Source organism: Schistocerca piceifrons, unplaced genomic scaffold (assembly GCF_021461385.2).
Source record: "Schistocerca piceifrons isolate TAMUIC-IGC-003096 unplaced genomic scaffold, iqSchPice1.1 HiC_scaffold_537, whole genome shotgun sequence".
Classification (NCBI taxonomy): Eukaryota; Metazoa; Arthropoda; class Insecta; order Orthoptera; family Acrididae; genus Schistocerca; species Schistocerca piceifrons.
Genome location: NW_025728774.1, coordinates 1 through 462,006, shown reverse-complemented (window position 1 = coordinate 462,006; position 462,006 = coordinate 1). Strand labels below are relative to the sequence as shown.

Genomic DNA, 462,006 nt, shown 5'->3' with positions numbered 1-462,006 from the left:
ACGGCAACAACCAAGGGGTGGCATGTAAGATTGAGCGTGGCTAAGAGTTTCTCATTATTAGTTAGCATCACACTTTGACAGAGCTGTGACAAGGCGAGTAGGGTGAGCTCAGGAAAGCCAGTAGCAAGCGCACTTGAAGTAGCCCTGAAGAACCGGATTATAAATTTTGCCAGCCATAATGGAGCTAGGGGCGTTCTCAGTTACCAAATACCGGTGCAATAAGAGAGCAACAGTATTTGACCGTAAAATGACGCCATATCCGTCTAGCATACGACATTGCTTGTCTCTGCATACGCGGACGTGAGGTCATCTCGGAAATGAAATCCGAAATATAGGTTAAAATTGTTGTGTTCGCGCCCGGGATCGAACCGGGGACCTTCTGCGTGTAAAGCAGACGTGATAACCGCTACAACCACGGAAACGACGGTTCTTTTCATGTACCACCCGGAGACTCGTAATAGCAACAGTTTGTCTTCTGTGTTAGCAAGGGCATCGGCTATGAGCTCCCTCCGATTCGTGAAGTTCCTGTAGTAAAAGACGTCGATGGAAACAACCCAACCGCGACAGACAGGGAGAACGCTGGCTGAGCTGCAGCCCTACATGGTGAGACCATCAAAGGTGGCGTCATTCACATGCAGTGCGTTTTCGGAACGAATAGGCTCGTTGGTCTAGGGGTATGATTCCTGCTTCGGGTGCAGGAGGTCCCGGGTTCAAATCCCGGGCGAGCCCTTGCGTTTTGTACAACGGTGCGGTAACAAATCGCATGGCGGCGGCTGTTTCGCGCATTTCCAGGCCTCCAAGTCAGCGCTAAAATCCGACAACCAGTTCTGAAACCGTTTCATGTTTCATTTGAGCCATGTGCACCCTGCTGATGGAACGTTTGAAGTTGATTTAAATGGTCACAGTAGAGATCGTAGCAAGTGTCTTGCTGAGTGCGACGAAAACGGGTTTCCGCCCGCAATCGAGCCGGGGACCTTCTGCGTGTTAGGCACGGCGCCTGGGCTCGGCGGCAGCTGCTGCTCTTTCCTTCCTTACGAGATACCGTCGATTCGCGCAGTCGTTATTGCAAAAGATGTCACCAAAGGCAATCGCTTCGTTAGCGGCACGGTGCCTGGGCTCGGCGGCAGCTCTACATGGAGGCACCAGCAGCCCAGCCAGGCCGCCGCCGGCACCGGTGCGCCACAGCCCAAGGAGTCGGCGGCCGCCCTGCAATGCCCCTGTCGTTGCATATTCCACCCGCCTCATATCCTCCCCATGTCTGACTCACTGCCCCAAATGACACTGCAGTGGACGTGTTTATTACTATCGCTTTTGGAAGAACCAAGGCGCAGTATTCTAGTGTCGAACCGGTACTGCAAATTGGGATTAAGCAAAAATTTATTGTGTGGTCGAGCGACAGCTTCGGCTCGCTCTTCCTACATGATCGCTTCTTGTGCGGAATAATTCCTAGCTCGCCGATGGCTTCAGAGTTGGTCTTCTCGAAGTTTTGCTTTCGCACTGCATTCCGCAATCTTTTCGTTATGAGTTGTGTGCTTCGGTTTCCCGACTTTCTTGTGTTTAGTGCGTTTGGCTTCTCTTAACCCTTAGCCACCGCTTGCCGAAATTTCCACACTATCATCTGTCGATCTGCAGAGCTCGATGAAGGCATCGCGGCCGTTCCTGAGCTCGTGGAACGGTCGAATCTGTAGTTGTTTCCAGATCTCTCCCACACAACGGCCTCCCAGAAGCTTGGATTACAGAAGTACGCCACTACTCCCAGCCGGAGATTCACGATTGAAAGCAGAATGACATGAGCTACACGCAGCTCCGATTTTTTTTTTTGTGTCTGACCTACTTTGAAAGACTTTGTAGTCGATTTACTTACTACTATCGCTGTTGGAAACCAGGTGATAACCGCACAGTATTCTAGAGACGATGAGGTAATGAAAATTTAGAATAAGTAAAACAGTATCAAAAGAAGTTGTGTGGTGGAGCAGCACATGCAATTCACGCTTCCTAGATATTCGTTACTGCATAGAATAATTCTTTTGTCTGCGGCGTCTTCAGTATCCGTCTTCTGGAAATTTTGCTTGCAGTATATTGTGCAATCTTTTCGTTATGAGTTGGTGCTTGGTTTCCCGATGTTCTTTTGTTTAGTGCATTCGCCTTCTCTTAACCCTGAGAAACCACATACCGAAACTGAGGCACTGCCGGCTGTTCATAAGCAGTGCTCGATGCAGTTATTTCGCTTTTTATTCGTTGCCTTTAATATTCTTCTCATCAGTGGTGAGTGCTGCCTGCAGAAAGCGTTTATCTTGCGAATTCACGTGAAAGTTTGTGTTCCCTGTGAGGCGCACTACTTGGGATTAACTTGACTGCTCCAGCCAGGTGGCTCGTTGGTCTAGGGGTATGATTCCTGCTTTGGGTGCAGGAGATCCCGGGTTCAAATCCCGGACGAGCCCTGCCATTTTGACCGTGCTGAAGAGTAGGTGGAACTCAGCCCCGGTTGCAGCTCCTCAATGAAGAGTAGACGCCTGTTATAGCACGTGGATATAACAAGAATGCGGCACCAGTAAAGTACGTAGGTGGAATTCGGTAGAAAAGCAGACGGTAATTTTGCATGCAACGGAAAACAAGGTTGTCTTTGCGGGATATGTGCACCGTGAGTGGAGATTCAGCTTAATTGTGCGACAGTCTACCCTCATCTTACTAGCGACGGCAACAACCAAGGGGTGGCATGTAAGATTGAGCGTGGCTAAGAGTTTCTCATTATTAGTTAGCATCACACTTTGACAGAGCTGTGACAAGGCGAGTAGGGTGAGCTCAGGAAAGCCAGTAGCAAGCGCACTTGAAGTAGCCCTGAAGAACCGGATTATAAATTTTGCCAGCCATAATGGAGCTAGGGGCGTTCTCAGTTACCAAATACCGGTGCAATAAGAGAGCAACAGTATTTGACCGTAAAATGACGCCATATCCGTCTAGCATACGACATTGCTTGTCTCTGCATACGCGGACGTGAGGTCATCTCGGAAATGAAATCCGAAATATAGGTTAAAATTGTTGTGTTCGCGACCGGGATCGAACCGGGGACCTTCTGCGTGTAAAGCAGACGTGATAACCGCTACACCACGGAAACGACGGTTCTTTTCATGTACCACCCGGAGACTCGTAATAGCAACAGTTTGTCTTCTGTGTTAGCAAGGGCATCGGCTATGAGCTCCCTCCGATTCGTGAAGTTCCTGTAGTAAAAGACGTCGATGGAAACAACCCAACCGCGACAGACAGGGAGAACGCTGGCTGAGCTGCAGCCCTACATGGTGAGACCATCAAAGGTGGCGTCATTCACATGCAGTGCGTTGTCGGAACGAATAGGCTCGTTGGTCTAGGGGTATGATTCCTGCTTCGGGTGCAGGAGGTCCCGGGTTCAAATCCCGGGCGAGCCCTTGCGTTTTGTACAACGGTGCGGTAACAAATCGCATGGCGGCGGCTGTTTCGCGCATTTCCAGGCCTCCAAGTCAGCGCTAAAATCCGACAACCAGTTCTGAAACCGTTTCATGTTTCATTTGAGCCATGTGCACCCTGCTGATGGAACGTTTGAAGTTGATTTAAATGGTCACAGTAGAGATCGTAGCAAGTGTCTTGCTGAGTGCGACGAAAACGGGTTTCCGCCCGCAATCGAGCCGGGGACCTTCTGCGTGTTAGGCACGGCGCCTGGGCTCGGCGGCAGCTGCTGCTCTTTCCTTCCTTACGAGATACCGTCGATTCGCGCAGTCGTTATTGCAAAAGATGTCACCAAAGGCAATCGCTTCGTTAGCGGCACGGTGCCTGGGCTCGGCGGCAGCTCTACATGGAGGCACCAGCAGCCCAGCCAGGCCGCCGCCGGCACCGGTGCGCCACAGCCCAAGGAGTCGGCGGCCGCCCTGCAATGCCCCTGTCGTTGCATATTCCACCCGCCTCATATCCTCCCCATGTCTGACTCACTGCCCCAAATGACACTGCAGTGGACGTGTTTATTACTATCGCTTTTGGAAGAACCAAGGCGCAGTATTCTAGTGTCGAACCGGTACTGCAAATTGGGATTAAGCAAAAATTTATTGTGTGGTCGAGCGACAGCTTCGGCTCGCTCTTCCTACATGATCGCTTCTTGTGCGGAATAATTCCTAGCTCGCCGATGGCTTCAGAGTTGGTCTTCTCGAAGTTTTGCTTTCGCACTGCATTCCGCAATCTTTTCGTTATGAGTTGTGTGCTTCGGTTTCCCGACTTTCTTGTGTTTAGTGCGTTTGGCTTCTCTTAACCCTTAGCCACCGCTTGCCGAAATTTCCACACTATCATCTGTCGATCTGCAGAGCTCGATGAAGGCATCGCGGCCGTTCCTGAGCTCGTGGAACGGTCGAATCTGTAGTTGTTTCCAGATCTCTCCCACACAACGGCCTCCCAGAAGCTTGGATTACAGAAGTACGCCACTACTCCCAGCCGGAGATTCACGATTGAAAGCAGAATGACATGAGCTACACGCAGCTCCGATTTTTTTTTTTGTGTCTGACCTACTTTGAAAGACTTTGTAGTCGATTTACTTACTACTATCGCTGTTGGAAACCAGGTGATAACCGCACAGTATTCTAGAGACGATGAGGTAATGAAAATTTAGAATAAGTAAAACAGTATCAAAAGAAGTTGTGTGGTGGAGCAGCACATGCAATTCACGCTTCCTAGATATTCGTTACTGCATAGAATAATTCTTTTGTCTGCGGCGTCTTCAGTATCCGTCTTCTGGAAATTTTGCTTGCAGTATATTGTGCAATCTTTTCGTTATGAGTTGGTGCTTGGTTTCCCGATGTTCTTTTGTTTAGTGCATTCGCCTTCTCTTAACCCTGAGAAACCACATACCGAAACTGAGGCACTGCCGGCTGTTCATAAGCAGTGCTCGATGCAGTTATTTCGCTTTTTATTCGTTGCCTTTAATATTCTTCTCATCAGTGGTGAGTGCTGCCTGCAGAAAGCGTTTATCTTGCGAATTCACGTGAAAGTTTGTGTTCCCTGTGAGGCGCACTACTTGGGATTAACTTGACTGCTCCAGCCAGGTGGCTCGTTGGTCTAGGGGTATGATTCCTGCTTTGGGTGCAGGAGATCCCGGGTTCAAATCCCGGACGAGCCCTGCCATTTTGACCGTGCTGAAGAGTAGGTGGAACTCAGCCCCGGTTGCAGCTCCTCAATGAAGAGTAGACGCCTGTTATAGCACGTGGATATAACAAGAATGCGGCACCAGTAAAGTACGTAGGTGGAATTCGGTAGAAAAGCAGACGGTAATTTTGCATGCAACGGAAAACAAGGTTGTCTTTGCGGGATATGTGCACCGTGAGTGGAGATTCAGCTTAATTGTGCGACAGTCTACCCTCATCTTACTAGCGACGGCAACAACCAAGGGGTGGCATGTAAGATTGAGCGTGGCTAAGAGTTTCTCATTATTAGTTAGCATCACACTTTGACAGAGCTGTGACAAGGCGAGTAGGGTGAGCTCAGGAAAGCCAGTAGCAAGCGCACTTGAAGTAGCCCTGAAGAACCGGATTATAAATTTTGCCAGCCATAATGGAGCTAGGGGCGTTCTCAGTTACCAAATACCGGTGCAATAAGAGAGCAACAGTATTTGACCGTAAAATGACGCCATATCCGTCTAGCATACGACATTGCTTGTCTCTGCATACGCGGACGTGAGGTCATCTCGGAAATGAAATCCGAAATATAGGTTAAAATTGTTGTGTTCGCGACCGGGATCGAACCGGGGACCTTCTGCGTGTAAAGCAGACGTGATAACCGCTACACCACGGAAACGACGGTTCTTTTCATGTACCACCCGGAGACTCGTAATAGCAACAGTTTGTCTTCTGTGTTAGCAAGGGCATCGGCTATGAGCTCCCTCCGATTCGTGAAGTTCCTGTAGTAAAAGACGTCGATGGAAACAACCCAACCGCGACAGACAGGGAGAACGCTGGCTGAGCTGCAGCCCTACATGGTGAGACCATCAAAGGTGGCGTCATTCACATGCAGTGCGTTGTCGGAACGAATAGGCTCGTTGGTCTAGGGGTATGATTCCTGCTTCGGGTGCAGGAGGTCCCGGGTTCAAATCCCGGGCGAGCCCTTGCGTTTTGTACAACGGTGCGGTAACAAATCGCATGGCGGCGGCTGTTTCGCGCATTTCCAGGCCTCCAAGTCAGCGCTAAAATCCGACAACCAGTTCTGAAACCGTTTCATGTTTCATTTGAGCCATGTGCACCCTGCTGATGGAACGTTTGAAGTTGATTTAAATGGTCACAGTAGAGATCGTAGCAAGTGTCTTGCTGAGTGCGACGAAAACGGGTTTCCGCCCGCAATCGAGCCGGGGACCTTCTGCGTGTTAGGCACGGCGCCTGGGCTCGGCGGCAGCTGCTGCTCTTTCCTTCCTTACGAGATACCGTCGATTCGCGCAGTCGTTATTGCAAAAGATGTCACCAAAGGCAATCGCTTCGTTAGCGGCACGGTGCCTGGGCTCGGCGGCAGCTCTACATGGAGGCACCAGCAGCCCAGCCAGGCCGCCGCCGGCACCGGTGCGCCACAGCCCAAGGAGTCGGCGGCCGCCCTGCAATGCCCCTGTCGTTGCATATTCCACCCGCCTCATATCCTCCCCATGTCTGACTCACTGCCCCAAATGACACTGCAGTGGACGTGTTTATTACTATCGCTTTTGGAAGAACCAAGGCGCAGTATTCTAGTGTCGAACCGGTACTGCAAATTGGGATTAAGCAAAAATTTATTGTGTGGTCGAGCGACAGCTTCGGCTCGCTCTTCCTACATGATCGCTTCTTGTGCGGAATAATTCCTAGCTCGCCGATGGCTTCAGAGTTGGTCTTCTCGAAGTTTTGCTTTCGCACTGCATTCCGCAATCTTTTCGTTATGAGTTGTGTGCTTCGGTTTCCCGACTTTCTTGTGTTTAGTGCGTTTGGCTTCTCTTAACCCTTAGCCACCGCTTGCCGAAATTTCCACACTATCATCTGTCGATCTGCAGAGCTCGATGAAGGCATCGCGGCCGTTCCTGAGCTCGTGGAACGGTCGAATCTGTAGTTGTTTCCAGATCTCTCCCACACAACGGCCTCCCAGAAGCTTGGATTACAGAAGTACGCCACTACTCCCAGCCGGAGATTCACGATTGAAAGCAGAATGACATGAGCTACACGCAGCTCCGATTTTTTTTTTTGTGTCTGACCTACTTTGAAAGACTTTGTAGTCGATTTACTTACTACTATCGCTGTTGGAAACCAGGTGATAACCGCACAGTATTCTAGAGACGATGAGGTAATGAAAATTTAGAATAAGTAAAACAGTATCAAAAGAAGTTGTGTGGTGGAGCAGCACATGCAATTCACGCTTCCTAGATATTCGTTACTGCATAGAATAATTCTTTTGTCTGCGGCGTCTTCAGTATCCGTCTTCTGGAAATTTTGCTTGCAGTATATTGTGCAATCTTTTCGTTATGAGTTGGTGCTTGGTTTCCCGATGTTCTTTTGTTTAGTGCATTCGCCTTCTCTTAACCCTGAGAAACCACATACCGAAACTGAGGCACTGCCGGCTGTTCATAAGCAGTGCTCGATGCAGTTATTTCGCTTTTTATTCGTTGCCTTTAATATTCTTCTCATCAGTGGTGAGTGCTGCCTGCAGAAAGCGTTTATCTTGCGAATTCACGTGAAAGTTTGTGTTCCCTGTGAGGCGCACTACTTGGGATTAACTTGACTGCTCCAGCCAGGTGGCTCGTTGGTCTAGGGGTATGATTCCTGCTTTGGGTGCAGGAGATCCCGGGTTCAAATCCCGGACGAGCCCTGCCATTTTGACCGTGCTGAAGAGTAGGTGGAACTCAGCCCCGGTTGCAGCTCCTCAATGAAGAGTAGACGCCTGTTATAGCACGTGGATATAACAAGAATGCGGCACCAGTAAAGTACGTAGGTGGAATTCGGTAGAAAAGCAGACGGTAATTTTGCATGCAACGGAAAACAAGGTTGTCTTTGCGGGATATGTGCACCGTGAGTGGAGATTCAGCTTAATTGTGCGACAGTCTACCCTCATCTTACTAGCGACGGCAACAACCAAGGGGTGGCATGTAAGATTGAGCGTGGCTAAGAGTTTCTCATTATTAGTTAGCATCACACTTTGACAGAGCTGTGACAAGGCGAGTAGGGTGAGCTCAGGAAAGCCAGTAGCAAGCGCACTTGAAGTAGCCCTGAAGAACCGGATTATAAATTTTGCCAGCCATAATGGAGCTAGGGGCGTTCTCAGTTACCAAATACCGGTGCAATAAGAGAGCAACAGTATTTGACCGTAAAATGACGCCATATCCGTCTAGCATACGACATTGCTTGTCTCTGCATACGCGGACGTGAGGTCATCTCGGAAATGAAATCCGAAATATAGGTTAAAATTGTTGTGTTCGCGACCGGGATCGAACCGGGGACCTTCTGCGTGTAAAGCAGACGTGATAACCGCTACACCACGGAAACGACGGTTCTTTTCATGTACCACCCGGAGACTCGTAATAGCAACAGTTTGTCTTCTGTGTTAGCAAGGGCATCGGCTATGAGCTCCCTCCGATTCGTGAAGTTCCTGTAGTAAAAGACGTCGATGGAAACAACCCAACCGCGACAGACAGGGAGAACGCTGGCTGAGCTGCAGCCCTACATGGTGAGACCATCAAAGGTGGCGTCATTCACATGCAGTGCGTTGTCGGAACGAATAGGCTCGTTGGTCTAGGGGTATGATTCCTGCTTCGGGTGCAGGAGGTCCCGGGTTCAAATCCCGGGCGAGCCCTTGCGTTTTGTACAACGGTGCGGTAACAAATCGCATGGCGGCGGCTGTTTCGCGCATTTCCAGGCCTCCAAGTCAGCGCTAAAATCCGACAACCAGTTCTGAAACCGTTTCATGTTTCATTTGAGCCATGTGCACCCTGCTGATGGAACGTTTGAAGTTGATTTAAATGGTCACAGTAGAGATCGTAGCAAGTGTCTTGCTGAGTGCGACGAAAACGGGTTTCCGCCCGCAATCGAGCCGGGGACCTTCTGCGTGTTAGGCACGGCGCCTGGGCTCGGCGGCAGCTGCTGCTCTTTCCTTCCTTACGAGATACCGTCGATTCGCGCAGTCGTTATTGCAAAAGATGTCACCAAAGGCAATCGCTTCGTTAGCGGCACGGTGCCTGGGCTCGGCGGCAGCTCTACATGGAGGCACCAGCAGCCCAGCCAGGCCGCCGCCGGCACCGGTGCGCCACAGCCCAAGGAGTCGGCGGCCGCCCTGCAATGCCCCTGTCGTTGCATATTCCACCCGCCTCATATCCTCCCCATGTCTGACTCACTGCCCCAAATGACACTGCAGTGGACGTGTTTATTACTATCGCTTTTGGAAGAACCAAGGCGCAGTATTCTAGTGTCGAACCGGTACTGCAAATTGGGATTAAGCAAAAATTTATTGTGTGGTCGAGCGACAGCTTCGGCTCGCTCTTCCTACATGATCGCTTCTTGTGCGGAATAATTCCTAGCTCGCCGATGGCTTCAGAGTTGGTCTTCTCGAAGTTTTGCTTTCGCACTGCATTCCGCAATCTTTTCGTTATGAGTTGTGTGCTTCGGTTTCCCGACTTTCTTGTGTTTAGTGCGTTTGGCTTCTCTTAACCCTTAGCCACCGCTTGCCGAAATTTCCACACTATCATCTGTCGATCTGCAGAGCTCGATGAAGGCATCGCGGCCGTTCCTGAGCTCGTGGAACGGTCGAATCTGTAGTTGTTTCCAGATCTCTCCCACACAACGGCCTCCCAGAAGCTTGGATTACAGAAGTACGCCACTACTCCCAGCCGGAGATTCACGATTGAAAGCAGAATGACATGAGCTACACGCAGCTCCGATTTTTTTTTTTGTGTCTGACCTACTTTGAAAGACTTTGTAGTCGATTTACTTACTACTATCGCTGTTGGAAACCAGGTGATAACCGCACAGTATTCTAGAGACGATGAGGTAATGAAAATTTAGAATAAGTAAAACAGTATCAAAAGAAGTTGTGTGGTGGAGCAGCACATGCAATTCACGCTTCCTAGATATTCGTTACTGCATAGAATAATTCTTTTGTCTGCGGCGTCTTCAGTATCCGTCTTCTGGAAATTTTGCTTGCAGTATATTGTGCAATCTTTTCGTTATGAGTTGGTGCTTGGTTTCCCGATGTTCTTTTGTTTAGTGCATTCGCCTTCTCTTAACCCTGAGAAACCACATACCGAAACTGAGGCACTGCCGGCTGTTCATAAGCAGTGCTCGATGCAGTTATTTCGCTTTTTATTCGTTGCCTTTAATATTCTTCTCATCAGTGGTGAGTGCTGCCTGCAGAAAGCGTTTATCTTGCGAATTCACGTGAAAGTTTGTGTTCCCTGTGAGGCGCACTACTTGGGATTAACTTGACTGCTCCAGCCAGGTGGCTCGTTGGTCTAGGGGTATGATTCCTGCTTTGGGTGCAGGAGATCCCGGGTTCAAATCCCGGACGAGCCCTGCCATTTTGACCGTGCTGAAGAGTAGGTGGAACTCAGCCCCGGTTGCAGCTCCTCAATGAAGAGTAGACGCCTGTTATAGCACGTGGATATAACAAGAATGCGGCACCAGTAAAGTACGTAGGTGGAATTCGGTAGAAAAGCAGACGGTAATTTTGCATGCAACGGAAAACAAGGTTGTCTTTGCGGGATATGTGCACCGTGAGTGGAGATTCAGCTTAATTGTGCGACAGTCTACCCTCATCTTACTAGCGACGGCAACAACCAAGGGGTGGCATGTAAGATTGAGCGTGGCTAAGAGTTTCTCATTATTAGTTAGCATCACACTTTGACAGAGCTGTGACAAGGCGAGTAGGGTGAGCTCAGGAAAGCCAGTAGCAAGCGCACTTGAAGTAGCCCTGAAGAACCGGATTATAAATTTTGCCAGCCATAATGGAGCTAGGGGCGTTCTCAGTTACCAAATACCGGTGCAATAAGAGAGCAACAGTATTTGACCGTAAAATGACGCCATATCCGTCTAGCATACGACATTGCTTGTCTCTGCATACGCGGACGTGAGGTCATCTCGGAAATGAAATCCGAAATATAGGTTAAAATTGTTGTGTTCGCGCCCGGGATCGAACCGGGGACCTTCTGCGTGTAAAGCAGACGTGATAACCGCTACACCACGGAAACGACGGTTCTTTTCATGTACCACCCGGAGACTCGTAATAGCAACAGTTTGTCTTCTGTGTTAGCAAGGGCATCGGCTATGAGCTCCCTCCGATTCGTGAAGTTCCTGTAGTAAAAGACGTCGATGGAAACAACCCAACCGCGACAGACAGGGAGAACGCTGGCTGAGCTGCAGCCCTACATGGTGAGACCATCAAAGGTGGCGTCATTCACATGCAGTGCGTTTTCGGAACGAATAGGCTCGTTGGTCTAGGGGTATGATTCCTGCTTCGGGTGCAGGAGGTCCCGGGTTCAAATCCCGGGCGAGCCCTTGCGTTTTGTACAACGGTGCGGTAACAAATCGCATGGCGGCGGCTGTTTCGCGCATTTCCAGGCCTCCAAGTCAGCGCTAAAATCCGACAACCAGTTCTGAAACCGTTTCATGTTTCATTTGAGCCATGTGCACCCTGCTGATGGAACGTTTGAAGTTGATTTAAATGGTCACAGTAGAGATCGTAGCAAGTGTCTTGCTGAGTGCGACGAAAACGGGTTTCCGCCCGCAATCGAGCCGGGGACCTTCTGCGTGTTAGGCACGGCGCCTGGGCTCGGCGGCAGCTGCTGCTCTTTCCTTCCTTACGAGATACCGTCGATTCGCGCAGTCGTTATTGCAAAAGATGTCACCAAAGGCAATCGCTTCGTTAGCGGCACGGTGCCTGGGCTCGGCGGCAGCTCTACATGGAGGCACCAGCAGCCCAGCCAGGCCGCCGCCGGCACCGGTGCGCCACAGCCCAAGGAGTCGGCGGCCGCCCTGCAATGCCCCTGTCGTTGCATATTCCACCCGCCTCATATCCTCCCCATGTCTGACTCACTGCCCCAAATGACACTGCAGTGGACGTGTTTATTACTATCGCTTTTGGAAGAACCAAGGCGCAGTATTCTAGTGTCGAACCGGTACTGCAAATTGGGATTAAGCAAAAATTTATTGTGTGGTCGAGCGACAGCTTCGGCTCGCTCTTCCTACATGATCGCTTCTTGTGCGGAATAATTCCTAGCTCGCCGATGGCTTCAGAGTTGGTCTTCTCGAAGTTTTGCTTTCGCACTGCATTCCGCAATCTTTTCGTTATGAGTTGTGTGCTTCGGTTTCCCGACTTTCTTGTGTTTAGTGCGTTTGGCTTCTCTTAACCCTTAGCCACCGCTTGCCGAAATTTCCACACTATCATCTGTCGATCTGCAGAGCTCGATGAAGGCATCGCGGCCGTTCCTGAGCTCGTGGAACGGTCGAATCTGTAGTTGTTTCCAGATCTCTCCCACACAACGGCCTCCCAGAAGCTTGGATTACAGAAGTACGCCACTACTCCCAGCCGGAGATTCACGATTGAAAGCAGAATGACATGAGCTACACGCAGCTCCGATTTTTTTTTTTGTGTCTGACCTACTTTGAAAGACTTTGTAGTCGATTTACTTACTACTATCGCTGTTGGAAACCAGGTGATAACCGCACAGTATTCTAGAGACGATGAGGTAATGAAAATTTAGAATAAGTAAAACAGTATCAAAAGAAGTTGTGTGGTGGAGCAGCACATGCAATTCACGCTTCCTAGATATTCGTTACTGCATAGAATAATTCTTTTGTCTGCGGCGTCTTCAGTATCCGTCTTCTGGAAATTTTGCTTGCAGTATATTGTGCAATCTTTTCGTTATGAGTTGGTGCTTGGTTTCCCGATGTTCTTTTGTTTAGTGCATTCGCCTTCTCTTAACCCTGAGAAACCACATACCGAAACTGAGGCACTGCCGGCTGTTCATAAGCAGTGCTCGATGCAGTTATTTCGCTTTTTATTCGTTGCCTTTAATATTCTTCTCATCAGTGGTGAGTGCTGCCTGCAGAAAGCGTTTATCTTGCGAATTCACGTGAAAGTTTGTGTTCCCTGTGAGGCGCACTACTTGGGATTAACTTGACTGCTCCAGCCAGGTGGCTCGTTGGTCTAGGGGTATGATTCCTGCTTTGGGTGCAGGAGATCCCGGGTTCAAATCCCGGACGAGCCCTGCCATTTTGACCGTGCTGAAGAGTAGGTGGAACTCAGCCCCGGTTGCAGCTCCTCAATGAAGAGTAGACGCCTGTTATAGCACGTGGATATAACAAGAATGCGGCACCAGTAAAGTACGTAGGTGGAATTCGGTAGAAAAGCAGACGGTAATTTTGCATGCAACGGAAAACAAGGTTGTCTTTGCGGGATATGTGCACCGTGAGTGGAGATTCAGCTTAATTGTGCGACAGTCTACCCTCATCTTACTAGCGACGGCAACAACCAAGGGGTGGCATGTAAGATTGAGCGTGGCTAAGAGTTTCTCATTATTAGTTAGCATCACACTTTGACAGAGCTGTGACAAGGCGAGTAGGGTGAGCTCAGGAAAGCCAGTAGCAAGCGCACTTGAAGTAGCCCTGAAGAACCGGATTATAAATTTTGCCAGCCATAATGGAGCTAGGGGCGTTCTCAGTTACCAAATACCGGTGCAATAAGAGAGCAACAGTATTTGACCGTAAAATGACGCCATATCCGTCTAGCATACGACATTGCTTGTCTCTGCATACGCGGACGTGAGGTCATCTCGGAAATGAAATCCGAAATATAGGTTAAAATTGTTGTGTTCGCGCCCGGGATCGAACCGGGGACCTTCTGCGTGTAAAGCAGACGTGATAACCGCTACACCACGGAAACGACGGTTCTTTTCATGTACCACCCGGAGACTCGTAATAGCAACAGTTTGTCTTCTGTGTTAGCAAGGGCATCGGCTATGAGCTCCCTCCGATTCGTGAAGTTCCTGTAGTAAAAGACGTCGATGGAAACAACCCAACCGCGACAGACAGGGAGAACGCTGGCTGAGCTGCAGCCCTACATGGTGAGACCATCAAAGGTGGCGTCATTCACATGCAGTGCGTTTTCGGAACGAATAGGCTCGTTGGTCTAGGGGTATGATTCCTGCTTCGGGTGCAGGAGGTCCCGGGTTCAAATCCCGGGCGAGCCCTTGCGTTTTGTACAACGGTGCGGTAACAAATCGCATGGCGGCGGCTGTTTCGCGCATTTCCAGGCCTCCAAGTCAGCGCTAAAATCCGACAACCAGTTCTGAAACCGTTTCATGTTTCATTTGAGCCATGTGCACCCTGCTGATGGAACGTTTGAAGTTGATTTAAATGGTCACAGTAGAGATCGTAGCAAGTGTCTTGCTGAGTGCGACGAAAACGGGTTTCCGCCCGCAATCGAGCCGGGGACCTTCTGCGTGTTAGGCACGGCGCCTGGGCTCGGCGGCAGCTGCTGCTCTTTCCTTCCTTACGAGATACCGTCGATTCGCGCAGTCGTTATTGCAAAAGATGTCACCAAAGGCAATCGCTTCGTTAGCGGCACGGTGCCTGGGCTCGGCGGCAGCTCTACATGGAGGCACCAGCAGCCCAGCCAGGCCGCCGCCGGCACCGGTGCGCCACAGCCCAAGGAGTCGGCGGCCGCCCTGCAATGCCCCTGTCGTTGCATATTCCACCCGCCTCATATCCTCCCCATGTCTGACTCACTGCCCCAAATGACACTGCAGTGGACGTGTTTATTACTATCGCTTTTGGAAGAACCAAGGCGCAGTATTCTAGTGTCGAACCGGTACTGCAAATTGGGATTAAGCAAAAATTTATTGTGTGGTCGAGCGACAGCTTCGGCTCGCTCTTCCTACATGATCGCTTCTTGTGCGGAATAATTCCTAGCTCGCCGATGGCTTCAGAGTTGGTCTTCTCGAAGTTTTGCTTTCGCACTGCATTCCGCAATCTTTTCGTTATGAGTTGTGTGCTTCGGTTTCCCGACTTTCTTGTGTTTAGTGCGTTTGGCTTCTCTTAACCCTTAGCCACCGCTTGCCGAAATTTCCACACTATCATCTGTCGATCTGCAGAGCTCGATGAAGGCATCGCGGCCGTTCCTGAGCTCGTGGAACGGTCGAATCTGTAGTTGTTTCCAGATCTCTCCCACACAACGGCCTCCCAGAAGCTTGGATTACAGAAGTACGCCACTACTCCCAGCCGGAGATTCACGATTGAAAGCAGAATGACATGAGCTACACGCAGCTCCGATTTTTTTTTTTGTGTCTGACCTACTTTGAAAGACTTTGTAGTCGATTTACTTACTACTATCGCTGTTGGAAACCAGGTGATAACCGCACAGTATTCTAGAGACGATGAGGTAATGAAAATTTAGAATAAGTAAAACAGTATCAAAAGAAGTTGTGTGGTGGAGCAGCACATGCAATTCACGCTTCCTAGATATTCGTTACTGCATAGAATAATTCTTTTGTCTGCGGCGTCTTCAGTATCCGTCTTCTGGAAATTTTGCTTGCAGTATATTGTGCAATCTTTTCGTTATGAGTTGGTGCTTGGTTTCCCGATGTTCTTTTGTTTAGTGCATTCGCCTTCTCTTAACCCTGAGAAACCACATACCGAAACTGAGGCACTGCCGGCTGTTCATAAGCAGTGCTCGATGCAGTTATTTCGCTTTTTATTCGTTGCCTTTAATATTCTTCTCATCAGTGGTGAGTGCTGCCTGCAGAAAGCGTTTATCTTGCGAATTCACGTGAAAGTTTGTGTTCCCTGTGAGGCGCACTACTTGGGATTAACTTGACTGCTCCAGCCAGGTGGCTCGTTGGTCTAGGGGTATGATTCCTGCTTTGGGTGCAGGAGATCCCGGGTTCAAATCCCGGACGAGCCCTGCCATTTTGACCGTGCTGAAGAGTAGGTGGAACTCAGCCCCGGTTGCAGCTCCTCAATGAAGAGTAGACGCCTGTTATAGCACGTGGATATAACAAGAATGCGGCACCAGTAAAGTACGTAGGTGGAATTCGGTAGAAAAGCAGACGGTAATTTTGCATGCAACGGAAAACAAGGTTGTCTTTGCGGGATATGTGCACCGTGAGTGGAGATTCAGCTTAATTGTGCGACAGTCTACCCTCATCTTACTAGCGACGGCAACAACCAAGGGGTGGCATGTAAGATTGAGCGTGGCTAAGAGTTTCTCATTATTAGTTAGCATCACACTTTGACAGAGCTGTGACAAGGCGAGTAGGGTGAGCTCAGGAAAGCCAGTAGCAAGCGCACTTGAAGTAGCCCTGAAGAACCGGATTATAAATTTTGCCAGCCATAATGGAGCTAGGGGCGTTCTCAGTTACCAAATACCGGTGCAATAAGAGAGCAACAGTATTTGACCGTAAAATGACGCCATATCCGTCTAGCATACGACATTGCTTGTCTCTGCATACGCGGACGTGAGGTCATCTCGGAAATGAAATCCGAAATATAGGTTAAAATTGTTGTGTTCGCGCCCGGGATCGAACCGGGGACCTTCTGCGTGTAAAGCAGACGTGATAACCGCTACACCACGGAAACGACGGTTCTTTTCATGTACCACCCGGAGACTCGTAATAGCAACAGTTTGTCTTCTGTGTTAGCAAGGGCATCGGCTATGAGCTCCCTCCGATTCGTGAAGTTCCTGTAGTAAAAGACGTCGATGGAAACAACCCAACCGCGACAGACAGGGAGAACGCTGGCTGAGCTGCAGCCCTACATGGTGAGACCATCAAAGGTGGCGTCATTCACATGCAGTGCGTTTTCGGAACGAATAGGCTCGTTGGTCTAGGGGTATGATTCCTGCTTCGGGTGCAGGAGGTCCCGGGTTCAAATCCCGGGCGAGCCCTTGCGTTTTGTACAACGGTGCGGTAACAAATCGCATGGCGGCGGCTGTTTCGCGCATTTCCAGGCCTCCAAGTCAGCGCTAAAATCCGACAACCAGTTCTGAAACCGTTTCATGTTTCATTTGAGCCATGTGCACCCTGCTGATGGAACGTTTGAAGTTGATTTAAATGGTCACAGTAGAGATCGTAGCAAGTGTCTTGCTGAGTGCGACGAAAACGGGTTTCCGCCCGCAATCGAGCCGGGGACCTTCTGCGTGTTAGGCACGGCGCCTGGGCTCGGCGGCAGCTGCTGCTCTTTCCTTCCTTACGAGATACCGTCGATTCGCGCAGTCGTTATTGCAAAAGATGTCACCAAAGGCAATCGCTTCGTTAGCGGCACGGTGCCTGGGCTCGGCGGCAGCTCTACATGGAGGCACCAGCAGCCCAGCCAGGCCGCCGCCGGCACCGGTGCGCCACAGCCCAAGGAGTCGGCGGCCGCCCTGCAATGCCCCTGTCGTTGCATATTCCACCCGCCTCATATCCTCCCCATGTCTGACTCACTGCCCCAAATGACACTGCAGTGGACGTGTTTATTACTATCGCTTTTGGAAGAACCAAGGCGCAGTATTCTAGTGTCGAACCGGTACTGCAAATTGGGATTAAGCAAAAATTTATTGTGTGGTCGAGCGACAGCTTCGGCTCGCTCTTCCTACATGATCGCTTCTTGTGCGGAATAATTCCTAGCTCGCCGATGGCTTCAGAGTTGGTCTTCTCGAAGTTTTGCTTTCGCACTGCATTCCGCAATCTTTTCGTTATGAGTTGTGTGCTTCGGTTTCCCGACTTTCTTGTGTTTAGTGCGTTTGGCTTCTCTTAACCCTTAGCCACCGCTTGCCGAAATTTCCACACTATCATCTGTCGATCTGCAGAGCTCGATGAAGGCATCGCGGCCGTTCCTGAGCTCGTGGAACGGTCGAATCTGTAGTTGTTTCCAGATCTCTCCCACACAACGGCCTCCCAGAAGCTTGGATTACAGAAGTACGCCACTACTCCCAGCCGGAGATTCACGATTGAAAGCAGAATGACATGAGCTACACGCAGCTCCGATTTTTTTTTTTGTGTCTGACCTACTTTGAAAGACTTTGTAGTCGATTTACTTACTACTATCGCTGTTGGAAACCAGGTGATAACCGCACAGTATTCTAGAGACGATGAGGTAATGAAAATTTAGAATAAGTAAAACAGTATCAAAAGAAGTTGTGTGGTGGAGCAGCACATGCAATTCACGCTTCCTAGATATTCGTTACTGCATAGAATAATTCTTTTGTCTGCGGCGTCTTCAGTATCCGTCTTCTGGAAATTTTGCTTGCAGTATATTGTGCAATCTTTTCGTTATGAGTTGGTGCTTGGTTTCCCGATGTTCTTTTGTTTAGTGCATTCGCCTTCTCTTAACCCTGAGAAACCACATACCGAAACTGAGGCACTGCCGGCTGTTCATAAGCAGTGCTCGATGCAGTTATTTCGCTTTTTATTCGTTGCCTTTAATATTCTTCTCATCAGTGGTGAGTGCTGCCTGCAGAAAGCGTTTATCTTGCGAATTCACGTGAAAGTTTGTGTTCCCTGTGAGGCGCACTACTTGGGATTAACTTGACTGCTCCAGCCAGGTGGCTCGTTGGTCTAGGGGTATGATTCCTGCTTTGGGTGCAGGAGATCCCGGGTTCAAATCCCGGACGAGCCCTGCCATTTTGACCGTGCTGAAGAGTAGGTGGAACTCAGCCCCGGTTGCAGCTCCTCAATGAAGAGTAGACGCCTGTTATAGCACGTGGATATAACAAGAATGCGGCACCAGTAAAGTACGTAGGTGGAATTCGGTAGAAAAGCAGACGGTAATTTTGCATGCAACGGAAAACAAGGTTGTCTTTGCGGGATATGTGCACCGTGAGTGGAGATTCAGCTTAATTGTGCGACAGTCTACCCTCATCTTACTAGCGACGGCAACAACCAAGGGGTGGCATGTAAGATTGAGCGTGGCTAAGAGTTTCTCATTATTAGTTAGCATCACACTTTGACAGAGCTGTGACAAGGCGAGTAGGGTGAGCTCAGGAAAGCCAGTAGCAAGCGCACTTGAAGTAGCCCTGAAGAACCGGATTATAAATTTTGCCAGCCATAATGGAGCTAGGGGCGTTCTCAGTTACCAAATACCGGTGCAATAAGAGAGCAACAGTATTTGACCGTAAAATGACGCCATATCCGTCTAGCATACGACATTGCTTGTCTCTGCATACGCGGACGTGAGGTCATCTCGGAAATGAAATCCGAAATATAGGTTAAAATTGTTGTGTTCGCGCCCGGGATCGAACCGGGGACCTTCTGCGTGTAAAGCAGACGTGATAACCGCTACACCACGGAAACGACGGTTCTTTTCATGTACCACCCGGAGACTCGTAATAGCAACAGTTTGTCTTCTGTGTTAGCAAGGGCATCGGCTATGAGCTCCCTCCGATTCGTGAAGTTCCTGTAGTAAAAGACGTCGATGGAAACAACCCAACCGCGACAGACAGGGAGAACGCTGGCTGAGCTGCAGCCCTACATGGTGAGACCATCAAAGGTGGCGTCATTCACATGCAGTGCGTTTTCGGAACGAATAGGCTCGTTGGTCTAGGGGTATGATTCCTGCTTCGGGTGCAGGAGGTCCCGGGTTCAAATCCCGGGCGAGCCCTTGCGTTTTGTACAACGGTGCGGTAACAAATCGCATGGCGGCGGCTGTTTCGCGCATTTCCAGGCCTCCAAGTCAGCGCTAAAATCCGACAACCAGTTCTGAAACCGTTTCATGTTTCATTTGAGCCATGTGCACCCTGCTGATGGAACGTTTGAAGTTGATTTAAATGGTCACAGTAGAGATCGTAGCAAGTGTCTTGCTGAGTGCGACGAAAACGGGTTTCCGCCCGCAATCGAGCCGGGGACCTTCTGCGTGTTAGGCACGGCGCCTGGGCTCGGCGGCAGCTGCTGCTCTTTCCTTCCTTACGAGATACCGTCGATTCGCGCAGTCGTTATTGCAAAAGATGTCACCAAAGGCAATCGCTTCGTTAGCGGCACGGTGCCTGGGCTCGGCGGCAGCTCTACATGGAGGCACCAGCAGCCCAGCCAGGCCGCCGCCGGCACCGGTGCGCCACAGCCCAAGGAGTCGGCGGCCGCCCTGCAATGCCCCTGTCGTTGCATATTCCACCCGCCTCATATCCTCCCCATGTCTGACTCACTGCCCCAAATGACACTGCAGTGGACGTGTTTATTACTATCGCTTTTGGAAGAACCAAGGCGCAGTATTCTAGTGTCGAACCGGTACTGCAAATTGGGATTAAGCAAAAATTTATTGTGTGGTCGAGCGACAGCTTCGGCTCGCTCTTCCTACATGATCGCTTCTTGTGCGGAATAATTCCTAGCTCGCCGATGGCTTCAGAGTTGGTCTTCTCGAAGTTTTGCTTTCGCACTGCATTCCGCAATCTTTTCGTTATGAGTTGTGTGCTTCGGTTTCCCGACTTTCTTGTGTTTAGTGCGTTTGGCTTCTCTTAACCCTTAGCCACCGCTTGCCGAAATTTCCACACTATCATCTGTCGATCTGCAGAGCTCGATGAAGGCATCGCGGCCGTTCCTGAGCTCGTGGAACGGTCGAATCTGTAGTTGTTTCCAGATCTCTCCCACACAACGGCCTCCCAGAAGCTTGGATTACAGAAGTACGCCACTACTCCCAGCCGGAGATTCACGATTGAAAGCAGAATGACATGAGCTACACGCAGCTCCGATTTTTTTTTTTTGTGTCTGACCTACTTTGAAAGACTTTGTAGTCGATTTACTTACTACTATCGCTGTTGGAAACCAGGTGATAACCGCACAGTATTCTAGAGACGATGAGGTAATGAAAATTTAGAATAAGTAAAACAGTATCAAAAGAAGTTGTGTGGTGGAGCAGCACATGCAATTCACGCTTCCTAGATATTCGTTACTGCATAGAATAATTCTTTTGTCTGCGGCGTCTTCAGTATCCGTCTTCTGGAAATTTTGCTTGCAGTATATTGTGCAATCTTTTCGTTATGAGTTGGTGCTTGGTTTCCCGATGTTCTTTTGTTTAGTGCATTCGCCTTCTCTTAACCCTGAGAAACCACATACCGAAACTGAGGCACTGCCGGCTGTTCATAAGCAGTGCTCGATGCAGTTATTTCGCTTTTTATTCGTTGCCTTTAATATTCTTCTCATCAGTGGTGAGTGCTGCCTGCAGAAAGCGTTTATCTTGCGAATTCACGTGAAAGTTTGTGTTCCCTGTGAGGCGCACTACTTGGGATTAACTTGACTGCTCCAGCCAGGTGGCTCGTTGGTCTAGGGGTATGATTCCTGCTTTGGGTGCAGGAGGTCCCGGGTTCAAATCCCGGACGAGCCCTGCCATTTTGACCGTGCTGAAGAGTAGGTGGAACTCAGCCCCGGTTGCAGCTCCTCAATGAAGAGTAGACGCCTGTTATAGCACGTGGATATAACAAGAATGCGGCACCAGTAAAGTACGTAGGTGGAATTCGGTAGAAAAGCAGACGGTAATTTTGCATGCAACGGAAAACAAGGTTGTCTTTGCGGGATATGTGCACCGTGAGTGGAGATTCAGCTTAATTGTGCGACAGTCTACCCTCATCTTACTAGCGACGGCAACAACCAAGGGGTGGCATGTAAGATTGAGCGTGGCTAAGAGTTTCTCATTATTAGTTAGCATCACACTTTGACAGAGCTGTGACAAGGCGAGTAGGGTGAGCTCAGGAAAGCCAGTAGCAAGCGCACTTGAAGTAGCCCTGAAGAACCGGATTATAAATTTTGCCAGCCATAATGGAACTAGGGGCGTTCTCAGTTACCAAATACCGGTGCAATAAGAGAGCAACAGTATTTGACGGTAAAATGACGCCATATCCGTCTAGCATACGACATTGCTTGTCTCTGCATACGCGGACGTGAGGTCATCTCGGAAATGAAATCCGAAATATAGGTTAAAATTGTTGTGTTCGCGACCGGGATCGAACCGGGGACCTTCTGCGTGTAAAGCAGACGTGATAACCGCTACACCACGGAAACGACGGTTCTTTTCATGTACTACCCGGAGACTCGTAATAGCAACAGTTTGTCTTCTGTGTTAGCAAGGGCATCGGCTATGAGCTCCCTCCGATTCGTGAAGTTCCTGTAGTAAAAGACGTCGATGGAAACAACCCAACCGCGACAGACAGGGAGAACGCTGGCTGAGCTGCAGCCCTACATGGTGAGACCATCAAAGGTGGCGTCATTCACATGCAGTGCGTTTTCGGAACGAATAGGCTCGTTGGTCTAGGGGTATGATTCCTGCTTCGGGTGCAGGAGGTCCCGGGTTCAAATCCCGGGCGAGCCCTTGCGTTTTGTACAACGGTGCGGTAACAAATCGCATGGCGGCGGCTGTTTCGCGCATTTCCAGGCCTCCAAGTCAGCGCTAAAATCCGACAACCAGTTCTGAAACCGTTTCATGTTTCATTTGAGCCATGTGCACCCTGCTGATGGAACGTTTGAAGTTGATTTAAATGGTCACAGTAGAGATCGTAGCAAGTGTCTTGCTGAGTGCGACGAAAACGGGTTTCCGCCCGCAATCGAGCCGGGGACCTTCTGCGTGTTAGGCACGGCGCCTGGGCTCGGCGGCAGCTGCTGCTCTTTCCTTCCTTACGAGATACCGTCGATTCGCGCAGTCGTTATTGCAAAAGATGTCACCAAAGGCAATCGCTTCGTTAGCGGCACGGTGCCTGGGCTCGGCGGCAGCTCTACATGGAGGCACCAGCAGCCCAGCCAGGCCGCCGCCGGCACCGGTGCGCCACAGCCCAAGGAGTCGGCGGCCGCCCTGCAATGCCCCTGTCGTTGCATATTCCACCCGCCTCATATCCTCCCCATGTCTGACTCACTGCCCCAAATGACACTGCAGTGGACGTGTTTATTACTATCGCTTTTGGAAGAACCAAGGCGCAGTATTCTAGTGTCGAACCGGTACTGCAAATTGGGATTAAGCAAAAATTTATTGTGTGGTCGAGCGACAGCTTCGGCTCGCTCTTCCTACATGATCGCTTCTTGTGCGGAATAATTCCTAGCTCGCCGATGGCTTCAGAGTTGGTCTTCTCGAAGTTTTGCTTTCGCACTGCATTCCGCAATCTTTTCGTTATGAGTTGTGTGCTTCGGTTTCCCGACTTTCTTGTGTTTAGTGCGTTTGGCTTCTCTTAACCCTTAGCCACCGCTTGCCGAAATTTCCACACTATCATCTGTCGATCTGCAGAGCTCGATGAAGGCATCGCGGCCGTTCCTGAGCTCGTGGAACGGTCGAATCTGTAGTTGTTTCCAGATCTCTCCCACACAACGGCCTCCCAGAAGCTTGGATTACAGAAGTACGCCACTACTCCCAGCCGGAGATTCACGATTGAAAGCAGAATGACATGAGCTACACGCAGCTCCGATTTTTTTTTTTTTGTGTCTGACCTACTTTGAAAGACTTTGTAGTCGATTTACTTACTACTATCGCTGTTGGAAACCAGGTGATAACCGCACAGTATTCTAGAGACGATGAGGTAATGAAAATTTAGAATAAGTAAAACAGTATCAAAAGAAGTTGTGTGGTGGAGCAGCACATGCAATTCACGCTTCCTAGATATTCGTTACTGCATAGAATAATTCTTTTGTCTGCGGCGTCTTCAGTATCCGTCTTCTGGAAATTTTGCTTGCAGTATATTGTGCAGTCTTTTCGTTATGAGTTGGTGCTTGGTTTCCCGATGTTCTTTTGTTTAGTGCATTCGCCTTCTCTTAACCCTGAGAAACCACATACCGAAACTGAGGCACTGCCGGCTGTTCATAAGCAGTGCTCGATGCAGTTATTTCGCTTTTTATTCGTTGCCTTTAATATTCTTCTCATCAGTGGTGAGTGCTGCCTGCAGAAAGCGTTTATCTTGCGAATTCACGTGAAAGTTTGTGTTCCCTGTGAGGCGCACTACTTGGGATTAACTTGACTGCTCCAGCCAGGTGGCTCGTTGGTCTAGGGGTATGATTCCTGCTTTGGGTGCAGGAGATCCCGGGTTCAAATCCCGGACGAGCCCTGCCATTTTGACCGTGCTGAGGAGTAGGTGGAACTCAGCCCCGGTTGCAGCTCCTCAATGAAGAGTAGACGCCTGTTATAGCACGTGGATATAACAAGAATGCGGCACCAGTAAAGTACGTAGGTGGAATTCGGTAGAAAAGCAGACGGTAATTTTGCATGCAACGGAAAACAAGGTTGTCTTTGCGGGATATGTGCACCGTGAGTGGAGATTCAGCTTAATTGTGCGACAGTCTACCCTCATCTTACTAGCGACGGCAACAACCAAGGGGTGGCATGTAAGATTGAGCGTGGCTAAGAGTTTCTCATTATTAGTTAGCATCACACTTTGACAGAGCTGTGACAAGGCGAGTAGGGTGAGCTCAGGAAAGCCAGTAGCAAGCGCACTTGAAGTAGCCCTGAAGAACCGGATTATAAATTTTGCCAGCCATAATGGAACTAGGGGCGTTCTCAGTTACCAAATACCGGTGCAATAAGAGAGCAACAGTATTTGACGGTAAAATGACGCCATATCCGTCTAGCACACGACATTGCTTGTCTCTGCATACGCGGACGTGAGGTCATCTCGGAAATGAAATCCGAAATATAGGTTAAAATTGTTGTGTTCGCGCCCGGGATCGAACCGGGGACCTTCTGCGTGTAAAGCAGACGTGATAACCGCTACACCACGGAAACGACGGTTCTTTTCATGTACCACCCGGAGACTCGTAATAGCAACAGTTTGTCTTCTGTGTTAGCAAGGGCATCGGCTATGAGCTCCCTCCGATTCGTGAAGTTCCTGTAGTAAAAGACGTCGATGGAAACAACCCAACCGCGACAGACAGGGAGAACGCTGGCTGAGCTGTAGCCCTACATGGTGAGACCATCAAAGGTGGCGTCATTCACATGCAGTGCGTTTTCGGAACGAATAGGCTCGTTGGGCTAGGGGTATGATTCCTGCTTCGGGTGCAGGAGGTCCCGGGTTCAAATCCCGGGCGAGCCCTTGCGTTTTGTACAACGGTGCGGTAACAAATCGCATGGCGGCGGCTGTTTCGCGCATTTCCAGGCCTCCAAGTCAGCGCTAAAATCCGACAACCAGTTCTGAAACCGTTTCATGTTTCATTTGAGCCATGTGCACCCTGCTGATGGAACGTTTGAAGTTGATTTAAATGGTCACAGTAGAGATCGTAGCAAGTGTCTTGCTGAGTGCGACGAAAACGGGTTTCCGCCCGCAATCGAGCCGGGGACCTTCTGCGTGTTAGGCACGGCGCCTGGGCTCGGCGGCAGCTGCTGCTCTTTCCTTCCTTACGAGATACCGTCGATTCGCGCAGTCGTTATTGCAAAAGATGTCACCAAAGGCAATCGCTTCGTTAGCGGCACGGTGCCTGGGCTCGGCGGCAGCTCTACATGGAGGCACCAGCAGCCCAGCCAGGCCGCCGCCGGCACCGGTGCGCCACAGCCCAAGGAGTCGGCGGCCGCCCTGCAATGCCCCTGTCGTTGCATATTCCACCCGCCTCATATCCTCCCCATGTCTGACTCACTGCCCCAAATGACACTGCAGTGGACGTGTTTATTACTATCGCTTTTGGAAGAACCAAGGCGCAGTATTCTAGTGTCGAACCGGTACTGCAAATTGGGATTAAGCAAAAATTTATTGTGTGGTCGAGCGACAGCTTCGGCTCGCTCTTCCTACATGATCGCTTCTTGTGCGGAATAATTCCTAGCTCGCCGATGGCTTCAGAGTTGGTCTTCTCGAAGTTTTGCTTTCGCACTGCATTCCGCAATCTTTTCGTTATGAGTTGTGTGCTTCGGTTTCCCGACTTTCTTGTGTTTAGTGCGTTTGGCTTCTCTTAACCCTTAGCCACCGCTTGCCGAAATTTCCACACTATCATCTGTCGATCTGCAGAGCTCGATGAAGGCATCGCGGCCGTTCCTGAGCTCGTGGAACGGTCGAATCTGTAGTTGTTTCCAGATCTCTCCCACACAACGGCCTCCCAGAAGCTTGGATTACAGAAGTACGCCACTACTCCCAGCCGGAGATTCACGATTGAAAGCAGAATGACATGAGCTACACGCAGCTCCGATTTTTTTTTTTTTGTGTCTGACCTACTTTGAAAGACTTTGTAGTCGATTTACTTACTACTATCGCTGTTGGAAACCAGGTGATAACCGCACAGTATTCTAGAGACGATGAGGTAATGAAAATTTAGAATAAGTAAAACAGTATCAAAAGAAGTTGTGTGGTGGAGCAGCACATGCAATTCACGCTTCCTAGATATTCGTTACTGCATAGAATAATTCTTTTGTCTGCGGCGTCTTCAGTATCCGTCTTCTGGAAATTTTGCTTGCAGTATATTGTGCAGTCTTTTCGTTATGAGTTGGTGCTTGGTTTCCCGATGTTCTTTTGTTTAGTGCATTCGCCTTCTCTTAACCCTGAGAAACCACATACCGAAACTGAGGCACTGCCGGCTGTTCATAAGCAGTGCTCGATGCAGTTATTTCGCTTTTTATTCGTTGCCTTTAATATTCTTCTCATCAGTGGTGAGTGCTGCCTGCAGAAAGCGTTTATCTTGCGAATTCACGTGAAAGTTTGTGTTCCCTGTGAGGCGCACTACTTGGGATTAACTTGACTGCTCCAGCCAGGTGGCTCGTTGGTCTAGGGGTATGATTCCTGCTTTGGGTGCAGGAGATCCCGGGTTCAAATCCCGGACGAGCCCTGCCATTTTGACCGTGCTGAGGAGTAGGTGGAACTCAGCCCCGGTTGCAGCTCCTCAATGAAGAGTAGACGCCTGTTATAGCACGTGGATATAACAAGAATGCGGCACCAGTAAAGTACGTAGGTGGAATTCGGTAGAAAAGCAGACGGTAATTTTGCATGCAACGGAAAACAAGGTTGTCTTTGCGGGATATGTGCACCGTGAGTGGAGATTCAGCTTAATTGTGCGACAGTCTACCCTCATCTTACTAGCGACGGCAACAACCAAGGGGTGGCATGTAAGATTGAGCGTGGCTAAGAGTTTCTCATTATTAGTTAGCATCACACTTTGACAGAGCTGTGACAAGGCGAGTAGGGTGAGCTCAGGAAAGCCAGTAGCAAGCGCACTTGAAGTAGCCCTGAAGAACCGGATTATAAATTTTGCCAGCCATAATGGAACTAGGGGCGTTCTCAGTTACCAAATACCGGTGCAATAAGAGAGCAACAGTATTTGACGGTAAAATGACGCCATATCCGTCTAGCACACGACATTGCTTGTCTCTGCATACGCGGACGTGAGGTCATCTCGGAAATGAAATCCGAAATATAGGTTAAAATTGTTGTGTTCGCGCCCGGGATCGAACCGGGGACCTTCTGCGTGTAAAGCAGACGTGATAACCGCTACACCACGGAAACGACGGTTCTTTTCATGTACCACCCGGAGACTCGTAATAGCAACAGTTTGTCTTCTGTGTTAGCAAGGGCATCGGCTATGAGCTCCCTCCGATTCGTGAAGTTCCTGTAGTAAAAGACGTCGATGGAAACAACCCAACCGCGACAGACAGGGAGAACGCTGGCTGAGCTGTAGCCCTACATGGTGAGACCATCAAAGGTGGCGTCATTCACATGCAGTGCGTTTTCGGAACGAATAGGCTCGTTGGGCTAGGGGTATGATTCCTGCTTCGGGTGCAGGAGGTCCCGGGTTCAAATCCCGGGCGAGCCCTTGCGTTTTGTACAACGGTGCGGTAACAAATCGCATGGCGGCGGCTGTTTCGCGCATTTCCAGGCCTCCAAGTCAGCGCTAAAATCCGACAACCAGTTCTGAAACCGTTTCATGTTTCATTTGAGCCATGTGCACCCTGCTGATGGAACGTTTGAAGTTGATTTAAATGGTCACAGTAGAGATCGTAGCAAGTGTCTTGCTGAGTGCGACGAAAACGGGTTTCCGCCCGCAATCGAGCCGGGGACCTTCTGCGTGTTAGGCACGGCGCCTGGGCTCGGCGGCAGCTGCTGCTCTTTCCTTCCTTACGAGATACCGTCGATTCGCGCAGTCGTTATTGCAAAAGATGTCACCAAAGGCAATCGCTTCGTTAGCGGCACGGTGCCTGGGCTCGGCGGCAGCTCTACATGGAGGCACCAGCAGCCCAGCCAGGCCGCCGCCGGCACCGGTGCGCCACAGCCCAAGGAGTCGGCGGCCGCCCTGCAATGCCCCTGTCGTTGCATATTCCACCCGCCTCATATCCTCCCCATGTCTGACTCACTGCCCCAAATGACACTGCAGTGGACGTGTTTATTACTATCGCTTTTGGAAGAACCAAGGCGCAGTATTCTAGTGTCGAACCGGTACTGCAAATTGGGATTAAGCAAAAATTTATTGTGTGGTCGAGCGACAGCTTCGGCTCGCTCTTCCTACATGATCGCTTCTTGTGCGGAATAATTCCTAGCTCGCCGATGGCTTCAGAGTTGGTCTTCTCGAAGTTTTGCTTTCGCACTGCATTCCGCAATCTTTTCGTTATGAGTTGTGTGCTTCGGTTTCCCGACTTTCTTGTGTTTAGTGCGTTTGGCTTCTCTTAACCCTTAGCCACCGCTTGCCGAAATTTCCACACTATCATCTGTCGATCTGCAGAGCTCGATGAAGGCATCGCGGCCGTTCCTGAGCTCGTGGAACGGTCGAATCTGTAGTTGTTTCCAGATCTCTCCCACACAACGGCCTCCCAGAAGCTTGGATTACAGAAGTACGCCACTACTCCCAGCCGGAGATTCACGATTGAAAGCAGAATGACATGAGCTACACGCAGCTCCGATTTTTTTTTTTTTGTGTCTGACCTACTTTGAAAGACTTTGTAGTCGATTTACTTACTACTATCGCTGTTGGAAACCAGGTGATAACCGCACAGTATTCTAGAGACGATGAGGTAATGAAAATTTAGAATAAGTAAAACAGTATCAAAAGAAGTTGTGTGGTGGAGCAGCACATGCAATTCACGCTTCCTAGATATTCGTTACTGCATAGAATAATTCTTTTGTCTGCGGCGTCTTCAGTATCCGTCTTCTGGAAATTTTGCTTGCAGTATATTGTGCAGTCTTTTCGTTATGAGTTGGTGCTTGGTTTCCCGATGTTCTTTTGTTTAGTGCATTCGCCTTCTCTTAACCCTGAGAAACCACATACCGAAACTGAGGCACTGCCGGCTGTTCATAAGCAGTGCTCGATGCAGTTATTTCGCTTTTTATTCGTTGCCTTTAATATTCTTCTCATCAGTGGTGAGTGCTGCCTGCAGAAAGCGTTTATCTTGCGAATTCACGTGAAAGTTTGTGTTCCCTGTGAGGCGCACTACTTGGGATTAACTTGACTGCTCCAGCCAGGTGGCTCGTTGGTCTAGGGGTATGATTCCTGCTTTGGGTGCAGGAGATCCCGGGTTCAAATCCCGGACGAGCCCTGCCATTTTGACCGTGCTGAGGAGTAGGTGGAACTCAGCCCCGGTTGCAGCTCCTCAATGAAGAGTAGACGCCTGTTATAGCACGTGGATATAACAAGAATGCGGCACCAGTAAAGTACGTAGGTGGAATTCGGTAGAAAAGCAGACGGTAATTTTGCATGCAACGGAAAACAAGGTTGTCTTTGCGGGATATGTGCACCGTGAGTGGAGATTCAGCTTAATTGTGCGACAGTCTACCCTCATCTTACTAGCGACGGCAACAACCAAGGGGTGGCATGTAAGATTGAGCGTGGCTAAGAGTTTCTCATTATTAGTTAGCATCACACTTTGACAGAGCTGTGACAAGGCGAGTAGGGTGAGCTCAGGAAAGCCAGTAGCAAGCGCACTTGAAGTAGCCCTGAAGAACCGGATTATAAATTTTGCCAGCCATAATGGAACTAGGGGCGTTCTCAGTTACCAAATACCGGTGCAATAAGAGAGCAACAGTATTTGACGGTAAAATGACGCCATATCCGTCTAGCACACGACATTGCTTGTCTCTGCATACGCGGACGTGAGGTCATCTCGGAAATGAAATCCGAAATATAGGTTAAAATTGTTGTGTTCGCGCCCGGGATCGAACCGGGGACCTTCTGCGTGTAAAGCAGACGTGATAACCGCTACACCACGGAAACGACGGTTCTTTTTATGTACCACCCGGAGACTCGTAATAGCAACAGTTTGTCTTCTGTGTTAGCAAGGGCATCGGCTATGAGCTCCCTCCGATTCGTGAAGTTCCTGTAGTAAAAGACGTCGATGGAAACAACCCAACCGCGACAGACAGGGAGAACGCTGGCTGAGCTGTAGCCCTACATGGTGAGACCATCAAAGGTGGCGTCATTCACATGCAGTGCGTTTTCGGAACGAATAGGCTCGTTGGGCTAGGGGTATGATTCCTGCTTCGGGTGCAGGAGGTCCCGGGTTCAAATCCCGGGCGAGCCCTTGCGTTTTGTACAACGGTGCGGTAACAAATCGCATGGCGGCGGCTGTTTCGCGCATTTCCAGGCCTCCAAGTCAGCGCTAAAATCCGACAACCAGTTCTGAAACCGTTTCATGTTTCATTTGAGCCATGTGCACCCTGCTGATGGAACGTTTGAAGTTGATTTAAATGGTCACAGTAGAGATCGTAGCAAGTGTCTTGCTGAGTGCGACGAAAACGGGTTTCCGCCCGCAATCGAGCCGGGGACCTTCTGCGTGTTAGGCACGGCGCCTGGGCTCGGCGGCAGCTGCTGCTCTTTCCTTCCTTACGAGATACCGTCGATTCGCGCAGTCGTTATTGCAAAAGATGTCACCAAAGGCAATCGCTTCGTTAGCGGCACGGTGCCTGGGCTCGGCGGCAGCTCTACATGGAGGCACCAGCAGCCCAGCCAGGCCGCCGCCGGCACCGGTGCGCCACAGCCCAAGGAGTCGGCGGCCGCCCTGCAATGCCCCTGTCGTTGCATATTCCACCCGCCTCATATCCTCCCCATGTCTGACTCACTGCCCCAAATGACACTGCAGTGGACGTGTTTATTACTATCGCTTTTGGAAGAACCAAGGCGCAGTATTCTAGTGTCGAACCGGTACTGCAAATTGGGATTAAGCAAAAATTTATTGTGTGGTCGAGCGACAGCTTCGGCTCGCTCTTCCTACATGATCGCTTCTTGTGCGGAATAATTCCTAGCTCGCCGATGGCTTCAGAGTTGGTCTTCTCGAAGTTTTGCTTTCGCACTGCATTCCGCAATCTTTTCGTTATGAGTTGTGTGCTTCGGTTTCCCGACTTTCTTGTGTTTAGTGCGTTTGGCTTCTCTTAACCCTTAGCCACCGCTTGCCGAAATTTCCACACTATCATCTGTCGATCTGCAGAGCTCGATGAAGGCATCGCGGCCGTTCCTGAGCTCGTGGAACGGTCGAATCTGTAGTTGTTTCCAGATCTCTCCCACACAACGGCCTCCCAGAAGCTTGGATTACAGAAGTACGCCACTACTCCCAGCCGGAGATTCACGATTGAAAGCAGAATGACATGAGCTACACGCAGCTCCGATTTTTTTTTTTTTGTGTCTGACCTACTTTGAAAGACTTTGTAGTCGATTTACTTACTACTATCGCTGTTGGAAACCAGGTGATAACCGCACAGTATTCTAGAGACGATGAGGTAATGAAAATTTAGAATAAGTAAAACAGTATCAAAAGAAGTTGTGTGGTGGAGCAGCACATGCAATTCACGCTTCCTAGATATTCGTTACTGCATAGAATAATTCTTTTGTCTGCGGCGTCTTCAGTATCCGTCTTCTGGAAATTTTGCTTGCAGTATATTGTGCAGTCTTTTCGTTATGAGTTGGTGCTTGGTTTCCCGATGTTCTTTTGTTTAGTGCATTCGCCTTCTCTTAACCCTGAGAAACCACATACCGAAACTGAGGCACTGCCGGCTGTTCATAAGCAGTGCTCGATGCAGTTATTTCGCTTTTTATTCGTTGCCTTTAATATTCTTCTCATCAGTGGTGAGTGCTGCCTGCAGAAAGCGTTTATCTTGCGAATTCACGTGAAAGTTTGTGTTCCCTGTGAGGCGCACTACTTGGGATTAACTTGACTGCTCCAGCCAGGTGGCTCGTTGGTCTAGGGGTATGATTCCTGCTTTGGGTGCAGGAGATCCCGGGTTCAAATCCCGGACGAGCCCTGCCATTTTGACCGTGCTGAGGAGTAGGTGGAACTCAGCCCCGGTTGCAGCTCCTCAATGAAGAGTAGACGCCTGTTATAGCACGTGGATATAACAAGAATGCGGCACCAGTAAAGTACGTAGGTGGAATTCGGTAGAAAAGCAGACGGTAATTTTGCATGCAACGGAAAACAAGGTTGTCTTTGCGGGATATGTGCACCGTGAGTGGAGATTCAGCTTAATTGTGCGACAGTCTACCCTCATCTTACTAGCGACGGCAACAACCAAGGGGTGGCATGTAAGATTGAGCGTGGCTAAGAGTTTCTCATTATTAGTTAGCATCACACTTTGACAGAGCTGTGACAAGGCGAGTAGGGTGAGCTCAGGAAAGCCAGTAGCAAGCGCACTTGAAGTAGCCCTGAAGAACCGGATTATAAATTTTGCCAGCCATAATGGAACTAGGGGCGTTCTCAGTTACCAAATACCGGTGCAATAAGAGAGCAACAGTATTTGACGGTAAAATGACGCCATATCCGTCTAGCACACGACATTGCTTGTCTCTGCATACGCGGACGTGAGGTCATCTCGGAAATGAAATCCGAAATATAGGTTAAAATTGTTGTGTTCGCGCCCGGGATCGAACCGGGGACCTTCTGCGTGTAAAGCAGACGTGATAACCGCTACACCACGGAAACGACGGTTCTTTTCATGTACCACCCGGAGACTCGTAATAGCAACAGTTTGTCTTCTGTGTTAGCAAGGGCATCGGCTATGAGCTCCCTCCGATTCGTGAAGTTCCTGTAGTAAAAGACGTCGATGGAAACAACCCAACCGCGACAGACAGGGAGAACGCTGGCTGAGCTGTAGCCCTACATGGTGAGACCATCAAAGGTGGCGTCATTCACATGCAGTGCGTTTTCGGAACGAATAGGCTCGTTGGGCTAGGGGTATGATTCCTGCTTCGGGTGCAGGAGGTCCCGGGTTCAAATCCCGGGCGAGCCCTTGCGTTTTGTACAACGGTGCGGTAACAAATCGCATGGCGGCGGCTGTTTCGCGCATTTCCAGGCCTCCAAGTCAGCGCTAAAATCCGACAACCAGTTCTGAAACCGTTTCATGTTTCATTTGAGCCATGTGCACCCTGCTGATGGAACGTTTGAAGTTGATTTAAATGGTCACAGTAGAGATCGTAGCAAGTGTCTTGCTGAGTGCGACGAAAACGGGTTTCCGCCCGCAATCGAGCCGGGGACCTTCTGCGTGTTAGGCACGGCGCCTGGGCTCGGCGGCAGCTGCTGCTCTTTCCTTCCTTACGAGATACCGTCGATTCGCGCAGTCGTTATTGCAAAAGATGTCACCAAAGGCAATCGCTTCGTTAGCGGCACGGTGCCTGGGCTCGGCGGCAGCTCTACATGGAGGCACCAGCAGCCCAGCCAGGCCGCCGCCGGCACCGGTGCGCCACAGCCCAAGGAGTCGGCGGCCGCCCTGCAATGCCCCTGTCGTTGCATATTCCACCCGCCTCATATCCTCCCCATGTCTGACTCACTGCCCCAAATGACACTGCAGTGGACGTGTTTATTACTATCGCTTTTGGAAGAACCAAGGCGCAGTATTCTAGTGTCGAACCGGTACTGCAAATTGGGATTAAGCAAAAATTTATTGTGTGGTCGAGCGACAGCTTCGGCTCGCTCTTCCTACATGATCGCTTCTTGTGCGGAATAATTCCTAGCTCGCCGATGGCTTCAGAGTTGGTCTTCTCGAAGTTTTGCTTTCGCACTGCATTCCGCAATCTTTTCGTTATGAGTTGTGTGCTTCGGTTTCCCGACTTTCTTGTGTTTAGTGCGTTTGGCTTCTCTTAACCCTTAGCCACCGCTTGCCGAAATTTCCACACTATCATCTGTCGATCTGCAGAGCTCGATGAAGGCATCGCGGCCGTTCCTGAGCTCGTGGAACGGTCGAATCTGTAGTTGTTTCCAGATCTCTCCCACACAACGGCCTCCCAGAAGCTTGGATTACAGAAGTACGCCACTACTCCCAGCCGGAGATTCACGATTGAAAGCAGAATGACATGAGCTACACGCAGCTCCGATTTTTTTTTTTTTGTGTCTGACCTACTTTGAAAGACTTTGTAGTCGATTTACTTACTACTATCGCTGTTGGAAACCAGGTGATAACCGCACAGTATTCTAGAGACGATGAGGTAATGAAAATTTAGAATAAGTAAAACAGTATCAAAAGAAGTTGTGTGGTGGAGCAGCACATGCAATTCACGCTTCCTAGATATTCGTTACTGCATAGAATAATTCTTTTGTCTGCGGCGTCTTCAGTATCCGTCTTCTGGAAATTTTGCTTGCAGTATATTGTGCAGTCTTTTCGTTATGAGTTGGTGCTTGGTTTCCCGATGTTCTTTTGTTTAGTGCATTCGCCTTCTCTTAACCCTGAGAAACCACATACCGAAACTGAGGCACTGCCGGCTGTTCATAAGCAGTGCTCGATGCAGTTATTTCGCTTTTTATTCGTTGCCTTTAATATTCTTCTCATCAGTGGTGAGTGCTGCCTGCAGAAAGCGTTTATCTTGCGAATTCACGTGAAAGTTTGTGTTCCCTGTGAGGCGCACTACTTGGGATTAACTTGACTGCTCCAGCCAGGTGGCTCGTTGGTCTAGGGGTATGATTCCTGCTTTGGGTGCAGGAGATCCCGGGTTCAAATCCCGGACGAGCCCTGCCATTTTGACCGTGCTGAGGAGTAGGTGGAACTCAGCCCCGGTTGCAGCTCCTCAATGAAGAGTAGACGCCTGTTATAGCACGTGGATATAACAAGAATGCGGCACCAGTAAAGTACGTAGGTGGAATTCGGTAGAAAAGCAGACGGTAATTTTGCATGCAACGGAAAACAAGGTTGTCTTTGCGGGATATGTGCACCGTGAGTGGAGATTCAGCTTAATTGTGCGACAGTCTACCCTCATCTTACTAGCGACGGCAACAACCAAGGGGTGGCATGTAAGATTGAGCGTGGCTAAGAGTTTCTCATTATTAGTTAGCATCACACTTTGACAGAGCTGTGACAAGGCGAGTAGGGTGAGCTCAGGAAAGCCAGTAGCAAGCGCACTTGAAGTAGCCCTGAAGAACCGGATTATAAATTTTGCCAGCCATAATGGAACTAGGGGCGTTCTCAGTTACCAAATACCGGTGCAATAAGAGAGCAACAGTATTTGACGGTAAAATGACGCCATATCCGTCTAGCACACGACATTGCTTGTCTCTGCATACGCGGACGTGAGGTCATCTCGGAAATGAAATCCGAAATATAGGTTAAAATTGTTGTGTTCGCGCCCGGGATCGAACCGGGGACCTTCTGCGTGTAAAGCAGACGTGATAACCGCTACACCACGGAAACGACGGTTCTTTTCATGTACCACCCGGAGACTCGTAATAGCAACAGTTTGTCTTCTGTGTTAGCAAGGGCATCGGCTATGAGCTCCCTCCGATTCGTGAAGTTCCTGTAGTAAAAGACGTCGATGGAAACAACCCAACCGCGACAGACAGGGAGAACGCTGGCTGAGCTGTAGCCCTACATGGTGAGACCATCAAAGGTGGCGTCATTCACATGCAGTGCGTTTTCGGAACGAATAGGCTCGTTGGGCTAGGGGTATGATTCCTGCTTCGGGTGCAGGAGGTCCCGGGTTCAAATCCCGGGCGAGCCCTTGCGTTTTGTACAACGGTGCGGTAACAAATCGCATGGCGGCGGCTGTTTCGCGCATTTCCAGGCCTCCAAGTCAGCGCTAAAATCCGACAACCAGTTCTGAAACCGTTTCATGTTTCATTTGAGCCATGTGCACCCTGCTGATGGAACGTTTGAAGTTGATTTAAATGGTCACAGTAGAGATCGTAGCAAGTGTCTTGCTGAGTGCGACGAAAACGGGTTTCCGCCCGCAATCGAGCCGGGGACCTTCTGCGTGTTAGGCACGGCGCCTGGGCTCGGCGGCAGCTGCTGCTCTTTCCTTCCTTACGAGATACCGTCGATTCGCGCAGTCGTTATTGCAAAAGATGTCACCAAAGGCAATCGCTTCGTTAGCGGCACGGTGCCTGGGCTCGGCGGCAGCTCTACATGGAGGCACCAGCAGCCCAGCCAGGCCGCCGCCGGCACCGGTGCGCCACAGCCCAAGGAGTCGGCGGCCGCCCTGCAATGCCCCTGTCGTTGCATATTCCACCCGCCTCATATCCTCCCCATGTCTGACTCACTGCCCCAAATGACACTGCAGTGGACGTGTTTATTACTATCGCTTTTGGAAGAACCAAGGCGCAGTATTCTAGTGTCGAACCGGTACTGCAAATTGGGATTAAGCAAAAATTTATTGTGTGGTCGAGCGACAGCTTCGGCTCGCTCTTCCTACATGATCGCTTCTTGTGCGGAATAATTCCTAGCTCGCCGATGGCTTCAGAGTTGGTCTTCTCGAAGTTTTGCTTTCGCACTGCATACCGCAATCTTTTCGTTATGAGTTGTGTGCTTCGGTTTCCCGACTTTCTTGTGTTTAGTGCGTTTGGCTTCTCTTAACCCTTAGCCACCGCTTGCCGAAATTTCCACACTATCATCTGTCGATCTGCAGAGCTCGATGAAGGCATCGCGGCCGTTCCTGAGCTCGTGGAACGGTCGAATCTGTAGTTGTTTCCAGATCTCTCCCACACAACGGCCTCCCAGAAGCTTGGATTACAGAAGTACGCCACTACTCCCAGCCGGAGATTCACGATTGAAAGCAGAATGACATGAGCTACACGCAGCTCCGATTTTTTTTTTTTTTGTGTCTGACCTACTTTGAAAGACTTTGTAGTCGATTTACTTACTACTATCGCTGTTGGAAACCAGGTGATAACCGCACAGTATTCTAGAGACGATGAGGTAATGAAAATTTAGAATAAGTAAAACAGTATCAAAAGAAGTTGTGTGGTGGAGCAGCACATGCAATTCACGCTTCCTAGATATTCGTTACTGCATAGAATAATTCTTTTGTCTGCGGCGTCTTCAGTATCCGTCTTCTGGAAATTTTGCTTGCAGTATATTGTGCAATCTTTTCGTTATGAGTTGGTGCTTGGTTTCCCGATGTTCTTTTGTTTAGTGCATTCGCCTTCTCTTAACCCTGAGAAACCACATACCGAAACTGAGGCACTGCCGGCTGTTCATAAGCAGTGCTCGATGCAGTTATTTCGCTTTTTATTCGTTGCCTTTAATATTCTTCTCATCAGTGGTGAGTGCTGCCTGCAGAAAGCGTTTATCTTGCGAATTCACGTGAAAGTTTGTGTTCCCTGTGAGGCGCACTACTTGGGATTAACTTGACTGCTCCAGCCAGGTGGCTCGTTGGTCTAGGGGTATGATTCCTGCTTTGGGTGCAGGAGATCCCGGGTTCAAATCCCGGACGAGCCCTGCCATTTTGACCGTGCTGAAGAGTAGGTGGAACTCAGCCCCGGTTGCAGCTCCTCAATGAAGAGTAGACGCCTGTTATAGCACGTGGATATAACAAGAATGCGGCACCAGTAAAGTACGTAGGTGGAATTCGGTAGAAAAGCAGACGGTAATTTTGCATGCAACGGAAAACAAGGTTGTCTTTGCGGGATATGTGCACCGTGAGTGGAGATTCAGCTTAATTGTGCGACAGTCTACCCTCATCTTACTAGCGACGGCAACAACCAAGGGGTGGCATGTAAGATTGAGCGTGGCTAAGAGTTTCTCATTATTAGTTAGCATCACACTTTGACAGAGCTGTGACAAGGCGAGTAGGGTGAGCTCAGGAAAGCCAGTAGCAAGCGCACTTGAAGTAGCCCTGAAGAACCGGATTATAAATTTTGCCAGCCATAATGGAACTAGGGGCGTTCTCAGTTACCAAATACCGGTGCAATAAGAGAGCAACAGTATTTGACGGTAAAATGACGCCATATCCGTCTAGCATACGACATTGCTTGTCTCTGCATACGCGGACGTGAGGTCATCTCGGAAATGAAATCCGAAATATAGGTTAAAATTGTTGTGTTCGCGCCCGGGATCGAACCGGGGACCTTCTGCGTGTAAAGCAGACGTGATAACCGCTACACCACGGAAACGACGGTTCTTTTCATGTACCACCCGGAGACTCGTAATAGCAACAGTTTGTCTTCTGTGTTAGCAAGGGCATCGGCTATGAGCTCCCTCCGATTCGTGAAGTTCCTGTAGTAAAAGACGTCGATGGAAACAACCCAACCGCGACAGACAGGGAGAACGCTGGCTGAGCTGCAGCCCTACATGGTGAGACCATCAAAGGTGGCGTCATTCACATGCAGTGCGTTTTCGGAACGAATAGGCTCGTTGGTCTAGGGGTATGATTCCTGCTTCGGGTGCAGGAGGTCCCGGGTTCAAATCCCGGGCGAGCCCTTGCGTTTTGTACAACGGTGCGGTAACAAATCGCATGGCGGCGGCTGTTTCGCGCATTTCCAGGCCTCCAAGTCAGCGCTAAAATCCGACAACCAGTTCTGAAACCGTTTCATGTTTCATTTGAGCCATGTGCACCCTGCTGATGGAACGTTTGAAGTTGATTTAAATGGTCACAGTAGAGATCGTAGCAAGTGTCTTGCTGAGTGCGACGAAAACGGGTTTCCGCCCGCAATCGAGCCGGGGACCTTCTGCGTGTTAGGCACGGCGCCTGGGCTCGGCGGCAGCTGCTGCTCTTTCCTTCCTTACGAGATACCGTCGATTCGCGCAGTCGTTATTGCAAAAGATGTCACCAAAGGCAATCGCTTCGTTAGCGGCACGGTGCCTGGGCTCGGCGGCAGCTCTACATGGAGGCACCAGCAGCCCAGCCAGGCCGCCGCCGGCACCGGTGCGCCACAGCCCAAGGAGTCGGCGGCCGCCCTGCAATGCCCCTGTCGTTGCATATTCCACCCGCCTCATATCCTCCCCATGTCTGACTCACTGCCCCAAATGACACTGCAGTGGACGTGTTTATTACTATCGCTTTTGGAAGAACCAAGGCGCAGTATTCTAGTGTCGAACCGGTACTGCAAATTGGGATTAAGCAAAAATTTATTGTGTGGTCGAGCGACAGCTTCGGCTCGCTCTTCCTACATGATCGCTTCTTGTGCGGAATAATTCCTAGCTCGCCGATGGCTTCAGAGTTGGTCTTCTCGAAGTTTTGCTTTCGCACTGCATTCCGCAATCTTTTCGTTATGAGTTGTGTGCTTCGGTTTCCCGACTTTCTTGTGTTTAGTGCGTTTGGCTTCTCTTAACCCTTAGCCACCGCTTGCCGAAATTTCCACACTATCATCTGTCGATCTGCAGAGCTCGATGAAGGCATCGCGGCCGTTCCTGAGCTCGTGGAACGGTCGAATCTGTAGTTGTTTCCAGATCTCTCCCACACAACGGCCTCCCAGAAGCTTGGATTACAGAAGTACGCCACTACTCCCAGCCGGAGATTCACGATTGAAAGCAGAATGACATGAGCTACACGCAGCTCCGATTTTTTTTTTTTTGTGTCTGACCTACTTTGAAAGACTTTGTAGTCGATTTACTTACTACTATCGCTGTTGGAAACCAGGTGATAACCGCACAGTATTCTAGAGACGATGAGGTAATGAAAATTTAGAATAAGTAAAACAGTATCAAAAGAAGTTGTGTGGTGGAGCAGCACATGCAATTCACGCTTCCTAGATATTCGTTACTGCATAGAATAATTCTTTTGTCTGCGGCGTCTTCAGTATCCGTCTTCTGGAAATTTTGCTTGCAGTATATTGTGCAATCTTTTCGTTATGAGTTGGTGCTTGGTTTCCCGATGTTCTTTTGTTTAGTGCATTCGCCTTCTCTTAACCCTGAGAAACCACATACCGAAACTGAGGCACTGCCGGCTGTTCATAAGCAGTGCTCGATGCAGTTATTTCGCTTTTTATTCGTTGCCTTTAATATTCTTCTCATCAGTGGTGAGTGCTGCCTGCAGAAAGCGTTTATCTTGCGAATTCACGTGAAAGTTTGTGTTCCCTGTGAGGCGCACTACTTGGGATTAACTTGACTGCTCCAGCCAGGTGGCTCGTTGGTCTAGGGGTATGATTCCTGCTTTGGGTGCAGGAGATCCCGGGTTCAAATCCCGGACGAGCCCTGCCATTTTGACCGTGCTGAAGAGTAGGTGGAACTCAGCCCCGGTTGCAGCTCCTCAATGAAGAGTAGACGCCTGTTATAGCACGTGGATATAACAAGAATGCGGCACCAGTAAAGTACGTAGGTGGAATTCGGTAGAAAAGCAGACGGTAATTTTGCATGCAACGGAAAACAAGGTTGTCTTTGCGGGATATGTGCACCGTGAGTGGAGATTCAGCTTAATTGTGCGACAGTCTACCCTCATCTTACTAGCGACGGCAACAACCAAGGGGTGGCATGTAAGATTGAGCGTGGCTAAGAGTTTCTCATTATTAGTTAGCATCACACTTTGACAGAGCTGTGACAAGGCGAGTAGGGTGAGCTCAGGAAAGCCAGTAGCAAGCGCACTTGAAGTAGCCCTGAAGAACCGGATTATAAATTTTGCCAGCCATAATGGAACTAGGGGCGTTCTCAGTTACCAAATACCGGTGCAATAAGAGAGCAACAGTATTTGACGGTAAAATGACGCCATATCCGTCTAGCATACGACATTGCTTGTCTCTGCATACGCGGACGTGAGGTCATCTCGGAAATGAAATCCGAAATATAGGTTAAAATTGTTGTGTTCGCGCCCGGGATCGAACCGGGGACCTTCTGCGTGTAAAGCAGACGTGATAACCGCTACACCACGGAAACGACGGTTCTTTTCATGTACCCCCCGGAGACTCGTAATAGCAACAGTTTGTCTTCTGTGTTAGCAAGGGCATCGGCTATGAGCTCCCTCCGATTCGTGAAGTTCCTGTAGTAAAAGACGTCGATGGAAACAACCCAACCGCGACAGACAGGGAGAACGCTGGCTGAGCTGCAGCCCTACATGGTGAGACCATCAAAGGTGGCGTCATTCACATGCAGTGCGTTTTCGGAACGAATAGGCTCGTTGGTCTAGGGGTATGATTCCTGCTTCGGGTGCAGGAGGTCCCGGGTTCAAATCCCGGGCGAGCCCTTGCGTTTTGTACAACGGTGCGGTAACAAATCGCATGGCGGCGGCTGTTTCGCGCATTTCCAGGCCTCCAAGTCAGCGCTAAAATCCGACAACCAGTTCTGAAACCGTTTCATGTTTCATTTGAGCCATGTGCACCCTGCTGATGGAACGTTTGAAGTTGATTTAAATGGTCACAGTAGAGATCGTAGCAAGTGTCTTGCTGAGTGCGACGAAAACGGGTTTCCGCCCGCAATCGAGCCGGGGACCTTCTGCGTGTTAGGCACGGCGCCTGGGCTCGGCGGCAGCTGCTGCTCTTTCCTTCCTTACGAGATACCGTCGATTCGCGCAGTCGTTATTGCAAAAGATGTCACCAAAGGCAATCGCTTCGTTAGCGGCACGGCGCCTGGGCTCGGCGGCAGCTGCTGCTCTTTCCTTCCTTACGAGATACCGTCGATTCGCGCAGTCGTTATTGCAAAAGATGTCACCAAAGGCAATCGCTTCGTTAGCGGCACGGTGCCTGGGCTCGGCGGCAGCTCTACATGGAGGCACCAGCAGCCCAGCCAGGCCGCCGCCGGCACCGGTGCGCCACAGCCCAAGGAGTCGGCGGCCGCCCTGCAATGCCCCTGTCGTTGCATATTCCACCCGCCTCATATCCTCCCCATGTCTGACTCACTGCCCCAAATGACACTGCAGTGGACGTGTTTATTACTATCGCTTTTGGAAGAACCAAGGCGCAGTATTCTAGTGTCGAACCGGTACTGCAAATTGGGATTAAGCAAAAATTTATTGTGTGGTCGAGCGACAGCTTCGGCTCGCTCTTCCTACATGATCGCTTCTTGTGCGGAATAATTCCTAGCTCGCCGATGGCTTCAGAGTTGGTCTTCTCGAAGTTTTGCTTTCGCACTGCATTCCGCAATCTTTTCGTTATGAGTTGTGTGCTTCGGTTTCCCGACTTTCTTGTGTTTAGTGCGTTTGGCTTCTCTTAACCCTTAGCCACCGCTTGCCGAAATTTCCACACTATCATCTGTCGATCTGCAGAGCTCGATGAAGGCATCGCGGCCGTTCCTGAGCTCGTGGAACGGTCGAATCTGTAGTTGTTTCCAGATCTCTCCCACACAACGGCCTCCCAGAAGCTTGGATTACAGAAGTACGCCACTACTCCCAGCCGGAGATTCACGATTGAAAGCAGAATGACATGAGCTACACGCAGCTCCGATTTTTTTTTTTGTGTCTGACCTACTTTGAAAGACTTTGTAGTCGATTTACTTACTACTATCGCTGTTGGAAACCAGGTGATAACCGCACAGTATTCTAGAGACGATGAGGTAATGAAAATTTAGAATAAGTAAAACAGTATCAAAAGAAGTTGTGTGGTGGAGCAGCACATGCAATTCACGCTTCCTAGATATTCGTTACTGCATAGAATAATTCTTTTGTCTGCGGCGTCTTCAGTATCCGTCTTCTGGAAATTTTGCTTGCAGTATATTGTGCAATCTTTTCGTTATGAGTTGGTGCTTGGTTTCCCGATGTTCTTTTGTTTAGTGCATTCGCCTTCTCTTAACCCTGAGAAACCACATACCGAAACTGAGGCACTGCCGGCTGTTCATAAGCAGTGCTCGATGCAGTTATTTCGCTTTTTATTCGTTGCCTTTAATATTCTTCTCATCAGTGGTGAGTGCTGCCTGCAGAAAGCGTTTATCTTGCGAATTCACGTGAAAGTTTGTGTTCCCTGTGAGGCGCACTACTTGGGATTAACTTGACTGCTCCAGCCAGGTGGCTCGTTGGTCTAGGGGTATGATTCCTGCTTTGGGTGCAGGAGATCCCGGGTTCAAATCCCGGACGAGCCCTGCCATTTTGACCGTGCTGAAGAGTAGGTGGAACTCAGCCCCGGTTGCAGCTCCTCAATGAAGAGTAGACGCCTGTTATAGCACGTGGATATAACAAGAATGCGGCACCAGTAAAGTACGTAGGTGGAATTCGGTAGAAAAGCAGGCGGTAATTTTGCATGCAACGGAAAACAAGGTTGTCTTTGCGGGATATGTGCACCGTGAGTGGAGATTCAGCTTAATTGTGCGACAGTCTACCCTCATCTTACTAGCGACGGCAACAACCAAGGGGTGGCTTGTAAGATTGAGCGTGGCTAAGAGTTTCTCATTATTAATTAGCATCACACTTTGACAGAGCTGTGACAAGGCGAGTAGGGTGAGCTCAGGAAAGCCAGTAGCAAGCGCACTTGAAGTAGCCCTGAAGAACCGGATTATAAATTTTGCCAGCCATAATGGAACTAGGGGCGTTCTCAGTTACCAAATACCGGTGCAATAAGAGAGCAACAGTATTTGACGGTAAAATGACGCCATATCCGTCTAGCATACGACATTGCTTGTCTCTGCATACGCGGACGTGAGGTCATCTCGGAAATGAAATCCGAAATATAGGTTAAAATTGTTGTGTTCGCGCCCGGGATCGAACCGGGGACCTTCTGCGTGTAAAGCAGACGTGATAACCGCTACACCACGGAAACGACGGTTCTTTTCATGTACCACCCGGAGACTCGTAATAGCAACAGTTTGTCTTCTGTGTTAGCAAGGGCATCGGCTATGAGCTCCCTCCGATTCGTGAAGTTCCTGTAGTAAAAGACGTCGATGGAAACAACCCAACCGCGACAGACAGGGAGAACGCTGGCTGAGCTGCAGCCCTACATGGTGAGACCATCAAAGGTGGCGTCATTCACATGCAGTGCGTTTTCGGAACGAATAGGCTCGTTGGTCTAGGGGTATGATTCCTGCTTCGGGTGCAGGAGGTCCCGGGTTCAAATCCCGGGCGAGCCCTTGCGTTTTGTACAACGGTGCGGTAACAAATCGCATGGCGGCGGCTGTTTCGCGCATTTCCAGGCCTCCAAGTCAGCGCTAAAATCCGACAACCAGTTCTGAAACCGTTTCATGTTTCATTTGAGCCATGTGCACCCTGCTGATGGAACGTTTGAAGTTGATTTAAATGGTCACAGTAGAGATCGTAGCAAGTGTCTTGCTGAGTGCGACGAAAACGGGTTTCCGCCCGCAATCGAGCCGGGGACCTTCTGCGTGTTAGGCACGGCGCCTGGGCTCGGCGGCAGCTGCTGCTCTTTCCTTCCTTACGAGATACCGTCGATTCGCGCAGTCGTTATTGCAAAAGATGTCACCAAAGGCAATCGCTTCGTTAGCGGCACGGTGCCTGGGCTCGGCGGCAGCTCTACATGGAGGCACCAGCAGCCCAGCCAGGCCGCCGCCGGCACCGGTGCGCCACAGCCCAAGGAGTCGGCGGCCGCCCTGCAATGCCCCTGTCGTTGCATATTCCACCCGCCTCATATCCTCCCCATGTCTGACTCACTGCCCCAAATGACACTGCAGTGGACGTGTTTATTACTATCGCTTTTGGAAGAACCAAGGCGCAGTATTCTAGTGTCGAACCGGTACTGCAAATTGGGATTAAGCAAAAATTTATTGTGTGGTCGAGCGACAGCTTCGGCTCGCTCTTCCTACATGATCGCTTCTTGTGCGGAATAATTCCTAGCTCGCCGATGGCTTCAGAGTTGGTCTTCTCGAAGTTTTGCTTTCGCACTGCATTCCGCAATCTTTTCGTTATGAGTTGTGTGCTTCGGTTTCCCGACTTTCTTGTGTTTAGTGCGTTTGGCTTCTCTTAACCCTTAGCCACCGCTTGCCGAAATTTCCACACTATCATCTGTCGATCTGCAGAGCTCGATGAAGGCATCGCGGCCGTTCCTGAGCTCGTGGAACGGTCGAATCTGTAGTTGTTTCCAGATCTCTCCCACACAACGGCCTCCCAGAAGCTTGGATTACAGAAGTACGCCACTACTCCCAGCCGGAGATTCACGATTGAAAGCAGAATGACATGAGCTACACGCAGCTCCGATTTTTTTTTTTTTGTGTCTGACCTACTTTGAAAGACTTTGTAGTCGATTTACTTACTACTATCGCTGTTGGAAACCAGGTGATAACCGCACAGTATTCTAGAGACGATGAGGTAATGAAAATTTAGAATAAGTAAAACAGTATCAAAAGAAGTTGTGTGGTGGAGCAGCACATGCAATTCACACTTCCTAGATATTCGTTACTGCATAGAATAATTCTTTTGTCTGCGGCGTCTTCAGTATCCGTCTTCTGGAAATTTTGCTTGCAGTATATTGTGCAATCTTTTCGTTATGAGTTGGTGCTTGGTTTCCCGATGTTCTTTTGTTTAGTGCATTCGCCTTCTCTTAACCCTGAGAAACCACATACCGAAACTGAGGCACTGCCGGCTGTTCATAAGCAGTGCTCGATGCAGTTATTTCGCTTTTTATTCGTTGCCTTTAATATTCTTCTCATCAGTGGTGAGTGCTGCCTGCAGAAAGCGTTTATCTTGCGAATTCACGTGAAAGTTTGTGTTCCCTGTGAGGCGCACTACTTGGGATTAACTTGACTGCTCCAGCCAGGTGGCTCGTTGGTCTAGGGGTATGATTCCTGCTTTGGGTGCAGGAGATCCCGGGTTCAAATCCCGGACGAGCCCTGCCATTTTGACCGTGCTGAAGAGTAGGTGGAACTCAGCCCCGGTTGCAGCTCCTCAATGAAGAGTAGACGCCTGTTATAGCACGTGGATATAACAAGAATGCGGCACCAGTAAAGTACGTAGGTGGAATTCGGTAGAAAAGCAGACAGTAATTTTGCATGCAACGGAAAACAAGGTTGTCTTTGCGGGATATGTGCACCGTGAGTGGAGATTCAGCTTAATTGTGCGACAGTCTACCCTCATCTTACTAGCGACGGCAACAACCAAGGGGTGGCATGTAAGATTGAGCGTGGCTAAGAGTTTCTCATTATTAGTTAGCATCACACTTTGACAGAGCTGTGACAAGGCGAGTAGGGTGAGCTCAGGAAAGCCAGTAGCAAGCGCACTTGAAGTAGCCCTGAAGAACCGGATTATAAATTTTGCCAGCCATAATGGAACTAGGGGCGTTCTCAGTTACCAAATACCGGTGCAATAAGAGAGCAACAGTATTTGACGGTAAAATGACGCCATATCCGTCTAGCATACGATATTGCTTGTCTCTGCATACGCGGACGTGAGGTCATCTCGGAAATGAAATCCGAAATATAGGTTAAAATTGTTGTGTTCGCGCCCGGGATCGAACCGGGGACCTTCTGCGTGTAAAGCAGACGTGATAACCGCTACACCACGGAAACGACGGTTCTTTTCATGTACCACCCGGAGACTCGTAATAGCAACAGTTTGTCTTCTGTGTTAGCAAGGGCATCGGCTATGAGCTCCCTCCGATTCGTGAAGTTCCTGTAGTAAAAGACGTCGATGGAAACAACCCAACCGCGACAGACAGGGAGAACGCTGGCTGAGCTGCAGCCCTACATGGTGAGACCATCAAAGGTGGCGTCATTCACATGCAGTGCGTTTTCGGAACGAATAGGCTCGTTGGTCTAGGGGTATGATTCCTGCTTCGGGTGCAGGAGGTCCCGGGTTCAAATCCCGGGCGAGCCCTTGCGTTTTGTACAACGGTGCGGTAACAAATCGCATGGCGGCGGCTGTTTCGCGCATTTCCAGGCCTCCAAGTCAGCGCTAAAATCCGACAACCAGTTCTGAAACCGTTTCATGTTTCATTTGAGCCATGTGCACCCTGCTGATGGAACGTTTGAAGTTGATTTAAATGGTCACAGTAGAGATCGTAGCAAGTGTCTTGCTGAGTGCGACGAAAACGGGTTTCCGCCCGCAATCGAGCCGGGGACCTTCTGCGTGTTAGGCACGGCGCCTGGGCTCGGCGGCAGCTGCTGCTCTTTCCTTCCTTACGAGATACCGTCGATTCGCGCAGTCGTTATTGCAAAAGATGTCACCAAAGGCAATCGCTTCGTTAGCGGCACGGTGCCTGGGCTCGGCGGCAGCTCTACATGGAGGCACCAGCAGCCCAGCCAGGCCGCCGCCGGCACCGGTGCGCCACAGCCCAAGGAGTCGGCGGCCGCCCTGCAATGCCCCTGTCGTTGCATATTCCACCCGCCTCATATCCTCCCCATGTCTGACTCACTGCCCCAAATGACACTGCAGTGGACGTGTTTATTACTATCGCTTTTGGAAGAACCAAGGCGCAGTATTCTAGTGTCGAACCGGTACTGCAAATTGGGATTAAGCAAAAATTTATTGTGTGGTCGAGCGACAGCTTCGGCTCGCTCTTCCTACATGATCGCTTCTTGTGCGGAATAATTCCTAGCTCGCCGATGGCTTCAGAGTTGGTCTTCTCGAAGTTTTGCTTTCGCACTGCATTCCGCAATCTTTTCGTTATGAGTTGTGTGCTTCGGTTTCCCGACTTTCTTGTGTTTAGTGCGTTTGGCTTCTCTTAACCCTTAGCCACCGCTTGCCGAAATTTCCACACTATCATCTGTCGATCTGCAGAGCTCGATGAAGGCATCGCGGCCGTTCCTGAGCTCGTGGAACGGTCGAATCTGTAGTTGTTTCCAGATCTCTCCCACACAACGGCCTCCCAGAAGCTTGGATTACAGAAGTACGCCACTACTCCCAGCCGGAGATTCACGATTGAAAGCAGAATGACATGAGCTACACGCAGCTCCGATTTTTTTTTTTTTGTGTCTGACCTACTTTGAAAGACTTTGTAGTCGATTTACTTACTACTATCGCTGTTGGAAACCAGGTGATAACCGCACAGTATTCTAGAGACGATGAGGTAATGAAAATTTAGAATAAGTAAAACAGTATCAAAAGAAGTTGTGTGGTGGAGCAGCACATGCAATTCACACTTCCTAGATATTCGTTACTGCATAGAATAATTCTTTTGTCTGCGGCGTCTTCAGTATCCGTCTTCTGGAAATTTTGCTTGCAGTATATTGTGCAACCTTTTCGTTATGAGTTGGTGCTTGGTTTCCCGATGTTCTTTTGTTTAGTGCATTCGCCTTCTCTTAACCCTGAGAAACCACATACCGAAACTGAGGCACTGCCGGCTGTTCATAAGCAGTGCTCGATGCAGTTATTTCGCTTTTTATTCGTTGCCTTTAATATTCTTCTCATCAGTGGTGAGTGCTGCCTGCAGAAAGCGTTTATCTTGCGAATTCACGTGAAAGTTTGTGTTCCCTGTGAGGCGCACTACTTGGGATTAACTTGACTGCTCCAGCCAGGTGGCTCGTTGGTCTAGGGGTATGATTCCTGCTTTGGGTGCAGGAGATCCCGGGTTCAAATCCCGGACGAGCCCTGCCATTTTGACCGTGCTGAAGAGTAGGTGGAACTCAGCCCCGGTTGCAGCTCCTCAATGAAGAGTAGACGCCTGTTATAGCACGTGGATATAACAAGAATGCGGCACCAGTAAAGTACGTAGGTGGAATTCGGTAGAAAAGCAGACGGTAATTTTGCATGCAACGGAAAACAAGGTTGTCTTTGCGGGATATGTGCACCGTGAGTGGAGATTCAGCTTAATTGTGCGACAGTCTACCCTCATCTTACTAGCGACGGCAACAACCAAGGGGTGGCATGTAAGATTGAGCGTGGCTAAGAGTTTCTCATTATTAGTTAGCATCACACTTTGACAGAGCTGTGACAAGGCGAGTAGGGTGAGCTCAGGAAAGCCAGTAGCAAGCGCACTTGAAGTAGCCCTGAAGAACCGGATTATAAATTTTGCCAGCCATAATGGAACTAGGGGCGTTCTCAGTTACCAAATACCGGTGCAATAAGAGAGCAACAGTATTTGACGGTAAAATGACGCCATATCCGTCTAGCATACGATATTGCTTGTCTCTGCATACGCGGACGTGAGGTCATCTCGGAAATGAAATCCGAAATATAGGTTAAAATTGTTGTGTTCGCGCCCGGGATCGAACCGGGGACCTTCTGCGTGTAAAGCAGACGTGATAACCGCTACACCACGGAAACGACGGTTCTTTTCATGTACCACCCGGAGACTCGTAATAGCAACAGTTTGTCTTCTGTGTTAGCAAGGGCATCGGCTATGAGCTCCCTCCGATTCGTGAAGTTCCTGTAGTAAAAGACGTCGATGGAAACAACCCAACCGCGACAGACAGGGAGAACGCTGGCTGAGCTGCAGCCCTACATGGTGAGACCATCAAAGGTGGCGTCATTCACATGCAGTGCGTTTTCGGAACGAATAGGCTCGTTGGTCTAGGGGTATGATTCCTGCTTCGGGTGCAGGAGGTCCCGGGTTCAAATCCCGGGCGAGCCCTTGCGTTTTGTACAACGGTGCGGTAACAAATCGCATGGCGGCGGCTGTTTCGCGCATTTCCAGGCCTCCAAGTCAGCGCTAAAATCCGACAACCAGTTCTGAAACCGTTTCATGTTTCATTTGAGCCATGTGCACCCTGCTGATGGAACGTTTGAAGTTGATTTAAATGGTCACAGTAGAGATCGTAGCAAGTGTCTTGCTGAGTGCGACGAAAACGGGTTTCCGCCCGCAATCGAGCCGGGGACCTTCTGCGTGTTAGGCACGGCGCCTGGGCTCGGCGGCAGCTGCTGCTCTTTCCTTCCTTACGAGATACCGTCGATTCGCGCAGTCGTTATTGCAAAAGATGTCACCAAAGGCAATCGCTTCGTTAGCGGCACGGTGCCTGGGCTCGGCGGCAGCTCTACATGGAGGCACCAGCAGCCCAGCCAGGCCGCCGCCGGCACCGGTGCGCCACAGCCCAAGGAGTCGGCGGCCGCCCTGCAATGCCCCTGTCGTTGCATATTCCACCCGCCTCATATCCTCCCCATGTCTGACTCACTGCCCCAAATGACACTGCAGTGGACGTGTTTATTACTATCGCTTTTGGAAGAACCAAGGCGCAGTATTCTAGTGTCGAACCGGTACTGCAAATTGGGATTAAGCAAAAATTTATTGTGTGGTCGAGCGACAGCTTCGGCTCGCTCTTCCTACATGATCGCTTCTTGTGCGGAATAATTCCTAGCTCGCCGATGGCTTCAGAGTTGGTCTTCTCGAAGTTTTGCTTTCGCACTGCATTCCGCAATCTTTTCGTTATGAGTTGTGTGCTTCGGTTTCCCGACTTTCTTGTGTTTAGTGCGTTTGGCTTCTCTTAACCCTTAGCCACCGCTTGCCGAAATTTCCACACTATCATCTGTCGATCTGCAGAGCTCGATGAAGGCATCGCGGCCGTTCCTGAGCTCGTGGAACGGTCGAATCTGTAGTTGTTTCCAGATCTTTCCCACACAACGGCCTCCCAGAAGCTTGGATTACAGAAGTACGCCACTACTCCCAGCCGGAGATTCACGATTGAAAGCAGAATGACATGAGCTACACGCAGCTCCGATTTTTTTTTTTTGTGTCTGACCTACTTTGAAAGACTTTGTAGTCGATTTACTTACTACTATCGCTGTTGGAAACCAGGTGATAACCGCACAGTATTCTAGAGACGATGAGGTAATGAAAATTTAGAATAAGTAAAACAGTATCAAAAGAAGTTGTGTGGTGGAGCAGCACATGCAATTCACACTTCCTAGATATTCGTTACTGCATAGAATAATTCTTTTGTCTGCGGCGTCTTCAGTATCCGTCTTCTGGAAATTTTGCTTGCAGTATATTGTGCAATCTTTTCGTTATGAGTTGGTGCTTGGTTTCCCGATGTTCTTTTGTTTAGTGCATTCGCCTTCTCTTAACCCTGAGAAACCACATACCGAAACTGAGGCACTGCCGGCTGTTCATAAGCAGTGCTCGATGCAGTTATTTCGCTTTTTATTCGTTGCCTTTAATATTCTTCTCATCAGTGGTGAGTGCTGCCTGCAGAAAGCGTTTATCTTGCGAATTCACGTGAAAGTTTGTGTTCCCTGTGAGGCGCACTACTTGGGATTAACTTGACTGCTCCAGCCAGGTGGCTCGTTGGTCTAGGGGTATGATTCCTGCTTTGGGTGCAGGAGATCCCGGGTTCAAATCCCGGACGAGCCCTGCCATTTTGACCGTGCTGAAGAGTAGGTGGAACTCAGCCCCGGTTGCAGCTCCTCAATGAAGAGTAGACGCCTGTTATAGCACGTGGATATAACAAGAATGCGGCACCAGTAAAGTACGTAGGTGGAATTCGGTAGAAAAGCAGACGGTAATTTTGCATGCAACGGAAAACAAGGTTGTCTTTGCGGGATATGTGCACCGTGAGTGGAGATTCAGCTTAATTGTGCGACAGTCTACCCTCATCTTACTAGCGACGGCAACAACCAAGGGGTGGCATGTAAGATTGAGCGTGGCTAAGAGTTTCTCATTATTAGTTAGCATCACACTTTGACAGAGCTGTGACAAGGCGAGTAGGGTGAGCTCAGGAAAGCCAGTAGCAAGCGCACTTGAAGTAGCCCTGAAGAACCGGATTATAAATTTTGCCAGCCATAATGGAACTAGGGGCGTTCTCAGTTACCAAATACCGGTGCAATAAGAGAGCAACAGTATTTGACGGTAAAATGACGCCATATCCGTCTAGCATACGACATTGCTTGTCTCTGCATACGCGGACGTGAGGTCATCTCGGAAATGAAATCCGAAATATAGGTTAAAATTGTTGTGTTCGCGCCCGGGATCGAACCGGGGACCTTCTGCGTGTAAAGCAGACGTGATAACCGCTACACCACGGAAACGACGGTTCTTTTCATGTACCACCCGGAGACTCGTAATAGCAACAGTTTGTCTTCTGTGTTAGCAAGGGCATCGGCTATGAGCTCCCTCCGATTCGTGAAGTTCCTGTAGTAAAAGACGTCGATGGAAACAACCCAACCGCGACAGACAGGGAGAACGCTGGCTGAGCTGCAGCCCTACATGGTGAGACCATCAAAGGTGGCGTCATTCACATGCAGTGCGTTTTCGGAACGAATAGGCTCGTTGGTCTAGGGGTATGATTCCTGCTTCGGGTGCAGGAGGTCCCGGGTTCAAATCCCGGGCGAGCCCTTGCGTTTTGTACAACGGTGCGGTAACAAATCGCATGGCGGCGGCTGTTTCGCGCATTTCCAGGCCTCCAAGTCAGCGCTAAAATCCGACAACCAGTTCTGAAACCGTTTCATGTTTCATTTGAGCCATGTGCACCCTGCTGATGGAACGTTTGAAGTTGATTTAAATGGTCACAGTAGAGATCGTAGCAAGTGTCTTGCTGAGTGCGACGAAAACGGGTTTCCGCCCGCAATCGAGCCGGGGACCTTCTGCGTGTTAGGCACGGCGCCTGGGCTCGGCGGCAGCTGCTGCTCTTTCCTTCCTTACGAGATACCGTCGATTCGCGCAGTCGTTATTGCAAAAGATGTCACCAAAGGCAATCGCTTCGTTAGCGGCACGGTGCCTGGGCTCGGCGGCAGCTCTACATGGAGGCACCAGCAGCCCAGCCAGGCCGCCGCCGGCACCGGTGCGCCACAGCCCAAGGAGTCGGCGGCCGCCCTGCAATGCCCCTGTCGTTGCATATTCCACCCGCCTCATATCCTCCCCATGTCTGACTCACTGCCCCAAATGACACTGCAGTGGACGTGTTTATTACTATCGCTTTTGGAAGAACCAAGGCGCAGTATTCTAGTGTCGAACCGGTACTGCAAATTGGGATTAAGCAAAAATTTATTGTGTGGTCGAGCGACAGCTTCGGCTCGCTCTTCCTACATGATCGCTTCTTGTGCGGAATAATTCCTAGCTCGCCGATGGCTTCAGAGTTGGTCTTCTCGAAGTTTTGCTTTCGCACTGCATTCCGCAATCTTTTCGTTATGAGTTGTGTGCTTCGGTTTCCCGACTTTCTTGTGTTTAGTGCGTTTGGCTTCTCTTAACCCTTAGCCACCGCTTGCCGAAATTTCCACACTATCATCTGTCGATCTGCAGAGCTCGATGAAGGCATCGCGGCCGTTCCTGAGCTCGTGGAACGGTCGAATCTGTAGTTGTTTCCAGATCTCTCCCACACAACGGCCTCCCAGAAGCTTGGATTACAGAAGTACGCCACTACTCCCAGCCGGAGATTCACGATTGAAAGCAGAATGACATGAGCTACACGCAGCTCCGATTTTTTTTTTTTTGTGTCTGACCTACTTTGAAAGACTTTGTAGTCGATTTACTTACTACTATCGCTGTTGGAAACCAGGTGATAACCGCACAGTATTCTAGAGACGATGAGGTAATGAAAATTTAGAATAAGTAAAACAGTATCAAAAGAAGTTGTGTGGTGGAGCAGCACATGCAATTCACACTTCCTAGATATTCGTTACTGCATAGAATAATTCTTTTGTCTGCGGCGTCTTCAGTATCCGTCTTCTGGAAATTTTGCTTGCAGTATATTGTGCAATCTTTTCGTTATGAGTTGGTGCTTGGTTTCCCGATGTTCTTTTGTTTAGTGCATTCGCCTTCTCTTAACCCTGAGAAACCACATACCGAAACTGAGGCACTGCCGGCTGTTCATAAGCAGTGCTCGATGCAGTTATTTCGCTTTTTATTCGTTGCCTTTAATATTCTTCTCATCAGTGGTGAGTGCTGCCTGCAGAAAGCGTTTATCTTGCGAATTCACGTGAAAGTTTGTGTTCCCTGTGAGGCGCACTACTTGGGATTAACTTGACTGCTCCAGCCAGGTGGCTCGTTGGTCTAGGGGTATGATTCCTGCTTTGGGTGCAGGAGATCCCGGGTTCAAATCCCGGACGAGCCCTGCCATTTTGACCGTGCTGAAGAGTAGGTGGAACTCAGCCCCGGTTGCAGCTCCTCAATGAAGAGTAGACGCCTGTTATAGCACGTGGATATAACAAGAATGCGGCACCAGTAAAGTACGTAGGTGGAATTCGGTAGAAAAGCAGACGGTAATTTTGCATGCAACGGAAAACAAGGTTGTCTTTGCGGGATATGTGCACCGTGAGTGGAGATTCAGCTTAATTGTGCGACAGTCTACCCTCATCTTACTAGCGACGGCAACAACCAAGGGGTGGCATGTAAGATTGAGCGTGGCTAAGAGTTTCTCATTATTAGTTAGCATCACACTTTGACAGAGCTGTGACAAGGCGAGTAGGGTGAGCTCAGGAAAGCCAGTAGCAAGCGCACTTGAAGTAGCCCTGAAGAACCGGATTATAAATTTTGCCAGCCATAATGGAACTAGGGGCGTTCTCAGTTACCAAATACCGGTGCAATAAGAGAGCAACAGTATTTGACCGTAAAATGACGCCATATCCGTCTAGCATACGACATTGCTTGTCTCTGCATACGCGGACGTGAGGTCATCTCGGAAATGAAATCCGAAATATAGGTTAAAATTGTTGTGTTCGCGCCCGGGATCGAACCGGGGACCTTCTGCGTGTAAAGCAGACGTGATAACCGCTACACCACGGAAACGACGGTTCTTTTCATGTACCACCCGGAGACTCGTAATAGCAACAGTTTGTCTTCTGTGTTAGCAAGGGCATCGGCTATGAGCTCCCTCCGATTCGTGAAGTTCCTGTAGTAAAAGACGTCGATGGAAACAACCCAACCGCGACAGACAGGGAGAACGCTGGCTGAGCTGCAGCCCTACATGGTGAGACCATCAAAGGTGGCGTCATTCACATGCAGTGCGTTTTCGGAACGAATAGGCTCGTTGGTCTAGGGGTATGATTCCTGCTTCGGGTGCAGGAGGTCCCGGGTTCAAATCCCGGGCGAGCCCTTGCGTTTTGTACAACGGTGCGGTAACAAATCGCATGGCGGCGGCTGTTTCGCGCATTTCCAGGCCTCCAAGTCAGCGCTAAAATCCGACAACCAGTTCTGAAACCGTTTCATGTTTCATTTGAGCCATGTGCACCCTGCTGATGGAACGTTTGAAGTTGATTTAAATGGTCACAGTAGAGATCGTAGCAAGTGTCTTGCTGAGTGCGACGAAAACGGGTTTCCGCCCGCAATCGAGCCGGGGACCTTCTGCGTGTTAGGCACGGCGCCTGGGCTCGGCGGCAGCTGCTGCTCTTTCCTTCCTTACGAGATACCGTCGATTCGCGCAGTCGTTATTGCAAAAGATGTCACCAAAGGCAATCGCTTCGTTAGCGGCACGGTGCCTGGGCTCGGCGGCAGCTCTACATGGAGGCACCAGCAGCCCAGCCAGGCCGCCGCCGGCACCGGTGCGCCACAGCCCAAGGAGTCGGCGGCCGCCCTGCAATGCCCCTGTCGTTGCATATTCCACCCGCCTCATATCCTCCCCATGTCTGACTCACTGCCCCAAATGACACTGCAGTGGACGTGTTTATTACTATCGCTTTTGGAAGAACCAAGGCGCAGTATTCTAGTGTCGAACCGGTACTGCAAATTGGGATTAAGCAAAAATTTATTGTGTGGTCGAGCGACAGCTTCGGCTCGCTCTTCCTACATGATCGCTTCTTGTGCGGAATAATTCCTAGCTCGCCGATGGCTTCAGAGTTGGTATTCTCGAAGTTTTGCTTTCGCACTGCATTCCGCAATCTTTTCGTTATGAGTTGTGTGCTTCGGTTTCCCGACTTTCTTGTGTTTAGTGCGTTTGGCTTCTCTTAACCCTTAGCCACCGCTTGCCGAAATTTCCACACTATCATCTGTCGATCTGCAGAGCTCGATGAAGGCATCGCGGCCGTTCCTGAGCTCGTGGAACGGTCGAATCTGTAGTTGTTTCCAGATCTCTCCCACACAACGGCCTCCCAGAAGCTTGGATTACAGAAGTACGCCACTACTCCCAGCCGGAGATTCACGATTGAAAGCAGAATGACATGAGCTACACGCAGCTCCGATTTTTTTTTTTTGTGTCTGACCTACTTTGAAAGACTTTGTAGTCGATTTACTTACTACTATCGCTGTTGGAAACCAGGTGATAACCGCACAGTATTCTAGAGACGATGAGGTAATGAAAATTTAGAATAAGTAAAACAGTATCAAAAGAAGTTGTGTGGTGGAGCAGCACATGCAATTCACGCTTCCTAGATATTCGTTACTGCATAGAATAATTCTTTTGTCTGCGGCGTCTTCAGTATCCGTCTTCTGGAAATTTTGCTTGCAGTATATTGTGCAATCTTTTCGTTATGAGTTGGTGCTTGGTTTCCCGATGTTCTTTTGTTTAGTGCATTCGCCTTCTCTTAACCCTGAGAAACCACATACCGAAACTGAGGCACTGCCGGCTGTTCATAAGCAGTGCTCGATGCAGTTATTTCGCTTTTTATTCGTTGCCTTTAATATTCTTCTCATCAGTGGTGAGTGCTGCCTGCAGAAAGCGTTTATCTTGCGAATTCACGTGAAAGTTTGTGTTCCCTGTGAGGCGCACTACTTGGGATTAACTTGACTGCTCCAGCCAGGTGGCTCGTTGGTCTAGGGGTATGATTCCTGCTTTGGGTGCAGGAGATCCCGGGTTCAAATCCCGGACGAGCCCTGCCATTTTGACCGTGCTGAAGAGTAGGTGGAACTCAGCCCCGGTTGCAGCTCCTCAATGAAGAGTAGACGCCTGTTATAGCACGTGGATATAACAAGAATGCGGCACCAGTAAAGTACGTAGGTGGAATTCGGTAGAAAAGCAGACGGTAATTTTGCATGCAACGGAAAACAAGGTTGTCTTTGCGGGATATGTGCACCGTGAGTGGAGATTCAGCTTAATTGTGCGACAGTCTACCCTCATCTTACTAGCGACGGCAACAACCAAGGGGTGGCATGTAAGATTGAGCGTGGCTAAGAGTTTCTCATTATTAGTTAGCATCACACTTTGACAGAGCTGTGACAAGGCGAGTAGGGTGAGCTCAGGAAAGCCAGTAGCAAGCGCACTTGAAGTAGCCCTGAAGAACCGGATTATAAATTTTGCCAGCCATAATGGAACTAGGGGCGTTCTCAGTTACCAAATACCGGTGCAATAAGAGAGCAACAGTATTTGACGGTAAAATGACGCCATATCCGTCTAGCATACGACATTGCTTGTCTCTGCATACGCGGACGTGAGGTCATCTCGGAAATGAAATCCGAAATATAGGTTAAAATTGTTGTGTTCGCGCCCGGGATCGAACCGGGGACCTTCTGCGTGTAAAGCAGACGTGATAACCGCTACACCACGGAAACGACGGTTCTTTTCATGTACCACCCGGAGACTCGTAATAGCAACAGTTTGTCTTCTGTGTTAGCAAGGGCATCGGCTATGAGCTCCCTCCGATTCGTGAAGTTCCTGTAGTAAAAGACGTCGATGGAAACAACCCAACCGCGACAGACAGGGAGAACGCTGGCTGAGCTGCAGCCCTACATGGTGAGACCATCAAAGGTGGCGTCATTCACATGCAGTGCGTTTTCGGAACGAATAGGCTCGTTGGTCTAGGGGTATGATTCCTGCTTCGGGTGCAGGAGGTCCCGGGTTCAAATCCCGGGCGAGCCCTTGCGTTTTGTACAACGGTGCGGTAACAAATCGCATGGCGGCGGCTGTTTCGCGCATTTCCAGGCCTCCAAGTCAGCGCTAAAATCCGACAACCAGTTCTGAAACCGTTTCATGTTTCATTTGAGCCATGTGCACCCTGCTGATGGAACGTTTGAAGTTGATTTAAATGGTCACAGTAGAGATCGTAGCAAGTGTCTTGCTGAGTGCGACGAAAACGGGTTTCCGCCCGCAATCGAGCCGGGGACCTTCTGCGTGTTAGGCACGGCGCCTGGGCTCGGCGGCAGCTGCTGCTCTTTCCTTCCTTACGAGATACCGTCGATTCGCGCAGTCGTTATTGCAAAAGATGTCACCAAAGGCAATCGCTTCGTTAGCGGCACGGTGCCTGGGCTCGGCGGCAGCTCTACATGGAGGCACCAGCAGCCCAGCCAGGCCGCCGCCGGCACCGGTGCGCCACAGCCCAAGGAGTCGGCGGCCGCCCTGCAATGCCCCTGTCGTTGCATATTCCACCCGCCTCATATCCTCCCCATGTCTGACTCACTGCCCCAAATGACACTGCAGTGGACGTGTTTATTACTATCGCTTTTGGAAGAACCAAGGCGCAGTATTCTAGTGTCGAACCGGTACTGCAAATTGGGATTAAGCAAAAATTTATTGTGTGGTCGAGCGACAGCTTCGGCTCGCTCTTCCTACATGATCGCTTCTTGTGCGGAATAATTCCTAGCTCGCCGATGGCTTCAGAGTTGGTCTTCTCGAAGTTTTGCTTTCGCACTGCATTCCGCAATCTTTTCGTTATGAGTTGTGTGCTTCGGTTTCCCGACTTTCTTGTGTTTAGTGCGTTTGGCTTCTCTTAACCCTTAGCCACCGCTTGCCGAAATTTCCACACTATCATCTGTCGATCTGCAGAGCTCGATGAAGGCATCGCGGCCGTTCCTGAGCTCGTGGAACGGTCGAATCTGTAGTTGTTTCCAGATCTCTCCCACACAACGGCCTCCCAGAAGCTTGGATTACAGAAGTACGCCACTACTCCCAGCCGGAGATTCACGATTGAAAGCAGAATGACATGAGCTACACGCAGCTCCGATTTTTTTTTTTGTGTCTGACCTACTTTGAAAGACTTTGTAGTCGATTTACTTACTACTATCGCTGTTGGAAACCAGGTGATAACCGCACAGTATTCTAGAGACGATGAGGTAATGAAAATTTAGAATAAGTAAAACAGTATCAAAAGAAGTTGTGTGGTGGAGCAGCACATGCAATTCACGCTTCCTAGATATTCGTTACTGCATAGAATAATTCTTTTGTCTGCGGCGTCTTCAGTATCCGTCTTCTGGAAATTTTGCTTGCAGTATATTGTGCAATCTTTTCGTTATGAGTTGGTGCTTGGTTTCCCGATGTTCTTTTGTTTAGTGCATTCGCCTTCTCTTAACCCTGAGAAACCACATACCGAAACTGAGGCACTGCCGGCTGTTCATAAGCAGTGCTCGATGCAGTTATTTCGCTTTTTATTCGTTGCCTTTAATATTCTTCTCATCAGTGGTGAGTGCTGCCTGCAGAAAGCGTTTATCTTGCGAATTCACGTGAAAGTTTGTGTTCCCTGTGAGGCGCACTACTTGGGATTAACTTGACTGCTCCAGCCAGGTGGCTCGTTGGTCTAGGGGTATGATTCCTGCTTTGGGTGCAGGAGATCCCGGGTTCAAATCCCGGACGAGCCCTGCCATTTTGACCGTGCTGAAGAGTAGGTGGAACTCAGCCCCGGTTGCAGCTCCTCAATGAAGAGTAGACGCCTGTTATAGCACGTGGATATAACAAGAATGCGGCACCAGTAAAGTACGTAGGTGGAATTCGGTAGAAAAGCAGACGGTAATTTTGCATGCAACGGAAAACAAGGTTGTCTTTGCGGGATATGTGCACCGTGAGTGGAGATTCAGCTTAATTGTGCGACAGTCTACCCTCATCTTACTAGCGACGGCAACAACCAAGGGGTGGCATGTAAGATTGAGCGTGGCTAAGAGTTTCTCATTATTAGTTAGCATCACACTTTGACAGAGCTGTGACAAGGCGAGTAGGGTGAGCTCAGGAAAGCCAGTAGCAAGCGCACTTGAAGTAGCCCTGAAGAACCGGATTATAAATTTTGCCAGCCATAATGGAACTAGGGGCGTTCTCAGTTACCAAATACCGGTGCAATAAGAGAGCAACAGTATTTGACGGTAAAATGACGCCATATCCGTCTAGCATACGACATTGCTTGTCTCTGCATACGCGGACGTGAGGTCATCTCGGAAATGAAATCCGAAATATAGGTTAAAATTGTTGTGTTCGCGCCCGGGATCGAACCGGGGACCTTCTGCGTGTAAAGCAGACGTGATAACCGCTACACCACGGAAACGACGGTTCTTTTCATGTACCACCCGGAGACTCGTAATAGCAACAGTTTGTCTTCTGTGTTAGCAAGGGCATCGGCTATGAGCTCCCTCCGATTCGTGAAGTTCCTGTAGTAAAAGACGTCGATGGAAACAACCCAACCGCGACAGACAGGGAGAACGCTGGCTGAGCTGCAGCCCTACATGGTGAGACCATCAAAGGTGGCGTCATTCACATGCAGTGCGTTTTCGGAACGAATAGGCTCGTTGGTCTAGGGGTATGATTCCTGCTTCGGGTGCAGGAGGTCCCGGGTTCAAATCCCGGGCGAGCCCTTGCGTTTTGTACAACGGTGCGGTAACAAATCGCATGGCGGCGGCTGTTTCGCGCATTTCCAGGCCTCCAAGTCAGCGCTAAAATCCGACAACCAGTTCTGAAACCGTTTCATGTTTCATTTGAGCCATGTGCACCCTGCTGATGGAACGTTTGAAGTTGATTTAAATGGTCACAGTAGAGATCGTAGCAAGTGTCTTGCTGAGTGCGACGAAAACGGGTTTCCGCCCGCAATCGAGCCGGGGACCTTCTGCGTGTTAGGCACGGCGCCTGGGCTCGGCGGCAGCTGCTGCTCTTTCCTTCCTTACGAGATACCGTCGATTCGCGCAGTCGTTATTGCAAAAGATGTCACCAAAGGCAATCGCTTCGTTAGCGGCACGGTGCCTGGGCTCGGCGGCAGCTCTACATGGAGGCACCAGCAGCCCAGCCAGGCCGCCGCCGGCACCGGTGCGCCACAGCCCAAGGAGTCGGCGGCCGCCCTGCAATGCCCCTGTCGTTGCATATTCCACCCGCCTCATATCCTCCCCATGTCTGACTCACTGCCCCAAATGACACTGCAGTGGACGTGTTTATTACTATCGCTTTTGGAAGAACCAAGGCGCAGTATTCTAGTGTCGAACCGGTACTGCAAATTGGGATTAAGCAAAAATTTATTGTGTGGTCGAGCGACAGCTTCGGCTCGCTCTTCCTACATGATCGCTTCTTGTGCGGAATAATTCCTAGCTCGCCGATGGCTTCAGAGTTGGTCTTCTCGAAGTTTTGCTTTCGCACTGCATTCCGCAATCTTTTCGTTATGAGTTGTGTGCTTCGGTTTCCCGACTTTCTTGTGTTTAGTGCGTTTGGCTTCTCTTAACCCTTAGCCACCGCTTGCCGAAATTTCCACACTATCATCTGTCGATCTGCAGAGCTCGATGAAGGCATCGCGGCCGTTCCTGAGCTCGTGGAACGGTCGAATCTGTAGTTGTTTCCAGATCTCTCCCACACAACGGCCTCCCAGAAGCTTGGATTACAGAAGTACGCCACTACTCCCAGCCGGAGATTCACGATTGAAAGCAGAATGACATGAGCTACACGCAGCTCCGATTTTTTTTTTTGTGTCTGACCTACTTTGAAAGACTTTGTAGTCGATTTACTTACTACTATCGCTGTTGGAAACCAGGTGATAACCGCACAGTATTCTAGAGACGATGAGGTAATGAAAATTTAGAATAAGTAAAACAGTATCAAAAGAAGTTGTGTGGTGGAGCAGCACATGCAATTCACGCTTCCTAGATATTCGTTACTGCATAGAATAATTCTTTTGTCTGCGGCGTCTTCAGTATCCGTCTTCTGGAAATTTTGCTTGCAGTATATTGTGCAATCTTTTCGTTATGAGTTGGTGCTTGGTTTCCCGATGTTCTTTTGTTTAGTGCATTCGCCTTCTCTTAACCCTGAGAAACCACATACCGAAACTGAGGCACTGCCGGCTGTTCATAAGCAGTGCTCGATGCAGTTATTTCGCTTTTTATTCGTTGCCTTTAATATTCTTCTCATCAGTGGTGAGTGCTGCCTGCAGAAAGCGTTTATCTTGCGAATTCACGTGAAAGTTTGTGTTCCCTGTGAGGCGCACTACTTGGGATTAACTTGACTGCTCCAGCCAGGTGGCTCGTTGGTCTAGGGGTATGATTCCTGCTTTGGGTGCAGGAGATCCCGGGTTCAAATCCCGGACGAGCCCTGCCATTTTGACCGTGCTGAAGAGTAGGTGGAACTCAGCCCCGGTTGCAGCTCCTCAATGAAGAGTAGACGCCTGTTATAGCACGTGGATATAACAAGAATGCGGCACCAGTAAAGTACGTAGGTGGAATTCGGTAGAAAAGCAGACGGTAATTTTGCATGCAACGGAAAACAAGGTTGTCTTTGCGGGATATGTGCACCGTGAGTGGAGATTCAGCTTAATTGTGCGACAGTCTACCCTCATCTTACTAGCGACGGCAACAACCAAGGGGTGGCATGTAAGATTGAGCGTGGCTAAGAGTTTCTCATTATTAGTTAGCATCACACTTTGACAGAGCTGTGACAAGGCGAGTAGGGTGAGCTCAGGAAAGCCAGTAGCAAGCGCACTTGAAGTAGCCCTGAAGAACCGGATTATAAATTTTGCCAGCCATAATGGAACTAGGGGCGTTCTCAGTTACCAAATACCGGTGCAATAAGAGAGCAACAGTATTTGACGGTAAAATGACGCCATATCCGTCTAGCATACGACATTGCTTGTCTCTGCATACGCGGACGTGAGGTCATCTCGGAAATGAAATCCGAAATATAGGTTAAAATTGTTGTGTTCGCGCCCGGGATCGAACCGGGGACCTTCTGCGTGTAAAGCAGACGTGATAACCGCTACACCACGGAAACGACGGTTCTTTTCATGTACCACCCGGAGACTCGTAATAGCAACAGTTTGTCTTCTGTGTTAGCAAGGGCATCGGCTATGAGCTCCCTCCGATTCGTGAAGTTCCTGTAGTAAAAGACGTCGATGGAAACAACCCAACCGCGACAGACAGGGAGAACGCTGGCTGAGCTGCAGCCCTACATGGTGAGACCATCAAAGGTGGCGTCATTCACATGCAGTGCGTTTTCGGAACGAATAGGCTCGTTGGTCTAGGGGTATGATTCCTGCTTCGGGTGCAGGAGGTCCCGGGTTCAAATCCCGGGCGAGCCCTTGCGTTTTGTACAACGGTGCGGTAACAAATCGCATGGCGGCGGCTGTTTCGCGCATTTCCAGGCCTCCAAGTCAGCGCTAAAATCCGACAACCAGTTCTGAAACCGTTTCATGTTTCATTTGAGCCATGTGCACCCTGCTGATGGAACGTTTGAAGTTGATTTAAATGGTCACAGTAGAGATCGTAGCAAGTGTCTTGCTGAGTGCGACGAAAACGGGTTTCCGCCCGCAATCGAGCCGGGGACCTTCTGCGTGTTAGGCACGGCGCCTGGGCTCGGCGGCAGCTGCTGCTCTTTCCTTCCTTACGAGATACCGTCGATTCGCGCAGTCGTTATTGCAAAAGATGTCACCAAAGGCAATCGCTTCGTTAGCGGCACGGTGCCTGGGCTCGGCGGCAGCTCTACATGGAGGCACCAGCAGCCCAGCCAGGCCGCCGCCGGCACCGGTGCGCCACAGCCCAAGGAGTCGGCGGCCGCCCTGCAATGCCCCTGTCGTTGCATATTCCACCCGCCTCATATCCTCCCCATGTCTGACTCACTGCCCCAAATGACACTGCAGTGGACGTGTTTATTACTATCGCTTTTGGAAGAACCAAGGCGCAGTATTCTAGTGTCGAACCGGTACTGCAAATTGGGATTAAGCAAAAATTTATTGTGTGGTCGAGCGACAGCTTCGGCTCGCTCTTCCTACATGATCGCATCTTGTGCGGAATAATTCCTAGCTCGCCGATGGCTTCAGAGTTGGTCTTCTCGAAGTTTTGCTTTCGCACTGCATTCCGCAATCTTTTCGTTATGAGTTGTGTGCTTCGGTTTCCCGACTTTCTTGTGTTTAGTGCGTTTGGCTTCTCTTAACCCTTAGCCACCGCTTGCCGAAATTTCCACACTATCATCTGTCGATCTGCAGAGCTCGATGAAGGCATCGCGGCCGTTCCTGAGCTCGTGGAACGGTCGAATCTGTAGTTGTTTCCAGATCTCTCCCACACAACGGCCTCCCAGAAGCTTGGATTACAGAAGTACGCCACTACTCCCAGCCGGAGATTCACGATTGAAAGCAGAATGACATGAGCTACACGCAGCTCCGATTTTTTTTTTTGTGTCTGACCTACTTTGAAAGACTTTGTAGTCGATTTACTTACTACTATCGCTGTTGGAAACCAGGTGATAACCGCACAGTATTCTAGAGACGATGAGGTAATGAAAATTTAGAATAAGTAAAACAGTATCAAAAGAAGTTGTGTGGTGGAGCAGCACATGCAATTCACGCTTCCTAGATATTCGTTACTGCATAGAATAATTCTTTTGTCTGCGGCGTCTTCAGTATCCGTCTTCTGGAAATTTTGCTTGCAGTATATTGTGCAATCTTTTCGTTATGAGTTGGTGCTTGGTTTCCCGATGTTCTTTTGTTTAGTGCATTCGCCTTCTCTTAACCCTGAGAAACCACATACCGAAACTGAGGCACTGCCGGCTGTTCATAAGCAGTGCTCGATGCAGTTATTTCGCTTTTTATTCGTTGCCTTTAATATTCTTCTCATCAGTGGTGAGTGCTGCCTGCAGAAAGCGTTTATCTTGCGAATTCACGTGAAAGTTTGTGTTCCCTGTGAGGCGCACTACTTGGGATTAACTTGACTGCTCCAGCCAGGTGGCTCGTTGGTCTAGGGGTATGATTCCTGCTTTGGGTGCAGGAGATCCCGGGTTCAAATCCCGGACGAGCCCTGCCATTTTGACCGTGCTGAAGAGTAGGTGGAACTCAGCCCCGGTTGCAGCTCCTCAATGAAGAGTAGACGCCTGTTATAGCACGTGGATATAACAAGAATGCGGCACCAGTAAAGTACGTAGGTGGAATTCGGTAGAAAAGCAGACGGTAATTTTGCATGCAACGGAAAACAAGGTTGTCTTTGCGGGATATGTGCACCGTGAGTGGAGATTCAGCTTAATTGTGCGACAGTCTACCCTCATCTTACTAGCGACGGCAACAACCAAGGGGTGGCATGTAAGATTGAGCGTGGCTAAGAGTTTCTCATTATTAGTTAGCATCACACTTTGACAGAGCTGTGACAAGGCGAGTAGGGTGAGCTCAGGAAAGCCAGTAGCAAGCGCACTTGAAGTAGCCCTGAAGAACCGGATTATAAATTTTGCCAGCCATAATGGAACTAGGGGCGTTCTCAGTTACCAAATACCGGTGCAATAAGAGAGCAACAGTATTTGACGGTAAAATGACGCCATATCCGTCTAGCATACGACATTGCTTGTCTCTGCATACGCGGACGTGAGGTCATCTCGGAAATGAAATCCGAAATATAGGTTAAAATTGTTGTGTTCGCGCCCGGGATCGAACCGGGGACCTTCTGCGTGTAAAGCAGACGTGATAACCGCTACACCACGGAAACGACGGTTCTTTTCATGTACCACCCGGAGACTCGTAATAGCAACAGTTTGTCTTCTGTGTTAGCAAGGGCATCGGCTATGAGCTCCCTCCGATTCGTGAAGTTCCTGTAGTAAAAGACGTCGATGGAAACAACCCAACCGCGACAGACAGGGAGAACGCTGGCTGAGCTGCAGCCCTACATGGTGAGACCATCAAAGGTGGCGTCATTCACATGCAGTGCGTTTTCGGAACGAATAGGCTCGTTGGTCTAGGGGTATGATTCCTGCTTCGGGTGCAGGAGGTCCCGGGTTCAAATCCCGGGCGAGCCCTTGCGTTTTGTACAACGGTGCGGTAACAAATCGCATGGCGGCGGCTGTTTCGCGCATTTCCAGGCCTCCAAGTCAGCGCTAAAATCCGACAACCAGTTCTGAAACCGTTTCATGTTTCATTTGAGCCATGTGCACCCTGCTGATGGAACGTTTGAAGTTGATTTAAATGGTCACAGTAGAGATCGTAGCAAGTGTCTTGCTGAGTGCGACGAAAACGGGTTTCCGCCCGCAATCGAGCCGGGGACCTTCTGCGTGTTAGGCACGGCGCCTGGGCTCGGCGGCAGCTGCTGCTCTTTCCTTCCTTACGAGATACCGTCGATTCGCGCAGTCGTTATTGCAAAAGATGTCACCAAAGGCAATCGCTTCGTTAGCGGCACGGTGCCTGGGCTCGGCGGCAGCTCTACATGGAGGCACCAGCAGCCCAGCCAGGCCGCCGCCGGCACCGGTGCGCCACAGCCCAAGGAGTCGGCGGCCGCCCTGCAATGCCCCTGTCGTTGCATATTCCACCCGCCTCATATCCTCCCCATGTCTGACTCACTGCCCCAAATGACACTGCAGTGGACGTGTTTATTACTATCGCTTTTGGAAGAACCAAGGCGCAGTATTCTAGTGTCGAACCGGTACTGCAAATTGGGATTAAGCAAAAATTTATTGTGTGGTCGAGCGACAGCTTCGGCTCGCTCTTCCTACATGATCGCATCTTGTGCGGAATAATTCCTAGCTCGCCGATGGCTTCAGAGTTGGTCTTCTCGAAGTTTTGCTTTCGCACTGCATTCCGCAATCTTTTCGTTATGAGTTGTGTGCTTCGGTTTCCCGACTTTCTTGTGTTTAGTGCGTTTGGCTTCTCTTAACCCTTAGCCACCGCTTGCCGAAATTTCCACACTATCATCTGTCGATCTGCAGAGCTCGATGAAGGCATCGCGGCCGTTCCTGAGCTCGTGGAACGGTCGAATCTGTAGTTGTTTCCAGATCTCTCCCACACAACGGCCTCCCAGAAGCTTGGATTACAGAAGTACGCCACTACTCCCAGCCGGAGATTCACGATTGAAAGCAGAATGACATGAGCTACACGCAGCTCCGATTTTTTTTTTTTGTGTCTGACCTACTTTGAAAGACTTTGTAGTCGATTTACTTACTACTATCGCTGTTGGAAACCAGGTGATAACCGCACAGTATTCTAGAGACGATGAGGTAATGAAAATTTAGAATAAGTAAAACAGTATCAAAAGAAGTTGTGTGGTGGAGCAGCACATGCAATTCACGCTTCCTAGATATTCGTTACTGCATAGAATAATTCTTTTGTCTGCGGCGTCTTCAGTATCCGTCTTCTGGAAATTTTGCTTGCAGTATATTGTGCAATCTTTTCGTTATGAGTTGGTGCTTGGTTTCCCGATGTTCTTTTGTTTAGTGCATTCGCCTTCTCTTAACCCTGAGAAACCACATACCGAAACTGAGGCACTGCCGGCTGTTCATAAGCAGTGCTCGATGCAGTTATTTCGCTTTTTATTCGTTGCCTTTAATATTCTTCTCATCAGTGGTGAGTGCTGCCTGCAGAAAGCGTTTATCTTGCGAATTCACGTGAAAGTTTGTGTTCCCTGTGAGGCGCACTACTTGGGATTAACTTGACTGCTCCAGCCAGGTGGCTCGTTGGTCTAGGGGTATGATTCCTGCTTTGGGTGCAGGAGATCCCGGGTTCAAATCCCGGACGAGCCCTGCCATTTTGACCGTGCTGAAGAGTAGGTGGAACTCAGCCCCGGTTGCAGCTCCTCAATGAAGAGTAGACGCCTGTTATAGCACGTGGATATAACAAGAATGCGGCACCAGTAAAGTACGTAGGTGGAATTCGGTAGAAAAGCAGACGGTAATTTTGCATGCAACGGAAAACAAGGTTGTCTTTGCGGGATATGTGCACCGTGAGTGGAGATTCAGCTTAATTGTGCGACAGTCTACCCTCATCTTACTAGCGACGGCAACAACCAAGGGGTGGCATGTAAGATTGAGCGTGGCTAAGAGTTTCTCATTATTAGTTAGCATCACACTTTGACAGAGCTGTGACAAGGCGAGTAGGGTGAGCTCAGGAAAGCCAGTAGCAAGCGCACTTGAAGTAGCCCTGAAGAACCGGATTATAAATTTTGCCAGCCATAATGGAACTAGGGGCGTTCTCAGTTACCAAATACCGGTGCAATAAGAGAGCAACAGTATTTGACGGTAAAATAACGCCATATCCGTCTAGCATACGACATTGCTTGTCTCTGCATACGCGGACGTGAGGTCATCTCGGAAATGAAATCCGAAATATAGGTTAAAATTGTTGTGTTCGCGCCCGGGATCGAACCGGGGACCTTCTGCGTGTAAAGCAGACGTGATAACCGCTACACCACGGAAACGACGGTTCTTTTCATGTACCACCCGGAGACTCGTAATAGCAACAGTTTGTCTTCTGTGTTAGCAAGGGCATCGGCTATGAGCTCCCTCCGATTCGTGAAGTTCCTGTAGTAAAAGACGTCGATGGAAACAACCCAACCGCGACAGACAGGGAGAACGCTGGCTGAGCTGCAGCCCTACATGGTGAGACCATCAAAGGTGGCGTCATTCACATGCAGTGCGTTGTCGGAACGAATAGGCTCGTTGGTCTAGGGGTATGATTCCTGCTTCGGGTGCAGGAGGTCCCGGGTTCAAATCCCGGGCGAGCCCTTGCGTTTTGTACAACGGTGCGGTAACAAATCGCATGGCGGCGGCTGTTTCGCGCATTTCCAGGCCTCCAAGTCAGCGCTAAAATCCGACAACCAGTTCTGAAACCGTTTCATGTTTCATTTGAGACATGTGCACCCTGCTGATGGAACGTTTGAAGTTGATTTAAATGGTCACAGTAGAGATCGTAGCAAGTGTCTTGCTGAGTGCGACGAAAACGGGTTTCCGCCCGCAATCGAGCCGGGGACCTTCTGCGTGTTAGGCACGGCGCCTGGGCTCGGCGGCAGCTGCTGCTCTTTCCTTCCTTACGAGATACCGTCGATTCGCGCAGTCGTTATTGCAAAAGATGTCACCAAAGGCAATCGCTTCGTTAGCGGCACGGTGCCTGGGCTCGGCGGCAGCTCTACATGGAGGCACCAGCAGCCCAGCCAGGCCGCCGCCGGCACCGGTGCGCCACAGCCCAAGGAGTCGGCGGCCGCCCTGCAATGCCCCTGTCGTTGCATATTCCACCCGCCTCATATCCTCCCCATGTCTGACTCACTGCCCCAAATGACACTGCAGTGGACGTGTTTATTACTATCGCTTTTGGAAGAACCAAGGCGCAGTATTCTAGTGTCGAACCGGTACTGCAAATTGGGATTAAGCAAAAATTTATTGTGTGGTCGAGCGACAGCTTCGGCTCGCTCTTCCTACATGATCGCTTCTTGTGCGGAATAATTCCTAGCTCGCCGATGGCTTCAGAGTTGGTCTTCTCGAAGTTTTGCTTTCGCACTGCATTCCGCAATCTTTTCGTTATGAGTTGTGTGCTTCGGTTTCCCGACTTTCTTGTGTTTAGTGCGTTTGGCTTCTCTTAACCCTTAGCCACCGCTTGCCGAAATTTCCACACTATCATCTGTCGATCTGCAGAGCTCGATGAAGGCATCGCGGCCGTTCCTGAGCTCGTGGAACGGTCGAATCTGTAGTTGTTTCCAGATCTCTCCCACACAACGGCCTCCCAGAAGCTTGGATTACAGAAGTACGCCACTACTCCCAGCCGGAGATTCACGATTGAAAGCAGAATGACATGAGCTACACGCAGCTCCGATTTTTTTTTTTTGTGTCTGACCTACTTTGAAAGACTTTGTAGTCGATTAACTTACTACTATCGCTGTTGGAAACCAGGTGATAACCGCACAGTATTCTAGAGACGATGAGGTAATGAAAATTTAGAATAAGTAAAACAGTATCAAAAGAAGTTGTGTGGTGGAGCAGCACATGCAATTCACGCTTCCTAGATATTCGTTACTGCATAGAATAATTCTTTTGTCTGCGGCGTCTTCAGTATCCGTCTTCTGGAAATTTTGCTTGCAGTATATTGTGCAATCTTTTCGTTATGAGTTGGTGCTTGGTTTCCCGATGTTCTTTTGTTTAGTGCATTCGCCTTCTCTTAACCCTGAGAAACCACATACCGAAACTGAGGCACTGCCGGCTGTTCATAAGCAGTGCTCGATGCAGTTATTTCGCTTTTTATTCGTTGCCTTTAATATTCTTCTCATCAGTGGTGAGTGCTGCCTGCAGAAAGCGTTTATCTTGCGAATTCACGTGAAAGTTTGTGTTCCCTGTGAGGCGCACTACTTGGGATTAACTTGACTGCTCCAGCCAGGTGGCTCGTTGGTCTAGGGGTATGATTCCTGCTTTGGGTGCAGGAGATCCCGGGTTCAAATCCCGGACGAGCCCTGCCATTTTGACCGTGCTGAAGAGTAGGTGGAACTCAGCCCCGGTTGCAGCTCCTCAATGAAGAGTAGACGCCTGTTATAGCACGTGGATATAACAAGAATGCGGCACCAGTAAAGTACGTAGGTGGAATTCGGTAGAAAAGCAGACGGTAATTTTGCATGCAACGGAAAACAAGGTTGTCTTTGCGGGATATGTGCACCGTGAGTGGAGATTCAGCTTAATTGTGCGACAGTCTACCCTCATCTTACTAGCGACGGCAACAACCAAGGGGTGGCATGTAAGATTGAGCGTGGCTAAGAGTTTCTCATTATTAGTTAGCATCACACTTTGACAGAGCTGTGACAAGGCGAGTAGGGTGAGCTCAGGAAAGCCAGTAGCAAGCGCACTTGAAGTAGCCCTGAAGAACCGGATTATAAATTTTGCCAGCCATAATGGAACTAGGGGCGTTCTCAGTTACCAAATACCGGTGCAATAAGAGAGCAACAGTATTTGACGGTAAAATGACGCCATATCCGTCTAGCATACGACATTGCTTGTCTCTGCATACGCGGACGTGAGGTCATCTCGGAAATGAAATCCGAAATATAGGTTAAAATTGTTGTGTTCGCGCCCGGGATCGAACCGGGGACCTTCTGCGTGTAAAGCAGACGTGATAACCGCTACACCACGGAAACGACGGTTCTTTTCATGTACCACCCGGAGACTCGTAATAGCAACAGTTTGTCTTCTGTGTTAGCAAGGGCATCGGCTATGAGCTCCCTCCGATTCGTGAAGTTCCTGTAGTAAAAGACGTCGATGGAAACAACCCAACCGCGACAGACAGGGAGAACGCTGGCTGAGCTGCAGCCCTACATGGTGAGACCATCAAAGGTGGCGTCATTCACATGCAGTGCGTTTTCGGAACGAATAGGCTCGTTGGTCTAGGGGTATGATTCCTGCTTCGGGTGCAGGAGGTCCCGGGTTCAAATCCCGGGCGAGCCCTTGCGTTTTGTACAACGGTGCGGTAACAAATCGCATGGCGGCGGCTGTTTCGCGCATTTCCAGGCCTCCAAGTCAGCGCTAAAATCCGACAACCAGTTCTGAAACCGTTTCATGTTTCATTTGAGCCATGTGCACCCTGCTGATGGAACGTTTGAAGTTGATTTAAATGGTCACAGTAGAGATCGTAGCAAGTGTCTTGCTGAGTGCGACGAAAACGGGTTTCCGCCCGCAATCGAGCCGGGGACCTTCTGCGTGTTAGGCACGGCGCCTGGGCTCGGCGGCAGCTGCTGCTCTTTCCTTCCTTACGAGATACCGTCGATTCGCGCAGTCGTTATTGCAAAAGATGTCACCAAAGGCAATCGCTTCGTTAGCGGCACGGTGCCTGGGCTCGGCGGCAGCTCTACATGGAGGCACCAGCAGCCCAGCCAGGCCGCCGCCGGCACCGGTGCGCCACAGCCCAAGGAGTCGGCGGCCGCCCTGCAATGCCCCTGTCGTTGCATATTCCACCCGCCTCATATCCTCCCCATGTCTGACTCACTGCCCCAAATGACACTGCAGTGGACGTGTTTATTACTATCGCTTTTGGAAGAACCAAGGCGCAGTATTCTAGTGTCGAACCGGTACTGCAAATTGGGATTAAGCAAAAATTTATTGTGTGGTCGAGCGACAGCTTCGGCTCGCTCTTCCTACATGATCGCTTCTTGTGCGGAATAATTCCTAGCTCGCCGATGGCTTCAGAGTTGGTCTTCTCGAAGTTTTGCTTTCGCACTGCATTCCGCAATCTTTTCGTTATGAGTTGTGTGCTTCGGTTTCCCGACTTTCTTGTGTTTAGTGCGTTTGGCTTCTCTTAACCCTTAGCCACCGCTTGCCGAAATTTCCACACTATCATCTGTCGATCTGCAGAGCTCGATGAAGGCATCGCGGCCGTTCCTGAGCTCGTGGAACGGTCGAATCTGTAGTTGTTTCCAGATCTCTCCCACACAACGGCCTCCCAGAAGCTTGGATTACAGAAGTACGCCACTACTCCCAGCCGGAGATTCACGATTGAAAGCAGAATGACATGAGCTACACGCAGCTCCGATTTTTTTTTTTTGTGTCTGACCTACTTTGAAAGACTTTGTAGTCGATTTACTTACTACTATCGCTGTTGGAAACCAGGTGATAACCGCACAGTATTCTAGAGACGATGAGGTAATGAAAATTTAGAATAAGTAAAACAGTATCAAAAGAAGTTGTGTGGTGGAGCAGCACATGCAATTCACGCTTCCTAGATATTCGTTACTGCATAGAATAATTCTTTTGTCTGCGGCGTCTTCAGTATCCGTCTTCTGGAAATTTTGCTTGCAGTATATTGTGCAATCTTTTCGTTATGAGTTGGTGCTTGGTTTCCCGATGTTCTTTTGTTTAGTGCATTCGCCTTCTCTTAACCCTGAGAAACCACATACCGAAACTGAGGCACTGCCGGCTGTTCATAAGCAGTGCTCGATGCAGTTATTTCGCTTTTTATTCGTTGCCTTTAATATTCTTCTCATCAGTGGTGAGTGCTGCCTGCAGAAAGCGTTTATCTTGCGAATTCACGTGAAAGTTTGTGTTCCCTGTGAGGCGCACTACTTGGGATTAACTTGACTGCTCCAGCCAGGTGGCTCGTTGGTCTAGGGGTATGATTCCTGCTTTGGGTGCAGGAGATCCCGGGTTCAAATCCCGGACGAGCCCTGCCATTTTGACCGTGCTGAAGAGTAGGTGGAACTCAGCCCCGGTTGCAGCTCCTCAATGAAGAGTAGACGCCTGTTATAGCACGTGGATATAACAAGAATGCGGCACCAGTAAAGTACGTAGGTGGAATTCGGTAGAAAAGCAGACGGTAATTTTGCATGCAACGGAAAACAAGGTTGTCTTTGCGGGATATGTGCACCGTGAGTGGAGATTCAGCTTAATTGTGCGACAGTCTACCCTCATCTTACTAGCGACGGCAACAACCAAGGGGTGGCATGTAAGATTGAGCGTGGCTAAGAGTTTCTCATTATTAGTTAGCATCACACTTTGACAGAGCTGTGACAAGGCGAGTAGGGTGAGCTCAGGAAAGCCAGTAGCAAGCGCACTTGAAGTAGCCCTGAAGAACCGGATTATAAATTTTGCCAGCCATAATGGAACTAGGGGCGTTCTCAGTTACCAAATACCGGTGCAATAAGAGAGCAACAGTATTTGACGGTAAAATGACGCCATATCCGTCTAGCATACGACATTGCTTGTCTCTGCATACGCGGACGTGAGGTCATCTCGGAAATGAAATCCGAAATATAGGTTAAAATTGTTGTGTTCGCGCCCGGGATCGAACCGGGGACCTTCTGCGTGTAAAGCAGACGTGATAACCGCTACACCACGGAAACGACGGTTCTTTTCATGTACCACCCGGAGACTCGTAATAGCAACAGTTTGTCTTCTGTGTTAGCAAGGGCATCGGCTATGAGCTCCCTCCGATTCGTGAAGTTCCTGTAGTAAAAGACGTCGATGGAAACAACCCAACCGCGACAGACAGGGAGAACGCTGGCTGAGCTGCAGCCCTACATGGTGAGACCATCAAAGGTGGCGTCATTCACATGCAGTGCGTTTTCGGAACGAATAGGCTCGTTGGTCTAGGGGTATGATTCCTGCTTCGGGTGCAGGAGGTCCCGGGTTCAAATCCCGGGCGAGCCCTTGCGTTTTGTACAACGGTGCGGTAACAAATCGCATGGCGGCGGCTGTTTCGCGCATTTCCAGGCCTCCAAGTCAGCGCTAAAATCCGACAACCAGTTCTGAAACCGTTTCATGTTTCATTTGAGCCATGTGCACCCTGCTGATGGAACGTTTGAAGTTGATTTAAATGGTCACAGTAGAGATCGTAGCAAGTGTCTTGCTGAGTGCGACGAAAACGGCTTTCCGCCCGCAATCCAACCGGGGACCTTCTGCGTGTTAGGCACGGCGCCTGGGCTCGGCGGCAGCTGCTGCTCTTTCCTTCCTTACGAGATACCGTCGATTCGCGCAGTCGTTATTGCAAAAGATGTCACCAAAGGCAATCGCTTCGTTAGCGGCACGGTGCCTGGGCTCGGCGGCAGCTCTACATGGAGGCACCAGCAGCCCAGCCAGGCCGCCGCCGGCACCGGTGCGCCACAGCCCAAGGAGTCGGCGGCCGCCCTGCAATGCCCCTGTCGTTGCATATTCCACCCGCCTCATATCCTCCCCATGTCTGACTCACTGCCCCAAATGACACTGCAGTGGACGTGTTTATTACTATCGCTTTTGGAAGAACCAAGGCGCAGTATTCTAGTGTCGAACCGGTACTGCAAATTGGGATTAAGCAAAAATTTATTGTGTGGTCGAGCGACAGCTTCGGCTCGCTCTTCCTACATGATCGCTTCTTGTGCGGAATAATTCCTAGCTCGCCGATGGCTTCAGAGTTGGTCTTCTCGAAGTTTTGCTTTCGCACTGCATTCCGCAATCTTTTCGTTATGAGTTGTGTGCTTCGGTTTCCCGACTTTCTTGTGTTTAGTGCGTTTGGCTTCTCTTAACCCTTAGCCACCGCTTGCCGAAATTTCCACACTATCATCTGTCGATCTGCAGAGCTCGATGAAGGCATCGCGGCCGTTCCTGAGCTCGTGGAACGGTCGAATCTGTAGTTGTTTCCAGATCTCTCCCACACAACGGCCTCCCAGAAGCTTGGATTACAGAAGTACGCCACTACTCCCAGCCGGAGATTCACGATTGAAAGCAGAATGACATGAGCTACACGCAGCTCCGATTTTTTTTTTTTTGTGTCTGACCTACTTTGAAAGACTTTGTAGTCGATTTACTTACTACTATCGCTGTTGGAAACCAGGTGATAACCGCACAGTATTCTAGAGACGATGAGGTAATGAAAATTTGGAATAAGTAAAACAGTATCAAAAGAAGTTGTGTGGTGGAGCAGCACATGCAATTCACGCTTCCTAGATATTCGTTACTGCATAGAATAATTCTTTTGTCTGCGGCGTCTTCAGTATCCGTCTTCTGGAAATTTTGCTTGCAGTATATTGTGCAATCTTTTCGTTATGAGTTGGTGCTTGGTTTCCCGATGTTCTTTTGTTTAGTGCATTCGCCTTCTCTTAACCCTGAGAAACCACATACCGAAACTGAGGCACTGCCGGCTGTTCATAAGCAGTGCTCGATGCAGTTATTTCGCTTTTTATTCGTTGCCTTTAATATTCTTCTCATCAGTGGTGAGTGCTGCCTGCAGAAAGCGTTTATCTTGCGAATTCACGTGAAAGTTTGTGTTCCCTGTGAGGCGCACTACTTGGGATTAACTTGACTGCTCCAGCCAGGTGGCTCGTTGGTCTAGGGGTATGATTCCTGCTTTGGGTGCAGGAGATCCCGGGTTCAAATCCCGGACGAGCCCTGCCATTTTGACCGTGCTGAAGAGTAGGTGGAACTCAGCCCCGGTTGCAGCTCCTCAATGAAGAGTAGACGCCTGTTATAGCACGTGGATATAACAAGAATGCGGCACCAGTAAAGTACGTAGGTGGAATTCGGTAGAAAAGCAGACGGTAATTTTGCATGCAACGGAAAACAAGGTTGTCTTTGCGGGATATGTGCACCGTGAGTGGAGATTCAGCTTAATTGTGCGACAGTCTACCCTCATCTTACTAGCGACGGCAACAACCAAGGGGTGGCATGTAAGATTGAGCGTGGCTAAGAGTTTCTCATTATTAGTTAGCATCACACTTTGACAGAGCTGTGACAAGGCGAGTAGGGTGAGCTCAGGAAAGCCAGTAGCAAGCGCACTTGAAGTAGCCCTGAAGAACCGGATTATAAATTTTGCCAGCCATAATGGAACTAGGGGCGTTCTCAGTTACCAAATACCGGTGCAATAAGAGAGCAACAGTATTTGACGGTAAAATGACGCCATATCCGTCTAGCATACGACATTGCTTGTCTCTGCATACGCGGACGTGAGGTCATCTCGGAAATGAAATCCGAAATATAGGTTAAAATTGTTGTGTTCGCGCCCGGGATCGAACCGGGGACCTTCTGCGTGTAAAGCAGACGTGATAACCGCTACACCACGGAAACGACGGTTCTTTTCATGTACCACCCGGAGACTCGTAATAGCAACAGTTTGTCTTCTGTGTTAGCAAGGGCATCGGCTATGAGCTCCCTCCGATTCGTGAAGTTCCTGTAGTAAAAGACGTCGATGGAAACAACCCAACCGCGACAGACAGGGAGAACGCTGGCTGAGCTGCAGCCCTACATGGTGAGACCATCAAAGGTGGCGTCATTCACATGCAGTGCGTTTTCGGAACGAATAGGCTCGTTGGTCTAGGGGTATGATTCCTGCTTCGGGTGCAGGAGGTCCCGGGTTCAAATCCCGGGCGAGCCCTTGCGTTTTGTACAACGGTGCGGTAACAAATCGCATGGCGGCGGCTGTTTCGCGCATTTCCAGGCCTCCAAGTCAGCGCTAAAATCCGACAACCAGTTCTGAAACCGTTTCATGTTTCATTTGAGCCATGTGCACCCTGCTGATGGAACGTTTGAAGTTGATTTAAATGGTCACAGTAGAGATCGTAGCAAGTGTCTTGCTGAGTGCGACGAAAACGGGTTTCCGCCCGCAATCGAGCCGGGGACCTTCTGCGTGTTAGGCACGGCGCCTGGGCTCGGCGGCAGCTGCTGCTCTTTCCTTCCTTACGAGATACCGTCGATTCGCGCAGTCGTTATTGCAAAAGATGTCACCAAAGGCAATCGCTTCGTTAGCGGCACGGTGCCTGGGCTCGGCGGCAGCTCTACATGGAGGCACCAGCAGCCCAGCCAGGCCGCCGCCGGCACCGGTGCGCCACAGCCCAAGGAGTCGGCGGCCGCCCTGCAATGCCCCTGTCGTTGCATATTCCACCCGCCTCATATCCTCCCCATGTCTGACTCACTGCCCCAAATGACACTGCAGTGGACGTGTTTATTACTATCGCTTTTGGAAGAACCAAGGCGCAGTATTCTAGTGTCGAACCGGTACTGCAAATTGGGATTAAGCAAAAATTTATTGTGTGGTCGAGCGACAGCTTCGGCTCGCTCTTCCTACATGATCGCTTCTTGTGCGGAATAATTCCTAGCTCGCCGATGGCTTCAGAGTTGGTCTTCTCGAAGTTTTGCTTTCGCACTGCATTCCGCAATCTTTTCGTTATGAGTTGTGTGCTTCGGTTTCCCGACTTTCTTGTGTTTAGTGCGTTTGGCTTCTCTTAACCCTTAGCCACCGCTTGCCGAAATTTCCACACTATCATCTGTCGATCTGCAGAGCTCGATGAAGGCATCGCGGCCGTTCCTGAGCTCGTGGAACGGTCGAATCTGTAGTTGTTTCCAGATCTCTCCCACACAACGGCCTCCCAGAAGCTTGGATTACAGAAGTACGCCACTACTCCCAGCCGGAGATTCACGATTGAAAGCAGAATGACATGAGCTACACGCAGCTCCGATTTTTTTTTTTTTGTGTCTGACCTACTTTGAAAGACTTTGTAGTCGATTTACTTACTACTATCGCTGTTGGAAACCAGGTGATAACCGCACAGTATTCTAGAGACGATGAGGTAATGAAAATTTAGAATAAGTAAAACAGTATCAAAAGAAGTTGTGTGGTGGAGCAGCACATGCAATTCACGCTTCCTAGATATTCGTTACTGCATAGAATAATTCTTTTGTCTGCGGCGTCTTCAGTATCCGTCTTCTGGAAATTTTGCTTGCAGTATATTGTGCAATCTTTTCGTTATGAGTTGGTGCTTGGTTTCCCGATGTTCTTTTGTTTAGTGCATTCGCCTTCTCTTAACCCTGAGAAACCACATACCGAAACTGAGGCACTGCCGGCTGTTCATAAGCAGTGCTCGATGCAGTTATTTCGCTTTTTATTCGTTGCCTTTAATATTCTTCTCATCAGTGGTGAGTGCTGCCTGCAGAAAGCGTTTATCTTGCGAATTCACGTGAAAGTTTGTGTTCCCTGTGAGGCGCACTACTTGGGATTAACTTGACTGCTCCAGCCAGGTGGCTCGTTGGTCTAGGGGTATGATTCCTGCTTTGGGTGCAGGAGATCCCGGGTTCAAATCCCGGACGAGCCCTGCCATTTTGACCGTGCTGAAGAGTAGGTGGAACTCAGCCCCGGTTGCAGCTCCTCAATGAAGAGTAGACGCCTGTTATAGCACGTGGATATAACAAGAATGCGGCACCAGTAAAGTACGTAGGTGGAATTCGGTAGAAAAGCAGACGGTAATTTTGCATGCAACGGAAAACAAGGTTGTCTTTGCGGGATATGTGCACCGTGAGTGGAGATTCAGCTTAATTGTGCGACAGTCTACCCTCATCTTACTAGCGACGGCAACAACCAAGGGGTGGCATGTAAGATTGAGCGTGGCTAAGAGTTTCTCATTATTAGTTAGCATCACACTTTGACAGAGCTGTGACAAGGCGAGTAGGGTGAGCTCAGGAAAGCCAGTAGCAAGCGCACTTGAAGTAGCCCTGAAGAACCGGATTATAAATTTTGCCAGCCATAATGGAACTAGGGGCGTTCTCAGTTACCAAATACCGGTGCAATAAGAGAGCAACAGTATTTGACGGTAAAATGACGCCATATCCGTCTAGCATACGACATTGCTTGTCTCTGCATACGCGGACGTGAGGTCATCTCGGAAATGAAATCCGAAATATAGGTTAAAATTGTTGTGTTCGCGCCCGGGATCGAACCGGGGACCTTCTGCGTGTAAAGCAGACGTGATAACCGCTACACCACGGAAACGACGGTTCTTTTCATGTACCACCCGGAGACTCGTAATAGCAACAGTTTGTCTTCTGTGTTAGCAAGGGCATCGGCTATGAGCTCCCTCCGATTCGTGAAGTTCCTGTAGTAAAAGACGTCGATGGAAACAACCCAACCGCGACAGACAGGGAGAACGCTGGCTGAGCTGCAGCCCTACATGGTGAGACCATCAAAGGTGGCGTCATTCACATGCAGTGCGTTTTCGGAACGAATAGGCTCGTTGGTCTAGGGGTATGATTCCTGCTTCGGGTGCAGGAGGTCCCGGGTTCAAATCCCGGGCGAGCCCTTGCGTTTTGTACAACGGTGCGGTAACAAATCGCATGGCGGCGGCTGTTTCGCGCATTTCCAGGCCTCCAAGTCAGCGCTAAAATCCGACAACCAGTTCTGAAACCGTTTCATGTTTCATTTGAGCCATGTGCACCCTGCTGATGGAACGTTTGAAGTTGATTTAAATGGTCACAGTAGAGATCGTAGCAAGTGTCTTGCTGAGTGCGACGAAAACGGCTTTCCGCCCGCAATCCAACCGGGGACCTTCTGCGTGTTAGGCACGGCGCCTGGGCTCGGCGGCAGCTGCTGCTCTTTCCTTCCTTACGAGATACCGTCGATTCGCGCAGTCGTTATTGCAAAAGATGTCACCAAAGGCAATCGCTTCGTTAGCGGCACGGTGCCTGGGCTCGGCGGCAGCTCTACATGGAGGCACCAGCAGCCCAGCCAGGCCGCCGCCGGCACCGGTGCGCCACAGCCCAAGGAGTCGGCGGCCGCCCTGCAATGCCCCTGTCGTTGCATATTCCACCCGCCTCATATCCTCCCCATGTCTGACTCACTGCCCCAAATGACACTGCAGTGGACGTGTTTATTACTATCGCTTTTGGAAGAACCAAGGCGCAGTATTCTAGTGTCGAACCGGTACTGCAAATTGGGATTAAGCAAAAATTTATTGTGTGGTCGAGCGACAGCTTCGGCTCGCTCTTCCTACATGATCGCTTCTTGTGCGGAATAATTCCTAGCTCGCCGATGGCTTCAGAGTTGGTCTTCTCGAAGTTTTGCTTTCGCACTGCATTCCGCAATCTTTTCGTTATGAGTTGTGTGCTTCGGTTTCCCGACTTTCTTGTGTTTAGTGCGTTTGGCTTCTCTTAACCCTTAGCCACCGCTTGCCGAAATTTCCACACTATCATCTGTCGATCTGCAGAGCTCGATGAAGGCATCGCGGCCGTTCCTGAGCTCGTGGAACGGTCGAATCTGTAGTTGTTTCCAGATCTCTCCCACACAACGGCCTCCCAGAAGCTTGGATTACAGAAGTACGCCACTACTCCCAGCCGGAGATTCACGATTGAAAGCAGAATGACATGAGCTACACGCAGCTCCGATTTTTTTTTTTTGTGTCTGACCTACTTTGAAAGACTTTGTAGTCGATTTACTTACTACTATCGCTGTTGGAAACCAGGTGATAACCGCACAGTATTCTAGAGACGATGAGGTAATGAAAATTTGGAATAAGTAAAACAGTATCAAAAGAAGTTGTGTGGTGGAGCAGCACATGCAATTCACGCTTCCTAGATATTCGTTACTGCATAGAATAATTCTTTTGTCTGCGGCGTCTTCAGTATCCGTCTTCTGGAAATTTTGCTTGCAGTATATTGTGCAATCTTTTCGTTATGAGTTGGTGCTTGGTTTCCCGATGTTCTTTTGTTTAGTGCATTCGCCTTCTCTTAACCCTGAGAAACCACATACCGAAACTGAGGCACTGCCGGCTGTTCATAAGCAGTGCTCGATGCAGTTATTTCGCTTTTTATTCGTTGCCTTTAATATTCTTCTCATCAGTGGTGAGTGCTGCCTGCAGAAAGCGTTTATCTTGCGAATTCACGTGAAAGTTTGTGTTCCCTGTGAGGCGCACTACTTGGGATTAACCAGTTCAGCTTTAGACGCCGTGCAGTGTGGACGTGCCTAGTCTTCCGCTCCGCCGTAGCGTTACGTATAGTGGACTATCGTTTTTGTTTACGTGTTGTGTTGTAACTTCTGTGAGTGTTTCTCCGTCGTTGTTTCGTACCTTGTGTTTTTTTTTCTGTCCTTATTTCAGTGTTTTTTGTGTAGCGGTTTCGACCGCATATTTTGAAAATGTCGTCCCAGGTTATTCCTCGTCAGGCTACAGTTAGTTTTGCTTTTGACAAGTCAACCCGCCATGTGCAACCTAGTTCTCTTGAGATTCATGATTGGTTGGTAGATACCTTTGGTGTTCATTCGGATCAGGTGCACACTGCTTATTTTGATACCGAACTGTATGTTTTCTTTGTTAAGTTTATGGACCCACTTCAGGTTGATAAAATTCTTTCTAAAAATGGTCATCAAGTTCTCTTTCGGCATCGGGATGATTCTGTAAGTACCGTGCTGCTTTCCAATGCTTCCATCACGTATACCAATGTTCGTGTTTACAACCTTCCACCGGAGGTGGATAATGTCTATCTTAAGGAGGGTCTACAGAAGTATGGTGATGTAAAGAGCATTCGCCTTGAACGCTGGTCAAGCCAACATCGCCTGCAATGTTACAGTGGTATTCGTTCAGTCGAAATGCACGTTAAGCAGAATATTCCATCTCACCTGCAGATCGGTGGATATCATGTCCATGTAACATATAGTGGTCAGGTTGGCACCTGTTTTTTGTGCAATGAAAGTGGTCACGTGCGTACCGACTGTCCGCGGAGAGTTTTTGTTTTAAAAAATTCTCTCGAACAGCGTCGCAAGTTAACGGTCGCTGACCTCGTTGCAGGTGCTTCTGCTCTTGGTGTAGCACAGTCCAGTGGTAGTAGCGCCCCGCCACAGGTTTTGCGCACCCCTGATACAGAATTTCCTCCTTTGCGTGCTAAATCTGATGTTGTTCCGTCTGTCCCTCAGGTGGGTGTGCCACTTTTGAATAATAAGAGGCGTCGCCCACACGATGGAAATAGTACGGATGAGGATCTCCCTGAGATGCCCCAGTCCGAGCAACCGGCATCCTCCGAGCCACTGTGTACTGTAGCTGCTCCCTGCCCTCCTGAGGTAGCGGTTCCGGTGGCGGCTGCTGGCGCCCCTCCTTCCTTCGACGCAGCTTCTCTCGAGTCGGGTCGTCGGTCGGGCCTGTTGGCGCCGTCTTCCGAACCGACTTCGATGTCACAACAAGTGGAGCCGCGACAACTTCCTGCTTCGCTGCCCCATACCTCTGCCAGCGGAGCTGCTCCGCTTCCTTCCAACTCTGCGGCCTCGGACCTTCCTGCTCACGTTTCGCCTCCGTGCAGTCCATGTTTGCCGGAAGCTAGTGCAGGTGTTGACCATTCCGTTTTGTCGGATGTTTCCCCCGCGACCCCGGATCCCGCATGTGGACCGGCGCGGGTGGTGTCGGATACAGAACTTGACCCTCCTACGTCACCGGCGGCTGAAGCTTCCTTGCCCGTCAGCCGACGCAAGTTACGCGTTCAGCCGAACGTTAATGCTGTTCGTAAAAAACCGAAGCGTAAGGGATCCGCGGAACGGGGTACCAGTCCCCCTCCCTCGGATGCCTCCGTCTCCCCTGCTATGGACTGTGACGTTGGTGCGTCGGTGTAGGTGATTTGTTTTCTCGCTTTTCTCTCTATGGTTCAAGCATACACCTTTCTTACCTTAAATGTTAACCGTATTGAGTCCGACGTTCGCATTGCCTCTTTGCGGCAGTTTATTTACGACGCCTGTGCGGACGTAGTGTTTTTGCAGGAAGTGTTGTTTTCTGATCTCTCTCTACCTGGATTTCAAACTGTTTTTAATGTCGCGCCGGAATATTCAACAGGAACTGCTCTTTTCTTTCGAGAGGGCATTCCTATTACTGACATTGAATTCCTTGACTCTGGCCGTGGGATTGGTTGTCGTCTTTTTGATCTCCGCCTCGTTGTTTTGTATGCCCCCTCTGGTTCGGGTCACACTGTGGCTCGATCGCGCTTTTATAAAGAAGAACTTATTTATATTTTGCGCCAGTGTCCTCGGAGTCTCCTGCTCGGAGGCGATTTTAATTGTGTTTTACGCCCTGCAGACCAGTCCCCCAATTTTAATTATTGCCGTGATTTACATGACTTAGTTCGTACGATGCATCTGCGTGATGTTTGGGAACACAAATATCCAACCCTGGTGAAATATACGTTTTTTACCGCGTCCTCATGCAGTAGACTAGACAGATTTTATTTATCTGATTTTTTATGTGATAAAATTCTTTCTGTCGATGTTATTCCTACTAGTTTTTCTGACCATTGTGCTTTTACTGCAACTGTAAATCTTAGTCGCCAACCTGCAAAACTTTATCGTTCCCAGTGGATGTTAAATGTTTCCCACCTTGCCGACAGTGCTATGGATGATGTTATAAGTGGCGTGTGGGAGCGATGTCTTCGCTCTGTCCCGCGATACCCCTCCTTGCTGGTTTGGTGGACTGCGTTTGCCAAGCCCAAGATTCGTCAGACTTTGATTTTCTACTGTGCTGCTAGGACGCGTGATTTTAAGAACACGTATGAATATTACTACTCTGTCCTGCGTGAACTATATGACGCGGCGGGTACCTCTCCACTGCGGATCCATGATGTTCGTCGTATTAAAGCCAAGCTCTTGAGCCTTAAACGACGACAGATGGATGGTCTGCGAGTTAAGTCGAAACCTCACTCTCTTGTTGGAGGTGAACTGACATCCTTGTACCACCTGCTACGGCATCAGACTCGTCGTCGTCGCTCCTTCATCTCTTCTCTTACGGTGGATGATGGGCGACAGCTTATTGCACAGGAGGAAATGGTTCGTGCTCTTCATCAGTATTACACTAGTCTATATTCTGCCGATGATTCTGGTGAGTCTCTTTCGGATGATGTCTTTGGGGATCTAACTGCGACGATCGCGCCTGACGCGAACGGCGAATTTCTCCGGGAGTTCCAGGTAGATGATGTTTTCGATTTTATTGCTCGCTCTCCGTCCAGTAAATCGCCGGGTCCAGACGGCCTGCCTAAAGAATTTTATCTCCGTTTTTGGCCTCTTTTGGGTGGCATTTTTACGCAGATTTTAAATGAGATTGTGAGGGGGATGGATGTGCCTGCCGATTTTAAAGTAGGGAAAATTGTTTTAATCCCGAAGTCCTCTGGTCGTTTATCTGCTGCCAATCTTCGTCCGCTCACATTGCTGAATTTTGACTATAAGACAGCTGCTAGAGCGCTCAATAGCCGGTTGTCTTCTCTGCTTCGGGATGTGATTGGTGCACATCAATGTTGTTTTCATGATCGATCTATTCTGACACCAGTAGCCGAATATCGGGATGTTGTCTCGGTTGCGGCGGTTACAAACGTACATTGTGCCTTTGCCTTCCTTGATTTTTATAAGGCTTTTGATCACGTCAGTCATGTGTTTTTAGATCGTGTTTTAGGTACAATAGGTTTTAACGCTTCATCACGTGGTGTTCTTGGCAATTTGTATAGGGGAATAACAGCTCGGGTGTCAGTCAATGGGCAGCTGACGCCGCCCATTGCTATCCGCCGCGGAGTGCCTCAGGGTAGTCCGCTCTCTATGTCTTTATTCGTATTGTCCCTGGAACCGCTGCTTCGGACTATTGCTCTCAAGCTTCAGGGTATGTCCCTCTCTGGTGGGAAGCTCTCTGTTAAGGCATATGCGGATGATGTCGTTGTTCTCCTCCGTCAACGTGATGATATCCCGTTGTTGAAAGGGGCAGTTGATGCATACTGTCGTGTCTCTGGAGCGCGTCTCAATCAGGGTAAATGTAAGTTCCTTGATATTCGAGGATTTCGCGATGCTGACGTCCCTTGGGCCACTTTTGTCGATCGCCATACGTCCTTGGGGATTATCATTGATCGGTGTCCTCTAAAAATGGCGGCTCTCAATTGGAAATCTGTCACCGAGAAGATACAGGGGGCTCTGATGGTCCATGAGCAGCGCTCTGCTACCATTTTGCAAAAAGTCAGAATTTTAGACACCTACGTTCTATGTAAAGCTTATTATGTTGCTCAGCTGTTCCCACTTCCCATGATGGTGGCGAAAAGGTTGCGCCAATTGTCTAGCAGGTTTATATGGAAGGGCCATCTATTCAAGTTACGTTACGAGGTAATGACGAAACCGCGTCTCTCCGGAGGCTTCGGCCTCTCTGACATTACTCGCAAGTCGTCTGCTTTGTACGTCCGCCGAACGACTCTAATTGTTACGCAAGAAGTGACTTCAATTACATCCAGGCTTTTTACTGTTGTGCGTCCGGCGAGCCTTGCTCCACCTGTCGATGTCGGACGCCTAAATTTTAAGTTGAAACACATTCGGGAATTTTACATTGCGGTGAGTTACCTCGGTGACGTCTTCTTGCGGCGACCGGTGCCAACGACCAAGGGCTTGATTGCCCGCTGGGAGGGGCTGGCCGGTCCCAATCCAATAGAACTGGCGTCTCCATCTGTGTCCTGGAGGAACGTCTGGAAGAACGTTAGTCTGCCGATCCACTCTATGGCCGTGGCGTCCACGTGGTATAGGGTAATAAATAATTTGGTTCCCACCAATGTACGACTGCACCGTATTGGTCTTTCTGACACGGACACCTGTACTCGGTGTGGTCTCCTGGATACCCTTGAACATCGATTCACCTGCCGTGGGCACCTTGCTAATTGGCGTTGGCTCAGGAAACAACTTGCTTTTGTCACTAGGTCTGCTGAAGCCGCTTATACTATTGACATCATCGTCCGGCCCGATTCTTCCTTTTTTCCGCGGACGAAGCTCCATACCGTCATGTGGTTGATTGGCCATTTCGTACATTTTGTCAACAGTTGTCATGAAGAGGATGGACACCTAGCGTTTCGGCAGTACATGCTTACTGCTTACTGGCAGCGCTTGCGATTGCCAGGCCTCCGAGATGATTTTGCCAATATGCTTAGCCTGACATTTGAGAGAGAGGGTGTTGGCTAAGGTCACCTGTGTGAGCCATTTTCTTTTATACTGTTTCTGGATTTGCCGCCTTTATGTATGTTTCTTCTCTACGCCAGGACTGAAGTTTTCGTGTTTTAATCTTTATTTCAGTACGCAGTCTACATTATATAGTCATGTAAAAAAAAAAAAAAAAAAAAAAAAAAAGGGTATGATTCCTGCTTTGGGTGCAGGAGGTCCCGGGTTCAAATCCCGGACGAGCCCTGCCATTTTGACCGTGCTGAAGAGTAGGTGGAACTCAGCCCCGGTTGCAGCTCCTCAATGAAGAGTAGACGCCTGTTATAGCACGTGGATATAACAAGAATGCGGCACCAGTAAAGTACGTAGGTGGAATTCGGTAGAAAAGCAGACGGTAATTTTGCATGCAACGGAAAACAAGGTTGTCTTTGCGGGATATGTGCACCGTGAGTGGAGATTCAGCTTAATTGTGCGACAGTCTACCCTCATCTTACTAGCGACGGCAACAACCAAGGGGTGGCATGTAAGATTGAGCGTGGCTAAGAGTTTCTCATTATTAGTTAGCATCACACTTTGACAGAGCTGTGACAAGGCGAGTAGGGTGAGCTCAGGAAAGCCAGTAGCAAGCGCACTTGAAGTAGCCCAGAAGAACCGGATTATAAATTTTGCCAGCCATAATGGAGCTAGGGGCGTTCTCAGTTACCAAATACCGGTGCAATAAGAGAGCAACAGTATTTGACCGTAAAATGACGCCCTATCCGTCTAGCATACGACATTGCTTGTCTCTGCATACGCGGACGTGAGGTCATCTCGGAAATGAAATCCGAAATATAGATTAAAATTGTTGTGTTCCCGCCCGGGATCGAACCGGGGACCTTCTGCGTGTAAAGCAGACGTGATAACCGCTACACCACGGAAACGACGGCTCTTTTCATGTACCACCCGGAGACTCGTAATAGCAACAGTTTGTCTTCTGTGTTAGCAAGGGCATCGGCTACGAGCTCCCTCCGATTCGTGAAGTTCCTGTAGTAAAAGACGTCGATGGAAACAATCCAACCGCGACAGACAGGGAGAACGCTGGCTGAGCTGCAGCCCTACATGGTGAGACCATCAAAGGTGGCGTCATTCACATGCAGTGCGTTTTCGGAACGAATAGGCTCGTTGGTCTAGGGGTATGATTCCTGCTTCGGGTGCAGGAGGTCCCGGGTTCAAATCCCGGGCGAGCCCTTGCGTTTTGTACAACGGTGCGGTAACAAATCGCATGGCGGCGGCTGTTTCGCGCATTTCCAGGCCTCCAAGTCAGCGCTAAAATCCGACAACCAGTTCTGAAACCGTTTCATGTTTCATTTGAACCATGTGCACCCTGCTGATGGAAAGTTTGAAGTTGATTTAAATGGTCACAGTAGAGATCGTAGCAAGTGTCTTGCTGAGTGCGACGAAAACGGGTTTCCGCCCGCAATCGAGCCGGGGACCTTCTGCGTGTTAGGCACGGCGCCTGGGCTCGGCGGCAGCTGCTGCTCTTTCCTTCCTTACGAGATACCGTCGATTCGCGCAGTCGTTATTGCAAAAGATGTCACCAAAGGCAATCGCTTCGTTAGCGGCACGGTGCCTGGGCTCGGCGGCAGCTCTACATGGAGGCACCAGCAGCCCAGCCAGGCCGCCGCCGGCACCGGTGCGCCACAGCCCAAGGAGTCGGCGGCCGCCCTGCAATGCCCCTGTCGTTGCATATTCCACCCGCCTCATATCCTCCCCATGTCTGACTCACTACCCCAAATGACACTGCAGTGGACGTGCTTATTACTATCGCTTTTGGAAGAACCAAGGCGCAGTATTCTAGTGTCGAACCGGTACTGCAAATTGGGATTAAGCAAAAATTTATTGTGTGGTCGAGCGACAGCTTCGGCTCGCTCTTCCTACATGATCGCTTCTTGTGCGGAATAATTCCTAGCTCGCCGATGGCTTCAGAGTTGGTCTTCTCGAAGTTTTGCTTTCGCACTGCATTCCGCAATCTTTTCGTTATGAGTTGTGTGCTTCGGTTTCCCGACTTTCTTGTTTTTAGTGCGTTTGGCTTCTCTTAACCCTTAGCCACCGCTTGCCGAAATTTCCACACTATCATCTGTCGATCTGCAGAGCTCGATGAAGGCATCGCGGCCGTTCCTGAGCTCGTGGAACGGTCGAATCTGTAGTTGTTTCCAGATCTCTCCCACACAACGGCCTCCCAGAAGCTTGGATTACAGAAGTACGCCACTACTCCCAGCCGGAGATTCACGATTGAAAGCAGAATGACATGAGCTACACGCAGCTCCGATTTTTTTTTTTTGTGTCTGACCTACTTTGAAAGACTTTGTAGTCGATTTACTTACTACTATCGCTGTTGGAAACCAGGTGATAACCGCACAGTATTCTAGAGACGATGAGGTAATGAAAATTTAGAATAAGTAAAACAGTATCAAAAGAAGTTGTGTGGTGGAGCAGCACATGCAATTCACGCTTCCTAGATATTCGTTACTGCATAGAATAATTCTTTTGTCTGCGGCGTCTTCAGTATCCGTCTTCTGGAAATTTTGCTTGCAGTATATTGTGCAATCTTTTCGTTATGAGTTGGTGCTTGGTTTCCCGATGTTCTTTTGTTTAGTGCATTCGCCTTCTCTTAACCCTGAGAAACCACATACCGAAACTGAGGCACTGCCGGCTGTTCATAAGCAGTGCTCGATGCAGTTATTTCGCTTTTTATTCGTTGCCTTTAACATTCTTCTCATCAGTGGTGAGTGCTGCCTGCAGAAAGCGTTTATCTTGCGAATTCACGTGAAAGTTTGTGTTCCCTGTGAGGCGCACTACTTGGGATTAACCAGTTCAGCTCTAGACGCCGTGCAGTGTGGACGTGCCTAGTCTTCCGCTCCGCCGTAGCGTTACGTATAGTGGACTATCGTTTTTGTTTACGTGTTGTGTTGTAACTTCTGTGAGTGTTTCTCCGTCGTTGTTTCGTACCTTGTGTTTTTTTTTCTGTCCTTATTTCAGTGTTTTTTGTGTAGCGGTTTCGACCGCATATTTTGAAAATGTCGTCCCAGGTTATTCCTCGTCAGGCTACAGTTAGTTTTGCTTTTGACAAGTCAACCCGCCATGTGCAACCTAGTTCTCTTGAGATTCATGATTGGTTGGTAGATACCTTTGGTGTTCATTCGGATCAGGTGCACACTGCTTATTTTGATACCGAACTGTATGTTTTCTTTGTTAAGTTTATGGACCCACTTCAGGTTGATAAAATTCTTTCTAAAAATGGTCATCAAGTTCTCTTTCGGCATCGGGATGATTCTGTAAGTACCGTGCTGCTTTCCAATGCTTCCATCACGTATACCAATGTTCGTGTTTACAACCTTCCACCGGAGGTGGATAATGTCTATCTTAAGGAGGGTCTACAGAAGTATGGTGATGTAAAGAGCATTCGCCTTGAACGCTGGTCAAGCCAACATCGCCTGCAATGTTACAGTGGTATTCGTTCAGTCGAAATGCACGTTAAGCAGAATATTCCATCTCACCTGCAGATCGGTGGATATCGTGTCCATGTAACATATAGTGGTCAGGTTGGCACCTGTTTTTTGTGCAATGAAAGTGGTCACGTGCGTACCGACTGTCCGCGGAGAGTTTTTGTTTTAAAAAATTCTCTCGAACAGCGTCGCAAGTTAACGGTCGCTGACCTCGTTGCAGGTGCTTCTGCTCTTGGTGTAGCACAGTCCAGTGGTAGTAGCGCCCCGCCACAGGTTTTGCGCACCCCTGATACAGAATTTCCTCCTTTGCGTGCTAAATCTGATGTTGTTCCGTCTGTCCCTCAGGTGGGTGTGCCACTTTTGAATAATAAGAGGCGTCGCCCACACGATGGAAATAGTACGGATGAGGATCTCCCTGAGATGCCCCAGTCCGAGCAACCGGCATCCTCCGAGCCACTGTGTACTGTAGCTGCTCCCTGCCCTCCTGAGGTAGCGGTTCCGGTGGCGGCTGCTGGCGCCCCTCCTTCCTCCGACGCAGCTTCTCTCGAGTCGGGTCGTCGGTCGGGCCTGTTGGCGCCGTCTTCCGAACCGACTTCGATGTCACAACAAGTGGAGCCGCGACAACTTCCTGCTTCGCTGCCCCATACCTCTGCCAGCGGAGCTGCTCCGCTTCCTTCCAACTCTGCGGCCTCGGACCTTCCTGCTCACGTTTCGCCTCCGTGCAGTCCATGTTTGCCGGAAGCTAGTGCAGGTGTTGACCATTCCGTTTTGTCGGATGTTTCCCCCGCGACCCCGGATCCCGCATGTGGACCGGCGCGGGTGGTGTCGGATACAGAACTTGACCCTCCTACGTCACCGGCGGCTGAAGCTTCCTTGCCCGTCAGCCGACGCAAGTTACGCGTTCAGCCGAACGTTAATGCTGTTCGTAAAAAACCGAAGCGTAAGGGATCCGCGGAACGGGGTACCAGTCCCCCTCCCTCGGATGCCTCCGTCTCCCCTGCTATGGACTGTGACGTTGGTGCGTCGGTGTAGGTGATTTGTTTTCTCGCTTTTCTCTCTATGGTTCAAGCATATACCTTTCTTACCTTAAATGTTAACCGTATTGAGTCCGACGTTCGCATTGCCTCTTTGCGGCAGTTTATTTACGACGCCTGTGCGGACGTAGTGTTTTTGCAGGAAGTGTTGTTTTCTGATCTCTCTCTACCTGGATTTCAAACTGTTTTTAATGTCGCGCCGGAATATTCAACAGGAACTGCTCTTTTCTTTCGAGAGGGCATTCCTATTACTGACATTGAATTCCTTGACTCTGGCCGTGGGATTGGTTGTCGTCTTTTTGATCTCCGCCTCGTTGTTTTGTATGCCCCCTCTGGTTCGGGTCACACTGTGGCTCGATCGCGCTTTTATAAAGAAGAACTTATTTATATTTTGCGCCAGAGTCCTCGGAGTCTCCTGCTCGGAGGCGATTTTAATTGTGTTTTACGCCCTGCAGACCAGTCCCCCAATTTTAATTATTGCCGTGATTTACATGACTTAGTTCGTACGATGCATCTGCGTGATGTTTGGGAACACAAATATCCAACCCTGGTGAAATATACGTTTTTTACCGCGTCCTCATGCAGTAGACTAGACAGATTTTATTTATCTGACTTTTTATGTGATAAAATTCTTTCTGTCGATGTTATTCCTACTAGTTTTTCTGACCATTGTGCTTTTACTGCAACTGTAAATCTTAGTCGCCAACCTGCAAAACTTTATCGTTCCCAGTGGATGTTAAATGTTTCCCACCTTGCCGACAGTGCTATGGATGATGTTATAAGTGGCGTGTGGGAGCGATGTCTTCGCTCTGTCCCGCGATACCCCTCCTTGCTGGTTTGGTGGACTGCGTTTGCCAAGCCCAAGATTCGTCAGACTTTGATTTTCTACTGTGCTGCTAGGACGCGTGATTTTAAGAACACGTATGAATATTACTACTCTGTCCTGCGTGAACTATATGACGCGGCGGGTACCTCTCCACTGCGGATCCATGATGTTCGTCGTATTAAAGCCAAGCTCTTGAGCCTTAAACGACGACAGATGGATGGTCTGCGAGTTAAGTCGAAACCTCACTCTCTTGTTGGAGGTGAACTGACATCCTTGTACCACCTGCTACGGCATCAGACTCGTCGTCGTCGCTCCTTCATCTCTTCTCTTACGGTGGATGATGGGCGACAGCTTATTGCACAGGAGGAAATGGTTCGTGCTCTTCATCAGTATTACACTAGTCTATATTCTGCCGATGATTCTGGTGAGTCTCTTTCGGATGATGTCTTTGGGGATCTAACTGCGACGATCGCGCCTGACGCGAACGGCGAATTTCTCCGGGAGTTCCAGGTAGATGATGTTTTCGATTTTATTGCTCGCTCTCCGTCCAGTAAATCGCCGGGTCCAGACGGCCTGCCTAAAGAATTTTATCTCCGTTTTTGGCCTCTTTTGGGTGGCATTTTTACGCAGATTTTAAATGAGATTGTGAGGGGGATGGATGTGCCTGCCGATTTTAAAGTAGGGAAAATTGTTTTAATCCCGAAGTCCTCTGGTCGTTTATCTGCTGCCAATCTTCGTCCGCTCACATTGCTGAATTTTGACTATAAGACAGCTGCTAGAGCGCTCAATAGCCGGTTGTCTTCTCTGCTTCGGGGTGTGATTGGTGCACATCAATGTTGTTTTCATGATCGATCTATTCTGACACCAGTAGCCGAATATCGGGATGTTGTCTCGGTTGCGGCGGTTACAAACGTACATTGTGCCTTTGCCTTCCTTGATTTTTATAAGGCTTTTGATCACGTCAGTCATGTGTTTTTAGATCGTGTTTTAGGTACAATAGGTTTTAACGCTTCATCACGTGGTGTTCTTGGCAATTTGTATAGGGGAATAACAGCTCGGGTGTCAGTCAATGGGCAGCTGACGCCGCCCATTGCTATCCGCCGCGGAGTGCCTCAGGGTAGTCCGCTCTCTATGTCTTTATTCGTATTGTCCCTGGAACCGCTGCTTCGGACTATTGCTCTCAAGCTTCAGGGTATGTCCCTCTCTGGTGGGAAGCTCTCTGTTAAGGCATATGCGGATGATGTCGTTGTTCTCCTCCGTCAACGTGATGATATCCCGTTGTTGAAAGGGGCAGTTGATGCATACTGTCGTGTCTCTGGAGCGCGTCTCAATCAGGGTAAATGTAAGTTCCTTGATATTCGAGGATTTCGCGATGCTGACGTCCCTTGGGCCACTTTTGTCGATCGCCATACGTCCTTGGGGATTATCATTGATCGGTGTCCTCTAAAAATGGCGGCTCTCAATTGGAAATCTGTCACCGAGAAGATACAGGGGGCTCTGATGGTCCATGAGCAGCGCTCTGCTACCATTTTGCAAAAAGTCAGAATTTTAGACACCTACGTTCTATGTAAAGCTTATTATGTTGCTCAGCTGTTCCCACTTCCCATGATGGTGGCGAAAAGGTTGCGCCAATTGTCTAGCAGGTTTATATGGAAGGGCCATCTATTCAAGTTACGTTACGAGGTAATGACGAAACCGCGTCTCTCCGGAGGCTTCGGCCTCTCTGACATTACTCGCAAGTCGTCTGCTTTGTACGTCCGCCGAACGACTCTAATTGTTACGCAAGAAGTGACTTCAATTACATCCAGGCTTTTTACTGTTGTGCGTCCGGCGAGCCTTGCTCCACCTGTCGATGTCGGACGCCTAAATTTTAAGTTGAAACACATTCGGGAATTTTACATTGCGGTGAGTTACCTCGGTGACGTCTTCTTGCGGCGACCGGTGCCAACGACCAAGGGCTTGATTGCCCGCTGGGAGGGGCTGGCCGGTCCCAATCCAATAGAACTGGCGTCTCCATCTGTGTCCTGGAGGAACGTCTGGAAGAACGTTAGTCTGCCGATCCACTCTATGGCCGTGGCGTCCACGTGGTATAGGGTAATAAATAATTTGGTTCCCACCAATGTACGACTGCACCGTATTGGTCTTTCTGACACGGACACCTGTACTCGGTGTGGTCTCCTGGATACCCTTGAACATCGATTCACCTGCCGTGGGCACCTTGCTAATTGGCGTTGGCTCAGGAAACAACTTGCTTTTGTCACTAGGTCTGCTGAAGCCGCTTATACTATTGACATCATCGTCCGGCCCGATTCTTCCTTTTTTCCGCGGACGAAGCTCCATACCGTCATGTGGTTGATTGGCCATTTCGTACATTTTGTCAACAGTTGTCATGAAGAGGATGGACACCTAGCGTTTCGGCAGTACATGCTTACTGCTTACTGGCAGCGCTTGCGATTGCCAGGCCTCCGAGATGATTTTGCCAATATGCTTAGCCTGACATTTGAGAGAGAGGGTGTTGGCTAAGGTCACCTGTGTGAGCCATTTTCTTTTATACTGTTTCTGGATTTGCCGCCTTTATGTATGTTTCTTCTCTACGCCAGGACTGAAGTTTTCGTGTTTTAATCTTTATTTCAGTACGCAGTCTACATTATATAGTCATGTAAAAAAAAAAAAAAAAAAAAAAAAAAGGGGTATGATTCCTGCTTTGGGTGCAGGAGGTCCCGGGTTCAAATCCCGGACGAGCCCTGCCATTTTGACCGTGCTGAAGAGTAGGTGGAACTCAGCCCCGGTTGCAGCTCCTCAATGAAGAGTAGACGCCTGTTATAGCACGTGGATATAACAAGAATGCGGCACCAGTAAAGTACGTAGGTGGAATTCGGTAGAAAAGCAGACGGTAATTTTGCATGCAACGGAAAACAAGGTTGTCTTTGCGGGATATGTGCACCGTGAGTGGAGATTCAGCTTAATTGTGCGACAGTCTACCCTCATCTTACTAGCGACGGCAACAACCAAGGGGTGGCATGTAAGATTGAGCGTGGCTAAGAGTTTCTCATTATTAGTTAGCATCACACTTTGTCAGAGCTGTGACAAGGCGAGTAGGGTGAGCTCAGGAAAGCCAGTAGCAAGCGCACTTGAAGTAGCCCTGAAGAACCGGATTATAAATTTTGCCAGCCATAATGGAGCTAGGGGCGTTCTCAGTTACCAAATACCGGTGCAATAAGAGAGCAACAGTATTTGACCGTAAAATGACGCCCTATCCGTCTAGCATACGACATTGCTTGTCTCTGCATACGCGGACGTGAGGTCATCTCGGAAATGAAATCCGAAATATAGATTAAAGTTGTTGTGTTCCCGCCCGGGATCGAACCGGGGACCTTCTGCGTGTAAAGCAGACGTGATAACCGCTACACCACGGAAACGACGGTTCTTTTCATGTACCACCCGGAGACTCGTAATAGCAACAGTTTGTCTTCTGTGTTAGCAAGGGCATCGGCTACGAGCTCCCTCCGATTCGTGAAGTTCCTGTAGTAAAAGACGTCGATGGAAACAATCCAACCGCGACAGACAGGGAGAACGCTGGCTGAGCCGCAGCCCTACATGGTGAGACCATCAAAGGTGGCGTCATTCACATGCAGTGCGTTTTCGGAACGAATAGTCTCGTTGGTCTAGGGGTATGATTCCTGCTTCGGGTGCAGGAGGTCCCGGGTTCAAATCCCGGACGAGAACTTGCGTTTTGTACAACGGTGCGGTAACAAATCGCATGGCGGCGGCTGTTTCGCGCATTTCCAGGCCTCCAAGTCAGCGCTAAAATCCGACAACCAGTTCTGAAACCGTTTCATGTTTGATTTGAGCCATGTGCACCCTGCTGATGGAACGTTTGAAGTTGATTTAAATGGTCACAGTAGAGATCGTAGCAAGTGTCTTGCTGAGTGCGACGAAAACGGGTTTCCGCCCGCAATCGAGCCGGGGACCTTCTGCGTGTTAGGCACGGCGCCTGGGCTCGGCGGCAGCTGCTGCTCTTTCCTTCCTTACGAGATACCGTCGATTCGCGCAGTCGTTATTGCAAAAGATGTCACCAAAGGCAATCGCTTCGTTAGCGGCACGGTGCCTGGGCTCGGCGGCAGCTCTACATGGAGGCACCAGCAGCCCAGCCAGGCCGCCGCCGGCACCGGTGCGCCACAGCCCAAGGAGTCGGCGGCCGCCCTGCAATGCCCCTGTCGTTGCATATTCCACCCGCCTCATATCCTCCCCATGTCTGACTCACTACCCCAAATGACACTGCAGTGGACGTGCTTATTACTATCGCTTTTGGAAGAACCAAGGCGCAGTATTCTAGTGTCGAACCGGTACTGCAAATTGGGATTAAGCAAAAATTTATTGTGTGGTCGAGCGACAGCTTCGGCTCGCTCTTCCTACATGATCGCTTCTTGTGCGGAATAATTCCTAGCTCGCCGATGGCTTCAGAGTTGGTCTTCTCGAAGTTTTGCTTTCGCACTGCATTCCGGAATCTTTTCGTTATGAGTTGTGTGCTTCGGTTTCCCGACTTTCTTGTGTTTAGTGCGTTTGGCTTCTCTTAACCCTTAGCCACCGCTTGCCGAAATTTCCACACTATCATCTGTCGATCTGCAGAGCTCGATGAAGGCATCGCGGCCGTTCCTGAGCTCGTGGAACGGTCGAATCTGTAGTTGTTTCCAGATCTCTCCCACACAACGGCCTCCCAGAAGCTTGGATTACAGAAGTACGCCACTACTCCCAGCCGGAGATTCACGATTGAAAGCAGAATGACATGAGCTACACGCAGCTCTGATTTTTTTTTTTGTGTCTGACCTACTTTGAAAGACTTTGTAGTCGATTTACTTACTACTATCGCTGTTGGAAACCAGGTGATAACCGCACAGTATTCTAGAGACGATGAGGTAATGAAAATTTAGAATAAGTAAAACAGTATCAAAAGAAGTTGTGTGGTGGAGCAGCACATGCAATTCACGCTTCCTAGATATTCGTTACTGCATAGAATAATTCTTTTGTCTGCGGCGTCTTCAGTATCCGTCTTCTGGAAATTTTGCTTGCAGTATATTGTGCAATCTTTTCGTTATGAGTTGGTGCTTGGTTTCCCGATGTTCTTTTGTTTAGTGCATTCGCCTTCTCTTAACCCTGAGAAACCACATACCGAAACTGAGGCACTGCCGGCTGTTCATAAGCAGTGCTCGATGCAGTTATTTCGCTTTTTATTCGTTGCCTTTAACATTCTTCTCATCAGTGGTGAGTGCTGCCTGCAGAAAGCGTTTATCTTGCGAATTCACGTGAAAGTTTGTGTTCCCTGTGAGGCGCACTACTTGGGATTAACCAGTTCAGCTCTAGACGCCGTGCAGTGTGGACGTGCCTAGTCTTCCGCTCCGCCGTAGCGTTACGTATAGTGGACTATCGTTTTTGTTTACGTGTTGTGTTGTAACTTCTGTGAGTGTTTCTCCGTCGTTGTTTCGTACCTTGTGTTTTTTTTTCTGTCCTTATTTCAGTGTTTTTTGTGTAGCGGTTTCGACCGCATATTTTGAAAATGTCGTCCCAGGTTATTCCTCGTCAGGCTACAGTTAGTTTTGCTTTTGACAAGTCAACCCGCCATGTGCAACCTAGTTCTCTTGAGATTCATGATTGGTTGGTAGATACCTTTGGTGTTCATTCGGATCAGGTGCACACTGCTTATTTTGATACCGAACTGTATGTTTTCTTTGTTAAGTTTATGGACCCACTTCAGATTGATAAAATTCTTTCTAAAAATGGTCATCAAGTTCTCTTTCGGCATCGGGATGATTCTGTAAGTACCGTGCTGCTTTCCAATGCTTCTATCACGTATACCAATGTTCGTGTTTACAACCTTCCACCGGAGGTGGATAATGTCTATCTTAAGGAGGGTCTACAGAAGTATGGTGATGTAAAGAGCATTCGCCTTGAACGCTGGTCAAGCCAACATCGCCTGCAATGTTACAGTGGTATTCGTTCAGTCGAAATGCACGTTAAGCAGAATATTCCATCTCACCTGCAGATCGGTGGATATCGTGTCCATGTAACATATAGTGGTCAGGTTGGCACCTGTTTTTTGTGCAATGAAAGTGGTCACGTGCGTACCGACTGTCCGCGGAGAGTTTTTGTTTTAAAAAATTCTCTCGAACAGCGTCGCAAGTTAACGGTCGCTGACCTCGTTGCAGGTGCTTCTGCTCTTGGTGTAGCACAGTCCAGTGGTAGTAGCGCCCCGCCACAGGTTTTGCGCACCCCTGATACAGAATTTCCTCCTTTGCGTGCTAAATCTGATGTTGTTCCGTCTGTCCCTCAGGTGGGTGTGCCACTTTTGAATAATAAGAGGCGTCGCCCACACGATGGAAATAGTACGGATGAGGATCTCCCTGAGATGCCCCAGTCCGAGCAACCGGCATCCTCCGAGCCACTGTGTACTGTAGCTGCTCCCTGCCCTCCTGAGGTAGCGGTTCCGGTGGCGGCTGCTGGCGCCCCTCCTTCCTCCGACGCAGCTTCTCTCGAGTCGGGTCGTCGGTCGGGCCTGTTGGCGCCGTCTTCCGAACCGACTTCGATGTCACAACAAGTGGAGCCGCGACAACTTCCTGCTTCGCTGCCCCATACCTCTGCCAGCGGAGCTGCTCCGCTTCCTTCCAACTCTGCGGCCTCGGACCTTCCTGCTCACGTTTCGCCTCCGTGCAGTCCATGTTTGCCGGAAGCTAGTGCAGGTGTTGACCATTCCGTTTTGTCGGATGTTTCCCCCGCGACCCCGGATCCCGCATGTGGACCGGCGCGGGTGGTGTCGGATACAGAACTTGACCCTCCTACGTCACCGGCGGCTGAAGCTTCCTTGCCCGTCAGCCGACGCAAGTTACGCGTTCAGCCGAACGTTAATGCTGTTCGTAAAAAACCGAAGCGTAAGGGATCCGCGGAACAGGGTACCAGTCCCCCTCCCTCGGATGCCTCCGTCTCCCCTGCTATGGACTGTGACGTTGGTGCGTCGGTGTAGGTGATTTGTTTTCTCGCTTTTCTCTCTATGGTTCAAGCATATACCTTTCTTACCTTAAATGTTAACCGTATTGAGTCCGACGTTCGCATTGCCTCTTTGCGGCAGTTTATTTACGACGCCTGTGCGGACGTAGTGTTTTTGCAGGAAGTGTTGTTTTCTGATCTCTCTCTACCTGGATTTCAAACTGTTTTTAATGTCGCGCCGGAATATTCAACAGGAACTGCTCTTTTCTTTCGAGAGGGCATTCCTATTACTGACATTGAATTCCTTGACTCTGGCCGTGGGATTGGTTGTCGTCTTTTTGATCTCCGCCTCGTTGTTTTGTATGCCCCCTCTGGTTCGGGTCACACTGTGGCTCGATCGCGCTTTTATAAAGAAGAACTTATTTATATTTTGCGCCAGAGTCCTCGGAGTCTCCTGCTCGGAGGCGATTTTAATTGTGTTTTACGCCCTGCAGACCAGTCCCCCAATTTTAATTATTGCCGTGATTTACATGACTTAGTTCGTACGATGCATCTGCGTGATGTTTGGGAACACAAATATCCAACCCTGGTGAAATATACGTTTTTTACCGCGTCCTCATGCAGTAGACTAGACAGATTTTATTTATCTGACTTTTTATGTGATAAAATTCTTTCTGTCGATGTTATTCCTACTAGTTTTTCTGACCATTGTGCTTTTACTGCAACTGTAAATCTTAGTCGCCAACCTGCAAAACTTTATCGTTCCCAGTGGATGTTAAATGTTTCCCACCTTGCCGACAGTGCTATGGATGATGTTATAAGTGGCGTGTGGGAGCGATGTCTTCGCTCTGTCCCGCGATACCCCTCCTTGCTGGTTTGGTGGACTGCGTTTGCCAAGCCCAAGATTCGTCAGACTTTGATTTTCTACTGTGCTGCTAGGACGCGTGATTTTAAGAACACGTATGAATATTACTACTCTGTCCTGCGTGAACTATATGACGCGGCGGGTACCTCTCCACTGCGGATCCATGATGTTCGTCGTATTAAAGCCAAGCTCTTGAGCCTTAAACGACGACAGATGGATGGTCTGCGAGTTAAGTCGAAACCTCACTCTCTTGTTGGAGGTGAACTGACATCCTTGTACCACCTGCTACGGCATCAGACTCGTCGTCGTCGCTCCTTCATCTCTTCTCTTACGGTGGATGATGGGCGACAGCTTATTGCACAGGAGGAAATGGTTCGTGCTCTTCATCAGTATTACACTAGTCTATATTCTGCCGATGATTCTGGTGAGTCTCTTTCGGATGATGTCTTTGGGGATCTAACTGCGACGATCGCGCCTGACGCGAACGGCGAATTTCTCCGGGAGTTCCAGGTAGATGATGTTTTCGATTTTATTGCTCGCTCTCCGTCCAGTAAATCGCCGGGTCCAGACGGCCTGCCTAAAGAATTTTATCTCCGTTTTTGGCCTCTTTTGGGTGGCATTTTTACGCAGATTTTAAATGAGATTGTGAGGGGGATGGATGTGCCTGCCGATTTTAAAGTAGGGAAAATTGTTTTAATCCCGAAGTCCTCTGGTCGTTTATCTGCTGCCAATCTTCGTCCGCTCACATTGCTGAATTTTGACTATAAGACAGCTGCTAGAGCGCTCAATAGCCGGTTGTCTTCTCTGCTTCGGGGTGTGATTGGTGCACATCAATGTTGTTTTCATGATCGATCTATTCTGACACCAGTAGCCGAATATCGGGATGTTGTCTCGGTTGCGGCGGTTACAAACGTACATTGTGCCTTTGCCTTCCTTGATTTTTATAAGGCTTTTGATCACGTCAGTCATGTGTTTTTAGATCGTGTTTTAGGTACAATAGGTTTTAACGCTTCATCACGTGGTGTTCTTGGCAATTTGTATAGGGGAATAACAGCTCGGGTGTCAGTCAATGGGCAGCTGACGCCGCCCATTGCTATCCGCCGCGGAGTGCCTCAGGGTAGTCCGCTCTCTATGTCTTTATTCGTATTGTCCCTGGAACCGCTGCTTCGGACTATTGCTCTCAAGCTTCAGGGTATGTCCCTCTCTGGTGGGAAGCTCTCTGTTAAGGCATATGCGGATGATGTCGTTGTTCTCCTCCGTCAACGTGATGATATCCCGTTGTTGAAAGGGGCAGTTGATGCATACTGTCGTGTCTCTGGAGCGCGTCTCAATCAGGGTAAATGTAAGTTCCTTGATATTCGAGGATTTCGCGATGCTGACGTCCCTTGGGCCACTTTTGTCGATCGCCATACGTCCTTGGGGATTATCATTGATCGGTGTCCTCTAAAAATGGCGGCTCTCAATTGGAAATCTGTCACCGAGAAGATACAGGGGGCTCTGATGGTCCATGAGCAGCGCTCTGCTACCATTTTGCAAAAAGTCAGAATTTTAGACACCTACGTTCTATGTAAAGCTTATTATGTTGCTCAGCTGTTCCCACTTCCCATGATGGTGGCGAAAAGGTTGCGCCAATTGTCTAGCAGGTTTATATGGAAGGGCCATCTATTCAAGTTACGTTACGAGGTAATGACGAAACCGCGTCTCTCCGGAGGCTTCGGCCTCTCTGACATTACTCGCAAGTCGTCTGCTTTGTACGTCCGCCGAACGACTCTAATTGTTACGCAAGAAGTGACTTCAATTACATCCAGGCTTTTTACTGTTGTGCGTCCGGCGAGCCTTGCTCCACCTGTCGATGTCGGACGCCTAAATTTTAAGTTGAAACACATTCGGGAATTTTACATTGCGGTGAGTTACCTCGGTGACGTCTTCTTGCGGCGACCGGTGCCAACGACCAAGGGCTTGATTGCCCGCTGGGAGGGGCTGGCCGGTCCCAATCCAATAGAACTGGCGTCTCCATCTGTGTCCTGGAGGAACGTCTGGAAGAACGTTAGTCTGCCGATCCACTCTATGGCCGTGGCGTCCACGTGGTATAGGGTAATAAATAATTTGGTTCCCACCAATGTACGACTGCACCGTATTGGTCTTTCTGACACGGACACCTGTACTCGGTGTGGTCTCCTGGATACCCTTGAACATCGATTCACCTGCCGTGGGCACCTTGCTAATTGGCGTTGGCTCAGGAAACAACTTGCTTTTGTCACTAGGTCTGCTGAAGCCGCTTATACTATTGACATCATCGTCCGGCCCGATTCTTCCTTTTTTCCGCGGACGAAGCTCCATACCGTCATGTGGTTGATTGGCCATTTCGTACATTTTGTCAACAGTTGTCATGAAGAGGATGGACACCTAGCGTTTCGGCAGTACATGCTTACTGCTTACTGGCAGCGCTTGCGATTGCCAGGCCTCCGAGATGATTTTGCCAATATGCTTAGCCTGACATTTGAGAGAGAGGGTGTTGGCTAAGGTCACCTGTGTGAGCCATTTTCTTTTATACTGTTTCTGGATTTGCCGCCTTTATGTATGTTTCTTCTCTACGCCAGGACTGAAGTTTTCGTGTTTTAATCTTTATTTCAGTACGCAGTCTACATTATATAGTCATGTAAAAAAAAAAAAAAAAAAAAAAAAAGGGGTATGATTCCTGCTTTGGGTGCAGGAGGTCCCGGGTTCAAATCCCGGACGAGCCCTGCCATTTTGACCGTGCTGAAGAGTAGGTGGAACTCAGCCCCGGTTGCAGCTCCTCAATGAAGAGTAGACGCCTGTTATAGCACGTGGATATAACAAGAATGCGGCACCAGTAAAGTACGTAGGTGGAATTCGGTAGAAAAGCAGACGGTAATTTTGCATGCAACGGAAAACAAGGTTGTCTTTGCGGGATATGTGCACCGTGAGTGGAGATTCAGCTTAATTGTGCGACAGTCTACCCTCATCTTACTAGCGACGGCAACAACCAAGGGGTGGCATGTAAGATTGAGCGTGGCTAAGAGTTTCTCATTATTAGTTAGCATCACACTTTGTCAGAGCTGTGACAAGGCGAGTAGGGTGAGCTCAGGAAAGCCAGTAGCAAGCGCACTTGAAGTAGCCCTGAAGAACCGGATTATAAATTTTGCCAGCCATAATGGAGCTAGGGGCGTTCTCAGTTACCAAATACCGGTGCAATAAGAGAGCAACAGTATTTGACCGTAAAATGACGCCCTATCCGTCTAGCATACGACATTGCTTGTCTCTGCATACGCGGACGTGAGGTCATCTCGGAAATGAAATCCGAAATATAGATTAAAGTTGTTGTGTTCCCGCCCGGGATCGAACCGGGGACCTTCTGCGTGTAAAGCAGACGTGATAACCGCTACACCACGGAAACGACGGTTCTTTTCATGTACCACCCGGAGACTCGTAATAGCAACAGTTTGTCTTCTGTGTTAGCAAGGGCATCGGCTACGAGCTCCCTCCGATTCGTGAAGTTCCTGTAGTAAAAGACGTCGATGGAAACAATCCAACCGCGACAGACAGGGAGAACGCTGGCTGAGCCGCAGCCCTACATGGTGAGACCATCAAAGGTGGCGTCATTCACATGCAGTGCGTTTTCGGAACGAATAGTCTCGTTGGTCTAGGGGTATGATTCCTGCTTCGGGTGCAGGAGGTCCCGGGTTCAAATCCCGGACGAGAACTTGCGTTTTGTACAACGGTGCGGTAACAAATCGCATGGCGGCGGCTGTTTCGCGCATTTCCGGGCCTCCAAGTCAGCGCTAAAATCCGACAACCAGTTCTGAAACCGTTTCATGTTTGATTTGAGCCATGTGCACCCTGCTGATGGAACGTTTGAAGTTGATTTAAATGGTCACAGTAGAGATCGTAGCAAGTGTCTTGCTGAGTGCGACGAAAACGGGTTTCCGCCCGCAATCGAGCCGGGGACCTTCTGCGTGTTAGGCACGGCGCCTGGGCTCGGCGGCAGCTGCTGCTCTTTCCTTCCTTACGAGATACCGTCGATTCGCGCAGTCGTTATTGCAAAAGATGTCACCAAAGGCAATCGCTTCGTTAGCGGCACGGTGCCTGGGCTCGGCGGCAGCTCTACATGGAGGCACCAGCAGCCCAGCCAGGCCGCCGCCGGCACCGGTGCGCCACAGCCCAAGGAGTCGGCGGCCGCCCTGCAATGCCCCTGTCGTTGCATATTCCACCCGCCTCATATCCTCCCCATGTCTGACTCACTACCCCAAATGACACTGCAGTGGACGTGCTTATTACTATCGCTTTTGGAAGAACCAAGGCGCAGTATTCTAGTGTCGAACCGGTACTGCAAATTGGGATTAAGCAAAAATTTATTGTGTGGTCGAGCGACAGCTTCGGCTCGCTCTTCCTACATGATCGCTTCTTGTGCGGAATAATTCCTAGCTCGCCGATGGCTTCAGAGTTGGTCTTCTCGAAGTTTTGCTTTCGCACTGCATTCCGGAATCTTTTCGTTATGAGTTGTGTGCTTCGGTTTCCCGACTTTCTTGTGTTTAGTGCGTTTGGCTTCTCTTAACCCTTAGCCACCGCTTGCCGAAATTTCCACACTATCATCTGTCGATCTGCAGAGCTCGATGAAGGCATCGCGGCCGTTCCTGAGCTCGTGGAACGGTCGAATCTGTAGTTGTTTCCAGATCTCTCCCACACAACGGCCTCCCAGAAGCTTGGATTACAGAAGTACGCCACTACTCCCAGCCGGAGATTCACGATTGAAAGCAGAATGACATGAGCTACACGCAGCTCCGATTTTTTTTTTTTGTGTCTGACCTACTTTGAAAGACTTTGTAGTCGATTTACTTACTACTATCGCTGTTGGAAACCAGGTGATAACCGCACAGTATTCTAGAGACGATGAGGTAATGAAAATTTAGAATAAGTAAAACAGTATCAAAAGAAGTTGTGTGGTGGAGCAGCACATGCAATTCACGCTTCCTAGATATTCGTTACTGCATAGAATAATTCTTTTGTCTGCGGCGTCTTCAGTATCCGTCTTCTGGAAATTTTGCTTGCAGTATATTGTGCAATCTTTTCGTTATGAGTTGGTGCTTGGTTTCCCGATGTTCTTTTGTTTAGTGCATTCGCCTTCTCTTAACCCTGAGAAACCACATACCGAAACTGAGGCACTGCCGGCTGTTCATAAGCAGTGCTCGATGCACTTATTTCGCTTTTTATTCGTTGCCTTTAATATTCTTCTCATCAGTGGTGAGTGCTGCCTGCAGAAAGCGTTTATCTTGCGAATTCACGTGAAAGTTTGTGTTCCCTGTGAGGCGCACTGCTTGGGATTAACTTGACTGCTCCAGCCAGGTGGCTCGCTGGTCTAGGGGTAAGTTCCGCTTTAGACGCCGCGCAGTGTGGACGTGCCTAGTCTTCCGCTCCGCCGTAGCGTTACGTATAGTGGACTATCGTTTTTGTTTACGTGTTGTGTTGCAACTTCTGTGAGTGTTTCTCCGTCGTTGTTTCGTACCTTGTGTTACTTTCTGTCCTTATTTCAGTGTTTTTTGTGTAGCGGTTTCGACCGCATATTTTGAAAATGTCGTCCCAGGTTATTCCTCGTCAGGCTACAGTTAGTTTTGCTTTTGACAAGTCAACCCGCCATGTGCAACCTAGTTCTCTTGAGATTCATGATTGGTTGGTAGATACCTTTGGTGTTCATTCGGATCAGGTGCACACTGCTTATTTTGATACCGAACTGTATGTTTTCTTTGTTAAGTTTATGGACCCACTTCAGGTTGATAAAATTCTTTCTAAAAATGGTCATCAAGTTCTCTTTCGGCATCGGGATGATTCTGTAAGTACCGTGCTGCTTTCCAATGCTTCCATCACGTATACCAATGTTCGTGTTTACAACCTTCCACCGGAGGTGGATAATGTCTATCTTAAGGAGGGTCTACAGAAGTATGGTGATGTAAAGAGCATTCGCCTTGAACGCTGGTCAAGCCAACATCGCCTGCAATGTTACAGTGGTATTCGTTCAGTCGAAATGCACGTTAAGCAGAATATTCCATCTCACCTGCAGATCGGTGGATATCGTGTCCATGTAACATATAGTGGTCAGGTTGGCACCTGTTTTTTGTGCAATGAAAGTGGTCACGTGCGTACCGACTGTCCGCGGAGAGTTTTTGTTTTAAAAAATTCTCTCGAACAGCGTCGCAAGTTAACGGTCGCTGACCTCGTTGCAGGTGGTTCTGCTCTTGGTGTAGCACAGTCCAGTGGTAGTAGCGCCCCTCCACAGGTTTTGCGCACCCCTGATACAGAATTTCCTCCTTTGCGTGCTAAATCTGATGTTGTTCCGTCTGTCCCTCAGGTGGGTGTGCCACTTTTGAATAATAAGAGGCGTCGCCCACACGATGGAAATAGTACGGATGAGGATCTCCCTGAGATGCCCCAGTCCGAGCGACCGGCATCCTCCGAGCCACTGTGTACTGTAGCTGCTCCCTGCCCTCCTGAGGTAGCGGTTCCGGTGGCGGCTGCTGGCGCCCCTCCGGCCTCCGACGCAGCTTCTCTCGAGTCGGGTCGTCGGTCGGGCCTGTTGGCGCCGTCTTCCGAACCGACTTCGATGTCACAACAAGTGGAGCCGCGACAACTTCCTGCTTCGCTGCCCCATACCTCTGCCAGCGGAGCTGCTCCGCTTCCTTCCAACTCTGCGGCCTCGGACCTTCCTGCTCACGTTTCGCCTCCGTGCAGTCCATGTTTGCCGGAAGCTAGTGCAGGTGTTGACCATTCCGTTTTGTCGGATGTTTCCCCCGCGACCCCGGATCCCGCATGTGGACCGGCGCGGGTGGTGTCGGATACAGAACTTGACCCTCCTACGTCACCGGCGGCTGAAGTTTCCTTGCCCGTCAGCCGACGCAAGTTACGCGTTCAGCCGAACGTTAATGCTGTTCGTAAAAAACCGAAACGTAAGGGATCCGCGGAACGGGGTAGCAGTCCCCCTCCCTCGGATGCCTCTGTCACCCCTGCTATGGACTCTGACGCTGGTGCGTCGGTGTAGGTGATTTGTTTTCTCGCTTTTCTCTCTATGGTTCAAGCATACACCTTTCTTACCTTAAATGTTAACCGTATTGAGTCCGACGTTCGCATTGCCTCTTTGCGGCAGTTTATTTACGACGCCTGTGCGGACGTAGTGTTTTTGCAGGAAGTGTTGTTTTCTGATCTCTCTCTACCTGGATTTCAAACTGTTTTCAATGTCGCGCCGGAATATTCAACAGGAACTGCTCTTTTCTTTCGAGAGGGCATTCCTATTACTGACATTGAATTCCTTGACTCTGGCCGTGGGATTGGTTGTCGTCTTTTTGATCTCCGCCTCGTTGTTTTGTATGCCCCCTCTGGTTCGGGTCACACTGTGGCTCGATCGCGCTTTTATAAAGAAGAGCTTATTTATCTTTTGCGCCAGAGTCCTCGGAGTCTCCTGCTCGGAGGCGATTTTAATTGTGTTTTACGCCCTGCAGACCAGTCCCCCAATTTTAATTATTGCCGTGATTTACATGACTTAGTTCGTACGATGCATCTGCGTGATGTTTGGGAACACAAATATCCAACCCTGGTGAAATATACGTTTTTTACCGCGTCCTCATGCAGTAGACTCGACAGATTCTATTTATCTGATTTTTTATGTGATAAAATTCTTTCTGTCGATGTTATTCCTACTAGTTTTTCTGACCATTGTGCTTTTACTGCAACTGTAAATCTTAGTCGCTAACCTGCAAAACTTTATCGTTCCCAGTGGATGTTAAATGTTTCCCACCTTGCCGACAGTGCTATGGATGATGTTATAAGTGGCGTGTGGGAGCGATGTCTTCACTCTGTCCCGCGATACCCCTCCTTGCTGGTTTGGTGGACTGCGTTTGCCAAGCCCAAGATTCGTCAGACTTTGATTTTCTACTGTGCTGCTAGGACGCGTGATTTTAAGAACACGTATGAATATTACTACTCTGTCCTGCGTGAACTATATGACGCGGCGGGTACCTCTCCACTGCGGATCCATGATGTTCGTCGTATTAAAGCCAAGCTCTTGAGCCTTAAACGACGACAGATGGATGGTCTGCGAGTTAAGTCGAAACCTCACTCTCTTGTTGAAGGTGAACTGACATCCTTGTTCCACCTGCTACGGCATCAGACTCGTCGTCGTCGCTCCTTCATCTCTTCTCTTACGGTGGATGATGGGCGACAGCTTATTGCACAGGAGGAAATGGTTCGTGCTCTTCATCAGTATTACACTAGTCTATATTCTGCCGATGATTCTGGTGAGTCTCTTTCGGATGATGTCTTCGGGGATCTAACTGCGACGATCGCGTCTGACGCGAACGGCGAATTTCTCCGGGAGTTCCAGGTAGATGATGTTTTCGATTTTATTGCTCGCTCTCCGTCCAGTAAATCGCCGGGTCCAGACGGCCTGCCTAAAGAATTTTATCTCCGTTTTTGGCCTCTTTTGGGTGGCATTTTTACGCAGATTTTAAATGAGATTGTCAGGGGGATGGATGTGCCTGCCGATTTTAAAGTAGGGAAAATTGTTTTAATCCCGAAGTCCTCTGGTCGTTTATCTGCTGCCAATCTTCGTCCGCTCACATTGCTGAATTTTGACTATAAGACAGCTGCTAGAGCGCTCAATAGCCGGTTGTCTTCTCTGCTTCGGGGTGTGATTGGTGCACATCAATGTTGTTTTCATGATAGATCTATTCTGACACCAGTAGCCGAATATCGGGATGTTGTCTCGGTTGCGGCGGTTACAAACGTACATTGTGCCTTTGCCTTCCTTGATTTTTATAAGGCTTTTGATCACGTCAGTCATGTGTTTTTAGATCGTGTTTTAGGTACAATAGGTTTTAACGCTTCATCACGTGGTGTTCTTGGCAATTTGTATAGGGGAATAACAGCTCGGGTGTCAGTCAATGGGCAGCTGACGCCGCCCATTGCTATCCGCCGCGGAGTGCCTCAGGGTAGTCCGCTCTCTATGTCTTTATTCGTATTGTCCCTGGAACCGCTGCTTCGGACTATTGCTCTCAAGCTTCAGGGTATGTCCCTCTCTGGTGGGAAGCTCTCTGTTAAGGCATATGCGGATGATGTCGTTGTTCTCCTCCGTCAACGTGATGATATCCTGTTGTTGAAAGGGGCGGTTGATGCATACTGTCGTGTCTCTGGAGCGCGTCTCAATCAGGGTAAATGTAAGTTCCTTGATATTCGAGGATTTCGCGATGCTGACGTCCCTTGGGCCACTTTTGTCGATCGCCATACGTCCTTGGGGATTATCATTGATCGGTGTCCTCTAAAAATGGCGGCTCTCAATTGGAAATCTGTCACCGAGAAGATACAGGGGGCTCTGATGGTCCATGAGCAGCGCTCTGCTACCATTTTGCAAAAAGTCAGAATTTTAGACACCTACGTTCTATGTAAAGCTTATTATGTTGCTCAGCTGTTCCCACTTCCCATGATGGTGGCGAAAAGGTTGCGCCAATTGTCTAGCAGGTTTATATGGAAGGGCCATCTATTCAAGTTACGTTACGAGGTAATGACGAAACCGCGTCTCTCCGGAGGCTTGGGCCTCTCTGACATTACTCGCAAGGCGTCTGCTTTGTACGTCCGCCGAACGACTCTAATTGTTACGCAAGAAGTGACTTCAATTACATCCAGGCTTTTTACTGTTGTGCGTCCGGCGAGCCTTGCTCCACCTGTCGATGTCGGACGCCTAAATTTTAAGTTGAAACACATTCGGGAATTTTACATTGCGGTGAGTTACCTCGGTGACGTCTTCTTGCGGCGACCGGTGCCAACGACCAAGGGCTTGATTGCCCGCTGGGAGGGGCTGGCCGGTCCCAATCCAATAGAACTGGCGTCTCCATCTGTGTCCTGGAGGAACGTCTGGAAGAACGTTAGTCTGCCGATCCACTCTATGGCCGTGGCGTCCACGTGGTATAGGGTAATAAATAATTTGGTTCCCACCAATGTACGACTGCACCGTATTGGTCTTTCTGACACGGACACCTGTACTCGGTGTGGTCTCCTGGATACCCTTGAACATCGATTCACCTGCTGTGGGCACCTTGCTAATTGGCGTTGGCTCAGGAAACAACTTGCTTTTGTCACTAGGTCTGCTGAAGCCGCTTATACTATTGACATCATCGTCCGGCCCGATTCTTCCTTTTTTCCGCGGACGAAGCTCCATACCGTCATGTGGTTGATTGGCCATTTCGTACATTTTGTCAACAGTTGTCATGAAGAGGATGGACACCTAGCGTTTCGGCAGTACATGCTTACTGCTTACTGGCAGCGCTTGCGATTGCCAGGCCTCCGAGATGATTTTGCCAATATGCTTAGCCTGACATTTGAAAGAGAGGGTGTTGGCTAAGGTCACCTGTGTGAGCCATTTTCTTTTATACTGTTTCTGGATTTGCCGCCTTTATATATGTTTCTTCTCTACACCAGGACTGAAGTTTTCGTGTTTTAATCTTTATTTCAGTCAGCAGTCTACATTATATAGTCATGTTTTAGGATTTTAATTTCAGTACTGTATAAAAAAAAAAAAAAAAAAAAAAAAAAGTTGGTAGAGCGGTGGACTGTAGTGGAAGATTCACAGTTATCCATAGGTCGCTGGTAAAAAAAAAAAAAAAAAAAAAAAAAAAAAAAAAAAAAAAAAAAAAAAAAAAAAAAAAGGGGTATGATTCCTGCTTTGGGTGCAGGAGGTCCCGGGTTCAAATCCCGGACGAGCCCTGCCATTTTGACCGTGCTGAAGAGTAGGTGGAACTCAGCCCCGGTTGCAGCTCCTCAATGAAGAGTAGACGCCTGTTATAGCACGTGGATATAACAAGAATGCGGCACCAGTAAAGTACGTAGGTGGAATTCGGTAGAAAAGCAGACGGTAATTTTGCATGCAACGGAAAACAAGGTTGTCTTTGCGGGATATGTGCACCGTGAGTGGAGATTCAGCTTAATTGTGCGACAGTCTACCCTCATCTTACTAGCGACGGCAACAACCAAGGGGTGGCATGTAAGATTGAGCGTGGCTAAGAGTTTCTCATTATTAGTTAGCATCACACTTTGTCAGAGCTGTGACAAGGCGAGTAGGGTGAGCTCAGGAAAGCCAGTAGCAAGCGCACTTGAAGTAGCCCTGAAGAACCGGATTATAAATTTTGCCAGCCATAATGGAGCTAGGGGCGTTCTCAGTTACCAAATACCGGTGCAATAAGAGAGCAACAGTATTTGACCGTAAAATGACGCCCTATCCGTCTAGCATACGACATTGCTTGTCTCTGCATACGCGGACGTGAGGTCATCTCGGAAATGAAATCCGAAATATAGATTAAAATTGTTGTGTTCCCGCCCGGGATCGAACCGGGGACCTTCTGCGTGTAAAGCAGACGTGATAACCGCTACACCACGGAAACGACGGTTCTTTTCATGTACCACCCGGAGACTCGTAATAGCAACAGTTTGTCTTCTGTGTTAGCAAGGGCATCGGCTACGAGCTCCCTCCGATTCGTGAAGTTCCTGTAGTAAAAGACGTCGATGGAAACAATCCAACCGCGACAGACAGGGAGAACGCTGGCTGAGCTGCAGCCCTACATGGTGAGACCATCAAAGGTGGCGTCATTCACATGCAGTGCGTTTTCGGAACGAATAGGCTCGTTGGTCTAGGGGTAGGTATTCCGGCTTGAGCCGTCGTGGAGAGCGGACGTGTTTACGCTGTGCTCCGTCGCTGCTCAGGGCAAGGCAAGTTTGCTGCTGCTTGTGACGCCATATTGTGTTGTTTATCTTGTTATTAGTTGATTTTTCGTTACCGTTATCAGTACATTCGTTTGTGCTGTCTGGGTGCTCGTGTTGATGTTTGTGTAATGGTGCCAGTTTGAAGATGGCTTTGATTTCTAGAAGAGATACTCTTAAGTTTACTTTTGAACGAGGATGTGTTAAACCGTCTGCCCTGGAATTTCAATATTTTGTGATTGAACAAGTTAAGATTCCTTCCGATGTTATTACTGGAATACATTTGTCGCACCTTGCAACAGTCGGATTTGTTAAATTGAAGGATTCTGATCTCTGTAGTCGTATCGTTGAAGAAAGTGGTGGTGTTATGAGATTTACACGTTCTGATGGGAGTGTTACCGAAGTTCACGTCTCTTTTGGTGGACTTGGTTTGCGTACGGTGCGGATATTTGAACTTCCTTTCGAAATCCCTTGTGATCATGTGAGCGAGGTTTTACGTGCATATGGACGTGTCCTTTCTATTCACGAAGAAAAGTGGGGAAATGATTATCCGTTGCCTGTACTGAACGGCGTGAGGCAGGTTCGAATTGATTTGCTGAAGCACATCCCGTCCTTCATCAGTGTATCCGGGTATCGTGCTTTAGTTATTTATGATGGACAGCCGCGAACTTGTTCTATATGTAACTCGACGGAGCACATTCGCGCCGAGTGTTCGCGGCGTCGGATCGCGCAGTTACCACCCGGAGACAGCGTCACGCGCTCACCTGGAGTTGTAAATATACCGCTCTCGTATGCGGCTGCGGCTGTCATCGCTACACCGTCCCCTCCCGTTGCGACAAGTGTCATCCAAGCGACGGGTACCGACCATGTCTCTCAAGCAGTTCCCCTTCACGATTCCACGGTCTCTGACCAGGGCGAACCTGCTTTACCCCGGCTACAAAACGAAGTGCCAGTTAACCCAGAGGTTTCGACTGATACTCCCCAGCGTCGAACTGATGCGACGGTGCTCCAGGAGTTGGAATACTCAGCCACTGTCGGAGTTACTCTGCCTCACTCCCCACCGGATGACGGGCAAGATATGGTCTCTTCCCCGCCTAGATCGCGAAAAAACAAGAAGAGGCGGATTGCCCATCCGGCGGCGGCGCACGAGGTCCCAAAAACCAGGGAAAAGTTGCGTCAGATTACGAAGATGGACGATGACCAAAGCAATGATGGACCAGAGGAAAATAAGGATATTTCAGATAGTTCAACGTATAGTCCAGATAGGGAAGATGGTAGAAACCCTGTAACACACAGGTCTAGAGAAGGGATAGAGTGTAAAGAAGGCTTGGCGGCTCCCAACGATGGTCCACCCAGACGGCCATCTCGTGAATGTAGCACGGATCGGTCTTCCCCTAGGTTGGACTGGGCGACGGACAAGGAAGATGACTGTGCACCACGAGCAACGACGGCAGTTGACACGCTGCCGATGATCATTGATAGCATACCAGTTGACGAAAGTCTCCTTGCAGGGCACCCTGGATCGCTGCGCTAAAATGAAATGCCTCATTTGTCCACAGATAATAACAGGACGATTTTGTTGAACGTTACACTGGTTTTTATGTTGGTGTGTCCATTGGTTTTCTCTTCCTAAATGGAACGACGTTTACAGAGAATGTCACAGACTTACAATATAATGACTTTGAGTATTAACAGGATTAGGAGTCCACCAAAATTGGCGGCTTTGAAAGATTTCTTGTATAATTCGGATACCGATATTGCTCTCTTGCAGGAGGTAATGGTCAGTGAATTTAATTTCCCGGGGTTTACTGAAATTTTAAATGTTGCTTTCGAAAATGAATGTGGAACGGCTATTTTGGTGAAACATGGTATACCGGCGGAGCCATTGTGTCTTCTAGAATCCGGTCGCGGAATCTCTTGTAAAATCTTTAATACGACTGTTGTTAATGTCTATGCCCCCTCTGGTAGCAGCTCCCGAGCGGCCAGGACAACTTTTTTCACCGGTGAAATGGTTCACTTATTAAACGACAATTCAGAAAATATCATTATAGCTGGCGACTGGAACTGTGTACTGAAGTCAAAAGATCAAAAACCGAACTTTAACTTCTCTCAAGCACTGAAAGATTGTGTCACAGCCTTACGTCTTACAGACGCATGGGAATTATTTCACCCCACAGCAGTTAAGTTTACATATATGACGAACTTGGCGGCCAGTAGAATTGACAGAATTTATATATCCGATAGTTTAATGCAGTGTGCATCTTCAATAGACACGATTCCCACCAGTTTTTCTGATCACTGTGGAGTTCGTTGTAGCATACATCTTGCCCGGCAAACGACCTATTGGGGACGCGGTCTTTGGAAATTGAATGTCAGTCTTCTTCACGGAACAGACTTAAATGAATCCATCCAAGTGACCTGGAATATGTGCCTCAGAGCGCGCCCCAGATACGTTTCCACCATTGAGTGGTGGACCAACTACGCTAAAAGGAAGCTGAGGATGACTTTGATCGACTATGGCAAGGCAAGGGCTCAACTTCGGAAAGACACTATTGAATTTTATTATACCTGTTTGCGAGAACTGTATGATCGTCCCGTTTTGTCTGCTGACCATTTCATGCAAATAAAGAAAATTAAGGCGATTTTAACCCAACTGAAACGACGACAACTTGATGGTTTGAAGGTAAAGTCAAGATCACATTCCACTCTCGAAGATGAAACTGCCTCTTTGTATCATCTCCTCCGGCATGCAAAGAATAGAAGGAATAGTTTTATCAACACCCTGCGCGATGTGAATAACGATGTGCTCCATGAACAACGTGACATCATTAACGAAATCCATCGCTTTTTTACGTGTTTATATACTGCCCCTGACGTCAATGAACAGTCTGTGGCGACGTTACTTCACGGCACAGACTCGATAGTTACTGAGGACGAGAATAGGGCGCTATTGGACATATTTACTAGTGATGATGTTTTGGATATCGTCAAAACTTCTCCGGTAAACAAGACGCCTGGGCCGGATGGTTTACCAGTCGAATTTTACTACAGGTTTTGGAATGTTCTAGGCGATGTGCTCACCGCCATCATCAATGAAGTCATCAACGGTATCTCCATACTCTCGGAGTTTAAAGAGGGTGTCTTTGTGATGGTACCCAAGAAGCGAGGAATGAAGGATGTCCGTCGTCTGCGACCTATATGTTTATTAAATGGAGACTATAAAATTGTTGCCCGTGCACTGAAATTGCGACTGACTCCAGTCCTACAACGTGTCATTGCGCAGGACCAAACGGCCCTTCCGCATAGAAGTATCATCAAAACGGTCAGTGAATATCGTGATGTGATTTCCATTTTTTCGGCAGCTCAACTTCAAGGTGCTCTATGCTTTATTGATTTTGCAAATGCTTTTGACCGGATTGATCATCGTTATCTTTTTAAAACAATGTCGGCCCTGGGTTTTGGGGGACGGTGCTTGAAGTCTTTGCAAAGTATGATTACTGGGATGACGGCAAAAGTACTTGTCAACGGTCAATGCACGAGAGCCATAAATATTTGTCGTGGATTCCCGCAAGGAAGCCCACTCTCCATGCTGCTCTATGTCATAGCTCTGGAACCTCTTGTCCGACATTTAAACGTTCTCTTGGAAGGGATCACGATTATGTCGGTAAAGAAAGTAACCAATGTGTATGCAGATGATTTAGGGGTCATAGTTCGGAGTGACGACGATGTTCAAACTCTTAAGACCGCCTTACACGTTTATTGTGGTGCTACTGGTGCTGCTGTGAATAACACGAAAAGCTCTATGCTCAGCCTCAATGGTTATGCGAACGCAGACTTAGATTGGATCACTTCCACGAACCAACATAAGTCTCTCGGTGTCACATTTTCTAGCTGCCCGCTCAAGATGGCTTCCGTTAACTGGAAGAACATGCTTACCAACATCAGAGGCTCCTTAATAGAGCATCGAAATAGGGACCTCAATTTAATGCAAAGGGTACAACTGATTAACTGTGTGATCCTGTCAAAAGCGATTTACCTGGGGCAATGTCTACCTATTCCCTTGGGCATCGCCAAAAATATTACGAGGGCCGTTTGTCAGCTGTTATGGAGAGGCTGTATTTTTAAAGTGGCAGCTCGTACAGTGACCTTACCTCCGGTCGCCGGTGGCCTCGGACTCACAGATATTCGTCACAAGACAGTGACTTTATTTATCAAGCGTACTCGAGAACATCTCCGTAAGTACCCAGGCAGTATTACGACGCAACTATTTCATCTGACTGAACCTCAAAGTTTAGATGCTCCTGTCAATGTGGCTCCGATTCATTTTAAGCTGCACCATGTCAGACTTTACTTCACCGAGATCAGTTACAAAGAGAGTATACATCTGACACCCAGCCGTAGCGCCACGTCATCTGCTACTTCTATTACATGGCGCTGTTCAGTCAGGAATCGAATCGAGAAAAAATATCCATCCAAAGATTGGAATACTGTTTGGAAGAATATTCATAATAAAGTCTTAAGCATGTCAGTACGGTCGACATGGTATCAAGTGGTTAACGATATCATCGCCAACAATGAGAGGCTCCATGCTATAGGACTTCATGATACTCCCTTGTGTCGCCGTTGTGGATATGTGGATACGACAGTTCACAGGTTTACTTGTCAAGGATACAATACCATATGGAACCACATTAAGCAGCAGGTCGCATTCCTCAGGCGCAATGATGGTAGATTCATCACCACCGCCGAACTCTCGGCCCCGGACGTGATGTATTTTCCGCGTCAGAAAAATAATACCATACTGTGACTATACGGCAATTTTGTTCACTTTGTCATCCACAAAACGACCACGGACACCATTGAGGACTACAACTGCTACATCACGGAGGAATATTACAAGCTACGCGCCCAACGGAACCACACCAAGCATTTTGGAAATATGCTCCACATACTCTTTCAAAAGGAAGGTATTGGATGATGTGTTGACTGATATACTGTGATTATAATCTGAGATCAGTGTCATGTATTGTGTGTGTCCTTAAGAAGTCTACGTTTTTCAGTTTACCACTTAATTTTTCTTTCTTTATCCCCATTTTTCAACAGATCAAGTTCCCTCATTATGAAAAACCATCCAACATCACAGAATAAGTTCATTTGGATGCAGAAATTTACTTTTCTCACCACGTTTGGCATGGATTCCCTTACGTGAGAAGGTGCATTTAATTTGATTTTAGCAAAGAAGCTCGCCGAAGAAGGCGCATGAAGGAGAGCGAATGGAAGGGCTAGAAGGGGAGATGGGAGGCCCAAGGAAAAAAAAAAAAAAAAAAAAAAAAAAAAAAAAAAAAAAAAAAAAAAGGGGTATGATTCCTGCTTCGGGTGCAGGAGGTTCCGGGTTCAAATCCCGGACGAGCCCTTACGTTTTGTACAACGGTGCGGTAACAAATCGCATGGCGGCGGCTGTTTCGCGCATTTCCAGGCCTCCAAGTCAGCGCTAAAATCCGACAACCAGTTCTGAAACCGTTTCATGTTTCATTTGAGCCATGTGCACCCTGCTGATGGAAAGTTTGAAGTTGATTTAAATGGTCACAGTAGAGATCGTAGCAAGTGTCTTGCTGAGTGCGACGAAAACGGGTTTCCGCCCGCAATCGAGCCGGGGACCTTCTGCGTGTTAGGCACGGCGCCTGGCTCGGCGGCAGCTGCTGCTCTTTCCTTCCTTACGAGATACCGTCGATTCGCGCAGTCGTTATTGCAAAAGATGTCACCAAAGGCAATCGCTTCGTTAGCGGCACGGTGCCTGGGCTCGGCGGCAGCTGCAAAAGATGTCACCAAAGGCAATCGCTTCGTTAGCGGCACGGTGCCTGGGCTCGGCGGCAGCTCTACATGGAGGCACCAGCAGCCCAGCCAGGCCGCCGCCGGCACCGGTGCGCCACAGCCCAAGGAGTCGGCGGCCGCCCTGCAATGCCCCTGTCGTTGCATATTCCACCCGCCTCATATCCTCCCCATGTCTGACTCACTACCCCAAATGACACTGCAGTGGACGTGCTTATTACTATCGCTTTTGGAAGAACCAAGGCGCAGTATTCTAGTGTCGAACCGGTACTGCAAATTGGGATTAAGCAAAAATTTATTGTGTGGTCGAGCGACAGCTTCGGCTCGCTCTTCCTACATGATCGCTTCTTGTGCGGAATAATTCCTAGCTCGCCGATGGCTTCAGAGTTGGTCTTCTCGAAGTTTTGCTTTCGCACTGCATTCCGCTATCTTTTCGTTATGAGTTGTGTGCTTCGGTTTCCCGACTTTCTTGTGTTTAGTGCGTTTGGCTTCTCTTAACCCTTAGCCACCGCTTGCCGAAATTTCCACACTATCATCTGTCGATCTGCAGAGCTCGATGAAGGCATCGCGGCCGTTCCTGAGCTCGTGGAACGGTCGAATCTGTAGTTGTTTCCAGATCTCTCCCACACAACGGCCTCCCAGAAGCTTGGATTACAGAAGTACGCCACTACTCCCAGCCGGAGATTCACGATTGAAAGCAGAATGACATGAGCTACACGCAGCTCCGATTTTTTTTTTTTGTGTCTGACCTACTTTGAAAGACTTTGTAGTCGATTTACTTACTACTATCGCTGTTGGAAACCAGGTGATAACCGCACAGTATTCTAGAGACGATGAGGTAATGAAAATTTAGAATAAGTAAAACAGTATCAAAAGAAGTTGTGTGGTGGAGCAGCACATGCAATTCACGCTTCCTAGATATTCGTTACTGCATAGAATAATTCTTTTGTCTGCGGCGTCTTCAGTATCCGTCTTCTGGAAATTTTGCTTGCAATATATTGTGCAATCTTTTCGTTATGAGTTGGTGCTTGGTTTCCCGATGTTCTTTTGTTTAGTGCATTCGCCTTCTCTTAACCCTGAGAAACCACATACCGAAACTGAGGCACTGCCGGCTGTTCATAAGCAGTGCTCGATGCAGTTATTTCGCTTTTTATTCGTTGCCTTTAATATTCTTCTCATCAGTGGTGAGTGCTGCCTGCAGAAAGCGTTTATCTTGCGAATTCACGTGAAAGTTTGTGTTCCCTGTGAGGCGCACTACTTGGGATTAACTTGACTGCTCCAGCCAGGTGGCTCGTTGGTCTGTAGTTCCGCTTTAGACGCCGTGCAGTGTGGACGTGCCTAGTCTTCCGCTCCGCCGTAGCGTTACGTATAGTGGACTATTGTTTTTGTTTACGTGTTGTGTTGCAACTTCTGTGAGTGTTTCTCCGTCGTTGTTTCGTACCTTGTGTTTTTTTCTGTCCTTATTTCAGTGTTTTTTGTGCAGCGGTTTCGACCGCATATTTTGAAAATGTCGTCCCAAGTTATTCCTCGTCAGGCTACAGTTAGTTTTGCTTTTGACAAGTCAACCCGCCATGTGCAACCTAGTTCTCTTGAGATTCATGATTGGTTGGTAGATACCTTTGGTGTTCATTCGGATCAGGTGCACACTGCTTATTTTGATACCGAACTGTATGTTTTCTTTGTTAAGTTTATGGACCCACTTCAGGTTGATAAAATTCTTTCTAAATACGGTCATCAAGTTCTCTTTCGGCATCGGGATGATTCTGTAAGTACCGTGCTGCTTTCCAATGCTTCCATTACGTACACCAGTGTTCGTGTTTACAACCTTCCACCGGAGGTGGATAATGTCTATCTTAAGGAGGGTCTACAGAAGTATGGTGATGTAAAGAGCATTCGCCTTGAACGCTGGTCAAGCCAACATCGCCTGCAATGTTACAGTGGTATTCGTTCAGTCGAAATGCACGTTAAGCAGAATATTCCATCTCACCTGCAGATCGGTGGATATCGTGTCCATGTAACATATAGTGGTCAGGTTGGCACCTGTTTTTTGTGCAATGAAAGTGGTCACGTGCGTACCGACTGTCCGCGGAGAGTTTTTGTTTTAAAAAATTCTCTCGAACAGCGTCGCAAGTTAACGGTCGCTGACCTCGTTGCAGGTGGTTGTGCGCTTGGTGTAGCACAGTCCAGTGGTAGTAGCGCCCCGCCACAGGTTTTGCGCACCCCTGACACAGAATTTCCTCCTTTGCGTGCTAAATCTGATGTTGTTCCGTCTGTCCCTCAGGTGGGTGTGCCACTTTTGAATAATAAGAGGCGTCGCCCACACGATGGAAATAGTACGGATGAGGATCTCCCTGAGATGCCCCAGTCCGAGCGACCGGCATCCTCCGAGCCACTGTGTACTGTAGCTGCTCCCTGCCCTCCTGAGGTAGCGGTTCCGGTGGCGGCTGCTGGCGCCCCTCCGGCCTCCGACGCAGCTTCTCTCGAGTCGGGTCGTCGGTCGGGCCTGTTGGTGCCGTCTTCCGAACCGACTTCGATGTCACAACAAGTGGAGCCGCGACAACTTCCTGCGTCGCTGCCCCATACCTCTGCCAGCGGAGCTGCTCCGCTTCCTTCCAACTCTGCGGCCTCGGACCTTCCTGCTCACGTTTCGCCTCCGTGCAGTCCATGTTTGCCGGAAGCTAGTGCAGGTGTTGACCATTCCGTTTTGTCGGATGTTTCCCCCGCGACCCCGGATCCCGCATGTGGACCGGCGCGGGTGGTGTCGGATACAGAACTTGACCCTCCTACGTCACCGGCGGCTGAAGCTTCCTTGCCCGTCAGCCGACGCAAGTTACGCGTTCAGCCGAACGTTAATGCTGTTCGTAAAAAACCGAAACGTAAGGGATCCGCGGAACGGGGTAGCAGTCCCCCTCCCTCGGATGCCTCCGTCACCCCTGCTATGGACTGTGACGCTGGTGCGTCGGTGTAGGTGATTTGTTTTCTCGCTTTTCTCTCTATGGTTCAAGCATACACCTTTCTTACCTTAAATGTTAACCGTATTGAGTCCGACGTTCGCATTGCCTCTTTGCGGCAGTTTATTTACGACGCCTGTGCGGACGTAGTGTTTTTGCAGGAAGTGTTGTTTTCTGATCTCTCTCTACCTGGATTTCAAACTGTTTTTAATGTCGCGCCGGAATATTCAACAGGAACTGCTCTTTTCTTTCGAGAGGGCATTCCTATTACTGACATTGACTTCCTTGACTCTGGCCGTGGGATTGGTTGTCGTCTTTTTGATCTCCGCCTCGTTGTTTTGTATGCCCCCTCTGGTTCGGGTCACACTGTGGCTCGCTCGCGCTTTTATAAAGAAGAGCTTATTTATCTTTTGCGCCAGAGTCCTCGGAGTCTCCTGCTCGGAGGCGATTTTAATTGTGTTTTACGCCCTGAAGACCAGTCCCCCAATTTTAATTATTGCCGTGATTTACATGACTTAGTTCGTACGATGCATCTGCGTGATGTTTGGGAACACAAATATCCAACCCTGGTGAAATATACGTTTTTTACCGCGTCCTCATGCAGTAGACTCGACAGATTCTATTTATCTGATTTTTTATGTGATAAAATTCTTTCTGTCGATGTTATTCCTACTAGTTTTTCTGACCATTGTGCTTTTACTGCAACTGTAAATCTTAGTCACCAACCTGCAAAACTTTATCGTTCCCAGTGGATGTTAAATGTTTCCCACCTTGCCGACAGTGCTATGGATGATGTTATAAGTGGCGTGTGGGAGCGATGTCTACGCTCTGTCCCGCGATACCCCTCCTTGCTGGTTTGGTGGACTGCGTTTGCCAAGCCCAAGATTCGTCAGACTTTGATTTTTTACTGTGCTGCAAGGGCGCGTGATTTTAAGAACACGTATGAATATTACTACTCTGTCCTGCGTGAACTATATGACGCGGCGGGTACCTCTCCTCTGCGGATCCATGATGTTCGTCTTATTAAAGCCAAGCTCTTGAGCCTTAAACGACGACAGATGGATGGTCTGCGAGTTAAGTCGAAACCTCACTCTCTTGTTGAAGGTGAACTGACATCCTTGTACCACCTGCTACGGCATCAGACTCGTCGTCGTCGCTCCTTCATCTCTTCTCTTATGGTGGATGATGGACGGCAGCTTATTGCACAGGAGGAAATGGTTCGTGCTCTCCATCAGTATTACGCTAGTCTCTATTCTGCCGATGATTCTGGTGAGTCTCTTTCGGATGACGTCCTTGGGGATCTAGCTGCGACGATCACGCCTGAAGCGAACGGCGAATTTCTCCGGGAATTCCAGATAGATGATGTTTTCGATTTTATTGCTCGCTCTCCGTCCAGTAAATCGCCGGGTCCAGACGGCCTGCCTAAAGAATTTTATCTCCGTTTTTGGCCTCTTTTGGGTGGCATTTTTACGCAGATTTTAAATGAGATTGTCAGGGGGATGGATGTGCCTGCCGATTTTAAAGTAGGGAAAATTGTTTTAATTCCGAAGTCCTCTGGTCGTTTATCTGCTGCCAATCTTCGTCCACTCACATTGCTGAATTTTGACTATAAGACAGCTGCTAGAGCGCTCAATAGCCGGTTGTCTTCTCTGCTTCGGGGTGTGATTGGTGCACATCAATGTTGTTTTCATGATAGATCTATTCTGACACCAGTAGCCGAATATCGGGATGTTGTCTCGGTTGCGGCGGTTACAAACGTACATTGTGCCTTTGCCTTCCTTGATTTTTATAAGGCTTTTGATCACGTCAGTCATGTGTTTTTAGATCGTGTTTTAGGTACAATAGGTTTTAACGCTTCATCACGTGGTGTTCTTGGCAATTTGTATAGGGGAATAACAGCTCGGGTGTCAGTCAATGGGCAGCTGACGCTGCCCATTGCTATCCGCCGCGGGGTGCCTCAGGGTAGTCCGCTCTCTATGTCTTTATTCGTATTGTCCCTGGAACCGCTGCTTCGGACTATTGCTCTCAAGCTTCAGGGTATGTCCCTCTCTGGTGGGAAGCTCTCTGTTAAGGCATATGCGGATGATGTCGTTGTTCTCCTCCGTCAACGTGATGATATCCCGTTGTTGAAAGGGGCAGTTGATGCATACTGTCGTGTCTCTGGAGCGCGTCTCAATCAGGGTAAATGTAAGTTCCTTGATATTCGAGGATTTCGCGATGCTGACGTCCCTTGGGCCACTTTTGTCGATCGCCATACGTCCTTGGGGATTATCATTGATCGGTGTCCTCTAAAAATGGCGGCTCTCAATTGGAAATCTGTCACCGAGAAGATACAGGGGGCTCTGATGGTCCATGAGCAGCGCTCTGCTACCATTTTGCAAAAAGTCAGAATTTTAGACACCTACGTTCTATGTAAAGCTTATTATGTTGCTCAGCTGTTCCCACTCCCCATGATGGTGGCGAAAAGGTTGCGCCAATTGTCGAGCAGGTTTATATGGAAGGGCCATCTATTCAAGTTACGTTACGACGTTATGACGAAACCGCGTATCTCCGGAGGCTTGGGCCTCTCTGACATTACTCGCAAGGCGTTGAAAGGTGGCTACACTGTGCCACTGCGCCAGAGAGTGCGCCAAAGAGTACTATTAAGCCGCCTCCACAGTGCTAGTAGAGAGCTCGTGGAAGTCAGTGCTAGTAGAGAGCTTGTGGAGGTCAGTCGTACCCAGAGGTGCTAGTGGGCACTGCTTGTCGTGAAGTCGGAGTGAGATGTGGTAGTAAGAGTGTTGTTCCATGTTTTATGCAGTTATTTGATGGGAGAGATAGCAGATGTTATTGTAATGAGTGCATTTCATCAATATATGAAAGGTGGCTACACTGTGCCACTGCGCCAGAGAGTGCGCCAAAGAGTACTATTAAGCCGCCTCCACAGTGCTAGTAGAGAGCTCGTGGAAGTCAGTGCTAGTAGAGAGCTTGTGGAGGTCAGTCGTACCCAGAGGTGCTAGTGGGCACTGCTTGTCGTGAAGTCGGAGTGAGATGTGGTAGTAAGAGTGTTGTTCCATGTTTTATGCAGTTATTTGATGGGAGAGATAGCAGATGTTATTGTAATGAGTGCATTTCATCAATATATGAAGGTAAAACTTACAATGTTCCTTGATTTTTTGTGTATCTGAAATAATGTGTCACTACAGGTTCAGTCAACAAAGCATCTGGCTTGTGTTCTTGGATTAGAGTGTAATTGTGATTTTCTTGCGTAATTATAGTTTTTTCTAAATTTTCTTTTGTCACGTCAGCATAGTTGGTATTTAAAAAGAAAATTCTTGTCTTGTTGGAAAAGAACCGTGCCAGATGTGGACATTGAGTCACACTCCCACATACAGAACAGTTACTCTTGTGCTTGTTGGCTTCGTAGATTTTTATAGTTGCTGGGGTCTTAATTAATTAATTGTGTTTACGAAAATCTTCTTACATTGTGTGTTGCAGTCAGATTGCGTAATAATTCTAGTCAGGGCCAACCGATTACGAGACTTGCGTAATCGGACATACAGTTACTAAAACTAAAAATATTTTCAATCAATTATTTATTTAATTAAGCCCCCATGCACATGGCGACCACTGCTTCGGATCGTCCCTTGGAATTGTTCTGATTGTGAAAATTGTAGACTGTAGTATTGTTGTAGTAAATTTGAGTTTAGTGATTGTAGTCTGTATTGAGTGTGTAGATTTGGTAATTAGCATTCTTCTAATGGTATTTTTCAAAATTTAATTTTTATTGCCTTGTATACGCGTTTGCAAATTAGTGCAATTATTTCAATTGTTCGATTGATCGTGTCTGAGGGAGACATTTCATGTGAATAGTATTGTTGGAGATAAAGAGTCATTGTGTGTAATTTTCGTACAGTGACGAATTTTTTGTATGTTTTGCAAATGATTACGCGATCGATGAAAAAGGGAAAAATGATGAATAGTGAGAATGACGAAATTGTTGACATGGCGAACTCGCCAACAGAGGAAAACAGCATGATGGATAATGAAGTGGAAAACAATTTAATAAGTCGGGAAGACAGTCCGGAACCAGTTCAAGGTTTTTCTCAATCAGAAAATTTACAGAATACGAGATTAATGACGGAAGATTCTGGAATAGTATCGAACACAGATAGCCTTTTGGCTATGCAGAAGGAAGTTAGTTTTGTGGGAAATGTTAGGGGCGAAAAGAATTCTGAACCATTTAACGTGGAGCAGCTGATGGGTGTAATATTAAATTTGGGATCAGAATTAAAAACACGGTTAGACTCACAAATGGGAACAATGGAAAAACGATTAGACTCACTGGGATCACAAATGGGAACAATGGAAACACGGTTAGATTCAAGAATAGGGACATGTTTCAAAAATATGAAAGATGAATTAAAGAAAGAAATCAGGGAAGAAGTAGAACCGATTCTGAATTCTCACAATAATAGATTAATTGCAGTAGAAATCAGACAAAGGGAACAAGATAGAGAACAGGAAGAAAGAGATCGCGTGATAGTACAAAAATTTTCAGAGTTAGATTTACAACGTGCAAACGATAAGAAAGAAATATTTGAAAGAATCGAGGAATCCGTACCAAATGACAGATTAAACAACCTAACACAACAATATGAACAGCTAGCTACCAAATGTGTCAATACTGAAACCCGAGTCGCGACACTTACGGAAGACGTAAACAAACAGAAAGAACAAATAGGTGACTTATCGGAAAGAGTTGAGGAGATTTCAGATAAATTGACAAATATTAGTTTACATGGGGACAGAGATTCGGATGATACAGCCCCATTACCATTTGCAGAAACCGAAGAGTATCAGAACATAAATAAGCATGTTGAGAATCAGGGAAAATTTAATGAACGCGTGAAAAAGGAATTTGAGGCTTTAAAAAAGCACGTCAAACAAATAGAAGGCGAAATAGTAGGAAAGGACAGTAGAAGGAACTTAGAATCACAGATAGCAGAGGGGTATGAAGAAAGTAATTTATTTCATTTACGAGAAGCAACAAGAGAGCGCCAGGCGCGCGAACTTTACAATAATCGACATTCGGACTGGGACAGACGCGGTAGGTCTTTGTCGCCACGAGGCGAAAACTTTGATTATAAACACTTTTTGACTGTCCGGAAATTTAAGATCTTTCGCAACTCTAAGAATGACATACATCCATGTGCATGGTTAGATCAATTTACGTACGCACTTCCGCCAGATGTGCCACAAAGTCACAAACTGAAAATTATGTGCAGCTATTAATGTCCTCAGGGGATTCACTACTCTAAAGTGAATATGTGCCGTAGCGAGCATAGGGCCCCGAGCTGTAGTGGTGCTATTTCTCTTTTAGTTTTCTGCACCGCTGCCTCCTCTTTTACTATTCTTTACATCTGTCAAAACAACTCTTCGACTATCAATCTATCTAGTGAGTAAGTAAATAATAACCGGATTTGACCATTTACCTAAACGAGATTTCGAAAATTACTGTTCTAACCCATTAAAGTCCTCAGGGGATTCACTACTCTAAGTGAATATGTGCCGTAGCGAGCATAGGGCCCCGAGCTGTAGTGGTGCTATTTCTCTTTTAGTTTTCTGTACCGCTGCCTACTCTTTTACTATTCTTTGCATCTGTCAAAACAACTCTTCGACTATCAATCTATCTAGTGAGTAAGTGAACAATAACCGGATATGACTGTTTTACCCAAAAGTGACTTTGGAAATTACCATGTGGAGTTACTGTATCTTCAGCAGCATTCATTGTAGCTTAAATGAAATTTTACCTGTTTATCTTCGTGACAACATTACTTCTTATGTTGACGACATTCTTATTGCTAAACGTTCTTGGAGTGAGCACAACAAAATTTTGGATTCATTGTTACGTATTTTTGCACGAGTTGGCATTACAGTGAACTTAGAAAAATCTGAATTTGGTCGTCCTCAGATGAAATTTCTCGGTCACATTATTTCTACAGAAGGTATTCTTCCTGATCCAGAGAAATTAGACGCTATTCGTAATTATGCTGTTCCTACCACAAAACGTGATGTTCGTAGTTTTCTTGGTCTCTGTAAGTTTCTTCGACGCTTTGTTAGATTGGACGATTTGGCCACACCTCGTTTTTGCGATCTATCTGGAAAGTTCTTTTTAAACGAAAATCGGTCGACAACTCCGTTTGGTTAGTTTGTATTCCTGATGAGTGGCTTAATAAGCTGATTTGGTATACGCATTTCAGTTATGCACACTTTGGTCCCCGAAAATGCTTTCACAAATTACGAGAAAATTGTTACTTCAGTAATATGGAAAAACGTATTCGATCTGTTCTTGCCAAATGTAAATTATGTCAAATGGCTAAGCCTCCAACGATTTCTCACAGGGCACCGTTGTTTCCCGTCATTCCAGCGAAATTAAAGGAGATGGCTGCAGTCGATTTGTTCGGTCTAGTGGTTCGATCTACTAATGGTTTTGCGTACATTTTCGTAGCAGTGGAACTGACATCAAAATATGTGTGTTTTACACCTTTACGCAAAGCAACAGCTCGTTCAGTATCTAATGCTTTCATCAAACATTTTCTTAAAGAAGTTGGTCATGGTGACAAGGTTATATCAGATAATGGATCACAGTTTCGTTCTAAAATTTGGCTTCGTACTCTACGGCGTCGTAAAATCAAACCAATTTTCATTTCACTTTTTCACCCTCAATCTAATGCTTCAGAGAGATGGATGAAGGAAATCAATAAATTGTGCCGTCTTTATTGTCATCAGAATCACAGAACTTGGGATCAGTATCTTCATATTTTTCAAAACATTCTGAATGAACTCCCTAATGATTCAACTTCTTTACCGCCTATAATGATACTAAAAAACAAAGCACCGACAAATCGCATTTCTGAAATCGTTCCTTTTCCGCCTTCACGGAAACTGCGGCATTCTGAAGTTGTTAACCTGGCTCTACAAAATATTGCATCTGCGGCTGCTAGAAGAGAGAAATCAGCTAAGCGTCCTGGTCGTTCAAAAATCTTGTCAGTTGGTCAAAAGGTATTAATTAAGTCCCATCGTTTATCTCACAAAGGAAGAGGCTTGTGTCGCAAATTTTTTCTGCTTTATAACGGTCCATATAGAATTCGCAAAATTATACATGATAACACTGTTGAAGTAGAAACTCTTAAATCTCGACGCTCTAAAGGAATACATCATATATCAAACGTTAAAATTTTTGTGGAATAACATACTTTGGAGAACTAACAGCTAGATGTAAACATGCGGAGAGTACAAGGATACCGCGCTGTGTTTTGGCGGCGGCACATACTCAAAGCAACAGTCAAGTCTGCGCGCCGCACAAGGCAGTCGTTGACCGCAAACAATTGCTTCCTACGTCACGCGCCTACAGCTGATCGAGCGCTCAGTGCGAATGCACTGACAGCCGTAAACAAACACACAGTCTAATTTCTGCGACTAAATTCTGTATAAAGCTATAAGGACTTGTTGAATTGTGTTATTAACATTCAGTATTTTGCAGGATACGGTTGTATAAAATATTTAAGACCTTCAGGTAAATTCTGCGCGTGTCCGACGTTAAGACGACTTGCTATCGAGAAATTTTCAGGAAGAATGTAATTTCGAAGAAGAAACTAATAAACTAAAAAAAGGTAACTATTAATTGAGTTTATTTTCAGGTAACAAATTTCCACTTAGGTACGTACTTTAGACGTAATTTGCTGCTCGCGATTACGTGATTCATACTTTGTGCTATGAATTTACTTGTGAAGCGACGTGCTTGTGTACGTTAACTGATTTTGACAATGATTATTAATGAACAGGATTGTTATTTGTATATATTATGCATCGCTTAGCTGCACTGCTTTTTCACTGATGTCACATTTTTTAATTATGCGCCTGCTGTGCTTATTTATTTAAATTATAATTGTCACCTGATTTATTGTGCTGATGTGTTTAGGTATGTAAGTTATACTTTGTCATTTATCTGCTTGCGCCTTCATGTTTACTTATTAAAATGACATATGAACATTTATTTGCTTATGCTGATATGATGCTAATGACTTGTTTATTACGTAAGGTATATGTTTACTGCTATGCGCGTGGATTGCATATTTACACGTTTCTGTTTTGTTGCCATAACTGCTCTTTAATTTGGTATATAGAAATGCTGATATAAGGTGTACAAACATAGAGTTTAGGTCACACTATGGTATTAATTATAGATTGTTCGCTTGGCAGAGCCTCGTTGTAGGAATTGTGCTGCATCCACTTGTTGACATTCTGTTCTCTACTGGTATATTTACTCGCTATTGCTTGTTTTGCTTACTGTGTATAAACATAGAGTTTAGGTCACACTATTGGATTAATTATAGATTGTTCGCTTGGCAGAGCCTCGTTGTAGGAATTGTGCTGCATCCACTTGTTGACATTCTGTTCTCTACTGGTATATTTACTCGCTATTGCTTGTTTTGCCTACGCTCAGTGCCTTACATTTTAAGATAAGAAAATGAACTGCTATAATTCGACGAACGACATTAGTACAAGAAAGTCATAGAAGTCACATGAGCTGAGGTTTTATGGAAGCTGTATAAATTTATGCTAATAGGAGGGAGGCTAACGACATGACAGACCAAAGCTAGGTTTGGACCATTAACAGTTATTACACTGCATTTTTCGTGAGCAATTGAAATAGGAAGTGACACTTGACACAAAAAATACTCCACATGTTTGCTTCTGCTATGATTCTTGAAGTGGTGTACACACTGTGAAATATTATGATCATTCACACTCCGTAATCGTACTTAATTACTGAGAGTTATTCGAACTAAGTCTGTTAGAGGTCAGGTATGCATTTCTTTTATTTAATGATGGACAAGGAACCAAAATGTATCTTATAATTTATAATGAGTAGAAAATTTGGGTCAGATGGATTACACAGAGGTTGTGTGTGGACACTGTGTCTTCGGATTGTATGGGATGCTGAATTGAAGTTGCATTAGGATTTTATCTGTTCTTGTTCGAGGAGACTGACTAGAGGAAAGAGTTGTTATTGAAGTGAAATGATATTGGTGCTGAGGTTTATATTTATCGATGTATTATTATAGGTATTGAGAGTATATGAAGTTGTTTGTGGACAAGAGGTAAGGTGATATTGGTGCTGAGGTTTACATTTATCGACGTATTATTGAGGTATTATTGAGATTATGTGATGCTGATGATTATTGGAGTTTTGGTGGATAAGAGGTAAAGTAAGTGAGGAGCATATTTTTTTTGTTGGTCTTATGGAACAAAGAGGATGAAGAGAGCAGACTAAAACACTAAAGTAGAAAGAAGACAGTCTATACACACACTTTGTTAAATCACTAAGCAGTATATACTTTTTTTTGGAGAGAGGAAGTAATTGCATATCGTGGCTCACTGACAGTTGTTCAGCAACAGTACATTTGATCTGGCTTGGCAAACATTGGTCTTGACATGATGACTATGACGTTGACTTAACTATTAGTGACTGTTATACATTGCTGCCAGTACTACTTGATACACATGATGAACATCAGATTTTGACAGAATTACATTTACACAGTTAACGCTATTCAATTACACAGTAGTACTTAATGTGGATGAAAGATGAGTGAGTGTGTTTTGTGTGTTTTGTGTGTTTTCCTTTCCTAATCCTACCCACCTATCTCCTAAATATTATTTTAGTGTTGGTAGTGGCTTGCACTGACACCCATGAATATTATAGGTTTACTGGTATTTGTGTATTGTAATAGTTAATAGGACAATTATCTGACATCATTTGTGTGTTTGTTATGATTTGTATGTTACTGTAAAAGCATTGTATGTGTATTCAAACTATTGTTCATGCCTGAACTGTCTGATTAGTGAAGATAAATATTCTGAACTGTTACCTGCACTTTTCAACATGATGTGTGACATTAGGACATGTTTAATTTCTGCTCATAAACTCTGATGAACAGTGCTAGTGAGTTTGATGGAACTGCTTCTACTGAAATAATGTCACTTGTTGCTGTCTGCACCTGCTCAACATTGCTGGGTGCAACTGATGGACTGCTTCTACTGAAATGAAGTCACTTGTTGGTGTCTGCACCTGCTCAACATTGCTGGGAGCCACTGTTAGAACTGTTTCTACTGAAATGATGTTACTTCTTGCTGTCTGCACCTACTCAACATTACTGGGTGCAACTGATGGACTGCTTCTACTGAAATGAAGTCACTTGTTGCTGTCTGCACCTGCTCAACATTGCTGGGTGCAACTGATGGACTGCTTCTACTGAACTAATGTGACTTGTGCTGGGTGTACCTGCTAAACGTTACTGGGTGCAACTGATGGACTGCTTCTACTGAAATGGTGTCACTTGTTGGTGTCTGCACCTGCTCTCAACATTGCTGGATGCAATTGATGAACTGTTTTTACTGAAATGAAGTCACTTGTTGCTGTCTGCACCTGCAACTTTACTGGGTGCCACAGATGGACTGCTTCTACTGAAATGAAGTCACTCGTTGCTGTCTGCACCTACTCAACATTGCTGGGTGCAACTGATGAACTGTTTTTACTGAAATGAAGTCACTTGTTGCTGTCTGCACCTACTCAACATTGCTGGGTGCCACTGATGAACTGCTTCTACTGAATTAATGTGACTTGTTGCTGGGTGTACCTGCTAAACTTTACTGGGTGCCACTGATGGACTGCTTTTACTGAAAAGATGTTACCTGTTGGTGTCCTTTTTTTGTATAAACTAATCATTGAAAACATTTTATGTGAACATTTGTATAAACTGATTTTTTTGTATATTGTGTAAACTATTATGTAAAGCCACATGCATGAAAAGAAGTTGTATTGCTTACTGTATTTCATATGTTAGGTTAGTGAAAGGTCAGTGCAAAGCCAAAATTTTTAACTAGTTATGTGATGTTTAGGTATTAATATTATCTTTTATTTTTGTTTGTATTTTTCTGGACGAATTTGATGGTTTTTTCACCACCAATGCTGGCAAAAATACCATCAAATTCTGGCCTGTGGAGGAAGGGCATATGAAAGGTGGCTACACTGTGCCACTGCGCCAGAGAGTGCGCCAAAGAGTACTATTAAGCCGCCTCCACAGTGCTAGTAGAGAGCTCGTGGAAGTCAGTGCTAGTAGAGAGCTTGTGGAGGTCAGTCGTACCCAGAGGTGCTAGTGGGCACTGCTTGTCGTGAAGTCGGAGTGAGATGTGGTAGTAAGAGTGTTGTTCCATGTTTTATGCAGTTATTTGATGGGAGAGATAGCAGATGTTATTGTAATGAGTGCATTTCATCAATATATGAAAGGTGGCTACACTGTGCCACTGCGCCAGAGAGTGCGCCAAAGAGTACTATTAAGCCGCCTCCACAGTGCTAGTAGAGAGCTCGTGGAAGTCAGTGCTAGTAGAGAGCTTGTGGAGGTCAGTCGTACCCAGAGGTGCTAGTGGGCACTGCTTGTCGTGAAGTCGGAGTGAGATGTGGTAGTAAGAGTGTTGTTCCATGTTTTATGCAGTTATTTGATGGGAGAGATAGCAGATGTTATTGTAATGAGTGCATTTCATCAATATATGAAGGTAAAACTTACAATGTTCCTTGATTTTTTGTGTATCTGAAATAATGTGTCACTACAGGTTCAGTCAACAAAGCATCTGGCTTGTGTTCTTGGATTAGAGTGTAATTGTGATTTTCTTGCGTAATTATAGTTTTTTCTAAATTTTCTTTTGTCACGTCAGCATAGTTGGTATTTAAAAAGAAAATTCTTGTCTTGTTGGAAAAGAACCGTGCCAGATGTGGACATTGAGTCACACTCCCACATACAGAACAGTTACTCTTGTGCTTGTTGGCTTCGTAGATTTTTATAGTTGCTGGGGTCTTAATTAATTAATTGTGTTTACGAAAATCTTCTTACATTGTTTGTTGCAATCAGATTGCGTAATAATTCTAGTCAGGGCCAACCGATTACGAGACTTACGTAATCGGACAGACAGTTACAAAAGTATTTTCAATCACATAAATTTAATTAAGCCCCCATGCAGCGTCTGCTTTGTACGTCCGCCGAACGACTCTAATTGTTACGCAAGAAGTGACTTCAATTACATCCAGGCTTTTTACTGTTGTGCGTCCGGCGAGCCTTGCTCCACCTGTCGATGTCGGACGCCTAAATTTTAAGTTGAAACACATTCGGGAATTTTACATTGTGGTGAGTTACCTCGGTGAAGTCTTCTTGCGGCGACCGGTGCCAACGACCAAGGGCTTGATTGCCCGCTGGGAGGGGCTGGCCGGTCCCAATCCAATAGAACTGGCGTCTCCATCTGTGTCCTGGAGGAACGTCTGGAAGAATGTTAGTCTGCCGATCCACTCTATGGCCGTGGCGTCCACGTGGTATAGGGTAATAAATAATTTGGTTCCCACCAATGTACGACTGCACCGTATTGGTCTTTCTGACACGGACACCTGTACTCGGTGTGGTCTCCTGGATACCCTTGAACATCGATTCACCTGCTGTGGGCACCTTGCTAATTGGCGTTGGCTCAGGAAACAACTTGCTTTTGTCACTAGGTCTGCTGAAGCCGCTTATACTATTGATATCATCGTCCGGCCCGATTCTTCCTTTTTTCCGCGAACGAAGCTCCATACCGTGATGTGGTTGATTGGCCATTTCGTACATTTTGTCAACAGTTGTCATGAAGAGGATGGACACCTAGCGTTTCGGCAGTACATGCTTACTGCTTACTGGCAGCGCTTGCGATTGCCAGGCCTCCGAGATGATTTTGCCAATATGCTTAGCCTGACATTTGAAAGAGAGGGTGTTGGCTAAGGTCACCTGTGTGAGCCATTTCCTTTTATACTGTTTCTGGATTTGCCGCCTTTATGTATGTTTCTTCTCTACACCAGGACTGAAGTTTTCGTGTTTTAATCTTTATTTCAGTAAGCAGTCTACATTATATAGTCATGTTTTAGGATTTTAATTTCAGTACTGTACTTCTTTTGAAGTGGCTGTGAAAAAAAAAAGGGGTATGATTCCTGCTTTGGGTGCAGGAGGTCCCGGGTTCAAATCCCGGACGAGCCCTGCCATTTTGACCGTGCTGAAGAGTAGGTGGAACTCAGCTCCGGTTGCAGCTCCTCAATGAAGAGTAGACGCCTGTTATAGCACGTGGATATAACAAGAATGCGGCACCAGTAAAAAAATAAAAAAAAAAGAAGGGGTATGATTCCTGCTTTGGGTGCAGGTCCCGGGTTCAAATCCCGGACGAGCCCTGCCATTTTGACCGTGCTGAAGAGTAGGTGGAACTCAGCCCCGGTTGCAGCTCCTCAATGAAGAGTAGACGCCTGTTATAGCACGTGGATATAACAAGAATGCGGCACCAGTAAAGTACGTAGGTGGAATTCGGTAGAAAAGCAGACGGTAATTTTGCATGCAACGGAAAACAAGGTTGTCTTTGCGGGATATGTGCACCGTGAGTGGAGATTCAGCTTAATTGTGCGACAGTCTACCCTCATCTTACTAGCGACGGCAACAACCAAGGGGTGGCATGTAAGATTGAGCGTGGCTAAGAGTTTCTCATTATTAGTTAGCATCACACTTTGACAGAGCTGTGACAAGGCGAGTAGGGTGAGCTCAGGAAAGCCAGTAGCAAGCGCACTTGAAGTAGCCCTGAAGAACCGGATTATAAATTTTGCCAGCCATAATGGAGCTAGGGGCGTTCTCAGTTACCAAATACCGGTGCAATAAGAGAGCAACAGTATTTGACCGTAAAATGACGCCCTATCCGTCTAGCATACGACATTGCTTGTCTCTGCATACGCGGACGTGAGGTCATCTCGGAAATGAAATCCGAAATATAGATTAAAATTGTTGTGTTCCCGCCCGGGATCGAACCGGGGACCTTCTGCGTGTAAAGCAGACGTGATAACCGCTACACCACGGAAACGACGGTTCTTTTCATGTACCACCCGGAGACTCGTAATAGCAACAGTTTGTCTTCTGTGTTAGCAAGGGCATCGGCTACGAGCTCCCTCCGATTCGTGAAGTTCCTGTAGTAAAAGACGTCGATGGAAACAATCCAACCGCGACAGACAGGGAGAACGCTGGCTGAGCTGCAGCCCTACATGGTGAGACCATCAAAGGTGGCGTCATTCACATGCAGTGCGTTTTCGGAACGAATAGGCTCGTTGGTCTAGGGGTAGGTTCCGCTTTAGACGCCGTGCAGTGTGGACGTGCCTAGTCTTCCGCTCCGCCGTAGCGTTACGTATAGTGGAGTATCGTTTTTGTTACGTGTTGTGTTGCAACTTCTGAGAGTGTTTCTCCGTCGTTGTTTCGTACCTTGTGTTACTTTCTGTCCTTATTTCAGTGTTTTTTGTGTAGCGGTTTCGACCGCATATTTTGAAAATGTCGTCCCAGGTTATTCCTCGTCAGGCTACAGTTAGTTTTGCTTTTGACAAGTCAACCCGCCATGTGCAACCTAGTTCTCTTGAGATTCATGATTGGTTGGTAGATACCTTTGGTGTTCATTCGGATCAGGTGCACACTGCTTATTTTGATACCGAACTGTATGTTTTCTTTGTTAAGTTTATGGACCCACTTCAGGTTGATAAAATTCTTTCTAAATATGGTCATCAAGTTCTCTTTCGGCATCGGGATGATTCTGTAAGTACCGTGCTGCTTTCCAATGCTTCCATCACGTATACCAATGTTCGTGTTTACAACCTTCCACCGGAGGTAGATAATGTCTATCTTAAGGAGGGTCTACAGAAGTATGGTGATGTAAAGAGCATTCGCCTTGAACGCTGGTCAAGCCAACATCGCCTGCAATGTTACAGTGGTATTCGTTCAGTCGAAATGCACGTTAAGCAGAATATTCCATCTCACCTGCAGGTCGGTGGATATCGTGTCCATGTAACATATAGTGGTCAGGTTGGCACCTGTTTTTTGTGCAATGAAAGTGGTCACGTGCGTACCGACTGTCCGCGGAGAGTTTTTGTTTTAAAAAATTCTCTCGAACAGCGTCGCAAGTTAACGGTCGCTGACCTCGTTGCAGGTGGTTCTGCTCTTGGTGTAGCACAGTCCAGTGGTAGTAGCGCCCCTCCACAGGTTTTGCGCACCGCTGATACAGAATTTCCTCCTTTGCGTGCTAAATCTGATGTTGTTCCGTCTGTCCCTCAGGTGGGTGTGCCACTTTTGAATAATAAGAGGCGTCGCCCACACGATGGAAATAGTACGGATGAGGATCTCCCTGAGATGCCCCAGTCCGAGCGACCGGCATCCTCCGAGCCACTGTGTACTGTAGCTGCTCCCTGCCCTCCTGAGGTAGCGGTACCGGTGGCGGCTGCTGGCGCCCCTCCGGCCTCCGACGCAGCTTCTCTCGAGTCGGGTCGTCGGTCGGGCCTGTTGGCGCCGTCTTCCGAACCGACTTCGGTGTCACAAGAAGTGGAGCCGCGACAACTTCCTGCTTCGCTGCCCCATACCTCTGCCAGCGGAGCTGCTCCGCTTCCTTCCAACTCTGCGGCCTCGGACCTTCCCGCTCACGTTTCGCCTCCGTGCAGTCCATGTTTGCCGGAAGCTAGTGCAGGTGTTGACCATTCCGTTTTGTCGGATGTTTCCCCCGCGACCCCCGATCCCGCATGTGGACCGGCGCGGGTGGTGTCGGATACAGAACTTGACCCTCCTACGTCACCGGCGGCTGAAGCTTCCTTGCCCGTCAGCCGACGCAAGTTACGCGTTCAGCCGAACGTTAATGCTGTTCGTAAAAAACCGAAACGTAAGGGATCCGCGGAACGGGGTAGCAGTCCCCCTCCCTCGGATGCCTCCGTCACCCCTGCTATGGACTGTGACGCTGGTGCGTCGGTGTAGGTGATTTGTTTTCTCGCTTTTCTCTCTATGGTTCAAGCATACACCTTTCTTACCTTAAATGTTAACCGTATTGAGTCCGACGTTCGCATTGCCTCTTTGCGGCAGTTTATTTACGACGCCTGTGCGGACGTAGTGTTTTTGCAGGAAGTGTTGTTTTCTGATCTCTCTCTACCTGGATTTCAAACTGTTTTTAATGTCGCGCCGGAATATTCAACAGGAACTGCTCTTTTCTTTCGAGAGGGCATCCCTATTACTGACATTGAATTCCTTGACTCTGGCCGTGGGATTGGTTGTCGTCTTTTTGATCTGCGCCTCGTTGTTTTGTATGCCCCCTCTGGTTCGGGTCACACTGTGGCTCGATCGCGCTTTTATAAAGAAGAGCTTATTTATCTTTTGCGCCAGAGTCCTCGGAGTCTCCTGCTCGGAGGCGATTTTAATTGTGTTTTACGCCCTGCAGACCAGTCCCCCAATTTTAATTATTGCCGTGATTTACATGACTTAGTTCGTACGATGCATCTGCGTGATGTTTGGGAACACAAATATCCAACCCTGGTGAAATATACGTTTTTTACCGCGTCCTCATGCAGTAGACTCGACAGATTCTATTTATCTGATTTTTTATGTGATAAAATTCTTTCTGTCGAGGTTATTCCTACTAGTTTTTCTGACCATTGTGCTTTTACTGCAACTGTAAATCTTAGTCGCCAACCTGCAAAACTTTATCGTTCCCAGTGGATGTTAAATGTTTCCCACCTTGCCGACAGTGCTATGGATGATGTTATAAGTGGCGTGTGGGAGCGATGTCTTCGCTCTGTCCCGCGATACCCCTCCTTACTGGTTTGGTGGACTGCGTTTGCCAAGCCCAAGATTCGTCAGACTTTGATTTTCTACTGTGCTGCTAGGACGCGTGATTTTAAGAACACGTATGAATATTACTACTCTGTCCTGCGTGAACTATATGACGCGGCGGGTACCTCTCCACTGCGGATCCATGATGTTCGTCGTATTAAAGCCAAGCTCTTGAGCCTTAAACGACGACAGATGGATGGTCTGCGAGTTAAGTCGAAACCTCACTCTCTTGTTGAAGGTGAACTGACATCCTTGTACCACCTGCTACGGCATCAGACTCGTCGTCGTCGCTCCTTCATCTCTTCTCTTACGGTGGATGATGGGCGACAGCTTAGTGCACAGGAGGAAATGGTTCGTGCTCTTCATCAGTATTACACTAGTCTCTATTCTGCCGATGATTCTGGTGAGTCTCTTTCGGATGATGTCTTTGGGGATCTAACTGCGACGATCGCGCCTGACGCGAACGGCGAATTTCTCCGGGAGTTCCAGGTAGATGATGTTTTCGATTTTATTGCTCGCTCTCCGTCCAGTAAATCGCCGGGTCCAGACGGCCTGCCTAAAGAATTTTATCTCCGTTTTTGGCCTCTTTTGGGTGGCACTTTTACGCAGATTTTAAATGAGATTGTCAGGGGGATGGATGTGCCTGCCGATTTTAAAGTAGGGAAAATTGTTTTAATTCCGAAGTCCTCTGGTCGTTTATCTGCTGCCAATCTTCGTCCGCTCACATTGCTGAATTTTGACTATAAGACAGCTGCTAGAGCGCTCAATAGCCGGTTGTCTTCTCTGCTTCGGGGTGTGATTGGTGCACATCAATGTTGTTTTCATGATAGATCTATTCTGACACCAGTAGCCGAATATCGGGATGTTGTCTCGGTTGCGGCGGTTACAAACGTACATTGTGCCTTTGCCTTCCTTGATTTTTATAAGGCTTTTGATCACGTCAGTCATGTGTTTTTAGATCGTGTTTTAGGTACAATAGGTTTTAACGCTTCATCACGTGGTGTTCTTGGCAATTTGTATAGGGGAATAACAGCTCGGGTGTCAGTCAATGGGCAGCTGACGCCGCCCATTGCTATCCGCCGCGGAGTGCCTCAGGGTAGTCCGCTCTCTATGTCTTTATTCGTATTGTCCCTGGAACCGCTGCTTCGGACTATTGCTCTCAAGCTTCAGGGTATGTCCCTCTCTGGTGGGAAGCTCTCGGTTAAGGCATATGCGGATGATGTCGTTGTTCTCCTCCGTCAACGAGATGATATCCCGTTGTTGAAAGGGGCAGTTGATGCATACTGTCGTGTCTCTGGAGCGCGTCTCAATCAGGGTAAATGTAAGTTCCTTGATATTCGAGGATTTCGCGATGCGGACGTCCCTTGGGCCAGTTTTGTCGATCGCCATACGTCCTTGGGGATTATCATTGATCGGTGTCCTCTAAAAATGGCGGCTCTCAATTGGAAATTTGTCACCGAGAAGATACAGGGGGCTCTGATGGTCCATGAGCAGCGCTCTGCTACCATTTTGCAAAAAGTCCGAATTTTAGACACCTACGTCCTATGTAAAGCTTATTATGTTGCTCAGCTGTTCCCACTTCCCATGATGGTGGCGAAAAGGTTGCGCCAATTGTCTAGCAGGTTTATATGGAAGGGCCATCTATTCAAGTTACGTTACGAGGTAATGACGAAACCGCGTCTCTCCGGAGGCTTGGGCCTCTCTGACATTACTCGCAAGGCGTCTGCTTTGTACGTCCGCCGAACGACTCTAATTGTTACGCAAGAAGTGACTTCAATTACATCCAGGCTTTTTACTGTTGTGCGTCCGGCGAGCCTTGCTCCACCTGTCGATGTCGGACGCCTAAATTTTAAGTTGAAACACATTCGGGAATTTTACATTGCGGTGAGTTACCTCGGTGACGTCTTCTTGCGGCGACCGGTGCCAACGACCAAGAGCTTGATTGCCCGCTGGGAGGGGCTGGCCAGTCCCAATCCAATCGAACTGGCGTCTCCATCCGTGTCCTGGAGGAACGTCTGGAAGAACGTTAGTCTGCCGATCCACTCTATGGCCGTGGCGTCCACGTGGTATAGGGTAATAAATAATTTGGTTCCCACCAATGTACGACTGCACCGTATTGGTCTTTCTGACACGGACACCTGTACTCGGTGTGGTCTCCTGGATACCCTTGAACATCGATTCACCTGCTGTGGGCAACTTGCTAATTGGCGTTGGCTCAGGAAACAACTTGCTTTTGTCACTAGGTCTGCTGAAGCCGCTTATACTATTGACATCATCGTCCGGCCCGATTCTTCCTTTTTTCCGCGGACGAAGCTCCATACCGTCATGTGGTTGATTGGCCATTTCGTACATTTTGTCAACAGTTGTCATGAAGAGGATGGACACCTAGCGTTTCGGCAGTACATGCTTACTGCTTACTGGCAGCGCTTGCGATTGCCAGGCCTCCGAGATGATTTTGCCAATATGCTTAGCCTGACATTTGAAAGAGAGGGTGTTGGCTAAGGTCACCTGTGTGAGCCATTTTCTTTTATACTGTTTCTGAATTTGCCGCCTTTATGTATGTTTCTTCTCTACACCAGGACTGAAGTTTTCGTGTTTTAACCTTTATTTCAGTAAGCAGTCTACATTATATAGTCATGTTTTAGGATTTTAATTTCAGTACTGTACTTCTTTTGAAGTGGCTGTGTAAAAAAAAAAAAAAAAAAAAAAAAAAAAAAAAAAAAAAAAAAAAAAAAAAAAAAGGGGTATGATTCCTGCTTCGGGTGCAGGAGGTCCCGGGTTCAAATCCCGGACGAGCCCTTCCGTTTTGTACAACGGTGCGGTAACAAATCGCATGGCGGCGGCTGTTTCGCGCATTTCCAGGCCTCCAAGTCAGCGCTAAAATCCGACAACCAGTTCTGAAACCGTTTCATGTTTCATTTGAGCCATGTGCACCCTGCTGATGGAACGTTTGAAGTTGATTTAAATGGTCACAGTAGAGATCGTAGCAAGTGTCTTGCTGAGTGCGACGAAAACGGGTTTCCGCCCGCAATCGAGCCGGGGACCTTCTGCGTGTTAGGCACGGCGCCTGGGCTCGGCGGCAGCTGCTGCTCTTTCCTTCCTTACGAGATACCGTCGATTCGCGCAGTCGTTATTGCAAAAGATGTCACCAAAGGCAATCGCTTCGTTAGCGGCACGGTGCCTGGGCTCGGCGGCAGCTCTACATGGAGGCACCAGCAGCCCAGCCAGGCCGCCGCCGGCACCGGTGCGCCACAGCCCAAGGAGTCGGCGGCCGCCCTGCAATGCCCCTGTCGTTGCATATTCCACCCGCCTCATATCCTCCCCATGTCTGACTCACTACCCCAAATGACACTGCAGTGGACGTGCTTATTACTATCGCTTTTGGAAGAACCAAGGCGCAGTATTCTAGTGTCGAACCGGTACTGCAAATTGGGATTAAGCAAAAATTTATTGTGTGGTCGAGCGACAGCTTCGGCTCGCTCTTCCTACATGATCGCTTCTTGTGCGGAATAATTCCTAGCTCGCCGATGGCTTCAGAGTTGGTCTTCTCGAAGTTTTGCTTTCGCACTGCATTCCGCAATCTTTTCGTTATGAGTTGTGTGCTTCGGTTTCCCGACTTTCTTGTGTTTAGTGCGTTTGGCTTCTCTTAACCCTTAGCCACCGCTTGCCGAAATTTCCACACTATCATCTGTCGATCTGCAGAGCTCGATGAAGGCATCGCGGCCGTTCCTGAGCTCGTGGAACGGTCGAATCTGTAGTTGTTTCCAGATCTCTCCCACACAACGGCCTCCCAGAAGCTTGGATTACAGAAGTACGCCACTACTCCCAGCCGGAGATTCACGATTGAAAGCAGAATGACATGAGCTACACGCAGCTCCGATTTTTTTTTTTGTGTCTGACCTACTTTGAAAGACTTTGTAGTCGATTTACTTACTACTATCGCTGTTGGAAACCAGGTGATAACCGCACAGTATTCTAGAGACGATGAGGTAATGAAAATTTAGAATAAGTAAAACAGTATCAAAAGAAGTTGTGTGGTGGAGCAGCACATGCAATTCACGCTTCCTAGATATTCGTTACTGCATAGAATAATTCTTTTGTCTGCGGCGTCTTCAGTATCCGTCTTCTGGAAATTTTGCTTGCAGTATATTGTGCAATCTTTTCGTTATGAGTTGGTGCTTGGTTTCCCGATGTTCTTTTGTTTAGTGCATTCGCCTTCTCTTAACCCTGAGAAACCACATACCGAAACTGAGGCACTGCTGGCTGTTCATAAGCAGTGCTCGATGCAGTTATTTCGCTTTTTATTCGTTGCCTTTAATATTCTTCTCATCAGTGGTGAGTGCTGCCTGCAGAAAGCGTTTATCTTGCGAATTCACGTGAAAGTTTGTGTTCCCTGTGAGGCGCACTACTTGGGATTAACTTGACTGCTCCAGCCAGGTGGCTCGTTGGTCTAGGGGTACGTTCCGCTTTAGACGCCGTGCAGTGTGGACGTGCCTAGTCTTCCGCTCCGCCGTAGCGTTACGTATAGTGGACTATCGTTTTTGTTTACGTGTTGTGTTGCAACTTCTGTGAGTGTTTCTCCGTCGTTGTTTCGTACCTTGTGTTTTTTTTCTGTCCTTATTTCAGTGTTTTTTGTGTAGCGGTTTCGACCGCATATTTTGAAAATGTCGTCCCAGGTTATTCCTCGTCAGGCTACAGTTAGTTTTGCTTTTGACAAGTCAACCCGCCATGTGCAACCTAGTTCTCTTGAGATTCATGATTGGTTGGTAGATACCTTTGGTGTTCATTCGGATCAGGTGCACACTGCTTATTTTGATACCGAACTGTATGTTTTCTTTGTTAAGTTTATGGACCCACTTCAGGTTGATAAAATTCTTTCTAAATATGGTCATCAAGTTCTCTTTCGGCATCGGGATGATTCTGTAAGTACCGTGCTGCTTTCCAATGCTTCCATCACGTATACCAATGTTCGTGTTTACAACCTTCCACCGGAGGTGGATAATGTCTATCTTAAGGAGGGTCTACAGAAGTATGGTGATGTAAAGAGCATTCGCCTTGAACGCTGGTCAAGCCAACATCGCCTGCAATGTTACAGTGGTATTCGTTCAGTCGAAATGCACGTTAAGCAGAATATTCCATCTCACCTGCAGATCGGTGGATATCGTGTCCATGTAACATATAGTGGTCAGGTTGGCACCTGTTTTTTGTGCAATGAAAGTGGTCACGTGCGTACCGACTGTCCGCGGAGAGTTTTTGTTTTAAAAAATTCTCTCGAACAGCGTCGCAAGTTAACGGTCGCTGACCTCGTTGCAGGTGGTTCTGCTCTTGGTGTAGCACAGTCCAGTGGTAGTAGCGCCCCGCCACAGGTTTTGCGCACCCCTGATACAGAATTTCCTCCCTTGCGTGCTAAATCTGATGTTGTTCCGTCTGTCCCTAAGGTGGGTGTGCCACTTTTGAATAATAAGAGGCGTCGCCCACACGATGGAAATAGTACGGATGAGGATCTCCCTGAGATGCCCCAGTCCCAGCGACCGGCATCCTCCGAGCCACTGTGTACTGTAGCTGCTCCCTGCCCTCCTGAGGTAGCGGTTCCGGTGGCGGCTGCTGGCGCCCCTCCGGCCTCCGACGCGGCTTCTCTCGAGTCGGGTCGTCGGTCGGGCCTGTTGGCGCCGTCTTCCGAACCGACTCCGATGTCACAACAAGTGGAGCCGCGACAACTTCCTGCTTCGCTGCCCCATACCTCTGCCAGCGGAGCTGCTCCGCTTCCTTCCAACTCTGCGGCCTCGGACCTTCCTGCTCACGTTTCGCCTCCGTGCAGTCCATGTTTGCCGGAAGCTAGTGCAGGTGTTGACCATTCTGTTTTGTCGGATGTTTCCCCCGCGACCCCGGATCCCGCATGTGGACCGGCGCGGGTGGTGTCGGATACAGAACTTGACCCTCCTACGTCACCGGCGGCTGAAGCTTCCTTGCCCGTCAGCCGACGCAAGTTACGCGTTCAGCCGAACGTTAATGCTGTTCGTAAAAAACCGAAACGTAAGGGATCCGCGGAACGGGGTAGCAGTCCCCCTCCCTCGGATGCCTCCGTCACCCCTGCTATGGACTGTGACGCTGGTGCGTCGGTGTAGGTGATTTGTTTTCTCGCTTTTCTCTCTATGGTTCAAGCATACACCTTTCTTACCTTAAATGTTAACCGTATTGAGTCCGACGTTCGCATTGCCTCTTTGCGGCAGTTTATTTACGACGCCTGTGCGGACGTAGTGTTTTTGCAGGAAGTGTTGTTTTCTGATCTCTCTCTACCTGGATTTCAAACTGTTTTTAATGTCGCGCCGGAATATTCAACAGGAACTGCTCTTTTCTTTCGAGAGGGCATTCCTATTACTGACATTGAATTCCTTGACTCTGGCCGTGGGATTGGTTGTCGTCTTTTTGATCTCCGCCTCGTTGTTTTGTATGCCCCCTCTGGTTCGAGTCACACTGTGGCTCGATCGCGCTTTTATAAAGAAGAGCTTATTTATCTTTTGCGCCAGAGTCCTCGGAGTCTCCTGCTCGGAGGCGATTTTAATTGTGTTTTACGCCCTGCAGACCAGTCCCCCAATTTTAATTATTGCCGTGATTTACATGACTTAGTTCGTACGATGCATCTGCGTGATGTTTGGGAACACAAATATCCAACCCTGGTGAAATATACGTTTTTTACCGCGTCCTCATGCAGTAGACTCGACAGATTCTATTTATCTGATTTTTTATGTGATAAAATTCTTTCTGTCGATGTTATTCCTACTAGTTTTTCTGACCATTGTGCTTTTACTGCAACTGTAAATCTTAGTCACCAACCTGCAAAACTTTATCGTTCCCAGTGGATGTTAAATGTTTCCCACCTTGCCGAAAGTGCTATGGATGATGTTATAAGTGGCGTGTGGGAGCGATGTCTTCGCTCTGTCCCGCGATACCCCTCCTTGCTGGTTTGGTGGACTGCGTTTGCCAAGCCCAAGATTCGTCAGACTTTGATTTTCTACTGTGCTGCTAGGGCGCGTGATTTTAAGAACACGTATGAATATTACTACTCTGTCCTGCGTGAACTATATGACGCGGCGGGTACCTCTCCACTGCGGATCCATGATGTTCGTCGTATTAAAGCCAGGCTCTTGAGCCTTAAACGACGACAGATGGATGGTCTGCGAGTTAAGTCGAAACCTCACTCTCTTGTTGAAGGTGAACTGACATCCTTGTACCACCTGCTACGGCATCAGACTCGTCGTCGTCGCGCCTTCATCTCTTCTCTTACGGTGGATGATGGGCGACAGCTTATTGCACAGGAGGAAATGGTTCGTGCTCTTCATCAGTATTACACTAGTCTATATTCTGCCGATGATTCTTGTGAGCCTCTTTCGGATGATGTCCTTGGGGATCTAGCTGCGACGATCACGCCTGACGCGAACGGCGACTTTCTCCGGGAATTCCAGGTAGATGATGTTATCGATTTTATTGCTCGCTCTCCGTCCGGTAAATCGCCGGGTCCAGACGGCCTGCCTAAAGAATTTTACCTCCGTTTTTGGCCTCTTTTGGGTGGCATTTTTACGCAGATTTTAAATGAGATTGTCAGGGGGATGGATGTGCCTGCTGATTTTAAAGTAGGGAAAATTGTTTTAATTCCGAAGTCCTCTGGTCGTTTATCTGCTGCCAATCTTCGTCCGCTCACATTGCTGAACTTTGACTACAAGACAGCTGCTAGAGCGCTCAATAGCCGATTATCTTCTCTGCTTCGGGGTGTGATTGGTGCACATCAATGTTGTTTTCATGATAGATCTATTCTAACACCAGTAGCCGAATATCGGGATGTTGTCTCGGTTGCGGCGGTTACAAACGTACATTGTGCCTTTGCCTTCCTTGATTTTTATAAGGCTTTTGATCACGTCAGTCATGTGTTTTTAGATCGTGTTTTAGGTACAATAGGTTTTAACGCTTCATCACGTGGTGTTCTTGGCAATTTGTATAGGGGAATAACAGCTCGGGTGTCAGTCAATGGGCAGCTGACGCCGCCCATTGCTATCCGCCGCGGGGTGCCTCAGGGTAGTCCGCTCTCTATGTCTTTATTCGTATTGTCCCTGGAACCGCTGCTTCGGACTATTGCTCTCAAGCTTCAGGGTATGTCCCTCTCTGGTGGGAAGCTCTCTGTTAAGGCATATGCGGATGATGTTGTTGTTCTCCTCCGTCAACGTGATGATATCCCGTTGTTGAAAGGGGCAGTTGATGCATACTGTCGTGTCTCTGGAGCGCGTCTCAATCAGGGTAAATGTAAGCTCCTTGATATTCGAGGATTTCGCGATGCTGATGTCCCTTGGGCCACTTTTGTCGATCGCCATACGTCCTTGGGGATTATCATTGATCGGTGTCCTCTAAAAATGGCGGCTCTCAATTGGAAATCTGTCACCGAGAAGATACAGGGGGCTCTGATGGTCCATGAGCAGCGCTCTGCTACCATTTTGCAAAAAGTCAGAATTTTAGACACCTACGTTCTATGTAAAGCTTATTATGTTGCTCAGCTGTTCCCACTCCCCATGATGGTGGCGAAAAGGTTGCGCCAATTGTCGAGCAGGTTTATATGGAAGGGCCATCTATTCAAGTTACGTTACGAGGTTATGACGAAACCGCGTATCTCCGGAGGCTTGGGCCTCTCTGACATTACTCGCAAGGCGTCTGCTTTGTACGTCCGCCGAACGACTCTTATTGTTACGCAAGAAGTGACTTCAATTACATCCAGGCTTTTTACTGTTGTGCGTCCGGCGAGCCTTGCTCCACCTGTCGATGTCGGACGCCTAAATTTTAAGTTGAAACACATTCGGGAATTTTACATTGCGGTGAGTTACCTCGGTGAAGTCTTCTTGCGGCGACCGGTGCCAACGACCAAGGGCTTGATTGCCCGCTGGGAGGGGCTGGCCGGTCCCAATCCCATAGAACTGGCGTCTCCATCCGTGTCCTGGAGGAACGTCTGGAAGAATGTTACTCTGCCGATCCACTCTATGGCCGTGGCGTCCACGTGGTATAGGGTAATAAATAATTTGGTTTCCACCAATGTACGACTGCACCGTATTGGTCTTTCTGACACGGACACCTGTACTCGGTGTGGTCTCCTGGATACCCTTGAACATCGGTTCACCTGCTGTGGGCACCTTGCTAATTGGCGTTGGCTCAGGAAACAACTTGCTTTTGTCACTAGGTCTGCTGAAGCCGCTTATACTATTGACATCATCGTCCGGCCCGATTCTTCCTTTTTTCCACGAACGAAGCTCAATACCGTCATGTGGTTGATTGGTCATTTCGTACATTTTGTCATCAGTTGTCAAGAAGAGGATGGACACCTAGCGTTTCGGCAGTACATGCTTACTGCTTACTGGCAGCGCTTGCGATTGCCAGGCCTCCGTGATGATTTTGCAAATATGCTTCGCCTGACATTTGAAAGAGAGGGTGTTGGCTAAGGTCAACTGTGAGAGCCATTTTCTTTTATACTGTTTCTGGATTTGCCGCCTTTATGTATGTTTCCTCTCTATACCAGGACTAAAGTTTTCGTGGACTTTTAGGGCGCCCAAAAAAAAAAAAAAAAAAAAAATAGTTGGTAGAGCACTTGCCCACGGAAGGCAAAGGTCCCGAGTTCGAGTCTCGGTCGGGCACACAGTTTTAATCTGCCAGGAAGTTTCACCTTGAGGCGATACTTGTGTCTCTTTTGTTTTAAATACTGTCTGAATGTAATCAGTCCTCAGAATGGTATTAGAGACTCATCAGTACATAGTATTTCGGAAGAATCATAATATTTTTTAAAAACTTTTGTGCAGATCCTCGATGATGAACTGAACTTTTGAGAGACGATCTAAAGCATCAGATTTTGTTTTGTCTGCGAAATGCAGCACTCACAATATAATTTCGAAACGATCTTTAATCATTTTCTTTTGTGAGAATGTTAGAATAAACAGTGGATTGTGGGACCAATATAAATGTATGATGGAAGTTTCACTAATCCCACCCCCAAAATCAGTACAAACAATGGCTTTATTTTATCCTCCTTTTTTGGTACCCATTATTTATTAAATGTATGGTACAAATTACTTTTTATAAAGGACACCATACGGAACATAAATTCGTAAATGCTCATGAATGATACAAATAAAAGTTATAGTCACATCACAAATATCCAAACACAAGTATGAAAATAAGTATAAATGAAGATAGAAGTATAGATATAACGACACAAAAGTCTCAGTCAATGTATAACAAAATACGATGCGCATCACAAATATATGTCCAGATTACTAACATAAAAAAAAAAAAAAAAAAAAGGGGTATGATTCCTGCTTTGGGTGCAGGAGGTCCCGGGTTCAAATCCCGGACGAGCCCTGCCATTTTGACCGTGCTGAAGAGTAGGTGGAACTCAGCCCCGGTTGCAGCTCCTCAATGAAGAGTAGACGCCTGTTATAGCACGTGGATATAACAAGAATGCGGCACCAGTAAAGTACGTAGGTGGAATTCGGTAGAAAAGCAGACGGTAATTTTGCATGCAACGGAAAACAAGGTTGTCTTTGCGGGATATGTGCACCGTGAGTGGAGATTCAGCTTAATTGTGCGACAGTCTACCCTCATCTTACTAGCGACGGCAACAACCAAGGGGTGGCATGTAAGATTGAGCGTGGCTAAGAGTTTCTCATTATTAGTTAGCATCACACTTTGACAGAGCTGTGACAAGGCGAGTAGGGTGAGCTCAGGAAAGCCAGTAGCAAGCGCACTTGAAGTAGCCCAGAAGAACCGGATTATAAATTTTGCCAGCCATAATGGAGCTAGGGGCGTTCTCAGTTACCAAATACCGGTGCAATAAGAGAGCAACAGTATTTGACCGTAAAATGACGCCCTATCCGTCTAGCATACGACATTGCTTGTCTCTGCATACGCGGACGTGAGGTCATCTCGGAAATGAAATCCGAAATATAGATTAAAATTGTTGTGTTCCCGCCCGGGATCGAACCGGGGACCTTCTGCGTGTAAAGCAGACGTGATAACCGCTACACCACGGAAACGACGGTTCTTTTCATGTTCCACCCGGAGACTCGTAATAGCAACAGTTTGTCTTCTGTGTTAGCAAGGGCATCGGCTACGAGCTCCCTCCGATTCGTGAAGTTCCTGTAGTAAAAGACGTCGATGGAAACAATCCAACCGCGACAGACAGGGAGAACGCTGGCTGAGCTGCAGCCCTACATGGTGAGACCATCAAAGGTGGCGTCATTCACATGCAGTGCGTTTTCGGAACGAATAGGCTCGTTGGTCTAGGGGTATGATTCCTGCTTCGGGTGCAGGAGGTCCCGGGTTCAAATCCCGGACGAGCCCTTGCGTTTTGTACAACGGTGCGGTAACAAATCGCATGGCGGCGGCTGTTTCGCGCATTTCCAGGCCTCCAAGTCAGCGCTAAAATCCGACAACCAGTTCTGAAACCGTTTCATGTTTCATTTGAGCCATGTGCACCCTGCTGATGGAACGTTTGAAGTTGATTTAAATGGTCACAGTAGAGATCGTAGCAAGTGTCTTGCTGAGTGCGACGAAAACGGGTTTCCGCCCGCAATCGAGCCGGGGACCTTCTGCGTGTTAGGCACGGCGCCTGGGCTCGGCGGCAGCTGCTGCTCTTTCCTTCCTTACGAGATACCGTCGATTCGCGCAGTCGTTATTGCAAAAGATGTCACCAAAGGCAATCGCTTCGTTAGCGGCACGGTGCCTGGGCTCGGCGGCAGCTCTACATGGAGGCACCAGCAGCCCAGCCAGGCCGCCGCCGGCACCGGTGCGCCACAGCCCAAGGAGTCGGCGGCCGCCCTGCAATGCCCCTGTCGTTGCATATTCCACCCGCCTCATATCCTCCCCATGTCTGACTCACTACCCCAAATGACACTGCAGTGGACGTGCTTATTACTATCGCTTTTGGAAGAACCAAGGCGCAGTATTCTAGTGTCGAACCGGTACTGCAAATTGGGATTAAGCAAAAATTTATTGTGTGGTCGAGCGACAGCTTCGGCTCGCTCTTCCTACATGATCGCTTCTTGTGCGGAATAATTCCTAGCTCGCCGATGGCTTCAGAGTTGGTCTTCTCGAAGTTTTGCTTTCGCACTGCATTCCGCAATCTTTTCGTTATGAGTTGTGTGCTTCGGTTTCCCGACTTTCTTGTGTTTAGTGCGTTTGGTTTCTCTTAACCCTTAGCCACCGCTTGCCGAAATTTCCACACTATCATCTGTCGATCTGCAGAGCTCGATGAAGGCATCGCGGCCGTTCCTGAGCTCGTGGAACGGTCGAATCTGTAGTTGTTTCCAGATCTCTCCCACACAACGGCCTCCCAGAAGCTTGGATTACAGAAGTACGCCACTACTCCCAGCCGGAGATTCACGATTGAAAGCAGAATGACATGAGCTACACGCAGCTCCGATTTTTTTTTTTTGTGTCTGACCTACTTTGAAAGACTTTGTAGTCGATTTACTTACTACTATCGCTGTTGGAAACCAGGTGATAACCGCACAGTATTCTAGAGACGATGAGGTAATGAAAATTTAGAATAAGTAAAACAGTATCAAAAGAAGTTGTGTGGTGGAGCAGCACATGCAATTCACGCTTCCTAGATATTCGTTACTGCATAGAATAATTCTTTTGTCTGCGGCGTCTTCAGTATCCGTCTTCTGGAAATTTTGCTTGCAGTATATTGTGCAATCTTTTCGTTATGAGTTGGTGCTTGGTTTCCCGATGTTCTTTTGTTTAGTGCATTCGCCTTCTCTTAACCCTGAGAAACCACATACCGAAACTGAGGCACTGCTGGCTGTTCATAAGCAGTGCTCGATGCAGTTATTTCGCTTTTTATTCGTTGCCTTTAATATTCTTCTCATCAGTGGTGAGTGCTGCCTGCAGAAAGCGTTTATCTTGCGAATTCACGTGAAAGTTTGTGTTCCCTGTGAGGCGCACTACTTGGGATTAACTTGACTGCTCCAGCCAGGTGGCTCGTTGGTCTAGGGGTACGTTCCGCATTAGACGCCGTGCAGTGTGGACGTGCCTAGTCTTCCGCTCCGCCGTAGCGTTACGTATAGTGGACTATCGTTTTTGTTTACGTGTTGTGTTGCAACTTCTGTGAGTGTTTCTCCGTCGTTGTTTCGTACCTTGTGTTTTTTTTCTGTCCTTATTTCAGTGTTTTTTGTGTAGCGGTTTCGACCGCATATTTTGAAAATGTCGTCCCAGGTTATTCCTCGTCAGGCTACAGTTAGTTTTGCTTTTGACAAGTCAACCCGCCATGTGCAACCTAGTTCTCTTGAGATTCATGATTGGTTGGTAGATACCTTTGGTGTTCATTCGGATCAGGTGCACACTGCTTATTTTGATACCGAACTGTATGTTTTCTTTGTTAAGTTTATGGACCCACTTCAGGTTGATAAAATTCTTTCTAAATATGGTCATCAAGTTCTCTTTCGGCATCGGGATGATTCTGTAAGTACCGTGCTGCTTTCCAATGCTTCCATCACGTATACCAATGTTCGTGTTTACAACCTTCCACCGGAGGTGGATAATGTCTATCTTAAGGAGGGTCTACAGAAGTATGGTGATGTAAAGAGCATTCGCCTTGAACGCTGGTCAAGCCAACATCGCCTGCAATGTTACAGTGGTATTCGTTCAGTCGAAATGCACGTTAAGCAGAATATTCCATCTCACCTGCAGATCGGTGGATATCGTGTCCATGTAACATATAGTGGTCAGGTTGGCACCTGTTTTTTGTGCAATGAAAGTGGTCACGTGCGTACCGACTGTCCGCGGAGAGTTTTTGTTTTAAAAAATTCTCTCGAACAGCGTCGCAAGTTAACGGTCGCTGACCTCGTTGCAGGTGGTTCTGCTCTTGGTGTAGCACAGTCCAGTGGTAGTAGCGCCCCGCCACAGGTTTTGCGCACCCCTGATACAGAATTTCCTCCCTTGCGTGCTAAATCTGATGTTGTTCCGTCTGTCCCTAAGGTGGGTGTGCCACTTTTGAATAATAAGAGGCGTCGCCCACACGATGGAAATAGTACGGATGAGGATCTCCCTGAGATGCCCCAGTCCCAGCGACCGGCATCCTCCGAGCCACTGTGTACTGTAGCTGCTCCCTGCCCTCCTGAGGTAGCGGTTCCGGTGGCGGCTGCTGGCGCCCCTCCGGCCTCCGACGCGGCTTCTCTCGAGTCGGGTCGTCGGTCGGGCCTGTTGGCGCCGTCTTCCGAACCGACTCCGATGTCACAACAAGTGGAGCCGCGACAACTTCCTGCTTCGCTGCCCCATACCTCTGCCAGCGGAGCTGCTCCGCTTCCTTCCAACTCTGCGGCCTCGGACCTTCCTGCTCACGTTTCGCCTCCGTGCAGTCCATGTTTGCCGGAAGCTAGTGCAGGTGTTGACCATTCTGTTTTGTCGGATGTTTCCCCCGCGACCCCGGATCCCGCATGTGGACCGGCGCGGGTGGTGTCGGATACAGAACTTGACCCTCCTACGTCACCGGCGGCTGAAGCTTCCTTGCCCGTCAGCCGACGCAAGTTACGCGTTCAGCCGAACGTTAATGCTGTTCGTAAAAAACCGAAACGTAAGGGATCCGCGGAACGGGGTAGCAGTCCCCCTCCCTCGGATGCCTCCGTCACCCCTGCTATGGACTGTGACGCTGGTGCGTCGGTGTAGGTGATTTGTTTTCTCGCTTTTCTCTCTATGGTTCAAGCATACACCTTTCTTACCTTAAATGTTAACCGTATTGAGTCCGACGTTCGCATTGCCTCTTTGCGGCAGTTTATTTACGACGCCTGTGCGGACGTAGTGTTTTTGCAGGAAGTGTTGTTTTCTGATCTCTCTCTACCTGGATTTCAAACTGTTTTTAATGTCGCGCCGGAATATTCAACAGGAACTGCTCTTTTCTTTCGAGAGGGCATTCCTATTACTGACATTGAATTCCTTGACTCTGGCCGTGGGATTGGTTGTCGTCTTTTTGATCTCCGCCTCGTTGTTTTGTATGCCCCCTCTGGTTCGAGTCACACTGTGGCTCGATCGCGCTTTTATAAAGAAGAGCTTATTTATCTTTTGCGCCAGCGTCCTCGGAGTCTCCTGCTCGGAGGCGATTTTAATTGTGTTTTACGCCCTGCAGACCAGTCCCCCAATTTTAATTATTGCCGTGATTTACATGACTTAGTTCGTACGATGCATCTGCGTGATGTTTGGGAACACAAATATCCAACCCTGGTGAAATATACGTTTTTTACCGCGTCCTCATGCAGTAGACTCGACAGATTCTATTTATCTGATTTTTTATGTGATAAAATTCTTTCTGTCGATGTTATTCCTACTAGTTTTTCTGACCATTGTGCTTTTACTGCAACTGTAAATCTTAGTCGCCAACCTGCAAAACTTTATCGTTCCCAGTGGATGTTAAATGTTTCCCACCTTGCCGAAAGTGCTATGGATGATGTTATAAGTGGCGTGTGGGAGCGATGTCTTCGCTCTGTCCCGCGATACCCCTCCTTGCTGGTTTGGTGGACTGCGTTTGCCAAGCCCAAGATTCGTCAGACTTTGATTTTCTACTGTGCTGCTAGGGCGCGTGATTTTAAGAACACGTATGAATATTACTACTCTGTCCTGCGTGAACTATATGACGCGGCGGGTACCTCTCCACTGCGGATCCATGATGTTCGTCGTATTAAAGCCAGGCTCTTGAGCCTTAAACGACGACAGATGGATGGTCTGCGAGTTAAGTCGAAACCTCACTCTCTTGTTGAAGGTGAACTGACATCCTTGTACCACCTGCTACGGCATCAGACTCGTCGTCGTCGCGCCTTCATCTCTTCTCTTACGGTGGATGATGGGCGACAGCTTATTGCACAGGAGGAAATGGTTCGTGCTCTTCATCAGTATTACACTAGTCTATATTCTGCCGATGATTCTTGTGAGCCTCTTTCGGATGATGTCCTTGGGGATCTAGCTGCGACGATCACGCCTGACGCGAACGGCGACTTTCTCCGGGAATTCCAGGTAGATGATGTTTTCGATTTTATTGCTCGCTCTCCGTCCGGTAAATCGCCGGGTCCAGACGGCCTGCCTAAAGAATTTTACCTCCGTTTTTGGCCTCTTTTGGGTGGCATTTTTACGCAGATTTTAAATGAGATTGTCAGGGGGATGGATGTGCCTGCTGATTTTAAAGTAGGGAAAATTGTTTTAATTCCGAAGTCCTCTGGTCGTTTATCTGCTGCCAATCTTCGTCCGCTCACATTGCTGAACTTTGACTACAAGACAGCTGCTAGAGCGCTCAATAGCCGATTATCTTCTCTGCTTCGGGGTGTGATTGGTGCACATCAATGTTGTTTTCATGATAGATCTATTCTAACACCAGTAGCCGAATATCGGGATGTTGTCTCGGTTGCGGCGGTTACAAACGTACATTGTGCCTTTGCCTTCCTTGATTTTTATAAGGCTTTTGATCACGTCAGTCATGTGTTTTTAGATCGTGTTTTAGGTACAATAGGTTTTAACGCTTCATCACGTGGTGTTCTTGGCAATTTGTATAGGGGAATAACAGCTCGGGTGTCAGTCAATGGGCAGCTGACGCCGCCCATTGCTATCCGCCGCGGGGTGCCTCAGGGTAGTCCGCTCTCTATGTCTTTATTCGTATTGTCCCTGGAACCGCTGCTTCGGACTATTGCTCTCAAGCTTCAGGGTATGTCCCTCTCTGGTGGGAAGCTCTCTGTTAAGGCATATGCGGATGATGTTGTTGTTCTCCTCCGTCAACGTGATGATATCCCGTTGTTGAAAGGGGCAGTTGATGCATACTGTCGTGTCTCTGGAGCGCGTCTCAATCAGGGTAAATGTAAGCTCCTTGATATTCGAGGATTTCGCGATGCTGATGTCCCTTGGGCCACTTTTGTCGATCGCCATACGTCCTTGGGGATTATCATTGATCGGTGTCCTCTAAAAATGGCGGCTCTCAATTGGAAATCTGTCACCGAGAAGATACAGGGGGCTCTGATGGTCCATGAGCAGCGCTCTGCTACCATTTTGCAAAAAGTCAGAATTTTAGACACCTACGTTCTATGTAAAGCTTATTATGTTGCTCAGCTGTTCCCACTCCCCATGATGGTGGCGAAAAGGTTGCGCCAATTGTCGAGCAGGTTTATATGGAAGGGCCATCTATTCAAGTTACGTTACGAGGTTATGACGAAACCGCGTATCTCCGGAGGCTTGGGCCTCTCTGACATTACTCGCAAGGCGTCTGCTTTGTACGTCCGCCGAACGACTCTTATTGTTACGCAAGAAGTGACTTCAATTACATCCAGGCTTTTTACTGTTGTGCGTCCGGCGAGCCTTGCTCCACCTGTCGATGTCGGACGCCTAAATTTTAAGTTGAAACACATTCGGGAATTTTACATTGCGGTGAGTTACCTCGGTGAAGTCTTCTTGCGGCGACCGGTGCCAACGACCAAGGGCTTGATTGCCCGCTGGGAGGGGCTGGCCGGTCCCAATCCCATAGAACTGGCGTCTCCATCCGTGTCCTGGAGGAACGTCTGGAAGAATGTTACTCTGCCGATCCACTCTATGGCCGTGGCGTCCACGTGGTATAGGGTAATAAATAATTTGGTTTCCACCAATGTACGACTGCACCGTATTGGTCTTTCTGACACGGACACCTGTACTCGGTGTGGTCTCCTGGATACCCTTGAACATCGGTTCACCTGCTGTGGGCACCTTGCTAATTGGCGTTGGCTCAGGAAACAACTTGCTTTTGTCACTAGGTCTGCTGAAGCCGCTTATACTATTGACATCATCGTCCGGCCCGATTCTTCCTTTTTTCCACGAACGAAGCTCAATACCGTCATGTGGTTGATTGGTCATTTCGTACATTTTGTCATCAGTTGTCAAGAAGAGGATGGACACCTAGCGTTTCGGCAGTACATGCTTACTGCTTACTGGCAGCGCTTGCGATTGCCAGGCCTCCGTGATGATTTTGCAAATATGCTTCGCCTGACATTTGAAAGAGAGGGTGTTGGCTAAGGTCAACTGTGAGAGCCATTTTCTTTTATACTGTTTCTGGATTTGCCGCCTTTATGTATGTTTCCTCTCTATACCAGGACTAAAGTTTTCGTGGACTTTTAGGGCGCCCAAAAAAAAAAAAAAAAAAAAAAAAGTTGGTAGAGCACTTGCCCACGGAAGGCAAAGGTCCCGAGTTCGAGTCTCGGTCGGGCACACAGTTTTAATCTGCCAGGAAGTTTCACCTTGAGGCGATACTTGTGTCTCTTTTGTTTTAAATACTGTCTGAATGTAATCAGTCCTCAGAATGGTATTAGAGACTCATCAGTACATAGTATTTCGGAAGAATCATAATATTTTTTAAAAACTTTTGTGCAGATCCTCGATGATGAACTGAACTTTTGAGAGACGATCTAAGGCATCAGATTTTGTTTTGTCTGCGAAATGCAACACTCACAATATAATTTCGAAACGATCTTTAATCATTTTCTTTTGTGAGAATGTTAGAATAAACAGTGGATTGTGGGACCAATATAAATGTATGATGGAAGTTTCACTAATCCCACCCCCAAAATCAGTACAAACAATGGCTTTATTTTATCCTCCTTTTTTGGTACCCATTATTTATTAAATGTATGGTACAAATTACTTTTTATAAAGGACACCATACGGAACATAAATTCGTAAATGCTCATGAATGATACAAATAAAAGTTATAGTCACATCACAAATATCCAAACACAAGTATGAAAATAAGTATAAATGAAGATAGAAGTATAGATATAACGACACAAAAGTCTCAGTCAATGTATAACAAAATACGATGCGCATCACAAATATATGTCCAGATTACTAACATAAAAAAAAAAAAAAAAAAAAGGGGTATGATTCCTGCTTTGGGTGCAGGAGGTCCCGGGTTCAAATCCCGGACGAGCCCTGCCATTTTGACCGTGCTGAAGAGTAGGTGGAACTCAGCCCCGGTTGCAGCTCCTCAATGAAGAGTAGACGCCTGTTATAGCACGTGGATATAACAAGAATGCGGCACCAGTAAAGTACGTAGGTGGAATTCGGTAGAAAAGCAGACGGTAATTTTGCATGCAACGGAAAACAAGGTTGTCTTTGCGGGATATGTGCACCGTGAGTGGAGATTCAGCTTAATTGTGCGACAGTCTACCCTCATCTTACTAGCGACGGCAACAACCAAGGGGTGGCATGTAAGATTGAGCGTGGCTAAGAGTTTCTCATTATTAGTTAGCATCACACTTTGACAGAGCTGTGACAAGGCGAGTAGGGTGAGCTCAGGAAAGCCAGTAGCAAGCGCACTTGAAGTAGCCCAGAAGAACCGGATTATAAATTTTGCCAGCCATAATGGAGCTAGGGGCGTTCTCAGTTACCAAATACCGGTGCAATAAGAGAGCAACAGTATTTGACCGTAAAATGACGCCCTATCCGTCTAGCATACGACATTGCTTGTCTCTGCATACGCGGACGTGAGGTCATCTCGGAAATGAAATCCGAAATATAGATTAAAATTGTTGTGTTCCCGCCCGGGATCGAACCGGGGACCTTCTGCGTGTAAAGCAGACGTGATAACCGCTACACCACGGAAACGACGGTTCTTTTCATGTTCCACCCGGAGACTCGTAATAGCAACAGTTTGTCTTCTGTGTTAGCAAGGGCATCGGCTACGAGCTCCCTCCGATTCGTGAAGTTCCTGTAGTAAAAGACGTCGATGGAAACAATCCAACCGCGACAGACAGGGAGAACGCTGGCTGAGCTGCAGCCCTACATGGTGAGACCATCAAAGGTGGCGTCATTCACATGCAGTGCGTTTTCGGAACGAATAGGCTCGTTGGTCTAGGGGCGGAGTTGCACCGCAAAATGGCGTCGAGCGGTGTTGTGGAAGAGCACATGGGTGAAAAATCAAAACAGATGCAGTCCATAGTTTCAAAAATTGAAGGTTCGGTGTTGGATTCATTTTCAAAACTAACGTCAAGTGTTGAGAAACAAAGAATATCTGGTGCTGTTTACATTTTAAATTATCTGCATCTTAAAGAATCAGAATTCGAGAAGGAAGGAATCTGTTTGGAGACCTCGTACACATTGAATCGGCTCGTTCGTGGACTGGCTTCGCCCAGACTTGACAGTCGAGCTGGCTTCTTTTCCACATTAGTGGGTCTGTTGTCATCATTTAGTTCAATAAAGATTGATGATGTTTTCGCAGCCATTGATAAAGAACTGCAGTCAACAGGCAGCAAAACGAAAGGCGAGACTGGTGAAATATACAGTGGACGTGTTCTTGCATATGGCTCATTTATTGAATCTGGTTTATTTCTGAAAGGAACTGCCGAGCAACAAAAAGAAATAGTGAAGAACTTATTGGATGCTGGATCGAAAAAGAGTTATTTGCCACTTGCAGCAGCCTCCTTTATCATCAAAATTTTGAGTAGTATTGATGACACCTTATTTCACAATGTATTGTGGCCAGTCTTAAAGGATGAGGTTGGCAAACCATGGGAAAATCAGTCTATGGAAACACTGTATATTCTGCTCTTAGCAAGCAGGCAGTATCCATCAGTGGTTAAAAAGAAATTTATGATGAAACATCTTGGCACACCAGGACTTATTGTTGAAGACTCGCTGAAAGCCTGTGGCAAACTGCTTATGGAATCACCAGTTCATACTGCAGACCAGCATCCTGTGTATGAAGAATTTTGCCGGCAGTTGACAGAATCGGAGCATTTAATATTATTTTGGGAGACTGGAATCGATGCACAGTTATCCAAACCAACTAACAAAAGGATGACACTAGCTGTGGACATGCTGATATACATTTTGAAGCATTTAAAGGACACCACTTTGATACCACAATTACTTACTTCCAATTTTATGATGTCAGTCGTAAAATCTTTCAGTGGGAAGAAAACAGAGAATCTGTTGTTGGAGAAAATGCAGCATTTCCTGGATATAATGATAAAATTACTTGAAGGTGCCTCTGATAAGTGTCGTATTGCAGTTATTAAGAAAATACTGTTTTATCCTGGTGATCTATTTTTTGAAAAGCATTCAGGTACTAAGACTGTACAGTTGATTTCAAAACAATTAAATACTGAAGGGGTAAAGAAACTTGCCAAAATGTATCGCCACATTTTGAATGGATCATCAAGCCGGAAAACTGGACCAAATGAAGCTGATCAACAATCGTGGACGGGTTGGGAACGTCTTTATGCTGCACAGCTAATGACCAGACTAATGGGTCATCAAGCCGTTCAAGAAGAGATGGACTGGAAGGTGAAACAGCTACAGTTTTTTATTAATATAGGATTATTCCACAAGTCTTCATCTGAAAATGAAATTGCTATAAGGACACCCTTGGCAGCTGGTGTGAAGGGGTGTTTCTTCCGAGCTCTTGATCAGCGCATGCCAAAACTTGATGACCTCCGGACTCTGTTGAGCCGTGTTACGCATTACATCAATGCACAAATGTTTGACAATGAAGTACCTGCAGTGCTGAGGCAGCCACTTTCAGACAAGTCATTACAAGCATGGAAGGAGATGATAAATGTAGTGCAGGAACTTGAACAAAAAGTGGGAGATGGCAGTGACACCAGCAAAGAACAAAAAGCATCGGTGATCCCAGTTTTCCATACAATGTTCCTTCACATGGGATTACAACTTTTTGCAGATCCGTCTATGGCAGAGGAGGCACTGCAGGAACTCCACAGCTGTTTGGCACATGTATCAAGTGGCACTCATAAATCACGAAGGCTACGAGAATCACAGATGGAAAATGGGGAACCACATTGGGTGGAAGTGGCAGTTGACTTGCTGCTTTCTTTGTTATCTCATAATTCTCACCTCTTACGCAGTCTTGCTGGCTGTGTGTTCCCACATCTTTGTATGCATCTTACACCTACAGCACTTCATCAGATATTAGATGTTTTGAATCCAAATGCTGAAGAGAATCCACTGACTGGACGTAAAGATTATAGTGACAGTGAAGACAGTAGTGAGAATGAAGGAGACGATGAGAGTGAAGATAGTAACAGCAGTGCCAAAAATAATACCAATAAACAGAGAAAAAATAAAAAAATGACCACAAGTAGCTCTGTAATGCCAAATGAAGCCCATTCTGGTGCAGATGCAAATGAAAATTCCAACAGCGAATCTGACAGTGATTCTGAGGGTACATTTTTGGATGAAGAAATGGATGAAGAGGATATGAAAGTTAATGATAAAGTACGCATGGCTGTACAACAGGCACTGGGTTCTTCAGCACCTCTAACTGACACGGAGTCAGTTGACTTGGATGAAATGGATGAAGAAGAAGGCAAGCGTTTGGATGCTGCCTTATCACAGGCATTCAGTTTGTTGAAACAAAACAAAAAAGCCAAAGAGAGCAAAAAGCAGTCCCGTGACGAACGTGCGTTGACCCATTTTCGTATTCGTGTTATTGATTTGCTGGAAGTATACCTTGCCACTGAACCTGATATGGCCCTGTGTGTGGACATGCTTTTACCGTTGTTTGAGTTACTGGAGTTCTGTATTCGTGATGTACATCAAAAACCTCTGGAAATGCGTATTGGGAGCTGTTTGAGAAAGCTCTCAAATGTGAAGAAGTTTTCTACTGTGTCCGATGTAAACCAGAAACTGTTGGCAGAAATATTAACAAAACTGCTGGACAAAGGAGAAAGAAAAGCAGCCGTTTACATTGATATGAGCCCAAAAATTACTGTGTGTTGCATTTTCCTTTTGAGGTGTTCAGAGTACCTGAAGAATGCTTCCAGTGAAAGCTCCTCAAAAAAGAAAAATAAATTACAGAGTGGTTCACAGGAAATAGTTGATATTTACAGAACAGCTCTAGAAAAATTTTTCAATAAAAGGGACTGTTTGCTGCAAGTTAACTTATTTGATACGGCCTTGAAAATATTATGGGAAGGGAACTGGACATTGGTACCATTTCTTGTGTCTGCTGCATTCAGTCCTGAAGTGCGTCCTTTTAGGAGGAATCAAGCAATAGACCTGTTGATGGCATTTTACAAAAATCACAGGCTTCTTTCAGCAGCCAGTGAACACCAAATGAAAATACTAGCAGAAATAGAAAAATCTATATCAGAAAACACTATTAAGATGTTAATACAGCTCGCAAAATCATCATCACTGATAAATGCGGCAGGGGATGCCAAAGATGCCTTAACAGCTCAGGGAGTGAAACAAAAATTTGTGTGTGAATTGCTGAAATTATTGCTGTTGATCAGACACACGCATGAAAGGTGCAAAGTCAAGAATAGTGTTGATTGGCAGGCAGTTGCCTCAGCTCTCACATTGTACAAGGAGGCTGCAGAAATGTCTACAAATACAAAAGCCGCATTCAACAAATTATGCCATGTTTTGAATATCAGTGCGAAAAAAGCTACTAAACAGAAAGAAGAAAAGCCAAATGGAGTTTTTGTGGATAAAATCAAGGAGGAAGTTGAAAAGCATACACAAGAACTTGATTACGTAAACAAAGATGATGTTGATGAACCCTCAGAAAATGACAGTAATCAAGGAGGAAGCAGTGAAGATGATGAAGCTGGAAGTGCTGTGAAACTGTCAAAAAAGAAAGAAAAGAAGAAAAGGAAACATTCAAAAAATAAAGCATTAATGAAAAAGGAGTCAAAGCAGTTACGTTTAAATGCAGTGTCAGAAGGGATGGACAATGTTACATTTTCTGGCATTGACATTGCAGAAATTAAAACTGACGACGACGAAGCGAAGAACATTTTAGTGAAGGGCAGTTACAAGATCATCCAAAATGGGCATGTGGATGGCATGGATTCTTCACTAGATAATGTTGAGCTAAGCATAAAGAAACGAAAACACAAAGAAAAGAGTGTAAGTGAATCTGTGAACAGAAAAAAGAAGAAAATTGATGTGACTGAATTGTGAATATATACTCCTAATGAATAACAGAAGGTGTAATAAATGACTAAAAAACATAGTGTGGCATTCACAAAGACCGTATCAATCGCCAATTTCCATTCCATACTTTCCCGATTCTGTAAACTTAGTTCAAATCTCATTCTGGAATAACAGACTGATGGTTTTAATTGCTGGTTATCTGAGGACATCATAAATTGTTTTAGTGCAACTATTTGTCGTTATTACTACATCAGTAATTTTCATGATTTGTTCTCACATTTTGAGGAAGTTGGAATTAGAGGGGAAATGCTGAATAGTCATTCAGCGTGTATGGAGAAATTGCCATACCTAAAGAAATTCTTGTTATTTGTTTCAGCAATGTTTACTGTTGTATGTGGTTGTTACTGTTTGAAAAGCAGCAGTATGTGATATTGTACATTTTTGTATGTATGTGAGATAAGTATTTTTGTTGATATACTGTTTCCAGTAGCTGTTAATAACTGTATACATATGATGACTGAAATACATGCATTGAATTTTTTTTAAAAAAAAAAAAAAAAAAAAAAAAGGGGTATGATTCCTGCTTCGGGTGCAGGAGGTCCCGGGTTCAAATCCCGGACGAGCCCTTGCGTTTTGTACAACGGTGCGGTAACAAATCGCATGGCGGCGGCTGTTTCGCGCATTTCCAGGCCTCCAAGTCAGCGCTAAAATCCGACAACCAGTTCTGAAACCGTTTCATGTTTCATTTGAGCCATGTGCACCCTGCTGATGGAACGTTTGAAGTTGATTTAAATGGTCACAGTAGAGATCGTAGCAAGTGTCTTGCTGAGTGCGACGAAAACGGGTTTCCGCCCGCAATCGAGCCGGGGACCTTCTGCGTGTTAGGCACGGCGCCTGGGCTCGGCGGCAGCTGCTGCTCTTTCCTTCCTTACGAGATACCGTCGATTCGCGCAGTCGTTATTGCAAAAGATGTCACCAAAGGCAATCGCTTCGTTAGCGGCACGGTGCCTGGGCTCGGCGGCAGCTCTACATGGAGGCACCAGCAGCCCAGCCAGGCCGCCGCCGGCACCGGTGCGCCACAGCCCAAGGAGTCGGCGGCCGCCCTGCAATGCCCCTGTCGTTGCATATTCCACCCGCCTCATATCCTCCCCATGTCTGACTCACTACCCCAAATGACACTGCAGTGGACGTGCTTATTACTATCGCTTTTGGAAGAACCAAGGCGCAGTATTCTAGTGTCGAACCGGTACTGCAAATTGGGATTAAGCAAAAATTTATTGTGTGGTCGAGCGACAGCTTCGGCTCGCTCTTCCTACATGATCGCTTCTTGTGCGGAATAATTCCTAGCTCGCCGATGGCTTCAGAGTTGGTCTTCTCGAAGTTTTGCTTTCGCACTGCATTCCGCAATCTTTTCGTTATGAGTTGTGTGCTTCGGTTTCCCGACTTTCTTGTGTTTAGTGCGTTTGGCTTCTCTTAACCCTTAGCCACCGCTTGCCGAAATTTCCACACTATCATCTGTCGATCTGCAGAGCTCGATGAAGGCATCGCGGCCGTTCCTGAGCTCGTGGAACGGTCGAATCTGTAGTTGTTTCCAGATCTCTCCCACACAACGGCCTCCCAGAAGCTTGGATTACAGAAGTACGCCACTACTCCCAGCCGGAGATTCACGATTGAAAGCAGAATGACATGAGCTACACGCAGCTCCGATTTTTTTTTTTGTGTCTGACCTACTTTGAAAGACTTTGTAGTCGATTTACTTACTACTATCGCTGTTGGAAACCAGGTGATAACCGCACAGTATTCTAGAGACGATGAGGTAATGAAAATTTAGAATAAGTAAAACAGTATCAAAAGAAGTTGTGTGGTGGAGCAGCACATGCAATTCACGCTTCCTAGATATTCGTTACTGCATAGAATAATTCTTTTGTCTGCGGCGTCTTCAGTATCCGTCTTCTGGAAATTTTGCTTGCAGTATATTGTGCAATCTTTTCGTTATGAGTTGGTGCTTGGTTTCCCGATGTTCTTTTGTTTAGTGCATTCGCCTTCTCTTAACCCTGAGAAACCACATACCGAAACTGAGGCACTGCTGGCTGTTCATAAGCAGTGCTCGATGCAGTTATTTCGCTTTTTATTCGTTGCCTTTAATATTCTTCTCATCAGTGGTGAGTGCTGCCTGCAGAAAGCGTTTATCTTGCGAATTCACGTGAAAGTTTGTGTTCCCTGTGAGGCGCACTACTTGGGATTAACTTGACTGCTCCAGCCAGGTGGCTCGTTGGTCTAGGGGTATGATTCCTGCTTTGGGTGCAGGAGGTCCCGGGTTCAAATCCCGGACGAGCCCTGCCATTTTGACCGTGCTGAAGAGTAGGTGGAACTCAGCCCCGGTTGCAGCTCCTCAATGAAGAGTAGACGCCTGTTATAGCACGTGGATATAACAAGAATGCGGCACCAGTAAAGTACGTAGGTGGAATTCGGTAGAAAAGCAGACGGTAATTTTGCATGCAACGGAAAACAAGGTTGTCTTTGCGGGATATGTGCACCGTGAGTGGAGATTCAGCTTAATTGTGCGACAGTCTACCCTCATCTTACTAGCGACGGCAACAACCAAGGGGTGGCATGTAAGATTGAGCGTGGCTAAGAGTTTCTCATTATTAGTTAGCATCACACTTTGACAGAGCTGTGACAAGGCGAGTAGGGTGAGCTCAGGAAAGCCAGTAGCAAGCGCACTTGAAGTAGCCCTGAAGAACCGGATTATAAATTTTGCCAGCCATAATGGAGCTAGGGGCGTTCTCAGTTACCAAATACCGGTGCAATAAGAGAGCAACAGTATTTGACCGTAAAATGACGCCCTATCCGTCTAGCATACGACATTGCTTGTCTCTGCATACGCGGACGTGAGGTCATCTCGGAAATGAAATCCGAAATATAGATTAAAATTGTTGTGTTCCCGCCCGGGATCGAACCGGGGACCTTCTGCGTGTAAAGCAGACGTGATAACCGCTACACCACGGAAACGACGGTTCTTTTCATGTTCCACCCGGAGACTCGTAATAGCAACAGTTTGTCTTCTGTGTTAGCAAGGGCATCGGCTACGAGCTCCCTCCGATTCGTGAAGTTCCTGTAGTAAAAGACGTCGATGGAAACAATCCAACCGCGACAGACAGGGAGAACGCTGGCTGAGCTGCAGCCCTACATGGTGAGACCATCAAAGGTGGCGTCATTCACATGCAGTGCGTTTTCGGAACGAATAGGCTCGTTGGTCTAGGGGTATGATTCCTGCTTCGGGTGCAGGAGGTCCCGGGTTCAAATCCCGGACGAGCCCTTGCGTTTTGTACAACGGTGCGGTAACAAATCGCATGGCGGCGGCTGTTTCGCGCATTTCCAGGCCTCCAAGTCAGCGCTAAAATCCGACAACCAGTTCTGAAACCGTTTCATGTTTCATTTGAGCCATGTGCACCCTGCTGATGGAACGTTTGAAGTTGATTTAAATGGTCACAGTAGAGATCGTAGCAAGTGTCTTGCTGAGTGCGACGAAAACGGGTTTCCGCCCGCAATCGAGCCGGGGACCTTCTGCGTGTTAGGCACGGCGCCTGGGCTCGGCGGCAGCTGCTGCTCTTTCCTTCCTTACGAGATACCGTCGATTCGCGCAGTCGTTATTGCAAAAGATGTCACCAAAGGCAATCGCTTCGTTAGCGGCACGGTGCCTGGGCTCGGCGGCAGCTCTACATGGAGGCACCAGCAGCCCAGCCAGGCCGCCGCCGGCACCGGTGCGCCACAGCCCAAGGAGTCGGCGGCCGCCCTGCAATGCCCCTGTCGTTGCATATTCCACCCGCCTCATATCCTCCCCATGTCTGACTCACTACCCCAAATGACACTGCAGTGGACGTGCTTATTACTATCGCTTTTGGAAGAACCAAGGCGCAGTATTCTAGTGTCGAACCGGTACTGCAAATTGGGATTAAGCAAAAATTTATTGTGTGGTCGAGCGACAGCTTCGGCTCGCTCTTCCTACATGATCGCTTCTTGTGCGGAATAATTCCTAGCTCGCCGATGGCTTCAGAGTTGGTCTTCTCGAAGTTTTGCTTTCGCACTGCATTCCGCAATCTTTTCGTTATGAGTTGTGTGCTTCGGTTTCCCGACTTTCTTGTGTTTAGTGCGTTTGGTTTCTCTTAACCCTTAGCCACCGCTTGCCGAAATTTCCACACTATCATCTGTCGATCTGCAGAGCTCGATGAAGGCATCGCGGCCGTTCCTGAGCTCGTGGAACGGTCGAATCTGTAGTTGTTTCCAGATCTCTCCCACACAACGGCCTCCCAGAAGCTTGGATTACAGAAGTACGCCACTACTCCCAGCCGGAGATTCACGATTGAAAGCAGAATGACATGAGCTACACGCAGCTCCGATTTTTTTTTTTGTGTCTGACCTACTTTGAAAGACTTTGTAGTCGATTTACTTACTACTATCGCTGTTGGAAACCAGGTGATAACCGCACAGTATTCTAGAGACGATGAGGTAATGAAAATTTAGAATAAGTAAAACAGTATCAAAAGAAGTTGTGTGGTGGAGCAGCACATGCAATTCACGCTTCCTAGATATTCGTTACTGCATAGAATAATTCTTTTGTCTGCGGCGTCTTCAGTATCCGTCTTCTGGAAATTTTGCTTGCAGTATATTGTGCAATCTTTTCGTTATGAGTTGGTGCTTGGTTTCCCGATGTTCTTTTGTTTAGTGCATTCGCCTTCTCTTAACCCTGAGAAACCACATACCGAAACTGAGGCACTGCTGGCTGTTCATAAGCAGTGCTCGATGCAGTTATTTCGCTTTTTATTCGTTGCCTTTAATATTCTTCTCATCAGTGGTGAGTGCTGCCTGCAGAAAGCGTTTATCTTGCGAATTCACGTGAAAGTTTGTGTTCCCTGTGAGGCGCACTACTTGGGATTAACTTGACTGCTCCAGCCAGGTGGCTCGTTGGTCTAGGGGTATGATTCCTGCTTTGGGTGCAGGAGGTCCCGGGTTCAAATCCCGGACGAGCCCTGCCATTTTGACCGTGCTGAAGAGTAGGTGGAACTCAGCCCCGGTTGCAGCTCCTCAATGAAGAGTAGACGCCTGTTATAGCACGTGGATATAACAAGAATGCGGCACCAGTAAAGTACGTAGGTGGAATTCGGTAGAAAAGCAGACGGTAATTTTGCATGCAACGGAAAACAAGGTTGTCTTTGCGGGATATGTGCACCGTGAGTGGAGATTCAGCTTAATTGTGCGACAGTCTACCCTCATCTTACTAGCGACGGCAACAACCAAGGGGTGGCATGTAAGATTGAGCGTGGCTAAGAGTTTCTCATTATTAGTTAGCATCACACTTTGACAGAGCTGTGACAAGGCGAGTAGGGTGAGCTCAGGAAAGCCAGTAGCAAGCGCACTTGAAGTAGCCCTGAAGAACCGGATTATAAATTTTGCCAGCCATAATGGAGCTAGGGGCGTTCTCAGTTACCAAATACCGGTGCAATAAGAGAGCAACAGTATTTGACCGTAAAATGACGCCCTATCCGTCTAGCATACGACATTGCTTGTCTCTGCATACGCGGACGTGAGGTCATCTCGGAAATGAAATCCGAAATATAGATTAAAATTGTTGTGTTCCCGCCCGGGATCGAACCGGGGACCTTCTGCGTGTAAAGCAGACGTGATAACCGCTACACCACGGAAACGACGGTTCTTTTCATGTTCCACCCGGAGACTCGTAATAGCAACAGTTTGTCTTCTGTGTTAGCAAGGGCATCGGCTACGAGCTCCCTCCGATTCGTGAAGTTCCTGTAGTAAAAGACGTCGATGGAAACAATCCAACCGCGACAGACAGGGAGAACGCTGGCTGAGCTGCAGCCCTACATGGTGAGACCATCAAAGGTGGCGTCATTCACATGCAGTGCGTTTTCGGAACGAATAGGCTCGTTGGTCTAGGGGTATGATTCCTGCTTCGGGTGCAGGAGGTCCCGGGTTCAAATCCCGGACGAGCCCTTGCGTTTTGTACAACGGTGCGGTAACAAATCGCATGGCGGCGGCTGTTTCGCGCATTTCCAGGCCTCCAAGTCAGCGCTAAAATCCGACAACCAGTTCTGAAACCGTTTCATGTCTCATTTGAGCCATGTGCACCCTGCTGATGGAACGTTTGAAGTTGATTTAAATGGTCACAGTAGAGATCGTAGCAAGTGTCTTGCTGAGTGCGACGAAAACGGGTTTCCGCCCGCAATCGAGCCGGGGACCTTCTGCGTGTTAGGCACGGCGCCTGGGCTCGGCGGCAGCTGCTGCTCTTTCCTTCCTTACGAGATACCGTCGATTCGCGCAGTCGTTATTGCAAAAGATGTCACCAAAGGCAATCGCTTCGTTAGCGGCACGGTGCCTGGGCTCGGCGGCAGCTCTACATGGAGGCACCAGCAGCCCAGCCAGGCCGCCGCCGGCACCGGTGCGCCACAGCCCAAGGAGTCGGCGGCCGCCCTGCAATGCCCCTGTCGTTGCATATTCCACCCGCCTCATATCCTCCCCATGTCTGACTCACTACCCCAAATGACACTGCAGTGGACGTGCTTATTACTATCGCTTTTGGAAGAACCAAGGCGCAGTATTCTAGTGTCGAACCGGTACTGCAAATTGGGATTAAGCAAAAATTTATTGTGTGGTCGAGCGACAGCTTCGGCTCGCTCTTCCTACATGATCGCTTCTTGTGCGGAATAATTCCTAGCTCGCCGATGGCTTCAGAGTTGGTCTTCTCGAAGTTTTGCTTTCGCACTGCATTCCGCAATCTTTTCGTTATGAGTTGTGTGCTTCGGTTTCCCGACTTTCTTGTGTTTAGTGCGTTTGGCTTCTCTTAACCCTTAGCCACCGCTTGCCGAAATTTCCACACTATCATCTGTCGATCTGCAGAGCTCGATGAAGGCATCGCGGCCGTTCCTGAGCTCGTGGAACGGTCGAATCTGTAGTTGTTTCCAGATCTCTCCCACACAACGGCCTCCCAGAAGCTTGGATTACAGAAGTACGCCACTACTCCCAGCCGGAGATTCACGATTGAAAGCAGAATGACATGAGCTACACGCAGCTCCGATTTTTTTTTTTGTGTCTGACCTACTTTGAAAGACTTTGTAGTCGATTTACTTACTACTATCGCTGTTGGAAACCAGGTGATAACCGCACAGTATTCTAGAGACGATGAGGTAATGAAAATTTAGAATAAGTAAAACAGTATCAAAAGAAGTTGTGTGGTGGAGCAGCACATGCAATTCACGCTTCCTAGATATTCGTTACTGCATAGAATAATTCTTTTGTCTGCGGCGTCTTCAGTATCCGTCTTCTGGAAATTTTGCTTGCAGTATATTGTGCAATCTTTTCGTTATGAGTTGGTGCTTGGTTTCCCGATGTTCTTTTGTTTAGTGCATTCGCCTTCTCTTAACCCTGAGAAACCACATACCGAAACTGAGGCACTGCTGGCTGTTCATAAGCAGTGCTCGATGCAGTTATTTCGCTTTTTATTCGTTGCCTTTAATATTCTTCTCATCAGTGGTGAGTGCTGCCTGCAGAAAGCGTTTATCTTGCGAATTCACGTGAAAGTTTGTGTTCCCTGTGAGGCGCACTACTTGGGATTAACTTGACTGCTCCAGCCAGGTGGCTCGTTGGTCTAGGGGTATGATTCCTGCTTTGGGTGCAGGAGGTCCCGGGTTCAAATCCCGGACGAGCCCTGCCATTTTGACCGTGCTGAAGAGTAGGTGGAACTCAGCCCCGGTTGCAGCTCCTCAATGAAGAGTAGACGCCTGTTATAGCACGTGGATATAACAAGAATGCGGCACCAGTAAAGTACGTAGGTGGAATTCGGTAGAAAAGCAGACGGTAATTTTGCATGCAACGGAAAACAAGGTTGTCTTTGCGGGATATGTGCACCGTGAGTGGAGATTCAGCTTAATTGTGCGACAGTCTACCCTCATCTTACTAGCGACGGCAACAACCAAGGGGTGGCATGTAAGATTGAGCGTGGCTAAGAGTTTCTCATTATTAGTTAGCATCACACTTTGACAGAGCTGTGACAAGGCGAGTAGGGTGAGCTCAGGAAAGCCAGTAGCAAGCGCACTTGAAGTAGCCCTGAAGAACCGGATTATAAATTTTGCCAGCCATAATGGAGCTAGGGGCGTTCTCAGTTACCAAATACCGGTGCAATAAGAGAGCAACAGTATTTGACCGTAAAATGACGCCCTATCCGTCTAGCATACGACATTGCTTGTCTCTGCATACGCGGACGTGAGGTCATCTCGGAAATGAAATCCGAAATATAGATTAAAATTGTTGTGTTCCCGCCCGGGATCGAACCGGGGACCTTCTGCGTGTAAAGCAGACGTGATAACCGCTACACCACGGAAACGACGGTTCTTTTCATGTTCCACCCGGAGACTCGTAATAGCAACAGTTTGTCTTCTGTGTTAGCAAGGGCATCGGCTACGAGCTCCCTCCGATTCGTGAAGTTCCTGTAGTAAAAGACGTCGATGGAAACAATCCAACCGCGACAGACAGGGAGAACGCTGGCTGAGCTGCAGCCCTACATGGTGAGACCATCAAAGGTGGCGTCATTCACATGCAGTGCGTTTTCGGAACGAATAGGCTCGTTGGTCTAGGGGTATGATTCCTGCTTCGGGTGCAGGAGGTCCCGGGTTCAAATCCCGGACGAGCCCTTGCGTTTTGTACAACGGTGCGGTAACAAATCGCATGGCGGCGGCTGTTTCGCGCATTTCCAGGCCTCCAAGTCAGCGCTAAAATCCGACAACCAGTTCTGAAACCGTTTCATGTTTCATTTGAGCCATGTGCACCCTGCTGATGGAACGTTTGAAGTTGATTTAAATGGTCACAGTAGAGATCGTAGCAAGTGTCTTGCTGAGTGCGACGAAAACGGGTTTCCGCCCGCAATCGAGCCGGGGACCTTCTGCGTGTTAGGCACGGCGCCTGGGCTCGGCGGCAGCTGCTGCTCTTTCCTTCCTTACGAGATACCGTCGATTCGCGCAGTCGTTATTGCAAAAGATGTCACCAAAGGCAATCGCTTCGTTAGCGGCACGGTGCCTGGGCTCGGCGGCAGCTCTACATGGAGGCACCAGCAGCCCAGCCAGGCCGCCGCCGGCACCGGTGCGCCACAGCCCAAGGAGTCGGCGGCCGCCCTGCAATGCCCCTGTCGTTGCATATTCCACCCGCCTCATATCCTCCCCATGTCTGACTCACTACCCCAAATGACACTGCAGTGGACGTGCTTATTACTATCGCTTTTGGAAGAACCAAGGCGCAGTATTCTAGTGTCGAACCGGTACTGCAAATTGGGATTAAGCAAAAATTTATTGTGTGGTCGAGCGACAGCTTCGGCTCGCTCTTCCTACATGATCGCTTCTTGTGCGGAATAATTCCTAGCTCGCCGATGGCTTCAGAGTTGGTCTTCTCGAAGTTTTGCTTTCGCACTGCATTCCGCAATCTTTTCGTTATGAGTTGTGTGCTTCGGTTTCCCGACTTTCTTGTGTTTAGTGCGTTTGGCTTCTCTTAACCCTTAGCCACCGCTTGCCGAAATTTCCACACTATCATCTGTCGATCTGCAGAGCTCGATGAAGGCATCGCGGCCGTTCCTGAGCTCGTGGAACGGTCGAATCTGTAGTTGTTTCCAGATCTCTCCCACACAACGGCCTCCCAGAAGCTTGGATTACAGAAGTACGCCACTACTCCCAGCCGGAGATTCACGATTGAAAGCAGAATGACATGAGCTACACGCAGCTCCGATTTTTTTTTTTGTGTCTGACCTACTTTGAAAGACTTTGTAGTCGATTTACTTACTACTATCGCTGTTGGAAACCAGGTGATAACCGCACAGTATTCTAGAGACGATGAGGTAATGAAAATTTAGAATAAGTAAAACAGTATCAAAAGAAGTTGTGTGGTGGAGCAGCACATGCAATTCACGCTTCCTAGATATTCGTTACTGCATAGAATAATTCTTTTGTCTGCGGCGTCTTCAGTATCCGTCTTCTGGAAATTTTGCTTGCAGTATATTGTGCAATCTTTTCGTTATGAGTTGGTGCTTGGTTTCCCGATGTTCTTTTGTTTAGTGCATTCGCCTTCTCTTAACCCTGAGAAACCACATACCGAAACTGAGGCACTGCTGGCTGTTCATAAGCAGTGCTCGATGCAGTTATTTCGCTTTTTATTCGTTGCCTTTAATATTCTTCTCATCAGTGGTGAGTGCTGCCTGCAGAAAGCGTTTATCTTGCGAATTCACGTGAAAGTTTGTGTTCCCTGTGAGGCGCACTACTTGGGATTAACTTGACTGCTCCAGCCAGGTGGCTCGTTGGTCTAGGGGCAGTTCCGCTTTAGACGCCGTGCAGTGTGGACGTGCCTAGTCTTCCGCTCCGCCGTAGCGTTACGTATAGTGGACTATCGTTTTTGTTACGTGTTGTGTTGCAACTTCTGAGAGTATTTCTCCGTCGTTGTTTCGTACCTTGTGTTACTTTCTGTCCTTATTTCAGTGTTTTTTGTGTAGCGGTTTCGACCGCATATTTTGAAAATGTCGTCCCAGGTTATTCCTCGTCAGGCTACAGTTAGTTTTGCTTTTGACAAGTCAACCCGCCATGTGCAACCTAGTTCTCTTGAGATTCATGATTGGTTGGTAGATACCTTTGGTGTTCATTCGGATCAGGTGCACACTGCTTATTTTGATACCGAACTGTATGTTTTCTTTGTTAAGTTTATGGACCCACTTCAGGTTGATAAAATTCTTTCTAAATATGGTCATCAAGTTCTCTTTCGGCATCGGGATGATTCTGTAAGTACCGTGCTGCTTTCCAATGCTTCCATCACGTATACCAATGTTCGTGTTTACAACCTTCCACCGGAGGTGGATAATGTCTATCTTAAGGAGGGTCTACAGAAGTATGGTGATGTAAAGAGCATTCGCCTTGAACGCTGGTCAAGCCAACATCGCCTGCAATGTTACAGTGGTATTCGTTCAGTCGAAATGCACGTTAAGCAGAATATTCCATCTCACCTGCAGATCGGTGGATATCGTGTCCATGTAACATATAGTGGTCAGGTTGGCACCTGTTTTTTGTGCAATGAAAGTGGTCACGTGCGTACCGACTGTCCGCGGAGAGTTTTTGTTTTAAAAAATTCTCTCGAACATCGTCGCAAGTTAACGGTCGCTGACCTCGTTGCAGGTGGTTCTGCTCTTGGTGTAGCACAGTCCAGTGGTAGTAGCGCCCCGCCACAGGTTTTGCGCACCCCTGATACAGAATTTCCTCCTTTGCGTGCTAAATCTGATGTTGTTCCGTCTGTCCCTCAGGTGGGTGTGCCACTTTTGAATAATAAGAGGCGTCGCCCACACGATGGAAATAGTACGGATGAGGATCTCCCTGAGATGCCCCAGTCCGAGCGACCGGCATCCTCCGAGCCACTGTGTACTGTAGCTGCTCCCTGCCCTCCTGAGGTAGCGGTTCCGGTGGCGGCTGCTGGCGCCCCTCCGGCCTCCGACGCAGCTTCTCTCGAGTCGGGTCGTCGGTCGGGCCTGTTGGCGCCGTCTTCCGAACCGACTTCGATGTCACAACAAGTGGAGCCGCGACAACTTCCTGCTTCGCTGCCCCATACCTCTGCCAGCGGAGCTGCTCCGCTTCCTTCCAACTCTGCGGCCTCGGACCTTCCTGCTCACGTTTCGCCTCCGTGCAGTCCATGTTTGCCGGAAGCTAGTGCAGGTGTTAACCATTCCGTTTTGTCGGATGTTTCCCCCGCGACCCCGGATCCCGCATGTGGACCGGCGCGGGTGGTGTCGGATACAGAACTTGACCCTCCTACGTCACCGGCGGCTGAAGTTTCCTTGCCCGTCAGCCGACGCAAGTTACGCGTTCAGCCGAACGTTAATGCTGTTCGTAAAAAACCGAAACGTAAGGGATCCGCGGAACGGGGTAGCAGTCCCCCTCCCTCGGATGCCTCCGTCACCCCTGCTATGGACTGTGACGCTGGTGCGTCGGTGTAGGTGATTTGTTTTCTCGCTTTTCTCTCTATGGTTCAAGCATACACCTTTCTTACCTTAAACGTTAACCGTATTGAGTCCGACGTTCGCATTGCCTCTTTGCGGCAGTTTATTTACGACGCCTGTGCGGACGTAGTGTTTTTGCAGGAAGTGTTGTTTTCTGATCTCTCTCTACCTGGATTTCAAACTGTTTTTAATGTCGCGCCGGAATATTCAACAGGAACTGCTCTTTTCTTTCGAGAGGGCATTCCTATTACTGACATTGAATTCCTTGACTCTGGCCGTGGGATTGGTTGTCGTCTTTTTGATCTCCGCCTCGTTGTTTTGTATGCCCCCTCTGGTTCGGGTCACACTGTGGCTCGATCGCGCTTTTATAAAGAAGAGCTTATTTATCTTTTGCGCCAGAGTCCTCGGAGTCTCCTGCTCGGAGGCGATTTTAATTGTGTTTTACGCCCTGCAGACCAGTCCCCCAATTTTAATTATTGCCGTGATTTACATGACTTAGTTCGTACGATGCATCTGCGTGATGTTTGGGAACACAAATATCCAACCCTGGTGAAATATACGTTTTTTACCGCGTCCTCATGCAGTAGACTCGACAGATTCTATTTATCTGATTTTTTATGTGATAAAATTCTTTCTGTCGATGTTATTCCTACTAGTTTTTCTGACCATTGTGCTTTTACTGCAACTGTAAATCTTAGTCGCCAACCTGCAAAACTTTATCGTTCCCAGTGGATGTTAAATGTTTCCCACCTTGCCGACAGTGCTATGGATGATGTTATAAGTGGCGTGTGGGAGCGATGTCTTCGCTCTGTCCCGCGATACCCCTCCTTGCTGGTTTGGTGGACTGCGTTTGCCAAGCCCAAGATTCGTCAGACTTTGATTTTCTACTGTGCTGCTAGGACGCGTGATTTTAAGAACACGTATGAATATTACTACTCTGTCCTGCGTGAACTATATGACGCGGCGGGTACCTCTCCACTGCGGATCCATGATGTTCGTCGTATTAAAGCCAAGCTCTTGAGCCTTAAACGACGACAGATGGATGGTCTGCGAGTTAAGTCGAAACCTCACTCTCTTGTTGAAGGTGAACTGACATCCTTGTACCACCTGCTACGGCATCAGACTCGTCGTCGTCGCTCCTTCATCTCTTCTCTTACGGTGGATGATGGGCGACAGCTTAGTGCACAGGAGGAAATGGTTCGTGCTCTTCATCAGTATTACACTAGTCTCTATTCTGCCGATGATTCTGGTGAGTCTCTTTCGGATGATGTCTTTGGGGATCTAACTGCGACGATCGCGCCTGACGCGAACGGCGAATTTCTCCGGGAGTTCCAGGTAGATGATGTTTTCGATTTTATTGCTCGCTCTCCGTCCAGTAAATCGCCGGGTCCAGACGGCCTGCCTAAAGAATTTTATCTCCGTTTTTGGCCTCTTTTGGGTGGCATTTTTACGCAGGTTTTAAATGAGATTGTCAGAGGGATGGATGTGCCTGCCGATTTTAAAGTAGGGAAAATTGTTTTAATTCCGAAGTCCTCTGGTCGTTTATCTGCTGCCAATCTTCGTCCGCTCACATTGCTGAATTTTGACTATAAGACAGCTGCTAGAGCGCTCAATAGCCGGCTGTCTTCTCTGCTTCGGGGTGTGATTGGTGCACATCAATGTTGTTTTCATGATAGATCTATTCTGACACCAGTAGCCGAATATCGGGATGTTGTCTCGGTTGCGGCGGTTACAAACGTACATTGTGCCTTTGCCTTCCTTGATTTTTATAAGGCTTTTGATCACGTCAGTCATGTGTTTTTAGATCGTGTTTTAGGTACAATAGGTTTTAACGCTTCATCACGTGGTGTTCTTGGCAATTTGTACAGGGGAATAACAGCTCGGGTGTCTGTCAATGGGCAGCTGACGCCGCCCATTGCTATCCGCCGCGGAGTGCCTCAGGGTAGTCCGCTCTCTATGTCTTTATTCGTTTTGTCCCTGGAACCGCTGCTTCGGACTATTGCTCTCAAGCTTCAGGGTATGTCCCTCTCTGGTGGGAAGCTCTCGGTTAAGGCATATGCGGATGATGTCGTTGTTCTCCTCCGTCAACGAGATGATATCCCGTTGTTGAAAGGGGCAGTTGATGCATACTGTCGTGTCTCTGGAGCGCGTCTCAATCAGGGTAAATGTAACTTCCTTGATATTCGAGGATTTCGCGATGCTGACGTCCCTTGGGCCACTTTTGTCGATCGCCATACGTCCTTGGGGATTATCATTGATCGGTGTCCTCTAAAAATGGCGGCTCTCAATTGGAAATCTGTCACCGAGAAGATACAGGGGGCTCTGATGGTCCATGAGCAGCGCTCTGCTACCATTTTGCAAAAAGTCCGAATTTTAGACACCTACGTCCTATGTAAAGCTTATTATGTTGCTCAGCTGTTCCCACTTCCCATGATGGTGGCGAAAAGGTTGCGCCAATTGTCTAGCAGGTTTATATGGAAGGGCCATCTATTCAAGTTACGTTACGAGGTAATGACGAAACCGCGTCTCTCCGGAGGCTTGGGCCTCTCTGACATTACTCGCAAGGCGTCTGCTTTGTACGTCCGCCGAACGACTCTAATTGTTACGCAAGAAGTGACTTCAATTACATCCAGGCTTTTTACTGTTGTGCGTCCGGCGAGCCTTGCTCCACCTGTCGATGTCGGACGCCTAAATTTTAAGTTGAAACACATTCGGGAATTTTACATTGCGGTGAGTTACCTCGGTGACGTCTTCTTGCGGCGACCGGTGCCAACGACCAAGAGCTTGATTGCCCGCTGGGAGGGGCTGGCCAGTCCCAATCCAATAGAACTGGCGTCTCCATCCGTGTCCTGGAGGAACGTCTGGAAGAACGTTAGTCTGCCGATCCACTCTATGGCCGTGGCGTCCACGTGGTATAGGGTAATAAATAATTTGGTTCCCACCAATGTACGACTGCACCGTATTGGTCTTTCTGACACGGACACCTGTACTCGGTGTGGTCTCCTGGATACCCTTGAACATCGATTCACCTGCTGTGGGCACCTTGCTAATTGGCGTTGGCTCAGGAACCAACTTGCTTTTGTCACTAGGTCTGCTGAAGCCGCTTATACTATTGACATCATCGTCCGGCCCGATTCTTCCTTTTTTCCGCGGACGAAGCTCCATACCGTCATGTGGTTGATTGGCCATTTCGTACATTTTGTCAACAGTTGTCATGAAGAGGATGGACACCTAGCGTTTCGGCAGTACATGCTTACTGCTTACTGGCAGCGCTTGCGATTGCCAGGCCTCCGAGATGATTTTGCCAATATGCTTAGCCTGACATTTGAAAGAGAGGGTGTTGGCTAAGGTCACCTGTGTGAGCCATTTTCTTTTATACTGTTTCTGAATTTGCCGCCTTTATGTATGTTTCTTCTCTACACCAGGACTGAAGTTTTCGTGTTTTAACCTTTATTTCAGTAAACAGTCTACATTATATAGTCATGTTTTAGGATTTTAATTTCAGTACTGTACTTCTTTTGAAGTGGCTGTGTGGTGGATATATAAAATAAAAAAAAAAAAAGTGGTTAAGGCGAAAAAAAAAAAAAAAAAAAAAAAAGGGGTATGATTCCTGCTTTGGGTGAAATAAAAAAAAAAAAAAAAAAAAAAAAAAAAAAAGGGGTATGATTCCTGCTTTGGGTGCAGGAGGTCCCGGGTTCAAATCCCGGACGAGCCCTGCCATTTTGACCGTGCTGAAGAGTAGGTGGAACTCAGCCCCGGTTGCAGCTCCTCAATGAAGAGTAGACGCCTGTTATAGCACGTGGATATAACAAGAATGCGGCACCAGTAAAGTACGTAGGTGGAATTCGGTAGAAAAGCAGACGGTAATTTTGCATGCAACGGAAAACAAGGTTGTCTTTGCGGGATATGTGCACCGTGAGTGGAGATTCAGCTTAATTGTGCGACAGTCTACCCTCATCTTACTAGCGACGGCAACAACCAAGGGGTGGAATGTAAGATTGAGCGTGGCTAAGAGTTTCTCATTATTAGTTAGCATCACACTTTGACAGAGCTGTGACAAGGCGAGTAGGGTGAGCTCAGGAAAGCCAGTAGCAAGCGCACTTGAAGTAGCCCTGAAGAACCGGATTATAAATTTTGCCAGCCATAATGGAGCTAGGGGCGTTCTCAGTTACCAAATACCGGTGCAATAAGAGAGCAACAGTATTTGACCGTAAAATGACGCCCTATCCGTCTAGCATACGACATTGCTTGTCTCTGCATACGCGGACGTGAGGTCATCTCGGAAATGAAATCCGAAATATAGATTAAAATTGTTGTGTTCCCGCCCGGGATCGAACCGGGGACCTTCTGCGTGTAAAGCAGACGTGATAACCGCTACACCACGGAAACGACGGTTCTTTTCATGTTCCACCCGGAGACTCGTAATAGCAACAGTTTGTCTTCTGTGTTAGCAAGGGCATCGGCTACGAGCTCCCTCCGATTCGTGAAGTTCCTGTAGTAAAAGACGTCGATGGAAACAATCCAACCGCGACAGACAGGGAGAACGCTGGCTGAGCTGCAGCCCTACATGGTGAGACCATCAAAGGTGGCGTCATTCACATGCAGTGCGTTTTCGGAACGAATAGGCTCGTTGGTCTAGGGGTATGATTCCTGCTTCGGGTGCAGGAGGTCCCGGGTTCAAATCCCGGACGAGCCCTTGCGTTTTGTACAACGGTGCGGTAACAAATCGCATGGCGGCGGCTGTTTCGCGCATTTCCAGGCCTCCAAGTCAGCGCTAAAATCCGACAACCAGTTCTGAAACCGTTTCATGTCTCATTTGAGCCATGTGCACCCTGCTGATGGAACGTTTGAAGTTGATTTAAATGGTCACAGTAGAGATCGTAGCAAGTGTCTTGCTGAGTGCGACGAAAACGGGTTTCCGCCCGCAATCGAGCCGGGGACCTTCTGCGTGTTAGGCACGGCGCCTGGGCTCGGCGGCAGCTGCTGCTCTTTCCTTCCTTACGAGATACCGTCGATTCGCGCAGTCGTTATTGCAAAAGATGTCACCAAAGGCAATCGCTTCGTTAGCGGCACGGTGCCTGGGCTCGGCGGCAGCTCTACATGGAGGCACCAGCAGCCCAGCCAGGCCGCCGCCGGCACCGGTGCGCCACAGCCCAAGGAGTCGGCGGCCGCCCTGCAATGCCCCTGTCGTTGCATATTCCACCCGCCTCATATCCTCCCCATGTCTGACTCACTACCCCAAATGACACTGCAGTGGACGTGCTTATTACTATCGCTTTTGGAAGAACCAAGGCGCAGTATTCTAGTGTCGAACCGGTACTGCAAATTGGGATTAAGCAAAAATTTATTGTGTGGTCGAGCGACAGCTTCGGCTCGCTCTTCCTACATGATCGCTTCTTGTGCGGAATAATTCCTAGCTCGCCGATGGCTTCAGAGTTGGTCTTCTCGAAGTTTTGCTTTCGCACTGCATTCCGCAATCTTTTCGTTATGAGTTGTGTGCTTCGGTTTCCCGACTTTCTTGTGTTTAGTGCGTTTGGCTTCTCTTAACCCTTAGCCACCGCTTGCCGAAATTTCCACACTATCATCTGTCGATCTGCAGAGCTCGATGAAGGCATCGCGGCCGTTCCTGAGCTCGTGGAACGGTCGAATCTGTAGTTGTTTCCAGATCTCTCCCACACAACGGCCTCCCAGAAGCTTGGATTACAGAAGTACGCCACTACTCCCAGCCGGAGATTCACGATTGAAAGCAGAATGACATGAGCTACACGCAGCTCCGATTTTTTTTTTTGTGTCTGACCTACTTTGAAAGACTTTGTAGTCGATTTACTTACTACTATCGCTGTTGGAAACCAGGTGATAACCGCACAGTATTCTAGAGACGATGAGGTAATGAAAATTTAGAATAAGTAAAACAGTATCAAAAGAAGTTGTGTGGTGGAGCAGCACATGCAATTCACGCTTCCTAGATATTCGTTACTGCATAGAATAATTCTTTTGTCTGCGGCGTCTTCAGTATCCGTCTTCTGGAAATTTTGCTTGCAGTATATTGTGCAATCTTTTCGTTATGAGTTGGTGCTTGGTTTCCCGATGTTCTTTTGTTTAGTGCATTCGCCTTCTCTTAACCCTGAGAAACCACATACCGAAACTGAGGCACTGCTGGCTGTTCATAAGCAGTGCTCGATGCAGTTATTTCGCTTTTTATTCGTTGCCTTTAATATTCTTCTCATCAGTGGTGAGTGCTGCCTGCAGAAAGCGTTTATCTTGCGAATTCACGTGAAAGTTTGTGTTCCCTGTGAGGCGCACTACTTGGGATTAACTTGACTGCTCCAGCCAGGTGGCTCGTTGGTCTAGGGGTATGATTCCTGCTTTGGGTGCAGGAGGTCCCGGGTTCAAATCCCGGACGAGCCCTGCCATTTTGACCGTGCTGAAGAGTAGGTGGAACTCAGCCCCGGTTGCAGCTCCTCAATGAAGAGTAGACGCCTGTTATAGCACGTGGATATAACAAGAATGCGGCACCAGTAAAGTACGTAGGTGGAATTCGGTAGAAAAGCAGACGGTAATTTTGCATGCAACGGAAAACAAGGTTGTCTTTGCGGGATATGTGCACCGTGAGTGGAGATTCAGCTTAATTGTGCGACAGTCTACCCTCATCTTACTAGCGACGGCAACAACCAAGGGGTGGCATGTAAGATTGAGCGTGGCTAAGAGTTTCTCATTATTAGTTAGCATCACACTTTGACAGAGCTGTGACAAGGCGAGTAGGGTGAGCTCAGGAAAGCCAGTAGCAAGCGCACTTGAAGTAGCCCTGAAGAACCGGATTATAAATTTTGCCAGCCATAATGGAGCTAGGGGCGTTCTCAGTTACCAAATACCGGTGCAATAAGAGAGCAACAGTATTTGACCGTAAAATGACGCCCTATCCGTCTAGCATACGACATTGCTTGTCTCTGCATACGCGGACGTGAGGTCATCTCGGAAATGAAATCCGAAATATAGATTAAAATTGTTGTGTTCCCGCCCGGGATCGAACCGGGGACCTTCTGCGTGTAAAGCAGACGTGATAACCGCTACACCACGGAAACGACGGTTCTTTTCATGTTCCACCCGGAGACTCGTAATAGCAACAGTTTGTCTTCTGTGTTAGCAAGGGCATCGGCTACGAGCTCCCTCCGATTCGTGAAGTTCCTGTAGTAAAAGACGTCGATGGAAACAATCCAACCGCGACAGACAGGGAGAACGCTGGCTGAGCTGCAGCCCTACATGGTGAGACCATCAAAGGTGGCGTCATTCACATGCAGTGCGTTTTCGGAACGAATAGGCTCGTTGGTCTAGGGGTATGATTCCTGCTTCGGGTGCAGGAGGTCCCGGGTTCAAATCCCGGACGAGCCCTTGCGTTTTGTACAACGGTGCGGTAACAAATCGCATGGCGGCGGCTGTTTCGCGCATTTCCAGGCCTCCAAGTCAGCGCTAAAATCCGACAACCAGTTCTGAAACCGTTTCATGTTTCATTTGAGCCATGTGCACCCTGCTGATGGAACGTTTGAAGTTGATTTAAATGGTCACAGTAGAGATCGTAGCAAGTGTCTTGCTGAGTGCGACGAAAACGGGTTTCCGCCCGCAATCGAGCCGGGGACCTTCTGCGTGTTAGGCACGGCGCCTGGGCTCGGCGGCAGCTGCTGCTCTTTCCTTCCTTACGAGATACCGTCGATTCGCGCAGTCGTTATTGCAAAAGATGTCACCAAAGGCAATCGCTTCGTTAGCGGCACGGTGCCTGGGCTCGGCGGCAGCTCTACATGGAGGCACCAGCAGCCCAGCCAGGCCGCCGCCGGCACCGGTGCGCCACAGCCCAAGGAGTCGGCGGCCGCCCTGCAATGCCCCTGTCGTTGCATATTCCACCCGCCTCATATCCTCCCCATGTCTGACTCACTGCCCCAAATGACACTGCAGTGGACGTGTTTATTACTATCGCTTTTGGAAGAACCAAGGCGCAGTATTCTAGTGTCGAACCGGTACTGCAAATTGGGATTAAGCAAAAATTTATTGTGTGGTCGAGCGACAGCTTCGGCTCGCTCTTCCTACATGATCGCTTCTTGTGCGGAATAATTCCTAGCTCGCCGATGGCTTCAGAGTTGGTCTTCTCGAAGTTTTGCTTTCGCACTGCATTCCGCAATCTTTTCGTTATGAGTTGTGTGCTTCGGTTTCCCGACTTTCTTGTGTTTAGTGCGTTTGGCTTCTCTTAACCCTTAGCCACCGCTTGCCGAAATTTCCACACTATCATCTGTCGATCTGCAGAGCTCGATGAAGGCATCGCGGCCGTTCCTGAGCTCGTGGAACGGTCGAATCTGTAGTTGTTTCCAGATCTCTCCCACACAACGGCCTCCCAGAAGCTTGGATTACAGAAGTACGCCACTACTCCCAGCCGGAGATTCACGATTGAAAGCAGAATGACATGAGCTACACGCAGCTCCGATTTTTTTTTTTGTGTCTGACCTACTTTGAAAGACTTTGTAGTCGATTTACTTACTACTATCGCTGTTGGAAACCAGGTGATAACCGCACAGTATTCTAGAGACGATGAGGTAATGAAAATTTAGAATAAGTAAAACAGTATCAAAAGAAGTTGTGTGGTGGAGCAGCACATGCAATTCACGCTTCCTAGATATTCGTTACTGCATAGAATAATTCTTTTGTCTGCGGCGTCTTCAGTATCCGTCTTCTGGAAATTTTGCTTGCAGTATATTGTGCAATCTTTTCGTTATGAGTTGGTGCTTGGTTTCCCGATGTTCTTTTGTTTAGTGCATTCGCCTTCTCTTAACCCTGAGAAACCACATACCGAAACTGAGGCACTGCTGGCTGTTCATAAGCAGTGCTCGATGCAGTTATTTCGCTTTTTATTCGTTGCCTTTAATATTCTTCTCATCAGTGGTGAGTGCTGCCTGCAGAAAGCGTTTATCTTGCGAATTCACGTGAAAGTTTGTGTTCCCTGTGAGGCGCACTACTTGGGATTAACTTGACTGCTCCAGCCAGGTGGCTCGTTGGTCTAGGGGTATGATTCCTGCTTTGGGTGCAGGAGGTCCCGGGTTCAAATCCCGGACGAGCCCTGCCATTTTGACCGTGCTGAAGAGTAGGTGGAACTCAGCCCCGGTTGCAGCTCCTCAATGAAGAGTAGACGCCTGTTATAGCACGTGGATATAACAAGAATGCGGCACCAGTAAAGTACGTAGGTGGAATTCGGTAGAAAAGCAGACGGTAATTTTGCATGCAACGGAAAACAAGGTTGTCTTTGCGGGATATGTGCACCGTGAGTGGAGATTCAGCTTAATTGTGCGACAGTCTACCCTCATCTTACTAGCGACGGCAACAACCAAGGGGTGGCATGTAAGATTGAGCGTGGCTAAGAGTTTCTCATTATTAGTTAGCATCACACTTTGACAGAGCTGTGACAAGGCGAGTAGGGTGAGCTCAGGAAAGCCAGTAGCAAGCGCACTTGAAGTAGCCCTGAAGAACCGGATTATAAATTTTGCCAGCCATAATGGAGCTAGGGGCGTTCTCAGTTACCAAATACCGGTGCAATAAGAGAGCAACAGTATTTGACCGTAAAATGACGCCCTATCCGTCTAGCATACGACATTGCTTGTCTCTGCATACGCGGACGTGAGGTCATCTCGGAAATGAAATCCGAAATATAGATTAAAATTGTTGTGTTCCCGCCCGGGATCGAACCGGGGACCTTCTGCGTGTAAAGCAGACGTGATAACCGCTACACCACGGAAACGACGGTTCTTTTCATGTTCCACCCGGAGACTCGTAATAGCAACAGTTTGTCTTCTGTGTTAGCAAGGGCATCGGCTACGAGCTCCCTCCGATTCGTGAAGTTCCTGTAGTAAAAGACGTCGATGGAAACAATCCAACCGCGACAGACAGGGAGAACGCTGGCTGAGCTGCAGCCCTACATGGTGAGACCATCAAAGGTGGCGTCATTCACATGCAGTGCGTTTTCGGAACGAATAGGCTCGTTGGTCTAGGGGTATGATTCCTGCTTCGGGTGCAGGAGGTCCCGGGTTCAAATCCCGGACGAGCCCTTGCGTTTTGTACAACGGTGCGGTAACAAATCGCATGGCGGCGGCTGTTTCGCGCATTTCCAGGCCTCCAAGTCAGCGCTAAAATCCGACAACCAGTTCTGAAACCGTTTCATGTTTCATTTGAGCCATGTGCACCCTGCTGATGGAACGTTTGAAGTTGATTTAAATGGTCACAGTAGAGATCGTAGCAAGTGTCTTGCTGAGTGCGACGAAAACGGGTTTCCGCCCGCAATCGAGCCGGGGACCTTCTGCGTGTTAGGCACGGCGCCTGGGCTCGGCGGCAGCTGCTGCTCTTTCCTTCCTTACGAGATACCGTCGATTCGCGCAGTCGTTATTGCAAAAGATGTCACCAAAGGCAATCGCTTCGTTAGCGGCACGGTGCCTGGGCTCGGCGGCAGCTCTACATGGAGGCACCAGCAGCCCAGCCAGGCCGCCGCCGGCACCGGTGCGCCACAGCCCAAGGAGTCGGCGGCCGCCCTGCAATGCCCCTGTCGTTGCATATTCCACCCGCCTCATATCCTCCCCATGTCTGACTCACTGCCCCAAATGACACTGCGGTGGACGTGTTTATTACTATCGCTTTTGGAAGAACCAAGGCGCAGTATTCTAGTGTCGAACCGGTACTGCAAATTGGGATTAAGCAAAAATTTATTGTGTGGTCGAGCGACAGCTTCGGCTCGCTCTTCCTACATGATCGCTTCTTGTGCGGAATAATTCCTAGCTCGCCGATGGCTTCAGAGTTGGTCTTCTCGAAGTTTTGCTTTCGCACTGCATTCCGCAATCTTTTCGTTATGAGTTGTGTGCTTCGGTTTCCCGACTTTCTTGTGTTTAGTGCGTTTGGCTTCTCTTAACCCTTAGCCACCGCTTGCCGAAATTTCCACACTATCATCTGTCGATCTGCAGAGCTCGATGAAGGCATCGCGGCCGTTCCTGAGCTCGTGGAACGGTCGAATCTGTAGTTGTTTCCAGATCTCTCCCACACAACGGCCTCCCAGAAGCTTGGATTACAGAAGTACGCCACTACTCCCAGCCGGAGATTCACGATTGAAAGCAGAATGACATGAGCTACACGCAGCTCCGATTTTTTTTTTTGTGTCTGACCTACTTTGAAAGACTTTGTAGTCGATTTACTTACTACTATCGCTGTTGGAAACCAGGTGATAACCGCACAGTATTCTAGAGACGATGAGGTAATGAAAATTTAGAATAAGTAAAACAGTATCAAAAGAAGTTGTGTGGTGGAGCAGCACATGCAATTCACGCTTCCTAGATATTCGTTACTGCATAGAATAATTCTTTTGTCTGCGGCGTCTTCAGTATCCGTCTTCTGGAAATTTTGCTTGCAGTATATTGTGCAATCTTTTCGTTATGAGTTGGTGCTTGGTTTCCCGATGTTCTTTTGTTTAGTGCATTCGCCTTCTCTTAACCCTGAGAAACCACATACCGAAACTGAGGCACTGCTGGCTGTTCATAAGCAGTGCTCGATGCAGTTATTTCGCTTTTTATTCGTTGCCTTTAATATTCTTCTCATCAGTGGTGAGTGCTGCCTGCAGAAAGCGTTTATCTTGCGAATTCACGTGAAAGTTTGTGTTCCCTGTGAGGCGCACTACTTGGGATTAACTTGACTGCTCCAGCCAGGTGGCTCGTTGGTCTAGGGGTATGATTCCTGCTTTGGGTGCAGGAGGTCCCGGGTTCAAATCCCGGACGAGCCCTGCCATTTTGACCGTGCTGAAGAGTAGGTGGAACTCAGCCCCGGTTGCAGCTCCTCAATGAAGAGTAGACGCCTGTTATAGCACGTGGATATAACAAGAATGCGGCACCAGTAAAGTACGTAGGTGGAATTCGGTAGAAAAGCAGACGGTAATTTTGCATGCAACGGAAAACAAGGTTGTCTTTGCGGGATATGTGCACCGTGAGTGGAGATTCAGCTTAATTGTGCGACAGTCTACCCTCATCTTACTAGCGACGGCAACAACCAAGGGGTGGCATGTAAGATTGAGCGTGGCTAAGAGTTTCTCATTATTAGTTAGCATCACACTTTGACAGAGCTGTGACAAGGCGAGTAGGGTGAGCTCAGGAAAGCCAGTAGCAAGCGCACTTGAAGTAGCCCTGAAGAACCGGATTATAAATTTTGCCAGCCATAATGGAGCTAGGGGCGTTCTCAGTTACCAAATACCGGTGCAATAAGAGAGCAACAGTATTTGACCGTAAAATGACGCCCTATCCGTCTAGCATACGACATTGCTTGTCTCTGCATACGCGGACGTGAGGTCATCTCGGAAATGAAATCCGAAATATAGATTAAAATTGTTGTGTTCCCGCCCGGGATCGAACCGGGGACCTTCTGCGTGTAAAGCAGACGTGATAACCGCTACACCACGGAAACGACGGTTCTTTTCATGTTCCACCCGGAGACTCGTAATAGCAACAGTTTGTCTTCTGTGTTAGCAAGGGCATCGGCTACGAGCTCCCTCCGATTCGTGAAGTTCCTGTAGTAAAAGACGTCGATGGAAACAATCCAACCGCGACAGACAGGGAGAACGCTGGCTGAGCTGCAGCCCTACATGGTGAGACCATCAAAGGTGGCGTCATTCACATGCAGTGCGTTTTCGGAACGAATAGGCTCGTTGGTCTAGGGGTATGATTCCTGCTTCGGGTGCAGGAGGTCCCGGGTTCAAATCCCGGACGAGCCCTTGCGTTTTGTACAACGGTGCGGTAACAAATCGCATGGCGGCGGCTGTTTCGCGCATTTCCAGGCCTCCAAGTCAGCGCTAAAATCCGACAACCAGTTCTGAAACCGTTTCATGTTTCATTTGAGCCATGTGCACCCTGCTGATGGAACGTTTGAAGTTGATTTAAATGGTCACAGTAGAGATCGTAGCAAGTGTCTTGCTGAGTGCGACGAAAACGGGTTTCCGCCCGCAATCGAGCCGGGGACCTTCTGCGTGTTAGGCACGGCGCCTGGGCTCGGCGGCAGCTGCTGCTCTTTCCTTCCTTACGAGATACCGTCGATTCGCGCAGTCGTTATTGCAAAAGATGTCACCAAAGGCAATCGCTTCGTTAGCGGCACGGTGCCTGGGCTCGGCGGCAGCTCTACATGGAGGCACCAGCAGCCCAGCCAGGCCGCCGCCGGCACCGGTGCGCCACAGCCCAAGGAGTCGGCGGCCGCCCTGCAATGCCCCTGTCGTTGCATATTCCACCCGCCTCATATCCTCCCCATGTCTGACTCACTGCCCCAAATGACACTGCGGTGGACGTGTTTATTACTATCGCTTTTGGAAGAACCAAGGCGCAGTATTCTAGTGTCGAACCGGTACTGCAAATTGGGATTAAGCAAAAATTTATTGTGTGGTCGAGCGACAGCTTCGGCTCGCTCTTCCTACATGATCGCTTCTTGTGCGGAATAATTCCTAGCTCGCCGATGGCTTCAGAGTTGGTCTTCTCGAAGTTTTGCTTTCGCACTGCATTCCGCAATCTTTTCGTTATGAGTTGTGTGCTTCGGTTTCCCGACTTTCTTGTGTTTAGTGCGTTTGGCTTCTCTTAACCCTTAGCCACCGCTTGCCGAAATTTCCACACTATCATCTGTCGATCTGCAGAGCTCGATGAAGGCATCGCGGCCGTTCCTGAGCTCGTGGAACGGTCGAATCTGTAGTTGTTTCCAGATCTCTCCCACACAACGGCCTCCCAGAAGCTTGGATTACAGAAGTACGCCACTACTCCCAGCCGGAGATTCACGATTGAAAGCAGAATGACATGAGCTACACGCAGCTCCGATTTTTTTTTTTGTGTCTGACCTACTTTGAAAGACTTTGTAGTCGATTTACTTACTACTATCGCTGTTGGAAACCAGGTGATAACCGCACAGTATTCTAGAGACGATGAGGTAATGAAAATTTAGAATAAGTAAAACAGTATCAAAAGAAGTTGTGTGGTGGAGCAGCACATGCAATTCACGCTTCCTAGATATTCGTTACTGCATAGAATAATTCTTTTGTCTGCGGCGTCTTCAGTATCCGTCTTCTGGAAATTTTGCTTGCAGTATATTGTGCAATCTTTTCGTTATGAGTTGGTGCTTGGTTTCCCGATGTTCTTTTGTTTAGTGCATTCGCCTTCTCTTAACCCTGAGAAACCACATACCGAAACTGAGGCACTGCTGGCTGTTCATAAGCAGTGCTCGATGCAGTTATTTCGCTTTTTATTCGTTGCCTTTAATATTCTTCTCATCAGTGGTGAGTGCTGCCTGCAGAAAGCGTTTATCTTGCGAATTCACGTGAAAGTTTGTGTTCCCTGTGAGGCGCACTACTTGGGATTAACTTGACTGCTCCAGCCAGGTGGCTCGTTGGTCTAGGGGTATGATTCCTGCTTTGGGTGCAGGAGGTCCCGGGTTCAAATCCCGGACGAGCCCTGCCATTTTGACCGTGCTGAAGAGTAGGTGGAACTCAGCCCCGGTTGCAGCTCCTCAATGAAGAGTAGACGCCTGTTATAGCACGTGGATATAACAAGAATGCGGCACCAGTAAAGTACGTAGGTGGAATTCGGTAGAAAAGCAGACGGTAATTTTGCATGCAACGGAAAACAAGGTTGTCTTTGCGGGATATGTGCACCGTGAGTGGAGATTCAGCTTAATTGTGCGACAGTCTACCCTCATCTTACTAGCGACGGCAACAACCAAGGGGTGGCATGTAAGATTGAGCGTGGCTAAGAGTTTCTCATTATTAGTTAGCATCACACTTTGACAGAGCTGTGACAAGGCGAGTAGGGTGAGCTCAGGAAAGCCAGTAGCAAGCGCACTTGAAGTAGCCCTGAAGAACCGGATTATAAATTTTGCCAGCCATAATGGAGCTAGGGGCGTTCTCAGTTACCAAATACCGGTGCAATAAGAGAGCAACAGTATTTGACCGTAAAATGACGCCCTATCCGTCTAGCATACGACATTGCTTGTCTCTGCATACGCGGACGTGAGGTCATCTCGGAAATGAAATCCGAAATATAGATTAAAATTGTTGTGTTCCCGCCCGGGATCGAACCGGGGACCTTCTGCGTGTAAAGCAGACGTGATAACCGCTACACCACGGAAACGACGGTTCTTTTCATGTTCCACCCGGAGACTCGTAATAGCAACAGTTTGTCTTCTGTGTTAGCAAGGGCATCGGCTACGAGCTCCCTCCGATTCGTGAAGTTCCTGTAGTAAAAGACGTCGATGGAAACAATCCAACCGCGACAGACAGGGAGAACGCTGGCTGAGCTGCAGCCCTACATGGTGAGACCATCAAAGGTGGCGTCATTCACATGCAGTGCGTTTTCGGAACGAATAGGCTCGTTGGTCTAGGGGTATGATTCCTGCTTCGGGTGCAGGAGGTCCCGGGTTCAAATCCCGGACGAGCCCTTGCGTTTTGTACAACGGTGCGGTAACAAATCGCATGGCGGCGGCTGTTTCGCGCATTTCCAGGCCTCCAAGTCAGCGCTAAAATCCGACAACCAGTTCTGAAACCGTTTCATGTTTCATTTGAGCCATGTGCACCCTGCTGATGGAACGTTTGAAGTTGATTTAAATGGTCACAGTAGAGATCGTAGCAAGTGTCTTGCTGAGTGCGACGAAAACGGGTTTCCGCCCGCAATCGAGCCGGGGACCTTCTGCGTGTTAGGCACGGCGCCTGGGCTCGGCGGCAGCTGCTGCTCTTTCCTTCCTTACGAGATACCGTCGATTCGCGCAGTCGTTATTGCAAAAGATGTCACCAAAGGCAATCGCTTCGTTAGCGGCACGGTGCCTGGGCTCGGCGGCAGCTCTACATGGAGGCACCAGCAGCCCAGCCAGGCCGCCGCCGGCACCGGTGCGCCACAGCCCAAGGAGTCGGCGGCCGCCCTGCAATGCCCCTGTCGTTGCATATTCCACCCGCCTCATATCCTCCCCATGTCTGACTCACTACCCCAAATGACACTGCAGTGGACGTGCTTATTACTATCGCTTTTGGAAGAACCAAGGCGCAGTATTCTAGTGTCGAACCGGTACTGCAAATTGGGATTAAGCAAAAATTTATTGTGTGGTCGAGCGACAGCTTCGGCTCGCTCTTCCTACATGATCGCTTCTTGTGCGGAATAATTCCTAGCTCGCCGATGGCTTCAGAGTTGGTCTTCTCGAAGTTTTGCTTTCGCACTGCATTCCGCAATCTTTTCGTTATGAGTTGTGTGCTTCGGTTTCCCGACTTTCTTGTGTTTAGTGCGTTTGGCTTCTCTTAACCCTTAGCCACCGCTTGCCGAAATTTCCACACTATCATCTGTCGATCTGCAGAGCTCGATGAAGGCATCGCGGCCGTTCCTGAGCTCGTGGAACGGTCGAATCTGTAGTTGTTTCCAGATCTCTCCCACACAACGGCCTCCCAGAAGCTTGGATTACAGAAGTACGCCACTACTCCCAGCCGGAGATTCACGATTGAAAGCAGAATGACATGAGCTACACGCAGCTCCGATTTTTTTTTTTGTGTCTGACCTACTTTGAAAGACTTTGTAGTCGATTTACTTACTACTATCGCTGTTGGAAACCAGGTGATAACCGCACAGTATTCTAGAGACGATGAGGTAATGAAAATTTAGAATAAGTAAAACAGTATCAAAAGAAGTTGTGTGGTGGAGCAGCACATGCAATTCACGCTTCCTAGATATTCGTTACTGCATAGAATAATTCTTTTGTCTGCGGCGTCTTCAGTATCCGTCTTCTGGAAATTTTGCTTGCAGTATATTGTGCAATCTTTTCGTTATGAGTTGGTGCTTGGTTTCCCGATGTTCTTTTGTTTAGTGCATTCGCCTTCTCTTAACCCTGAGAAACCACATACCGAAACTGAGGCACTGCTGGCTGTTCATAAGCAGTGCTCGATGCAGTTATTTCGCTTTTTATTCGTTGCCTTTAATATTCTTCTCATCAGTGGTGAGTGCTGCCTGCAGAAAGCGTTTATCTTGCGAATTCACGTGAAAGTTTGTGTTCCCTGTGAGGCGCACTACTTGGGATTAACTTGACTGCTCCAGCCAGGTGGCTCGTTGGTCTAGGGGTATGATTCCTGCTTTGGGTGCAGGAGGTCCCGGGTTCAAATCCCGGACGAGCCCTGCCATTTTGACCGTGCTGAAGAGTAGGTGGAACTCAGCCCCGGTTGCAGCTCCTCAATGAAGAGTAGACGCCTGTTATAGCACGTGGATATAACAAGAATGCGGCACCAGTAAAGTACGTAGGTGGAATTCGGTAGAAAAGCAGACGGTAATTTTGCATGCAACGGAAAACAAGGTTGTCTTTGCGGGATATGTGCACCGTGAGTGGAGATTCAGCTTAATTGTGCGACAGTCTACCCTCATCTTACTAGCGACGGCAACAACCAAGGGGTGGCATGTAAGATTGAGCGTGGCTAAGAGTTTCTCATTATTAGTTAGCATCACACTTTGACAGAGCTGTGACAAGGCGAGTAGGGTGAGCTCAGGAAAGCCAGTAGCAAGCGCACTTGAAGTAGCCCTGAAGAACCGGATTATAAATTTTGCCAGCCATAATGGAGCTAGGGGCGTTCTCAGTTACCAAATACCGGTGCAATAAGAGAGCAACAGTATTTGACAGTAAAATGACGCCCTATCCGTCTAGCATACGACATTGCTTGTCTCTGCATACGCGGACGTGAGGTCATCTCGGAAATGAAATCCGAAATATAGATTAAAATTGTTGTGTTCCCGCCCGGGATCGAACCGGGGACCTTCTGCGTGTAAAGCAGACGTGATAACCGCTACACCACGGAAACGACGGTCGTTTTCATGTACCACCCGGAGACTCGTAATAGCAACAGTTTGTCTTCTGTGTTAGCAAGGGCATCGGCTACGAGCTCCCTCCGATTCGTGAAGTTCCTATAGTAAAAGACGTCGATAAAAACAATCCAACCGCGACAGACAGGGAGAACGCTGGCTGAGCTGCAGCCCTACATGGTGAGACCATCAAAGGTGGCGTCATTCACATGCAGTGCGTTTTCGGAACGAATAGGCTCGTTGGTCTAGGGGTATGATTCCTGCTTCGGGTGCAGGAGGTCCCGGGTTCAAATCCCGGACGAGCCCTTGCGTTTTGTACAACGGTGTGGCAACAAATCGCATGGCGGCGGCTGTTTCGCGCATTTCCAGGCCTCCAAGTCAGCGCTAAAATCCGACAACCAGTTCTGAAACCGTTTCATGTTTCATTTGAGCCATGTGCACCCTGCTGATGGAACGTTTGATTTAAATGGTCACAGTAGAGATCGTAGCAAGTGTCTTGCTGAGTGCGACGAAAACGGCTTTCCGCCCGCAATCCAACCGGGGACCTTCTGCGTGTTAGGCACGGCGCCTGGGCTCGGCGGCAGCTGCTGCTCTTTCTGTCCTTACGAGATACCGTCGATTCGCGCAGTCGTTATTGCAAAAGATGTCACTAAAGGCAATCGCTTCGTTAGCGGCACGGTGCCTGGGCTCGGCGGCAGCTCTACATGGAGGCACCAGCAGCCCAGCCAGGCCGCCGCCGGCACCGGCGCGCCACAGCGCAAGGAGCCGGCGGCCGCCCTGCAATGCCCCCTGTCGTTGCATATTCCACCCGCCTTATATCCTCTCCATGTCTGACTCGCTACCCTAAATGACACTGCAGTCTACGTGCTTATTACTACCGCTTTTGGAAGAACCAAGGCGCAGCATTCTAGTGTCGAACCGGTATTGCAAATTTGGATTAAGCAAAATTTTATTGTGTGGTCGAGCGACAGCGTCATCTCGCTCTTCCTACATGATCGCCTCTTGTGCGGAATAATTCCTAGCGCGCCGATGGCTTCAGAGTTGGTCTTCTCGAACTTTTGCTTTCGCACTGCATTCCGCAATCTTTTCGTTATGAGTTGTGTGCTTCGGTTTCCCGACTTTCTTGTGTTTAGTGCGTTTGGCTTCTCTTAACCCCTAGCCACCGCTTGCCGAAATTTCCACACTGTCGTCCGTCGATCTGCAGAGCTCGATGAAGGCATCGCGGCCGTTCCTGAGCTCGTGGAACGGCCGAATCTGTAGTTGTTTCCAGATCTCTCCCACACAACGGCCTCCCAGAAGCTTGGATTACAGAAGTACGCCACTACTCCCAGCCGGAGATTCACGTTTGAAAGCAGAATGACATGAGCTACACGCAGCTCCGATTTTTTTTTTTTTTTTTGTGTCTGACCTACTTTGAAAGACTTTTTAGTCGATTTACTTACTACTATCGCTGTTGGAAACCAGGTGATAACCACACAGTATTCTAGAGACGATGAGGTAATGAAAATTTAGAATAAGTAAAACAGTATCATAAGAAGTTGTGCGGTGGAGCAGCACATGCAATTCACGCTTCCTAGATAATCGTTACTGCATAGAATAATTCTGTTGTCTGCGGCGTCTTCAGTATCCGTCTTCTGGAAATTTTGCTTGCAGTATATCGTGCAATCTTTTCGTTATGAGTTGGTGCTTGGTTTCCCGATGTTCTTTTGTTTAGTGCATTCGCCTTCTCTTAACCCTGAGAAACCACATACCGAAACTGAGGCACTGCCGGCTGATCATAAGCAGTGCTCGATGAAGTTATTTCGCTTGCTGTTCGTTGCCTTTAATATTGTTCTCATCAGTGGTGAGTGCTGCCTGCAGAAAGCGTTTATCTTGCGAATTCACGTGAAAGTTTGTGTTCCCTGTGAGGTCCACTACTTGGGATTAACTTGACTGCTCCAGACAGGTGGCTCGTTGGTCTAGGGGTATGATTCCTGCTTTGGGTGCAGGAGGTCACGGGTTCAAATCCCGGACGAGCCCTGCCATTTTGACCGTGCTGAAGAGTAGGTGGAACTCAGTCCCGGTTGCAGCTCCTCAATGAAGAGTAGACGCCTGTTATAGCACGTGGATATAACAAGAATGCGGCACCAGTAAAGTACGTAGGTGGAATTCGATAGAAACGCGGACGGTAATTTTGCATGCAACGGAAAACAAGGTTGTCTTTGCGGAATATGTGCACCGTGAGTGGAGATTCAGCTTAATTGTGCGACAGTCTACCCTCATCTTACTAGCGACGGCAACAACCAAGGGGTGGCATGTAAGATTGAGCGTGGCTAAGAGTTTCTCATTATTAGTTAGCATCACACTTTGACAGAGCTGTGACAAGGCGAGTAGGGTGAGCTCAGGAAAGCCAGTAGCAAGCGCACTTGAAGTAGCCCAGAAGAACCGGATTATAAATTTTGCCAGCCATAATGGAGCTAGGGGCGTTCTCAGTTACCAAATACCGGTGCAATAAGAGAGCAACAGTATTTGACAGTAAAATGACGCCCTATCCGTCTAGCATACGACATTGCTTGTCTCTGCATACGCGGACGTGAGGTCATCTCGGAAATGAAATCCGAAATATAGATTAAAATTGTTGTGTTCCCGCCCGGGATCGAACCGGGGACCTTCTGCGTGTAAAGCAGACGTGATAACCGCTACACCACGGAAACGACGGTCGCTTTCATCTACCACCCGGAGACTCGTAATAGCAACAGTTTGTCTTCTGTGTTAGCAAGGGCATCGGCTACGAGCTCCCTCCGATTCGTGAAGTTCCTATAGTAAAAGACGTCGATAAAAACAATCCAACCGCGACAGACAGGGAGAACGCTGGCTGAGCTGCAGCCCTACATGGTGAGACCATCAAAGGTGGCGTCATTCACATGCAGTGCGTTTTCGGAACGAATAGGCTCGTTGGTCTAGGGGTATGATTCCTGCTTCGGGTGCAGGAGGTCCCGGGTTCAAATCCCGGACGAACCCTTGCGTTTTGTACAACGGTGTGGCAACAAATCGCATGGCGGCGGCTGTTTCGCGCATTTCCAGGCCTCCAAGTCAGCGCTAAAATCCGACAACCAGTTCTGAAACCGTTTCATGTTTCATTTGAGCCATGTGCACCCTGCTGATGGAACGTTTGATTTAAATGGTCACAGTAGAGATCGTAGCAAGTGTCTTGCTGAGTGCGACGAAAACGGCTTTCCGCCCGCAATCCAACCGGGGACCTTCTGCGTGTTAGGCACGGCGCCTGGGCTCGGCGGCAGCTGCTGCTCTTTCTGTCCTTACGAGATACCGTCGATTCGCGCAGTCGTTATTGCAAAAGATGTCACTAAAGGCAATCGCTTCGTTAGCGGCACGGTGCCTGGGCTCGGCGGCAGCTCTACATGGAGGCACCAGCAGCCCAGCCAGGCCGCCGCCGGCACCGGCGCGCCACAGCGCAAGGAGCCGGCGGCCGCCCTGCAATGCCCCCTGTCGTTGCATATTCCACCCGCCTTATATCCTCTCCATGTCCGACTCACTACCCTAAATGACACTGCAGTCTACGTGCTTATTACTACCGCTTTTGGAAGGACCAAGGCGCAGCATTCTAGTGTCGAACCGGTATTGCAAATTTGGATTAAGCAAAATTTTATTGTGTGGTCGAGCGACAGCGTCATCTCGCTCTTCCTACATGATCGCCTCTTGTGCAGAATAATTCCTAGCGCGCCGATGGCTTCAGAGTTGGTCTTCTCGAACTTTTGCTTTCGCACTGCATTCCGCAATCTTTTCGTTATGAGTTGTGTGCTTCGGTTTCCCGACTTTCTTGTGTTTAGTGCGTTTGGCTTCTCTTAACCCCTAGCCACCGCTTGCCGAAATTTCCACACTGTCGTCCGTCGATCTGCAGAGCTCGATGAAGGCATCGCGGCCGTTCCTGAGCTCGTGGAACGGCCGAATCTGTAGTTGTTTCCAGATCTCTCCCACACAACGGCCTCCCAGAAGCTTGGATTACAGAAGTACGCCACTACTCCCAGCCGGAGATTCACGTTTGAAAGCAGAATGACATGAGCTACACGCAGCTCCGATTTTTTTTTTTTTTTTTTTGTGTCTGACCTACTTTGAAAGACTTTTTAGTCGATTTACTTACTACTATCGCTGTTGGAAACCAGGTGATAACCACACAGTATTCTAGAGACGATGAGGTAATGAAAATTTAGAATAAGTAAAACAGTATCATAAGAAGTTGTGCGGTGGAGCAGCACATGCAATTCACGCTTCCTAGATAATCGTTACTGCATAGAATAATTCTGTTGTCTGCGGCGTCTTCAGTATCCGTCTTCTGGAAATTTTGCTTGCAGTATATCGTGCAATCTTTTCGTTATGAGTTGGTGCTTGGTTTCCCGATGTTCTTTTGTTTAGTGCATTCGCCTTCTCTTAACCCTGAGAAACCACATACCGAAACTGAGGCACTGCCGGCTGATCATAAGCAGTGCTCGATGAAGTTATTTCGCTTGCTGTTCGTTGCCTTTAATATTGTTCTCATCAGTGGTGAGTGCTGCCTGCAGAAAGCGTTTATCTTGCGAATTCACGTGAAAGTTTGTGTTCCCTGTGAGGTCCACTACTTGGGATTAACTTGAGTGCTCCAGACAGGTGGCTCGTTGGTCTAGGGGTATGATTCCTGCTTTGGGTGCAGGAGGTCACGGGTTCAAATCCCGGACGAGCCCTGCCATTTTGACCGTGCTGAAGAGTAGGTGGAACTCAGTCCCGGTTGCAGCTCCTCAATGAAGAGTAGACGCCTGTTATAGCACGTGGATATAACAAGAATGCGGCACCAGTAAAGTACGTAGGTGGAATTCGATAGAAACGCAGACGGTAATTTTGCATGCAACGGAAAACAAGGTTGTCTTTGCGGAATATGTGCACCGTGAGTGGAGATTCAGCTTAATTGTGCGACAGTCTACCCTCATCTTACTAGCGACGGCAACAACCAAGGGGTGGCATGTAAGATTGAGCGTGGCTAAGAGTTTCTCATTATTAGTTAGCATCACACTTTGACAGAGCTGTGACAAGGCGAGTAGGGTGAGCTCAGGAAAGCCAGTAGCAAGCGCACTTGAAGTAGCCCAGAAGAACCGGATTATAAATTTTGCCAGCCATAATGGAGCTAGGGGCGTTCTCAGTTACCAAATACCGGTGCAATAAGAGAGCAACAGTATTTGACAGTAAAATGACGCCCTATCCGTCTAGCATACGACATTGCTTGTCTCTGCATACGCGGACGTGAGGTCATCTCGGAAATGAAATCCGAAATATAGATTAAAATTGTTGTGTTCCCGCCCGGGATCGAACCGGGGACCTTCTGCGTGTAAAGCAGACGTGATAACCGCTACACCACGGAAACGACGGTCGTTTTCATGTACCACCCGGAGACTCGTAATAGCAACAGTTTGTCTTCTGTGTTAGCAAGGGCATCGGCTACGAGCTCCCTCCGATTCGTGAAGTTCCTATAGTAAAAGACGTCGATAAAAACAATCCAACCGCGACAGACAGGGAGAACGCTGGCTGAGCTGCAGCCCTACATGGTGAGACCATCAAAGGTGGCGTCATTCACATGCAGTGCGTTTTCGGAACGAATAGGCTCGTTGGTCTAGGGGTATGATTCCTGCTTCGGGTGCAGGAGGTCCCGGGTTCAAATCCCGGACGAGCCCTTGCGTTTTGTACAACGGTGTGGCAACAAATCGCATGGCGGCGGCTGTTTCGCGCATTTCCAGGCCTCCAAGTCAGCGCTAAAATCCGACAACCAGTTCTGAAACCGTTTCATGTTTCATTTGAGCCATGTGCACCCTGCTGATGGAACGTTTGATTTAAATGGTCACAGTAGAGATCGTAGCAAGTGTCTTGCTGAGTGCGACGAAAACGGCTTTCCGCCCGCAATCCAACCGGGGACCTTCTGCGTGTTAGGCACGGCGCCTGGGCTCGGCGGCAGCTGCTGCTCTTTCTGTCCTTACGAGATACCGTCGATTCGCGCAGTCGTTATTGCAAAAGATGTCACTAAAGGCAATCGCTTCGTTAGCGGCACGGTGCCTGGGCTCGGCGGCAGCTCTACATGGAGGCACCAGCAGCCCAGCCAGGCCGCCGCCGGCACCGGCGCGCCACAGCGCAAGGAGCCGGCGGCCGCCCTGCAATGCCCCCTGTGGTTGCATATTCCACCCGCCTTATATCCTCTCCATGTCTGACTCACTACCCTAAATGACACTGCAGTCTACGTGCTTATTACTACCGCTTTTGGAAGAACCAAGGCGCAGCATTCTAGTGTCGAACCGGTATTGCAAATTTGGATTAAGCAAAATTTTATTGTGTGGTCGAGCGACAGCGTCATCTCGCTCTTCCTACATGATCGCCTCTTGTGCGGAATAATTCCTAGCGCGCCGATGGCTTCAGAGTTGGTCTTCTCGAACTTTTGCTTTCGCACTGCATTCCGCAATCTTTTCGTTATGAGTTGTGTGCTTCGGTTTCCCGACTTTCTTGTGTTTAGTGCGTTTGGCTTCTCTTAACCCCTAGCCACCGCTTGCCGAAATTTCCACACTGTCGTCCGTCGATCTGCAGAGCTCGATGAAGGCATCGCGGCCGTTCCTGAGCTCGTGGAACGGCCGAAACTGTAGTTGTTTCCAGATCTCTCCCACACAACGGCCTCCCAGAAGCTTGGATTACAGAAGTACGCCACTACTCCCAGCCGGAGATTCACGTTTGAAAGCAGAATGACATGAGCTACACGCAGCTCCGATTTTTTTTTTTTTTTTTTTGTGTCTGACCTACTTTGAAAGACTTTTTAGTCGATTTACTTACTACTATCGCTGTTGGAAACCAGGTGATAACCACACAGTATTCTAGAGACGATGAGGTAATGAAAATTTAGAATAAGTAAAACAGTATCATAAGAAGTTGTGCGGTGGAGCAGCACATGCAATTCACGCTTCCTAGATAATCGTTACTGCATAGAATAATTCTGTTGTCTGCGGCGTCTTCAGTATCCGTCTTCTGGAAATTTTGCTTGCAGTATATCGTGCAATCTTTTCGTTATGAGTTGGTGCTTGGTTTCCCGATGTTCTTTTGTTTAGTGCATTCGCCTTCTCTTAACCCTGAGAAACCACATACCGAAACTGAGGCACTGCCGGCTGATCATAAGCAGTGCTCGATGAAGTTATTTCGCTTGCTGTTCGTTGCCTTTAATATTGTTCTCATCAGTGGTGAGTGCTGCCTGCAGAAAGCGTTTATCTTGCGAATTCACGTGAAAGTTTGTGTTCCCTGTGAGGTCCACTACTTGGGATTAACTTGACTGCTCCAGACAGGTGGCTCGTTGGTCTAGGGGTATGATTCCTGCTTTGGGTGCAGGAGGTCCCGGGTTCAAATCCCGGACGAGCCCTGCCATTTTGACCGTGCTGAAGAGTAGGTGGAACTCAGTCCCGGTTGCAGCTCCTCAATGAAGAGTAGACGCCTGTTATAGCACGTGGATATAACAAGAATGCGGCACCAGTAAAGTACGTAGGTGGAATTCGATAGAAACGCAGACGGTAATTTTGCATGCAACGGAAAACAAGGTTGTCTTTGCGGAATATGTGCACCGTGAGTGGAGATTCAGCTTAATTGTGCGACAGTCTACCCTCATCTTACTAGCGACGGCAACAACCAAGGGGTGGCATGTAAGATTGAGCGTGGCTAAGAGTTTCTCATTATTAGTTAGCATCACACTTTGACAGAGCTGTGACAAGGCGAGTAGGGTGAGCTCAGGAAAGCCAGTAGCAAGCGCACTTGAAGTAGCCCTGAAGAACCGGATTATAAATTTTGCCAGCCATAATGGAGCTAGGGGCGTTCTCAGTTACCAAATACCGGTGCAATAAGAGAGCAACAGTATTTGACAGTAAAATGACGCCCTATCCGTCTAGCATACGACATTGCTTGTCTCTGCATACGCGGACGTGAGGTCATCTCGGAAATGAAATCCGAAATATAGATTAAAATTGTTGTGTTCCCGCCCGGGATCGAACCGGGGACCTTCTGCGTGTAAAGCAGACGTGATAACCGCTACACCACGGAAACGACGGTCGCTTTCATGTACCACCCGGAGACTCGTAATAGCAACAGTTTGTCTTCTGTGTTAGCAAGGGCATCGGCTACGAGCTCCCTCCGATTCGTGAAGTTCCTATAGTAAAAGACGTCGATAAAAACAATCCAACCGCGACAGACAGGGAGAACGCTGGCTGAGCTGCAGCCCTACATGGTGAGACCATCAAAGGTGGCGTCATTCACATGCAGTGCGTTTTCGGAACGAATAGGCTCGTTGGTCTAGGGGTATGATTCCTGCTTCGGGTGCAGGAGGTCCCGGGTTCAAATCCCGGACGAACCCTTGCGTTTTGTACAACGGTGTGGCAACAAATCGCATGGCGGCGGCTGTTTCGCGCATTTCCAGGCCTCCAAGTCAGCGCTAAAATCCGACAACCAGTTCTGAAACCGTTTCATATTTCATTTGAGCCATGTGCACCCTGCTGATGGAACGTTTGATTTAAATGGTCACAGTAGAGATCGTAGCAAGTGTCTTGCTGAGTGCGACGAAAACGGCTTTCCGCCCGCAATCCAACCGGGGACCTTCTGCGTGTTAGGCACGGCGCCTGGGCTCGGCGGCAGCTGCTGCTCTTTCTGTCCTTACGAGATACCGTCGATTCGCGCAGTCGTTATTGCAAAAGATGTCACTAAAGGCAATCGCTTCGTTAGCGGCACGGTGCCTGGGCTCGGCGGCAGCTCTACATGGAGGCACCAGCAGCCCAGCCAGGCCGCCGCCGGCACCGGCGCGCCACAGCGCAAGGAGCCGGCGGCCGCCCTGCAATGCCCCCTGTGGTTGCATATTCCACCCGCCTTATATCCTCTCCATGTCTGACTCACTACCCTAAATGACACTGCAGTCTACGTGCTTATTACTACCGCTTTTGGAAGAACCAAGGCGCAGCATTCTAGTGTCGAACCGGTATTGCAAATTTGGATTAAGCAAAATTTTATTGTGTGGTCGAGCGACAGCGTCATCTCGCTCTTCCTACATGATCGCCTCTTGTGCGGAATAATTCCTAGCGCGCCGATGGCTTCAGAGTTGGTCTTCTCGAACTTTTGCTTTCGCACTGCATTCCGCAATCTTTTCGTTATGAGTTGTGTGCTTCGGTTTCCCGACTTTCTTGTGTTTAGTGCGTTTGGCTTCTCTTAACCCCTAGCCACCGCTTGCCGAAATTTCCACACTGTCGTCCGTCGATCTGCAGAGCTCGATGAAGGCATCGCGGCCGTTCCTGAGCTCGTGGAACGGCCGAATCTGTAGTTGTTTCCAGATCTCTCCCACACAACGGCCTCCCAGAAGCTTGGATTACAGAAGTACGCCACTACTCCCAGCCGGAGATTCACGTTTGAAAGCAGAATGACATGAGCTACACGCAGCTCCGATTTTTTTTTTTTTTTTTGTGTCTGACCTACTTTGAAAGACTTTTTAGTCGATTTACTTACTACTATCGCTGTTGGAAACCAGGTGATAACCACACAGTATTCTAGAGACGATGAGGTAATGAAAATTTAGAATAAGTAAAACAGTATCATAAGAAGTTGTGCGGTGGAGCAGCACATGCAATTCACGCTTCCTAGATAATCGTTACTGCATAGAATAATTCTGTTGTCTGCGGCGTCTTCAGTATCCGTCTTCTGGAAATTTTGCTTGCAGTATATCGTGCAATCTTTTCGTTATGAGTTGGTGCTTGGTTTCCCGATGTTCTTTTGTTTAGTGCATTCGCCTTCTCTTAACCCTGAGAAACCACATACCGAAACTGAGGCACTGCCGGCTGATCATAAGCAGTGCTCGATGAAGTTATTTCGCTTGCTGTTCGTTGCCTTTAATATTGTTCTCATCAGTGGTGAGTGCTGCCTGCAGAAAGCGTTTATCTTGCGAATTCACGTGAAAGTTTGTGTTCCCTGTGAGGTCCACTACTTGGGATTAACTTGACTGCTCCAGACAGGTGGCTCGTTGGTCTAGGGGTATGATTCCTGCTTTGGGTGCAGGAGGTCCCGGGTTCAAATCCCGGACGAGCCCTGCCATTTTGACCGTGCTGAAGAGTAGGTGGAACTCAGTCCCGGTTGCAGCTCCTCAATGAAGAGTAGACGCCTGTTATAGCACGTGGATATAACAAGAATGCGGCACCAGTAAAGTACGTAGGTGGAATTCGATAGAAACGCAGACGGTAATTTTGCATGCAACGGAAAACAAGGTTGTCTTTGCGGAATATGTGCACCGTGAGTGGAGATTCAGCTTAATTGTGCGACAGTCTACCCTCATCTTACTAGCGACGGCAACAACCAAGGGGTGGCATGTAAGATTGAGCGTGGCTAAGAGTTTCTCATTATTAGTTAGCATCACACTTTGACAGAGCTGTGACAAGGCGAGTAGGGTGAGCTCAGGAAAGCCAGTAGCAAGCGCACTTGAAGTAGCCCTGAAGAACCGGATTATAAATTTTGCCAGCCATAATGGAGCTAGGGGCGTTCTCAGTTACCAAATACCGGTGCAATAAGAGAGCAACAGTATTTGACAGTAAAATGACGCCCTATCCGTCTAGCATACGACATTGCTTGTCTCTGCATACGCGGACGTGAGGTCATCTCGGAAATGAAATCCGAAATATAGATTAAAATTGTTGTGTTCCCGCCCGGGATCGAACCGGGGACCTTCTGCGTGTAAAGCAGACGTGATAACCGCTACACCACGGAAACGACGGTCGCTTTCATGTACCACCCGGAGACTCGTAATAGCAACAGTTTGTCTTCTGTGTTAGCAAGGGCATCGGCTACGAGCTCCCTCCGATTCGTGAAGTTCCTATAGTAAAAGACGTCGATAAAAACAATCCAACCGCGACAGACAGGGAGAACGCTGGCTGAGCTGCAGCCCTACATGGTGAGACCATCAAAGGTGGCGTCATTCACATGCAGTGCGTTTTCGGAACGAATAGGCTCGTTGGTCTAGGGGTATGATTCCTGCTTCGGGTGCAGGAGGTCCCGGGTTCAAATCCCGGACGAACCCTTGCGTTTTGTACAACGGTGTGGCAACAAATCGCATGGCGGCGGCTGTTTCGCGCATTTCCAGGCCTCCAAGTCAGCGCTAAAATCCGACAACCAGTTCTGAAACCGTTTCATATTTCATTTGAGCCATGTGCACCCTGCTGATGGAACGTTTGATTTAAATGGTCACAGTAGAGATCGTAGCAAGTGTCTTGCTGAGTGCGACGAAAACGGCTTTCCGCCCGCAATCCAACCGGGGACCTTCTGCGTGTTAGGCACGGCGCCTGGGCTCGGCGGCAGCTGCTGCTCTTTCTGTCCTTACGAGATACCGTCGATTCGCGCAGTCGTTATTGCAAAAGATGTCACTAAAGGCAATCGCTTCGTTAGCGGCACGGTGCCTGGGCTCGGCGGCAGCTCTACATGGAGGCACCAGCAGCCCAGCCAGGCCGCCGCCGGCACCGGCGCGCCACAGCGCAAGGAGCCGGCGGCCGCCCTGCAATGCCCCCTGTGGTTGCATATTCCACCCGCCTTATATCCTCTCCATGTCTGACTCACTACCCTAAATGACACTGCAGTCTACGTGCTTATTACTACCGCTTTTGGAAGAACCAAGGCGCAGCATTCTAGTGTCGAACCGGTATTGCAAATTTGGATTAAGCAAAATTTTATTGTGTGGTCGAGCGACAGCGTCATCTCGCTCTTCCTACATGATCGCCTCTTGTGCGGAATAATTCCTAGCGCGCCGATGGCTTCAGAGTTGGTCTTCTCGAACTTTTGCTTTCGCACTGCATTCCGCAATCTTTTCGTTATGAGTTGTGTGCTTCGGTTTCCCGACTTTCTTGTGTTTAGTGCGTTTGGCTTCTCTTAACCCCTAGCCACCGCTTGCCGAAATTTCCACACTGTCGTCCGTCGATCTGCAGAGCTCGATGAAGGCATCGCGGCCGTTCCTGAGCTCGTGGAACGGCCGAATCTGTAGTTGTTTCCAGATCTCTCCCACACAACGGCCTCCCAGAAGCTTGGATTACAGAAGTACGCCACTACTCCCAGCCGGAGATTCACGTTTGAAAGCAGAATGACATGAGCTACACGCAGCTCCGATTTTTTTTTTTTTTTTTGTGTCTGACCTACTTTGAAAGACTTTTTAGTCGATTTACTTACTACTATCGCTGTTGGAAACCAGGTGATAACCACACAGTATTCTAGAGACGATGAGGTAATGAAAATTTAGAATAAGTAAAACAGTATCATAAGAAGTTGTGCGGTGGAGCAGCACATGCAATTCACGCTTCCTAGATAATCGTTACTGCATAGAATAATTCTGTTGTCTGCGGCGTCTTCAGTATCCGTCTTCTGGAAATTTTGCTTGCAGTATATCGTGCAATCTTTTCGTTATGAGTTGGTGCTTGGTTTCCCGATGTTCTTTTGTTTAGTGCATTCGCCTTCTCTTAACCCTGAGAAACCACATACCGAAACTGAGGCACTGCCGGCTGATCATAAGCAGTGCTCGATGAAGTTATTTCGCTTGCTGTTCGTTGCCTTTAATATTGTTCTCATCAGTGGTGAGTGCTGCCTGCAGAAAGCGTTTATCTTGCGAATTCACGTGAAAGTTTGTGTTCCCTGTGAGGTCCACTACTTGGGATTAACTTGACTGCTCCAGACAGGTGGCTCGTTGGTCTAGGGGTATGATTCCTGCTTTGGGTGCAGGAGGTCCCGGGTTCAAATCCCGGACGAGCCCTGCCATTTTGACCGTGCTGAAGAGTAGGTGGAACTCAGTCCCGGTTGCAGCTCCTCAATGAAGAGTAGACGCCTGTTATAGCACGTGGATATAACAAGAATGCGGCACCAGTAAAGTACGTAGGTGGAATTCGATAGAAACGCAGACGGTAATTTTGCATGCAACGGAAAACAAGGTTGTCTTTGCGGAATATGTGCACCGTGAGTGGAGATTCAGCTTAATTGTGCGACAGTCTACCCTCATCTTACTAGCGACGGCAACAACCAAGGGGTGGCATGTAAGATTGAGCGTGGCTAAGAGTTTCTCATTATTAGTTAGCATCACACTTTGACAGAGCTGTGACAAGGCGAGTAGGGTGAGCTCAGGAAAGCCAGTAGCAAGCGCACTTGAAGTAGCCCTGAAGAACCGGATTATAAATTTTGCCAGCCATAATGGAGCTAGGGGCGTTCTCAGTTACCAAATACCGGTGCAATAAGAGAGCAACAGTATTTGACAGTAAAATGACGCCCTATCCGTCTAGCATACGACATTGCTTGTCTCTGCATACGCGGACGTGAGGTCATCTCGGAAATGAAATCCGAAATATAGATTAAAATTGTTGTGTTCCCGCCCGGGATCGAACCGGGGACCTTCTGCGTGTAAAGCAGACGTGATAACCGCTACACCACGGAAACGACGGTCGCTTTCATGTACCACCCGGAGACTCGTAATAGCAACAGTTTGTCTTCTGTGTTAGCAAGGGCATCGGCTACGAGCTCCCTCCGATTCGTGAAGTTCCTATAGTAAAAGACGTCGATAAAAACAATCCAACCGCGACAGACAGGGAGAACGCTGGCTGAGCTGCAGCCCTACATGGTGAGACCATCAAAGGTGGCGTCATTCACATGCAGTGCGTTTTCGGAACGAATAGGCTCGTTGGTCTAGGGGTATGATTCCTGCTTCGGGTGCAGGAGGTCCCGGGTTCAAATCCCGGACGAACCCTTGCGTTTTGTACAACGGTGTGGCAACAAATCGCATGGCGGCGGCTGTTTCGCGCATTTCCAGGCCTCCAAGTCAGCGCTAAAATCCGACAACCAGTTCTGAAACCGTTTCATGTTTCATTTGAGCCATGTGCACCCTGCTGATGGAACGTTTGATTTAAATGGTCACAGTAGAGATCGTAGCAAGTGTCTTGCTGAGTGCGACGAAAACGGCTTTCCGCCCGCAATCCAACCGGGGACCTTCTGCGTGTTAGGCACGGCGCCTGGGCTCGGCGGCAGCTGCTGCTCTTTCTGTCCTTACGAGATACCGTCGATTCGCGCAGTCGTTATTGCAAAAGATGTCACTAAAGGCAATCGCTTCGTTAGCGGCACGGTGCCTGGGCTCGGCGGCAGCTCTACATGGAGGCACCAGCAGCCCAGCCAGGCCGCCGCCGGCACCGGCGCGCCACAGCGCAAGGAGCCGGCGGCCGCCCTGCAATGCCCCCTGTCGTTGCATATTCCACCCGCCTTATATCCTCTCCATGTCTGACTCACTACCCTAAATGACACTGCAGTCTACGTGCTTATTACTACCGCTTTTGGAAGAACCAAGGCGCAGCATTCTAGTGTCGAACCGGTATTGCAAATTTGGATTAAGCAAAATTTTATTGTGTGGTCGAGCGACAGCGTCATCTCGCTCTTCCTACATGATCGCCTCTTGTGCGGAATAATTCCTAGCGCGCCGATGGCTTCAGAGTTGGTCTTCTCGAACTTTTGCTTTCGCACTGCATTCCGCAATCTTTTCGTTATGAGTTGTGTGCTTCGGTTTCCCGACTTTCTTGTGTTTAGTGCGTTTGGCTTCTCTTAACCCCTAGCCACCGCTTGCCGAAATTTCCACACTGTCGTCCGTCGATCTGCAGAGCTCGATGAAGGCATCGCGGCCGTTCCTGAGCTCGTGGAACGGCCGAATCTGTAGTTGTTTCCAGATCTCTCCCACACAACGGCCTCCCAGAAGCTTGGATTACAGAAGTACGCCACTACTCCCAGCCGGAGATTCACGTTTGAAAGCAGAATGACATGAGCTACACGCAGCTCCGATTTTTTTTTTTTTTTTGTGTCTGACCTACTTTGAAAGACTTTTTAGTCGATTTACTTACTACTATCGCTGTTGGAAACCAGGTGATAACCACACAGTATTCTAGAGACGATGAGGTAATGAAAATTTAGAATAAGTAAAACAGTATCATAAGAAGTTGTGCGGTGGAGCAGCACATGCAATTCACGCTTCCTAGATAATCGTTACTGCATAGAATAATTCTGTTGTCTGCGGCGTCTTCAGTATCCGTCTTCTGGAAATTTTGCTTGCAGTATATCGTGCAATCTTTTCGTTATGAGTTGGTGCTTGGTTTCCCGATGTTCTTTTGTTTAGTGCATTCGCCTTCTCTTAACCCTGAGAAACCACATACCGAAACTGAGGCACTGCCGGCTGATCATAAGCAGTGCTCGATGAAGTTATTTCGCTTGCTGTTCGTTGCCTTTAATATTGTTCTCATCAGTGGTGAGTGCTGCCTGCAGAAAGCGTTTATCTTGCGAATTCACGTGAAAGTTTGTGTTCCCTGTGAGGTCCACTACTTGGGATTAACTTGACTGCTCCAGACAGGTGGCTCGTTGGTCTAGGGGTATGATTCCTGCTTTGGGTGCAGGAGGTCCCGGGTTCAAATCCCGGACGAGCCCTGCCATTTTGACCGTGCTGAAGAGTAGGTGGAACTCAGTCCCGGTTGCAGCTCCTCAATGAAGAGTAGACGCCTGTTATAGCACGTGGATATAACAAGAATGCGGCACCAGTAAAGTACGTAGGTGGAATTCGATAGAAACGCAGACGGTAATTTTGCATGCAACGGAAAACAAGGTTGTCTTTGCGGAATATGTGCACCGTGAGTGGAGATTCAGCTTAATTGTGCGACAGTCTACCCTCATCTTACTAGCGACGGCAACAACCAAGGGGTGGCATGTAAGATTGAGCGTGGCTAAGAGTTTCTCATTATTAGTTAGCATCACACTTTGACAGAGCTGTGACAAGGCGAGTAGGGTGAGCTCAGGAAAGCCAGTAGCAAGCGCACTTGAAGTAGCCCTGAAGAACCGGATTATAAATTTTGCCAGCCATAATGGAGCTAGGGGCGTTCTCAGTTACCAAATACCGGTGCAATAAGAGAGCAACAGTACTTGACAGTAAAATGACGCCCTATCCGTCTAGCATACGACATTGCTTGTCTCTGCATACGCGGACGTGAGGTCATCTCGGAAATGAAATCCGAAATATAGATTAAAATTGTTGTGTTCCCGCCCGGGATCGAACCGGGGACCTTCTGCGTGTAAAGCAGACGTGATAACCGCTACACCACGGAAACGACGGTCGCTTTCATGTACCACCCGGAGACTCGTAATAGCAACAGTTTGTCTTCTGTGTTAGCAAGGGCATCGGCTACGAGCTCCCTCCGATTCGTGAAGTTCCTATAGTAAAAGACGTCGATAAAAACAATCCAACCGCGACAGACAGGGAGAACGCTGGCTGAGCTGCAGCCCTACATGGTGAGACCATCAAAGGTGGCGTCATTCACATGCAGTGCGTTTTCGGAACGAATAGGCTCGTTGGTCTAGGGGTATGATTCCTGCTTCGGGTGCAGGAGGTCCCGGGTTCAAATCCCGGACGAACCCTTGCGTTTTGTACAACGGTGTGGCAACAAATCGCATGGCGGCGGCTGTTTCGCGCATTTCCAGGCCTCCAAGTCAGCGCTAAAATCCGACAACCAGTTCTGAAACCGTTTCATGTTTCATTTGAGCCATGTGCACCCTGCTGATGGAACGTTTGATTTAAATGGTCACAGTAGAGATCGTAGCAAGTGTCTTGCTGAGTGCGACGAAAACGGCTTTCCGCCCGCAATCCAACCGGGGACCTTCTGCGTGTTAGGCACGGCGCCTGGGCTCGGCGGCAGCTGCTGCTCTTTCTGTCCTTACGAGATACCGTCGATTCGCGCAGTCGTTATTGCAAAAGATGTCACTAAAGGCAATCGCTTCGTTAGCGGCACGGTGCCTGGGCTCGGCGGCAGCTCTACATGGAGGCACCAGCAGCCCAGCCAGGCCGCCGCCGGCACCGGCGCGCCACAGCGCAAGGAGCCGGCGGCCGCCCTGCAATGCCCCCTGTCGTTGCATATTCCACCCGCCTTATATCCTCTCCATGTCTGACTCACTACCCTAAATGACACTGCAGTCTACGTGCTTATTACTACCGCTTTTGGAAGAACCAAGGCGCAGCATTCTAGTGTCGAACCGGTATTGCAAATTTGGATTAAGCAAAATTTTATTGTGTGGTCGAGCGACAGCGTCATCTCGCTCTTCCTACATGATCGCCTCTTGTGCGGAATAATTCCTAGCGCGCCGATGGCTTCAGAGTTGGTCTTCTCGAACTTTTGCTTTCGCACTGCATTCCGCAATCTTTTCGTTATGAGTTGTGTGCTTCGGTTTCCCGACTTTCTTGTGTTTAGTGCGTTTGGCTTCTCTTAACCCCTAGCCACCGCTTGCCGAAATTTCCACACTGTCGTCCGTCGATCTGCAGAGCTCGATGAAGGCATCGCGGCCGTTCCTGAGCTCGTGGAACGGCCGAATCTGTAGTTGTTTCCAGATCTCTCCCACACAACGGCCTCCCAGAAGCTTGGATTACAGAAGTACGCCACTACTCCCAGCCGGAGATTCACGTTTGAAAGCAGAATGACATGAGCTACACGCAGCTCCGATTTTTTTTTTTTTTTTTTGTGTCTGACCTACTTTGAAAGACTTTTTAGTCGATTTACTTACTACTATCGCTGTTGGAAACCAGGTGATAACCACACAGTATTCTAGAGACGATGAGGTAATGAAAATTTAGAATAAGTAAAACAGTATCATAAGAAGTTGTGCGGTGGAGCAGCACATGCAATTCACGCTTCCTAGATAATCGTTACTGCATAGAATAATTCTGTTGTCTGCGGCGTCTTCAGTATCCGTCTTCTGGAAATTTTGCTTGCAGTATATCGTGCAATCTTTTCGTTATGAGTTGGTGCTTGGTTTCCCGATGTTCTTTTGTTTAGTGCATTCGCCTTCTCTTAACCCTGAGAAACCACATACCGAAACTGAGGCACTGCCGGCTGATCATAAGCAGTGCTCGATGAAGTTATTTCGCTTGCTGTTCGTTGCCTTTAATATTGTTCTCATCAGTGGTGAGTGCTGCCTGCAGAAAGCGTTTATCTTGCGAATTCACGTGAAAGTTTGTGTTCCCTGTGAGGTCCACTACTTGGGATTAACTTGACTGCTCCAGACAGGTGGCTCGTTGGTCTAGGGGTATGATTCCTGCTTTGGGTGCAGGAGGTCCCGGGTTCAAATCCCGGACGAGCCCTGCCATTTTGACCGTGCTGAAGAGTAGGTGGAACTCAGTCCCGGTTGCAGCTCCTCAATGAAGAGTAGACGCCTGTTATAGCACGTGGATATAACAAGAATGCGGCACCAGTAAAGTACGTAGGTGGAATTCGATAGAAACGCAGACGGTAATTTTGCATGCAACGGAAAACAAGGTTGTCTTTGCGGAATATGTGCACCGTGAGTGGAGATTCAGCTTAATTGTGCGACAGTCTACCCTCATCTTACTAGCGACGGCAACAACCAAGGGGTGGCATGTAAGATTGAGCGTGGCTAAGAGTTTCTCATTATTAGTTAGCATCACACTTTGACAGAGCTGTGACAAGGCGAGTAGGGTGAGCTCAGGAAAGCCAGTAGCAAGCGCACTTGAAGTAGCCCTGAAGAACCGGATTATAAATTTTGCCAGCCATAATGGAGCTAGGGGCGTTCTCAGTTACCAAATACCGGTGCAATAAGAGAGCAACAGTATTTGACAGTAAAATGACGCCCTATCCGTCTAGCATACGACATTGCTTGTCTCTGCATACGCGGACGTGAGGTCATCTCGGAAATGAAATCCGAAATATAGATTAAAATTGTTGTGTTCCCGCCCGGGATCGAACCGGGGACCTTCTGCGTGTAAAGCAGACGTGATAACCGCTACACCACGGAAACGACGGTCGCTTTCATGTACCACCCGGAGACTCGTAATAGCAACAGTTTGTCTTCTGTGTTAGCAAGGGCATCGGCTACGAGCTCCCTCCGATTCGTGAAGTTCCTATAGTAAAAGACGTCGATAAAAACAATCCAACCGCGACAGACAGGGAGAACGCTGGCTGAGCTGCAGCCCTACATGGTGAGACCATCAAAGGTGGCGTCATTCACATGCAGTGCGTTTTCGGAACGAATAGGCTCGTTGGTCTAGGGGTATGATTCCTGCTTCGGGTGCAGGAGGTCCCGGGTTCAAATCCCGGACGAACCCTTGCGTTTTGTACAACGGTGTGGCAACAAATCGCATGGCGGCGGCTGTTTCGCGCATTTCCAGGCCTCCAAGTCAGCGCTAAAATCCGACAACCAGTTCTGAAACCGTTTCATATTTCATTTGAGCCATGTGCACCCTGCTGATGGAACGTTTGATTTAAATGGTCACAGTAGAGATCGTAGCAAGTGTCTTGCTGAGTGCGACGAAAACGGCTTTCCGCCCGCAATCCAACCGGGGACCTTCTGCGTGTTAGGCACGGCGCCTGGGCTCGGCGGCAGCTGCTGCTCTTTCTGTCCTTACGAGATACCGTCGATTCGCGCAGTCGTTATTGCAAAAGATGTCACTAAAGGCAATCGCTTCGTTAGCGGCACGGTGCCTGGGCTCGGCGGCAGCTCTACATGGAGGCACCAGCAGCCCAGCCAGGCCGCCGCCGGCACCGGCGCGCCACAGCGCAAGGAGCCGGCGGCCGCCCTGCAATGCCCCCTGTGGTTGCATATTCCACCCGCCTTATATCCTCTCCATGTCTGACTCACTACCCTAAATGACACTGCAGTCTACGTGCTTATTACTACCGCTTTTGGAAGAACCAAGGCGCAGCATTCTAGTGTCGAACCGGTATTGCAAATTTGGATTAAGCAAAATTTTATTGTGTGGTCGAGCGACAGCGTCATCTCGCTCTTCCTACATGATCGCCTCTTGTGCGGAATAATTCCTAGCGCGCCGATGGCTTCAGAGTTGGTCTTCTCGAACTTTTGCTTTCGCACTGCATTCCGCAATCTTTTCGTTATGAGTTGTGTGCTTCGGTTTCCCGACTTTCTTGTGTTTAGTGCGTTTGGCTTCTCTTAACCCCTAGCCACCGCTTGCCGAAATTTCCACACTGTCGTCCGTCGATCTGCAGAGCTCGATGAAGGCATCGCGGCCGTTCCTGAGCTCGTGGAACGGCCGAATCTGTAGTTGTTTCCAGATCTCTCCCACACAACGGCCTCCCAGAAGCTTGGATTACAGAAGTACGCCACTACTCCCAGCCGGAGATTCACGTTTGAAAGCAGAATGACATGAGCTACACGCAGCTCCGATTTTTTTTTTTTTTTTTGTGTCTGACCTACTTTGAAAGACTTTTTAGTCGATTTACTTACTACTATCGCTGTTGGAAACCAGGTGATAACCACACAGTATTCTAGAGACGATGAGGTAATGAAAATTTAGAATAAGTAAAACAGTATCATAAGAAGTTGTGCGGTGGAGCAGCACATGCAATTCACGCTTCCTAGATAATCGTTACTGCATAGAATAATTCTGTTGTCTGCGGCGTCTTCAGTATCCGTCTTCTGGAAATTTTGCTTGCAGTATATCGTGCAATCTTTTCGTTATGAGTTGGTGCTTGGTTTCCCGATGTTCTTTTGTTTAGTGCATTCGCCTTCTCTTAACCCTGAGAAACCACATACCGAAACTGAGGCACTGCCGGCTGATCATAAGCAGTGCTCGATGAAGTTATTTCGCTTGCTGTTCGTTGCCTTTAATATTGTTCTCATCAGTGGTGAGTGCTGCCTGCAGAAAGCGTTTATCTTGCGAATTCACGTGAAAGTTTGTGTTCCCTGTGAGGTCCACTACTTGGGATTAACTTGACTGCTCCAGACAGGTGGCTCGTTGGTCTAGGGGTATGATTCCTGCTTTGGGTGCAGGAGGTCCCGGGTTCAAATCCCGGACGAGCCCTGCCATTTTGACCGTGCTGAAGAGTAGGTGGAACTCAGTCCCGGTTGCAGCTCCTCAATGAAGAGTAGACGCCTGTTATAGCACGTGGATATAACAAGAATGCGGCACCAGTAAAGTACGTAGGTGGAATTCGATAGAAACGCAGACGGTAATTTTGCATGCAACGGAAAACAAGGTTGTCTTTGCGGAATATGTGCACCGTGAGTGGAGATTCAGCTTAATTGTGCGACAGTCTACCCTCATCTTACTAGCGACGGCAACAACCAAGGGGTGGCATGTAAGATTGAGCGTGGCTAAGAGTTTCTCATTATTAGTTAGCATCACACTTTGACAGAGCTGTGACAAGGCGAGTAGGGTGAGCTCAGGAAAGCCAGTAGCAAGCGCACTTGAAGTAGCCCTGAAGAACCGGATTATAAATTTTGCCAGCCATAATGGAGCTAGGGGCGTTCTCAGTTACCAAATACCGGTGCAATAAGAGAGCAACAGTATTTGACAGTAAAATGACGCCCTATCCGTCTAGCATACGACATTGCTTGTCTCTGCATACGCGGACGTGAGGTCATCTCGGAAATGAAATCCGAAATATAGATTAAAATTGTTGTGTTCCCGCCCGGGATCGAACCGGGGACCTTCTGCGTGTAAAGCAGACGTGATAACCGCTACACCACGGAAACGACGGTCGCTTTCATGTACCACCCGGAGACTCGTAATAGCAACAGTTTGTCTTCTGTGTTAGCAAGGGCATCGGCTACGAGCTCCCTCCGATTCGTGAAGTTCCTATAGTAAAAGACGTCGATAAAAACAATCCAACCGCGACAGACAGGGAGAACGCTGGCTGAGCTGCAGCCCTACATGGTGAGACCATCAAAGGTGGCGTCATTCACATGCAGTGCGTTTTCGGAACGAATAGGCTCGTTGGTCTAGGGGTATGATTCCTGCTTCGGGTGCAGGAGGTCCCGGGTTCAAATCCCGGACGAACCCTTGCGTTTTGTACAACGGTGTGGCAACAAATCGCATGGCGGCGGCTGTTTCGCGCATTTCCAGGCCTCCAAGTCAGCGCTAAAATCCGACAACCAGTTCTGAAACCGTTTCATGTTTCATTTGAGCCATGTGCACCCTGCTGATGGAACGTTTGATTTAAATGGTCACAGTAGAGATCGTAGCAAGTGTCTTGCTGAGTGCGACGAAAACGGCTTTCCGCCCGCAATCCAACCGGGGACCTTCTGCGTGTTAGGCACGGCGCCTGGGCTCGGCGGCAGCTGCTGCTCTTTCTGTCCTTACGAGATACCGTCGATTCGCGCAGTCGTTATTGCAAAAGATGTCACTAAAGGCAATCGCTTCGTTAGCGGCACGGTGCCTGGGCTCGGCGGCAGCTCTACATGGAGGCACCAGCAGCCCAGCCAGGCCGCCGCCGGCACCGGCGCGCCACAGCGCAAGGAGCCGGCGGCCGCCCTGCAATGCCCCCTGTCGTTGCATATTCCACCCGCCTTATATCCTCTCCATGTCTGACTCACTACCCTAAATGACACTGCAGTCTACGTGCTTATTACTACCGCTTTTGGAAGAACCAAGGCGCAGCATTCTAGTGTCGAACCGGTATTGCAAATTTGGATTAAGCAAAATTTTATTGTGTGGTCGAGCGACAGCGTCATCTCGCTCTTCCTACATGATCGCCTCTTGTGCGGAATAATTCCTAGCGCGCCGATGGCTTCAGAGTTGGTCTTCTCGAACTTTTGCTTTCGCACTGCATTCCGCAATCTTTTCGTTATGAGTTGTGTGCTTCGGTTTCCCGACTTTCTTGTGTTTAGTGCGTTTGGCTTCTCTTAACCCCTAGCCACCGCTTGCCGAAATTTCCACACTGTCGTCCGTCGATCTGCAGAGCTCGATGAAGGCATCGCGGCCGTTCCTGAGCTCGTGGAACGGCCGAATCTGTAGTTGTTTCCAGATCTCTCCCACACAACGGCCTCCCAGAAGCTTGGATTACAGAAGTACGCCACTACTCCCAGCCGGAGATTCACGTTTGAAAGCAGAATGACATGAGCTACACGCAGCTCCGATTTTTTTTTTTTTTTTGTGTCTGACCTACTTTGAAAGACTTTTTAGTCGATTTACTTACTACTATCGCTGTTGGAAACCAGGTGATAACCACACAGTATTCTAGAGACGATGAGGTAATGAAAATTTAGAATAAGTAAAACAGTATCATAAGAAGTTGTGCGGTGGAGCAGCACATGCAATTCACGCTTCCTAGATAATCGTTACTGCATAGAATAATTCTGTTGTCTGCGGCGTCTTCAGTATCCGTCTTCTGGAAATTTTGCTTGCAGTATATCGTGCAATCTTTTCGTTATGAGTTGGTGCTTGGTTTCCCGATGTTCTTTTGTTTAGTGCATTCGCCTTCTCTTAACCCTGAGAAACCACATACCGAAACTGAGGCACTGCCGGCTGATCATAAGCAGTGCTCGATGAAGTTATTTCGCTTGCTGTTCGTTGCCTTTAATATTGTTCTCATCAGTGGTGAGTGCTGCCTGCAGAAAGCGTTTATCTTGCGAATTCACGTGAAAGTTTGTGTTCCCTGTGAGGTCCACTACTTGGGATTAACTTGACTGCTCCAGACAGGTGGCTCGTTGGTCTAGGGGTATGATTCCTGCTTTGGGTGCAGGAGGTCCCGGGTTCAAATCCCGGACGAGCCCTGCCATTTTGACCGTGCTGAAGAGTAGGTGGAACTCAGTCCCGGTTGCAGCTCCTCAATGAAGAGTAGACGCCTGTTATAGCACGTGGATATAACAAGAATGCGGCACCAGTAAAGTACGTAGGTGGAATTCGATAGAAACGCAGACGGTAATTTTGCATGCAACGGAAAACAAGGTTGTCTTTGCGGAATATGTGCACCGTGAGTGGAGATTCAGCTTAATTGTGCGACAGTCTACCCTCATCTTACTAGCGACGGCAACAACCAAGGGGTGGCATGTAAGATTGAGCGTGGCTAAGAGTTTCTCATTATTAGTTAGCATCACACTTTGACAGAGCTGTGACAAGGCGAGTAGGGTGAGCTCAGGAAAGCCAGTAGCAAGCGCACTTGAAGTAGCCCTGAAGAACCGGATTATAAATTTTGCCAGCCATAATGGAGCTAGGGGCGTTCTCAGTTACCAAATACCGGTGCAATAAGAGAGCAACAGTACTTGACAGTAAAATGACGCCCTATCCGTCTAGCATACGACATTGCTTGTCTCTGCATACGCGGACGTGAGGTCATCTCGGAAATGAAATCCGAAATATAGATTAAAATTGTTGTGTTCCCGCCCGGGATCGAACCGGGGACCTTCTGCGTGTAAAGCAGACGTGATAACCGCTACACCACGGAAACGACGGTCGCTTTCATGTACCACCCGGAGACTCGTAATAGCAACAGTTTGTCTTCTGTGTTAGCAAGGGCATCGGCTACGAGCTCCCTCCGATTCGTGAAGTTCCTATAGTAAAAGACGTCGATAAAAACAATCCAACCGCGACAGACAGGGAGAACGCTGGCTGAGCTGCAGCCCTACATGGTGAGACCATCAAAGGTGGCGTCATTCACATGCAGTGCGTTTTCGGAACGAATAGGCTCGTTGGTCTAGGGGTATGATTCCTGCTTCGGGTGCAGGAGGTCCCGGGTTCAAATCCCGGACGAACCCTTGCGTTTTGTACAACGGTGTGGCAACAAATCGCATGGCGGCGGCTGTTTCGCGCATTTCCAGGCCTCCAAGTCAGCGCTAAAATCCGACAACCAGTTCTGAAACCGTTTCATGTTTCATTTGAGCCATGTGCACCCTGCTGATGGAACGTTTGATTTAAATGGTCACAGTAGAGATCGTAGCAAGTGTCTTGCTGAGTGCGACGAAAACGGCTTTCCGCCCGCAATCCAACCGGGGACCTTCTGCGTGTTAGGCACGGCGCCTGGGCTCGGCGGCAGCTGCTGCTCTTTCTGTCCTTACGAGATACCGTCGATTCGCGCAGTCGTTATTGCAAAAGATGTCACTAAAGGCAATCGCTTCGTTAGCGGCACGGTGCCTGGGCTCGGCGGCAGCTCTACATGGAGGCACCAGCAGCCCAGCCAGGCCGCCGCCGGCACCGGCGCGCCACAGCGCAAGGAGCCGGCGGCCGCCCTGCAATGCCCCCTGTCGTTGCATATTCCACCCGCCTTATATCCTCTCCATGTCTGACTCACTACCCTAAATGACACTGCAGTCTACGTGCTTATTACTACCGCTTTTGGAAGAACCAAGGCGCAGCATTCTAGTGTCGAACCGGTATTGCAAATTTGGATTAAGCAAAATTTTATTGTGTGGTCGAGCGACAGCGTCATCTCGCTCTTCCTACATGATCGCCTCTTGTGCGGAATAATTCCTAGCGCGCCGATGGCTTCAGAGTTGGTCTTCTCGAACTTTTGCTTTCGCACTGCATTCCGCAATCTTTTCGTTATGAGTTGTGTGCTTCGGTTTCCCGACTTTCTTGTGTTTAGTGCGTTTGGCTTCTCTTAACCCCTAGCCACCGCTTGCCGAAATTTCCACACTGTCGTCCGTCGATCTGCAGAGCTCGATGAAGGCATCGCGGCCGTTCCTGAGCTCGTGGAACGGCCGAATCTGTAGTTGTTTCCAGATCTCTCCCACACAACGGCCTCCCAGAAGCTTGGATTACAGAAGTACGCCACTACTCCCAGCCGGAGATTCACGTTTGAAAGCAGAATGACATGAGCTACACGCAGCTCCGATTTTTTTTTTTTTTTTTTGTGTCTGACCTACTTTGAAAGACTTTTTAGTCGATTTACTTACTACTATCGCTGTTGGAAACCAGGTGATAACCACACAGTATTCTAGAGACGATGAGGTAATGAAAATTTAGAATAAGTAAAACAGTATCATAAGAAGTTGTGCGGTGGAGCAGCACATGCAATTCACGCTTCCTAGATAATCGTTACTGCATAGAATAATTCTGTTGTCTGCGGCGTCTTCAGTATCCGTCTTCTGGAAATTTTGCTTGCAGTATATCGTGCAATCTTTTCGTTATGAGTTGGTGCTTGGTTTCCCGATGTTCTTTTGTTTAGTGCATTCGCCTTCTCTTAACCCTGAGAAACCACATACCGAAACTGAGGCACTGCCGGCTGATCATAAGCAGTGCTCGATGAAGTTATTTCGCTTGCTGTTCGTTGCCTTTAATATTGTTCTCATCAGTGGTGAGTGCTGCCTGCAGAAAGCGTTTATCTTGCGAATTCACGTGAAAGTTTGTGTTCCCTGTGAGGTCCACTACTTGGGATTAACTTGACTGCTCCAGACAGGTGGCTCGTTGGTCTAGGGGTATGATTCCTGCTTTGGGTGCAGGAGGTCCCGGGTTCAAATCCCGGACGAGCCCTGCCATTTTGACCGTGCTGAAGAGTAGGTGGAACTCAGTCCCGGTTGCAGCTCCTCAATGAAGAGTAGACGCCTGTTATAGCACGTGGATATAACAAGAATGCGGCACCAGTAAAGTACGTAGGTGGAATTCGATAGAAACGCAGACGGTAATTTTGCATGCAACGGAAAACAAGGTTGTCTTTGCGGAATATGTGCACCGTGAGTGGAGATTCAGCTTAATTGTGCGACAGTCTACCCTCATCTTACTAGCGACGGCAACAACCAAGGGGTGGCATGTAAGATTGAGCGTGGCTAAGAGTTTCTCATTATTAGTTAGCATCACACTTTGACAGAGCTGTGACAAGGCGAGTAGGGTGAGCTCAGGAAAGCCAGTAGCAAGCGCACTTGAAGTAGCCCTGAAGAACCGGATTATAAATTTTGCCAGCCATAATGGAGCTAGGGGCGTTCTCAGTTACCAAATACCGGTGCAATAAGAGAGCAACAGTATTTGACAGTAAAATGACGCCCTATCCGTCTAGCATACGACATTGCTTGTCTCTGCATACGCGGACGTGAGGTCATCTCGGAAATGAAATCCGAAATATAGATTAAAATTGTTGTGTTCCCGCCCGGGATCGAACCGGGGACCTTCTGCGTGTAAAGCAGACGTGATAACCGCTACACCACGGAAACGACGGTCGCTTTCATGTACCACCCGGAGACTCGTAATAGCAACAGTTTGTCTTCTGTGTTAGCAAGGGCATCGGCTACGAGCTCCCTCCGATTCGTGAAGTTCCTATAGTAAAAGACGTCGATAAAAACAATCCAACCGCGACAGACAGGGAGAACGCTGGCTGAGCTGCAGCCCTACATGGTGAGACCATCAAAGGTGGCGTCATTCACATGCAGTGCGTTTTCGGAACGAATAGGCTCGTTGGTCTAGGGGTATGATTCCTGCTTCGGGTGCAGGAGGTCCCGGGTTCAAATCCCGGACGAGCCCTTGCGTTTTGTACAACGGTGTGGCAACAAATCGCATGGCGGCGGCTGTTTCGCGCATTTCCAGGCCTCCAAGTCAGCGCTAAAATCCGACAACCAGTTCTGAAACCGTTTCATGTTTCATTTGAGCCATGTGCACCCTGCTGATGGAACGTTTGATTTAAATGGTCACAGTAGAGATCGTAGCAAGTGTCTTGCTGAGTGCGACGAAAACGGCTTTCCGCCCGCAATCCAACCGGGGACCTTCTGCGTGTTAGGCACGGCGCCTGGGCTCGGCGGCAGCTGCTGCTCTTTCTGTCCTTACGAGATACCGTCGATTCGCGCAGTCGTTATTGCAAAAGATGTCACTAAAGGCAATCGCTTCGTTAGCGGCACGGTGCCTGGGCTCGGCGGCAGCTCTACATGGAGGCACCAGCAGCCCAGCCAGGCCGCCGCCGGCACCGGCGCGCCACAGCGCAAGGAGCCGGCGGCCGCCCTGCAATGCCCCCTGTCGTTGCATATTCCACCCGCCTTATATCCTCTCCATGTCTGACTCACTACCCTAAATGACACTGCAGTCTACGTGCTTATTACTACCGCTTTTGGAAGAACCAAGGCGCAGCATTCTAGTGTCGAACCGGTATTGCAAATTTGGATTAAGGAAAATTTTATTGTGTGGTCGAGCGGCAGCGTCATCTCGCTCTTCCTACATGATCGCCTCTTGTGCGGAATAATTCCTAGCGCGCCGATGGCTTCAGAGTTGGTCTTCTCGAACTTTTGCTTTCGCACTGCATTCCGCAATCTTTTCGTTATGAGTTGTGTGCTTCGGTTTCCCGACTTTCTTGTGTTTAGTGCGTTTGGCTTCTCTTAACCCCTAGCCACCGCTTGCCGAAATTTCCACACTGTCGTCCGTCGATCTGCAGAGCTCGATGAAGGCATCGCGGCCGTTCCTGAGCTCGTGGAACGGCCGAAACTGTAGTTGTTTCCAGATCTCTCCCACACAACGGCCTCCCAGAAGCTTGGATTACAGAAGTACGCCACTACTCCCAGCCGGAGATTCACGTTTGAAAGCAGAATGACATGAGCTACACGCAGCGCCGATTTTTTTTTTTTTTTTTTTGTGTCTGACCTACTTTGAAAGACTTTTTAGTCGATTTACTTACTACTATCGCTGTTGGAAACCAGGTGATAACCACACAGTATTCTAGAGACGATGAGGTAATGAAAATTTAGAATAAGTAAAACAGTATCATAAGAAGTTGTGCGGTGGAGCAGCACATGCAATTCACGCTTCCTAGATAATCGTTACTGCATAGAATAATTCTGTTGTCTGCGGCGTCTTCAGTATCCGTCTTCTGGAAATTTTGCTTGCAGTATATCGTGCAATCTTTTCGTTATGAGTTGGTGCTTGGTTTCCCGATGTTCTTTTGTTTAGTGCATTCGCCTTCTCTTAACCCTGAGAAACCACATACCGAAACTGAGGCACTGCCGGCTGATCATAAGCAGTGCTCGATGAAGTTATTTCGCTTGCTGTTCGTTGCCTTTAATATTGTTCTCATCAGTGGTGAGTGCTGCCTGCAGAAAGCGTTTATCTTGCGAATTCACGTGAAAGTTTGTGTTCCCTGTGAGGTCCACTACTTGGGATTAACTTGACTGCTCCAGACAGGTGGCTCGTTGGTCTAGGGGTATGATTCCTGCTTTGGGTGCAGGAGGTCCCGGGTTCAAATCCCGGACGAGCCCTGCCATTTTGACCGTGCTGAAGAGTAGGTGGAACTCAGTCCCGGTTGCAGCTCCTCAATGAAGAGTAGACGCCTGTTATAGCACGTGGATATAACAAGAATGCGGCACCAGTAAAGTACGTAGGTGGAATTCGATAGAAACGCAGACGGTAATTTTGCATGCAACGGAAAACAAGGTTGTCTTTGCGGAATATGTGCACCGTGAGTGGAGATTCAGCTTAATTGTGCGACAGTCTACCCTCATCTTACTAGCGACGGCAACAACCAAGGGGTGGCATGTAAGATTGAGCGTGGCTAAGAGTTTCTCATTATTAGTTAGCATCACACTTTGACAGAGCTGTGACAAGGCGAGTAGGGTGAGCTCAGGAAAGCCAGTAGCAAGCGCACTTGAAGTAGCCCAGAAGAACCGGATTATAAATTTTGCCAGCCATAATGGAGCTAGGGGCGTTCTCAGTTACCAAATACCGGTGCAATAAGAGAGCAACAGTATTTGACAGTAAAATGACGCCCTATCCGTCTAGCATACGACATTGCTTGTCTCTGCATACGCGGACGTGAGGTCATCTCGGAAATGAAATCCGAAATATAGATTAAAATTGTTGTGTTCCCGCCCGGGATCGAACCGGGGACCTTCTGCGTGTAAAGCAGACGTGATAACCGCTACACCACGGAAACGACGGTCGCTTTCATCTACCACCCGGAGACTCGTAATAGCAACAGTTTGTCTTCTGTGTTAGCAAGGGCATCGGCTACGAGCTCCCTCCGATTCGTGAAGTTCCTATAGTAAAAGACGTCGATAAAAACAATCCAACCGCGACAGACAGGGAGAACGCTGGCTGAGCTGCAGCCCTACATGGTGAGACCATCAAAGGTGGCGTCATTCACATGCAGTGCGTTTTCGGAACGAATAGGCTCGTTGGTCTAGGGGTATGATTCCTGCTTCGGGTGCAGGAGGTCCCGGGTTCAAATCCCGGACGAGCCCTTGCGTTTTGTACAACGGTGTGGCAACAAATCGCATGGCGGCGGCTGTTTCGCGCATTTCCAGGCCTCCAAGTCAGCGCTAAAATCCGACAACCAGTTCTGAAACCGTTTCATGTTTCATTTGAGCCATGTGCACCCTGCTGATGGAACGTTTGATTTAAATGGTCACAGTAGAGATCGTAGCAAGTGTCTTGCTGAGTGCGACGAAAACGGCTTTCCGCCCGCAATCCAACCGGGGACCTTCTGCGTGTTAGGCACGGCGCCTGGGCTCGGCGGCAGCTGCTGCTCTTTCTGTCCTTACGAGATACCGTCGATTCGCGCAGTCGTTATTGCAAAAGATGTCACTAAAGGCAATCGCTTCGTTAGCGGCACGGTGCCTGGGCTCGGCGGCAGCTCTACATGGAGGCACCAGCAGCCCAGCCAGGCCGCCGCCGGCACCGGCGCGCCACAGCGCAAGGAGCCGGCGGCCGCCCTGCAATGCCCCCTGTCGTTGCATATTCCACCCGCCTTATATCCTCTCCATGTCTGACTCACTACCCTAAATGACACTGCAGTCTACGTGCTTATTACTACCGCTTTTGGAAGAACCAAGGCGCAGCATTCTAGTGTCGAACCGGCATTGCAAATTTGGATTAAGGAAAATTTTATTGTGTGGTCGAGCGACAGCGTCATCTCGCTCTTCCTACATGATCGCCTCTTGTGCGGAATAATTCCTAGCGCGCCGATGGCTTCAGAGTTGGTCTTCTCGAACTTTTGCTTTCGCACTGCATTCCGCAATCTTTTCGTTATGAGTTGTGTGCTTCGGTTTCCCGACTTTCTTGTGTTTAGTGCGTTTGGCTTCTCTTAACCCCTAGCCACCGCTTGCCGAAATTTCCACACTGTCGTCCGTCGATCTGCAGAGCTCGATGAAGGCATCGCGGCCGTTCCTGAGCTCGTGGAACGGCCGAAACTGTAGTTGTTTCCAGATCTCACCCACACAACGGCCTCCCAGAAGCTTGGATTACAGAAGTACGCCACTACTCCCAGCCGGAGATTCACGTTTGAAAGCAGAATGACATGAGGTACACGCAGCTCCGATTTTTTTTTTTTTTTGTGTCTGACCTACTTTGAAAGACTTTTTAGTCGATTTACTTACTACTATCGCTGTTGGAAACCAGGTGATAACCACACAGTATTCTAGAGACGATGAGGTAATGAAAATTTAGAATAAGTAAAACAGTATCATAAGAAGTTGTGCGGTGGAGCAGCACATGCAATTCACGCTTCCTAGATAATCGTTACTGCATAGAATAATTCTGTTGTCTGCGGCGTCTTCAGTATCCATCTTCTGGAAATTTTGCTTGCAGTATATCGTGCAATCTTTTCGTTATGAGTTGGTGCTTGGTTTCCCGATGTTCTTTTGTTTAGTGCATTCGCCTTCTCTTAACCCTGAGAAACCACATACCGAAACTGAGGCACTGCCGGCTGATCATAAGCAGTGCTCGATGAAGTTATTTCGCTTGCTGTTCGTTGCCTTTAATATTGTTCTCATCAGTGGTGAGTGCTGCCTGCAGAAAGCGTTTATCTTGCGAATTCACGTGAAAGTTTGTGTTCCCTGTGAGGTCCACTACTTGGGATTAACTTGACTGCTCCAGACAGGTGGCTCGTTGGTCTAGGGGTATGATTCCTGCTTTGGGTGCAGGAGGTCCCGGGTTCAAATCCCGGACGAGCCCTGCCATTTTGACCGTGCTGAAGAGTAGGTGGAACTCAGTCCCGGTTGCAGCTCCTCAATGAAGAGTAGACGCCTGTTATAGCACGTGGATATAACAAGAATGCGGCACCAGTAAAGTACGTAGGTGGAATTCGATAGAAACGCAGACGGTAATTTTGCATGCAAGGGAAAACAAGGTTGTCTTTGCGGAATATGTGCACCGTGAGTGGAGATTCAGCTTAATTGTGCGACAGTCTACCCTCATCTTACTAGCGACGGCAACAACCAAGGGGTGGCATGTAAGATTGAGCGTGGCTAAGAGTTTCTCATTATTAGTTAGCATCACACTTTGACAGAGCTGTGACAAGGCGAGTAGGGTGAGCTCAGGAAAGCCAGTAGCAAGCGCACTTGAAGTAGCCCAGAAGAACCGGATTATAAATTTTGCCAGCCATAATGGAGCTAGGGGCGTTCTCAGTTACCAAATACCGGTGCAATAAGAGAGCAACAGTATTTGACAGTAAAATGACGCCCTATCCGTCTAGCATACGACATTGCTTGTCTCTGCATACGCGGACGTGAGGTCATCTCGGAAATGAAATCCGAAATATAGATTAAAATTGTTGTGTTCCCGCCCGGGATCGAACCGGGGACCTTCTGCGTGTAAAGCAGACGTGATAACCGCTACACCACGGAAACGACGGTCGCTTTCATGTACCACCCGGAGACTCGTAATAGCAACAGTTTGTCTTCTGTGTTAGCAAGGGCATCGGCTACGAGCTCCCTCCGATTCGTGAAGTTCCTATAGTAAAAGACGTCGATAAAAACAATCCAACCGCGACAGACAGGGAGAACGCTGGCTGAGCTGCAGCCCTACATGGTGAGACCATCAAAGGTGGCGTCATTCACATGCAGTGCGTTTTCGGAACGAATAGGCTCGTTGGTCTAGGGGTATGATTCCTGCTTCGGGTGCAGGAGGTCCCGGGTTCAAATCCCGGACGAGCCCTTGCGTTTTGTACAACGGTGTGGCAACAAATCGCATGGCGGCGGCTGTTTCGCGCATTTCCAGGCCTCCAAGTCAGCGCTAAAATCCGACAACCAGTTCTGAAACCGTTTCATGTTTCATTTGAGCCATGTGCACCCTGCTGATGGAACGTTTGATTTAAATGGTCACAGTAGAGATCGTAGCAAGTGTCTTGCTGAGTGCGACGAAAACGGCTTTCCGCCCGCAATCCAACCGGGGACCTTCTGCGTGTTAGGCACGGCGCCTGGGCTCGGCGGCAGCTGCTGCTCTTTCTGTCCTTACGAGATACCGTCGATTCGCGCAGTCGTTATTGCAAAAGATGTCACTAAAGGCAATCGCTTCGTTAGCGGCACGGTGCCTGGGCTCGGCGGCAGCTCTACATGGAGGCACCAGCAGCCCAGCCAGGCCGCCGCCGGCACCGGCGCGCCACAGCGCAAGGAGCCGGCGGCCGCCCTGCAATGCCCCCTGTCGTTGCATATTCCACCCGCCTTATATCCTCTCCATGTCTGACTCACTACCCTAAATGACACTGCAGTCTACGTGCTTATTACTACCGCTTTTGGAAGAACCAAGGCGCAGCATTCTAGTGTCGAACCGGCATTGCAAATTTGGATTAAGGAAAATTTTATTGTGTGGTCGAGCGACAGCGTCATCTCGCTCTTCCTACATGATCGCCTCTTGTGCGGAATAATTCCTAGCGCGCCGATGGCTTCAGAGTTGGTCTTCTCGAACTTTTGCTTTCGCACTGCATTCCGCAATCTTTTCGTTATGAGTTGTGTGCTTCGGTTTCCCGACTTTCTTGTGTTTAGTGCGTTTGGCTTCTCTTAACCCCTAGCCACCGCTTGCCGAAATTTCCACACTGTCGTCCGTCGATCTGCAGAGCTCGATGAAGGCATCGCGGCCGTTCCTGAGCTCGTGGAACGGCCGAAACTGTAGTTGTTTCCAGATCTCACCCACACGACGGCCTCCCAGAAGCTTGGATTACAGAAGTACGCCACTACTCCCAGCCGGAGATTCACGTTTGAAAGCAGAATGACATGAGGTACACGCAGCTCCGATTTTTTTTTTTTTTGTGTCTGACCTACTTTGAAAGACTTATTAGTCGATTTACTTACTACTATCGCTGTTGGAAACCAGGTGATAACCACACAGTATTCTAGAGACGATGAGGTAATGAAAATTTAGAATAAGTAAAACAGTATCATAAGAAGTTGTGCGGTGGAGCAGCACATGCAATTCACGCTTCCTAGATAATCGTTACTGCATAGAATAATTCTGTTGTCTGCGGCGTCTTCAGTATCCATCTTCTGGAAATTTTGCTTGCAGTATATCGTGCAATCTTTTCGTTATGAGTTGGTGCTTGGTTTCCCGATGTTCTTTTGTTTAGTGCATTCGCCTTCTCTTAACCCTGAGAAACCACATACCGAAACTGAGGCACTGCCGGCTGATCATAAGCAGTGCTCGATGAAGTTATTTCGCTTGCTGTTCGTTGCCTTTAATATTGTTCTCATCAGTGGTGAGTGCTGCCTGCAGAAAGCGTTTATCTTGCGAATTCACGTGAAAGTTTGTGTTCCCTGTGAGGTCCACTACTTGGGATTAACTTGACTGCTCCAGACAGGTGGCTCGTTGGTCTAGGGGTATGATTCCTGCTTTGGGTGCAGGAGGTCCCGGGTTCAAATCCCGGACGAGCCCTGCCATTTTGACCGTGCTGAAGAGTAGGTGGAACTCAGTCCCGGTTGCAGCTCCTCAATGAAGAGTAGACGCCTGTTATAGCACGTGGATATAACAAGAATGCGGCACCAGTAAAGTACGTAGGTGGAATTCGATAGAAACGCAGACGGTAATTTTGCATGCAAGGGAAAACAAGGTTGTCTTTGCGGAATATGTGCACCGTGAGTGGAGATTCAGCTTAATTGTGCGACAGTCTACCCTCATCTTACTAGCGACGGCAACAACCAAGGGGTGGCATGTAAGATTGAGCGTGGCTAAGAGTTTCTCATTATTAGTTAGCATCACACTTTGACAGAGCTGTGACAAGGCGAGTAGGGTGAGCTCAGGAAAGCCAGTAGCAAGCGCACTTGAAGTAGCCCAGAAGAACCGGATTATAAATTTTGCCAGCCATAATGGAGCTAGGGGCGTTCTCAGTTACCAAATACCGGTGCAATAAGAGAGCAACAGTATTTGACAGTAAAATGACGCCCTATCCGTCTAGCATACGACATTGCTTGTCTCTGCATACGCGGACGTGAGGTCATCTCGGAAATGAAATCCGAAATATAGATTAAAATTGTTGTGTTCCCGCCCGGGATCGAACCGGGGACCTTCTGCGTGTAAAGCAGACGTGATAACCGCTACACCACGGAAACGACGGTCGCTTTCATGTACCACCCGGAGACTCGTAATAGCAACAGTTTGTCTTCTGTGTTAGCAAGGGCATCGGCTACGAGCTCCCTCCGATTCGTGAAGTTCCTATAGTAAAAGACGTCGATAAAAACAATCCAACCGCGACAGACAGGGAGAACGCTGGCTGAGCTGCAGCCCTACATGGTGAGACCATCAAAGGTGGCGTCATTCACATGCAGTGCGTTTTCGGAACGAATAGGCTCGTTGGTCTAGGGGTATGATTCCTGCTTCGGGTGCAGGAGGTCCCGGGTTCAAATCCCGGACGAACCCTTGCGTTTTGTACAACGGTGTGGCAACAAATCGCATGGCGGCGGCTGTTTCGCGCATTTCCAGGCCTCCAAGTCAGCGCTAAAATCCGACAACCAGTTCTGAAACCGTTTCATGTTTCATTTGAGCCATGTGCACCCTGCTGATGGAACGTTTGATTTAAATGGTCACAGTAGAGATCGTAGCAAGTGTCTTGCTGAGTGCGACGAAAACGGCTTTCCGCCCGCAATCCAACCGGGGACCTTCTGCGTGTTAGGCACGGCGCCTGGGCTCGGCGGCAGCTGCTGCTCTTTCTGTCCTTACGAGATACCGTCGATTCGCGCAGTCGTTATTGCAAAAGATGTCACTAAAGGCAATCGCTTCGTTAGCGGCACGGTGCCTGGGCTCGGCGGCAGCTCTACATGGAGGCACCAGCAGCCCAGCCAGGCCGCCGCCGGCACCGGCGCGCCACAGCGCAAGGAGCCGGCGGCCGCCCTGCAATGCCCCCTGTCGTTGCATATTCCACCCGCCTTATATCCTCTCCATGTCTGACTCACTACCCTAAATGACACTGCAGTCTACGTGCTTATTACTACCGCTTTTGGAAGAACCAAGGCGCAGCATTCTAGTGTCGAACCGGCATTGCAAATTTGGATTAAGGAAAATTTTATTGTGTGGTCGAGCGACAGCGTCATCTCGCTCTTCCTACATGATCGCCTCTTGTGCGGAATAATTCCTAGCGCGCCGATGGCTTCAGAGTTGGTCTTCTCGAACTTTTGCTTTCGCACTGCATTCCGCAATCTTTTCGTTATGAGTTGTGTGCTTCGGTTTCCCGACTTTCTTGTGTTTAGTGCGTTTGGCTTCTCTTAACCCCTAGCCACCGCTTGCCGAAATTTCCACACTGTCGTCCGTCGATCTGCAGAGCTCGATGAAGGCATCGCGGCCGTTCCTGAGCTCGTGGAACGGCCGAAACTGTAGTTGTTTCCAGATCTCTCCCACACAACGGCCTCCCAGAAGCTTGGATTACAGAAGTACGCCACTACTCCCAGCCGGAGATTCACGTTTGAAAGCAGAATGACATGAGGTACACGCAGCTCCGATTTTTTTTTTTTTTGTGTCTGACCTACTTTGAAAGACTTTTTAGTCGATTTACTTACTACTATCGCTGTTGGAAACCAGGTGATAACCACACAGTATTCTAGAGACGATGAGGTAATGAAAATTTAGAATAAGTAAAACAGTATCATAAGAAGTTGTGCGGTGGAGCAGCACATGCAATTCACGCTTCCTAGATAATCGTTACTGCATAGAATAATTCTGTTGTCTGCGGCGTCTTCAGTATCCATCTTCTGGAAATTTTGCTTGCAGTATATCGTGCAATCTTTTCGTTATGAGTTGGTGCTTGGTTTCCCGATGTTCTTTTGTTTAGTGCATTCGCCTTCTCTTAACCCTGAGAAACCACATACCGAAACTGAGGCACTGCCGGCTGATCATAAGCAGTGCTCGATGAAGTTATTTCGCTTGCTGTTCGTTGCCTTTAATATTGTTCTCATCAGTGGTGAGTGCTGCCTGCAGAAAGCGTTTATCTTGCGAATTCACGTGAAAGTTTGTGTTCCCTGTGAGGTCCACTACTTGGGATTAACTTGACTGCTCCAGACAGGTGGCTCGTTGGTCTAGGGGTATGATTCCTGCTTTGGGTGCAGGAGGTCCCGGGTTCAAATCCCGGACGAGCCCTGCCATTTTGACCGTGCTGAAGAGTAGGTGGAACTCAGTCCCGGTTGCAGCTCCTCAATGAAGAGTAGACGCCTGTTATAGCACGTGGATATAACAAGAATGCGGCACCAGTAAAGTACGTAGGTGGAATTCGATAGATACGCAGACGGTAATTTTGCATGCAAGGGAAAACAAGGTTGTCTTTGCGGAATATGTGCACCGTGAGTGGAGATTCAGCTTAATTGTGCGACAGTCTACCCTCATCTTACTAGCGACGGCAACAACCAAGGGGTGGCATGTAAGATTGAGCGTGGCTAAGAGTTTCTCATTATTAGTTAGCATCACACTTTGACAGAGCTGTGACAAGGCGAGTAGGGTGAGCTCAGGAAAGCCAGTAGCAAGCGCACTTGAAGTAGCCCTGAAGAACCGGATTATAAATTTTGCCAGCCATAATGGAGCTAGGGGCGTTCTCAGTTACCAAATACCGGTGCAATAAGAGAGCAACAGTATTTGACAGTAAAATGACGCCCTATCCGTCTAGCATACGACATTGCTTGTCTCTGCATACGCGGACGTGAGGTCATCTCGGAAATGAAATCCGAAATATAGATTAAAATTGTTGTGTTCCCGCCCGGGATCGAACCGGGGACCTTCTGCGTGTAAAGCAGACGTGATAACCGCTACACCACGGAAACGACGGTCGCTTTCATGTACCACCCGGAGACTCGTAGTAGCAACAGTTTGTCTTCTGTGTTAGCAAGGGCATCGGCTACGAGCTCCCTCCGATTCGTGAAGTTCCTATAGTAAAAGACGTCGATAAAAACAATCCAACCGCGACAGACAGGGAGAACGCTGGCTGAGCTGCAGCCCTACATGGTGAGACCATCAAAGGTGGCGTCATTCACATGCAGTGCGTTTTCGGAACGAATAGGCTCGTTGGTCTAGGGGTATGATTCCTGCTTCGGGTGCAGGAGGTCCCGGGTTCAAATCCCGGACGAGCCCTTGCGTTTTGTACAACGGTGTGGCAACAAATCGCATGGCGGCGGCTGTTTCGCGCATTTCCAGGCCTCCAAGTCAGCGCTAAAATCCGACAACCAGTTCTGAAACCGTTTCATGTTTCATTTGAGCCATGTGCACCCTGCTGATGGAACGTTTGATTTAAATGGTCACAGTAGAGATCGTAGCAAGTGTCTTGCTGAGTGCGACGAAAACGGCTTTCCGCCCGCAATCCAACCGGGGACCTTCTGCGTGTTAGGCACGGCGCCTGGGCTCGGCGGCAGCTGCTGCTCTTTCTGTCCTTACGAGATACCGTCGATTCGCGCAGTCGTTATTGCAAAAGATGTCACTAAAGGCAATCGCTTCGTTAGCGGCACGGTGCCTGGGCTCGGCGGCAGCTCTACATGGAGGCACCAGCAGCCCAGCCAGGCCGCCGCCGGCACCGGCGCGCCACAGCGCAAGGAGCCGGCGGCCGCCCTGCAATGCCCCCTGTGGTTGCATATTCCACCCGCCTTATATCCTCTCCATGTCTGACTCACTACCCTAAATGACACTGCAGTCTACGTGCTTATTACTACCGCTTTTGGAAGAACCAAGGCGCAGCATTCTAGTGTCGAACCGGTATTGCAAATTTGGATTAAGCAAAATTTTATTGTGTGGTCGAGCGACAGCGTCATCTCGCTCTTCCTACATGATCGCCTCTTGTGCGGAATAATTCCTAGCGCGCCGATGGCTTCAGAGTTGGTCTTCTCGAACTTTTGCTTTCGCACTGCATTCCGCAATCTTTTCGTTATGAGTTGTGTGCTTCGGTTTCCCGACTTTCTTGTGTTTAGTGCGTTTGGCTTCTCTTAACCCCTAGCCACCGCTTGCCGAAATTTCCACACTGTCGTCCGTCGATCTGCAGAGCTCGATGAAGGCATCGCGGCCGTTCCTGAGCTCGTGGAACGGCCGAATCTGTAGTTGTTTCCAGATCTCTCCCACACAACGGCCTCCCAGAAGCTTGGATTACAGAAGTACGCCACTACTCCCAGCCGGAGATTCACGTTTGAAAGCAGAATGACATGAGGTACACGCAGCTCCGATTTTTTTTTTTTTTTTTTTTTGTGTCTGACCTACTTTGAAAGACTTTTTAGTCGATTTACTTACTACTATCGCTGTTGGAAACCAGGTGATAACCACACAGTATTCTAGAGACGATGAGGTAATGAAAATTTAGAATAAGTAAAACAGTATCATAAGAAGTTGTGCGGTGGAGCAGCACATGCAATTCACGCTTCCTAGATAATCGTTACTGCATAGAATAATTCTGTTGTCTGCGGCGTCTTCAGTATCCATCTTCTGGAAATTTTGCTTGCAGTATATCGTGCAATCTTTTCGTTATGAGTTGGTGCTTGGTTTCCCGATGTTCTTTTGTTTAGTGCATTCGCCTTCTCTTAACCCTGAGAAACCACATACCGAAACTGAGGCACTGCCGGCTGATCATAAGCAGTGCTCGATGAAGTTATTTCGCTTGCTGTTCGTTGCCTTTAATATTGTTCTCATCAGTGGTGAGTGCTGCCTGCAGAAAGCGTTTATCTTGCGAATTCACGTGAAAGTTTGTGTTCCCTGTGAGGTCCACTACTTGGGATTAACTTGACTGCTCCAGACAGGTGGCTCGTTGGTCTAGGGGTATGATTCCTGCTTTGGGTGCAGGAGGTCCCGGGTTCAAATCCCGGACGAGCCCTGCCATTTTGACCGTGCTGAAGAGTAGGTGGAACTCAGTCCCGGTTGCAGCTCCTCAATGAAGAGTAGACGCCTGTTATAGCACGTGGATATAACAAGAATGCGGCACCAGTAAAGTACGTAGGTGGAATTCGATAGAAACGCAGACGGTAATTTTGCATGCAAGGGAAAACAAGGTTGTCTTTGCGGAATATGTGCACCGTGAGTGGAGATTCAGCTTAATTGTGCGACAGTCTACCCTCATCTTACTAGCGACGGCAACAACCAAGGGGTGGCATGTAAGATTGAGCGTGGCTAAGAGTTTCTCATTATTAGTTAGCATCACACTTTGACAGAGCTGTGACAAGGCGAGTAGGGTGAGCTCAGGAAAGCCAGTAGCAAGCGCACTTGAAGTAGCCCAGAAGAACCGGATTATAAATTTTGCCAGCCATAATGGAGCTAGGGGCGTTCTCAGTTACCAAATACCGGTGCAATAAGAGAGCAACAGTATTTGACAGTAAAATGACGCCCTATCCGTCTAGCATACGACATTGCTTGTCTCTGCATACGCGGACGTGAGGTCATCTCGGAAATGAAATCCGAAATATAGATTAAAATTGTTGTGTTCCCGCCCGGGATCGAACCGGGGACCTTCTGCGTGTAAAGCAGACGTGATAACCGCTACACCACGGAAACGACGGTCGCTTTCATGTACCACCCGGAGACTCGTAATAGCAACAGTTTGTCTTCTGTGTTAGCAAGGGCATCGGCTACGAGCTCCCTCCGATTCGTGAAGTTCCTATAGTAAAAGACGTCGATAAAAACAATCCAACCGCGACAGACAGGGAGAACGCTGGCTGAGCTGCAGCCCTACATGGTGAGACCATCAAAGGTGGCGTCATTCACATGCAGTGCGTTTTCGGAACGAATAGGCTCGTTGGTCTAGGGGTATGATTCCTGCTTCGGGTGCAGGAGGTCCCGGGTTCAAATCCCGGACGAACCCTTGCGTTTTGTACAACGGTGTGGCAACAAATCGCATGGCGGCGGCTGTTTCGCGCATTTCCAGGCCTCCAAGTCAGCGCTAAAATCCGACAACCAGTTCTGAAACCGTTTCATGTTTCATTTGAGCCATGTGCACCCTGCTGATGGAACGTTTGATTTAAATGGTCACAGTAGAGATCGTAGCAAGTGTCTTGCTGAGTGCGACGAAAACGGCTTTCCGCCCGCAATCCAACCGGGGACCTTCTGCGTGTTAGGCACGGCGCCTGGGCTCGGCGGCAGCTGCTGCTCTTTCTGTCCTTACGAGATACCGTCGATTCGCGCAGTCGTTATTGCAAAAGATGTCACTAAAGGCAATCGCTTCGTTAGCGGCACGGTGCCTGGGCTCGGCGGCAGCTCTACATGGAGGCACCAGCAGCCCAGCCAGGCCGCCGCCGGCACCGGCGCGCCACAGCGCAAGGAGCCGGCGGCCGCCCTGCAATGCCCCCTGTCGTTGCATATTCCACCCGCCTTATATCCTCTCCATGTCTGACTCACTACCCTAAATGACACTGCAGTCTACGTGCTTATTACTACCGCTTTTGGAAGAACCAAGGCGCAGCATTCTAGTGTCGAACCGGTATTGCAAATTTGGATTAAGCAAAATTTTATTGTGTGGTCGAGCGACAGCGTCATCTCGCTCTTCCTACATGATCGCCTCTTGTGCGGAATAATTCCTAGCGCGCCGATGGCTTCAGAGTTGGTCTTCTCGAACTTTTGCTTTCGCACTGCATTCCGCAATCTTTTCGTTATGAGTTGTGTGCTTCGGTTTCCCGACTTTCTTGTGTTTAGTGCGTTTGGCTTCTCTTAATCCCTAGCCACCGCTTGCCGAAATTTCCACACTGTCGTCCGTCGATCTGCAGAGCTCGATGAAGGCATCGCGGCCGTTCCTGAGCTCGTGGAACGGCCGAATCTGTAGTTGTTTCCAGATCTCTCCCACACAACGGCCTCCCAGAAGCTTGGATTACAGAAGTACGCCACTACTCCCAGCCGGAGATTCACGTTTGAAAGCAGAATGACATGAGCTACACGCAGCTCCGATTTTTTTTTTTTTTGTGTCTGACCTACTTTGAAAGACTTTTTAGTCTATTTACTTACTACTATCGCTGTTGGAAACCAGGTGATAACCACACAGTATTCTAGAGACGATGAGGTAATGAAAATTTAGAATAAGTAAAACAGTATCATAAGAAGTTGTGCGGTGGAGCAGCACATGCAATTCACGCTTCCTAGATAATCGTTACTGCATAGAATAATTCTGTTGTCTGCGGCGTCTTCAGTATCCATCTTCTGGAAATTTTGCTTGCAATATATCGTGCAATCTTTTCGTTATGAGTTGGTGCTTGGTTTCCCGATGTTCTTTTGTTTAGTGCATTCGCCTTCTCTTAACCCTGAGAAACCACATACCGAAACTGAGGCACTGCCGGCTGATCATAAGCAGTGCTCGATGAAGTTATTTCGCTTGCTGTTCGTTGCCTTTAATATTGTTCTCATCAGTGGTGAGTGCTGCCTGCAGAAAGCGTTTATCTTGCGAATTCACGTGAAAGTTTGTGTTCCCTGTGAGGTCCACTACTTGGGATTAACTTGACTGCTCCAGACAGGTGGCTCGTTGGTCTAGGGGTATGATTCCTGCTTTGGGTGCAGGAGGTCCCGGGTTCAAATCCCGGACGAGCCCTGCCATTTTGACCGTGCTGAAGAGTAGGTGGAACTCAGTCCCGGTTGCAGCTCCTCAATGAAGAGTAGACGCCTGTTATAGCACGTGGATATAACAAGAATGCGGCACCAGTAAAGTACGTAGGTGGAATTCATGATTCCTGCTTCGTGTTCCGCTTTAGACGCCGTGCAGTGTGGACGTGCCTAGTCTTCCGCTCCGCCGTAGCGTTACGTATAGTGGACTATCGTTTTTGTTACGTGTTGTGTTGCAACTTCTGAGAGTATTTCTCCGTCGTTGTTTCGTACCTTGTGTTACTTTCTGTCCTTATTTCAGTGTTTTTTGTGTAGCGGTTTCGACCGCATATTTTGAAAATGTCGTCCCAGGTTATTCCTCGTCAGGCTACAGTTAGTTTTGCTTTTGACAAGTCAACCCGCCATGTGCAACCTAGTTCTCTTGAGATTCATGATTGGTTGGTAGATACCTTTGGTGTTCATTCGGATCAGGTGCACACTGCTTATTTTGATACCGAACTGTATGTTTTCTTTGTTAAGTTTATGGACCCACTTCAGGTTGATAAAATTCTTTCTAAATATGGTCATCAAGTTCTCTTTCGGCATCGGGATGATTCTGTAAGTACCGTGCTGCTTTCCAATGCTTCCATCACGTATACCAATGTTCGTGTTTACAATCTTCCACCGGAGGTGGATAATGTCTATCTTAAGGAGGGTCTACAGAAGTATGGTGATGTAAAGAGCATTCGCCTTGAACGCTGGTCAAGCCAACATCGCCTGCAATGTTACAGTGGTATTCGTTCAGTCGAAATGCACGTTAAGCAGAATATTCCATCTCACCTGCAGATCGGTGGATATCGTGTCCATGTAACATATAGTGGTCAGGTTGGCACCTGTTTTTTGTGCAATGAAAGTGGTCACGTGCGTACCGACTGTCCGCGGAGAGTTTTTGTTTTAAAAAATTCTCTCGAACAGCGTCGCAAGTTAACGGTCGCTGACCTCGTTGCAGGTGGTTCTGCTCTTGGTGTAGCACAGTCCAGTGGTAGTAGCGTCCCGCCACAGGTTTTGCGCACCCCTGATACAGAATTTCCTCCTTTGCGTGCTAAATCTGATGTTGTTCCGTCTGTCCCTCAGGTGGGTGTGCCACTTTTGAATAATAAGAGGCGTCGCCCACACGATGGAAATAGTACGGATGAGGATCTCCCTGAGATGCCCCAGTCCGAGCGACCGGCATCCTCCGAGCCACTGTGTACTGTAGCTGCTCCCTGCCCTCCTGAGGTAGCGGTTCCGGTGGCGGCTGCTGGCGCCCCTCCGGCCTCCGACGCAGCTTCTCTCGAGTCGGGTCGTCGGTCGGGCCTGTTGGCGCCGTCTTCCGAACCGACTTCGATGTCACAACAAGTGGAGCCGCGACAACTTCCTGCTTCGCTGCCCCATACCTCTGCCAGCGGAGCTGCTCCGCTTCTTTCCAACTCTGCGGCCTCGGACCTTCCTGCTCACGTTTCGCCTCCGTGCAGTCCATGTTTGCCGGAAGCTAGTGCAGGTGTTGACCATTCCGTTTTGTCGGATGTTTCCCCCGTGACCCCGGATCCCGCATGTGGACCGGCGCGGGTGGTGTCGGATACAGAACTTGACCCTCCTACGTCACCGGCGGCTGAAGTTTCCTTGCCCGTCAGCCGACGCAAGTTACGCGATCAGCCGAACGTTAATGCTGTTCGCAAAAAACCGAAACGTAAGGGATCCGCGGAACGGGGTAGCAGTCCCCCTCCCTCGGATGCCTCCGTCACCCCTGCTATGGACTGTGACGCTGGTGCGTCGGTGTAGGTGATTTGTTTTCTCGCTTTTCTCTCTATGGTTCAAGCATACACCTTTCTTACCTTAAATGTTAACCGTATTGAGTCCGACGTTCGCATTGCCTCTTTGCGGCAGTTTATTTACGACGCCTGTGCGGACGTAGTGTTTTTGCAGGAAGTGTTGTTTTCTGATCTCTCTCTACCTGGATTTCAAACTGTTTTTAATGTCGCGCCGGAATATTCAACAGGAACTGCTCTTTTCTTTCGAGAGGGCATTCCTATTACTGACATTGAATTCCTTGACTCTGGCCGTGGGATTGGTTGTCGTCTTTTTGATCTCCGCCTCGTTGTTTTGTATGCCCCCTCTGGTTCGGGTCACACTGTGGCTCGATCGCGCTTTTATAAAGAAGAGCTTATTTATCTTTTGCGCCAGAGTCCTCGGAGTCTCCTGCTCGGAGGCGATTTTAATTGTGTTTTACGCCCTGCAGACCAGTCCCCCAATTTTAATTATTGCCGTGATTTACATGACTTAGTTCGTACGATGCATCTGCGTGATGTTTGGGAACACAAATATCCAACCCTGGTGAAATATACGTTTTTTTACCGCGTCCTCATGCAGTAGACTCGACAGATTCTATTTATCTGATTTTTTATGTGATAAAATTCTTTCTGTCGATGTTATTCCTACTAGTTTTTCTGACCATTGTGCTTTTACTGCAACTGTAAATCTTAGTCGCCAACCTGCAAAACTTTATCGTTCCCAGTGGATGTTAAATGTTTCCCACCTTGCCGACAGTGCTATGGATGATGTTATAAGTGGCGTGTGGGAGCGATGTCTTCGCTCTGTCCCGCGATACCCCTCCTTGCTGGTTTGGTGGACTGCGTTTGCCAAGCCCAAGATTCGTCAGACTTTGATTTTCTACTGTGCTGCTAAGACGCGTGATTTTAAGAACACGTATGAATATTACTACTCTGTCCTGCGTGAACTATATGACGCGGCGGGTACCTCTCCACTGCGGATCCATGATGTTCGTCGTATTAAAGCCAAGCTCTTGAGCCTTAAACGACGACAGATGGATGGTCTGCGAGTTAAGTCGAAACCTCACTCTCTTGTTGAAGGTGAACTGACATCCTTGTACCACCTGCTACGGCATCAGACTCGTCGTCGTCGCTCCTTCATCTCTTCTCTTACGGTGGATGATGGGCGACAGCTTAGTGCACAGGAGGAAATGGTTCGTGCTCTTCATCAGTATTACACTAGTCTCTATTCTGCCGATGATTCTGGTGAGTCTCTTTCGGATGATGTCTTTGGGGATCTAACTGCGACGATCGCGCCTGACGCGAACGGCGAATTTCTCCGGGAGTTCCAGGTAGATGATGTTTTCGATTTTATTGCTCGCTCTCCGTCCAGTAAATCGCCGGGTCCAGACGGCCTGCCTAAAGAATTTTATCTCCGTTTTTGGCCTCTTTTGGGTGGCATTTTTACGCAGATTTTAAATGAGATTGTCAGAGGGATGGATGTGCCTGCCGATTTTAAAGTAGGGAAAATTGTTTTAATTCCGAAGTCCTCTGGTCGTTTATCTGCTGCCAATCTTCGTCCGCTCACATTGCTGAATAATTATAACCCTCAAAAAAAAAAAAAAAAAAAAAAAAAAAAAAAAAAAAAAAAAAAAAAAAAAAAAAAAAAAAAAAAAAGGGGTATGATTCCTGCTTTGGGTGCAGGAGGTCCCGGGTTCAAATCCCGGACGAGCCCTGCCATTTTGACCGTGCTGAAGAGTAGGTGGAACTCAGTCCCGGTTGCAGCTCCTCAATGAAGAGTAGACGCCTGTTATAGCACGTGGATATAACAAGAATGCGGCACCAGTAAAGTACGTAGGTGGAATTCGATAGAAACGCAGACGGTAATTTTGCATGCAAGGGAAAACAAGGTTGTCTTTGCGGAATATGTGCACCGTGAGTGGAGATTCAGCTTAATTGTGCGACAGTCTACCCTCATCTTACTAGCGACGGCAACAACCAAGGGGTGGCATGTAAGATTGAGCGTGGCTAAGAGTTTCTCATTATTAGTTAGCATCACACTTTGACAGAGCTGTGACAAGGCGAGTAGGGTGAGCTCAGGAAAGCCAGTAGCAAGCGCACTTGAAGTAGCCCAGAAGAACCGGATTATAAATTTTGCCAGCCATAATGGAGCTAGGGGCGTTCTCAGTTACCAAATACCGGTGCAATAAGAGAGCAACAGTATTTGACAGTAAAATGACGCCCTATCCGTCTAGCATACGACATTGCTTGTCTCTGCATACGCGGACGTGAGGTCATCTCGGAAATGAAATCCGAAATATAGATTAAAATTGTTGTGTTCCCGCCCGGGATCGAACCGGGGACCTTCTGCGTGTAAAGCAGACGTGATAACCGCTACACCACGGAAACGACGGTCGCTTTCATGTACCACCCGGAGACTCGTAATAGCAACAGTTTGTCTTCTGTGTTAGCAAGGGCATCGGCTACGAGCTCCCTCCGATTCGTGAAGTTCCTATAGTAAAAGACGTCGATAAAAACAATCCAACCGCGACAGACAGGGAGAACGCTGGCTGAGCTGCAGCCCTACATGGTGAGACCATCAAAGGTGGCGTCATTCACATGCAGTGCGTTTTCGGAACGAATAGGCTCGTTGGTCTAGGGGTATGATTCCTGCTTCGGGTGCAGGAGGTCCCGGGTTCAAATCCCGGACGAGCCCTTGCGTTTTGTACAACGGTGTGGCAACAAATCGCATGGCGGCGGCTGTTTCGCGCATTTCCAGGCCTCCAAGTCAGCGCTAAAATCCGACAACCAGTTCTGAAACCGTTTCATGTTTCATTTGAGCCATGTGCACCCTGCTGATGGAACGTTTGATTTAAATGGTCACAGTAGAGATCGTAGCAAGTGTCTTGCTGAGTGCGACGAAAACGGCTTTCCGCCCGCAATCCAACCGGGGACCTTCTGCGTGTTAGGCACGGCGCCTGGGCTCGGCGGCAGCTGCTGCTCTTTCTGTCCTTACGAGATACCGTCGATTCGCGCAGTCGTTATTGCAAAAGATGTCACTAAAGGCAATCGCTTCGTTAGCGGCACGGTGCCTGGGCTCGGCGGCAGCTCTACATGGAGGCACCAGCAGCCCAGCCAGGCCGCCGCCGGCACCGGCGCGCCACAGCGCAAGGAGCCAGCGGCCGCCCTGCAATGCCCCCTGTCGTTGCATATTCCACCCGCCTTATATCCTCTCCATGTCTGACTCACTACCCTAAATGACACTGCAGTCTACGTGCTTATTACTACCGCTTTTGGAAGAACCAAGGCGCAGCATTCTAGTGTCGAACCGGTATTGCAAATTTGGATTAAGCAAAATTTTATTGTGTGGTCGAGCGACAGCGTCATCTCGCTCTTCCTACATGATCGCCTCTTGTGCGGAATAATTCCTAGCGCGCCGATGGCTTCAGAGTTGGTCTTCTCGAACTTTTGCTTTCGCACTGCATTCCGCAATCTTTTCGTTATGAGTTGTGTGCTTCGGTTTCCCGACTTTCTTGTGTTTAGTGCGTTTGGCTTCTCTTAACCCTTAGCCACCGCTTGCCGAAATTTCCACACTATCATCTGTCGATCTGCAGAGCTCGATGAAGGCATCGCGGCCGTTCCTGAGCTCGTGGAACGGCCGAATCTGTAGTTGTTTCCAGATCTCTCCCACACAACGGCCTCCCAGAAGCTTGGATTACAGAAGTACGCCACTACTCCCAGCCGGAGATTCACGTTTGAAAGCAGAATGACATGAGCTACACGCAGCTCCGATTTTTTTTTTTTTGTGTCTGACCTACTTTGAAAGACTTTTTAGTCGATTTACTTACTACTATCGCTGTTGGAAACCAGGTGATAACCACACAGTATTCTAGAGACGATGAGGTAATGAAAATTTAGAATAAGTAAAACAGTATCATAAGAAGTTGTGCGGTGGAGCAGCACATGCAATTCACGCTTCCTAGATAATCGTTACTGCATAGAATAATTCTGTTGTCTGCGGCGTCTTCAGTATCCATCTTCTGGAAATTTTGCTTGCAGTATATCGTGCAATCTTTTCGTTATGAGTTGGTGCTTGGTTTCCCGATGTTCTTTTGTTTAGTGCATTCGCCTTCTCTTAACCCTGAGAAACCACATACCGAAACTGAGGCACTGCCGGCTGATCATAAGCAGTGCTCGATGAAGTTATTTCGCTTGCTGTTCGTTGCCTTTAATATTGTTCTCATCAGTGGTGAGTGCTGCCTGCAGAAAGCGTTTATCTTGCGAATTCACGTGAAAGTTTGTGTTCCCTGTGAGGTCCACTACTTGGGATTAACTTGACTGCTCCAGACAGGTGGCTCGTTGGTCTAACAGTTCCGCTTTAGACGCCGTGCAGTGTGGACGTGCCTAGTCTTCCGCTCCGCCGTAGCGTTACGTATAGTGGACTATCGTTGTTTACGTGTTGTGTTACAACTTCTGTGAGTGTTTCTCCGTCGTTGTTTCGTACCTTGTGTTACTTTCTGTCCTTATTTCAGTGTGTTGTGTGTAGCGGTTTCGACCGCCTATTTTGAAAATGTCGTCCCAGGTTATTCCTCGTCAGGCTACAGTTAGTTTTACTTTCGACAAGTCAACCCGCAATGTGCAACCTAGTTCCCTTGAGATTCATGATTGGTTGGTAGATACCTTTGGTGTTCATTCGGATCAGGTGCACACTGCTTATTTTGATACCGAACTGTATGTTTTCTTTGTTAAGTTTATGGACCCACTTCAGGTTGATAAAATTCTTTCTAAATATGGTCATCAAGTTCTCTTTCGGCATCGGGATGATTCTGTAAGTACCGTGCTGCTTTCCAATGCTTCCATCACGTATACCAGTGTTCGTGTTTACAACCTTCCACCGGAGGTGGATAATGTCTATCTTAAGGAGGGTCTACAGAAGTATGGTGATGTAAAGAGCATTCGCCTTGAACGCTGGTCAAGCCAACATCGCCTGCAATGTTACAGTGGTATTCGTTCAGTCGAAATGCACGTTAAGCAGAATATTCCATCTCACCTGCAGATCGGTGGATATCGTGTCCATGTAACATATAGTGGTCAGGTGGGCACCTGTTTTTTGTGCAATGAAAGTGGTCACGTGCGTACCGACTGTCCGCGGAGAGTTTTTGTTTTAAAAAATTCTCTCGAACAGCGTCGCAAGTTAACGGTCGCTGACCTCGTTGCAGGTGGTTCTGCTCTTGGTGTAGCACAGTCCAGTGGTAGTAGCGCCCCTCCACAGGTTTTGCGCACCCCTGATACAGAATTTCCTCCTTTGCGTGCTAAATCTGAAGTTGTTCCGTCTGTCCCTCAGGTGGGTGTGCCACTTTTGAATAATAAGAGGCGTCGCCCACACGATGGAAATAGTACGGATGAGGATCTCCCTGAGATGCCCCAGTCCGAGCGACCGGCATCCTCCGAGCCACAGTGTACTGTAGCTGCTCCCTGCCCTCCTGAGGTAGCGGTTCCGGTGGCGGCTGCTGGCGCCCCTCCGGCCTCCGACGCAGCTTCTCACGAGTCGGGTCGTCGGTCGGGCCTGTTGGCGCCGTCTTCCGAACCGACTTCGATGTCACAACAAGTGGAGCCGCGACAACTTCCTGCTTCGCTGTCCCATACCTCTGCCAGCGGAGCTGCTCCGCTTCCTTCCAACTCTGCGGCCTCGGACCTTCCTGCTCACGTTTCGCCTCCGTGCAGTCCATGTTTGCCGGAAGCTAGTGCAGGTGTTGACCATTCCGTTTTGTCGGATGTTTCCCCCGCGACCCCGGATCCCGCATGTGGACCGGCGCGGGTGGTGTCGGATACCGAACTTGACCCTCCTACGTCACCGGCGGCTGAAGTTTCCTTGCCCGTCAGCCGACGCAAGTTACGCGTTCAGCCGAACGTTAATGCTGTTCGTAAAAAACCGAAACGTAAGGGATCCGCGGAACGGGGTAGCAGTCCCCCTCCCTCGGATGCCTCTGTCACCCCTGCTATGGACTGTGACGCTGGTGCGTCGGTGTAGGTGATTTGTTTTCTCGCTTTTCTCTCTATGGTTCAAGCATACACCTTTCTTACCTTAAATGTTAACCGTATTGAGTCCGACGTTCGCATTGCCTCTTTGCGGCAGTTTATTTACGACGCCTGTGCGGACGTAGTGTTTTTGCAGGAAGTGTTGTTTTCTGATCTCTCTCTACCTGGATTTCAAACTGTTTTTAATGTCGCGCCGGAATATTCAACAGGAACTGCTCTTTTCTTTCGAGAGGGCATTCCTATTACTGACATTGAATTCCTTGACTCTGGCCGTGGGATTGGTTGTCGTCTTTTTGATCTCCGCCTCGTTGTTTTGTATGCCCCCTCTGGTTCGGGTCACACTGTGGCTCGATCGCGCTTTTATAAAGAAGAGCTTATTTATCTTTTGCGCCAGAGTCCTCGGAGTCTCCTGCTCGGAGGCGATTTTAATTGTGTTTTACGCCCTGCAGACCAGTCCCCCAATTTTAATTATTGCCGTGATTTACATGACTTAGTTCGTACGATGCATCTGCGTGATGTTTGGGAACACAAATATCCAACCCTGGTGAAATATACGTTTTTTACCGCGTCCTCATGCAGTAGACTCGACAGATTCTATTTATCTGATTTTTTATGTGATAAAATTCTTTCTGTCGATGTTATTCCTACTAGTTTTTCTGACCATTGTGCTTTTACTGCAACTGTAAATCTTAGTCGCCAACCTGCAAAACTTTATCGTTCCCAGTGGATGTTAAATGTTTCCCACCTTGCCGACAGTGCTATGGATGATGTTATAAGTGGCGTGTGGGAGCGATGTCTTCGCTCTGTCCCGCGATACCCCTCCTTGCTGGTTTGGTGGACTGCGTTTGCCAAGCCCAAGATTCGTCAGACTTTGATTTTCTACTGTGCTGCTAGGACGCGTGATTTTAAGAACACGTATGAATATTACTACTCTGTCCTGCGTGAACTATATGACGCGGCGGGTACCTCTCCACTGCGGATCCATGATGTTCGTCGTATTAAAGCCAAGCTCTTGAGCCTTAAACGACGACAGATGGATGGTCTGCGAGTTAAGTCGAAACCTCACTCTCTTGTTGAAGGTGAACTGACATCCTTGTACCACCTGCTACGGCATCAGACTCGTCGTCGTCGCTCCTTCATCTCTTCTCTTACGGTGGATGATGGGCGACAGCTTATTGCACAGGAGGAAATGGTTCGTGCTCTTCATCAGTATTACACTAGTCTCTATTCTGCCGATGATTCTGGTGAGTCTCTTTCGGATGATGTCTTTGGGGATCTAACTGCGACGATCGCGCCGGACGCGAACGGCGAATTTCTCCGGGAGTTCCAGGTAGATGATGTTTTCGATTTTATTGCTCGCTCTCCGTCCAGTAAATCGCCGGGTCCAGACGGCCTGCCTAAAGAATTTTATCTCCGTTTTTGGCCTCTTTTGGGTGGCATTTTTACGCAGATTTTAAATGAGATTGTCAGGGGGATGGATGTGCCTGCCGATTTTAAAGTAGGGAAAATTGTTTTAATCCCGAAGTCCTCTGGTCGTTTATCTGCTGCCAATCTTCGTCCGCTCACATTGCTGAATTTTGACTATAAGACAGCTGCTAGAGCGCTCAATAGCCGGTTGTCTTCTCTGCTTCGGGGTGTGATTGGTGCACATCAATGTTGTTTTCATGATAGATCTATTCTGACACCAGTAGCCGAATATCGGGATGTTGTCTCGGTTGCGGCGGTTACAAACGTACATTGTGCCTTTGCCTTCCTTGATTTTTATAAGGCTTTTGATCACGTCAGTCATGTGTTTTTAGATCGTGTTTTAGGTACAATAGGTTTTAACGCTTCATCACGTGGTGTTCTTGGCAATTTGTATAGGGGAATAACAGCTCGGGTGTCAGTCAATGGGCAGCTGACGCCGCCCATTGCTATCCGCCGCGGAGTGCCTCAGGGTAGTCCGCTCTCTATGTCTTTATTCGTATTGTCCCTGGAACCGCTGCTTCGGACTATTGCTCTCAAGCTTCAGGGTATGTCCCTCTCTGGTGGGAAGCTCTCTGTTAAGGCATATGCGGATGATGTCGTTGTTCTCCTCCGTCAACGTGATGATATCCCGTTGTTGAAAGGGGCGGTTGATGCATACTGTCGTGTCTCTGGAGCGCGTCTCAATCAGGGTAAATGTAAGTTCCTTGATATTCGAGGATTTCGCGATGCTGACGTCCCTTGGGCCACTTTTGTCGATCGCCATACGTCCTTGGGGATTATCATTGATCGGTGTCCTCTAAAAATGGCGGCTCTCAATTGGAAATCTGTCACCGAGAAGATACAGGGGGCTCTGATGGTCCATGAGCAGCGCTCTGCTACCATTTTGCAAAAAGTCCGAATTTTAGACACCTACGTTCTATGTAAAGCTTATTATGTTGCTCAGCTGTTCCCACTTCCCATGATGGTGGCGAAAAGGTTGCGCCAATTGTCTAGCAGGTTTATATGGAAGGGCCATCTATTCAAGTTACGTTACGAGGTAATGACGAAACCGCGTCTCTCCGGAGGCTTGGGCCTCTCTGACATTACTCGCAAGGCGTCTGCTTTGTACGTCCGCCGAACGACTCTAATTGTTACGCAAGAAGTGACTTCAATTACATCCAGGCTTTTTACTGTTGTGCGTCCGGCGAGCCTTGCTCCACCTGTCGATGTCGGACGCCTAAATTTTAAGTTGAAACACATTCGGGAATTTTACATTGCGGTGAGTTACCTCGGTGACGTCTTCTTGCGGCGACCGGTGCCAACGACCAAGGGCTTGATTGCCCGCTGGGAGGGGCTGGCCGGTCCCAATCCAATAGAACTGGCGTCTCCATCTGTGTCCTGGAGGAACGTCTGGAAGAACGTTAGTCTGCCGATCCACTCTATGGCCGTGGCGTCCACGTGGTATAGGGTAATAAATAATTTGGTTCCCACCAATGTACGACTGCACCGTATTGGTCTTTCTGACACGGACACCTGTACTCGGTGTGGTCTCCTGGATACCCTTGAACATCGATTCACCTGCTGTGGGCACCTTGCTAATTGGCGTTGGCTCAGGAAACAACTTGCTTTTGTCACTAGGTCTGCTGAAGCCGCTTATACTATTGACATCATCGTCCGGCCCGATTCTTCCTTTTTTCCGCGGACGAAGCTCCATACCGTCATGTGGTTGATTGGCCATTTCGTACATTTTGTCAACAGTTGTCATGAAGAGGATGGACACCTAGCGTTTCGGCAGTACATGCTTACTGCTTACTGGCAGCGCTTGCGATTGCCAGGCCTCCGAGATGATTTTGCCAATATGCTTAGCCTGACATTTGAAAGAGAGGGTGTTGGCTAAGGTCACCTGTGTGAGCCATTTTCTTTTATACTGTTTCTGGATTTGCCGCCTTTATATATGTTTCTTCTCTACACCAGGACTGAAGTTTTCGTGTTTTAATCTTTATTTCAGTCAGCAGTCTACATTATATAGTCATGTTTTAGGATTTTAATTTCAGTACTGAAAAAAAAAAAAAAAAAAAAAGGGGTATGATTCCTGCTTTGGGTGCAGGAGGTCCCGGGTTCAAATCCCGGACGAGCCCTGCCATTTTGACCGTGCTGAAGAGTAGGTGGAACTCAGCCCCGGTTGCAGCTCCTCAATGAAGAGTAGTAAAAAAAAAAAAAAAAAGAAAAAAAAAAGGGGTATGATTCCTGCTTTGGGTGCAGGAGGTCCCGGGTTCAAATCCCGGCCGAGCCCTGCCATTTTGACCGTGCTGAAGAGTAGGTGGAACTCAGTCCCGGTTGCAGCTCCTCAATGAAGAGTAGACGCCTGTTATAGCACGTGGATATAACAAGAATGCGGCACCAGTAAAGTACGTAGGTGGAATTCGATAGAAACGCAGACGGTAATTTTGCATGCAACGGAAAACAAGGTTGTCTTTGCGGAATATGTGCACCGTGAGTGGAGATTCAGCTTAATTGTGCGACAGTCTACCCTCATCTTACTAGCGACGGCAACAACCAAGGGGTGGCATGTAAGATTGAGCGTGGCTAAGAGTTTCTCATTATTAGTTAGCATCACACTTTGACAGAGCTGTGACAAGGCGAGTAGGGTGAGCTCAGGAAAGCCAGTAGCAAGCGCACTTGAAGTAGCCCAGAAGAACCGGATTAAAAAAAAAAAAAAAAAAAAAAAAAAAAAGGGGTATGATTCCTGCTTTGGGTGCAGGAGGTCCCGGGTTCAAATCCCGGACGAGCCTTGCCATTTTGACCGTGCTGAAGAGTAGGTGGAACTCAGTCCCGGTTGCAGCTCCTCAATGAAGAGTAGACGCCTGTTATAGCACGTGGATATAACAAGAATGCGGCACCAGTAAAGTACGTAGGTGGAATTCGATAGAAACGCAGACGGTAATTTTGCATGCAAGGGAAAACAAGGTTGTCTTTGCGGAATATGTGCACCGTGAGTGGAGATTCAGCTTAATTGTGCGACAGTCTACCCTCATCTTACTAGCGACGGCAACAACCAAGGGGTGGCATGTAAGATTGAGCGTGGCTAAGAGTTTCTCATTATTAGTTAGCATCACACTTTGACAGAGCTGTGACAAGGCGAGTAGGGTGAGCTCAGGAAAGCCAGTAGCAAGCGCACTTGAAGTAGCCCAGAAGAACCGGATTATAAATTTTGCCAGCCATAATGGAGCTAGGGGCGTTCTCAGTTACCAAATACCGGTGCAATAAGAGAGCAACAGTATTTGACAGTAAAATGACGCCCTATCCGTCTAGCATACGACATTGCTTGTCTCTGCATACGCGGACGTGAGGTCATCTCGGAAATGAAATCCGAAATATAGATTAAAATTGTTGTGTTCCCGCCCGGGATCGAACCGGGGACCTTCTGCGTGTAAAGCAGACGTGATAACCGCTACACCACGGAAACGACGGTCGCTTTCATGTACCACCCGGAGACTCGTAATAGCAACAGTTTGTCTTCTGTGTTAGCAAGGGCATCGGCTACGAGCTCCCTCCGATTCGTGAAGTTCCTATAGTAAAAGACGTCGATAAAAACAATCCAACCGCGACAGACAGGGAGAACGCTGGCTGAGCTGCAGCCCTACATGGTGAGACCATCAAAGGTGGCGTCATTCACATGCAGTGCGTTTTCGGAACGAATAGGCTCGTTGGTCTAGGGGTATGATTCCTGCTTCGGGTGCAGGAGGTCCCGGGTTCAAATCCCGGACGAGCCCTTGCGTTTTGTACAACGGTGTGGCAACAAATCGCATGGCGGCGGCTGTTTCGCGCATTTCCAGGCCTCCAAGTCAGCGCTAAAATCCGACAACCAGTTCTGAAACCGTTTCATGTTTCATTTGAGCCATGTGCACCCTGCTGATGGAACGTTTGATTTAAATGGTCACAGTAGAGATCGTAGCAAGTGTCTTGCTGAGTGCGACGAAAACGGCTTTCCGCCCGCAATCCAACCGGGGACCTTCTGCGTGTTAGGCACGGCGCCTGGGCTCGGCGGCAGCTGCTGCTCTTTCTGTCCTTACGAGATACCGTCGATTCGCGCAGTCGTTATTGCAAAAGATGTCACTAAAGGCAATCGCTTCGTTAGCGGCACGGTGCCTGGGCTCGGCGGCAGCTCTACATGGAGGCACCAGCAGCCCAGCCAGGCCGCCGCCGGCACCGGCGCGCCACAGCGCAAGGAGCCGGCGGCCGCCCTGCAATGCCCCCTGTCGTTGCATATTCCACCCGCCTTATATCCTCTCCATGTCTGACTCACTACCCTAAATGACACTGCAGTCTACGTGCTTATTACTACCGCTTTTGGAAGAACCAAGGCGCAGCATTCTAGTGTCGAACCGGTATTGCAAATTTGGATTAAGCAAAATTTTATTGTGTGGTCGAGCGACAGCGTCATCTCGCTCTTCCTACATGATCGCCTCTTGTGCGGAATAATTCCTAGCGCGCCGATGGCTTCAGAGTTGGTCTTCTCGAACTTTTGCTTTCGCACTGCATTCCGCAATCTTTTCGTTATGAGTTGTGTGCTTCGGTTTCCCGACTTTCTTGTGTTTAGTGCGTTTGGCTTCTCTTAACCCTTAGCCACCGCTTGCCGAAATTTCCACACTATCATCTGTCGATCTGCAGAGCTCGATGAAGGCATCGCGGCCGTTCCTGAGCTCGTGGAACGGCCGAATCTGTAGTTGTTTCCAGATCTCTCCCACACAACGGCCTCCCAGAAGCTTGGATTACAGAAGTACGCCACTACTCCCAGCCGGAGATTCACGTTTGAAAGCAGAATGACATGAGCTACACGCAGCTCCGATTTTTTTTTTTTTGTGTCTGACCTACTTTGAAAGACTTTTTAGTCGATTTACTTACTACTATCGCTGTTGGAAACCAGGTGATAACCACACAGTATTCTAGAGACGATGAGGTAATGAAAATTTAGAATAAGTAAAACAGTATCATAAGAAGTTGTGCGGTGGAGCAGCACATGCAATTCACGCTTCCTAGATAATCGTTACTGCATAGAATAATTCTGTTGTCTGCGGCGTCTTCAGTATCCATCTTCTGGAAATTTTGCTTGCAGTATATCGTGCAATCTTTTCGTTATGAGTTGGTGCTTGGTTTCCCGATGTTCTTTTGTTTAGTGCATTCGCCTTCTCTTAACCCTGAGAAACCACATACCGAAACTGAGGCACTGCCGGCTGATCATAAGCAGTGCTCGATGAAGTTATTTCGCTTGCTGTTCGTTGCCTTTAATATTGTTCTCATCAGTGGTGAGTGCTGCCTGCAGAAAGCGTTTATCTTGCGAATTCACGTGAAAGTTTGTGTTCCCTGTGAGGTCCACTACTTGGGATTAACTTGACTGCTCCAGACAGGTGGCTCGTTGGTCTAACAGTTCCGCTTTAGACGCCGTGCAGTGTGGACGTGCCTAGTCTTCCGCTCCGCCGTAGCGTTACGTATAGTGGACTATCGTTGTTTACGTGTTGTGTTACAACTTCTGTGAGTGTTTCTCCGTCGTTGTTTCGTACCTTGTGTTACTTTCTGTCCTTATTTCAGTGTGTTGTGTGTAGCGGTTTCGACCGCCTATTTTGAAAATGTCGTCCCAGGTTATTCCTCGTCAGGCTACAGTTAGTTTTACTTTCGACAAGTCAACCCGCAATGTGCAACCTAGTTCCCTTGAGATTCATGATTGGTTGGTAGATACCTTTGGTGTTCATTCGGATCAGGTGCACACTGCTTATTTTGATACCGAACTGTATGTTTTCTTTGTTAAGTTTATGGACCCACTTCAGGTTGATAAAATTCTTTCTAAATATGGTCATCAAGTTCTCTTTCGGCATCGGGATGATTCTGTAAGTACCGTGCTGCTTTCCAATGCTTCCATCACGTATACCAGTGTTCGTGTTTACAACCTTCCACCGGAGGTGGATAATGTCTATCTTAAGGAGGGTCTACAGAAGTATGGTGATGTAAAGAGCATTCGCCTTGAACGCTGGTCAAGCCAACATCGCCTGCAATGTTACAGTGGTATTCGTTCAGTCGAAATGCACGTTAAGCAGAATATTCCATCTCACCTGCAGATCGGTGGATATCGTGTCCATGTAACATATAGTGGTCAGGTGGGCACCTGTTTTTTGTGCAATGAAAGTGGTCACGTGCGTACCGACTGTCCGCGGAGAGTTTTTGTTTTAAAAAATTCTCTCGAACAGCGTCGCAAGTTAACGGTCGCTGACCTCGTTGCAGGTGGTTCTGCTCTTGGTGTAGCACAGTCCAGTGGTAGTAGCGCCCCTCCACAGGTTTTGCGCACCCCTGATACAGAATTTCCTCCTTTGCGTGCTAAATCTGAAGTTGTTCCGTCTGTCCCTCAGGTGGGTGTGCCACTTTTGAATAATAAGAGGCGTCGCCCACACGATGGAAATAGTACGGATGAGGATCTCCCTGAGATGCCCCAGTCCGAGCGACCGGCATCCTCCGAGCCACAGTGTACTGTAGCTGCTCCCTGCCCTCCTGAGGTAGCGGTTCCGGTGGCGGCTGCTGGCGCCCCTCCGGCCTCCGACGCAGCTTCTCACGAGTCGGGTCGTCGGTCGGGCCTGTTGGCGCCGTCTTCCGAACCGACTTCGATGTCACAACAAGTGGAGCCGCGACAACTTCCTGCTTCGCTGTCCCATACCTCTGCCAGCGGAGCTGCTCCGCTTCCTTCCAACTCTGCGGCCTCGGACCTTCCTGCTCACGTTTCGCCTCCGTGCAGTCCATGTTTGCCGGAAGCTAGTGCAGGTGTTGACCATTCCGTTTTGTCGGATGTTTCCCCCGCGACCCCGGATCCCGCATGTGGACCGGCGCGGGTGGTGTCGGATACCGAACTTGACCCTCCTACGTCACCGGCGGCTGAAGTTTCCTTGCCCGTCAGCCGACGCAAGTTACGCGTTCAGCCGAACGTTAATGCTGTTCGTAAAAAACCGAAACGTAAGGGATCCGCGGAACGGGGTAGCAGTCCCCCTCCCTCGGATGCCTCTGTCACCCCTGCTATGGACTGTGACGCTGGTGCGTCGGTGTAGGTGATTTGTTTTCTCGCTTTTCTCTCTATGGTTCAAGCATACACCTTTCTTACCTTAAATGTTAACCGTATTGAGTCCGACGTTCGCATTGCCTCTTTGCGGCAGTTTATTTACGACGCCTGTGCGGACGTAGTGTTTTTGCAGGAAGTGTTGTTTTCTGATCTCTCTCTACCTGGATTTCAAACTGTTTTTAATGTCGCGCCGGAATATTCAACAGGAACTGCTCTTTTCTTTCGAGAGGGCATTCCTATTACTGACATTGAATTCCTTGACTCTGGCCGTGGGATTGGTTGTCGTCTTTTTGATCTCCGCCTCGTTGTTTTGTATGCCCCCTCTGGTTCGGGTCACACTGTGGCTCGATCGCGCTTTTATAAAGAAGAGCTTATTTATCTTTTGCGCCAGAGTCCTCGGAGTCTCCTGCTCGGAGGCGATTTTAATTGTGTTTTACGCCCTGCAGACCAGTCCCCCAATTTTAATTATTGCCGTGATTTACATGACTTAGTTCGTACGATGCATCTGCGTGATGTTTGGGAACACAAATATCCAACCCTGGTGAAATATACGTTTTTTACCGCGTCCTCATGCAGTAGACTCGACAGATTCTATTTATCTGATTTTTTATGTGATAAAATTCTTTCTGTCGATGTTATTCCTACTAGTTTTTCTGACCATTGTGCTTTTACTGCAACTGTAAATCTTAGTCGCCAACCTGCAAAACTTTATCGTTCCCAGTGGATGTTAAATGTTTCCCACCTTGCCGACAGTGCTATGGATGATGTTATAAGTGGCGTGTGGGAGCGATGTCTTCGCTCTGTCCCGCGATACCCCTCCTTGCTGGTTTGGTGGACTGCGTTTGCCAAGCCCAAGATTCGTCAGACTTTGATTTTCTACTGTGCTGCTAGGACGCGTGATTTTAAGAACACGTATGAATATTACTACTCTGTCCTGCGTGAACTATATGACGCGGCGGGTACCTCTCCACTGCGGATCCATGATGTTCGTCGTATTAAAGCCAAGCTCTTGAGCCTTAAACGACGACAGATGGATGGTCTGCGAGTTAAGTCGAAACCTCACTCTCTTGTTGAAGGTGAACTGACATCCTTGTACCACCTGCTACGGCATCAGACTCGTCGTCGTCGCTCCTTCATCTCTTCTCTTACGGTGGATGATGGGCGACAGCTTATTGCACAGGAGGAAATGGTTCGTGCTCTTCATCAGTATTACACTAGTCTCTATTCTGCCGATGATTCTGGTGAGTCTCTTTCGGATGATGTCTTTGGGGATCTAACTGCGACGATCGCGCCGGACGCGAACGGCGAATTTCTCCGGGAGTTCCAGGTAGATGATGTTTTCGATTTTATTGCTCGCTCTCCGTCCAGTAAATCGCCGGGTCCAGACGGCCTGCCTAAAGAATTTTATCTCCGTTTTTGGCCTCTTTTGGGTGGCATTTTTACGCAGATTTTAAATGAGATTGTCAGGGGGATGGATGTGCCTGCCGATTTTAAAGTAGGGAAAATTGTTTTAATCCCGAAGTCCTCTGGTCGTTTATCTGCTGCCAATCTTCGTCCGCTCACATTGCTGAATTTTGACTATAAGACAGCTGCTAGAGCGCTCAATAGCCGGTTGTCTTCTCTGCTTCGGGGTGTGATTGGTGCACATCAATGTTGTTTTCATGATAGATCTATTCTGACACCAGTAGCCGAATATCGGGATGTTGTCTCGGTTGCGGCGGTTACAAACGTACATTGTGCCTTTGCCTTCCTTGATTTTTATAAGGCTTTTGATCACGTCAGTCATGTGTTTTTAGATCGTGTTTTAGGTACAATAGGTTTTAACGCTTCATCACGTGGTGTTCTTGGCAATTTGTATAGGGGAATAACAGCTCGGGTGTCAGTCAATGGGCAGCTGACGCCGCCCATTGCTATCCGCCGCGGAGTGCCTCAGGGTAGTCCGCTCTCTATGTCTTTATTCGTATTGTCCCTGGAACCGCTGCTTCGGACTATTGCTCTCAAGCTTCAGGGTATGTCCCTCTCTGGTGGGAAGCTCTCTGTTAAGGCATATGCGGATGATGTCGTTGTTCTCCTCCGTCAACGTGATGATATCCCGTTGTTGAAAGGGGCGGTTGATGCATACTGTCGTGTCTCTGGAGCGCGTCTCAATCAGGGTAAATGTAAGTTCCTTGATATTCGAGGATTTCGCGATGCTGACGTCCCTTGGGCCACTTTTGTCGATCGCCATACGTCCTTGGGGATTATCATTGATCGGTGTCCTCTAAAAATGGCGGCTCTCAATTGGAAATCTGTCACCGAGAAGATACAGGGGGCTCTGATGGTCCATGAGCAGCGCTCTGCTACCATTTTGCAAAAAGTCCGAATTTTAGACACCTACGTTCTATGTAAAGCTTATTATGTTGCTCAGCTGTTCCCACTTCCCATGATGGTGGCGAAAAGGTTGCGCCAATTGTCTAGCAGGTTTATATGGAAGGGCCATCTATTCAAGTTACGTTACGAGGTAATGACGAAACCGCGTCTCTCCGGAGGCTTGGGCCTCTCTGACATTACTCGCAAGGCGTCTGCTTTGTACGTCCGCCGAACGACTCTAATTGTTACGCAAGAAGTGACTTCAATTACATCCAGGCTTTTTACTGTTGTGCGTCCGGCGAGCCTTGCTCCACCTGTCGATGTCGGACGCCTAAATTTTAAGTTGAAACACATTCGGGAATTTTACATTGCGGTGAGTTACCTCGGTGACGTCTTCTTGCGGCGACCGGTGCCAACGACCAAGGGCTTGATTGCCCGCTGGGAGGGGCTGGCCGGTCCCAATCCAATAGAACTGGCGTCTCCATCTGTGTCCTGGAGGAACGTCTGGAAGAACGTTAGTCTGCCGATCCACTCTATGGCCGTGGCGTCCACGTGGTATAGGGTAATAAATAATTTGGTTCCCACCAATGTACGACTGCACCGTATTGGTCTTTCTGACACGGACACCTGTACTCGGTGTGGTCTCCTGGATACCCTTGAACATCGATTCACCTGCTGTGGGCACCTTGCTAATTGGCGTTGGCTCAGGAAACAACTTGCTTTTGTCACTAGGTCTGCTGAAGCCGCTTATACTATTGACATCATCGTCCGGCCCGATTCTTCCTTTTTTCCGCGGACGAAGCTCCATACCGTCATGTGGTTGATTGGCCATTTCGTACATTTTGTCAACAGTTGTCATGAAGAGGATGGACACCTAGCGTTTCGGCAGTACATGCTTACTGCTTACTGGCAGCGCTTGCGATTGCCAGGCCTCCGAGATGATTTTGCCAATATGCTTAGCCTGACATTTGAAAGAGAGGGTGTTGGCTAAGGTCACCTGTGTGAGCCATTTTCTTTTATACTGTTTCTGGATTTGCCGCCTTTATATATGTTTCTTCTCTACACCAGGACTGAAGTTTTCGTGTTTTAATCTTTATTTCAGTCAGCAGTCTACATTATATAGTCATGTTTTAGGATTTTAATTTCAGTACTGAAAAAAAAAAAAAAAAAAAAAGGGGTATGATTCCTGCTTTGGGTGCAGGAGGTCCCGGGTTCAAATCCCGGACGAGCCCTGCCATTTTGACCGTGCTGAAGAGTAGGTGGAACTCAGCCCCGGTTGCAGCTCCTCAATGAAGAGTAGTAAAAAAAAAAAAAAAAAAAGAAAAAAAAAAGGGGTATGATTCCTGCTTTGGGTGCAGGAGGTCCCGGGTTCAAATCCCGGCCGAGCCCTGCCATTTTGACCGTGCTGAAGAGTAGGTGGAACTCAGTCCCGGTTGCAGCTCCTCAATGAAGAGTAGACGCCTGTTATAGCACGTGGATATAACAAGAATGCGGCACCAGTAAAGTACGTAGGTGGAATTCGATAGAAACGCAGACGGTAATTTTGCATGCAACGGAAAACAAGGTTGTCTTTGCGGAATATGTGCACCGTGAGTGGAGATTCAGCTTAATTGTGCGACAGTCTACCCTCATCTTACTAGCGACGGCAACAACCAAGGGGTGGCATGTAAGATTGAGCGTGGCTAAGAGTTTCTCATTATTAGTTAGCATCACACTTTGACAGAGCTGTGACAAGGCGAGTAGGGTGAGCTCAGGAAAGCCAGTAGCAAGCGCACTTGAAGTAGCCCAGAAGAACCGGATTAAAAAAAAAAAAAAAAAAAAAAAAAAAAAGGGGTATGATTCCTGCTTTGGGTGCAGGAGGTCCCGGGTTCAAATCCCGGACGAGCCTTGCCATTTTGACCGTGCTGAAGAGTAGGTGGAACTCAGTCCCGGTTGCAGCTCCTCAATGAAGAGTAGACGCCTGTTATAGCACGTGGATATAACAAGAATGCGGCACCAGTAAAGTACGTAGGTGGAATTCGATAGAAACGCAGACGGTAATTTTGCATGCAAGGGAAAACAAGGTTGTCTTTGCGGAATATGTGCACCGTGAGTGGAGATTCAGCTTAATTGTGCGACAGTCTACCCTCATCTTACTAGCGACGGCAACAACCAAGGGGTGGCATGTAAGATTGAGCGTGGCTAAGAGTTTCTCATTATTAGTTAGCATCACACTTTGACAGAGCTGTGACAAGGCGAGTAGGGTGAGCTCAGGAAAGCCAGTAGCAAGCGCACTTGAAGTAGCCCAGAAGAACCGGATTATAAATTTTGCCAGCCATAATGGAGCTAGGGGCGTTCTCAGTTACCAAATACCGGTGCAATAAGAGAGCAACAGTATTTGACAGTAAAATGACGCCCTATCCGTCTAGCATACGACATTGCTTGTCTCTGCATACGCGGACGTGAGGTCATCTCGGAAATGAAATCCGAAATATAGATTAAAATTGTTGTGTTCCCGCCCGGGATCGAACCGGGGACCTTCTGCGTGTAAAGCAGACGTGATAACCGCTACACCACGGAAACGACGGTCGCTTTCATGTACCACCCGGAGACTCGTAATAGCAACAGTTTGTCTTCTGTGTTAGCAAGGGCATCGGCTACGAGCTCCCTCCGATTCGTGAAGTTCCTATAGTAAAAGACGTCGATAAAAACAATCCAACCGCGACAGACAGGGAGAACGCTGGCTGAGCTGCAGCCCTACATGGTGAGACCATCAAAGGTGGCGTCATTCACATGCAGTGCGTTTTCGGAACGAATAGGCTCGTTGGTCTAGGGGTATGATTCCTGCTTCGGGTGCAGGAGGTCCCGGGTTCAAATCCCGGACGAGCCCTTGCGTTTTGTACAACGGTGTGGCAACAAATCGCATGGCGGCGGCTGTTTCGCGCATTTCCAGGCCTCCAAGTCAGCGCTAAAATCCGACAACCAGTTCTGAAACCGTTTCATGTTTCATTTGAGCCATGTGCACCCTGCTGATGGAACGTTTGATTTAAATGGTCACAGTAGAGATCGTAGCAAGTGTCTTGCTGAGTGCGACGAAAACGGCTTTCCGCCCGCAATCCAACCGGGGACCTTCTGCGTGTTAGGCACGGCGCCTGGGCTCGGCGGCAGCTGCTGCTCTTTCTGTCCTTACGAGATACCGTCGATTCGCGCAGTCGTTATTGCAAAAGATGTCACTAAAGGCAATCGCTTCGTTAGCGGCACGGTGCCTGGGCTCGGCGGCAGCTCTACATGGAGGCACCAGCAGCCCAGCCAGGCCGCCGCCGGCACCGGCGCGCCACAGCGCAAGGAGCCGGCGGCCGCCCTGCAATGCCCCCTGTCGTTGCATATTCCACCCGCCTTATATCCTCTCCATGTCTGACTCACTACCCTAAATGACACTGCAGTCTACGTGCTTATTACTACCGCTTTTGGAAGAACCAAGGCGCAGCATTCTAGTGTCGAACCGGTATTGCAAATTTGGATTAAGCAAAATTTTATTGTGTGGTCGAGCGACAGCGTCATCTCGCTCTTCCTACATGATCGCCTCTTGTGCGGAATAATTCCTAGCGCGCCGATGGCTTCAGAGTTGGTCTTCTCGAACTTTTGCTTTCGCACTGCATTCCGCAATCTTTTCGTTATGAGTTGTGTGCTTCGGTTTCCCGACTTTCTTGTGTTTAGTGCGTTTGGCTTCTCTTAACCCCTAGCCACCGCTTGCCGAAATTTCCACACTGTCGTCCGTCGATCTGCAGAGCTCGATGAAGGCATCGCGGCCGTTCCTGAGCTCGTGGAACGGCCGAATCTGTAGTTGTTTCCAGATCTCTCCCACACAACGGCCTCCCAGAAGCTTGGATTACAGAAGTACGCCACTACTCCCAGCCGGAGATTCACGTTTGAAAGCAGAATGACATGAGCTACACGCAGCTCCGATTTTTTTTTTTTTTTTGTGTCTGACCTACTTTGAAAGACTTTTTAGTCGATTTACTTACTACTATCGCTGTTGGAAACCAGGTGATAACCACACAGTATTCTAGAGACGATGAGGTAATGAAAATTTAGAATAAGTAAAACAGTATCATAAGAAGTTGTGCGGTGGAGCAGCACATGCAATTCACGCTTCCTAGATAATCGTTACTGCATAGAATAATTCTGTTGTCTGCGGCGTCTTCAGTATCCATCTTCTGGAAATTTTGCTTGCAGTATATCGTGCAATCTTTTCGTTATGAGTTGGTGCTTGGTTTCCCGATGTTCTTTTGTTTAGTGCATTCGCCTTCTCTTAACCCTGAGAAACCACATACCGAAACTGAGGCACTGCCGGCTGATCATAAGCAGTGCTCGATGAAGTTATTTCGCTTGCTGTTCGTTGCCTTTAATATTGTTCTCATCAGTGGTGAGTGCTGCCTGCAGAAAGCGTTTATCTTGCGAATTCACGTGAAAGTTTGTGTTCCCTGTGAGGTCCACTACTTGGGATTAACTTGACTGCTCCAGACAGGTGGCTCGTTGGTCTAGGGGTATGATTCCTGCTTTGGGTGCAGGAGGTCCCGGGTTCAAATCCCGGACGAGCCCTGCCATTTTGACCGTGCTGGCAGTTCCGCTTTAGACGCCGTGCAGTGTGGACGTGCCTAGTCTTCCGCTCCGCCGTAGCGTTACGTATAGTGGACTATCGTTTTTGTTACGTGTTGTGTTGCAACTTCTGAGAGTATTTCTCCGTCGTTGTTTCGTACCTTGTGTTACTTTCTGTCCTTATTTCAGTGTTTTTTGTGTAGCGGTTTCGACCGCATATTTTGAAAATGTCGTCCCAGGTTATTCCTCGTCAGGCTACAGTTAGTTTTGCTTTTGACAAGTCAACCCGCCATGTGCAACCTAGTTCTCTTGAGATTCATGATTGGTTGGTAGATACCTTTGGTGTTCATTCGGATCAGGTGCACACTGCTTATTTTGATACCGAACTGTATGTTTTCTTTGTTAAGTTTATGGACCCACTTCAGGTTGATAAAATTCTTTCTAAATATGGTCATCAAGTTCTCTTTCGGCATCGGGATGATTCTGTAAGTACCGTGCTGCTTTCCAATGCTTCCATCACGTATACCAATGTTCGTGTTTACAACCTTCCACCGGAGGTGGATAATGTCTATCTTAAGGAGGGTCTACAGAAGTATGGTGATGTAAAGAGCATTCGCCTTGAACGCTGGTCAAGCCAACATCGCCTGCAATGTTACAGTGGTATTCGTTCAGTCGAAATGCACGTTAAGCAGAATATTCCATCTCACCTGCAGATCGGTGGATATCGTGTCCATGTAACATATAGTGGTCAGGTTGGCACCTGTTTTTTGTGCAATGAAAGTGGTCACGTGCGTACCGACTGTCCGCGGAGAGTTTTTGTTTTAAAAAATTCTCTCGAACAGCGTCGCAAGTTAACGGTCGCTGACCTCGTTGCAGGTGGTTCTGCTCTTGGTGTAGCACAGTCCAGTGGTAGTAGCGCCCCGCCACAGGTTTTGCGCACCCCTGATACAGAATTTCCTCCTTTGCGTGCTAAATCTGATGTTGTTCCGTCTGTCCCTCAGGTGGGTGTGCCACTTTTGAATAATAAGAGGCGTCGCCCACACGATGGAAATAGTACGGATGAGGATCTCCCTGAGATGCCCCAGTCCGAGCGACCGGCATCCTCCGAGCCACTGTGTACTGTAGCTGCTCCCTGCCCTCCTGAGGTAGCGGTTCCGGTGGCGGCTGCTGTCGCCCCTCCGGCCTCCGGCGCAGCTTCTCTCGAGTCGGGTCGTCGGTCGGGCCTGTTGGCGCCGTCTTCCGAACCGACTTCGATGTCACAACAAGTGGAGCCGCGACAACTTCCTGCTTCGCTGCCCCATACCTCTGCCAGCGGAGCTGCTCCGCTTCCTTCCAACTCTGCGGCCTCGGACCTTCCTGCTCACGTTTCGCCTCCGTGCAGTCCATGTTTGCCGGAAGCTAGTGCAGGTGTTGACCATTCCGTTTTGTCGGATGTTTCCCCCGCGACCCCGGATCCCGCATGTGGACCGGCGCGGGTGGTGTCGGATACAGAACTTGACCCTCCTACGTCACCGGCGGCTGAAGTTTCCTTGCCTGTCAGCCGACGCAAGTTACGCGTTCAGCCGAACGTTAATGCTGTTCGTAAAAAACCGAAACGTAAGGGATCCGCGGAACGGGGTAGCAGTCCCCCTCCCTCGGATGCCTCCGTCACCCCTGCTATGGACTGTGCCGCTGGTGCGTCGGTGTAGGTGATTTGTTTTCTCGCTTTTCTGTCTATGGTTCAAGCATACACCTTTCTTACCTTAAATGTTAACCGTATTGAGTCCGACGTTCGCATTGCCTCTTTGCGGCAGTTTATTTACGACGCCTGTGCGGACGTAGTGTTTTTGCAGGAAGTGTTGTTTTCTGATCTCTCTCTACCTGGATTTCAAACTGCTTTTAATGTCGCGCCGGAATATTCAACAGGAACTGCTCTTTTCTTTCGAGAGGGCATTCCTATTACTGACATTGAATTCCTTGACTCTGGCCGTGGGATTGGTTGTCGTCTTTTTGATCTCCGCCTCGTTGTTTTGTATGCCCCCTCTGGTTCGGGTCACACTGTGGCTCGATCGCGCTTTTATAAAGAAGAGCTTATTTATCTTTTGCGCCAGAGTCCTCGGAGTCTCCTGCTCGGAGGCGATTTTAATTGTGTTTTACGCCCTGCAGACCAGTCCCCCAATTTTAATTATTGCCGTGATTTACATGACTTAGTTCGTACGATGCATCTGCGTGATGTTTGGGAACACAAATATCCAACCCTGGTGAAATATACGTTTTTTACCGCGTCCTCATGCAGTAGACTCGACAGATTCTATTTATCTGATTTTTTATGTGATAAAATTCTTTCTGTCGATGTTATTGCTACTAGTTTTTCTGACCATTGTGCTTTTACTGCAACTGTAAATCTTAGTCGCCAACCTGCAAAACTTTATCGTTCCCAGTGGATGTTAAATGTTTCCCACCTTGCCGACAGTGCTATGGATGATGTTATAAGTGGCGTGTGGGAGCGATGTCTTCGCTCTGTCCCGCGATACCCCTCCTTGCTGGTTTGGTGGACTGCGTTTGCCAAGCCCAAGATTCGTCAGACTTTGATTTTCTACTGTGCTGCTAGGACACGTGATTTTAAGAACACGTATGAATATTACTACTCTGTCCTGCGTGAACTATATGACGCGGCGGGTACCTCTCCACTGCGGATCCATGATGTTCGTCGTATTAAAGCCAAGCTCTTGAGCCTTAAACGACGACAGATGGATGGTCTGCGAGTTAAGTCGAAACCTCACTCTCTTGTTGAAGGTGAACTGACATCCTTGTACCACCTGCTACGGCATCAGACTCGTCGTCGTCGCTCCTTCATCTCTTCTCTTACGGTGGATGATGGGCGACAGCTTAGTGCACAGGAGGAAATGGTTCGTGCTCTTCATCAGTATTACACTAGTCTCTATTCTGCCGATGATTCTGGTGAGTCTCTTTCGGATGATGTCTTTGGGGATCTAACTGCGACGATCGCGCCTGACGCGAACGGCGAATTTCTCCGGGAGTTCCAGGTAGATGATGTTTTCGATTTTATTGCTCGCTCTCCGTCCAGTAAATCGCCGGGTCCAGACGGCCTGCCTAAAGAATTTTATCTCCGTTTTTGGCCTCTTTTGGGTGGCATTTTTACGCAGATTTTAAATGAGATTGTCAGAGGGATGGATGTGCCTGCCGATTTTAAAGTAGGGAAAATTGTTTTAATTCCGAAGTCCTCTGGTCGTTTATCTGCTGCCAATCTTCGTCCGCTCACATTGCTGAATTTTGACTATAAGACAGCTGCTAGAGCGCTCAATAGCCGGCTGTCTTCTCTGCTTCGGGGTGTGATTGGTGCACATCAATGTTGTTTTCATGATAGATCTATTCTGACACCAGTAGCTGAATATCGGGATGTTGTCTCGGTTGCGGCGGTTACAAACGTACATTGTGCCTTTGCCTTCCTTGATTTTTATAAGGCTTTTGATCACGTCAGTCATGTGTTTTTAGATCGTGTTTTAGGTACAATAGGTTTTAACGCTTCATCACGTGGTGTTCTTGGCAATTTGTACAGGGGAATAACAGCTCGGGTGTCTGTCAATGGGCAGCTGACGCCGCCCATTGCTATCCGCCGCGGAGTGCCTCAGGGTAGTCCGCTCTCTATGTCTTTATTCGTTTTGTCCCTGGAACCGCTGCTTCGGACTATTGCTCTCAAGCTTCAGGGTATGTCCCTCTCTGGTGGGAAGCTCTCGGTTAAGGCATATGCGGATGATGTCGTTGTTCTCCTCCGTCAACGAGATGATATCCCGTTGTTGAAAGAGGCAGTTGATGCATACTGTCGTGTCTCTGGAGCGCGTCTCAATCAGGGTAAATGTAAGTTCCTTGATATTCGAGGAGTTCGCGATGCTGACGTCCCTTGGGCCACTTTTGTCGATCGCCATACGTCCTTGGGGATTATCATTGATCGGTGTCCTCTAAAAATGGCGGCTCTCAATTGGAAATCTGTCACCGAGAAGATACAGGGGGCTCTGATGGTCCATGAGCAGCGCTCTGCTACCATTTTGCAAAAAGTCCGAATTTTAGACACCTACGTCCTATGTAAAGCTTATTATGTTGCTCAGCTGTTCCCACTTCCCATGATGGTGGCGAAAAGGTTGCGCCAATTGTCTAGCAGGTTTATATGGAAGGGCCATCTATTCAAGTTACGTTACGAGGTAATGACGAAACCGCGTCTCTCCGGAGGCTTGGGCCTCTCTGACATTACTCGCAAGGCGTCTGCTTTGTACGTCCGCCGAACGACTCTAATTGTTACGCAAGAAGTGACTTCAATTACATCCAGGCTTTTTACTGTTGTGCGTCCGGCGAGCCTTGCTCCACCTGTCGATGTCGGACGCCTAAATTTTAAGTTGAAACACATTCGGGAATTTTACATTGCGGTGAGTTACCTCGGTGACGTCTTCTTGCGGCGACCGGTGCCAACGACCAAGAGCTTGATTGCCCGCTGGGAGGGGCTGGCCAGTCCCAATCCAATAGAACTGGCGTCTCCATCCGTGTCCTGGAGGAACGTCTGGAAGAACGTTAGTCTGCCGATCCACTCTATGGCCGTGGCGTCCACGTGGTATAGGGTAATAAATAATTTGGTTCCCACCAATGTACGACTGCACCGTATTGGTCTTTCTGACACGGACACCTGTACTCGGTGTGGTCTCCTGGATACCCTTGAACATCGATTCACCTGCTGTGGGCACCTTGCTAATTGGCGTTGGCTCAGGAAACAACTTGCTTTTGTCACTAGGTCTGCTGAAGCCGCTTATACTATTGACATCATCGTCCGGCCCGATTCTTCCTTTTTTCCGCGGACGAAGCTCCATACCGTCATGTGGTTGATTGGCCATTTCGTACATTTTGTCAACAGTTGTCATGAAGAGGATGGACACCTAGCGTTTCGGCAGTACATGCTTACTGCTTACTGGCAGCGCTTGCGATTGCCAGGCCTCCGAGATGATTTTGCCAATATGCTTAGCCTGACATTTGAAAGAGAGGGTGTTGGCTAAGGTCACCTGTGTGAGCCATTTTCTTTTATACTGTTTCTGAATTTGCCGCCTTTATGTATGTTTCTTCTCTACACCAGGACTGAAGTTTTCGTGTTTTAACCTTTATTTCAGTAAGCAGTCTACATTATATAGTCATGTTTTAGGATTTTAATTTCAGTACTGTACTTCTTTTGAAGTGGCTGTGTGGTGGATATTCTTTAATATTTTTTTCAATAGATATATTCGTTCGAGTGGTAGAGTGTCTGCTTCAAAAAAAAAAAAAAAAAAAAAAAAAAAAAAAAAAAAAAAAAAAAAAAAAGTGGTTAAGGCGTCTGAAAAAAAAGTTGGGAGAGCGTTAGACTGAAGATCTAAAGGTTCCTGGTTCGATCCCGGGTTTCGGCAGGTATTCGTTTTGATGCGACGCCAATGGAATTGCTCTAAAAAAAAAAAAAAAAAAAAGAAAAAAAAAAAAAAAGATCAGAAGGTTGCGTGTTCAAAAAAAAAAAAAAAAGGGGTATGATTCCTGCTTTGGGTGCAGGAGGTCCCGGGTTCAAATCCCGGACGAGCCCTGCCATTTTGACCGTGCTGAAGAGTAGGTGGAACTCAGTCCCGGTTGCAGCTCCTCAATGAAGAGTAGACGCCTGTTATAGCACGTGGATATAACAAGAATGCGGCACCAGTAAAGTACGTAGGTGGAATTCGATAGAAACGCAGACGGTAATTTTGCATGCAAGGGAAAACAAGGTTGTCTTTGCGGAATATGTGCACCGTGAGTGGAGATTCAGCTTAATTGTGCGACAGTCTACCCTCATCTTACTAGCGACGGCAACAACCAAGGGGTGGCATGTAAGATTGAGCGTGGCTAAGAGTTTCTCATTATTAGTTAGCATCACACTTTGACAGAGCTGTGACAAGGCGAGTAGGGTGAGCTCAGGAAAGCCAGTAGCAAGCGCACTTGAAGTAGCCCAGAAGAACCGGATTATAAATTTTGCCAGCCATAATGGAGCTAGGGGCGTTCTCAGTTACCAAATACCGGTGCAATAAGAGAGCAACAGTATTTGACAGTAAAATGACGCCCTATCCGTCTAGCATACGACATTGCTTGTCTCTGCATACGCGGACGTGAGGTCATCTCGGAAATGAAATCCGAAATATAGATTAAAATTGTTGTGTTCCCGCCCGGGATCGAACCGGGGACCTTCTGCGTGTAAAGCAGACGTGATAACCGCTACACCACGGAAACGACGGTCGCTTTCATGTACCACCCGGAGACTCGTAATAGCAACAGTTTGTCTTCTGTGTTAGCAAGGGCATCGGCTACGAGCTCCCTCCGATTCGTGAAGTTCCTATAGTAAAAGACGTCGATAAAAACAATCCAACCGCGACAGACAGGGAGAACGCTGGCTGAGCTGCAGCCCTACATGGTGAGACCATCAAAGGTGGCGTCATTCACATGCAGTGCGTTTTCGGAACGAATAGGCTCGTTGGTCTAGGGGTATGATTCCTGCTTCGGGTGCAGGAGGTCCCGGGTTCAAATCCCGGACGAGCCCTTGCGTTTTGTACAACGGTGTGGCAACAAATCGCATGGCGGCGGCTGTTTCGCGCATTTCCAGGCCTCCAAGTCAGCGCTAAAATCCGACAACCAGTTCTGAAACCGTTTCATGTTTCATTTGAGCCATGTGCACCCTGCTGATGGAACGTTTGATTTAAATGGTCACAGTAGAGATCGTAGCAAGTGTCTTGCTGAGTGCGACGAAAACGGCTTTCCGCCCGCAATCCAACCGGGGACCTTCTGCGTGTTAGGCACGGCGCCTGGGCTCGGCGGCAGCTGCTGCTCTTTCTGTCCTTACGAGATACCGTCGATTCGCGCAGTCGTTATTGCAAAAGATGTCACTAAAGGCAATCGCTTCGTTAGCGGCACGGTGCCTGGGCTCGGCGGCAGCTCTACATGGAGGCACCAGCAGCTCAGCCAGGCCGCCGCCGGCACCGGCGCGCCACAGCGCAAGGAGCCGGCGGCCGCCCTGCAATGCCCCCTGTCGTTGCATATTCCACCCGCCTTATATCCTCTCCATGTCTGACTCACTACCCTAAATGACACTGCAGTCTACGTGCTTATTACTACCGCTTTTGGAAGAACCAAGGCGCAGCATTCTAGTGTCGAACCGGTATTGCAAATTTGGATTAAGCAAAATTTTATTGTGTGGTCGAGCGACAGCGTCATCTCGCTCTTCCTACATGATCGCCTCTTGTGCGGAATAATTCCTAGCGCGCCGATGGCTTCAGAGTTGGTCTTCTCGAACTTTTGCTTTCGCACTGCATTCCGCAATCTTTTCGTTATGAGTTGTGTGCTTCGGTTTCCCGACTTTCTTGTGTTTAGTGCGTTTGGCTTCTCTTAACCCCTAGCCACCGCTTGCCGAAATTTCCACACTGTCGTCCGTCGATCTGCAGAGCTCGATGAAGGCATCGCGGCCGTTCCTGAGCTCGTGGAACGGCCGAATCTGTAGTTGTTTCCAGATCTCTCCCACACAACGGCCTCCCAGAAGCTTGGATTACAGAAGTACGCCACTACTCCCAGCCGGAGATTCACGTTTGAAAGCAGAATGACATGAGCTACACGCAGCTCCGATTTTTTTTTTTTTTTTTTTTGTGTCTGACCTACTTTGAAAGACTTTTTAGTCGATTTACTTACTACTATCGCTGTTGGAAACCAGGTGATAACCACACAGTATTCTAGAGACGATGAGGTAATGAAAATTTAGAATAAGTAAAACAGTATCATAAGAAGTTGTGCGGTGGAGCAGCACATGCAATTCACGCTTCCTAGATAATCGTTACTGCATAGAATAATTCTGTTGTCTGCGGCGTCTTCAGTATCCATCTTCTGGAAATTTTGCTTGCAGTATATCGTGCAATCTTTTCGTTATGAGTTGGTGCTTGGTTTCCCGATGTTCTTTTGTTTAGTGCATTCGCCTTCTCTTAACCCTGAGAAACCACATACCGAAACTGAGGCACTGCCGGCTGATCATAAGCAGTGCTCGATGAAGTTATTTCGCTTGCTGTTCGTTGCCTTTAATATTGTTCTCATCAGTGGTGAGTGCTGCCTGCAGAAAGCGTTTATCTTGCGAATTCACGTGAAAGTTTGTGTTCCCTGTGAGGTCCACTACTTGGGATTAACTTGACTGCTCCAGACAGGTGGCTCGTTGGTCTAGGGGTATGATTCCTGCTTTGGGTGCAGGAGGTCCCGGGTTCAAATCCCGGACGAGCCCTGCCATTTTGACCGTGCTGAAGAGTAGGTGGAACTCAGTCCCGGTTGCAGCTCCTCAATGAAGAGTAGACGCCTGTTATAGCACGTGGATATAACAAGAATGCGGCACCAGTAAAGTACGTAGGTGGAATTCGATAGAAACGCAGACGGTAATTTTGCATGCAAGGGAAAACAAGGTTGTCTTTGCGGAATATGTGCACCGTGAGTGGAGATTCAGCTTAATTGTGCGACAGTCTACCCTCATCTTACTAGCGACGGCAACAACCAAGGGGTGGCATGTAAGATTGAGCGTGGCTAAGAGTTTCTCATTATTAGTTAGCATCACACTTTGACAGAGCTGTGACAAGGCGAGTAGGGTGAGCTCAGGAAAGCCAGTAGCAAGCGCACTTGAAGTAGCCCAGAAGAACCGGATTATAAATTTTGCCAGCCATAATGGAGCTAGGGGCGTTCTCAGTTACCAAATACCGGTGCAATAAGAGAGCAACAGTATTTGACAGTAAAATGACGCCCTATCCGTCTAGCATACGACATTGCTTGTCTCTGCATACGCGGACGTGAGGTCATCTCGGAAATGAAATCCGAAATATAGATTAAAATTGTTGTGTTCCCGCCCGGGATCGAACCGGGGACCTTCTGCGTGTAAAGCAGACGTGATAACCGCTACACCACGGAAACGACGGTCGCTTTCATGTACCACCCGGAGACTCGTAATAGCAACAGTTTGTCTTCTGTGTTAGCAAGGGCATCGGCTACGAGCTCCCTCCGATTCGTGAAGTTCCTATAGTAAAAGACGTCGATAAAAACAATCCAACCGCGACAGACAGGGAGAACGCTGGCTGAGCTGCAGCCCTACATGGTGAGACCATCAAAGGTGGCGTCATTCACATGCAGTGCGTTTTCGGAACGAATAGGCTCGTTGGTCTAGGGGTATGATTCCTGTTTCGGGTGCAGGAGGTTCCGGGTTCAAATCCCGGACGAGCCCTTGCGTTTTGTACAACGGTGTGGCAACAAATCGCATGGCGGCGGCTGTTTCGCGCATTTCCAGGCCTCCAAGTCAGCGCTAAAATCCGACAACCAGTTCTGAAACCGTTTCATGTTTCATTTGAGCCATGTGCACCCTGCTGATGGAACGTTTGATTTAAATGGTCACAGTAGAGATCGTAGCAAGTGTCTTGCTGAGTGCGACGAAAACGGCTTTCCGCCCGCAATCCAACCGGGGACCTTCTGCGTGTTAGGCACGGCGCCTGGGCTCGGCGGCAGCTGCTGCTCTTTCTGTCCTTACGAGATACCGTCGATTCGCGCAGTCGTTATTGCAAAAGATGTCACTAAAGGCAATCGCTTCGTTAGCGGCACGGTGCCTGGGCTCGGCGGCAGCTCTACATGGAGGCACCAGCAGCCCAGCCAGGCCGCCGCCGGCACCGGCGCGCCACAGCGCAAGGAGCCAGCGGCCGCCCTGCAATGCCCCCTGTCGTTGCATATTCCACCCGCCTTATATCCTCTCCATGTCTGACTCACTACCCTAAATGACACTGCAGTCTACGTGCTTATTACTACCGCTTTTGGAAGAACCAAGGCGCAGCATTCTAGTGTCGAACCGGTATTGCAAATTTGGATTAAGCAAAATTTTATTGTGTGGTCGAGCGACAGCGTCATCTCGCTCTTCCTACATGATCGCCTCTTGTGCGGAATAATTCCTAGCGCGCCGATGGCTTCAGAGTTGGTCTTCTCGAACTTTTGCTTTCGCACTGCATTCCGCAATCTTTTCGTTATGAGTTGTGTGCTTCGGTTTCCCGACTTTCTTGTGTTTAGTGCGTTTGGCTTCTCTTAACCCCTAGCCACCGCTTGCCGAAATTTCCACACTGTCGTCCGTCGATCTGCAGAGCTCGATGAAGGCATCGCGGCCGTTCCTGAGCTCGTGGAACGGCCGAATCTGTAGTTGTTTCCAGATCTCTCCCACACAACGGCCTCCCAGAAGCTTGGATTACAGAAGTACGCCACTACTCCCAGCCGGAGATTCACGTTTGAAAGCAGAATGACATGAGCTACACGCAGCTCCGATTTTTTTTTTTTTGTGTCTGACCTACTTTGAAAGACTTTTTAGTCGATTTACTTACTACTATCGCTGTTGGAAACCAGGTGATAACCACACAGTATTCTAGAGACGATGAGGTAATGAAAATTTAGAATAAGTAAAACAGTATCATAAGAAGTTGTGCGGTGGAGCAGCACATGCAATTCACGCTTCCTAGATATTCGTTACTGCATAGAATAATTCTGTTGTCTGCGGCGTCTTCAGTATCCGTCTTCTGGAAATTTTGCTTGCAGTATATCGTGCAATCTTTTCGTAATGAGTTGGTGCTTGGTTTCCCGATGTTCTTTTGTTTAGTGCATTCGCCTTCTCTTAACCCTGAGAAACCACATACCGAAACTGAGGCACTGCCGGCTGATCATAAGCAGTGCTCGATGAAGTTATTTCGCTTGCTGTTCGTTGCCTTTAATATTGTTCTCATCAGTGGTGAGTGCTGCCTGCAGAAAGCGTTTATCTTGCGAATTCACGTGAAAGTTTGTGTTCCCTGTGAGGTCCACTACTTGGGATTAACTTGACTGCTCCAGACAGGTGGCTCGTTGGTCTAGGGGTATGATTCCTGCTTTGGGTGCAGGAGGTCCCGGGTTCAAATCCCGGACGAGCCCTGCCATTTTGACCGTGCTGAAGAGTAGGTGGAACTCAGTCCCGGTTGCAGCTCCTCAATGAAGAGTAGACGCCTGTTATAGCACGTGGATATAACAAGAATGCGGCACCAGTAAAGTACGTAGGTGGAATTCGATAGAAACGCAGACGGTAATTTTGCATGCAACGGAAAACAAGGTTGTCTTTGCGGAATATGTGCACCGTGAGTGGAGATTCAGCTTAATTGTGCGACAGTCTACCCTCATCTTACTAGCGACGGCAACAACCAAGGGGTGGCATGTAAGATTGAGCGTGGCTAAGAGTTTCTCATTATTAGTTAGCATCACACTTTGACAGAGCTGTGACAAGGCGAGTAGGGTGAGCTCAGGAAAGCCAGTAGCAAGCGCACTTGAAGTAGCCCAGAAGAACCGGATTATAAATTTTGCCAGCCATAATGGAGCTAGGGGCGTTCTCAGTTACCAAATACCGGTGCAATAAGAGAGCAACAGTATTTGACAGTAAAATGACGCCCTATCCGTCTAGCATACGACATTGCTTGTCTCTGCATACGCGGACGTGAGGTCATCTCGGAAATGAAATCCGAAATATAGATTAAAATTGTTGTGTTCCCGCCCGGGATCGAACCGGGGACCTTCTGCGTGTAAAGCAGACGTGATAACCGCTACACCACGGAAACGACGGTCGCTTTCATCTACCACCCGGAGACTCGTAATAGCAACAGTTTGTCTTCTGTGTTAGCAAGGGCATCGGCTACGAGCTCCCTCCGATTCGTGAAGTTCCTATAGTAAAAGACGTCGATAAAAACAATCCAACCGCGACAGACAGGGAGAACGCTGGCTGAGCTGCAGCCCTACATGGTGAGACCATCAAAGGTGGCGTCATTCACATGCAGTGCGTTTTCGGAACGAATAGGCTCGTTGGTCTAGGGTTATGATTCCTGCTTCGGGTGCAGGAGGTTCCGGGTTCAAATCCCGGACGAGCCCTTGCGTTTTGTACAACGGTGTGGCAACAAATCGCATGGCGGCGGCTGTTTCGCGCATTTCCAGGCCTCCAAGTCAGCGCTAAAATCCGACAACCAGTTCTGAAACCGTTTCATGTTTCATTTGAGCCATGTGCACCCTGCTGATGGAACGTTTGATTTAAATGGTCACAGTAGAGATCGTAGCAAGTGTCTTGCTGAGTGCGACGAAAACGGCTTTCCGCCCGCAATCCAACCGGGGACCTTCTGCGTGTTAGGCACGGCGCCTGGGCTCGGCGGCAGCTGCTGCTCTTTCTGTCCTTACGAGATACCGTCGATTCGCGCAGTCGTTATTGCAAAAGATGTCACTAAAGGCAATCGCTTCGTTAGCGGCACGGTGCCTGGGCTCGGCGGCAGCTCTACATGGAGGCACCAGCAGCCCAGCCAGGCCGCCGCCGGCACCGGCGCGCCACAGCGCAAGGAGCCGGCGGCCGCCCTGCAATGCCCCCTGTCGTTGCATATTCCACCCGCCTTATATCCTCTCCATGTCTGACTCACTACCCTAAATGACACTGCAGTCTACGTGCTTATTACTACCGCTTTTGGAAGAACCAAGGCGCAGCATTCTAGTGTCGAACCGGTATTGCAAATTTGGATTAAGCAAAATTTTATTGTGTGGTCGAGCGACAGCGTCATCTCGCTCTTCCTACATGATCGCCTCTTGTGCGGAATAATTCCTAGCGCGCCGATGGCTTCAGAGTTGGTCTTCTCGAACTTTTGCTTTCGCACTGCATTCCGCAATCTTTTCGTTATGAGTTGTGTGCTTCGGTTTCCCGACTTTCTTGTGTTTAGTGCGTTTGGCTTCTCTTAACCCCTAGCCACCGCTTGCCGAAATTTCCACACTGTCGTCCGTCGATCTGCAGAGCTCGATGAAGGCATCGCGGCCGTTCCTGAGCTCGTGGAACGGCCGAATCTGTAGTTGTTTCCAGATCTCTCCCACACAACGGCCTCCCAGAAGCTTGGATTACAGAAGTACGCCACTACTCCCAGCCGGAGATTCACGTTTGAAAGCAGAATGACATGAGCTACACGCAGCTCCGATTTTTTTTTTTTTTTTTTTGTGTCTGACCTACTTTGAAAGACTTTTTAGTCGATTTACTTACTACTATCGCTGTTGGAAACCAGGTGATAACCACACAGTATTCTAGAGACGATGAGGTAATGAAAATTTAGAATAAGTAAAACAGTATCATAAGAAGTTGTGCGGTGGAGCAGCACATGCAATTCACGCTTCCTAGATAATCGTTACTGCATAGAATAATTCTGTTGTCTGCGGCGTCTTCAGTATCCATCTTCTGGAAATTTTGCTTGCAGTATATCGTGCAATCTTTTCGTTATGAGTTGGTGCTTGGTTTCCCGATGTTCTTTTGTTTAGTGCATTCGCCTTCTCTTAACCCTGAGAAACCACATACCGAAACTGAGGCACTGCCGGCTGATCATAAGCAGTGCTCGATGAAGTTATTTCGCTTGCTGTTCGTAGCCTTTAATATTGTTCTCATCAGTGGTGAGTGCTGCCTGCAGAAAGCGTTTATCTTGCGAATTCACGTGAAAGTTTGTGTTCCCTGTGAGGTCCACTACTTGGGATTAACTTGACTGCTCCAGACAGGTGGCTCGTTGGTCTAGGGGTATGATTCCTGCTTTGGGTGCAGGAGGTCCAGTTCCGCTTTAGACGCCGTGCAGTGTGGACGTGCCTAGTCTTCCGCTCCGCCGTAGCGTTACGTATAGTGGACTATCGTTTTTGTTACGTGTTGTGTTGCAACTTCTGAGAGTATTTCTCCGTCGTTGTTTCGTACCTTGTGTTACTTTCTGTCCTTATTTCAGTGTTTTTTGTGTAGCGGTTTCGACCGCATATTTTGAAAATGTCGTCCCAGGTTATTCCTCGTCAGGCTACAGTTAGTTTTGCTTTTGACAAGTCAACCCGCCATGTGCAACCTAGTTCTCTTGAGATTCATGATTGGTTGGTAGATACCTTTGGTGTTCATTCGGATCAGGTGCACACTGCTTATTTTGATACCGAACTGTATGTTTTCTTTGTTAAGTTTATGGACCCACTTCAGGTTGATAAAATTCTTTCTAAATATGGTCATCAAGTTCTCTTTCGGCATCGGGATGATTCTGTAAGTACCGTGCTGCTTTCCAATGCTTCCATCACGTATACCAATGTTCGTGTTTACAACCTTCCACCGGAGGTGGATAATGTCTATCTTAAGGAGGGTCTACAGAAGTATGGTGATGTAAAGAGCATTCGCCTTGAACGCTGGTCAAGCCAACATCGCCTGCAATGTTACAGTGGTATTCGTTCAGTCGAAATGCACGTTAAGCAGAATATTCCATCTCACCTGCAGATCGGTGGATATCGTGTCCATGTAACATATAGTGGTCAGGTTGGCACCTGTTTTTTGTGCAATGAAAGTGGTCACGTGCGTACCGACTGTCCGCGGAGAGTTTTTGTTTTAAAAAATTCTCTCGAACAGCGTCGCAAGTTAACGGTCGCTGACCTCGTTGCAGGTGGTTCTGCTCTTGGTGTAGCACAGTCCAGTGGTAGTAGCGCCCCGCCACAGGTTTTGCGCACCCCTGACACAGAATTTCCTCCTTTACGTGCTAAATCTGATGTTGTTCCGTCTGTCCCTCAGGTGGGTGTGCCACTTTTGAATAATAAGAGGCGTCGCCCACACGATGGAAATAGTACGGATGAGGATCTCCCTGAGATGCCCCAGTCCGAGCGACCGGCATCCTCCGAGCCACTGTGTACTGTAGCTGCTCCCTGCCCTCCTGAGGTAGCGGTTCCGGTGGCGGCTGCTGGCGCCCCTCCGGCCTCCGACGCAGCTTCTCTCGAGTCGGGTCGTCGGTCGGGCCTGTTGGCGCCGTCTTCCGAACCGACTTCGATGTCACAACAAGTGGAGCCGCGACAACTTCCTGCTTCGCTGCCCCATACCTCTGCCAGCGGAGCTGCTCCGCTTCCTTCCAACTCTGCGGCCTCGGACCTTCCTGCTCACGTTTCGCCTCCGTGCAGTCCATGTTTGCCGGAAGCTAGTGCAGGTGTTAACCATTCCGTTTTGTCGGATGTTTCCCCCGCGACCCCGGATCCCGCATGTGGACCGGCGCGGGTGGTGTCGGATACAGAACTTGACCCTCCTACGTCACCGGCGGCTGAAGTTTCCTTGCCCGTCAGCCGACGCAAGTTACGCGTTCAGCCGAACGTTAATGCTGTTCGTAAAAAACCGAAACGTAAGGGATCCGCGGAACAGGGTAGCAGTCCCCCTCCCTCGGATGCCTCCGTCACCCCTGCTATGGACTGTGACGCTGGTGCGTCGGTGTAGGTGATTTGTTTTCTCGCTTTTCTCTCTATGGTTCAAGCATACACCTTTCTTACCTTAAACGTTAACCGTATTGAGTCCGACGTTCGCATTGCCTCTTTGCGGCAGTTTATTTACGACGCCTGTGCGGACGTAGTGTTTTTGCAGGAAGTGTTGTTTTCTGATCTCTCTCTACCTGGATTTCAAACTGTTTTTAATGTCGCGCCGGAATATTCAACAGGAACTGCTCTTTTCTTTCGAGAGGGCATTCCTATTACTGACATTGAATTCCTTGACTCTGGCCGTGGGATTGGTTGTCGTCTTTTTGATCTCCGCCTCGTTGTTTTGTATGCCCCCTCTGGTTCGGGTCACACTGTGGCTCGATCGCGCTTTTATAAAGAAGAGCTTATTTATCTTTTGCGCCAGAGTCCTCGGAGTCTCCTGCTCGGAGGCGATTTTAATTGTGTTTTACGCCCTGCAGACCAGTCCCCCAATTTTAATTATTGCCGTGATTTACATGACTTAGTTCGTACGATGCATCTGCGTGATGTTTGGGAACACAAATATCCAACCCTGGTGAAATATACGTTTTTTACCGCGTCCTCATGCAGTAGACTCGACAGATTCTATTTATCTGATTTTTTATGTGATAAAATTCTTTCTGTCGATGTTATTCCTACTAGTTTTTCTGACCATTGTGCTTTTACTGCAACTGTAAATCTTAGTCGCCAACCTGCAAAACTTTATCGTTCCCAGTGGATGTTAAATGTTTCCCACCTTGCCGACAGTGCTATGGATGATGTTATAAGTGGCGTGTGGGAGCGATGTCTTCGCTCTGTCCCGCGATACCCCTCCTTGCTGGTTTGGTGGACTGCGTTTGCCAAGCCCAAGATTCGTCAGACTTTGATTTTCTACTGTGCTGCTAGGACGCGTGATTTTAAGAACACGTATGAATATTACTACTCTGTCCTGCGTGAACTATATGACGCGGCGGGTACCTCTCCACTGCGGATCCATGATGTTCGTCGTATTAAAGCCAAGCTCTTGAGCATTAAACGACGACAGATGGATGGTCTGCGAGTTAAGTCGAAACCTCACTCTCTTGTTGAAGGTGAACTGACATCCTTGTACCACCTGCTACGGCATCAGACTCGTCGTCGTCGCTCCTTCATCTCTTCTCTTACGGTGGATGATGGGCGACAGCTTAGTGCACAGGAGGAAATGGTTCGTGCTCTTCATCAGTATTACACTAGTCTCTATTCTGCCGATGATTCTGGTGAGTCTCTTTCGGATGATGTCTTTGGGGATCTAACTGCGACGATCGCGCCTGACGCGAACGGCGAATTTCTCCGGGAGTTCCAGGTAGATGATGTTTTCGATTTTATTGCTCGCTCTCCGTCCAGTAAATCGCCGGGTCCAGACGGCCTGCCTAAAGAATTTTATCTCCGTTTTTGGCCTCTTTTGGGTGGCATTTTTACGCAGATTTTAAATGAGATTGTCAGAGGGATGGATGTGCCTGCCGACTTTAAAGTAGGGAAAATTGTTTTACTTCCGAAGTCCTCTGGTCGTTTATCTGCTGCCAATCTTCGTCCGCTCACATTGCTGAATTTTGACTATAAGACAGCTGCTAGAGCGCTCAATAGCCGGCTGTCTTCTCTGCTTCGGGGTGTGATTGGTGCACATCAATGTTGTTTTCATGATAGATCTATTCTGACACCAGTAGCCGAATATCGGGATGTTGTCTCGGTTGCGGCGGTTACAAACGTACATTGTGCCTTTGCCTTCCTTGATTTTTATAAGGCTTTTGATCACGTCAGTCATGTGTTTTTAGATCGTGTTTTAGGTACAATAGGTTTTCACGCTTCATCACGTGGTGTTCTTGGCAATTTGTACAGGGGAATAACAGCTCGGGTGTCTGTCAATGGGCAGCTGACGCCGCCCATTGCTATCCGCCGCGGAGTGCCTCAGGGTAGTCCGCTCTCTATGTCTTTATTCGTTTTGTCCCTGGAACCGCTGCTTCGGACTATTGCTCTCAAGCTTCAGGGTATGTCCCTCTCTGGTGGGAAGCTCTCGGTTAAGGCATATGCGGATGATGTCGTTGTTCTCCTCCGTCACCGAGATGATATCCCGTTGTTGAAAGGGGCAGTTGATGCATACTGTCGTGTCTCTGGAGCGCGTCTCAATCAGGGTAAATGTAAGTTCCTTGATATTCGAGGATTTCGCGATGCTGACGTCCCTTGGGCCACTTTTGTCGATCGCCATACGTCCTTGGGGATTATCATTGATCGGTGTCCTCTAAAAATGGCGGCTCTCAATTGGAAATCTGTCACCGAGAAAATACAGGGGGCTCTGATGGTCCATGAGCAGCGCTCTGCTACCATTTTGCAAAAAGTCAGAATTTTAGACACCTACGTCCTATGTAAAGCTTATTATGTTGCTCAGCTGTTCCCACTTCCCATGATGGTGGCGAAAAGGTTGCGCCAATTGTCTAGCAGGTTTATATGGAAGGGCCATCTATTCAAGTTACGTTACGAGGTAATGACGAAACCGCGTCTCTCCGGAGGCTTGGGCCTCTCTGACATTACTCGCAAGGCGTCTGCTTTGTACGTCCGCCGAACGACTCTAATTGTTACGCAAGAAGTGACTTCAATTACATCCAGGCTTTTTACTGTTGTGCGTCCGGCGAGCCTTGCTCCACCTGTCGATGTCGGACACCTAAATTTTAAGTTGAAACACATTCGGGAATTTTACATTGCGGTGAGTTACCTCGGTGACGTCTTCTTGCGGCGACCGGTGCCAACGACCAAGAGCTTGATTGCCCGCTGGGAGGGGCTGGCCAGTCCCAATCCAATAGAACTGGCGTCTCCATCCGTGTCCTGGAGGAACGTCTGGAAGAACGTTAGTCTGCCGATCCACTCTATGGCCGTGGCGTCCACGTGGTATAGGGTAATAAATAATTTGGTTCCCACCAATGTACGACTGCACCGTATTGGTCTTTCTGACACGGACACCTGTACTCGGTGTGGTCTCCTGGATACCCTTGAACATCGATTCACCTGCTGTGGGCACCTTGCTAATTGGCGTTGGCTCAGGAAACAACTTGCTTTTGTCACTAGGTCTGCTGAAGCCGCTTATACTATTGACATCATCGTCCGGCCCGATTCTTCCTTTTTTCCGCGGACGAAGCTCCATACCGTCATGTGGTTGATTGGCCATTTCGTACATTTTGTCAACAGTTGTCATGAAGAGGATGGACACCTAGCGTTTCGGCAGTACATGCTTACTGCTTACTGGCAGCGCTTGCGATTGCCAGGCCTCCGAGATGATTTTGCCAATATGCTTAGCCTGACATTTGAAAGAGAGGGTGTTGGCTAAGGTCACCTGTGTGAGCCATTTTCTTTTATACTGTTTCTGAATTTGCCGCCTTTATGTATGTTTCTTCTCTACACCAGGACTGAAGTTTTCGTGTTTTAACCTTTATTTCAGTAAGCAGTCTACATTATATAGTCATGTTTTAGGATTTTAATTTCAGTACTGTACTTCTTTTGAAGTGGCTGTGTGGTGGATATATAAAATAAAAAAAAAAAAAAAAAAAAAAAAAAAAAAAGTGGTTAAGGAAAAAAAAAAAAAAAAAGTGGCTAGGATACCTGGCTCTCACCCAGGAGGCCCGGGTTCGATTCCCGGTACCGGAATCGCGCGTTTTTGTTGCTCCTCTTATGCGAAAAAAAAAAAAAAAAAAAAAAAAAAAAAAAAAAAAAAGTGGTTAAGGCGTTGGACTGCTAATCCAATGTGCTCTGCACGCGTGGGTTCGAATCCCATCCTCGTCGATGAATTTTACGTGAAGCACGCGTTTGCGGTCACTCCTTCTCCGTGCGAAACGCCACTCAGTAGTAACAACGACGCGTATACGTGGCAGATAGCGTGTGTATGAAATACGAGACAAAACTGCCTACCAGAGGAGAGCGCACAACATTCCATAGCGTATGCCCTTCGAATTAAACATCATTTCGAGATCTACAAACCAATCAAATTTCGGCTGCAGCTAAGAGTATGTTGGTATTTGCGAACGACGAGCTCTTATTTATATTTAAGTGCATACCTGTCGCAGTCATTTTAACGTATCGAGCCTATAATAATCCATCTGTAGCACAACTGTCGCCTTCCGACAGTTTGTTTCAAGTGAGGCCGCCATCTACAGAAGCGATTTGGCAAGGCCTACTGGAGAGACTTGACTTTGCAGCCATCCGTCGCTAGTGGCCGACCAAACACCAAGCTCCATCGCAAACAGCAGGACAATCTTGGGCTAGGGGGAACGTCAAAACCTTGCAAGCAATATCAGTGTAGCGTATCGAGCTGTACGTTTCGTTGCAGTAAGTCGTGGAAAAGAATGTAAAAAAAAAAAAAAAAAAAAAAAAAAAAAAGGGGTATGATTCCTGCTTTGGGTGCAGGAGGTCCCGGGTTCAAATCCCGGACGAGCCCTGCCATTTTGACCGTGCTGAAGAGTAGGTGGAACTCAGTCCCGGTTGCAGCTCCTCAATGAAGAGTAGACGCCTGTTATAGCACGTGGATATAACAAGAATGCGGCACCAGTAAAGTACGTAGGTGGAATTCGATAGAAACGCAGACGGTAATTTTGCATGCAACGGAAAACAAGGTTGTCTTTGCGGAATATGTGCACCGTGAGTGGAGATTCAGCTTAATTGTGCGACAGTCTACCCTCATCTTACTAGCGACGGCAACAACCAAGGGGTGGCATGTAAGATTGAGCGTGGCTAAGAGTTTCTCATTATTAGTTAGCATCACACTTTGACAGAGCTGTGACAAGGCGAGTAGGGTGAGCTCAGGAAAGCCAGTAGCAAGCGCACTTGAAGTAGCCCAGAAGAACCGGATTATAAATTTTGCCAGCCATAATGGAGCTAGGGGCGTTCTCAGTTACCAAATACCGGTGCAATAAGAGAGCAACAGTATTTGACAGTAAAATGACGCCCTATCCGTCTAGCATACGACATTGCTTGTCTCTGCATACGCGGACGTGAGGTCATCTCGGAAATGAAATCCGAAATATAGATTAAAATTGTTGTGTTCCCGCCCGGGATCGAACCGGGGACCTTCTGCGTGTAAAGCAGACGTGATAACCGCTACACCACGGAAACGACGGTCGCTTTCATGTACCACCCGGAGACTCGTAATAGCAACAGTTTGTCTTCTGTGTTAGCAAGGGCATCGGCTACGAGCTCCCTCCGATTCGTGAAGTTCCTATAGTAAAAGACGTCGATAAAAACAATCCAACCGCGACAGACAGGGAGAACGCTGGCTGAGCTGCAGCCCTACATGGTGAGACCATCAAAGGTGGCGTCATTCACATGCAGTGCGTTTTCGGAACGAATAGGCTCGTTGGTCTAGGGTTATGATTCCTGCTTCGGGTGCAGGAGGTTCCGGGTTCAAATCCCGGACGAGCCCTTGCGTTTTGTACAACGGTGTGGCAACAAATCGCATGGCGGCGGCTGTTTCGCGCATTTCCAGGCCTCCAAGTCAGCGCTAAAATCCGACAACCAGTTCTGAAACCGTTTCATGTTTCATTTGAGCCATGTGCACCCTGCTGATGGAACGTTTGATTTAAATGGTCACAGTAGAGATCGTAGCAAGTGTCTTGCTGAGTGCGACGAAAACGGCTTTCCGCCCGCAATCCAACCGGGGACCTTCTGCGTGTTAGGCACGGCGCCTGGGCTCGGCGGCAGCTGCTGCTCTTTCTGTCCTTACGAGATACCGTCGATTCGCGCAGTCGTTATTGCAAAAGATGTCACTAAAGGCAATCGCTTCGTTAGCGGCACGGTGCCTGGGCTCGGCGGCAGCTCTACATGGAGGCACCAGCAGCCCAGCCAGGCCGCCGCCGGCACCGGCGCGCCACAGCGCAAGGAGCCGGCGGCCGCCCTGCAATGCCCCCTGTCGTTGCATATTCCACCCGCCTTATATCCTCTCCATGTCTGACTCACTACCCTAAATGACACTGCAGTCTACGTGCTTATTACTACCGCTTTTGGAAGAACCAAGGCGCAGCATTCTAGTGTCGAACCGGTATTGCAAATTTGGATTAAGCAAAATTTTATTGTGTGGTCGAGCGACAGCGTCATCTCGCTCTTCCTACATGATCGCCTCTTGTGCGGAATAATTCCTAGCGCGCCGATGGCTTCAGAGTTGGTCTTCTCGAACTTTTGCTTTCGCACTGCATTCCGCAATCTTTTCGTTATGAGTTGTGTGCTTCGGTTTCCCGACTTTCTTGTGTTTAGTGCGTTTGGCTTCTCTTAACCCCTAGCCACCGCTTGCCGAAATTTCCACACTGTCGTCCGTCGATCTGCAGAGCTCGATGAAGGCATCGCGGCCGTTCCTGAGCTCGTGGAACGGCCGAATCTGTAGTTGTTTCCAGATCTCTCCCACACAACGGCCTCCCAGAAGCTTGGATTACAGAAGTACGCCACTACTCCCAGCCGGAGATTCACGTTTGAAAGCAGAATGACATGAGCTACACGCAGCTCCGATTTTTTTTTTTTTTTTTTGTGTCTGACCTACTTTGAAAGACTTTTTAGTCGATTTACTTACTACTATCGCTGTTGGAAACCAGGTGATAACCACACAGTATTCTAGAGACGATGAGGTAATGAAAATTTAGAATAAGTAAAACAGTATCATAAGAAGTTGTGCGGTGGAGCAGCACATGCAATTCACGCTTCCTAGATAATCGTTACTGCATAGAATAATTCTGTTGTCTGCGGCGTCTTCAGTATCCATCTTCTGGAAATTTTGCTTGCAGTATATCGTGCAATCTTTTCGTTATGAGTTGGTGCTTGGTTTCCCGATGTTCTTTTGTTTAGTGCATTCGCCTTCTCTTAACCCTGAGAAACCACATACCGAAACTGAGGCACTGCCGGCTGATCATAAGCAGTGCTCGATGAAGTTATTTCGCTTGCTGTTCGTTGCCTTTAATATTGTTCTCATCAGTGGTGAGTGCTGCCTGCAGAAAGCGTTTATCTTGCGAATTCACGTGAAAGTTTGTGTTCCCTGTGAGGTCCACTACTTGGGATTAACTTGACTGCTCCAGACAGGTGGCTCGTTGGTCTAGGGGTATGATTCCTGCTTTGGGTGCAGGAGGTCCCGGGTTCAAATCCCGGACGAGCCCTGCCATTTTGACCGTGCTGAAGAGTAGGTGGAACTCAGTCCCGGTTGCAGCTCCTCAATGAAGAGTAGACGCCTGTTATAGCACGTGGATATAACAAGAATGCGGCACCAGTAAAGTACGTAGGTGGAATTCGATAGAAACGCAGACGGTAATTTTGCATGCAACGGAAAACAAGGTTGTCTTTGCGGAATATGTGCACCGTGAGTGGAGATTCAGCTTAATTGTGCGACAGTCTACCCTCATCTTACTAGCGACGGCAACAACCAAGGGGTGGCATGTAAGATTGAGCGTGGCTAAGAGTTTCTCATTATTAGTTAGCATCACACTTTGACAGAGCTGTGACAAGGCGAGTAGGGTGAGCTCAGGAAAGCCAGTAGCAAGCGCACTTGAAGTAGCCCAGAAGAACCGGATTATAAATTTTGCCAGCCATAATGGAGCTAGGGGCGTTCTCAGTTACCAAATACCGGTGCAATAAGAGAGCAACAGTATTTGACAGTAAAATGACGCCCTATCCGTCTAGCATACGACATTGCTTGTCTCTGCATACGCGGACGTGAGGTCATCTCGGAAATGAAATCCGAAATATAGATTAAAATTGTTGTGTTCCCGCCCGGGATCGAACCGGGGACCTTCTGCGTGTAAAGCAGACGTGATAACCGCTACACCACGGAAACGACGGTCGCTTTCATCTACCACCCGGAGACTCGTAATAGCAACAGTTTGTCTTCTGTGTTAGCAAGGGCATCGGCTACGAGCTCCCTCCGATTCGTGAAGTTCCTATAGTAAAAGACGTCGATAAAAACAATCCAACCGCGACAGACAGGGAGAACGCTGGCTGAGCTGCAGCCCTACATGGTGAGACCATCAAAGGTGGCGTCATTCACATGCAGTGCGTTTTCGGAACGAATAGGCTCGTTGGTCTAGGGTTATGATTCCTGCTTCGGGTGCAGGAGGTCCCGGGTTCAAATCCCGGACGAGCCCTTGCGTTTTGTACAACGGTGTGGCAACAAATCGCATGGCGGCGGCTGTTTCGCGCATTTCCAGGCCTCCAAGTCAGCGCTAAAATCCGACAACCAGTTCTGAAACCGTTTCATGTTTCATTTGAGCCATGTGCACCCTGCTGATGGAACGTTTGATTTAAATGGTCACAGTAGAGATCGTAGCAAGTGTCTTGCTGAGTGCGACGAAAACGGCTTTCCGCCCGCAATCCAACCGGGGACCTTCTGCGTGTTAGGCACGGCGCCTGGGCTCGGCGGCAGCTGCTGCTCTTTCTGTCCTTACGAGATACCGTCGATTCGCGCAGTCGTTATTGCAAAAGATGTCACTAAAGGCAATCGCTTCGTTAGCGGCACGGTGCCTGGGCTCGGCGGCAGCTCTACATGGAGGCACCAGCAGCCCAGCCAGGCCGCCGCCGGCACCGGCGCGCCACAGCGCAAGGAGCCGGCGGCCGCCCTGCAATGCCCCCTGTCGTTGCATATTCCACCCGCCTTATATCCTCTCCATGTCTGACTCACTACCCTAAATGACACTGCAGTCTACGTGCTTATTACTACCGCTTTTGGAAGAACCAAGGCGCAGCATTCTAGTGTCGAACCGGTATTGCAAATTTGGATTAAGCAAAATTTTATTGTGTGGTCGAGCGACAGCGTCATCTCGCTCTTCCTACATGATCGCCTCTTGTGCGGAATAATTCCTAGCGCGCCGATGGCTTCAGAGTTGGTCTTCTCGAACTTTTGCTTTCGCACTGCATTCCGCAATCTTTTCGTTATGAGTTGTGTGCTTCGGTTTCCCGACTTTCTTGTGTTTAGTGCGTTTGGCTTCTCTTAACCCCTAGCCACCGCTTGCCGAAATTTCCACACTGTCGTCCGTCGATCTGCAGAGCTCGATGAAGGCATCGCGGCCGTTCCTGAGCTCGTGGAACGGCCGAATCTGTAGTTGTTTCCAGATCTCTCCCACACAACGGCCTCCCAGAAGCTTGGATTACAGAAGTACGCCACTACTCCCAGCCGGAGATTCACGTTTGAAAGCAGAATGACATGAGCTACACGCAGCTCCGATTTTTTTTTTTTTTTTTTGTGTCTGACCTACTTTGAAAGACTTTTTAGTCGATTTACTTACTACTATCGCTGTTGGAAACCAGGTGATAACCACACAGTATTCTAGAGACGATGAGGTAATGAAAATTTAGAATAAGTAAAACAGTATCATAAGAAGTTGTGCGGTGGAGCAGCACATGCAATTCACGCTTCCTAGATATTCGTTACTGCATAGAATAATTCTGTTGTCTGCGGCGTCTTCAGTATCCGTCTTCTGGAAATTTTGCTTGCAGTATATCGTGCAATCTTTTCGTAATGAGTTGGTGCTTGGTTTCCCGATGTTCTTTTGTTTAGTGCATTCGCCTTCTCTTAACCCTGAGAAACCACATACCGAAACTGAGGCACTGCCGGCTGATCATAAGCAGTGCTCGATGAAGTTATTTCGCTTGCTGTTCGTTGCCTTTAATATTGTTCTCATCAGTGGTGAGTGCTGCCTGCAGAAAGCGTTTATCTTGCGAATTCACGTGAAAGTTTGTGTTCCCTGTGAGGTCCACTACTTGGGATTAACTTGACTGCTCCAGACAGGTGGCTCGTTGGTCTAGGGGTATGATTCCTGCTTTGGGTGCAGGAGGTCCCGGGTTCAAATCCCGGACGAGCCCTGCCATTTTGACCGTGCTGAAGAGTAGGTGGAACTCAGTCCCGGTTGCAGCTCCTCAATGAAGAGTAGACGCCTGTTATAGCACGTGGATATAACAAGAATGCGGCACCAGTAAAGTACGTAGGTGGAATTCGATAGAAACGCAGACGGTAATTTTGCATGCAACGGAAAACAAGGTTGTCTTTGCGGAATATGTGCACCGTGAGTGGAGATTCAGCTTAATTGTGCGACGGTCTACCCTCATCTTACTAGCGACGGCAACAACCAAGGGGTGGCATGTAAGATTGAGCGTGGCTAAGAGTTTCTCATTATTAGTTAGCATCACACTTTGACAGAGCTGTGACAAGGCGAGTAGGGTGAGCTCAGGAAAGCCAGTAGCAAGCGCACTTGAAGTAGCCCAGAAGAACCGGATTATAAATTTTGCCAGCCATAATGGAGCTAGGGGCGTTCTCAGTTACCAAATACCGGTGCAATAAGAGAGCAACAGTATTTGACAGTAAAATGACGCCCTATCCGTCTAGCATACGACATTGCTTGTCTCTGCATACGCGGACGTGAGGTCATCTCGGAAATGAAATCCGAAATATAGATTAAAATTGTTGTGTTCCCGCCCGGGATCGAACCGGGGACCTTCTGCGTGTAAAGCAGACGTGATAACCGCTACACCACGGAAACGACGGTCGCTTTCATCTACCACCCGGAGACTCGTAATAGCAACAGTTTGTCTTCTGTGTTAGCAAGGGCATCGGCTACGAGCTCCCTCCGATTCGTGAAGTTCCTATAGTAAAAGACGTCGATAAAAACAATCCAACCGCGACAGACAGGGAGAACGCTGGCTGAGCTGCAGCCCTACATGGTGAGACCATCAAAGGTGGCGTCATTCACATGCAGTGCGTTTTCGGAACGAATAGGCTCGTTGGTCTAGGGGTATGATTCCTGCTTCGGGTGCAGGAGGTTCCGGGTTCAAATCCCGGACGAGCCCTTGCGTTTTGTACAACGGTGTGGCAACAAATCGCATGGCGGCGGCTGTTTCGCGCATTTCCAGGCCTCCAAGTCAGCGCTAAAATCCGACAACCAGTTCTGAAACCGTTTCATGTTTCATTTGAGCCATGTGCACCCTGCTGATGGAACGTTTGATTTAAATGGTCACAGTAGAGATCGTAGCAAGTGTCTTGCTGAGTGCGACGAAAACGGCTTTCCGCCCGCAATCCAACCGGGGACCTTCTGCGTGTTAGGCACGGCGCCTGGGCTCGGCGGCAGCTGCTGCTCTTTCTGTCCTTACGAGATACCGTCGATTCGCGCAGTCGTTATTGCAAAAGATGTCACTAAAGGCAATCGCTTCGTTAGCGGCACGGTGCCTGGGCTCGGCGGCAGCTCTACATGGAGGCACCAGCAGCTCAGCCAGGCCGCCGCCGGCACCGGCGCGCCACAGCGCAAGGAGCCGGCGGCCGCCCTGCAATGCCCCCTGTCGTTGCATATTCCACCCGCCTTATATCCTCTCCATGTCTGACTCACTACCCTAAATGACACTGCAGTCTACGTGCTTATTACTACCGCTTTTGGAAGAACCAAGGCGCAGCATTCTAGTGTCGAACCGGTATTGCAAATTTGGATTAAGCAAAATTTTATTGTGTGGTCGAGCGACAGCGTCATCTCGCTCTTCCTACATGATCGCCTCTTGTGCGGAATAATTCCTAGCGCGCCGATGGCTTCAGAGTTGGTCTTCTCGAACTTTTGCTTTCGCACTGCATTCCGCAATCTTTTCGTTATGAGTTGTGTGCTTCGGTTTCCCGACTTTCTTGTGTTTAGTGCGTTTGGCTTCTCTTAACCCCTAGCCACCGCTTGCCGAAATTTCCACACTGTCGTCCGTCGATCTGCAGAGCTCGATGAAGGCATCGCGGCCGTTCCTGAGCTCGTGGAACGGCCGAATCTGTAGTTGTTTCCAGATCTCTCCCACACAACGGCCTCCCAGAAGCTTGGATTACAGAAGTACGCCACTACTCCCAGCCGGAGATTCACGTTTGAAAGCAGAATGACATGAGCTACACGCAGCTCCGATTTTTTTTTTTTTTTTTTTGTGTCTGACCTACTTTGAAAGACTTTTTAGTCGATTTACTTACTACTATCGCTGTTGGAAACCAGGTGATAACCACACAGTATTCTAGAGACGATGAGGTAATGAAAATTTAGAATAAGTAAAACAGTATCATAAGAAGTTGTGCGGTGGAGCAGCACATGCAATTCACGCTTCCTAGATAATCGTTACTGCATAGAATAATTCTGTTGTCTGCGGCGTCTTCAGTATCCATCTTCTGGAAATTTTGCTTGCAGTATATCGTGCAATCTTTTCGTTATGAGTTGGTGCTTGGTTTCCCGATGTTCTTTTGTTTAGTGCATTCGCCTTCTCTTAACCCTGAGAAACCACATACCGAAACTGAGGCACTGCCGGCTGATCATAAGCAGTGCTCGATGAAGTTATTTCGCTTGCTGTTCGTTGCCTTTAATATTGTTCTCATCAGTGGTGAGTGCTGCCTGCAGAAAGCGTTTATCTTGCGAATTCACGTGAAAGTTTGTGTTCCCTGTGAGGTCCACTACTTGGGATTAACTTGACTGCTCCAGACAGGTGGCTCGTTGGTCTAGGGGTATGATTCCTGCTTTGGGTGCAGGAGGTCCCGGGTTCAAATCCCGGACGAGCCCTGCCATTTTGACCGTGCTGAAGAGTAGGTGGAACTCAGTCCCGGTTGCAGCTCCTCAATGAAGAGTAGACGCCTGTTATAGCACGTGGATATAACAAGAATGCGGCACCAGTAAAGTACGTAGGTGGAATTCGATAGAAACGCAGACGGTAATTTTGCATGCAAGGGAAAACAAGGTTGTCTTTGCGGAATATGTGCACCGTGAGTGGAGATTCAGCTTAATTGTGCGACAGTCTACCCTCATCTTACTAGCGACGGCAACAACCAAGGGGTGGCATGTAAGATTGAGCGTGGCTAAGAGTTTCTCATTATTAGTTAGCATCACACTTTGACAGAGCTGTGACAAGGCGAGTAGGGTGAGCTCAGGAAAGCCAGTAGCAAGCGCACTTGAAGTAGCCCAGAAGAACCGGATTATAAATTTTGCCAGCCATAATGGAGCTAGGGGCGTTCTCAGTTACCAAATACCGGTGCAATAAGAGAGCAACAGTATTTGACAGTAAAATGACGCCCTATCCGTCTAGCATACGACATTGCTTGTCTCTGCATACGCGGACGTGAGGTCATCTCGGAAATGAAATCCGAAATATAGATTAAAATTGTTGTGTTCCCGCCCGGGATCGAACCGGGGACCTTCTGCGTGTAAAGCAGACGTGATAACCGCTACACCACGGAAACGACGGTCGCTTTCATGTACCACCCGGAGACTCGTAATAGCAACAGTTTGTCTTCTGTGTTAGCAAGGGCATCGGCTACGAGCTCCCTCCGATTCGTGAAGTTCCTATAGTAAAAGACGTCGATAAAAACAATCCAACCGCGACAGACAGACAGGGAGAACGCTGGCTGAGCTGCAGCCCTACATGGTGAGACCATCAAAGGTGGCGTCATTCACATGCAGTGCGTTTTCGGAACGAATAGGCTCGTTGGTCTAGGGGTATGATTCCTGCTTCGGGTGCAGGAGGTCCCGGGTTCAAATCCCGGACGAGCCCTTGCGTTTTGTACAACGGTGTGGCAACAAATCGCATGGCGGCGGCTGTTTCGCGCATTTCCAGGCCTCCAAGTCAGCGCTAAAATCCGACAACCAGTTCTGAAACCGTTTCATGTTTCATTTGAGCCATGTGCACCCTGCTGATGGAACGTTTGATTTAAATGGTCACAGTAGAGATCGTAGCAAGTGTCTTGCTGAGTGCGACGAAAACGGCTTTCCGCCCGCAATCCAACCGGGGACCTTCTGCGTGTTAGGCACGGCGCCTGGGCTCGGCGGCAGCTGCTGCTCTTTCTGTCCTTACGAGATACCGTCGATTCGCGCAGTCGTTATTGCAAAAGATGTCACTAAAGGCAATCGCTTCGTTAGCGGCACGGTGCCTGGGCTCGGCGGCAGCTCTACATGGAGGCACCAGCAGCCCAGCCAGGCCGCCGCCGGCACCGGCGCGCCACAGCGCAAGGAGCCGGCGGCCGCCCTGCAATGCCCCCTGTCGTTGCATATTCCACCCGCCTTATATCCTCTCCATGTCTGACTCACTACCCTAAATGACACTGCAGTCTACGTGCTTATTACTACCGCTTTTGGAAGAACCAAGGCGCAGCATTCTAGTGTCGAACCGGTATTGCAAATTTGGATTAAGCAAAATTTTATTGTGTGGTCGAGCGACAGCGTCATCTCGCTCTTCCTACATGATCGCCTCTTGTGCGGAATAATTCCTAGCGCGCAGATGGCTTCAGAGTTGGTCTTCTCGAACTTTTGCTTTCGCACTGCATTCCGCAATCTTTTCGTTATGAGTTGTGTGCTTCGGTTTCCCGACTTTCTTGTGTTTAGTGCGTTTGGCTTCTCTTAACCCCTAGCCACCGCTTGCCGAAATTTCCACACTGTCGTCCGTCGATCTGCAGAGCTCGATGAAGGCATCGCGGCCGTTCCTGAGCTCGTGGAACGGCCGAATCTGTAGTTGTTTCCAGATCTCTCCCACACAACGGCCTCCCAGAAGCTTGGATTACAGAAGTACGCCACTACTCCCAGCCGGAGATTCACGTTTGAAAGCAGAATGACATGAGCTACACGCAGCTCCGATTTTTTTTTTTTTTGTGTCTGACCTACTTTGAAAGACTTTTTAGTCGATTTACTTACTACTATCGCTGTTGGAAACCAGGTGATAACCACACAGTATTCTAGAGACGATGAGGTAATGAAAATTTAGAATAAGTAAAACAGTATCATAAGAAGTTGTGCGGTGGAGCAGCACATGCAATTCACGCTTCCTAGATATTCGTTACTGCATAGAATAATTCTGTTGTCTGCGGCGTCTTCAGTATCCGTCTTCTGGAAATTTTGCTTGCAGTATATCGTGCAATCTTTTCGTAATGAGTTGGTGCTTGGTTTCCCGATGTTCTTTTGTTTAGTGCATTCGCCTTCTCTTAACCCTGAGAAACCACATACCGAAACTGAGGCACTGCCGGCTGATCATAAGCAGTGCTCGATGAAGTTATTTCGCTTGCTGTTCGTTGCCTTTAATATTGTTCTCATCAGTGGTGAGTGCTGCCTGCAGAAAGCGTTTATCTTGCGAATTCACGTGAAAGTTTGTGTTCCCTGTGAGGTCCACTACTTGGGATTAACTTGACTGCTCCAGACAGGTGGCTCGTTGGTCTAGGGGTATGATTCCTGCTTTGGGTGCAGGAGGTCCCGGGTTCAAATCCCGGACGAGCCCTGCCATTTTGACCGTGCTGAAGAGTAGGTGGAACTCAGTCCCGGTTGCAGCTCCTCAATGAAGAGTAGACGCCTGTTATAGCACGTGGATATAACAAGAATGCGGCACCAGTAAAGTACGTAGGTGGAATTCGATAGAAACGCAGACGGTAATTTTGCATGCAACGGAAAACAAGGTTGTCTTTGCGGAATATGTGCACCGTGAGTGGAGATTCAGCTTAATTGTGCGACAGTCTACCCTCATCTTACTAGCGACGGCAACAACCAAGGGGTGGCATGTAAGATTGAGCGTGGCTAAGAGTTTCTCATTATTAGTTAGCATCACACTTTGACAGAGCTGTGACAAGGCGAGTAGGGTGAGCTCAGGAAAGCCAGTAGCAAGCGCACTTGAAGTAGCCCAGAAGAACCGGATTATAAATTTTGCCAGCCATAATGGAGCTAGGGGCGTTCTCAGTTACCAAATACCGGTGCAATAAGAGAGCAACAGTATTTGACAGTAAAATGACGCCCTATCCGTCTAGCATACGACATTGCTTGTCTCTGCATACGCGGACGTGAGGTCATCTCGGAAATGAAATCCGAAATATAGATTAAAATTGTTGTGTTCCCGCCCGGGATCGAACCGGGGACCTTCTGCGTGTAAAGCAGACGTGATAACCGCTACACCACGGAAACGACGGTCGCTTTCATCTACCACCCGGAGACTCGTAATAGCAACAGTTTGTCTTCTGTGTTAGCAAGGGCATCGGCTACGAGCTCCCTCCGATTCGTGAAGTTCCTATAGTAAAAGACGTCGATAAAAACAATCCAACCGCGACAGACAGGGAGAACGCTGGCTGAGCTGCAGCCCTACATGGTGAGACCATCAAAGGTGGCGTCATTCACATGCAGTGCGTTTTCGGAACGAATAGGCTCGTTGGTCTAGGGGTATGATTCCTGCTTCGGGTGCAGGAGGTCCCGGGTTCAAATCCCGGACGAGCCCTTGCGTTTTGTACAACGGTGTGGCAACAAATCGCATGGCGGCGGCTGTTTCGCGCATTTCCAGGCCTCCAAGTCAGCGCTAAAATCCGACAACCAGTTCTGAAACCGTTTCATGTTTCATTTGAGCCATGTGCACCCTGCTGATGGAACGTTTGATTTAAATGGTCACAGTAGAGATCGTAGCAAGTGTCTTGCTGAGTGCGACGAAAACGGCTTTCCGCCCGCAATCCAACCGGGGACCTTCTGCGTGTTAGGCACGGCGCCTGGGCTCGGCGGCAGCTGCTGCTCTTTCTGTCCTTACGAGATACCGTCGATTCGCGCAGTCGTTATTGCAAAAGATGTCACTAAAGGCAATCGCTTCGTTAGCGGCACGGTGCCTGGGCTCGGCGGCAGCTCTACATGGAGGCACCAGCAGCCCAGCCAGGCCGCCGCCGGCACCGGCGCGCCACAGCGCAAGGAGCCGGCGGCCGCCCTGCAATGCCCCCTGTCGTTGCATATTCCACCCGCCTTATATCCTCTCCATGTCTGACTCACTACCCTAAATGACACTGCAGTCTACGTGCTTATTACTACCGCTTTTGGAAGAACCAAGGCGCAGCATTCTAGTGTCGAACCGGTATTGCAAATTTGGATTAAGCAAAATTTTATTGTGTGGTCGAGCGACAGCGTCATCTCGCTCTTCCTACATGATCGCCTCTTGTGCGGAATAATTCCTAGCGCGCAGATGGCTTCAGAGTTGGTCTTCTCGAACTTTTGCTTTCGCACTGCATTCCGCAATCTTTTCGTTATGAGTTGTGTGCTTCGGTTTCCCGACTTTCTTGTGTTTAGTGCGTTTGGCTTCTCTTAACCCCTAGCCACCGCTTGCCGAAATTTCCACACTGTCGTCCGTCGATCTGCAGAGCTCGATGAAGGCATCGCGGCCGTTCCTGAGCTCGTGGAACGGCCGAATCTGTAGTTGTTTCCAGATCTCTCCCACACAACGGCCTCCCAGAAGCTTGGATTACAGAAGTACGCCACTACTCCCAGCCGGAGATTCACGTTTGAAAGCAGAATGACATGAGCTACACGCAGCTCCGATTTTTTTTTTTTTTTTTGTGTCTGACCTACTTTGAAAGACTTTTTAGTCGATTTACTTACTACTATCGCTGTTGGAAACCAGGTGATAACCACACAGTATTCTAGAGACGATGAGGTAATGAAAATTTAGAATAAGTAAAACAGTATCATAAGAAGTTGTGCGGTGGAGCAGCACATGCAATTCACGCTTCCTAGATATTCGTTACTGCATAGAATAATTCTGTTGTCTGCGGCGTCTTCAGTATCCGTCTTCTGGAAATTTTGCTTGCAGTATATCGTGCAATCTTTTCGTAATGAGTTGGTGCTTGGTTTCCCGATGTTCTTTTGTTTAGTGCATTCGCCTTCTCTTAACCCTGAGAAACCACATACCGAAACTGAGGCACTGCCGGCTGATCATAAGCAGTGCTCGATGAAGTTATTTCGCTTGCTGTTCGTTGCCTTTAATATTGTTCTCATCAGTGGTGAGTGCTGCCTGCAGAAAGCGTTTATCTTGCGAATTCACGTGAAAGTTTGTGTTCCCTGTGAGGTCCACTACTTGGGATTAACTTGACTGCTCCAGACAGGTGGCTCGTTGGTCTAGGGGTATGATTCCTGCTTTGGGTGCAGGAGGTCCCGGGTTCAAATCCCGGACGAGCCCTGCCATTTTGACCGTGCTGAAGAGTAGGTGGAACTCAGTCCCGGTTGCAGCTCCTCAATGAAGAGTAGACGCCTGTTATAGCACGTGGATATAACAAGAATGCGGCACCAGTAAAGTACGTAGGTGGAATTCGATAGAAACGCAGACGGTAATTTTGCATGCAACGGAAAACAAGGTTGTCTTTGCGGAATATGTGCACCGTGAGTGGAGATTCAGCTTAATTGTGCGACAGTCTACCCTCATCTTACTAGCGACGGCAACAACCAAGGGGTGGCATGTAAGATTGAGCGTGGCTAAGAGTTTCTCATTATTAGTTAGCATCACACTTTGACAGAGCTGTGACAAGGCGAGTAGGGTGAGCTCAGGAAAGCCAGTAGCAAGCGCACTTGAAGTAGCCCAGAAGAACCGGATTATAAATTTTGCCAGCCATAATGGAGCTAGGGGCGTTCTCAGTTACCAAATACCGGTGCAATAAGAGAGCAACAGTATTTGACAGTAAAATGACGCCCTATCCGTCTAGCATACGACATTGCTTGTCTCTGCATACGCGGACGTGAGGTCATCTCGGAAATGAAATCCGAAATATAGATTAAAATTGTTGTGTTCCCGCCCGGGATCGAACCGGGGACCTTCTGCGTGTAAAGCAGACGTGATAACCGCTACACCACGGAAACGACGGTCGCTTTCATGTACCACCCGGAGACTCGTAATAGCAACAGTTTGTCTTCTGTGTTAGCAAGGGCATCGGCTACGAGCTCCCTCCGATTCGTGAAGTTCCTATAGTAAAAGACGTCGATAAAAACAATCCAACCGCGACAGACAGGGAGAACGCTGGCTGAGCTGCAGCCCTACATGGTGAGACCATCAAAGGTGGCGTCATTCACATGCAGTGCGTTTTCGGAACGAATAGGCTCGTTGGTCTAGGGGTATGATTCCTGCTTCGGGTGCAGGAGGTCCCGGGTTCAAATCCCGGACGAGCCCTTGCGTTTTGTACAACGGTGTGGCAACAAATCGCATGGCGGCGGCTGTTTCGCGCATTTCCAGGCCTCCAAGTCAGCGCTAAAATCCGACAACCAGTTCTGAAACCGTTTCATGTTTCATTTGAGCCATGTGCACCCTGCTGATGGAACGTTTGATTTAAATGGTCACAGTAGAGATCGTAGCAAGTGTCTTGCTGAGTGCGACGAAAACGGCTTTCCGCCCGCAATCCAACCGGGGACCTTCTGCGTGTTAGGCACGGCGCCTGGGCTCGGCGGCAGCTGCTGCTCCTTCTGTCCTTACGAGATACCGTCGATTCGCGCAGTCGTTATTGCAAAAGATGTCACTAAAGGCAATCGCTTCGTTAGCGGCACGGTGCCTGGGCTCGGCGGCAGCTCTACATGGAGGCACCAGCAGCCCAGCCAGGCCGCCGCCGGCACCGGCGCGCCACAGCGCAAGGAGCCGGCGGCCGCCCTGCAATGCCCCCTGTCGTTGCATATTCCACCCGCCTTATATCCTCTCCATGTCTGACTCACTACCCTAAATGACACTGCAGTCTACGTGCTTATTACTACCGCTTTTGGAAGAACCAAGGCGCAGCATTCTAGTGTCGAACCGGTATTGCAAATTTGGATTAAGCAAAATTTTATTGTGTGGTCGAGCGACAGCGTCATCTCGCTCTTCCTACATGATCGCCTCTTGTGCGGAATAATTCCTAGCGCGCCGATGGCTTCAGAGTTGGTCTTCTCGAACTTTTGCTTTCGCACTGCATTCCGCAATCTTTTCGTTATGAGTTGTGTGCTTCGGTTTCCCGACTTTCTTGTGTTTAGTGCGTTTGGCTTCTCTTAACCCCTAGCCACCGCTTGCCGAAATTTCCACACTGTCGTCCGTCGATCTGCAGAGCTCGATGAAGGCATCGCGGCCGTTCCTGAGCTCGTGGAACGGCCGAATCTGTAGTTGTTTCCAGATCTCTCCCACACAACGGCCTCCCAGAAGCTTGGATTACAGAAGTACGCCACTACTCCCAGCCGGAGATTCACGTTTGAAAGCAGAATGACATGAGCTACACGCAGCTCCGATTTTTTTTTTTTTTTTGTGTCTGACCTACTTTGAAAGACTTTTTAGTCGATTTACTTACTACTATCGCTGTTGGAAACCAGGTGATAACCACACAGTATTCTAGAGACGATGAGGTAATGAAAATTTAGAATAAGTAAAACAGTATCATAAGAAGTTGTGCGGTGGAGCAGCACATGCAATTCACGCTTCCTAGATAATCGTTACTGCATAGAATAATTCTGTTGTCTGCGGCGTCTTCAGTATCCGTCTTCTGGAAATTTTGCTTGCAGTATATCGTGCAATCTTTTCGTTATGAGTTGGTGCTTGGTTTCCCGATGTTCTTTTGTTTAGTGCATTCGCCTTCTCTTAACCCTGAGAAACCACATACCGAAACTGAGGCACTGCCGGCTGATCATAAGCAGTGCTCGATGAAGTTATTTCGCTTGCTGTTCGTAGCCTTTAATATTGTTCTCATCAGTGGTGAGTGCTGCCTGCAGAAAGCGTTTATCTTGCGAATTCACGTGAAAGTTTGTGTTCCCTGTGAGGTCCACTACTTGGGATTAACTTGACTGCTCCAGACAGGTGGCTCGTTGGTCTAGGGGTATGATTCCTGCTTTGGGTGCAGGAGGTCCAGTTCCGCTTTAGACGCCGTGCAGTGTGGACGTGCCTAGTCTTCCGCTCCGCCGTAGCGTTACGTATAGTGGACTATCGTTGTTTACGTGTTGTGTTGCAACTTCTGTGAGTGTTTCTCCGTCGTTGTTTCGTACCTTGTGTTCCTTTCTGTCCTTATTTCAGTGTGTTGTGTGTAGCGGTTTCGACCGCCTATTTTGAAAATGTCGTCCCAGGTTATTCCTCGTCAGGCTACAGTTAGTTTTACTTTCGACAAGTCAACCCGCAATGTGCAACCTAGTTCCCTTGAGATTCATGATTGGTTGGTAGATACCTTTGGTGTTCATTCGGATCAGGTGCACACTGCTTATTTTGATACCGAACTGTATGTTTTCTTTGTTAAGTTCATGGACCCACTTCAGGTTGATAAAATTCTTTCTAAATATGGTCATCAAGTTCTCTTTCGGCATCGGGATGATTCTGTAAGTACCGTTCTGCTTTCCAATGCTTCCATCACGTATACCAATGTTCGTGTTTACAACCTTCCACCGGAGGTGGATAATGTCTATCTTAAGGAGGGTCTACAAAAGTATGGTGATGTAAAGAGCATTCGCCTTGAACGCTGGTCAAGCCAACATCGCCTGCAATGTTACAGTGGTATTCGTTCAGTCGAAATGCACATTAAGCAGAATATTCCATCTCACCTGCAGATCGGTGGATATCGTGTCCATGTAACATATAGTGGTCAGGTTGGCACCTGTTTTTTGTGCAATGAAAGTGGTCACGTGCGTACTGACTGTCCGCGGAGGGTTTTTGTTTTAAAAAATTCTCTCGAACAGCGTCGCAAGTTAACGGTCGCTGACCTCGTTGCAGGTGGTTCTGCTCTTGGTGTAGCACAGTCCAGTGGTAGTAGCGCCCCGCCACAGGTTTTGCGCACCCCTGACACAGAATTTCCTCCTTTGCGTGCTAAATCTGATGTTGTTCCGTCTGTCCCTCAGGTGGGTGTGCCACTTTTGAATAATAAGAGGCGTCGCCCACACGATGGAAATAGTACGGATGAGGATCTCCCTGAGATGCCCCAGTCCGAGCGACCGGCATCCTCCGAACCACTGTGTACTGTAGCTGCTCCCTGCCCTCCTGAGGTAGCGGTTCCGGTGGCGGCTGCTGGCCCCCCTCCGGCCTCCGACGCAGCTTCTCTCGAGTCGGGTCGTCGGTCGGGCCTGTTGGCGCCGTCTTCCGAACCGACTTCGATGTCACAACAAGTGGAGCCGCGACAACTTCCTGCTTCGCTGCCCCATACCTCTGCCAGCGGAGCTGCTCCGCTTCCTTCCAACTCTGCGGCCTCGGACCTTCCTGCTCACGTTTCGCCTCCGTGCAGTCCATGTTTGCCGGAAGCTAGTGCAGGTGTTGACCATTCCGTTTCGTCGGATGTTTCCGCCGCGACCCCGGATCCCGCATGTGGACCGGCGCGGGTGGTGTCGGATACAGAACTTGACCCTCCTACGTCACCGGCGGCTGAAGCTTCCTTGCCCGTCAGCCGACGCAAGTTACGCGTTCAGCCGAACGTTAATGCTGTTCGTAAAAAACCGAAACGTAAGGGATCCGCGGAACGGGGTAGCAGTCCCCCTCCCTCGGATGCCTCCGTCACCCCTGGTATGGACTGTGACGCTGGTGCGTCGGTGTAGGTGATTTGTTTTCTCGCTTTTCTGTCTAAGGTTCAAGCATACACCTTTCTTACCTTAAATGTTAACCGTATTGAGTCCGACGTTCGCATTGCCTCTTTGCGGCAGTTTATTTACGACGCCTGTGCGGACGTAGTGTTTTTGCAGGAAGTGTTGTTTTCTGATCTCTCTCTACCTGGATTTCAAACTGCTTTTAATGTCGCGCCGGAATATTCAACAGGAACTGCTCTTTTCTTTCGAGAGGGCATTCCTATTACTGACATTGAATTCCTTGACTCTGGCCGTGGGATTGGTTGTCGTCTTTTTGATCTCCGCCTCGTTGTTTTGTATGCCCCCTCTGGTTCGGGTCACACTGTGGCTCGATCGCGCTTTTATAAAGAAGAGCTTATTTATCTTTTGCGCCAGAGTCCTCGGAGTCTCCTGCTCGGAGGCGATTTTAATTGTGTTTTACGCCCTGCAGACCAGTCCCCCAATTTTAATTATTGCCGTGATTTACATGACTTAGTTCGTACGATGCATCTGCGTGATGTTTGGGAACACAAATATCCAACCCTGGTGAAATATACGTTTTTTACCGGGTCCTCATGCAGTAGACTCGACAGATTCTATTTATCTGATTTTTTATGTGATAAAATTCTTTCTGTCGATGTTATTCCTACTAGTTTTTCTGACCATTGTGCTTTTACTGCAACTGTAAATCTTAGTCACCAACCTGCAAAACTTTATCGTTCCCAGTGGATGTTAAATGTTTCCCACCTTGCCGACAGTGCTATGGATGATGTTATAAGTGGCGTGTGGGAGCGATGTCTTCGCTCTGTCCCGCGATACCCCTCCTTGCTGGTTTGGTGGACTGCGTTTGCCAAGCCCAAGATTCGTCAGACTTTGATTTTATACTGTGCTGCAAGGGCGCGTGATTTTAAGAACACGTATGAATATTACTACTCTGTCCTGCGTGAACTATATGACGCGGCGGGTACCTCTCCTCTGCGGATCCATGATGTTCGTCGTATTAAAGCCAAGCTCTTGAGCCTTAAACGACGACAGATGGATGGTCTGCGAGTTAAGTCGAAACCTCACTCTCTTGTTGAAGGTGAGCTGACATCCTTGTACCACCTGCTACGGCATCAGACTCGTCGTCGTCGCTCCTTCATCTCTTCTCTTACGGTGGATGATGGACGACAGCTTATTGCACAGGAGGAAATGGTTCGTGCTCTTCATCAGTATTATACTAGTCTATATTCTGCCGATGATTCTGGTGAGTCTCTTTCGGATGATGTCCTTGGGGATCTAACTGCGACGATCGCGCCTGACGCGAACGGCGAATTTCTCCGGGAGTTCCAGGTAGATGATGTTTTCGATTTTATTGCTCGCTCTCCGTCCAGTAAATCGCCGGGTCCAGACGGCCTGCCTAAAGAATTTTATCTCCGTTTTTGGCCTCTTTTGGGTGGCATTTTTACGCAGATTTTAAATGAGATTGTCAGGGGGGTGGATGTGCCTGCCGATTTTAAAGTAGGGAAAATTGTTTTAATTCCGAAGTCCTCTGGTCGTTTATCTGCTGCCAATCTTCGTCCGCTCACATTGCTGAACTTTGACTACAAGACAGCTGCTAGAGCGCTCAATAGCCGGTTGTCTTCTCTGCTTCGGGGTGTGATTGGTGCACATCAATGTTGTTTTCATGATAGATCTATTCTGACACCAGTAGCCGAATATCGGGATGTTGTCTCGGTTGCGGCGGTTACAAACGTACATTGTGCCTTTGCCTTCCTTGATTTTTACAAGGCTTTTGATCACGTCAGTCATGTGTTTTTAGATCATGTTTTAGGTACAATAGGTTTTAACGCTTCATCACGTGGTGTTCTTGGCAATTTGTATAGGGGAATAACAGCTCGGGTGTCAGTCAATGGGCAGCTGACGCCGCCCATTGCTATCCGCCGCGGAGTGCCTCAGGGTAGTCCGCTCTCTATGTCTTTATTCGTATTGTCCCTGGAACCGCTGCTTCGGACTATTGCTCTCAAGCTTCAGGGTATGTCCCTCTCTGGTGGGAAGCTCTCTGTTAAGGCATATGCGGATGATGTCGTTGTTCTCCTCCGTCAACGTGATGATATCCGGTTGTTGAAAGGGGCAGTTGATGCATACTGTCGTGTCTCTGGAGCGCGTCTCAATCAGGGTAAATGTAAGTTCCTTGATATTCGAGGATTTCGCGATGCTGATGTCCCTTGGGCCACTTTTGTCGATCGCCATACGTCCTTGGGGATTATCATTGATCGGTGTCCTCTAAAAATGGCGGCTCTCAATTGGAAATCTGTCACCGAGAAGATACAGGGGGCTCTGATGGTCCATGAGCAGCGCTCTGCTACCATTTTGCAAAAAGTCAGAATTTTAGACACCTACGTTCTATGTAAAGCTTATTATGTTGCTCAGCTGTTCCCACTTCCCATGATGGTGGCGAAAAGGTTGCGCCAATTGTCTAGCAGGTTTATATGGAAGGGCCATCTATTCAAGTTACGTTACGAGGTTATGACGAAACCGCGTATCTCCGGAGGCTTGGGCCTCTCTGACATTACTCGCAAGGCGTCTGCTTTGTACGTCCGCCGAACGACTCTAATTGTTACGCAAGAAGAGACTTCAATTACATCCAGGCTTTTTACTGTTGTGCGTCCGGCGAGCCTTGCTCCACCTGTCGATGTCGGACGCCTAAATTTTAAGTTGAAACACATTCGGGAATTTTACATTGCGGTGAGTTACCTCGGTGACGTCTTCTTGCGGCGACCGGTGCCAACGACCAAGGGCTTGATTGCCCGCTGGGAGGGGCTGGCCGGTCCCAATCCAATAGAACTGGCGTCTCCATCTGTGTCCTGGAGGAACGTCTGGAAGAATGTTAGTCTGCCGATACACTCTATGGCCGTGGCGTCCACGTGGTATAGGGTAATAAATAATTTGGTTCCCACCAATGTACGACTGCACCGTATTGGTCTTTCTGACACGGACACCTGTACTCGGTGTGGTCTCCTGGATACCCTTGAACATCGATTCACCTGCTGTGGGCACCTTGCCAATTGGCGTTGGCTCAGGAAACAACTTGCTTTTGTCACTAGGTCTGCTGAAGCCGCTTATACTATTGACATCATCGTCCGGCCCGATTCCTCCTTTTTTCCGCGAACGAAGCTCCATACAGTCATGTGGTTGATTGGACATTTCGTACATTTTGTCATCAGTTGTCATGAAGACGATGGACACCTAGCGTTTCGGCAGTACATGCTTACTGCTTACTGGCAGCGCTTGCGATTGCCAGGCCTCCGTGATGATTTTGCAAATATGCTTAGCCTGACATTTGAAAGAGAGGGTGTTGGCTAAGGACACCTGTGTGAGCCATTTTCTTTTATACTGTTTCGGGATTTACCGCCTTGGTGTATGTTTCTTCTCTACATCCAGGACTGAAGTTTTCGTGGACCTTTAGGGCGCTCAAGAAAAACAAACGAGCGACCACGAACCGAGACAGTAGGGGATAATACTACGCCCTTGTACAGGTGCCTTTCGGAAACAGGACGGTGGAGTCATCGTGGCCAGGCCTCGGGCTTCGACCCCTGCCCACTTTGCTTCCGCAGGCCTGAATCTCACTGTCACCTCTAACTTTACACAATAAAAAAAAAATATGATTTTATTATGCACTCCCAGTATATCAAAATTGAGGTAAAAAAAAAAAAAAAAAAAAAAAAAAAAAAAAAAAAAAAAAAAAAAAAAAAGGGGTATGATTCCTGCTTCGGGTGCAGGAGGTCCCGGGTTCAAATCCCGGACGAGCCCTTGCGTTTTGTACAACGGTGTGGCAACAAATCGCATGGCGGCGGCTGTTTCGCGCATTTCCAGGCCTCCAAGTCAGCGCTAAAATCCGACAACCAGTTCTGAAACCGTTTCATGTTTCATTTGAGCCATGTGCACCCTGCTGATGGAACGTTTGATTTAAATGGTCACAGTAGAGATCGTAGCAAGTGTCTTGCTGAGTGCGACGAAAACGGCTTTCCGCCCGCAATCCAACCGGGGACCTTCTGCGTGTTAGGCACGGCGCCTGGGCTCGGCGGCAGCTGCTGCTCTTTCTGTCCTTACGAGATACCGTCGATTCGCGCAGTCGTTATTGCAAAAGATGTCACTAAAGGCAATCGCTTCGTTAGCGGCACGGTGCCTGGGCTCGGCGGCAGCTCTACATGGAGGCACCAGCAGCCCAGCCAGGCCGCCGCCGGCACCGGCGCGCCACAGCGCAAGGAGCCGGCGGCCGCCCTGCAATGCCCCCTGTCGTTGCATATTCCACCCGCCTTATATCCTCTCCATGTCTGACTCACTACCCTAAATGACACTGCAGCCTACGTGCTTATTACTACCGCTTTTGGAAGAACCAAGGCGCAGCATTCTAGTGTCGAACCGGTATTGCAAATTTGGATTAAGCAAAATTTTATTGTGTGGTCGAGCGACAGCGTCATCTCGCTCTTCCTACATGATCGCCTCTTGTGCGGAATAATTCCTAGCGCGCCGATGGCTTCAGAGTTGGTCTTCTCGAACTTTTGCTTTCGCACTGCATTCCGCAATCTTTTCGTTATGAGTTGTGTGCTTCGGTTTCCCGACTTTCTTGTGTTTAGTGCGTTTGGCTTCTCTTAACCCCTAGCCACCGCTTGCCGAAATTTCCACACTGTCGTCCGTCGATCTGCAGAGCTCGATGAAGGCATCGCGGCCGTTCCTGAGCTCGTGGAACGGCCGAATCTGTAGTTGTTTCCAGATCTCTCCCACACAACGGCCTCCCAGAAGCTTGGATTACAGAAGTACGCCACTACTCCCAGCCGGAGATTCACGTTTGAAAGCAGAATGACATGAGCTACACGCAGCTCCGATTTTTTTTTTTTTGTGTCTGACCTACTTTGAAAGACTTTTTAGTCGATTTACTTACTACTATCGCTGTTGGAAACCAGGTGATAACCACACAGTATTCTAGAGACGATGAGGTAATGAAAATTTAGAATAAGTAAAACAGTATCATAAGAAGTTGTGCGGTGGAGCAGCACATGCAATTCACGCTTCCTAGATATTCGTTACTGCATAGAATAATTCTGTTGTCTGCGGCGTCTTCAGTATCCGTCTTCTGGAAATTTTGCTTGCAGTATATCGTGCAATCTTTTCGTAATGAGTTGGTGCTTGGTTTCCCGATGTTCTTTTGTTTAGTGCATTCGCCTTCTCTTAACCCTGAGAAACCACATACCGAAACTGAGGCACTGCCGGCTGATCATAAGCAGTGCTCGATGAAGTTATTTCGCTTGCTGTTCGTTGCCTTTAATATTGTTCTCATCAGTGGTGAGTGCTGCCTGCAGAAAGCGTTTATCTTGCGAATTCACGTGAAAGTTTGTGTTCCCTGTGAGGTCCACTACTTGGGATTAACTTGACTGCTCCAGACAGGTGGCTCGTTGGTCTAGGGGTATGATTCCTGCTTTGGGTGCAGGAGGTCCCGGGTTCAAATCCCGGACGAGCCCTGCCATTTTGACCGTGCTGAAGAGTAGGTGGAACTCAGTCCCGGTTGCAGCTCCTCAATGAAGAGTAGACGCCTGTTATAGCACGTGGATATAACAAGAATGCGGCACCAGTAAAGTACGTAGGTGGAATTCGATAGAAACGCAGACGGTAATTTTGCATGCAACGGAAAACAAGGTTGTCTTTGCGGAATATGTGCACCGTGAGTGGAGATTCAGCTTAATTGTGCGACAGTCTACCCTCATCTTACTAGCGACGGCAACAACCAAGGGGTGGCATGTAAGATTGAGCGTGGCTAAGAGTTTCTCATTATTAGTTAGCATCACACTTTGACAGAGCTGTGACAAGGCGAGTAGGGTGAGCTCAGGAAAGCCAGTAGCAAGCGCACTTGAAGTAGCCCAGAAGAACCGGATTATAAATTTTGCCAGCCATAATGGAGCTAGGGGCGTTCTCAGTTACCAAATACCGGTGCAATAAGAGAGCAACAGTATTTGACAGTAAAATGACGCCCTATCCGTCTAGCATACGACATTGCTTGTCTCTGCATACGCGGACGTGAGGTCATCTCGGAAATGAAATCCGAAATATAGATTAAAATTGTTGTGTTCCCGCCCGGGATCGAACCGGGGACCTTCTGCGTGTAAAGCAGACGTGATAACCGCTACACCACGGAAACGACGGTCGCTTTCATCTACCACCCGGAGACTCGTAATAGCAACAGTTTGTCTTCTGTGTTAGCAAGGGCATCGGCTACGAGCTCCCTCCGATTCGTGAAGTTCCTATAGTAAAAGACGTCGATAAAAACAATCCAACCGCGACAGACAGGGAGAACGCTGGCTGAGCTGCAGCCCTACATGGTGAGACCATCAAAGGTGGCGTCATTCACATGCAGTGCGTTTTCGGAACGAATAGGCTCGTTGGTCTAGGGGTATGATTCCTGCTTCGGGTGCAGGAGGTCCCGGGTTCAAATCCCGGACGAGCCCTTGCGTTTTGTACAACGGTGTGGCAACAAATCGCATGGCGGCGGCTGTTTCGCGCATTTCCAGGCCTCCAAGTCAGCGCTAAAATCCGACAACCAGTTCTGAAACCGTTTCATGTTTCATTTGAGCCATGTGCACCCTGCTGATGGAACGTTTGATTTAAATGGTCACAGTAGAGATCGTAGCAAGTGTCTTGCTGAGTGCGACGAAAACGGCTTTCCGCCCGCAATCCAACCGGGGACCTTCTGCGTGTTAGGCACGGCGCCTGGGCTCGGCGGCAGCTGCTGCTCCTTCTGTCCTTACGAGATACCGTCGATTCGCGCAGTCGTTATTGCAAAAGATGTCACTAAAGGCAATCGCTTCGTTAGCGGCACGGTGCCTGGGCTCGGCGGCAGCTCTACATGGAGGCACCAGCAGCCCAGCCAGGCCGCCGCCGGCACCGGCGCGCCACAGCGCAAGGAGCCGGCGGCCGCCCTGCAATGCCCCCTGTCGTTGCATATTCCACCCGCCTTATATCCTCTCCATGTCTGACTCACTACCCTAAATGACACTGCAGTCTACGTGCTTATTACTACCGCTTTTGGAAGAACCAAGGCGCAGCATTCTAGTGTCGAACCGGTATTGCAAATTTGGATTAAGCAAAATTTTATTGTGTGGTCGAGCGACAGCGTCATCTCGCTCTTCCTACATGATCGCCTCTTGTGCGGAATAATTCCTAGCGCGCCGATGGCTTCAGAGTTGGTCTTCTCGAACTTTTGCTTTCGCACTGCATTCCGCAATCTTTTCGTTATGAGTTGTGTGCTTCGGTTTCCCGACTTTCTTGTGTTTAGTGCGTTTGGCTTCTCTTAACCCCTAGCCACCGCTTGCCGAAATTTCCACACTGTCGTCCGTCGATCTGCAGAGCTCGATGAAGGCATCGCGGCCGTTCCTGAGCTCGTGGAACGGCCGAATCTGTAGTTGTTTCCAGATCTCTCCCACACAACGGCCTCCCAGAAGCTTGGATTACAGAAGTACGCCACTACTCCCAGCCGGAGATTCACGTTTGAAAGCAGAATGACATGAGCTACACGCAGCTCCGATTTTTTTTTTTTTGTGTCTGACCTACTTTGAAAGACTTTTTAGTCGATTTACTTACTACTATCGCTGTTGGAAACCAGGTGATAACCACACAGTATTCTAGAGACGATGAGGTAATGAAAATTTAGAATAAGTAAAACAGTATCATAAGAAGTTGTGCGGTGGAGCAGCACATGCAATTCACGCTTCCTAGATAATCGTTACTGCATAGAATAATTCTGTTGTCTGCGGCGTCTTCAGTATCCGTCTTCTGGAAATTTTGCTTGCAGTATATCGTGCAATCTTTTCGTTATGAGTTGGTGCTTGGTTTCCCGATGTTCTTTTGTTTAGTGCATTCGCCTTCTCTTAACCCTGAGAAACCACATACCGAAACTGAGGCACTGCCGGCTGATCATAAGCAGTGCTCGATGAAGTTATTTCGCTTGCTGTTCGTAGCCTTTAATATTGTTCTCATCAGTGGTGAGTGCTGCCTGCAGAAAGCGTTTATCTTGCGAATTCACGTGAAAGTTTGTGTTCCCTGTGAGGTCCACTACTTGGGATTAACTTGACTGCTCCAGACAGGTGGCTCGTTGGTCTAGGGGTATGATTCCTGCTTTGGGTGCAGGAGGTCCAGTTCCGCTTTAGACGCCGTGCAGTGTGGACGTGCCTAGTCTTCCGCTCCGCCGTAGCGTTACGTATAGTGGACTATCGTTGTTTACGTGTTGTGTTGCAACTTCTGTGAGTGTTTCTCCGTCGTTGTTTCGTACCTTGTGTTCCTTTCTGTCCTTATTTCAGTGTGTTGTGTGTAGCGGTTTCGACCGCCTATTTTGAAAATGTCGTCCCAGGTTATTCCTCGTCAGGCTACAGTTAGTTTTACTTTCGACAAGTCAACCCGCAATGTGCAACCTAGTTCCCTTGAGATTCATGATTGGTTGGTAGATACCTTTGGTGTTCATTCGGATCAGGTGCACACTGCTTATTTTGATACCGAACTGTATGTTTTCTTTGTTAAGTTCATGGACCCACTTCAGGTTGATAAAATTCTTTCTAAATATGGTCATCAAGTTCTCTTTCGGCATCGGGATGATTCTGTAAGTACCGTTCTGCTTTCCAATGCTTCCATCACGTATACCAATGTTCGTGTTTACAACCTTCCACCGGAGGTGGATAATGTCTATCTTAAGGAGGGTCTACAAAAGTATGGTGATGTAAAGAGCATTCGCCTTGAACGCTGGTCAAGCCAACATCGCCTGCAATGTTACAGTGGTATTCGTTCAGTCGAAATGCACATTAAGCAGAATATTCCATCTCACCTGCAGATCGGTGGATATCGTGTCCATGTAACATATAGTGGTCAGGTTGGCACCTGTTTTTTGTGCAATGAAAGTGGTCACGTGCGTACTGACTGTCCGCGGAGGGTTTTTGTTTTAAAAAATTCTCTCGAACAGCGTCGCAAGTTAACGGTCGCTGACCTCGTTGCAGGTGGTTCTGCTCTTGGTGTAGCACAGTCCAGTGGTAGTAGCGCCCCGCCACAGGTTTTGCGCACCCCTGACACAGAATTTCCTCCTTTGCGTGCTAAATCTGATGTTGTTCCGTCTGTCCCTCAGGTGGGTGTGCCACTTTTGAATAATAAGAGGCGTCGCCCACACGATGGAAATAGTACGGATGAGGATCTCCCTGAGATGCCCCAGTCCGAGCGACCGGCATCCTCCGAACCACTGTGTACTGTAGCTGCTCCCTGCCCTCCTGAGGTAGCGGTTCCGGTGGCGGCTGCTGGCCCCCCTCCGGCCTCCGACGCAGCTTCTCTCGAGTCGGGTCGTCGGTCGGGCCTGTTGGCGCCGTCTTCCGAACCGACTTCGATGTCACAACAAGTGGAGCCGCGACAACTTCCTGCTTCGCTGCCCCATACCTCTGCCAGCGGAGCTGCTCCGCTTCCTTCCAACTCTGCGGCCTCGGACCTTCCTGCTCACGTTTCGCCTCCGTGCAGTCCATGTTTGCCGGAAGCTAGTGCAGGTGTTGACCATTCCGTTTCGTCGGATGTTTCCGCCGCGACCCCGGATCCCGCATGTGGACCGGCGCGGGTGGTGTCGGATACAGAACTTGACCCTCCTACGTCACCGGCGGCTGAAGCTTCCTTGCCCGTCAGCCGACGCAAGTTACGCGTTCAGCCGAACGTTAATGCTGTTCGTAAAAAACCGAAACGTAAGGGATCCGCGGAACGGGGTAGCAGTCCCCCTCCCTCGGATGCCTCCGTCACCCCTGGTATGGACTGTGACGCTGGTGCGTCGGTGTAGGTGATTTGTTTTCTCGCTTTTCTGTCTAAGGTTCAAGCATACACCTTTCTTACCTTAAATGTTAACCGTATTGAGTCCGACGTTCGCATTGCCTCTTTGCGGCAGTTTATTTACGACGCCTGTGCGGACGTAGTGTTTTTGCAGGAAGTGTTGTTTTCTGATCTCTCTCTACCTGGATTTCAAACTGCTTTTAATGTCGCGCCGGAATATTCAACAGGAACTGCTCTTTTCTTTCGAGAGGGCATTCCTATTACTGACATTGAATTCCTTGACTCTGGCCGTGGGATTGGTTGTCGTCTTTTTGATCTCCGCCTCGTTGTTTTGTATGCCCCCTCTGGTTCGGGTCACACTGTGGCTCGATCGCGCTTTTATAAAGAAGAGCTTATTTATCTTTTGCGCCAGAGTCCTCGGAGTCTCCTGCTCGGAGGCGATTTTAATTGTGTTTTACGCCCTGCAGACCAGTCCCCCAATTTTAATTATTGCCGTGATTTACATGACTTAGTTCGTACGATGCATCTGCGTGATGTTTGGGAACACAAATATCCAACCCTGGTGAAATATACGTTTTTTACCGGGTCCTCATGCAGTAGACTCGACAGATTCTATTTATCTGATTTTTTATGTGATAAAATTCTTTCTGTCGATGTTATTCCTACTAGTTTTTCTGACCATTGTGCTTTTACTGCAACTGTAAATCTTAGTCACCAACCTGCAAAACTTTATCGTTCCCAGTGGATGTTAAATGTTTCCCACCTTGCCGACAGTGCTATGGATGATGTTATAAGTGGCGTGTGGGAGCGATGTCTTCGCTCTGTCCCGCGATACCCCTCCTTGCTGGTTTGGTGGACTGCGTTTGCCAAGCCCAAGATTCGTCAGACTTTGATTTTATACTGTGCTGCAAGGGCGCGTGATTTTAAGAACACGTATGAATATTACTACTCTGTCCTGCGTGAACTATATGACGCGGCGGGTACCTCTCCTCTGCGGATCCATGATGTTCGTCGTATTAAAGCCAAGCTCTTGAGCCTTAAACGACGACAGATGGATGGTCTGCGAGTTAAGTCGAAACCTCACTCTCTTGTTGAAGGTGAGCTGACATCCTTGTACCACCTGCTACGGCATCAGACTCGTCGTCGTCGCTCCTTCATCTCTTCTCTTACGGTGGATGATGGACGACAGCTTATTGCACAGGAGGAAATGGTTCGTGCTCTTCATCAGTATTATACTAGTCTATATTCTGCCGATGATTCTGGTGAGTCTCTTTCGGATGATGTCCTTGGGGATCTAACTGCGACGATCGCGCCTGACGCGAACGGCGAATTTCTCCGGGAGTTCCAGGTAGATGATGTTTTCGATTTTATTGCTCGCTCTCCGTCCAGTAAATCGCCGGGTCCAGACGGCCTGCCTAAAGAATTTTATCTCCGTTTTTGGCCTCTTTTGGGTGGCATTTTTACGCAGATTTTAAATGAGATTGTCAGGGGGGTGGATGTGCCTGCCGATTTTAAAGTAGGGAAAATTGTTTTAATTCCGAAGTCCTCTGGTCGTTTATCTGCTGCCAATCTTCGTCCGCTCACATTGCTGAACTTTGACTACAAGACAGCTGCTAGAGCGCTCAATAGCCGGTTGTCTTCTCTGCTTCGGGGTGTGATTGGTGCACATCAATGTTGTTTTCATGATAGATCTATTCTGACACCAGTAGCCGAATATCGGGATGTTGTCTCGGTTGCGGCGGTTACAAACGTACATTGTGCCTTTGCCTTCCTTGATTTTTACAAGGCTTTTGATCACGTCAGTCATGTGTTTTTAGATCATGTTTTAGGTACAATAGGTTTTAACGCTTCATCACGTGGTGTTCTTGGCAATTTGTATAGGGGAATAACAGCTCGGGTGTCAGTCAATGGGCAGCTGACGCCGCCCATTGCTATCCGCCGCGGAGTGCCTCAGGGTAGTCCGCTCTCTATGTCTTTATTCGTATTGTCCCTGGAACCGCTGCTTCGGACTATTGCTCTCAAGCTTCAGGGTATGTCCCTCTCTGGTGGGAAGCTCTCTGTTAAGGCATATGCGGATGATGTCGTTGTTCTCCTCCGTCAACGTGATGATATCCGGTTGTTGAAAGGGGCAGTTGATGCATACTGTCGTGTCTCTGGAGCGCGTCTCAATCAGGGTAAATGTAAGTTCCTTGATATTCGAGGATTTCGCGATGCTGATGTCCCTTGGGCCACTTTTGTCGATCGCCATACGTCCTTGGGGATTATCATTGATCGGTGTCCTCTAAAAATGGCGGCTCTCAATTGGAAATCTGTCACCGAGAAGATACAGGGGGCTCTGATGGTCCATGAGCAGCGCTCTGCTACCATTTTGCAAAAAGTCAGAATTTTAGACACCTACGTTCTATGTAAAGCTTATTATGTTGCTCAGCTGTTCCCACTTCCCATGATGGTGGCGAAAAGGTTGCGCCAATTGTCTAGCAGGTTTATATGGAAGGGCCATCTATTCAAGTTACGTTACGAGGTTATGACGAAACCGCGTATCTCCGGAGGCTTGGGCCTCTCTGACATTACTCGCAAGGCGTCTGCTTTGTACGTCCGCCGAACGACTCTAATTGTTACGCAAGAAGAGACTTCAATTACATCCAGGCTTTTTACTGTTGTGCGTCCGGCGAGCCTTGCTCCACCTGTCGATGTCGGACGCCTAAATTTTAAGTTGAAACACATTCGGGAATTTTACATTGCGGTGAGTTACCTCGGTGACGTCTTCTTGCGGCGACCGGTGCCAACGACCAAGGGCTTGATTGCCCGCTGGGAGGGGCTGGCCGGTCCCAATCCAATAGAACTGGCGTCTCCATCTGTGTCCTGGAGGAACGTCTGGAAGAATGTTAGTCTGCCGATACACTCTATGGCCGTGGCGTCCACGTGGTATAGGGTAATAAATAATTTGGTTCCCACCAATGTACGACTGCACCGTATTGGTCTTTCTGACACGGACACCTGTACTCGGTGTGGTCTCCTGGATACCCTTGAACATCGATTCACCTGCTGTGGGCACCTTGCCAATTGGCGTTGGCTCAGGAAACAACTTGCTTTTGTCACTAGGTCTGCTGAAGCCGCTTATACTATTGACATCATCGTCCGGCCCGATTCCTCCTTTTTTCCGCGAACGAAGCTCCATACAGTCATGTGGTTGATTGGACATTTCGTACATTTTGTCATCAGTTGTCATGAAGACGATGGACACCTAGCGTTTCGGCAGTACATGCTTACTGCTTACTGGCAGCGCTTGCGATTGCCAGGCCTCCGTGATGATTTTGCAAATATGCTTAGCCTGACATTTGAAAGAGAGGGTGTTGGCTAAGGACACCTGTGTGAGCCATTTTCTTTTATACTGTTTCGGGATTTACCGCCTTGGTGTATGTTTCTTCTCTACATCCAGGACTGAAGTTTTCGTGGACCTTTAGGGCGCTCAAGAAAAACAAACGAGCGACCACGAACCGAGACAGTAGGGGATAATACTACGCCCTTGTACAGGTGCCTTTCGGAAACAGGACGGTGGAGTCATCGTGGCCAGGCCTCGGGCTTCGACCCCTGCCCACTTTGCTTCCGCAGGCCTGAATCTCACTGTCACCTCTAACTTTACACAATAAAAAAAAAATATGATTTTATTATGCACTCCCAGTATATCAAAATTGAGGTAAAAAAAAAAAAAAAAAAAAAAAAAAAAAAAAAAAAAAAAAAAAAAAAAAGGGGTATGATTCCTGCTTCGGGTGCAGGAGGTCCCGGGTTCAAATCCCGGACGAGCCCTTGCGTTTTGTACAACGGTGTGGCAACAAATCGCATGGCGGCGGCTGTTTCGCGCATTTCCAGGCCTCCAAGTCAGCGCTAAAATCCGACAACCAGTTCTGAAACCGTTTCATGTTTCATTTGAGCCATGTGCACCCTGCTGATGGAACGTTTGATTTAAATGGTCACAGTAGAGATCGTAGCAAGTGTCTTGCTGAGTGCGACGAAAACGGCTTTCCGCCCGCAATCCAACCGGGGACCTTCTGCGTGTTAGGCACGGCGCCTGGGCTCGGCGGCAGCTGCTGCTCTTTCTGTCCTTACGAGATACCGTCGATTCGCGCAGTCGTTATTGCAAAAGATGTCACTAAAGGCAATCGCTTCGTTAGCGGCACGGTGCCTGGGCTCGGCGGCAGCTCTACATGGAGGCACCAGCAGCCCAGCCAGGCCGCCGCCGGCACCGGCGCGCCACAGCGCAAGGAGCCGGCGGCCGCCCTGCAATGCCCCCTGTCGTTGCATATTCCACCCGCCTTATATCCTCTCCATGTCTGACTCACTACCCTAAATGACACTGCAGTCTACGTGCTTATTACTACCGCTTTTGGAAGAACCAAGGCGCAGCATTCTAGTGTCGAACCGGTATTGCAAATTTGGATTAAGCAAAATTTTATTGTGTGGTCGAGCGACAGCGTCATCTCGCTCTTCCTACATGATCGCCTCTTGTGCGGAATAATTCCTAGCGCGCCGATGGCTTCAGAGTTGGTCTTCTCGAACTTTTGCTTTCGCACTGCATTCCGCAATCTTTTCGTTATGAGTTGTGTGCTTCGGTTTCCCGACTTTCTTGTGTTTAGTGCGTTTGGCTTCTCTTAACCCCTAGCCACCGCTTGCCGAAATTTCCACACTGTCGTCCGTCGATCTGCAGAGCTCGATGAAGGCATCGCGGCCGTTCCTGAGCTCGTGGAACGGCCGAATCTGTAGTTGTTTCCAGATCTCTCCCACACAACGGCCTCCCAGAAGCTTGGATTACAGAAGTACGCCACTACTCCCAGCCGGAGATTCACGTTTGAAAGCAGAATGACATGAGCTACACGCAGCTCCGATTTTTTTTTTTTTTTTTGTGTCTGACCTACTTTGAAAGACTTTTTAGTCGATTTACTTACTACTATCGCTGTTGGAAACCAGGTGATAACCACACAGTATTCTAGAGACGATGAGGTAATGAAAATTTAGAATAAGTAAAACAGTATCGTAAGAAGTTGTGCGGTGGAGCAGCACATGCAATTCACGCTTCCTAGATAATCGTTACTGCATAGAATAATTCTGTTGTCTGCGGCGTCTTCAGTATCCGTCTTCTGGAAATTTTGCTTGCAGTATATCGTGCAATCTTTTCGTTATGAGTTGGTGCTTGGTTTCCCGATGTTCTTTTGTTTAGTGCATTCGCCTTCTCTTAACCCTGAGAAACCACATACCGAAACTGAGGCACTGCCGGCTGATCATAAGCAGTGCTCGATGAAGTTATTTCGCTTGCTGTTCGTTGCCTTTAATATTGTTCTCATCAGTGGTGAGTGCTGCCTGCAGAAAGCGTTTATCTTGCGAATTCACGTGAAAGTTTGTGTTCCCTGTGAGGTCCACTACTTGGGATTAACTTGACTGCTCCAGACAGGTGGCTCGTTGGTCTAGGGGTATGATTCCTGCTTTGGGTGCAGGAGGTCCCGGGTTCAAATCCCGGACGAGCCCTGCCATTTTGACCGTGCTGAAGAGTAGGTGGAACTCAGTCCCGGTTGCAGCTCCTCAATGAAGAGTAGACGCCTGTTATAGCACGTGGATATAACAAGAATGCGGCACCAGTAAAGTACGTAGGTGGAATTCGATAGAAACGCAGACGGTAATTTTGCATGCAACGGAAAACAAGGTTGTCTTTGCGGAATATGTGCACCGTGAGTGGAGATTCAGCTTAATTGTGCGACAGTCTACCCTCATCTTACTAGCGACGGCAACAACCAAGGGGTGGCATGTAAGATTGAGCGTGGCTAAGAGTTTCTCATTATTAGTTAGCATCACACTTTGACAGAGCTGTGACAAGGCGAGTAGGGTGAGCTCAGGAAAGCCAGTAGCAAGCGCACTTGAAGTAGCCCAGAAGAACCGGATTATAAATTTTGCCAGCCATAATGGAGCTAGGGGCGTTCTCAGTTACCAAATACCGGTGCAATAAGAGAGCAACAGTATTTGACAGTAAAATGACGCCCTATCCGTCTAGCATACGACATTGCTTGTCTCTGCATACGCGGACGTGAGGTCATCTCGGAAATGAAATCCGAAATATAGATTAAAATTGTTGTGTTCCCGCCCGGGATCGAACCGGGGACCTTCTGCGTGTAAAGCAGACGTGATAACCGCTACACCACGGAAACGACGGTCGCTTTCATCTACCACCCGGAGACTCGTAATAGCAACAGTTTGTCTTCTGTGTTAGCAAGGGCATCGGCTACGAGCTCCCTCCGATTCGTGAAGTTCCTATAGTAAAAGACGTCGATAAAAACAATCCAACCGCGACAGACAGGGAGAACGCTGGCTGAGCTGCAGCCCTACATGGTGAGACCATCAAAGGTGGCGTCATTCACATGCAGTGCGTTTTCGGAACGAATAGGCTCGTTGGTCTAGGGGTATGATTCCTGCTTCGGGTGCAGGAGGTCCCGGGTTCAAATCCCGGACGAGCCCTTGCGTTTTGTACAACGGTGTGGCAACAAATCGCATGGCGGCGGCTGTTTCGCGCATTTCCAGGCCTCCAAGTCAGCGCTAAAATCCGACAACCAGTTCTGAAACCGTTTCATGTTTCATTTGAGCCATGTGCACCCTGCTGATGGAACGTTTGATTTAAATGGTCACAGTAGAGATCGTAGCAAGTGTCTTGCTGAGTGCGACGAAAACGGCTTTCCGCCCGCAATCCAACCGGGGACCTTCTGCGTGTTAGGCACGGCGCCTGGGCTCGGCGGCAGCTGCTGCTCTTTCTGTCCTTACGAGATACCGTCGATTCGCGCAGTCGTTATTGCAAAAGATGTCACTAAAGGCAATCGCTTCGTTAGCGGCACGGTGCCTGGGCTCGGCGGCAGCTCTACATGGAGGCACCAGCAGCCCAGCCAGGCCGCCGCCGGCACCGGCGCGCCACAGCGCAAGGAGCCGGCGGCCGCCCTGCAATGCCCCCTGTCGTTGCATATTCCACCCGCCTTATATCCTCTCCATGTCTGACTCACTACCCTAAATGACACTGCAGTCTACGTGCTTATTACTACCGCTTTTGGAAGAACCAAGGCGCAGCATTCTAGTGTCGAACCGGTATTGCAAATTTGGATTAAGCAAAATTTTATTGTGTGGTCGAGCGACAGCGTCATCTCGCTCTTCCTACATGATCGCCTCTTGTGCGGAATAATTCCTAGCGCGCCGATGGCTTCAGAGTTGGTCTTCTCGAACTTTTGCTTTCGCACTGCATTCCGCAATCTTTTCGTTATGAGTTGTGTGCTTCGGTTTCCCGACTTTCTTGTGTTTAGTGCGTTTGGCTTCTCTTAACCCCTAGCCACCGCTTGCCGAAATTTCCACACTGTCGTCCGTCGATCTGCAGAGCTCGATGAAGGCATCGCGGCCGTTCCTGAGCTCGTGGAACGGCCGAATCTGTAGTTGTTTCCAGATCTCTCCCACACAACGGCCTCCCAGAAGCTTGGATTACAGAAGTACGCCACTACTCCCAGCCGGAGATTCACGTTTGAAAGCAGAATGACATGAGCTACACGCAGCTCCGATTTTTTTTTTTTTTTTGTGTCTGACCTACTTTGAAAGACTTTTTAGTCGATTTACTTACTACTATCGCTGTTGGAAACCAGGTGATAACCACACAGTATTCTAGAGACGATGAGGTAATGAAAATTTAGAATAAGTAAAACAGTATCATAAGAAGTTGTGCGGTGGAGCAGCACATGCAATTCACGCTTCCTAGATATTCGTTACTGCATAGAATAATTCTGTTGTCTGCGGCGTCTTCAGTATCCGTCTTCTGGAAATTTTGCTTGCAGTATATCGTGCAATCTTTTCGTTATGAGTTGGTGCTTGGTTTCCCGATGTTCTTTTGTTTAGTGCATTCGCCTTCTCTTAACCCTGAGAAACCACATACCGAAACTGAGGCACTGCCGGCTGATCATAAGCAGTGCTCGATGAAGTTATTTCGCTTGCTGTTCGTTGCCTTTAATATTGTTCTCATCAGTGGTGAGTGCTGCCTGCAGAAAGCGTTTATCTTGCGAATTCACGTGAAAGTTTGTGTTCCCTGTGAGGTCCACTACTTGGGATTAACTTGACTGCTCCAGACAGGTGGCTCGTTGGTCTAGGGGTATGATTCCTGCTTTGGGTGCAGGAGGTCCCGGGTTCAAATCCCGGACGAGCCCTGCCATTTTGACCGTGCTGAAGAGTAGGTGGAACTCAGTCCCGGTTGCAGCTCCTCAATGAAGAGTAGACGCCTGTTATAGCACGTGGATATAACAAGAATGCGGCACCAGTAAAGTACGTAGGTGGAATTCGATAGAAACGCAGACGGTAATTTTGCATGCAACGGAAAACAAGGTTGTCTTTGCGGAATATGTGCACCGTGAGTGGAGATTCAGCTTAATTGTGCGACAGTCTACCCTCATCTTACTAGCGACGGCAACAACCAAGGGGTGGCATGTAAGATTGAGCGTGGCTAAGAGTTTCTCATTATTAGTTAGCATCACACTTTGACAGAGCTGTGACAAGGCGAGTAGGGTGAGCTCAGGAAAGCCAGTAGCAAGCGCACTTGAAGTAGCCCAGAAGAACCGGATTATAAATTTTGCCAGCCATAATGGAGCTAGGGGCGTTCTCAGTTACCAAATACCGGTGCAATAAGAGAGCAACAGTATTTGACAGTAAAATGACGCCCTATCCGTCTAGCATACGACATTGCTTGTCTCTGCATACGCGGACGTGAGGTCATCTCGGAAATGAAATCCGAAATATAGATTAAAATTGTTGTGTTCCCGCCCGGGATCGAACCGGGGACCTTCTGCGTGTAAAGCAGACGTGATAACCGCTACACCACGGAAACGACGGTCGCTTTCATGTACCACCCGGAGACTCGTAATAGCAACAGTTTGTCTTCTGTGTTAGCAAGGGCATCGGCTACGAGCTCCCTCCGATTCGTGAAGTTCCTATAGTAAAAGACGTCGATAAAAACAATCCAACCGCGACAGACAGGGAGAACGCTGGCTGAGCTGCAGCCCTACATGGTGAGACCATCAAAGGTGGCGTCATTCACATGCAGTGCGTTTTCGGAACGAATAGGCTCGTTGGTCTAGGGGTATGATTCCTGCTTCGGGTGCAGGAGGTCCCGGGTTCAAATCCCGGACGAGCCCTTGCGTTTTGTACAACGGTGTGGCAACAAATCGCATGGCGGCGGCTGTTTCGCGCATTTCCAGGCCTCCAAGTCAGCGCTAAAATCCGACAACCAGTTCTGAAACCGTTTCATGTTTCATTTGAGCCATGTGCACCCTGCTGATGGAACGTTTGATTTAAATGGTCACAGTAGAGATCGTAGCAAGTGTCTTGCTGAGTGCGACGAAAACGGCTTTCCGCCCGCAATCCAACCGGGGACCTTCTGCGTGTTAGGCACGGCGCCTGGGCTCGGCGGCAGCTGCTGCTCTTTCTGTCCTTACGAGATACCGTCGATTCGCGCAGTCGTTATTGCAAAAGATGTCACTAAAGGCAATCGCTTCGTTAGCGGCACGGTGCCTGGGCTCGGCGGCAGCTCTACATGGAGGCACCAGCAGCCCAGCCAGGCCGCCGCCGGCACCGGCGCGCCACAGCGCAAGGAGCCGGCGGCCGCCCTGCAATGCCCCCTGTCGTTGCATATTCCACCCGCCTTATATCCTCTCCATGTCTGACTCACTACCCTAAATGACACTGCAGTCTACGTGCTTATTACTACCGCTTTTGGAAGAACCAAGGCGCAGTATTCTAGTGTCGAACCGGTATTGCAAATTTGGATTAAGCAAAATTTTATTGTGTGGTCGAGCGACAGCGTCATCTCGCTCTTCCTACATGATCGCCTCTTGTGCGGAATAATTCCTAGCGCGCCGATGGCTTCAGAGTTGGTCTTCTCGAACTTTTGCTTTCGCACTGCATTCCGCAATCTTTTCGTTATGAGTTGTGTGCTTCGGTTTCCCGACTTTCTTGTGTTTAGTGCGTTTGGCTTCTCTTAACCCCTAGCCACCGCTTGCCGAAATTTCCACACTGTCGTCCGTCGATCTGCAGAGCTCGATGAAGGCATCGCGGCCGTTCCTGAGCTCGTGGAACGGCCGAATCTGTAGTTGTTTCCAGATCTCTCCCACACAACGGCCTCCCAGAAGCTTGGATTACAGAAGTACGCCACTACTCCCAGCCGGAGATTCACGTTTGAAAGCAGAATGACATGAGCTACACGCAGCTCCGATTTTTTTTTTTTTTTTTTGTGTCTGACCTACTTTGAAAGACTTTTTAGTCGATTTACTTACTACTATCGCTGTTGGAAACCAGGTGATAACCACACAGTATTCTAGAGACGATGAGGTAATGAAAATTTAGAATAAGTAAAACAGTATCATAAGAAGTTGTGCGGTGGAGCAGCACATGCAATTCACGCTTCCTAGATAATCGTTACTGCATAGAATAATTCTGTTGTCTGCGGCGTCTTCAGTATCCGTCTTCTGGAAATTTTGCTTGCAGTATATCGTGCAATCTTTTCGTTATGAGTTGGTGCTTGGTTTCCCGATGTTCTTTTGTTTAGTGCATTCGCCTTCTCTTAACCCTGAGAAACCACATACCGAAACTGAGGCACTGCCGGCTGATCATAAGCAGTGCTCGATGAAGTTATTTCGCTTGCTGTTCGTTGCCTTTAATATTGTTCTCATCAGTGGTGAGTGCTGCCTGCAGAAAGCGTTTATCTTGCGAATTCACGTGAAAGTTTGTGTTCCCTGTGAGGTCCACTACTTGGGATTAACTTGACTGCTCCAGACAGGTGGCTCGTTGGTCTAGGGGTATGATTCCTGCTTTGGGTGCAGGAGGTCCCGGGTTCAAATCCCGGACGAGCCCTGCCATTTTGACCGTGCTGAAGAGTAGGTGGAACTCAGTCCCGGTTGCAGCTCCTCAATGAAGAGTAGACGCCTGTTATAGCACGTGGATATAACAAGAATGCGGCACCAGTAAAGTACGTAGGTGGAATTCGATAGAAACGCAGACGGTAATTTTGCATGCAACGGAAAACAAGGTTGTCTTTGCGGAATATGTGCACCGTGAGTGGAGATTCAGCTTAATTGTGCGACAGTCTACCCTCATCTTACTAGCGACGGCAACAACCAAGGGGTGGCATGTAAGATTGAGCGTGGCTAAGAGTTTCTCATTATTAGTTAGCATCACACTTTGACAGAGCTGTGACAAGGCGAGTAGGGTGAGCTCAGGAAAGCCAGTAGCAAGCGCACTTGAAGTAGCCCAGAAGAACCGGATTATAAATTTTGCCAGCCATAATGGAGCTAGGGGCGTTCTCAGTTACCAAATACCGGTGCAATAAGAGAGCAACAGTATTTGACAGTAAAATGACGCCCTATCCGTCTAGCATACGACATTGCTTGTCTCTGCATACGCGGACGTGAGGTCATCTCGGAAATGAAATCCGAAATATAGATTAAAATTGTTGTGTTCCCGCCCGGGATCGAACCGGGGACCTTCTGCGTGTAAAGCAGACGTGATAACCGCTACACCACGGAAACGACGGTCGCTTTCATGTACCACCCGGAGACTCGTAATAGCAACAGTTTGTCTTCTGTGTTAGCAAGGGCATCGGCTACGAGCTCCCTCCGATTCGTGAAGTTCCTATAGTAAAAGACGTCGATAAAAACAATCCAACCGCGACAGACAGGGAGAACGCTGGCTGAGCTGCAGCCCTACATGGTGAGACCATCAAAGGTGGCGTCATTCACATGCAGTGCGTTTTCGGAACGAATAGGCTCGTTGGTCTAGGGGTATGATTCCTGCTTCGGGTGCAGGAGGTCCCGGGTTCAAATCCCGGACGAGCCCTTGCGTTTTGTACAACGGTGTGGCAACAAATCGCATGGCGGCGGCTGTTTCGCGCATTTCCAGGCCTCCAAGTCAGCGCTAAAATCCGACAACCAGTTCTGAAACCGTTTCATGTTTCATTTGAGCCATGTGCACCCTGCTGATGGAACGTTTGATTTAAATGGTCACAGTAGAGATCGTAGCAAGTGTCTTGCTGAGTGCGACGAAAACGGCTTTCCGCCCGCAATCCAACCGGGGACCTTCTGCGTGTTAGGCACGGCGCCTGGGCTCGGCGGCAGCTGCTGCTCTTTCTGTCCTTACGAGATACCGTCGATTCGCGCAGTCGTTATTGCAAAAGATGTCACTAAAGGCAATCGCTTCGTTAGCGGCACGGTGCCTGGGCTCGGCGGCAGCTCTACATGGAGGCACCAGCAGCCCAGCCAGGCCGCCGCCGGCACCGGCGCGCCACAGCGCAAGGAGCCGGCGGCCGCCCTGCAATGCCCCCTGTCGTTGCATATTCCACCCGCCTTATATCCTCTCCATGTCTGACTCACTACCCTAAATGACACTGCAGTCTACGTGCTTATTACTACCGCTTTTGGAAGAACCAAGGCGCAGCATTCTAGTGTCGAACCGGCATTGCAAATTTGGATTAAGCAAAATTTTATTGTGTGGTCGAGCGACAGCGTCATCTCGCTCTTCCTACATGATCGCCTCTTGTGCGGAATAATTCCTAGCGCGCCGATGGCTTCAGAGTTGGTCTTCTCGAACTTTTGCTTTCGCACTGCATTCCGCAATCTTTTCGTTATGAGTTGTGTGCTTCGGTTTCCCGACTTTCTTGTGTTTAGTGCGTTTGGCTTCTCTTAACCCCTAGCCACCGCTTGCCGAAATTTCCACACTGTCGTCCGTCGATCTGCAGAGCTCGATGAAGGCATCGCGGCCGTTCCTGAGCTCGTGGAACGGCCGAATCTGTAGTTGTTTCCAGATCTCTCCCACACAACGGCCTCCCAGAAGCTTGGATTACAGAAGTACGCCACTACTCCCAGCCGGAGATTCACGTTTGAAAGCAGAATGACATGAGCTACACGCAGCTCCGATTTTTTTTTTTTTTTTTGTGTCTGACCTACTTTGAAAGACTTTTTAGTCGATTTACTTACTACTATCGCTGTTGGAAACCAGGTGATAACCACACAGTATTCTAGAGACGATGAGGTAATGAAAATTTAGAATAAGTAAAACAGTATCATAAGAAGTTGTGCGGTGGAGCAGCACATGCAATTCACGCTTCCTAGATAATCGTTACTGCATAGAATAATTCTGTTGTCTGCGGCGTCTTCAGTATCCGTCTTCTGGAAATTTTGCTTGCAGTATATCGTGCAATCTTTTCGTTATGAGTTGGTGCTTGGTTTCCCGATGTTCTTTTGTTTAATGCATTCGCCTTCTCTTAACCCTGAGAAACCACATACCGAAACTGAGGCACTGCCGGCTGATCATAAGCAGTGCTCGATGAAGTTATTTCGCTTGCTGTTCGTTGCCTTTAATATTGTTCTCATCAGTGGTGAGTGCTGCCTGCAGAAAGCGTTTATCTTGCGAATTCACGTGAAAGTTTGTGTTCCCTGTGAGGTCCACTACTTGGGATTAACTTGACTGCTCCAGACAGGTGGCTCGTTGGTCTAGGGGTATGATTCCTGCTTTGGGTGCAGGAGGTCCCGGGTTCAAATCCCGGACGAGCCCTGCCATTTTGACCGTGCTGAAGAGTAGGTGGAACTCAGTCCCGGTTGCAGCTCCTCAATGAAGAGTAGACGCCTGTTATAGCACGTGGATATAACAAGAATGCGGCACCAGTAAAGTACGTAGGTGGAATTCGATAGAAACGCAGACGGTAATTTTGCATGCAACGGAAAACAAGGTTGTCTTTGCGGAATATGTGCACCGTGAGTGGAGATTCAGCTTAATTGTGCGACAGTCTACCCTCATCTTACTAGCGACGGCAACAACCAAGGGGTGGCATGTAAGATTGAGCGTGGCTAAGAGTTTCTCATTATTAGTTAGCATCACACTTTGACAGAGCTGTGACAAGGCGAGTAGGGTGAGCTCAGGAAAGCCAGTAGCAAGCGCACTTGAAGTAGCCCAGAAGAACCGGATTATAAATTTTGCCAGCCATAATGGAGCTAGGGGCGTTCTCAGTTACCAAATACCGGTGCAATAAGAGAGCAACAGTATTTGACAGTAAAATGACGCCCTATCCGTCTAGCATACGACATTGCTTGTCTCTGCATACGCGGACGTGAGGTCATCTCGGAAATGAAATCCGAAATATAGATTAAAATTGTTGTGTTCCCGCCCGGGATCGAACCGGGGACCTTCTGCGTGTAAAGCAGACGTGATAACCGCTACACCACGGAAACGACGGTCGCTTTCATGTACCACCCGGAGACTCGTAATAGCAACAGTTTGTCTTCTGTGTTAGCAAGGGCATCGGCTACGAGCTCCCTCCGATTCGTGAAGTTCCTATAGTAAAAGACGTCGATAAAAACAATCCAACCGCGACAGACAGGGAGAACGCTGGCTGAGCTGCAGCCCTACATGGTGAGACCATCAAAGGTGGCGTCATTCACATGCAGTGCGTTTTCGGAACGAATAGGCTCGTTGGTCTAGGGGTATGATTCCTGCTTCGGGTGCAGGAGGTCCCGGGTTCAAATCCCGGACGAGCCCTTGCGTTTTGTACAACGGTGTGGCAACAAATCGCATGGCGGCGGCTGTTTCGCGCATTTCCAGGCCTCCAAGTCAGCGCTAAAATCCGACAACCAGTTCTGAAACCGTTTCATGTTTCATTTGAGCCATGTGCACCCTGCTGATGGAACGTTTGATTTAAATGGTCACAGTAGAGATCGTAGCAAGTGTCTTGCTGAGTGCGACGAAAACGGCTTTCCGCCCGCAATCCAACCGGGGACCTTCTGCGTGTTAGGCACGGCGCCTGGGCTCGGCGGCAGCTGCTGCTCTTTCTGTCCTTACGAGATACCGTCGATTCGCGCAGTCGTTATTGCAAAAGATGTCACTAAAGGCAATCGCTTCGTTAGCGGCACGGTGCCTGGGCTCGGCGGCAGCTCTACATGGAGGCACCAGCAGCCCAGCCAGGCCGCCGCCGGCACCGGCGCGCCACAGCGCAAGGAGCCGGCGGCCGCCCTGCAATGCCCCCTGTCGTTGCATATTCCACCCGCCTTATATCCTCTCCATGTCTGACTCACTACCCTAAATGACACTGCAGTCTACGTGCTTATTACTACCGCTTTTGGAAGAACCAAGGCGCAGCATTCTAGTGTCGAACCGGTATTGCAAATTTGGATTAAGCAAAATTTTATTGTGTGGTCGAGCGACAGCGTCATCTCGCTCTTCCTACATGATCGCCTCTTGTGCGGAATAATTCCTAGCGCGCCGATGGCTTCAGAGTTGGTCTTCTCGAACTTTTGCTTTCGCACTGCATTCCGCAATCTTTTCGTTATGAGTTGTGTGCTTCGGTTTCCCGACTTTCTTGTGTTTAGTGCGTTTGGCTTCTCTTAACCCCTAGCCACCGCTTGCCGAAATTTCCACACTGTCGTCCGTCGATCTGCAGAGCTCGATGAAGGCATCGCGGCCGTTCCTGAGCTCGTGGAACGGCCGAATCTGTAGTTGTTTCCAGATCTCTCCCACACAACGGCCTTCCAGAAGCTTGGATTACAGAAGTACGCCACTACTCCCAGCCGGAGATTCACGTTTGAAAGCAGAATGACATGAGCTACACGCAGCTCCGATTTTTTTTTTTTTTTTTTTGTGTCTGACCTACTTTGAAAGACTTTTTAGTCGATTTACTTACTACTATCGCTGTTGGAAACCAGGTGATAACCACACAGTATTCTAGAGACGATGAGGTAATGAAAATTTAGAATAAGTAAAACAGTATCATAAGAAGTTGTGCGGTGGAGCAGCACATGCAATTCACGCTTCCTAGATAATCGTTACTGCATAGAATAATTCTGTTGTCTGCGGCGTCTTCAGTATCCGTCTTCTGGAAATTTTGCTTGCAGTATATCGTGCAATGTTTTCGTTATGAGTTGGTGCTTGGTTTCCCGATGTTCTTTTGTTTAGTGCATTCGCCTTCTCTTAACCCTGAGAAACCACATACCGAAACTGAGGCACTGCCGGCTGATCATAAGCAGTGCTCGATGAAGTTATTTCGCTTGCTGTTCGTTGCCTTTAATATTGTTCTCATCAGTGGTGAGTGCTGCCTGCAGAAAGCGTTTATCTTGCGAATTCACGTGAAAGTTTGTGTTCCCTGTGAGGTCCACTACTTGGGATTAACTTGACTGCTCCAGACAGGTGGCTCGTTGGTCTAGGGGTATGATTCCTGCTTTGGGTGCAGGAGGTCCCGGGTTCAAATCCCGGACGAGCCCTGCCATTTTGACCGTGCTGAAGAGTAGGTGGAACTCAGTCCCGGTTGCAGCTCCTCAATGAAGAGTAGACGCCTGTTATAGCACGTGGATATAACAAGAATGCGGCACCAGTAAAGTACGTAGGTGGAATTCGATAGAAACGCAGACGGTAATTTTGCATGCAAGGGAAAACAAGGTTGTCTTTGCGGAATATGTGCACCGTGAGTGGAGATTCAGCTTAATTGTGCGACAGTCTACCCTCATCTTACTAGCGACGGCAACAACCAAGGGGTGGCATGTAAGATTGAGCGTGGCTAAGAGTTTCTCATTATTAGTTAGCATCACACTTTGACAGAGCTGTGACAAGGCGAGTAGGGTGAGCTCAGGAAAGCCAGTAGCAAGCGCACTTGAAGTAGCCCAGAAGAACCGGATTATAAATTTTGCCAGCCATAATGGAGCTAGGGGCGTTCTCAGTTACCAAATACCGGTGCAATAAGAGAGCAACAGTATTTGACAGTAAAATGACGCCCTATCCGTCTAGCATACGACATTGCTTGTCTCTGCATACGCGGACGTGAGGTCATCTCGGAAATGAAATCCGAAATATAGATTAAAATTGTTGTGTTCCCGCCCGGGATCGAACCGGGGACCTTCTGCGTGTAAAGCAGACGTGATAACCGCTACACCACGGAAACGACGGTCGCTTTCATGTACCACCCGGAGACTCGTAATAGCAACAGTTTGTCTTCTGTGTTAGCAAGGGCATCGGCTACGAGCTCCCTCCGATTCGTGAAGTTCCTATAGTAAAAGACGTCGATAAAAACAATCCAACCGCGACAGACAGGGAGAACGCTGGCTGAGCTGCAGCCCTACATGGTGAGACCATCAAAGGTGGCGTCATTCACATGCAGTGCGTTTTCGGAACGAATAGGCTCGTTGGTCTAGGGGTATGATTCCTGCTTCGGGTGCAGGAGGTCCCGGGTTCAAATCCCGGACGAGCCCTTGCGTTTTGTACAACGGTGTGGCAACAAATCGCATGGCGGCGGCTGTTTCGCGCATTTCCAGGCCTCCAAGTCAGCGCTAAAATCCGACAACCAGTTCTGAAACCGTTTCATGTTTCATTTGAGCCATGTGCACCCTGCTGATGGAACGTTTGATTTAAATGGTCACAGTAGAGATCGTAGCAAGTGTCTTGCTGAGTGCGACGAAAACGGCTTTCCGCCCGCAATCCAACCGGGGACCTTCTGCGTGTTAGGCACGGCGCCTGGGCTCGGCGGCAGCTGCTGCTCTTTCTGTCCTTACGAGATACCGTCGATTCGCGCAGTCGTTATTGCAAAAGATGTCACTAAAGGCAATCGCTTCGTTAGCGGCACGGTGCCTGGGCTCGGCGGCAGCTCTACATGGAGGCACCAGCAGCCCAGCCAGGCCGCCGCCGGCACCGGCGCGCCACAGCGCAAGGAGCCGGCGGCCGCCCTGCAATGCCCCCTGTCGTTGCATATTCCACCCGCCTTATATCCTCTCCATGTCTGACTCACTACCCTAAATGACACTGCAGTCTACGTGCTTATTACTACCGCTTTTGGAAGAACCAAGGCGCAGCATTCTAGTGTCGAACCGGTATTGCAAATTTGGATTAAGCAAAATTTTATTGTGTGGTCGAGCGACAGCGTCATCTCGCTCTTCCTACATGATCGCCTCTTGTGCGGAATAATTCCTAGCGCGCCGATGGCTTCAGAGTTGGTCTTCTCGAACTTTTGCTTTCGCACTGCATTCCGCAATCTTTTCGTTATGAGTTGTGTGCTTCGGTTTCCCGACTTTCTTGTGTTTAGTGCGTTTGGCTTCTCTTAACCCCTAGCCACCGCTTGCCGAAATTTCCACACTGTCGTCCGTCGATCTGCAGAGCTCGATGAAGGCATCGCGGCCGTTCCTGAGCTCGTGGAACGGCCGAATCTGTAGTTGTTTCCAGATCTCTCCCACACAACGGCCTCCCAGAAGCTTGGATTACAGAAGTACGCCACTACTCCCAGCCGGAGATTCACGTTTGAAAGCAGAATGACATGAGCTACACGCAGCTCCGATTTTTTTTTTTTTGTGTCTGACCTACTTTGAAAGACTTTTTAGTCGATTTACTTACTACTATCGCTGTTGGAAACCAGGTGATAACCACACAGTATTCTAGAGACGATGAGGTAATGAAAATTTAGAATAAGTAAAACAGTATCATAAGAAGTTGTGCGGTGGAGCAGCACATGCAATTCACGCTTCCTAGATAATCGTTACTGCATAGAATAATTCTGTTGTCTGCGGCGTCTTCAGTATCCGTCTTCTGGAAATTTTGCTTGCAGTATATCGTGCAATGTTTTCGTTATGAGTTGGTGCTTGGTTTCCCGATGTTCTTTTGTTTAGTGCATTCGCCTTCTCTTAACCCTGAGAAACCACATACCGAAACTGAGGCACTGCCGGCTGATCATAAGCAGTGCTCGATGAAGTTATTTCGCTTGCTGTTCGTTGCCTTTAATATTGTTCTCATCAGTGGTGAGTGCTGCCTGCAGAAAGCGTTTATCTTGCGAATTCACGTGAAAGTTTGTGTTCCCTGTGAGGTCCACTACTTGGGATTAACTTGACTGCTCCAGACAGGTGGCTCGTTGGTCTAGGGGTATGATTCCTGCTTTGGGTGCAGGAGGTCCCGGGTTCAAATCCCGGACGAGCCCTGCCATTTTGACCGTGCTGAAGAGTAGGTGGAACTCAGTCCCGGTTGCAGCTCCTCAATGAAGAGTAGACGCCTGTTATAGCACGTGGATATAACAAGAATGCGGCACCAGTAAAGTACGTAGGTGGAATTCGATAGAAACGCAGACGGTAATTTTGCATGCAAGGGAAAACAAGGTTGTCTTTGCGGAATATGTGCACCGTGAGTGGAGATTCAGCTTAATTGTGCGACAGTCTACCCTCATCTTACTAGCGACGGCAACAACCAAGGGGTGGCATGTAAGATTGAGCGTGGCTAAGAGTTTCTCATTATTAGTTAGCATCACACTTTGACAGAGCTGTGACAAGGCGAGTAGGGTGAGCTCAGGAAAGCCAGTAGCAAGCGCACTTGAAGTAGCCCAGAAGAACCGGATTATAAATTTTGCCAGCCATAATGGAGCTAGGGGCGTTCTCAGTTACCAAATACCGGTGCAATAAGAGAGCAACAGTATTTGACAGTAAAATGACGCCCTATCCGTCTAGCATACGACATTGCTTGTCTCTGCATACGCGGACGTGAGGTCATCTCGGAAATGAAATCCGAAATATAGATTAAAATTGTTGTGTTCCCGCCCGGGATCGAACCGGGGACCTTCTGCGTGTAAAGCAGACGTGATAACCGCTACACCACGGAAACGACGGTCGCTTTCATGTACCACCCGGAGACTCGTAATAGCAACAGTTTGTCTTCTGTGTTAGCAAGGGCATCGGCTACGAGCTCCCTCCGATTCGTGAAGTTCCTATAGTAAAAGACGTCGATAAAAACAATCCAACCGCGACAGACAGGGAGAACGCTGGCTGAGCTGCAGCCCTACATGGTGAGACCATCAAAGGTGGCGTCATTCACATGCAGTGCGTTTTCGGAACGAATAGGCTCGTTGGTCTAGGGGTATGATTCCTGCTTCGGGTGCAGGAGGTCCCGGGTTCAAATCCCGGACGAGCCCTTGCGTTTTGTACAACGGTGTGGCAACAAATCGCATGGCGGCGGCTGTTTCGCGCATTTCCAGGCCTCCAAGTCAGCGCTAAAATCCGACAACCAGTTCTGAAACCGTTTCATGTTTCATTTGAGCCATGTGCACCCTGCTGATGGAACGTTTGATTTAAATGGTCACAGTAGAGATCGTAGCAAGTGTCTTGCTGAGTGCGACGAAAACGGCTTTCCGCCCGCAATCCAACCGGGGACCTTCTGCGTGTTAGGCACGGCGCCTGGGCTCGGCGGCAGCTGCTGCTCTTTCTGTCCTTACGAGATACCGTCGATTCGCGCAGTCGTTATTGCAAAAGATGTCACTAAAGGCAATCGCTTCGTTAGCGGCACGGTGCCTGGGCTCGGCGGCAGCTCTACATGGAGGCACCAGCAGCCCAGCCAGGCCGCCGCCGGCACCGGCGCGCCACAGCGCAAGGAGCCGGCGGCCGCCCTGCAATGCCCCCTGTCGTTGCATATTCCACCCGCCTTATATCCTCTCCATGTCTGACTCACTACCCTAAATGACACTGCAGTCTACGTGCTTATTACTACCGCTTTTGGAAGAACCAAGGCGCAGCATTCTAGTGTCGAACCGGTATTGCAAATTTGGATTAAGCAAAATTTTATTGTGTGGTCGAGCGACAGCGTCATCTCGCTCTTCCTACATGATCGCCTCTTGTGCGGAATAATTCCTAGCGCGCCGATGGCTTCAGAGTTGGTCTTCTCGAACTTTTGCTTTCGCACTGCATTCCGCAATCTTTTCGTTATGAGTTGTGTGCTTCGGTTTCCCGACTTTCTTGTGTTTAGTGCGTTTGGCTTCTCTTAACCCCTAGCCACCGCTTGCCGAAATTTCCACACTGTCGTCCGTCGATCTGCAGAGCTCGATGAAGGCATCGCGGCCGTTCCTGAGCTCGTGGAACGGCCGAATCTGTAGTTGTTTCCAGATCTCTCCCACACAACGGCCTCCCAGAAGCTTGGATTACAGAAGTACGCCACTACTCCCAGCCGGAGATTCACGTTTGAAAGCAGAATGACATGAGCTACACGCAGCTCCGATTTTTTTTTTTTTGTGTCTGACCTACTTTGAAAGACTTTTTAGTCGATTTACTTACTACTATCGCTGTTGGAAACCAGGTGATAACCACACAGTATTCTAGAGACGATGAGGTAATGAAAATTTAGAATAAGTAAAACAGTATCATAAGAAGTTGTGCGGTGGAGCAGCACATGCAATTCACGCTTCCTAGATAATCGTTACTGCATAGAATAATTCTGTTGTCTGCGGCGTCTTCAGTATCCGTCTTCTGGAAATTTTGCTTGCAGTATATCGTGCAATGTTTTCGTTATGAGTTGGTGCTTGGTTTCCCGATGTTCTTTTGTTTAGTGCATTCGCCTTCTCTTAACCCTGAGAAACCACATACCGAAACTGAGGCACTGCCGGCTGATCATAAGCAGTGCTCGATGAAGTTATTTCGCTTGCTGTTCGTTGCCTTTAATATTGTTCTCATCAGTGGTGAGTGCTGCCTGCAGAAAGCGTTTATCTTGCGAATTCACGTGAAAGTTTGTGTTCCCTGTGAGGTCCACTACTTGGGATTAACTTGACTGCTCCAGACAGGTGGCTCGTTGGTCTAGGGGTATGATTCCTGCTTTGGGTGCAGGAGGTCCCGGGTTCAAATCCCGGACGAGCCCTGCCATTTTGACCGTGCTGAAGAGTAGGTGGAACTCAGTCCCGGTTGCAGCTCCTCAATGAAGAGTAGACGCCTGTTATAGCACGTGGATATAACAAGAATGCGGCACCAGTAAAGTACGTAGGTGGAATTCGATAGAAACGCAGACGGTAATTTTGCATGCAAGGGAAAACAAGGTTGTCTTTGCGGAATATGTGCACCGTGAGTGGAGATTCAGCTTAATTGTGCGACAGTCTACCCTCATCTTACTAGCGACGGCAACAACCAAGGGGTGGCATGTAAGATTGAGCGTGGCTAAGAGTTTCTCATTATTAGTTAGCATCACACTTTGACAGAGCTGTGACAAGGCGAGTAGGGTGAGCTCAGGAAAGCCAGTAGCAAGCGCACTTGAAGTAGCCCAGAAGAACCGGATTATAAATTTTGCCAGCCATAATGGAGCTAGGGGCGTTCTCAGTTACCAAATACCGGTGCAATAAGAGAGCAACAGTATTTGACAGTAAAATGACGCCCTATCCGTCTAGCATACGACATTGCTTGTCTCTGCATACGCGGACGTGAGGTCATCTCGGAAATGAAATCCGAAATATAGATTAAAATTGTTGTGTTCCCGCCCGGGATCGAACCGGGGACCTTCTGCGTGTAAAGCAGACGTGATAACCGCTACACCACGGAAACGACGGTCGCTTTCATGTACCACCCGGAGACTCGTAATAGCAACAGTTTGTCTTCTGTGTTAGCAAGGGCATCGGCTACGAGCTCCCTCCGATTCGTGAAGTTCCTATAGTAAAAGACGTCGATAAAAACAATCCAACCGCGACAGACAGGGAGAACGCTGGCTGAGCTGCAGCCCTACATGGTGAGACCATCAAAGGTGGCGTCATTCACATGCAGTGCGTTTTCGGAACGAATAGGCTCGTTGGTCTAGGGGTATGATTCCTGCTTCGGGTGCAGGAGGTCCCGGGTTCAAATCCCGGACGAGCCCTTGCGTTTTGTACAACGGTGTGGCAACAAATCGCATGGCGGCGGCTGTTTCGCGCATTTCCAGGCCTCCAAGTCAGCGCTAAAATCCGACAACCAGTTCTGAAACCGTTTCATGTTTCATTTGAGCCATGTGCACCCTGCTGATGGAACGTTTGATTTAAATGGTCACAGTAGAGATCGTAGCAAGTGTCTTGCTGAGTGCGACGAAAACGGCTTTCCGCCCGCAATCCAACCGGGGACCTTCTGCGTGTTAGGCACGGCGCCTGGGCTCGGCGGCAGCTGCTGCTCTTTCTGTCCTTACGAGATACCGTCGATTCGCGCAGTCGTTATTGCAAAAGATGTCACTAAAGGCAATCGCTTCGTTAGCGGCACGGTGCCTGGGCTCGGCGGCAGCTCTACATGGAGGCACCAGCAGCCCAGCCAGGCCGCCGCCGGCACCGGCGCGCCACAGCGCAAGGAGCTGGCGGCCGCCCTGCAATGCCCCCTGTCGTTGCATATTCCACCCGCCTTATATCCTCTCCATGTCTGACTCACTACCCTAAATGACACTGCAGTCTACGTGCTTATTACTACCGCTTTTGGAAGAACCAAGGCGCAGCATTCTAGTGTCGAACCGGTATTGCAAATTTGGATTAAGCAAAATTTTATTGTGTGGTCGAGCGACAGCATCATCTCGCTCTTCCTACATGATCGCCTCTTGTGCGGAATAATTCCTAGCGCGCCGATGGCTTCAGAGTTGGTCTTCTCGAACTTTTGCTTTCGCACTGCATTCCGCAATCTTTTCGTTATGAGTTGTGTGCTTCGGTTTCCCGACTTTCTTGTGTTTAGTGCGTTTGGCTTCTCTTAACCCCTAGCCACCGCTTGCCGAAATTTCCACACTGTCGTCCGTCGATCTGCAGAGCTCGATGAAGGCATCGCGGCCGTTCCTGAGCTCGTGGAACGGCCGAATCTGTAGTTGTTTCCAGATCTCTCCCACACAACGGCCTCCCAGAAGCTTGGATTACAGAAGTACGCCACTACTCCCAGCCGGAGATTCACGTTTGAAAGCAGAATGACATGAGCTACACGCAGCTCCGATTTTTTTTTTTTTTTTGTGTCTGACCTACTTTGAAAGACTTTTTAGTCGATTTACTTACTACTATCGCTGTTGGAAACCAGGTGATAACCACACAGTATTCTAGAGACGATGAGGTAATGAAAATTTAGAATAAGTAAAACAGTATCATAAGAAGTTGTGCGGTGGAGCAGCACATGCAATTCACGCTTCCTAGATAATCGTTACTGCATAGAATAATTCTGTTGTCTGCGGCGTCTTCAGTATCCGTCTTCTGGAAATTTTGCTTGCAGTATATCGTGCAATCTTTTCGTTATGAGTTGGTGCTTGGTTTCCCGATGTTCTTTTGTTTAGTGCATTCGCCTTCTCTTAACCCTGAGAAACCACATACCGAAACTGAGGCACTGCCGGCTGATCATAAGCAGTGCTCGATGAAGTTATTTCGCTTGCTGTTCGTTGCCTTTAATATTGTTCTCATCAGTGGTGAGTGCTGCCTGCAGAAAGCGTTTATCTTGCGAATTCACGTGAAAGTTTGTGTTCCCTGTGAGGTCCTCTACTTGGGATTAACTTGACTGCTCCAGACAGGTGGCTCGTTGGTCTAGGGGTATGATTCCTGCTTTGGGTGCAGGAGGTCCCGGGTTCAAATCCCGGCCGAGCCCTGCCATTTTGACCGTGCTGAAGAGTAGGTGGAACTCAGTCCCGGTTGCAGCTCCTCAATGAAGAGTAGACGCCTGTTATAGCACGTGGATATAACAAGAATGCGGCACCAGTAAAGTACGTAGGTGGAATTCGATAGAAACGCAGACGGTAATTTTGCATGCAACGGAAAACAAGGTTGTCTTTGCGGAATATGTGCACCGTGAGTGGAGATTCAGCTTAATTGTGCGACAGTCTACCCTCATCTTACTAGCGACGGCAACAACCAAGGGGTGGCATGTAAGATTGAGCGTGGCTAAGAGTTTCTCATTATTAGTTAGCATCACACTTTGACAGAGCTGTGACAAGGCGAGTAGGGTGAGCTCAGGAAAGCCAGTAGCAAGCGCACTTGAAGTAGCCCTGAAGAACCGGATTATAAATTTTGCCAGCCATAATGGAGCTAGGGGCGTTCTCAGTTACCAAATACCGGTGCAATAAGAGAGCAACAGTATTTGACAGTAAAATGACGCCCTATCCGTCTAGCATACGACATTGCTTGTCTCTGCATACGCGGACGTGAGGTCATCTCGGAAATGAAATCCGAAATATAGATTAAAATTGTTGTGTTCCCGCCCGGGATCGAACCGGGGACCTTCTGCGTGTAAAGCAGACGTGATAACCGCTACACCACGGAAACGACGGTCGCTTTCATGTACCACCCGGAGACTCGTAATAGCAACAGTTTGTCTTCTGTGTTAGCAAGGGCATCGGCTACGAGCTCCCTCCGATTCGTGAAGTTCCTATAGTAAAAGACGTCGATAAAAACAATCCAACCGCGACAGACAGGGAGAACGCTGGCTGAGCTGCAGCCCTACATGGTGAGACCATCAAAGGTGGCGTCATTCACATGCAGTGCGTTTTCGGAACGAATAGGCTCGTTGGTCTAGGGGTATGATTCCTGCTTCGGGTGCAGGAGGTCCCGGGTTCAAATCCCGGACGAGCCCTTGCGTTTTGTACAACGGTGTGGCAACAAATCGCATGGCGGCGGCTGTTTCGCGCATTTCCAGGCCTCCAAGTCAGCGCTAAAATCCGACAACCAGTTCTGAAACCGTTTCATGTTTCATTTGAGCCATGTGCACCCTGCTGATGGAACGTTTGATTTAAATGGTCACAGTAGAGATCGTAGCAAGTGTCTTGCTGAGTGCGACGAAAACGGCTTTCCGCCCGCAATCCAACCGGGGACCTTCTGCGTGTTAGGCACGGCGCCTGGGCTCGGCGGCAGCTGCTGCTCTTTCTGTCCTTACGAGATACCGTCGATTCGCGCAGTCGTTATTGCAAAAGATGTCACTAAAGGCAATCGCTTCGTTAGCGGCACGGTGCCTGGGCTCGGCGGCAGCTCTACATGGAGGCACCAGCAGCCCAGCCAGGCCGCCGCCGGCACCGGCGCGCCACAGCGCAAGGAGCCGGCGGCCGCCCTGCAATGCCCCCTGTCGTTGCATATTCCACCCGCCTTATATCCTCTCCATGTCTGACTCACTACCCTAAATGACACTGCAGTCTACGTGCTTATTACTACCGCTTTTGGAAGAACCAAGGCGCAGCATTCTAGTGTCGAACCGGCATTGCAAATTTGGATTAAGCAAAATTTTATTGTGTGGTCGAGCGACAGCGTCATCTCGCTCTTCCTACATGATCGCCTCTTGTGCGGAATAATTCCTAGCGCGCCGATGGCTTCAGAGTTGGTCTTCTCGAACTTTTGCTTTCGCACTGCATTCCGCAATCTTTTCGTTATGAGTTGTGTGCTTCGGTTTCCCGACTTTCTTGTGTTTAGTGCGTTTGGCTTCTCTTAACCCCTAGCCACCGCTTGCCGAAATTTCCACACTGTCGTCCGTCGATCTGCAGAGCTCGATGAAGGCATCGCGGCCGTTCCTGAGCTCGTGGAACGGCCGAATCTGTAGTTGTTTCCAGATCTCTCCCACACAACGGCCTCCCAGAAGCTTGGATTACAGAAGTACGCCACTACTCCCAGCCGGAGATTCACGTTTGAAAGCAGAATGACATGAGCTACACGCAGCTCCGATTTTTTTTTTTTTTTGTGTCTGACCTACTTTGAAAGACTTTTTAGTCGATTTACTTACTACTATCGCTGTTGGAAACCAGGTGATAACCACACAGTATTCTAGAGACGATGAGGTAATGAAAATTTAGAATAAGTAAAACAGTATCATAAGAAGTTGTGCGGTGGAGCAGCACATGCAATTCACGCTTCCTAGATAATCGTTACTGCATAGAATAATTCTGTTGTCTGCGGCGTCTTCAGTATCCGTCTTCTGGAAATTTTGCTTGCAGTATATCGTGCAATCTTTTCGTTATGAGTTGGTGCTTGGTTTCCCGATGTTCTTTTGTTTAGTGCATTCGCCTTCTCTTAACCCTGAGAAACCACATACCGAAACTGAGGCACTGCCGGCTGATCATAAGCAGTGCTCGATGAAGTTATTTCGCTTGCTGTTCGTTGCCTTTAATATTGTTCTCATCAGTGGTGAGTGCTGCCTGCAGAAAGCGTTTATCTTGCGAATTCACGTGAAAGTTTGTGTTCCCTGTGAGGTCCACTACTTGGGATTAACTTGACTGCTCCAGACAGGTGGCTCGTTGGTCTAGGGGTATGATTCCTGCTTTGGGTGCAGGAGGTCCCGGGTTCAAATCCCGGACGAGCCCTGCCATTTTGACCGTGCTGAAGAGTAGGTGGAACTCAGTCCCGGTTGCAGCTCCTCAATGAAGAGTAGACGCCTGTTATAGCACGTGGATATAACAAGAATGCGGCACCAGTAAAGTACGTAGGTGGAATTCGATAGAAACGCAGACGGTAATTTTGCATGCAAGGGAAAACAAGGTTGTCTTTGCGGAATATGTGCACCGTGAGTGGAGATTCAGCTTAATTGTGCGACAGTCTACCCTCATCTTACTAGCGACGGCAACAACCAAGGGGTGGCATGTAAGATTGAGCGTGGCTAAGAGTTTCTCATTATTAGTTAGCATCACACTTTGACAGAGCTGTGACAAGGCGAGTAGGGTGAGCTCAGGAAAGCCAGTAGCAAGCGCACTTGAAGTAGCCCAGAAGAACCGGATTATAAATTTTGCCAGCCATAATGGAGCTAGGGGCGTTCTCAGTTACCAAATACCGGTGCAATAAGAGAGCAACAGTATTTGACAGTAAAATGACGCCCTATCCGTCTAGCATACGACATTGCTTGTCTCTGCATACGCGGACGTGAGGTCATCTCGGAAATGAAATCCGAAATATAGATTAAAATTGTTGTGTTCCCGCCCGGGATCGAACCGGGGACCTTCTGCGTGTAAAGCAGACGTGATAACCGCTACACCACGGAAACGACGGTCGCTTTCATGTACCACCCGGAGACTCGTAATAGCAACAGTTTGTCTTCTGTGTTAGCAAGGGCATCGGCTACGAGCTCCCTCCGATTCGTGAAGTTCCTATAGTAAAAGACGTCGATAAAAACAATCCAACCGCGACAGACAGGGAGAACGCTGGCTGAGCTGCAGCCCTACATGGTGAGACCATCAAAGGTGGCGTCATTCACATGCAGTGCGTTTTCGGAACGAATAGGCTCGTTGGTCTAGGGGTATGATTCCTGCTTCGGGTGCAGGAGGTCCCGGGTTCAAATCCCGGACGAGCCCTTGCGTTTTGTACAACGGTGTGGCAACAAATCGCATGGCGGCGGCTGTTTCGCGCATTTCCAGGCCTCCAAGTCAGCGCTAAAATCCGACAACCAGTTCTGAAACCGTTTCATGTTTCATTTGAGCCATGTGCACCCTGCTGATGGAACGTTTGATTTAAATGGTCACAGTAGAGATCGTAGCAAGTGTCTTGCTGAGTGCGACGAAAACGGCTTTCCGCCCGCAATCCAACCGGGGACCTTCTGCGTGTTAGGCACGGCGCCTGGGCTCGGCGGCAGCTGCTGCTCTTTCTGTCCTTACGAGATACCGTCGATTCGCGCAGTCGTTATTGCAAAAGATGTCACTAAAGGCAATCGCTTCGTTAGCGGCACGGTGCCTGGGCTCGGCGGCAGCTCTACATGGAGGCACCAGCAGCCCAGCCAGGCCGCCGCCGGCACCGGCGCGCCACAGCGCAAGGAGCCGGCGGCCGCCCTGCAATGCCCCCTGTCGTTGCATATTCCACCCGCCTTATATCCTCTCCATGTCTGACTCACTACCCTAAATGACACTGCAGTCTACGTGCTTATTACTACCGCTTTTGGAAGAACCAAGGCGCAGCATTCTAGTGTCGAACCGGTATTGCAAATTTGGATTAAGCAAAATTTTATTGTGTGGTCGAGCGACAGCGTCATCTCGCTCTTCCTACATGATCGCCTCTTGTGCGGAATAATTCCTAGCGCGCCGATGGCTTCAGAGTTGGTCTTCTCGAACTTTTGCTTTCGCACTGCATTCCGCAATCTTTTCGTTATGAGTTGTGTGCTTCGGTTTCCCGACTTTCTTGTGTTTAGTGCGTTTGGCTTCTCTTAACCCCTAGCCACCGCTTGCCGAAATTTCCACACTGTCGTCCGTCGATCTGCAGAGCTCGATGAAGGCATCGCGGCCGTTCCTGAGCTCGTGGAACGGCCGAATCTGTAGTTGTTTCCAGATCTCTCCCACACAACGGCCTCCCAGAAGCTTGGATTACAGAAGTACGCCACTACTCCCAGCCGGAGATTCACGTTTGAAAGCAGAATGACATGAGCTACACGCAGCTCCGATTTTTTTTTTTTTTTTTTGTGTCTGACCTACTTTGAAAGACTTTTTAGTCGATTTACTTACTACTATCGCTGTTGGAAACCAGGTGATAACCACACAGTATTCTAGAGACGATGAGGTAATGAAAATTTAGAATAAGTAAAACAGTATCATAAGAAGTTGTGCGGTGGAGCAGCACATGCAATTCACGCTTCCTAGATAATCGTTACTGCATAGAATAATTCTGTTGTCTGCGGCGTCTTCAGTATCCGTCTTCTGGAAATTTTGCTTGCAGTATATCGTGCAATCTTTTCGTTATGAGTTGGTGCTTGGTTTCCCGATGTTCTTTTGTTTAGTGCATTCGCCTTCTCTTAACCCTGAGAAACCACATACCGAAACTGAGGCACTGCCGGCTGATCATAAGCAGTGCTCGATGAAGTTATTTCGCTTGCTGTTCGTTGCCTTTAATATTGTTCTCATCAGTGGTGAGTGCTGCCTGCAGAAAGCGTTTATCTTGCGAATTCACGTGAAAGTTTGTGTTCCCTGTGAGGTCCACTACTTGGGATTAACTTGACTGCTCCAGACAGGTGGCTCGTTGGTCTAGGGGTATGATTCCTGCTTTGGGTGCAGGAGGTCCCGGGTTCAAATCCCGGACGAGCCCTGCCATTTTGACCGTGCTGAAGAGTAGGTGGAACTCAGTCCCGGTTGCAGCTCCTCAATGAAGAGTAGACGCCTGTTATAGCACGTGGATATAACAAGAATGCGGCACCAGTAAAGTACGTAGGTGGAATTCGATAGAAACGCAGACGGTAATTTTGCATGCAACGGAAAACAAGGTTGTCTTTGCGGAATATGTGCACCGTGAGTGGAGATTCAGCTTAATTGTGCGACAGTCTACCCTCATCTTACTAGCGACGGCAACAACCAAGGGGTGGCATGTAAGATTGAGCGTGGCTAAGAGTTTCTCATTATTAGTTAGCATCACACTTTGACAGAGCTGTGACAAGGCGAGTAGGGTGAGCTCAGGAAAGCCAGTAGCAAGCGCACTTGAAGTAGCCCTGAAGAACCGGATTATAAATTTTGCCAGCCATAATGGAGCTAGGGGCGTTCTCAGTTACCAAATACCGGTGCAATAAGAGAGCAACAGTATTTGACAGTAAAATGACGCCCTATCCGTCTAGCATACGACATTGCTTGTCTCTGCATACGCGGACGTGAGGTCATCTCGGAAATGAAATCCGAAATATAGATTAAAATTGTTGTGTTCCCGCCCGGGATCGAACCGGGGACCTTCTGCGTGTAAAGCAGACGTGATAACCGCTACACCACGGAAACGACGGTCGCTTTCATGTACCACCCGGAGACTCGCAATAGCAACAGTTTGTCTTCTGTGTTAGCAAGGGCATCGGCTACGAGCTCCCTCCGATTCGTGAAGTTCCTATAGTAAAAGACGTCGATAAAAACAATCCAACCGCGACAGACAGGGAGAACGCTGGCTGAGCTGCAGCCCTACATGGTGAGACCATCAAAGGTGGCGTCATTCACATGCAGTGCGTTTTCGGAACGAATAGGCTCGTTGGTCTAGGGGTATGATTCCTGCTTCGGGTGCAGGAGGTCCCGGGTTCAAATCCCGGACGAGCCCTTGCGTTTTGTACAACGGTGTGGCAACAAATCGCATGGCGGCGGCTGTTTCGCGCATTTCCAGGCCTCCAAGTCAGCGCTAAAATCCGACAACCAGTTCTGAAACCGTTTCATGTTTCATTTGAGCCATGTGCACCCTGCTGATGGAACGTTTGATTTAAATGGTCACAGTAGAGATCGTAGCAAGTGTCTTGCTGAGTGCGACGAAAACGGCTTTCCGCCCGCAATCCAACCGGGGACCTTCTGCGTGTTAGGCACGGCGCCTGGGCTCGGCGGCAGCTGCTGCTCTTTCTGTCCTTACGAGATACCGTCGATTCGCGCAGTCGTTATTGCAAAAGATGTCACTAAAGGCAATCGCTTCGTTAGCGGCACGGTGCCTGGGCTCGGCGGCAGCTCTACATGGAGGCACCAGCAGCCCAGCCAGGCCGCCGCCGGCACCGGCGCGCCACAGCGCAAGGAGCTGGCGGCCGCCCTGCAATGCCCCCTGTCGTTGCATATTCCACCCGCCTTATATCCTCTCCATGTCTGACTCACTACCCTAAATGACACTGCAGTCTACGTGCTTATTACTACCGCTTTTGGAAGAACCAAGGCGCAGCATTCTAGTGTCGAACCGGTATTGCAAATTTGGATTAAGCAAAATTTTATTGTGTGGTCGAGCGACAGCGTCATCTCGCTCTTCCTACATGATCGCCTCTTGTGCGGAATAATTCCTAGCGCGCCGATGGCTTCAGAGTTGGTCTTCTCGAACTTTTGCTTTCGCACTGCATTCCGCAATCTTTTCGTTATGAGTTGTGTGCTTCGGTTTCCCGACTTTCTTGTGTTTAGTGCGTTTGGCTTCTCTTAACCCCTAGCCACCGCTTGCCGAAATTTCCACACTGTCGTCCGTCGATCTGCAGAGCTCGATGAAGGCATCGCGGCCGTTCCTGAGCTCGTGGAACGGCCGAATCTGTAGTTGTTTCCAGATCTCTCCCACACAACGGCCTCCCAGAAGCTTGGATTACAGAAGTACGCCACTACTCCCAGCCGGAGATTCACGTTTGAAAGCAGAATGACATGAGCTACACGCAGCTCCGATTTTTTTTTTTTTTGTGTCTGACCTACTTTGAAAGACTTTTTAGTCGATTTACTTACTACTATCGCTGTTGGAAACCAGGTGATAACCACACAGTATTCTAGAGACGATGAGGTAATGAAAATTTAGAATAAGTAAAACAGTATCATAAGAAGTTGTGCGGTGGAGCAGCACATGCAATTCACGCTTCCTAGATAATCGTTACTGCATAGAATAATTCTGTTGTCTGCGGCGTCTTCAGTATCCGTCTTCTGGAAATTTTGCTTGCAGTATATCGTGCAATCTTTTCGTTATGAGTTGGTGCTTGGTTTCCCGATGTTCTTTTGTTTAGTGCATTCGCCTTCTCTTAACCCTGAGAAACCACATACCGAAACTGAGGCACTGCCGGCTGATCATAAGCAGTGCTCGATGAAGTTATTTCGCTTGCTGTTCGTTGCCTTTAATATTGTTCTCATCAGTGGTGAGTGCTGCCTGCAGAAAGCGTTTATCTTGCGAATTCACGTGAAAGTTTGTGTTCCCTGTGAGGTCCACTACTTGGGATTAACTTGACTGCTCCAGACAGGTGGCTCGTTGGTCTAGGGGTATGATTCCTGCTTTGGGTGCAGGAGGTTCTGGGTTCAAATCCCGGACGAGCCCTGCCATTTTGACCGTGCTGAAGAGTAGGTGGAACTCAGTCCCGGTTGCAGCTCCTCAATGAAGAGTAGACGCCTGTTATAGCACGTGGATATAACAAGAATGCGGCACCAGTAAAGTACGTAGGTGGAATTCGATAGAAACGCAGACGGTAATTTTGCATGCAACGGAAAACAAGGTTGTCTTTGCGGAATATGTGCACCGTGAGTGGAGATTCAGCTTAATTGTGCGACAGTCTACCCTCATCTTACTAGCGACGGCAACAACCAAGGGGTGGCATGTAAGATTGAGTGTGGCTAAGAGTTTCTCATTATTAGTTAGCATCACACTTTGACAGAGCTGTGACAAGGCGAGTAGGGTGAGCTCAGGAAAGCCAGTAGCAAGCGCACTTGAAGTAGCCCTGAAGAACCGGATTATAAATTTTGCCAGCCATAATGGAGCTAGGGGCGTTCTCAGTTACCAAATACCGGTGCAATAAGAGAGCAACAGTATTTGACAGTAAAATGACGCCCTATCCGTCTAGCATACGACATTGCTTGTCTCTGCATACGCGGACGTGAGGTCATCTCGGAAATGAAATCCGAAATATAGATTAAAATTGTTGTGTTCCCGCCCGGGATCGAACCGGGGACCTTCTGCGTGTAAAGCAGACGTGATAACCGCTACACCACGGAAACGACGGTCGCTTTCATGTACCACCCGGAGACTCGTAATAGCAACAGTTTGTCTTCTGTGTTAGCAAGGGCATCGGCTACGAGCTCCCTCCGATTCGTGAAGTTCCTATAGTAAAAGACGTCGATAAAAACAATCCAACCGCGACAGACAGGGAGAACGCTGGCTGAGCTGCAGCCCTACATGGTGAGACCATCAAAGGTGGCGTCATTCACATGCAGTGCGTTTTCGGAACGAATAGGCTCGTTGGTCTAGGGGTATGATTCCTGCTTCGGGTGCAGGAGGTCCCGGGTTCAAATCCCGGACGAGCCCTTGCGTTTTGTACAACGGTGTGGCAACAAATCGCATGGCGGCGGCTGTTTCGCGCATTTCCAGGCCTCCAAGTCAGCGCTAAAATCCGACAACCAGTTCTGAAACCGTTTCATGTTTCATTTGAGCCATGTGCACCCTGCTGATGGAACGTTTGATTTAAATGGTCACAGTAGAGATCGTAGCAAGTGTCTTGCTGAGTGCGACGAAAACGGCTTTCCGCCCGCAATCCAACCGGGGACCTTCTGCGTGTTAGGCACGGCGCCTGGGCTCGGCGGCAGCTGCTGCTCTTTCTGTCCTTACGAGATACCGTCGATTCGCGCAGTCGTTATTGCAAAAGATGTCACTAAAGGCAATCGCTTCGTTAGCGGCACGGTGCCTGGGCTCGGCGGCAGCTCTACATGGAGGCACCAGCAGCCCAGCCAGGCCGCCGCCGGCACCGGCGCGCCACAGCGCAAGGAGCCGGCGGCCGCCCTGCAATGCCCCCTGTCGTTGCATATTCCACCCGCCTTATATCCTCTCCATGTCTGACTCACTACCCTAAATGACACTGCAGTCTACGTGCTTATTACTACCGCTTTTGGAAGAACCAAGGCGCAGCATTCTAGTGTCGAACCGGTATTGCAAATTTGGATTAAGCAAAATTTTATTGTGTGGTCGAGCGACAGCGTCATCTCGCTCTTCCTACATGATCGCCTCTTGTGCGGAATAATTCCTAGCGCGCCGATGGCTTCAGAGTTGGTCTTCTCGAACTTTTGCTTTCGCACTGCATTCCGCAATCTTTTCGTTATGAGTTGTGTGCTTCGGTTTCCCGACTTTCTTGTGTTTAGTGCGTTTGGCTTCTCTTAACCCCTAGCCACCGCTTGCCGAAATTTCCACACTGTCGTCCGTCGATCTGCAGAGCTCGATGAAGGCATCGCGGCCGTTCCTGAGCTCGTGGAACGGCCGAATCTGTAGTTGTTTCCAGATCTCTCCCACACAACGGCCTCCCAGAAGCTTGGATTACAGAAGTACGCCACTACTCCCAGCCGGAGATTCACGTTTGAAAGCAGAATGACATGAGCTACACGCAGCTCCGATTTTTTTTTTTTTTTTTTGTGTCTGACCTACTTTGAAAGACTTTTTAGTCGATTTACTTACTACTATCGCTGTTGGAAACCAGGTGATAACCACACAGTATTCTAGAGACGATGAGGTAATGAAAATTTAGAATAAGTAAAACAGTATCATAAGAAGTTGTGCGGTGGAGCAGCACATGCAATTCACGCTTCCTAGATAATCGTTACTGCATAGAATAATTCTGTTGTCTGCGGCGTCTTCAGTATCCGTCTTCTGGAAATTTTGCTTGCAGTATATCGTGCAATCTTTTCGTTATGAGTTGGTGCTTGGTTTCCCGATGTTCTTTTGTTTAGTGCATTCGCCTTCTCTTAACCCTGAGAAACCACATACCGAAACTGAGGCACTGCCGGCTGATCATAAGCAGTGCTCGATGAAGTTATTTCGCTTGCTGTTCGTTGCCTTTAATATTGTTCTCATCAGTGGTGAGTGCTGCCTGCAGAAAGCGTTTATCTTGCGAATTCACGTGAAAGTTTGTGTTCCCTGTGAGGTCCACTACTTGGGATTAACTTGACTGCTCCAGACAGGTGGCTCGTTGGTCTAGGGGTATGATTCCTGCTTTGGGTGCAGGAGGTCCCGGGTTCAAATCCCGGACGAGCCCTGCCATTTTGACCGTGCTGAAGAGTAGGTGGAACTCAGTCCCGGTTGCAGCTCCTCAATGAAGAGTAGACGCCTGTTATAGCACGTGGATATAACAAGAATGCGGCACCAGTAAAGTACGTAGGTGGAATTCGATAGAAACGCAGACGGTAATTTTGCATGCAACGGAAGACAAGGTTGTCTTTGCGGAATATGTGCACCGTGAGTGGAGATTCAGCTTAATTGTGCGACAGTCTACCCTCATCTTACTAGCGACGGCAACAACCAAGGGGTGGCATGTAAGATTGAGCGTGGCTAAGAGTTTCTCATTATTAGTTAGCATCACACTTTGACAGAGCTGTGACAAGGCGAGTAGGGTGAGCTCAGGAAAGCCAGTAGCAAGCGCACTTGAAGTAGCCCTGAAGAACCGGATTATAAATTTTGCCAGCCATAATGGAGCTAGGGGCGTTCTCAGTTACCAAATACCGGTGCAATAAGAGAGCAACAGTATTTGACAGTAAAATGACGCCCTATCCGTCTAGCATACGACATTGCTTGTCTCTGCATACGCGGACGTGAGGTCATCTCGGAAATGAAATCCGAAATATAGATTAAAATTGTTGTGTTCCCGCCCGGGATCGAACCGGGGACCTTCTGCGTGTAAAGCAGACGTGATAACCGCTACACCACGGAAACGACGGTCGCTTTCATGTACCACCCGGAGACTCGCAATAGCAACAGTTTGTCTTCTGTGTTAGCAAGGGCATCGGCTACGAGCTCCCTCCGATTCGTGAAGTTCCTATAGTAAAAGACGTCGATAAAAACAATCCAACCGCGACAGACAGGGAGAACGCTGGCTGAGCTGCAGCCCTACATGGTGAGACCATCAAAGGTGGCGTCATTCACATGCAGTGCGTTTTCGGAACGAATAGGCTCGTTGGTCTAGGGGTATGATTCCTGCTTCGGGTGCAGGAGGTCCCGGGTTCAAATCCCGGACGAGCCCTTGCGTTTTGTACAACGGTGTGGCAACAAATCGCATGGCGGCGGCTGTTTCGCGCATTTCCAGGCCTCCAAGTCAGCGCTAAAATCCGACAACCAGTTCTGAAACCGTTTCATGTTTCATTTGAGCCATGTGCACCCTGCTGATGGAACGTTTGATTTAAATGGTCACAGTAGAGATCGTAGCAAGTGTCTTGCTGAGTGCGACGAAAACGGCTTTCCGCCCGCAATCCAACCGGGGACCTTCTGCGTGTTAGGCACGGCGCCTGGGCTCGGCGGCAGCTGCTGCTCTTTCTGTCCTTACGAGATACCGTCGATTCGCGCAGTCGTTATTGCAAAAGATGTCACTAAAGGCAATCGCTTCGTTAGCGGCACGGTGCCTGGGCTCGGCGGCAGCTCTACATGGAGGCACCAGCAGCCCAGCCAGGCCGCCGCCGGCACCGGCGCGCCACAGCGCAAGGAGCCGGCGGCCGCCCTGCAATGCCCCCTGTCGTTGCATATTCCACCCGCCTTATATCCTCTCCATGTCTGACTCACTACCCTAAATGACACTGCAGTCTACGTGCTTATTACTACCGCTTTTGGAAGAACCAAGGCGCAGCATTCTAGTGTCGAACCGGCATTGCAAATTTGGATTAAGCAAAATTTTATTGTGTGGTCGAGCGACAGCGTCATCTCGCTCTTCCTACATGATCGCCTCTTGTGCGGAATAATTCCTAGCGCGCCGATGGCTTCAGAGTTGGTCTTCTCGAACTTTTGCTTTCGCACTGCATTCCGCAATCTTTTCGTTATGAGTTGTGTGCTTCGGTTTCCCGACTTTCTTGTGTTTAGTGCGTTTGGCTTCTCTTAACCCCTAGCCACCGCTTGCCGAAATTTCCACACTGTCGTCCGTCGATCTGCAGAGCTCGATGAAGGCATCGCGGCCGTTCCTGAGCTCGTGGAACGGCCGAATCTGTAGTTGTTTCCAGATCTCTCCCACACAACGGCCTCCCAGAAGCTTGGATTACAGAAGTACGCCACTACTCCCAGCCGGAGATTCACGTTTGAAAGCAGAATGACATGAGCTACACGCAGCTCCGATTTTTTTTTTTTTTTGTGTCTGACCTACTTTGAAAGACTTTTTAGTCGATTTACTTACTACTATCGCTGTTGGAAACCAGGTGATAACCACACAGTATTCTAGAGACGATGAGGTAATGAAAATTTAGAATAAGTAAAACAGTATCATAAGAAGTTGTGCGGTGGAGCAGCACATGCAATTCACGCTTCCTAGATAATCGTTACTGCATAGAATAATTCTGTTGTCTGCGGCGTCTTCAGTATCCGTCTTCTGGAAATTTTGCTTGCAGTATATCGTGCAATCTTTTCGTTATGAGTTGGTGCTTGGTTTCCCGATGTTCTTTTGTTTAGTGCATTCGCCTTCTCTTAACCCTGAGAAACCACATACCGAAACTGAGGCACTGCCGGCTGATCATAAGCAGTGCTCGATGAAGTTATTTCGCTTGCTGTTCGTTGCCTTTAATATTGTTCTCATCAGTGGTGAGTGCTGCCTGCAGAAAGCGTTTATCTTGCGAATTCACGTGAAAGTTTGTGTTCCCTGTGAGGTCCACTACTTGGGATTAACTTGACTGCTCCAGACAGGTGGCTCGTTGGTCTAGGGGTATGATTCCTGCTTTGGGTGCAGGAGGTCCCGGGTTCAAATCCCGGACGAGCCCTGCCATTTTGACCGTGCTGAAGAGTAGGTGGAACTCAGTCCCGGTTGCAGCTCCTCAATGAAGAGTAGACGCCTGTTATAGCACGTGGATATAACAAGAATGCGGCACCAGTAAAGTACGTAGGTGGAATTCGATAGAAACGCAGACGGTAATTTTGCATGCAACGGAAGACAAGGTTGTCTTTGCGGAATATGTGCACCGTGAGTGGAGATTCAGCTTAATTGTGCGACAGTCTACCCTCATCTTACTAGCGACGGCAACAACCAAGGGGTGGCATGTAAGATTGAGCGTGGCTAAGAGTTTCTCATTATTAGTTAGCATCACACTTTGACAGAGCTGTGACAAGGCGAGTAGGGTGAGCTCAGGAAAGCCAGTAGCAAGCGCACTTGAAGTAGCCCTGAAGAACCGGATTATAAATTTTGCCAGCCATAATGGAGCTAGGGGCGTTCTCAGTTACCAAATACCGGTGCAATAAGAGAGCAACAGTATTTGACAGTAAAATGACGCCCTATCCGTCTAGCATACGACATTGCTTGTCTCTGCATACGCGGACGTGAGGTCATCTCGGAAATGAAATCCGAAATATAGATTAAAATTGTTGTGTTCCCGCCCGGGATCGAACCGGGGACCTTCTGCGTGTAAAGCAGACGTGATAACCGCTACACCACGGAAACGACGGTCGCTTTCATGTACCACCCGGAGACTCGCAATAGCAACAGTTTGTCTTCTGTGTTAGCAAGGGCATCGGCTACGAGCTCCCTCCGATTCGTGAAGTTCCTATAGTAAAAGACGTCGATAAAAACAATCCAACCGCGACAGACAGGGAGAACGCTGGCTGAGCTGCAGCCCTACATGGTGAGACCATCAAAGGTGGCGTCATTCACATGCAGTGCGTTTTCGGAACGAATAGGCTCGTTGGTCTAGGGGTATGATTCCTGCTTCGGGTGCAGGAGGTCCCGGGTTCAAATCCCGGACGAGCCCTTGCGTTTTGTACAACGGTGTGGCAACAAATCGCATGGCGGCGGCTGTTTCGCGCATTTCCAGGCCTCCAAGTCAGCGCTAAAATCCGACAACCAGTTCTGAAACCGTTTCATGTTTCATTTGAGCCATGTGCACCCTGCTGATGGAACGTTTGATTTAAATGGTCACAGTAGAGATCGTAGCAAGTGTCTTGCTGAGTGCGACGAAAACGGCTTTCCGCCCGCAATCCAACCGGGGACCTTCTGCGTGTTAGGCACGGCGCCTGGGCTCGGCGGCAGCTGCTGCTCTTTCTGTCCTTACGAGATACCGTCGATTCGCGCAGTCGTTATTGCAAAAGATGTCACTAAAGGCAATCGCTTCGTTAGCGGCACGGTGCCTGGGCTCGGCGGCAGCTCTACATGGAGGCACCAGCAGCCCAGCCAGGCCGCCGCCGGCACCGGCGCGCCACAGCGCAAGGAGCCGGCGGCCGCCCTGCAATGCCCCCTGTCGTTGCATATTCCACCCGCCTTATATCCTCTCCATGTCTGACTCACTACCCTAAATGACACTGCAGTCTACGTGCTTATTACTACCGCTTTTGGAAGAACCAAGGCGCAGCATTCTAGTGTCGAACCGGTATTGCAAATTTGGATTAAGCAAAATTTTATTGTGTGGTCGAGCGACAGCGTCATCTCGCTCTTCCTACATGATCGCCTCTTGTGCGGAATAATTCCTAGCGCGCCGATGGCTTCAGAGTTGGTCTTCTCGAACTTTTGCTTTCGCACTGCATTCCGCAATCTTTTCGTTATGAGTTGTGTGCTTCGGTTTCCCGACTTTCTTGTGTTTAGTGCGTTTGGCTTCTCTTAACCCCTAGCCACCGCTTGCCGAAATTTCCACACTGTCGTCCGTCGATCTGCAGAGCTCGATGAAGGCATCGCGGCCGTTCCTGAGCTCGTGGAACGGCCGAATCTGTAGTTGTTTCCAGATCTCTCCCACACAACGGCCTCCCAGAAGCTTGGATTACAGAAGTACGCCACTACTCCCAGCCGGAGATTCACGATTGAAAGCAGAATGACATGAGCTACACGCAGCTCCGATTTTTTTTTTTTTTTTTTGTGTCTGACCTACTTTGAAAGACTTTTTAGTCGATTTACTTACTACTATCGCTGTTGGAAACCAGGTGATAACCACACAGTATTCTAGAGACGATGAGGTAATGAAAATTTAGAATAAGTAAAACAGTATCATAAGAAGTTGTGCGGTGGAGCAGCACATGCAATTCACGCTTCCTAGATAATCGTTACTGCATAGAATAATTCTGTTGTCTGCGGCGTCTTCAGTATCCGTCTTCTGGAAATTTTGCTTGCAGTATATCGTGCAATCTTTTCGTTATGAGTTGGTGCTTGGTTTCCCGATGTTCTTTTGTTTAGTGCATTCGCCTTCTCTTAACCCTGAGAAACCACATACCGAAACTGAGGCACTGCCGGCTGATCATAAGCAGTGCTCGATGAAGTTATTTCGCTTGCTGTTCGTTGCCTTTAATATTGTTCTCATCAGTGGTGAGTGCTGCCTGCAGAAAGCGTTTATCTTGCGAATTCACGTGAAAGTTTGTGTTCCCTGTGAGGTCCACTACTTGGGATTAACTTGACTGCTCCAGACAGGTGGCTCGTTGGTCTAGGGGTATGATTCCTGCTTTGGGTGCAGGAGGTCCCGGGTTCAAATCCCGGACGAGCCCTGCCATTTTGACCGTGCTGAAGAGTAGGTGGAACTCAGTCCCGGTTGCAGCTCCTCAATGAAGAGTAGACGCCTGTTATAGCACGTGGATATAACAAGAATGCGGCACCAGTAAAGTACGTAGGTGGAATTCGATAGAAACGCAGACGGTAATTTTGCATGCAATGGAAAACAAGGTTGTCTTTGCGGAATATGTGCACCGTGAGTGGAGATTCAGCTTAATTGTGCGACAGTCTACCCTCATCTTACTAGCGACGGCAACAACCAAGGGGTGGCATGTAAGATTGAGCGTGGCTAAGAGTTTCTCATTATTAGTTAGCATCACACTTTGACAGAGCTGTGACAAGGCGAGTAGGGTGAGCTCAGGAAAGCCAGTAGCAAGCGCACTTGAAGTAGCCCTGAAGAACCGGATTATAAATTTTGCCAGCCATAATGGAGCTAGGGGCGTTCTCAGTTACCAAATACCGGTGCAATAAGAGAGCAACAGTATTTGACAGTAAAATGACGCCCTATCCGTCTAGCATACGACATTGCTTGTCTCTGCATACGCGGACGTGAGGTCATCTCGGAAATGAAATCCGAAATATAGATTAAAATTGTTGTGTTCCCGCCCGGGATCGAACCGGGGACCTTCTGCGTGTAAAGCAGACGTGATAACCGCTACACCACGGAAACGACGGTCGCTTTCATCTACCACCCGGAGACTCGTAATAGCAACAGTTTGTCTTCTGTGTTAGCAAGGGCATCGGCTACGAGCTCCCTCCGATTCGTGAAGTTCCTATAGTAAAAGACGTCGATAAAAACAATCCAACCGCGACAGACAGGGAGAACGCTGGCTGAGCTGCAGCCCTACATGGTGAGACCATCAAAGGTGGCGTCATTCACATGCAGTGCGTTTTCGGAACGAATAGGCTCGTTGGTCTAGGGGTATGATTCCTGCTTCGGGTGCAGGAGGTCCCGGGTTCAAATCCCGGACGAGCCCTTGCGTTTTGTACAACGGTGTGGCAACAAATCGCATGGCGGCGGCTGTTTCGCGCATTTCCAGGCCTCCAAGTCAGCGCTAAAATCCGACAACCAGTTCTGAAACCGTTTCATGTTTCATTTGAGCCATGTGCACCCTGCTGATGGAACGTTTGATTTAAATGGTCACAGTAGAGATCGTAGCAAGTGTCTTGCTGAGTGCGACGAAAACGGCTTTCCGCCCGCAATCCAACCGGGGACCTTCTGCGTGTTAGGCACGGCGCCTGGGCTCGGCGGCAGCTGCTGCTCTTTCTGTCCTTACGAGATACCGTCGATTCGCGCAGTCGTTATTGCAAAAGATGTCACTAAAGGCAATCGCTTCGTTAGCGGCACGGTGCCTGGGCTCGGCGGCAGCTCTACATGGAGGCACCAGCAGCCCAGCCAGGCCGCCGCCGGCACCGGCGCGCCACAGCGCAAGGAGCCGGCGGCCGCCCTGCAATGCCCCCTGTCGTTGCATATTCCACCCGCCTTATATCCTCTCCATGTCTGACTCACTACCCTAAATGACACTGCAGTCTACGTGCTTATTACTACCGCTTTTGGAAGAACCAAGGCGCAGCATTCTAGTGTCGAACCGGTATTGCAAATTTGGATTAAGCAAAATTTTATTGTGTGGTCGAGCGACAGCGTCATCTCGCTCTTCCTACATGATCGCCTCTTGTGCGGAATAATTCCTAGCGCGCCGATGGCTTCAGAGTTGGTCTTCTCGAACTTTTGCTTTCGCACTGCATTCCGCAATCTTTTCGTTATGAGTTGTGTGCTTCGGTTTCCCGACTTTCTTGTGTTTAGTGCGTTTGGCTTCTCTTAACCCCTAGCCACCGCTTGCCGAAATTTCCACACTGTCGTCCGTCGATCTGCAGAGCTCGATGAAGGCATCGCGGCCGTTCCTGAGCTCGTGGAACGGCCGAATCTGTAGTTGTTTCCAGATCTCTCCCACACAACGGCCTCCCAGAAGCTTGGATTACAGAAGTACGCCACTACTCCCAGCCGGAGATTCACGTTTGAAAGCAGAATGACATGAGCTACACGCAGCTCCGATTTTTTTTTTTTTTTTTTTGTGTCTGACCTACTTTGAAAGACTTTTTAGTCGATTTACTTACTACTATCGCTGTTGGAAACCAGGTGATAACCACACAGTATTCTAGAGACGATGAGGTAATGAAAATTTAGAATAAGTAAAACAGTATCATAAGAAGTTGTGCGGTGGAGCAGCACATGCAATTCACGCTTCCTAGATAATCGTTACTGCATAGAATAATTCTGTTGTCTGCGGCGTCTTCAGTATCCGTCTTCTGGAAATTTTGCTTGCAGTATATCGTGCAATCTTTTCGTTATGAGTTGGTGCTTGGTTTCCCGATGTTCTTTTGTTTAGTGCATTCGCCTTCTCTTAACCCTGAGAAACCACATACCGAAACTGAGGCACTGCCGGCTGATCATAAGCAGTGCTCGATGAAGTTATTTCGCTTGCTGTTCGTTGCCTTTAATATTGTTCTCATCAGTGGTGAGTGCTGCCTGCAGAAAGCGTTTATCTTGCGAATTCACGTGAAAGTTTGTGTTCCCTGTGAGGTCCACTACTTGGGATTAACTTGACTGCTCCAGACAGGTGGCTCGTTGGTCTAGGGGTATGATTCCTGCTTTGGGTGCAGGAGGTCCCGGGTTCAAATCCCGGACGAGCCCTGCCATTTTGACCGTGCTGAAGAGTAGGTGGAACTCAGTCCCGGTTGCAGCTCCTCAATGAAGAGTAGACGCCTGTTATAGCACGTGGATATAACAAGAATGCGGCACCAGTAAAGTACGTAGGTGGAATTCGATAGAAACGCAGACGGTAATTTTGCATGCAACGGAAGACAAGGTTGTCTTTGCGGAATATGTGCACCGTGAGTGGAGATTCAGCTTAATTGTGCGACAGTCTACCCTCATCTTACTAGCGACGGCAACAACCAAGGGGTGGCATGTAAGATTGAGCGTGGCTAAGAGTTTCTCATTATTAGTTAGCATCACACTTTGACAGAGCTGTGACAAGGCGAGTAGGGTGAGCTCAGGAAAGCCAGTAGCAAGCGCACTTGAAGTAGCCCAGAAGAACCGGATTATAAATTTTGCCAGCCATAATGGAGCTAGGGGCGTTCTCAGTTACCAAATACCGGTGCAATAAGAGAGCAACAGTATTTGACAGTAAAATGACGCCCTATCCGTCTAGCATACGACATTGCTTGTCTCTGCATACGCGGACGTGAGGTCATCTCGGAAATGAAATCCGAAATATAGATTAAAATTGTTGTGTTCCCGCCCGGGATCGAACCGGGGACCTTCTGCGTGTAAAGCAGACGTGATAACCGCTACACCACGGAAACGACGGTCGCTTTCATCTACCACCCGGAGACTCGTAATAGCAACAGTTTGTCTTCTGTGTTAGCAAGGGCATCGGCTACGAGCTCCCTCCGATTCGTGAAGTTCCTATAGTAAAAGACGTCGATAAAAACAATCCAACCGCGACAGACAGGGAGAACGCTGGCTGAGCTGCAGCCCTACATGGTGAGACCATCAAAGGTGGCGTCATTCACATGCAGTGCGTTTTCGGAACGAATAGGCTCGTTGGTCTAGGGGTATGATTCCTGCTTCGGGTGCAGGAGGTCCCGGGTTCAAATCCCGGACGAGCCCTTGCGTTTTGTACAACGGTGTGGCAACAAATCGCATGGCGGCGGCTGTTTCGCGCATTTCCAGGCCTCCAAGTCAGCGCTAAAATCCGACAACCAGTTCTGAAACCGTTTCATGTTTCATTTGAGCCATGTGCACCCTGCTGATGGAACGTTTGATTTAAATGGTCACAGTAGAGATCGTAGCAAGTGTCTTGCTGAGTGCGACGAAAACGGCTTTCCGCCCGCAATCCAACCGGGGACCTTCTGCGTGTTAGGCACGGCGCCTGGGCTCGGCGGCAGCTGCTGCTCTTTCTGTCCTTACGAGATACCGTCGATTCGCGCAGTCGTTATTGCAAAAGATGTCACTAAAGGCAATCGCTTCGTTAGCGGCACGGTGCCTGGGCTCGGCGGCAGCTCTACATGGAGGCACCAGCAGCCCAGCCAGGCCGCCGCCGGCACCGGCGCGCCACAGCGCAAGGAGCCGGCGGCCGCCCTGCAATGCCCCCTGTCGTTGCATATTCCACCCGCCTTATATCCTCTCCATGTCTGACTCACTACCCTAAATGACACTGCAGTCTACGTGCTTATTACTACCGCTTTTGGAAGAACCAAGGCGCAGCATTCTAGTGTCGAACCGGCATTGCAAATTTGGATTAAGCAAAATTTTATTGTGTGGTCGAGCGACAGCGTCATCTCGCTCTTCCTACATGATCGCCTCTTGTGCGGAATAATTCCTAGCGCGCTGATGGCTTCAGAGTTGGTCTTCTCGAACTTTTGCTTTCGCACTGCATTCCGCAATCTTTTCGTTATGAGTTGTGTGCTTCGGTTTCCCGACTTTCTTGTGTTTAGTGCGTTTGGCTTCTCTTAACCCCTAGCCACCGCTTGCCGAAATTTCCACACTGTCGTCCGTCGATCTGCAGAGCTCGATGAAGGCATCGCGGCCGTTCCTGAGCTCGTGGAACGGCCGAATCTGTAGTTGTTTCCAGATCTCTCCCACACAACGGCCTCCCAGAAGCTTGGATTACAGAAGTACGCCACTACTCCCAGCCGGAGATTCACGTTTGAAAGCAGAATGACATGAGCTACACGCAGCTCCGATTTTTTTTTTTTTTTTTTTGTGTCTGACCTACTTTGAAAGACTTTTTAGTCGATTTACTTACTACTATCGCTGTTGGAAACCAGGTGATAACCACACAGTATTCTAGAGACGATGAGGTAATGAAAATTTAGAATAAGTAAAACAGTATCATAAGAAGTTGTGCGGTGGAGCAGCACATGCAATTCACGCTTCCTAGATAATCGTTACTGCATAGAATAATTCTGTTGTCTGCGGCGTCTTCAGTATCCGTCTTCTGGAAATTTTGCTTGCAGTATATCGTGCAATCTTTTCGTTATGAGTTGGTGCTTGGTTTCCCGATGTTCTTTTGTTTAGTGCATTCGCCTTCTCTTAACCCTGAGAAACCACATACCGAAACTGAGGCACTGCCGGCTGATCATAAGCAGTGCTCGATGAAGTTATTTCGCTTGCTGTTCGTTGCCTTTAATATTGTTCTCATCAGTGGTGAGTGCTGCCTGCAGAAAGCGTTTATCTTGCGAATTCACGTGAAAGTTTGTGTTCCCTGTGAGGTCCACTACTTGGGATTAACTTGACTGCTCCAGACAGGTGGCTCGTTGGTCTAGGGGAACAGTTCCGCTTTAGACGCCTTGCAGTGTGGACGTGCCTAGTCTTCCGCTCCGCCGTAGCGTTACGTATAGTGGACTATCGTTTTTGTTTACGTGTTGTGTTGCAACTTCTGTGAGTGTTTCTCCGTCGTTGTTTCGTACCTTGTGTTACTTTCTGTCCTTATTTCAGTGTTTTTTGTGTAGCGGTTTCGACCGCATATTTTGAAAATGTCGTCCCAGGTTATTCCTCGTCAGGCTACAGTTAGTTTTGCTTTTGACAAGTCAACCCGCCATGTGCAACCTAGTTCTCTTGAGATTCATGATTGGTTGGTAGATACCTTTGGTGTTCATTCGGATCAGGTGCACACTGCTTATTTTGATACCGAACTGTATGTTTTCTTTGTTAAGTTTATGGACCCACTTCAGGTTGATAAAATTCTTTCTAAATATGGTCATCAAGTTCTCTTTCGGCATCGGGATGATTCTGTAAGTACCGTGCTGCTTTCCAATGCTTCCATCACGTATACCAATGTTCGTGTTTACAACCTTCCACCGGAGGTGGATAATGTCTATCTTAAGGAGGGTCTACAGAAGTATGGTGATGTAAAGAGCATTCGCCTTGAACGCTGGTCAAGCCAACATCGCCTGCAATGTTACAGTGGTATTCGTTCAGTCGAAATGCACGTTAAGCAGAATATTCCATCTCACCTGCAGATCGGTGGATATCGTGTCCATGTAACATATAGTGGTCAGGTGGGCACCTGTTTTTTGTGCAATGAAAGTGGTCACGTGCGTACCGACTGTCCGCGGAGAGTTTTTGTTTTAAAAAATTCTCTCGAACAGCGTCGCAAGTTAACGGTCGCTGACCTCGTTGCAGGTGGTTCTGCTCTTGGTGTAGCACAGTCCAGTGGTAGTAGCGCCCCTCCACAGGTTTTGCGCACCCCTGATACAGAATTTCCTCCTTTGCGTGCTAAATCTGATGTTGTTCCGCCTGTCCCTCAGGTGGGTGTGCCACTTTTGAATAATAAGAGGCGTCGCCCACACGATGGAAATAGTACGGATGAGGATCTCCCTGAGATGCCCCAGTCCGAGCGACCGGCATCCTCCGAGCCACTGTGTACTGTAGCTGCTCCCTGCCCTCCTGAGGTAGCGGTTCCGGTGGCGGCTGCTGGCGCCCCTCCGGCCTCCGACGCAGCTTCTCTCGAGTCGGGTCGTCGGTCGGGCCTGTTGGCGCCGTCTTCCGAACCGACTTCGATGTCACAACAAGTGGAGCCGCGACAACTTCCTGCTTCGCTGCCCCATACCTCTGCCAGCGGAGCTGCTCCGCTTCCTTCCTACTCTGCGGCCTCGGACCTTCCTGCTCACGTTTCGCCTCCGTGCAGTCCATGTTTGCCGGAAGCTAGTGCAGGTGTTAACAATTCCGTTTTGTCGGATGTTTCCCCCGCGACCCCGGATCCCGCATGTGGACCGGCGCGGGTGGTGTCGGATACAGAACTTGACCCTCCTACGTCACCGGCGGCTGAAGTTTCCTTGCCCGTCAGCCGACGCAAGTTACGCGTTCAGCCGAACGTTAATGCTGTTCGTAAAAAACCGAAACGTAAGGGATCCGCGGAACGGGGTAGCAGTCCCCCTCCCTCGGATGCCTCTGTCACCCCTGCTATGGACTGTGACGCTGGTGCGTCGGTGTAGGTGATTTGTTTTCTCGCTTTTCTCATATGGTTCAAGCATACACCTTTCTTACCTTAAATGTTAACCGTATTGAGTCCGACGTTCGCATTGCCTCTTTGCGGCAGTTTGTTTACGACGCCTGTGCGGACGTAGTGTTTTTGCAGGAAGTGTTGTTTTCTGATCTCTCTCTACCTGGATTTCAAACTGTTTTTAATGTCGCGCCGGAATATTCAACAGGAACTGCTCTTTTCTTTCGAGAGGGCATTCCTATTACTGACATTGAATTCCTTGACTCTGGCCGTGGGATTGGTTGTCGTCTTTTTGATCTCCGCCTCGTTGTTTTGTATGCCCCCTCTGGTTCGGGTCACACTGTGGCTCGATCGCGCTTTTATAAAGAAGAGCTTATTTATCTTTTGCGCCAGAGTCCTCGGAGTCTCCTGCTCGGAGGCGATTTTAATTGTGTTTTACGCCCTGCAGACCAGTCCCCCAATTTTAATTATTGCCGTGATTTACATGACTTAGTTCGTACGATGCATCTGCGTGATGTTTGGGAACACAAATATCCAACCCTGGTGAAATATACGTTTTTTGCCGCGTCCTCATGCAGTAGACTCGACAGATTCTATTTATCTGATTTTTTATGTGATAAAATTCTTTCTGTCGATGTTATTCCTACTAGTTTTTCTGACCATTGTGCTTTTACTGCAACTGTAAATCTTAGTCGCCAACCTGCAAAACTTTATCGTTCCCAGTGGATGTTAAATGTTTCCCACCTTGCCGACAGTGCTATGGATGATGTTATAAGTGGCGTGTGGGAGCGATGTCTTCGCTCTGTCCCGCGATACCCCTCCTTGCTGGTTTGGTGGACTGCGTTTGCCAAGCCCAAGATTCGTCAGACTTTGATTTTCTACTGTGCTGCTAGGACGCGTGATTTTAAGAACACGTATGAATATTACTACTCTGTCCTGCGTGAACTATATGACGCGGCGGGTACCTCTCCACTGCGGATCCATGATGTTCGTCGTATTAAAGCCAAGCTCTTGAGCCTTAAACGACGGCAGATGGATGGTCTGCGAGTTAAGTCGAAACCTCACTCTCTTGTTGAAGGTGAACTGACATCCTTGTACCACCTGCTACGGCATCAGACTCGTCGTCGTCGCTCCTTCATCTCTTCTCTTACGGTGGATGATGGGCGACAGCTTATTGCACAGGAGGAAATGGTTCGTGCTCTTCATCAGTATTACACTAGTCTATATTCTGCCGATGATTCTGGTGAGTCTCTTTCGGATGATGTCTTTGGGGATCTAACTGCGACGATCGCGCCTGACGCGAACGGCGAATTTCTCCGGGAGTTCCAGGTAGATGATGTTTTCGATTTTATTGCTCGCTCTCCGTCCGGTAAATCGCCGGGTCCAGACGGCCTGCCTAAAGAATTTTATCTCCGTTTTTGGCCTCTTTTGGGTGGCATTTTTACGCAGATTTTAAATGAGATTGTCAGGGGGATGGATGTGCCTGCCGATTTTAAAGTAGGGAAAATTGTTTTAATCCCGAAGTCCTCTGGTCGTTTATCTGCTGCCAATCTTCGTCCGCTCACATTGCTGAATTTTGACTATAAGACAGCTGCTAGAGCGCTCAATAGCCGGTTGTCTTCTCTGCTTCGGGGTGTGATTGGTGCACATCAATGTTGTTTTCATGATAGATCTATTCTGACACCAGTAGCCGAATATCGGGATGTTGTCTCGGTTGCGGCGGTTACAAACGTACATTGTGCCTTTGCCTTCCTTGATTTTTATAAGGCTTTTGATCACGTCAGTCATGTGTTTTTAGATCGTGTTTTAGGTACAATAGGTTTTAACGCTTCATCACGTGGTGTTCTTGGCAATTTGTATAGGGGGATAACAGCTCGGGTGTCAGTCAATGGGCAGCTGACGCCGCCCATTGCTATCCGCCGCGGAGTGCCTCAGGGTAGTCCGCTCTCTATGTCTTTATTCGTATTGTCCCTGGAACCGCTGCTTCGGACTATTGCTCTCAAGCTTCAGGGTATGTCCCTCTCTGGTGGGAAGCTCTCTGTTAAGGCATATGCGGATGATGTCGTTGTTCTCCTCCGTCAACGTGATGATATCCCGTTGTTGAAAGGGGCGGTTGATGCATACTGTCGTGTCTCTGGAGCGCGTCTCAATCAGGGTAAATGTAAGTTCCTTGATATTCGAGGATTTCGCGATGCTGACGTCCCTTGGGCCACTTTTGTCGATCGCCATACGTCCTTGGGGATTATCATTGATCGGTGTCCTCTAAAAATGGCGGCTCTCAATTGGAAATCTGTCACTGAGAAGATACAGGGGGCTCTGATGGTCCATGAGCAGCGTTCTGCTACCATTTTGCAAAAAGTCAGAATTTTAGACACCTACGTTCTATGTAAAGCTTATTATGTTGCTCAGCTGTTCCCACTTCCCATGATGGTGGCGAAAAGGTTGCGCCAATTGTCTAGCAGGTTTATATGGAAGGGCCATCTATTCAAGTTACGTTACGAGGTAATGACGAAACCGCGTCTCTCCGGAGGCTTGGGCCTCTCTGACATTACTCGCAAGGCGTCTGCTTTGTACGTCCGCCGAACGACTCTAATTGTTACGCAAGAAGTGACTTCAATTACATCCAGGCTTTTTACTGTTGTGCGTCCGGCGAGCCTTGCTCCACCTGTCGATGTCGGACGCCTAAATTTTAAGTTGAAACACATTCGGGAATTTTACATTGCGGTGAGTTACCTCGGTGACGTCTTCTTGCGGCGACCGGTGCCAACGACCAAGGGCTTGATTGCCCGCTGGGAGGGGCTGGCCGGTCCCAATCCAATAGAACTGGCGTCTCCATCTGTGTCCTGGAGGAACGTCTGGAAGAACGTTAGTCTGCCGATCCACTCTATGGCCGTGGCGTCCACGTGGTATAGGGTAATAAATAATTTGGTTCCCACCAATGTACGACTGCACCGTATTGGTCTTTCTGACACGGACACCTGTACTCGGTGTGGTCTCCTGGATACCCTTGAACATCGATTCACCTGCTGTGGGCACCTTGCTAATTGGCGTTGGCTCAGGAAACAACTTGCTTTTGTCACTAGGTCTGCTGAAGCCGCTTATACTATTGACATCATCGTCCGGCCCGATTCTTCCTTTTTTCCGCGGACGAAGCTCCATACCGTCATGTGGTTGATTGGCCATTTCGTACATTTTGTCAACAGTTGTCATGAAGAGGATGGACACCTAGCGTTTCGGCAGTACATGCTTACTGCTTACTGGCAGCGCTTGCGATTGCCAGGCCTCCGAGATGATTTTGCCAATATGCTTAGCCTGACATTTGAAAGAGAGGGTGTTGGCTAAGGTCACCTGTGTGCGCCATTTTCTTTTATACTGTTTCTGGATTTGCCGCCTTTATATATGTTTCTTCTCTACACCAGGACTGAAGTTTTCGTGTTTTAATCTTTATTTCAGTCAGCAGTCTACATTATATAGTCATGTTTTAGGATTTTCATTTCAGTACTGTATAAAAAAAAAAAAAAAAAAAAAAAAAAAAAAAAAAAAAAAGGGGTATGATTCCTGCTTTGGGTGCAGGAGGTCCCGGGTTCAAATCCCGGACGAGCCCTGCCATTTTGACCGTGCTGAAGAGTAGGTGGAACTCAGTCCCGGTTGCAGCTCCTCAATGAAGAGTAGACGCCTGTTATAGCACGTGGATATAACAAGAATGCGGCACCAGTAAAGTACGTAGGTGGAATTCGATAGAAACGCAGACGGTAATTTTGCATGCAACGGAAAACAAGGTTGTCTTTGCGGAATATGTGCACCGTGAGTGGAGATTCAGCTTAATTGTGCGACAGTCTACCCTCATCTTACTAGCGACGGCAACAACCAAGGGGTGGCATGTAAGATTGAGCGTGGCTAAGAGTTTCTCATTATTAGTTAGCATCACACTTTGACAGAGCTGTGACAAGGCGAGTAGGGTGAGCTCAGGAAAGCCAGTAGCAAGCGCACTTGAAGTAGCCCAGAAGAACCGGATTATAAATTTTGCCAGCCATAATGGAGCTAGGGGCGTTCTCAGTTACCAAATACCGGTGCAATAAGAGAGCAACAGTATTTGACAGTAAAATGACGCCCTATCCGTCTAGCATACGACATTGCTTGTCTCTGCATACGCGGACGTGAGGTCATCTCGGAAATGAAATCCGAAATATAGATTAAAATTGTTGTGTTCCCGCCCGGGATCGAACCGGGGACCTTCTGCGTGTAAAGCAGACGTGATAACCGCTACACCACGGAAACGACGGTCGCTTTCATGTACCACCCGGAGACTCGTAATAGCAACAGTTTGTCTTCTGTGTTAGCAAGGGCATCGGCTACGAGCTCCCTCCGATTCGTGAAGTTCCTATAGTAAAAGACGTCGATAAAAACAATCCAACCGCGACAGACAGGGAGAACGCTGGCTGAGCTGCAGCCCTACATGGTGAGACCATCAAAGGTGGCGTCATTCACATGCAGTGCGTTTTCCGAACGAATAGGCTCGTTGGTCTAGGGGTATGATTCCTGCTTCGGGTGCAGGAGGTCCCGGGTTCAAATCCCGGACGAGCCCTTGCGTTTTGTACAACGGTGTGGCAACAAATCGCATGGCGGCGGCTGTTTCGCGCATTTCCAGGCCTCCAAGTCAGCGCTAAAATCCGACAACCAGTTCTGAAACCGTTTCATGTTTCATTTGAGCCATGTGCACCCTGCTGATGGAACGTTTGATTTAAATGGTCACAGTAGAGATCGTAGCAAGTGTCTTGCTGAGTGCGACGAAAACGGCTTTCCGCCCGCAATCCAACCGGGGACCTTCTGCGTGTTAGGCACGGCGCCTGGGCTCGGCGGCAGCTGCTGCTCTTTCTGTCCTTACGAGATACCGTCGATTCGCGCAGTCGTTATTGCAAAAGATGTCACTAAAGGCAATCGCTTCGTTAGCGGCACGGTGCCTGGGCTCGGCGGCAGCTCTACATGGAGGCACCAGCAGCCCAGCCAGGCCGCCGCCGGCACCGGCGCGCCACAGCGCAAGGAGCCGGCGGCCGCCCTGCAATGCCCCCTGTCGTTGCATATTCCACCCGCCTTATATCCTCTCCATGTCTGACTCACTACCCTAAATGACACTGCAGTCTACGTGCTTATTACTACCGCTTTTGGAAGAACCAAGGCGCAGCATTCTAGTGTCGAACCGGTATTGCAAATTTGGATTAAGCAAAATTTTATTGTGTGGTCGAGCGACAGCGTCATCTCGCTCTTCCTACATGATCGCCTCTTGTGCGGAATAATTCCTAGCGCGCCGATGGCTTCAGAGTTGGTCTTCTCGAACTTTTGCTTTCGCACTGCATTCCGCAATCTTTTCGTTATGAGTTGTGTGCTTCGGTTTCCCGACTTTCTTGTGTTTAGTGCGTTTGGCTTCTCTTAACCCCTAGCCACCGCTTGCCGAAATTTCCACACTGTCGTCCGTCGATCTGCAGAGCTCGATGAAGGCATCGCGGCCGTTCCTGAGCTCGTGGAACGGCCGAATCTGTAGTTGTTTCCAGATCTCTCCCACACAACGGCCTCCCAGAAGCTTGGATTACAGAAGTACGCCACTACTCCCAGCCGGAGATTCACGTTTGAAAGCAGAATGACATGAGCTACACGCAGCTCCGATTTTTTTTTTTTTTTTTTGTGTCTGACCTACTTTGAAAGACTTTTTAGTCGATTTACTTACTACTATCGCTGTTGGAAACCAGGTGATAACCACACAGTATTCTAGAGACGATGAGGTAATGAAAATTTAGAATAAGTAAAACAGTATCATAAGAAGTTGTGCGGTGGAGCAGCACATGCAATTCACGCTTCCTAGATAATCGTTACTGCATAGAATAATTCTGTTGTCTGCGGCGTCTTCAGTATCCGTCTTCTGGAAATTTTGCTTGCAGTATATCGTGCAATCTTTTCGTTATGAGTTGGTGCTTGGTTTCCCGATGTTCTTTTGTTTAGTGCATTCGCCTTCTCTTAACCCTGAGAAACCACATACCGAAACTGAGGCACTGCCGGCTGATCATAAGCAGTGCTCGATGAAGTTATTTCGCTTGCTGTTCGTTGCCTTTAATATTGTTCTCATCAGTGGTGAGTGCTGCCTGCAGAAAGCGTTTATCTTGCGAATTCACGTGAAAGTTTGTGTTCCCTGTGAGGTCCACTACTTGGGATTAACTTGACTGCTCCAGACAGGTGGCTCGTTGGTCTAGGGGTATGATTCCTGCTTTGGGTGCAGGAGGTCCCGGGTTCAAATCCCGGACGAGCCCTGCCATTTTGACCGTGCTGAAGAGTAGGTGGAACTCAGTCCCGGTTGCAGCTCCTCAATGAAGAGTAGACGCCTGTTATAGCACGTGGATATAACAAGAATGCGGCACCAGTAAAGTACGTAGGTGGAATTCGATAGAAACGCAGACGGTAATTTTGCATGCAACGGAAAACAAGGTTGTCTTTGCGGAATATGTGCACCGTGAGTGGAGATTCAGCTTAATTGTGCGACAGTCTACCCTCATCTTACTAGCGACGGCAACAACCAAGGGGTGGCATGTAAGATTGAGCGTGGCTAAGAGTTTCTCATTATTAGTTAGCATCACACTTTGACAGAGCTGTGACAAGGCGAGTAGGGTGAGCTCAGGAAAGCCAGTAGCAAGCGCACTTGAAGTAGCCCAGAAGAACCGGATTATAAATTTTGCCAGCCATAATGGAGCTAGGGGCGTTCTCAGTTACCAAATACCGGTGCAATAAGAGAGCAACAGTATTTGACAGTAAAATGACGCCCTATCCGTCTAGCATACGACATTGCTTGTCTCTGCATACGCGGACGTGAGGTCATCTCGGAAATGAAATCCGAAATATAGATTAAAATTGTTGTGTTCCCGCCCGGGATCGAACCGGGGACCTTCTGCGTGTAAAGCAGACGTGATAACCGCTACACCACGGAAACGACGGTCGCTTTCATGTACCACCCGGAGACTCGTAATAGCAACAGTTTGTCTTCTGTGTTAGCAAGGGCATCGGCTACGAGCTCCCTCCGATTCGTGAAGTTCCTATAGTAAAAGACGTCGATAAAAACAATCCAACCGCGACAGACAGGGAGAACGCTGGCTGAGCTGCAGCCCTACATGGTGAGACCATCAAAGGTGGCGTCATTCACATGCAGTGCGTTTTCCGAACGAATAGGCTCGTTGGTCTAGGGGTATGATTCCTGCTTCGGGTGCAGGAGGTCCCGGGTTCAAATCCCGGACGAGCCCTTGCGTTTTGTACAACGGTGTGGCAACAAATCGCATGGCGGCGGCTGTTTCGCGCATTTCCAGGCCTCCAAGTCAGCGCTAAAATCCGACAACCAGTTCTGAAACCGTTTCATGTTTCATTTGAGCCATGTGCACCCTGCTGATGGAACGTTTGATTTAAATGGTCACAGTAGAGATCGTAGCAAGTGTCTTGCTGAGTGCGACGAAAACGGCTTTCCGCCCGCAATCCAACCGGGGACCTTCTGCGTGTTAGGCACGGCGCCTGGGCTCGGCGGCAGCTGCTGCTCTTTCTGTCCTTACGAGATACCGTCGATTCGCGCAGTCGTTATTGCAAAAGATGTCACTAAAGGCAATCGCTTCGTTAGCGGCACGGTGCCTGGGCTCGGCGGCAGCTCTACATGGAGGCACCAGCAGCCCAGCCAGGCCGCCGCCGGCACCGGCGCGCCACAGCGCAAGGAGCCGGCGGCCGCCCTGCAATGCCCCCTGTCGTTGCATATTCCACCCGCCTTATATCCTCTCCATGTCTGACTCACTACCCTAAATGACACTGCAGTCTACGTGCTTATTACTACCGCTTTTGGAAGAACCAAGGCGCAGCATTCTAGTGTCGAACCGGTATTGCAAATTTGGATTAAGCAAAATTTTATTGTGTGGTCGAGCGACAGCGTCATCTCGCTCTTCCTACATGATCGCCTCTTGTGCGGAATAATTCCTAGCGCGCCGATGGCTTCAGAGTTGGTCTTCTCGAACTTTTGCTTTCGCACTGCATTCCGCAATCTTTTCGTTATGAGTTGTGTGCTTCGGTTTCCCGACTTTCTTGTGTTTAGTGCGTTTGGCTTCTCTTAACCCCTAGCCACCGCTTGCCGAAATTTCCACACTGTCGTCCGTCGATCTGCAGAGCTCGATGAAGGCATCGCGGCCGTTCCTGAGCTCGTGGAACGGCCGAATCTGTAGTTGTTTCCAGATCTCTCCCACACAACGGCCTCCCAGAAGCTTGGATTACAGAAGTACGCCACTACTCCCAGCCGGAGATTCACGTTTGAAAGCAGAATGACATGAGCTACACGCAGCTCCGATTTTTTTTTTTTTTTTTTTGTGTCTGACCTACTTTGAAAGACTTTTTAGTCGATTTACTTACTACTATCGCTGTTGGAAACCAGGTGATAACCACACAGTATTCTAGAGACGATGAGGTAATGAAAATTTAGAATAAGTAAAACAGTATCATAAGAAGTTGTGCGGTGGAGCAGCACATGCAATTCACGCTTCCTAGATAATCGTTACTGCATAGAATAATTCTGTTGTCTGCGGCGTCTTCAGTATCCGTCTTCTGGAAATTTTGCTTGCAGTATATCGTGCAATCTTTTCGTTATGAGTTGGTGCTTGGTTTCCCGATGTTCTTTTGTTTAGTGCATTCGCCTTCTCTTAACCCTGAGAAACCACATACCGAAACTGAGGCACTGCCGGCTGATCATAAGCAGTGCTCGATGAAGTTATTTCGCTTGCTGTTCGTTGCCTTTAATATTGTTCTCATCAGTGGTGAGTGCTGCCTGCAGAAAGCGTTTATCTTGCGAATTCACGTGAAAGTTTGTGTTCCCTGTGAGGTCCACTACTTGGGATTAACTTGACTGCTCCAGACAGGTGGCTCGTTGGTCTAGGGGTATGATTCCTGCTTTGGGTGCAGGAGGTCCCGGGTTCAAATCCCGGACGAGCCCTGCCATTTTGACCGTGCTGAAGAGTAGGTGGAACTCAGTCCCGGTTGCAGCTCCTCAATGAAGAGTAGACGCCTGTTATAGCACGTGGATATAACAAGAATGCGGCACCAGTAAAGTACGTAGGTGGAATTCGATAGAAACGCAGACGGTAATTTTGCATGCAACGGAAAACAAGGTTGTCTTTGCGGAATATGTGCACCGTGAGTGGAGATTCAGCTTAATTGTGCGACAGTCTACCCTCATCTTACTAGCGACGGCAACAACCAAGGGGTGGCATGTAAGATTGAGCGTGGCTAAGAGTTTCTCATTATTAGTTAGCATCACACTTTGACAGAGCTGTGACAAGGCGAGTAGGGTGAGCTCAGGAAAGCCAGTAGCAAGCGCACTTGAAGTAGCCCAGAAGAACCGGATTATAAATTTTGCCAGCCATAATGGAGCTAGGGGCGTTCTCAGTTACCAAATACCGGTGCAATAAGAGAGCAACAGTATTTGACAGTAAAATGACGCCCTATCCGTCTAGCATACGACATTGCTTGTCTCTGCATACGCGGACGTGAGGTCATCTCGGAAATGAAATCCGAAATATAGATTAAAATTGTTGTGTTCCCGCCCGGGATCGAACCGGGGACCTTCTGCGTGTAAAGCAGACGTGATAACCGCTACACCACGGAAACGACGGTCGCTTTCATGTACCACCCGGAGACTCGTAATAGCAACAGTTTGTCTTCTGTGTTAGCAAGGGCATCGGCTACGAGCTCCCTCCGATTCGTGAAGTTCCTATAGTAAAAGACGTCGATAAAAACAATCCAACCGCGACAGACAGGGAGAACGCTGGCTGAGCTGCAGCCCTACATGGTGAGACCATCAAAGGTGGCGTCATTCACATGCAGTGCGTTTTCGGAACGAATAGGCTCGTTGGTCTAGGGGTATGATTCCTGCTTCGGGTGCAGGAGGTCCCGGGTTCAAATCCCGGACGAGCCCTTGCGTTTTGTACAACGGTGTGGCAACAAATCGCATGGCGGCGGCTGTTTCGCGCATTTCCAGGCCTCCAAGTCAGCGCTAAAATCCGACAACCAGTTCTGAAACCGTTTCATGTTTCATTTGAGCCATGTGCACCCTGCTGATGGAACGTTTGATTTAAATGGTCACAGTAGAGATCGTAGCAAGTGTCTTGCTGAGTGCGACGAAAACGGCTTTCCGCCCGCAATCCAACCGGGGACCTTCTGCGTGTTAGGCACGGCGCCTGGGCTCGGCGGCAGCTGCTGCTCTTTCTGTCCTTACGAGATACCGTCGATTCGCGCAGTCGTTATTGCAAAAGATGTCACTAAAGGCAATCGCTTCGTTAGCGGCACGGTGCCTGGGCTCGGCGGCAGCTCTACATGGAGGCACCAGCAGCCCAGCCAGGCCGCCGCCGGCACCGGCGCGCCACAGCGCAAGGAGCCGGCGGCCGCCCTGCAATGCCCCCTGTCGTTGCATATTCCACCCGCCTTATATCCTCTCCATGTCTGACTCACTACCCTAAATGACACTGCAGTCTACGTGCTTATTACTACCGCTTTTGGAAGAACCAAGGCGCAGCATTCTAGTGTCGAACCGGCATTGCAAATTTGGATTAAGCAAAATTTTATTGTGTGGTCGAGCGACAGCGTCATCTCGCTCTTCCTACATGATCGCCTCTTGTGCGGAATAATTCCTAGCGCGCCGATGGCTTCAGAGTTGGTCTTCTCGAACTTTTGCTTTCGCACTGCATTCCGCAATCTTTTCGTTATGAGTTGTGTGCTTCGGTTTCCCGACTTTCTTGTGTTTAGTGCGTTTGGCTTCTCTTAACCCCTAGCCACCGCTTGCCGAAATTTCCACACTGTCGTCCGTCGATCTGCAGAGCTCGATGAAGGCATCGCGGCCGTTCCTGAGCTCGTGGAACGGCCGAATCTGTAGTTGTTTCCAGATCTCTCCCACACAACGGCCTCCCAGAAGCTTGGATTACAGAAGTACGCCACTACTCCCAGCCGGAGATTCACGTTTGAAAGCAGAATGACATGAGCTACACGCAGCTCCGATTTTTTTTTTTTTTTTTTTGTGTCTGACCTACTTTGAAAGACTTTTTAGTCGATTTACTTACTACTATCGCTGTTGGAAACCAGGTGATAACCACACAGTATTCTAGAGACGATGAGGTAATGAAAATTTAGAATAAGTAAAACAGTATCATAAGAAGTTGTGCGGTGGAGCAGCACATGCAATTCACGCTTCCTAGATAATCGTTACTGCATAGAATAATTCTGTTGTCTGCGGCGTCTTCAGTATCCGTCTTCTGGAAATTTTGCTTGCAGTATATCGTGCAATCTTTTCGTTATGAGTTGGTGCTTGGTTTCCCGATGTTCTTTTGTTTAGTGCATTCGCCTTCTCTTAACCCTGAGAAACCACATACCGAAACTGAGGCACTGCCGGCTGATCATAAGCAGTGCTCGATGAAGTTATTTCGCTTGCTGTTCGTTGCCTTTAATATTGTTCTCATCAGTGGTGAGTGCTGCCTGCAGAAAGCGTTTATCTTGCGAATTCACGTGAAAGTTTGTGTTCCCTGTGAGGTCCACTACTTGGGATTAACTTGACTGCTCCAGACAGGTGGCTCGTTGGTCTAGGGGTAAGTTCCGCTTTAGACGCCGTGCAGTGTGGACGTGCCTAGTCTTCCGCTCCGCCGTAGCGTTACGTATAGTGGACTATCGTTTTTGTTACGTGTTGTGTTGCAACTTCTGAGAGTATTTCTCCGTCGTTGTTTCGTACCTTGTGTTACTTTCTGTCCTTATTTCAGTGTTTTTTGTGTAGCGGTTTCGACCGCATATTTTGAAAATGTCGTGCCAGGTTATTCCTCGTCAGGCTACAGTTAGTTTTGCTTTTGACAAGTCAACCCGCCATGTGCAACCTAGTTCTCTTGAGATTCATGATTGGTTGGTAGATACCTTTGGTGTTCATTCGGATCAGGTGCACACTGCTTATTTTGATACCGAACTGTATGTTTTCTTTGTTAAGTTTATGGACCCACTTCAGGTTGATAAAATTCTTTCTAAATATGGTCATCAAGTTCTCTTTCGGCATCGGGATGATTCTGTAAGTACCGTGCTGCTTTCCAATGCTTCCATCACGTATACCAATGTTCGTGTTTACAACCTTCCACCGGAGGTGGATAATGTCTATCTTAAGGAGGGTCTACAGAAGTATGGTGATGTAAAGAGCATTCGCCTTGAACGCTGGTCAAGCCAACATCGCCTGCAATGTTACAGTGGTATTCGTTCAGTCGAAATGCACGTTAAGCAGAATATTCCATCTCACCTGCAGATCGGTGGATATCGTGTCCATGTAACATATAGTGGCCAGGTTGGCACCTGTTTTTTGTGCAATGAAAGTGGTCACGTGCGTACCGACTGTCCGCGGAGAGTTTTTGTTTTAAAAAATTCTCTCGAACAGCGTCGCAAGTTAACGGTCGCTGACCTCGTTGCAGGTGGTTCTGCTCTTGGTGTAGCACAGTCCAGTGGTAGTAGCGCCCCGCCACAGGTTTTGCGCACCCCTGATACAGAATTTCCTCCTTTGCGTGCTAAATCTGATGTTGTTCCGTCTGTCCCTCAGGTGGGTGTGCCACTTTTGAATAATAAGAGGCGTCGCCCACACGATGGAAATAGTACGGATGAGGATCTCCCTGAGATGCCCCAGTCCGAGCGACCGGCATCCTCCGAGCCACTGTGTACTGTAGCTGCTCCCTGCCCTCCTGAGGTAGCGGTTCCGGTGGCGGCTGCTGGCGCCCCTCCGGCCTCCGACGCAGCTTCTCTCGAGTCGGGTCGTCGGTCGGGCCTGTTGGCGCCGTCTTCCGAACCGACTTCGATGTCACAACAAGTGGAGCCGCGACAACTTCCTGCTTCGCTGCCCCATACCTCTGCCAGCGGAGCTGCTCCGCTTCCTTCCAACTCTGCGGCCTCGGACCTTCCTGCTCACGTTTCGCCTCCGTGCAGTCCATGTTTGCCGGAAGCTAGTGCAGGTGTTGACCATTCCGTTTTGTCGGATGTTTCCCCCGCGACCCCGGATCCCGCATGTGGACCGGCGCGGGTGGTGTCGGATACAGAACTTGACCCTCCTACGTCACCGGCGGCTGAAGTTTCCTTGCCCGTCAGCCGACGCAAGTTACGCGTTCAGCCGAACGTTAATGCTGTTCGTAAAAAACCGAAACGTAAGGGATCCGCGGAACGGGGTAGCAGTCCCCCTCCCTCGGATGCCTCCGTCACCCCTGCTATGGACTGTGACGCTGGTGCGTCGGTGTAGGTGATTTGTTTTCTCGCTTTTCTCTCTATGGTTCAAGCATACACCTTTCTTACCTTAAATGTTAACCGTATTGAGTCCGACGTTCGCATTGCCTCTTTGCGGCAGTTTATTTACGACGCCTGTGCGGACGTAGTGTTTTTGCAGGAAGTGTTGTTTTCTGATCTCTCTCTACCTGGATTTCAAACTGTTTTTAATGTCGCGCCGGAATATTCAACAGGAACTGCTCTTTTCTTTCGAGAGGGCATTCCTATTACTGACATTGAATTCCTTGACTCTGGCCGTGGGATTGGTTGTCGTCTTTTTGATCTCCGCCTCGTTGTTTTGTATGCCCCCTCTGGTTCGGGTCACACTGTGGCTCGATCGCGCTTTTATAAAGAAGAGCTTATTTATCTTTTGCGCCAGAGTCCTCGGAGTCTCCTGCTCGGAGGCGATTTTAATTGTGTTTTACGCCCTGCAGACCAGTCCCCCAATTTTAATTATTGCCGTGATTTACATGACTTAGTTCGTACGATGCATCTGCGTGATGTTTGGGAACACAAATATCCAACCCTGGTGAAATATACGTTTTTTACCGCGTCCTCATGCAGTAGACTCGACAGATTCTATTTATCTGATTTTTTATGTGATAAAATTCTTTCTGTCGATGTTATTCCTACTAGTTTTTCTGACCATTGTGCTTTTACTGCAACTGTAAATCTTAGTCGCCAACCTGCAAAACTTTATCGTTCCCAGTGGATGTTAAATGTTTCCCACCTTGCCGACAGTGCTATGGATGATGTTATAAGTGGCGTGTGGGAGCGATGTCTTCGCTCTGTCCCGCGATACTCCTCCTTGCTGGTTTGGTGGACTGCGTTTGCCAAGCCCAAGATTCGTCAGACTTTGATTTTCTACTGTGCTGCTAGGACGCGTGATTTTAAGAACACGTATGAATATTACTACTCTGTCCTGCGTGAACTATATGACGCGGCGGGTACCTCTCCACTGCGGATCCATGATGTTCGTCGTATTAAAGCCAAGCTCTTGAGCATTAAACGACGACAGATGGATGGTCTGCGAGTTAAGTCGAAACCTCACTCTCTTGTTGAAGGTGAACTGACATCCTTGTACCACCTGCTACGACATCAGACTCGTCGTCGTCGCTCCTTCATCTCTTCTCTTACGGTGGATGATGGGCGACAGCTTAGTGCACAGGAGGAAATGGTTCGTGCTCTTCATCAGTATTACACTGGTCTCTATTCTGCCGATGATTCTGGTGAGTCTCTTTCGGATGATGTCTTTGGGGATCTAACTGCGACGATCGCGCCTGACGCGAACGGCGAATTTCTCCGGGAGTTCCAGGTAGATGATGTTTTCGATTTTATTGCTCGCTCTCCGTCCAGTAAATCGCCGGGTCCAGACGGCCTGCCTAAAGAATTTTATCTCCGTTTTTGGCCTCTTTTGGGTGGCATTTTTACGCAGATTTTAAATGAGATTGTCAGAGGGATGGATGTGCCTGCCGATTTTAAAGTAGGGAAAATTGCTTTAATTCCGAAGTCCATTGGTCGTTTATCTGCTGCCAATCTTCGTCCGCTCACATTGCTGAATTTTGACTATAAGACAGCTGCTAGAGCGCTCAATAGCCGGCTGTCTTCTCTGCTTCGGGGTGTGATTGGTGCACATCAATGTTGTTTTCATGATAGATCTATTCTGACACCAGTAGCCGAATATCGGGATGTTGTCTCGGTTGCGGCGGTTACAAACGTACATTGTGCCTTTGCCTTCCTTGATTTTTATAAGGCTTTTGATCACGTCAGTCATGTATTTTTAGATCGTGTTTTAGGTACAATAGGTTTTAACGCTTCATCACGTGGTGTTCTTGGCAATTTGTACAGGGGAATAACAGCTCGGGTGTCAGTCAATGGGCAGCTGACGCCGCCCATTGCTATCCGCCGCGGAGTGCCTCAGGGTAGTCCGCTCTCTATGTCTTTATTCGTTTTGTCCCTGGAACCGCTGCTTCGGACTATTGCTCTCAAGCTTCAGGGTATGTCCCTCTCTGGTGGGAAGCTCTCGGTTAAGGCATATGCGGATGATGTCGTTGTTCTCCTCCGTCAACGAGATGATATCCCGTTGTTGAAAGGGGCAGTTGATGCATACTGTCGTGTCTCTGGAGCGCGTCTCAATCAGGGTAAATGTAAGTTCCTTGATATTCGAGGATTTCGCGATGCTGACGTCCCTTGGGCCACTTTTGTCGATCGCCATACGTCCTTGGGGATTATCATTGATCGGTGTCCTCTAAAAATGGCGGCTCTCAATTGGAAATCTGTCACCGAGAAGATACAGGGGGCTCTGATGGTCCATGAGCAGCGCTCTGCTACCATTTTGCAAAAAGTCAGAATTTTAGACACCTACGTCCTATGTAAAGCTTATTATGTTGCTCAGCTGTTCCCACTTCCCATGATGGTGGCGAAAAGGTTGCGCCAATTGTCTAGCAGGTTTATATGGAAGGGCCATCTATTCAAGTTACGTTACGAGGTAATGACGAAACCGCGTCTCTCCGGAGGCTTGGGCCTCTCTGACATTACTCGCAAGGCGTCTGCTTTGTACGTCCGCCGAACGACTCTAATTGTTACGCAAGAAGTGACTTCAATTACATCCAGGCTTTTTACTGTTGTGCGTCCGGCGAGCCTTGCTCCACCTGTCGATGTCGGACGCCTAAATTTTAAGTTGAAACACATTCGGGAATTTTACATTGCGGTGAGTTACCTCGGTGACGTCTTCTTGCGGCGACCGGTGCCAACGACCAAGAGCTTGATTGCCCGCTGGGAGGGGCTGGCCAGTCCCAATCCAATAGAACTGGCGTCTCCATCCGTGTCCTGGAGGAACGTCTGGAAGAACGTTAGTCTGCCGATCCACTCTATGGCCGTGGCGTCCACGTGGTATAGGGTAATAAATAATTTGGTTCCCACCAACGTACGACTGCACCGTATTGGTCTTTCTGACACGGACACCTGTACTCGGTGTGGTCTCCTGGATACCCTTGAACATCGATTCACCTGCTGTGGGCACCTTGCTAATTGGCGTTGGCTCAGGAAACAACTTGCTTTTGTCACTAGGTCTGCTGAAGCCGCTTATACTATTGACATCATCGTCCGGCCCGATTCTTCCTTTTTTCCGCGGACGAAGCTCCATACCGTCATGTGGTTGATTGGCCATTTCGTACATTTTGTCAACAGTTGTCATGAAGAGGATGGACACCTAGCGTTTCGGCAGTACATGCTTACTGCTTACTGGCAGCGCTTGCGATTGCCAGGCCTCCGAGATGATTTTGCCAATATGCTTAGCCTGACATTTGAAAGAGAGGGTGTTGGCTAAGGTCACCTGTGTGAGCCATTTTCTTTTATACTGTTTCTGAATTTGCCGCCTTTATGTATGTTTCTTCTCTACACCAGGACTGAAGTTTTCGTTTTTTTTAACCTTTATTTCAGTAAGCAGTCTACATTATATAGTCATGTTTTAGGATTTTAATTTCAGTACTGCACTTCTTTTGAAGTGGCTGTGTGGTGGATATTCTTTAATATTTTTTTCAATAGATATATTCGTTTCGAGTGGTAGAGTGTCTGCTTCAAAAAAAAAAAAAAAAAAAAGGGGTATGATTCCTGCTTTGGGTGCAGGAGGTCCCGGGTTCAAATCCCGGACGAGCCCTGCCATTTTGACCGTGCTGAAGAGTAGGTGGAACTCAGTCCCGGTTGCAGCTCCTCAATGAAGAGTAGACGCCTGTTATAGCACGTGGATATAACAAGAATGCGGCACCAGTAAAGTACGTAGGTGGAATTCGATAGAAACGCAGACGGTAATTTTGCATGCAACGGAAAACAAGGTTGTCTTTGCGGAATATGTGCACCGTGAGTGGAGATTCAGCTTAATTGTGCGACAGTCTACCCTCATCTTACTAGCGACGGCAACAACCAAGGGGTGGCATGTAAGATTGAGCGTGGCTAAGAGTTTCTCATTATTAGTTAGCATCACACTTTGACAGAGCTGTGACAAGGCGAGTAGGGTGAGCTCAGGAAAGCCAGTAGCAAGCGCACTTGAAGTAGCCCAGAAGAACCGGATTATAAATTTTGCCAGCCATAATGGAGCTAGGGGCGTTCTCAGTTACCAAATACCGGTGCAATAAGAGAGCAACAGTATTTGACAGTAAAATGACGCCCTATCCGTCTAGCATACGACATTGCTTGTCTCTGCATACGCGGACGTGAGGTCATCTCGGAAATGAAATCCGAAATATAGATTAAAATTGTTGTGTTCCCGCCCGGGATCGAACCGGGGACCTTCTGCGTGTAAAGCAGACGTGATAACCGCTACACCACGGAAACGACGGTCGCTTTCATGTACCACCCGGAGACTCGTAATAGCAACAGTTTGTCTTCTGTGTTAGCAAGGGCATCGGCTACGAGCTCCCTCCGATTCGTGAAGTTCCTATAGTAAAAGACGTCGATAAAAACAATCCAACCGCGACAGACAGGGAGAACGCTGGCTGAGCTGCAGCCCTACATGGTGAGACCATCAAAGGTGGCGTCATTCACATGCAGTGCGTTTTCGGAACGAATAGGCTCGTTGGTCTAGGGGTATGATTCCTGCTTCGGGTGCAGGAGGTCCCGGGTTCAAATCCCGGACGAGCCCTTGCGTTTTGTACAACGGTGTGGCAACAAATCGCATGGCGGCGGCTGTTTCGCGCATTTCCAGGCCTCCAAGTCAGCGCTAAAATCCGACAACCAGTTCTGAAACCGTTTCATGTTTCATTTGAGCCATGTGCACCCTGCTGATGGAACGTTTGATTTAAATGGTCACAGTAGAGATCGTAGCAAGTGTCTTGCTGAGTGCGACGAAAACGGCTTTCCGCCCGCAATCCAACCGGGGACCTTCTGCGTGTTAGGCACGGCGCCTGGGCTCGGCGGCAGCTGCTGCTCTTTCTGTCCTTACGAGATACCGTCGATTCGCGCAGTCGTTATTGCAAAAGATGTCACTAAAGGCAATCGCTTCGTTAGCGGCACGGTGCCTGGGCTCGGCGGCAGCTCTACATGGAGGCACCAGCAGCCCAGCCAGGCCGCCGCCGGCACCGGCGCGCCACAGCGCAAGGAGCCGGCGGCCGCCCTGCAATGCCCCCTGTCGTTGCATATTCCACCCGCCTTATATCCTCTCCATGTCTGACTCACTACCCTAAATGACACTGCAGTCTACGTGCTTATTACTACCGCTTTTGGAAGAACCAAGGCGCAGCATTCTAGTGTCGAACCGGTATTGCAAATTTGGATTAAGCAAAATTTTATTGTGTGGTCGAGCGACAGCGTCATCTCGCTCTTCCTACATGATCGCCTCTTGTGCGGAATAATTCCTAGCGCGCCGATGGCTTCAGAGTTGGTCTTCTCGAACTTTTGCTTTCGCACTGCATTCCGCAATCTTTTCGTTATGAGTTGTGTGCTTCGGTTTCCCGACTTTCTTGTGTTTAGTGCGTTTGGCTTCTCTTAACCCCTAGCCACCGCTTGCCGAAATTTCCACACTGTCGTCCGTCGATCTGCAGAGCTCGATGAAGGCATCGCGGCCGTTCCTGAGCTCGTGGAACGGCCGAATCTGTAGTTGTTTCCAGATCTCTCCCACACAACGGCCTCCCAGAAGCTTGGATTACAGAAGTACGCCACTACTCCCAGCCGGAGATTCACGTTTGAAAGCAGAATGACATGAGCTACACGCAGCTCCGATTTTTTTTTTTTTTTTTTTGTGTCTGACCTACTTTGAAAGACTTTTTAGTCGATTTACTTACTACTATCGCTGTTGGAAACCAGGTGATAACCACACAGTATTCTAGAGACGATGAGGTAATGAAAATTTAGAATAAGTAAAACAGTATCATAAGAAGTTGTGCGGTGGAGCAGCACATGCAATTCACGCTTCCTAGATAATCGTTACTGCATAGAATAATTCTGTTGTCTGCGGCGTCTTCAGTATCCGTCTTCTGGAAATTTTGCTTGCAGTATATCGTGCAATCTTTTCGTTATGAGTTGGTGCTTGGTTTCCCGATGTTCTTTTGTTTAGTGCATTCGCCTTCTCTTAACCCTGAGAAACCACATACCGAAACTGAGGCACTGCCGGCTGATCATAAGCAGTGCTCGATGAAGTTATTTCGCTTGCTGTTCGTTGCCTTTAATATTGTTCTCATCAGTGGTGAGTGCTGCCTGCAGAAAGCGTTTATCTTGCGAATTCACGTGAAAGTTTGTGTTCCCTGTGAGGTCCACTACTTGGGATTAACTTGACTGCTCCAGACAGGTGGCTCGTTGGTCTAGGGGTATGATTCCTGCTTTGGGTGCAGGAGGTCCCGGGTTCAAATCCCGGACGAGCCCTGCCATTTTGACCGTGCTGAAGAGTAGGTGGAACTCAGTCCCGGTTGCAGCTCCTCAATGAAGAGTAGACGCCTGTTATAGCACGTGGATATAACAAGAATGCGGCACCAGTAAAGTACGTAGGTGGAATTCGATAGAAACGCAGACGGTAATTTTGCATGCAACGGAAAACAAGGTTGTCTTTGCGGAATATGTGCACCGTGAGTGGAGATTCAGCTTAATTGTGCGACAGTCTACCCTCATCTTACTAGCGACGGCAACAACCAAGGGGTGGCATGTAAGATTGAGCGTGGCTAAGAGTTTCTCATTATTAGTTAGCATCACACTTTGACAGAGCTGTGACAAGGCGAGTAGGGTGAGCTCAGGAAAGCCAGTAGCAAGCGCACTTGAAGTAGCCCAGAAGAACCGGATTATAAATTTTGCCAGCCATAATGGAGCTAGGGGCGTTCTCAGTTACCAAATACCGGTGCAATAAGAGAGCAACAGTATTTGACAGTAAAATGACGCCCTATCCGTCTAGCATACGACATTGCTTGTCTCTGCATACGCGGACGTGAGGTCATCTCGGAAATGAAATCCGAAATATAGATTAAAATTGTTGTGTTCCCGCCCGGGATCGAACCGGGGACCTTCTGCGTGTAAAGCAGACGTGATAACCGCTACACCACGGAAACGACGGTCGCTTTCATGTACCACCCGGAGACTCGTAATAGCAACAGTTTGTCTTCTGTGTTAGCAAGGGCATCGGCTACGAGCTCCCTCCGATTCGTGAAGTTCCTATAGTAAAAGACGTCGATAAAAACAATCCAACCGCGACAGACAGGGAGAACGCTGGCTGAGCTGCAGCCCTACATGGTGAGACCATCAAAGGTGGCGTCATTCACATGCAGTGCGTTTTCGGAACGAATAGGCTCGTTGGTCTAGGGGTATGATTCCTGCTTCGGGTGCAGGAGGTCCCGGGTTCAAATCCCGGACGAGCCCTTGCGTTTTGTACAACGGTGTGGCAACAAATCGCATGGCGGCGGCTGTTTCGCGCATTTCCAGGCCTCCAAGTCAGCGCTAAAATCCGACAACCAGTTCTGAAACCGTTTCATGTTTCATTTGAGCCATGTGCACCCTGCTGATGGAACGTTTGATTTAAATGGTCACAGTAGAGATCGTAGCAAGTGTCTTGCTGAGTGCGACGAAAACGGCTTTCCGCCCGCAATCCAACCGGGGACCTTCTGCGTGTTAGGCACGGCGCCTGGGCTCGGCGGCAGCTGCTGCTCTTTCTGTCCTTACGAGATACCGTCGATTCGCGCAGTCGTTATTGCAAAAGATGTCACTAAAGGCAATCGCTTCGTTAGCGGCACGGTGCCTGGGCTCGGCGGCAGCTCTACATGGAGGCACCAGCAGCCCAGCCAGGCCGCCGCCGGCACCGGCGCGCCACAGCGCAAGGAGCCGGCGGCCGCCCTGCAATGCCCCCTGTCGTTGCATATTCCACCCGCCTTATATCCTCTCCATGTCTGACTCACTACCCTAAATGACACTGCAGTCTACGTGCTTATTACTACCGCTTTTGGAAGAACCAAGGCGCAGCATTCTAGTGTCGAACCGGCATTGCAAATTTGGATTAAGCAAAATTTTATTGTGTGGTCGAGCGACAGCGTCATCTCGCTCTTCCTACATGATCGCCTCTTGTGCGGAATAATTCCTAGCGCGCCGATGGCTTCAGAGTTGGTCTTCTCGAACTTTTGCTTTCGCACTGCATTCCGCAATCTTTTCGTTATGAGTTGTGTGCTTCGGTTTCCCGACTTTCTTGTGTTTAGTGCGTTTGGCTTCTCTTAACCCCTAGCCACCGCTTGCCGAAATTTCCACACTGTCGTCCGTCGATCTGCAGAGCTCGATGAAGGCATCGCGGCCGTTCCTGAGCTCGTGGAACGGCCGAATCTGTAGTTGTTTCCAGATCTCTCCCACACAACGGCCTCCCAGAAGCTTGGATTACAGAAGTACGCCACTACTCCCAGCCGAAGATTCACGTTTGAAAGCAGAATGACATGAGCTACACGCAGCTCCGATTTTTTTTTTTTTTTTTTTTGTGTCTGACCTACTTTGAAAGACTTTTTAGTCGATTTACTTACTACTATCGCTGTTGGAAACCAGGTGATAACCACACAGTATTCTAGAGACGATGAGGTAATGAAAATTTAGAATAAGTAAAACAGTATCATAAGAAGTTGTGCGGTGGAGCAGCACATGCAATTCACGCTTCCTAGATAATCGTTACTGCATAGAATAATTCTGTTGTCTGCGGCGTCTTCAGTATCCGTCTTCTGGAAATTTTGCTTGCAGTATATCGTGCAATCTTTTCGTTATGAGTTGGTGCTTGGTTTCCCGATGTTCTTTTGTTTAGTGCATTCGCCTTCTCTTAACCCTGAGAAACCACATACCGAAACTGAGGCACTGCCGGCTGATCATAAGCAGTGCTCGATGAAGTTATTTCGCTTGCTGTTCGTTGCCTTTAATATTGTTCTCATCAGTGGTGAGTGCTGCCTGCAGAAAGCGTTTATCTTGCGAATTCACGTGAAAGTTTGTGTTCCCTGTGAGGTCCACTACTTGGGATTAACTTGACTGCTCCAGACAGGTGGCTCGTTGGTCTAGGGGTATGATTCCTGCTTTGGGTGCAGGAGGTCCCGGGTTCAAATCCCGGACGAGCCCTGCCATTTTGACCGTGCTGAAGAGTAGGTGGAACTCAGTCCCGGTTGCAGCTCCTCAATGAAGAGTAGACGCCTGTTATAGCACGTGGATATAACAAGAATGCGGCACCAGTAAAGTACGTAGGTGGAATTCGATAGAAACGCAGACGGTAATTTTGCATGCAACGGAAAACAAGGTTGTCTTTGCGGAATATGTGCACCGTGAGTGGAGATTCAGCTTAATTGTGCGACAGTCTACCCTCATCTTACTAGCGACGGCAACAACCAAGGGGTGGCATGTAAGATTGAGCGTGGCTAAGAGTTTCTCATTATTAGTTAGCATCACACTTTGACAGAGCTGTGACAAGGCGAGTAGGGTGAGCTCAGGAAAGCCAGTAGCAAGCGCACTTGAAGTAGCCCAGAAGAACCGGATTATAAATTTTGCCAGCCATAATGGAGCTAGGGGCGTTCTCAGTTACCAAATACCGGTGCAATAAGAGAGCAACAGTATTTGACAGTAAAATGACGCCCTATCCGTCTAGCATACGACATTGCTTGTCTCTGCATACGCGGACGTGAGGTCATCTCGGAAATGAAATCCGAAATATAGATTAAAATTGTTGTGTTCCCGCCCGGGATCGAACCGGGGACCTTCTGCGTGTAAAGCAGACGTGATAACCGCTACACCACGGAAACGACGGTCGCTTTCATGTACCACCCGGAGACTCGTAATAGCAACAGTTTGTCTTCTGTGTTAGCAAGGGCATCGGCTACGAGCTCCCTCCGATTCGTGAAGTTCCTATAGTAAAAGACGTCGATAAAAACAATCCAACCGCGACAGACAGGGAGAACGCTGGCTGAGCTGCAGCCCTACATGGTGAGACCATCAAAGGTGGCGTCATTCACATGCAGTGCGTTTTCGGAACGAATAGGCTCGTTGGTCTAGGGGTATGATTCCTGCTTCGGGTGCAGGAGGTCCCGGGTTCAAATCCCGGACGAGCCCTTGCGTTTTGTACAACGGTGTGGCAACAAATCGCATGGCGGCGGCTGTTTCGCGCATTTCCAGGCCTCCAAGTCAGCGCTAAAATCCGACAACCAGTTCTGAAACCGTTTCATGTTTCATTTGAGCCATGTGCACCCTGCTGATGGAACGTTTGATTTAAATGGTCACAGTAGAGATCGTAGCAAGTGTCTTGCTGAGTGCGACGAAAACGGCTTTCCGCCCGCAATCCAACCGGGGACCTTCTGCGTGTTAGGCACGGCGCCTGGGCTCGGCGGCAGCTGCTGCTCTTTCTGTCCTTACGAGATACCGTCGATTCGCGCAGTCGTTATTGCAAAAGATGTCACTAAAGGCAATCGCTTCGTTAGCGGCACGGTGCCTGGGCTCGGCGGCAGCTCTACATGGAGGCACCAGCAGCCCAGCCAGGCCGCCGCCGGCACCGGCGCGCCACAGCGCAAGGAGCCGGCGGCCGCCCTGCAATGCCCCCTGTCGTTGCATATTCCACCCGCCTTATATCCTCTCCATGTCTGACTCACTACCCTAAATGACACTGCAGTCTACGTGCTTATTACTACCGCTTTTGGAAGAACCAAGGCGCAGCATTCTAGTGTCGAACCGGTATTGCAAATTTGGATTAAGCAAAATTTTATTGTGTGGTCGAGCGACAGCGTCATCTCGCTCTTCCTACATGATCGCCTCTTGTGCGGAATAATTCCTAGCGCGCCGATGGCTTCAGAGTTGGTCTTCTCGAACTTTTGCTTTCGCACTGCATTCCGCAATCTTTTCGTTATGAGTTGTGTGCTTCGGTTTCCCGACTTTCTTGTGTTTAGTGCGTTTGGCTTCTCTTAACCCCTAGCCACCGCTTGCCGAAATTTCCACACTGTCGTCCGTCGATCTGCAGAGCTCGATGAAGGCATCGCGGCCGTTCCTGAGCTCGTGGAACGGCCGAATCTGTAGTTGTTTCCAGATCTCTCCCACACAACGGCCTCCCAGAAGCTTGGATTACAGAAGTACGCCACTACTCCCAGCCGGAGATTCACGTTTGAAAGCAGAATGACATGAGCTACACGCAGCTCCGATTTTTTTTTTTTTTTTTTTGTGTCTGACCTACTTTGAAAGACTTTTTAGTCGATTTACTTACTACTATCGCTGTTGGAAACCAGGTGATAACCACACAGTATTCTAGAGACGATGAGGTAATGAAAATTTAGAATAAGTAAAACAGTATCATAAGAAGTTGTGCGGTGGAGCAGCACATGCAATTCACGCTTCCTAGATAATCGTTACTGCATAGAATAATTCTGTTGTCTGCGGCGTCTTCAGTATCCGTCTTCTGGAAATTTTGCTTGCAGTATATCGTGCAATCTTTTCGTTATGAGTTGGTGCTTGGTTTCCCGATGTTCTTTTGTTTAGTGCATTCGCCTTCTCTTAACCCTGAGAAACCACATACCGAAACTGAGGCACTGCCGGCTGATCATAAGCAGTGCTCGATGAAGTTATTTCGCTTGCTGTTCGTTGCCTTTAATATTGTTCTCATCAGTGGTGAGTGCTGCCTGCAGAAAGCGTTTATCTTGCGAATTCACGTGAAAGTTTGTGTTCCCTGTGAGGTCCACTACTTGGGATTAACTTGACTGCTCCAGACAGGTGGCTCGTTGGTCTAGGGGTATGATTCCTGCTTTGGGTGCAGGAGGTCCCGGGTTCAAATCCCGGACGAGCCCTGCCATTTTGACCGTGCTGAAGAGTAGGTGGAACTCAGTCCCGGTTGCAGCTCCTCAATGAAGAGTAGACGCCTGTTATAGCACGTGGATATAACAAGAATGCGGCACCAGTAAAGTACGTAGGTGGAATTCGATAGAAACGCAGACGGTAATTTTGCATGCAACGGAAAACAAGGTTGTCTTTGCGGAATATGTGCACCGTGAGTGGAGATTCAGCTTAATTGTGCGACAGTCTACCCTCATCTTACTAGCGACGGCAACAACCAAGGGGTGGCATGTAAGATTGAGCGTGGCTAAGAGTTTCTCATTATTAGTTAGCATCACACTTTGACAGAGCTGTGACAAGGCGAGTAGGGTGAGCTCAGGAAAGCCAGTAGCAAGCGCACTTGAAGTAGCCCAGAAGAACCGGATTATAAATTTTGCCAGCCATAATGGAGCTAGGGGCGTTCTCAGTTACCAAATACCGGTGCAATAAGAGAGCAACAGTATTTGACAGTAAAATGACGCCCTATCCGTCTAGCATACGACATTGCTTGTCTCTGCATACGCGGACGTGAGGTCATCTCGGAAATGAAATCCGAAATATAGATTAAAATTGTTGTGTTCCCGCCCGGGATCGAACCGGGGACCTTCTGCGTGTAAAGCAGACGTGATAACCGCTACACCACGGAAACGACGGTCGCTTTCATGTACCACCCGGAGACTCGTAATAGCAACAGTTTGTCTTCTGTGTTAGCAAGGGCATCGGCTACGAGCTCCCTCCGATTCGTGAAGTTCCTATAGTAAAAGACGTCGATAAAAACAATCCAACCGCGACAGACAGGGAGAACGCTGGCTGAGCTGCAGCCCTACATGGTGAGACCATCAAAGGTGGCGTCATTCACATGCAGTGCGTTTTCGGAACGAATAGGCTCGTTGGTCTAGGGGTATGATTCCTGCTTCGGGTGCAGGAGGTCCCGGGTTCAAATCCCGGACGAGCCCTTGCGTTTTGTACAACGGTGTGGCAACAAATCGCATGGCGGCGGCTGTTTCGCGCATTTCCAGGCCTCCAAGTCAGCGCTAAAATCCGACAACCAGTTCTGAAACCGTTTCATGTTTCATTTGAGCCATGTGCACCCTGCTGATGGAACGTTTGATTTAAATGGTCACAGTAGAGATCGTAGCAAGTGTCTTGCTGAGTGCGACGAAAACGGCTTTCCGCCCGCAATCCAACCGGGGACCTTCTGCGTGTTAGGCACGGCGCCTGGGCTCGGCGGCAGCTGCTGCTCTTTCTGTCCTTACGAGATACCGTCGATTCGCGCAGTCGTTATTGCAAAAGATGTCACTAAAGGCAATCGCTTCGTTAGCGGCACGGTGCCTGGGCTCGGCGGCAGCTCTACATGGAGGCACCAGCAGCCCAGCCAGGCCGCCGCCGGCACCGGCGCGCCACAGCGCAAGGAGCCGGCGGCCGCCCTGCAATGCCCCCTGTCGTTGCATATTCCACCCGCCTTATATCCTCTCCATGTCTGACTCACTACCCTAAATGACACTGCAGTCTACGTGCTTATTACTACCGCTTTTGGAAGAACCAAGGCGCAGCATTCTAGTGTCGAACCGGCATTGCAAATTTGGATTAAGCAAAATTTTATTGTGTGGTCGAGCGACAGCGTCATCTCGCTCTTCCTACATGATCGCCTCTTGTGCGGAATAATTCCTAGCGCGCCGATGGCTTCAGAGTTGGTCTTCTCGAACTTTTGCTTTCGCACTGCATTCCGCAATCTTTTCGTTATGAGTTGTGTGCTTCGGTTTCCCGACTTTCTTGTGTTTAGTGCGTTTGGCTTCTCTTAACCCCTAGCCACCGCTTGCCGAAATTTCCACACTGTCGTCCGTCGATCTGCAGAGCTCGATGAAGGCATCGCGGCCGTTCCTGAGCTCGTGGAACGGCCGAATCTGTAGTTGTTTCCAGATCTCTCCCACACAACGGCCTCCCAGAAGCTTGGATTACAGAAGTACGCCACTACTCCCAGCCGAAGATTCACGTTTGAAAGCAGAATGACATGAGCTACACGCAGCTCCGATTTTTTTTTTTTTTTTTTTTGTGTCTGACCTACTTTGAAAGACTTTTTAGTCGATTTACTTACTACTATCGCTGTTGGAAACCAGGTGATAACCACACAGTATTCTAGAGACGATGAGGTAATGAAAATTTAGAATAAGTAAAACAGTATCATAAGAAGTTGTGCGGTGGAGCAGCACATGCAATTCACGCTTCCTAGATAATCGTTACTGCATAGAATAATTCTGTTGTCTGCGGCGTCTTCAGTATCCGTCTTCTGGAAATTTTGCTTGCAGTATATCGTGCAATCTTTTCGTTATGAGTTGGTGCTTGGTTTCCCGATGTTCTTTTGTTTAGTGCATTCGCCTTCTCTTAACCCTGAGAAACCACATACCGAAACTGAGGCACTGCCGGCTGATCATAAGCAGTGCTCGATGAAGTTATTTCGCTTGCTGTTCGTTGCCTTTAATATTGTTCTCATCAGTGGTGAGTGCTGCCTGCAGAAAGCGTTTATCTTGCGAATTCACGTGAAAGTTTGTGTTCCCTGTGAGGTCCACTACTTGGGATTAACTTGACTGCTCCAGACAGGTGGCTCGTTGGTCTAGGGGTATGATTCCTGCTTTGGGTGCAGGAGGTCCCGGGTTCAAATCCCGGACGAGCCCTGCCATTTTGACCGTGCTGAAGAGTAGGTGGAACTCAGTCCCGGTTGCAGCTCCTCAATGAAGAGTAGACGCCTGTTATAGCACGTGGATATAACAAGAATGCGGCACCAGTAAAGTACGTAGGTGGAATTCGATAGAAACGCAGACGGTAATTTTGCATGCAACGGAAAACAAGGTTGTCTTTGCGGAATATGTGCACCGTGAGTGGAGATTCAGCTTAATTGTGCGACAGTCTACCCTCATCTTACTAGCGACGGCAACAACCAAGGGGTGGCATGTAAGATTGAGCGTGGCTAAGAGTTTCTCATTATTAGTTAGCATCACACTTTGACAGAGCTGTGACAAGGCGAGTAGGGTGAGCTCAGGAAAGCCAGTAGCAAGCGCACTTGAAGTAGCCCAGAAGAACCGGATTATAAATTTTGCCAGCCATAATGGAGCTAGGGGCGTTCTCAGTTACCAAATACCGGTGCAATAAGAGAGCAACAGTATTTGACAGTAAAATGACGCCCTATCCGTCTAGCATACGACATTGCTTGTCTCTGCATACGCGGACGTGAGGTCATCTCGGAAATGAAATCCGAAATATAGATTAAAATTGTTGTGTTCCCGCCCGGGATCGAACCGGGGACCTTCTGCGTGTAAAGCAGACGTGATAACCGCTACACCACGGAAACGACGGTCGCTTTCATGTACCACCCGGAGACTCGTAATAGCAACAGTTTGTCTTCTGTGTTAGCAAGGGCATCGGCTACGAGCTCCCTCCGATTCGTGAAGTTCCTATAGTAAAAGACGTCGATAAAAACAATCCAACCGCGACAGACAGGGAGAACGCTGGCTGAGCTGCAGCCCTACATGGTGAGACCATCAAAGGTGGCGTCATTCACATGCAGTGCGTTTTCGGAACGAATAGGCTCGTTGGTCTAGGGGTATGATTCCTGCTTCGGGTGCAGGAGGTCCCGGGTTCAAATCCCGGACGAGCCCTTGCGTTTTGTACAACGGTGTGGCAACAAATCGCATGGCGGCGGCTGTTTCGCGCATTTCCAGGCCTCCAAGTCAGCGCTAAAATCCGACAACCAGTTCTGAAACCGTTTCATGTTTCATTTGAGCCATGTGCACCCTGCTGATGGAACGTTTGATTTAAATGGTCACAGTAGAGATCGTAGCAAGTGTCTTGCTGAGTGCGACGAAAACGGCTTTCCGCCCGCAATCCAACCGGGGACCTTCTGCGTGTTAGGCACGGCGCCTGGGCTCGGCGGCAGCTGCTGCTCTTTCTGTCCTTACGAGATACCGTCGATTCGCGCAGTCGTTATTGCAAAAGATGTCACTAAAGGCAATCGCTTCGTTAGCGGCACGGTGCCTGGGCTCGGCGGCAGCTCTACATGGAGGCACCAGCAGCCCAGCCAGGCCGCCGCCGGCACCGGCGCGCCACAGCGCAAGGAGCCGGCGGCCGCCCTGCAATGCCCCCTGTCGTTGCATATTCCACCCGCCTTATATCCTCTCCATGTCTGACTCACTACCCTAAATGACACTGCAGTCTACGTGCTTATTACTACCGCTTTTGGAAGAACCAAGGCGCAGCATTCTAGTGTCGAACCGGTATTGCAAATTTGGATTAAGCAAAATTTTATTGTGTGGTCGAGCGACAGCGTCATCTCGCTCTTCCTACATGATCGCCTCTTGTGCGGAATAATTCCTAGCGCGCCGATGGCTTCAGAGTTGGTCTTCTCGAACTTTTGCTTTCGCACTGCATTCCGCAATCTTTTCGTTATGAGTTGTGTGCTTCGGTTTCCCGACTTTCTTGTGTTTAGTGCGTTTGGCTTCTCTTAACCCCTAGCCACCGCTTGCCGAAATTTCCACACTGTCGTCCGTCGATCTGCAGAGCTCGATGAAGGCATCGCGGCCGTTCCTGAGCTCGTGGAACGGCCGAATCTGTAGTTGTTTCCAGATCTCTCCCACACAACGGCCTCCCAGAAGCTTGGATTACAGAAGTACGCCACTACTCCCAGCCGGAGATTCACGTTTGAAAGCAGAATGACATGAGCTACACGCAGCTCCGATTTTTTTTTTTTTTTTTTTGTGTCTGACCTACTTTGAAAGACTTTTTAGTCGATTTACTTACTACTATCGCTGTTGGAAACCAGGTGATAACCACACAGTATTCTAGAGACGATGAGGTAATGAAAATTTAGAATAAGTAAAACAGTATCATAAGAAGTTGTGCGGTGGAGCAGCACATGCAATTCACGCTTCCTAGATAATCGTTACTGCATAGAATAATTCTGTTGTCTGCGGCGTCTTCAGTATCCGTCTTCTGGAAATTTTGCTTGCAGTATATCGTGCAATCTTTTCGTTATGAGTTGGTGCTTGGTTTCCCGATGTTCTTTTGTTTAGTGCATTCGCCTTCTCTTAACCCTGAGAAACCACATACCGAAACTGAGGCACTGCCGGCTGATCATAAGCAGTGCTCGATGAAGTTATTTCGCTTGCTGTTCGTTGCCTTTAATATTGTTCTCATCAGTGGTGAGTGCTGCCTGCAGAAAGCGTTTATCTTGCGAATTCACGTGAAAGTTTGTGTTCCCTGTGAGGTCCACTACTTGGGATTAACTTGACTGCTCCAGACAGGTGGCTCGTTGGTCTAGGGGTATGATTCCTGCTTTGGGTGCAGGAGGTCCCGGGTTCAAATCCCGGACGAGCCCTGCCATTTTGACCGTGCTGAAGAGTAGGTGGAACTCAGTCCCGGTTGCAGCTCCTCAATGAAGAGTAGACGCCTGTTATAGCACGTGGATATAACAAGAATGCGGCACCAGTAAAGTACGTAGGTGGAATTCGATAGAAACGCAGACGGTAATTTTGCATGCAACGGAAAACAAGGTTGTCTTTGCGGAATATGTGCACCGTGAGTGGAGATTCAGCTTAATTGTGCGACAGTCTACCCTCATCTTACTAGCGACGGCAACAACCAAGGGGTGGCATGTAAGATTGAGCGTGGCTAAGAGTTTCTCATTATTAGTTAGCATCACACTTTGACAGAGCTGTGACAAGGCGAGTAGGGTGAGCTCAGGAAAGCCAGTAGCAAGCGCACTTGAAGTAGCCCAGAAGAACCGGATTATAAATTTTGCCAGCCATAATGGAGCTAGGGGCGTTCTCAGTTACCAAATACCGGTGCAATAAGAGAGCAACAGTATTTGACAGTAAAATGACGCCCTATCCGTCTAGCATACGACATTGCTTGTCTCTGCATACGCGGACGTGAGGTCATCTCGGAAATGAAATCCGAAATATAGATTAAAATTGTTGTGTTCCCGCCCGGGATCGAACCGGGGACCTTCTGCGTGTAAAGCAGACGTGATAACCGCTACACCACGGAAACGACGGTCGCTTTCATGTACCACCCGGAGACTCGTAATAGCAACAGTTTGTCTTCTGTGTTAGCAAGGGCATCGGCTACGAGCTCCCTCCGATTCGTGAAGTTCCTATAGTAAAAGACGTCGATAAAAACAATCCAACCGCGACAGACAGGGAGAACGCTGGCTGAGCTGCAGCCCTACATGGTGAGACCATCAAAGGTGGCGTCATTCACATGCAGTGCGTTTTCGGAACGAATAGGCTCGTTGGTCTAGGGGTATGATTCCTGCTTCGGGTGCAGGAGGTCCCGGGTTCAAATCCCGGACGAGCCCTTGCGTTTTGTACAACGGTGTGGCAACAAATCGCATGGCGGCGGCTGTTTCGCGCATTTCCAGGCCTCCAAGTCAGCGCTAAAATCCGACAACCAGTTCTGAAACCGTTTCATGTTTCATTTGAGCCATGTGCACCCTGCTGATGGAACGTTTGATTTAAATGGTCACAGTAGAGATCGTAGCAAGTGTCTTGCTGAGTGCGACGAAAACGGCTTTCCGCCCGCAATCCAACCGGGGACCTTCTGCGTGTTAGGCACGGCGCCTGGGCTCGGCGGCAGCTGCTGCTCTTTCTGTCCTTACGAGATACCGTCGATTCGCGCAGTCGTTATTGCAAAAGATGTCACTAAAGGCAATCGCTTCGTTAGCGGCACGGTGCCTGGGCTCGGCGGCAGCTCTACATGGAGGCACCAGCAGCCCAGCCAGGCCGCCGCCGGCACCGGCGCGCCACAGCGCAAGGAGCCGGCGGCCGCCCTGCAATGCCCCCTGTCGTTGCATATTCCACCCGCCTTATATCCTCTCCATGTCTGACTCACTACCCTAAATGACACTGCAGTCTACGTGCTTATTACTACCGCTTTTGGAAGAACCAAGGCGCAGCATTCTAGTGTCGAACCGGCATTGCAAATTTGGATTAAGCAAAATTTTATTGTGTGGTCGAGCGACAGCGTCATCTCGCTCTTCCTACATGATCGCCTCTTGTGCGGAATAATTCCTAGCGCGCCGATGGCTTCAGAGTTGGTCTTCTCGAACTTTTGCTTTCGCACTGCATTCCGCAATCTTTTCGTTATGAGTTGTGTGCTTCGGTTTCCCGACTTTCTTGTGTTTAGTGCGTTTGGCTTCTCTTAACCCCTAGCCACCGCTTGCCGAAATTTCCACACTGTCGTCCGTCGATCTGCAGAGCTCGATGAAGGCATCGCGGCCGTTCCTGAGCTCGTGGAACGGCCGAATCTGTAGTTGTTTCCAGATCTCTCCCACACAACGGCCTCCCAGAAGCTTGGATTACAGAAGTACGCCACTACTCCCAGCCGAAGATTCACGTTTGAAAGCAGAATGACATGAGCTACACGCAGCTCCGATTTTTTTTTTTTTTTTTTTGTGTCTGACCTACTTTGAAAGACTTTTTAGTCGATTTACTTACTACTATCGCTGTTGGAAACCAGGTGATAACCACACAGTATTCTAGAGACGATGAGGTAATGAAAATTTAGAATAAGTAAAACAGTATCATAAGAAGTTGTGCGGTGGAGCAGCACATGCAATTCACGCTTCCTAGATAATCGTTACTGCATAGAATAATTCTGTTGTCTGCGGCGTCTTCAGTATCCGTCTTCTGGAAATTTTGCTTGCAGTATATCGTGCAATCTTTTCGTTATGAGTTGGTGCTTGGTTTCCCGATGTTCTTTTGTTTAGTGCATTCGCCTTCTCTTAACCCTGAGAAACCACATACCGAAACTGAGGCACTGCCGGCTGATCATAAGCAGTGCTCGATGAAGTTATTTCGCTTGCTGTTCGTTGCCTTTAATATTGTTCTCATCAGTGGTGAGTGCTGCCTGCAGAAAGCGTTTATCTTGCGAATTCACGTGAAAGTTTGTGTTCCCTGTGAGGTCCACTACTTGGGATTAACTTGACTGCTCCAGACAGGTGGCTCGTTGGTCTAGGGGTATGATTCCTGCTTTGGGTGCAGGAGGTCCCGGGTTCAAATCCCGGACGAGCCCTGCCATTTTGACCGTGCTGAAGAGTAGGTGGAACTCAGTCCCGGTTGCAGCTCCTCAATGAAGAGTAGACGCCTGTTATAGCACGTGGATATAACAAGAATGCGGCACCAGTAAAGTACGTAGGTGGAATTCGATAGAAACGCAGACGGTAATTTTGCATGCAACGGAAAACAAGGTTGTCTTTGCGGAATATGTGCACCGTGAGTGGAGATTCAGCTTAATTGTGCGACAGTCTACCCTCATCTTACTAGCGACGGCAACAACCAAGGGGTGGCATGTAAGATTGAGCGTGGCTAAGAGTTTCTCATTATTAGTTAGCATCACACTTTGACAGAGCTGTGACAAGGCGAGTAGGGTGAGCTCAGGAAAGCCAGTAGCAAGCGCACTTGAAGTAGCCCAGAAGAACCGGATTATAAATTTTGCCAGCCATAATGGAGCTAGGGGCGTTCTCAGTTACCAAATACCGGTGCAATAAGAGAGCAACAGTATTTGACAGTAAAATGACGCCCTATCCGTCTAGCATACGACATTGCTTGTCTCTGCATACGCGGACGTGAGGTCATCTCGGAAATGAAATCCGAAATATAGATTAAAATTGTTGTGTTCCCGCCCGGGATCGAACCGGGGACCTTCTGCGTGTAAAGCAGACGTGATAACCGCTACACCACGGAAACGACGGTCGCTTTCATGTACCACCCGGAGACTCGTAATAGCAACAGTTTGTCTTCTGTGTTAGCAAGGGCATCGGCTACGAGCTCCCTCCGATTCGTGAAGTTCCTATAGTAAAAGACGTCGATAAAAACAATCCAACCGCGACAGACAGGGAGAACGCTGGCTGAGCTGCAGCCCTACATGGTGAGACCATCAAAGGTGGCGTCATTCACATGCAGTGCGTTTTCGGAACGAATAGGCTCGTTGGTCTAGGGGTATGATTCCTGCTTCGGGTGCAGGAGGTCCCGGGTTCAAATCCCGGACGAGCCCTTGCGTTTTGTACAACGGTGTGGCAACAAATCGCATGGCGGCGGCTGTTTCGCGCATTTCCAGGCCTCCAAGTCAGCGCTAAAATCCGACAACCAGTTCTGAAACCGTTTCATGTTTCATTTGAGCCATGTGCACCCTGCTGATGGAACGTTTGATTTAAATGGTCACAGTAGAGATCGTAGCAAGTGTCTTGCTGAGTGCGACGAAAACGGCTTTCCGCCCGCAATCCAACCGGGGACCTTCTGCGTGTTAGGCACGGCGCCTGGGCTCGGCGGCAGCTGCTGCTCTTTCTGTCCTTACGAGATACCGTCGATTCGCGCAGTCGTTATTGCAAAAGATGTCACTAAAGGCAATCGCTTCGTTAGCGGCACGGTGCCTGGGCTCGGCGGCAGCTGCTGCTCTTTCTGTCCTTACGAGATACCGTCGATTCGCGCAGTCGTTATTGCAAAAGATGTCACTAAAGGCAATCGCTTCGTTAGCGGCACGGTGCCTGGGCTCGGCGGCAGCTCTACATGGAGGCACCAGCAGCCCAGCCAGGCCGCCGCCGGCACCGGCGCGCCACAGCGCAAGGAGCCGGCGGCCGCCCTGCAATGCCCCCTGTCGTTGCATATTCCACCCGCCTTATATCCTCTCCATGTCTGACTCACTACCCTAAATGACACTGCAGTCTACGTGCTTATTACTACCGCTTTTGGAAGAACCAAGGCGCAGCATTCTAGTGTCGAACCGGCATTGCAAATTTGGATTAAGCAAAATTTTATTGTGTGGTCGAGCGACAGCGTCATCTCGCTCTTCCTACATGATCGCCTCTTGTGCGGAATAATTCCTAGCGCGCCGATGGCTTCAGAGTTGGTCTTCTCGAACTTTTGCTTTCGCACTGCATTCCGCAATCTTTTCGTTATGAGTTGTGTGCTTCGGTTTCCCGACTTTCTTGTGTTTAGTGCGTTTGGCTTCTCTTAACCCCTAGCCACCGCTTGCCGAAATTTCCACACTGTCGTCCGTCGATCTGCAGAGCTCGATGAAGGCATCGCGGCCGTTCCTGAGCTCGTGGAACGGCCGAATCTGTAGTTGTTTCCAGATCTCTCCCACACAACGGCCTCCCAGAAGCTTGGATTACAGAAGTACGCCACTACTCCCAGCCGAAGATTCACGTTTGAAAGCAGAATGACATGAGCTACACGCAGCTCCGATTTTTTTTTTTTTTTTTTTTGTGTCTGACCTACTTTGAAAGACTTTTTAGTCGATTTACTTACTACTATCGCTGTTGGAAACCAGGTGATAACCACACAGTATTCTAGAGACGATGAGGTAATGAAAATTTAGAATAAGTAAAACAGTATCATAAGAAGTTGTGCGGTGGAGCAGCACATGCAATTCACGCTTCCTAGATAATCGTTACTGCATAGAATAATTCTGTTGTCTGCGGCGTCTTCAGTATCCGTCTTCTGGAAATTTTGCTTGCAGTATATCGTGCAATCTTTTCGTTATGAGTTGGTGCTTGGTTTCCCGATGTTCTTTTGTTTAGTGCATTCGCCTTCTCTTAACCCTGAGAAACCACATACCGAAACTGAGGCACTGCCGGCTGATCATAAGCAGTGCTCGATGAAGTTATTTCGCTTGCTGTTCGTTGCCTTTAATATTGTTCTCATCAGTGGTGAGTGCTGCCTGCAGAAAGCGTTTATCTTGCGAATTCACGTGAAAGTTTGTGTTCCCTGTGAGGTCCACTACTTGGGATTAACTTGACTGCTCCAGACAGGTGGCTCGTTGGTCTAGGGGTATGATTCCTGCTTTGGGTGCAGGAGGTCCCGGGTTCAAATCCCGGACGAGCCCTGCCATTTTGACCGTGCTGAAGAGTAGGTGGAACTCAGTCCCGGTTGCAGCTCCTCAATGAAGAGTAGACGCCTGTTATAGCACGTGGATATAACAAGAATGCGGCACCAGTAAAGTACGTAGGTGGAATTCGATAGAAACGCAGACGGTAATTTTGCATGCAACGGAAAACAAGGTTGTCTTTGCGGAATATGTGCACCGTGAGTGGAGATTCAGCTTAATTGTGCGACAGTCTACCCTCATCTTACTAGCGACGGCAACAACCAAGGGGTGGCATGTAAGATTGAGCGTGGCTAAGAGTTTCTCATTATTAGTTAGCATCACACTTTGACAGAGCTGTGACAAGGCGAGTAGGGTGAGCTCAGGAAAGCCAGTAGCAAGCGCACTTGAAGTAGCCCAGAAGAACCGGATTATAAATTTTGCCAGCCATAATGGAGCTAGGGGCGTTCTCAGTTACCAAATACCGGTGCAATAAGAGAGCAACAGTATTTGACAGTAAAATGACGCCCTATCCGTCTAGCATACGACATTGCTTGTCTCTGCATACGCGGACGTGAGGTCATCTCGGAAATGAAATCCGAAATATAGATTAAAATTGTTGTGTTCCCGCCCGGGATCGAACCGGGGACCTTCTGCGTGTAAAGCAGACGTGATAACCGCTACACCACGGAAACGACGGTCGCTTTCATGTACCACCCGGAGACTCGTAATAGCAACAGTTTGTCTTCTGTGTTAGCAAGGGCATCGGCTACGAGCTCCCTCCGATTCGTGAAGTTCCTATAGTAAAAGACGTCGATAAAAACAATCCAACCGCGACAGACAGGGAGAACGCTGGCTGAGCTGCAGCCCTACATGGTGAGACCATCAAAGGTGGCGTCATTCACATGCAGTGCGTTTTCGGAACGAATAGGCTCGTTGGTCTAGGGGTATGATTCCTGCTTCGGGTGCAGGAGGTCCCGGGTTCAAATCCCGGACGAGCCCTTGCGTTTTGTACAACGGTGTGGCAACAAATCGCATGGCGGCGGCTGTTTCGCGCATTTCCAGGCCTCCAAGTCAGCGCTAAAATCCGACAACCAGTTCTGAAACCGTTTCATGTTTCATTTGAGCCATGTGCACCCTGCTGATGGAACGTTTGATTTAAATGGTCACAGTAGAGATCGTAGCAAGTGTCTTGCTGAGTGCGACGAAAACGGCTTTCCGCCCGCAATCCAACCGGGGACCTTCTGCGTGTTAGGCACGGCGCCTGGGCTCGGCGGCAGCTGCTGCTCTTTCTGTCCTTACGAGATACCGTCGATTCGCGCAGTCGTTATTGCAAAAGATGTCACTAAAGGCAATCGCTTCGTTAGCGGCACGGTGCCTGGGCTCGGCGGCAGCTCTACATGGAGGCACCAGCAGCCCAGCCAGGCCGCCGCCGGCACCGGCGCGCCACAGCGCAAGGAGCCGGCGGCCGCCCTGCAATGCCCCCTGTCGTTGCATATTCCACCCGCCTTATATCCTCTCCATGTCTGACTCACTACCCTAAATGACACTGCAGTCTACGTGCTTATTACTACCGCTTTTGGAAGAACCAAGGCGCAGCATTCTAGTGTCGAACCGGCATTGCAAATTTGGATTAAGCAAAATTTTATTGTGTGGTCGAGCGACAGCGTCATCTCGCTCTTCCTACATGATCGCCTCTTGTGCGGAATAATTCCTAGCGCGCCGATGGCTTCAGAGTTGGTCTTCTCGAACTTTTGCTTTCGCACTGCATTCCGCAATCTTTTCGTTATGAGTTGTGTGCTTCGGTTTCCCGACTTTCTTGTGTTTAGTGCGTTTGGCTTCTCTTAACCCCTAGCCACCGCTTGCCGAAATTTCCACACTGTCGTCCGTCGATCTGCAGAGCTCGATGAAGGCATCGCGGCCGTTCCTGAGCTCGTGGAACGGCCGAATCTGTAGTTGTTTCCAGATCTCTCCCACACAACGGCCTCCCAGAAGCTTGGATTACAGAAGTACGCCACTACTCCCAGCCGGAGATTCACGTTTGAAAGCAGAATGACATGAGCTACACGCAGCTCCGATTTTTTTTTTTTTTTGTGTCTGACCTACTTTGAAAGACTTTTTAGTCGATTTACTTACTACTATCGCTGTTGGAAACCAGGTGATAACCACACAGTATTCTAGAGACGATGAGGTAATGAAAATTTAGAATAAGTAAAACAGTATCATAAGAAGTTGTGCGGTGGAGCAGCACATGCAATTCACGCTTCCTAGATAATCGTTACTGCATAGAATAATTCTGTTGTCTGCGGCGTCTTCAGTATCCGTCTTCTGGAAATTTTGCTTGCAGTATATCGTGCAATCTTTTCGTTATGAGTTGGTGCTTGGTTTCCCGATGTTCTTTTGTTTAGTGCATTCGCCTTCTCTTAACCCTGAGAAACCACATACCGAAACTGAGGCACTGCCGGCTGATCATAAGCAGTGCTCGATGAAGTTATTTCGCTTGCTGTTCGTTGCCTTTAATATTGTTCTCATCAGTGGTGAGTGCTGCCTGCAGAAAGCGTTTATCTTGCGAATTCACGTGAAAGTTTGTGTTCCCTGTGAGGTCCACTACTTGGGATTAACTTGACTGCTCCAGACAGGTGGCTCGTTGGTCTAGGGGTATGATTCCTGCTTTGGGTGCAGGAGGTCCCGGGTTCAAATCCCGGACGAGCCCTGCCATTTTGACCGTGCTGAAGAGTAGGTGGAACTCAGTCCCGGTTGCAGCTCCTCAATGAAGAGTAGACGCCTGTTATAGCACGTGGATATAACAAGAATGCGGCACCAGTAAAGTACGTAGGTGGAATTCGATAGAAACGCAGACGGTAATTTTGCATGCAACGGAAGACAAGGTTGTCTTTGCGGAATATGTGCACCGTGAGTGGAGATTCAGCTTAATTGTGCGACAGTCTACCCTCATCTTACTAGCGACGGCAACAACCAAGGGGTGGCATGTAAGATTGAGCGTGGCTAAGAGTTTCTCATTATTAGTTAGCATCACACTTTGACAGAGCTGTGACAAGGCGAGTAGGGTGAGCTCAGGAAAGCCAGTAGCAAGCGCACTTGAAGTAGCCCAGAAGAACCGGATTATAAATTTTGCCAGCCATAATGGAGCTAGGGGCGTTCTCAGTTACCAAATACCGGTGCAATAAGAGAGCAACAGTATTTGACAGTAAAATGACGCCCTATCCGTCTAGCATACGACATTGCTTGTCTCTGCATACGCGGACGTGAGGTCATCTCGGAAATGAAATCCGAAATATAGATTAAAATTGTTGTGTTCCCGCCCGGGATCGAACCGGGGACCTTCTGCGTGTAAAGCAGACGTGATAACCGCTACACCACGGAAACGACGGTCGCTTTCATGTACCACCCGGAGACTCGTAATAGCAACAGTTTGTCTTCTGTGTTAGCAAGGGCATCGGCTACGAGCTCCCTCCGATTCGTGAAGTTCCTATAGTAAAAGACGTCGATAAAAACAATCCAACCGCGACAGACAGGGAGAACGCTGGCTGAGCTGCAGCCCTACATGGTGAGACCATCAAAGGTGGCGTCATTCACATGCAGTGCGTTTTCGGAACGAATAGGCTCGTTGGTCTAGGGGTATGATTCCTGCTTCGGGTGCAGGAGGTCCCGGGTTCAAATCCCGGACGAGCCCTTGCGTTTTGTACAACGGTGTGGCAACAAATCGCATGGCGGCGGCTGTTTCGCGCATTTCCAGGCCTCCAAGTCAGCGCTAAAATCCGACAACCAGTTCTGAAACCGTTTCATGTTTCATTTGAGCCATGTGCACCCTGCTGATGGAACGTTTGATTTAAATGGTCACAGTAGAGATCGTAGCAAGTGTCTTGCTGAGTGCGACGAAAACGGCTTTCCGCCCGCAATCCAACCGGGGACCTTCTGCGTGTTAGGCACGGCGCCTGGGCTCGGCGGCAGCTGCTGCTCTTTCTGTCCTTACGAGATACCGTCGATTCGCGCAGTCGTTATTGCAAAAGATGTCACTAAAGGCAATCGCTTCGTTAGCGGCACGGTGCCTGGGCTCGGCGGCAGCTCTACATGGAGGCACCAGCAGCCCAGCCAGGCCGCCGCCGGCACCGGCGCGCCACAGCGCAAGGAGCCGGCGGCCGCCCTGCAATGCCCCCTGTCGTTGCATATTCCACCCGCCTTATATCCTCTCCATGTCTGACTCACTACCCTAAATGACACTGCAGTCTACGTGCTTATTACTACCGCTTTTGGAAGAACCAAGGCGCAGCATTCTAGTGTCGAACCGGCATTGCAAATTTGGATTAAGCAAAATTTTATTGTGTGGTCGAGCGACAGCGTCATCTCGCTCTTCCTACATGATCGCCTCTTGTGCGGAATAATTCCTAGCGCGCCGATGGCTTCAGAGTTGGTCTTCTCGAACTTTTGCTTTCGCACTGCATTCCGCAATCTTTTCGTTATGAGTTGTGTGCTTCGGTTTCCCGACTTTCTTGTGTTTAGTGCGTTTGGCTTCTCTTAACCCCTAGCCACCGCTTGCCGAAATTTCCACACTGTCGTCCGTCGATCTGCAGAGCTCGATGAAGGCATCGCGGCCGTTCCTGAGCTCGTGGAACGGCCGAATCTGTAGTTGTTTCCAGATCTCTCCCACACAACGGCCTCCCAGAAGCTTGGATTACAGAAGTACGCCACTACTCCCAGCCGGAGATTCACGTTTGAAAGCAGAATGACATGAGCTACACGCAGCTCCGATTTTTTTTTTTTTTTTTTTGTGTCTGACCTACTTTGAAAGACTTTTTAGTCGATTTACTTACTACTATCGCTGTTGGAAACCAGGTGATAACCACACAGTATTCTAGAGACGATGAGGTAATGAAAATTTAGAATAAGTAAAACAGTATCATAAGAAGTTGTGCGGTGGAGCAGCACATGCAATTCACGCTTCCTAGATAATCGTTACTGCATAGAATAATTCTGTTGTCTGCGGCGTCTTCAGTATCCGTCTTCTGGAAATTTTGCTTGCAGTATATCGTGCAATCTTTTCGTTATGAGTTGGTGCTTGGTTTCCCGATGTTCTTTTGTTTAGTGCATTCGCCTTCTCTTAACCCTGAGAAACCACATACCGAAACTGAGGCACTGCCGGCTGATCATAAGCAGTGCTCGATGAAGTTATTTCGCTTGCTGTTCGTTGCCTTTAATATTGTTCTCATCAGTGGTGAGTGCTGCCTGCAGAAAGCGTTTATCTTGCGAATTCACGTGAAAGTTTGTGTTCCCTGTGAGGTCCACTACTTGGGATTAACTTGACTGCTCCAGACAGGTGGCTCGTTGGTCTAGGGGTATGATTCCTGCTTTGGGTGCAGGAGGTCCCGGGTTCAAATCCCGGACGAGCCCTGCCATTTTGACCGTGCTGAAGAGTAGGTGGAACTCAGTCCCGGTTGCAGCTCCTCAATGAAGAGTAGACGCCTGTTATAGCACGTGGATATAACAAGAATGCGGCACCAGTAAAGTACGTAGGTGGAATTCGATAGAAACGCAGACGGTAATTTTGCATGCAACGGAAAACAAGGTTGTCTTTGCGGAATATGTGCACCGTGAGTGGAGATTCAGCTTAATTGTGCGACAGTCTACCCTCATCTTACTAGCGACGGCAACAACCAAGGGGTGGCATGTAAGATTGAGCGTGGCTAAGAGTTTCTCATTATTAGTTAGCATCACACTTTGACAGAGCTGTGACAAGGCGAGTAGGGTGAGCTCAGGAAAGCCAGTAGCAAGCGCACTTGAAGTAGCCCAGAAGAACCGGATTATAAATTTTGCCAGCCATAATGGAGCTAGGGGCGTTCTCAGTTACCAAATACCGGTGCAATAAGAGAGCAACAGTATTTGACAGTAAAATGACGCCCTATCCGTCTAGCATACGACATTGCTTGTCTCTGCATACGCGGACGTGAGGTCATCTCGGAAATGAAATCCGAAATATAGATTAAAATTGTTGTGTTCCCGCCCGGGATCGAACCGGGGACCTTCTGCGTGTAAAGCAGACGTGATAACCGCTACACCACGGAAACGACGGTCGCTTTCATGTACCACCCGGAGACTCGTAATAGCAACAGTTTGTCTTCTGTGTTAGCAAGGGCATCGGCTACGAGCTCCCTCCGATTCGTGAAGTTCCTATAGTAAAAGACGTCGATAAAAACAATCCAACCGCGACAGACAGGGAGAACGCTGGCTGAGCTGCAGCCCTACATGGTGAGACCATCAAAGGTGGCGTCATTCACATGCAGTGCGTTTTCGGAACGAATAGGCTCGTTGGTCTAGGGGTATGATTCCTGCTTCGGGTGCAGGAGGTCCCGGGTTCAAATCCCGGACGAGCCCTTGCGTTTTGTACAACGGTGTGGCAACAAATCGCATGGCGGCGGCTGTTTCGCGCATTTCCAGGCCTCCAAGTCAGCGCTAAAATCCGACAACCAGTTCTGAAACCGTTTCATGTTTCATTTGAGCCATGTGCACCCTGCTGATGGAACGTTTGATTTAAATGGTCACAGTAGAGATCGTAGCAAGTGTCTTGCTGAGTGCGACGAAAACGGCTTTCCGCCCGCAATCCAACCGGGGACCTTCTGCGTGTTAGGCACGGCGCCTGGGCTCGGCGGCAGCTGCTGCTCTTTCTGTCCTTACGAGATACCGTCGATTCGCGCAGTCGTTATTGCAAAAGATGTCACTAAAGGCAATCGCTTCGTTAGCGGCACGGTGCCTGGGCTCGGCGGCAGCTCTACATGGAGGCACCAGCAGCCCAGCCAGGCCGCCGCCGGCACCGGCGCGCCACAGCGCAAGGAGCCGGCGGCCGCCCTGCAATGCCCCCTGTCGTTGCATATTCCACCCGCCTTATATCCTCTCCATGTCTGACTCACTACCCTAAATGACACTGCAGTCTACGTGCTTATTACTACCGCTTTTGGAAGAACCAAGGCGCAGCATTCTAGTGTCGAACCGGCATTGCAAATTTGGATTAAGCAAAATTTTATTGTGTGGTCGAGCGACAGCGTCATCTCGCTCTTCCTACATGATCGCCTCTTGTGCGGAATAATTCCTAGCGCGCCGATGGCTTCAGAGTTGGTCTTCTCGAACTTTTGCTTTCGCACTGCATTCCGCAATCTTTTCGTTATGAGTTGTGTGCTTCGGTTTCCCGACTTTCTTGTGTTTAGTGCGTTTGGCTTCTCTTAACCCCTAGCCACCGCTTGCCGAAATTTCCACACTGTCGTCCGTCGATCTGCAGAGCTCGATGAAGGCATCGCGGCCGTTCCTGAGCTCGTGGAACGGCCGAATCTGTAGTTGTTTCCAGATCTCTCCCACACAACGGCCTCCCAGAAGCTTGGATTACAGAAGTACGCCACTACTCCCAGCCGGAGATTCACGTTTGAAAGCAGAATGACATGAGCTACACGCAGCTCCGATTTTTTTTTTTTTTTTTTGTGTCTGACCTACTTTGAAAGACTTTTTAGTCGATTTACTTACTACTATCGCTGTTGGAAACCAGGTGATAACCACACAGTATTCTAGAGACGATGAGGTAATGAAAATTTAGAATAAGTAAAACAGTATCATAAGAAGTTGTGCGGTGGAGCAGCACATGCAATTCACGCTTCCTAGATAATCGTTACTGCATAGAATAATTCTGTTGTCTGCGGCGTCTTCAGTATCCGTCTTCTGGAAATTTTGCTTGCAGTATATCGTGCAATCTTTTCGTTATGAGTTGGTGCTTGGTTTCCCGATGTTCTTTTGTTTAGTGCATTCGCCTTCTCTTAACCCTGAGAAACCACATACCGAAACTGAGGCACTGCCGGCTGATCATAAGCAGTGCTCGATGAAGTTATTTCGCTTGCTGTTCGTTGCCTTTAATATTGTTCTCATCAGTGGTGAGTGCTGCCTGCAGAAAGCGTTTATCTTGCGAATTCACGTGAAAGTTTGTGTTCCCTGTGAGGTCCACTACTTGGGATTAACTTGACTGCTCCAGACAGGTGGCTCGTTGGTCTAGGGGTATGATTCCTGCTTTGGGTGCAGGAGGTCCCGGGTTCAAATCCCGGACGAGCCCTGCCATTTTGACCGTGCTGAAGAGTAGGTGGAACTCAGTCCCGGTTGCAGCTCCTCAATGAAGAGTAGACGCCTGTTATAGCACGTGGATATAACAAGAATGCGGCACCAGTAAAGTACGTAGGTGGAATTCGATAGAAACGCAGACGGTAATTTTGCATGCAACGGAAAACAAGGTTGTCTTTGCGGAATATGTGCACCGTGAGTGGAGATTCAGCTTAATTGTGCGACAGTCTACCCTCATCTTACTAGCGACGGCAACAACCAAGGGGTGGCATGTAAGATTGAGCGTGGCTAAGAGTTTCTCATTATTAGTTAGCATCACACTTTGACAGAGCTGTGACAAGGCGAGTAGGGTGAGCTCAGGAAAGCCAGTAGCAAGCGCACTTGAAGTAGCCCAGAAGAACCGGATTATAAATTTTGCCAGCCATAATGGAGCTAGGGGCGTTCTCAGTTACCAAATACCGGTGCAATAAGAGAGCAACAGTATTTGACAGTAAAATGACGCCCTATCCGTCTAGCATACGACATTGCTTGTCTCTGCATACGCGGACGTGAGGTCATCTCGGAAATGAAATCCGAAATATAGATTAAAATTGTTGTGTTCCCGCCCGGGATCGAACCGGGGACCTTCTGCGTGTAAAGCAGACGTGATAACCGCTACACCACGGAAACGACGGTCGCTTTCATGTACCACCCGGAGACTCGTAATAGCAACAGTTTGTCTTCTGTGTTAGCAAGGGCATCGGCTACGAGCTCCCTCCGATTCGTGAAGTTCCTATAGTAAAAGACGTCGATAAAAACAATCCAACCGCGACAGACAGGGAGAACGCTGGCTGAGCTGCAGCCCTACATGGTGAGACCATCAAAGGTGGCGTCATTCACATGCAGTGCGTTTTCGGAACGAATAGGCTCGTTGGTCTAGGGGTATGATTCCTGCTTCGGGTGCAGGAGGTCCCGGGTTCAAATCCCGGACGAGCCCTTGCGTTTTGTACAACGGTGTGGCAACAAATCGCATGGCGGCGGCTGTTTCGCGCATTTCCAGGCCTCCAAGTCAGCGCTAAAATCCGACAACCAGTTCTGAAACCGTTTCATGTTTCATTTGAGCCATGTGCACCCTGCTGATGGAACGTTTGATTTAAATGGTCACAGTAGAGATCGTAGCAAGTGTCTTGCTGAGTGCGACGAAAACGGCTTTCCGCCCGCAATCCAACCGGGGACCTTCTGCGTGTTAGGCACGGCGCCTGGGCTCGGCGGCAGCTGCTGCTCTTTCTGTCCTTACGAGATACCGTCGATTCGCGCAGTCGTTATTGCAAAAGATGTCACTAAAGGCAATCGCTTCGTTAGCGGCACGGTGCCTGGGCTCGGCGGCAGCTCTACATGGAGGCACCAGCAGCCCAGCCAGGCCGCCGCCGGCACCGGCGCGCCACAGCGCAAGGAGCCGGCGGCCGCCCTGCAATGCCCCCTGTCGTTGCATATTCCACCCGCCTTATATCCTCTCCATGTCTGACTCACTACCCTAAATGACACTGCAGTCTACGTGCTTATTACTACCGCTTTTGGAAGAACCAAGGCGCAGCATTCTAGTGTCGAACCGGCATTGCAAATTTGGATTAAGCAAAATTTTATTGTGTGGTCGAGCGACAGCGTCATCTCGCTCTTCCTACATGATCGCCTCTTGTGCGGAATAATTCCTAGCGCGCCGATGGCTTCAGAGTTGGTCTTCTCGAACTTTTGCTTTCGCACTGCATTCCGCAATCTTTTCGTTATGAGTTGTGTGCTTCGGTTTCCCGACTTTCTTGTGTTTAGTGCGTTTGGCTTCTCTTAACCCCTAGCCACCGCTTGCCGAAATTTCCACACTGTCGTCCGTCGATCTGCAGAGCTCGATGAAGGCATCGCGGCCGTTCCTGAGCTCGTGGAACGGCCGAATCTGTAGTTGTTTCCAGATCTCTCCCACACAACGGCCTCCCAGAAGCTTGGATTACAGAAGTACGCCACTACTCCCAGCCGGAGATTCACGTTTGAAAGCAGAATGACATGAGCTACACGCAGCTCCGATTTTTTTTTTTTTTTTTTGTGTCTGACCTACTTTGAAAGACTTTTTAGTCGATTTACTTACTACTATCGCTGTTGGAAACCAGGTGATAACCACACAGTATTCTAGAGACGATGAGGTAATGAAAATTTAGAATAAGTAAAACAGTATCATAAGAAGTTGTGCGGTGGAGCAGCACATGCAATTCACGCTTCCTAGATAATCGTTACTGCATAGAATAATTCTGTTGTCTGCGGCGTCTTCAGTATCCGTCTTCTGGAAATTTTGCTTGCAGTATATCGTGCAATCTTTTCGTTATGAGTTGGTGCTTGGTTTCCCGATGTTCTTTTGTTTAGTGCATTCGCCTTCTCTTAACCCTGAGAAACCACATACCGAAACTGAGGCACTGCCGGCTGATCATAAGCAGTGCTCGATGAAGTTATTTCGCTTGCTGTTCGTTGCCTTTAATATTGTTCTCATCAGTGGTGAGTGCTGCCTGCAGAAAGCGTTTATCTTGCGAATTCACGTGAAAGTTTGTGTTCCCTGTGAGGTCCACTACTTGGGATTAACTTGACTGCTCCAGACAGGTGGCTCGTTGGTCTAGGGGTATGATTCCTGCTTTGGGTGCAGGAGGTCCCGGGTTCAAATCCCGGACGAGCCCTGCCATTTTGACCGTGCTGAAGAGTAGGTGGAACTCAGTCCCGGTTGCAGCTCCTCAATGAAGAGTAGACGCCTGTTATAGCACGTGGATATAACAAGAATGCGGCACCAGTAAAGTACGTAGGTGGAATTCGATAGAAACGCAGACGGTAATTTTGCATGCAACGGAAAACAAGGTTGTCTTTGCGGAATATGTGCACCGTGAGTGGAGATTCAGCTTAATTGTGCGACAGTCTACCCTCATCTTACTAGCGACGGCAACAACCAAGGGGTGGCATGTAAGATTGAGCGTGGCTAAGAGTTTCTCATTATTAGTTAGCATCACACTTTGACAGAGCTGTGACAAGGCGAGTAGGGTGAGCTCAGGAAAGCCAGTAGCAAGCGCACTTGAAGTAGCCCAGAAGAACCGGATTATAAATTTTGCCAGCCATAATGGAGCTAGGGGCGTTCTCAGTTACCAAATACCGGTGCAATAAGAGAGCAACAGTATTTGACAGTAAAATGACGCCCTATCCGTCTAGCATACGACATTGCTTGTCTCTGCATACGCGGACGTGAGGTCATCTCGGAAATGAAATCCGAAATATAGATTAAAATTGTTGTGTTCCCGCCCGGGATCGAACCGGGGACCTTCTGCGTGTAAAGCAGACGTGATAACCGCTACACCACGGAAACGACGGTCGCTTTCATGTACCACCCGGAGACTCGTAATAGCAACAGTTTGTCTTCTGTGTTAGCAAGGGCATCGGCTACGAGCTCCCTCCGATTCGTGAAGTTCCTATAGTAAAAGACGTCGATAAAAACAATCCAACCGCGACAGACAGGGAGAACGCTGGCTGAGCTGCAGCCCTACATGGTGAGACCATCAAAGGTGGCGTCATTCACATGCAGTGCGTTTTCGGAACGAATAGGCTCGTTGGTCTAGGGGTATGATTCCTGCTTCGGGTGCAGGAGGTCCCGGGTTCAAATCCCGGACGAGCCCTTGCGTTTTGTACAACGGTGTGGCAACAAATCGCATGGCGGCGGCTGTTTCGCGCATTTCCAGGCCTCCAAGTCAGCGCTAAAATCCGACAACCAGTTCTGAAACCGTTTCATGTTTCATTTGAGCCATGTGCACCCTGCTGATGGAACGTTTGATTTAAATGGTCACAGTAGAGATCGTAGCAAGTGTCTTGCTGAGTGCGACGAAAACGGCTTTCCGCCCGCAATCCAACCGGGGACCTTCTGCGTGTTAGGCACGGCGCCTGGGCTCGGCGGCAGCTGCTGCTCTTTCTGTCCTTACGAGATACCGTCGATTCGCGCAGTCGTTATTGCAAAAGATGTCACTAAAGGCAATCGCTTCGTTAGCGGCACGGTGCCTGGGCTCGGCGGCAGCTCTACATGGAGGCACCAGCAGCCCAGCCAGGCCGCCGCCGGCACCGGCGCGCCACAGCGCAAGGAGCCGGCGGCCGCCCTGCAATGCCCCCTGTCGTTGCATATTCCACCCGCCTTATATCCTCTCCATGTCTGACTCACTACCCTAAATGACACTGCAGTCTACGTGCTTATTACTACCGCTTTTGGAAGAACCAAGGCGCAGCATTCTAGTGTCGAACCGGTATTGCAAATTTGGATTAAGCAAAATTTTATTGTGTGGTCGAGCGACAGCGTCATCTCGCTCTTCCTACATGATCGCCTCTTGTGCGGAATAATTCCTAGCGCGCCGATGGCTTCAGAGTTGGTCTTCTCGAACTTTTGCTTTCGCACTGCATTCCGCAATCTTTTCGTTATGAGTTGTGTGCTTCGGTTTCCCGACTTTCTTGTGTTTAGTGCGTTTGGCTTCTCTTAACCCCTAGCCACCGCTTGCCGAAATTTCCACACTGTCGTCCGTCGATCTGCAGAGCTCGATGAAGGCATCGCGGCCGTTCCTGAGCTCGTGGAACGGCCGAATCTGTAGTTGTTTCCAGATCTCTCCCACACAACGGCCTCCCAGAAGCTTGGATTACAGAAGTACGCCACTACTCCCAGCCGGAGATTCACGTTTGAAAGCAGAATGACATGAGCTACACGCAGCTCCGATTTTTTTTTTTTTTTTTTTTGTGTCTGACCTACTTTGAAAGACTTTTTAGTCGATTTACTTACTACTATCGCTGTTGGAAACCAGGTGATAACCACACAGTATTCTAGAGACGATGAGGTAATGAAAATTTAGAATAAGTAAAACAGTATCATAAGAAGTTGTGCGGTGGAGCAGCACATGCAATTCACGCTTCCTAGATAATCGTTACTGCATAGAATAATTCTGTTGTCTGCGGCGTCTTCAGTATCCGTCTTCTGGAAATTTTGCTTGCAGTATATCGTGCAATCTTTTCGTTATGAGTTGGTGCTTGGTTTCCCGATGTTCTTTTGTTTAGTGCATTCGCCTTCTCTTAACCCTGAGAAACCACATACCGAAACTGAGGCACTGCCGGCTGATCATAAGCAGTGCTCGATGAAGTTATTTCGCTTGCTGTTCGTTGCCTTTAATATTGTTCTCATCAGTGGTGAGTGCTGCCTGCAGAAAGCGTTTATCTTGCGAATTCACGTGAAAGTTTGTGTTCCCTGTGAGGTCCACTACTTGGGATTAACTTGACTGCTCCAGACAGGTGGCTCGTTGGTCTAGGGGTATGATTCCTGCTTTGGGTGCAGGAGGTCCCGGGTTCAAATCCCGGACGAGCCCTGCCATTTTGACCGTGCTGAAGAGTAGGTGGAACTCAGTCCCGGTTGCAGCTCCTCAATGAAGAGTAGACGCCTGTTATAGCACGTGGATATAACAAGAATGCGGCACCAGTAAAGTACGTAGGTGGAATTCGATAGAAACGCAGACGGTAATTTTGCATGCAACGGAAAACAAGGTTGTCTTTGCGGAATATGTGCACCGTGAGTGGAGATTCAGCTTAATTGTGCGACAGTCTACCCTCATCTTACTAGCGACGGCAACAACCAAGGGGTGGCATGTAAGATTGAGCGTGGCTAAGAGTTTCTCATTATTAGTTAGCATCACACTTTGACAGAGCTGTGACAAGGCGAGTAGGGTGAGCTCAGGAAAGCCAGTAGCAAGCGCACTTGAAGTAGCCCAGAAGAACCGGATTATAAATTTTGCCAGCCATAATGGAGCTAGGGGCGTTCTCAGTTACCAAATACCGGTGCAATAAGAGAGCAACAGTATTTGACAGTAAAATGACGCCCTATCCGTCTAGCATACGACATTGCTTGTCTCTGCATACGCGGACGTGAGGTCATCTCGGAAATGAAATCCGAAATATAGATTAAAATTGTTGTGTTCCCGCCCGGGATCGAACCGGGGACCTTCTGCGTGTAAAGCAGACGTGATAACCGCTACACCACGGAAACGACGGTCGCTTTCATGTACCACCCGGAGACTCGTAATAGCAACAGTTTGTCTTCTGTGTTAGCAAGGGCATCGGCTACGAGCTCCCTCCGATTCGTGAAGTTCCTATAGTAAAAGACGTCGATAAAAACAATCCAACCGCGACAGACAGGGAGAACGCTGGCTGAGCTGCAGCCCTACATGGTGAGACCATCAAAGGTGGCGTCATTCACATGCAGTGCGTTTTCGGAACGAATAGGCTCGTTGGTCTAGGGGTATGATTCCTGCTTCGGGTGCAGGAGGTCCCGGGTTCAAATCCCGGACGAGCCCTTGCGTTTTGTACAACGGTGTGGCAACAAATCGCATGGCGGCGGCTGTTTCGCGCATTTCCAGGCCTCCAAGTCAGCGCTAAAATCCGACAACCAGTTCTGAAACCGTTTCATGTTTCATTTGAGCCATGTGCACCCTGCTGATGGAACGTTTGATTTAAATGGTCACAGTAGAGATCGTAGCAAGTGTCTTGCTGAGTGCGACGAAAACGGCTTTCCGCCCGCAATCCAACCGGGGACCTTCTGCGTGTTAGGCACGGCGCCTGGGCTCGGCGGCAGCTGCTGCTCTTTCTGTCCTTACGAGATACCGTCGATTCGCGCAGTCGTTATTGCAAAAGATGTCACTAAAGGCAATCGCTTCGTTAGCGGCACGGTGCCTGGGCTCGGCGGCAGCTCTACATGGAGGCACCAGCAGCCCAGCCAGGCCGCCGCCGGCACCGGCGCGCCACAGCGCAAGGAGCCGGCGGCCGCCCTGCAATGCCCCCTGTCGTTGCATATTCCACCCGCCTTATATCCTCTCCATGTCTGACTCACTACCCTAAATGACACTGCAGTCTACGTGCTTATTACTACCGCTTTTGGAAGAACCAAGGCGCAGCATTCTAGTGTCGAACCGGTATTGCAAATTTGGATTAAGCAAAATTTTATTGTGTGGTCGAGCGACAGCGTCATCTCGCTCTTCCTACATGATCGCCTCTTGTGCGGAATAATTCCTAGCGCGCCGATGGCTTCAGAGTTGGTCTTCTCGAACTTTTGCTTTCGCACTGCATTCCGCAATCTTTTCGTTATGAGTTGTGTGCTTCGGTTTCCCGACTTTCTTGTGTTTAGTGCGTTTGGCTTCTCTTAACCCCTAGCCACCGCTTGCCGAAATTTCCACACTGTCGTCCGTCGATCTGCAGAGCTCGATGAAGGCATCGCGGCCGTTCCTGAGCTCGTGGAACGGCCGAATCTGTAGTTGTTTCCAGATCTCTCCCACACAACGGCCTCCCAGAAGCTTGGATTACAGAAGTACGCCACTACTCCCAGCCGGAGATTCACGTTTGAAAGCAGAATGACATGAGCTACACGCAGCTCCGATTTTTTTTTTTTTTTTTTTGTGTCTGACCTACTTTGAAAGACTTTTTAGTCGATTTACTTACTACTATCGCTGTTGGAAACCAGGTGATAACCACACAGTATTCTAGAGACGATGAGGTAATGAAAATTTAGAATAAGTAAAACAGTATCATAAGAAGTTGTGCGGTGGAGCAGCACATGCAATTCACGCTTCCTAGATAATCGTTACTGCATAGAATAATTCTGTTGTCTGCGGCGTCTTCAGTATCCGTCTTCTGGAAATTTTGCTTGCAGTATATCGTGCAATCTTTTCGTTATGAGTTGGTGCTTGGTTTCCCGATGTTCTTTTGTTTAGTGCATTCGCCTTCTCTTAACCCTGAGAAACCACATACCGAAACTGAGGCACTGCCGGCTGATCATAAGCAGTGCTCGATGAAGTTATTTCGCTTGCTGTTCGTTGCCTTTAATATTGTTCTCATCAGTGGTGAGTGCTGCCTGCAGAAAGCGTTTATCTTGCGAATTCACGTGAAAGTTTGTGTTCCCTGTGAGGTCCACTACTTGGGATTAACTTGACTGCTCCAGACAGGTGGCTCGTTGGTCTAGGGGTATGATTCCTGCTTTGGGTGCAGGAGGTCCCGGGTTCAAATCCCGGACGAGCCCTGCCATTTTGACCGTGCTGAAGAGTAGGTGGAACTCAGTCCCGGTTGCAGCTCCTCAATGAAGAGTAGACGCCTGTTATAGCACGTGGATATAACAAGAATGCGGCACCAGTAAAGTACGTAGGTGGAATTCGATAGAAACGCAGACGGTAATTTTGCATGCAACGGAAAACAAGGTTGTCTTTGCGGAATATGTGCACCGTGAGTGGAGATTCAGCTTAATTGTGCGACAGTCTACCCTCATCTTACTAGCGACGGCAACAACCAAGGGGTGGCATGTAAGATTGAGCGTGGCTAAGAGTTTCTCATTATTAGTTAGCATCACACTTTGACAGAGCTGTGACAAGGCGAGTAGGGTGAGCTCAGGAAAGCCAGTAGCAAGCGCACTTGAAGTAGCCCAGAAGAACCGGATTATAAATTTTGCCAGCCATAATGGAGCTAGGGGCGTTCTCAGTTACCAAATACCGGTGCAATAAGAGAGCAACAGTATTTGACAGTAAAATGACGCCCTATCCGTCTAGCATACGACATTGCTTGTCTCTGCATACGCGGACGTGAGGTCATCTCGGAAATGAAATCCGAAATATAGATTAAAATTGTTGTGTTCCCGCCCGGGATCGAACCGGGGACCTTCTGCGTGTAAAGCAGACGTGATAACCGCTACACCACGGAAACGACGGTCGCTTTCATGTACCACCCGGAGACTCGTAATAGCAACAGTTTGTCTTCTGTGTTAGCAAGGGCATCGGCTACGAGCTCCCTCCGATTCGTGAAGTTCCTATAGTAAAAGACGTCGATAAAAACAATCCAACCGCGACAGACAGGGAGAACGCTGGCTGAGCTGCAGCCCTACATGGTGAGACCATCAAAGGTGGCGTCATTCACATGCAGTGCGTTTTCGGAACGAATAGGCTCGTTGGTCTAGGGGTATGATTCCTGCTTCGGGTGCAGGAGGTCCCGGGTTCAAATCCCGGACGAGCCCTTGCGTTTTGTACAACGGTGTGGCAACAAATCGCATGGCGGCGGCTGTTTCGCGCATTTCCAGGCCTCCAAGTCAGCGCTAAAATCCGACAACCAGTTCTGAAACCGTTTCATGTTTCATTTGAGCCATGTGCACCCTGCTGATGGAACGTTTGATTTAAATGGTCACAGTAGAGATCGTAGCAAGTGTCTTGCTGAGTGCGACGAAAACGGCTTTCCGCCCGCAATCCAACCGGGGACCTTCTGCGTGTTAGGCACGGCGCCTGGGCTCGGCGGCAGCTGCTGCTCTTTCTGTCCTTACGAGATACCGTCGATTCGCGCAGTCGTTATTGCAAAAGATGTCACTAAAGGCAATCGCTTCGTTAGCGGCACGGTGCCTGGGCTCGGCGGCAGCTCTACATGGAGGCACCAGCAGCCCAGCCAGGCCGCCGCCGGCACCGGCGCGCCACAGCGCAAGGAGCCGGCGGCCGCCCTGCAATGCCCCCTGTCGTTGCATATTCCACCCGCCTTATATCCTCTCCATGTCTGACTCACTACCCTAAATGACACTGCAGTCTACGTGCTTATTACTACCGCTTTTGGAAGAACCAAGGCGCAGCATTCTAGTGTCGAACCGGTATTGCAAATTTGGATTAAGCAAAATTTTATTGTGTGGTCGAGCGACAGCGTCATCTCGCTCTTCCTACATGATCGCCTCTTGTGCGGAATAATTCCTAGCGCGCCGATGGCTTCAGAGTTGGTCTTCTCGAACTTTTGCTTTCGCACTGCATTCCGCAATCTTTTCGTTATGAGTTGTGTGCTTCGGTTTCCCGACTTTCTTGTGTTTAGTGCGTTTGGCTTCTCTTAACCCCTAGCCACCGCTTGCCGAAATTTCCACACTGTCGTCCGTCGATCTGCAGAGCTCGATGAAGGCATCGCGGCCGTTCCTGAGCTCGTGGAACGGCCGAATCTGTAGTTGTTTCCAGATCTCTCCCACACAACGGCCTCCCAGAAGCTTGGATTACAGAAGTACGCCACTACTCCCAGCCGGAGATTCACGTTTGAAAGCAGAATGACATGAGCTACACGCAGCTCCGATTTTTTTTTTTTTTTTTTTGTGTCTGACCTACTTTGAAAGACTTTTTAGTCGATTTACTTACTACTATCGCTGTTGGAAACCAGGTGATAACCACACAGTATTCTAGAGACGATGAGGTAATGAAAATTTAGAATAAGTAAAACAGTATCATAAGAAGTTGTGCGGTGGAGCAGCACATGCAATTCACGCTTCCTAGATAATCGTTACTGCATAGAATAATTCTGTTGTCTGCGGCGTCTTCAGTATCCGTCTTCTGGAAATTTTGCTTGCAGTATATCGTGCAATCTTTTCGTTATGAGTTGGTGCTTGGTTTCCCGATGTTCTTTTGTTTAGTGCATTCGCCTTCTCTTAACCCTGAGAAACCACATACCGAAACTGAGGCACTGCCGGCTGATCATAAGCAGTGCTCGATGAAGTTATTTCGCTTGCTGTTCGTTGCCTTTAATATTGTTCTCATCAGTGGTGAGTGCTGCCTGCAGAAAGCGTTTATCTTGCGAATTCACGTGAAAGTTTGTGTTCCCTGTGAGGTCCACTACTTGGGATTAACTTGACTGCTCCAGACAGGTGGCTCGTTGGTCTAGGGGTATGATTCCTGCTTTGGGTGCAGGAGGTCCCGGGTTCAAATCCCGGACGAGCCCTGCCATTTTGACCGTGCTGAAGAGTAGGTGGAACTCAGTCCCGGTTGCAGCTCCTCAATGAAGAGTAGACGCCTGTTATAGCACGTGGATATAACAAGAATGCGGCACCAGTAAAGTACGTAGGTGGAATTCGATAGAAACGCAGACGGTAATTTTGCATGCAACGGAAAACAAGGTTGTCTTTGCGGAATATGTGCACCGTGAGTGGAGATTCAGCTTAATTGTGCGACAGTCTACCCTCATCTTACTAGCGACGGCAACAACCAAGGGGTGGCATGTAAGATTGAGCGTGGCTAAGAGTTTCTCATTATTAGTTAGCATCACACTTTGACAGAGCTGTGACAAGGCGAGTAGGGTGAGCTCAGGAAAGCCAGTAGCAAGCGCACTTGAAGTAGCCCAGAAGAACCGGATTATAAATTTTGCCAGCCATAATGGAGCTAGGGGCGTTCTCAGTTACCAAATACCGGTGCAATAAGAGAGCAACAGTATTTGACAGTAAAATGACGCCCTATCCGTCTAGCATACGACATTGCTTGTCTCTGCATACGCGGACGTGAGGTCATCTCGGAAATGAAATCCGAAATATAGATTAAAATTGTTGTGTTCCCGCCCGGGATCGAACCGGGGACCTTCTGCGTGTAAAGCAGACGTGATAACCGCTACACCACGGAAACGACGGTCGCTTTCATGTACCACCCGGAGACTCGTAATAGCAACAGTTTGTCTTCTGTGTTAGCAAGGGCATCGGCTACGAGCTCCCTCCGATTCGTGAAGTTCCTATAGTAAAAGACGTCGATAAAAACAATCCAACCGCGACAGACAGGGAGAACGCTGGCTGAGCTGCAGCCCTACATGGTGAGACCATCAAAGGTGGTAAGTTCCGCTTTAGACGCCGTGCAGTGTGGACGTGCCTAGTCTTCCGCTCCGCCGTAGCGTTACGTATAGTGGACTATCGTTTTTGTTACGTGTTGTGTTGCAACTTCTGAGAGTATTTCTCCGTCGTTGTTTCGTACCTTGTGTTACTTTCTGTCCTTATTTCAGTGTTTTTTGTGTAGCGGTTTCGACCGCATATTTTGAAAATGTCGTCCCAGGTTATTCCTCGTCAGGCTACAGTTAGTTTTGCTTTTGACAAGTCAACCCGCCATGTGCAACCTAGTTCTCTTGAGATTCATGATTGGTTGGTAGATACCTTTGGTGTTCATTCGGATCAGGTGCACACTGCTTATTTTGATACCGAACTGTATGTTTTCTTTGTTAAGTTTATGGACCCACTTCAGGTTGATAAAATTCTTTCTAAATATGGTCATCAAGTTCTCTTTCGGCATCGGGATGATTCTGTAAGTACCGTGCTGCTTTCCAATGCTTCCATCACGTATACCAATGTTCGTGTTTACAACCTTCCACCGGAGGTGGATAATGTCTATCTTAAGGAGGGTCTACAGAAGTATGGTGATGTAAAGAGCATTCGCCTTGAACGCTGGTCAAGCCAACATCGCCTGCAATGTTACAGTGGTATTCGTTCAGTCGAAATGCACGTTAAGCAGAATATTCCATCTCACCTGCAGATCGGTGGATATCGTGTCCATGTAACATATAGTGGTCAGGTTGGCACCTGTTTTTTGTGCAATGAAAGTGGTCACGTGCGTACCGACTGTCCGCGGAGAGTTTTTGTTTTAAAAAATTCTCTCGAACAGCGTCGCAAGTTAACGGTCGCTGACCTCGTTGCAGGTGGTTCTGCTCTTGGTGTAGCACAGTCCAGTGGTAGTAGCGCCCCGCCACAGGTTTTGCGCACCCCTGATACAGAATTTCCTCCTTTGCGTGCTAAATCTGCTGTTGTTCCGTCTGTCCCTCAGGTGGGTGTGCCACTTTTGAATAATAAGAGGCGTCGCCCACACGATGGAAATAGTACGGATGAGGATCTCCCTGAGATGCCCCAGTCCGAGCGACCGGCATCCTCCGAGCCACTGTGTACTGTAGCTGCTCCCTGCCCTCCTGAGGTAGCGGTTCCGGTGGCGGCTGCTGGCGCCCCTCCGGCCTCCGACGCAGCTTCTCTCGAGTCGGGTCGTCGGTCGGGCCTGTTGGCGCCGTCTTCCGAACCGACTTCGATGTCACAACAAGTGGAGCCGCGACAACTTCCTGCTTCGCTGCCCCATACCTCTGCCAGCGGAGCTGCTCTGCTTCTTTCCAACTCTGCGGCCTCCGACCTTCCTGCTCACGTTTCGCCTCCGTGCAGTCCATGTTTGCCGGAAGCTAGTGCAGGTGTTGACCATTCCGTTTTGTCGGATGTTTCCCCCGCGACCCCGGATCCCGCATGTGGACCGGCGCGGGTGGTGTCGGATACAGAACTTGACCCTCCTACGTCACCGGCGGCTGAAGTTTCCTTGCCCGTCAGCCGACGCAAGTTACGCGTTCAGCCGAACGTTAATGCTGTTCGTAAAAAACCGAAACGTAAGGGATCCGCGGAACGGGGTAGCAGTCCCCCTCCCTCGGATGCCTGCGTCACCCCTGCTATGGACTGTGACGCTGGTGCGTCGGTGTAGGTGATTTGTTTTCTCGCTTTTCTCTCTATGGTTCAAGCATACACCTTTCTTACCTTAAATGTTAACCGTATTGAGTCCGACGTTCGCATTGCCTCTTTGCGGCAGTTTATTTACGACGCCTGTGCGGACGTAGTGTTTTTGCAGGAAGTGTTGTTTTCTGATCTCTCTCTACCTGGATTTCAAACTGTTTTTAATGTCGCGCCGGAATATTCAACAGGAACTGCTCTTTTCTTTCGAGAGGGCATTCCTATTACTGACATTGAATTCCTTGACTCTGGCCGTGGGATTGGTTGTCGTCTTTTTGATCTCCGCCTCGTTGTTTTGTATGCCCCCTCTGGTTCGGGTCACACTGTGGCTCGATCGCGCTTTTATACAAAAGAGCTTATTTATCTTTTGCGCCAGAGTCCTCGGAGTCTCCTGCTCGGAGGCGATTTTAATTGTGTTTTACGCCCTGCAGACCAGTCCCCCAATTTTAATTATTGCCGTGATTTACATGACTTAGTTCGTACGATGCATCTGCGTGATGTTTGGGAACACAAATATCCAACCCTGGTGAAATATACGTTTTTTACCGCGTCCTCATGCAGTAGACTCGACAGATTCTATTTATCTGATTTTTTATGTGATAAAATTCTTTCTGTCGATGTTATTCCTACTAGTTTTTCTGACCATTGTGCTTTTACTGCAACTGTAAATCTTAGTCGCCAACCTGCAAAACTTTATCGTTCCCAGTGGATGTTAAATGTTTCCCACCTTGCCGACAGTGCTATGGATGATGTTATAAGTGGCGTGTGGGAGCGATGTCTTCGCTCTGTCCCGCGATACCCCTCCTTGCTGGTTTGGTGGACTGCGTTTGCCAAGCCCAAGATTCGTCAGACTTTGATTTTCTACTGTGCTGCTAGGACGCGTGATTTTAAGAACACGTATGAATATTACTACTCTGTCCTGCGTGAACTATATGACGCGGCGGGTACCTCTCCACTGCGGATCCATGATGTTCGTCGTATTAAAGCCAAGCTCTTGAGCCTTAAACGACGACAGATGGATGGTCTGCGAGTTAAGTCGAAACCTCACTCTCTTGTTGAAGGTGAACTGACATCCTTGTACCACCTGCTACGGCATCAGACTCGTCGTCGTCGCTCCTTCATCTCTTCTCTTACGGTGGATGATGGGCGACAGCTTAGTGCACAGGAGGAAATGGTTCGTGCTCTTCATCAGTATTACACTAGTCTCTATTCTGCCGATGATTCTGGTGAGTCTCTTTCGGATGATGTCTTTGGGGATCTAACTGCGACGATCGCGCCTGACGCGAACGGCGAATTTCTCCGGGAGTTCCAGGTAGATGATGTTTTCGATTTTATTGCTCGCTCTCCGTCCAGTAAATCGCCGGGTCCAGACGGCCTGCCTAAAGAATTTTATCTCCGTTTTTGGCCTCTTTTGGGTGGCATTTTTACGCAGATTTTAAATGAGATTGTCAGAGGGATGGATGTGCCTGCCGATTTTAAAGTAGGGAAAATTGTTTTAATTCCGAAGTCCTCTGGTCGTTTATCTGCTGCCAATCTTCGTCCGCTCACATTGCTGAATTTTGACTATAAGACAGCTGCTAGAGCGCTCAATAGCCGGCTGTCTTCTCTGCTTCGGGGTGTGATTGGTGCACATCAATGTTGTTTTCATGATAGATCTATTCTGACACCAGTAGCCGAATATCGGGATGTTGTCTCGGTTGCGGCGGTTACAAACGTACATTGTGCCTTTGCCTTCCTTGATTTTTATAAGGCTTTTGATCACGTCAGTCATGTGTTTTTAGATCGTGTTTTAGGTACAATAGGTTTTAACGCTTCATCACGTGGTGTTCTTGGCAATTTGTACAGGGGAATAACAGCTCGGGTGTCAGTCAATGGGCAGCTGACGCCGCCCATTGCTATCCGCCGCGGAGTGCCTCAGGGTAGTCCGCTCTCTATGTCTTTATTCGTTTTGTCCCTGGAACCGCTGCTTCGGACTATTGCTCTCAAGCTTCAGGGTATGTCCCTCTCTGGTGGGAAGCTCTCGGTTAAGGCATATGCGGATGATGTCGTTGTTCTCCTCCGTCAACGAGATGATATCCCGTTGTTGAAAGGGGCAGTTGCTGCATACTGTCGTGTCTCTGGAGCGCGTCTCAATCAGGGTAAATGTAAGTTCCTTGATATTCGAGGATTTCGCGATGCTGACGTCCCTTGGGCCACTTTTGTCGATCGCCATACGTCCTTGGGGATTATCATTGATCGGTGTCCTCTAAAAATGGCGGCTCTCAATTGGAAATCTGTCACCGAGAAGATACAGGGGGCTCTGATGGTCCATGAGCAGCGCTCTGCTACCATTTTGCAAAAAGTCAGAATTTTAGACACCTACGTCCTATGTAAAGCTTATTATGTTGCTCAGCTGTTCCCACTTCCCATGATGGTGGCGAAAAGGTTGCGCCAATTGTCTAGCAGGTTTATATGGAAGGGCCATCTATTCAAGTTACGTTACGAGGTAATGACGAAACCGCGTCTCTCCGGAGGCTTGGGCCTCTCTGACATTACTCGCAAGGCGTCTGCTTTGTACGTCCGCCGAACGACTCTAATTGTTACGCAAGAAGTGACTTCAATTACATCCAGGCTTTTTACTGTTGTGCGTCCGGCGAGCCTTGCTCCACCTGTCGATGTCGGACGCCTAAATTTTAAGTTGAAACACATTCGGGAATTTTACATTGCGGTGAGTTACCTCGGTGACGTTTTTTTGCGGCGACCGGTGCCAACGACCAAGAGCTTGTTTGCCCGCTGGGAGGGGCTGGCCAGTCCCAATCCAATAGAACTGGCGTCTCCATCCGTGTCCTGGAGGAACGTCTGGAAGAACGTTAGTCTGCCGATCCACTCTATGGCCGTGGCGTCCACGTGGTATAGGGTAATAAATAATTTGGTTCCCACCAACGTACGACTGCACCGTATTGGTCTTTCTGACACGGACACCTGTACTCGGTGTGGTCTCCTGGATACCCTTGAACATCGATTCACCTGCTGTGGGCACCTTGCTAATTGGCGTTGGCTCAGGAAACAACTTGCTTTTGTCACTAGGTCTGCTGAAGCCGCTTATACTATTGACATCATCGTCCGGCCCGATTCTTCCTTTTTTCCGCGGACGAAGCTCCATACCGTCATGTGGTTGATTGGCCATTTCGTACATTTTGTCAACAGTTGTCATGAAGAGGATGGACACCTAGCGTTTCGGCAGTACATGCTTACTGCTTACTGGCAGCGCTTGCGATTGCCAGGCCTCCGAGATGATTTTGCCAATATGCTTAGCCTGACATTTGAAAGAGAGGGTGTTGGCTAAGGTCACCTGTGTGAGCCATTTTCTTTTATACTGTTTCTGAATTTGCCGCCTTTATGTATGTTTCTTCTCTACACCAGGACTGAAGTTTTCGTTTTTTAACCTTTATTTCAGTAAGCAGTCTACATTATATAGTCATGTTTTAGGATTTTAATTTCAGTACTGTACTTCTTTTGAAGTGGCTGTGTGGTGGATATTCTTTAATATTAAAAAAAAAAAAAAAAAAAAAAAATGGATAAGGCATCGGTCTCCTAAACCGGGGATTGTGGGTTCGAGTCCCACCAGAGGTACACGTTTTACTCACTGGGGAAAAATCACTCTCACCACATACAGCTGTAATAGTTGAGAAAGCTGGCATTTCTGAGTGCTTACAGGTATCACAGGTATGACGTCGATATGAAAATCCGAAAAAAAAAAAAAAAAAAAAAAAAAAAGGGGTATGATTCCTGCTTCGGGTGCAGGAGGTCCCGGGTTCAAATCCCGGACGAGCCCTTGCGTTTTGTACAACGGTGTGGCAACAAATCGCATGGCGGCGGCTGTTTCGCGCATTTCCAGGCCTCCAAGTCAGCGCTAAAATCCGACAACCAGTTCTGAAACCGTTTCATGTTTCATTTGAGCCATGTGCACCCTGCTGATGGAACGTTTGATTTAAATGGTCACAGTAGAGATCGTAGCAAGTGTCTTGCTGAGTGCGACGAAAACGGCTTTCCGCCCGCAATCCAACCGGGGACCTTCTGCGTGTTAGGCACGACGCCTGGGCTCGGCGGCAGCTGCTGCTCTTTCTGTCCTTACGAGATACCGTCGATTCGCGCAGTCGTTATTGCAAAAGATGTCACTAAAGGCAATCGCTTCGTTAGCGGCACGGTGCCTGGGCTCGGCGGCAGCTCTACATGGAGGCACCAGCAGCCCAGCCAGGCCGCCGCCGGCACCGGCGCGCCACAGCGCAAGGAGCCGGCGGCCGCCCTGCAATGCCCCCTGTCGTTGCATATTCCACCCGCCTTATATCCTCTCCATGTCTGACTCACTACCCTAAATGACACTGCAGTCTACGTGCTTATTACTACCGCTTTTGGAAGAACCAAGGCGCAGCATTCTAGTGTCGAACCGGCATTGCAAATTTGGATTAAGCAAAATTTTATTGTGTGGTCGAGCGACAGCGTCATCTCGCTCTTCCTACATGATCGCCTCTTGTGCGGAATAATTCCTAGCGCGCCGATGGCTTCAGAGTTGGTCTTCTCGAACTTTTGCTTTCGCACTGCATTCCGCAATCTTTTCGTTATGAGTTGTGTGCTTCGGTTTCCCGACTTTCTTGTGTTTAGTGCGTTTGGCTTCTCTTAACCCCTAGCCACCGCTTGCCGAAATTTCCACACTGTCGTCCGTCGATCTGCAGAGCTCGATGAAGGCATCGCGGCTGTTCCTGAGCTCGTGGAACGGCCGAAACTGTAGTTGTTTCCAGATCTCTCCCACACAACGGCCTCCCAGAAGCTTGGATTACAGAAGTACGCCACTACTCCCAGCCGGAGATTCACGTTTGAAAGCAGAATGACATGAGCTACACGCAGCGCCGATTTTTTTTTTTTTTTTTTTGTGTCTGACCTACTTTGAAAGACTTTTTAGTCGATTTACTTACTACTATCGCTGTTGGAAACCAGGTGATAACCACACAGTATTCTAGAGACGATGAGGTAATGAAAATTTAGAATAAGTAAAACAGTATCATAAGAAGTTGTGCGGTGGAGCAGCACATGCAATTCACGCTTCCTAGATAATCGTTACTGCATAGAATAATTCTGTTGTCTGCGGCGTCTTCAGTATCCGTCTTCTGGAAATTTTGCTTGCAGTATATCGTGCAATCTTTTCGTTATGAGTTGGTGCTTGGTTTCCCGATGTTCTTTTGTTTAGTGCATTCGCCTTCTCTTAACCCTGAGAAACCACATACCGAAACTGAGGCACTGCCGGCTGATCATAAGCAGTGCTCGATGAAGTTATTTCGCTTGCTGTTCGTTGCCTTTAATATTGTTCTCATCAGTGGTGAGTGCTGCCTGCAGAAAGCGTTTATCTTGCGAATTCACGTGAAAGTTTGTGTTCCCTGTGAGGTCCACTACTTGGGATTAACTTGACTGCTCCAGACAGGTGGCTCGTTGGTCTAGGGGTATGATTCCTGCTTTGGGTGCAGGAGGTCCCGGGTTCAAATCCCGGACGAGCCCTGCCATTTTGACCGTGCTGAAGAGTAGGTGGAACTCAGTCCCGGTTGCAGCTCCTCAATGAAGAGTAGACGCCTGTTATAGCACGTGGATATAACAAGAATGCGGCACCAGTAAAGTACGTAGGTGGAATTCGATAGAAACGCAGACGGTAATTTCGCATGCAACGGAAAACAAGGTTGTCTTTGCGGAATATGTGCACCGTGAGTGGAGATTCAGCTTAATTGTGCGACAGTCTACCCTCATCTTACTAGCGACGGCAACAACCAAGGGGTGGCATGTAAGATTGAGCGTGGCTAAGAGTTTCTCATTATTAGTTAGCATCACACTTTGACAGAGCTGTGACAAGGCGAGTAGGGTGAGCTCAGGAAAGCCAGTAGCAAGCGCACTTGAAGTAGCCCAGAAGAACCGGATTATAAATTTTGCCAGCCATAATGGAGCTAGGGGCGTTCTCAGTTACCAAATACCGGTGCAATAAGAGAGCAACAGTATTTGACAGTAAAATGACGCCCTATCCGTCTAGCATACGACATTGCTTGTCTCTGCATACGCGGACGTGAGGTCATCTCGGAAATGAAATCCGAAATATAGATTAAAATTGTTGTGTTCCCGCCCGGGATCGAACCGGGGACCTTCTGCGTGTAAAGCAGACGTGATAACCGCTACACCACGGAAACGACGGTCGCTTTCATGTACCACCCGGAGACTCGTAATAGCAACAGTTTGTCTTCTGTGTTAGCAAGGGCATCGGCTACGAGCTCCCTCCGATTCGTGAAGTTCCTATAGTAAAAGACGTCGATAAAAACAATCCAACCGCGACAGACAGGGAGAACGCTGGCTGAGCTGCAGCCCTACATGGTGAGACCATCAAAGGTGGCGTCATTCACATGCAGTGCGTTTTCGGAACGAATAGGCTCGTTGGTCTAGGGGTATGATTCCTGCTTCGGGTGCAGGAGGTCCCGGGTTCAAATCCCGGACGAGCCCTTGCGTTTTGTACAACGGTGTGGCAACAAATCGCATGGCGGCGGCTGTTTCGCGCATTTCCAGGCCTCCAAGTCAGCGCTAAAATCCGACAACCAGTTCTGAAACCGTTTCATGTTTCATTTGAGCCATGTGCACCCTGTTGATGGAACGTTTGATTTAAATGGTCACAGTAGAGATCGTAGCAAGTGTCTTGCTGAGTGCGACGAAAACGGCTTTCCGCCCGCAATCCAACCGGGGACCTTCTGCGTGTTAGGCACGGCGCCTGGGCTCGGCGGCAGCTGCTGCTCTTTCTGTCCTTACGAGATACCGTCGATTCGCGCAGTCGTTATTGCAAAAGATGTCACTAAAGGCAATCGCTTCGTTAGCGGCACGGTGCCTGGGCTCGGCGGCAGCTCTACATGGAGGCACCAGCAGCCCAGCCAGGCCGCCGCCGGCACCGGCGCGCCACAGCGCAAGGAGCCGGCGGCCGCCCTGCAATGCCCCCTGTCGTTGCATATTCCACCCGCCTTATATCCTCTCCATGTCTGACTCACTACCCTAAATGACACTGCAGTCTACGTGCTTATTACTACCGCTTTTGGAAGAACCAAGGCGCAGCATTCTAGTGTCGAACCGGCATTGCAAATTTGGATTAAGCAAAATTTTATTGTGTGGTCGAGCGACAGCGTCATCTCGCTCTTCCTACATGATCGCCTCTTGTGCGGAATAATTCCTAGCGCGCCGATGGCTTCAGAGTTGGTCTTCTCGAACTTTTGCTTTCGCACTGCATTCCGCAATCTTTTCGTTATGAGTTGTGTGCTTCGGTTTCCCGACTTTCTTGTGTTTAGTGCGTTTGGCTTCTCTTAACCCCTAGCCACCGCTTGCCGAAATTTCCACACTGTCGTCCGTCGATCTGCAGAGCTCGATGAAGGCATCGCGGCCGTTCCTGAGCTCGTGGAACGGCCGAATCTGTAGTTGTTTCCAGATCTCTCCCACACAACGGCCTCCCAGAAGCTTGGATTACAGAAGTACGCCACTACTCCCAGCCGGAGATTCACGTTTGAAAGCAGAATGACATGAGCTACACGCAGCGCCGATTTTTTTTTTTTTTTTTTGTGTCTGACCTACTTTGAAAGACTTTTTAGTCGATTTACTTACTACTATCGCTGTTGGAAACCAGGTGATAACCACACAGTATTCTAGAGACGATGAGGTAATGAAAATTTAGAATAAGTAAAACAGTATCATAAGAAGTTGTGCGGTGGAGCAGCACATGCAATTCACGCTTCCTAGATAATCGTTACTGCATAGAATAATTCTGTTGTCTGCGGCGTCTTCAGTATCCGTCTTCTGGAAATTTTGCTTGCAGTATATCGTGCAATCTTTTCGTTATGAGTTGGTGCTTGGTTTCCCGATGTTCTTTTGTTTAGTGCATTCGCCTTCTCTTAACCCTGAGAAACCACATACCGAAACTGAGGCACTGCCGGCTGATCATAAGCAGTGCTCGATGAAGTTATTTCGCTTGCTGTTCGTTGCCTTTAATATTGTTCTCATCAGTGGTGAGTGCTGCCTGCAGAAAGCGTTTATCTTGCGAATTCACGTGAAAGTTTGTGTTCCCTGTGAGGTCCACTACTTGGGATTAACTTGACTGCTCCAGACAGGTGGCTCGTTGGTCTAGGGGTATGATTCCTGCTTTGGGTGCAGGAGGTCCCGGGTTCAAATCCCGGACGAGCCCTGCCATTTTGACCGTGCTGAAGAGTAGGTGGAACTCAGTCCCGGTTGCAGCTCCTCAATGAAGAGTAGACGCCTGTTATAGCACGTGGATATAACAAGAATGCGGCACCAGTAAAGTACGTAGGTGGAATTCGATAGAAACGCAGACGGTAATTTTGCATGCAACGGAAAACAAGGTTGTCTTTGCGGAATATGTGCACCGTGAGTGGAGATTCAGCTTAATTGTGCGACAGTCTACCCTCATCTTACTAGCGACGGCAACAACCAAGGGGTGGCATGTAAGATTGAGCGTGGCTAAGAGTTTCTCATTATTAGTTAGCATCACACTTTGACAGAGCTGTGACAAGGCGAGTAGGGTGAGCTCAGGAAAGCCAGTAGCAAGCGCACTTGAAGTAGCCCAGAAGAACCGGATTATAAATTTTGCCAGCCATAATGGAGCTAGGGGCGTTCTCAGTTACCAAATACCGGTGCAATAAGAGAGCAACAGTATTTGACAGTAAAATGACGCCCTATCCGTCTAGCATACGACATTGCTTGTCTCTGCATACGCGGACGTGAGGTCATCTCGGAAATGAAATCCGAAATATAGATTAAAATTGTTGTGTTCCCGCCCGGGATCGAACCGGGGACCTTCTGCGTGTAAAGCAGACGTGATAACCGCTACACCACGGAAACGACGGTCGCTTTCATGTACCACCCGGAGACTCGTAATAGCAACAGTTTGTCTTCTGTGTTAGCAAGGGCATCGGCTACGAGCTCCCTCCGATTCGTGAAGTTCCTATAGTAAAAGACGTCGATAAAAACAATCCAACCGCGACAGACAGGGAGAACGCTGGCTGAGCTGCAGCCCTACATGGTGAGACCATCAAAGGTGGCGTCATTCACATGCAGTGCGTTTTCGGAACGAATAGGCTCGTTGGTCTAGGGGTATGATTCCTGCTTCGGGTGCAGGAGGTCCCGGGTTCAAATCCCGGACGAGCCCTTGCGTTTTGTACAACGGTGTGGCAACAAATCGCATGGCGGCGGCTGTTTCGCGCATTTCCAGGCCTCCAAGTCAGCGCTAAAATCCGACAACCAGTTCTGAAACCGTTTCATGTTTCATTTGAGCCATGTGCACCCTGCTGATGGAACGTTTGATTTAAATGGTCACAGTAGAGATCGTAGCAAGTGTCTTGCTGAGTGCGACGAAAACGGCTTTCCGCCCGCAATCCAACCGGGGACCTTCTGCGTGTTAGGCACGGCGCCTGGGCTCGGCGGCAGCTGCTGCTCTTTCTGTCCTTACGAGATACCGTCGATTCGCGCAGTCGTTATTGCAAAAGATGTCACTAAAGGCAATCGCTTCGTTAGCGGCACGGTGCCTGGGCTCGGCGGCAGCTCTACATGGAGGCACCAGCAGCCCAGCCAGGCCGCCGCCGGCACCGGCGCGCCACAGCGCAAGGAGCCGGCGGCCGCCCTGCAATGCCCCCTGTCGTTGCATATTCCACCCGCCTTATATCCTCTCCATGTCTGACTCACTACCCTAAATGACACTGCAGTCTACGTGCTTATTACTACCGCTTTTGGAAGAACCAAGGCGCAGCATTCTAGTGTCGAACCGGTATTGCAAATTTGGATTAAGCAAAATTTTATTGTGTGGTCGAGCGACAGCGTCATCTCGCTCTTCCTACATGATCGCCTCTTGTGCGGAATAATTCCTAGCGCGCCGATGGCTTCAGAGTTGGTCTTCTCGAACTTTTGCTTTCGCACTGCATTCCGCAATCTTTTCGTTATGAGTTGTGTGCTTCGGTTTCCCGACTTTCTTGTGTTTAGTGCGTTTGGCTTCTCTTAACCCCTAGCCACCGCTTGCCGAAATTTCCACACTGTCGTCCGTCGATCTGCAGAGCTCGATGAAGGCATCGCGGCCGTTCCTGAGCTCGTGGAACGGCCGAATCTGTAGTTGTTTCCAGATCTCTCCCACACAACGGCCTCCCAGAAGCTTGGATTACAGAAGTACGCCACTACTCCCAGCCGGAGATTCACGTTTGAAAGCAGAATGACATGAGCTACACGCAGCGCCGATTTTTTTTTTTTTTTTTTTGTGTCTGACCTACTTTGAAAGACTTTTTAGTCGATTTACTTACTACTATCGCTGTTGGAAACCAGGTGATAACCACACAGTATTCTAGAGACGATGAGGTAATGAAAATTTAGAATAAGTAAAACAGTATCATAAGAAGTTGTGCGGTGGAGCAGCACATGCAATTCACGCTTCCTAGATAATCGTTACTGCATAGAATAATTCTGTTGTCTGCGGCGTCTTCAGTATCCGTCTTCTGGAAATTTTGCTTGCAGTATATCGTGCAATCTTTTCGTTATGAGTTGGTGCTTGGTTTCCCGATGTTCTTTTGTTTAGTGCATTCGCCTTCTCTTAACCCTGAGAAACCACATACCGAAACTGAGGCACTGCCGGCTGATCATAAGCAGTGCTCGATGAAGTTATTTCGCTTGCTGTTCGTTGCCTTTAATATTGTTCTCATCAGTGGTGAGTGCTGCCTGCAGAAAGCGTTTATCTTGCGAATTCACGTGAAAGTTTGTGTTCCCTGTGAGGTCCACTACTTGGGATTAACTTGACTGCTCCAGACAGGTGGCTCGTTGGTCTAGGGGTATGATTCCTGCTTTGGGTGCAGGAGGTCCCGGGTTCAAATCCCGGACGAGCCCTGCCATTTTGACCGTGCTGAAGAGTAGGTGGAACTCAGTCCCGGTTGCAGCTCCTCAATGAAGAGTAGACGCCTGTTATAGCACGTGGATATAACAAGAATGCGGCACCAGTAAAGTACGTAGGTGGAATTCGATAGAAACGCAGACGGTAATTTTGCATGCAACGGAAAACAAGGTTGTCTTTGCGGAATATGTGCACCGTGAGTGGAGATTCAGCTTAATTGTGCGACAGTCTACCCTCATCTTACTAGCGACGGCAACAACCAAGGGGTGGCATGTAAGATTGAGCGTGGCTAAGAGTTTCTCATTATTAGTTAGCATCACACTTTGACAGAGCTGTGACAAGGCGAGTAGGGTGAGCTCAGGAAAGCCAGTAGCAAGCGCACTTGAAGTAGCCCAGAAGAACCGGATTATAAATTTTGCCAGCCATAATGGAGCTAGGGGCGTTCTCAGTTACCAAATACCGGTGCAATAAGAGAGCAACAGTATTTGACAGTAAAATGACGCCCTATCCGTCTAGCATACGACATTGCTTGTCTCTGCATACGCGGACGTGAGGTCATCTCGGAAATGAAATCCGAAATATAGATTAAAATTGTTGTGTTCCCGCCCGGGATCGAACCGGGGACCTTCTGCGTGTAAAGCAGACGTGATAACCGCTACACCACGGAAACGACGGTCGCTTTCATGTACCACCCGGAGACTCGTAATAGCAACAGTTTGTCTTCTGTGTTAGCAAGGGCATCGGCTACGAGCTCCCTCCGATTCGTGAAGTTCCTATAGTAAAAGACGTCGATAAAAACAATCCAACCGCGACAGACAGGGAGAACGCTGGCTGAGCTGCAGCCCTACATGGTGAGACCATCAAAGGTGGCGTCATTCACATGCAGTGCGTTTTCGGAACGAATAGGCTCGTTGGTCTAGGGGTATGATTCCTGCTTCGGGTGCAGGAGGTCCCGGGTTCAAATCCCGGACGAGCCCTTGCGTTTTGTACAACGGTGTGGCAACAAATCGCATGGCGGCGGCTGTTTCGCGCATTTCCAGGCCTCCAAGTCAGCGCTAAAATCCGACAACCAGTTCTGAAACCGTTTCATGTTTCATTTGAGCCATGTGCACCCTGCTGATGGAACGTTTGATTTAAATGGTCACAGTAGAGATCGTAGCAAGTGTCTTGCTGAGTGCGACGAAAACGGCTTTCCGCCCGCAATCCAACCGGGGACCTTCTGCGTGTTAGGCACGGCGCCTGGGCTCGGCGGCAGCTGCTGCTCTTTCTGTCCTTACGAGATACCGTCGATTCGCGCAGTCGTTATTGCAAAAGATGTCACTAAAGGCAATCGCTTCGTTAGCGGCACGGTGCCTGGGCTCGGCGGCAGCTCTACATGGAGGCACCAGCAGCCCAGCCAGGCCGCCGCCGGCACCGGCGCGCCACAGCGCAAGGAGCCGGCGGCCGCCCTGCAATGCCCCCTGTCGTTGCATATTCCACCCGCCTTATATCCTCTCCATGTCTGACTCACTACCCTAAATGACACTGCAGTCTACGTGCTTATTACTACCGCTTTTGGAAGAACCAAGGCGCAGCATTCTAGTGTCGAACCGGTATTGCAAATTTGGATTAAGCAAAATTTTATTGTGTGGTCGAGCGACAGCGTCATCTCGCTCTTCCTACATGATCGCCTCTTGTGCGGAATAATTCCTAGCGCGCCGATGGCTTCAGAGTTGGTCTTCTCGAACTTTTGCTTTCGCACTGCATTCCGCAATCTTTTCGTTATGAGTTGTGTGCTTCGGTTTCCCGACTTTCTTGTGTTTAGTGCGTTTGGCTTCTCTTAACCCCTAGCCACCGCTTGCCGAAATTTCCACACTGTCGTCCGTCGATCTGCAGAGCTCGATGAAGGCATCGCGGCCGTTCCTGAGCTCGTGGAACGGCCGAATCTGTAGTTGTTTCCAGATCTCTCCCACACAACGGCCTCCCAGAAGCTTGGATTACAGAAGTACGCCACTACTCCCAGCCGGAGATTCACGTTTGAAAGCAGAATGACATGAGCTACACGCAGCTCCGATTTTTTTTTTTTTTTTTTTGTGTCTGACCTACTTTGAAAGACTTTTTAGTCGATTTACTTACTACTATCGCTGTTGGAAACCAGGTGATAACCACACAGTATTCTAGAGACGATGAGGTAATGAAAATTTAGAATAAGTAAAACAGTATCATAAGAAGTTGTGCGGTGGAGCAGCACATGCAATTCACGCTTCCTAGATAATCGTTACTGCATAGAATAATTCTGTTGTCTGCGGCGTCTTCAGTATCCGTCTTCTGGAAATTTTGCTTGCAGTATATCGTGCAATCTTTTCGTTATGAGTTGGTGCTTGGTTTCCCGATGTTCTTTTGTTTAGTGCATTCGCCTTCTCTTAACCCTGAGAAACCACATACCGAAACTGAGGCACTGCCGGCTGATCATAAGCAGTGCTCGATGAAGTTATTTCGCTTGCTGTTCGTTGCCTTTAATATTGTTCTCATCAGTGGTGAGTGCTGCCTGCAGAAAGCGTTTATCTTGCGAATTCACGTGAAAGTTTGTGTTCCCTGTGAGGTCCACTACTTGGGATTAACTTGACTGCTCCAGACAGGTGGCTCGTTGGTCTAGGGGTATGATTCCTGCTTTGGGTGCAGGAGGTCCCGGGTTCAAATCCCGGACGAGCCCTGCCATTTTGACCGTGCTGAAGAGTAGGTGGAACTCAGTCCCGGTTGCAGCTCCTCAATGAAGAGTAGACGCCTGTTATAGCACGTGGATATAACAAGAATGCGGCACCAGTAAAGTACGTAGGTGGAATTCGATAGAAACGCAGACGGTAATTTTGCATGCAACGGAAAACAAGGTTGTCTTTGCGGAATATGTGCACCGTGAGTGGAGATTCAGCTTAATTGTGCGACAGTCTACCCTCATCTTACTAGCGACGGCAACAACCAAGGGGTGGCATGTAAGATTGAGCGTGGCTAAGAGTTTCTCATTATTAGTTAGCATCACACTTTGACAGAGCTGTGACAAGGCGAGTAGGGTGAGCTCAGGAAAGCCAGTAGCAAGCGCACTTGAAGTAGCCCAGAAGAACCGGATTATAAATTTTGCCAGCCATAATGGAGCTAGGGGCGTTCTCAGTTACCAAATACCGGTGCAATAAGAGAGCAACAGTATTTGACAGTAAAATGACGCCCTATCCGTCTAGCATACGACATTGCTTGTCTCTGCATACGCGGACGTGAGGTCATCTCGGAAATGAAATCCGAAATATAGATTAAAATTGTTGTGTTCCCGCCCGGGATCGAACCGGGGACCTTCTGCGTGTAAAGCAGACGTGATAACCGCTACACCACGGAAACGACGGTCGCTTTCATGTACCACCCGGAGACTCGTAATAGCAACAGTTTGTCTTCTGTGTTAGCAAGGGCATCGGCTACGAGCTCCCTCCGATTCGTGAAGTTCCTATAGTAAAAGACGTCGATAAAAACAATCCAACCGCGACAGACAGGGAGAACGCTGGCTGAGCTGCAGCCCTACATGGTGAGACCATCAAAGGTGGCGTCATTCACATGCAGTGCGTTTTCGGAACGAATAGGCTCGTTGGTCTAGGGGTATGATTCCTGCTTCGGGTGCAGGAGGTCCCGGGTTCAAATCCCGGACGAGCCCTTGCGTTTTGTACAACGGTGTGGCAACAAATCGCATGGCGGCGGCTGTTTCGCGCATTTCCAGGCCTCCAAGTCAGCGCTAAAATCCGACAACCAGTTCTGAAACCGTTTCATGTTTCATTTGAGCCATGTGCACCCTGCTGATGGAACGTTTGATTTAAATGGTCACAGTAGAGATCGTAGCAAGTGTCTTGCTGAGTGCGACGAAAACGGCTTTCCGCCCGCAATCCAACCGGGGACCTTCTGCGTGTTAGGCACGGCGCCTGGGCTCGGCGGCAGCTGCTGCTCTTTCTGTCCTTACGAGATACCGTCGATTCGCGCAGTCGTTATTGCAAAAGATGTCACTAAAGGCAATCGCTTCGTTAGCGGCACGGTGCCTGGGCTCGGCGGCAGCTCTACATGGAGGCACCAGCAGCCCAGCCAGGCCGCCGCCGGCACCGGCGCGCCACAGCGCAAGGAGCCGGCGGCCGCCCTGCAATGCCCCCTGTCGTTGCATATTCCACCCGCCTTATATCCTCTCCATGTCTGACTCACTACCCTAAATGACACTGCAGTCTACGTGCTTATTACTACCGCTTTTGGAAGAACCAAGGCGCAGCATTCTAGTGTCGAACCGGCATTGCAAATTTGGATTAAGGAAAATTTTATTGTGTGGTCGAGCGACAGCGTCATCTCGCTCTTCCTACATGATCGCCTCTTGTGCGGAATAATTCCTAGCGCGCCGATGGCTTCAGAGTTGGTCTTCTCGAACTTTTGCTTTCGCACTGCATTCCGCAATCTTTTCGTTATGAGTTGTGTGCTTCGGTTTCCCGACTTTCTTGTGTTTAGTGCGTTTGGCTTCTCTTAACCCCTAGCCACCGCTTGCCGAAATTTCCACACTGTCGTCCGTCGATCTGCAGAGCTCGATGAAGGCATCGCGGCCGTTCCTGAGCTCGTGGAACGGCCGAAACTGTAGTTGTTTCCAGATCTCTCCCACACAACGGCCTCCCAGAAGCTTGGATTACAGAAGTACGCCACTACTCCCAGCCGGAGATTCACGTTTGAAAGCAGAATGACATGAGCTACACGCAGCGCCGATTTTTTTTTTTTTTTTTTTTGTGTCTGACCTACTTTGAAAGACTTTTTAGTCGATTTACTTACTACTATCGCTGTTGGAAACCAGGTGATAACCACACAGTATTCTAGAGACGATGAGGTAATGAAAATTTAGAATAAGTAAAACAGTATCATAAGAAGTTGTGCGGTGGAGCAGCACATGCAATTCACGCTTCCTAGATAATCGTTACTGCATAGAATAATTCTGTTGTCTGCGGCGTCTTCAGTATCCGTCTTCTGGAAATTTTGCTTGCAGTATATCGTGCAATCTTTTCGTTATGAGTTGGTGCTTGGTTTCCCGATGTTCTTTTGTTTAGTGCATTCGCCTTCTCTTAACCCTGAGAAACCACATACCGAAACTGAGGCACTGCCGGCTGATCATAAGCAGTGCTCGATGAAGTTATTTCGCTTGCTGTTCGTTGCCTTTAATATTGTTCTCATCAGTGGTGAGTGCTGCCTGCAGAAAGCGTTTATCTTGCGAATTCACGTGAAAGTTTGTGTTCCCTGTGAGGTCCACTACTTGGGATTAACTTGACTGCTCCAGACAGGTGGCTCGTTGGTCTAGGGGTATGATTCCTGCTTTGGGTGCAGGAGGTCCCGGGTTCAAATCCCGGACGAGCCCTGCCATTTTGACCGTGCTGAAGAGTAGGTGGAACTCAGTCCCGGTTGCAGCTCCTCAATGAAGAGTAGACGCCTGTTATAGCACGTGGATATAACAAGAATGCGGCACCAGTAAAGTACGTAGGTGGAATTCGATAGAAACGCAGACGGTAATTTTGCATGCAACGGAAAACAAGGTTGTCTTTGCGGAATATGTGCACCGTGAGTGGAGATTCAGCTTAATTGTGCGACAGTCTACCCTCATCTTACTAGCGACGGCAACAACCAAGGGGTGGCATGTAAGATTGAGCGTGGCTAAGAGTTTCTCATTATTAGTTAGCATCACACTTTGACAGAGCTGTGACAAGGCGAGTAGGGTGAGCTCAGGAAAGCCAGTAGCAAGCGCACTTGAAGTAGCCCAGAAGAACCGGATTATAAATTTTGCCAGCCATAATGGAGCTAGGGGCGTTCTCAGTTACCAAATACCGGTGCAATAAGAGAGCAACAGTATTTGACAGTAAAATGACGCCCTATCCGTCTAGCATACGACATTGCTTGTCTCTGCATACGCGGACGTGAGGTCATCTCGGAAATGAAATCCGAAATATAGATTAAAATTGTTGTGTTCCCGCCCGGGATCGAACCGGGGACCTTCTGCGTGTAAAGCAGACGTGATAACCGCTACACCACGGAAACGACGGTCGCTTTCATGTACCACCCGGAGACTCGTAATAGCAACAGTTTGTCTTCTGTGTTAGCAAGGGCATCGGCTACGAGCTCCCTCCGATTCGTGAAGTTCCTATAGTAAAAGACGTCGATAAAAACAATCCAACCGCGACAGACAGGGAGAACGCTGGCTGAGCTGCAGCCCTACATGGTGAGACCATCAAAGGTGGCGTCATTCACATGCAGTGCGTTTTCGGAACGAATAGGCTCGTTGGTCTAGGGGTATGATTCCTGCTTCGGGTGCAGGAGGTCCCGGGTTCAAATCCCGGACGAGCCCTTGCGTTTTGTACAACGGTGTGGCAACAAATCGCATGGCGGCGGCTGTTTCGCGCATTTCCAGGCCTCCAAGTCAGCGCTAAAATCCGACAACCAGTTCTGAAACCGTTTCATGTTTCATTTGAGCCATGTGCACCCTGCTGATGGAACGTTTGATTTAAATGGTCACAGTAGAGATCGTAGCAAGTGTCTTGCTGAGTGCGACGAAAACGGCTTTCCGCCCGCAATCCAACCGGGGACCTTCTGCGTGTTAGGCACGGCGCCTGGGCTCGGCGGCAGCTGCTGCTCTTTCTGTCCTTACGAGATACCGTCGATTCGCGCAGTCGTTATTGCAAAAGATGTCACTAAAGGCAATCGCTTCGTTAGCGGCACGGTGCCTGGGCTCGGCGGCAGCTCTACATGGAGGCACCAGCAGCCCAGCCAGGCCGCCGCCGGCACCGGCGCGCCACAGCGCAAGGAGCCGGCGGCCGCCCTGCAATGCCCCCTGTCGTTGCATATTCCACCCGCCTTATATCCTCTCCATGTCTGACTCACTACCCTAAATGACACTGCAGTCTACGTGCTTATTACTACCGCTTTTGGAAGAACCAAGGCGCAGCATTCTAGTGTCGAACCGGCATTGCAAATTTGGATTAAGGAAAATTTTATTGTGTGGTCGAGCGACAGCGTCATCTCGCTCTTCCTACATGATCGCCTCTTGTGCGGAATAATTCCTAGCGCGCCGATGGCTTCAGAGTTGGTCTTCTCGAACTTTTGCTTTCGCACTGCATTCCGCAATCTTTTCGTTATGAGTTGTGTGCTTCGGTTTCCCGACTTTCTTGTGTTTAGTGCGTTTGGCTTCTCTTAACCCCTAGCCACCGCTTGCCGAAATTTCCACACTGTCGTCCGTCGATCTGCAGAGCTCGATGAAGGCATCGCGGCCGTTCCTGAGCTCGTGGAACGGCCGAAACTGTAGTTGTTTCCAGATCTCTCCCACACAACGGCCTCCCAGAAGCTTGGATTACAGAAGTACGCCACTACTCCCAGCCGGAGATTCACGTTTGAAAGCAGAATGACATGAGCTACACGCAGCGCCGATTTTTTTTTTTTTTTTTTTTTGTGTCTGACCTACTTTGAAAGACTTTTTAGTCGATTTACTTACTACTATCGCTGTTGGAAACCAGGTGATAACCACACAGTATTCTAGAGACGATGAGGTAATGAAAATTTAGAATAAGTAAAACAGTATCATAAGAAGTTGTGCGGTGGAGCAGCACATGCAATTCACGCTTCCTAGATAATCGTTACTGCATAGAATAATTCTGTTGTCTGCGGCGTCTTCAGTATCCGTCTTCTGGAAATTTTGCTTGCAGTATATCGTGCAATCTTTTCGTTATGAGTTGGTGCTTGGTTTCCCGATGTTCTTTTGTTTAGTGCATTCGCCTTCTCTTAACCCTGAGAAACCACATACCGAAACTGAGGCACTGCCGGCTGATCATAAGCAGTGCTCGATGAAGTTATTTCGCTTGCTGTTCGTTGCCTTTAATATTGTTCTCATCAGTGGTGAGTGCTGCCTGCAGAAAGCGTTTATCTTGCGAATTCACGTGAAAGTTTGTGTTCCCTGTGAGGTCCACTACTTGGGATTAACTTGACTGCTCCAGACAGGTGGCTCGTTGGTCTAGGGGTATGATTCCTGCTTTGGGTGCAGGAGGTCCCGGGTTCAAATCCCGGACGAGCCCTGCCATTTTGACCGTGCTGAAGAGTAGGTGGAACTCAGTCCCGGTTGCAGCTCCTCAATGAAGAGTAGACGCCTGTTATAGCACGTGGATATAACAAGAATGCGGCACCAGTAAAGTACGTAGGTGGAATTCGATAGAAACGCAGACGGTAATTTTGCATGCAACGGAAAACAAGGTTGTCTTTGCGGAATATGTGCACCGTGAGTGGAGATTCAGCTTAATTGTGCGACAGTCTACCCTCATCTTACTAGCGACGGCAACAACCAAGGGGTGGCATGTAAGATTGAGCGTGGCTAAGAGTTTCTCATTATTAGTTAGCATCACACTTTGACAGAGCTGTGACAAGGCGAGTAGGGTGAGCTCAGGAAAGCCAGTAGCAAGCGCACTTGAAGTAGCCCAGAAGAACCGGATTATAAATTTTGCCAGCCATAATGGAGCTAGGGGCGTTCTCAGTTACCAAATACCGGTGCAATAAGAGAGCAACAGTATTTGACAGTAAAATGACGCCCTATCCGTCTAGCATACGACATTGCTTGTCTCTGCATACGCGGACGTGAGGTCATCTCGGAAATGAAATCCGAAATATAGATTAAAATTGTTGTGTTCCCGCCCGGGATCGAACCGGGGACCTTCTGCGTGTAAAGCAGACGTGATAACCGCTACACCACGGAAACGACGGTCGCTTTCATGTACCACCCGGAGACTCGTAATAGCAACAGTTTGTCTTCTGTGTTAGCAAGGGCATCGGCTACGAGCTCCCTCCGATTCGTGAAGTTCCTATAGTAAAAGACGTCGATAAAAACAATCCAACCGCGACAGACAGGGAGAACGCTGGCTGAGCTGCAGCCCTACATGGTGAGACCATCAAAGGTGGCGTCATTCACATGCAGTGCGTTTTCGGAACGAATAGGCTCGTTGGTCTAGGGGTATGATTCCTGCTTCGGGTGCAGGAGGTCCCGGGTTCAAATCCCGGACGAGCCCTTGCGTTTTGTACAACGGTGTGGCAACAAATCGCATGGCGGCGGCTGTTTCGCGCATTTCCAGGCCTCCAAGTCAGCGCTAAAATCCGACAACCAGTTCTGAAACCGTTTCATGTTTCATTTGAGCCATGTGCACCCTGCTGATGGAACGTTTGATTTAAATGGTCACAGTAGAGATCGTAGCAAGTGTCTTGCTGAGTGCGACGAAAACGGCTTTCCGCCCGCAATCCAACCGGGGACCTTCTGCGTGTTAGGCACGGCGCCTGGGCTCGGCGGCAGCTGCTGCTCTTTCTGTCCTTACGAGATACCGTCGATTCGCGCAGTCGTTATTGCAAAAGATGTCACTAAAGGCAATCGCTTCGTTAGCGGCACGGTGCCTGGGCTCGGCGGCAGCTCTACATGGAGGCACCAGCAGCCCAGCCAGGCCGCCGCCGGCACCGGCGCGCCACAGCGCAAGGAGCCGGCGGCCGCCCTGCAATGCCCCCTGTCGTTGCATATTCCACCCGCCTTATATCCTCTCCATGTCTGACTCACTACCCTAAACGACACTGCAGTCTACGTGCTTATTACTACCGCTTTTGGAAGAACCAAGGCGCAGCATTCTAGTGTCGAACCGGCATTGCAAATTTGGATTAAGGAAAATTTTATTGTGTGGTCGAGCGACAGCGTCATCTCGCTCTTCCTACATGATCGCCTCTTGTGCGGAATAATTCCTAGCGCGCCGATGGCTTCAGAGTTGGTCTTCTCGAACTTTTGCTTTCGCACTGCATTCCGCAATCTTTTCGTTATGAGTTGTGTGCTTCGGTTTCCCGACTTTCTTGTGTTTAGTGCGTTTGGCTTCTCTTAACCCCTAGCCACCGCTTGCCGAAATTTCCACACTGTCGTCCGTCGATCTGCAGAGCTCGATGAAGGCATCGCGGCCGTTCCTGAGCTCGTGGAACGGCCGAAACTGTAGTTGTTTCCAGATCTCTCCCACACAACGGCCTCCCAGAAGCTTGGATTACAGAAGTACGCCACTACTCCCAGCCGGAGATTCACGTTTGAAAGCAGAATGACATGAGCTACACGCAGCGCCGATTTTTTTTTTTTTTTTTTTTTGTGTCTGACCTACTTTGAAAGACTTTTTAGTCGATTTACTTACTACTATCGCTGTTGGAAACCAGGTGATAACCACACAGTATTCTAGAGACGATGAGGTAATGAAAATTTAGAATAAGTAAAACAGTATCATAAGAAGTTGTGCGGTGGAGCAGCACATGCAATTCACGCTTCCTAGATAATCGTTACTGCATAGAATAATTCTGTTGTCTGCGGCGTCTTCAGTATCCGTCTTCTGGAAATTTTGCTTGCAGTATATCGTGCAATCTTTTCGTTATGAGTTGGTGCTTGGTTTCCCGATGTTCTTTTGTTTAGTGCATTCGCCTTCTCTTAACCCTGAGAAACCACATACCGAAACTGAGGCACTGCCGGCTGATCATAAGCAGTGCTCGATGAAGTTATTTCGCTTGCTGTTCGTTGCCTTTAATATTGTTCTCATCAGTGGTGAGTGCTGCCTGCAGAAAGCGTTTATCTTGCGAATTCACGTGAAAGTTTGTGTTCCCTGTGAGGTCCACTACTTGGGATTAACTTGACTGCTCCAGACAGGTGGCTCGTTGGTCTAGGGGTATGATTCCTGCTTTGGGTGCAGGAGGTCCCGGGTTCAAATCCCGGACGAGCCCTGCCATTTTGACCGTGCTGAAGAGTAGGTGGAACTCAGTCCCGGTTGCAGCTCCTCAATGAAGAGTAGACGCCTGTTATAGCACGTGGATATAACAAGAATGCGGCACCAGTAAAGTACGTAGGTGGAATTCGATAGAAACGCAGACGGTAATTTTGCATGCAACGGAAAACAAGGTTGTCTTTGCGGAATATGTGCACCGTGAGTGGAGATTCAGCTTAATTGTGCGACAGTCTACCCTCATCTTACTAGCGACGGCAACAACCAAGGGGTGGCATGTAAGATTGAGCGTGGCTAAGAGTTTCTCATTATTAGTTAGCATCACACTTTGACAGAGCTGTGACAAGGCGAGTAGGGTGAGCTCAGGAAAGCCAGTAGCAAGCGCACTTGAAGTAGCCCAGAAGAACCGGATTATAAATTTTGCCAGCCATAATGGAGCTAGGGGCGTTCTCAGTTACCAAATACCGGTGCAATAAGAGAGCAACAGTATTTGACAGTAAAATGACGCCCTATCCGTCTAGCATACGACATTGCTTGTCTCTGCATACGCGGACGTGAGGTCATCTCGGAAATGAAATCCGAAATATAGATTAAAATTGTTGTGTTCCCGCCCGGGATCGAACCGGGGACCTTCTGCGTGTAAAGCAGACGTGATAACCGCTACACCACGGAAACGACGGTCGCTTTCATGTACCACCCGGAGACTCGTAATAGCAACAGTTTGTCTTCTGTGTTAGCAAGGGCATCGGCTACGAGCTCCCTCCGATTCGTGAAGTTCCTATAGTAAAAGACGTCGATAAAAACAATCCAACCGCGACAGACAGGGAGAACGCTGGCTGAGCTGCAGCCCTACATGGTGAGACCATCAAAGGTGGCGTCATTCACATGCAGTGCGTTTTCGGAACGAATAGGCTCGTTGGTCTAGGGGTATGATTCCTGCTTCGGGTGCAGGAGGTCCCGGGTTCAAATCCCGGACGAGCCCTTGCGTTTTGTACAACGGTGTGGCAACAAATCGCATGGCGGCGGCTGTTTCGCGCATTTCCAGGCCTCCAAGTCAGCGCTAAAATCCGACAACCAGTTCTGAAACCGTTTCATGTTTCATTTGAGCCATGTGCACCCTGCTGATGGAACGTTTGATTTAAATGGTCACAGTAGAGATCGTAGCAAGTGTCTTGCTGAGTGCGACGAAAACGGCTTTCCGCCCGCAATCCAACCGGGGACCTTCTGCGTGTTAGGCACGGCGCCTGGGCTCGGCGGCAGCTGCTGCTCTTTCTGTCCTTACGAGATACCGTCGATTCGCGCAGTCGTTATTGCAAAAGATGTCACTAAAGGCAATCGCTTCGTTAGCGGCACGGTGCCTGGGCTCGGCGGCAGCTCTACATGGAGGCACCAGCAGCCCAGCCAGGCCGCCGCCGGCACCGGCGCGCCACAGCGCAAGGAGCCGGCGGCCGCCCTGCAATGCCCCCTGTCGTTGCATATTCCACCCGCCTTATATCCTCTCCATGTCTGACTCACTACCCTAAATGACACTGCAGTCTACGTGCTTATTACTACCGCTTTTGGAAGAACCAAGGCGCAGCATTCTAGTGTCGAACCGGCATTGCAAATTTGGATTAAGCAAAATTTTATTGTGTGGTCGAGCGACAGCGTCATCTCGCTCTTCCTACATGATCGCCTCTTGTGCGGAATAATTCCTAGCGCGCCGATGGCTTCAGAGTTGGTCTTCTCGAACTTTTGCTTTCGCACTGCATTCCGCAATCTTTTCGTTATGAGTTGTGTGCTTCGGTTTCCCGACTTTCTTGTGTTTAGTGCGTTTGGCTTCTCTTAACCCCTAGCCACCGCTTGCCGAAATTTCCACACTGTCGTCCGTCGATCTGCAGAGCTCGATGAAGGCATCGCGGCCGTTCCTGAGCTCGTGGAACGGCCGAAACTGTAGTTGTTTCCAGATCTCTCCCACACAACGGCCTCCCAGAAGCTTGGATTACAGAAGTACGCCACTACTCCCAGCCGGAGATTCACGTTTGAAAGCAGAATGACATGAGCTACACGCAGCGCCGATTTTTTTTTTTTTTTTTTTTGTGTCTGACCTACTTTGAAAGACTTTTTAGTCGATTTACTTACTACTATCGCTGTTGGAAACCAGGTGATAACCACACAGTATTCTAGAGACGATGAGGTAATGAAAATTTAGAATAAGTAAAACAGTATCATAAGAAGTTGTGCGGTGGAGCAGCACATGCAATTCACGCTTCCTAGATAATCGTTACTGCATAGAATAATTCTGTTGTCTGCGGCGTCTTCAGTATCCGTCTTCTGGAAATTTTGCTTGCAGTATATCGTGCAATCTTTTCGTTATGAGTTGGTGCTTGGTTTCCCGATGTTCTTTTGTTTAGTGCATTCGCCTTCTCTTAACCCTGAGAAACCACATACCGAAACTGAGGCACTGCCGGCTGATCATAAGCAGTGCTCGATGAAGTTATTTCGCTTGCTGTTCGTTGCCTTTAATATTGTTCTCATCAGTGGTGAGTGCTGCCTGCAGAAAGCGTTTATCTTGCGAATTCACGTGAAAGTTTGTGTTCCCTGTGAGGTCCACTACTTGGGATTAACTTGACTGCTCCAGACAGGTGGCTCGTTGGTCTAGGGGTATGATTCCTGCTTTGGGTGCAGGAGGTCCCGGGTTCAAATCCCGGACGAGCCCTGCCATTTTGACCGTGCTGAAGAGTAGGTGGAACTCAGTCCCGGTTGCAGCTCCTCAATGAAGAGTAGACGCCTGTTATAGCACGTGGATATAACAAGAATGCGGCACCAGTAAAGTACGTAGGTGGAATTCGATAGAAACGCAGACGGTAATTTTGCATGCAACGGAAAACAAGGTTGTCTTTGCGGAATATGTGCACCGTGAGTGGAGATTCAGCTTAATTGTGCGACAGTCTACCCTCATCTTACTAGCGACGGCAACAACCAAGGGGTGGCATGTAAGATTGAGCGTGGCTAAGAGTTTCTCATTATTAGTTAGCATCACACTTTGACAGAGCTGTGACAAGGCGAGTAGGGTGAGCTCAGGAAAGCCAGTAGCAAGCGCACTTGAAGTAGCCCAGAAGAACCGGATTATAAATTTTGCCAGCCATAATGGAGCTAGGGGCGTTCTCAGTTACCAAATACCGGTGCAATAAGAGAGCAACAGTATTTGACAGTAAAATGACGCCCTATCCGTCTAGCATACGACATTGCTTGTCTCTGCATACGCGGACGTGAGGTCATCTCGGAAATGAAATCCGAAATATAGATTAAAATTGTTGTGTTCCCGCCCGGGATCGAACCGGGGACCTTCTGCGTGTAAAGCAGACGTGATAACCGCTACACCACGGAAACGACGGTCGCTTTCATGTACCACCCGGAGACTCGTAATAGCAACAGTTTGTCTTCTGTGTTAGCAAGGGCATCGGCTACGAGCTCCCTCCGATTCGTGAAGTTCCTATAGTAAAAGACGTCGATAAAAACAATCCAACCGCGACAGACAGGGAGAACGCTGGCTGAGCTGCAGCCCTACATGGTGAGACCATCAAAGGTGGCGTCATTCACATGCAGTGCGTTTTCGGAACGAATAGGCTCGTTGGTCTAGGGGTATGATTCCTGCTTCGGGTGCAGGAGGTCCCGGGTTCAAATCCCGGACGAGCCCTTGCGTTTTGTACAACGGTGTGGCAACAAATCGCATGGCGGCGGCTGTTTCGCGCATTTCCAGGCCTCCAAGTCAGCGCTAAAATCCGACAACCAGTTCTGAAACCGTTTCATGTTTCATTTGAGCCATGTGCACCCTGCTGATGGAACGTTTGATTTAAATGGTCACAGTAGAGATCGTAGCAAGTGTCTTGCTGAGTGCGACGAAAACGGCTTTCCGCCCGCAATCCAACCGGGGACCTTCTGCGTGTTAGGCACGGCGCCTGGGCTCGGCGGCAGCTGCTGCTCTTTCTGTCCTTACGAGATACCGTCGATTCGCGCAGTCGTTATTGCAAAAGATGTCACTAAAGGCAATCGCTTCGTTAGCGGCACGGTGCCTGGGCTCGGCGGCAGCTCTACATGGAGGCACCAGCAGCCCAGCCAGGCCGCCGCCGGCACCGGCGCGCCACAGCGCAAGGAGCCGGCGGCCGCCCTGCAATGCCCCCTGTCGTTGCATATTCCACCCGCCTTATATCCTCTCCATGTCTGACTCACTACCCTAAATGACACTGCAGTCTACGTGCTTATTACTACCGCTTTTGGAAGAACCAAGGCGCAGCATTCTAGTGTCGAACCGGCATTGCAAATTTGGATTAAGCAAAATTTTATTGTGTGGTCGAGCGACAGCGTCATCTCGCTCTTCCTACATGATCGCCTCTTGTGCGGAATAATTCCTAGCGCGCCGATGGCTTCAGAGTTGGTCTTCTCGAACTTTTGCTTTCGCACTGCATTCCGCAATCTTTTCGTTATGAGTTGTGTGCTTCGGTTTCCCGACTTTCTTGTGTTTAGTGCGTTTGGCTTCTCTTAACCCCTAGCCACCGCTTGCCGAAATTTCCACACTGTCGTCCGTCGATCTGCAGAGCTCGATGAAGGCATCGCGGCCGTTCCTGAGCTCGTGGAACGGCCGAAACTGTAGTTGTTTCCAGATCTCTCCCACACAACGGCCTCCCAGAAGCTTGGATTACAGAAGTACGCCACTACTCCCAGCCGGAGATTCACGTTTGAAAGCAGAATGACATGAGCTACACGCAGCGCCGATTTTTTTTTTTTTTTTTTTTGTGTCTGACCTACTTTGAAAGACTTTTTAGTCGATTTACTTACTACTATCGCTGTTGGAAACCAGGTGATAACCACACAGTATTCTAGAGACGATGAGGTAATGAAAATTTAGAATAAGTAAAACAGTATCATAAGAAGTTGTGCGGTGGAGCAGCACATGCAATTCACGCTTCCTAGATAATCGTTACTGCATAGAATAATTCTGTTGTCTGCGGCGTCTTCAGTATCCGTCTTCTGGAAATTTTGCTTGCAGTATATCGTGCAATCTTTTCGTTATGAGTTGGTGCTTGGTTTCCCGATGTTCTTTTGTTTAGTGCATTCGCCTTCTCTTAACCCTGAGAAACCACATACCGAAACTGAGGCACTGCCGGCTGATCATAAGCAGTGCTCGATGAAGTTATTTCGCTTGCTGTTCGTTGCCTTTAATATTGTTCTCATCAGTGGTGAGTGCTGCCTGCAGAAAGCGTTTATCTTGCGAATTCACGTGAAAGTTTGTGTTCCCTGTGAGGTCCACTACTTGGGATTAACTTGACTGCTCCAGACAGGTGGCTCGTTGGTCTAGGGGTATGATTCCTGCTTTGGGTGCAGGAGGTCCCGGGTTCAAATCCCGGACGAGCCCTGCCATTTTGACCGTGCTGAAGAGTAGGTGGAACTCAGTCCCGGTTGCAGCTCCTCAATGAAGAGTAGACGCCTGTTATAGCACGTGGATATAACAAGAATGCGGCACCAGTAAAGTACGTAGGTGGAATTCGATAGAAACGCAGACGGTAATTTTGCATGCAACGGAAAACAAGGTTGTCTTTGCGGAATATGTGCACCGTGAGTGGAGATTCAGCTTAATTGTGCGACAGTCTACCCTCATCTTACTAGCGACGGCAACAACCAAGGGGTGGCATGTAAGATTGAGCGTGGCTAAGAGTTTCTCATTATTAGTTAGCATCACACTTTGACAGAGCTGTGACAAGGCGAGTAGGGTGAGCTCAGGAAAGCCAGTAGCAAGCGCACTTGAAGTAGCCCAGAAGAACCGGATTATAAATTTTGCCAGCCATAATGGAGCTAGGGGCGTTCTCAGTTACCAAATACCGGTGCAATAAGAGAGCAACAGTATTTGACAGTAAAATGACGCCCTATCCGTCTAGCATACGACATTGCTTGTCTCTGCATACGCGGACGTGAGGTCATCTCGGAAATGAAATCCGAAATATAGATTAAAATTGTTGTGTTCCCGCCCGGGATCGAACCGGGGACCTTCTGCGTGTAAAGCAGACGTGATAACCGCTACACCACGGAAACGACGGTCGCTTTCATGTACCACCCGGAGACTCGTAATAGCAACAGTTTGTCTTCTGTGTTAGCAAGGGCATCGGCTACGAGCTCCCTCCGATTCGTGAAGTTCCTATAGTAAAAGACGTCGATAAAAACAATCCAACCGCGACAGACAGGGAGAACGCTGGCTGAGCTGCAGCCCTACATGGTGAGACCATCAAAGGTGGCGTCATTCACGTGCAGTGCGTTTTCGGAACGAATAGGCTCGTTGGTCTAGGGGTATGATTCCTGCTTCGGGTGCAGGAGGTCCCGGGTTCAAATCCCGGACGAGCCCTTGCGTTTTGTACAACGGTGTGGCAACAAATCGCATGGCGGCGGCTGTTTCGCGCATTTCCAGGCCTCCAAGTCAGCGCTAAAATCCGACAACCAGTTCTGAAACCGTTTCATGTTTCATTTGAGCCATGTGCACCCTGCTGATGGAACGTTTGATTTAAATGGTCACAGTAGAGATCGTAGCAAGTGTCTTGCTGAGTGCGACGAAAACGGCTTTCCGCCCGCAATCCAACCGGGGACCTTCTGCGTGTTAGGCACGGCGCCTGGGCTCGGCGGCAGCTGCTGCTCTTTCTGTCCTTACGAGATACCGTCGATTCGCGCAGTCGTTATTGCAAAAGATGTCACTAAAGGCAATCGCTTCGTTAGCGGCACGGTGCCTGGGCTCGGCGGCAGCTCTACATGGAGGCACCAGCAGCCCAGCCAGGCCGCCGCCGGCACCGGCGCGCCACAGCGCAAGGAGCCGGCGGCCGCCCTGCAATGCCCCCTGTCGTTGCATATTCCACCCGCCTTATATCCTCTCCATGTCTGACTCACTACCCTAAATGACACTGCAGTCTACGTGCTTATTACTACCGCTTTTGGAAGAACCAAGGCGCAGCATTCTAGTGTCGAACCGGCATTGCAAATTTGGATTAAGCAAAATTTTATTGTGTGGTCGAGCGACAGCGTCATCTCGCTCTTCCTACATGATCGCCTCTTGTGCGGAATAATTCCTAGCGCGCCGATGGCTTCAGAGTTGGTCTTCTCGAACTTTTGCTTTCGCACTGCATTCCGCAATCTTTTCGTTATGAGTTGTGTGCTTCGGTTTCCCGACTTTCTTGTGTTTAGTGCGTTTGGCTTCTCTTAACCCCTAGCCACCGCTTGCCGAAATTTCCACACTGTCGTCCGTCGATCTGCAGAGCTCGATGAAGGCATCGCGGCCGTTCCTGAGCTCGTGGAACGGCCGAAACTGTAGTTGTTTCCAGATCTCTCCCACACAACGGCCTCCCAGAAGCTTGGATTACAGAAGTACGCCACTACTCCCAGCCGGAGATTCACGTTTGAAAGCAGAATGACATGAGCTACACGCAGCGCCGATTTTTTTTTTTTTTTTTTTTGTGTCTGACCTACTTTGAAAGACTTTTTAGTCGATTTACTTACTACTATCGCTGTTGGAAACCAGGTGATAACCACACAGTATTCTAGAGACGATGAGGTAATGAAAATTTAGAATAAGTAAAACAGTATCATAAGAAGTTGTGCGGTGGAGCAGCACATGCAATTCACGCTTCCTAGATAATCGTTACTGCATAGAATAATTCTGTTGTCTGCGGCGTCTTCAGTATCCGTCTTCTGGAAATTTTGCTTGCAGTATATCGTGCAATCTTTTCGTTATGAGTTGGTGCTTGGTTTCCCGATGTTCTTTTGTTTAGTGCATTCGCCTTCTCTTAACCCTGAGAAACCACATACCGAAACTGAGGCACTGCCGGCTGATCATAAGCAGTGCTCGATGAAGTTATTTCGCTTGCTGTTCGTTGCCTTTAATATTGTTCTCATCAGTGGTGAGTGCTGCCTGCAGAAAGCGTTTATCTTGCGAATTCACGTGAAAGTTTGTGTTCCCTGTGAGGTCCACTACTTGGGATTAACTTGACTGCTCCAGACAGGTGGCTCGTTGGTCTAGGGGTATGATTCCTGCTTTGGGTGCAGGAGGTCCCGGGTTCAAATCCCGGACGAGCCCTGCCATTTTGACCGTGCTGAAGAGTAGGTGGAACTCAGTCCCGGTTGCAGCTCCTCAATGAAGAGTAGACGCCTGTTATAGCACGTGGATATAACAAGAATGCGGCACCAGTAAAGTACGTAGGTGGAATTCGATAGAAACGCAGACGGTAATTTTGCATGCAACGGAAAACAAGGTTGTCTTTGCGGAATATGTGCACCGTGAGTGGAGATTCAGCTTAATTGTGCGACAGTCTACCCTCATCTTACTAGCGACGGCAACAACCAAGGGGTGGCATGTAAGATTGAGCGTGGCTAAGAGTTTCTCATTATTAGTTAGCATCACACTTTGACAGAGCTGTGACAAGGCGAGTAGGGTGAGCTCAGGAAAGCCAGTAGCAAGCGCACTTGAAGTAGCCCAGAAGAACCGGATTATAAATTTTGCCAGCCATAATGGAGCTAGGGGCGTTCTCAGTTACCAAATACCGGTGCAATAAGAGAGCAACAGTATTTGACAGTAAAATGACGCCCTATCCGTCTAGCATACGACATTGCTTGTCTCTGCATACGCGGACGTGAGGTCATCTCGGAAATGAAATCCGAAATATAGATTAAAATTGTTGTGTTCCCGCCCGGGATCGAACCGGGGACCTTCTGCGTGTAAAGCAGACGTGATAACCGCTACACCACGGAAACGACGGTCGCTTTCATGTACCACCCGGAGACTCGTAATAGCAACAGTTTGTCTTCTGTGTTAGCAAGGGCATCGGCTACGAGCTCCCTCCGATTCGTGAAGTTCCTATAGTAAAAGACGTCGATAAAAACAATCCAACCGCGACAGACAGGGAGAACGCTGGCTGAGCTGCAGCCCTACATGGTGAGACCATCAAAGGTGGCGTCATTCACATGCAGTGCGTTTTCGGAACGAATAGGCTCGTTGGTCTAGGGGTATGATTCCTGCTTCGGGTGCAGGAGGTCCCGGGTTCAAATCCCGGACGAGCCCTTGCGTTTTGTACAACGGTGTGGCAACAAATCGCATGGCGGCGGCTGTTTCGCGCATTTCCAGGCCTCCAAGTCAGCGCTAAAATCCGACAACCAGTTCTGAAACCGTTTCATGTTTCATTTGAGCCATGTGCACCCTGCTGATGGAACGTTTGATTTAAATGGTCACAGTAGAGATCGTAGCAAGTGTCTTGCTGAGTGCGACGAAAACGGCTTTCCGCCCGCAATCCAACCGGGGACCTTCTGCGTGTTAGGCACGGCGCCTGGGCTCGGCGGCAGCTGCTGCTCTTTCTGTCCTTACGAGATACCGTCGATTCGCGCAGTCGTTATTGCAAAAGATGTCACTAAAGGCAATCGCTTCGTTAGCGGCACGGTGCCTGGGCTCGGCGGCAGCAGCTGCTGCTCTTTCTGTCCTTACGAGATACCGTCGATTCGCGCAGTCGTTATTGCAAAAGATGTCACTAAAGGCAATCGCTTCGTTAGCGGCACGGTGCCTGGGCTCGGCGGCAGCTCTACATGGAGGCACCAGCAGCCCAGCCAGGCCGCCGCCGGCACCGGCGCGCCACAGCGCAAGGAGCCGGCGGCCGCCCTGCAATGCCCCCTGTCGTTGCATATTCCACCCGCCTTATATCCTCTCCATGTCTGACTCACTACCCTAAATGACACTGCAGTCTACGTGCTTATTACTACCGCTTTTGGAAGAACCAAGGCGCAGCATTCTAGTGTCGAACCGGCATTGCAAATTTGGATTAAGCAAAATTTTATTGTGTGGTCGAGCGACAGCGTCATCTCGCTCTTCCTACATGATCGCCTCTTGTGCGGAATAATTCCTAGCGCGCCGATGGCTTCAGAGTTGGTCTTCTCGAACTTTTGCTTTCGCACTGCATTCCGCAATCTTTTCGTTATGAGTTGTGTGCTTCGGTTTCCCGACTTTCTTGTGTTTAGTGCGTTTGGCTTCTCTTAACCCCTAGCCACCGCTTGCCGAAATTTCCACACTGTCGTCCGTCGATCTGCAGAGCTCGATGAAGGCATCGCGGCCGTTCCTGAGCTCGTGGAACGGCCGAAACTGTAGTTGTTTCCAGATCTCTCCCACACAACGGCCTCCCAGAAGCTTGGATTACAGAAGTACGCCACTACTCCCAGCCGGAGATTCACGTTTGAAAGCAGAATGACATGAGCTACACGCAGCGCCGATTTTTTTTTTTTTTTTTTTTGTGTCTGACCTACTTTGAAAGACTTTTTAGTCGATTTACTTACTACTATCGCTGTTGGAAACCAGGTGATAACCACACAGTATTCTAGAGACGATGAGGTAATGAAAATTTAGAATAAGTAAAACAGTATCATAAGAAGTTGTGCGGTGGAGCAGCACATGCAATTCACGCTTCCTAGATAATCGTTACTGCATAGAATAATTCTGTTGTCTGCGGCGTCTTCAGTATCCGTCTTCTGGAAATTTTGCTTGCAGTATATCGTGCAATCTTTTCGTTATGAGTTGGTGCTTGGTTTCCCGATGTTCTTTTGTTTAGTGCATTCGCCTTCTCTTAACCCTGAGAAACCACATACCGAAACTGAGGCACTGCCGGCTGATCATAAGCAGTGCTCGATGAAGTTATTTCGCTTGCTGTTCGTTGCCTTTAATATTGTTCTCATCAGTGGTGAGTGCTGCCTGCAGAAAGCGTTTATCTTGCGAATTCACGTGAAAGTTTGTGTTCCCTGTGAGGTCCACTACTTGGGATTAACTTGACTGCTCCAGACAGGTGGCTCGTTGGTCTAGGGGTATGATTCCTGCTTTGGGTGCAGGAGGTCCCGGGTTCAAATCCCGGACGAGCCCTGCCATTTTGACCGTGCTGAAGAGTAGGTGGAACTCAGTCCCGGTTGCAGCTCCTCAATGAAGAGTAGACGCCTGTTATAGCACGTGGATATAACAAGAATGCGGCACCAGTAAAGTACGTAGGTGGAATTCGATAGAAACGCAGACGGTAATTTTGCATGCAACGGAAAACAAGGTTGTCTTTGCGGAATATGTGCACCGTGAGTGGAGATTCAGCTTAATTGTGCGACAGTCTACCCTCATCTTACTAGCGACGGCAACAACCAAGGGGTGGCATGTAAGATTGAGCGTGGCTAAGAGTTTCTCATTATTAGTTAGCATCACACTTTGACAGAGCTGTGACAAGGCGAGTAGGGTGAGCTCAGGAAAGCCAGTAGCAAGCGCACTTGAAGTAGCCCAGAAGAACCGGATTATAAATTTTGCCAGCCATAATGGAGCTAGGGGCGTTCTCAGTTACCAAATACCGGTGCAATAAGAGAGCAACAGTATTTGACAGTAAAATGACGCCCTATCCGTCTAGCATACGACATTGCTTGTCTCTGCATACGCGGACGTGAGGTCATCTCGGAAATGAAATCCGAAATATAGATTAAAATTGTTGTGTTCCCGCCCGGGATCGAACCGGGGACCTTCTGCGTGTAAAGCAGACGTGATAACCGCTACACCACGGAAACGACGGTCGCTTTCATGTACCACCCGGAGACTCGTAATAGCAACAGTTTGTCTTCTGTGTTAGCAAGGGCATCGGCTACGAGCTCCCTCCGATTCGTGAAGTTCCTATAGTAAAAGACGTCGATAAAAACAATCCAACCGCGACAGACAGGGAGAACGCTGGCTGAGCTGCAGCCCTACATGGTGAGACCATCAAAGGTGGCGTCATTCACATGCAGTGCGTTTTCGGAACGAATAGGCTCGTTGGTCTAGGGGTATGATTCCTGCTTCGGGTGCAGGAGGTCCCGGGTTCAAATCCCGGACGAGCCCTTGCGTTTTGTACAACGGTGTGGCAACAAATCGCATGGCGGCGGCTGTTTCGCGCATTTCCAGGCCTCCAAGTCAGCGCTAAAATCCGACAACCAGTTCTGAAACCGTTTCATGTTTCATTTGAGCCATGTGCACCCTGCTGATGGAACGTTTGATTTAAATGGTCACAGTAGAGATCGTAGCAAGTGTCTTGCTGAGTGCGACGAAAACGGCTTTCCGCCCGCAATCCAACCGGGGACCTTCTGCGTGTTAGGCACGGCGCCTGGGCTCGGCGGCAGCTGCTGCTCTTTCTGTCCTTACGAGATACCGTCGATTCGCGCAGTCGTTATTGCAAAAGATGTCACTAAAGGCAATCGCTTCGTTAGCGGCACGGTGCCTGGGCTCGGCGGCAGCTCTACATGGAGGCACCAGCAGCCCAGCCAGGCCGCCGCCGGCACCGGCGCGCCACAGCGCAAGGAGCCGGCGGCCGCCCTGCAATGCCCCCTGTCGTTGCATATTCCACCCGCCTTATATCCTCTCCATGTCTGACTCACTACCCTAAATGACACTGCAGTCTACGTGCTTATTACTACCGCTTTTGGAAGAACCAAGGCGCAGCATTCTAGTGTCGAACCGGCATTGCAAATTTGGATTAAGGAAAATTTTATTGTGTGGTCGAGCGACAGCGTCATCTCGCTCTTCCTACATGATCGCCTCTTGTGCGGAATAATTCCTAGCGCGCCGATGGCTTCAGAGTTGGTCTTCTCGAACTTTTGCTTTCGCACTGCATTCCGCAATCTTTTCGTTATGAGTTGTGTGCTTCGGTTTCCCGACTTTCTTGTGTTTAGTGCGTTTGGCTTCTCTTAACCCCTAGCCACCGCTTGCCGAAATTTCCACACTGTCGTCCGTCGATCTGCAGAGCTCGATGAAGGCATCGCGGCCGTTCCTGAGCTCGTGGAACGGCCGAAACTGTAGTTGTTTCCAGATCTCTCCCACACAACGGCCTCCCAGAAGCTTGGATTACAGAAGTACGCCACTACTCCCAGCCGGAGATTCACGTTTGAAAGCAGAATGACATGAGCTACACGCAGCGCCGATTTTTTTTTTTTTTTTTTTTTGTGTCTGACCTACTTTGAAAGACTTTTTAGTCGATTTACTTACTACTATCGCTGTTGGAAACCAGGTGATAACCACACAGTATTCTAGAGACGATGAGGTAATGAAAATTTAGAATAAGTAAAACAGTATCATAAGAAGTTGTGCGGTGGAGCAGCACATGCAATTCACGCTTCCTAGATAATCGTTACTGCATAGAATAATTCTGTTGTCTGCGGCGTCTTCAGTATCCGTCTTCTGGAAATTTTGCTTGCAGTATATCGTGCAATCTTTTCGTTATGAGTTGGTGCTTGGTTTCCCGATGTTCTTTTGTTTAGTGCATTCGCCTTCTCTTAACCCTGAGAAACCACATACCGAAACTGAGGCACTGCCGGCTGATCATAAGCAGTGCTCGATGAAGTTATTTCGCTTGCTGTTCGTTGCCTTTAATATTGTTCTCATCAGTGGTGAGTGCTGCCTGCAGAAAGCGTTTATCTTGCGAATTCACGTGAAAGTTTGTGTTCCCTGTGAGGTCCACTACTTGGGATTAACTTGACTGCTCCAGACAGGTGGCTCGTTGGTCTAGGGGTATGATTCCTGCTTTGGGTGCAGGAGGTCCCGGGTTCAAATCCCGGACGAGCCCTGCCATTTTGACCGTGCTGAAGAGTAGGTGGAACTCAGTCCCGGTTGCAGCTCCTCAATGAAGAGTAGACGCCTGTTATAGCACGTGGATATAACAAGAATGCGGCACCAGTAAAGTACGTAGGTGGAATTCGATAGAAACGCAGACGGTAATTTTGCATGCAACGGAAAACAAGGTTGTCTTTGCGGAATATGTGCACCGTGAGTGGAGATTCAGCTTAATTGTGCGACAGTCTACCCTCATCTTACTAGCGACGGCAACAACCAAGGGGTGGCATGTAAGATTGAGCGTGGCTAAGAGTTTCTCATTATTAGTTAGCATCACACTTTGACAGAGCTGTGACAAGGCGAGTAGGGTGAGCTCAGGAAAGCCAGTAGCAAGCGCACTTGAAGTAGCCCAGAAGAACCGGATTATAAATTTTGCCAGCCATAATGGAGCTAGGGGCGTTCTCAGTTACCAAATACCGGTGCAATAAGAGAGCAACAGTATTTGACAGTAAAATGACGCCCTATCCGTCTAGCATACGACATTGCTTGTCTCTGCATACGCGGACGTGAGGTCATCTCGGAAATGAAATCCGAAATATAGATTAAAATTGTTGTGTTCCCGCCCGGGATCGAACCGGGGACCTTCTGCGTGTAAAGCAGACGTGATAACCGCTACACCACGGAAACGACGGTCGCTTTCATGTACCACCCGGAGACTCGTAATAGCAACAGTTTGTCTTCTGTGTTAGCAAGGGCATCGGCTACGAGCTCCCTCCGATTCGTGAAGTTCCTATAGTAAAAGACGTCGATAAAAACAATCCAACCGCGACAGACAGGGAGAACGCTGGCTGAGCTGCAGCCCTACATGGTGAGACCATCAAAGGTGGCGTCATTCACATGCAGTGCGTTTTCGGAACGAATAGGCTCGTTGGTCTAGGGGTATGATTCCTGCTTCGGGTGCAGGAGGTCCCGGGTTCAAATCCCGGACGAGCCCTTGCGTTTTGTACAACGGTGTGGCAACAAATCGCATGGCGGCGGCTGTTTCGCGCATTTCCAGGCCTCCAAGTCAGCGCTAAAATCCGACAACCAGTTCTGAAACCGTTTCATGTTTCATTTGAGCCATGTGCACCCTGCTGATGGAACGTTTGATTTAAATGGTCACAGTAGAGATCGTAGCAAGTGTCTTGCTGAGTGCGACGAAAACGGCTTTCCGCCCGCAATCCAACCGGGGACCTTCTGCGTGTTAGGCACGGCGCCTGGGCTCGGCGGCAGCTGCTGCTCTTTCTGTCCTTACGAGATACCGTCGATTCGCGCAGTCGTTATTGCAAAAGATGTCACTAAAGGCAATCGCTTCGTTAGCGGCACGGTGCCTGGGCTCGGCGGCAGCTCTACATGGAGGCACCAGCAGCCCAGCCAGGCCGCCGCCGGCACCGGCGCGCCACAGCGCAAGGAGCCGGCGGCCGCCCTGCAATGCCCCCTGTCGTTGCATATTCCACCCGCCTTATATCCTCTCCATGTCTGACTCACTACCCTAAATGACACTGCAGTCTACGTGCTTATTACTACCGCTTTTGGAAGAACCAAGGCGCAGCATTCTAGTGTCGAACCGGCATTGCAAATTTGGATTAAGCAAAATTTTATTGTGTGGTCGAGCGACAGCGTCATCTCGCTCTTCCTACATGATCGCCTCTTGTGCGGAATAATTCCTAGCGCGCCGATGGCTTCAGAGTTGGTCTTCTCGAACTTTTGCTTTCGCACTGCATTCCGCAATCTTTTCGTTATGAGTTGTGTGCTTCGGTTTCCCGACTTTCTTGTGTTTAGTGCGTTTGGCTTCTCTTAACCCCTAGCCACCGCTTGCCGAAATTTCCACACTGTCGTCCGTCGATCTGCAGAGCTCGATGAAGGCATCGCGGCCGTTCCTGAGCTCGTGGAACGGCCGAATCTGTAGTTGTTTCCAGATCTCTCCCACACAACGGCCTCCCAGAAGCTTGGATTACAGAAGTACGCCACTACTCCCAGCCGGAGATTCACGTTTGAAAGCAGAATGACATGAGCTACACGCAGCGCCGATTTTTTTTTTTTTTTTGTGTCTGACCTACTTTGAAAGACTTTTTAGTCGATTTACTTACTACTATCGCTGTTGGAAACCAGGTGATAACCACACAGTATTCTAGAGACGATGAGGTAATGAAAATTTAGAATAAGTAAAACAGTATCATAAGAAGTTGTGCGGTGGAGCAGCACATGCAATTCACGCTTCCTAGATAATCGTTACTGCATAGAATAATTCTGTTGTCTGCGGCGTCTTCAGTATCCGTCTTCTGGAAATTTTGCTTGCAGTATATCGTGCAATCTTTTCGTTATGAGTTGGTGCTTGGTTTCCCGATGTTCTTTTGTTTAGTGCATTCGCCTTCTCTTAACCCTGAGAAACCACATACCGAAACTGAGGCACTGCCGGCTGATCATAAGCAGTGCTCGATGAAGTTATTTCGCTTGCTGTTCGTTGCCTTTAATATTGTTCTCATCAGTGGTGAGTGCTGCCTGCAGAAAGCGTTTATCTTGCGAATTCACGTGAAAGTTTGTGTTCCCTGTGAGGTCCACTACTTGGGATTAACTTGACTGCTCCAGACAGGTGGCTCGTTGGTCTAGGGGTATGATTCCTGCTTTGGGTGCAGGAGGTCCCGGGTTCAAATCCCGGACGAGCCCTGCCATTTTGACCGTGCTGAAGAGTAGGTGGAACTCAGTCCCGGTTGCAGCTCCTCAATGAAGAGTAGACGCCTGTTATAGCACGTGGATATAACAAGAATGCGGCACCAGTAAAGTACGTAGGTGGAATTCGATAGAAACGCAGACGGTAATTTTGCATGCAACGGAAAACAAGGTTGTCTTTGCGGAATATGTGCACCGTGAGTGGAGATTCAGCTTAATTGTGCGACAGTCTACCCTCATCTTACTAGCGACGGCAACAACCAAGGGGTGGCATGTAAGATTGAGCGTGGCTAAGAGTTTCTCATTATTAGTTAGCATCACACTTTGACAGAGCTGTGACAAGGCGAGTAGGGTGAGCTCAGGAAAGCCAGTAGCAAGCGCACTTGAAGTAGCCCAGAAGAACCGGATTATAAATTTTGCCAGCCATAATGGAGCTAGGGGCGTTCTCAGTTACCAAATACCGGTGCAATAAGAGAGCAACAGTATTTGACAGTAAAATGACGCCCTATCCGTCTAGCATACGACATTGCTTGTCTCTGCATACGCGGACGTGAGGTCATCTCGGAAATGAAATCCGAAATATAGATTAAAATTGTTGTGTTCCCGCCCGGGATCGAACCGGGGACCTTCTGCGTGTAAAGCAGACGTGATAACCGCTACACCACGGAAACGACGGTCGCTTTCATGTACCACCCGGAGACTCGTAATAGCAACAGTTTGTCTTCTGTGTTAGCAAGGGCATCGGCTACGAGCTCCCTCCGATTCGTGAAGTTCCTATAGTAAAAGACGTCGATAAAAACAATCCAACCGCGACAGACAGGGAGAACGCTGGCTGAGCTGCAGCCCTACATGGTGAGACCATCAAAGGTGGCGTCATTCACATGCAGTGCGTTTTCGGAACGAATAGGCTCGTTGGTCTAGGGGTATGATTCCTGCTTCGGGTGCAGGAGGTCCCGGGTTCAAATCCCGGACGAGCCCTTGCGTTTTGTACAACGGTGTGGCAACAAATCGCATGGCGGCGGCTGTTTCGCGCATTTCCAGGCCTCCAAGTCAGCGCTAAAATCCGACAACCAGTTCTGAAACCGTTTCATGTTTCATTTGAGCCATGTGCACCCTGCTGATGGAACGTTTGATTTAAATGGTCACAGTAGAGATCGTAGCAAGTGTCTTGCTGAGTGCGACGAAAACGGCTTTCCGCCCGCAATCCAACCGGGGACCTTCTGCGTGTTAGGCACGGCGCCTGGGCTCGGCGGCAGCTGCTGCTCTTTCTGTCCTTACGAGATACCGTCGATTCGCGCAGTCGTTATTGCAAAAGATGTCACTAAAGGCAATCGCTTCGTTAGCGGCACGGTGCCTGGGCTCGGCGGCAGCTCTACATGGAGGCACCAGCAGCCCAGCCAGGCCGCCGCCGGCACCGGCGCGCCACAGCGCAAGGAGCCGGCGGCCGCCCTGCAATGCCCCCTGTCGTTGCATATTCCACCCGCCTTATATCCTCTCCATGTCTGACTCACTACCCTAAATGACACTGCAGTCTACGTGCTTATTACTACCGCTTTTGGAAGAACCAAGGCGCAGCATTCTAGTGTCGAACCGGCATTGCAAATTTGGATTAAGCAAAATTTTATTGTGTGGTCGAGCGACAGCGTCATCTCGCTCTTCCTACATGATCGCCTCTTGTGCGGAATAATTCCTAGCGCGCCGATGGCTTCAGAGTTGGTCTTCTCGAACTTTTGCTTTCGCACTGCATTCCGCAATCTTTTCGTTATGAGTTGTGTGCTTCGGTTTCCCGACTTTCTTGTGTTTAGTGCGTTTGGCTTCTCTTAACCCCTAGCCACCGCTTGCCGAAATTTCCACACTGTCGTCCGTCGATCTGCAGAGCTCGATGAAGGCATCGCGGCCGTTCCTGAGCTCGTGGAACGGCCGAATCTGTAGTTGTTTCCAGATCTCTCCCACACAACGGCCTCCCAGAAGCTTGGATTACAGAAGTACGCCACTACTCCCAGCCGGAGATTCACGTTTGAAAGCAGAATGACATGAGCTACACGCAGCGCCGATTTTTTTTTTTTTTTTGTGTCTGACCTACTTTGAAAGACTTTTTAGTCGATTTACTTACTACTATCGCTGTTGGAAACCAGGTGATAACCACACAGTATTCTAGAGACGATGAGGTAATGAAAATTTAGAATAAGTAAAACAGTATCATAAGAAGTTGTGCGGTGGAGCAGCACATGCAATTCACGCTTCCTAGATAATCGTTACTGCATAGAATAATTCTGTTGTCTGCGGCGTCTTCAGTATCCGTCTTCTGGAAATTTTGCTTGCAGTATATCGTGCAATCTTTTCGTTATGAGTTGGTGCTTGGTTTCCCGATGTTCTTTTGTTTAGTGCATTCGCCTTCTCTTAACCCTGAGAAACCACATACCGAAACTGAGGCACTGCCGGCTGATCATAAGCAGTGCTCGATGAAGTTATTTCGCTTGCTGTTCGTTGCCTTTAATATTGTTCTCATCAGTGGTGAGTGCTGCCTGCAGAAAGCGTTTATCTTGCGAATTCACGTGAAAGTTTGTGTTCCCTGTGAGGTCCACTACTTGGGATTAACTTGACTGCTCCAGACAGGTGGCTCGTTGGTCTAGGGGTATGATTCCTGCTTTGGGTGCAGGAGGTCCCGGGTTCAAATCCCGGACGAGCCCTGCCATTTTGACCGTGCTGAAGAGTAGGTGGAACTCAGTCCCGGTTGCAGCTCCTCAATGAAGAGTAGACGCCTGTTATAGCACGTGGATATAACAAGAATGCGGCACCAGTAAAGTACGTAGGTGGAATTCGATAGAAACGCAGACGGTAATTTTGCATGCAACGGAAAACAAGGTTGTCTTTGCGGAATATGTGCACCGTGAGTGGAGATTCAGCTTAATTGTGCGACAGTCTACCCTCATCTTACTAGCGACGGCAACAACCAAGGGGTGGCATGTAAGATTGAGCGTGGCTAAGAGTTTCTCATTATTAGTTAGCATCACACTTTGACAGAGCTGTGACAAGGCGAGTAGGGTGAGCTCAGGAAAGCCAGTAGCAAGCGCACTTGAAGTAGCCCAGAAGAACCGGATTATAAATTTTGCCAGCCATAATGGAGCTAGGGGCGTTCTCAGTTACCAAATACCGGTGCAATAAGAGAGCAACAGTATTTGACAGTAAAATGACGCCCTATCCGTCTAGCATACGACATTGCTTGTCTCTGCATACGCGGACGTGAGGTCATCTCGGAAATGAAATCCGAAATATAGATTAAAATTGTTGTGTTCCCGCCCGGGATCGAACCGGGGACCTTCTGCGTGTAAAGCAGACGTGATAACCGCTACACCACGGAAACGACGGTCGCTTTCATGTACCACCCGGAGACTCGTAATAGCAACAGTTTGTCTTCTGTGTTAGCAAGGGCATCGGCTACGAGCTCCCTCCGATTCGTGAAGTTCCTATAGTAAAAGACGTCGATAAAAACAATCCAACCGCGACAGACAGGGAGAACGCTGGCTGAGCTGCAGCCCTACATGGTGAGACCATCAAAGGTGGCGTCATTCACATGCAGTGCGTTTTCGGAACGAATAGGCTCGTTGGTCTAGGGGTATGATTCCTGCTTCGGGTGCAGGAGGTCCCGGGTTCAAATCCCGGACGAGCCCTTGCGTTTTGTACAACGGTGTGGCAACAAATCGCATGGCGGCGGCTGTTTCGCGCATTTCCAGGCCTCCAAGTCAGCGCTAAAATCCGACAACCAGTTCTGAAACCGTTTCATGTTTCATTTGAGCCATGTGCACCCTGCTGATGGAACGTTTGATTTAAATGGTCACAGTAGAGATCGTAGCAAGTGTCTTGCTGAGTGCGACGAAAACGGCTTTCCGCCCGCAATCCAACCGGGGACCTTCTGCGTGTTAGGCACGGCGCCTGGGCTCGGCGGCAGCTGCTGCTCTTTCTGTCCTTACGAGATACCGTCGATTCGCGCAGTCGTTATTGCAAAAGATGTCACTAAAGGCAATCGCTTCGTTAGCGGCACGGTGCCTGGGCTCGGCGGCAGCTCTACATGGAGGCACCAGCAGCCCAGCCAGGCCGCCGCCGGCACCGGCGCGCCACAGCGCAAGGAGCCGGCGGCCGCCCTGCAATGCCCCCTGTCGTTGCATATTCCACCCGCCTTATATCCTCTCCATGTCTGACTCACTACCCTAAATGACACTGCAGTCTACGTGCTTATTACTACCGCTTTTGGAAGAACCAAGGCGCAGCATTCTAGTGTCGAACCGGTATTGCAAATTTGGATTAAGCAAAATTTTATTGTGTGGTCGAGCGACAGCGTCATCGCGCTCTTCCTACATGATCGCCTCTTGTGCGGAATAATTCCTAGCGCGCCGATGGCTTCAGAGTTGGTCTTCTCGAACTTTTGCTTTCGCACTGCATTCCGCAATCTTTTCGTTATGAGTTGTGTGCTTCGGTTTCCCGACTTTCTTGTGTTTAGTGCGTTTGGCTTCTCTTAACCCCTAGCCACCGCTTGCCGAAATTTCCACACTGTCGTCCGTCGATCTGCAGAGCTCGATGAAGGCATCGCGGCCGTTCCTGAGCTCGTGGAACGGCCGAATCTGTAGTTGTTTCCAGATCTCTCCCACACAACGGCCTCCCAGAAGCTTGGATTACAGAAGTACGCCACTACTCCCAGCCGGAGATTCACGTTTGAAAGCAGAATGACATGAGCTACACGCAGCGCCGATTTTTTTTTTTTTTTTTTGTGTCTGACCTACTTTGAAAGACTTTTTAGTCGATTTACTTACTACTATCGCTGTTGGAAACCAGGTGATAACCACACAGTATTCTAGAGACGATGAGGTAATGAAAATTTAGAATAAGTAAAACAGTATCATAAGAAGTTGTGCGGTGGAGCAGCACATGCAATTCACGCTTCCTAGATAATCGTTACTGCATAGAATAATTCTGTTGTCTGCGGCGTCTTCAGTATCCGTCTTCTGGAAATTTTGCTTGCAGTATATCGTGCAATCTTTTCGTTATGAGTTGGTGCTTGGTTTCCCGATGTTCTTTTGTTTAGTGCATTCGCCTTCTCTTAACCCTGAGAAACCACATACCGAAACTGAGGCACTGCCGGCTGATCATAAGCAGTGCTCGATGAAGTTATTTCGCTTGCTGTTCGTTGCCTTTAATATTGTTCTCATCAGTGGTGAGTGCTGCCTGCAGAAAGCGTTTATCTTGCGAATTCACGTGAAAGTTTGTGTTCCCTGTGAGGTCCACTACTTGGGATTAACTTGACTGCTCCAGACAGGTGGCTCGTTGGTCTAGGGGTATGATTCCTGCTTTGGGTGCAGGAGGTCCCGGGTTCAAATCCCGGACGAGCCCTGCCATTTTGACCGTGCTGAAGAGTAGGTGGAACTCAGTCCCGGTTGCAGCTCCTCAATGAAGAGTAGACGCCTGTTATAGCACGTGGATATAACAAGAATGCGGCACCAGTAAAGTACGTAGGTGGAATTCGATAGAAACGCAGACGGTAATTTTGCATGCAACGGAAAACAAGGTTGTCTTTGCGGAATATGTGCACCGTGAGTGGAGATTCAGCTTAATTGTGCGACAGTCTACCCTCATCTTACTAGCGACGGCAACAACCAAGGGGTGGCATGTAAGATTGAGCGTGGCTAAGAGTTTCTCATTATTAGTTAGCATCACACTTTGACAGAGCTGTGACAAGGCGAGTAGGGTGAGCTCAGGAAAGCCAGTAGCAAGCGCACTTGAAGTAGCCCAGAAGAACCGGATTATAAATTTTGCCAGCCATAATGGAGCTAGGGGCGTTCTCAGTTACCAAATACCGGTGCAATAAGAGAGCAACAGTATTTGACAGTAAAATGACGCCCTATCCGTCTAGCATACGACATTGCTTGTCTCTGCATACGCGGACGTGAGGTCATCTCGGAAATGAAATCCGAAATATAGATTAAAATTGTTGTGTTCCCGCCCGGGATCGAACCGGGGACCTTCTGCGTGTAAAGCAGACGTGATAACCGCTACACCACGGAAACGACGGTCGCTTTCATGTACCACCCGGAGACTCGTAATAGCAACAGTTTGTCTTCTGTGTTAGCAAGGGCATCGGCTACGAGCTCCCTCCGATTCGTGAAGTTCCTATAGTAAAAGACGTCGATAAAAACAATCCAACCGCGACAGACAGGGAGAACGCTGGCTGAGCTGCAGCCCTACATGGTGAGACCATCAAAGGTGGCGTCATTCACATGCAGTGCGTTTTCGGAACGAATAGGCTCGTTGGTCTAGGGGTATGATTCCTGCTTCGGGTGCAGGAGGTCCCGGGTTCAAATCCCGGACGAGCCCTTGCGTTTTGTACAACGGTGTGGCAACAAATCGCATGGCGGCGGCTGTTTCGCGCATTTCCAGGCCTCCAAGTCAGCGCTAAAATCCGACAACCAGTTCTGAAACCGTTTCATGTTTCATTTGAGCCATGTGCACCCTGCTGATGGAACGTTTGATTTAAATGGTCACAGTAGAGATCGTAGCAAGTGTCTTGCTGAGTGCGACGAAAACGGCTTTCCGCCCGCAATCCAACCGGGGACCTTCTGCGTGTTAGGCACGGCGCCTGGGCTCGGCGGCAGCTGCTGCTCTTTCTGTCCTTACGAGATACCGTCGATTCGCGCAGTCGTTATTGCAAAAGATGTCACTAAAGGCAATCGCTTCGTTAGCGGCACGGTGCCTGGGCTCGGCGGCAGCTCTACATGGAGGCACCAGCAGCCCAGCCAGGCCGCCGCCGGCACCGGCGCGCCACAGCGCAAGGAGCCGGCGGCCGCCCTGCAATGCCCCCTGTCGTTGCATATTCCACCCGCCTTATATCCTCTCCATGTCTGACTCACTACCCTAAATGACACTGCAGTCTACGTGCTTATTACTACCGCTTTTGGAAGAACCAAGGCGCAGCATTCTAGTGTCGAACCGGTATTGCAAATTTGGATTAAGCAAAATTTTATTGTGTGGTCGAGCGACAGCGTCATCGCGCTCTTCCTACATGATCGCCTCTTGTGCGGAATAATTCCTAGCGCGCCGATGGCTTCAGAGTTGGTCTTCTCGAACTTTTGCTTTCGCACTGCATTCCGCAATCTTTTCGTTATGAGTTGTGTGCTTCGGTTTCCCGACTTTCTTGTGTTTAGTGCGTTTGGCTTCTCTTAACCCCTAGCCACCGCTTGCCGAAATTTCCACACTGTCGTCCGTCGATCTGCAGAGCTCGATGAAGGCATCGCGGCCGTTCCTGAGCTCGTGGAACGGCCGAATCTGTAGTTGTTTCCAGATCTCTCCCACACAACGGCCTCCCAGAAGCTTGGATTACAGAAGTACGCCACTACTCCCAGCCGGAGATTCACGTTTGAAAGCAGAATGACATGAGCTACACGCAGCTCCGATTTTTTTTTTTTTTTGTGTCTGACCTACTTTGAAAGACTTTTTAGTCGATTTACTTACTACTATCGCTGTTGGAAACCAGGTGATAACCACACAGTATTCTAGAGACGATGAGGTAATGAAAATTTAGAATAAGTAAAACAGTATCATAAGAAGTTGTGCGGTGGAGCAGCACATGCAATTCACGCTTCCTAGATAATCGTTACTGCATAGAATAATTCTGTTGTCTGCGGCGTCTTCAGTATCCGTCTTCTGGAAATTTTGCTTGCAGTATATCGTGCAATCTTTTCGTTATGAGTTGGTGCTTGGTTTCCCGATGTTCTTTTGTTTAGTGCATTCGCCTTCTCTTAACCCTGAGAAACCACATACCGAAACTGAGGCACTGCCGGCTGATCATAAGCAGTGCTCGATGAAGTTATTTCGCTTGCTGTTCGTTGCCTTTAATATTGTTCTCATCAGTGGTGAGTGCTGCCTGCAGAAAGCGTTTATCTTGCGAATTCACGTGAAAGTTTGTGTTCCCTGTGAGGTCCACTACTTGGGATTAACTTGACTGCTCCAGACAGGTGGCTCGTTGGTCTAGGGGTATGATTCCTGCTTTGGGTGCAGGAGGTCCCGGGTTCAAATCCCGGACGAGCCCTGCCATTTTGACCGTGCTGAAGAGTAGGTGGAACTCAGTCCCGGTTGCAGCTCCTCAATGAAGAGTAGACGCCTGTTATAGCACGTGGATATAACAAGAATGCGGCACCAGTAAAGTACGTAGGTGGAATTCGATAGAAACGCAGACGGTAATTTTGCATGCAACGGAAAACAAGGTTGTCTTTGCGGAATATGTGCACCGTGAGTGGAGATTCAGCTTAATTGTGCGACAGTCTACCCTCATCTTACTAGCGACGGCAACAACCAAGGGGTGGCATGTAAGATTGAGCGTGGCTAAGAGTTTCTCATTATTAGTTAGCATCACACTTTGACAGAGCTGTGACAAGGCGAGTAGGGTGAGCTCAGGAAAGCCAGTAGCAAGCGCACTTGAAGTAGCCCAGAAGAACCGGATTATAAATTTTGCCAGCCATAATGGAGCTAGGGGCGTTCTCAGTTACCAAATACCGGTGCAATAAGAGAGCAACAGTATTTGACAGTAAAATGACGCCCTATCCGTCTAGCATACGACATTGCTTGTCTCTGCATACGCGGACGTGAGGTCATCTCGGAAATGAAATCCGAAATATAGATTAAAATTGTTGTGTTCCCGCCCGGGATCGAACCGGGGACCTTCTGCGTGTAAAGCAGACGTGATAACCGCTACACCACGGAAACGACGGTCGCTTTCATGTACCACCCGGAGACTCGTAATAGCAACAGTTTGTCTTCTGTGTTAGCAAGGGCATCGGCTACGAGCTCCCTCCGATTCGTGAAGTTCCTATAGTAAAAGACGTCGATAAAAACAATCCAACCGCGACAGACAGGGAGAACGCTGGCTGAGCTGCAGCCCTACATGGTGAGACCATCAAAGGTGGCGTCATTCACATGCAGTGCGTTTTCGGAACGAATAGGCTCGTTGGTCTAGGGGTATGATTCCTGCTTCGGGTGCAGGAGGTCCCGGGTTCAAATCCCGGACGAGCCCTTGCGTTTTGTACAACGGTGTGGCAACAAATCGCATGGCGGCGGCTGTTTCGCGCATTTCCAGGCCTCCAAGTCAGCGCTAAAATCCGACAACCAGTTCTGAAACCGTTTCATGTTTCATTTGAGCCATGTGCACCCTGCTGATGGAACGTTTGATTTAAATGGTCACAGTAGAGATCGTAGCAAGTGTCTTGCTGAGTGCGACGAAAACGGCTTTCCGCCCGCAATCCAACCGGGGGACCTTCTGCGTGTTAGGCACGGCGCCTGGGCTCGGCGGCAGCTGCTGCTCTTTCTGTCCTTACGAGATACCGTCGATTCGCGCAGTCGTTATTGCAAAAGATGTCACTAAAGGCAATCGCTTCGTTAGCGGCACGGTGCCTGGGCTCGGCGGCAGCTCTACATGGAGGCACCAGCAGCCCAGCCAGGCCGCCGCCGGCACCGGCGCGCCACAGCGCAAGGAGCCGGCGGCCGCCCTGCAATGCCCCCTGTCGTTGCATATTCCACCCGCCTTATATCCTCTCCATGTCTGACTCACTACCCTAAATGACACTGCAGTCTACGTGCTTATTACTACCCGCTTTTGGAAGAACCAAGGCGCAGCATTCTAGTGTCGAACCGGTATTGCAAATTTGGATTAAGCAAAATTTTATTGTGTGGTCGAGCGACAGCGTCATCGCGCTCTTCCTACATGATCGCCTCTTGTGCGGAATAATTCCTAGCGCGCCGATGGCTTCAGAGTTGGTCTTCTCGAACTTTTGCTTTCGCACTGCATTCCGCAATCTTTTCGTTATGAGTTGTGTGCTTCGGTTTCCCCGACTTTCTTGTGTTTAGTGCGTTTGGCTTCTCTTAACCCCTAGCCACCGCTTGCCGAAATTTCCACACTGTCGTCCGTCGATCTGCAGAGCTCGATGAAGGCATCGCGGCCGTTCCTGAGCTCGTGGAACGGCCGAATCTGTAGTTGTTTCCAGATCTCTCCACACAACGGCCTCCCAGAAGCTTGGATTACAGAAGTACGCCACTACTCCCAGCCGGAGATTCACGTTTGAAAGCAGAATGACATGAGCTACACGCAGCGCCGATTTTTTTTTTTTTTTTTTGTGTCTGACCTACTTTGAAAGACTTTTTAGTCGATTTACTTACTACTATCGCTGTTGGAAACCAGGTGATAACCACACAGTATTCTAGAGACGATGAGGTAATGAAAATTTAGAATAAGTAAAACAGTATCATAAGAAGTTGTGCGGTGGAGCAGCACATGCAATTCACGCTTCCTAGATAATCGTTACTGCATAGAATAATTCTGTTGTCTGCGGCGTCTTCAGTATCCGTCTTCTGGAAATTTTGCTTGCAGTATATCGTGCAATCTTTTCGTTATGAGTTGGTGCTTGGTTTCCCGATGTTCTTTTGTTTAGTGCATTCGCCTTCTCTTAACCCTGAGAAACCACATACCGAAACTGAGGCACTGCCGGCTGATCATAAGCAGTGCTCGATGAAGTTATTTCGCTTGCTGTTCGTTGCCTTTAATATTGTTCTCATCAGTGGTGAGTGCTGCCTGCAGAAAGCGTTTATCTTGCGAATTCACGTGAAAGTTTGTGTTCCCTGTGAGGTCCACTACTTGGGATTAACTTGACTGCTCCAGACAGGTGGCTCGTTGGTCTAGGGGTATGATTCCTGCTTTGGGTGCAGGAGGTCCCGGGTTCAAATCCCGGACGAGCCCTGCCATTTTGACCGTGCTGAAGAGTAGGTGGAACTCAGTCCCGGTTGCAGCTCCTCAATGAAGAGTAGACGCCTGTTATAGCACGTGGATATAACAAGAATGCGGCACCAGTAAAGTACGTAGGTGGAATTCGATAGAAACGCAGACGGTAATTTTGCATGCAACGGAAAACAAGGTTGTCTTTGCGGAATATGTGCACCGTGAGTGGAGATTCAGCTTAATTGTGCGGACAGTCTACCCTCATCTTACTAGCGACGGCAACAACCAAGGGGTGGCATGTAAGATTGAGCGTGGCTAAGAGTTTCTCATTATTAGTTAGCATCACACTTTGACAGAGCTGTGACAAGGCGAGTAGGGTGAGCTCAGGAAAGCCAGTAGCAAGCGCACTTGAAGTAGCCCAGAAGAACCGGATTATAAATTTTGCCAGCCATAATGGAGCTAGGGGCGTTCTCAGTTACCAAATACCGGTGCAATAAGAGAGCAAACAGTATTTGACAGTAAAATGACGCCCTATCCGTCTAGCATACGACATTGCTTGTCTCTGCATACGCGGACGTGAGGTCATCTCGGAAATGAAATCCGAAATATAGATTAAAATTGTTGTGTTCCCCGCCCGGGATCGAACCGGGGACCTTCTGCGTGTAAAAGCAGACGTGATAACCGCTACACCACGGAAAACGACGGTCGCTTTCATGTACCACCCGGAGACTCGTAATAGCAACAGTTTTGTCTTCTGTGTTAGCAAGGGCATCGGCTACGAGCTCCCTCCGATTCGTGAAGTTCCTATAGTAAAAGACGTCGATAAAAACAATCCAACCGCGACAGACAGGGAGAACGCTGGCTGAGCTGCAGCCCTACATGGTGAGACCATCAAAGGTGGCGTCATTCACATGCAGTGCGTTTTCGGAACGAATAGGCTCGTTGGTCTAGGGGTATGATTCCTGCTTCGGGTGCAGGAGGTCCCGGGTTCAAATCCCGGGACGAGCCCTTGCGTTTTGTACAACGGTGTGGCAACAAATCGCATGGCGGCGGCTGTTTCGCGCATTTCCAGGCCTCCAAGTCAGCGCTAAAATCCGACAACCAGTTCTGAAACCGTTTCATGTTTCATTTGAGCCATGTGCACCCCTGCTGATGGAACGTTTGATTTAAATGGTCACAGTAGAGATCGTAGCAAGTGTCTTGCTGAGTGCGACGAAAACGGCTTTCCGCCCGCAATCCAACCGGGGACCTTCTGCGTGTTAGGCACGGCGCCTGGGCTCGGCGGGCAGCTGCTGCTCTTTCTGTCCTTACGAGATACCGTCGATTCGCGCAGTCGTTATTGCAAAAGATGTCACTAAAGGCAATCGCTTCGTTAGCGGCACGGTGCCTGGGCTCGGCGGCAGCTCTACATGGAGGCACCAGCAGCCCAGCCAGGCCGCCGCCGGCACCGGCGCGCCACAGCGCAAGGAGCCGGCGGCCGCCCTGCAATGCCCCCTGTCGTTGCATATTCCACCCGCCTTATATCCTCTCCATGTCTGACTCACTACCCTAAATGACACTGCAGTCTACGTGCTTATTACTACCGCTTTTGGAAGAACCAAGGCGCAGCATTCTAAGTGTCGAACCGGTATTGCAAATTTGGATTAAGCAAAATTTTATTGTGTGGTCGAGCGACAGCGTCATCGCGCTCTTCCTACATGATCGCCTCTTGTGCGGAATAATTCCTAGCGCGCCGATGGCTTCAGAGTTGGTCTTCTCGAACTTTTGCTTTCGCACTGCATTCCGCAATCTTTTCGTTATGAGTTGTGTGCTTCGGTTTCCCGACTTTCTTGTGTTTAGTGCGTTTGGCTTCTCTTAACCCCTAGCCACCGCTTGCCGAAATTTCCACACTGTCGTCCGTCGATCTGCAGAGCTCGATGAAGGCATCGCGGCCGTTCCTGAGCTCGTGGAACGGCCGAATCTGTAGTTGTTTCCAGATCTCTCCCACACAACGGCCTCCCAGAAGCTTGGATTACAGAAGTACGCCACTACTCCCAGCCGGAGATTCACGTTTGAAAGCAGAATGACATGAGCTACACGCAGCTCCGATTTTTTTTTTTTTTTTTGTGTCTGACCTACTTTGAAAGACTTTTTAGTCGATTTACTTACTACTATCGCTGTTGGAAACCAGGTGATAACCACACAGTATTCTAGAGACGATGAGGTAATGAAAATTTAGAATAAGTAAAACAGTATCATAAGAAGTTGTGCGGTGGAGCAGCACATGCAATTCACGCTTCCTAGATAATCGTTACTGCATAGAATAATTCTGTTGTCCTGCGGCGTCCTTCAGTATCCGTCTTCTGGAAATTTTGCTTGCAGTATATCGTGCAATCTTTTCGTTATGAGTTGGTGCTTGGTTTTCCCGATGTTCTTTTGTTTAGTGCATTCGCCTTCTCTTAACCCTGAGAAACCACATACCGAAACTGAGGCACTGCCGGCTGATCATAAGCAGTGCTCGATGAAGTTATTTCGCTTGCTGTTCGTTGCCTTTAATATTGTTCTCATCAGTGGTGAGTGCTGCCTGCAGAAAGCGTTTATCTTGCGAATTCACGTGAAAGTTTGTGTTCCCTGTGAGGTCCACTACTTGGGATTAACTTGACTGCTCCAGACAGGTGGCTCGTTGGTCTAGGGGTATGATTCCTGCTTTGGGTGCAGGAGGTCCCGGGTTCAAATCCCCGGACGAGCCCTGCCATTTTGACCGTGCTGAAGAGTAGGTGGAACTCAGTCCCGGTTGCAGCTCCTCAATGAAGAGTAGACGCCTGTTATAGCACGTGGATATAACAAGAATGCGGCACCCAGTAAAGTACGTAGGTGGAATTCGATAGAAACGCAGACGGTAATTTTGCATGCAACGGAAAACAAGGTTGTCTTTGCGGAATATGTGCACCGTGAGTGGAGATTCAGCTTAATTGTGCGACAGTCTACCCTCATCTTACTAGCGACGGCAACAACCAAGGGGTGGCATGTAAGATTGAGCGTGGCTAAGAGTTTCTCATTATTAGTTAGCATCACACTTTGACAGAGCTGTGACAAGGCGAGTAGGGTGAGCTCAGGAAAGCCAGTAGCAAGCGCACTTGAAGTAGCCCAGAAGAACCGGATTATAAATTTTGCCAGCCATAATGGAGCTAGGGGCGTTCTCAGTTACCAAATACCGGTGCAATAAGAGAGCAACAGTATTTTGACAGTAAAATGACGCCCTATCCGTCTAGCATACGACATTGCTTGTCTCTGCATACGCGGACGTGAGGTCATCTCGGAAATGAAATCCGAAATATAGATTAAAATTGTTGTGTTCCCGCCCGGGATCGAACCGGGGGACCTTCTGCGTGTAAAGCAGACGTGATAACCGCTACACCCACGGAAACGACGGTCGCTTTCATGTACCACCCGGAGACTCGTAATAGCAACAGTTTGTCTTCTGTGTTAGCAAGGGGCATCGGCTACGAGCTCCCTCCGATTCGTGAACGTTCCTATAGTAAAAGACGTCGATAAAAAACAATCCAACCGCGACAGACAGGGAGAACGCTGGCTGAGCTGCAGCCCTACATGGTGAGACCCATCAAAGGGTGGCGTCATTCACATGCAGTGCGTTTTCCGGAACGAATAGGCTCGTTGGTCTAGGGGTATGATTCCTGCTTCGGGTGCAGGAGGTCCCGGGTTCAAATCCCGGACGAGCCCTTGCGTTTTGTACAACGGTGTGGCAACAAATCGCATGGCGGGCGGCTGTTTCGCGCATTTCCAGGCCTCCAAGTCAGCGCTAAAATCCGACAACCAGTTCTGAAACCGTTTCATGTTTCATTTGAGCCATGTGCCACCCTGCTGATGGAACGTTTGATTTAAATGGTCACAGTAGAGATCGTAGCAAGTGTCTTGCTGAGTGCGACGAAAACGGCTTTCCGCCCGCAATCCAACCGGGGACCTTCTGCGTGTTAGGCACGGCGCCTGGGCTCGGCGGCAGCTGCTGCTCTTTCTGTCCTTACGAGATACCGTCGATTCGCGCAGTCGTTATTGCAAAAGATGTCACTAAAGGCAATCGCTTCGTTAGCGGCACGGTGCCTGGGCTCGGCGGCAGCTCTACATGGAGGCACCAGCAGCCCAGCCAGGCCGCCGCCGGCACCGGCGCGCCACAGCGCAAGGAGCCGGCGGCCGCCCCTGCAATGCCCCCCTGTCGTTGCATATTCCACCCGCCTTATATCCTCTCCATGTCTGACTCACTACCCCTAAATGACACTGCAGTCTACGTGCTTATTACTACCGCTTTTGGAAGAACCAAGGCGCAGCATTCTAGTGTCGAACCGGTATTGCAAATTTGGATTAAGCAAAATTTTATTGTGTGGTCGAGCGACAGCGTCCATCGCGCTCTTCCTACATGATCGCCTCTTGTGCGGAATAATTCCTAGCGCGCCGATGGCTTCAGAGTTGGTCTTCTCGAACTTTTGCTTTCGCACTGCATTCCGCAATCTTTTCGTTATGAGTTGTGTGCTTCGGTTTCCCGAATTTCTTGTGTTTAGTGCGTTTGGCTTCTCTTAACCCCTAGCCACCGCTTGCCCGAAATTTCCACACTGTCGTCCCGTCGATCTGCAGAGCTCGATGAAGGCATCGCGGCCGTTCCTGAGCTCGTGGAACGGCCCGAATCTGTAGTTGTTTCCAGATCTCTCCCACACAACGGCCTCCCAGAAGCTTGGATTACAGAAGTACGCCACTACTCCCAGCCGGAGATTCACGTTTGAAAGCAGAATGACATGAGCTACACGCAGCTCCGATTTTTTTTTTTTTTTTTTTTGTGTCTGACCTACTTTGAAAGACTTTTTAGTCGATTTACTTACTACTATCGCTGTTGGAAACCAGGTGATAACCACACAGTATTCTAGAGACGATGAGTAATGAAAATTTAGAATAAGTAAAACAGTATCATAAGAAGTTGTGCGGTGGAGCAGCACATGCAATTCACGCTTCCTAGATAATCGTTACTGCATAGAATAATTCTGTTGTCTGCGGCGTCTTCAGTATCCGTCTTCTGGAAATTTTGCTTGCAGTATATCGTGCAATCTTTTCGTTATGAGTTGGTGCTTGGTTTCCCGATGTTCTTTTGTTTAGTGCATTCGCCTTCTCTTAACCCTGAGAAACCACATACCGAAACTGAGGCACTGCCGGCTGATCATAAGCAGTGCTCGATGAAGTTATTTCGCTTGCTGTTCGGTTGCCTTTAATATTGTTCTCATCAGTGGTGAGTGCTGCCTGCAGAAAGCGTTTATCTTGCGAATTCAC

The 462,006-nt window shown here is 49.0% G+C and overlaps 1 protein-coding gene and 351 non-coding genes across 352 annotated transcripts; 228 read left to right on the top strand and 124 right to left on the bottom strand.

The window, feature by feature from the left end:
• Nucleotides 1–348: 348 nt before the first annotated feature.
• Trnav-uac lies at nucleotides 349–422 on the bottom strand. Its single transcript has one exon. It is a non-coding gene; the product is annotated as a tRNA-Val (tRNA).
• A 235-nt stretch (nucleotides 423–657) lies between these two features.
• Trnap-cgg lies at nucleotides 658–729 on the top strand. Its single transcript has one exon. It is a non-coding gene; the product is annotated as a tRNA-Pro (tRNA).
• Nucleotides 730–2,369: 1,640 nt separating this feature from the next.
• Nucleotides 2,370–2,441, top strand: Trnap-ugg. The gene has a single exon. It is a non-coding gene; the product is annotated as a tRNA-Pro (tRNA).
• A 601-nt stretch (nucleotides 2,442–3,042) lies between these two features.
• On the bottom strand, nucleotides 3,043–3,115 carry Trnav-uac. The gene has a single exon. It is a non-coding gene; the product is annotated as a tRNA-Val (tRNA).
• A 235-nt stretch (nucleotides 3,116–3,350) lies between these two features.
• Nucleotides 3,351–3,422, top strand: Trnap-cgg. Its single transcript has one exon. It is a non-coding gene; the product is annotated as a tRNA-Pro (tRNA).
• A 1,640-nt stretch (nucleotides 3,423–5,062) lies between these two features.
• Trnap-ugg lies at nucleotides 5,063–5,134 on the top strand. The gene has a single exon. It is a non-coding gene; the product is annotated as a tRNA-Pro (tRNA).
• A 601-nt stretch (nucleotides 5,135–5,735) lies between these two features.
• On the bottom strand, nucleotides 5,736–5,808 carry Trnav-uac. Its single transcript has one exon. It is a non-coding gene; the product is annotated as a tRNA-Val (tRNA).
• A 235-nt stretch (nucleotides 5,809–6,043) lies between these two features.
• On the top strand, nucleotides 6,044–6,115 carry Trnap-cgg. Its single transcript has one exon. It is a non-coding gene; the product is annotated as a tRNA-Pro (tRNA).
• Nucleotides 6,116–7,755: 1,640 nt separating this feature from the next.
• On the top strand, nucleotides 7,756–7,827 carry Trnap-ugg. Its single transcript has one exon. It is a non-coding gene; the product is annotated as a tRNA-Pro (tRNA).
• Nucleotides 7,828–8,428: 601 nt separating this feature from the next.
• Nucleotides 8,429–8,501, bottom strand: Trnav-uac. The gene has a single exon. It is a non-coding gene; the product is annotated as a tRNA-Val (tRNA).
• A 235-nt stretch (nucleotides 8,502–8,736) lies between these two features.
• Trnap-cgg lies at nucleotides 8,737–8,808 on the top strand. The gene has a single exon. It is a non-coding gene; the product is annotated as a tRNA-Pro (tRNA).
• Nucleotides 8,809–10,448: 1,640 nt separating this feature from the next.
• Trnap-ugg lies at nucleotides 10,449–10,520 on the top strand. The gene has a single exon. It is a non-coding gene; the product is annotated as a tRNA-Pro (tRNA).
• A 601-nt stretch (nucleotides 10,521–11,121) lies between these two features.
• On the bottom strand, nucleotides 11,122–11,194 carry Trnav-uac. The gene has a single exon. It is a non-coding gene; the product is annotated as a tRNA-Val (tRNA).
• A 235-nt stretch (nucleotides 11,195–11,429) lies between these two features.
• Nucleotides 11,430–11,501, top strand: Trnap-cgg. Its single transcript has one exon. It is a non-coding gene; the product is annotated as a tRNA-Pro (tRNA).
• A 1,640-nt stretch (nucleotides 11,502–13,141) lies between these two features.
• Trnap-ugg lies at nucleotides 13,142–13,213 on the top strand. The gene has a single exon. It is a non-coding gene; the product is annotated as a tRNA-Pro (tRNA).
• A 601-nt stretch (nucleotides 13,214–13,814) lies between these two features.
• Trnav-uac lies at nucleotides 13,815–13,887 on the bottom strand. Its single transcript has one exon. It is a non-coding gene; the product is annotated as a tRNA-Val (tRNA).
• Nucleotides 13,888–14,122: 235 nt separating this feature from the next.
• On the top strand, nucleotides 14,123–14,194 carry Trnap-cgg. The gene has a single exon. It is a non-coding gene; the product is annotated as a tRNA-Pro (tRNA).
• Nucleotides 14,195–15,834: 1,640 nt separating this feature from the next.
• On the top strand, nucleotides 15,835–15,906 carry Trnap-ugg. Its single transcript has one exon. It is a non-coding gene; the product is annotated as a tRNA-Pro (tRNA).
• Nucleotides 15,907–16,507: 601 nt separating this feature from the next.
• Nucleotides 16,508–16,580, bottom strand: Trnav-uac. The gene has a single exon. It is a non-coding gene; the product is annotated as a tRNA-Val (tRNA).
• Nucleotides 16,581–16,815: 235 nt separating this feature from the next.
• Trnap-cgg lies at nucleotides 16,816–16,887 on the top strand. Its single transcript has one exon. It is a non-coding gene; the product is annotated as a tRNA-Pro (tRNA).
• A 1,640-nt stretch (nucleotides 16,888–18,527) lies between these two features.
• On the top strand, nucleotides 18,528–18,599 carry Trnap-ugg. The gene has a single exon. It is a non-coding gene; the product is annotated as a tRNA-Pro (tRNA).
• A 601-nt stretch (nucleotides 18,600–19,200) lies between these two features.
• Trnav-uac lies at nucleotides 19,201–19,273 on the bottom strand. Its single transcript has one exon. It is a non-coding gene; the product is annotated as a tRNA-Val (tRNA).
• Nucleotides 19,274–19,508: 235 nt separating this feature from the next.
• On the top strand, nucleotides 19,509–19,580 carry Trnap-cgg. The gene has a single exon. It is a non-coding gene; the product is annotated as a tRNA-Pro (tRNA).
• A 1,641-nt stretch (nucleotides 19,581–21,221) lies between these two features.
• Nucleotides 21,222–21,293, top strand: Trnap-ugg. The gene has a single exon. It is a non-coding gene; the product is annotated as a tRNA-Pro (tRNA).
• Nucleotides 21,294–21,894: 601 nt separating this feature from the next.
• Trnav-uac lies at nucleotides 21,895–21,967 on the bottom strand. Its single transcript has one exon. It is a non-coding gene; the product is annotated as a tRNA-Val (tRNA).
• A 235-nt stretch (nucleotides 21,968–22,202) lies between these two features.
• On the top strand, nucleotides 22,203–22,274 carry Trnap-cgg. Its single transcript has one exon. It is a non-coding gene; the product is annotated as a tRNA-Pro (tRNA).
• Nucleotides 22,275–23,916: 1,642 nt separating this feature from the next.
• On the top strand, nucleotides 23,917–23,988 carry Trnap-ugg. The gene has a single exon. It is a non-coding gene; the product is annotated as a tRNA-Pro (tRNA).
• A 601-nt stretch (nucleotides 23,989–24,589) lies between these two features.
• On the bottom strand, nucleotides 24,590–24,662 carry Trnav-uac. The gene has a single exon. It is a non-coding gene; the product is annotated as a tRNA-Val (tRNA).
• A 1,949-nt stretch (nucleotides 24,663–26,611) lies between these two features.
• Nucleotides 26,612–26,683, top strand: Trnap-ugg. The gene has a single exon. It is a non-coding gene; the product is annotated as a tRNA-Pro (tRNA).
• Nucleotides 26,684–27,284: 601 nt separating this feature from the next.
• On the bottom strand, nucleotides 27,285–27,357 carry Trnav-uac. The gene has a single exon. It is a non-coding gene; the product is annotated as a tRNA-Val (tRNA).
• Nucleotides 27,358–29,306: 1,949 nt separating this feature from the next.
• Nucleotides 29,307–29,378, top strand: Trnap-ugg. Its single transcript has one exon. It is a non-coding gene; the product is annotated as a tRNA-Pro (tRNA).
• Nucleotides 29,379–29,979: 601 nt separating this feature from the next.
• On the bottom strand, nucleotides 29,980–30,052 carry Trnav-uac. Its single transcript has one exon. It is a non-coding gene; the product is annotated as a tRNA-Val (tRNA).
• A 1,949-nt stretch (nucleotides 30,053–32,001) lies between these two features.
• On the top strand, nucleotides 32,002–32,073 carry Trnap-ugg. The gene has a single exon. It is a non-coding gene; the product is annotated as a tRNA-Pro (tRNA).
• A 601-nt stretch (nucleotides 32,074–32,674) lies between these two features.
• Nucleotides 32,675–32,747, bottom strand: Trnav-uac. Its single transcript has one exon. It is a non-coding gene; the product is annotated as a tRNA-Val (tRNA).
• A 1,949-nt stretch (nucleotides 32,748–34,696) lies between these two features.
• Trnap-ugg lies at nucleotides 34,697–34,768 on the top strand. The gene has a single exon. It is a non-coding gene; the product is annotated as a tRNA-Pro (tRNA).
• A 601-nt stretch (nucleotides 34,769–35,369) lies between these two features.
• Nucleotides 35,370–35,442, bottom strand: Trnav-uac. The gene has a single exon. It is a non-coding gene; the product is annotated as a tRNA-Val (tRNA).
• A 1,950-nt stretch (nucleotides 35,443–37,392) lies between these two features.
• On the top strand, nucleotides 37,393–37,464 carry Trnap-ugg. The gene has a single exon. It is a non-coding gene; the product is annotated as a tRNA-Pro (tRNA).
• Nucleotides 37,465–38,065: 601 nt separating this feature from the next.
• On the bottom strand, nucleotides 38,066–38,138 carry Trnav-uac. The gene has a single exon. It is a non-coding gene; the product is annotated as a tRNA-Val (tRNA).
• Nucleotides 38,139–38,373: 235 nt separating this feature from the next.
• On the top strand, nucleotides 38,374–38,445 carry Trnap-cgg. The gene has a single exon. It is a non-coding gene; the product is annotated as a tRNA-Pro (tRNA).
• A 1,642-nt stretch (nucleotides 38,446–40,087) lies between these two features.
• Nucleotides 40,088–40,159, top strand: Trnap-ugg. The gene has a single exon. It is a non-coding gene; the product is annotated as a tRNA-Pro (tRNA).
• A 601-nt stretch (nucleotides 40,160–40,760) lies between these two features.
• Nucleotides 40,761–40,833, bottom strand: Trnav-uac. Its single transcript has one exon. It is a non-coding gene; the product is annotated as a tRNA-Val (tRNA).
• A 235-nt stretch (nucleotides 40,834–41,068) lies between these two features.
• Nucleotides 41,069–41,140, top strand: Trnap-cgg. Its single transcript has one exon. It is a non-coding gene; the product is annotated as a tRNA-Pro (tRNA).
• Nucleotides 41,141–42,894: 1,754 nt separating this feature from the next.
• Nucleotides 42,895–42,966, top strand: Trnap-ugg. Its single transcript has one exon. It is a non-coding gene; the product is annotated as a tRNA-Pro (tRNA).
• A 601-nt stretch (nucleotides 42,967–43,567) lies between these two features.
• Trnav-uac lies at nucleotides 43,568–43,640 on the bottom strand. Its single transcript has one exon. It is a non-coding gene; the product is annotated as a tRNA-Val (tRNA).
• A 235-nt stretch (nucleotides 43,641–43,875) lies between these two features.
• Nucleotides 43,876–43,947, top strand: Trnap-cgg. Its single transcript has one exon. It is a non-coding gene; the product is annotated as a tRNA-Pro (tRNA).
• A 1,642-nt stretch (nucleotides 43,948–45,589) lies between these two features.
• Trnap-ugg lies at nucleotides 45,590–45,661 on the top strand. The gene has a single exon. It is a non-coding gene; the product is annotated as a tRNA-Pro (tRNA).
• Nucleotides 45,662–46,262: 601 nt separating this feature from the next.
• On the bottom strand, nucleotides 46,263–46,335 carry Trnav-uac. The gene has a single exon. It is a non-coding gene; the product is annotated as a tRNA-Val (tRNA).
• Nucleotides 46,336–46,570: 235 nt separating this feature from the next.
• On the top strand, nucleotides 46,571–46,642 carry Trnap-cgg. Its single transcript has one exon. It is a non-coding gene; the product is annotated as a tRNA-Pro (tRNA).
• Nucleotides 46,643–48,284: 1,642 nt separating this feature from the next.
• Nucleotides 48,285–48,356, top strand: Trnap-ugg. Its single transcript has one exon. It is a non-coding gene; the product is annotated as a tRNA-Pro (tRNA).
• Nucleotides 48,357–48,957: 601 nt separating this feature from the next.
• Trnav-uac lies at nucleotides 48,958–49,030 on the bottom strand. Its single transcript has one exon. It is a non-coding gene; the product is annotated as a tRNA-Val (tRNA).
• A 235-nt stretch (nucleotides 49,031–49,265) lies between these two features.
• Trnap-cgg lies at nucleotides 49,266–49,337 on the top strand. Its single transcript has one exon. It is a non-coding gene; the product is annotated as a tRNA-Pro (tRNA).
• Nucleotides 49,338–50,978: 1,641 nt separating this feature from the next.
• Nucleotides 50,979–51,050, top strand: Trnap-ugg. Its single transcript has one exon. It is a non-coding gene; the product is annotated as a tRNA-Pro (tRNA).
• A 601-nt stretch (nucleotides 51,051–51,651) lies between these two features.
• On the bottom strand, nucleotides 51,652–51,724 carry Trnav-uac. The gene has a single exon. It is a non-coding gene; the product is annotated as a tRNA-Val (tRNA).
• A 235-nt stretch (nucleotides 51,725–51,959) lies between these two features.
• On the top strand, nucleotides 51,960–52,031 carry Trnap-cgg. The gene has a single exon. It is a non-coding gene; the product is annotated as a tRNA-Pro (tRNA).
• A 1,642-nt stretch (nucleotides 52,032–53,673) lies between these two features.
• Nucleotides 53,674–53,745, top strand: Trnap-ugg. The gene has a single exon. It is a non-coding gene; the product is annotated as a tRNA-Pro (tRNA).
• A 601-nt stretch (nucleotides 53,746–54,346) lies between these two features.
• On the bottom strand, nucleotides 54,347–54,419 carry Trnav-uac. The gene has a single exon. It is a non-coding gene; the product is annotated as a tRNA-Val (tRNA).
• Nucleotides 54,420–54,654: 235 nt separating this feature from the next.
• On the top strand, nucleotides 54,655–54,726 carry Trnap-cgg. Its single transcript has one exon. It is a non-coding gene; the product is annotated as a tRNA-Pro (tRNA).
• A 1,641-nt stretch (nucleotides 54,727–56,367) lies between these two features.
• Trnap-ugg lies at nucleotides 56,368–56,439 on the top strand. The gene has a single exon. It is a non-coding gene; the product is annotated as a tRNA-Pro (tRNA).
• A 601-nt stretch (nucleotides 56,440–57,040) lies between these two features.
• Trnav-uac lies at nucleotides 57,041–57,113 on the bottom strand. Its single transcript has one exon. It is a non-coding gene; the product is annotated as a tRNA-Val (tRNA).
• Nucleotides 57,114–57,348: 235 nt separating this feature from the next.
• On the top strand, nucleotides 57,349–57,420 carry Trnap-cgg. The gene has a single exon. It is a non-coding gene; the product is annotated as a tRNA-Pro (tRNA).
• Nucleotides 57,421–59,060: 1,640 nt separating this feature from the next.
• Trnap-ugg lies at nucleotides 59,061–59,132 on the top strand. The gene has a single exon. It is a non-coding gene; the product is annotated as a tRNA-Pro (tRNA).
• A 601-nt stretch (nucleotides 59,133–59,733) lies between these two features.
• Trnav-uac lies at nucleotides 59,734–59,806 on the bottom strand. Its single transcript has one exon. It is a non-coding gene; the product is annotated as a tRNA-Val (tRNA).
• Nucleotides 59,807–60,041: 235 nt separating this feature from the next.
• Nucleotides 60,042–60,113, top strand: Trnap-cgg. Its single transcript has one exon. It is a non-coding gene; the product is annotated as a tRNA-Pro (tRNA).
• Nucleotides 60,114–61,753: 1,640 nt separating this feature from the next.
• On the top strand, nucleotides 61,754–61,825 carry Trnap-ugg. The gene has a single exon. It is a non-coding gene; the product is annotated as a tRNA-Pro (tRNA).
• A 601-nt stretch (nucleotides 61,826–62,426) lies between these two features.
• Trnav-uac lies at nucleotides 62,427–62,499 on the bottom strand. The gene has a single exon. It is a non-coding gene; the product is annotated as a tRNA-Val (tRNA).
• A 235-nt stretch (nucleotides 62,500–62,734) lies between these two features.
• On the top strand, nucleotides 62,735–62,806 carry Trnap-cgg. The gene has a single exon. It is a non-coding gene; the product is annotated as a tRNA-Pro (tRNA).
• Nucleotides 62,807–64,446: 1,640 nt separating this feature from the next.
• Nucleotides 64,447–64,518, top strand: Trnap-ugg. The gene has a single exon. It is a non-coding gene; the product is annotated as a tRNA-Pro (tRNA).
• Nucleotides 64,519–65,119: 601 nt separating this feature from the next.
• Trnav-uac lies at nucleotides 65,120–65,192 on the bottom strand. The gene has a single exon. It is a non-coding gene; the product is annotated as a tRNA-Val (tRNA).
• Nucleotides 65,193–65,427: 235 nt separating this feature from the next.
• Trnap-cgg lies at nucleotides 65,428–65,499 on the top strand. The gene has a single exon. It is a non-coding gene; the product is annotated as a tRNA-Pro (tRNA).
• Nucleotides 65,500–67,140: 1,641 nt separating this feature from the next.
• On the top strand, nucleotides 67,141–67,212 carry Trnap-ugg. Its single transcript has one exon. It is a non-coding gene; the product is annotated as a tRNA-Pro (tRNA).
• A 601-nt stretch (nucleotides 67,213–67,813) lies between these two features.
• On the bottom strand, nucleotides 67,814–67,886 carry Trnav-uac. The gene has a single exon. It is a non-coding gene; the product is annotated as a tRNA-Val (tRNA).
• Nucleotides 67,887–68,121: 235 nt separating this feature from the next.
• Trnap-cgg lies at nucleotides 68,122–68,193 on the top strand. The gene has a single exon. It is a non-coding gene; the product is annotated as a tRNA-Pro (tRNA).
• Nucleotides 68,194–69,834: 1,641 nt separating this feature from the next.
• Nucleotides 69,835–69,906, top strand: Trnap-ugg. The gene has a single exon. It is a non-coding gene; the product is annotated as a tRNA-Pro (tRNA).
• Nucleotides 69,907–70,507: 601 nt separating this feature from the next.
• On the bottom strand, nucleotides 70,508–70,580 carry Trnav-uac. Its single transcript has one exon. It is a non-coding gene; the product is annotated as a tRNA-Val (tRNA).
• A 235-nt stretch (nucleotides 70,581–70,815) lies between these two features.
• On the top strand, nucleotides 70,816–70,887 carry Trnap-cgg. Its single transcript has one exon. It is a non-coding gene; the product is annotated as a tRNA-Pro (tRNA).
• Nucleotides 70,888–72,528: 1,641 nt separating this feature from the next.
• On the top strand, nucleotides 72,529–72,600 carry Trnap-ugg. Its single transcript has one exon. It is a non-coding gene; the product is annotated as a tRNA-Pro (tRNA).
• A 601-nt stretch (nucleotides 72,601–73,201) lies between these two features.
• Trnav-uac lies at nucleotides 73,202–73,274 on the bottom strand. The gene has a single exon. It is a non-coding gene; the product is annotated as a tRNA-Val (tRNA).
• A 235-nt stretch (nucleotides 73,275–73,509) lies between these two features.
• Trnap-cgg lies at nucleotides 73,510–73,581 on the top strand. Its single transcript has one exon. It is a non-coding gene; the product is annotated as a tRNA-Pro (tRNA).
• A 1,642-nt stretch (nucleotides 73,582–75,223) lies between these two features.
• Nucleotides 75,224–75,295, top strand: Trnap-ugg. The gene has a single exon. It is a non-coding gene; the product is annotated as a tRNA-Pro (tRNA).
• A 601-nt stretch (nucleotides 75,296–75,896) lies between these two features.
• Nucleotides 75,897–75,969, bottom strand: Trnav-uac. The gene has a single exon. It is a non-coding gene; the product is annotated as a tRNA-Val (tRNA).
• Nucleotides 75,970–76,204: 235 nt separating this feature from the next.
• Nucleotides 76,205–76,276, top strand: Trnap-cgg. Its single transcript has one exon. It is a non-coding gene; the product is annotated as a tRNA-Pro (tRNA).
• Nucleotides 76,277–77,918: 1,642 nt separating this feature from the next.
• Nucleotides 77,919–77,990, top strand: Trnap-ugg. Its single transcript has one exon. It is a non-coding gene; the product is annotated as a tRNA-Pro (tRNA).
• Nucleotides 77,991–78,591: 601 nt separating this feature from the next.
• Trnav-uac lies at nucleotides 78,592–78,664 on the bottom strand. The gene has a single exon. It is a non-coding gene; the product is annotated as a tRNA-Val (tRNA).
• Nucleotides 78,665–78,899: 235 nt separating this feature from the next.
• Nucleotides 78,900–78,971, top strand: Trnap-cgg. Its single transcript has one exon. It is a non-coding gene; the product is annotated as a tRNA-Pro (tRNA).
• A 7,464-nt stretch (nucleotides 78,972–86,435) lies between these two features.
• Nucleotides 86,436–86,508, bottom strand: Trnav-uac. Its single transcript has one exon. It is a non-coding gene; the product is annotated as a tRNA-Val (tRNA).
• Nucleotides 86,509–86,743: 235 nt separating this feature from the next.
• Nucleotides 86,744–86,815, top strand: Trnap-cgg. The gene has a single exon. It is a non-coding gene; the product is annotated as a tRNA-Pro (tRNA).
• Nucleotides 86,816–94,279: 7,464 nt separating this feature from the next.
• Trnav-uac lies at nucleotides 94,280–94,352 on the bottom strand. The gene has a single exon. It is a non-coding gene; the product is annotated as a tRNA-Val (tRNA).
• Nucleotides 94,353–94,587: 235 nt separating this feature from the next.
• Trnap-cgg lies at nucleotides 94,588–94,660 on the top strand. The gene has a single exon. It is a non-coding gene; the product is annotated as a tRNA-Pro (tRNA).
• Nucleotides 94,661–102,121: 7,461 nt separating this feature from the next.
• On the bottom strand, nucleotides 102,122–102,194 carry Trnav-uac. Its single transcript has one exon. It is a non-coding gene; the product is annotated as a tRNA-Val (tRNA).
• A 235-nt stretch (nucleotides 102,195–102,429) lies between these two features.
• Trnap-cgg lies at nucleotides 102,430–102,502 on the top strand. Its single transcript has one exon. It is a non-coding gene; the product is annotated as a tRNA-Pro (tRNA).
• Nucleotides 102,503–110,141: 7,639 nt separating this feature from the next.
• On the bottom strand, nucleotides 110,142–110,214 carry Trnav-uac. Its single transcript has one exon. It is a non-coding gene; the product is annotated as a tRNA-Val (tRNA).
• A 22,982-nt stretch (nucleotides 110,215–133,196) lies between these two features.
• On the bottom strand, nucleotides 133,197–133,269 carry Trnav-uac. The gene has a single exon. It is a non-coding gene; the product is annotated as a tRNA-Val (tRNA).
• Nucleotides 133,270–147,027: 13,758 nt separating this feature from the next.
• Trnav-uac lies at nucleotides 147,028–147,100 on the bottom strand. The gene has a single exon. It is a non-coding gene; the product is annotated as a tRNA-Val (tRNA).
• A 235-nt stretch (nucleotides 147,101–147,335) lies between these two features.
• Nucleotides 147,336–147,407, top strand: Trnap-cgg. Its single transcript has one exon. It is a non-coding gene; the product is annotated as a tRNA-Pro (tRNA).
• Nucleotides 147,408–155,599: 8,192 nt separating this feature from the next.
• On the bottom strand, nucleotides 155,600–155,672 carry Trnav-uac. Its single transcript has one exon. It is a non-coding gene; the product is annotated as a tRNA-Val (tRNA).
• An 842-nt stretch (nucleotides 155,673–156,514) lies between these two features.
• Nucleotides 156,515–160,489, top strand: LOC124754463 (myb-binding protein 1A-like). Its single transcript, XM_047249027.1, has one exon. It carries the CDS (start codon nucleotides 156,591–156,593, stop codon nucleotides 159,990–159,992), a length of 3,402 nt encoding a protein of 1,133 aa, XP_047104983.1. The 5' UTR covers nucleotides 156,515–156,590; the 3' UTR covers nucleotides 159,993–160,489.
• A 1,742-nt stretch (nucleotides 160,490–162,231) lies between these two features.
• Trnap-ugg lies at nucleotides 162,232–162,303 on the top strand. Its single transcript has one exon. It is a non-coding gene; the product is annotated as a tRNA-Pro (tRNA).
• A 601-nt stretch (nucleotides 162,304–162,904) lies between these two features.
• Trnav-uac lies at nucleotides 162,905–162,977 on the bottom strand. The gene has a single exon. It is a non-coding gene; the product is annotated as a tRNA-Val (tRNA).
• A 235-nt stretch (nucleotides 162,978–163,212) lies between these two features.
• On the top strand, nucleotides 163,213–163,284 carry Trnap-cgg. The gene has a single exon. It is a non-coding gene; the product is annotated as a tRNA-Pro (tRNA).
• A 1,640-nt stretch (nucleotides 163,285–164,924) lies between these two features.
• Trnap-ugg lies at nucleotides 164,925–164,996 on the top strand. Its single transcript has one exon. It is a non-coding gene; the product is annotated as a tRNA-Pro (tRNA).
• A 601-nt stretch (nucleotides 164,997–165,597) lies between these two features.
• On the bottom strand, nucleotides 165,598–165,670 carry Trnav-uac. The gene has a single exon. It is a non-coding gene; the product is annotated as a tRNA-Val (tRNA).
• Nucleotides 165,671–165,905: 235 nt separating this feature from the next.
• Trnap-cgg lies at nucleotides 165,906–165,977 on the top strand. Its single transcript has one exon. It is a non-coding gene; the product is annotated as a tRNA-Pro (tRNA).
• Nucleotides 165,978–167,617: 1,640 nt separating this feature from the next.
• On the top strand, nucleotides 167,618–167,689 carry Trnap-ugg. Its single transcript has one exon. It is a non-coding gene; the product is annotated as a tRNA-Pro (tRNA).
• A 601-nt stretch (nucleotides 167,690–168,290) lies between these two features.
• Trnav-uac lies at nucleotides 168,291–168,363 on the bottom strand. The gene has a single exon. It is a non-coding gene; the product is annotated as a tRNA-Val (tRNA).
• A 235-nt stretch (nucleotides 168,364–168,598) lies between these two features.
• Trnap-cgg lies at nucleotides 168,599–168,670 on the top strand. The gene has a single exon. It is a non-coding gene; the product is annotated as a tRNA-Pro (tRNA).
• A 7,642-nt stretch (nucleotides 168,671–176,312) lies between these two features.
• Trnav-uac lies at nucleotides 176,313–176,385 on the bottom strand. Its single transcript has one exon. It is a non-coding gene; the product is annotated as a tRNA-Val (tRNA).
• A 235-nt stretch (nucleotides 176,386–176,620) lies between these two features.
• Trnap-cgg lies at nucleotides 176,621–176,692 on the top strand. The gene has a single exon. It is a non-coding gene; the product is annotated as a tRNA-Pro (tRNA).
• A 1,640-nt stretch (nucleotides 176,693–178,332) lies between these two features.
• Nucleotides 178,333–178,404, top strand: Trnap-ugg. The gene has a single exon. It is a non-coding gene; the product is annotated as a tRNA-Pro (tRNA).
• Nucleotides 178,405–179,005: 601 nt separating this feature from the next.
• Trnav-uac lies at nucleotides 179,006–179,078 on the bottom strand. Its single transcript has one exon. It is a non-coding gene; the product is annotated as a tRNA-Val (tRNA).
• Nucleotides 179,079–179,313: 235 nt separating this feature from the next.
• Trnap-cgg lies at nucleotides 179,314–179,385 on the top strand. The gene has a single exon. It is a non-coding gene; the product is annotated as a tRNA-Pro (tRNA).
• Nucleotides 179,386–181,025: 1,640 nt separating this feature from the next.
• On the top strand, nucleotides 181,026–181,097 carry Trnap-ugg. The gene has a single exon. It is a non-coding gene; the product is annotated as a tRNA-Pro (tRNA).
• A 601-nt stretch (nucleotides 181,098–181,698) lies between these two features.
• Trnav-uac lies at nucleotides 181,699–181,771 on the bottom strand. The gene has a single exon. It is a non-coding gene; the product is annotated as a tRNA-Val (tRNA).
• A 235-nt stretch (nucleotides 181,772–182,006) lies between these two features.
• Trnap-cgg lies at nucleotides 182,007–182,078 on the top strand. Its single transcript has one exon. It is a non-coding gene; the product is annotated as a tRNA-Pro (tRNA).
• A 1,640-nt stretch (nucleotides 182,079–183,718) lies between these two features.
• Trnap-ugg lies at nucleotides 183,719–183,790 on the top strand. Its single transcript has one exon. It is a non-coding gene; the product is annotated as a tRNA-Pro (tRNA).
• A 601-nt stretch (nucleotides 183,791–184,391) lies between these two features.
• On the bottom strand, nucleotides 184,392–184,464 carry Trnav-uac. The gene has a single exon. It is a non-coding gene; the product is annotated as a tRNA-Val (tRNA).
• A 235-nt stretch (nucleotides 184,465–184,699) lies between these two features.
• Trnap-cgg lies at nucleotides 184,700–184,771 on the top strand. Its single transcript has one exon. It is a non-coding gene; the product is annotated as a tRNA-Pro (tRNA).
• A 1,640-nt stretch (nucleotides 184,772–186,411) lies between these two features.
• On the top strand, nucleotides 186,412–186,483 carry Trnap-ugg. The gene has a single exon. It is a non-coding gene; the product is annotated as a tRNA-Pro (tRNA).
• Nucleotides 186,484–187,084: 601 nt separating this feature from the next.
• Trnav-uac lies at nucleotides 187,085–187,157 on the bottom strand. The gene has a single exon. It is a non-coding gene; the product is annotated as a tRNA-Val (tRNA).
• A 235-nt stretch (nucleotides 187,158–187,392) lies between these two features.
• Nucleotides 187,393–187,464, top strand: Trnap-cgg. Its single transcript has one exon. It is a non-coding gene; the product is annotated as a tRNA-Pro (tRNA).
• Nucleotides 187,465–189,104: 1,640 nt separating this feature from the next.
• Trnap-ugg lies at nucleotides 189,105–189,176 on the top strand. The gene has a single exon. It is a non-coding gene; the product is annotated as a tRNA-Pro (tRNA).
• Nucleotides 189,177–189,777: 601 nt separating this feature from the next.
• Nucleotides 189,778–189,850, bottom strand: Trnav-uac. Its single transcript has one exon. It is a non-coding gene; the product is annotated as a tRNA-Val (tRNA).
• Nucleotides 189,851–190,085: 235 nt separating this feature from the next.
• Trnap-cgg lies at nucleotides 190,086–190,157 on the top strand. The gene has a single exon. It is a non-coding gene; the product is annotated as a tRNA-Pro (tRNA).
• A 1,641-nt stretch (nucleotides 190,158–191,798) lies between these two features.
• Nucleotides 191,799–191,870, top strand: Trnap-ugg. The gene has a single exon. It is a non-coding gene; the product is annotated as a tRNA-Pro (tRNA).
• Nucleotides 191,871–192,471: 601 nt separating this feature from the next.
• On the bottom strand, nucleotides 192,472–192,544 carry Trnav-uac. Its single transcript has one exon. It is a non-coding gene; the product is annotated as a tRNA-Val (tRNA).
• Nucleotides 192,545–192,779: 235 nt separating this feature from the next.
• Nucleotides 192,780–192,851, top strand: Trnap-cgg. The gene has a single exon. It is a non-coding gene; the product is annotated as a tRNA-Pro (tRNA).
• Nucleotides 192,852–194,494: 1,643 nt separating this feature from the next.
• Nucleotides 194,495–194,566, top strand: Trnap-ugg. Its single transcript has one exon. It is a non-coding gene; the product is annotated as a tRNA-Pro (tRNA).
• Nucleotides 194,567–195,167: 601 nt separating this feature from the next.
• On the bottom strand, nucleotides 195,168–195,240 carry Trnav-uac. The gene has a single exon. It is a non-coding gene; the product is annotated as a tRNA-Val (tRNA).
• A 235-nt stretch (nucleotides 195,241–195,475) lies between these two features.
• On the top strand, nucleotides 195,476–195,547 carry Trnap-cgg. Its single transcript has one exon. It is a non-coding gene; the product is annotated as a tRNA-Pro (tRNA).
• Nucleotides 195,548–197,190: 1,643 nt separating this feature from the next.
• Nucleotides 197,191–197,262, top strand: Trnap-ugg. The gene has a single exon. It is a non-coding gene; the product is annotated as a tRNA-Pro (tRNA).
• Nucleotides 197,263–197,863: 601 nt separating this feature from the next.
• On the bottom strand, nucleotides 197,864–197,936 carry Trnav-uac. Its single transcript has one exon. It is a non-coding gene; the product is annotated as a tRNA-Val (tRNA).
• Nucleotides 197,937–198,171: 235 nt separating this feature from the next.
• Trnap-cgg lies at nucleotides 198,172–198,243 on the top strand. The gene has a single exon. It is a non-coding gene; the product is annotated as a tRNA-Pro (tRNA).
• Nucleotides 198,244–199,884: 1,641 nt separating this feature from the next.
• Nucleotides 199,885–199,956, top strand: Trnap-ugg. Its single transcript has one exon. It is a non-coding gene; the product is annotated as a tRNA-Pro (tRNA).
• A 601-nt stretch (nucleotides 199,957–200,557) lies between these two features.
• Trnav-uac lies at nucleotides 200,558–200,630 on the bottom strand. Its single transcript has one exon. It is a non-coding gene; the product is annotated as a tRNA-Val (tRNA).
• Nucleotides 200,631–200,865: 235 nt separating this feature from the next.
• Trnap-cgg lies at nucleotides 200,866–200,937 on the top strand. Its single transcript has one exon. It is a non-coding gene; the product is annotated as a tRNA-Pro (tRNA).
• A 1,641-nt stretch (nucleotides 200,938–202,578) lies between these two features.
• Nucleotides 202,579–202,650, top strand: Trnap-ugg. Its single transcript has one exon. It is a non-coding gene; the product is annotated as a tRNA-Pro (tRNA).
• A 601-nt stretch (nucleotides 202,651–203,251) lies between these two features.
• Nucleotides 203,252–203,324, bottom strand: Trnav-uac. Its single transcript has one exon. It is a non-coding gene; the product is annotated as a tRNA-Val (tRNA).
• Nucleotides 203,325–203,559: 235 nt separating this feature from the next.
• On the top strand, nucleotides 203,560–203,631 carry Trnap-cgg. Its single transcript has one exon. It is a non-coding gene; the product is annotated as a tRNA-Pro (tRNA).
• A 1,640-nt stretch (nucleotides 203,632–205,271) lies between these two features.
• On the top strand, nucleotides 205,272–205,343 carry Trnap-ugg. Its single transcript has one exon. It is a non-coding gene; the product is annotated as a tRNA-Pro (tRNA).
• Nucleotides 205,344–205,944: 601 nt separating this feature from the next.
• On the bottom strand, nucleotides 205,945–206,017 carry Trnav-uac. The gene has a single exon. It is a non-coding gene; the product is annotated as a tRNA-Val (tRNA).
• A 235-nt stretch (nucleotides 206,018–206,252) lies between these two features.
• Trnap-cgg lies at nucleotides 206,253–206,324 on the top strand. Its single transcript has one exon. It is a non-coding gene; the product is annotated as a tRNA-Pro (tRNA).
• Nucleotides 206,325–207,966: 1,642 nt separating this feature from the next.
• Trnap-ugg lies at nucleotides 207,967–208,038 on the top strand. The gene has a single exon. It is a non-coding gene; the product is annotated as a tRNA-Pro (tRNA).
• A 601-nt stretch (nucleotides 208,039–208,639) lies between these two features.
• Nucleotides 208,640–208,712, bottom strand: Trnav-uac. Its single transcript has one exon. It is a non-coding gene; the product is annotated as a tRNA-Val (tRNA).
• A 235-nt stretch (nucleotides 208,713–208,947) lies between these two features.
• Nucleotides 208,948–209,019, top strand: Trnap-cgg. The gene has a single exon. It is a non-coding gene; the product is annotated as a tRNA-Pro (tRNA).
• A 1,641-nt stretch (nucleotides 209,020–210,660) lies between these two features.
• On the top strand, nucleotides 210,661–210,732 carry Trnap-ugg. Its single transcript has one exon. It is a non-coding gene; the product is annotated as a tRNA-Pro (tRNA).
• Nucleotides 210,733–211,333: 601 nt separating this feature from the next.
• Trnav-uac lies at nucleotides 211,334–211,406 on the bottom strand. Its single transcript has one exon. It is a non-coding gene; the product is annotated as a tRNA-Val (tRNA).
• A 235-nt stretch (nucleotides 211,407–211,641) lies between these two features.
• Nucleotides 211,642–211,713, top strand: Trnap-cgg. Its single transcript has one exon. It is a non-coding gene; the product is annotated as a tRNA-Pro (tRNA).
• A 1,640-nt stretch (nucleotides 211,714–213,353) lies between these two features.
• Nucleotides 213,354–213,425, top strand: Trnap-ugg. The gene has a single exon. It is a non-coding gene; the product is annotated as a tRNA-Pro (tRNA).
• Nucleotides 213,426–214,026: 601 nt separating this feature from the next.
• Nucleotides 214,027–214,099, bottom strand: Trnav-uac. Its single transcript has one exon. It is a non-coding gene; the product is annotated as a tRNA-Val (tRNA).
• Nucleotides 214,100–214,334: 235 nt separating this feature from the next.
• On the top strand, nucleotides 214,335–214,406 carry Trnap-cgg. The gene has a single exon. It is a non-coding gene; the product is annotated as a tRNA-Pro (tRNA).
• A 1,642-nt stretch (nucleotides 214,407–216,048) lies between these two features.
• Trnap-ugg lies at nucleotides 216,049–216,120 on the top strand. The gene has a single exon. It is a non-coding gene; the product is annotated as a tRNA-Pro (tRNA).
• A 601-nt stretch (nucleotides 216,121–216,721) lies between these two features.
• Nucleotides 216,722–216,794, bottom strand: Trnav-uac. Its single transcript has one exon. It is a non-coding gene; the product is annotated as a tRNA-Val (tRNA).
• A 235-nt stretch (nucleotides 216,795–217,029) lies between these two features.
• Nucleotides 217,030–217,101, top strand: Trnap-cgg. The gene has a single exon. It is a non-coding gene; the product is annotated as a tRNA-Pro (tRNA).
• Nucleotides 217,102–218,744: 1,643 nt separating this feature from the next.
• On the top strand, nucleotides 218,745–218,816 carry Trnap-ugg. The gene has a single exon. It is a non-coding gene; the product is annotated as a tRNA-Pro (tRNA).
• A 601-nt stretch (nucleotides 218,817–219,417) lies between these two features.
• On the bottom strand, nucleotides 219,418–219,490 carry Trnav-uac. Its single transcript has one exon. It is a non-coding gene; the product is annotated as a tRNA-Val (tRNA).
• Nucleotides 219,491–219,725: 235 nt separating this feature from the next.
• On the top strand, nucleotides 219,726–219,797 carry Trnap-cgg. The gene has a single exon. It is a non-coding gene; the product is annotated as a tRNA-Pro (tRNA).
• A 1,639-nt stretch (nucleotides 219,798–221,436) lies between these two features.
• Trnap-ugg lies at nucleotides 221,437–221,508 on the top strand. The gene has a single exon. It is a non-coding gene; the product is annotated as a tRNA-Pro (tRNA).
• Nucleotides 221,509–222,109: 601 nt separating this feature from the next.
• On the bottom strand, nucleotides 222,110–222,182 carry Trnav-uac. Its single transcript has one exon. It is a non-coding gene; the product is annotated as a tRNA-Val (tRNA).
• Nucleotides 222,183–222,417: 235 nt separating this feature from the next.
• On the top strand, nucleotides 222,418–222,489 carry Trnap-cgg. Its single transcript has one exon. It is a non-coding gene; the product is annotated as a tRNA-Pro (tRNA).
• Nucleotides 222,490–224,127: 1,638 nt separating this feature from the next.
• On the top strand, nucleotides 224,128–224,199 carry Trnap-ugg. The gene has a single exon. It is a non-coding gene; the product is annotated as a tRNA-Pro (tRNA).
• Nucleotides 224,200–224,800: 601 nt separating this feature from the next.
• Trnav-uac lies at nucleotides 224,801–224,873 on the bottom strand. Its single transcript has one exon. It is a non-coding gene; the product is annotated as a tRNA-Val (tRNA).
• Nucleotides 224,874–225,108: 235 nt separating this feature from the next.
• On the top strand, nucleotides 225,109–225,180 carry Trnap-cgg. Its single transcript has one exon. It is a non-coding gene; the product is annotated as a tRNA-Pro (tRNA).
• Nucleotides 225,181–226,818: 1,638 nt separating this feature from the next.
• Nucleotides 226,819–226,890, top strand: Trnap-ugg. The gene has a single exon. It is a non-coding gene; the product is annotated as a tRNA-Pro (tRNA).
• Nucleotides 226,891–227,491: 601 nt separating this feature from the next.
• On the bottom strand, nucleotides 227,492–227,564 carry Trnav-uac. The gene has a single exon. It is a non-coding gene; the product is annotated as a tRNA-Val (tRNA).
• A 235-nt stretch (nucleotides 227,565–227,799) lies between these two features.
• On the top strand, nucleotides 227,800–227,871 carry Trnap-cgg. The gene has a single exon. It is a non-coding gene; the product is annotated as a tRNA-Pro (tRNA).
• Nucleotides 227,872–229,516: 1,645 nt separating this feature from the next.
• On the top strand, nucleotides 229,517–229,588 carry Trnap-ugg. Its single transcript has one exon. It is a non-coding gene; the product is annotated as a tRNA-Pro (tRNA).
• A 601-nt stretch (nucleotides 229,589–230,189) lies between these two features.
• On the bottom strand, nucleotides 230,190–230,262 carry Trnav-uac. Its single transcript has one exon. It is a non-coding gene; the product is annotated as a tRNA-Val (tRNA).
• A 235-nt stretch (nucleotides 230,263–230,497) lies between these two features.
• Nucleotides 230,498–230,569, top strand: Trnap-cgg. The gene has a single exon. It is a non-coding gene; the product is annotated as a tRNA-Pro (tRNA).
• A 1,638-nt stretch (nucleotides 230,570–232,207) lies between these two features.
• Trnap-ugg lies at nucleotides 232,208–232,279 on the top strand. The gene has a single exon. It is a non-coding gene; the product is annotated as a tRNA-Pro (tRNA).
• A 4,134-nt stretch (nucleotides 232,280–236,413) lies between these two features.
• Nucleotides 236,414–236,486, bottom strand: Trnav-uac. Its single transcript has one exon. It is a non-coding gene; the product is annotated as a tRNA-Val (tRNA).
• Nucleotides 236,487–236,721: 235 nt separating this feature from the next.
• Trnap-cgg lies at nucleotides 236,722–236,793 on the top strand. Its single transcript has one exon. It is a non-coding gene; the product is annotated as a tRNA-Pro (tRNA).
• An 8,162-nt stretch (nucleotides 236,794–244,955) lies between these two features.
• Trnav-uac lies at nucleotides 244,956–245,028 on the bottom strand. Its single transcript has one exon. It is a non-coding gene; the product is annotated as a tRNA-Val (tRNA).
• Nucleotides 245,029–245,263: 235 nt separating this feature from the next.
• Trnap-cgg lies at nucleotides 245,264–245,335 on the top strand. The gene has a single exon. It is a non-coding gene; the product is annotated as a tRNA-Pro (tRNA).
• Nucleotides 245,336–253,499: 8,164 nt separating this feature from the next.
• On the bottom strand, nucleotides 253,500–253,572 carry Trnav-uac. Its single transcript has one exon. It is a non-coding gene; the product is annotated as a tRNA-Val (tRNA).
• Nucleotides 253,573–253,807: 235 nt separating this feature from the next.
• On the top strand, nucleotides 253,808–253,879 carry Trnap-cgg. The gene has a single exon. It is a non-coding gene; the product is annotated as a tRNA-Pro (tRNA).
• A 1,640-nt stretch (nucleotides 253,880–255,519) lies between these two features.
• Nucleotides 255,520–255,591, top strand: Trnap-ugg. Its single transcript has one exon. It is a non-coding gene; the product is annotated as a tRNA-Pro (tRNA).
• Nucleotides 255,592–261,776: 6,185 nt separating this feature from the next.
• On the bottom strand, nucleotides 261,777–261,849 carry Trnav-uac. Its single transcript has one exon. It is a non-coding gene; the product is annotated as a tRNA-Val (tRNA).
• A 235-nt stretch (nucleotides 261,850–262,084) lies between these two features.
• Trnap-cgg lies at nucleotides 262,085–262,156 on the top strand. The gene has a single exon. It is a non-coding gene; the product is annotated as a tRNA-Pro (tRNA).
• Nucleotides 262,157–263,800: 1,644 nt separating this feature from the next.
• On the top strand, nucleotides 263,801–263,872 carry Trnap-ugg. The gene has a single exon. It is a non-coding gene; the product is annotated as a tRNA-Pro (tRNA).
• A 601-nt stretch (nucleotides 263,873–264,473) lies between these two features.
• Nucleotides 264,474–264,546, bottom strand: Trnav-uac. Its single transcript has one exon. It is a non-coding gene; the product is annotated as a tRNA-Val (tRNA).
• A 235-nt stretch (nucleotides 264,547–264,781) lies between these two features.
• Nucleotides 264,782–264,853, top strand: Trnap-cgg. The gene has a single exon. It is a non-coding gene; the product is annotated as a tRNA-Pro (tRNA).
• A 1,637-nt stretch (nucleotides 264,854–266,490) lies between these two features.
• Trnap-ugg lies at nucleotides 266,491–266,562 on the top strand. The gene has a single exon. It is a non-coding gene; the product is annotated as a tRNA-Pro (tRNA).
• A 601-nt stretch (nucleotides 266,563–267,163) lies between these two features.
• Nucleotides 267,164–267,236, bottom strand: Trnav-uac. The gene has a single exon. It is a non-coding gene; the product is annotated as a tRNA-Val (tRNA).
• A 235-nt stretch (nucleotides 267,237–267,471) lies between these two features.
• Trnap-cgg lies at nucleotides 267,472–267,543 on the top strand. The gene has a single exon. It is a non-coding gene; the product is annotated as a tRNA-Pro (tRNA).
• An 8,411-nt stretch (nucleotides 267,544–275,954) lies between these two features.
• Nucleotides 275,955–276,027, bottom strand: Trnav-uac. The gene has a single exon. It is a non-coding gene; the product is annotated as a tRNA-Val (tRNA).
• Nucleotides 276,028–276,262: 235 nt separating this feature from the next.
• On the top strand, nucleotides 276,263–276,334 carry Trnap-cgg. The gene has a single exon. It is a non-coding gene; the product is annotated as a tRNA-Pro (tRNA).
• A 1,642-nt stretch (nucleotides 276,335–277,976) lies between these two features.
• On the top strand, nucleotides 277,977–278,048 carry Trnap-ugg. The gene has a single exon. It is a non-coding gene; the product is annotated as a tRNA-Pro (tRNA).
• Nucleotides 278,049–278,649: 601 nt separating this feature from the next.
• Trnav-uac lies at nucleotides 278,650–278,722 on the bottom strand. Its single transcript has one exon. It is a non-coding gene; the product is annotated as a tRNA-Val (tRNA).
• A 235-nt stretch (nucleotides 278,723–278,957) lies between these two features.
• On the top strand, nucleotides 278,958–279,029 carry Trnap-cgg. Its single transcript has one exon. It is a non-coding gene; the product is annotated as a tRNA-Pro (tRNA).
• A 1,642-nt stretch (nucleotides 279,030–280,671) lies between these two features.
• On the top strand, nucleotides 280,672–280,743 carry Trnap-ugg. The gene has a single exon. It is a non-coding gene; the product is annotated as a tRNA-Pro (tRNA).
• A 601-nt stretch (nucleotides 280,744–281,344) lies between these two features.
• Trnav-uac lies at nucleotides 281,345–281,417 on the bottom strand. Its single transcript has one exon. It is a non-coding gene; the product is annotated as a tRNA-Val (tRNA).
• Nucleotides 281,418–281,652: 235 nt separating this feature from the next.
• On the top strand, nucleotides 281,653–281,724 carry Trnap-cgg. The gene has a single exon. It is a non-coding gene; the product is annotated as a tRNA-Pro (tRNA).
• Nucleotides 281,725–283,367: 1,643 nt separating this feature from the next.
• Trnap-ugg lies at nucleotides 283,368–283,439 on the top strand. Its single transcript has one exon. It is a non-coding gene; the product is annotated as a tRNA-Pro (tRNA).
• A 601-nt stretch (nucleotides 283,440–284,040) lies between these two features.
• Trnav-uac lies at nucleotides 284,041–284,113 on the bottom strand. Its single transcript has one exon. It is a non-coding gene; the product is annotated as a tRNA-Val (tRNA).
• Nucleotides 284,114–284,352: 239 nt separating this feature from the next.
• Trnap-cgg lies at nucleotides 284,353–284,424 on the top strand. The gene has a single exon. It is a non-coding gene; the product is annotated as a tRNA-Pro (tRNA).
• A 1,638-nt stretch (nucleotides 284,425–286,062) lies between these two features.
• Trnap-ugg lies at nucleotides 286,063–286,134 on the top strand. Its single transcript has one exon. It is a non-coding gene; the product is annotated as a tRNA-Pro (tRNA).
• Nucleotides 286,135–286,735: 601 nt separating this feature from the next.
• Nucleotides 286,736–286,808, bottom strand: Trnav-uac. Its single transcript has one exon. It is a non-coding gene; the product is annotated as a tRNA-Val (tRNA).
• A 235-nt stretch (nucleotides 286,809–287,043) lies between these two features.
• On the top strand, nucleotides 287,044–287,115 carry Trnap-cgg. The gene has a single exon. It is a non-coding gene; the product is annotated as a tRNA-Pro (tRNA).
• A 1,641-nt stretch (nucleotides 287,116–288,756) lies between these two features.
• On the top strand, nucleotides 288,757–288,828 carry Trnap-ugg. Its single transcript has one exon. It is a non-coding gene; the product is annotated as a tRNA-Pro (tRNA).
• A 601-nt stretch (nucleotides 288,829–289,429) lies between these two features.
• On the bottom strand, nucleotides 289,430–289,502 carry Trnav-uac. Its single transcript has one exon. It is a non-coding gene; the product is annotated as a tRNA-Val (tRNA).
• A 235-nt stretch (nucleotides 289,503–289,737) lies between these two features.
• Trnap-cgg lies at nucleotides 289,738–289,809 on the top strand. Its single transcript has one exon. It is a non-coding gene; the product is annotated as a tRNA-Pro (tRNA).
• An 8,785-nt stretch (nucleotides 289,810–298,594) lies between these two features.
• On the top strand, nucleotides 298,595–298,666 carry Trnap-ugg. Its single transcript has one exon. It is a non-coding gene; the product is annotated as a tRNA-Pro (tRNA).
• Nucleotides 298,667–299,267: 601 nt separating this feature from the next.
• On the bottom strand, nucleotides 299,268–299,340 carry Trnav-uac. The gene has a single exon. It is a non-coding gene; the product is annotated as a tRNA-Val (tRNA).
• Nucleotides 299,341–299,575: 235 nt separating this feature from the next.
• Nucleotides 299,576–299,647, top strand: Trnap-cgg. The gene has a single exon. It is a non-coding gene; the product is annotated as a tRNA-Pro (tRNA).
• An 8,785-nt stretch (nucleotides 299,648–308,432) lies between these two features.
• On the top strand, nucleotides 308,433–308,504 carry Trnap-ugg. Its single transcript has one exon. It is a non-coding gene; the product is annotated as a tRNA-Pro (tRNA).
• A 601-nt stretch (nucleotides 308,505–309,105) lies between these two features.
• On the bottom strand, nucleotides 309,106–309,178 carry Trnav-uac. The gene has a single exon. It is a non-coding gene; the product is annotated as a tRNA-Val (tRNA).
• Nucleotides 309,179–309,413: 235 nt separating this feature from the next.
• Trnap-cgg lies at nucleotides 309,414–309,485 on the top strand. The gene has a single exon. It is a non-coding gene; the product is annotated as a tRNA-Pro (tRNA).
• Nucleotides 309,486–311,125: 1,640 nt separating this feature from the next.
• Nucleotides 311,126–311,197, top strand: Trnap-ugg. Its single transcript has one exon. It is a non-coding gene; the product is annotated as a tRNA-Pro (tRNA).
• A 601-nt stretch (nucleotides 311,198–311,798) lies between these two features.
• On the bottom strand, nucleotides 311,799–311,871 carry Trnav-uac. Its single transcript has one exon. It is a non-coding gene; the product is annotated as a tRNA-Val (tRNA).
• Nucleotides 311,872–312,106: 235 nt separating this feature from the next.
• On the top strand, nucleotides 312,107–312,178 carry Trnap-cgg. The gene has a single exon. It is a non-coding gene; the product is annotated as a tRNA-Pro (tRNA).
• A 1,642-nt stretch (nucleotides 312,179–313,820) lies between these two features.
• Nucleotides 313,821–313,892, top strand: Trnap-ugg. The gene has a single exon. It is a non-coding gene; the product is annotated as a tRNA-Pro (tRNA).
• Nucleotides 313,893–314,493: 601 nt separating this feature from the next.
• On the bottom strand, nucleotides 314,494–314,566 carry Trnav-uac. The gene has a single exon. It is a non-coding gene; the product is annotated as a tRNA-Val (tRNA).
• A 235-nt stretch (nucleotides 314,567–314,801) lies between these two features.
• Nucleotides 314,802–314,873, top strand: Trnap-cgg. The gene has a single exon. It is a non-coding gene; the product is annotated as a tRNA-Pro (tRNA).
• A 1,641-nt stretch (nucleotides 314,874–316,514) lies between these two features.
• On the top strand, nucleotides 316,515–316,586 carry Trnap-ugg. The gene has a single exon. It is a non-coding gene; the product is annotated as a tRNA-Pro (tRNA).
• A 601-nt stretch (nucleotides 316,587–317,187) lies between these two features.
• On the bottom strand, nucleotides 317,188–317,260 carry Trnav-uac. Its single transcript has one exon. It is a non-coding gene; the product is annotated as a tRNA-Val (tRNA).
• Nucleotides 317,261–317,495: 235 nt separating this feature from the next.
• Nucleotides 317,496–317,567, top strand: Trnap-cgg. The gene has a single exon. It is a non-coding gene; the product is annotated as a tRNA-Pro (tRNA).
• A 1,643-nt stretch (nucleotides 317,568–319,210) lies between these two features.
• Nucleotides 319,211–319,282, top strand: Trnap-ugg. The gene has a single exon. It is a non-coding gene; the product is annotated as a tRNA-Pro (tRNA).
• A 601-nt stretch (nucleotides 319,283–319,883) lies between these two features.
• On the bottom strand, nucleotides 319,884–319,956 carry Trnav-uac. Its single transcript has one exon. It is a non-coding gene; the product is annotated as a tRNA-Val (tRNA).
• A 235-nt stretch (nucleotides 319,957–320,191) lies between these two features.
• On the top strand, nucleotides 320,192–320,263 carry Trnap-cgg. Its single transcript has one exon. It is a non-coding gene; the product is annotated as a tRNA-Pro (tRNA).
• A 1,637-nt stretch (nucleotides 320,264–321,900) lies between these two features.
• On the top strand, nucleotides 321,901–321,972 carry Trnap-ugg. The gene has a single exon. It is a non-coding gene; the product is annotated as a tRNA-Pro (tRNA).
• A 601-nt stretch (nucleotides 321,973–322,573) lies between these two features.
• Nucleotides 322,574–322,646, bottom strand: Trnav-uac. The gene has a single exon. It is a non-coding gene; the product is annotated as a tRNA-Val (tRNA).
• Nucleotides 322,647–322,881: 235 nt separating this feature from the next.
• On the top strand, nucleotides 322,882–322,953 carry Trnap-cgg. Its single transcript has one exon. It is a non-coding gene; the product is annotated as a tRNA-Pro (tRNA).
• Nucleotides 322,954–324,590: 1,637 nt separating this feature from the next.
• On the top strand, nucleotides 324,591–324,662 carry Trnap-ugg. Its single transcript has one exon. It is a non-coding gene; the product is annotated as a tRNA-Pro (tRNA).
• A 601-nt stretch (nucleotides 324,663–325,263) lies between these two features.
• On the bottom strand, nucleotides 325,264–325,336 carry Trnav-uac. The gene has a single exon. It is a non-coding gene; the product is annotated as a tRNA-Val (tRNA).
• A 235-nt stretch (nucleotides 325,337–325,571) lies between these two features.
• Nucleotides 325,572–325,643, top strand: Trnap-cgg. The gene has a single exon. It is a non-coding gene; the product is annotated as a tRNA-Pro (tRNA).
• Nucleotides 325,644–327,283: 1,640 nt separating this feature from the next.
• On the top strand, nucleotides 327,284–327,355 carry Trnap-ugg. The gene has a single exon. It is a non-coding gene; the product is annotated as a tRNA-Pro (tRNA).
• Nucleotides 327,356–327,956: 601 nt separating this feature from the next.
• On the bottom strand, nucleotides 327,957–328,029 carry Trnav-uac. Its single transcript has one exon. It is a non-coding gene; the product is annotated as a tRNA-Val (tRNA).
• A 235-nt stretch (nucleotides 328,030–328,264) lies between these two features.
• Trnap-cgg lies at nucleotides 328,265–328,336 on the top strand. The gene has a single exon. It is a non-coding gene; the product is annotated as a tRNA-Pro (tRNA).
• A 1,639-nt stretch (nucleotides 328,337–329,975) lies between these two features.
• Trnap-ugg lies at nucleotides 329,976–330,047 on the top strand. Its single transcript has one exon. It is a non-coding gene; the product is annotated as a tRNA-Pro (tRNA).
• Nucleotides 330,048–330,648: 601 nt separating this feature from the next.
• Trnav-uac lies at nucleotides 330,649–330,721 on the bottom strand. The gene has a single exon. It is a non-coding gene; the product is annotated as a tRNA-Val (tRNA).
• A 235-nt stretch (nucleotides 330,722–330,956) lies between these two features.
• On the top strand, nucleotides 330,957–331,028 carry Trnap-cgg. The gene has a single exon. It is a non-coding gene; the product is annotated as a tRNA-Pro (tRNA).
• A 1,642-nt stretch (nucleotides 331,029–332,670) lies between these two features.
• On the top strand, nucleotides 332,671–332,742 carry Trnap-ugg. Its single transcript has one exon. It is a non-coding gene; the product is annotated as a tRNA-Pro (tRNA).
• Nucleotides 332,743–333,343: 601 nt separating this feature from the next.
• Nucleotides 333,344–333,416, bottom strand: Trnav-uac. The gene has a single exon. It is a non-coding gene; the product is annotated as a tRNA-Val (tRNA).
• Nucleotides 333,417–333,651: 235 nt separating this feature from the next.
• On the top strand, nucleotides 333,652–333,723 carry Trnap-cgg. The gene has a single exon. It is a non-coding gene; the product is annotated as a tRNA-Pro (tRNA).
• A 1,638-nt stretch (nucleotides 333,724–335,361) lies between these two features.
• Trnap-ugg lies at nucleotides 335,362–335,433 on the top strand. Its single transcript has one exon. It is a non-coding gene; the product is annotated as a tRNA-Pro (tRNA).
• Nucleotides 335,434–336,034: 601 nt separating this feature from the next.
• Nucleotides 336,035–336,107, bottom strand: Trnav-uac. The gene has a single exon. It is a non-coding gene; the product is annotated as a tRNA-Val (tRNA).
• Nucleotides 336,108–336,342: 235 nt separating this feature from the next.
• On the top strand, nucleotides 336,343–336,414 carry Trnap-cgg. The gene has a single exon. It is a non-coding gene; the product is annotated as a tRNA-Pro (tRNA).
• A 1,642-nt stretch (nucleotides 336,415–338,056) lies between these two features.
• Trnap-ugg lies at nucleotides 338,057–338,128 on the top strand. The gene has a single exon. It is a non-coding gene; the product is annotated as a tRNA-Pro (tRNA).
• A 601-nt stretch (nucleotides 338,129–338,729) lies between these two features.
• Trnav-uac lies at nucleotides 338,730–338,802 on the bottom strand. Its single transcript has one exon. It is a non-coding gene; the product is annotated as a tRNA-Val (tRNA).
• A 235-nt stretch (nucleotides 338,803–339,037) lies between these two features.
• On the top strand, nucleotides 339,038–339,109 carry Trnap-cgg. Its single transcript has one exon. It is a non-coding gene; the product is annotated as a tRNA-Pro (tRNA).
• A 1,639-nt stretch (nucleotides 339,110–340,748) lies between these two features.
• Nucleotides 340,749–340,820, top strand: Trnap-ugg. The gene has a single exon. It is a non-coding gene; the product is annotated as a tRNA-Pro (tRNA).
• A 601-nt stretch (nucleotides 340,821–341,421) lies between these two features.
• Trnav-uac lies at nucleotides 341,422–341,494 on the bottom strand. Its single transcript has one exon. It is a non-coding gene; the product is annotated as a tRNA-Val (tRNA).
• Nucleotides 341,495–341,729: 235 nt separating this feature from the next.
• Nucleotides 341,730–341,801, top strand: Trnap-cgg. Its single transcript has one exon. It is a non-coding gene; the product is annotated as a tRNA-Pro (tRNA).
• Nucleotides 341,802–343,443: 1,642 nt separating this feature from the next.
• Nucleotides 343,444–343,515, top strand: Trnap-ugg. The gene has a single exon. It is a non-coding gene; the product is annotated as a tRNA-Pro (tRNA).
• Nucleotides 343,516–344,116: 601 nt separating this feature from the next.
• Trnav-uac lies at nucleotides 344,117–344,189 on the bottom strand. Its single transcript has one exon. It is a non-coding gene; the product is annotated as a tRNA-Val (tRNA).
• A 235-nt stretch (nucleotides 344,190–344,424) lies between these two features.
• Trnap-cgg lies at nucleotides 344,425–344,496 on the top strand. Its single transcript has one exon. It is a non-coding gene; the product is annotated as a tRNA-Pro (tRNA).
• A 1,643-nt stretch (nucleotides 344,497–346,139) lies between these two features.
• Nucleotides 346,140–346,211, top strand: Trnap-ugg. Its single transcript has one exon. It is a non-coding gene; the product is annotated as a tRNA-Pro (tRNA).
• A 601-nt stretch (nucleotides 346,212–346,812) lies between these two features.
• On the bottom strand, nucleotides 346,813–346,885 carry Trnav-uac. Its single transcript has one exon. It is a non-coding gene; the product is annotated as a tRNA-Val (tRNA).
• Nucleotides 346,886–347,120: 235 nt separating this feature from the next.
• Nucleotides 347,121–347,192, top strand: Trnap-cgg. The gene has a single exon. It is a non-coding gene; the product is annotated as a tRNA-Pro (tRNA).
• Nucleotides 347,193–354,734: 7,542 nt separating this feature from the next.
• On the bottom strand, nucleotides 354,735–354,807 carry Trnav-uac. Its single transcript has one exon. It is a non-coding gene; the product is annotated as a tRNA-Val (tRNA).
• A 235-nt stretch (nucleotides 354,808–355,042) lies between these two features.
• Trnap-cgg lies at nucleotides 355,043–355,114 on the top strand. The gene has a single exon. It is a non-coding gene; the product is annotated as a tRNA-Pro (tRNA).
• Nucleotides 355,115–356,756: 1,642 nt separating this feature from the next.
• On the top strand, nucleotides 356,757–356,828 carry Trnap-ugg. The gene has a single exon. It is a non-coding gene; the product is annotated as a tRNA-Pro (tRNA).
• A 601-nt stretch (nucleotides 356,829–357,429) lies between these two features.
• Nucleotides 357,430–357,502, bottom strand: Trnav-uac. The gene has a single exon. It is a non-coding gene; the product is annotated as a tRNA-Val (tRNA).
• Nucleotides 357,503–357,737: 235 nt separating this feature from the next.
• Trnap-cgg lies at nucleotides 357,738–357,809 on the top strand. Its single transcript has one exon. It is a non-coding gene; the product is annotated as a tRNA-Pro (tRNA).
• Nucleotides 357,810–359,452: 1,643 nt separating this feature from the next.
• Trnap-ugg lies at nucleotides 359,453–359,524 on the top strand. The gene has a single exon. It is a non-coding gene; the product is annotated as a tRNA-Pro (tRNA).
• Nucleotides 359,525–360,125: 601 nt separating this feature from the next.
• Trnav-uac lies at nucleotides 360,126–360,198 on the bottom strand. Its single transcript has one exon. It is a non-coding gene; the product is annotated as a tRNA-Val (tRNA).
• A 235-nt stretch (nucleotides 360,199–360,433) lies between these two features.
• Trnap-cgg lies at nucleotides 360,434–360,505 on the top strand. The gene has a single exon. It is a non-coding gene; the product is annotated as a tRNA-Pro (tRNA).
• A 7,609-nt stretch (nucleotides 360,506–368,114) lies between these two features.
• Trnav-uac lies at nucleotides 368,115–368,187 on the bottom strand. Its single transcript has one exon. It is a non-coding gene; the product is annotated as a tRNA-Val (tRNA).
• A 235-nt stretch (nucleotides 368,188–368,422) lies between these two features.
• Trnap-cgg lies at nucleotides 368,423–368,494 on the top strand. The gene has a single exon. It is a non-coding gene; the product is annotated as a tRNA-Pro (tRNA).
• A 1,643-nt stretch (nucleotides 368,495–370,137) lies between these two features.
• Trnap-ugg lies at nucleotides 370,138–370,209 on the top strand. The gene has a single exon. It is a non-coding gene; the product is annotated as a tRNA-Pro (tRNA).
• Nucleotides 370,210–370,810: 601 nt separating this feature from the next.
• Nucleotides 370,811–370,883, bottom strand: Trnav-uac. The gene has a single exon. It is a non-coding gene; the product is annotated as a tRNA-Val (tRNA).
• A 235-nt stretch (nucleotides 370,884–371,118) lies between these two features.
• Nucleotides 371,119–371,190, top strand: Trnap-cgg. Its single transcript has one exon. It is a non-coding gene; the product is annotated as a tRNA-Pro (tRNA).
• A 1,644-nt stretch (nucleotides 371,191–372,834) lies between these two features.
• Nucleotides 372,835–372,906, top strand: Trnap-ugg. Its single transcript has one exon. It is a non-coding gene; the product is annotated as a tRNA-Pro (tRNA).
• A 601-nt stretch (nucleotides 372,907–373,507) lies between these two features.
• Trnav-uac lies at nucleotides 373,508–373,580 on the bottom strand. The gene has a single exon. It is a non-coding gene; the product is annotated as a tRNA-Val (tRNA).
• A 235-nt stretch (nucleotides 373,581–373,815) lies between these two features.
• Nucleotides 373,816–373,887, top strand: Trnap-cgg. Its single transcript has one exon. It is a non-coding gene; the product is annotated as a tRNA-Pro (tRNA).
• Nucleotides 373,888–375,530: 1,643 nt separating this feature from the next.
• Trnap-ugg lies at nucleotides 375,531–375,602 on the top strand. The gene has a single exon. It is a non-coding gene; the product is annotated as a tRNA-Pro (tRNA).
• A 601-nt stretch (nucleotides 375,603–376,203) lies between these two features.
• Trnav-uac lies at nucleotides 376,204–376,276 on the bottom strand. Its single transcript has one exon. It is a non-coding gene; the product is annotated as a tRNA-Val (tRNA).
• A 235-nt stretch (nucleotides 376,277–376,511) lies between these two features.
• Trnap-cgg lies at nucleotides 376,512–376,583 on the top strand. Its single transcript has one exon. It is a non-coding gene; the product is annotated as a tRNA-Pro (tRNA).
• Nucleotides 376,584–378,227: 1,644 nt separating this feature from the next.
• Trnap-ugg lies at nucleotides 378,228–378,299 on the top strand. The gene has a single exon. It is a non-coding gene; the product is annotated as a tRNA-Pro (tRNA).
• A 601-nt stretch (nucleotides 378,300–378,900) lies between these two features.
• On the bottom strand, nucleotides 378,901–378,973 carry Trnav-uac. Its single transcript has one exon. It is a non-coding gene; the product is annotated as a tRNA-Val (tRNA).
• Nucleotides 378,974–379,208: 235 nt separating this feature from the next.
• Nucleotides 379,209–379,280, top strand: Trnap-cgg. The gene has a single exon. It is a non-coding gene; the product is annotated as a tRNA-Pro (tRNA).
• A 1,643-nt stretch (nucleotides 379,281–380,923) lies between these two features.
• On the top strand, nucleotides 380,924–380,995 carry Trnap-ugg. The gene has a single exon. It is a non-coding gene; the product is annotated as a tRNA-Pro (tRNA).
• A 601-nt stretch (nucleotides 380,996–381,596) lies between these two features.
• Trnav-uac lies at nucleotides 381,597–381,669 on the bottom strand. The gene has a single exon. It is a non-coding gene; the product is annotated as a tRNA-Val (tRNA).
• A 235-nt stretch (nucleotides 381,670–381,904) lies between these two features.
• Nucleotides 381,905–381,976, top strand: Trnap-cgg. Its single transcript has one exon. It is a non-coding gene; the product is annotated as a tRNA-Pro (tRNA).
• A 1,643-nt stretch (nucleotides 381,977–383,619) lies between these two features.
• On the top strand, nucleotides 383,620–383,691 carry Trnap-ugg. The gene has a single exon. It is a non-coding gene; the product is annotated as a tRNA-Pro (tRNA).
• A 601-nt stretch (nucleotides 383,692–384,292) lies between these two features.
• Nucleotides 384,293–384,365, bottom strand: Trnav-uac. Its single transcript has one exon. It is a non-coding gene; the product is annotated as a tRNA-Val (tRNA).
• A 235-nt stretch (nucleotides 384,366–384,600) lies between these two features.
• On the top strand, nucleotides 384,601–384,672 carry Trnap-cgg. Its single transcript has one exon. It is a non-coding gene; the product is annotated as a tRNA-Pro (tRNA).
• A 1,758-nt stretch (nucleotides 384,673–386,430) lies between these two features.
• On the top strand, nucleotides 386,431–386,502 carry Trnap-ugg. Its single transcript has one exon. It is a non-coding gene; the product is annotated as a tRNA-Pro (tRNA).
• Nucleotides 386,503–387,103: 601 nt separating this feature from the next.
• Trnav-uac lies at nucleotides 387,104–387,176 on the bottom strand. Its single transcript has one exon. It is a non-coding gene; the product is annotated as a tRNA-Val (tRNA).
• Nucleotides 387,177–387,411: 235 nt separating this feature from the next.
• Trnap-cgg lies at nucleotides 387,412–387,483 on the top strand. Its single transcript has one exon. It is a non-coding gene; the product is annotated as a tRNA-Pro (tRNA).
• A 1,639-nt stretch (nucleotides 387,484–389,122) lies between these two features.
• Nucleotides 389,123–389,194, top strand: Trnap-ugg. The gene has a single exon. It is a non-coding gene; the product is annotated as a tRNA-Pro (tRNA).
• Nucleotides 389,195–389,795: 601 nt separating this feature from the next.
• Nucleotides 389,796–389,868, bottom strand: Trnav-uac. Its single transcript has one exon. It is a non-coding gene; the product is annotated as a tRNA-Val (tRNA).
• Nucleotides 389,869–390,103: 235 nt separating this feature from the next.
• On the top strand, nucleotides 390,104–390,175 carry Trnap-cgg. Its single transcript has one exon. It is a non-coding gene; the product is annotated as a tRNA-Pro (tRNA).
• Nucleotides 390,176–391,818: 1,643 nt separating this feature from the next.
• Nucleotides 391,819–391,890, top strand: Trnap-ugg. The gene has a single exon. It is a non-coding gene; the product is annotated as a tRNA-Pro (tRNA).
• Nucleotides 391,891–392,491: 601 nt separating this feature from the next.
• Trnav-uac lies at nucleotides 392,492–392,564 on the bottom strand. Its single transcript has one exon. It is a non-coding gene; the product is annotated as a tRNA-Val (tRNA).
• A 235-nt stretch (nucleotides 392,565–392,799) lies between these two features.
• Trnap-cgg lies at nucleotides 392,800–392,871 on the top strand. The gene has a single exon. It is a non-coding gene; the product is annotated as a tRNA-Pro (tRNA).
• A 1,642-nt stretch (nucleotides 392,872–394,513) lies between these two features.
• Nucleotides 394,514–394,585, top strand: Trnap-ugg. Its single transcript has one exon. It is a non-coding gene; the product is annotated as a tRNA-Pro (tRNA).
• A 601-nt stretch (nucleotides 394,586–395,186) lies between these two features.
• On the bottom strand, nucleotides 395,187–395,259 carry Trnav-uac. Its single transcript has one exon. It is a non-coding gene; the product is annotated as a tRNA-Val (tRNA).
• A 235-nt stretch (nucleotides 395,260–395,494) lies between these two features.
• Trnap-cgg lies at nucleotides 395,495–395,566 on the top strand. The gene has a single exon. It is a non-coding gene; the product is annotated as a tRNA-Pro (tRNA).
• A 1,642-nt stretch (nucleotides 395,567–397,208) lies between these two features.
• On the top strand, nucleotides 397,209–397,280 carry Trnap-ugg. The gene has a single exon. It is a non-coding gene; the product is annotated as a tRNA-Pro (tRNA).
• Nucleotides 397,281–397,881: 601 nt separating this feature from the next.
• Nucleotides 397,882–397,954, bottom strand: Trnav-uac. Its single transcript has one exon. It is a non-coding gene; the product is annotated as a tRNA-Val (tRNA).
• Nucleotides 397,955–398,189: 235 nt separating this feature from the next.
• Nucleotides 398,190–398,261, top strand: Trnap-cgg. The gene has a single exon. It is a non-coding gene; the product is annotated as a tRNA-Pro (tRNA).
• A 1,644-nt stretch (nucleotides 398,262–399,905) lies between these two features.
• On the top strand, nucleotides 399,906–399,977 carry Trnap-ugg. Its single transcript has one exon. It is a non-coding gene; the product is annotated as a tRNA-Pro (tRNA).
• Nucleotides 399,978–400,578: 601 nt separating this feature from the next.
• Trnav-uac lies at nucleotides 400,579–400,651 on the bottom strand. The gene has a single exon. It is a non-coding gene; the product is annotated as a tRNA-Val (tRNA).
• Nucleotides 400,652–400,886: 235 nt separating this feature from the next.
• Trnap-cgg lies at nucleotides 400,887–400,958 on the top strand. The gene has a single exon. It is a non-coding gene; the product is annotated as a tRNA-Pro (tRNA).
• A 1,643-nt stretch (nucleotides 400,959–402,601) lies between these two features.
• Trnap-ugg lies at nucleotides 402,602–402,673 on the top strand. Its single transcript has one exon. It is a non-coding gene; the product is annotated as a tRNA-Pro (tRNA).
• A 601-nt stretch (nucleotides 402,674–403,274) lies between these two features.
• Trnav-uac lies at nucleotides 403,275–403,347 on the bottom strand. Its single transcript has one exon. It is a non-coding gene; the product is annotated as a tRNA-Val (tRNA).
• Nucleotides 403,348–403,582: 235 nt separating this feature from the next.
• Trnap-cgg lies at nucleotides 403,583–403,654 on the top strand. The gene has a single exon. It is a non-coding gene; the product is annotated as a tRNA-Pro (tRNA).
• A 1,643-nt stretch (nucleotides 403,655–405,297) lies between these two features.
• On the top strand, nucleotides 405,298–405,369 carry Trnap-ugg. Its single transcript has one exon. It is a non-coding gene; the product is annotated as a tRNA-Pro (tRNA).
• A 601-nt stretch (nucleotides 405,370–405,970) lies between these two features.
• Nucleotides 405,971–406,043, bottom strand: Trnav-uac. Its single transcript has one exon. It is a non-coding gene; the product is annotated as a tRNA-Val (tRNA).
• Nucleotides 406,044–413,392: 7,349 nt separating this feature from the next.
• Nucleotides 413,393–413,464, top strand: Trnap-ugg. The gene has a single exon. It is a non-coding gene; the product is annotated as a tRNA-Pro (tRNA).
• A 601-nt stretch (nucleotides 413,465–414,065) lies between these two features.
• On the bottom strand, nucleotides 414,066–414,138 carry Trnav-uac. Its single transcript has one exon. It is a non-coding gene; the product is annotated as a tRNA-Val (tRNA).
• A 235-nt stretch (nucleotides 414,139–414,373) lies between these two features.
• On the top strand, nucleotides 414,374–414,445 carry Trnap-cgg. Its single transcript has one exon. It is a non-coding gene; the product is annotated as a tRNA-Pro (tRNA).
• A 1,642-nt stretch (nucleotides 414,446–416,087) lies between these two features.
• Trnap-ugg lies at nucleotides 416,088–416,159 on the top strand. Its single transcript has one exon. It is a non-coding gene; the product is annotated as a tRNA-Pro (tRNA).
• Nucleotides 416,160–416,760: 601 nt separating this feature from the next.
• Trnav-uac lies at nucleotides 416,761–416,833 on the bottom strand. Its single transcript has one exon. It is a non-coding gene; the product is annotated as a tRNA-Val (tRNA).
• A 235-nt stretch (nucleotides 416,834–417,068) lies between these two features.
• On the top strand, nucleotides 417,069–417,140 carry Trnap-cgg. The gene has a single exon. It is a non-coding gene; the product is annotated as a tRNA-Pro (tRNA).
• A 1,643-nt stretch (nucleotides 417,141–418,783) lies between these two features.
• Trnap-ugg lies at nucleotides 418,784–418,855 on the top strand. Its single transcript has one exon. It is a non-coding gene; the product is annotated as a tRNA-Pro (tRNA).
• A 601-nt stretch (nucleotides 418,856–419,456) lies between these two features.
• On the bottom strand, nucleotides 419,457–419,529 carry Trnav-uac. Its single transcript has one exon. It is a non-coding gene; the product is annotated as a tRNA-Val (tRNA).
• Nucleotides 419,530–419,764: 235 nt separating this feature from the next.
• Trnap-cgg lies at nucleotides 419,765–419,836 on the top strand. The gene has a single exon. It is a non-coding gene; the product is annotated as a tRNA-Pro (tRNA).
• A 1,643-nt stretch (nucleotides 419,837–421,479) lies between these two features.
• Trnap-ugg lies at nucleotides 421,480–421,551 on the top strand. Its single transcript has one exon. It is a non-coding gene; the product is annotated as a tRNA-Pro (tRNA).
• A 601-nt stretch (nucleotides 421,552–422,152) lies between these two features.
• Nucleotides 422,153–422,225, bottom strand: Trnav-uac. Its single transcript has one exon. It is a non-coding gene; the product is annotated as a tRNA-Val (tRNA).
• Nucleotides 422,226–422,460: 235 nt separating this feature from the next.
• Trnap-cgg lies at nucleotides 422,461–422,532 on the top strand. The gene has a single exon. It is a non-coding gene; the product is annotated as a tRNA-Pro (tRNA).
• Nucleotides 422,533–424,176: 1,644 nt separating this feature from the next.
• Trnap-ugg lies at nucleotides 424,177–424,248 on the top strand. Its single transcript has one exon. It is a non-coding gene; the product is annotated as a tRNA-Pro (tRNA).
• Nucleotides 424,249–424,849: 601 nt separating this feature from the next.
• Trnav-uac lies at nucleotides 424,850–424,922 on the bottom strand. Its single transcript has one exon. It is a non-coding gene; the product is annotated as a tRNA-Val (tRNA).
• Nucleotides 424,923–425,157: 235 nt separating this feature from the next.
• Nucleotides 425,158–425,229, top strand: Trnap-cgg. The gene has a single exon. It is a non-coding gene; the product is annotated as a tRNA-Pro (tRNA).
• Nucleotides 425,230–426,874: 1,645 nt separating this feature from the next.
• On the top strand, nucleotides 426,875–426,946 carry Trnap-ugg. The gene has a single exon. It is a non-coding gene; the product is annotated as a tRNA-Pro (tRNA).
• Nucleotides 426,947–427,547: 601 nt separating this feature from the next.
• Trnav-uac lies at nucleotides 427,548–427,620 on the bottom strand. The gene has a single exon. It is a non-coding gene; the product is annotated as a tRNA-Val (tRNA).
• A 235-nt stretch (nucleotides 427,621–427,855) lies between these two features.
• Trnap-cgg lies at nucleotides 427,856–427,927 on the top strand. The gene has a single exon. It is a non-coding gene; the product is annotated as a tRNA-Pro (tRNA).
• A 1,645-nt stretch (nucleotides 427,928–429,572) lies between these two features.
• On the top strand, nucleotides 429,573–429,644 carry Trnap-ugg. Its single transcript has one exon. It is a non-coding gene; the product is annotated as a tRNA-Pro (tRNA).
• Nucleotides 429,645–430,245: 601 nt separating this feature from the next.
• On the bottom strand, nucleotides 430,246–430,318 carry Trnav-uac. Its single transcript has one exon. It is a non-coding gene; the product is annotated as a tRNA-Val (tRNA).
• Nucleotides 430,319–430,553: 235 nt separating this feature from the next.
• Trnap-cgg lies at nucleotides 430,554–430,625 on the top strand. The gene has a single exon. It is a non-coding gene; the product is annotated as a tRNA-Pro (tRNA).
• A 1,644-nt stretch (nucleotides 430,626–432,269) lies between these two features.
• On the top strand, nucleotides 432,270–432,341 carry Trnap-ugg. The gene has a single exon. It is a non-coding gene; the product is annotated as a tRNA-Pro (tRNA).
• Nucleotides 432,342–432,942: 601 nt separating this feature from the next.
• On the bottom strand, nucleotides 432,943–433,015 carry Trnav-uac. The gene has a single exon. It is a non-coding gene; the product is annotated as a tRNA-Val (tRNA).
• Nucleotides 433,016–433,250: 235 nt separating this feature from the next.
• Trnap-cgg lies at nucleotides 433,251–433,322 on the top strand. Its single transcript has one exon. It is a non-coding gene; the product is annotated as a tRNA-Pro (tRNA).
• A 1,644-nt stretch (nucleotides 433,323–434,966) lies between these two features.
• Nucleotides 434,967–435,038, top strand: Trnap-ugg. The gene has a single exon. It is a non-coding gene; the product is annotated as a tRNA-Pro (tRNA).
• Nucleotides 435,039–435,639: 601 nt separating this feature from the next.
• Trnav-uac lies at nucleotides 435,640–435,712 on the bottom strand. The gene has a single exon. It is a non-coding gene; the product is annotated as a tRNA-Val (tRNA).
• Nucleotides 435,713–435,947: 235 nt separating this feature from the next.
• Nucleotides 435,948–436,019, top strand: Trnap-cgg. Its single transcript has one exon. It is a non-coding gene; the product is annotated as a tRNA-Pro (tRNA).
• A 1,644-nt stretch (nucleotides 436,020–437,663) lies between these two features.
• On the top strand, nucleotides 437,664–437,735 carry Trnap-ugg. The gene has a single exon. It is a non-coding gene; the product is annotated as a tRNA-Pro (tRNA).
• Nucleotides 437,736–438,336: 601 nt separating this feature from the next.
• Nucleotides 438,337–438,409, bottom strand: Trnav-uac. Its single transcript has one exon. It is a non-coding gene; the product is annotated as a tRNA-Val (tRNA).
• A 235-nt stretch (nucleotides 438,410–438,644) lies between these two features.
• Trnap-cgg lies at nucleotides 438,645–438,716 on the top strand. The gene has a single exon. It is a non-coding gene; the product is annotated as a tRNA-Pro (tRNA).
• Nucleotides 438,717–440,477: 1,761 nt separating this feature from the next.
• Trnap-ugg lies at nucleotides 440,478–440,549 on the top strand. The gene has a single exon. It is a non-coding gene; the product is annotated as a tRNA-Pro (tRNA).
• A 601-nt stretch (nucleotides 440,550–441,150) lies between these two features.
• On the bottom strand, nucleotides 441,151–441,223 carry Trnav-uac. The gene has a single exon. It is a non-coding gene; the product is annotated as a tRNA-Val (tRNA).
• A 235-nt stretch (nucleotides 441,224–441,458) lies between these two features.
• On the top strand, nucleotides 441,459–441,530 carry Trnap-cgg. Its single transcript has one exon. It is a non-coding gene; the product is annotated as a tRNA-Pro (tRNA).
• A 1,645-nt stretch (nucleotides 441,531–443,175) lies between these two features.
• On the top strand, nucleotides 443,176–443,247 carry Trnap-ugg. The gene has a single exon. It is a non-coding gene; the product is annotated as a tRNA-Pro (tRNA).
• Nucleotides 443,248–443,848: 601 nt separating this feature from the next.
• Nucleotides 443,849–443,921, bottom strand: Trnav-uac. Its single transcript has one exon. It is a non-coding gene; the product is annotated as a tRNA-Val (tRNA).
• A 235-nt stretch (nucleotides 443,922–444,156) lies between these two features.
• Trnap-cgg lies at nucleotides 444,157–444,228 on the top strand. The gene has a single exon. It is a non-coding gene; the product is annotated as a tRNA-Pro (tRNA).
• A 1,640-nt stretch (nucleotides 444,229–445,868) lies between these two features.
• Nucleotides 445,869–445,940, top strand: Trnap-ugg. Its single transcript has one exon. It is a non-coding gene; the product is annotated as a tRNA-Pro (tRNA).
• A 601-nt stretch (nucleotides 445,941–446,541) lies between these two features.
• Nucleotides 446,542–446,614, bottom strand: Trnav-uac. The gene has a single exon. It is a non-coding gene; the product is annotated as a tRNA-Val (tRNA).
• Nucleotides 446,615–446,849: 235 nt separating this feature from the next.
• Nucleotides 446,850–446,921, top strand: Trnap-cgg. The gene has a single exon. It is a non-coding gene; the product is annotated as a tRNA-Pro (tRNA).
• A 1,640-nt stretch (nucleotides 446,922–448,561) lies between these two features.
• Nucleotides 448,562–448,633, top strand: Trnap-ugg. The gene has a single exon. It is a non-coding gene; the product is annotated as a tRNA-Pro (tRNA).
• A 601-nt stretch (nucleotides 448,634–449,234) lies between these two features.
• Nucleotides 449,235–449,307, bottom strand: Trnav-uac. The gene has a single exon. It is a non-coding gene; the product is annotated as a tRNA-Val (tRNA).
• A 235-nt stretch (nucleotides 449,308–449,542) lies between these two features.
• Trnap-cgg lies at nucleotides 449,543–449,614 on the top strand. Its single transcript has one exon. It is a non-coding gene; the product is annotated as a tRNA-Pro (tRNA).
• Nucleotides 449,615–451,256: 1,642 nt separating this feature from the next.
• Trnap-ugg lies at nucleotides 451,257–451,328 on the top strand. The gene has a single exon. It is a non-coding gene; the product is annotated as a tRNA-Pro (tRNA).
• Nucleotides 451,329–451,929: 601 nt separating this feature from the next.
• On the bottom strand, nucleotides 451,930–452,002 carry Trnav-uac. The gene has a single exon. It is a non-coding gene; the product is annotated as a tRNA-Val (tRNA).
• A 235-nt stretch (nucleotides 452,003–452,237) lies between these two features.
• Nucleotides 452,238–452,309, top strand: Trnap-cgg. The gene has a single exon. It is a non-coding gene; the product is annotated as a tRNA-Pro (tRNA).
• A 1,639-nt stretch (nucleotides 452,310–453,948) lies between these two features.
• On the top strand, nucleotides 453,949–454,020 carry Trnap-ugg. Its single transcript has one exon. It is a non-coding gene; the product is annotated as a tRNA-Pro (tRNA).
• A 601-nt stretch (nucleotides 454,021–454,621) lies between these two features.
• On the bottom strand, nucleotides 454,622–454,694 carry Trnav-uac. The gene has a single exon. It is a non-coding gene; the product is annotated as a tRNA-Val (tRNA).
• A 235-nt stretch (nucleotides 454,695–454,929) lies between these two features.
• Nucleotides 454,930–455,001, top strand: Trnap-cgg. The gene has a single exon. It is a non-coding gene; the product is annotated as a tRNA-Pro (tRNA).
• Nucleotides 455,002–456,645: 1,644 nt separating this feature from the next.
• Nucleotides 456,646–456,717, top strand: Trnap-ugg. Its single transcript has one exon. It is a non-coding gene; the product is annotated as a tRNA-Pro (tRNA).
• A 915-nt stretch (nucleotides 456,718–457,632) lies between these two features.
• Trnap-cgg lies at nucleotides 457,633–457,705 on the top strand. The gene has a single exon. It is a non-coding gene; the product is annotated as a tRNA-Pro (tRNA).
• A 1,647-nt stretch (nucleotides 457,706–459,352) lies between these two features.
• On the top strand, nucleotides 459,353–459,425 carry Trnap-ugg. The gene has a single exon. It is a non-coding gene; the product is annotated as a tRNA-Pro (tRNA).
• Nucleotides 459,426–460,028: 603 nt separating this feature from the next.
• Trnav-uac lies at nucleotides 460,029–460,103 on the bottom strand. Its single transcript has one exon. It is a non-coding gene; the product is annotated as a tRNA-Val (tRNA).
• A 241-nt stretch (nucleotides 460,104–460,344) lies between these two features.
• Nucleotides 460,345–460,416, top strand: Trnap-cgg. The gene has a single exon. It is a non-coding gene; the product is annotated as a tRNA-Pro (tRNA).
• The last annotated feature ends 1,590 nt before the right edge of the window (nucleotides 460,417–462,006 follow it).

Bases quoted from the DNA above. Each gene is read 5' to 3' on its own strand.
- LOC124754463 (XM_047249027.1), top strand. From the start codon at position 156,591: ATGGAAACACTGTATATTCTGCTCTTAGCAAGCAGGCAGTATCCATCA.